The sequence below is a fragment of the Choloepus didactylus genome, chromosome 10 (assembly GCF_015220235.1).
Source record: "Choloepus didactylus isolate mChoDid1 chromosome 10, mChoDid1.pri, whole genome shotgun sequence".
Classification (NCBI taxonomy): Eukaryota; Metazoa; Chordata; class Mammalia; order Pilosa; family Megalonychidae; genus Choloepus; species Choloepus didactylus.
The window spans coordinates 126368701-126795870 of record NC_051316.1 but is presented as its reverse complement, the minus strand read 5'-3'; the positions used below and the strand labels follow the sequence as shown (position 1 = coordinate 126795870).

Genomic DNA, 427170 nt, shown 5'->3' with positions numbered 1-427170 from the left:
GCAGGGCATGAAGCTGAGCATGCAACTCGTCACACAATGGTAGAGGTCAGATGGCCATGAAGCTGCTGCCATGTGGAGGTTACATCCTCCATGAAGCACCCCTGACTCCCTGTTCCAGGCTCGGTGTCTGTCATCTGCTCTTCCTGTTTCTCCTTTATGCATCTCTCCATCTCCTCCTTGGGCTGTGAGCTTCTTGAGACCAGGCCCGCCTTCATTTCCTTCCCCCCTGGTGCCCAGCAGAGGCCCTGGCAAGGAGCAGGGGCTCGGTGATTGCCCCACTGGGATCAAGGATACCGGATTGCACCTCAACTATTTCAGATATTTCCTTCTAGCTATTCTAATACACTAAAAACTAAAAAGGGATATCTATATAATGCATAAGAGTTACCTCCAGAGTGACCTCTCAACTCCGTTTGAAATCTCTCAGCCATTGAAACTTTATTTTGTTTCAATTCTCTTCCCCCTTTTGGTCCAGAAGGCTTTCTCAAGCCCACAATGCAGGGTCCAGGCTCATCCCCGGGAGTCACATTCCACATTGCCAGGGAGATTTACACCCCTGGGAGTCATGTCCCATGTAGGGGATAGGGCTGTGAGTTGACCTGCCAAGTTGGTTTAGACAGGCCACATCTGAGCAACAAAAGAGACCCTCTGGGGGTAGCTCTTAGGCTTAGTCTCTCCTTTGCAGCAACAGGCTTCATAAGGGCAAGCCCTAAGATGGAGTGCTCAACCTCCTGAGCTGGTGGTCCCCAATGCTGGAAAGAGTATCAGGAATTCCCCAGCTGGGGAAGTTTAGTATTTCCACATTTGTCCACAGTCCCTCAAGGGAGCTTTGCAAATATTTTTTATTCTCTGCCCAAATTACTCTGGGTTGTTTCAGGGGCTTCATGCTAACCTGTCCAAACCAGCAAGATCTCACACCCTAGTCAAGGCTCCATGCAATTATGGCATTTGAGTAAACTGACCATACAAGTTATATAGTGTGCTACAGAAAATAAAGATTTTGTAGCATATAATCATCTCTTCCTTTGGTTCCACACAGAAGCCAAAGTTTTAAAACACAGTTAATATCATCCTCTATCCTTTAGTCTGCAATACCCCTATCTTGACCAAGTCTGATTCATTCATATCTCCAATAGAAGTCTGATCTCCTTTTCAGCCTCTTTCAGTTGATTCATGGGGCTGTGCCGACACTCACAGCCGCCGAACTCTGCTGAGTCCCGGGAGCCACACAGACACCCAAAGCTCCCGCATCCGACCACGTCACACACAAACAGCTCAGAATCTTAAAATTTAGGAATAACTGTTACAACTCATGAATAAATGTGACTGCTGTAAGGGCTTACAATGTAACTGTTACACAAGCCTTCCCCTTATAACCCATGGGCCCAGATTCAATTCTCAGAGTTTACACATTATTATTAGTCCACATTAGGCATTATAATGTTTGTATTTTCATTTCTGGCTTATTTCACTCAACCTACTGTCCTCACAGTCCATTCACCTGGTTGCATACCTCACAACTTCATTCCTTCTTGCTGCTCCCCCATGCAAAAACATTCTTATATTTGTACATTTAATCACACTCATTGACCACTCTAGGTTTCACTAAATTATACAGTCCCAGTCTTTATCTTCTGTCGTTTCTTCTGGTGTCATACAGACCTGTAACATTTGTAGGGACTGGTGTTTAAGGGACCAGGTGGTGAGTTGTCATCTCCAGGCAGGACCCACCTTGGACCACACCCAGCTCAGACCAGGTGTTCTGAGTGAGCCGCGGGATGTGCCAGGGGTTCCGAGCATGGGATGGGGGTGGAGTAGGGACAGGCCCAAGGAGTGGGGGACAGGCAGGAACAAGGATAGAGACTGCAGAACAGGTGCACAGCCCTTGGGTGGTCAGCCCGACCCCACCCTCCCTGCTCAGCAGCGTGTGGGGCACCAAGGAAATATTTCCCCAAAGTCTCAAAATGAGGAGAAGGGAGGGGGACAGACTTCGCAAAAATTCCAGACAACAAGCCCTCCTGTGGAGCCTCCCTATTTCCCACGGATTTATTTTGGTTCCAAGTGACAGAAACTTGACTCTGTGTGAGGTAGTGGCTCAAGATCGAGCAACCCAAGGGCACTGTCTGTCCTTGAGCCCACGAAGGTGACCAAAGTTCAGTTCTTCTCTTCATTTCTCTCCGTGTGGAGGGCAAGATTTCAAACCTCCTTAGCGCCCTGGCAGGAACCCTGGAAAGGACTGTGATTGGCTGGGCTTGTGTAACAGGCACATATTTGAGCCAATCGCCATGTCCAGGGCTGGGCGGAAGGGCGGTGCCTCCAGATTCCCTTGGCTCTGTTCTCAGGTTGGGGAAGGAAGGAGCTCCGCAGGCAGAGTACCGAGGGGCCACCAGTTGGCCTTTTACAATTTACCCAGCTCTGCCTCCTCTCCCTTCACTGGCTTCTAGGCCTTTGTCGTCGGGTCCCAGGAAGGCGCTTGCACAGGGGAGACAGCTGAGCCCCCTTCCCGCCCCCTCTCTGGGAGCCGAGCTTGGAATCCAGAGGCCCCGCCTTTGAGCCCAGCCGTGGACAAGACGATTGGTTTAGGGATGTGCTCATTACCCAAGCCGGGCCAATCAGAGCCCTTCCTAGGGATTCCACCACTGCTGTGTTCAGGGGGTTTGAAATCGTGGCTTCCACGTGGCCTGGAAGATCAGGGCTTTGTTTGTTTCCAAAGGTGCTGTTTCCAGAAACTTCTCTCAGATCAGACTTGAGTGTTGTCTCCGGAGCCCAGGATGAGGAGACTCCCAGGCAGGGCTTTCTCAAAGGGCTTCAACTCTCAACTGCCTTTCTTTGAAGCTGGGGGATTTCTTTATTTTATTTTTGGCTCAGAAAGAAGGAAAAGGAAGACAGAAAGAACCCTTTAGAAGAAGGATGAAGGGTGACATTACTTTCTGGGCCTCCCTTTAAACTTCAGCTGAAACCAACCCTGCTGTAAGGCCAAACAAGGCGTGAAGAACTTCAGAGAGATCCAGTCAGGGTCTGTGTCACCTCTTTGGGCATTTCCATCTTTCAGATGTGCAAAGAGGAGGCCAAATGTTTTCTTCAGCTGACTTGGTATTTAGTGAGGAAATAAGAGGACCTCAAGAATCCAAGATGGCTGAGAATCGTCTCATTGCTATGGTTCTACCTGGGTCTGGGTCAAAAGCGAGGGAAAGGATAGAGAAGAAAGAGCCAGGGTTTCAAACCCAGGACCTCTGGGCTCCACGCTTGCCCCCAAATGACCTTCTGCCTGACCTTGGCTCCTGTCACTGGGCCTCAGGTTCCCATGACGTGGAGGTCTGCTTCTGCCAGGTCACACTGAGGAGCCCATGCACTAGAAAATTCCAGGCTGGGAACAGCCTTCCAATGAGGTCTGTGGGTCCAGTCCTCCATTTCTGGGGCCCATACCCCATCACATGGCCTCAGGCTCCTCCGTTCTGCTTTGGCCACCCCTGCCCTTGCTCTGCCTCCCAGACCCAGCGACTAACCTAGACACCCTGCAGCCAAAACGCCCAATTCTGCAGCCATGGGGAGGGCCTGGTGCCAGGTGGAGCATCGAGGAAGCAGACGTGACTTGCATCCTCAGGGGGCTCATCGGCTGGGGCCAGGAGAAGGGACGGCGTGGGCATGCACCCAGTGCCTTGAGAGGGGGTCAGCATCCTCAGCACAGAAATGAGGAGTCGTTGAGCTGCTGTTGCAGATTGGGGAAGGCGTCTTGGATGGCGGCCTTGCAGGATGGGATGTGAGATGGAGCTGGAGGCCAAGGGCCGAGCATGATGGAGGAAGTGCAGGGAAGGCCTGGACAACCCAGCCCAGGAAGCCTGGAGTGCTGCTCACTTCCGGGAACAGCTAACCAGGGACTCGAACCCCACCAGGACCTGTCTCTGGCCTCTGCTTCTCTCTGGATGGCTTCGTTTTCCTTTTCCATGGCAGACTACATTTCTCCACATGGAAAAATCCTGGGGGAGGGATTTATTGGTCCAGCTCGGGTGAGATTCCCTTCCTTTGACCACTCACCTGTGGCTGGAAATGGTCTGATGGTTGGTTTTGTGGGTCACCTTAACTGGGCTGTGCCATCGAGCTGTTTGGTCAAACCCTGGCCTGGATGTTACCGTGAAGGTATTTCACAGATAGGATTATAGCATCTACAACCAGTTGACTCTAAGTAAAGGAGATGACCCCCTGTAATGTGGGGGCCTTAAGAGCAAGAGCTGAGTGTTCCAGAGATTGGAAGAAATTCTGCCTCACATGCTTCACCCTCCACTCCTCCTCGAGTTTCCAGCCTAAGGGATTTGGACTGAAGACTTCAACATCACACTTACTGGAGTTTCCAGCCTCTGGCCCTACTGAACTCGAGTTTGCCGGCTTCCACAATTGCATGAGCCAAATCCTTATGAAACATCTCTAGATACGCACACATGCACACACACACACACACACGCATACACACTTCCTGTTGGTTCCGCTCCTCTGGAGATGCTGACCCCCTCTCAAGGCACTGGGTGCATGCCCACGCCGTCCCTCCTCCCAGCCCCAGCCGATGAGCCCCCGAGGGCTCTTCTGTTACTGCTAGCGGAAGGCAAGGAAGTTTCTAGAGGAAAGGACAATGCTGAGCAGGTGACCAGAGGTGTCCCTGAATTTCTTAGCAGAGGAATGTGGTCTCACCTCACCAGCACTTGGGGAAGATCAGGCACTAAAGACAACAGTTTTTTACCTTTTATTCATAAAAACAAATTTGCAACAATTTATTAAAAATTGATACCATGCATTAGGGGGGATACGAGAAATTCCTCATTTACATTGGATTCTGGCAGTTCCGGTCCAATTGAAAGTGTTTGTGCACTACCATCCTTGGAAGATGCCTTCAGGCCAGAGCCTCTCCAGAAATGTAGGGTGTGGTTGCAGTTTAGAAAAGAACAGAACCGATAAGTAGCTAGAGTCACTTCTGTGGGTCTTGTTATTTGCGGGGAATTTAACAACAGAAAAATGGGTGAACCTACAGGATCATTAAGACAGAGAATGTACTTCGTGGATTAACCTAGAAGACTGTGCACGCTCAGAAGTCACAAGGGGTTACAGATGCACACTCATCTCCGACAGGCCAATACTTTTGTTGTTTTTCCTCCTATGCTGGAATAATATTTCTACAGGTATTTTGTGTGTGTGTGCGTGTGTGTGTGTGTGTGTGTGTATACATTATGTACAATCCATTGTCTCTTTCCCTTTGCAAAATGAATGTGGTCCTTGAAATTAAATCTGGTTTGGGTGAAATCAAGAAAGCATGTAAATACTGCTTATCCACAGTGGGTGCCAACACCGGATTTTAGTACCTAGACAGAGAAGGACTTTGACGTGACCTGTGATGGGTGACATTTTTTTCCCCCTAAAAGCTACAGTACCTCCGTGACCTCTCTTTGGGGGAGGGGAAGGGCAGGCTGTCCTATGGAAAATGGGGTGCTGGGACATGTTGGTGAGATTCCCGTGGGTCCCCTGGCGGCCACGGTGGGTTCCTGACTGTGGTGGTTCTGGAAAGAGATTATTGCCTGCCTGTTGAAGCTGCCGTTAGGTTCCTTCAGGGAGGGGGTGGGCTGCTCCGTCGCCAGGACGCCCGGATGTTGTCACCCAGGCCTGTCATCCACAGAGGATGAGCCTGTCTGAGAATGTCAGAGGAGTCCCAGGGAGCCCCACTCCGGCCTGGCTGGGGAGCTTCTGTGGGCCACTCCCAATCCTCCACCTGTCGCAAAGACAGAAGGACAGAGCCGCGACTCCACCTCACGGGTCAGGCCGCTTTGCCGTTTGGTAAACAGCTCTCCTGGATGAGATCGAGTTTAGCTCCTCGGAGTGACCCTGTGAGGTAGGCAAGGACGGGTGTTGTTTCAACCCCATTTCGCTGGACAGGGGAAACTGAGGCTCAGAGGGGTGCTCGTGACTTGCCCAGGGTCACATGGGGAGTCAGCGGAGGGGCAAGGACCGCCAGGCCGCTGCCCTCTGGGGTTTGATGCGAAGGGAAGAGCGATCTTGGGGGTAGGTAGGGGGGCTGACGGGTCACCCCCAGCGATGCAGGGGAGAGCTCGCTGGCTGGTGGGGCGGAAGACGGCCTGCGGGAAGCCCTGTCCCCAACTTGCTCCCCTAAGCCTGCAGGAGTGTCCGTTAGCAGAATGCCCCTGATTCACTTTGGTCAGAAACAAAGTCCGTGGAGACACAACCCCAGCAGCCCTTGGGCCCTGGGGAGCGGTTAAAGTGCACAATCTTGCCGTATCATGTTAGTTGGGACAGACGTTCCATGGCTAGCTTGGGCAGTCCCTCTGATGGGGGACGACACCTGGTGGGGACACAAGGACACGGCCAACAAGGTGGGTGAGCGACGGACTCTCGGGGAAGGCTGCGGAGAGCGGCGTGCCCTAAACCCCCCAGTCCCGGAACGGGTGTTATTGTGTTAATGTGTGGCGTTTATCAGAGAGTAACAAACAGCCCCTTCAGTGACGGAGGTCCCTTGGGGAGCCCAGCCCTCCGGCCCGCCCTCCACCCTGGGCCCAATGCTGGCCCTGCAGACTCGCCAGTCCAGGAAGGCTGGCTTGGCTGGACCCGGCTGCCCCTGCCCAGCATCCCCTTCGGCATGGAGCTGGGCCGGCCTGGGGGTCCACCGCCAGGGACGTGTGTGCAGAGTGGCAGAGGTGGTTTCTCCAGAAGCCCCTCACCTCTTCCCCAGGCTGCTGAAGGCCGCACAGTGACGTCTAGCTAGAGTTCCAGTGCCCCTATCCTTGTCTAGAATGTTTTTTATTGTGTGTGCAAGTTTCAAATATCCCAGCTCCTCCTTGTTTGCAGAAGTCGAGGGAGAAGTCGTTTCCATTCCTCTTCCTGTGAAAGAATAAAACCTCCACAAATAAGGCTTGAGGTCAGGTGCCAGGTGCCCCCGTCCCATCCACCTGAGTTCCGTCCGAGCAGCCGTGCCAGGCCGGCCGTGTTCCCATTGCGGATGGCCTCTGCCCGGTGTGGTTCCGTCACGGGGGAGGCCCCGGCCCCGGGCCCCCACCCTCACAGGCCCGAGACCATGACTCGGAAGGAGGGTGGCACGTGTCTGTGGCGGGGGCTGGCGGTGGGGCTGACGCAGGGGCTGACGCAGCTGGCGTCCACGCCTCCGATGGAAGGGAGGTAGGCGTGGTGCAGGATGGGGAGCTGCAGGGACAGCCGGCGCTGGATGCTGGGGCGGGAGAGAAAGAGAGAGGGGCGGCTGTTAGTGAAGGCTTTAGGCCGCTTGCCAGCTTGACTCTCTCTGGTCAACAAGCTGACGGTAGGTGCAGACTTTTCCCTGCAGCCAAGATCTGTCCATCCACCCATCCACCTGCTCAGCCAGTTAGTGGGTGTTTAAGGAAGGCCTACCCATGCCAGCCCCTGCTCTAGGAGCAGCCAGGGGACAACGATAGAGAAGACAACCTCTTCTCGAGCTTCTGGTCCAGGATTCGGAGGCGATTATCGTAACTGTCACAGTGGTCTCAGAAGACCTGGTCCTGATCACAGGACATTGTTGCAGACAGACAGCTGTCCTTCAGGCCTCCACCTCACCTGGCTCTCGGACCCAGCCCTGCCAGCTCCTTGGCGGCTTCATCCCCCCGCAGACCCCTGCCTTGCTCTGGACCTCACCCCTCCTTGCCCAGCTGATTCCAATGGGTCCCTTCTTTTGGCTTCATGGATGACAGGCAATATCTTTCCAACAAAAGAAGACTCTTTCCAAGGTTTCCCGTGGCCTGTCTTTAGGAAAAAGAGGATGTGGTATGCAGGACTCTAATATCTGACTCTTGCCAAATTTTCTAGGTGACCCTCCCACCACCCCCAAACCCTACCCTGCAGCAGCTAGTCTCCCCCAAAACACTGCTCACGGGCCCTCTGTGCCCTGGCACGGGCTGTTTTCCCTGCTTGGAATTCCCTTTCTCCACTTCCCGATCGGTGAACCTCCTTTTCCTTCAACTTCCAGTGTCAGTGTCACCTTGGGGCTGGCTGATGTCCTCAGAGTGACCCCTGACCCCTCCAAGCCCCCAAGACCCTTGGAAAATGCCCAGACTGAACCCAAACACACCAGAGGCGGGCCGGGGCCAGGTGGGTTTGCACGTGGACAGGAGAAGGGGCAGCCACCCTGCCCCTCGCCCCACCACGCCCATTCTGCTCCCGCCTTCTCATTGCGGCCTCAGCTCCTGCTGGGCAACGAGGCCCTGAAGTCATCCGCAGGCTGCCCGGGCGAGCGCTCCTGCTGGGCTCCACGGAAGCACCCGGAACCTCGCCCTCTGGAAGGTGCATTCGCCGAGGGCCGAGGCTGTGCCCTTCCACCTCTCCGTCCCGCAAGGGCCTGGCCACTCGGGTGGAAGAACCCGGAGCTCCACGGAAAGCCAGGCAGGTGGGTGAGAGAGGAACAGTGTTCCCAGTAATCGACCAGGGGAGACTGCAGTGTTCATGGGACTTGCTTTCGGAAAGAGAACCTGAACTGGAGAGGCTGGGACTCTCGCTCCTTCTATTAGTATTAGATCACCCTGCTTTGAGGGGGGGGGGTGAGTCAGTTCGGGGGCCTACCCCACCCCAACAGGGTGTAGCCCTGGAGCTCGGGATGCTGAGGGGACCTGAGATGGCTGGGGACAGGTGAGGTGCTGTCTGCACTCCCCAGGGGCTGTTGACCAGAAGGGCTTCTCCCCAGAGACCTCTCACAGATGTTCACGAGACCAGACGGTTGGAGGTCTCGTCTTATAATTAAAGTTCTACAGGTGTGTGACGACTAATTTCGGGTGTCAACCTGGCTGGGCTAGGGTGTCCAGTCGTTTTGTCACACTGGCTGGGATGTTGCTGTGAAGGTATTTGATTAGCACCTACAATCAGGTAACTTTAAGTAAAGGAGATGACCCTCCATAACGTGCGTGGGCTCGTCCGATCCCTGGACGGCCTTAAGAGCAGAAGCTAAGGTTTCCTGGAGAAAAAAATTCTGCCACAGGACTGGAGCACCAACCCCTGCCGACCCTCCAAACCGCCGCGGATTTTGAACCTGTCAGCCCCCACAACTGCGTGAGCCAATAAATCCATCTCCCTCTCTCCCTATTTCTCTGTTTGGGATATTGGTTCTGTTTTCTGGAAAACCCGGACCAATAACACTCTCTAACCTTCTTCCCTGCTTTCTTTTTCTCCAAAGCATCTATTGTTTAACGTACCAAATACCTAGCCTTTTTACTAAGGTGTTGTTTCACCAGATGGAATGCCTGGAGCCCCATGGAGGGAGGGAATTTGTGTCCTTCACTGCTGTGGCCCCAGGTCTCAGTACCTGATTGTTACATCGAAGCATTTAGCAAAGTTAAATTTTACATGTAACAAAGGCAGCCCGTGCAGTGGCGAGGTTGGCACGTTGGCAGACCCGCTTCCAATCCTGCCTCCTGCACTCAGCGACTAGGGGAGCTCTGACAAGTCACCTCCCCTGTTTGAATATTAGGTGTCCCATCAGTCGAAGGAGCATTGCAATGTCACCCAGATCGTGGGACTGCCGTGACATTCAACTAAAATAATAGATAAGAAAATAATGCTGCAGATTGCAAAACTCTGGGCAGGAGTGACACGCTCTTAGTTAATACCCCTCAGGGAGCCGGTACTTACTGTTCCGGAGAGTTTATATCTTCTATAGGCTCTTTGCAGGTCCGAGAGGGCTCCGTTGTGTTCCACTGCAGCTGGGGATTTTGATTTTTTAAAACGGCCTTTCCCCCATCTAAATGCAAAACAACGAGGTCACAAACAATATCACCACACATTCTATTAACTTAATCTGTAATATTATTTTTAAACTTAATTTTTAAAAACCTCCTGTTCTAGTTTGCTAATGCTGCAGAATGCAAAACACCAGAGATGGATTGGCTTTTATAAAATGGGGATTTATTTCGCTACACAGTTACAGTCTTAAGGCCACAAAGCGTCCAAGGCAACACATCAGCAATCAGGTACCCTCACCGGAGGATGGCCAATGGCCTCCGGAAAACCTCTGTTAGCTAGGAAGGCAGCTGGCATCTGCTCCAAAGCTCCGGCCTCAAAACGGCTTTCTCCCAGGACGTTCCTCTCTAGCAAGCTTGCTCCCCTTCAAAACATCACTCCCAGCTGCACTCTCTTTCTTCCCCCCAAGTCAGCTCATTTATATAGCTCCACTGATCAAGGCCCACCCCGAATGGGCGGGGCCATGCCTCCATGGGACCATCTCATCAAAATTATCTCCCACAGCTGGGTGGGGCACATTCCAAGCAAATCTAACCAACACCAAAACTTCTGCCCCACACAAGACTACAAAGATAATGGCATTTGGGGGACACAATACACTCAAACTGGCACACCTCCACACAATCTTCTTCCCAGAATGCTGCCCAGAGAAAGAATGTAAACAAACAAATCGTCCCTCTGTGTTCTCCGAGTTTCTACAGCCACTCTCCAGGGACTGAGCCGTGAGCTGAGAGCCCTCTGCCCAGGGAGGGAGGTGGCCTGTGTGGGGACGGGCATGGCATGTCCTGGACCCTCTCCTCTCTCCAAGAAAAATGGTGAGGGGAGAGGGGGTGAAGGGGGAGAGTGGGAAATCAAGCCTACTGATGTAGGCAGCATAATATAGAAACGGCCTTTTCCATCGGTGCAGAGGAATGTAATGACGAAGAAAAGCACAGACCAAGGAATATTTTCCATAAGATTGGCAAAGATTGCAAATAATAATAATAGCCAGTAAATTGCTGGGGTGGGGGCGTAAACTGGCATCTTTCTGGAGGCACTGTCAATGCATACCAAATACTATAACAACGAGTGTGGCAGGTTGAGTTGTGTACCCCAGAGGAAAAATCAGGTTCTTAATCTTAATCCATTCCTGTGGGTGTGAACCCATTTGTATATGGGATCTTTTGAACATACTCCTTTTAGTTAACTGAATCAGGATGGGTCTTAATCCAATTACTGGGAGCCTTATAGAGAGAAGCCATGGGCAGGAGCCAGAAGTTGGAGGTCAACTGTGATGGTTAAGTTCATGTGTCAACTTGGCCAGTTTATGGTGTCCAGCTGTTGGGCAAGCACACACTGATCTGATTGTCACTGTGCGGACATTCTGTGGATTTAAATCATCAGTAAGTTGACTGCATCTATGGCTGATTGCATCTACAATCAACAAAGGAGATTGCCTTCAGCAATGAGAGACATCTCATCCAATCAACTGAAGGCTTTACAAGGAGAAGTGATGATTTCAGCAGTCAGAAGAGAGAACTTTCATTTCTGCTTCAGATAGCCAGCTTCTCCTGGGGAATTAATCAAAAACCTTCATCGGAATTCCCAGCTTGCAGTGTGCCCTACAGACTTGCCCATCCCCACGGTCCCCTAAGACAATTCTTATAAAAGTTGCATAATATTTACATTATAAATATCTCTGGTCAGTTCTGTTTCCCTAGAGAACCCTAATACATCGATGAATCCAGAAGGGAAAGGAGAGGACATTGCCATGTGATGGGAAAGCCAAAGAACCCAAGGATTTTCAACCACCAAAATGCTATCAATCCCAGAAGGGCCAGCCTTCCAGCCTCTGAAACCAGGAGCCAATAAATCCCTGTTGTTCAGCCAACCCACTGTATGGTATTTGTCATAGCAGCTGGGAAACTATGACAACATGCACAATTTTACCCAGAAATTCCACTTCTGGAAATTATCCTAAGGAAATAATTAAGGATGTGTGCAAAAGATTTAACAATAAAGATGTTCAAATCATCATTGCTTACAATATCAAAAAGTTGGATCTAATCAGAATGGGTGCAGTAATGATGGACTAGTTACCTACATGACAGGGACTTCCATTCAGAGGGATATTGATGTGCTGCAGACCCCCTGGGGAGCTTGAAAGAAATTTAAATAACTGCCCCCCACCCCAGAGACCTGGACTTGGTCTGGGGAGGGGCAGTGCTGTATTTTTTGCTGCAGTGAGAAACCATATATGTATGTCATTTTGCACCCATATGAGTGTATTTGTTGGATAAATTTCCAAAGTGAAATTTCTGGATCAGAAGGTATGTGCAGGTGGGACTTTGGCAGAGATTGCCAGATAGCTTGGAGGTCAGAATAATTTCTATTCCACACAGCAATGCTTGAGAATGCTTGTTTCCCCACCAGTTCCCTCACATTCTCAACAACTTTTTGATTTTTGATCTTTCCCAGTCTTTTAGGTAGAAATGGTGTCTCATTGCCATTTTAATTCACATTTTAAAAATAAGGAGTGAGATAGAGCATCTTTTAATAAGTTTGAAGAACCATTTGTATTTCCTTTCGTGAGAACTCCCTTTTCATATCTTTTACTCATTTTTTCTTTTGCATTGTGGTCTTTTTCTTATTACTTTGTATATTCTTATACATAATTTTGTGTAATTTTCTATAGTTTTTCTTTATGTATGAGGGAAAAGCCCATTAGCTAAGCTAATTTTTCCTTGGCCTGGTTTGTTTTTTTCTGACCTTGCTTATGAGGGTTTTGCACTGCAAAAATAATTTTTTTTTGTAGTTAAGTTTATCAGTTTTTTAGTTTATGGCTTCTGTGTGTTGTACACAGTACACTCTGAGATCACTTTCTAAATAATCTCTCTGAGATTATTTTTAAAAATTCTCCTGTGGTTTCTCCTAGTACTTTCATGGTTTCACTATTTCCATTTAAATCTTTAATCCATCTGGAATTTAACAGTGCTTGGGGTGAGGTAAGGATCTAACTTTCCTCTTTTCAAGATGGCTACTCATTTATCCCAATGAAATTTCTTGAACAGTCGTTTCTCCCCACACTGATGTGAAATGCCCACCTTTATCAGGAACTAAAATTACTAGGAGTAATTTTCATTCCTTTAATTTCCTCGTCACGTATCTCAATTTGAAATAATTTTGTAATTAACATCTTATATAAGAAGAATTATATAATATTGATTCTAAAAGAATACTTACTACTTATATAATAAGAATACAAGAAAAGAAAAGATTAAAAGAGAATTTTATAAGAAATTAATGAATATACAGTAGTGACAAAATTCAAACAATGGGAAATATATAAAATGAAATGTAAAAGAATCCCTTTTCTCATTCACTCTTTCCTTTCACACAGGTTAAGACTCGTAACAATTTGGTGTTTGTTTTTTCAAACCTTTTAAAAAAATGTGCTTACACACAGATATACACTCACACACACACACACAAACACATACACACATACTCCCTACCCAGACACCCAAATTTACTGATTCACTTTATGAAGTCAACACCCAGGTTGTCCTAAAAGCTACCTCTTGGTATTCCACTGTCACAACACCTGATAATGCATAGTGAAAGGAGTTCAAAACCTCATCTGAAAGCAATGCCACTACCACTGAGAAGGTGGGTTCCCCCAGTCAACCTTTTGATATATCTGACATTAACTGTTTTCTGGTCCTGATCCCTGCAGATAAGACTCATGATCCAGGTGCATCAGAGGACCCGGGTGCAGAAAATAAAGCCAAAAGGGTTTTCATGGTGATGCTGTGAGCATGTCTGTTGGTTCCCTACCGGAATAATAATTTTGATTTTTGGAATTGCTGCGGTGGCCTTATACTTGGATCATAAAACTTTCTCCCTTGGAATGGCACTGATCATTTCGCTACTATTTTTTTAGTCATTGTTGGAGTAATAGTCTATCTTGAAGTATGCCGGAAGCCCATGGAGCCCACCACCATCAGACTAGAATTACTGAGGTTTAAAATTACCCAGGATTGACTGGCGGCAGTATCAGTCATTGCCTGACTGAAATCTTCTATTAAACCTGGATATCTTTGGGCCATGGGGCCTTTTTAAAGTCTCCCAAGCATTTTTAATTAGAAATCAACTCAGGCTTGTAAAAAGCTTGCTATCTGCTTTTGGAATGTTCTCATGCCCTACTGTCTGTGTGAAAGCTCTTTCTTCCTCTACCCTGTTACGGTAACTGCCAACCTTCTTGCCCTCTTTCCACCATCACTGATGATCCAGCTGCTGCCTCTCACTGGCTCTGCCCGACTGCTCCTGAGATTGTTTTTTAAAAATGCAACTTTATTAGATATATTCACCACACACCAAACACTCCATCCGAAGTATACAATCAGTGGCTCACAGTGTCATCACATAGTTGTGCGTTCATCCCCACAATCAATTTTAGAATGCATTCTTTACTACAAAAGGAAAAACAAAAAAATAAAAATATAAAAGAGAACCCAAAACATTCCCATACCCCTTATCCCCTCCATTATTGACCCCTATATTGATGTGGTACATTTGTTACTGTTGATGGAAGCATATTAAGATATTACTGTCAACCATAGTCCGTAGTTTGCAAAAGGTACATTTTCCCCCATATATCCCTCTCATTAACTCTTTGTAAAAGAGTTAATGGTTCATGAGAAACTTATTTATATTTGTACTGTTAATCACAGACATCGTCCATCATAAGGTTCACTGTGTTACACATTCCCATATTTTAACCTCTAGCTTTCCTTCTGGTGACATACATGGCTCTAAACAACTCCTTTCAACCACATTCACTCACAATTCAGCAGTATTACTTATACTCACAATAACGTGCTACCATCACCTCTATCCATTTCCAAATGTTTACATTCAACCTAGTTAAAAATTCTGCGTATATTAATCAACTGCTCCCCATTCTCTAGCCTCATTCTATGTTCTGGTAACATATATTCTAGATTTTATGACTACTGAGTTTACATATTCTAATTAGTTCACATTAGTGAAAGTATACAATACTTGTCTTTTGGTGTCTGACTTACTTCCCTCAGTGTAATATCCTCAAGGTTTATCTATGTTGTCACGTGCTTTAGGACTTCATTCCGTCCTACTACTGAGTAAGATTCCACTGTATGTACACATTTTGTTTATCCATTCATTGGTTGATGGACACTTGGGTTGTTTCCATCTTTTGGTAATTGTGAATAATGCTGCTATGAACATCGGTGTGCAAGTGTCTGTTCATGTCCCTGCTTTCAGATCTTCTGGGTAAATACTGAGTAGCAGGATTGCTGGGTGTCAGGCAACTCTATATTTAGCTTTTTGAGGAACTGCCAAACCATCTTTCATAGCAGCTGTAACGTTTTACATTCCCACCAGCAGTGAATAAGTGTTCTCATTTCTCCACATCCCCTCCAACACTTGTAATTTCCTGTTTGTTTAATAGCGGCCATTCTAGTGGGTGTGAAATGGTATATCACTGTGGTTTTGATTTGCATTTCCCTAACAGCTAGTGAAGATGAGCACTTTTTCATGTATTTTTCAGCCATTTATATTTCCTCTGTGGAAAAATGTCTACTCATGTTTTTTGCCCGTTTTAAAATTGGGTTATTTGTTTTTTATTGTTGAGTTGTAGGATTTCTTCATATATTCTGGATATCAAATCCTCATTAGATAAGTGGTTTCCAAGTATTTTCTCCCATTGAGTTGGCTGCTGTTTTACCCTTTAACAAAGTCCTTTGAAAGCAAAAAATTATTCAATTTTGAGGTGGTCTCATTTATCTTTCTGTTGTTGTTGTTGCTTATGCTTTGGGTGTGAGGTTAAAGAAGCTACCCACCTATCAGTAGGTCTTGAAGATGTTTCCCCATATTTCCTTCTAGGAATTTTATGTGGCTTTTATATTTAGGTCTTCGATCCTTTTTGAATTAATTTTTGTATAGGATGTGAGGTAGGGGTCCTCTTTCATTCTTTTGGATATGTATATCCAGTTCTCCCAGCACCATTTATTGAAGAGACTGTTCTGTCCCAGTTGAGTGGATTTGGGAGCCTTGTCAAAAATCAATTGACCATAGATATGTGGGTCTATTTCTGTACTCTCAATCCGATTCCATTGATCAGTAAGTCTATCCTTATCCCAGTACCAAGCTGTTTTGACCACTGTGGCTTTATAATATGCTTTAAAGTCAGGAAACGTGATGCCTCCCACTTCATTCTTCTTTTTTAAAGATGTTTTTGGCTATTTGAGGCCCCTTTCCCTTCCAAATAAATTTGATAACTAGCTTTTCCATTTCTGCAAAGTAGTCTGTTGGAATTTTGATTGATATTGCATTGAATTTGTAGCTCAATTTGGGTAGCACTGACATGACATTCAGCCTTCCAATCCATGAACATGGAATGTCCTTCCATTTATTCAGATCTTTTTAAAATTTCTTTTAGCAATGTTTTTTAGTTTTCTGTGTACAGATCCTTTACATCCTTGGTTAAGTTTATTCCCAGATATTTGATTCTTTTGGTTGATATTGTGAATGGAATTTTTTTCTTGATTACCTCCTTGTATAGCTCATTACTAGTGTACTGATTTTTGCATGTCCATCTTGTATCCCACCACTTTGTTGAACTCGTTTATTAGGTCAAGTAGCTTTGTCATAGTTTTTTTTTTTTTGGATTTTCTAAATATAGTATCATGTCATCTGCAAAGAGTGAGAGGTTTATTTCTTCCTTTCCAATTTGGATGCCTTTTATTCCTTTCTCTTGCCTAACTGCTCTAGCAACAACATTTAGCATACTGTTGAATAACAGTGGTGACAGTGGGTATCCTTGTCTTGTTCCCTATCTTAGAGAAAAAGCTTTCAGTCTCTCACCATTGAGTACAAAGTTAGCTGTGGGTTTTTCACATATGCCCTTTATCACGCTGAGGATTTTTCCTTCAATTCTTGCCTTTTGAAGTGTTTTTATCAAGAAAGTATGCTGAATTTTGTCAGATGCCTTTTCTGCACAAATTGAGATGATCATGTGCTTTTCCCCTTTCAATTTGTTAATGTAGTATATTACATTAATTGATTTTCTTGTGTTGAGCCTCCCTTGCATACCTGGGATAAAATCCACTTGGTCATTGTGATGGTTAGGCTCATGTGTCAACTTGGACAGGTGATAGTACCCAGGTGTCTGGTCAAACAAGCACTGGCCTAATCATTACTGCAAGGACATTTGTGGCTGGTTAATAACCAGAAGGCTGGTTTATTAAATCATCAGTCAATTGGCTGCAGCTGTGACTGATTACATCAAGGAAGGGCATGTCTTCCACAATGAGGAATGCAATCAGCTGGATTTAATCCAATCATTTGAAGACTTTTAAGTGAGACAGATAGAGGACCTTCACTTCTTTGGCTAACCAGCAAAGTTGCCAGTTCTTTTCCTGAGGAGTTCATTGAACATCTTCATTGGAGTTGCCAGTTTGCTGCCTGCCCTACAGAATTTGGACTCATGCATACCCACAGTTGTGTGAGACAGTTTTATAAAATCTTATATTTATAGATATCTCTTGTTGATTCTGTTTCCCTAGAGAACCCTAACTAATACAACTTGGTACCAGGAGTGGTTCTTGAGAAATAGAATCTTAAAATGGGCTTCTACAATTGGTTTTCTACACTAAGATTCAAAGGCACTAATGACTCCATTTCCAGTAATCAAGATGACAGTGACAGTTCACGATGTGAGTTGGCAAAGCAGATATGCAAAATAGCACTGTTCGATTCTCCCAGTCATACTCTTGTATGAAGCAAGGCTCTGGGTGACAGTGTTTTTGACACCTTTACAGAATTTTGCAGAGTTAAGACGTATAATGATGTTGGCTGGTTGCTCTTTGATACGCTGGATAAAGTTATAAGAGAAAGGGATGAGCTAAAGGCTTCAAATTTAAAACTTAAGCACTGTATGACAGAGGTAAAGATATCTATGTGTGCTCTGAAAGAAAATCTTATTTCCTGTGGCCGCAGACTTGAGGTTTCTGAAAGCCAGATCCAGAGTCTCATTGTGAGAGTAGCAGATTTACAACATAAACTAAAATCTCAACCTTGCAGGGTGTCTGCTGTTAAAGTAAAGGCATTGATTGGAAAAGAATGGGATTCTGAAACTTGGGATGGGGGCATATGGATTGATAATAATGGCAGTGAGGACACTGGACCCTGGACTCTGCTGAGTCTTTGTTAGATATACCTGTAGCGGTCTGTCCTGAGGAAACACCACCCCATCCCCCCACTGCCTCCAGTTTCCCTTGAGGAGAGAGCTACCCAACCTCCACTTTGCTTTGAGGAAACAGCCCCCCCTCACCTCCAGTCTGCCCTGAGGAGCCTGCCATCCAATCTCTACCTAAAGAGATAAACCCTTCAGTGCCTGCTAAACCTGTAGTCACCTCCCCTGAGGAAGCAGCCCTCACTCCTCTGTCTGGAGAGATTAATGCTGTTTCAGCAGATGAAACTGCAACAGAATGTTTTGAGGTAAATAGCTTGAGGGATACTTCTAATTCATTTCATGACCCACCCCCACCACCAATCTTCAAGACCTATAACTAGACTAAAGTCCCAAAAGGAACCAAAGGGTGAGGTACAAAGTGTGACCCATGAGGAAGTACGCTATACTCCAAAAGAACTGTATGAGTTTTCCAACTTATATAGATAGAAATCAGGGAAATATGTGTGGGAATGGATATTAAGGGTGTGGGATAATGGTGACAGGAATATAAAGTTGGATCAGGCTGAATTTACTGATATGGGCCCAGTAAGCAGACATTCTGCATTCAATGTTGTAGCTTGAGGGGTTAGAAAAGGCATTAACAGTTTGTTTGGGTGTTTGGCTGAATCGTGGATCAAAAGGTCGCTGACATTACCTGAGGTCAAAATGCCAGAAATGCCCTGGTATAATGTAGAGGAGGAGATTCAAAGGCACAGAGAGATTGGAATGTTAGAGTGGACTTATCATGGAAGACCTGCTCACACACCCCTGGAATATCCAGAGAACACACCTTTTACCAGGACTGTGAGGGATAAATTTGTGAGACTAGCTCCATCATCCCTGAAGAGCTCTGTAGTTGCCCTTCTCTGTAGGTCAGATATTACTGTAGGAACTGCTGTCACTGAGCTGGAATCCTTAAACACAATGGTGACAATCAGATACAGTCAGCAGAAGCCATGTGGCAGCAGTTAATCGTCAAAGACAAGGTGGGCATGGCTACCATAATGGAAAACAGGCTCAAGGCAGCAGTCAAAATAATCTGACTCACAGAGACTTATGGCATTGGCTAGTAGATCATGGAGTACTTAGCAGTAAAACAGATGGGCAGTCTACTAAATTCTTGTTTGAGCTGTATAAGCAGAAGAATTCTAGGTCAAGTGAACAAAAGTCAACCTTGAATTACAAAAACAGAGAGTCACAGCCCCTTAATCAATTCCCAGACTTGAGACAGTTTACAGATCCAAAGCCCCTTGAATAATGGGAAGGCTGGGTACCCTTGGGGAAGGACCCTGTTACACTGCCGAAAATTTATACTGTTAATCTTCCTCCCAGCCTTCCCCAGAGGGACCTACGGCCTTTTACCAGGGTGACTGTGCACTGGGGAAAAGGAAATGATCAGATATTTCAGGGATTATTAGACACTGGTTCAGAAGCTGCATTAATTCCTGGAGACCCAAAACATCACTCTGATCCACCAGTCAGAGTTGGGGCTTATGGATGTCAGGTGATCGATGGAGTTTTAGCTTAGGTCTATCTTACGGTGGGTCCAGTGGGTCCCTGGACCCATTCTGTGGTTATTTCCCCAGTGCTGGAATGCATAATTGGAATAGACATACTCAGCAACTGGCAGAATCCTCATGTTGGTTCCCTGATATGGGGAGGGAGGGCTATTATGGCGGAAAAGGCCAAGTGGAAGCCACTAGAACTGCCCCTGCCTAGCAAAATAGTAAACCAGAAGCAATACCAGATTCTTGGAGGGATTGCAGAGATTAACGCCACTCTTAAGGACTTGAAGGATGCAGGGGTGGTGATTCCCACCACATCCCCATTCAACTCTCCTATTTGGCCTGTGCAGAAAACAGATGGGTTTTGGAGGATGACAGTTGATTATCATAAGCTTAACTAGGTGGTGTCTCCAATTGCAGCCGCTTTTCCAGATGTGGTATCATTGCTTGAGCAAATCAACACATCCCTGGGTATCTGGTATGCAGCTATTGATCTGGCAAATGCTTTTTTCTCAATAGCTGCAAGAACCACCAGAAACAGTTTGCATTCAGCTGGCAAGGCCAGCAGTATACATTCACTGTGCTACCTCAGGGTTATATCAACTCTCCAGCCCTATGTCATAACATTGTCTGCAGGGATCTTGATCATTTCTCCTTTCGACAAGACATCACACTCGTCCATTATATTGATGATATCATGTTGATTGGTCCTAGTGAGCAAGAAGTAGCAACTACTCTAGATTTGTTGGTAAGATATTTGTGTGGCAGAGGATGGGAGATAAATCCAACAAAAATACAGGGGTCTTCCACCTCAGTAAAATCTCTAGGTGTCCAGCGGTGTGGGGCATGTTGAGATATCCCTTCTAAGGTGAAGGATAAGCTGTTGCATCTGGTCCCTCCTATGACCAAAAAGGAGGCACAACACTTAGTTGGCTTCTTTGGATTTTGGCCCATTTACTGAGTGACCAGAAAAGCTTCTAGTTTTGAGTGGGGACCAGAACAAGATGAGGCTCTGTGACAGGTCCAGTCTGCTGTGCAGGCTGCTGTGCCACTTGGACCATATGATCCAGCTGATCCAAAGGTGCTGGAAGTGTCAAGTGGCAAATAGAGATGCTGTTTGGAGCCTTTGGCAGGCTCCTATAGGAGAATCACAATGCAGGCCCTTAGGATTTTTGAGTAAGACCTTACCTTCCTCTGCAGATAACTACTCTCCATTTGAGAAGCAGGCCTGCTATTGGGCCTTAGTAGAGACAGAATGCTTAACCATGGGCCACCAAGTTACCATGAGACCTGAGTTACCTATCATGAGCTGGGTATTGTCCAACCCACCAAGCCATAAAGTTGGGTGTGCACAGCAGCACTCCATCAAATGGAAATGGTATACACAAGATAGAGCTCAAGCTGGTCCTGAAGGCACAAGTAAATTACATGAGGAAGTGGCCCAAATGTCCATGGCCCCCACTCCTTCCACCTTACCTCCTCTTTCCCAGCCCACAGCTATGGCATCTTCGGGAGTTCCTTACAATCAGTTGACTGAGGAATAGAAAACTCAGGCCTGGTTTACAAATGGTTCTGCATGATATGGAGGCACCACCCGAAAGTGGACAGCTGCAGCACTGCAGCCCCTTTCTGGGATGTCCCTGAAAGACAGTGTTGAGGGGAAATCCTTCCTGTGGGTGGAACTTTGAGCAGTACACCTGGTTGTTCACTTTGCTTGGAAGGAGAACTGGCCAGAGGTGCATTTGTATACTGATTCCTGGGCTGTTGCTAATGGTTTGGCTGGATGGTCAGGGAATTGGAAGGAACATGATTGGAAAATTGGTGACAAGAAGTCTTGGGAAGAGGTATGTGGATAGACCTTTCTCAGTGGGCAAAAAACATGAAGATATTTGTGTCCCATGTGAATGCTCACCAGAGGGTGACTTCAGCAGAGGAAGCTTTTAATAATCAAGTGGATAAGATGACCTGTTTGGTGGATACCAATCAGCCTCTTTCCCCAGCCACTCCTGTCATTGCCCAATGGGCTCATGAACGAAGTGGTCATGGTGGTAGGGATGGAGGTTATGCATGGGCTCAGCAACATGGACTTCCACTCACCAAGGCTGACCTGGCCACAGCCACTGCTGAGTGTCCAATCTGCCAGCAGCAGAGACCCACATTCAGCCCCGATATGGTACCATTCCTCAAGGTGATCAGCCTGCTACCTGGTGGCAGGTTATTACATTGGACCACTTCCATCATGAAAGGGGCAGTGATTTGTTCTAACTGGAATAGACATATACTCTGGATATGGGTTTGCCTTCCCTGCACACAATGCTTCTGCCAAAACTACCATCCATGGACTTACGGAATGCCTTATCCACCGTCATGGTATTCCACACAGCACTGCTTCAGACCAAGGAACCCACTTCACAGCAAATGAAGTGAGGGGATGGGCACATGCTCATGGAATTCTCTGGTCTCACCATGTTCCCCATCATCCCGAGGCAGCTGGGTTGACAGAACAGTGGAATGGCCTATTGAAGACTCAATTACGGCGCCAACTAGGTGGCAATTCCTTGCAGGGCTGGGGCAGTGTTCTCCAGGAGGCTGTGTATGCTCTGAATCAGCGTCCACTCTATGGTGCTGTTTCTCCCATAGCCAGGATTCATGGGTCCAGGAATCAAGGGGTGGAAACAGGAGTGGCACCACTCACTGTCACTCCTAGTGATCCACTAGGGAAATTTTTGCTTCCTGTCCCTGCAATCTTAAGCTCTGCTGGTTTACAAGTCTTAGTTCCAAAAGGAGGAGTGCTTCCATCAGGAAACACAACAATAATTCCATTGAACTGGAAGTTAAGACTGCCACCTGGCCACTTTGGGCTTCTCATGCCTCTGAATCAACAGGCAAGGAAGGGGATTACTGTACTGGCTGGGGTGACTGATCCTGACTATCAAGGGGAAACAACACTACAACTACACAATGGAGATAAAGAAGAATTTTCCTGGAATACAGGAGAGCCCCTAGGGCATCTCTTAGTACTACCATGCCCCACATGATTAAAGTCAATGGAAAACTGCAACAACCCAATCCCCGCAGGATTACCAATGGCCAAGAAACATCAGGAATGAAGGTTTGGGTCACCCATCAGGCAAAGAACCACGGCCAGCTGAAGTGCTTGCTGAGGGTAAAGGGAACATAGAATGGGTAGTGGAAAAACGTAGTGATAAATATGAACTATGACCACATGATCTGTTACAGAAACGAGGACTATGATGCCATGAATATTTCCTCCTCGTTTTGTTATGAGTATGTTTGTATTTGTCTGTAAAGTAAATATCTTTGCTTTCTTCTCTATCTTATTCCCTTATCATATGACATAAGCTGTATTGTTCATTCTGCAGTATTTACATTAAAAGAAATCAATTTTAACAGTTAATGTCACCCAAGAACTTGCACCCTATTCTGGAGAGATTTAATGCATTTCTGGTTGTATGTACGACAGTGGAGTATTGTTAGGCGAAATACATGTCTGTTGTTGTTCTCTACTTAGAGATAAAGTATGGTTTAAGGTGATGTGTATAACTGCCAAGTTGACAAGGTGTGGACTGTGATGGTTAGGTTCATGTGTCAACTTGACCAGGTGATAGTGCCCAGGTGTCTGGTCAAGCAAGCACTGGCCTAACCATTACTGTAAGGAAATTTGTAGCTGGTTAATAAACCAGAAGGCTGGTTTATTAAATCATCAGTCGACTGGCTGCAGCTGTGACTAATTACATCAAGGAAGGGCATGTTTTCCACAATGAGGAATGCAATCAGCTAGATTTAATCCAATCATTTGAAGACTTTTAAGTGAGACGGATAGAGGACCTTCACTTCTTTGGCTAACCAGCAAAGTTGCCAGTTCTTTTCCTGAGGAGTTCATTGAATACATTCACCGAAGTTGCCAGTTTGCTGCCTGAGGAGTTCATTGAACATCTTCATTGGAGTTGCCAGTTTGCAGCCTGCCCTACGGAATTTGGACTTGTGCAGCCCCACAGTTACGTGAGATGCTTTTATAAAATCTTATATTTATACATATCTCTTGTTGATTCTGTTTCCCTACAGAACCCTAACTAATACAGTCATGGTGTATAATTCTTTTAAAGTGCCACTGGATTTGATTTGCATGTATTTTGTTGAGGATTTTTGTATCTATATTCATTAGAGAGATTAGTCTTTAATTTTCTTTTCTTCTAGTATCTGTATCAGGCTTTGGTATTAGGGTAATGTTGGCTTCATAGAAAGAGTTTTAGGTAGTGCTCCCTCTTCTTCAAATTTTTGGAAGAGTTTGAGCAGGAATGGTGTTAATTCTTCTTAGAATGTTTGGTAACATTCCCCTGTGAAGCCGTCTCATCCTGGGCTTTTTTGTTGTTGTTGGGAGGTTTTTGATGACTGATTTACTCTCTTTACTTGTGAATGGTTTGTTGAGGTCTTCTATTTCTTCTCAAGTCTGTGTAGGCATTCACGTGTTTCTAAGAAATTGTCCATTTCATCTAAGTTGTCTAGTTTGTTGGCAAACAGTTGTTCATAGCATCCTCTTATGATCTTTTTTATTTCTTCAGCATCCATGGTAATCACCCCCTTCTCATTTCTGATTTTATTCACTTGCTTCTTCTCTCTTGTTGTCTTTGTCAGTCTACCTGTTTGTTGATTTTATGGTCTTCTAAATGAACCAACTTCTGGTTTTATTTATTCTCTTTATTGATTTTTATTCTCCATTTCATTTATTTCCAGTCTAATCTTTGTTATTTCTTTCCTTCTGCTTGCTTTGGGATTGTTTGCTGTTCTTTCTCCAGTTTCTCTAGTTGTTCAGTTAGGTCTTTGGTTTTAGCTCTTCCTTTTTAATGTAGACATTTAGGGCTATGAATTTCCCTCTTAGCACTGCATTCATTGCATCCCATAAGCTTTGATATATTGTGTTCTCATTTTCATTTGTCTTGAAATATTTACTGATTTCTCTTGCAATTTCTTCTTTAACCCCTTGATTAACAGTGTGTTATTTAACCTCTGTATATTTGTGAAATTTCCAGTTCTCCTATTGATTTCCAGCTTCATTCCATTATGATCAGAGAAAGTGCTTTTTATAATTTCCAACTTTTAAATTTTATTAAGACCTGTTTTGTGTCCCAGCATATGGTCTATCCTGGAGAATGTTCCATAAGCATCTGAGAAGTATGTATATCCTGCTGTTTTGGGGTACAAAATGTTATAAATGTTAGGTCTAGTTCATTTATCATATTATTTAGTTTATCTCTTTCCTTATTGATTCCCTGTCTAGATGTTCTATCTAAAGAAGAGAGTGATGTATTGAAGTCTCCCACTATTATTGTAGAGACATCTATTATTCCCTTCAGTTTTGCCAGCATTTACTTCATGCACTTTGAGGCACTTTGATTAGGTGAATAAATATTAATGATTGTTATTTCTTCTTGGTGAATTGCCCCTTTTATTAATATATAGTTTCCTTCTTTCTCTCTCATAACATTATTCATTTAAAGTATATTTTGTCTGATATTTGTATAGCTACCCAGTTTTTGTTTGTTTGTTTGTTTGTTTGTTTTCAGTTACTGCTTGTGCAGAATATTCTTCTTTCTCCATTCATTCACTTTCAATCTATTTGTATCTTTGGGTTTAAAATGAGTCTCTTGTAAACAGCATATAGATTGATCATATTTTTAAAAATTCGTTCTGTATCTTTTTCTTTTGATTGTTGAGTGTTCCTGTTTGCTAATGCTGCCACTATGCAAAATACCAGAAATGGATTGGCTTTTACAAAGGGGATTTATTAGGTCCCAAATTTATAATTCTAAGGCCATAAAAGTGTATAAACTAAGGCATCAACATGAGAATATCTTCACTGAAGGAGAGCCAATGGCATCCGGAACCCCACTGTCAGCCGGGAAGGCATGTGGCTGGCATCTGGTGGTCCTTTGCTCCCAGGTTGTGTTTCAAAATGGCTTTCCCCCAAAATGTCTTGGGCTTCTGTCTCTCTTAGTTTCTCTCAGCTCTCTGCTTTGTTCTCCTAGGGCGTTTCTTTCTAAGCATCTGAAAGTCCTCTCTTAGCTTTTCCAGGCAAATTCTGGGCTTCATCTCTTAGCTTAGCATCTTCAAACATCCTTTTGTCTGCATCTCCCAGTGTCTCCAAGTGTCTGTGTCTGTGTCGGCTCTCAGTTTCTCCTGGGGACAGGGTTACATATCTTAGCTTCTCTCCAAAATGTGTCTCTCAGCTTCTCTGAGCTTCTCCTCTCCGTGAGCTCTCCTAAAGGACTCCAGTGATATAATGAAGACCCACTCTGAATGGGTGGGGTCCATACCTCCATGGAAATGATGTAATCAAAAGGTCTTACCAACAGTTGGGTGAGTCACATCAACGTGGAAACATTCAATCAAAAGGTCACCCAACAAGATTGGATTAAGAGATCATGGCTCTTCTGGGATCCATAACAGTTTCAAACCAGCACAGGGAGCTTAATCCATTAACATTCAACATTATTACTGTAAAAGCTGTCCTTACTTCAACCATTTTATCCTTTGCCTTTTATTTGTCAGTTTTATTATTTTCCTCTTTTTATCCTTTTAGTTACCCTTACTGACAATCATCATTTCTATACTCTTCTCCAAGCCTTTCTCTCCTGTCTTTTTTTCCCAGCTGGCAGAATTACCTTTAGTATTTCTTGCAGGACAGGTTTCTTGTTAACAATCTCTCTCAACTTTTATTTATCTGGGACTATTTTAAACTCTCCATTACTTTTGAAGGACAGCTTTGCTGGATAAAGAATTCTTGACTGGTAATTTTTCTCTTTTAGTATCTTAAATATCTTATACCACTGCCTTCTTGCCTCTATGGTGCCTGACGACTAGTCAGCACTTAGCCTTCTGTGGCTTCCCTTGTATGAGGTGAGTTGCTTTTCTCTTGCTGCTTTCAGGATTCTAATCTTCTCTTTGGCATTTGAAAGTCTGACTAGGATGTGTCTTGGAGTGGATATGTTTGGATTTATTCTATTTGTAGAATGTTGGGCTTCTTTGATTTGCATTTTTATGTCTTTCATATATGTTGGGAAAATTTCCACAATTATTTCCTCAAATATTCTTCCTGGCCCTTTACCCTTGTTTTCTCCTTCTGGGACACCCATGATTTGTGTATTTGTATGCTTCATGTTGTCCATCATTTCTCTGAGACCAAGTTCAAATTTTTCCATTTTTTTCCATTTGTTCTTTTTTATGTGTTCGAATTCAGTTGTTTGTCCTCTAGTTCTCTGATCCTTTCTTCTGCTGCTTCATATCTGCTGTTGTATGTCCCTAGCATATTCTTAATTTCATCTACATTATTTTTCATTTCTGCTATTTTTCTATGTATTCTTTCAAATTCTTCTTTACGCTTTCCTAGTGCCTTCTTAATATTCTATATCTCTTTAACCATCTCATTGAAATTATTTAGGAGAGTTGTTTGAACATCTTTGATTAGCTGTTCCAAATTTTGTGTCTCCTCTGACTTTTTAATTTGATTGTTTGGCTTGGCCATATCTTGTTTCTTCACATACCTTGTAATTTTTACTGGTTTCTCATTATCTTGATAAAAGGTTATTTTGAAAGTTGTCTCTTGTCTAAGATTTTGTTGTTGCTTGAGTTCATGTTGAGAGTCTCCTTTGGCACTTGGTTCGTTGGTATTTCCCAGGCAAACCAGGGCCAGGGACTCACACGGGGGTGCAGACCCATTCCAAAGGGTCTTAGAGAGTGGGCTGGAAAGCAGCCCCCCAAACTACACTTTCCCAGCCTTCCCAGCCAATGGCACTTTTGGGAAGCCTGTTCCCCACAACCCCACCTCTCCAAGACTGTAGCAGCCAGCTGGACAGGGTCCGGACCCACTGGAAGCTCCTGGTCTTGGAGCCACAGTGGAGCTCCCTCCCTTGCTGCAGCTTCTCTGTTTGTGGAAATAGTGGACCTGTGAACGCCTGGTCTCTTGCATGTAAAAGTTCAAGGCTGCAGGACCTTGAGGGTCGAACTTGCTGGCCCATTGTTAGATCAGGACTCTTCTGCATTCTCCCTTTTCCCCAATGTGAGGGCCTCCATGCCTCTCCCAGACCTCTGCAGTCAGCAGGGCAAGATCCATGTGTGCCCAAAGCTGCCAGCCTCAGGGGTGGGGGAATAGGCTCCAGGAACTGCGGTGGACTCTCTGTGGACATAACGGAGCCGCTGGCTCCTGGAATCCCATGTAGAAAGACTCTGGGGCTGTGGGACCAAGAGGGTTAACTTCACTGGCCATCAGTTAGACCAGGACTGTGCTGGCAAGAATCAGGCTGACGCAGAGCTGCTGGCTCATGGATGGTGAGTGGGCATGGTTGAGTTCATTGTCCACTATTTCTCAGTCGTAGTATCTCCATTTTTCATCCAGCTTCTCCTTATATGTTGCTGTGGTCCCTCCTGGTCTCCTGAGCTCCTGAACTGCTGCCTTGAACAGTGCCTGCCTGTTCTCTAAGTGTTGTTGCTGTGAACAGTGTCTGCCTGTTCTCTAAGTGTTGTTGCTGGAGGAGAGAGTTCTGCCTATCCTTATTCCACCACCTTCCTGGAAGTCCTCTCCAGCCTCATTTTTTAATAGTTGTCTAATGTGCCATGTGGGTTGTATCATAATTATTGAAACCACCCCAACCGATGAGCATTAGAGTCAATTCTGTTTTGTTTTTTTGGTTTTTTTTTTTGCTTATGAAAACTGCTATGATGAGCATCTGTGTGTGTGTTTGCAGGTCTTTGCCCATGTGGGAAGATTTTCATGGGCAAAGTTCCTGGTGCTGGATTTGCTAGGTCATGAGGTTTAACATCAGACACTTGCAGAGTTCCAGAAAGACTTCCAAAACACTATAGGAGAATGCCTGTTTTCACACACACTTACCAACATGGGTGATCGCTTAAAGTTTTGCCAAATCGTAGGCAAAAAAAGGATATTGGGGACTGAATCATGCCTTTCCAAAAGACATGTTCGAGTCTGAACCCCAGGGCCTGTGTGTGTGAACCCATCTGTAAACAGGACCTTGGAGGACGGCACCGTTAAGATGCCCAATGAAGGAGGGTATCCTTAATCCAACACTGGATTCCTTATAAACAAAGGACACAACACAAGTCAGAGAAGGAGAGAGAAGGGCCAGGAGACAGAGGCAGAGATGCATCTAGAAGCCAAGGAATCCCAAAGGCCATGGCGAGCTGGCTAGCTACAGACTCCAGGAGAAAGCATGGCCCGGCAATGATATGGGACTTTTAGCCTCCAAAACTATGAGACAATGAATGCCTGTTGTTTAAGCCAATCCATCTGTGGTATTTGTCATGGTGGCCCTGGTGAACCAATACAAAGGGCCATGTGGTTGGGTTTGCATATCCCAAGTGAGTGGTGAGATTGAGCACCACATCATATTTTACTGACCAGCTCTTTCTTGCAGTCTGATGAGACATATTTGACACTGTGAAATGTTGTTGAGAGAAGCAAAGGGAAATTATTAGCTAAGAACAAAAGGGAGAAAGACATGTGTCCCCAGTCAGTCATGAAAAATGCTGGCCATGGTGTGTCCATGTGGAACCGGCACATGGGAGGCAACAAAGAACAGCCCCACGCCCGAGTTCCTCACACACACCGAACTGCCACTCGGAAGACATGGGTTCTAGACATTGCAGCTCTGCTCATGTGTCTGCAGACCAGCCCTTTACCTCTCTGAGCCTCAGTTTCTCCCATGTGTACAATGGGAGATGATGGCTGGTGGGTGAAACCTGAGGGCCCTCGTACCTGTACTCTCGGTGAAGTTCCCCAGGTTGAGGATGTCATTGAGCTCTTGGTAGTGGTTCTGTTTAATGTACGTGGTCTTTTCTGGTGTGTCCTGCAGCTGCATGGTGACCTCTTCCAAGTCTTTATCCAGCTGGAAGACAAAGGCTCTGGCTGAGTCTGTGTCCCCGGCCCAGGCCCTGCCCCAGCCCCAGGAGCTCGGCCTCCAGAACCAAGAAGTGCCCACAGGGCTGTGCCCCAGCTGGGCTTCAGGAGGGCACTGGTAGCCAGAGGGGAGCGTGCCTTGGTGAGGAGACCCAGAGGGACCTGCCAGCTCCTGTTCAAGGAGAAGTTATGATGAAAGGAGCCTGGATTCGTGCAAATATGCCCAGAGAGGAAGGGCAGGGAGAGGGAAGGTGTGCAGGCCCAGGGCTGCCTCTTCCCAGCTGTGACACCGTGAGAAGCTGAGCCTCAGTCCTTTCCCCTGTAGAGTGGGGTGTTAGCAGGACCTATTCCGTCGGGGGTAGCATGAGGATTCGGCAGGACAACACAGTGCCTGCCACATGATATGGGGGACCTGCTACTATAATGTTTATATAATTATTGTTATTGATAGCCAGTAGGACCTTAGGTGGGGGACAGCTCTGCAGGACCAAGCAGCTCTGAACGTCACACTGTCACAGAGACTTAGCCCAGCAGGGCTCATCTAGAGGGGTCCACGAGGGTGGACCTAGTGGCCCCCAGGTTATATGAAAATCAGGTGCAGCCCCGGGGGCAGCTGAGCCCCAGAGAAGCCTGGGGAGTGAGTGAGTGAGTGTGTGTGTGTGTGTGTGTGTGTGTGTGTGTGTGTGAGGGACAGTGGGTGGGGAGGGTAGTGGGCATCCTATAAACTGTGAAGTGCTGTTTCACTATCAGGAGCACAGCCATTAAACTACACGATCGGTTTCCGCGTGGGGGAGGAGAGAGATGCCTGTATCTGTGGGGCTCAAAGGGCAGGGTGAGAAGCAGAGGGTGGAAGCAACGGGAGGCCTGGCTGTTCAATTCCAGGAAAAAACCCTCCAACATTTTAGGGTTTTTGACTGTGGCTCGGGTTTCCTAGCGAGCTCTTCGCTGTGGGAGTGTGTGAGGAGAAGCTGAAGGCTGGGGCACAGACGTAGGGGATTAGTAGTCACAGAGAGGTCTGGTACTAAAACAGAATCAGCAAGGAGCCTTGTGGGACAGGAGGCGTCCCTGCTCTGCTCTGGTGGCTCGTGGCGGGCTGCCCAGACTCCAGTGTCCTTAAATACACAGAAGACTGCACTGTGGCTCTCTCTTGCGGAAAACCATGTGCCCCTCAAAGGGTTGCCAGATTTAGCCAATGAAACAGGGCGCCCAGTTAAATCCGAACTTCAGATAATGATGAGTAAGTTTTTCAGTGTAAGTATATCCCAAATACAGGGACAAATAATTAAGGGCTGACAAGAGCTATGAGATGTTTTGGGTCATGACAATTGTTTAAAATGGAGAGTGATGAGGATTCTACAACTAAGTAATGATAATGTGAGATATAGATGCATTATCATGGACATAACATATGCTACGTGAATTTAGGACCCCCCTACTTTATAAGTCAAGCCCTTGATCTTGAGGCTTGCTCGGGTGAAACTTATGGTTGTAAAGGGGAGGCTAAGCTCACCTATAATTGTGCCTTGGAGTCACCTCCAGAGAACCTCTTTTGCTGCTCAAATGTGAACTTTTTCTCTCTAAGCCCAACTCAGGAAATAAATTCATCACCCTCCCCCTGATGTGGGACAGGACTCCCAAGATCAATGAGCCTTCCTGGCGATGTGGGACATGGATTCTGGGAATGAGCCTGACCCTGGCATCAAGGGACGGAGAATGCCTTTTTGACCAAAAGAGGGAAAATAAAGGCAACAAAATAAGGTTTCAGTGGCTGAGAGAATTCAAATGGAGTCAAGGGGCTGTCCTGGAGGTTACTCCAATGCTAGCTTCACCTAGATATGCCAAATGGCCACAGTATGATAAGCCCAAGCAACAGTAGTCCTGAAAACCTTAATGAATACCCAGATCCCTATCTGAGACTCTATAAAAGTTTCACTCACTAAGTTTATTTTTCAGAAACTTAAATCCTTCAGAGTGCTCCTATGCCAGCAAGTCCCCAAACCCAGAGGCAATACCCTCTTCAAGAACATCAACCAGATGTGTCCCCTTTTCCCATAATGTCAACATGAACAGGTTAGGGTGGTCACTGTCTAGACATCCCTGAAGATCGGGAAAGTGATTAAACTAGAGGAAGGGGAAGCAACAGACAAGACAGAATTTAACAAAGGATTATGAATAATGAATTTCTATATAATTCTCTTTTTCTTAGTTGCTAGGGTATTAGAATAGCTAGAAGGAAAGAACTGAAATGGTGGAACTGTAACCCATAGCATCCTTTGAAATTTGTTCTAAAGCTACTTGTTAAATTGTAATTTGAAAGCTATACCTTTTTGTATATATGTTATATTTCACAATAAGGAAATAACTGAAACTATGGTACTATAACTCAACAATTTTGGAAATTTCCTATACATCTTCTTTTTAAATCATACTTTGAAAGATAGTACCTTTTTGTATATATGTTATATTTCATAATAAGGAAATAACTGAAACTGTGGAACTGTAACTTGTAATATTCTTTGAAATTTGCTCTCTAACTACTTGTTAAATTGCACTTGGAAAGTTATCACTTCTATGTATGAAAAAATAAAAGTATATCCCAAATATGGAATGGGACATACTTATACTAAAAAAACCCCAACTCGTTTATGTGAAATTCAAACTTAACCAGGATTTTGTATCTAATCTGGCAACCCTTCATCTTGCTTCTTCCTTGCAGCTGTCCAGCTAGAGAAGCCACTCCCCGGCCTCCCACAGGGCTAGTCAGTGTAACTGGAGTGCAAACAACATGTGGAGTTTTTGTGTCTCTTGCTCACAAAAGGCAGTTCCTTGCCTGGACTTCCTTTCTCTTCCCTTCCTGAGAGCAGGAGCAGGACATGCCTTCCACCCAGCTCTAACCATGACGAGGAAAATGCCCTGGGGTGGGGGTGGGGAGTGAAGGGGAGGGAGCAGCAGAGGACAAGAGAGAAGGAAGCTGGTCCAGTAACGACTCTGCAGAGCTGCCTGGAGTCTCTCCTCAGGACCGTTAGGTGAGAGAGAAATACATGTCTATTTCTTGGGGCCACTCCCTTTGGGGCCTCTTTGTTACAGCAACTTAGCCGAGACCCTAACTGATACACTCTCCTTTGTTCCCTTCTGTGTCCCACTCATGGAATCAGAATGCCTCCATGCCTGGGAGACCCTGGGCCCAGTCATGCCCCTAATGCAAAGGGAGGGCTGGAGAAGGGGAAAGTAATCTGGTTTCCCCTCCCTGGAACAGAAAGTCCAGAATCCACCATTTGGCTTGGGCCTTCCAGAACCAGGTAAGAACCCTCAGGTCTTAGGTGAGGCCTGCTGCAGCAGACCGGCCCCCCTGGCAGGTTTCTCTTCACTTCTTCCTCTCTTGCTTTTAGCATATAGATGTGGCTGGGCACTAGGTGCTTCGGGAGCATGAAAAAGAGAGAGAGAGCTAGAGAGAGAAAAGAGGTTTAGGAAGCTCCTATAATCTGGAAACTCCTAAATCTACACAGGCCCTTCTTTCTGAGGATGTCTCGAATCGGGGTATTGCTGGACTTCAAGGGCCCAGGACGGGGAGGCAAAACTCCCGCGTCGATTCTGCCAAACCGCCTCCATCCTGGTCTGTGCTACCCTTGTTCCTGCCGTCAGGTGGGACTCTGCGGCCACGGCACGGGGCTGTTCGGGGAAGGGGTGGGGTTGTCCCTGCCCCGGAGAAGGGGCCCCGGCCATGTAACGCTGCAAGGGGCACCTCGGTGATCTTCATGCGCAGGCGATGATTCTCCGACTGCAGGCCCTCCAGGCGGGACGTGCTTGCTTGGTTCACGCTGGTGACCGAGGTGGACGTTTTAGAATCTTCCTTCTTCTGGTTCTGCGTGAACTGGAAGCGCCTGTTCTGAGTGGCAGCGTCTGGGTTCGTCCTCAGAGTGATGAGCTGAAAGGACACGGGTGGGGTTAGAGAGAGAGCTCAGGGGTCCGGGGGTCCCGCCTCCCCTGCCCACCCCACCACGGTCCTTCCCAAGCGACACGGGGCCCTGGGAGGACCTGGGCTGGAGGCAGGTGCCCTGGCCCACCTCTGCCACTTGCTGAGCGTGACCTGGGCTGGTCCTGCCCCCGGCTGAGCCTCAGTTCCTTCACTCACTGGTGCAGCCTGGTCCCCCCCCCCATCCCCTCTGCATCCCAGCCACCTAGGGTGGCCACCCGGTGCCTTCAGGCTAGCTCCAGCCGAGCCTCACTATGCCTTAGGTGTTGCTTCAGGTGGAAATAAATCCCCAGGGTGACAGTTGGGAAGACAGTGGATTGGGGAATGTGACACTTCTGCTCCTTAGAACCACTGAGTGTGGGGACAGTTTGGGAACTAGCTCTGTCACCAACGTGGCCATTTCTTCATGTTCTCATAAGAGAACACATTGCCACTTAACCTTGAACTTACCCATTTATTCAAGAAACATCTCTGGGTTCAAGGCAGGGTCTGGGCTCGCACTGGAGAGGAGTGAGCCACGTTCCTTGCCTGCCAGGACCTCATGGTCTGGGTTAGGGATGGATGGGGAGACTTCCACTAGGTGAGGGCAAGTTGGAACTCCAGGGCATTGAAATGACAGATGCAAGTGCAGTGGGGCTGGGGCTTGGGCTGTTCGACCAGTGAGCAGGTTTCTCTGGGGAGCCTGGGGAAAGATGTGAGGGTCCTGGAAGCCAGCCTGACCTCGGGGACTTGCTCCTCAAGGTGGGAGGGCAATGGGGAGCCACAGAAGGTGTCAGAGCAGAGAAGTGATGCCACCAGAGACACTGGCATCTTTTACGGGGTGGAGAAGAGGGTCGGAGTTAGCTGCGGCACTGGCCTGGGGCCTGGGCAGGTGTTGAAAGCCAAAGAAGGAAGGAGCATCTGCCCCTCGGTACCTGAAGGCGGATGGCCAGTGCTTGGGAACTGACGAGGGCGTCGGGAGGATGGAGGACCCTGTGCAGGGGGTGATGGACCCCGAGTGAAGGCTCCTCTCCCCCTTCTTAGAGGCAGATACTCCCCCGACTTGGGTCAAAACCTCTTCCTGACTTTCAGTTTCCTGTTCCTTCTTTTCCATTTTTTTTTTTTTAAACTTTAAAGTCTATTTTTTTCTGATATTTATGTAGTCATGGCAACTGTTTAAGTGGTTAAAATTAAATGAAATATAGATTTCATGATTTTACTTTAATCCTAATGTTTTAGCCACAGCTCTTGAAAAAAAAAATTCAATTGAATATAGTTAAACGATGTTAGGCTTGAATAGGACCACTTAGCATCTTTATGTTGAATATAAGGACGGATATATTGGGGATGGGAGTGGCCACGTGATTTTGTGCTCCTGGCCCATTTTCTTATTCTTTCTATCTTAACTTCTTCTGCATTAATTTTAAGAATAATTCTGTATTTTACTTTTTTATTTAGGAGGTTTTATACTCAGGATCTCTTAGTTTTTAAACTAGAAATTACAGCATATTTCAAGAAACTAATCATGGTGGAAAGCTATTTCATACCTTAAACCTCTACCTTGACAATATCAGGACATGACCACACTAATCTGTTATCTTCTCCCAATTTTTATAAATTGGTGACACGTATTTAAGAACTCTCTTGTGGGCCCAGGCACCAGTCTGAAGTGCAGGACCCAGTGAAATGTCACAGACTGAGCACAGCTGCTTATCCAGCCTTCCTCTACTCGGGAGACCTCCCCCCCCCCCCAGGCCAGGTTTCCGTCCGCCCAGACCCGCCCACGGCAGCGACCCCTCGGAGGGACAGTATCTGAAAAAATCTCTTCACAGGGTGGTCCTGGAAGTCAGCCCTTCAGAAGAATGGAAAACGTAAACGGCCGTTAAAAATGGTTACTCCTTTGGCCTCAATGCTACTTCTGGGACTTTATCCTGAGGGAACCATTGGAAGTAAGAAAAATGTGATGGGCAGGAAAAAAGAAGTTCATTTATAACTTTCTGAAAAAAACTGGAAGCATCTGAAATGGTCATGAATAAGGGGTCAGTGGTCCATTAAGTTATGGGGCTTCCCCTCAGCGATGGCTCCAGACGGGGAATGATGCGAAGGACGAAAAGTTAAGCGAAAAAGGCAAACTGCAAAATGGGCTCCCCAGGTAGCCGTCTCTCCTAGCCAGGAAAGAAAAAAGAAAAAAGAAAAAAAAAGACTGGCAGGAAACACCTCGAAAGCACCAGTGGGGATTAATTTTGGGAAATGGATTATGGGAGATTCCCGAAAAAATCTGGTCGCTGCTTTTCTGCACCATAAAAAAAAAAAAAAATGAGCAAAACTTTTAGGGAAGGGGGAAAGCCAAGCGCGCGCCTGGCAGTGGGGACGCGGGGTGGCCGCTGCTTGTACCTTGGGCACAAACACCAGGCAGAGGGTGATGGTGCTGCAGAAGATGATGACGAGCGCCACAATGCAGAACTGCACGTTGGGCTGGTCCCGCGTCAGGAAGGACACGGCGGCCCCGATGATGCACATGATCCCCACGTTGTAGACGCTCATGCCGATGTACTTGCTGTCGTTGAGTGCGGGGATGCTGACATTGCGGGTCTCCCAGGCTAGGAAGCAGCCGAACAGCTGGAACGGTGAACAGAAAGGGGAGGTGGTCGTCACCAAGTGGCAGCATGAGCCCGCCATTCCAAGGGGCTGCCCAGCTAAAGGGGACTGGGGCGGTGGGGCTGGGTGTCACCGTCTGTCCCCACATGTGGCCCCGCATGCAGGGTCCTCAAGGAGAGGGACAGCTTTCACTCAAAAGTCTATTTTATCCAGTATTTGTATAGTCACGCTAGTGGTTGAGTTGGTTAAAATGAATGGAATAAAGCTTTCATTATTTTACTTCAACACAATATTTTAACTCTATCTCTTGAAAAAATATGTCAGGTTAGGGATCAAGATGGTGGAGGGAGATGCTTCAGGGCTTGGTTCCCCCAATAGAAGCTTTGAAAGACCAGCAAGAACTGACAGAAACATCTTTCTTAGGGCTCCAGAAAACAGTTAAAGGACTGTAGTAGCAGAGTGAGCACTGTATCAAGAAGAAAGGCTACCTAAAAGTGGTAGGGTCTGATGGCACCCTGTCCAGCCCCTCCCCTACCCCTTACAATCTCAACATGGAGCTATCCTGCATTCCCAGTGGGATGGTGTCAACTTGGCAAGGCTTTGGCATCCAGTTGTTTGGTCAAGTGCTGGCCTGTTTGCTACTGTGAGAGCATTTCACAGGATTTGCATTTATAATCATTTGATTGCCATCTACAGCTGACTGCATGCATCTACAGTCAACAAAGGAGACTGTCCTCAGCAATGTGGGTAATCTCATTCAACCGATTGGAGGTCTTTATAGCCAGAGTAAGGATTTCAGAGGTCAGAAGAATTTCTGCCTCAACTTCAGCACTGGCTCCTGCTGGAATTCACACTAAGACTTCGGCATCATGTTTACTGGCATTCCGAGCCTGTGGCCTGCCCTACTGAGTTTGGATTTGCCAGCCCCCATAATTGTACAAGCCAATTCCTTATAACAAGTCTCTTTACAGGTACATCTTGTTGGTTCTATTTCTCTAGAGAACGCTGACTGATATATTTTCCTCTTTCCTAACTGGAGTGGGATGTGATGGGTGGAGCTTGAGCAGCCATCTCAGACTACCATGTGGAGCTGTGAGTGGAAGATTGGGGAGCCACAAGACACAAGGAGTCTGAAGCCTCCATTCCAGTTCCAGCGTGTTTTTCCTCTGGACTTGGTGTACCCGAGAGGTAAATAAACTGTCTCATTAAACCACATTTATTTTGGGTAGAGGCCAAACATGATCTGATGTGGGTTTCTGGGGGCTTTGCCTTCAGTGCCAGTTTGGATGTATTATGTCCCCACAAATGCCATGTTCTTTAATGCAATTTAGTGTTGATTAGTTTGGAATCTTTGGATTAGGTTGTTTCCAACTGTGAGTAATATCTTTGATTAGATTATTTCCATGGAGGTGTGGCCCTGCCCATTCAGCGTGGGTCTTAATTAAATCAACGGAGCCCAGTGTTTGCTCCGGAGAAGCTAAGAGAGGACAAACACCCCAAGAGCAACATTTTGAAGAATGCAGAGGAGCTGAGAGAGGAGCTGGAACACAACCCAGGATCAGCAGATGCCAGCCACGTGCCTTCCCAGCTAACAGAGGTTTTCCAGACGCCATTGGCCTTCCTTCGCTGAAGGTATACTTGTGTTGATGACTTACCTTGGACACTTTATGGCCTTAAGACTGTAATTGTGTAACCAAATAAACCCCCTGTTCCGGTTTGGTAACGCTGCCAGAATGCAAAACACTAGAAACGGATTGGCTTTTATACAAGGCTCATCTCCACACACCCCCCTTTGGTCCCACAGCAGCGGGCCAGCAGGGTGTCACCGTCCCCATCCAACAGACGGAGAAGCAGAGGCTCAGTGAGGTGCAGAGACCTGTCCACGGCCCCCCAGCAGGGAGTGTCGTGGCTGGACGGCTGCTCTCCGAAGGGTGCGGTGTGCCCGCCTTGGCCACGCTGTCCATGAGCCATGGACCATCATCTGAGGCTCAACCAGCTGGAGCAAGAGGGCCAGCCGGGGCCCTGGTGGCTGGTGGCAGATCTGAAGCGTGTCAGGAGCAAGACAGCGTAACTTGTTCTGAGGCCCCCAAGGAGGGAAAGAACAGTAAATGAGCACAAGTTAAATCCAGGCAGGCAGATTTCAGCTGGGAATGCAGAAGAAGTTTCTGGCAAAGGTGGTCCATCGGTCCTGAGCTGGAGGAGGGCTCCCAAAGACACATCCACATCCTAAGTCCTGGAACTGGTGAATGTGAATTTGGAAAAAGGTTCTTTGCAGGTGCAATTAAGTTAAGAATCTCTATGAGATCATCCTGGACTATCTGGGGGGTGAGGGGTGGCGGTCGGGGGAGAGGCTAAATCCAATGACCATCCCTTGACACAGTAGAGACACTTCTGGATTCTAGAACCATAAGGGAATACGTTTCTGATGTTTGAAGTCACCCAGCTTGTGGTGATGTTATGGAAACCAATACCACTCCCACATGTGGCCCAGGCTGCTTTGCGGGGGGTGAGTTCCCTGTCGCCAGAGAGGGGGAAGCCATGGGTGAATGAGCACTTGTTGGGGAGGCTGGAGGTGGGGGTGGGGGTGCTGAAACGTCTGACAGCAGGGTGAGCCCACAGGGCTGTGCCTGCCCTCCCCAGCTCTGAGATTCTATGGCTCCAGAGCTGAAGGGGCTGGGATGGCTTAAACAACAAGCATTTATTGGTTCACAGATTTAGAGGCCGGAAGTCCAAAATCAAAATGTTGGCAAGGCCAGGCCTTCTTTTGGAGCCTGGAGTGTTCTGGTGCTGGCTTGCTACATTCCTTGGGGTTCTCTGACTTGCATGTCTGCCTCTGTCACACGGCAATGGCAATGTCCTTGGTCTCTTGCAGCTTTCTCCGAGTGACCGCATCTGAATTTCCTCTCTGTCTAAGGGCTCCAGTCATGTGCATTAAGACCCGGCCTGATTCAATCTGGCCTCATCCAAAATAGTGTCCTTGAAGATCCTATTCACAAACGAGTCCACACCTTCACTAACAGTATCTTCAAAGGTCTGATTTGTAAAGGGGTTCACACCCATGGGCGCGTGGATTAGGGCTTGAACGTGGCATTTATGGAGGGCACGACTCAATCCCCAGCAGTTCCCTAACACAGGCCATGCTGCTGGAGCCTTCAAGGATGGCCGCTCCCAAGTTTTGGAAGCAGCAGCAGGTAAGGATGCATTTTAGCAGTCCAAGAAATCCCAGTTATGTGACTTTAGGAAGACTTTGTTCCTGGCCCCTAAGGAAAGATCTGAAGAGGTGGCAGTAGCAAGCTTCCTGCTGTAACTGAGAAGTTAGAATTTAAAGAATGATTATGATTACTGAATCATTATATAGATATTTCTCTTTACTTTCTGGTATAGTTGAAGAGCTAGAGAGAAATACCTGAAATTACTGAACTGTAATCAGCTGTCTTGATCTTTGATAATGGTTGTATAACTATCTAGCCTTTATCTTGTGATTGTAAAACTTTGTGACTAACACTCACTTATACTCCCTCATCCTGTTTTTCAACTCTAGAGTTTTATGATCACTAAAGACAGACCCTAATGTTTATTAATGAAGGGTCCTAAGTCAGTCCAGAACTAACCCACCCCAATTCCAAAGCTATCTTGCTAGATGGAGTGGAATCTAACCAAAACTGGCCCACCTGACGTGCAGTAGCTTAAACTTAAACCTATAAGTGACCTATACTTCATTATAATACTGTAAATCATGCCCATTACCATATTAAGGCTGCCATTTTCTTACAGTATCTTGCTGTGGCTGAGCATATAACTAATCTGCACATGCTCAATAATTAGATCATCTCTAATGTTATCTAGGGCCCTTTTGCTCATTATCCTAAAATCTGCCCATTTTTTGGTACCATAAAATCATCAGAGTAACTGCAGTTTGGGGAGAAAGTTTTTGGGCCATGTGATCTCCTGCTTTATGCCTAGTAATAAACTTTCTCTCTTTGAAACCCTGGTGGCTCAGGAATTGGTCACCTGAGTGCATCGGGGAGAGAACCCAAGACTAACGGCAATAGAAAACATTCTCCTTCTGATTCTGTTGCATTTAACATTCCCACTCCCAGGATACTCTACAACGTTAAAATGAACAGCAGCTCCTTAGTGCATCTTACAGGCCCTGCTACCACTGGAATGTCTCTTTAGGTATAATGGCATATTAAAGGCAGCCTGGGAGGGAGCGTGTGAGAAAGGGAAAGAAGGATGACAGGGAAGGAGGGAAGGTGCCAGGGAAGACATCTGAGGAGAAGGATGACAAATCAGCATGAGCTCTCCCAGAGCCTTTCACTCTATGGCCCTGCCACCCACTACTTGGGTGGTCTTAAAAAGTTTCCTGCCCCCAACCCTACCCCCACCCCATGTCTCTGTTTCTTCTTCTGTAAAATGTGAATAATAAGAGAACCTACATGAAGGGGGTTGTTGCAAGGAGTCAATGAGTTAGCACATATAATAGGCACATCAAATGGTCTTGGCAATATAGTAACTCTCAGTAAATATTGTTATTCTTTACACTTTTTAATCGTATTCTCAGTGGTAGCAGAGTTCCCAGTATTTAATAACATATGATCAAATAAGTAAAAGACAATTCTATTTGCTTTTCAGAGTCTAATCTCCCAATAATTAGCTGTTCCTGGTAGAACATTCTGGTTTGGATATAATTACTAGATTCGGACATATACAGACACATTCAGTATGATTTCAGAAAGCCTAGAGGGAGGTACACATCAGTAAAGTGAAGAGAGAGAATCCACGGGATAATCTCATCTGGAGATTCAGCTTCAATATTCTGCATTGTAGGGAAAATCCTCCAAATGAGAGAGTCCTTCCAGGAAACAGGGCCCTCCAGTTCTGTTTAAGCTGAGTATTGTCGCCATCTCCTCATTACTCAGTTGAAAGTCAAAGACCTGAATTCTCTGCAATGCGTGTGGGGTGTCACATACTTGGGGATCACAGCCACATTCCTCTGGATATGGACCGGATCAGAACCTGGGCTGTGGTTTTCTTGTGCTTTGCTGCAATCTCCTTAATCTTGGCATCCTCCAGGAGTGAAGGGTACCCCGGCTTGGCCCAAGGTCTATCTGGGGAACCCAGGGGGGCTGTAGGCAGTGACAGTGATGCCCTTGGAGTGGCAGTACTGGATCAGCTTCTCCTGCGTGAGGTAGGGGTGACACTCGATCTGGTTAGTCACTGGTTTATGTTTTCAGTCCAGGTTTGTTCAAGAGCCTTTCAATTTGGAAGTGGTTAAGTTGGAGATCCCAATGGCTTTCACCAGCCCCTCGTCCACCAGCTCTTCCATGACCTCCCAGGCATCCAAGAATGTCGTTTTTACTGGTGAGAATATTGCCTTTATCATCTTTAGGGAACCAGTCCTTCCCAGGCTGTAATCCCTGTGGAAAGTGAATAAGATAGAGTTCCAGGTAGTCCAGTTTCAGGTCCTTGAGGGTCTTCTGGAAGGCTTCCCTCACAAGGGGTCTCTCAAAGAAGGTGCACCATAACTTGCTAACGATGCACTTTGATCAGTATCACCACCACTGGAGAGATTTAGGGCAGAAGCATCATTTGCCCAGGACATCGGAGAGAAGACGTAAGGATCAACCCAGGATAAGTAGGGTGGGACTGATCTTTCGAGTCCTTCCTGGCTTTGAAATTCAGCAATTGCATGAGGTGGGCCGGGTGTGTGACAGTTGATTTTAATGGATGGGTGGAGAAGAAAGTGTCCTGGATTTTGAGAGTGGACATCACCAGACTTGGCAAATCATTTGCCCTCTCAGAGCCTCGCTTCCCTCATCTGGAAAATGGAGGTGATTCCACTCATTTCCCCATAGATTTAGAGAGGATCCAAGGAAATCCTGGGACTGAGCGCGGGCTGGGAGCCCACAGCCTGCTGTTCCTGGAGCAGTACAGGGCCAGGGGTGAGGCTCACTCACAGGGTCAGAGGTTAAGCTCTCGACTGCCACTTACCAGCTGAGTGACTTCAAGCAAGATACTGAGCCCAGGGCCTTCATCAGTGAAATGGTGGGTGGGTATTTTGTCCCCACCTCACAGGGTTGCTGAGGGAACTGAGCTAACACGTGCCATGCACCAGGCCTGGCCTAGAGTAAGTGCTTGGTCATGGGCTCTGTTCATTTTCCTGTGGATGGAGAAGCGCCCCCCGCCCCCCAGGTCTCCCGCTCTGCACCTACCATGAGAAGCCCCTTGTAGGCGTAGACGATCCCGAGCCAGATGGTCATGTGGGTGTTCTCGCAGTGCTCCAGCAGAGGCCGGATGGAGATGTCCCTTCCGGCTGGGTCCGGCTGTGCAAAGACAAGCAAGAAACCCCAGGATGGCACTGGGCCCCCTTCCAGCTGCAGAGGCCCCATCCCAGGGCCCCTCTCCCTCCTCTGAGCCACAGCCACTGCCCAGGAGGCCTTTTGGACCCTGCCTCTGTGTCCCCACAGGTGGGCCTCAGCCTTCAATCCACATTGACTGACTTCTGTTGGTCACGACTCAGCCCTGCACTCCAGCTCCTTCTCGATGCCTAGCCACCTTGAGTTGGAGCTCCAGGGGGTAGGGGCTGGGCCATCTCTGTGCTCCCGGTGCCCAGCACAAGCCCTGGCCAGAGCAGGCATCTGTAATGTTTGTTGAAAGAACAAGGGTGAGAACAGGAGCACTGTTGGGTCGGGCCTCTCAGGGATGAACTCAGGAAGCTGGAGGTTCAGGACATACAGACCCAACAGAGCAGAGGGCCTGCCAGGCCCTTGTAAAGGAGACCCTCTTGCCCCCCACTCCATTGAGGGAATGCTGGTGGCAGCCATGTTATGTGTCACATGATTAATCCTAGGCCAGACCTGATTGGACAAGGCATGAGCACCTGACCCAAGGCAGCCAATCCAGAGGCTGGCAGAGACCCATGAGGTTTCCTAGGGCAAAGCACTCTGTCCCAAGATGGGTGCAGGAGAGGATCCTGCCCGAGTGCTTTTACTTTCTCAGGAATTTGAGCAGGGAAATACCGGGAAAGAATCAGCCAGATGGTATCAAGAGGAGAAAAAGACACCTAGGAGTGAAAAAATATGTACATGTATTTTCTCTGAGCCATTTGAGAGTAAACTGCAGACACCCCTACCCTTCACTCCAAGAATCTCAGCACACATTTCCCAAGAACAAGGAGATTCTTTTACACAACCACACACAGTTACCACATTTAGGAAATGTAACACTGACACAGCACCACTACCTAATCTACTCCCATTTTCAAATCTCACAAACTGGCCCAATAGTGTCTTTTAAAGCAATTTTGGTTCTTTGAAAGCAGACTCCAATCCGGGACCACGTGTTGCACTTAGCTGCCTTTAATCTTTCATCTCAATAATTCCTCAGCCCAGGCTGGCTTTCATGTCACTGACATGTTTGAAGAGTCCAAGTCAGTTATTTTGTAGACTGTCCCTCAATCTGAGTTTCTCTCAATGTGTCTTCAGGGTTAGATGCAGGTTACGCATGTTGGAAAGAATCCTAAAGAAGATATGCACTTGCCTCCTCCAGCACGAAACGTCCCTTGGTCCCGTTATGAGGACGTTAGCTGTGTCACTTGGGTGAGGGGACGTCTGCTCTGCCAGAGCTCGCCATGTAAACGGTGCCATTTCCCCTTTGTAATTCATACATAACCTGTGGGAGATACTCGGAGACTCTGTGAGTCCTCCCTTCCCCCACAAACATTAACTCAGTGCTTTTAATCACTTATTACTTTCGTGATTGCAAAATGTTGATTTTCTAACTCTCTCATTCCATTTAAATACTCAGCATTCTACTGGAAACCAGAGCTTTCTTTTCCATTTAGATACGTATTTATGTATGTATGTATGTATGCATATCAGTATGGATCCATGGGTTCCATTTTTATTCAGTGTCTTATAATTCATTACAATCATCATTCATTTTGATGTTCAAATCTTCCTAGATTTGGCCAGGAGAAAACCCCTTTTTGCTGCCTCCTGTGTTTTTTCAGCATGTCTCCATAAATTTTTTGAGCACTTTCTTATTTCTGGGCACAGGATGTTCCAGGCTCTCCTTGTACCTTCCCTGACCCAGGGAATCAGAGACTTTTCCAAGGAGTCCTGGTTCTCTTTAGTGGGGAATGGTATTTAGAAAACAAAATCTGGGCATAAAAATGGTGGTAGTTAAGAGACACCCTAAGGTGTCATTTCTTCTAGGCCCTTTTCTCTATCATACAGACTATCCATCCATCCATCCATCCATCCATCCATCCACTGCGGGAGTTTGGAACTGTACGTACCCCAGACAATCATGCTCTTAAAGCTAATCTATTCCTGTGGGTGTGAACCTATTGTAAGTAGGACCTTTTGATGAGGCTCAGGATGGGTCTTAATCTTCTTACTGGAGCCTTTTATAAGAGAATGTAATTCAGGCAAAGAGAAAAGCCACAGAAACAAGAAGCTGAAAGCAGCAGAACCCAAAAGAGAAGGCAGAGGCCAGCAGATGCCACCATGTGCCTTGCCATGTGGCAGGGACCCAAGGATCACCGGCAGCTGGTCTTTGAGAAGAAAGCATCACCTTGATTTCAACATTTTTCTCAGTCACAAAACTGTAAGCTTGTAAGCTAATAAATTCCCATTGTTAAAGCCAACTCATTTCATGGTATCTGCTTTCAGCAGTCTGGCAACTTAAAGCATCTATCTATCTATTATCTAATCTATCATTTATCTATCATGCATCATCGATCTATAAAATCCAATACCACAAGGTTTTTGCTTGCCTTCCCCCATGCCATATTACTGCCTCCCTTCTCCCATAGCGAGATCCCTGGTTTCCAATTTACTCATTCCTATGATAGATACGAAATAGTTTCAGAATTGCTATGTCCATATATATCAATAACAAACTTAGGAAAGTCAAAGACTTCTTTGCAACAGATCCCACTGAGGAGAATCAAGGAACGTGTTCAGTATGTTCCGGATGTTGTGTTCTGACGGGCTTGTCCTATTCAGGAAGGGGTAAAGTCACACCTAGGAAGGGAAGGGGCAGGCACCCCCAAGGTCAACCACTAGGAAGAAGGGGTGCTTTGACAGGACCCGAGGGTACAGAAGGCAGGCCCTAGGCAGGTGGGGGGTGCACACTACTCCTTCTGGCCCTGCTCTCCAGGCCTGGACTCCTGTGACGAGGGAGAGGCGGCACCCCCCACCTGGAGGCAGGGGGACGTAGGAGGGATGGGGCCTGCAGGTCCGGGCCATTTTGCAAACAGATTTTCCAGTTGCATGCTCTTCCAGGCTTTTTCCCAATTGCATGCTCTCCCAGGCTTACTGACCCAAGCAACCGAAAGCTTTAGCTCAGCCTTTTCGGTCCCATGGACCCTGAGTCCATGCTTGGGCCGGAGTGGTAAAGGGGAGGACATGGTCCCGAGGCCTCTGCTTTGGGTGGTAGAAAGAGACACCCCAGGGGCAGGTGAGCTCCAAGAACAAAACTCAGAGTTGCCAGGTCTAGAGATTTCTGCTGGGGGGAGCACTGGGCAGTAGGTGGTTTCAAGATGTCCTTTCATTATTTAACTGAGGAGGATGAGAAAGTTCTTGGCCCCACGGTCAACAGTGAGTTAGTGGCGGAACCTGGGCTTCTCCGATGTCTGACAACCAAGCAGTCACCGGGACATGACAGCCCAGACCCGCTATGGCCGTGGATGAATAACAAACCCACTGTGATGACTGTGCCTCTTGTTCTACAAGGAAAGACAATAATGTCTGATGGGCTCTTAGATTCTCAGTGCAGCGAGGACTTTGGATGTTTTGTCATTCACCACTGCTCAGTGTTACGAAAACTATTCCCGGGAATCTGGCAACGGTTGTCTAGCTTGGATTCTTCCAGTGACAGGGGAGGCTGCACGGCTCTTTTACTGAACCAGAACCTTCTCCTCCTGCACCTCCTCTCACTGGTCCTCATCTTTCTCGCTCCAGATCTCCTTGGCTTTTTTTATAACCATCTTCCACTGGTGAGTCATAGGATCCTCACGGCTGACTAAGACCCCATCGGGTAGTTTTCCTAGGACTGCTGCTTGCTCTGACTTTCCCCTTCGGTATTTGATGTTCCAACCTGGTTACCTTTTACCTTGTTAGTAGCTCCTCCCTCCCCTCCCTTCCCCTCCCCACCTACTCAGACCTCTTTGAACCCTGAAATTCTGATTATTGCATCTGCTCTGTGGCTGGCAGTATCCACCTGTCTCTACCTCATGCGCAGCCTCCCCTGCAGGGACGGGAGAGCAACAAGCAGGAAAAGACTCACTGAGGTTCAGAGAGGTCAGTGGTCCCGAGAGTGGGCACAGCCCTCTCCCCAGTTCCCGGGCGCCAAATCCAGAAGTAAACTGCGAATATCTTCTGCTTGTTAACATCACCCTGGCACAGCCCCATCGTCATGCACACTAGACATGGGTCAGGGGGCACACTTGGGGTAGTCTCAGGAGCCATCGGATGCTGAGGAGGTTCATGCACTCAGGAGGCTGAGGATAAAGCCAGGCGATGCCAGGACTGAATCCCACAGCAAACTCGAAGAGCCACGCCCTTCTTGCCTGACCCGCCCAGCTCCTGGGGGGGACAGAGATCACCGGATTGAGCAAGCTGGGGGAGACGTCCCCAGGCTGCTGCAGGGGCCGGAGGAGGGGCTGAGAGGGGAGCGAGACCCTGGTGGGGTGTCGTGCACCAAACGGCCGCCAGGGGCACCCAGGACCGCGCAGAGGCCCTGCGGGGGCTGCAGAACCACTTCCGCAGCTCGGTCAGAGCACCCTCCGTTTCCCTGGAAGAGCCACTGGCCTGAAACGAGGCCACATGTCCAAGCTCCAAGGGGGACAGTGCTGCCTCCCCTGCGTCATCTCCCCGGGACGTCTTGGTGGCCCCCACGCTGCTTCGGGCCTCTGTGCCTTTGCTCCTGCTGTTCCCTCTGCCAGGGCTGGCCCTTCCCCCCAGGGACCAGTCAGAATCACCCCCGTCCTTCAGGCTCAGCCCCAGGGCCTCGGTCTACGCAGCGTCCCCAGCCCCCCTGCTGGGACTGAGGTGGGCTTCCTCAGCTCCTGGGGGCCATCTGTGCTGTTCTCAGGGTGGGAGGCAGCCTACCTTGAGTTGGGGTCTTTTGTCCTGTGTCTGGGTCCACCCCACCCCCAGTCTGGGGCTTCCCCACTGTGTTTCCCCACAGTCTTGGACTGCCTCTGGCAGACTCTCCAGCCACCGGACCCACCGCAGAGCAGGACCCTGGGGGTCGTGGGGGATGCAGGGGAGGAGGGCTCGAGGGTCCTGGGCATCCCTGGCTCCCAGTGTGGGCCGGCCACACGGCCAGGCCAGCGAGCACAGTGCCCAGAGTCCGGCAGACGCTGCTGGGTGCACGGCAGGGCCCCCCACCCCTGTACCACTGCCTGAGGGCATTTCTCTTGCTCCGGACACCTGGCCACCAAAGCCTTTCAATTTGCTGCTTTCTCTTTCTTACCTGCTGCTCACCTGGGCAATTCATTAAGAAATCATTCCCTCATTCACCCGTTCAATAAACAACTACTACGTACCTCCATGTTCTGGGCACAGGGATGCAGCACTAAGCAAGACAGACACTTACGTCTCGTCATTCTAAATATGACGAGATCTGTTCCCCCAGAGGTGGCCTCTACGGAGACCGGGTCAAACTCAACCTGGAACGGCAGCCACGAGGCCCCAGTGCTGCTGTGTCACAGATGTTACCACATCGAAGCCTCATGGGAATCCAACAAAGTGTTAGACGCCTGTCACAGACAAGGAACCCGAGGCACAGAGAGGTTAAGCAATTCCCCCAAGATCCCCAGCGAGTAAGTGCCAGAACTGAGATTCGAACCCGGGTCCACTCGACTCCCCTCACCACATGCTTGCCCCACCCTGCCGGCCTCTCACAAGCACTGCATCCCATTCCAGGAGACAGTGGCGACAAAGGTGCCCTAGAAACTCTCGGGGGCTGCTGATGGGAGGAATGCAACTCCTAAACGTGCAGAGGCCTCCCCCAGAGCCCCGAAGCTCCGGGAGGCTGTGCTTCGGGGCTGCGAGACAAGCTCAGGTCGAGATGCTCTTTCCTGCCTGTGATTGCCAGGGATTGAGGTGCTTTCCCCTCACCTCTGGCCTGGCCATGGCTCAGCAGGAGGACACACAGGAGCTGTCCAGGAAAGCCACCCCCATCTGCGTGGCGAGAGGAGAGCAGCTGGCCGAGTGTCTCTGCGCGTCACACGAGTATTCACAATGTAGGTCAGTGGCCCCTGCAAACATCCTGCTGTCAGGCTGCACGCAAGACGGATGGGCGGGTGGGCAGATGGGCTGGGAGGGCCAGAGACCTCAATGCTGCACCCGACTTGCTGGGGGGGCCTCTCTCTAGGCCTCAGTTTCCCCTTTGCAAAGTGAGCCCAAAGTTCATCTACAGACTAGTTGAGTTCAGCCTGAATAACTGAGGAAGGACTGCTCTGTCCCTTATGTCATTCTGTATTTCTCATTCATTCATTCATTCAAAATGGACTCCATCAGCATTTGTCACGTGCCGACTGGTGCCGGGCAGCGGCCTAGAAGCTGGGGTACAGGGTGTATAAGACCAGTCTGATGCCTCACTTCTTGGAGCAAACATTCCCGAGGAGGCCACAGACCATCGGCAAACCACGCCCGTCTGGCTGTGGACACCAGCGGCGAGAAGTGCTGCTGGTGAGAACTGCAGGGTGCCTTGAGAGGCTCTAACAGGGGGACCCTCTTCAGATCAGGTGGTCTGGGAAGGCCTGAGACCTGAAGGGTGAGAGAGGCCTGGCCGAGTGGAAACCTTGGGGGAAAGGTGCTGCCGGCCGAGGGAGCAGCATGTGGGGAGGGCCGGGGGTGGAGAAGACCTCAGCACTGCTTCTCGGGGGACAAGGTGCATCCAGATCCCCGGGGGGCCGGCGCCCATGCAGATTCAGGGCAGCAGGTCTGGGTGGTGCCCGGGATGCTGCATCTCTGCCGGCTCCCAGGGGATGCTCTGGGGCTTCCCTTTGTCACCCACAGGGCTCTGACCCAGGGAGACTGACAGTGTAGCCCACCAACCGATTTGACGCCCTGATGCTGACGTGGGTGTGCATCCGTGTGTCTGCCTGGGGCTGGCTGGGGTGGCGGGGCTGAGCCGGGGTCTGGGTCTCGGCAGGGAGGGCCGGGAGTCTGGAGGTCTCCGTGCGGGGTGCCGGTGCCTAACTGCTGACCAGGGACCCCCAGCCCCATGTCCCCGGGCCTCTTACCCTGCTGTGGCTGTGGGAGGCTCAGGGTCCCAGGCGTGGCCCAGCCAGCGCTTCTGTGAAAGAGGGGGTGCTGGGATCAAAGGCCTTTCTCCTTCTGACCAGCTCTCCAGAGATGGCTTTTTTCCCTGGGCCAGTCCTGCCTCTTTTAAAATTTTTTTAATTTAGAAGTTGATTTAAAAAAATATTTTTTCAAAGATGATTTTTTTTTTAATGTATGGTAAAGTTGGTAGATTTTTCTGTTGTGGGAGAGTGTATGTCTGTATATAAATGTGAGTTTGTGTGTGTGAGAGAGGGAAGGAAAAGAAGATGAAGAAGGAAAGGGTAGAAGGAGGAGGAGGAGGGAGGAGGAGAAGGGAAAAGGGAGGAGGGAGACAGAGGAGACAGATGGAGGAGGGTGGAGGCGGAAGAAGGCGGCGGCGGGAGGCGGAAGGACGGAGGAGGGGGAAGAGGAGACAGATGGAGGAGGGAGGAGGAGGGAAAAGGGAGGAGGGAGACAGAGGAGGGAGATGGAGGAGGGAGGAGGGGGAAGAGGGAGGAGGAGGGAGGAGGAGGAGGGAGGAGGAAGAAGGAAGTGTGGATCTTTCTGGGCTGCACTGCAGAGTCCTGAGATGTTTCTCTTTTCCCGGGAAGGCAGGTGATCGATGTTGTCTCTTTTGGGGGGTAGGGGCCCCACTGAGGAAGCCCGGGCATGGGAGGGGGGCCCTGGGTCCAGATCCCCCCCATGTCTCGCCAGCTGTGTGGCTCTGAGCACATCCCATCCCCAAACCTTTCTGAGCCACGACCTCCTCATCTGCCACCTCCTGGGCTCTGCAGGAGGGTCCTGAGAGGGGACGGCAGGCCCAGCGGGAAGGGCACAGCCTGCTCCTAGGGTGTAAACCCATCGTTACTATCTCCAGCTCCAGAGAGTCACCGGGCAGGAGCTGGGAGGAGACTTCCAGCGCCCTGGGGGCTGGGCTGCTTATCTCGGCAGCAGCCCCACGTCTCTGAGGCAGCAGAGCTGTTTCAGGGTGAGAATTTCGTTTACAACGATGTCTGATTACAAGTTTGGCTGCTGTTTTTCAGACTTGCAGATCCGCAGATCCGGAAGGAACCTGCAAGACCAACCCCCTGGGGATCTCAGCAGGGGCTCTTTCGGCACTTCTGGCCTTGGGGGTGGGGTGGGGTGTGATCATTTACAGTGGGGCCTGTCTGGGGGGGGCACAGGACACTAAGGACCCCTGGAGTGGCCTCTGGTCACCATGACAACCTGAATCTCCTTCCCCAGCTCCCCATTTCCAAACACTAAGGGATGATGCACTGGTCCAATGTCTCTTTATACAGATGGGGAAACTGAGGCCCGGAAATGGAGTCAGAGTGAGTGGGTGACAGAGGGAGACCCAGGTGTCCTGGTCACGCTGCGGTGGGCATGGAAGGAGCCTCCCGGGCTGCTCCCAGGTCAGCCGCGTTCGGGACTTACGTCCCGGGAGCCGAGCACTGCACGTCTGCCCCTGGGGGCTGCCTGAGGCCCCCCCTGACCCTCGGCAGCAGGCTCAGGGCCCTCTCCCCGCCGCCGGCCACACCCTCATGGGACCTGCTCTGCAAGGGTCAGCTCGGGGGGCTGGGGAGCTGGCCCGGGCGTCAAGAAAATGTTCGAAGTTTGAGTGTGACAACTGTTCTTTCGAGACGAAGCAGTGACACGAGTGAGGACGGCAGCTGGATGAGAGCTCCCTGGGGAGAGCCACCCTGGGCAGAAGTGCCAGCTGTGGGTGCGGAGGCCGAGTCCCAGGAAAGGGCAGGCGTCTCGAGCAGCCCAGGCCCACCCCGGCCTCGGCTGTGGGGGCTGAGAAAATCCTTCCAGATCTCACGGTCCTGGAGGCTCCGGCTGGCAGCGGCATATGTAGAAATCTGGGTTAAGGACTTACATCGCCACCTGGTTTTTGTAGAGGAAACGTCAACTGATTTTCCAGAAAGGTCTGTGGGCCGACCTAGGGCAAGCATGTCCCTGCCGTCTAAGGGCTCCTCAAGCACTTGTCTGGGGATCTGGGAGGTGACACCAGTCGGGAAATGCACCAGGTTCCGCCGCCTGGAGTCTGTCCTGCCCTTGCCCCCCAGCCCGACCCCTCATGCCCTAACCAGGCCGGGCCGGGCCCACGGAGAGCAGGGCTGCGGAGGTTTGGGGACCCCGACCTGGCCAGGCAGACTGACAACAGCAGGACAGAGACAGGAGGGGCCAAGGGGGCAGGGAAACGTGTGTCCCTCGGACACTGCCGCGGTGCAGTAAGGTCCTGATGCTGCAAATTAAACAGTGAGAATAAATGCAACCCTGAGCGGAACAAGGGAACAGTGGTTTGGTTTGTACCTGGCACCACCTGAAAATGATGGAGGGAGGGGAAAAAACCCAACACTTCTTTGCATCATCTGTCACCTTCTCCCTCCTGCGTTGTCCAGTCCCCCCGCCTCCACGTCCCCCAGCGCCCCAGCCCGCCCTGGCCTGAAACTCATTCGGTGCTTTCTGCTTCTCAAGCTTCCTGAAAAAGGCGTCACCACTCGGACCCTCGGCCTCACCTCTTGTCTCTCGCCAGCCTGGTTCCAGGAGCCCCCCACCCCCTGTCCCATGTCCCTGAATTGCTTCCCCACAGTCTCCAGGGACCTCGAGGTGGCCAAATGCAGGGTCCCCTGTGGACCCCTGCTTCTGGCACCCCTCCCAGATCTTGCCACCACCTGCCACTCACTTCCCCGGCCTCTCCCAGTCCTTGGCCAATCTCAGCTGCTCCCTCCTCTTCCTCCTGCTGGAGCCACCCCCCTCCCGACCTCCCGCAGGCCTTGCCAACTTAGTATTTCCCAGCCTGTACTCGGCCTTCTCTCCCTAAACCTGCTTGTCCTCCGAGCAACAGCCCCACAGCCCACCCAAGTGGGACCAAAACCCAGGGGCCTCCAGTCAAGTCCCAGGGAGCCTGTCGGTCTCCATTTCTCCCCCAGGCCCCTGCCCTTGTCCAGCACCTGTTACCCACCTGTGGCCTTTGCCCTCACCAGCTGCCCCCCGTGCCCCGGTCCTCCTCCAAGCCTCCTCCAGAGGGACCCCGCCACCCCCTGACTAACCCTGCCCCGAAAGGCCACCACCGGCTTCCCAGACCACAGGAAATGTGTCCTGACCCGCAGCTGTGGCCTTTGAGGCCCTCCACGGCCTGTGCCTCGCGCCTGTCCAGCCTCGTCTCAGCCACCGTCACCCATCCCACCTGTGACGGCCCCGCCCAGCACTGGCCCCCCTGGGAGGCCGGTTCTCCCACCACCAGGTAATCCCCCCACTCCTCCACCTCTGCACTCTCCCTAGGGTGCCCCTCCCCCGGGGGAACCACAGCCGCCCTCTGCCCGGCCTCCTTCCCTGGAGGGCAGCTGCCTTGGGTTGGAGATGCCCCTCAGCTCTTTTTCCTCCTCCTCTGTCCCCGCCAGCAACGTCGCCGCCCCCGTTTGTATGCCCTCCGCCACCCCATGCCATATGCCCACTGCGTGCCGGGTTCTGTGCTCAGTGTGGCACAGACACGGCTTCATTCATCCCAGTGTCACCACAGGGTGAGTCCTAGTACAGCCCCCCTTTGAGGGGATAATGAATGAGCTCAGAGAGGCTGAGCATCCGGCTCAAGGTTGTACAACCATTAAGAGACGGAGCTGGGACTTGAGCCCACGCCTCCTAACTCCCGAAACCTTTGCTTTAAACCACACATCAAAGCTTCCCAACAGCGTGTCCTGGACATCCGGTGTGCCATGAGTGGGTTACAAGGGACCCAGACGGTGCTCTCATCCACCTCGGGGGCCCTTGGTTGGGTGTGGCACCCCCTGCTAAGGATGGGAAACCCTGCACTGAGCTAGCCTTGATCCAGGGGCAGCCCCCCCACCCCGTACTTCCCAGCCTGGCCTCTCTGGGGGTGGGGTGGAGTGGGGTAACTGCCCCTGAGCCTGGGGCGAGATCAGTGTCCCCAAGAGTGCGTGGCGCTCCTGAAGGCCTGGCCGGCATCTCCCCTGTCCAGTTTCACGACCTCCCAGCCCTGACCAGAGGCCGCTGTGCCGGCCCTGCCCGTCCTGGCCTTGCAGACCCAGGGTCTGTGTGAATGCGGTGCATGACCTGGCTGGGGGCTCACAGTGGCTCCCTGCCGTCAAGTTCAAGTCCAGCCCAGTATGAGCAGGGAGGCGACAGAACTAGGGCGTGAAGATGGTCGGAGTCAGGGAGCCGTGGCGTGTGGATCCGGGACTGAGCTACTATCTCTGCTGCGGCTGTGTTGTGCACCGTTTCATGGCTTTCAATTTCACCTGCTCTGCCTGACAATGCTTCACTCCCATTTTGCAGAGCAGCACACTGAGCCCAAAAGCAGGTGGTGACTTGCCCAAGGTCACACAGTAACAAGGCAGAGGCACTTGAGCCCAAGGAGGCCGAGCCTCAGGGGGTTGAGCGGGTTGACCAAAGGGGATGGAAGGAGGGGCAGAGGCTGGTGCTCACCGACAGTCCATCTGCTTGCCCAGTTCTCAGCACCTTCACAGGTAGGTGGGGTCACATGACTAATTCTGGGCGGCCGTGACATTTGACCCTTCTGGGTTGAAGCATGGAAGAGCTGATGCAAGATCCCAGATTCGCCTTGCGTGGCAGCTCGGAAGACTGTGAACTCAAGGAAGCTGGTTTGCCTGGAGCCCCACTGGAGGCAGAGTTGGACTCTGAGTGAGAAAGAAGTGGCTGCTGCACTTAGTTTTGGGCTTTAGGGGTTCTTTGTTACTGCAGCCTAGCCTAGCGTATCCTGACTAATAGAGAAAGGCATTTGATTTTATGTTACCACGTGCCAGGCACTGGGCACATGTCACCTCATTCAATCCTTGAAGCTGTCCTGTGAGAAAAGTGTTGCTATTCTTGCTAATTGTATGAGAACCCATGGCCCAGAGAAGTGAAGCCACTTTCCCAGGGTCACAGAGCCCCAAGGTGGAAGCCTGCTCTCTGAGCCAGGTCCACCCAAGTGGGAAACTTCAGTGAACCCAGCAATTTGCAGAGACAGACGGCTTTTGTGTCCTGAAACCCTATAGGATGAAATGCTTCTTTTGAAGACAGAACACTGCACAGACTGCTGTTTCTCATTCGGATTTTATGCCTGAGTAAAATCCTTGTGCAATGATTTATTACAGAAACCCTGATTTTCCAATTTTAAGACAACAATGCAGCTTGAAATAAAATGGAAAGAAAATGTTGAAACATCTGAAACCTGTGGTTTAGATCCTCGGATGTTGCCTGAGCTGTGAGGGGCCTCTGCCTTTCCCCCTTCTGCCTCCAGCTCCCCCCGGATAGACTGTCAAAGCCTCCTTTCTAAGACGGAGCCCAAGAATGCTCGGTCCTGCTCAAAACCACAAGGGCACCTCACCTGCTCCAGCAGCATTTCCTAAATTATATCCCTCAGGATATATTATTGCTTCATGATAAAATGGGTTCCACAGCCAGAGACATGGAAAGGCCAAGTTAAAATTTTTGTTATTAAAACATAAGATTTTAAAAAAGGAAGTTTTTCTTTAAGCTGCAGGACTTTTCAGAGCCTTTAACATGTGAAAGCACATTGTATATTTCCAAGAGGCAGATACATCATTCCCAGAATTTCTTAAACTTTTAGACTGTGAAGTTCCCTCATTCTCTTTTATTTTAGGGCATCCTGTGGGATTAATATTCCGTGCTGTATACTTCGGGAGGACGTTGGCTTTTAGGATAAAGTCAGAACGTCTCAGCCTAACACTCAAGGCATCCTGGGATCTAGTCCCCACTCACCCCACAGCCTCACCTCACACGCGCTGGTTTCCATCTGCCCCATGTTTCAATTCCTCTCCCTCTTCCCCCGATTCTTACTACTGTTTGCCTTCCCACTCGGCTGTAGGTTATGGGGTCTCTGGAGAGAAAACATGGGCCAAGGAGGAGTGTCAGAGATGTAACCCTACAGCCTTGGCTCAGGAGAGCGTTAAAAACACCCGATTAGTGACGTGGCCGGGGTGACAATGGAAGGAGGACCGTGTGACTAATCGAAAGCCACGTGGTTACTGAGGCTCAAAGAACTCCTTTGAGCAAGGGGAGCTGGGCCTGCGTCTGCCAACGAGCAAGGCAAAATGGGAGCATGTGGGAAACAAAAAGCACAGGATATGCTGGGCACAACCAAAGATATCAATGTAATTAATAAAGTAATTAGCATGCACAGGAAACACAAAAGCTGCCAGGAGGCTGATAAGAGAGGGTTATTAAGAGAGAACGAGCAGTGTCGCAGGGAAGTGGAATTGAGTTTTGCATTTCTTTTTTATCATGGACTCCAAAATACTCTATGAGTAATAAATAGGCCTTGACTTACTGCAAAAAAAAAAAAAAAAAACAACCACCAATGCAGCTGGGGCCAGAATCTGTTTTGACAAAATGAACACATCAATCAATCAATCAATCAATCGATGGGAAGCTCATCAGACTACAAGACAGGAGACCCTCATCCAGGGTTGCTGGATGGCAAGGGGCCAGACTGCCAAACTCTAGTCCCAACTTCCCAACTCTGCCACTTACCAGCAGTGTGACCTTGTGGCAACCCTGTGACCTCACTGAGCCCATCTGTAAAATGGGCCTCCCTGCCTCATAGGACCGAGAATTCTATGGACCCAGATCCAGCCCCTAGACCAGTGCCTGGCCCCATGAAGAGCTCAGCTGATGCCAGCTGTCCTTCTTATTGTCCCCATGTGGCAATCTACTCGAGAAAAGCCCCTGGATGATATATAAGCCCAGTTTTAAATGATTCACCAAGTAAAGCAACCAAACAGCTGTCCCCTTGGACCATTTCTCCTGGGGCTGCTAATAATTTCAGGTGTTTGGAGGGAGAGTAGGAAGCTGGAAACAGGCTTCCAAGGAATGGGTGAGGCTGGCAGCTTAGCCTCAGGCCAACCCTGGGGCTGGGGAAGTCTTTGCACTGTGCCTTGGTTTCCCCTTCAGGGAAGTGAGGGGTTTATTTTGTGATTTCTTAGGTCATTTTAAGCCCTGAATTTCTATGAGTCAATACTAGTCTCTTCCAGTGTGAGGAGAGCAAACATGGCCCTCCTTGGGGCCTCCCCACCCCCCCACCTCATCCTCTGCCACCTTCAAACTCTGTTCCTGGTGCTGGGGTCTTCCTGAGTTCAGGGGCTGGAGGCTGCAGAGTCACAGGGGCTGCTGGGCCTCCTTCACCTCCATGTCTGCCCACATAAACCCTGTAGATGGGTCTCTGCCATACCTCATGTGCCAGTTTGAATGTATTATGTCCCTCAGAAAAAGCCATATGCTTTGATGCAATCTTGTGGGGCAGACATATTAGTGGGGATTAAGTTGGAACGTTTTGGCTTAGGTTGTTTGCATGGAGATGTGCACCACCCAACTGTGGGTGATGACTCTGGGTGGATAATTTCCATGGAGGTGTTACCCCACCCATTCAGGGTGGGTCTAAGTTAAATCACTGGAGCCATATAAATGAGCTGACAAAGAGAAGGAACTCAGTGCAGCTGAGAGTGACATTTCGAAGAGGAGCTACAGCCAAGAGAGACACTTAGAAGAATGCCCAGGAGCTGAAAGAGGAGCTGCAGATGAGAGACAGTTTGAAGACAGCCACTGAAAGCAGACTCTTGCTCCAGAGAAGCTAAGAGAGGACAAATGCCCCAAGAGTAACTGAGAGTGACATTTTGAAGAGGAGCTGTGGCCTAGAGAGGAGCGTCCTGGGAGAAAGCCATTTTGAAACCAGAACTTTGGAGCAGACGCTGGCCACGTGTCTTCCCAGCTCACAGAGGTTTTCCGGACACCATTGGCCATCCTCCAGTGAAGGTGCCCGATTGTTGATGTGCTACCTTGGACACTTCATGGCCTTAAGACTATAACTGTGTAACCAAATAAACCCCCTTTTGTAAAAGCCAATCCATCTCCGGCGTTTTGCATTCTAGCAGCATTAGCAAACTAGAACACCTCACCAACAGGGCATCTTGGCTCCGGCCCTTGTCACTGCATCCTCTCCTTTTCCATCTGCCATTTTTCTCCTTTTCTCAAATTTTTATCAAGAAAAAATTTCCAAACATACAGAAACACTGAAGGCACAACCAACCCTCCCGGACCCTCCTCCAAGTGTCAACAATTAACATTTTGCTGTATCTGCTTTCTCTCTCTTCACCACTCCCCCAACCCCTACATTTTTTCTAAACCATTTGAGAGTAAACTGCAGCCTGATGGGAGTTCGGCTTCACACATCTTGTAAGAATAAGGGCACTGTCCTACATAATCACAATATTCTCATACCTAAGAAAAGGATCAACAATTCCATCACACTATCTGATAACAAGAATGGACTTCACCAAGAGCTCACCTTGTCGTTCCCCTGCCTAAAGGCCTTCAATGGGCCCCTTTTACCTACAGGTTAAAGCCCAAATTCTTCTGACCCTGCAACTATGTTCTACTCACAAGCAGCCAGACCCAACAGACGACGCTTGAACTCTTCCTCAAACACACCCTACAATTTCCTGCTCAAGGTGTTTCATCATCTGGAAAGCCAATCCCTCTGATATTTACTGTTGAAGCTTCCCCTGTCTTTTAAAGCCCAGTTAAAATCCCACATTGCCCAAGAAACCCTTTAAGGTCTTTCTAGATGAAATGCATCTTTCTTCTCTCATCCCCATAACATGTAGGAAGCTAGTGTGACAACACAGAAGAGGGAAGATACAGAAAAATCACAGAGAAATGGAGCCCACCCCTGATCAAACTGTGCCTGAAGTCCACTGTTCAGGAAGCCAATGCCTTCCCTCTATTGTTTAAGCCAGTTTGAGTGACTTTTAACCAAAAGCACCTAATGGTATGATGCTGGAGGGTTTACGGCTGGCAAACACTTAGCTTTCTAAAGCTGTAAAGCAACAGCAGGAAAACATAGCACTTTCTGCTCCGAGTACAGTGGCTGCTTGCTGTTCTCCCAATGCACTCTCTCACCCCCCTACCCCTGCTTGGCCTGTCTCTTCACCTGGAGGGCCCTGATAACCTTTTCTGTCTTTTCTTTTATTTTGACAAAATGCAAAAAACATAAAATTCACAACTTTAACCACTTTAAAGTGTACATTTCAGTGATTTCAATAGATTCAGAATGTTGTATAACCCTCACGACTAATTCCAGATAATTTTCATTGCTCCAGGAAGAAACTCTAATTCCATGAAGTGCTCGCTCCCCATCTCCCCCTCCCGTGGCCCTGGGCAACCAATCTGCTTTCTGACTGTGGATTAACCTATCCTGGAAATTCCATAAAAATGGAACCACACAGTTTGTGTCTGGCTTCTCTCACTTGGCACCATCTTTTCAAGGTTCATCCACATTGTATCATCCGTCACTACCCCTTTCCTTTTGACGGCTGGGTAATATTCCCATGTACGGACAGTCACATCTTGTTCACCCATTGATGGGCATTTGGGTTGTTCCTGCTTTTTGGCTACTGTGAACAATGCTGCTAGGAACACCGGTGCACAACTTTTTGTGTGAACATGTTTTCACTTTTCTTGGACATATACCTAGGAGTGCAGTTGCTGGGTCACATGGTAACTCTATGTTTAACGTTTTGAGGAACTTCCAGACTGTTACTCACTTCTCCTGTTGGCTTCAACTATCCAAATCGGACCCGTGATTTCAAGACTTGGGTTTTGTGAAACATTCCCTGGTCTCTAGAGGCGGGGTGAGTGGGTGCCCCCTCTGTGCTCAGCTTGGGGCTCGCCGTCAGTGAACTCGTCTGCCCACTGCTGAGGCCCCAGTGCCTGGTACGTAATTGGTACCTGGCCAACGTTGGTTTAGAGACACAATGAACAAACGATACCTCTCTCTAGAGGCCCTATGTTGCAGGTGGGTGTAAGGAGGGCTCCTTCCTAAAGGGCGGGCTGTGCCGAGCGCCTCCTGGGTGTGAGTGGGCATGTGAGGGTGGCCGGGGTGGGGTGGGTGAATGTGCGGGAAGGCCCATGAGACATGAGTGTGTGGGGGCAGTTGGGCAGGCATGGATGCTGTTCAGCCACATGTTCACCTTGGCATGGACCAAACGAGACGGGGTTAACCGGCTGGGGTCTAGAAGGGGGAATTGAGGACAGTGGACCCGGGCCAAGAGGCAGGTGGGAGGCCTGAGTGCAGACCGTGAGATAGGACAGTCACGGCCTCGTGCTGGGGGGAGCTCCCCTCCAAGCTCTCAGTCGAGAGTCGGCGGAGAGCGTGGAAGGAGCCAGGCTCTGGGGAGCGGCAGGCCTGGGTTCTCGCCTGGGAGCCCCACTTGCTACCTGGATTGTGAGAAGAGAACACTCTGCCACAAGGCCGGGGTGTTTGTGAGGATGAACTGATTGAACGCCGGTGCGAGTGAGTGTGGAGGTGACCCCAGTCCACTGCTGGCGGCTTTGGTCCCAGGACCTCCCTGGGAGGCCGGCAGGGGAGTGGCATTAATTTCTTTACAGAGCCAGGAAACTCTGGTTAGAGACTGGGGGCAGGTGCCCCCTTTATTGGGCTCTTTCTATGTGCCAGGCACTCCAACGTGTGGTCCCAGCTAATGCTCATGGTGAACCTGTAAGGGAGCAATGGGCTTCTCCATATGGGGCTCAGAGAGGGTAAGTGACTTGCCCCAGGTTACACAGCCAGGAAGTGGCAGACTCAGTTTTTACAGCTGCCCCACCAGGCTTCCAACACCCGCAGCGCAAGAGCCGGGCTGGTGAATACATTCCAAATCCTTGGCACATGAATGCATTCCTGGAAGCCTGCCATGTATTTTTAATAATTGGTATGAACATACAATCTCTCATCAGCTGGCTTCCTGTCTGCTGTAAGAGGCAGATAAGAAAAAAGGAGCTTGAGCAGACGCAAGAAAACTCCCCACACCTGGCCCTGCCGGTCCTACCTTTAATTTTCTGAGCTTTCTGTGTCTGACTCATGTAAGAAAATGATTTCTGGGGTGAAATATTAAAACACCGCCTGGCTGCTCAGAATCTCACTCTGGCAGCTCTGGCTGATAACGGCTGGGAGGGGTGGGCTCTTTCTGAGGCCGGGGGTCGGATCGATTCTTCCGAGATTCCCTGAGCAGGAACGCGCTGTGCTGGGCTCGGGGGAGTCCAGGGAGTGAGGACCCAGGAAAGCGAAGAGTGAGGGCCCAGCTCAGGGGCTGGGCGGCTGAGGGACAGCCACAAAGAGCACTCCTGTGACAGTGAGCCCTCGTCACACACTCTCGGCACACCGGCTGCGGGACCGGGACCCCGACAGGCTGTCCTGTCCCCCACGGTGGCTGTCGCCATTCCCCGGACCCGTTTTATGCATGAAGAAGCCGTGGCCCTCAGAATGACGACATTCACTCATTAGCTTCCCGAGTGGCGGTAACAAATGACCACATGCTTGGCAGCTTTGAATAACAGAGAACGGGTCCTGGCGCAGTTCTGGGGACTCAGAGCCCCAAGTCAAGGTGTCGGCTGAGCGAAGCTGCCTCTGCAGACCCTCAGGAGGCTCCCTGCTGGCGTCCTCCAGCCCCCAGGGCCCAGCACTCCGTGGCTTGTGGCCACATCACTCCGTCCTCTGCCTCCATCTCCACGTGGCCTCCCCTGTGGCTGGGTCTCCTCTGGGAGCCTCTCCGAAGGACTCTTGTCCCTGGATCTGGGGTCTACTCAGACAATCCAGGATGGTCTCATCACAAGATCCTTAACTTAATTACAAAAGCCCTTCTTCTAAATAAGGTCACGCAGGTTCTGGGGGCTCCGGATAAAGACATGGTGTTTAGGGGCCACAGTCCCCCCACGCCACCTGCCTAACCACATGGTAAGTGGTCGAGCTGGGCTCTCTCCATATACCCACCTGCTGTGTGACAGTGGGACAGTTATGACCCCGTGCCTCAGTTTCCCCACCTGTAGACTGGGGTTAATAGCGTGAGGTAGTGCTTTAAGATCAGGGCCTGGCCCATGGGAAATGCTTGGCAGAAGCTGCAGCCTCGGTGCTTGTTGTAGACGGTGCAGCCCTGGCTGAGAGCAGGGGTGGAAGCCGCGCACACCTGGCACTGAGGGTGAGACTGGGCCACGGGACGAGAACCTCACGTCTAAATCTGCTGGGTCTGACAAGCTGCTCAAGCATGTCACACTTAGGCAACGTCACCCAGATAATCACGGATGTAAAAGAGATTTAAACATTTATAAGGCAACAATAGGCACAATCGGAAGCTAATAATTTTGAAAGCTTCAATGCAGAGAGTGTTTCTTTAAAACAAAACAAGATAAAATGCAGGATTGAGGCAAAAAGAAGCAGGAAGTGTGGACACACCAATGGACGCACCCAGGGGTCAGGCAGCCGGGTTCTCCGGTACCGGAGGCCCGGGCTGGGTTTCTGGCTCCGATGCGAAGCGAGCAGCCAGCACCACCCAGGCCGGTCAGGACGTCTCTCCAGCCTCAGGCGCCTCGTCTCTGAAATGCGGGTGCTGAGGTGCTGCAGAAATGGGGGTCTCTGCTGTCATCATGGCCTAGGTTTGCCCGCTCTCGAGTGCCTACACCAGGCCAGGCAGGCCTGGGGTTCTGGGGCTCCAGGCCAGAGAAGGGGTGTGAGTGGGCTGGACCGGCCCAGAGGGGAGCCTGCCTCCTGTGGCCCCATCCCTGAGCTCTCAGGAGGGGCTCCACGGTCACCTCGGCCTCCTCCATCCCCAGTGAGCATCTCCGGAGCACATCGTGTGTTCTGCACTAGGTCAGGGTCTAAGTGACCTGGAATTTGAGGGTAAATCCAGCATCACCTTACAGAGAGACTCAAGCCAAACAACGGCAGAAAACAACGACCACCGCCCATGGGCAGACGGTTCTTCTCAGAGCCGCCGTGGCGCCCATGGTTGGTGGTTTCCTGCAGGGGCTGAGTGGTTGACAAAGTTTTTTTAACAGACCCAAAGTTTTCGTCTGGAACCTGCTCAGCCTCTGCCTCTCAACTGCGATGAACATGGCTGCAGAAACAGAAATCTCGTAGCTTTTCCTTCTTTTCCTCTTTCTTGCTCTCTCTCTTCCACTGAAGGAAACAACTGTTCAAAAGACGATGCAAGGATTTTCTGGAAAAGGTAGGACTGGAGTGTCCCACCTCCGGCCCCTGCTGCCCTTGGGGTTTCCTGCTTTCGGGCTTTTCTTCTCCTCCCTTCTCGTCTTGCACTGATTGTCCTGAGCCTGTCGTGGCCCCAGCACCCACGGTGCATTCCGGGGCCTTTCTAGACGTCAGCAAGGAGCTGTCTGGTGGGTCTCAACTCTGACTGCCGAGAACCCAGGCGGCTTCTTATAAACCCCGATACCCAGACCCCTTTCCCAACCGACTGAATCAGAATTCCTGGGGGTGTGTTCTGAGCACCCCTGATTTTAGGAAAGATCTCCTCTGGGCGATGCAGCCAGGAATGAGAACCACCGGTCTAGCCCCTCTTCCGAAGCATTTAAAAATTGTCCTCTTCACCTTTAAAAACATTATGAATATATATATTTTTTGTTTTCAATGTGATCACCCAATAACTTAAGCCAACTCGTAATGGACTGCATCACCTGGTCAGAAGTTGCCAAGCTGAAGGGTCATGTTCAACCCATCTGCTCACTCACTCACTCATCCATTCACCCACCATGTACTAAGCCCCTACTATGCGCCTGCCAGGCCTGGGGTAGGTTCTGGTGTGGAGTGCAGAGTGGGACAGGTTAAGTGCTTTATCTTGTGGAGCTCCTGTTTTATTGGGTGTGTGTGTGAGAGACAGAAAATAGATGAGGGAGTGAGGGATAAATGATGCTATGGTGGAACAGGGTGAGATGAGACAGACTGTGGGAGTGGGGGGCCATGGAAGGCCTCACAAGCTCTTAGCTAGAATGGCCAAGAAAAAAAGGACCCAAGTGATAAAAACCAGAAATGAAATAGGGGACACTATTACTGACCTTATAGAAATAAAAACAATTACAAGGTAATTCTATGAACAACTATATGCTAACAACTTAGATAACCTATAAGCAATGCACAGATTCCTAGAAAGATATAAACTACTGAAACCGATTCAAGGAGGAAGAGAAAATGTGAATATACCTAAATAAGAAAAGAGATTGAATGAGTAATTTAAAAACTCCTCACAAAGAAAGTCCAGGATCTAATAGCTTCACTGGTGAATTCTACCAAAAATTTAAAGAATAATTAACACTGATCCTTTACAAATTCTTCCAGAAAACAGAAGGGGAGGGACACTTCCCAAATCATTAAAGGAGGCCTGATATCAAAACCAGACAAAGACACCACAGGAAAACAACGACCAACGTCCCTTATGAATATGATGCAAAAATACTCGACAAAGTATGGCAAATCCAAGCCAGCTTCATATAAAAAGTATTATAAATCATGATCAAGTGGGATATATATGTAAGGATGGCTCAACATACAAAAATCAATGTACACCATATTAATAAAATAAAAGGAAAAAAACCCACATAATCACCTCAGTAGACACAGAAGAAACATTTGACAAAAATCCAACATCCTTTTATGATAAAAACACTCAACTCACTAGGAATAGAAAGTTCTTCAACCAGAGAGAGGGGATCTAGGAAAAACCCACAGATGACATCACATTTGATGGTGAAAGATGGAAAGCTTTTCCCCCAAGGTCAGCAACAAGATAAATTTCACCACTTCTATTCAACATTATATTGGAATTTCTAGCCAGAGCAATTAGGCAAGACACTGAATAAAAGGCATCAAGATTGGAAGCGAAGAAGTAAAACTATGTCCTTGTGCAGCTGACATGATCTTATGCATAGGGGATCCTAAAGAAAACACTAAAAAAAAAAAACTATTACAGTTGATAGATGAGTTCAGCAAAATAACAGGCTACAAGTTCAATATACAAAAACTGGTTGTATTTTCTACACACAAGCAATGAACAAAGAGGAAATTAAGGAAGTGATTCCATTTATAACAGCATCAGTAACAATAGAATACTTAGGAATAAATTTAACCAAAGAGGTGTAAAACTTGTGTACACTGAAAACTATAAAATATTGTTGAAATGAATTGAAAGAAGATCTAAATAAATGGTAAGTATTGTGCTCATGGATTGAAAGACCTGATATTGTTAAGATGGCAATTCTTCCCAAACCGATCTACAAATTCAGTGTAACCCCTATCAAAATTCCAGCGGTCTTTTTTTGTAGATAGTGATAAGCTGATCCTAAAATGCTTACGGAAATACAAGGGATCCAGAAGAGCCAAAACGATCTTGAAAAAAGAACAAAGTTGGAGAACAAAGTTGGAAACTCAAACCCGATTTCAAAACTTACTACAAAGCTATAGAAATCAAAACTGTAGTGCTGGAATAAGGACAGATCAATGGAATAGAGGTGAAAGCCCCAAACTGGCTTTTGACAAGGTGCCAAAAAAACAATTCAGTGGAGCAAAAAGTCTTTTCAACAAATGGTGCTGGGGCAACTGGATATCCACATATAATGAATGAAGTCAGATCTCTTTTTCACACCAAACACCATAATTAATTCAAATTGGAAAGACCTAAAATGTAGGAGCTGAAACTATAACACTCTTAGAAGAAAACATAGGTGTAAACCTTCATGGCCTTGGATTAGGCAATCGTTTCTCAGATAGATGACACCTAAAGCAACCAGAGAAATAATAGATAAATTGCACTTTATCAAAATGAAAAACTGTGTGTCAAGGGACACTTGTACAAGAAAGTGAAAAGACAAACTACAAAATGGGAGCAAATATTTACAAATCACATATGTGATAAGGGTCCAGTATCCAGAATTTTTAAAGATCTTTTACAGATGCAATAAAAAAATAAATAAAATTAAATTAAAATGGGAATTAAAAATGGTAAAAGGATTAGAATACACAGTTCTCCAAAGAAGATATACAAATGGCCAGTAAGGACCTGAAACAATGCTCAACTTTAGGGAAATGCAAAAAACCACAGTGAGATATCAGTTCATACCCACGGGGATGGCTATGATCAAGAAGAGAAATAACAAGTGTTGGTGAGGATGTAGAGAACTGGAACCCTCTTACGTGACTGGTGGAAAGGTAAAATGGTGCAGCCGCTCTGCAAAACAGTCTGGCAGTTCCTCAATATGCTAAGCATAGAGTTACCAGGTGGTTCAGTAATTCCACTCCTAGGTATGCACCCAACGGAACTGACAACATATGTCCACACAAAAACTTCTACACGAATGTCCATAGCAGCATTATTCATAATAGCCCCAAAGTGGGAACAACCCAAGTGTCCATCAACTGATAAAAAGAATGTGGTCTATTCATACAGTGCAATCTTATTCAGCCGCAAAAAGGCATGAAGTACTGACACATGCTACGATGTGGCGGAAGTCTGAAAGCATTGTGCTAAGTGAAAGAAGCCAGACAAAAAGGTCAAACATTGTATGATTCCATTCACATGACAAGTCTAGAAGAGGCAAATCCATAGAGACAGAAAGTAAACTAGTGGTGGCCAGGGGCTGTGGGGAGAGGGGATTGAGGGGTGATGGCTAAAGTGAACAGGGTTTCTCTTTTGGGGTGACGAAAACTTTATGGAATTAGTGGCGATGGTGGCATGACCTTGCGAACAGACCAAAAGCCACCAAAGTGTACACTTGAGAATGGTGAATTTTACGGTATGTGGAAAGTGGCTTGGGAGGGGCAGTGGGTAGGATCAGGGAGTCCACTCAGAAGCCCGTGGTAATAACAATAACAAAAGTCCAACTCAGTGGTGTAAAACAATAAAGGGTCTTTACTCATCACCTCATTTGCCCATCAAGGGTCACCTGTAGCTTTGGCCCCACATCCTCCCTCTGGGAACCCAGAGGACAAGAGATGATGGTAGTTTGGAGCCCAGTGGTAACCATGAAGACGGGGAAAAGTTATGGAGAAGGATGTGATTTGGAATTAGGGTCTTCAGGAAAAGTACAGAACCTCTCAGAGAACAGCCCATCAATTTCTTTATAAGATTGCTCTAAGACTGGATTCATTCAATTGCTCAACTAATATATGCTGAGTGCACCAGGCACTTTTCTGGATGATGGGGATACAGCCGGGAATGAAACCCAACCCCTCTCCCTGCCCCCTTGTTCTCACGGGGCTAACATCCCGCTGGATGGGGTGGCGTCTCTAGTCAGATGGGATGTACTGTGGTTGTCGGCAGGACTCAACACCACTGTATGCGCCTGGAGCTGGGCTGCTCTCCCTCGAGCCACTGAACATGTTCTGGCAAATGCAACATGGGTGGAAGTGACATGTGATGTTTTGGGGTGGAAGCCTTAAAAGTCAGTGCACACTCTGCCACGCGCTCTTTCCCTCTGTCACAAAAACTGTCCTAGAAGGTACCCCTCTGCTGTGTCCCAGCACCAGAATGCGATGGGGCAGGGCAACAGCTGATGCTCGATGGACAAGTGGTGTGATGACCAAAGAAAACTGAATGTTTTAAGCTGCTGAGTTGCTCTGTTTTGTTACCACAGCAGAACCTCACACATCCTGACTAATCCATTCTCTGCCTGACTTTTTCACCCTCCAAGGGACATCCATCCAAACTTGATCTTGGCCTGTGCTTTGGAAAATTAAGTCCAGTATTTCCGCATAAAAACTCATGCTTCCAGCCAAGAGCTTGGGGGCAGGTGTCATCAAGAGGGTGCCCCGGTTTACAAACAATGCTGTGTGTGCTTCCCCTGTGAGCCCGGTCAGCGAGTCAGGCATACGATCCCCCTCGGCACGTCTAATCTTGCCCCTCAAATTGTGCATTCCTTAAGGGAGCCTGATGCAGGGTGTGGTACACAGTCGGCATCCCATAAATGCTGAATGAGCGCTCTGATGACACCTTTTGCAAAGAGATCGGTTGGTTGGACTTCCCCCAGAAAGAGAGGGGAGATCTTTGTGGGTGGCCACAGCCTGTGTTTGGGGAAAAATAATCACATTGTCAAGAAGAACTGGGATGGATTTCGTAAGTCAAACACATGGGTCAGAAGATGCCAGTGTCTCAGACAGTTTTCCAGCCAGCTGTTCTGTTCCATGACACTTAAAAGTTTCTGGTAACCAGCCCATTGTCCCCTGGAGAGCCCCCGAGGGACCTCCAGAGTCCAGGGGCCTCCCAGTGGCAGGAAGGGCAGCCAACAAGGAAGACAAAGGAACTGCAGACTCTCCTGTGTCTAAAATGTCTTCCAGCACCATTTGATATCACGCCCTCATCTTTTATCATGGGCCCACTGCTGAAGCCGCAGCTGCTGAATGAAAAGTGATTCAGCTGTGGCTGAAACGTGGCTGTGGCTGGCACAGCCCATCTGTCTGTCTGTACACTGGGGCCAACCCCGTCTGGGCCCACAGCGTTGGCTTTGGCCGGGGCTCAGCCAGGCCCCACTCCAGAAGGCAGATGTCTGTGGACGACCTTAAAATGTCCCTCTGGCATATCATTCCAATTAAATCTCGCCTAGTAGCCTCACTTTAATAACTTAATCTGGAATTTACATGTTGCCTCCTCTCCCAGAAGAGCTGGAGGCCGCATACAATCAAAGCACACATGCAACAGGATGGTTAAAAATAAAGACAAACGATCCGAAGGCAAGATACTCTTCCAGGAACCTGAGATAAGACGGTTATTGCGGCTGAGTGTTGAATTTGGCTCCAACTTTCTGGCAGCCAAGGTTAAGAAGAAAACAGAGTGGCTTATCCAGTTCTGCCTGCCCGATGGAAGGAAGGAAGTAGATGGCAGTTCAAGGAGAGCGCACAGCCCAGTTCCTGGTGCTAAATTCCCCAAGGACTCTACCCTGTGGAACTTCATCCCCGGGCACCGCGTCACAGACTGAACACCAGCTCTTGAAAGAAGCAGCTGAATCACTTTTCAATCGGCAGCTGCGGCTTCAGCAGTGGGCCCGTGATAAAAGATGAGGGCGTGATATCAAATGAAATCGCAACTCGGCAAAGACGTTTCTTTGAGAAGCCGGCTTAATGGGCCCAGACAGATGGGTCGACTTTGGACATATGGAAGGATGGGGAGATAGTTCCAGGTGGAGGGAACAATTTATTCAATAAATATTCACCAAGGGCTTAACTTTGAGACAGGCCCTGCTGGTGGGTGTTGGGGACACATGGACGGACGGCCTTGGCCTTGGTGGAGGTCACAGCCCAGGGGCGGGCAGTGCACGGACAGACAATCCCCAGGTGCTGTGAGCAGATAGAGGGGTGTACGGGGGAAGTGGGGGCATGGGACAGAGGCAGCTGAGGCAGCTCCACGGTCCAAAGGCTCCTGGGGAAGATGTTTCTGAGCTGCCTCTTGAAGGTCAAGGTGGAATTTTTTACATGAAGATTAGGAAGATGGCATTTTTGGGCAAGGAAGAAGGTGTTCTGGTGCAACGGCATGGAGGAAGAAAGAATGTGATGTTTTGGAGAAGGGCCAAGATTTGGGGCAGCAGGGAAGTGAGGAGGGGGACTGCAAGAGATGAAGCTGGGCAGATCATGCAGGTTCTGCCAAGAGTGGACTTCACCCTGAAGCCAATGGGACGGGTGAAAACGATAGGATGAGGTGAGATCTTCAGTGGAAGAGACCGTCTCCTGCAGCGAAGTCAGAGTGGGGTGGCCTCAGCCAACGGGCTGACTGGAGACCCTCCCTGGGCCCGGCCACCCTGCCTGGGCTGGGGTCTGCATCTGGCTTTGACCCAGAATGGCCCTCCAGACCATCACGGATGACCATGATGGCAAAGACCTGACCCACTGCCCTGGGCTGGCGGCTTTGGCAATGATGACCTGTCATCTGGAACGTGACCCTTAACATCTACCCTATCTCTAGCGTTATCTCCCACCCCTGCCATTACGAATGAACAGTGGGAGCTTCACGAAGCTTCATGAAGATGCCCCTCGTTTCAGGCGAGTATCCACTTAAGGCTTGGCTTTTTCCTTTTTCCCTACAGTGACTATAGAGGGAGGTAGAAGATAAGAGTTGAAATTATTTAAAACTCTTTGTATTTGCCTCTTCCAATATCTGTTTCCATAGAAACATGACTGGTAGAAGCCACCAGTTTCAGAGCCAACTGTTGTCCATGATTTCTAAATCCCCCAAATGCTTCCATGAAAAAGGATGGTGAAGCAATGGGACGTGGAGCAAAGTCTGAAATGCCCCTCAGTCCCAGACTGCCCTTCTTTTGGCCAGTGCTTGCACGGCCAGAAAGCCACAGAAACTCCAGTGCAGGGACTTCTTGATGCAGGTTGCAGGGCAGCCTGCAGGGTCCAGCCTTCCACCATTTGGCCAGGGAACGCCATGTGCTCGGCTCCTGCGGGTGCCTGAAGTGGACAGGGGACGGCTTCAGAAGGCTCCAGGGAGGGCCGGCAGCCCCCCCGATGCCACCCCAGGATTCCATCCCAGGTATTCGATGATCAGTGACCTCCACTGCTGTCCGCCATGTTCCCTCCACTCCAAAACCGCTGCAGAACCGTCAGGTGGGTTGCTGAGGAAGGAAGGCTGGGGGAAAAGAAAACAGCCTTCCACCTAGGATCACAGGCTGCCTTCACTCCATCCGCAGGTGCTGCATTTCCTTCTAGGGGGAAATGATTTCAAATCCTTTTCCTTAAAAGAGAAACAATCCCTTACAGGGGTGCCTGCACACACACACACACACACAAACATTACTAGTTCCAAGTCCCCATCTTACTTGATCTTAAAGCTGCATGGATGTAGCTCATCAAAACATCCTCCTTGGGACACTTTCGTCTTTTGGCTTCCAGGACACCAAACGCTTCAGGCTTTCTTCCCTTCTCTGGCTTCTCCTTCCCGGTCTCCTTTGCCTTTTCCTCTGCTCCTCCCTGCCCAGGGCTCAGGCCTCGGTCCCCTCCCTTCTCCTCTGCACCCCCTCCTCGCCTGATCCCATCCGGGGCTGTGGGGTCACGCCTGGACCTCGACTTCCGTGCTCCACCTGCAGCTGTGCCTCCCGCTGCACCCCAGACCCCGACGTCCCACACCCACGCGCCGCCCGGGCCGAGCAGGTGCTGGGAAGAGACGGTTCCTTTTCCCCAAGAACACAAATCTTATCTTTAAAACCGTTTTCAACATACTCAGCAGATTTGTCCACACCTGCTGTATCTGAAATGTGGAACTCAGAGGAGACAGCCCATCTTCCCACAGGCTCTGCAAGGGGAGGGAGGGACGAGACGTGACGGCGGGAGCACGGAGAATAGGCAAACCCCGGGCCACCGGGCAGCCCTCGGCCAGGCCTGCGGCATTTGCCTCTGGAGAGCTCTGCTGCCTTCAAACAGCTCCCCCCGTGGATGCAGCCCCCTGCCGCTTCCCCATGGACGGCTCTCTCTCCCCGGTCCCTGGGCCCCCGTGACAGCTGCCCCCCCCCCACCTCTCCAGCCACCTCACAGCCTCCTTCCTGGCTCCTCCTCCGGTGCCACCACCCCCAGGGCTCACCGAGGACCCCTTCCCTTCTCACACCGCTCCCACAATCCCACCCTCATTTGTTCTACCCCCTCCCCAAATCCCTCTCCCCAGGGTAAGACACTGCACCCAGTCTCCCGAGCCCCTCTGCCCAGAAGGCCCCAGGCCCCTCAAGGCTTGTCATCTCAATACGACCAGAAAATGAGCCCCCAATCTCCCTCCTTGCATCGAGCTTCTGCCCCCCACCCTAGACAGCCAGCCAGTCACCAAGTTCTGACAAGCCTGCTTGCTTCAATCTCTCGAAGCTGCCCACTGCCCGACCCCACTGCCCCTGCCGGGACGACGGCCAAACCCCTCCGCCATCCCTGGGCCTCTCTCCCGCTCGCCCTTCCACCTGCTCTCCCTCCACCGCAGCCGGGTCACGGCCCTCCCGAGTAAAGACCCTAAATTCTGATGTTTACTCGTCTCTGCTTCAGCCAGGCGCAGCCTACACTGTCTTTTGTGCCTCCTGTCTCCTCCCCAGAGGCCCCCCGGCTCTGGACAGCAGGACTCCTTCAGAGCGCTTTAAACTTTGTCGGGAAAAAATATGGTTAGACTTGCCAGAGGTAGACGTAACGCACACGTACAATTAGAAGGCGAATGTGCTCAAACCCTGACAGGCCCTCCGTGCGTCCTTCCAATGCCACCTGCAGACCCCCAGGAGGAAACCACCACCTGGAATTCTGTGTTAACAAATGCTTTCTCTTTCTCTAGAGTTTTCATACCTCCTTATAAGTAAGGATCCATAAGCAGTATTTTGCTTTATCCCTCTAGTTTCCAAATTTTAAACAAACGCAAAAAATAATTCGGGTCTTCGTCTCTGATTTGCTCTTTCTTGCTCTATGTCCTGCTTTTGAGTTGTCAGAGACGATGTGTGCAGCTGCAGATTGCTCATTTTCCCAGCTGCAGAGTGTTCCTTGGCCTGTAAATCCCATCATGGAGCGTCCGCTCGGTGCGCGGCTGCCTGGCTGGTGCCGCTCGTGTCCCCTGGGGGGACGGCAGGGCTGTGGGGCCTGAACATCGTTAGGGTATGAACTGTGTCCCCCAAAGACAAGCCCCAATCCTAACACCAGCCCCTGAATGTGGCCTTATTTGGAAACAGGGTCTTTGGAGATGTCATGGGTTAGAATCACCAGCTCCAAAACGGAGTATGGCGGGCCCTGCTCCAGTACGACGGTGTCCTTGCAAGGAGGAGAGACACAGAGGGGCAGGCGGGGGACCCCAAGGAGGAGAGACACAGAGGGGTAGGCGGGGGACCCCAAGGAGGAGAGACACAGAGGGGCAGGCGGGGGACCCCAAGGAGGAGAGACACAGAGGGGTAGGCGGGGGACCCCAAGGAGGAGAGAGACAGAGGGGCAGGCAGGGGACCCCAAGGAGGAGAGAGACAGAGGGGCAGGCGGGGGACCCCAAGGAGGAGAGAGACAGAGGGGCAGGCGGGGGACCCCAAGGAGGAGAGAGACAGAGGGGCAGGCGGGGGACCCCAAGGAGGAGAGACACAGAGGGGCAGGCGGGGGACCCCAAGGAGGAGAGACACAGAGGGGCAGGCGGGGGACCCCAAGGAGGAGAGACACAGAGGGGCAGGCGGGGGACCCCAAGGAGGAGAGACACAGAGGGGCAGGCGGGGGACCCCAAGGAGGAGAGACACAGAGGGGCAGGCGGGGGACCCCGGAGCCAGAGGCTGGAGCGAGGCAGCCGCAAGCCGAGGAAGCCGAGGGCTGCTGGCAGACGCCGGGCCTGCCACAGCGGGAGGGAGCCTGCCCCGGGGGTTTAGAGGGACCCTGGCTTCCGGCTTCCGGGCTCCAGAGCTGGGAGGGAGTGAACTGCTGTTGTTTCCACTATGCAGTTTTCACACTTTATTATAGTAGCCCTAGGAAATACCTTTGTGTTGGAGCCAAACAGTTTTCCAAAGTGGCAGAGCTGCTGTGCCGGCCTCCCCCCTGCCCCTGCCTCCCTGCCCACCCCAGCCTCCCCCTGGCCCCAGCCTCCCCCCTACCCCAGCCTCCCGCCTGCACGTGGCGTGGCCATTGCCCGTGTCCCTCCTGCCAGCACTTGGCTGGGACAAGCTGCCTCCTCTCCGGGTGCAGCTGTCGGGCCTGACCCCCCAGCTGCCTTCTGGCGGGCTCCCCCCTCTGCCCCCCACTGAGGGCCTTCCCTGACCCTTTGAGGCGACCACAGCACCCCGACCTTCCCCAGCAGCCCACCGGCGTGGAGCCAGCATCACCCACTGACGCCCCATTTCGCTCCTGGGTGCCTCTGCGGAGCTCAGCGCCACACTGCTGCGGACCAGGGAAACACTTGTTAAATTTTGCTGCATACACACGAGGGAGGTGGAGCGGCTGGAGGCCATGGGGTCAGGGGCCCTGTGCACCCCTCAGAGGGGGAGGAGGTGGGGAACCAGAACTCGCCCTCATCCTCTCCTCGGCCCCCTTCAACCCATGTGTGGTTACGAGCCAGCCAGCTGCCGCTCACCAGCTGTGCAGCTTTGGGCAAGTCACCGAACCTCTCTGTGCCTCAGTTTCTTCAGCTATGGAATGAGGAAAATACTAGCTTCTCCCTTGAAAGTCGTCATGAAGATTAAATTAAGTGAAAATCCTCATAAAGCTTCGCAACCATAGCTGGCACACGACAAGCGCTACATTTAAATAAAAAGGAATAAGCATGTGGAGTTGGGGTGCCTCTGGGAAAACCCCAGAATCAGATTTTCCTTCCAGGGACACTTACAGTCACTCTCATTGGGAGAATTGCTCCGGGGGTCTCCCTGCTGACCCTGAGCCCTTCATCCTTTCACTCCCTCCTAGGGGCTGTCCGAGCCTCCAGGGTCTGTGCCTGCTCTCTGCTCCCCGCTAGCCCGTGGGCACCCTGAGAGCTGTACCCCTGGGGGAGAGGTTGCGGGGGTGCTGGCCGGGGGGTTGAGGGGAGCTCAGATGGGCCCCGTCCTGGAGAGGCTCGTGGTCCTGCACGGGGGTGGACAGAGGTGCCCGCGGCGGAGGGGAGCAGGTGAGATGGTCCTGATGGACCAACACTAGGACGAGCGTGTGGGAGAGGGGGTGCTAGCTCTGGGGAAGCCGGCCGACCCAGGGGCCCGTCCCCATCGGGGAGAACCCGGAGCCTGGTTCTGCAGCTGCAGCTGCGTCCTTGGCAGAGAAGGGGTGGCCTTTCCGGAAGCGAGTGGCAAAAGTGAAGTCTCGGGGGCATTGGGGACGTCGGCAGCGTCCAGAGCAGCCCCAAGCATCTGGGCAGGTGGTGGAAGAAGGGGGCAGACCTCCCGGGTTCTCATCGCCCCCCCATGCCTAGACCGTCCCTCTTGCCGCACTGCGGCCCTGTGGAGGTGCTGGCCAGGGGTCCTGAAATCAGCACCCCCTGGAGGAGACTGGGGCACCCGGTCCCCCGGGCATGATGCTCACCAGCAGGCCGCGTCTGACAGAGCCGGACCTGAGAGGACCCAACAGCCAGACGGGCACCATTTGGGGGGAAAACTACAATAAACCAACAGGACTAGGGGTGGGCAAACGGAAGGGTCCTGTTGCCATGGCAACAGAGTGACAGGCAACCCTAAGCCAGGGGAGAGATGGAGGAGCCGGCCAGTTAAGGCTGGGAGAGAAATCTCAGTGGAGACGGGGAGGGGGACACGGCGGCCGCGCATCCCATGGGAGTCAGGAGCCAGGCCAGGCCCTGTCCCCTCCCTGCCTCGGTTTCCTCATCTACAGTGAAAGGCATTTCCATGGCACCCCGGGGCTCCTCGTTCGAGAACCACTGCCCTGGGGCTCTGGAATGTTCCAGGGTTCCGTGTGCAGAGCCGTCCAGAGCAGCAGCACTTACTACTGCTCGGAAGGAGGACAGGAAAGACCATGAGAGGAAACTGCCAGATGGGCAGATGCTCTGCACAAGGTGCATCTTGTTTAAGGGCCCAGGGGGGCACTTCCTGGATCCATTTCTTGAGTTTGCCCAGCCCTGCAGGCCTCTCCCCGCCACAGCCAGGGGACCCGGGGTGCAGACTCACACCCCCTCAACCTCCCCGGGCTACCCTTGGGCTCAGCCTCAGGCTGCCTGGGTCCGATCTCCCTCCACCTGCCCCAGCTCCAGGCCTTCTCCCTGGGGCCGGGGCCTTCAGCCTGCCCATTTACTCTAATTTCAGCTGTCAGTGTGGAATGAGAAAACAGTTCCAGGCTCTCCCCATTTCACAGATCTGTGGCCAGTGACTGAAGCCTGTGGAAGGGCAAAAAACTGCCAAGTAGCCAGTGGTGCTGCCATAAACTGCTGGGCTATCTTGGGTAAGTTACACGACCTCTCTGGGCTTCTGTTTCCTCCTCAGTGAAGTGGGGTGAACAAGAGCACCGACCCCGTGGAGATGCTGTGGGGAGTTAGCACATTATGCCAGCTCCTTCTTCATCATCATCTCCATCATCACCACCACCACTGTCATGACTGCTTGCTACCATCCTTACCCCAGGCTCTCCCTAACTCGGGGGCCCGCTGACCAGTGACAGTTTTTCCTAGTGTTGACGTACTGTGGATTTCTAAGGTCTGGCAGCAGATGGGGACTCCCCCTGGGGTGGGGGCTGGCCTGCTCCAGTCCAGCCGAGCACCCCACCCACCCCCCAGACACAGCGTGTCTGCCAAGTGAGCTCACTGTGTCCTGCCCCGTGGCCTGCGGGCACAGCCAGGGTCGGTCTGTGCTCTGTGCCCGTTCAAGGTGTGCTTGTCTGGAGTTGGTGGCAAGATGGCAGTGCCTGGCCCTAAACCTCTCCCCGAAATCCTCACCGTCAGGAAACAGCCTTCTCTGCTGCCGCCCCAGTTATGTGACTCCTACCCAGGCTGAAGCACCTTCTGTCTCGGGACAAATGAGATCAGGCATCTTATTTGCTAGAAAACCTTGTCTCAGTGGATACACACCTCCGTCCCCAATGCACAGAATAACAGTTTCCAGCTTGGTTTATGCTGAGTTCCACAAAAAAATTCCCCTAATGATGCAATGAGAGAGATGGAGGCACACCCATTTTCTCAACAGAATCCACCCTGTATGGAAGTCAAACCTCACCACGCACCCCGGCTGGCATAGTCAAGAAAACCCCAGCTTCCCAAGAAGTCAGACCTCCGCAGGCTGAAACATCCTGGGAAGGCCAAACTCCAGGGCACAAAACACATATTTAACAGTACAATTCTTTAACAACTCAATATCTGGCATCAAATGTGTGGAAGGAAATGTATTGTTTATCACCCTGAAAATCACAGAGGTGCGAGAAGGAGCTCTCAGAATGTTTATTTCCTAGTAGCACCCCTTAAAGGAGAGAGAAAAATGCAGGAATTTCTCTTTACACCACTGGGGGCTTCTGAAATGCTTGGAGAGTGTTTCCGGGGGCCTTACCTCCATGCTGTATCTCTCCACCGTCCTCCGCAGAGGGTCCACGGCCTGCCAGCAGATCAGGATGCACAGGTCGATGAGCAGCATGCCCCCCACGATCACAAGCAATTTTTGGTCCTTGATGATCTGCAGGGGGATGGAGAGGGGCAGGAGCAGAGGGGAGCGGAGGTGAGTGAGAGCCTCCTGGATGGCAGCTGGGGCAGGGGGCTGAGAGAGAGCCGCCCCCTACTCTCACGACAGCTCACCACACACAGGATGAGTCCCACCAAACTCCTTGGCTTGGCATTCAAGGCCTTTCCTGAGCTCGGCCTTGACCGCTGCCCAAACACACACGTGCGCTGTTCAAGCTTGCCCGCTCCCCCTGCCCCAGTCTGGCTGAGCTGAGCTGAGCTGTGATTTCTACCCCTCAGGCCTCGGTAGGGGCTGCCTCTTCAGTTGGAAACACCATTATTCTTTCAGTCTGGCAAACTCCTAGTAATCCTTAAAGACACAGAGCCACTGCCACCTCCTCCAAGAAGCCCTCTCTGACTCCCACAGCACTTTGTTCACCTGAGGAGTAAAATAGGAGCAGACGAAGAGCTAATGTGTCAGGAACACTCACTTGGGGCCAGGCTTTTGCTGTTTCTTTCCTGTGCATATAAAGATGCTGTCCTTACTGCTGTTTTACAAATGAAGAACCTGCAACTGGGCTGGGGGTTGGGTAAGGCAGCTGCTAAGAGGCGAGGCCTGGGTCTGAATGAGCACCTGCCTCCCCCGGAACCCAGAGCCTCAGCAGTCACGGCAATGACCTCACGCTGGGTTAAGTTGTTCACACTCGGCCACACTCAGTAAACTCGGAGCCCCAGGCACAAGGAAGGCCTGTTTTATTCATCTGTGTGCGCTCGGCGCCTGGCGGGGCCTGGCATGCAGCAGGCTCTTAAACGTTTGATGGATGGAATTGAGATGACAGATAAAAAAAGAAGAAATATCACTCCCCGACCCTGCTCTGCACGCCGGGGTATCGTCACGAGGCTGAGAGTCCCACCCTGCTTTAAGTCCGATCGTGGGGCTGAGCCCAAGGAAAGATGCTCCCACGCCAAAACTAGCCTCTCCTTCACCCACCGCACGCTTGTATCGTCTTCCACCCACCCCCCACTTCCCACCACCCCCTGGCAGATAAAAGCTAAAGTGACGAAGCAGTTCTGGAAAAGACATGCAGCGAAATGGACAACACTGGGGCCGAAGCTTTTGACGACAAAGGCCATTTTTAAAGGAGAACAGAAACTCAAGCGGCCTCTCTGCGGCCCAGTGTGAAAAGAACAAGATCATGTTGCAGAACAGGTGCCAAAGAGCAAATCCGCCCTAAACGCTTAGCCTGGGGGCGGGGCGCTGGCAAACCCCCTCCCTGAGGCTTTCCAGAAGCATCCGGTGAGCTGGCGGTGGGCTGCAGAAACCCGGCTTACCCCCCACCCGTGGGGAACCAGGCAACTTCCCACCAGCCTGGGGAAACAGGGGCAGAAGGGAGAAACGCCCGAGGCGCTGCGGCCCCCGAGGACAGGCGGGACGCTGGACGCAGGGCTGTGGAGCCTGCAGGCATCCGCGGGCCTGGGGTCTGCCCTCAAGACCCCCCACTGAGAAGCACCCCAGTGGCTTCTCCTCCGTGGGCCCTGCCCGGGGGCCTCCTGACCGTGTTCCCCACCAGAACGCAGGCAGTCCCGGCCCCCCCACTCCCTACCCTGGCTGAGACCTTCCTGGGGAATGTGGGGGAGTGAGTGAAGGACCCGTCGCCAGGAAGCCAGGAGGAAGTGGTGCCCTTTGCACGTTCAAGGTCACTGCCTCCCGCCCTGGGCTCAGGTGCTACTTCCCCCTCCCTGCTGGGCAGCCCCGAGTCCCGCAGGGAACAAGCTGTCTTTCTCCACAACCAGAGGACCTCGCGTCGGGGGCCACCTCCTCTGAAGCCCGCGTGACAGTCGTAACGTTGCACTCAGACGTGCGATGACGTGATTAGAGCCTGCCCCCCAACGGGGAGCCCCCAGCGGCTTGCGTGCTGCTCCTGGCTGCATTCTCAGCCCCGGGAAAGTGCTGGGTCTGCATTTGGCTGAACAGATAATGAGGACGTGGCCTAAGGAAATATTTCCTGAGCACTCACTCAGCACCAGGCCTGCTGGGCGCTGGCAATGAAAACAGAGCTGGGCACTGCCCGCCGGGGCCCATGGGGTGGGGGGAGGCAGGCTTTCCAGGGAGGACTGCAGTGGAGCGTGACACGTGCTGCAGCCGAGAGAAGCTGGGTGCCGGAGGAGAGGAGATGGCTTCCCAGAGGAGAAGGCAGGGAAGCAGGAGGCCCTGGGGCCTGTGAGGAGGGATTCCTGGGCAGAGGAAGCAGCAGGTGCTGCAGGAGATTCCTGGGTGGCAGCTGGGGGCCGGGGTCAGGGGGGTGACCGTGCCATGTCACCCCTGGCTCAAGGGTCTCCTGTGGCTCCCCACCACCCACGGGACGAATCTGGCTGAACCCCTTAGCTTGGTGTTAAAAGCCTCCCTGAGCTTGGCTCCCACCACTCCCCAGCAGTGCACTTTGTTGACAGCTGCCCACTTCCCTCCAGGTCTCTGGCTGAGCCTTGGGAGGGGCGGCTGTTTTTGTCTGAAGCACCCTCATGCCTTCCACGGTGGTGGCTCGGTGTGGCTGGGGGTGGGTGGGCAGGGGTGGGCGGCTGGAGAGGGGTCAGCTGCAGCAGGAGCATCTGGTGCGACAGTGGCAGAGGTTTAAACACGAGTGAAGGGGAGCTGGGGCGGCCGCCAGGCAGGGAGCCCGAGGGAGGAGGCCAGCGAGGGGCTGTGCCGTTGTCCCAGGCAGTGACTGTCGGACGCCACAACACTAGCCAGATGGCACGGCCCATCTCAGCCTCGCAGTCCCCTCCCCTGACCCCCACCCCCAGACCTGTCCCCCACCCCCAGTGTCAGCACCCCCAGAATCTCTTCTCTGCCAAGGTCACCCTGCGAGACTGAAGGCCCACCGCCTCCCCTCGGTCTAACTTCCTGGAAGGTGCACTCGTACAGAACATCCTTATGCTGCACAAGAAGCAACGCGCTGCAGGGAAAGGGCTGGGATGGGCAGAGCCACATCAGCCAGTCACCTGCAAGGGGAGGAGGCTCCCCCCGGGCTTCTAATGGGGCAGGAACCCACGAGGCCCAACTGGTCTTAAAAGATCAGCACCAGCATTTCTCCTTGTAAATGTGACACAGTATGACTCTTCCAATTTCAAGCTCCTGTATGAAATGTGAGGTAGCTGGTGGGATGGAAACAGTACTGGGATTACATGGAGACGGGCTGGAGCCCTGGCTCCAGTCCTCACTACCCGTGTGGCCCTGGAAAAATCACTTCCTCTGTCTGCTTCTCCATTCCTCATTTGTCAAATGGCAAGGGTGGGGATGGTGGAGGGGGGAGCAGGGAGGCTGGTCGGTTAGTCTCCAAGAGTGGTGCAAAGAAACGAGCATGGGTTTTGGAATCAGAAGACCTTGTTCTAATCCCAGCTCTGCCAAATATTACCCATGTTAGCCAATGGGCAAGCTGTTTAGCTTTGCTAAGGTCTCAGTCTCTTCATTTATAAGAGGGGGTCAATGATCTCTAAATTGTAGCATTGTTATAAGAATAAAATGAGGGGATGCATGGTAAGTACCTAATGAAGTACCCGGTGCAGAGAAAATGTTCAACAAATTGGAGCTGTAATTCTCATCTCTACTTGGGTTTTCGACAATTACTGATTCTGTTTACAAGCTGCCCAGTGACATCTAGGGGCCAAGTGTGACATTGCATCTCAGCTCTACTAGACTCAGGAATCATCACCCAGAGGGATTTCTGATGGGAAGATCTTGAGAATAAGAGGAGAGGCCTTGTCTGATTCCCTATAGGCGCCATTCGCAAAGCCTGGCACTTGGCCAGAGATCCTGCCTGAGTGGAGTTAGGCTAAGTAGTCACGACTGACATTTCATTTGTCGACTGCAGCAGGATCCATGGACTGCCTTCCCCGAATCAGGCTCTGTTGTAAGCACTGGGGATACTGCAGTGAACGAAACAGAAAATGTCCTGCCCTCAAGGAGCATGCATTTTGGTGGGGGTAGAGTGAATAATTAAGCAAATCCACCCACACATATACATAACACAATGTCAAGGAGAGGGGATTTAAAATATTCTTAAATGATGAAAACTGAGGGAAGGATAGATAAAAGAGCACCAAGCTGACCACACAAAGTCTGAGCACCAGAAAACCCTCACGTCTCCCTGTTCTCAACTCAGCTTCCCTGACCGCCTTTCTTCTTTTCCATGTCTCCTCTCTGAAGCTGCTCCAATGTCTCCCGGGGCTAATCAGTGCACACTGGTATCTCCAGGCTACGTTCTGAGGCTACGGGGTTAAGGGTGGTGCATGCTTGCTGAGTCAGAGATGAGAGTGAGGGTACCCAGGAGCAATTAAGTACCAGGTTTTGGACTCAGATCTGAGTTTGGATCTTGCTAACTAGTTGTGCAATCTTAGGTGAGTTCCCTAAGCCCTCCAAGCAAGTTAACTTCATCTATAAAATGGCGACCATAGCCACACAGACTGCATCAGGGTACCGGGCCTGGCTTAACATGAACTGTCCAACAGAGGTCAGCTGTTGTTATTATCAAATGTCACTTTCCATTATTTAGAGCAAACTGTGGATTTGGCTCACTGCCTGTTTTTGTAAATAAAGTTTTATTGGAACATGGCCGTGCCCATTCATTTAAGTATTTGTCCATAGCTGCTCTCACGCTGCCACAGCAGAGTCGAGTGGTTATGACAAAGACTGTTGTGCCAGTTTGAATATATTGTGTCCCCCAAATGCTATTATCTTTGATGTCATCTTGTGTGGGCAGATGTATCAGTGTTGATTAGATTGTAATTCTTGGAGTGTTTCTTTGGAATGTGCCCCACACAGCTGTGGGTGATGCCTCTGATTGGATAATTTCCATGGAGGTGTTGCTCCGCCCATTCAGGGTGGGTCTAAGTTGATCAGTGGAGCCATATAAATGAGCTGACATAACAGAAGGAACTCAGTGCAGCTGTGAGTGATGTTTTGAAGAGGAGCTACAGCCAAGAGGGACACTCTGAAGAAAGCACAGGAGCTGCAGATGAGAGACATTTTGAAGACGGCCTTTGAAAGCAGACTCTTGCTCCGGAGAAGCTAAGAGAGGACAAAAACCCCGAGTGCAACTAAAAGTGACATTTTTGAGGAACCACAGCCTAGCGAGGAATGTCCTGGGAGAAAACCATTTTGAAACCAGAACTTTGGAGCAGACGCCAGCCACGTGCCTTCCCAGCTAACAGAAGTTTTCCAGACACCATTGGCCATCCTCCAGTGAAGGTATCCAATTGTTGATGCATTACCTTGGTCACTTTATGGCCTTAAGACTGTTAACTGTGTAACCAAACAAATCCCCTTTATAAAAGCTGATGCATTTCTGGTGTTTTGCATCCTGGCAGCATTAGCAAACTAGAACAACTGTATGACCTGCAAAGACTAAAATATTTACCCTCTGGCCCTTTCCTGAAAAAGTTTGCCAACCTCTGCTTTAGAGAGAAGGATGTTTCTTTACTTCGTCAAAGAACTTCATATTTTCCGATTTGAACTGATTCAGACTTGCCTTCTACCAGGGCCAACGCATTGCCCAGCTCCAGGGAACACCATTTAGAGGGAATACCATGTGAATAGCACCCCCTGCAGCTGTGCAAAGCGGCGGCCCTGCCTTCCTGCCACCGCAGGTGATCGAAGCTATCAAAAGCCCTCTCTTAGAACCTTCCTGTAGCTGAGCTCAGGTGAAGATCTGAGGGGGTGGCTTAGATGCTTGCAATGTTTGTGTTACTCTCTGCAACCGAACCATACATACTTGTAGCAAACTTCCTCTATCCTCAAAATACACCTGCTCCAGAACAGAAGATCTCAAGGCCTCCATCTCAACATTTCAACTTGGTCTCTGGAAGGGGCAGAAGCAAAACTGTAATAAGGTTCTCCACTGAAGATTTTATGGTGGCTCTTTAGGAAAAAAATGATCGCAAGCTATAAAAATACTGAATTTGGAAGCATGACGTCACCATGTGTCAATACTTCCTTTAACAGGTTTCATTTTCTTTAATGTCTTTAAAAATGTGGCCCGATGGGGTGAAGTTGGTGAATGTGTGTGGGGAGGAGTAGGAGGCAAGGATAGAAGACAAGGATAAAAGGATTGGATGAAGAAAAGAATATGATTGCACTTATAGATTTACAGAAACCTAGTATATGGGCCTGTTTAAAAAAATTTAAGGGGCTCATTAAAAAAAAAAATCAAGTCCAAACTTCTTTAAAACAGATGGCAATGACAATAAAAACCGACCCTGGCGAAATAAAAAGCTGGATTCATGGAGAAACCCCAGTTGTGAATTGCCATTGCCACAGTCCTTTCAAGACACTGTGGTTCCCAGATTGGCGATTTTGATCCATGTAGGTTGTGAATTTCTCTTCTACAATTTTAACCTCCTCGATTCGGCTGATAAATGATACTCAGCCGCAGCACCACAAACCTGCTCCTGGGATAACTCAAGACCTCAGGGCAACCTCAAAGAGTTTGTGTGTGTTCGCCCGGTCTTAATCATTTTCACAACAAACGATAGTGGGGTAAAAAACATCTCATACTCAAAGCCTTGAGCATTTTCTCAGACGAGTCCCTTCCCTGCATGCCCGGGTCTACCAGAAGCCTGAGCCCTCAGGGTTTGCCCACCCAGGTCTCTCCGCTTGGGAAGTGAGCTGAGCTTGGGGTCTCCGGAGACCGCGTCCCATGTGGCCTCACACTGAGCTTCCTGACAGCTGAGCCCCTGACGTCTCGCCTGCCGGGTTTTGTCAACTGTTGTCAGACAGCCTGAGTGTTCTCGTTCAGCGATTGCATGAGTAACCAACACAGAGGCTGGTTCTTCATTACAGTTAACAATATGGGTGAATCACTTATTGACACAAAGGAATCAACACCGAGATGCTGAAAGCCAGGATGGAGTTGTCAGAGATGGCTGAGCACGAGGGGCTCAGAGGCAGGTGGTGCTTCTCAAGCTTTGCCTGTATCAGCATCACCTGGATGCGGGCTTGACAGACAGATTCCTGGGCCCCACCCCAGGGACTCTGATTCAGTACGGCTGGACTGGGGCCTGGGAATTTGTATTTCTCCCTAGTTCCCGGGTGATGTCGATGCTTCTGCTACCCGGGGCCCACACCCTGGGGAGGCCCAGGTCTCCACCAGAGGCCTCACCTGCCCGCACGTTCACCTCTCCTGGGAAAGTCTACAAACAGCTGCTCTTGAGCAGCTCCTGAGATTTGGTTGCTCCTGGTCTGAGCTGGTTGCTTTTATGATAATTGTTTTGAAGTTTTCCAAACTCCTGTTTGGTTGTGATGTGCAACCAGGGCTGAACACCACGGGGCAGCCGGCCTTTTCGTCTCCCAGAGGGTGTCCTCAGGGTGCTCCTGAGGCCCAGGGAGGGACGGCCCCTCCAGGCCAGCTCAGGGAGGGGTGGCAGGGCCTCCTTCCTCTGCACGCAGCCTGGAGTCTTCCCAAGGCGTGTCCATGTGTGGGGCGGGAGGCAGGGATGGCAGGGGGCACCCCCATCTCATCTGAGGAAGGGCAGGTGCTGCAGCCCCTCCAGCCCCGGTGGCCCCGAGTCAGAAGACCACAGCCTCAGAGCTCAGGGGATGGTAAGACTTCAGCTTGTCCCCATTGTACAGAGAGGGAAACTGAGGCTCAGAAGGATGAAGAGGGGAGCCCAGCCTCCTGCTTTGCCTGCTGCCCCCCTGCCTCTGGCACACTTTCTGTCCTACCAGGGGCAGCAGGGCTCATGGTTTGGGAAGGGAACGCAGGTTCTGAGTGAGGAACCGGATTTCAGAGGCTAAACCCCAGGGTGGCATGGGAGGCCCCAGAGCAGGGTCTGCAGAGGAGGGGTCTGGAAACAGGTTCAACCACATCGGGGGTGGAAAAAGTGTGCTAGGATACCCCTCCCCGGGGTGAGAGGGTGAAGGGGGCTTCCTCCTTGGCTTCAAATCAGGACAGAGGCTGTAAGGAGACTCCTCAATGGTTTGACAGGGGTCCCTGCAGCCGGGGGGGACGCAGTAGACTGAGGTCTGACTCCTGCCTGAGAAACCTAAAGGGGGGTGAGGGCTGCCTAGCAGCTCCGAAGGGGGAACACAAGCAGGGTGGCAGCTACCTTGGGGCCACCTGCATCCCTCAGGTCTGCAGGAGCAAAGGATCCCCAGAAGCCTCCCGTGGACCAGGTGTGGGCACCAGCAGGACAGAGCAGGTGTGTGCCCATCACAGCCAAGCAGGAGGGGCGATGGGACCCCAGCAGTGGCTGAACCTCCAGATTCTCAGGGGCTAATATGCCACCAACGGCCAATTTAGGGAAGAGGCTTTCACCCACACTGAGGGCACTGCAGGAGAGACACCCAGGGATGGAGGGCTTTGAAGAATCCACTAAGTACCCCACGGACGTCTAAAGGGCAAGCTGAAACCCCGGCAGTGACAGCTAAGCAGCACCAGCCAGCTTTTGCCACCATGCCAAGCTCCAACTCTGGGGGTTGGAAAACTTTGTGAGTGGGATGATGGGGAAGGAGGGACTTTTGAACACAGTTTGAAGTTCTGAACATTACAGCGGATGCCACGTATCAGTTACTGACCGGGGGACCTTCAAAATCATGGCCCTTGCCCTAAAGTTCTTGCAGGAGCAAGGGAAGAACCAGCACCACTGAATGAACAAAATGGACAGCAGTGCGTCCCAAAGGTCAAGCTGTGTCAGCACCACGGTCAGTCACATCCAAGCACCCAGGTGGCAAGTGCTCTCCACCCTCCGGAAGGCCGGGCTCCCGTCCTCAAAGGGCCTCTTTGCAAACGGAACCGTGCAATCAGGTCCCTTCCCTGTTTCACTCCCCAGTGGAAGTGCAGATTCCGTAACTGACGTGCCTCCTGCCATCTCCTCCTGCCTCAATTTGCCCCTGTCCCCAAGGACCCCATGCAGCGGCCACGCGGAGACCCCCACCCAGGCTCCGCCCACACGTCCCCTCTGCAGGATTTCCAGCTTCCTTTCCTCTTTGGCTGACTCAGCAGAAGTGACCCTTCCTCCCTGGATGCCTGGCACCCCCATACCCCACTTGCTCCCAACCAGCCCTTCATCGCGGGCTGTAAACACCTGTGATTTCTCTGATTCTCGGCAGGCTACGGGCGTCAGGAGGTGGGGAAGGGGTTTAACCCGAGCCCGCAGCAAGGAGCCCAGTGCCCGGAACACCGCAGCTGCCTAATAAACGTTTGCTCAGAAAACGCTAAGCAGACATCGCACACACCGAGACAGACAGACGGAGCGTGATTACCTTCTTCTTCATTTTCACGTTTTTGAAGATGGCGTGGACCCTCCATGTCTTGGCGAACATGGCCCCGAAGGCGGTTGTGTAGCCCACGGTGAGAATCCAGGTCCTGACCTGGGGGGAAGACGGGGGCGTTAGCATCTCCCAGGCGGACAGTTGGCGCTGCGTTTGCGCCTTCCCAAGCGGGGGCCCCGATGGCGGGGACAGCATTCTTCTTTGCACACTGTTGAGTTTTACCAGCACCTTCGATCAAATTTCAGTTCCATGGACATTTCGTTCTACCACCCACAGAGGGCTGGGAGATGCACATCTGCCCAGGGAGGGCCGGAATTTGCCCGGGACCACTGAGGGATCGACAGAGGACCGTGGACCCACCCATCAGCCCACCTCCCTCCCTCGAGTGCCTTCTTCAGGGAAATCGGAAAAGCTGAAGGTAATCCCACTGCTCTGTGTCCTCTCCTGAATCTAGGAGGCCATGGTGGCCCCGGGAACCTCTTCTCCTGGACTCAGCCCCCAGGAGGTAGGCACGGGTGGGGGAGGCCCAGAGCCACTGGGCCCAAGGCTGGGCAGCAGACGGCTCTGCCATGGCCACCTCCAGGTGCAGCAAAACCAGTGACTCCGGGGGAGCAGCACGGGGCTCAGCCCAGACCCAGCCCTAATAAGCCACAGACCAGGGACCTGTGTCCACGGGCCTTTGGGACAAGAGGGGAGCAGAGGCTGCCTGGTTCCACCGGGCCAGCCCAACTGCTGGACCCAACTTGGACCCAGGGTCCCCCTCAGGACTAGGCCACGTCTGGCTCTCACCTGTTCCCCAGGACACAGGTGCACCCAGATCGCCAGCCCTGAGCTGGGGGTGGACGTGAACCGCCAGCCGTGACAGGTGACTGTGACCTGCTCACCTGGCTCCCTGCAGGCAGGGCCAGGCCAGCCACCAGTGGTTATGGCTTGGAGGCCTCATGTATGCCCGCTCCCCGCCTGCACCACCAGATTCCAGGCTCTCCAGCTGGACTGGACACCCCACCCCGTTACCCAGAGGCCTCACATCTGACAGGCTGTGCCAACATCACTGCCCAGCCCTGGGGCTGGAAGCCTCCCGCTCACTGAGGCACAAAGGCGGAGGAAAAAGAAAGATATGACCCAGCAGTTCTGCTGCCAGGGATGTGCCCAAAAGGATCACAGATGGAGTTCAGACACCAGCACACCAGTGTGCATCGCAGAGTTGTTCCCAAAAGCCAAAGGGTGGCAGCAACCAAGTGCCCATCAACAGAAGTCGGGTAAACAAAATGTGTACACGTAGACTGGAGTATTGTTCAGCCATAAACAGGAATGATGTTCTCATATGTGCTCCAATGTGGATGAGACTTGAAAACACCATGCTCAGTGAAAGAAGCCAGACCCCAAAGGACAAATATTGCATGATTCTGCTTATATGGAATATCTAGAAAAGGCCAAGTCACAGAGACAGGAAGTGTATTATAGAGGGGGCTGGGAGCGGGGGGAAGGGGGAGCTATGGCTTCACAGGTGCAGAGCTTCCATTTGGGGTGAAGAAGAGGTTTTGGAAATAGATGGTGGTGACGGTTGTAAAACATTGTCCATGTACTTAATGCCACTGAGTCATACAACCAAGATGGTGACAGTGGATAATTTTATGTTATATATATTTTACCACCATCAAAAAAAACAATACATGACAGACAATTTTTAAAAAAGAAAGCGCCCCAGGCTGGCAGAAAGCTCGGGCCCTGGGGTTAGGAGGCGTCTGACGCTGCAGGTCAGCCTGGCCCAGTCCCTTCCAGCCACGGCTGCTGGCCGCACCACAGGACGTTCTCCCAAACTCCCGGCCGACCCCTATGCAGATTCGTTGTGCCGCTGCCTTTCTAGCAACATGGCCCTCCGGGTGTTCACGTTCAGAACATTTCCCCTTTCCACTTTGTTTGTGAAAATAGGAACTGGCCAGGCTAAGCATGACGTCAAGGGAGGGACGATGACATTGAAGAGATTGTTCGGAGACGCGGAGCACAAAGGGGAGCACTGCCAATGGGGTGGAGAGTGGTGGGGGCTCAGCCCTCTACCTGTTTCCTTCATTTCAAAACCAAGGTGAGATCAGACAGGCAAAAACGAATCAAAGGGCTCCAGAAAGGCCTTGGGGCTGCCACATTATTAGCCGGAGTATAATACAAGGATGCAAGAGCAGAAAACCCAGTGTGGAGGGGAGGAGCCAGGCACTGGGGATTTAGACTGAGCTTGTTGAGTGACCACACCATGCAATCCTGGTCCACGAGAGCTGTTCGGGGCCTTAAAGGGCATTCCATTGATCTGTCCATCCATCTGTCCGTCCACCCATCTGTCCATCTGTCCACCCATCCATTCATCCGTCCATCCATCCGTCCATCCGTCTGTCTGTCCACCCATCCGTCCATCCATCCATCCGTCCATCCATCCGTCTGTCCATCTGTCTGCCTATCCATCCATCCATCCATCCATCCATCCATCTGTCCATCCATCCATCTGTCCATGCCTCCATCCATTTGTTCATCTATTCATTCAACATGTATTTCTAGGCCAGAGGCTCAGCATATAATGTGATATTCTGGAGCTGCTGGTCGAGTGAGGAAATCACTTTATAAATGAAGAAACTGAGGCCCAGAGCATTGAAGATCTTTCCCCCGCCCAGGCCACGAGATGGCCCGGAGCTGCGCCTGGGCCTCAGCACCTTCTCCTGCCAGTGCAGCCCTCTCCCCTCCACCTGGCGCCGTGCACTCCTCAAACAGTCACCTCAGTTCACATCAGGGCCCCCACTCTCAGGAGACCGGAGTCAAAGGGGGAAAAAGCTGGTCAGCCCGCGGACAGCCCCCTGGGTGGGCTCAGCACGCTTTTTTTTTTTTTTTTAACTTTTTATAGTTTTATTAATAAAATCAGCACACTTTTAAAGCTAATATATGGACACAACAATCAAGACCAATGGTTTCCAAGGCTTTTTTTTGACCTCCTACCAGAAAAACCATCTTAAACATGAACATATACAGAACACAGATGCTTCGGGAAGGATGGAAATGATGAAACGATATCATAATTTCTACCTCATCATGTGGTGAAGGGTCTCTCTGATGCAGTTAGCACCATTCAAAACATAACTTTTCTCTGCAGTTGTCGTTTTTAAGCCGTTTGTCGATTTTGTGCGGGCTAAGTTTGTTAAGCCTCAGTAACATAACTTAGTTAAAACTCGGTAGTATAAACTTACCCTGGCATCTAGAAACTGGAATCCGTTGCCATAAACTGAAAGCAAAGAACAGACGAGGATGCGTGTACATAGAAGAGCTAACCCGCAGGCCTGAGACCGCTGTCCTGGAGGTCCTGCTTGCCGGGCGGGCCGCGGCTGGCCTTGGGAACCTGGATCTCAGGAGGGTTCCCCACTCCCCGGTCAAAGGGGCTCGCTGTGCCTGAGCGGTGCAGACGACGTGGCTGACACTGAACACCTGCCTTCCATCTGGGATCTCGGTGCGTGGTTGGCAGAAGGAGCCAACGTGACCAGCCTCCGATTAAAACTGGGCACAGAGTCTAACGAGCTTCCCCGCAGACAACATTCCACTTGTGTTGCCGCAAAGGTGTCCTGTGTGACTCCCCTGGGAGAGGATTCTGGAAGCTTGCACCTGGTTTCCCCTGGACCTCACCCCATGTACCTTCCCCCTTGGCTGATTCTGTGTGTTTCCTTTTTCCATAATAAATCATGGCCATGAGTGTGACCAGCTGCCAAGGCCTGCGAGTCCCCCCAGAGAATCCACGCTCCTGGGGGTGGGTCCTGGGGACCCTGACACAAGGCCCCACGGCTGCCAGGTGAAACGCGTCCACCGACCACTGCACCTGGGTAGCCCTTGCGTAGAACCACCAGACTCCCCCACGGAGGCAGGGCCCCAGGGTTGGTCCAGGTGTTAAGTATCAGTAAAGCCTAAATTCTCTAGATTTTTCCCACCTAAAAAAGTTAAACGAACGCTGCAGCATTCTTCCTGCATCTGAGCAGATCATCTTGCACACTCCGTGGGTTCCTTTGGAGACGGCCCTTAAGACAAAGACGAGAAGACGCTGGTGGGAAGATCACGAAAGCAGGACAGGGCCTGGGGACCCCAGTAGCACAGCTGGCCACCCCGGGCGGGCCCTGGCCATGTGCGCGTTCTCTGCTCCGCTGCGCCACTCTCACGTTTCCACCACCTTCTTGTGCCGATGACTAATTCCTTGATCCCTTCTCTGGCCCATTTCTGTCTTCTGAGCGCCAGACTTGCCAATGCCACTGTCCCTGAGACTTCAGCTCGGGTGTCCCCCACACCCTGCCCACTCCACACCCCAGCGGAGCCCCTGGGCCCTTCCCCTGAGATGCTCCACTTCCTCCCAACAAGGGTTGTGGTGCCACCACCCACCTGTCACCTGTCACCCCAGCCAGGACCTGGGGGTCACCCAGGCCTCCTCCCCACGTCACTCTCTGTTGATCCCCAAGCCCTTCTCCAGCTGCCCCCTGTGGTCCCTGCCGGCCTCTGCACTGAGAGGCCGCCCGTGGCTGCACTTCTAGCCTCTCCTGTGCGCTGGCTTCTGGCAAGGGGTGTGGAGGGCGCCAGTGCCAGGAGAGAGGACGGAGCTGTCCGCCTGGCGGCCCCTGTTCCCACCTGCATCTCTGGCAGTTGCTGGGTCTCTGGAACAGCTCTGTCTCCCTCTGGGCTCAGGAGAACACTTTGGGTCTCTTCACCCTTTCCAGCCTGGCAGGCAAAGGCCTCCCACTGTCACACGCTCCTGGGTCCCTTGATGTCCCAGGGTTACCTCCTTAACCGCCCCCCTCCCACCATGGCAGGTGCTCCCTTTGTTAGGGTCTCTCCCTGAGAACCACTGTGTGGGTTGTTCCCTGCCAGGGCCAAGCAAGCGAGGCACGCAAAATACTTGGCACGGGGCCGGACCACGGGAGGTTTCGACCCTTACCTGGTTCTGGGTCTTGCGTTCTTTCTCGCCATTCACTGCACCACAGCGGGCACCTCCCGCCCATCTGTCCTACTGGCGACCCCGTGAGCCTCCCCTCTAAACTCTCTGCTGCTCCAGAGAGCACTTGGGGTACACCCCAAGTTCTGAGCAGGGGTGCCCCCCACCTCCCCACACCCCTCCTGCCACTGCCGCCTGGCATCCTGCATCCAAGCAATACCACGTGCTTAAACGCTCCCTGCACACCAGGCTGGCTCACCCTGCAGGGCCCAGCACCAGCTATTTCTCTGCTCAGAAAGCCATGACTTCCCTGTCTCCCTCGCTAATTCTTACTTGCCCTCCAAACTCCACACTCAGGGGCCACCTCCTCTGAGAAGTCACAGCTGTCCCCTCTTTGTAACTTCTGCCCTGCCTTTCTGCTGGGCTGGCCACACCAGGCTGACGTCCATCTGATGTACTGTTGGCCTCCTCCAGACATGGAGCTCCTCAGAGGCAGGGATGGGGTCGGCCAGCTCAGGGTGTGTGGTGGTTTGGAGCTGTAAGTACCCCAGAAAAACATGTTCTTAAGCCTAATGCATTCCTGAGGGTGTGAACCCGTTATAAGTAGGACCTTTTGATGAGGCTACTTCAGTCAAGGTGGGGCCCAGCTCAATCAGGATGAGTCCTAATCCTCTTATTGGAGTCCTTTATAAGTGGAATGAAATTCAGACAGAGAGAGGGAAAGCCACAGGGAGCAGCCACAGCTGGAATTCAACAGAACCCAGAACAGAATGGAGAGGCCAGGAGAGGACGCCGTGTGCACTGCCGTGCGACAGAAGACCCAGGACCGAGGATCACCGGCAGCCAGCCCTAGAGCCCCACAGTCTTCAGGAAGAAAGCATCACCTCAAAACTGTGAGCTAATACATTCCCATTGTTTAACCCAAGCCATTTCACGGTGTTCACTTGAGCAGCCCAGGAAACTAAAACAGGAGGTCATGAGCGCTTTGTCCCCAGAAATGTGCAAGCTGGGCCTGGGCAAGCACAAAAAAGGACGACCATAGAGGAAACTGGAGCATTTGATGGCAAAAGAGGTTGCATTCCTGGCCTCAGTGGTCCCTTCCACTCAAATGAAATATGCTTCCTAGAAGGTAGTGAGCTACCCGTCACCCCACCTATTCAAGCAGAGCCTGGAGGACCATCTGTCAGGACGCTGCAGGGAGGTTTCATATGATGACTTCCCATGTGCCTTCCTTCTGTGTGGCTCTATGACGCCAAATAATTACTGGAAGCTTCCGAGGGGCTTTAATGATTCTGTTTTCCAATATGTTGCCTCTAACACAAGTCTACAAGGATTCATCAAGGCAAATGGCTTCCCCTTTTTCTCCCAAAGCCTTAAACCTATTTACTCTTCTGACATTAACATCTTTTCTTTTCTCCCTTCAGCCATAAAGTACACAACCCCCTCTGCCAACCACCTTGAATGTGTACATCCATGAGGGGTAGAAAAATTTTAAGAAGACAATGTCCATCTCAGTCTTAGCTATGAAAAAGGAAAAAAAATTAGAGCAAATACCCAAATGGGAAGAAAATCTATGCCCTGCACAGTTCTGCTCAGCCGCCGTGCAATCGATTTGAGGCAGCCGTTTCTGGCAGAGGGAAGAGCTTTCACTGCTCTTAGGGGATTGGTGGGAAAGTGGACCCCCGGCCTCGGCTTGCAGGGCTGCTTGAAAGATGACGGGGCAGCTGTGCCCCGGGGCCACCTCGTCACTGCACACACAGGCGGCCCCAGGTCGAGGCACCAGATGTGGCAGAGGCCCTGGGCGGCCGGCCGGACGCTGGGGAGCGAGCCACTTGCCTGCTGTCCAAAAAGGTTCTAAAAGGGCCTTTTGTTTCATTCTGATGCTCACCCCAGGCAATCGATAGTGAGGAGGCAGGGGAGGAAAAGCCAAACTGCGGGATAGCAGACCCCCCGACCACAGCTAGGCGTGAGTTCGGCAGGGAGGGAGGCCTGGCTTCAGTCTGGGGTCTCCAGGGCCTGCCTCATCTTCCTGGGAACTGGGGGTTGGGGGAAGATCTGGGGTGTGTCCTGGAACAGTAATTCTCTCAAGAGCAGCTTCTAGAAACAGCTCCAAAAGGCCCTGTCTTGCTCAGTGTCCTTTCAAAAAAGACCCACATGGAAAATTCCTATCTAGAGTTTGCAGTAAGGCCAAGCCTCTCTGGGGGAGCAATTCAGAGGCCACAGGAGACCCTGGGCACCTGCAAGGTGCTCTGGGACCCAGGTCAGGGCCAGTGGGGCATCTTAGGAGACTTGGCGCAACTTTGAGAAAAGCAGCCCCTCCAGGTCCTTTTTGAAAGCCCCCCACTCCCTATGGCTGGCTGTCGCAGCTGGCCCCAAAAAGGTGGGCTTGGATTACAGATCAGAAGCTGGAGTTCAGCTCCCCCAACCCCCGACACAACACCCTTGTGCAGTGCACAAAGTGCACAACTGCCCTCAGTGCCTTGGCTTGGGTGACAATAATGTAGAGCTAGGGGAGAGGCTTTTCCCCCTGCTCTCCCCACAGGGCCTGGGGGTCCGCAGGCAGCACCCTGGAGTTGGGCCGTGGCAGCAGTGGGATGGGGGCTGATGTGTACCTCCACGCAGCTATGTGGACAGAAGATGTGAGGCGTGGGTGCTGGGGCCAGGGTGGATGGACAGGGTGGATATGACAAGTGACCACAGCTGCTATGAAACCTGGGGCCAAGCAACAGGCCTCTTTGGGGGACTTCCAGAAATCACTGGAGCTCATCTGTGGGGGGTGGGGTCCCCTGTTTCAAGTCTTCTCTGGTTTGTCCCTTTGCCTCCAGCCCACCCTGCCCGTGCTGGGCCTGTCCACACCCGGGCATGTTGCTTGGGGGTTATTTGTCCACGTCGTCTTCCATCTACATGGCCAGCCCCCGGTGGCCCAGCTCCATCCCTGCAGGGACCGGCACTGAGTGGGTGTCTGGGAGGTGTTATCCCAGTAATGGGACATGCTAGCAAATGAGCCGTAAGAGCAAGGGCACGATGAGGCCAGGGCCACCTCAGGGAGGGTGGGAAAGGAAAGTATCTCAGGTCCACTTGTGGGGGAGTCTGAGGAGCCCCCAGTAGCCTCTCAGCCCCATCCTCCAGAAGCCAGAGGTTCCAGGAGGACTTGTCACAAAGCTCCATGGGAGTCAGACAGGACTTCATGGAGGAGGTGGCAATTGAGCTGGGTCTCCAAGGATTGTTAGGAGTTTGGCAGACTGAAGGAATAGGGGTGTTTCAGGAAAAGAACCAGCCCTGGCTGGCCAGGCACAGAGAAGATGGGGGTGGGGGCCACGGCTAGATGGAAGGGAGCTGCGCCCCACCCAGGACTCCAAGTGGCCGAAGCAGGCCCCGTCCACACCAATCCCCATGGCTGCCTCCCTCGGCTGGTCTGCAAAGCCGCCATCAAACCCTGGGGGCACCTCCTGGCCCAGCCTCCTGGACGCCTTCTGAAATCACAAAGCATGGTCCCACGGCCGGCCCCGGGGGCACGGGACCACGTGCAGAAACAGCTCCCCAGACCCACAAGCTGCCTCGGACCCTCTCTCAGCTGCCACAAAGGCAATCCCCAAGAGCGACAGTTAATTTCCTGCGTCAACGTGGCTGGGCTACGGTGCCCAGTTGTTTGGTCAAACGCTGGCCCAGTTCTTGCCCTGGAGGAATTTCGTCGATGGGCTTAGCATCTATTATCAGCTGACTTTTAGTAAAGGCTGCGATCCTCTGAAACGGACACCTTCAGAGCAAAGAACAGAGGGTTCCAGAGGAAGAACAAATTCTGCGCAGACTGCAACACCGGTTCCTTTCAGTTTCCAACCTGCCAGCCTCCCCTATGGCTTTTGGACTTGAGGCCACAATATCAACTCTTACTGGAGTTTCCAGCCTGCTGGACTTGAATTTGCTGGGTGGGCAGGTGGGCGTTCCTAGTAGTCTGTACTCTTTGAGTTAGAGTTAGAAAATCTGAGCACCTCAGGATGGGCTGGAAGAGGGGGTCATGCTCCCCGATCTGGTGCCTGGGGCCCCACTGCCCGACCCCTGTCCCACCTGAGCTCACCCACCTCCCGTGAGCCTCTGTGACGTGACTCTCCTGCTTCCCGAGGTGCAGGATGGAGGCCGAACCCCAGGGGCCTCCAGCCCAGGAGCCCCTTTCTCGCCGGAGCTGGTCCTCAGGGACAAGTTTGGGGTGCTTCCACTTGTCTTACATGGCCAGTCTCCAGGAGATGAACAAAAATAACACACCAGGACCTGACCATGGCCTTGCTTCCCTAGTTACCCCTAGTTAGCTCTGGGATGCGGCACTGGCATCCCCTGGGGGCGAGTTAGAAACGCAGCTTCTCAGGCCCCAGCCCAGACCTGCTGGACCAGAATCACATTTTTCCAGAGCCCCACGGGATCCTGCCCACATTGTACAAGGTCCAGGCAGTTACAACTCAGGACCGTGGCTACCCTTGGGGGTGCGGAGGGGTCAGGGTTGGGGTATAGGAAGTGGAAGGTGAGAGGAAGGGCTTCGGGGGAGCTGGCCATTTTCTGTTTCTTGATCTGCATGCTGTGTTTACAGCTGAGTTCAGTTTGTGAAAATGCATTCAGCTGTACCCTAGGTGCACTTGGATATATTTTTATTTTAATAAAAATAAAAAAAATAAGAAAGGAGTTGGGATTGTCAGCTAGCGGTGGCAGCTGGGAGACGGAAGGCTGAGCCCCTCTGAGCTCCCGTCAGAGCTGAGCTGGCCTGTCCTAGCTCTTATGCCAGATTCCAGCGTCTGGGGACTCACGCCCATAGCGTCTTTGGGGATGCCCGCCACGTCACTCTTCTCTCCCTTGCAGCCTGCCCGAGGCCCCTGACAGCACTGCAGACGGCAGAGCTCCACATCCAGTGGCTTGGGCACCGGCAGGCCCGAGTGTGTCCCCGACCCAGTTCTAGCAGAGTGAGCCCACGTGAGCTACGTGTCACCACGGACACGTCTCCACCAAACTGGCCAGCCCCAACCCCAGTTTTCCCAGCCTCCTCACCTGAGTCGGCTCTGGTTTACCAATAGCTCTCTTAGCAGTGCTCAGAGGTTCACACAATTATTCATTGATTCATTCATTCATTCAATGATTATGGTTAACATTTATGGAATCCTACTATGTGGCAGACACTAATCCATTAATCTCCTTTAACCCTCACAACTCTATTATCCTCATTTTACAGAGGAGCAGAATAAGGCTCAGAGATGCTAAGTAACTTAAATCACACATCTAGGAAGTAGCACAACTGGGACAGGAACACAGAGGCTTTCCTATGCACCTAGCAACCTGATAACTAGGAGAACACATCAAAGATGAATGCATAAATATAACAAAAGCCACTGAACTATACGCTTTAAAAGGGTGAATTTTATGGCAAAAATGTTGGTTGGAATAAATGTTTGCCAGATCCCTAAGAGTTTGGTTTTTGTTGATCTTCTCCCGGCATCAACCAGCTAACCATCGATCAAGATATTTCTTAAAAAAAAAAAAAAGAAAAGAAAAAAACAATTGAAAAAAGATGTGTGAAACCTCTCAGGCATCTTTGCCGTCCAACAGAGCTCGTTTTAAACATCAGCCCTGCCACCCACCAAGGACTGCGATGCAATCTTGCGGTCTCGGTTTTCTCTCCTGTAGGATGGGTACAGGGGACCTTGCTTTGCCAGGTGGCCGGAGGGCTTTGGGGGAAAGGCTGCACCTGGCAGACAGCGGGCTGGTCCTTGGGAAGTCACACCGGAGAGCAGGAATTCCACGAAGGCACAGGCCCGCCCTTGGGGAGCTAATGACATGAAAGTGCTGACCACTTCCCCTTGCCCCCCAGGTGTGCGTCTGTCCCAAGGGCACAGGAAGCTGGTGCAGATGCAGGTGATACCCCCTTCCCCCCCACCTCCTCCACCGCCCCCCATGACTGGGTCATTCTCATGAACCCCTTCTCACCCTCCTCAGCCTTCCTCCTCCCACGCGCCTACCCTGCTCCCCGCTGCCGGCTGACAGGGGCTGGGATTCCCGAGTGCTCAGCTCAGCGTGGGAGAAGGGAGCAGGCTTCCTCCCGCCCTGGCGTGGGGGCTCTGGCCGCCCCCCAGCACTGGCCTCACAGGCAGCCCTGTGCCCACAAGGGCCACATTGCTATGGCGACTCCCCTGCCCACACAGCGTCCAGGGACACAGCATGGTGTAGCTCGTTTGCAAGACTTGCTGAAAACAGCACTGACAGGCTGGAAGGTTCCGGAGGGGGTCAGGTGAACAGGGGATGGGAACCGAGTGGAACTGTGTGTGTGTGTGTGTGTGTGTATGTGAGAATGTGAGTGTGTGTGAATGTGTGTGAGTGTATGTCTGTGTCAAATAGCAGGTGGAATATAACCCAAATCATTCCCACCGGGGACTGGTGTCTAGGCTCTGAATTCCAGAGCTCTCCGTTGCCCTCCCTGCGATATTGGGTGTTATTAAATAAGTGAGCCCCATCCTAACCCCCGTACAAATCAGCGCTGACCCAGTTCAGTCCGCAGGCGTTACCAAATGCCTTTCCCCACGGTGGTACATGGAGATCCTCTTTGCAGAGCTTCTGAAACAGCTCTGGCTGCAAATCAATAAATTCTCAGGGGCAGTGGAAGAGGGCCCCAATGTCTTCCCGAGCCCTCGTGTCTGGTGCGAATGCAGATTTCTAAAGCGCTTTATGATTTATTCATAGCACCTTTTCAGGCTTCCCCTCGCACAGATGAGCGTGACTCCGAGAACAGAATGTCAGGCTTCATTAAAAGAAAAGGCCTAGTGTGGGGGACGTCCCTTTCCGTGCTTTCCAGCCTGTGTCACCAGCGTTTGTAGAATTCAGGTCAAACCCAAGAAAGCACCTGTGTTTTAACAGTTTTGCTGGAAGCTTCTTTCTGGAAGGAGGAGAACTTCCAAGAGGTGGGCAGCTCTAGACGGCTGCCTTGAGTGTCTCTGCACCTGGCTGATGCAGAAATGGGGGGTTTAGTGGGCGTCACCTGCCCTAGAGCTGGAAGGACTTTCACACGTTGCGGTCATCCTCGTCCCTCTTTGGGGGACGGACCCCGCTCAATTGCACACACCCAAGAGGATTTTGGAGCAGCTCAGTTTCTTCAGCGCTAACCCGGGCGCCCTGATGCCAGGCAGGTGGAGACGTGCATCTCTTGTATTCACCTCTTAACCCCCAGAAGTCTCGGACTTGGGCGGTTTGATGCATTCCCAGGAGGCAGACAGCAGCGGACGGGGAGAAGGGTGGAGGGGTCTCCAGGAAGGCCTGGGGCCTGGCAGGGAGACCGAGGCAGGCACTCACCTCTCAGGGCTCCAGTTCACAAGGCTGCACCACTGGGGTTCAGAGCACTGTGTAAACTGGAAGCCGCCAATCCAGCCCCCAGCACCAAACTTGGGGGGAGGGTCCAGGCACTTCAAAGCAGAGAGGGAAGAGGGAAACCTCCTTTCTCCTTCTCACTTAGCTTCTTTAGGGGGCCCCAGGCCTCACCACCGCCCAGGAAAGCCGACCGTAGAAAAACATGGTGTCTGTGAAATCAGAGCACACCACGGAGGCACACACCACGACGACGCAGAAATGTAGGCTCCACACCTTCCCCAAAACGAGCATGACTTCCACAGGTGGTCGTCATCGTCCATCTTTAGGGAACGGCTCCCCCTAAACCACACACACAAGGGCTGTGGAGCAGCTCAGCTTCCTCGGGGCTGACTCCAGGCACCTGTTGCCAGGCAGTGGGGGCCGAGCAGCTCACACATTCACCTCCCAGAAGGGCAGAACAAAGCGAGAGAGGGCAGTGTGAAGCTTGGCAGCAAAAACTCTGACAGAGGGTTTTGTCAGAGCTCCCAGTGGACAGAGGGAGCCCGGGAACACTTGGGGGGTGACCGCCCTCCCAGGAGAAGAGGTGTCTCAGCTCCCAGTGGCCCCACGACCCCTGAGGACACAGGAAGCACACCTGTGGGCATCTTGGCTTGCTGGTCCAAGCCAATCACCTGTCGGGCTCCGGGGAGCACTGTCGCCTCCAAGGCCAGCTCTGGGAGCTCCCCTCCTTCCCACGGCCGCCCCAGACCATGGGGAGCGGAGGCAGCCTGGAAAGTCCAAGACGTGGGGGCTGACCCGTGGCTCTGTTTACAGCTCGTCTGTTTGTCCATCTCTCGCTGCCAATTTTGCAACCCATCAACCCCAGTAGCAGACAACAAGGAAACTTTAGAGCAGGAAATAGCCTCTAAGAGACCACTTTGTCAAAAAGAATCTACTTCACTCTCAACACCTCAAAAGAAATGGCGAAGGATTCACCGATCCCCACCGATGCCTGCACCAGCTCCCCCAGCCCCAGTCCTCCAGGCAGGGAACTGAAGAGTCAGTGGATTTAGGACAACCGGGAACACAAGTGGCCAGGCCAGCTTCGAGAGATCACAGCGGTCAAAGCCCAGGAATAAGTCCTACCTGGTCCTCTCGTCTTAAAAAATAAGCCAATGATACTTTCAACTGAGAGTGAATTCCACACAATTGCTTATTGCTACTGCATAACCTCCTTTATTTTAAAAACAATCAAAACAACTAAAGAACATTCCCTTAGCATCAAAACTTTAAAAATGCTAATTAATTTTCAAAATAATCTTCCTAAAAGATAGTAAATAAATTATACTGTTTTGGGCTTTCTTAAATACATACATTCTTGATGGGGAATATAGCTATATAGCCTAAGAGGGCAAAAATTGATTCTTGGAAGATGAAAATACATTACCCTTTTATGTATAAACTATAGAAAATATACACTTGACATCAACAGACCTTTAGTAGATCTATGATATTAAGTTCCATGGGGTTGATTAGGAAAATATACCTAATCCTTGGTGGGGGGCAATAATGAAAAACAATGATTGAGAATCACCGTTTAAATAGAAAATGATTACATCTTTTCTATAAGATCAAAGCCATCCAGAGAAACCTCTCAATATATTCTATGACGGTTATTGAGGCAGATGGGAGGATTTGTTCCTTCCTGAAACGACCCCGATCCCAGTTGCTTAAGCACCTCTGGTTGGTAATTTTTCTCCCTCCCTTTTCTATGATATCCGGTTGTTTCTCAGTGGACTATCTTCTGGTAGCAGCCTGGAAAATCCACTATCTTAATTGGACAGGCAATGTCTAAGTAAGTCAGTTCTGGTCTGAAAGGAACACCGTACTTCCCCAATGAGTTGCAAGATCAGCTGAATGAGTTTTCTTCTGCCTGTTTGGGGGACTTTTTGTGTATTTCTGGGCTCAGCTCTGGGTTTCTGATGACTGAGATCACCCAAAGAACTTTATACCATATGCCATTAGAAAATGCAAAATTACTTACAGTGCAAAGGGTTTCGAAAGTCTTTTCTGAGACAAAGGATCCATCGAGGCCAAAGAGAAATATAGATGCGTAGGAGAGCATGCCTCCGAGGATGATGAGATTGTTCATGTACGGACTGGACATCTTTATCAGCCTGGGAAGAGGAAGCCATGGTTAGCAGGACGGGTAACTCCAGGATTCATTTAACAAGCATTTTCCCAATGCTGCAAGGTGCATATTGTTGGAGGGGAGGGAGTAAAATGGATGCCCTGGCAGCCCCTCCAGGACTGTGCCACCTAAGGGGGCCGTTTGCCTCTTCCCTAAATGACCCCAGGAAGATATATTTCTAGATGCTGATTTTCTTGCTGCCTCTGTCAAGTTCAGCTGTCACCCCTCTAGGGCCAGCTTGGAGCATCAGATTTTTCAACCATGAATTTGTAGTTTACACAAAAGGTTTAAGTCAACTGAGGTTTGTGGCTGGAGATGGGAAGACCGGCCAAATCCTGAGAATTTTATATTTAAATTCAGCAACTTCCCACCATGCAGGGGAAGATTCCCACACCACCCTCTCCAGGAATAAGTAAGCCAGGTCCAGGAGAATTCCAGTTTTCTCAGGAGTTGTGGTCCCCAGGTGGTAAGTGAGCAATAAGCCCACACTGCCCTGTGCAAGATGGGGGCCACCGGGCATGGACAGGGACTCCTCCCAGGCAGCAGGAGGTGGAGATAGACAGCAGAGACCCTGGTACTGCAGTTGGGGCATTCTTATGCTCCCAGACTCTACGTGCTCCTCTCTCACTTCCGTTAGGGATCCTGCTGTGGCTCCCAGCTGCCCAGTAAGCCAGGGCTGGGTTAAAACACCAGCGGCTGGAGTCTACCCTCAGTTTCCCCCAGCACCATCAGCTTGGAACTTCACAGGTTTTCAGGTACCCCTGGGTCCAGGTGTTCTTTTGCATATTATAATTATGGTTGATTATTTTCTTACCATTTTCTTTTGCAGTCTGCAGTTCTAGGAAACCTGCCACATTTTAAAACTGCAATGCATCCATATGACCTGGCAATGCCACTTCTAAGTATATACCCCAAAGAATTGAAAGCAGGGACTGAATCAGGTTATTTGTACACCGATGTTCATTGTGGCATGATTCACAAGTGCCAGAAGATGGAAGCAACTAAGTGTCCATCAACAGGTGAATAGATAAAAAAAAGTGCTGTATATACACGATGGAATATTATTCAGCTGTGAAAATGACTGAAGTTCTGGTACATGAGATAATGTGGACAGACACCAAAGACAGAAATAAGCCTGACACAAAAGGATGAATACTGTGTGGATCTCAATGATACAGAATAATTAGAATAAGCAAATTCACAGAGTCAGAATCTAGAATGTGGGTTACCAGGGGCCGGGTGGGTTTGGAATCGGGAGTTAATGCTTAATGGTTACAGAGTTTCCATTTGGGTGATGAAAAGGTTTTGGTAATGGATGCTGGCGATGGTAGCGCAACACTGTGAAGGTAATTAACAGTGCTGAATTACATATCTGAATATGCTTAAAAGGGGAAATTTTAGGTGGTATATATGTTACTAGAATAAATTTTTTTTAAAAAAAACAACCCCCATTGGACTGTACAACACAAACAGTGACCCCTAATGTAAACCATGGACTAGAGTTAATAATATTCTCTCTTCTGTTGTAACAAAGGCACCACACTAATGCAAAATGTTACTAATGGGGCAGGTACATAGGAACCTGTATTTTCTGCATGCTTTTTCTGCAACTCTACAACTCTCATTTAAAGAAATGCAATGCATCAAAATGGTAGAGGGAGAAAAAGCATAGCGTAAATTGTGGGACGCCAGGGGCTGTTCGGTTGGGAGCTCTAAGTCCAGAGCCTGGCCTCTGACATCCTACTGCGCCATCAGGCAAGTCACTGAACTTCAGAGGCTCAGTTTGCTCACCTGTAAAATGAGAGCCCTGGCTGTGCCAGCTGAGCACACAGAAAGCTGAGATGAGACCCAGTCCTTGCAGTTCTTTCATAAACCATGCCCTGCTAAGGCAGCACCATTCTTATCCCAGGAGGCTGGTGAGGGTGAGGCTGGGGCAGGCTTCCTGGAGGAGGTGGGCCTTAAAGGAGGGGTGGCGTTTGGGAAGACAGAAGTGACGGGGACTTGGGAGCACTAGGACATTTATTTCCTATCTCTGTGCAGATTTTTAAATAGCTAAACCAGTAAAAAAATGCCCCTGGATGCCAGCTATTATGGATCGGACAGTGTCTTCCCCCAAAGGATATGTCCTAGGGCCCGACCCCTCAGATCTTGGAATGGGACCTAATCTGGAAACAGGGTTGTTGCTGATGGAATTAAATTTAGGATGAGACTGCGCAGGAGTAGGGTGGGCTCTAAGCTAGTGTGATGGGGTCCTTGTGAGAAGAGGCGATAGACAGACGCAGGAGAGATGGCCGAGTGATGGCCGAGGCAGAGACGGGAGCGAGGCAGCTGCAAGCCAAGTATGGCCACGGGCAGCTGGGGACCCCAAGAAGCCAAGAGAGGTGAGGAAGGAGGATCCCCGACAGGATCCTGGGAGGCTGGAGCCTCCCAGTCCAGAGGGAGCGTGACCCTGCTGACACCTTGCTTTGGACTTTCAGCCTCCAGAACTGTGAGACAATGCATTTCTGTGGGTTTAAGCCACCCAGTTTGGGGCACTATGTTATGGTGGCCCTTGGAGATGAAGACCCCAGCCTGCTGGAGAGAGGGCCAGCCATGTTCTCCAGGAGGCCGGGAGCCGGTCAGGAAGGAAGTAGGGCGTTTAGTCTTGCGATAGGGCCACTTGCTGTTACCGTGGGAATTCCTGAGGCTTCAAGGAGGATTCCAGAATCTAACATGGATTGAGCACTCTCTCTGAGGCCAGGCCTTGTGCCAAATGCTTCTACGTAGGGGCATCATTTATGTTCACAGGCAAAAGTTGCTTCAAATTTTTGTGGCTCTATGTGTTATTTTGTAATCAATAAAATAAAGCAACAAGGTGATAAAACTCCTTTTTTGTTTTGCAGAAAATGGGTTTGACCTACGCAATTGCCACCAGAATGAATGAATGAATACGTAAAATAAGCTGGAGCCTCCCAGTCCAGGGAGAGAAACTGCACCCCTTGGAACTGGGTGTGCTCCCCAGGTGGCAGCGCCGCTCGTGGGTGGCGGGAGGCTGGGGTGCCCCGACTGGCGCCGCTCAGAGCCCCCTTCAGCCTCTCCCACGAGGCAGCAAGCTGGGCTCAAGGAGTTGCCATGGAAACCAGGGAAGCGCGGGGTGCTGGAGAGAGGGTCCTGCAGGGAAAGTTGGCCCGTCCTACCCAGCCCAGACCAGAGTAACTCCAAGTGGCCATTTCTTCTCCGGAGCTGCAAAGGCACGGGCCGGGGGAGAGAAAGGAGGACAGAAGCAGGGGCAGCTCTGCCACGCAGCCTGGGGCAGCAGCCCTAGTCGCAGAGCCCCAGCGCCCTCATCTGCCCTGCAGGGAGTTGTCAGGAGGGTCAAATGAGGGGAGGGGAGGGGAGGGGAGGGAGAGGCTTCCTGGGCTGTCCCGGGCCCCAACAGGAGAGCACCCCAAAGATGCTTGGGTGCAGGGAGGCAGTCAAAGAAGTTTTGGAAATTCCACAAAGTGCCTCCATAGCTCTGAGAAGCCCTGTGGGGTTGCACCCTTCAATTCCATCTAACCTGGGGTCCCCTCAACTCATTGGAACAGAGTCTCTTTGCACAGCGTGTGTTCTGCAGCTCTGGGGTAGCCCCACACACCGTGGTCTGCGTAAATGCTGCCCCCGTGGCAGCTACAATGCAATCAGGACTCTGTAGAATGGTGCACCCAGGCACCCCACCTCGTGCGTGTGTGTGTGCAAGTGCGTGTGTGTGCATGCATGTCTACAAACTTAAAACACCCCAGTGGCTGAGCAACACACTTTAGGCATCTCTGCCCTAAGCTCAGTCTGTGCCCCGGGAGGCTCGTGGCCAGGAGATGCTCCTACTCTTTTCCCCAGGCTCGTCCACCCGGAAGCCCCGGCCCGGGGGAGGCTTACTTCTGATTCCGATTCTTGATGTTGAAGAAGAGAAAGGCGCTGGCCATGATCATCCCCAGGATGGTGAGGGCGGAGAGGATGCTGTAGAGAGGTAGGGAGATCTTCCGCAGCTGCTCCAGGATGATGGTCTTGTCCTTGGGCGGTTCTGATCCTAGGAGGCGAAGGGAAGGACGTCAGTGGAGCCCAGGGCGCCGTCAGTCCCCAGGAGCACCCTGCCTCGGCTGTCCCCGGCAGACCCCCGTGCACACACGTGCAAGGCGCAGCTGCAGGGTGAGCCCGATGGGCGGCCAGCCGGCCTGTCAGCGGAGAGCCGTAGGCAGAACCTACTCCTTGCTCTAAAAAGAATACATAAGGGATTTATGATGCATTTAATAGCCATTAGAAGGCTGGAATTTGATTTGGCCTAATTATGCTGTTGGAAAACCCTCGCCCTCTCTCCCGAAAGGTAACGATGGCCGGGAAGGTGCAGGTCTGGGTGCCAAGGATGGGCACCACTGGGCACATCTGGGGGCTGAGAGCTCGGCAGTGGCTCTCGAGGTCTCTGCCCCAGCATGCGGTTAACGTCCTGCCTCACTGGGGCAAACCCGGTGCCCATGGGTTCCATGGTGACATATCAGTGCTCGGGTGGCAGATGTTCTGCCTCAAGGTCATTAGGTTATAAAAGCTCTTTCTGGTTTTCTGTTGTCATGAGTCTTGCCGACTGTGGAAGGCGGAAGCTTCTGGCATGCCCTCTTCGATTTCTCTGTGACTGCAGAGAAGGCCCTGCGCTTTGTTCTAGGGCACCAGGAACCCTAGTTCATCTTGAGGGTGAGGGGTGCCGGGACTGACCCCCACCCCTTGCAGATCCCCGCTTTCTGATCGGGTTTCTGCTGTGGAATTGTGGAGACTTTGGGCCTTTCCCCTTCGTTCGGAATGTGTGAAATCAGCCAGCTGAGCGGGAGTGGCCAAGCCTGGGAGCCCGGGAGAGACACACCAGGGCCACGACGGCCGCACGGCTGTGCCACGGGATGCGTCTCTGGCTGGGGACCAGCCTCGGTTATGCCTCTGTTGCTAGGAGACAAGCAGGGATGGGCAGATGTGGCAGCAGTGATGGTGAACTCTCCTGAGCATCTGTGTTTAAGAAACTCTTGCAGCTAGATCAAATGTGTTTAGAAACATTCAGTGGGAAAAAAAAGAGTTTGAACCCTCTAAGATGTCTAGGGAAGTTGCCAGGCTTGAAACATCCAGAAACCTGCTGGCATCATGAACATAAAGCCTTAAGCAATTCCATGTAAAGTGATGTTTATGGGAAGGGTGGGAAGTCAGGACTAAAGCAGACACAAGGGGGTAGCTTCCGGAAGGAAAAGGGCAACATCTGGAAGCTTCCTTTCTGCTCACTGCCCACGCCTGACACCCACACCCACAGATGTGCCCACCCTGGCTGGCTCCGGGGGCATCTGGCTCCCAAACACAAGGGCAGTGCTGGGTGGCCCCTCCCGGCTCACCTGGTTCTGTGGTTTGCACTGTGTCCCCCAAATAGGACAGGATCGAGTCCTAACCCGTCCCATGCAGGTGACCCTCTTTGGAAACAGGGTCTTTGAAGATGTGATTTGTTAAGATGAGGCCACACTGGGGTAGGTGGCCCTGATCCAGTATGACAGAGGTCCTTGTAACAGACAGAAATCTGGATACAGGGACAGAGGGACATCGGAGAAGAAGGCCACGTGACAGTGGAGGGAGAGGCTGGATGGATGCTCTGTAAGCCACGAAAGGCCAAGGACGGTCAGCAAATACCAGAAGCTGGAAGAGGCAGGGCAGGGCCGTCCCCTACAGATTTCAGAGGGTGCTGACACCTTGATTTTGCACTTCTGTCCTCTAGAACCATGAGACAATTGCTCAGCCCTAGGAAACTAACCCACCTGGGCACAGAGGAAGTGGGCTGAGGTTTGGATGGAAGGCTATAAGACTGCACCCTCGAGGGAGTTTGGAGCCCATTCCATAGAAACTCCAGAAAACCAGGGACATCTCCTCCTTGCTCCACTCCTCCCCCCACCCGAGAAATGAGGACTTCACATGGTGCATTTTCACCAAGATGCACCGGAAGCCAACCAAATGGGAACGGTTTGGTTGCGTCAGGGACAGCAGCAGCCCCGAGCTTTCCTCCTGGCTTCTCACCCACCCACTCATCATTTATCACCATTCCTTCACTCATCATCACCAATCACCTTCCGCCTGCCGACCGGACCTGGGCCCAGCCAACCGAAGACGAGCAAGGCATCGTGCTGGCCCTCCAGGACCCTCCACACTCGCCATGCTAAAAAAATGCCCTAATGAGCCACCACACTCCCCGAATGCTTGCCACGGGCTAAAAGCTGGATAGAGGGTTTCTCACTGGGTCCACCCAACAGCCTCATGGGGAGAGATTATTCCCATTTTATAAAGGGAGCAAATGTTTTCTAGGAGGCGGGTGGTTTTCCGGTTCAAGGTTTTACAACTGCTAAGTGGTGGAGCTGGCAGCATTTGAACCCAGATCTGCCCAGCTCCAGAGCCTGTGCACTGACCTCTGAGCTAACCTGCCTTCAACAAGGGGGCCCACGCGATGTGACAATCTGGGGTACAGGGAGGCCTAGCACAAAGCAGGGGCAGAGAGGGTGCTGTCTGTTGGAGTCTGGAAAGGCTATAGAGAGGAGGTGACGGGGGAGCAGGGAGGAGCGGTCACCCGGCCAGAGGACACAGTGGTGGACTCCACTCGCCCGTCCCAGGAGCTGGAACCCAGGTGAGCCGTGGGGCTCTGTGCAGGCTAGTGAGGGTGTGCGTGGAACGGAGGGGTTGTTCCCTCTTCCTCTTGAAAGCAAGGACTCTGTGCTTGCCCTCAACCCTCAGACAATGTCCAGGCTGGGAGTGACTGAGCAGGTCCCCTCCTCCAAGAAGCCCACCTGTCTTACCTTGGAACCTGATGGTGTCGTTGATGATCTCCAGCGTGTCGGCCACGGCGTTATACTCTCCCACCTTTACCTCGCTGCTGTCTGTGCGGGTCAAGAGATAGCGGTGGGTTAGATCAGGGTCCTGCGTCCGTGTCTGGTGCTCCTGTCCCAGCCCTGCTCCCCCCACAGGCCTTGGCTATAGTCTTGCAGGCTGCTTCTCCCACGAGGCAACTTCCAGTTAGAATCACACAACTTCCGTTCCCCGGGCTGGGTGAACTCCATCTCGCACCGGGCTCATCAAGTGTCACCACTTGATGAGCCTGAACTTTGTCTCCCACTCTTCTGTCCCAGCACAGCCCAAGAGACTAAAAGACAAAGCTAGATCAGTGCCCTGGAGCAGCCCCAACCCCTGGGGCCACTTCCTACCGACCACCACTTCTGCTTCCCACTTTGTTCAGGCCCCTTTCTGTCCCTGTAATGTCAATATTTCTCTGATAGAGCAAAGCTCCAGGGACCGACCAACACACTCTAGGCATGATCTGGTTAGCGGCAGGTAGGGGAGACCATCCCCTCCCTCCTTCTGCATGTTACACCCCTGTTGGTGCATCCTGAGGTGGAATTAGCATCTCAGAGGCCACGCAGCTCTGTCGCACCCCGCTGAGCACAGGCTCTCCTGCTGCCCTTGGCTCCTGCACGTGGACTTGCTCTGGTGCATTTTCAGAGCCAAGTGGAGCCTTTGAGTTTTCCTTCATCCCCGTCACTATTCTGTTGGGGGTTTAGTTAATTATTTTGACCATTGTCAAGGACAAAGACGACAAGGCCTGGCCCAGCGCGATGGCAGGAGGACTGGAGAGGAGGTCAGATTTGGTGAATGTCCCCCTCCCCCACCCCAGGTAAAACTGGAGAGTCCAGGTGACCGGATGGATGGGGGAGACGAGGAACAGGGCAGTCGCGTGGGTCATCCAAGATTCTCGGGGGGTGGCTGGGAACTGGGAACTCAGGAGTGGAGGGAGCCGAGTTCCATTTTGGCTGAGCCAACCTGAGTGCCTCTGGCTCACCGAGGTGGCTGCTCCGCTGGGGCTGGAGCCCAGGCAGAGAACTGAGCTGGGAAGGAAGGAGCGGGCCTCATGGACGCCAAGGACAAGCCCAGCTTCCAAATGGAGCTGCGCAACAGTGCCACGTGTCACCCAGGCTGGGACAGCCATCCCCTTGGGCGGGGGTCAGTGGATGTGGCAGATGGCGGTGGAGCTGGTGACCACGGATGGACCCAATGAGGGAGCGGGCTCAGGGGCAGGTGGAGGGCAGAGAGCTGGGCATGGGGTGTGGGAGCAGAGGGTGGGGGCCCCAGCGCGGAGCAGGCTTTCACGAGGTTGGGGAGTGGGCAGGGCGGGGCCCAGGGCATCTGCTGAGCCCCTGCCCTGTGCCTGGCCCTGCGCTGGGAATTTGACGTGCGTTTCCTCATTTGGTTCTAACAGTCGTAGTGGTGTGCAGTGGGTGCTCTTAGCCCCATCTTATGGGTGAGGAAGTGGGAGCCGAGGCCGGTTGTACCTTGGCCTGGGGCCTCAGTGATGCAAAGAGCAGAGCTCAGATTTGAACCGGGACCTTGTCCCCAGCCCCTGCTCTGCCCCGAGCTGGGAGCGCCTGGCCATGGAACTGGGAGGCTCCAGTTCTGTGCTGAGCTGCCCACTCCAGGGAGCTGTGCTCTCCTGTCCCCAGGCAGAGTTGCCCCCAAGGTACAGGAGGATCCCCAGAGCTGCAGACCCTGAGGGCATTAAGTGCCCCGACAGCAGCGGGGATCCCAAGTGAGCAGCTGGAGGAACTGCCCTCGGGGGCTCTGGTTCTCAGGGAATTTATCTGCACAGATGCCGGGCTACTGCTGTTCTCTTAGAGACCCCCAGGAAACAGGGAGTCCTGCAGGCTACAGTTCTGCCCTTGTCCTTTGGCTGTGGAGTGCAAAGCAGAGTTGCAAAAGTCAATTCCTCCTCCCCACCAGGGCCTCCTGCCATCTGGAGGGGCGTCACGCTGTGCAGGCAGCTGTTACTTGCCTGGGTCACCGGCCCCCAAATGTCACATTAGCAGACTCGGCTGGGAGCCCCCCACCTCCCCACGCTGGCCTTTCGAGGACTCAGCCTGGCAGGGGCCCCACTCCGTTCCCGCCGCTCAGAGGAAGGGCCCTGATATATTCATCCGGCGTGGGCAGCAGCGCAGGAGATACACAGGGTGATGCGAATGAAGAGTTGGGCGCGGGGCGGTGGCCTGCTGGCACCCCCAGCCCCTCAGCTGCCCCTCTGACCCACTCGGCCCGCTGCCCTGTCCCACGGCCCCGAAATAATACCCAGCTTCCCACCGTGGCCACCATCACCGTCATCCCTTCCTGGGGCAGGACACGGAGGCCCACGGTGCTGCACACACACGGCGGCGTTTAATGCTTCCGGCAAACCCCGGACTCGGTGTCACTCGCCCCATCCCGCGCACGAGGGCGGCACCTCGCAGAGATGAAGGGACCACCTGGCCATACACGCCCCTGAATGCGGGTCCCTTCATTCTGAATTCAGGGCACTTTTACTGCCACTATGGAGCATTTATTGAGTGCCTACTGCATGCCAGGCCCAGCCTGACATACTTCGTGATAAAGAATCCCCCCAAAGCAACCCCATAAACAACAAAAAGACAAAGAACCCACTTAAAAAAGGACCTGAATAGACATTTCTCCAAAGAAGAAATACAAATGCTCAAGCAGCACATGAAAACATCCTCAACATCATTAGCCACCAGGGAACTGCAAATCAAAACCACTAGGATGGCCATAACCAAGAACAAAATAAGGAAAATAGCACGCGCTGGTGAGGATGCAGAGAAATGGGAACCTGTGTGCATTGCTGGTGCGAATGTCAAATGGTGCAGCCGCTGTGGAGACGAGTCCGGCAGATCTTCAGTAAGTTAGACAGAGTTACCATATGACCCGGCGACTCCACTCCTAGGTATATGCCCAAAGAATTGAAAGCAGGACCTGGGCAGATATTTGTACACCAAGGAACAGCATATTCATAACAGCCAAAAGGTGGAAGCAGCCCAAGTGTCCATCAACAGAGGAAGGGATAAGCAAAGCATAGTCTAGCCACACAAGGGAATATTATTCAGCCAACAAAAGGAACGAAGGGCTGATACATGTGACAACATGGATGAACTCTGAAAACGTTAGATGAGTGAAAGAAGCCAGACACAAACAACCAAATGCTGAATATTCCATTTATATGAAATGTCCAGAACAGGTGAATCATAAAACCGAAAGCAGCTTGATGGTTGCTGGGGGTGGGTGGGGGGTAGAAAGGGGAGAGAGCTTAATGGGTACAAGGTTTCCTTTGAGGGCAATGAAAATGTTGTGGAACTGGAAAGTGGTGATGTTCATAAAGCTCTGTGAATGTACTAAATATGAAATTGTGCACCATAAAATGATTAAAATGATAAACTTTGTGTTATGTGTATTTTACCATAATGGAAATAAAAAAGGCTATCCCATAGGCAGTGGATGGTTAGGGTGATTTCACATCCTTGACCATCCTGGACATGGAAGAGCTGCTTATGATAAATCCCATGTTTAAAGCTTCATTCATTCATTCATTCATTCATTCAACAAGCATGCGCAGAGCACTTATGTGCCAGGCTCTGTGCGGGGGGCTGGAGATACAAAGGTTAAAAAATAAACTCAAAATCTCTGACCTTGAAGAGTTAGTACTTTAGTGACTTCTGCCTCACACAGCACTTTCAGGGACAAAGCATTATTCCCATTTGCAGATAACATCTCCCTTCTGCAGAGGGTTAGGCCACTGTCCTAGGACCACTTGGCTGGTGAGGGAGCTATCACCCATGTTCACTGGACGCCCGAGCCTGGCCCCTCCCTCACTGCCCCATGCATTCGGGTCCCCTTGGGCTGTTCCTGCACCAAGATTGCATTCCCCTGTCTTCCCCTCGACTGGTGCCTCGAATTGGAGGCCGACCTCCCCAAGAGTTCCAGGCAAGAGAGGGTCCCCTTCCCGGAGCCTCCTCAAAACTCTTGGGGTCTGCCCGGGTGCTCTGTGTTCAGACGCACACACTGAGCCCAGGTGAGCCACGATATTCGGTGCTGGGTTCAAGTGTGCCGTGACACCCGGCCCCAGCCTGCCCACATTCAGCGCTCTTCCCTTTTTAACAGCTTTAAGATATAACTAACATGTTCTGTGCAATCTACCCACTTAAAGTGGACAAGTAAGTGGTGTTTAGTATAGCCACAGGGTCACACAATCCTGATTACAATCTTAATTTTAGAACATTTTCATACCCTCTGAAAGAAACTCCATACCCCTTTGCCACTCCCCATTCCTCTCCTCTCCTCCCAGCCCCTGGCAACCCCCAATCTGCTTTTGGTCTCTAGATTTGCCCCTTCTGGAAGCTCATAGATGTGGAATCATACAATATGTGGTCTTCTGTGACTGGTCTATTTCACATGATGTGAAGTTCTCAAGGGTCATCCAGGGTGTAGCGTGTAGCAGAACTTTGTTCCCTCTTATGGCCGAGTAATATTCCATCGTGTGGAGACCACGTTTTGCTCACCCATCCATCCATCCATCCATTGATGGGCATTTTTGGTTATTTATGAATAATGGTGCCTCTGCGAACATTTCGTGTACAAGTTGTTGGGTGAACATCTGTTTTCATCTCTTTTGGGTATTTATCTAGGAGTGGAATTGTGAACAAACTATTCTCCAAAGCAGCTGCGGCATTTTACGTTCCCCTCAGTGATGCACGAGGTTTCCAGTTTCTCCAGTCTCGCCAGCTCTGGTTATCACTGGTCTTTTTCACGCTTGTGGCTTTTTGATTACTGGGCTTTCCCGTACTCACCCGCACAGCAGGTTATCAACAGCCAACATTTACTGAGCACTCACTAAGCCCCCGGCCCTGTTCCAAGCGTCCGTGTGTCGCCCTTCTTTTAAGTCCCACAGTAACCCTAGGAGGTAGGAATTGTTTCACAGACGAGGACATGGGGGCTTGGAAAGGTTGCGTGATCTGCCTGAGGACGTACAGCTAGTGAGTGGGAGGCTGGAGGATGCGTCAAGAGGGTGTATGAAGATAAACAGACTTAGCATTGAAGGGATCTGGGTTCAAATCCCGCTGTCTCCCTGGTGCCCAGTGCCATGCACACGGGAAGCTCCTAATAAACACACTTTGTCTGAACAAAACAGCTGTGTGCCTCTGAGCAGGTTGCTCAACCTTTCTGAGCCTCTGCATCTGCAGCTGCAAAATGAGGGAGACAGCACCCACATCCCAGGACAGAACAAGTTAATAAGTCTGGTGGCATCTCACACATGGTGGTCACCGCTGAAGGAGATGTAAGAAGGGAGGTCTTTCCTGTCTTCTAGCTGGGGAAGTTTGCAGGGACTCAGAGACCCCTGCCCCAGGGCCCCTCTACGACTGGCTGTGCGGTGGGCAGGTGCACGCCGGGACCGCGCTCTTTCCAGAGAGCCTCAGAGCAGTGGCTGAGGGAACCCCCTCGCAGAGAAAGGCTGCTCCCTGGAGGAACAGACCCTTTATGGACATTTCCAGGGTCCATAAGGGCAACAGGGGCTTCTGCCCGGTGGACAGCCCCCTTCCCTAATACAGACAGCTGGTTTTGGGCCCTCAGGACTGTGGGGACGGTGGGAGAGAGGAAATGTCTCATGTCATCACGGCGATGACGGCTGCCCTGCAAAATAATGGATGACTGTAGCATGCCAGGCAGGGCCCTTGGTTCCATGTAATGATCACTGAGTTAGTCATGAGCATTAGATGCTACTGTCTTTGTTGGCAGACTTGCCATGACAAACACCACATAGTGTATTAGTCAGGGTCCTTCAGAGAAGCAGAACTGACAGGATGTGTGTCTAAATATTATGAGATTTATTCTAGGAATCGGTTCACATGACCTTGGGGACTGGCAAGTCAGAATTCCAAGTTGAGAACTCTGAAGAAGGTTTCGATGAATTTCCCCTAGAGAACCTGGCTGGCTGGAGCAGAGAGATGGAAACTTCTTTCTGACTCTGAAATCATCAGTTCTCCTTTTAAAGACCTTCAAATGACTGGATGAGGCTCCTCATTGTTGAGAGCAACCTCCTTTGTTGAATGTAGATGCAATCAGCCACAGATGGAATCAACTGACTAATGATTTAAAGCTGTGCCGGTTTGAGTGTATTGTGTCCCCCAAATGCCATTATCTTTGTGGTCTTGTGTGGGGCAGACCCTTGGGTGCTGGTTGGATTTGCTTGGTGTGCCCCACCCAGCTGTTGGTGATAATTTTGATGAGATGTTCCCATGGAGGCGTGGCCCCACCCATTCGGGGTGGGCCTTGATCAGTGGAGCTATATAAATGAGCTGACTCAAAGAGGAAAGAGAGTGCAGCTGGGAGTGATGTTTTGAAGAGGAGCAAGCTTGCTAGAGAGGAACGTCCTGGGAGAAAGCCGTTTTGAGGCCGGAGCTTTGGAGCAGATGCCAGCTGCCTTCCTAGCTAACAGAGGTTTTCCGGAGGCCATTGGCCATCCTCCGGTGAGGGTACCCGATTGCTGATGTGTTACCTTGGATGCTTTGTGGCCTTAAGACTGTAATTGTGTAGTGAAATAAACCCCCGTTTTATAAAAGCTTATCCATCTCTGGTGTTTTGCATTCTGCAGCATTAGCAAACTAGGACAAAAGCCATGAAATACCCTCACAGTAACAATCAGGCCAGTGCTTGCTTGACCAACCATCACAAACAGGAGTTTATTGGTTCATGGTTTAGAAGGCCAAAAGTCCAAAATGAAGGTGTTGGCATGGCCATGCTTTCTCCCCAGGTCCTCAGCATTCTGGGGCTGGCTTCCGCCATCCTTGGGGCTCCTTGGCTTGTGTCACTGCCTCCTGTCACTTGTTGATTTCTCTCTCCTCATGTCTGCTCTTCTGGCTTCTGCGAACTTCCAGCATCTGGCTCCAATAATATAGATCAAGGCCTGCCCTGATTCACCTGGCCACACCTTAATTAACAGTAAATCTGTAAAGGGTCCTATTTACAAATGAGTTCACGCCCACAGGAAGGAGGGTGAAGATTAAGAACATGTGTTTTTTGGGGTACGTAATTTAATCTACCCCACTCTCCCTCCTTTAGGCGGGACCTGAAGGCTCAGCGAGGCTAAGCACCTTGTCCGAGCTGGCCAGTGGCAGAGCAGGGGCGGGAACCCTGGTTTATCTGGCTCCACAGCCTGGGCCATTTTGACCTCACTGCACCAACTCTACTGTGCTCCTGGGGTTCCCCTACAACAGGACTGACGCACGCACGGACTCGGGCCTGGGGCTGGGCCAGGCCCCATGTGCTTTGCTGGGCACCTTCACCCCTGCCCTCCCCACTGACCCTTTGCACATATCTGGGAAGTAGGGAGGGTTATCATTCCCATTTTACAGTTGGGGAAACTGAGGCTCGCCGTGGGAAGCGGCTGGCCTTCTCGCCACCTGCCTGGCTCTGTCCTCACCCTCTACAGCCAAGGCTCTCGGACGTTCATGCAAAGTCCCATCACTAGAAGTCTGTAAATGAAGAGTCCCAGGACCGCCCCCGGAAAGACTGATCTTTGGAGATGCGGGATGGTGATCCTGGGCCCGAACTCTGGCCCGGCTCCAGCTTCCAGGCACGGGAAGTGCTTTTCACTCCCACCGCAGCTGCGTCTTGTCACTGGGGTGGGGGAGCAGATGTGGCAGAGATAACTTTGTTTTCCCTCAGCTGGGATTGCCCCCACACTCTCTTCTCCATCTTCAGTTACACCATTGTCATGCTTTGAACAGATTAAGTTCATTTACTTTTTTCCTGTGACATCTGAGCCTGGTGGTCATTGGCTGGATGCCCTGGGGTCTGGCCAGGGGTAGATTTGTCCATGAGTCAGGTTAACAGGCCCAGGGGCAAGAGTTAAGTAGCTGAGGGGACGCAGGACAGATATAATAGGTTATTTGCTCCCAGAGCATCTTTTTTCTCTCTTCTTGGCCAATTCTCACTGGCCCTTCAGAATTAATCTCAGAGAGCACCTCTTCCAGGCAGCCTTCCTAGAATTGCCAGGTGCAGTTGGATGACCCTCTTCTGAATGCTCACATTTCTGTGCCATTTCTTATCAGCATTGGCCCTTGTTGGGGCCCTGTATCTGCTCCCGCTGGACAGGGAGCTCTGAGGGCAGGGACTATGTCCTACCCACCGCTAGAATGGCTAATATTAAAAAAAACAAAGAAAGGAAAATAAGAAGTGCTGGTGAGGACGCAGACGATAGGAACCTCAGTACATTGTTGGTGGGAATGAATGTCAGATGGTGCCGCTGCTGTGGAAGACAGTTTGTTGGTTCCTTAAAAACTTAAACACAGAATTGCCATAAGACCTGGCAATCCCACTTTTAGGTATATATACCCAACAGAACTGAAAGCAGTGACTCGAACAGATAGTTGCACACCGATGTTCACAGCGGCATTATTCACAACAGCCCAAAGGTAGAAGCAGCCCAAGTGTGCAGCAGCAAGTGAATGGATAAACGTGTGGTGTAGACAACCGATGGAATATTATTCAGCCTCAAAAAGGAATGAGGTTCTGATACACGCAACAACATGCATGAACCTTGAAGACAGCGTATCGAGTGAAACAAGTCAGTCACAAATGGACAGATATTATAGGATCCCACTAATATGAAGCAGCTAGAATAAGCAAATTCATAGACAAAGTAGAGTACAGATTACTGGTGTGAGAATTAGATTAAGTTTAGCTTTCACACAGGGTGGGGGCAGTTAACGAATTGGCAGAAGGTTAAAAAGACAAACTGTAATCCACAGTCAGTCCCCCTGCTTATCCACCCACTATCTACTGTCCTTGCAAGGTGGAGACTCAGGGTAGAGTTTCCTTAAACAGCTTCATAAGTTGTTACCAAACTAGCTCAGACTGGCTCTGCAGCTCAAGAACAAAGGAAAGAGGGGTGGAGACTTGTTTCAAACGTTCCAAGTTTGCACAGGAGACTTTTTTCCAAATGTTTCCAATTTGGGCAGGCTGCATGTTTCAAATTTGCGCAGGCTAGTTAGGCTTGTCGATTAGAATGTAACCTCTGAAGTATCCAGCCAATGGAGAAACAGGGGAGGGACTTGCGGTTAGGTGTAGGGAATAAATACTGCTGGGTCTATTGTTCTGGGCGTCAACCCCCACATTTTGGTTGGGCACCCGTTCTTGCAAGACCGTGAATAAATTCGTTTCTTCTCCACAATCAGGTGAGCGTTTATTCCTTTTTAGGAATAGTGCTTGTTTCTCACACTGGGGGCAGGGGGGAGAGGGAATGGGGAGTTAATGCAAAATGCGTGCAGGGTTTTGTTTGGAGTGATGGGGAAGTTCTGGTAATGGGCGGTGGTGATGGTGGCACCACATTGTGAATGTAATTAACATCGCTGAATTGTGTACTTGAAGTTAACATGGGAAACTTTAGGTCGCATATGTGTTACCAGAATAAATATTTTTTAAAAAAACAAAGAAAGATACATGCACACGAAGCAGCAACACACATTTTTCAAGGATGCACACAAACACGATGCGTGCATTAAACACGGAGGATGTCAGCCTTTCACAGAGGGAAGTCGGAGGGGTAGTGGAAATAAACAGAGGAAATAAGTAGCTAACTCAACAAACAACAAGAGGGGTTACCGTGGGCCAGCGACAACAACATCTCATGAAACGAGGAGTGTGACGACTTCCAGCCCCTGCTCCTGGGATCCAAAGCAAGATGAGAGGCCGCTGGTGGACAGCCAGAGGTCTAGCCACCACGTCTCCCTCAGGTGGCCGGAGGGGGCTGGGGGAGACCAGTGGTGTGGCGGGGGTGGGCTATTCCAAACCTCTGAAGTGTCTCCTAATGATGTAAGACTGCATTTCCTCAGGAAATTCTGGAGGGGGACAAATCTGGGGTCAGGGTCTGGTGTGCCCAGGACTGGAGAAGGACCCAACAGTTGCCACGGTCACCTCTGCACCTGCCAAGGAGCCAGGAACCCTCACAGCCTCGCGCCGCTGAATTCACACCATTGCTCTCAAGGCCAGGGTTTTTATTTTCAAATAAAGGCTGACCCGAAGGCTGGGAGAGATGAGGCCACATCGCCTGACCAGCAATGGCCAGCATGTCTGCTTCCGAGCCTGCGGTTAGGGGTCGAATTGTGTCCTCGGAAAGACCTGCTCAAGTGCTGACCCCTGTCCCGGGAGTGGACCTCATTTGGAAATAGGGTCCTTGAAGATGGGTTTAAGTTAAGACAAGGCCACACCGGAGCAAGGTGGGTCCTGATTAGGTACGACTGGGGTCCTTACAGGAAGAGGGTGATTTGGACATGGACAGACAGACACAGAGAAGGCGGCCACGGGAATATGGAGGAGGCAGAGCGGCGCAGCTACAAGCCTAGGACTGTCGGCAAACACCAGAAGCTGGAAGAGGCAAAGGAGGATTCTCCCTTACAGGTTTCGGAAGGAGCATGGCCCTGCTGAAAACTTGATTTCATATTTCTGGCCTCCAGAAATGTGAGGGAATAAATTTCTGTTGCTTTAACCAACCAGTTGGTGGTACTTTGCCACAGAAGCCTTAGGAAACTAAGACACCTATATACTTTCCACATGGTAGGGGATGAGTTCCCTGTCATTGGAGGTATTCAAGCACAGGTGATGCTGTCAAAGAGTCAGGGCTCCCTTCAACACAGAGAGCCTACTGCTCAATGAAACACAATGTCTACTGAGGAATGCTTTCTTCTGAGCCACCTTCCTTGGGGTCCCTGAAAGGGAAGCATGGGATGGTGAGGGCCGGGAGGCATCAGGTTGAGGACAAGCTCCCAGCCTGAAAGAGCTCGCATTTGTGCTGCCCTTCCAATCCTGCTGGCCCCCAACACTGCCAGCATTTCCATTTTTAATTATATCAAGTCAAGTGCTAGTGCAACCGACTGGCTTTTCCAGGCCACGGCTTGGTGAAACAAACTATCAAACATGTCTTGATAGAAGGAAAACGATGTTAAAAATCAGCCTCCAGAGTCTCAAACTCGGGTCACACTTGCTCTGAAAGTTTTCTAGTAGGTTCTGGGACATTATCATCCTGCTTTTATGGGCACTGGCATGGAGCCAGGGAGCTGATGAAGCCCCTTGGGGGCAAAGACTGGTGTCTTCTTCAACTTGGCTTCCCCCAGAAGGCTTGGTAAAGCGCCCGGCAGATGCTCAGGAAATGCACACTGAGCAGAGCCATATCTGTTACCCCGAAGACGGAATGGTGAGTCACGTTTGCCAACGGGAGGGGCCGGCCTGCATCTTACCATCTTACCAGGCACCTTCTTAGGGTGACGGGCGACCCTTCCCCTTCAAATCAGGTGCTGAAATGTAAAACTCCAGTCGGAGCCCTTCATGTGGCTCAGAAGCAGGGTGAGATTCAGGCACTTGATCCTTCCTGGAGATTCTCACAAACAGCCTAACGAAGGCAGGGACGGTGCGAACGGCAGATGCTGCGATTTCACCATGAACAGCATAAAAAAAAAACCTCTAATCATGGTCTCACTCAATTTCCTTCCCTGCTGCAAATTCGGAGCCACGTTTAGACTTCAGCAGCAATGTGGATTCTTTTTTCTCTTAAGGGAGAAAGAAAGCCAATTCTCTGGCATCCATCATCTTCTCCGTGTGGCTCGGTGCAGTCGGCAGTGGCGTGCGGGAGGAGCCCCGATCGTGGCGCTGAAAGGGGTTCAGGCCTTAGCTGTGCTACGTCTGAGGGGTGTGTCCAGTGCATCCTGATACCTGCCTTACCCACCACCATGGGTCGGGATGCTCAGAATGGCTGAGACAAGGGTAAGACTGCACGTAGTTTATTTGGGCTAGGAAACCCTGAAGGGGTGTGGGGACGTGACAATGGAAAGGAACCAGGATAAGGAGCATGCATGAGCAGGTTTCAGTGCAGGCAACTGAGGCTCAATCACACTGGGGACCTCTGGGAGACAGAGTAGGGCACACCTTGGAGTTGACACCCCAGGGGAAAAGGAGCCGGAGCTTTGACCTTCCACCTGCCATCCCCCACTGGCTGGGGGCTGATGGGGAGGCGCTAACCCCGGGCATCCAGCCTGCTCCTTGTAGGTGGAGCGTGGCAGGTGGTTTTTAGAAAGATGTTGTTCGGCTTATTCCACAACTGCAGATGCTTGGGGTGGGCCCCTGAGGGTATCTGCCACGGCTGCCCCCTGGGATTGTCCTGACGGGAAGGAAGGGCTTTGGGACCCTTAGAAATAGGGTAAATGCAGGGGGAGCCAGGGATGAAAGAGATCACTCTTGGGGCTCAGAAACCCTCCCCGGATCCAAAGAGCCCCAGCCCCAAGAGGGACGGAGTGTAGCCCTGGCATGTTACTTTAGGACAGTTCTGTCTATGCAGCACTTCTAAGTTTATAAAAGAGGTAGTTTCCCCAGCCTGGACGAACAGTGGCCACGATCACGAGTCAGGTTCTGCCGTCAAGGCTGACTGCGGTTCGCCAGACACCTGCCTTGAACTGAGTCACTGGACACCAAGAGTACCTGAGACTGCTCTTGAATTTTCACAAGCAGAACATTTCAAGCCGGGGACCCAGTCCCGGTCCACACTCCCACCAACCAATTCAGTAAACATCCACCAAGAGCAGCCTTGGCCCAGGCGGCCGCTGCTAAGGCCACCCCAGCTCCCCGGGGTTCTAGTTTGCTAATGCTGCGGAATGCAAAACACCAGAGATGGATTGGCTTTTATAAAAAGGGGGTTTATTTGGCTACACAGTTACAGTCTTAAGGCCATGAAGTGTCCAAGGTAACATATCAGCAATTGGGTACCTTCACTGGAGGATGGCCAATGGCGTATGGAAAACCTCTGTCAGCTGGGAAGGCACGTGGCTGGCATCTGCTCCAAAGTTCTGGTTTCAAAATGGCTTTCTCCCAGGACGTTCCTCTCTAGCAAGCTTGCTCCTCTTCAGAACATCACTCACAGCTGCACTGAGTTCCTTCTCTTTGAGTCAGCTCATTTATATGGCTCCACTGACCAAGGCCCACCCTGAATGGGTGGGGCCATGCCTCCATGGGAATATCTCATCAGAGTCATCACCCACAGCTGGGTGGGGCACATTCCAAGCAAATCTAATCAGCACCAAAACATCTGCCCCACAAGACTACATCAAAGATAATGGCGTTTGGGGAACACAATACATTCAAACTGGCACAGACGGGGTGTAGCCCTGGCATGTTACTTTAGGAAGGTTCTGTCTATGCAGCACTCCTAAGTTTATAAAAGAGGTAGTTTCCCCAGCCTGGACCAACAGTGGCCACGATCACGAATCTGCTTCTGCCGTTAAGGCTGAATGCCGTTCGCCAGACACCTGCCTTGAACTGAGTCACTGAACACCAAGAGTACCTGAGACTGCTCTTGAATTTTCACAAGCGGAATATTTCAAGCTGGGGACCCAGTCCCGGTCCACGCTCCCACCAACCAATTCAGTAAACATCCACCAAGAGCAGCCTTGGCCCAGGCGGCCGCTGCTAAGGCCACCCCAGCTCCCTGGGGGCCAGCTGTCCGTGCAGCCCAGTCTGGTTTGCCCCCCGCGGCAGCCCCCGGAGGCAGGCAGGGCTGGCACTGGACGCTCCCATTTTCCAATGGAGGAAACGGTGGCCCAGGGAGAGGAAGTGACCCCCCCAGGTCACTCTGCTGGTGAAGCTTCAGCCAGGACTTGAATCCAGCTCATCTGCCTCTAAATTAATTCAGCAAACTCGCACTGAGGACCTACTGTGTGCCAGGCCCTGGGGACACAACCCTGGAGTCAAAATATGTAGAAAGGCCCTGGTTTCCTGGCTTCCTTTTTAGTTCTTCCCGAGGAGGCCTCCCATTTCCAGCTAATTTGCAATTTAGTTTTGCAAAGGAGCTAGCAGAGCCTCCTCCAAATATGTTCTCTACTGTCGTAAGAGGATTTAGAGGGCAACAGGAACTTTGTGCAAATGAGAAGCTGAAAAAGCACCTGATGAGGCCCTTCAGAGAGAAGGTGGGATGGGCCAACTTCCCAGATGCCCTGTGGGTGAGCCTGTGAGACAGTGAGGACGTGAGTCTAGGGGTGGATCTGGAAAAGCAGCCGCCACTGCTGTGTGTGAGCCAGCTCTGTCCTGAGCCCTGCTGTTCCACTGTCCCTTAAATAGGAGAGGAGGGCTAGAGGCGAGGCAGAGAGAAGCAGATAGAGAGAGGGAGGGCTTGAATGGTGAGGCAGATAACATGATGCCCCATCCAGAGGCCATTTGCAAGGTCAATGGCGCTGATGGTATGGGGCCACGGCATGGGGTCAATGGCGCCGATGGTATGGGGCCACGGCGTGGGGTCAATGGCACGTACTCCGTGGCATGAGGCAGTTTAGGAGCTGGTAACCCAGGGATGGGGGATGCTAGGCTTACCCAGCCAATAAATTCCTGGAAGGCCCCAGAAGACAACATCAGGACCAAAACATGGGCCCTGAGAAAGGAAGGGGTGAATTCAAGGTCTCACATGAGTCAGGACCCACCTCAGGCAAGGCCTTCCCTGTCTGGGCCTCAGTTTCCCCTCTCTGAGATTTGCCCTTGCAGCCTGGACAGTCTACCCAATAATTCATCGTCCCTCGTCTTGGTGGACAAGGCCCCTCTGAATCCCTCTTCATTTGGAAAACAAACTGTCGTGATGATATGAACATGCCCCCTGCATTCTGGTGACCCATTTCTATCCCAAAATGACACGGCGTCCCTCTGACAGGTCAACAGGATCCACGTCTGTTTTAAAAACACGTAAACAGGGGTGTCTGAAGGCTCAGCTCTGACGTGCCATAAAAGCTGGACACAAGGATGGCAAAGCGGAACACTCAGGCATGGATGTCCACTTGAGCACATGAATGCCAGAAGATCCTGTGGGGAACCCCTCCCTTCCTTGGCCTCAGTTTCCCCATTTATTCCATGAAGTGGTGGGGTGTGATCATCTCAAAGGTCCTGTCCAGGATGACATTCTACATGTCGCTAAGCTTGGGGAGCACCTCACAGGGGCAGTGGCAGCCAAAACGGCACCTGGCGGGGGGATTTCGTTGCACCCAGAAACCTGGAGTGGTCCCAGAAAAGCGCCAGCATTTTTGACAAAGTGCTTATCATAATTGCTACTTCATGCTGAGCAAAAAATCCATGCACGCATTGGTAAGCGCTATCTCATTTAGTTCTTCCCGCATCCCTAGAAGGTAGGGAGGATTCTATTCCCATTTTGCAGGTGAGGACACCGAGGCTCAGGGAGGCAGAGTCCTTTGCCTGATGTCTACAGCGAGTAAGTAACTCGCACTCAGGTGTATCGGAGACTGCAAGGCTGGGCTCTGAACCAGCGTTCCCTGTGTGGCCTTCTTTATACGTCCGGATGTGCCTAAAATCACAGCCTCTGGAGTGCGGAGTCTAATCCTAACAAACGAAAATAAAAGGCAATAAAATTGGCACGCATCTGTAGCTGTGATCGGCCAATCAATATTTTACAAGATATTCTCCCAGAATGATATAATTTGAGAACTGGAAATGTGACAAGAGAATTTAGCTGCAATCACTCAAAAAAAAAAGTTATCTTTGCCAAGATGCTTACTTTGTTCAACCAACGAAGAAGTAAGACTTAACAAATGGGAAAATAATTACGTTTGCCTAAAATTACATCTTTTGTGCACGCCGGAGATCTGACATGCGTTTCAATTTCCTGCCACAGAAAGACGGATGGGCAAGTCCACAAGACTGCATTATGGAGGGGTGCGGCTGGTGAGCGCCTCTCCGGATAGATCTCGGCCCTGCTGGGATCTGAATGAATCTGAATAACTCACTATAATTTCTTGCTTTCCCCTGGATGACTCTGGGATCTGTTCAAAGAGAGCAGTCACAGCAGGAGGGTCCTTGTTTCTGGGATTTTCTAGAAGCTTCCAGAAGCTGAAAAACACTGATGAGTGGTCTGCCTTGGGTTTTGGGGTAACAACCCCACTAACGACATACTGGGTGGAACCCAGGTGTCTGCCTGGAGGAAGCCTTGCCCCGCTCCTCACAGACCTCCCATGGGCTCTGACAAGCCACTGCATGCTCTCCAGCCCCTTCCACCTCTGGCTGCAGAAAAGTTCAACAAACGCCCCAGTTTTTTCCAAAAATAAAAGGCAAATAAAAAATGCATGTGTGTGTGTGTGGGGGGGGTGGAGTTTAACAAATTGAGAGAAACTAAAGAGACATCAACCAAATGCATTTCTAGTAGAAATGCATACTGAAGTATTTACGGATTGAAATGAGATGATATCTGGGATCTGCTTTAAAATACCATAGCAAAAAAAAAAGGTAGGGGGGACAAGTAAGGGTAAAACAAGATTGGCAAAATATGATAATGGCTGAAGTGGGGTGATGGGTAAATGGGGGTTCATTAGGCTAGTCTCTCGACTTTGAAAGTTTCTATAATAAAAGATTAAAAACACAACGCAAGCCTCAGAATCTCAGAAGTGGCTTAATCTGCACTCGTGTCTGTCCCGAGAACTCTGACAAGCTTCTCAGGGTCATGTGGGAAGACAGGGCAGTCCTGAGTAGCAACGCAGCTAAGAAATAAGTTACATTCTATGAAAGTTAAACGCATACTTATATTGTATAGACGTAACATACTTATATTCTAAATAACTTCAAGCCAGTGTTTTCACGATGAAGTGTTTCTTCTGACACCACTTTCTCTTATCTGACCCATCATACTTCCATTTCTTTTGAGGTATTTTATTGCATAAACACAGCAACCCAGAATACAGACTCTGTCAAGTAGAAAGAATAAAAATCACAAGAGCCTACCTTGGAACTGAGTAAATTTAATGGTCCCCATTCTCTCCCCGTTCCGGAACACGACTTGACCCTAAAAACAAGACAAAACAAAGAAAAAGACCTATTAGCCCAAATACGACTGATCACAGCTGAAATCCATTCATTGTACAACGCAGTTATTAATACTGGAGGGAAAACAAACTCTCTCTGGACCACGGATGGAGAATCAAAATAATTGTCTTTAAATTGGTTGTGACTTTAACTGATTAATTTGAGGAACCCCAAATCAATAATGGAACCCAAACATGTGAATTAAAGCCCAGATAAGCATCGTCATTATCATCATGGCTGTTTATTAAACACTCACGTGTCCTGTGTACTCACGGGGACAAGGTCTTCCAGGGGGCTGGCAGGATGGAGCAGAGAGCCAACCAGGGGCCTGGGAGCAGGCTCTGCTCCCCACGAACGGACACTGCTCCCCCCACCCTGTCTCTGCCCCCCACGCCCTGTCCATAAGGATGTGCGGCTTTGCTGAGACCGCATTTGGCTTGATGACCACAAAGATGCTGGAGATTTGTTAATATCTTCCTATTAGGGACAGAGAATGTTTTTGTGAGGTCTTCCCAAATGGTGATGTCGCCCCAGTTATAACTCGGCTATGGTGCAACACAAAATTAAGCTCCTTGAGTTGGAGAGACCCAAGTAGCATCATGGGCAGCTGCGTGCCCTCATTAGGGGTCCGGGGGGCTAAAGAAAGTGTCATCTGCCATGTCTGTCTCGTTGGCCAATACTCGGTTTCCATATTCTTAGCTAAATAAATCAGGAATTTAAAGAGGAGGAGTGTGTTCTTTTCTTGCCAATGTAAGGCCCACTTAAAATTCTGCAACCGTGCAAGGAATTGACACATTATATCACTCAGGACTCTTTAGGACCAGCCTAAATGTTTTGGAGAAGGATGCCCATTTTACAGACAAAGAAACTGAGACTGATGGAGGCTGTGAATTCTGTATAAGGTCATTCAGCTAGTAAGTGAGGCAGCTGTGACCCAAACCTAAGTTTAACTTCCATGCCCACACTACATCTCTAAACCATGCTGCTTCTGATCCAGAAACGATCTCCTCTCTATTTTTCCATCAAGGCAAAACTAGGAAAAGAAATTGTCCTAAAGGTACACACTGCTTCTCTCTCACAGCTCTCTTCTTGCATCATCAGATAACAGCACGGAAAATAGGCCCAATCCCAATGCATTCTCTGGGGAGAACCCCAGGAAGCATCTTCCCTCAGTGGAACCCCAAAGCCAGGGGCCCTGAAGCTCTCAGGACACAGGGAATCACTCAACCTGTTCTTGGAACGAGAGACATCTTCTAAGGTCACTTTGACGCTTTTTTGAAATCCTGATGGCAGCTGCGAGTAAGAGTGTACTATCAGGTAGAAATAGACGCCCCCGGAATTCTATATTCGGGTGACGGTAAGCGAGTCCCTGGGCACGAAAACACTTCAATGCAAGGTGAGACAGGAGCTGTGATTTTTACTTCCAGATTTCTAGGGACGAATGAAAACCACAGAACATCTTCAGGAAGGATCACTTTTATGCAAATGTACCGCTTGGGTGGGTGGGAAAGATGCAAACCTTGCCCACAGGGAGGACATCTTCTCTGCCTGATGAAGGTGGAGAGCTAACTAAGGCTCTAAAGGTTTTCTAGACAAAAAAATGTGGGTAGACTCTGCACAATCTTTATTAGTTAAATTAATAAATGGTGTTCACAGCTTGGATGGAAAGATGTTACAGTGGAGTAGGGGGTGGGAGTAAAAAGGAAATACTCCTCGCTTTATTTTTCATTTTAAAGAAAATGAGTTAGTCCATGTTTGAAGTGAGACCTGGCATCTTTCATTTTACTAACAAAACTGTTTTTACTAATAATAGTCCTCCCATCTCCTCAATCCCTCAGGTAGAGTCTAACAAACCTGGGTTCAAATGCGACACACACATACACATGCACACACCCTCCGGAAAGTTCCGGAACATCGCTGAGTTATGGACCTAGTATATAACAGCTCCTGATGTGTAACAGGCACACAGTTGTTGGCTGTAGTGATTTTTATTTAAACATTTTTAATATCAGGGAGTTGAAATAAAAAGAGATTCTAAGCACCAGGAAGCGTTCCAGCCCGTGAAGAGATGTTCAACCACCACGTGGTTTTGGCCGGCAAAGGAGTAAACTGTGGGCCCTTACCAAGGTGTCCTCACCCTCTCAGACACGCCAGCCCCAAGGTGACCGAATCCCCCAAACACACAAGCCTCGTGGGGTGTGTCCACGCTCGGAAGCAGCGGAGCCGCCTACACCTGTGGTACCCAGGTCCCGATGGACACGGAGATTTCACAGACCAACTGGATGGGTAACGGTCTAGACAGAGGGACGGCTCAGAGGGAGGCCGGGAAGCTCCAGAAGCTTCTGTGGAAAACGTGCGCCGAGATGCTCTCCTGGGTTTGGCTGGTGAAGCCAGCGCTGCTCCCCTGCCATGACTGACTCGACGGGGGCCTGGGGCTCTATGAGGAGAGGAAATCTGGACACGGACAGACCCGTGGGAGAAAGCCCTGTGACAACACAAGCCAAGGAGGCCAAGGACAGCCAGCAAAGCAGCAGAAACCGGGAGAGCAGGGCAGGGTCTCCCCTGCAGGTCTCAGAGGGAGCACGGCCCAGCTGACACCCGGGCTCCGTGCTTCTGGGCCCCAGAGCTGTAGACGACAGCCTTCTGTGGCTTTAAGCCCCCTGGTTTGACGTACTTTGTCACCGCAGCCCTGGGACACTGAGGTGGCAGCTCTGACAGGGACAGTGGCTGAAACACAGTGCCCAAAACCCCAGGGCTGCTGCTTTCCATTTAGGCTCTGCCAACGCGCAGCCTTCATGGGACGCTGGGAAGCAAGCCTGAGGGTGAAGCTATTTGTTTCTCCTGCTGTGCTTGCAGCAGCAGCAGGGGCTGTGGGGGGGCCCAGGGACTCCTGGGTTCCTGCGCTGTCATGCTTCCCAGCTCCTGGCTGCCCAGTGGGAGGGGCAGGTTCATTCCAGAAGCAGCAGGAGTGGCAGTGGTGGGTGCCTCCACGGCCAGCTCCTGGGGCTCTTGGCAACATCATTTCCCTTTTGGTTCTCTCTGTCCCAGGGGCTTGGTGGTTTTCTGCCAACATTATCTCCAGTAACCGTCCCTTCTCCTCCTCCATCCCTTCCCACAAAGCTGTAACCAGTTCCCCGTAGTAAATACCCTCTGAAATGCCTGAAATGGTTTCTGTTTTCTTGACTGGATGCTGATTGATCATGGACTGTAACTTCCTAGGAGTTTATAAGAAGGATTGCAGAGCAGATTTGGAATCCAAATAAAATAATGGAGGTAAAACTCCAAGTGGATAATTTATAAGTTTTTTTTTTTTTTCCCTGAAACAGATGTTGCTAATGTCAGGAAAGTATAAAAATCCAAGCAAAGAGTTCAGGATTAATAGGGAGCAATAAGGCTGCATTTTTCTTTTCAGGGAAATTTTCAAAATGTAAAGGGTAACGTGGGGGAAAAAAAATCAAGTTTCAGCTTTCGCAGACCAGAAAGGCAATGACCGTCACTGCATCCTTGGGCAGTTTTGAGCATTTCTAAGCATCAGCTCTCCTGTTCAAGAAACAATACCTACTTCTGGGGGTTGCTTGTGAGAATCGAAGATCACAACTGTTAAGAGGCGAAGTCCAGAGCTGGTGCACCGGGCTCGGTAACTCTCACCATGAGTCCCCCGGTTAACCCGAGTTAGCGAAACGCCGCCTGGGGTCAGCTCAGGACTCAGAAAAGTCAGCGGAGATTAAGACACACACCAAGGATCCCAGCAGCCAGTGAGATTCAGCGGCCTCCTCTTAGAACAATCAATTCTCGGATCCCATCGTTCATCTTGAATGTTTCATTGCTGAGCGTGAGCAAAAGTTACTCCAAAAGTAGTTAATGGGTCAAATGGTCAAGAGGGTCAAATCCGGGTTGGGGCTTTTTTTTTTTTTTTGCCTTTCTTTCATTTCTGCAGTGGAGGGTCCGAGGGGCTCAGGGCTCAGGGAAGGTTAGAGCTCTGGAGCTTCTGCAAGGTCTGCAGGTAACCCTCGGCCTGGAGACGGAAACTAGAAGTTTCAGCTGGCTCCGCCCCTAAGGGGTGTGGCCTCTGCAGACCATGGTAATTGAGGAAAGCACGCGCTTCCTTCCTCTGGGCAGGTGTGTTTGTCCTTGGAGGTGTGTGTGTGCACACACGGGAGCCTGTGTGCCCATCTACGAGTGTCTGACTTACGCCTGCCCTGACGCATTACGCAGGCGGGAAACTCCCATCAGTTCTGCCAGATTAGAAGCACTCAGCTGCCCGTGTGGGTGCTCCCAGCCCCCTGGGACCATTCAGCTTTGTCCTCAAATGAATAACTCAGCTTTTCTGAAAAGTACACTGGGGTTAGACGGCGGCCCAAGCTTGCTGCAGAGAGTAGAGATTCACCTCATGCAGGCTTTCACAGAAAGTTCCCTCTGTTTCCAGAGGGATGGCAGGACTCAGGAGACACAGAAAGACCAAAGCGGTGGGCACATCCTCCCCCATGCTCTGCCAAGGTGAAAATTATTCTTTTCCTGCACATCCCCTGGGGCTCGGGGACATGTCATATTATGCATACTGTTTAAAATATTTTCTCTTACACTGGAAATTCTTTTGAAAGTGCAAGGCTTCAGAAAAGTTTGGTGTACCCATAGAACCATGAGCAGTTGGTTTGCAGGGATGAGAGAAGGGGCTGGAAGGGAAGCGTGGTCTGCCCCAGTGCCGCCTTCTGCTGATGTGCAGTCAGGACGCAGGGGCAGCTGGTGGGGTCGAATAGTGTCCCCCAAAAGACATGTTCCCGTGAATGTGACCTTACCTGGGAATCAGGTCTTTGAAGATGTGCTTCATTAAGATGAGGCCAAAATGCGGTAGGGAGGGCCCTGGTTGTACAGGTGTCCTTATAAGAAGAGGAAATTTGAACACAGACAGACAGACGGACAGCAGGGAGAAGGCCATGTGATGACAGAAGCAGAGACTGAGGTGCTATAGCTGCAAGCCAAGGAGCACCAGGGATTGTGCCTGCAACCAGCAGAAGCTGGAAGGGGCAGGAAGGCTCCTCCCTGAGAGGTTTCCGAGGGAGTGAGGCTCTGCCCGCACCTCTGTCGTTTGAAGCCCCCAGGTTGTGGTGCTTTGTCACAGAAGTCCTACGGAATTTTTCTTCTGAGGGACGGAGATCAGATGGTCTGAACGGCGAAACAAAGCACACGGTGGCCTCAGGAGGAGCTGGGCCTGGTCGGGGACCACCAGGAGAGTTGGCTGGGCGGGGGGCCCAGGGGGTGTAGCGCCACACCCCTTGCTTTCCCTGCAGCTGGATTACAAGCATCAGGCTTATTTAGAGCTGCCAAACAGCCAAAATGAACTGTGCAAGAAATAGGGGAAGAGGGGGATAAATGGTGGCACAGACACGTGGTGGGATATTATGATTCAGGCGTTGAATCCACAGATCCTGCTGAGCACCTGAGATGTACCAGGACCAGCTGTGCACCTCGGAAATAGTGCACAAAACGGGCAGGGTCCTGAACCCCTAGAGCTGGCTGTTGGTGGGAGATGCAGGCATAGACTATACACAGATAAACATACAATTGCAAATTCTAAGGAGTGCTCTGAGGGGAGGAACAGAGGGCTGGGAGAGAGCTACGGAAGACTGGGGGGCAGGGAAGGCCTTTCTGTGGACGTGGCATTGACCCGAGGACCCGATGGAGTTAGTTGAGCCACGAGTGAGAGGGGAGTGTCCTGGGAAGAGGAAACGGCAGCAAAAGGTCCCGAGGCAGGAAGGAGCTTGGGGAATCAGGCAGCGCAGTAATGCAGAGAAGCTGACACGGTAGTTGGAAAGGACAGGAGTCTGGATGCTACAGGTGGAAGGGTGCGAGGCCGTGCCAAGGACGCTGGGCTTCATCTTGCATCAGGGGAGCCAGGGAAGAGTTCTAAGCAGGGTGTGGCTTCATCTAAGTTACACAGGCGTGAATGTTATAGGATAAAAGTTATAAAAGAACGGGAACAGTTGATGTTCTGATTGGGCCAGACATTGGTTCCCCGTCGTCCAGGGCGCGAAGCTGGAATTCTTGTGCCTTTCTGGTAGTCAGGTGTGGCCACTGGTCAGTTCTGGCCCGCGGAATGTGGGTGGAGGTGACATATGATTTTCTAGGTCTGGCCCATTAAAACCTCCCAGAAGCACAAGATGCGTCGGAGAACCCCGAGGCCCTAAGTGGACGTGACATAGGAGAAGCCTGGGTTCATTTGGAAAGGCTGCCCACATTGGATTTTTGCATAAAAGAGAAATAAATTTTAATTGTGTCAATCCATTAAACTTCTGAGATACACTTGTTACAGTAGCTAGTTGTACTTATCCTAACTAATATAGTAATGTAAGCCCAAAAGAAATTATATGGACAGTGTGTTCACAAAGTGTAAAAATTACTCCCACCAAGTGAAAATGTTAGCACCGGTTGGTCCTGAGTCTTACGATTATGGTTTTTTTTTCCCTTCTTTTCACTTTTCAATATTTTCCAGTTTTTCTATAATGAGCATGCATTGGGGAAACTCTTTCTAAAAACTTGTATTTTTTTAAGATGGTATAGGGAGGCACATTTTTATGGGCAGAATAAGCAACAATATCATCAACAAAATTATGCTCCCTATTGGGAGTATTATGGCTTAGCATTTTCTTGAATAAGAGCCAGAGATCTGTGCAAACATAAGCACACTTGCCCCTCAGCTTGGGATAAGACAGTTGCATCCTGCTGACTTGAAGAAGGGGTTCCCTCTGTTTCCAAATGCGCAGCCCAGGAGGGAGAGAAGACTAACAATGGGCCTCTGCAGGAAAAAATAAAAAGCCCTGATTTGTGGCATTTGCCAATTTCCATGGTGTAAACAGTCCCACCACGGTGGATTTCAAGCCAGCTCAAAATTCCTGATAATTTAACAACCAACCCTTTCTCCAGATCCTGTGGGAACCTGTCCCAAAATGCCAGTGGCCAGGCCAGCCCTCTTTGGTTAGAATCTTTTCTCAGTAGCAGGGAGGGGCTTCAAATCAGAGCCGGTTCGGCTGCAGAGAAGGGCTTTGTGCTGGTACGTGCCTCCGTCCCCGGTGGGAAGGCGAGTGCGAGTTCTCAGCAAGGAGAATGGGGAGGGAACGGCCCCTGCAGAGGCGGGGAGGCTCTCTGATGGGCCCGAAGGAAGTGCTGCTGGTGGGTGGGAGGCGAGAGGCAAGGCAGGTGGGGGCTGGGGCCGGCCAGATTTAGATCTCATGGGCCAAATGGGGAGCAACGATGGGTTGTGGCCTGGGAGGTGACACATCAAATGTGCTTTGCAAAGCCACTTGGGCTGCTGGGTGGAAAATGGATTGAAGTAAGGAAACCATTTGGAATCTGTGTGGAATCCAGGTGAGCCGTGAACGGGGCACAGGTGGAGAAAAGCTGATGGCTCCAAAGGTGGAGAGGAGGCAGAACGGACAGGTGAGGGAGGTGGAGAAGTGAAGGAGGGCTCCCGGCTGCCTGGGCTGGGCGGGGTGCAGAGGGGAGCTGGCCGGCTCGGGCAGTGGGTCTTTGCCCCAGTTCCTGGGTGGGTGGCCCAGCCAAGGAGCTCTGTTATCCATTACAAGCCCTCCTCTCAGGCTTGCTGCACCCCCTGCCCCTTCTTCCTGATCCTTTGCAGATGCAAGCATCCCCACAATTAGAAGGATTTAATTTTTGCTTTACTGTACATTCTATTTTTGTTTATTAGATTGGTCTCCATCAGAAAAACCAAGTTGCTGACCAGTGGACCTGAACGTCTGAGACACGCCATTTGCAATCTGTTGGAATCCCCTCTCTAAGGCTGGGTGGGCTGTGGATTGGCCTGGGGGGTGGGGGGCTCAAATTAGGCAGCTGGGGCCAGCCAGGCAGAGGTGAGGAAGCTTGGGCTGCGGGCGGCAGTGAGGCAGAAGAGAGGAACGCACAGACCAGAGAAATAGTTCAGGAAAAATGGGCAGGACTGGAGGTTCCCGGGCAGGTGGCTCACAGAGGGTGCATTGTGGGAGGTAGGATGCTGGGTGCTGGTCTGGTGTCCCCCGTCTTGTCGGCTGTAGTGTCTGAGAAAGTGTGTAAGGAGCTGAAGTGTGTATGATCCGAAAGCCAGGCCAGAGGGAACCAGCTTGGTGCAGAAAAGAGCCTTGGTTAGCCTCCTGGGTGGACGGTAGGAACCTCAGGGTGCCCCTGGGTGGGAAGGCAGACGGGACCGGTCTCCTCCCTACGGGAGATGGAGGCGGGATAGGCACCGGAGGGAAGGGCCCTGAAGGCAGGGGGCGGCTGAGGACGCACTCAGTGTGGGGAACTGACGACCCCTCGAAGCCAGCCCGTTGCGTACAGCCCCCTCCGCCTGTCCCCAAACCTTCAGCGAAACCCTCTCACGCAACCTGGGGAGAGGGGAGTGTTTCTGCGTGTGTGGGTGCAGAAATGGAAGAAATTTCCTGCATGGATCCACGTGGCCCAGCACTGAGGAAAACCGTGAGGGTCACGGATGGTCCACATCCCGCCTGAGCTCAGCAGAAGCAGGACCCTGGGTGCAAGCCCCTCTCCTAGGGACTCAAAGAAATCGTGATGTGGGTGGTGGGCATCCCCGAGCTGAGGGGCCGAGCTTCCGGAGAACCTTTCCCGGTGGCTGACATCAGCGTACGTATGGATGCGGGGGTCAGACAAGAGGCTTCTTGGAGACACTGCCGGCTCGGAGAGTCTGGGACAGGGACGGTGGTGTGGGGTGGGGTGGAGAAGAGGGAAGGGCAAAGGGGGTCTTGGGCTCTGGAGCCCAGAGAGGCGAGGCCACACAGCGGCTATGGTCGTCCAGCTCCCCACACCCACTCTCCTCGCCCCTCTGGATGCGGGGATCCTCTGTGGGCTCTAGCTAGCCTCTAAGCCCCCTGAGCTCCCCAGCCTGGCCCCCAGCATGCCCTGAGCCCACGTGGAGATCAGCCGTCACCCTGCCTGGCCCGACACTCCCACACATGCTCCGGTGGCCGTGGGCATCCCTGCTTCTCAGGTTGATGCAGGAGCAGAGATGGGGGCTGCTAAAGAAGGCCCAAGTCCTGGGTTCCTGAAGGAGCAGGGGGCCCTCATCTCCTGCGTGTGGGGGTCAGGCCTGGTGCTGGGGATCAGTTCAGTCCCCGCCCTTGAGAAGCTCACAGCCCGGTGGAGAAGATGGACTCACTCATGGTCAGATACCAGCTGTCGGTGCTCTTGAACTCCTGGGCTGTGGGGAAGCTTCCTGGGGAGAAGGTGTCACATCTAACAGGGGTCAGTGGGCGGAAGGGAAGACTGGGGAGGGTGAGCATGAATCCGAAAGGCCTAGAGGGGACAATCAAGGCAGACTGGGGGAAGTGGAACGGTTTTGGGTGCCTGGGGACTCACCAAAGAAGGAGAGCGAAGAGAGAGGAAGCTAGAGAGGAAGGCAGGGATCAGATCAAGAAGTCACACCACGAAAGAAGAAAAAGAGATAACTCCCCTTGCCAGACAGTGGACATACCAGAAAGCCATACTAACAGAAAGAGTTTGGGCTCAAGAACAGATGGAAAAAACCAGCAGAAGGTTAATAGAATCATGGTTCCCAAACTGGGTTCCAAGGTGCCCCAGGGTACCATGGTGAACTCTCAGGGGCACCATGTCCTGTTCTAAAATTTCAAGGGAAACAGTGATATTCATCATCTTTCAGACACTCTGTGAGCTACCAGCTTGAAGTGGTTCACAGTCTCAACATTAGATTGCGCTACATTCCTTTTGACGATATCATACCTTTGTGAATCCAGGTTTTTGGCCATTGCTGTGATAAAAAGTAAGTATGTGTGGAAATCAGAGTAGAACAGAGGGTGGCAGTGTCAATTCGATTCCAGGGTTGGAAAAGTTGTCCTTTTCCCATGAGTAAGGAATTGCAGTTATTCAAGAACAGACTCGAACTTTAATTTTTTCTCTCTCAATTTTTGCATTCCTTTTTTCAAATGGCTACTAAGTTGTTAGGACTTACACATTTATTTAGTTGTTTGGCCCTAACTACTTAATAAACAAAACTGCTAGTATTTTTTTGGTCCTCGGGGTGCCAATGAAAAAATTACTGAGGCGCTAAGGGTGCCGTGAACTTAGAAAGTTTGGAAACCTCTGGAATAAAGGGCTAAGAGATAAACCCATATATGGAAGGGAATTTAATTTACAAAAAAAGATGGCACCACCAACAATGGGCTGTTTGTTTAATAGATGATGTGGGGAAAACTGGCTGACTGACTATATGAAGGGAAAATGAAATTCAGTCCCTACGTGATTCCACGTACGAGAGTGGATTCTAGATCGATTAAAAGTCTTAAATGGGAACAGGAAGGTCAATAGAAGAAAATGTGAGAGAATTTCTTTGAAACCCAAGGGCAAGGAAGAGCTTCTTAAACAAAACATCGAAAGCGCAAACCATGGGGCAAAAAATGAATTAGTCTGATTAGATCAAAATGGAGCCTTTCTGTTAGACCAAGAACAAACACCTCAGGCAAAGTCAACAGAGAGACAACGGAATGGAAGAGGGTTTCTGCGAGGTCTAAAACAAACGTGGGATTGATACTCAGATGACACAAGCGACTCTGGGAAGGCAACAGTGTAAACACAGCAACCCCATCAGAAAATGGACAAAGCAGAGAAACAAGCAACTTACAAAAGAGACGTCCTGGAAGCTAACAGGTGCATGAAAACCTGCTGGATATCATTAGAAATTAGAGGAAGGTGAATTAAAACAATGAGAAGCCACTTGATCCCTATTAAGTGGGAAAAATTAGAAATATAGATAATGCCAGGTGTGTTGAGAATGTGGCGACATCGAGGCCTTGGGGACTGCTGGGGAGATGGTTGTGGGAACAGTCATATCGGGGAGAAACCAGCACCACTTAGTCAAACCTAAGTGTGTGATGGTTAGATTCACCCGTCAACTTGGTGTCCGGCTGTCTGCCCACAGCCCTAGGAAATGCTCTAAGGGGCCGCTGAGACGGCTGCCCTTCACAGCGTTATTTGGAGGGGGTGGGAGAGGAGGAAGGGGGCAGAGAGTTGACTTGGGGAGTTGGACAAAGAGCAAAATGGATGACGGATCTTAAGAGCCCATTGCTTAATGAAAAAAGTAAGAAAAAAAGAGATGGTGTATGGATAACACAAAACTATTTACATAAACTAAAAGTACGTCCACGTAAAATAATAATATGCATTTTACTAAACTGCATACAAAGAAAAAGGTACAATTAGACCCATTTGGATGCCTACTGTGGAGAAAGGGAACAGGAGTGGGGATAAAAAGGAAAAGAAAGAAGGGAGGGAGGAAAGAAACAAGAGCAGGGCCGTGCTGGACTGATGGTGATAATCGCCATGACCTGATGAATACGATTAGCTCAATTCTTTGCACCTGCGGGAGGTGAAATAAAATGAAAACAGAACTAGACTTCACCCTAAGGCCAGTGAAAGCCAACCAGAGCCAAGGCCTTCCATGCTCGTTCACATCCACTCGTTCAATCATTTGTGCACGCTTTCATTCGTGATCAGTCAGGTTTGGGACCACTCCTCTCTGGCCAGGGGCAGTGCTGGGTGCTAGGATAACAGGATGAGCAAAACGCCTTCCTGGGTTCTGGTTCTAGTGCAAGACCAAGGACTCCACTGCTCTGGTGTCCAGTGGATCCAAGCCTGGGCAAACCAGGTAGCCCACAGGCCTGGACAGATGTCACCACCTTCCCACTTCTCAGGTGAGGAAAGTGAGGCTCAGACAGGTGACGCCCTCACCCAGGGTCAAGGCTATGGGGTGAGGGGCAGAGCGAGGTCCCAGCTCAGTTCTGCTCTCCTTGTGCCTCCAGCCGAGGCAGGGAAGAGCAATGTGTCTCAGCTGCCTTAGCCTTCTCATCCAGGGCAGGCAGGGAGGGCTTCCAGGGGGAGGCAGCTCTGGTGCCAGGCTCTGGAGGAATCTGGGCACCAGGAGATGGGGAACTGCTTTGTTTGCAGCTGCATCTCAAGAGCTAAGAACTGCACTGAGCACATAGTAGGTGCTCAATAAATAGTTGTTAAATAAACAAGTTAATGAATGAATGAATGAATGGGAGAAGAAACGCACAGGGCAGAAAGCAGCTCAGAGGGTTGGGAGGGCAGACAAGGGACAGGCTGAGGACACGGGCTTCCTTCCAGTGGCCACTGGGGCCCCTGTGCAGGTCACGCTTGGGCACACGAACAGCATGGTCGTGGCGAGACGAATCTCAGGCAGCTCTGTCCACTTGGAGTCCACTGTTGTGAGGCCACAATGTGACCCACGACTCCCCCAGCACCCTGGGCACAGGGTGGCAGAAAGGATGTTGAAACAGCAACCAGGAGACCCATGATAGAGTCCTGGCTCTGCCTCTCGGCATCTCCATTTGTAAAATGGTTTCCATGTGAGTTTGCATCTGCCAGTGTGTGCGTGTGCGTTCATGTGTATATGTGTGTGTATGTGTGTATACATGTGTGTTCATGTACATATGTTGTGTTCATGTATATATGTGTGTTTATGTATATACATGTGTTCATGTATGTATCTGTGTCTTCATATACATACTGTGTTCATGTACATGTGTCTTCATGTGTACATGTGTGTTCGTATACATACTGTATTCGTGTGCATGTGTACATGTGTGTTCGTATACATACTGTATTCGTGTGCATGTGTGTTCATGTGTACATGTGTGTTCATGTACGTTTGTTCATATACGTGTGTTCATGTGTGTTCGTGTATATACGTGTGTGTTCATGTATGTGTTCATGTACATGTGCATGCTCATGCATGCGTACATGTACGTTTGTTCATGTATGTGTTCATGTATGTGTTCGTGTATACATGCAATCGTGTATGAGCATGTGCACATCTACATGTGTGTTCATGTATATACGTGTGTTTATGTATATACATGTGTGTTCATGCATGTATCTGTGTATTCATGTATATACTGTGTTCATGTACGTGTGCGTTCATGTGTACATGTGTGTTCATGTACGTTTGTTCATGTACATGTTTGTTCATATGTGTGTTCATGTGTGGCCATGTATATACGTGTGTGTTCATGTATATGTGTGTTCATGTACATGTGTGTTCATGTGCACATGTGTTCATGTATATACGTGTGTTCATGTATGTGTGTTCATGTACATGTGTGTGTTAGTGTATATGTGTGTTCATGTACGTGTGTTCATAAGCGTGTGTGCATGTATGTGTTCGCGTTTATACGTGTGTTCATGTATATGCGCATGTTTGTGTGTGTTCATGTATGTTCATACATGTGTTCATGTATGCGTGTTCATGTGTGTTCATGTATATACGTGTATGTTCATGTATATGCATGTGTTCCTGTATATACACGTGTTCACGTATGTGTGTTCATGTACACGTGTGTGTTAGTGTGTGTGCTCATGTACATGTGTTCATAAGTGTGTGTGCATGTATATATATGTGTTCACATATATACGTGTGTTCATGTACACGTGTTCATGTATATGTGCGTGTTTGTGTATATGTGTTCATGTACATGTGTTCATGCATGTTCAGGTATATGTGTGTTCATGCACGCATGTGTTCATGTATGTGCATGTGTTCATGTACATGTGTGTTCATGCGTATACGTGTGTATATATGTTGTGTTCGTGTATATATGTGTTCATGTGTGTTCATGTATGTGTGTTCATGTATATATGTTGTGTTCATGTATACATGCGTGTTCATTTATATTTGTGTCTTCATGTATACGTGTTCATGTATATACGTGTTCATGTATACATTTGTGCTCATGTACATGTGTGTTCATGTATATAAGTGTGTTCATGTATATATGTGTGTTCATGTATATAAGTGTGTTCATGTATATACGTGTGTTCATGTATATATGTGTGTTCATGTATGTGTACACATACGCACACAGTGCCTGCACTTTTTGTACATTTCCCCTGCATCTGCTCAGCACAGCCCACAGCTGAGCAATCAAAGCACTGATTGACCTCACCCTTGGGCTCCAGCCTGAAGCACTCTTCACACTGGCCTGTGCCCCAGGCTGGGCAACATCCCCTGCTGGTGAGTTGTGCCTGTTTCTACATTTTCAAGGTTAAATTACCTAATATGCCCCCAGTTACCTGAACCCCCACGAGGGGATCTGGCTCAGCAGAATTTGATGCTGAGGAGAAAGGTATCTCCAGCCTCCAAACCGAGGCCACGGTCTGGCTTGAGGCTGATGTGGCACTGGCTTCTGCCAGGTCCCCTTCCCCATCCCCTCCGTTTCTAAATGAGAATCAGGATCCATGGAAGAGTGAACAGGCAGAAGGAGAAGTGCATTAACGACAGTGTAGAGCCCTGGGGACTGTGCCATGGAGGGCGGTCTCCCCTAATCTATGAGGAAAACGTGAATATCGAATTACAGAGTCTGGGCTTGATCGCTCACGTCCCTTGACTGCTAAGGGCTGAGACCTTGGGAAAGTTAAGGTCTTATGGGATAAAAAAATATCCTTTGTCTTCTTTTTTAAAAAATGTAGACCTAAATTAATACATATTCACCACAGAAAATGTGGAAGGGACAAATAAGCAAATGGAGAAAACATCACCCAAGGACAACCACTGCTAACATTTTACATTAGTTTTCATTTTCTAATAAAAGTGGGGAACCTGCCACACAAACTCTTTGTAACCTGCTCCCTTTTTTTTTTCACTGAACAACACATTGTGAACAATCTTCTATGCTTTTAGATTATTGTTCTGTAACAATTATTTTAACGGCTGCAAACAATTCCACTGTATGGATGTACTGAAACACACTGAACCCACCCAAGCTCTGGGCACGTCCGCTCCTTCCAGTTCTCCTCTGCTGCCTTCATAACCACGTGGCGCCACCAACACCAGCTAGTCCTGTGCTTTCTGTGTCACAATTGTTTCCTGAGGAAAACTAACTAGAAGCACCTTCGTTTTCTATTTCCAGAAAACACTCGCCGCCCTGTCCCCACCATCTCTGACTTTCCGAACCCTGTGCTTTGTGGTCTAGCCTGATGGTTGAATCTGGAAGTTGCTGCCCCTGGCGGAACGCCTTGAAAATTTAGACAACACTGTCCACCAGAAACAACGCGGGCCACGTAAATCCTGTACATCGACCAGCAGCCACGTGGAAAAGTCAAAACAGGTGAGATTAATTTTGATAATAAATTTTATCTAACTGAATATATCCAGAATGATATCTCAATTATATCATGTCATCTATAATCAATATGAAATTTATGAATGGGATATTTTACTTCTGCTTTTGTATTACATCTTGGCACTGCAGCGTGTATTTTAGGCTCACAGATGTACAGACCAGCTCCCTTCCACAGGCTCTGTGGAGCCGGCGGCAGGTGCACCAGGGAGGTGTAGATGTTTCCAGAATGTGCCCACTCCCTTCTGCATTCCCAGCAGGACCACAGGGCCTGGCCCCAGTGAGCGGAGCCCTGGGGGACAGGCGTCCCCTCTTCTGGACGGCCTCCTCCCCTTCTCTAGCAGGAAGCCATTCTCTCTGCTCCGACACCCCCCAGAACCTAGGAAGGTTCCTCCTCGATGCCTCTCAAAAGTGGACCCAGTCCTGGTGGTGGGAAAGTTCTGGAATGGACGGCGGTGATGAGCACAACACTGGGAATGGGACTAATCCCACTGAACAGTGTGCTTCGCTAAGTTAAGGTCCTACGTATATTTCCATACGTACAACTAAAGAGATGGTGACAAGTAAATGCAATACGTGATCCTGGATGGGACCTAATAATGGAGGAGAAAAGACTTAAAAGGACATCATTGGGACAAATGAAAAATTGGGAATATCCTTGTCTTTAGAAAATGCACATGGCAGGACCATGTGTTCAGGGACATGATGTTTGCAACCTACTCTCAGACGTTTAGGGGAGAGAGAAAGCGGGAGAGGGAGAGGGGGAAAGAGAGAGAGAGTGAGGGAGGGGGGAGAGAGGGGAGAGAGAGAGGGAGGGAGGGAGGAAGACAGAGAGAGGGAGGGGGGAGGAGAGAGAGAAGGTGGCAAAATGTTTCCATTGGTGGATCTGGGTATGCTGGAATTTTCTGTATGGGTTTAGATTGTTTTTGCAACTGCAAAATTATTTCAAAATAAAAAATTTAAAGGGGGTTAAAACAGAGAAGCATCTCTAGTTGTACTGTAGAACCCACAGCTTTGTAATAACGGGGTCCCAGCTGGGCCTGCCCAGGCTGAGCGCCCCGACCCCTCTGATGACAGCTGGACGGCAGCCCCAGGAGTGCGGCCGCTGAACGTGCGGGACCTGCGTGCGTTAGTGCAGGGGTGGGGGCGGGAGGACGATGGGGGGCTGGGCCCCAGCGCTACAGAGAGGAGGGCGGGGTGGGTGCTGCGGGGCTCGGGCCTGGGTGCTGGTAAATCTTAACCACAGGCTCCAGGGCCCGGGGAGACCCTGCCTGTGGCGTTCGCTGGTTGCCGCGTCTGATTTCAAACCGCAGATGCGGCATCACGGACAGGGCGCCGGGAGAGGTGAGCCGGCGGCAGCGCGCACCGGGCCTGGGTGGCCTCGGGTGACGGCAGGGGCCAGGGCGGCCTTCCTTGCCCAGCACGCTGGCCCCGCAGGATCGGGGGCGCCGGGGCACAAGGTGGCGAGGGGTCTCCCCAAGGGGCTGGTGGGCCCCGGGTTGTCGCTCGGGACCGTTTGTGAGGACGCAGATGTGCCTCCAGGGACCCAGAGGAAAGCCTGGGGGACGGCGGGAGGTGGGAGTGGGACTTGAGAGCCGGCGGTTCTGCAGGAAGGACAACACGCCAGGGAGCTTTCCTTAATGCCTACAGCCACAGACCAGAGCGGGTTCCCGTCCCTGACGCCCACATCTGCCTCCCCAGGGGTGGGGAACGCCCAGAGCGTAAGGCTCAGCCCAGGTCCCCGCACCAGGCTTTGTACTGCCTGATCTTAGCCACCAGCGATCTAATAGCCATGTGAACCGGGAGGCAGCCTCTGCATGGTTGGGGCATTATTCTGCGGGGCCCACCCAGGGCGATGGCACCTCCCACTTTCGGACCGGCCACCACGCGAGTTTTCAGATGCTCAGATGCTTAAACTCTGCAAAACGCTGTCAAGTCTACAGATGCATCTATTCCATATCCAGCAATAGTGTTCACAGCCTACATCACTTGAGACCCACTAAGCTGAAAACAAGAAGTAACTGCATTAGAAGGACATCCTGGGTCTTCCCCTCTCTTTCATCATAACTGGACAAACACCAAGCCCTATTGATTCTCTTCCTGAAATGGCCCTGAATCCACCACTTCTCCCTCTCCCCGTGCCCACTGCCATGGTTAGCACCAGCAGCCCTGAAGCAGCTCTTGTTTCCCTCTTATCCGCTCTCCCCACTGCGGTCAGGGGAAGCTTCTTAAAACCCACCCCTCACGCCGCTCCCTTGCTAGACATCTTTCCACGGGGTCCCAATGCCTTAGGATTACAGATGTGGCATGATCCGGCCTCCGCCAACCCCTTCAGGCCAACTGACTGCCCCAGCCCCACTGGCTGGCTTCTGCTCTCTCAAGACGCCATGCTTTCCCTTGCCACAGGGCCTTTGCACAGGCTCTTCCCTGTGCTGGGAATGCCCTTCCACCCTCTCAGCTGAGTAAGCTCTGATTGTTCTTCAATCTCAACTCAAAGTCACCTCTTCAGGGAAGCCTTTGCTGATCCCCAGCCTGGGTTATAGTCTCTTGAAGCACCCCATAACTTTCTTTCAGGGCACTTCCCACAATCTGCATTTAAATAGTCATTCAGGTGATGATGGGTTTCCCGTGTGCTTCCTCCCAAGCCCAGGGCCTGCACCTGTCTTGCTCGTCAGCATGTCGCCAGCACCCCCCACCCATGCCTCCCCCATTTTAGTGGCAGGAAATGTATGTAGAAGAAATGAAGGCAGTGAGTCCAGGTTTATATGCTGTGCTCTCATCACCGATAATAAAAATTCCACGGCCCAGAATGGGCATTTTATTGTTTCTTGGAGATATAGTTAAATTTTTCACTGCAAATATCTGATTTCTACTGTTGGTTAAGCCAACATAAAATAAAATAATGTCTGGCTTCCCTTCTTTTTCCACTATGGATCCCTCATTGGCTACAGTACTCAACAGTTTGCAATGCTCCTTTCTTATTTCACTCCCAGAGCAGCCTGCTTTGCAGAAGAGAATGCAAAGGTGAGATGCTTCCCTGAGGTTGCCAGCTGCTAAGGCACGGGAGAGAGCAGGTCTGCCCAGCTGTGTGAGCACCACGTCCGGTCCTCTCCGCCACACCACGCCGCCCCTCCCAGTGGCTGCTAAACGAGCCCCCCAAATGAAATGGCATCGCTTCAGTTTGGCCCAGCACTCTGCTTAAAGGCTTTCAGAATCATTTTTGCAACGGGAACATCTCTCAAAGGAAGAAAACTAGTTCATCACAGTAATCAAGCCTGTCACAGAGGATGGCTGATGATGTTTGAAAATACAATCCTATGAACATCAGAACTGACAACTCTGAAACATCTCCAGGCAAAATCTGCTAATAACAGTCTTCAGCTTCCAGGTTGGCAGTCACAGGGATTGGTGGGTGCATTTCACAGCAGAAATGCCTAGCAAGGAACTTCTGCAAAGAGTAACAGGGGAGAGGACAGGTTTTAATGAGGTCCACATCTCTGAAAGGGTGAAGAGTCGGAGAAGAAGAAAGCGTGGGACAAAACATGTATTTTTCACAAATCAGATGACAAGATGGGGCCACACCTCAGAAAATGAGGCAACACTTTCTAGAAGTCAGGACTTGTACAGAAAATGGTGTCAGGGCATTACAGCAATCGCCACTAAAGATTCTCCCAGAAAAAAAAAATGTTCTTTGATTAAAATGAAGAGGACACATATGAATTGCAATAACCTCTTCTATGTCTGCTGTTCACTCCCTCCCTGCATCAGTCACCCACCCATACACCCACCAACTCACCCAGCCATTCATCTATGTCTATCCATCAACCTGCCCATCCACCCACCCACCATCCATCCATCCATCCATCCACCTACCCACACATTTATCTATCTATCCACGCACCCTCTCATCCATTTGTCCATCTATCTACCAAACCATATATCCATCCATCCATCCCACCATCCACTCACACATATATCCATCTACCCATCCACTCATCTACTTATCCGTCTATATCCATTCACCTACCCACACATCCACCCATCAATTCTCACATCTACTTAGCCATCCAACCATCTACTCACTAATCCATCCCCTGCATCCACCCATCCACCCAGCAAACCAGCCAGCCAGTCCTTCCTGTGTATCTACTATGTGTATAGCCCTGGAGGAGATGTTGAAGAGGATGGGGGCGGGCAGGGGTGGTGATAAAAATATCTCTGATGTATTTATCCATTTACCATCACTTGAGACTCAATGTGTTAGCAACTGAGAACAGAGACATGAATCTCAGAAAGACCCTGCCCTCCAGGAGCTGGTAGTAGAAGCCTCTGTTGCAAAACTGACCAATGCCTTGGAGTAAAAATGATTGCAACGCAGGGACAGAAGCAAGGATTTCCAAACTTCTGCTGGGATTCTGGGGCCATGTTCCAACGGCCACTGAGGCAGCTTCACCCAGAGCATTTTGGCTCTTGTCCATTAAATGGACACCCACCCCATGGCTAAAACCAGTTTTTATTTCTACAGCCACAGGGTATAAGGTGAAAAGGCATTAACCTTCTACGGAACACCGTGTGGACAAGTGCAGTACTGTTTGCTGCTTCGGTAACTATGCAAGAGGCTGAGGAGACAGGTGCTCGGGTTGCTGGTTGTCTCTCGCTCCCTGGTTCTCTTTCCCACTCTTTTCTGATTCAGTTCTTTTAAGTGGATCAAGACAGAGCAACAAGGAGGTCACTGTTTCCCAAACCTCAGTCATCTGTGTGCCACCGCATGCCTTCTGCAACAGCCCCATAACCATCTGTGCTTTACTTTACTCATTATCTGCCTTAAAAAAACCAAAACCTGAAAAAGAAACCTTACCTCACTACCTTGAATGCTAGTTATATTTTTAGAGCACACACTAAAATGAAGGCACAACTATTAAAATCAAGAGTGTGGGTTTGGGTTCCAGCTAAGGCCATCCCCTCGCAAGCGTCGAGGAGCTGTAGGAGGAGACGCCACCTCCAGCGTGACCCTGTGGCCCTGGCCAGTGTCTGTGACCTCAGGGCTGGTGGCCCAAGGTCCTCATTAAGATTTTGCTTCCTCTTTGTTACTACAGAAAGTCGCTTGCTAATTTTGGAATAGAAAAAGGAGGGTTAAAAAGTCTTCCAAGAAGCAAATTTGAAAAATAAAAAAAAAAAAGGAATCTTAAATGAGAGACAGTGGCATTGGGCTTTGCTATGGACTGAAATGTGCCTCCACAAAGCCGTGTTCAAGGCCTCACCCCTGTCCTGGGGTGTGAACCCATTTGTAAAGGACCTTTGAAGAGGTTATTGGTTAAGGTGAGGCCAAACCAAACCAAGGTGGCTTTAACCCAATATGACCAGAGTCCTCACTAGCAGAGGAAACTTGGACCCAAAAGGAAGAGAGAGACGGCACCTGATGGAGGCAGAGGCTGAGCCCTGGGGGGCCGGCAGGCCACCTCCAGAATGCTACAGACTCTGGAGAAAGCACAGTCCTGTCCACACCTTGATTTTGGACTTCCAGCCTCTAAAACTGGGAGCCAATAAATTCCTGCTGTTTCTGTCAACCAGGTACTTTGTTACAGCAACTCTGGCAAACCAAGACAGTTTTATATGTAAAGTCTCTTTTGAAAAACAAACTGAAAACCACTGGCATGGACTGATCGATAGCTATTTACATAGTGACTACACATGAATCACATATTTAGATGTGTGTGTGTGTGCATGTAAGTGCATGCATGTTTGATGTGTGCATGTGAATTACCAAGGATGGCAGGGATGTACCTGAAGCAGTGACCCGGGGACCCATGGACCCCAGAGTCTTCTGGAGAATTAATTACAGGCATTGGAGGGCCTTGGAGGGCTGTGTGCAGCTGCTTTCCAAATGCATCCTTCATCATTGCCACCGCACTAACCAGGCCCTTACTGTGGCCTAGTCATTTTGCATGTGGAACCCCCTTTAGCCCTACCCCTGAGGCAGGCCCTGTTGTTGTCTGTAGGGCATAGTGTGGAGCTCTGTCCAGCTCCCCACTTCAGGGCCAGAGCACCACCCCTCCGCGGCTGGGAATACCGACCCCCAGGGCTCCCAGCTGGGCCTTCACCCACCCCGGGGAACTGCCTTGTCTAAGTCAGTCCCCTTCCAGGGCCAGTACAAAGGCCCAGCTCCCGAGGGTCCTCCAGTGCAAACACACTGCAGGTCAAATTTGCGTTCTGCACAATCCTGCCACCCTCACTTCCTCCCAGGTGCACTTCCTGAGTGTACGCTCCACCAACCTTCTGCAGGGCAGTGTTGCCTCTTGGAATCCACTTACGGGGAGCCCAATCTAAAGCATTATCCCTCCTTTACAGATGAGGATGCTCAGGCGTAGAGACAGTAAGGCAGTGCCCACGTTCTCCCGGCCAGCAAGCAGAGCCAGGCGGTGACCAGGACACCCACTGATAGCGTCCATGCTCCTGACCATTTCACAAAGCTGCCTCCCAGGGAGACAAAGGTGTATGGTCACGGTGCTCCAACCAAGTTCCAAGTCTTGGTTCTTGCAAATTGCTGGTTTAAGCAAGAATTCTGGGAACCCAGAATTCCATTGAGAAAGAAGAAAGGGGGGGTGCTATCCCATGAGAAGAGGAAGCTGTCAAGATACCCCCAAACTTCCTTCACCCCCTGCACAGGTGCTGGCCATCAGCCAGGCAGGCGCCGAGGCATCCTGGGCCTCAAAAACAAGTTCAAGGATGTCGGGACGCAGCACTATGTGGAAGGGGGGTCGTTACAGATGGATGGGAGAAGCCGAGGCCACTCTGGAGTGGGCAGGGAGAGGAGACGGGGTGCAGAGGGCCGGGCACCCACAGAGGCAGACATGGATGCCCGGGGGCTACAGATGAGCCACCAGGCACTAGGAGGGTGCGAGGGGGGCATCTCCCCGACAGCCTGCAGACACCCAGCCCCCATTATGGTGAGGCAATGGGTTTCTGTCATTTAAAGCCACCCGGTTTGGGGCCATGGAAACTAAGTGAACTGGGGTACACTATTTAGCCCCCGGTTTCCTCACCTGCAAAATGCTGATGATAACAGTGTTGGGGACTGAGCCATGGCCCCTACAAAGACAAGTTCAAGTCCTAAGTCCCGTATGTAAATATATGTAAACTGGACTTTTGCAGATGCTGTTAGTAAAGACCAAAGTGAACCTGGAGCGGTCTGAATCTAATTCAACTGCAGTCCTATAAGTGGGGAGAAGTTGGACCCAAAGACATTGGGACAGCGAGATGGCCGTGTGGCGGACGCAGAGATCCGGTCAGGGCCTGTGGGCAGCCACCGTGGCCTGCCGGCACGGAGAGGTGGCACTTCCGGCCTCCCAAACTGTGAGACAATAAATCCCTAACGCCAAGGTTACAGCACCCTTGGAGCACCAAGACAGACGGCCTCCGTGTGGTGGGCTCACTGCGAGGATTAAATGAGATACGTTCAAGAGCTTGGCATGGCACCCAGCAGTGAGCGGTCAGCACCGTCAGTCAGTCCTGTCAGCTGTCCGTTTGTCTTTGTGGTGTCACCCGGCCACCCCCTCCCGGGCTCCTGCCAAGCCACGTCCTCTTGTCTGTTCCTGTGAGGAACGGGGATCCGTGTCTGTACACGGAGCTTCTGTTGAAGCTCTTGGAGAATGATACACTCCCCCACACCGCCTTTCAGAAGGAAACAGCTATTTTCTTTTCCTGACTTGAGGGAGTCAAATTTGCGAGCTCTGGAAGGCTAGGCATCAATTCAGACAAATTGCTAAACCACATTATTTTGATCTTTTGAATTTATCTGACAGCAGAAGGAGCCGGTTTCTTTCCTGTGCTGCACGCAGCCAGCAGCTGCTCAGCAACGTCTTCAGGTTAAGGGGGGAGGGTGGCCACGAGCACAGCATTTGGGGGTTCACACCCAGAAGACCTGGGCTTTAGCTCTGAATCAGATTCACCAGTAATGCACTGTGGGGCCCCAGCGTAGCCATCGTGCCCCTCTGAGTGACGTTTTCCTGATTCATTCAATCAACAAACATGTTTTTCATGACTAGGGAAGGTCTCAGGTAAGGCACGGAGAGAATTACGGGAGTTGGCAGGCTCGCTATCCAGCAGGTGGAGGCAGACGGACAGTCACCCAGCCCAGGACAGAGGGCACCCACGGTACCCCCCAAATTCGTTTGGGAATAGTGGCACCCGCTCTCCCTCCCATGCATCTCACATGGTCACTTGGATGGTGAATTCCTGGGAGGCAAAACCACCTCCGCCACTCCGGTGCCCGGCTCAGGGCAGGCCTGTGGGACGTGCTGGGAAAGCCGTGTCAATGAGCAGAATTTCTTAAACATTTTAAATGGTTAAGTACCTGAACTACAGAGCCAGCTCGACTTGGTGGCCTGGACTCAATGCTGTCACTTACTACATTGGGTTAAGCATTTATCCTTGCTGAGACTGTTTTCTTTAATCTATGACACTGTCATTAATTATTTAAACCATTCGTTCATTAAGATTTTTCTGGCACTGATTATGTCCCAGGCACCCCATTCTAAGTCCTGGGCACAGAGCAGAAAACAAGTGAGACAATAAAGAAGTAAAATATAAAGTGTGGAGAAGAATGAAAGGGATGGGGAAGGAGTTGCAATTTTAGAGTACCAGGGAAGGTCTCACAGAGAAGGTGACATTGGGCCGGGAGGTGACACAGGCGAGAGAGCTGGCTGTGCGTCTCAGGCGCTTGGAATCAGACATCTCCCAGGGTAGCTCTTCAAAGCATCATGTTCTAGAATAATGGATGTAAAGAGCTCAGGATGCCACCTGGGATACAGTAGGAGCTTGATAATGGAGAGCTGTCATCAGCATTGTGTTCATAAACGTAACTGCGTGGAGGAACGAAGGAGGTAAAGAGTATAAACACACCATAAACTGGGCAGACCCATGTCAAGGATTATTATTATTATAGCTGTTGTTTATTACCAGCAATTTCCTCTAGGAAATGCTCGTGAGGGTCGGAGGTCACAGGGGGCCCATCGGCAGCTCCCCTCCCTCCCCGGCAGGCCCAGGGAGATGCTGGGGTGAGAGGAGGGGAAGGAGATAAAGGAGGGGCTTCTCTCCTGCCTCAGAAGGAGACAGCAACAGCCTCCTCTTCTCCCCAACACATGCACCCGCACTCACACCCACTCCCCTACATGTCTCCCTAGCCACCCCCCCCCCCCACATGCCTGGGAGAATTCTACAACTTGTGCGAATTAGTGATGCCAGGCATCACAGCAAGAATTTGGGAACTGCTGTTTGCAGATTCAGGAACGGCAAGCCCTGCTAACACTTCTGTTGCCGGTTCTGCCAGGGCAGAGGATCTGTTCAGTGTCCGAGGCCCGAAGGCAGCAGGAGGGCGGATGTGCCTGAGGACCTCCCCTGGGGGGACCCAACCCAGCGTGAGTTGACTCAGGGTTTCCAGGACCCTGCCAGGGATCAGGCACCGGGTGGAGGACGGGGGGAACCGAGAGGGGAAAGCTGGGGTTCTCGAGTCTCTGGGAGCTGCCGATTCATGGAGGACATGCATGCAGCTCTCCCCCAAGGTTGCCGACAGTGGACAGGGGTCCTAGCAAAATACAATGGCGCTTGAGGGAGAGGAGTCCAGAACCCCCTCCTGGGCTTGGTTACGAAGTGAATGCACAGATGACAACTAGCTTATAGTAAAAACGCACGCTTGAAAAGTTCTACATTTCCCATAGGAGCACACGGGGGTCTTAGGTTAGGTCTCCTGGTGGCAGAGCTGGGGATGAGTGATTTATTAAGGAGAAGGCTGTGAGGAACATGGGGGAAGGAAGAAGCCACATTCAGATGTGGTCCTGTGTGGACCTCTGGGGTGTAAACTGCACCCTTCGGACCTCGCTGCAGGCCGCTGGGATGGTTGTGACTCCCAGGCCCCTGAAGGTGGGGGGCTCCAGACACCCACCTGCCCAAGTCCCTCAGAGCAGGCTGCGGTGAGAGCCATTAGCACAGCCCCTATAGCATCTAGAGTGGGCACACCGAACCAGACCCCTAAAAGGGGTTCTCTGGGGATGTGTGGGGCCCCCAGGCCCCCCCCCCACCTCTGCCAGCACCTGCCACCACGCATCTGTGTGTACAATGCTGAGGGGTAATTCTTAGGGCCACTGGAGTGGGGCAGCCTGAGCTGGACCAAGGGGAGAGACAGAAAGGCTCCTGAGTGCCTGGGCCACCAGCCGTCGCCTCGGAGAGAACAGTCACATCCTCAGACTGCCCGGAGCAGAGAGAGAACGCGAAAGGAAACCTTCCTGTGTGCAGGCAGGGTTGGCTCTGTTCTCTTCCGATATCCCACCTCGACAGCCTTAATACCAGATCGTAGATGTCTGTACTGTGGAGGCAGTTAAATGAGACAATGTCCGTGTGAGACTGATCGGCCTGTCCTGGGTATAAGAAGATCATTTGCTGGGTTTGCCTCTGAGTGTTGCCTGATGGGCTCTCGCCACCCCGGCCTTGGAGAGTCACCATGGCAATAGCGGTAATAACGACGATGATGAATCGGGGAGACTGGGTCCCCCTGAAGTGACATGTTCGCGCCCTGACCCCCAGGCCCTCCGAAGTCGACCTTATTTGGAAACGGGGCTGTTGCAGATGGAATTAGTTAAGATGAGCTCGTGCTGGAGTAGGGTGGGCCCTAAGAGAAGAGGGGATTTGGACCCATGGAGACAGAGGGAAGGACGTCTGGGACTGGACAGATGCATGCCCAGCCAAGGAGCGCTGGGGTGGCCAGCCAGCCCCTAGGAGCCGGGAGAGGCTGGGAAAGAGCCTCCCTGGGGCCTTTGGAGGGGTGCGGCCCGCCGGCTCCTGGGTCTCAGGCCTCTGGCCTCCAGAACCATGAGAGAATAAACGTCCGCTGTCTGTGGGGGTCTGCAGAGCCCCAGGAGCTGAGACAACCACCAGGTGCTGAGCAGTCGCTCGGGGCTGCCGAGGCTGTCATCCCTCATGCGACCCCAGGGAGTAGGTTACATCCCCCTACTCTGAAGATGAGGAAACCGAGACACAGAGAGGTCAAACAACTTGCAGAGGTGATGCATCGCTAAGCAGTGGGCCGGTAGAGTCCTCCAACCCGACCACAACGGGCATTTCCAGCCACCGCTCCTCACCGTCGCCACCCTGAGCAGTGTCGCATTTGAAAGGAGTGTGGGGGTGGGCCGGCTCCTCTGGGAGAGAGCTCAGGGTCCCAGAGCAGTGCCTGCCTTAACTCTGTGTGTAATGCAACTCCTCTGAAAAGACCCTGGTCTGGGATGGGGTGAGGGCCGAGTGGGTGCAGGGGGAGCTCCATCAGGTTTGCCGGGAAGCCCGGGCAGCAGCCAAGAAAGGCTCATTCGTGAGCGTTTAGGATGGGAAGCAGCACGTGGGGGGCAGGAGCTAGCAGGGGGCATGGGACAAGCCTTGTTTTCTGGGACACACAGGGACACACTGCAGTTGGGCTCCTGCAAAGCTTCTGGCAAGTTCTCTGGGGAGAGCCTTGCGCACACAATTGAGAAGCAGGCGGAATCTGGAAGCCTGTGAGATGGAGCCACCACTGGGAGAACGACCAGATCCAAAGGCCATTCCAGGCTGGCAGTGTTTCCCCCCTTCTGGAGGGAGGTCCTAGTTCTCAGTTCTCGTTCACTCAAACCCAACTTAAATGACATAAATATTTATACACATACACAGTCAAACACAAGACACAAATGCATGGCTGGTGGAAAACCTGCAGGTCAGCTTTTGTATTTGAGAAAAAAACCAGGATCCCAAAAGATCACAACAGGCAGGAGAGATGGGCCAAACCTAACAAGACGAAGTTAACTGTGTGTGTGTGTGTGTGTGTGTGTGTGCGCGCGCACGTGTGTGTGTGTGTGTGTGTGTGTGAGGCACTTTCTGTTTGGATGAAAAAACCTGCCGCACAACTTCAGGATAACTTGAGGGTAACCACGCACGTGACGTAAGCAGGGCCTTTAGCTAACAGGGCCTCGCGGGAGCCGCTAGCCCAGTGGTCTGGCCTCCTTGGGGTTCTGCCTTTCCTTGAAATTCCAACCAAACCAAGTTTCCTCTGTGATGTCTTCTTTTCCAGGTTAACATTTGTTAGGGGTAGGGGGAGCTATTTGAGTCTTGGTAGAGATGATTTTTTAGAAATCTTGCCTAGGAACTTCAGGTTTAAGGGAGGCACTAGTTCAGGCCGGGGGCTTCATCAGCAGGAAATGCCAGCGGCTCATTCAACGCTGCACATCATCTCTGTCCACAGTTTCCCTCACCTCCTTGGCGAGATCAATTAGAAGGTAACAGCTCTTAGAAGTGAAGAGTCTCAACCCAAGGCTGTTTGGAGGGATGCATGTGGAATGGAGATGTCCAGGACCGTGGCTGGTTGAGAGGTGGGGACGGGGCTGAAGGATGCATCTACTCTTTGGAGGAACCTACAGGGCCCCCTCTTTGCAGCTGTGATTGCTTCTCCATTGGTCCACCCACAGGGAATGAAGAGGCAACCACAGGAAATGGTTCAGTGAGAACAAGTCCTCTGCTCACAAAAATAATCCCCAGGAGCTTCTTTCCAATTCCCTTGGGAGACTCCCAGCCCCCTCCCCCTGCCCCCAAACCTGATGTGCAGACCCTGGTGATTTTCTGGGAAAAAGATGACATGTATTACAATTTCATTATGGGGTAAAATGAGATTTGGTTAATTTAGCCTCCACCATGGGCTTCCCAAACAAAACGTGGTGTCTTTTTAAAAGACCAACCAGAAGAAACATTTACCCAAAGGGGTAGCTGGGCGCTCAGGCCGGCACATCTCGGGTCGGGCACACCCAAAGGATTTGTCTGCTTTGAAATCTGGGACATCACCCTTGTTTTAAGAGCCTGGAAACTGGGATGACTTTTAAAAAAACTGATCACCCGAAGAATATGAAGGCTTTAATTTTCACCTGACAGCTTAGCAAACATTCCCAAGCGTGTTCCAAAGGGTTCGAATCTCCTATCGATGAATTTGGTGCGTTTGACAGGAAATCCAAACCAAAGAACTCTTTTGAGGCACAGTGGATTGGCATGAGTGCTGGGGATGGGGTTGCCCGGAATCACCTCCTCGCTCCCAGCCCGAGGCCCTGGGCGAGGACCAAGAGGACAGACGCGTTGCAAACGTGACAGGTTGTTTTGCTTTCTGAGCCGTGGGGCTGCTGAAGGCATTTCCGAGGTCTCCTAAGCCGAGCGGAGGCCTCCCCCAGGGTCTGGGCAGCGATGGCTCATCCACCTGTCTGTCTCCCTGGCGGGGAGCTCTGGAGGAAGGACCACTGCTTGCCCCTCTCTGTCCTCCCAGAACCTGGGATGGGGTCTGGGACAGACGGGTGCTTAGGAGAGTCTGCAGAAGAGTGAGCGAAGGTAGGAACAAATTCAGCTGGGACAGATACACACCGCAAGTGTGTGTGTGTGTGTGTGTTCACGCATATCCCCAAGAGTCCAGAGCCGTTCTCAGCTGTCACTCGAGAATCCCCCAGCTGCTTGTTCATAATGTGAACCCCTGGCTCCCGACGACAATGCCACTGAACTGGAAACACTGGAGCAGGGCCGGGGAATCTGAATTTTTAACGAAGCCCCCCCCCCTGGGAGAGCATCAGCTGGATTCCAAGCCCTTATCACTTTCAGAAAAGGGGATTGTCAGAATGCTCTGGGCTTCTGACACCTAAATAACCAGGTCCAGCCTCAGTTTCCTCCTCCAGGAGAGGGGGTCCCGGGGGACAAGCATTCCGAGATTTCTAGACAGTGGCGCAGTAATCACAGGACTGGTCAGAACTCTGCCCTCAGGGAGCCGGAGGAGCTCAGGATCCCCAGGCCATCGGGGTGCAGGCAGGGACCCCAAATCCTGAGAAGGGGAGCTGGCACGGGAACCCCCGAGAAGGTGAAACAGACCTGGCTCCCGAGCCAAGCCAGGTTCCCAACCTGGGGTGCAGGCAGGAAATTTCTCCTCCAGCACGGCCAGCAGGAGCCCAGTCCCAGCTCCCAGCAGAGAGCGCGAGTGCTGAACCAATCGAAATCGAGCCACAGATATAATTAATTTAACGTGCTTAACCGATTTTCCGTACAGTAAACAAGCTGAATGAGGGTGACCCAGAGCTCAGCGCCTGCCTGGGGGTGGAAAAACGGATGCTCTGTGTGCCCTATAAAGAAAGCCTCACAGCACACGGAAGACACTTCCATTCATCTCCACCTCACCTTGCTCCTTTCCTTTCTAACTCTTCACTCATGGCTGACCTTGGCCTTCTGTGGTCTCCTTTGACCACAAAGACACTTTTTAGTTTTGTCAGAAGACAACGTTTTTCTCTGACCAGGAGACAATTTTAATGAAACCTGTCTACAGTCCGGTGACAAGCGGGAGGAAGGTAAAAACAGAGGCCATGACTGTTTTGCTATTGCAATCTCTTTTTTAACTGGAGAGGCACCTGCCCAAAGAGAAGCGAGCTGCTGCCATGTGCGGCGTTGGCAGGGCAGGTCTGGGGTGACGCCATGGGTTGAACTGTGTCCTCCAAAAAGACATGGTCAGGTTCTAATGCCTGGGACTGTGACCGTGACCTTATTTGGAAATAGGGTCTTTGAAGATGTGATTGGTTGGGATGAGGCCAGTGGATCTGGGTGGGTCCTGATCCAATATGACAGGTGTCCTGTAAGGAGAGGGAACTTGGGCACAGTCACTAAGAGAGGACAGAGAGGCAGAGGGTGATGCGTCACAAGCCAAGGGGTGCCCTGGCTTGCCGGCCAACCCCCCCAGAAGCCGCGAGGAGGCCTGGAGAGGATTCTCCCCTTTAAGAGGGAGCATGGCACCCCAGCCCCTGGGTTTCGGGCTTCCGGCCTCCAACACTGAGGGACAATAAACCCCTGCTGTTCGAACCGCCTGGTCTGTGGCGCTCTGTCACGCAGCCCCGGCAAACCGAGACGGGTGTCGTCCCAGCACTGCTGCACCATCTCTCAGGGTGCCCTGTCCCGGCCGTGGACACACAGGCAAGACACAGAGGGGTTGGGTGAGGTGTTCCCTAAGTCCACGCACTGTTCCGACATGCACTGACTTATGAACCACCAGCGGCGGCAGGTGTAAACACACGTCAAGGCATTTCCCATCAAAAGGAAACTAGTCTTCCAACTGGGTAGAGTGTTCTAGACTGTCTCACTTAATTGCTCATCAAGGAGTAAGTATTATTTGGCTTGGATTGAAAGGGAGCATTTAAAAGTGGTTCTAAATGATCTCCATCTAGAATGCATCAGGCATCTGGGCAGAAGGCCGAGTTCTAGGGTTTGGAGGGAGGCCACAGTGCTTCGTAGATTCCGTAGCTGTCTATCCAACCATTCCAATGGTGGATCCACTCATGTTGAATCCCCCCAAAAAGACTTTTTAAAGTTCTAATCCCCCCCTCAGAATGTGACCCTATTTGGAAATAGGGTGGTTGCAGATGGAGTTAGTCCAGTTGAAATGAGTCAAATGGAGCCAGGTGGGCCCTTAATCCAATATGACTGGGGACCCTACAAGGTGGAGGAGATGCAGACAGACAGATGCCAGGACGAGGCCATGTGACGATGGCAGAAGCCCGGGGTTGCTGGCGACCACCGGACGTGATGGAGAGGCAAGAAGGGGTTCTCCCCTCCAGACTCTGGCCTCAAGCCTCTAGGATTTATTGTGAGACAACACTCTTCTGTTGTTTGAAGCCACCCCATTGGGGTGCTTTGTTACCACAATGCCAGGAAACTAAGACGGATAGCCAGAAATCACTCTATTAAATAAGAAACAGTTAAGGGTGAAAAGAAATGGCTTGGCCGCAGGCTGTCCACGAGACGCCAGGCAAGTCCCACCCTTTGCTGAGTCTCAGTCCCTGACCTTGCGGAGAAAGAACCAGAGAGGCTGGGGGTCCCTGCTCTGCAGAGCCTTTCTGAGGGAGGGGTCCCGGGGCTGCTGGGGTGGCTGGAGAAGGGGCGGTGAGAGGCTCTACAGGCTCCTACTGGGTCCAACCCAAACAGCCCTTCTTTAATCTGTGCTGTATACAGGGCACCCTGTGAGATTTTCTGAGGATTTTTTAAAAAAAGTATTTTTAAACCACCAGTCTGAGGCAAGCTGTTCAAGTTTCAGCCTGAACTTAGTCTCTAAAAATGGCCCTTGCAGATAACTGCCACGAGCCCTCCCTTCTGCTCTGTGGGAGCAGAATCCCAGGGTGTCAGTCCAGCTGGGGTCTGCTCAGTGCTTCTGGAAATCTACAGTCGACCCTCATTGTTCCTGGATTCGTGAATCTGCTTACACCTAAAACGTATCTGAAACCCCAAAATCAATACGTGTGGTGCTTTCATGATCATTTGGCGAAAAATTTGAGTCGCCCGACGCACAGGCTCCCAGCCGGGGTGGGACGAGGTGACGGGCCCCTTCTCCTTTCGGCCCTCACGCTGTGCACAAGCAGCCTTTTGTGGTCCATCTAGTGTCATGTTTTTCATATTTTTGTGCTCTTTGTTGATGACTGCACTGTTCGGAACGGCTCCAGAGCGATGTGCTGCTGTGCCGTCTAGCTTCTGTCCCTACGTGCAAGGAACTGCGACGTGCCTTACGGGAAAACACGTGCGTCAGAGCAGCTTCGTCCAGGCAGGGGCTTCAGCGCTGCTGGCCATGAGCTCCATTCAATGAATCAACACTGGGTGGTAAATACGGTGTCTTTAAACAGAAACACACACCGAACAACTTATGTATTGATTGGTTGATGGAAGGGTTCTGACCACAGGCTCTCAGGCATCTACCCTGTATTTCCCTAGCATTTGCTAATTCAGTATTTTGCTGAGTCTTCATAGAACAGATCTAAGATATTGCAACTAGATTGTAATTCTTCTTAGCAAACCTCCGGGGCTCCCCACCGCCTGGGCAGCAGCTCTCAAACCCTAGTGTCCGTGGACTCACCTGAAGAGCTTGGGAAAATACAGGTGGAGGGGCCCATCCCCGGGGATTTGGATTCACCAAGTCTGGGGTGGGGCTCGAGCATCTGTACTTCTGACAAGCTTCCAGTGATGCAGTGACTGCTGGTTCGGGGACCACACTTTGAGAACCCCTGGCCCCCTGAGGACCTCAAGGCCAGTCTCCTTAGCTTGTCCCTCCAGAATGTGGCCCCCATTTACCCTCCCAGCCTCATCATCCACCTTTCCAAGGTTCCAGCCAAATCAGTTGCTCCCCCACCCCTTATCACCCCCACACAGGCATTTCTGCCATCGTGGCCTGGGCTCCCCATGCTCCCCCTGGCCAGGCTGCCAGCCCCCTCTCGGCATGTCTGCCTCCCTCCCACCATTCAAGGCGCAGATCAAACGCCAGCTCTTCCAATGAACGCTTTCACCTCTTGCTGCTGTTCTCTGTGCCCGGGGCCTCTGGACCACAAGTCCGGGGCAGCGAACCTGTCTTATGCCCCTTAGCATCCTCACTGCTGTCCACAAGGGTGCCAGCCCACCAGATCGACAACACAAGCCTCAGTACATGGGTGGACACATATGCACATTTTAAGAAAGTGCCAGGCAGCTCATGGCCTCCATGGCCCTTGACATCCCCAAGGCAGCCTGACTATAAATGACCCCAAAATAGAACCCAGGATGCCCCTTCGGCACTTCTTTCGACGCATTCCCAAAGTTGCTGAGAGCAGAGCTGGTGACAAATAGATAATCATAAAAAACAGACACAACAGCTACCACTCAAGCCCATTACTAAAAGGCAGCATGACGCAATGTCACGTGCGAGACCCAGGTTCAAATTCCACCTCTGGCTCCGATCAGCCACGGGACTTGAACCCTCTGAGCCTCAGCTCCTCGCCTTTAGTGGGGATAATAACAGCACCAACCTCCCACAGAGGGCCGGGGGATGCAAGGAGGTCATTACCAACAATAACAACAGCTGCATTTATTGAGCGCTTACTGTGTACCTCACATTGGGTCTAATCCACATATAAAGTGCTTAAGTACCATGTCTAGCACATCATAACCATTTGGGAAATATCAGCTATTATTGTTGCTGCTAATTTCTCCAACTTCCCTGCAAGACAGACACCAATACCCCCATTTCCCAGATGAGAAAGTGGAGGCTGAGGTGAGTGGCTAGCTCAACAATATCAGCCATCTTTAAGTTGTCATGGCTCATCGTTGCAACCACCCTGCATGGCCGGCATTATTCCCACTTTGCAAATGTAAGAGCTATGGCTCAAAGGAGGCCCAGGATTTGGGCCCTGAGCTCCTGCTCATCCCTGCCTGTACCCCACCTGGGGAATCCCACCGCCGTGCCCTTTCTTATCCAGGAGCCCTGAGAAGCATTTTCCCAGTGTTCCAGAGACCATGTACGTACCCAGCCCTTGCTGCCACCTCCCATGGCGCACCAAGAGACAAGGCCGCCCATGGCAAGGCATGTCACTCAGACCCCCCTGCCTGGAAGGTCTCTGGGGCGCCCCAAGGAAAACGGGCCTGGAGGCCGGGGACTGACCGTGACCCCAAAGAAGTTGGTCTCATTCATGGCGTGGAGGATGGTTCTGCCCAGCGTGTGGTCCGAGTAGTTGAAGTCCTGGATGCGCTGGTGCCGGCTGCCCGTGTGCAGCGTCTCCATGACCCTGTGCAGCGTCTTGGCGATCACCCAGATGCCGTCGTAGGCGTACCCGTGGAACTTGCTGGGCCCCACGCCCGACCGCTTGCTGTTGTACTCCCTCTCGTACTGCTGCGGGGTCTGCAAGAAAGAGGGGCCGGGGCCGGGGGGGACACTGGGTCATGGAGCTGACCCGCCTCGGGCCACGTGACCGGGAGGCGGCAGGGCTGAGGGCTGCACCCCGGCCGTCTGCAAGGCTAGGGCGAGGGGGTGCGCACCTCACCCGGGGCTGCTAGCTGCAAGCCAGGGACCTGGAACGCACAAGGAAGCCCACATACCATGTGTCTAAATATTGAAGCTATAGATAAAGCTAACAAGCTGTTCAATCAAATATTTTCTCTCCTCCCACCATGATAAATGATCTGGAAGCCAGGTTTGAATTCTCGGGCTCCTTAGAGCTTCAGGCAGTCCTGCAGCCCGGCTGAGCCCTCCTCGCCCCCCTGGTCTCCCCAGAGGCACAGCCCACCTCCAGGGGCCAACCCAGGGAAGGGGCTCCCCAGGTCCTGGAAGCGGTTTCAGACTTTGGGGCTAGAAATTCAGGGCATGGTCTAGAGGTGGGGGAAGGTACAGGCTCCAGGGGTGCCTCAAGGGATCCCAGGTGAGACCCCCCCAAGGTGGGGGGTCCGGCAGGCCCAGCTGCCTGTTAAGGGTGGTTCTGACCCCACCACCTGTGCCCCTCACTTTTCCCTTCCATCTAGAACACAGCAGGGTTCGTAAAAAGCTTGGCCTAAAAAAAGATTTGTTCTCACCTTGAGCTGAATTTCATAAAGGAATTTTGTTGGTGATATGAACATTCTGGGTGTGGCTACAAAGCAATGCAACTGCCTTTTTCCTCCAGCCCTGGGAGCTTAGACATCCAAAGGGAAACTGTTACCCCCATCCCATCCACCTACTTTTTCTCACATCACTTGTGAACCCTTCCAGAAGTGTCATCAGCCCACGGCTTAGTCTTTGGAAAAACCCTCCTTGAGGATAAACCACACAGAGAAACCATCAACTCGCTGTCATTTTATACTGAGAGGGTCACACGCCTCCACCACCATTTCCAGCCTGAGGCACAGAGAGGTTAAGGGACTGCAACAAGATCACACAGCGTGTGAGTGTGTGTGTGTGAGTGCATGTGTGTGTGTGTGAGTGGTGTGTCTCACCAGCCTGGCCTCCCAGTCCACCTTTGGCTTCAGAGGGCATAACTGACTTTTGGAAACCATGGCAAGCTCCCTGGGAGCGGGTCTAGTGCCCACGGGGGGGTGGCGAGGCCAGGTCCCCAAAGGCCGGGTGGTCCGGGGAGCAGGCTCGCGAGATCAGGAAGCCCCTGGGTCGTGGCCTTGGCAGGGTGGGGTCGCTTCCATGCGGGCCTGGGGAACACCAAGCCCCTCCAGCCACAGAGACTATGGACAACGGACTCCCCTGTCCAAATGGGAATGGGGTCCCAGAAACGACTCCACCTCCTTGTTGGTTTTGGGGTCCTATTGGAAGCTCCCATTCTGTCCCTGTTTGTTTCCTCTGAAATGCATCACGTCCAGCCACCACCATTCTGCTCATCATTCAAAATACATGGCAGCAGTTCTCCTGAAAGTCAGTGTTGGGGTTCAATCATGCCCCCCACAAAAGGCATGAGGCCCCGGCTGCCAACAGGACCTGGGGGATGCTATTCGTTCAGGCGAGCGCAGGCAGCAGGCAGAAGGAGGGGGCCCTAACCAACCTGGCTGGTGTCCTTACAGAGGAAATCTGGACACAGCCGCGGAGCAGATGGAGGGGGGAGAGCCCCGTGAGGGAGGCAGAGGCTGAGGCCGTCACAGCAGGGGCTGTTGCCACCGCCAGACCCTTCAGCGTCAGGGGGGCGCCGGACTTCAGCCTCCAGTGCTGTGGGATGGTAAGTTTTGCTGTTTATGCCAGCTAGTCTGTGGTTACCTTGTTAGGGAGGTTCCAGGAAACAGAGACCCTGGAGGACAGGAAGGGGTCCATCTGGACCGGCTGTCTCTTCCTTAAACCTTTTGGGTTCTTCAGCTGCAGCATTTGCTCGTCCCCCTCATCCCCCTGGGCACCTGCACTGGGAGTGGTTTCTTCTGCTGGAAGTCTCCTCCCCTGGCTCTTCGAGTAAAATTATCAGATTCAAATTCCAACACCTGTCACTTCTCAGGGATGGCTTCCTCGAGGTCCTCTCTAGAAACCTCTCACCCCAGGCATTCTCCATGCACTGGTTTTATCATCTCTATTGTACTCATCACATCCTGCAGTATTCCCAGTTAGGATTTCCGTGTTTATTTTCTGGCCTGTGATTCCACCCCTCCCTTCCTGCCCAACTAGAATTAAGCTCCACGAGGCCAGGGATGCGATATTTTTATCACTGGGGGCTCCTTAGAACTCAGAACAATGGCCACACAGGCTCGTTCTGGGCCTCGGTTTCCTCCTATGTAAGTGAGGAGGTTGGACCAGGTGATCTAGAAGTTCTACCAGTAGGAGCCTGAAACGGGGTGAGGATGCAGGACTTGGAAGGGGCAGCCTGTGCTCTGGCTGCAGCATTGTGAGTTGCTAACTGTGTGCCCTGGGCAGGGCTCAGCTGCTCTAGGTCTCAGCGTCCTCCACTCGCTGGGTGGTCAGGAGGGGCCAGTGGGATGACATGTGCAAAGCACCCGGCCCAGTGTTGGACTGGCTGACTCTGCCCAAATGCCAGCCGTTGTTACCAAGACGGAAGGCCCGGGAGACAAGCGTTGCTGGCTGCCAGCCTGGGATGTCCTGGAGATCCCGAGGCCGGGCCAGGCCAGGCCAGTGCTGACTGAAGCCCCCAGGTGTGGACGCCCTTCCTTCACTTCCCTAACTTAATCCCCAATTACTGGGCATCTAGGTTGTTTCTAATTTTTGTCAATAATAAGACTGCCACAGACATCCTAGTAACTCAACTTTTTAAATCCATGCTGATAGTTATTTTCCCAGAATAAACGCTCTGAGATGTAAATGTTGAGGCAAAGAGTATTAAAAAACTAGAATACTATTCTCACATATAGAGGGCCAAAATACTCTCCCCAAATGTAAAAAGTTACATCCCAGTGGGCCCAGGGGTACCCGTTTCCCTGCATCCGAAAGGTATTTAAAAATTTTAAATCACTGCCAGTTTGTTAAGCTAAAAAAAAAGTTTATCATCCTTTCATTTTAATTTGCATTTCTCCGATTAATGATTAGGGTAGGCTCCTTTCAAATACTGATTGGCAATTTTCATTTCTTAGGTGAGTTTACTCTTTATTCCACAGTGCTATGGTGGTATTCGCATTTTTAAAAGCTGTGTTTTAATGCATCCTTGTCATTTTTTTCATCCTTTAGTATTTGGCCATACTTTCTGTGCTTTTTATTTCTATTTTTTTCTTTGATTTTTGAATGTGATTTGGATCTATTTCTGGTTGTTAATTCAGTTACTGGCTATTTGAAAAGTTTTTAAAAATGACTCTAATGTGCATTTCTCTAATTCACTGCTTTAAGTATAAAAGGAGCGAGTTACCTCTGGCTTCTCTGGAGCTTTTGGATTTTGCTCCTTTGAGCTCTGTCTGAGGCACGCAGAGGCACCGGGGGCTGGTGGGGTCTGCTTTTGAGTCCTGTTTGTTCAAGTCAATGTTTACACTCAGATGACATTTCCAACCTCCTCCCCATTCAGATCAGGCCACGGGGGCATCCTCTAAGGTTGATTCTTTTAAAGTGCGGGGAGGCTCCAGACTTGGGGCAAACCTTCCCAGTGTGATCTTACCAGAAGGTAACGGAGCGGGAGTTTCTAGCTTCCTTGGTCATAGTTTTTGTTTTGTTTTGTATGCTTTGGGGGTCATCGGGGTCCAAGATCATACTGTTTATTTGATTTGACCTTGGGCCCCACGAAGACCCTCCATATGTTTTCACAGGGGCCACTTGTCAGCCTGTGTGGTTTTCTATCTCATAAAACTGTTCTTTTTCCCATGATGGGCGAGAGGCCAATGTGGGGAAAGAGCACTGGAATTACGGCTGCGTTGGTCATCTCTGCAGACCCTGGTGTGGGAAGCCCCTCCAGCTGCCTGCCCAGGCCATTCGTCACTGTTGCCAGGTGCAGCCAGCATCTACCTGGGCAAAACATTGACAGCAGGAAGAAACACTCTCCCAATTGTCTGGGAAAAAATATTAGTCCTTCTTAGAGGAGGCCTACAATTATTCAGGGTGGAAGAATTTCTTTCATTATTAACACTGACACTGAAAGCCAACTAATTACTCATCCTCTGAGGTCAAGTTTATCATGAAGTGCTAAGTTCCTAAGAAGCGCTTTATATAGACAGTCCCCAGTTACCGACAGGTTGGGCTCCAGCAGATTTCTGAAGGGCAGTTGTTGGAACTTGGAACATATTTTCCCACAGATACCATGTTATAAATAGTGGTTAGGCTCCCAGGCTAGCCCACACAAGCTTGCTCCCAGGCTAGCCCACACAAGCTTGCCAGCCCACAAGGTGACTAAACTTTCTGGGTCTGTTGCTCCAACAGGACCAAGCTAAATCCTGCTTTCTGGGAGAGGGGAGTCTCATGGACAAAGAGAGGAATAAAGGGGAAACATATCTCCTCTTCCACAGCTCTGCCCACCACAGGGGCCAAACTGGCAGTTTCTCTCTAACATGCCCTGTGGGATGTGGGAGATACGGTCTCATCTGGAAGGCACATTGGATATTTAGTCTAAGTTTCCTCTAGTCTGTAGATCATTGTGTCAGAATCACCTGGGAGCTTTTTAAAAATGCAGATGCCAAGGCCCTACCTGGAAATTTTGTTTTAATCTGTGGATTAACTTAGGCATCTGTAAAAAATCTTCTCAGATAATTTCAAGCATTCACAGGTTGAGGATGTTAACAACTGGTTAAGTCCTCCTGTGATCTGATTGTTGGATCTTCTCATTATCAATTGTCAGGTATTTGTTGAGCCTCTTCTTAGCCTCCTCCGCTGTTGGGGAGCTCACCACCTCTTAAGGCAGAGCCTTCCACTGTGAAATGCCCTGATGTCATGAGACTGTTATTCCCGAGGCAGAGTTTACATCTCTCTCCCTGTAACTTGTACTCAGCTGGCTACGTCTTCCTGCAAAGCCACAAGGAATGTGTCTGCTCCCTCTTCTCCGTGACAGCCCCACAGAGAGCCGAATTCAGCAACACGCCGCACCTTGGCCACTATTGTGTTCTCCCCATCTTTTAAGCCCAATAGTCTTGGCTCAGACTTCCACTCTGATTATGGAGAAAAATCTTGCATCAAACCAATGCTCCCATTAACAACAATTAGAAAGCAGAATGAAATATAAGAACAGCTGCCTGAGGCATCAGAGAGCAGCCAGTAGGCAGGACTCGAGGACCCAAGAGCCTGAGGAGGAGAGAAAGGCTTTGAGGTGAGCCCGACATTCTTTGCCGGTTTCCTCTTGAGGCATTTGATGACTTGTAAGTGGTGCAAGGCAAACAACAGGACCAGGAGGCAGCAGCTCAGAGCTTTCAGAAGTCCCTCCAGAGTGGGGAGACAGAAGTTGGAATTCAGCGCTGCCAACAGAGAAAGACTTGAGAACCAAGACCCCAGAAGAAAGGAAACAACAGAAAAAGTGAGCCTGATGTTCAGAGTGGAACCCTGGTCCAGTAAACACCCTAAGATTTCAGTGGAGAACATGGAAGGGCCAAATACTAGGAATAAGGTCAAACCAAAATAGACCGGCCTTACAAAGACTAAAACCAAGCTTGGAGTCTTCTCATCCCTTGATTGGATTAAGGTTGTTTGCTCTTATTCTAATTTCCAGCTTGAAGAGAAATAAATCTTCTTTGGAGAAAGATAACACCATCTGGAGCCTCTACAATTTTTCATATAATCAAATTTACCAGGTACATCACTAGACAGTACTGAAAATAAACAAACAAACAAAAACAGAAAGAAAGAAAAAAGAAAAAACCGGCAATAGAAGCAGACCCACAGATTATCCAAATCTTGATGTTATTAGATAGAAAACTTTAAATAGCATTGTTTATATGTTCAAGAAAATAAATTTTAAAAATGCAGAATATCACCAGAGAATAAAATTTAAATTTTAAAAATAAAAAACCACAAGAACTGAAATGAAGAACTCAATATAAGCAGCATATTAGATACAGAAGAAGGTAGGTTAGTGAAATGGAACACAGATTGGTAGTATAAATTAAGACTGAAGCAAAGAAGGAAAAAACTAAAGAAAATAAGAAATAAGTATAAGATATATATGGATTATGTTGAAAAGGCATAATATAGGTATACTTAGTGTCCTAGAAGGATAGGAAAGAGACAATGGGCAGAAGCAATTTTGAAAGGGATATTGTCCTAGAAATTTACCCAAACAAACATCAATCCACAGGTTCATAAAGTTCTATGAACTCCAATCAGGAAAAAAACAAAGAAAAACTCACCACGGCGCAGCACAGTAAAACCTCTGAAGGCCAAAGAAAACAGAAAATTCTAAAAGCAGCCAGAGGAAAAAAGATACATTACTTTCAAAAGAGCAGCAATACGTCTGAGAGCTGACTAGTAAGAAAAGCAGAAACTAGAAAACAGTGAAATGACATCAAGAACTGAAAGAAAGCGATAGATGACCTAGAATTCTATGCCCAGTTAATAAACCCCTGAAAATTGAATATGAAATAAAGAAAATTTCAGACAAACAGAAACTGAGAAAATTTGTCTCTGGCAGCTCCACAGTAAAAGAAGGACCAAGGAGAAAGAATTCTTCATGCAGAAAGAAAACGATCATAAACAGAAACACAGAAATGCAGGAAGGAATGAGGGTAACGGAAAGTGTAAATATGTGAACAGATGCAAATGAAAAATGACATCAGGGCCAAGAACATCCAAGAAAATTTTAAAGAAGGACAAAGATGAAGAACTTACATTACTGGGTGTCAGGTCGCATTAGAAAGCTTCAGTAATTAAGACAGTGTGGGGTAGGCAAAAAACAGTCGAAAAGAATAGAAACTCCAGAAACAGATCCACACTATACATAGCCATTTTATTCATGACAAAGGTGACAATGTGGCACATGGGGAAAGTATGCATAACAGATTTTTCAATAAATGGTCCTGAATCAGCTGGCTAACCACATGGAAAAAAAATGAATCTTGATACTGTCCCAGATCACATACAAAACCAACTGGATTCTACATGTACATATGAAAGGCAAACAGAACTTTGTGAAGACAAGAAAATATCTTCATGACTTGAGGATGGGCAAAGATTTCTCAAACAGGATACATATACTAATTCTAAGGGAAAAGACTGAAAAATTGGACTACACTAAAATTAAGAATTTCCATTCATCAAAGCACATCACAAAGAGAGTAAAAAGGCAAGCCACAGAATGGGAGAATATATAAGTAATTCATAAAGACAAAGATTCATATGCAGATTATAAAAAAGAATTTCTACAAATCAATAAGGAAAGGATAGAGAATCCAATATGAAAATGGGCAAAAGATTTGAATAGGCAATTTCCAAAGAGGATATCAAAATTGCCAATGAAGATATGAAAAGATGTTCAACTTCATTAGCCATCAGGGAAATGCAAATTGAAACTAAAATGAGATACCACCACACACCCACCAGATTGGCTAAAATTAAAAAGCTGACAATACCAAATGTTGGTGAGCATGAGAACCAACTTGGACTCTCAATCACTGCTGGTGGGTGTGTAAATGGATGGAACCACTTTAGAAACCTTTTTGGCAATATCTACTAAAGCTGAACATATGCACACCCTATGACTCAGAAATTCCATCCCTGAGAATATCCCCAATAGTAATGTGCACATATTACATCAAATACCTTGAAATAAACCAAAGAATCTACACAGAATCTTACAAAACATTTCAGAGATAAATTAAAGTAGACTTACATAAATGTACACAAAATTCATCGGTTGGAAGACTCAAAATTATGAAGCTATCAGATCTCCCTAAATCCATCTACAGATTCAGTGAAATCCCATGACAAACCACAGAAAGTTTGTGTGTGTGTGTAAATTGACAACCTGATTAAAAAACATATACAGAAATTCAAACAGACAATAATATCTAAGACCATCTTTGAAGAAGAAGAAATAAGATGGAGGATATATGTTGCCAATCATCAAGACTTACTACAAAGCTAGGATAATTAAGGCAGGGAAGTTTTGGTGCAAGAACACACAAATAAACCAAGGGAAGAGAAAAGAATGCTTAGAAACAGAACCAAATATGTACAGGCATTTGGTTTATGACAAAGATGATATGGCAGCACAATATGGGAAAAAGTGGAGTTTTCTATAAATTATGCTGTGTCAATTAGAGATCCATATAAACAAGAAAAGAAATATTGGTCCTTATCTCACATCACACAAAAATCAATTCTGGGGGAAAGGAGCTAAGATGGCAGCATAGAGAGGAGTGGAAGACTGTTAGTCCCCCCCTGGAACAATTCATAAATGACCAAAAAACTAGCAAATAACCTGGAATAACTGTGGGGAGACAGACATGGCTGTCCACTCATCATCCACCAGCCTGAATTGGAAGGAATGCCCGAGATCGCAACATAAAATCTGTAAGTAAAACTGCGGACCCGCGCTGAGAGCCGAGAGCCGAGAGCCCCTCCCTCACGGAAGCCTCGCAGTGCTAGAGAGCAGCACTCTCTCAGCCCAGCTCCTACTGGGGTTTTAATATTAACTGCTCAATACAGACAGCGAATCCCCAACAAGCAGACAGAGGCTTTTGGTGACAACTGACCTTGGGAGAGTCGGGGGACATATCTATCTCAGGAGGGGGAGCCCAGAGGATTGGGTGCTATCTCTGGCTGACGGGTGAACCTGGGAGCTTTTCTGTCCCTTTCTCTCTCTGTGGAGAAAACCTCAGCCATTTTCAGTCTGCAGTGCTTTGCAGTAAAGAAAGCCTCAGACATTTTAAAATCAAAACACTTCGATCAGCAGAGTCACAGAAACAAAGAACTTATTGATATGCAGATGACCTCTCTGGAGGGGGCATAGCTTCCCAAGAGGAAAGGGAGGGGCCCAGCTCCACTGCCTGCCTTTCTGGAACCAGACCCAAAGCCTGGGGGAGAAGAGCCATGGGCCACACCCTCTTACACCAGCTGGTGACGGGCTGACAGGTGCACCTGCCAGGCAGAAAAGCACAGGTGTATCAATCCTCTAAGAAAAACCATCAGGGAAACCAGATACTGAATATTTCCTCCTTCTGGGACCTGAGCCTGTTCTCATCTGGGAAAACCTGATTGGGGTGGCCTAGGAGGTCAGATGCCTAGACAACAGAAAACTACAACCTACACTAAGAAAAACGAAGTTATGGCCCAGTCAAAGGAACAAACGTACACTTCAACTGAGATACAGGAATTTAAACAACTAATGCTAAATAAATTCAAAAAGTTTAGAGAATATTTCACAAAAGAGATAGAGGCTGTAAAGAAAACACTGGGCATACATAAGGCAGAAATCGAAAGTTCAAAAAAACAACTAGTAGAATCTATGGAAATGAAAGGCACAACACAAGAGATGAAAGACACAATGGAAACATACAACAGCAGCTCTCAAGAGGCAGAAGAAAACACTCAAGAACTGGAGAACAAAACACCTGAAAGCCTACACGCAAAGGAGCAGATGGAGAAAAGAATGAAAAAATATGAGCAATGTCTCCAGGAACTTACGGATGAAACAAAGTACAAGAATGTACGTATCATTGGTGTCCCAGAAGGAGAAGAGAAGGGAAAAGGGGCAGAGGCAATAATAGAGGAAATAATCAATGAAAATTTCCCATCTCCTATGAAAGACATAAAATTACAGATCCAAGAAGCACAGGGTACTCCAAACAGAAGAGATCTGAATAGGCCTACGCCAAGACACTTAATAATCAGATTATCAAATGTCAAGGACAAAGAGAGAATCCTGAAAGCAAGAGAAAAGCAATCCATCACATACAAAGGAAGCTTAATAAGACTATGTGCAGATCTCTCAGCAGAAACCATGGAAGCAAGAAGGAAGTGTTGTGATATATTTAAGATACTGAAAGAGAAAAACCGCCAACCAAGAATCCTATATCCAGCAAAGCTGTCCTTCAAATATGAGGGAGAGCTCAAAATATTTTCTGACAAACAGACAATGAGAGACTTTGTGCAAGACACCTGCCCTACAGGAAATACTAAACGGAGCACTACAGAGTGATAGGAGAAGACAGGAGTGCGTGGTTTGGAACACAATTTTGGGAGATGGTAGTACAGCAAGGTAAGTACACTGAGCAAAGATAACTATGAATATGGTTGAGAGAGGAAGGTTGAGAGCATGTGAGACACCAGAAGAAAGGAGGAAAGATAAAGACTGGGACTGTGTAACTTGGTGAAATCTAGAATGTTCAACAATTGTGATAAAATGTACAACTATGTTCTTTTAAGAGGGAGAACAAGCAAATGTCAACCTTGCAAGGTGTTAAAAATGGGGAGACATTGGGGGAGGGATGCAATCAACATAAACTAGAGACTGTAACTAACAGAATCATTGTATTATGCTTCCTTTAATGTAACAAAGGCGATATACCAAGGTAAATGCAGATAAGAGAGGGGGATAGGGGAGGCATGTTAGACACTTGACATTGGTGGTGTTGTCTGACTCTTTCCTCTACTTTGATTTAAGTTATTTTTCCTTTTGCTACTTCCTGGCTGTCATTTTTTTTTCCTCTTTCTTTTGCCTCTCCACCTTCTTTGACTCTCCCTCCTGCCTTGTGGAAGAAATGTAGATGCCCTTATATAGATAGTGGTGAAGGTGGTGAACACATAAATATGTGACCATACAGAGAACCATCAATTGTTTACTTAGGATGGAATGTATGGTGAGTGAACAAAACCGTCTTAAAAAAAAAAAATGGGCTGATGACGAAACCTCGAGGGCAATATACTGAGTGAAATAAGCCAGACACATAAGGACAAATATTGCAGGGTCTCACTGATAGGAACTAATTATAATATGTAAACTCATAGACATGAAATATAAGGTACCAAGATATAGGACAAGGCTTAAGAATGGGGAGTGGTTGCTTAGTACGAGCAGAATGTTCAACTAGGATGAACTTAAATGTTTGGAAATGAACAGAGGTGTTGGTAGCACATTGTGAGAATAACTAACAGCGCCGAATGGTGTGTGAATGAGGAGGAAAGGGGAAGCTCAGAGTCATATATGTCACCAGAAGGAAAGCTGGAGGTCAAAAGATGGGAATGTGTAAAACTGAATCCTATGGTGGGCAATGTCCATGATTAACTGTATAAATATTAGAAATCTCTTCCATGAACCAGAACAAATGTATAACAATACAACTAGAAGTTAACAATAGAGGGGCATATAGGGAAGAAATATATACCTATTGTGAACTATATACTACAGTTTGTAGTATTTCAACATTCTTTCATAAGCAGTAACAAATGTACTATACCAACACTAAGAGTCAACAATTGAGGGGGGTTGGTTAGGGATAGGGGAGGATTCGAGTTTCCTTTTCTTTTTTTTTTTTTTTTTTTTCATCTTTCACTTTATTTCTTGTCTGGAGTAATGAAAAGCTTCTAAAAATTGAACAAAAATCAAAAATTAAGTGCGGTGATGGATGCACAGCTGTATGAGGGTGCCAGGGGCAACTGACTGTACACTTTGGATCTTTGGATAATTGTATGGTATCTGAACAATCCCAATAAAAATTAAAAAGGAAAAAAAAATCAATTCTGGGTTGATTGCACATCTAAACATGAAAAGTAAAACAACAAATTTCCTAAAAGAAAGAGGAATGTGTCCTCACGACCTTCACTAAAAGAAAGAACTTCTGTTCTTTACAAACACGATTTAGAGGACTTCCAGGTGGCTGAAGGCAGTGGGGGCTGTGTCGTAATCTCCCTCCCAAACCTCCTCCCCAAGCTATACGAAATAATTTCACAGCCACAACAATCCTACACAAAACCACTCTCTCAGCAGTAACTGAAGATAGAGAATATCAAAGCTGCAAAGTAACTGCAGGTGAAAAGAGAGAAACCAACAAATCCCAGCACTGAAATCCCTCATGCTTTTCCCCTACCCCTGCCCTGGTGCCAGGCTTTGTGCAGACTGGGAAAACCGTGGGAAGAAGATGGGGAGCTATTTAAGGGGGCTCGGAGTGACCACCAGCAAGGCTAATGCACCCTAAATCTGAAGACACTAAAAAAGTAACCCGGCAGATCAGAACACTGGCTACTGGAAAGCTGTTTCAAAGTACGTGTGATTTAAAGGGCAGATGTCATCTGAGGGGCCATCCTTGCAATGTAAAGAGAGGGACACTGTCCCACAGGCAGGATTTGCAAGTGAAAGAGACAGACGCAGCCTCCCAAGCACACAGCTTCTGGGGAAGAAGCAACAGGCAAAAAGAAGGAAAAAGCCCCGTTTGGCAATCAGGAGGTGAAGGGGTTAAAAAGAAAAAGTAGAAAATTTAGGGTCCTGCCAGACATAAGAAAACCACAAGTTCAGAGGGCTCCAACCACGGAAACAAACAAAGAGCTGCTAACCTGCCTGCACTGTGCTAGGCTGACAGAACGTGGCATCACTAAACGGGAATCTTGTAAAAACACCACAAAATTATTAAAAAAAAAAAAAAAAAAAGAGGGGGTGGGGAATAAAGTCCTTAGAGAACTACTGCAGAAAATCAAGAAATAATCTCATACATTATCACCTGAGGAAAATTCTTCCCTACAAACAACCATGAAGCAGTAGAATGCTATAAGACTGCACTTCAAACAGAATTAAATATACTTAAATAAGCATTTGAGGCTACTAAAAACCAAATCGAGTCAGAATTTCAACAACTGAAGAGAAATGGACAAAACACAGAGAAATTAATTAAAAACAAAGGGTTGATGGAACTTAGGAAAGAGATAGAAGAAAATATATCAGAAAAGAAGAACAAATTTTAAAGGGAGCCAAAGAGAATAGATTCAAATGAAAATTTAATAAGGGACACTGAGTAAAGGAAGGAAAACAACCAAGAAAATAAAAATGACATAAGGAAGGTATAAAAGAGTTGGAGAGAAAGCAGTAGAAATATACCTATTATAGGAGTCCCTGACACTGAGACTGGAGTTTTGAAGAAGGAAAAAGAAACAATGGAGCAGAGCTAATATTTAAAACTATAATTTAATATAATGTTCCAGAAATAGAAAAATGTTTGAATCTACACATGGAAAGGGCACACCAAGTACCTGAGAAACTTAGCCTAAAATAATAAATTCTAAGTCTTATCCTATATTGGCTATTCAAAAAGATGAAGATAAAATCCTCAAGGCCTCAAGAAAAAAAGTTTAAATAATGTACAAAGGCAGAAGAATTAGACTAGCATAAAGCTTTTCAAAACAAACATACAAAGCAAGATAAAAATGGGGCAGCATTAAAAAAAAAAACTAAAGTATGAACCAAGGGTTTGATATCTAGTCAACCTGTCCTTCAAATATTAGCACATAGAAAAACGGTTTTCAACATACAAAACTTTAGGAAATTCTGTACTCATCAGCACTTCCTGAGAAAACTATTAAAGGATGAGCTTCATCCAACCCAGTGATAACTGGGAAAAACTCCAGTGAAAGGATTGATGGTGATACATAAATATACGTTCAAAACTTAAACAAATGTGGCATAAGGTCTTGGAAGATTAATGTACATGTTATATATTGTGACAAATATAAATGATGCAACTAAAAAATTGGAGAAGGGAAAGGAAAAGAGAAAATCAGAAAAATCTCATTGTTGTATAGGCAACAGGTGGGTGTTAAAGCACACCTTTCAAGAATGATAAACTAGACAGTAGAAGGTTAAATAACAGGGGATTGAAGACTTATACAAGGTATAAATACAAAAATAATCACTAGAACAAGTATAAAAGCCTTTTAAAATAGCCTCCAAAAATTTTTTTATAGAAAAGAGCAAATAAGACACATCTCCAAGAAAGAAGTACAGCAAATATAACAAAACACACATAATTATAAAATATTATGATGGAATTGAGACCAAACATACCAAGCATAAGAATAAATGTGAATAGGCTTTACCCACCTATTAAAAGAAAGATTTTCAATTTTGCTCACAAAAGAGAGCCCGATTATATGCTGAAAAGATACCTAAAACAAAGTGATTCAGAAAGGCTAAAATAAAATATACAAAAGTGGGTCTTATGGAAAGAAAAAGAGAAAAAGAGTCGTGATCCTGCTATCAGACAAACAGAATCCAACTTTTATCCTTTCATTTTTCTTGATAAAAGTGGTTAGTACAGTGAATTTGCCTCGAATCCTTAAACTGGCAAAGCAGGTCGCATTAAAATGCCGAAAGCCACAATCTACAGTGAAAATATAACAGTTACGGACATTTATGTACCAAACAACAAAGCAACTACCTTGGTGGAGCACAAATGACAAGGAGAAGCAGGGAGACATAGAAAGAAATACATGAATAACCAGAGACTTTATTAAAGACAGATCTGGAGGACAAAAAATAAATAAGCAGATAGAAGATCTAAATCCATCAATCATAAGAGTAGGTCTTATGGATATAAATTTAGCTACATACCTTGATTCTTTTCAAGTGCCCATGGTTCAGTCACAAAAACTGACTGTATATTAGGTCATAAATAAAACACTGGTAACTTCCATAATGTAGAAATATTACAACTAGAATTATTAATAAAGACAAAACCCAGAAAGTCCCCTTCACCTGGAAATTTAAAAATATCCCATTAAACAACCCCTGGACAAAAGGAGAAATACAAACTGAAATTTCAGAATTTGGAAAAAAAAATGACAATGAAAACATTACATATCTGAACCTTATCAGATGCTTTCAAAGCAGCGACCAAAGGCACATTCACTGTACTAACCATTTTTATCAAGAAAAATGAAAGGATAAAAAACTAGGAAAAGAATAAAGTAAGCTAAAAGAAAGCACAAGGAAGGAAATAATAAAGATAAAAGCAGAAATTAAAGAGGAAGAAGATAGAAAAACAGATCTAATTAATCAAAGCACTGATTCTTTGATAAAACTAACAAAAAAAGCCAAACCACCAGGTAACTTGATAATGAAAAGAAGGAGAAAGCACAAAAATACAAAATAAGAAATGACAAGGAGTAAATACCATTGAACACAAGAAATTTTTAAAAATTACAAGAGACTATCTTTGCAGACTTCTATGCAAATAAATGTGAAAACCTTGAAGAAATGGATAATTTTCTAGGAAAATATAGATTGCTAAAAGCAATCCCATTATTGTTAGAAAGCTTAAACAGACCACCTTTCCATAGAAGAAAAGAAGTTATTAAGGAACTATCACCCTCCCCTGAAAAGCACCAGAACAAAATGGTTTCAGGGGAATTTTACCAAACCTTCAAAGGCCAGACAGCCTCAGTGTGCTATGGATTATCTTAGAGCATTGAAAAGGAAGGAGAACTTCCTAATTCCTTTCATGAAGCAAGTATAACACTGACACCTAAACCAGATAAAAACAGTACAAAGAAAGAAAAGTACAGATAGATGTCACTTATGAATATGAATTCAAAAATACTAAATCAAGTATTAGCAAACAGAATCCAACACCACATTAATAAAATGATTCACCATGACCAACTGGGATTTACTCTAATAATGCAATATTTGTTCGATACCAAGACATCCATTAATATCATATCCCATATTAACAAAACTAAGGACGAAAAATCCATATGGTCATCTTCATAGATTTTCAGAAAGCCTCTGACAAAGTCCAATACCCATTCAGGTTAAAAACAATGAAGAAATAGGAATTGAATGATACTTTCTAAATGTGGTAAAATACACACACCTTAGTTGTAAAGCCAGTAGCTTTTTTAATAGAGAAAACGAGAGGCATTTGCACAACATCAGGAAAAAGGCAAGATGTCCACTTTCTCTACAACTCTTCAACATTGTACTAGAGCCAGAACTCTCAACCAGAGGCCACGTGGTTCCCCAGGGGACTTTTGACAATGTCTGCAGGAACGCTGGTTAGAGAGGCTTCTACTGGCATCCAATGGATAAAGGTCAGGGGTGCTGCTGAATATTCTAAAATGTATGTCAGTCCAAAAGGTCAATCGTCCCACTGTTGAAAAACCTTACACTAGAGATACAGGCTAATGAAATCAGAGAAATCAGTTACAAACATAAGAATGAGTAAAGAAGTAAAACTCTCTCTATTTGCAGGTGATATGGTAGTGGGCCTGGAAAACCTGTACAATCAATGATAAAACTGCCAGACCATAAAAGACCTCAGTGAAGCAGCAGGATATAAAATTAATATACAAAAACCTCTGTATGCACAAACAATAATCAAGAGAACAAGATGTTAGAGAAAACCTGCTTCACCATAGCAAAGAAGACAATTAAACACTTAGGGATAAACTGAATAAGAAATGTGAAAACCTATACGAAAAAGTTTGGAACACTCATGAAAAGCACATTATTCATCAAGGAAACACAAAAGGCAAACAAAAGAATGAAGACACGCACAATGAGAAACCACTACACCTTGACTAGGATGCCTAAAATTAAAAAGACCGACCATGGCAAGTGCTGGCGACGATATGGAGAAACTGGAACTTTCACACACTGCCAGCAGAAGTATGAACTGGCACAACATGTTTAAAAAACTGTTTGGTGACATCTAAGCTGAATATAAGCCTATCCGAAGGCCCTGCCAATTACTTCTAGGGAAAGATCCAAGAGCAAAGTGTACATATGCTCAACGAGAGATGTGCAATAATTTCATTGTGGCACTATTAACAAGTGCCCCAAACTGTAAACAATCCAAGTGTCTGCTTACAGCAGAAGGGATAAATATATCCTTTATTTATAGAGATACAGTCATGCAGTGGAATACTATACTATAATGAAAATGAATAGATCTTGATGTAGAACAACACAAACGAATCCCACTAACATAACCTTGTGTAAAAGAAGGAAGACCTAAAAGAGTATTTATTATATGATTTCATTTATGTTACGTCAAAAACAGGCATCTGAGTGGCGACAAAAGTAAGAGGAACGGGTGCCGTTGGTGGTGGGTGCTGGTGGAACAGGGCATGAGGATGGCTCTTGCATGGCCGGTAATAAATTTTTTCTTGACCTGGATGGTGGTTATGTGTGTGTTCTCCTTAAATTTAAAATAATTATTTAAAAAAATTAAAAGCAATCCCAATTCCTTCATCTACTCCCCACTTGGCCTGATGTGGGCTTTAAACCCTTTGTCAACCTCACTGCTCCTTTCTCCTCCCCCCAAAGATACAGAATGCAGAGAACTAGAATTTATTGAGCACCTCCTACATATTTGAATTGCACCGTGCAATCAGGGACTAGGCTCCTATCTTTATGCCCCACTGTCTTAGAATGAAGTTTCTTTCTCAAGGTCATCTCATCGGCTAAGATGATTGCTGGAGCTCCAGCCATCACATCCGCATTTAACTGAAGTCCCATATAATATCAGTGGCCAGAATATAGAACCCTGCCCATACCTAGCTGCAAGGGAGGCTGGGAAATGAACATTTTCAACTGGGTGGCAACATACCCAGTTAAAAATCCAAGTTGTTATTTGGCTATGGATGTTGGTACTGACAACTGGCAGTCTGCCAGAGCCACCCAACTGGAAAGTGTGGGGGCAAGATTCAAATGCAGCCGGTGCCCTTATTACCTACAACCTCCCTAGGCCACCGAAGTCCTCCTCCCAAGCCCATGGCCACATGCCTGTCTCCCAGGGAAGGGAACACCGAGGGAAGCTTAAGGGAACAAGGGAAAACCCAGCCCATGAAGCTCAGCCTGAGTCCCTGGGGCAGTTCCTGAAGCCTCCTCCTTTCCCACAGCACCTTCCCTTTCCCCACTGTGGAGCCCAGAGCTTCCCTAATAGCTCTAAGTTCTTGGTCATTGAGCTCACATGGCAGCAAAAGTGAGCTTGGAGCAGCTTTGCATGGGTCATTTTCTGCACCAGCAGATTGGTGCTTGCTCCAGCTCAGCCATATGGAATAAACAGCAGCGGGTGGGGGCAGAAGCTTCTTGCCAGAAAACATGACAAAACTCCTCCAAAGAATAAGCCTGTGTCTTGGAGCATCGGGGCTTTCTCCCAGGTCCCTGCGGGCTCCAGGGCTCCGTGAACGTCCTCACCTGGCACCTCGGCCCCAGCTCTGCGTCTCAACAGGGGGACGGTGACAGGGTGGAGAGGCCAAGCCCTCACCGGGAAAAGTCAGGCCAGGGCTGTGGAAGCTCATAAAGGACAGACCTGGGGGATCTCTGAAAACTGCAAGGGAACACTGGAACTCACCACAGCCAACACAGTCACTCTGGGGAGTGGGAGGTGAGGGGGAACCTCGAGGGGGAGAAGGCAGCTGGACTTTCGAGAACAAGGCAGGTTCCCAGAGGCTGCCCTGGTGAGGTTCTGGAAAAGCGAACTCTGAACATGAGCAGGGTGGGCCGAGGGTCTGAGCTCTACCAGGCTTGGGAAGCTCTGATGGGAAGGGGCAGATGGATGGTCTCGAAATTCCTCCCACCGACAACTCCTGGGCATTGGCGAGTGAGCTGGGACGAGCTATGGAGGAGGGGACCTCAGAGATGGCCACTATCCCACGTCATCCTGAGGCTCCCCCTAACATGGTGACCCTTATCCCAGGGGATTCCACGGTTTAACATTACAGCCATGTCACCCAGCTGGCTGTCGCAACCAGTATTTACAGAGTCTGAGAACACAGCCGTGGAAGGGCCCCAGGAGGGATCTGACCCACAATTCTTATTTTCAGTTGAGGAAACTGAGCCCCAGGGGGAGAGTGACGTGCTAGGGTCACAGATTACTCAGGGTGACTGCCAGGAGCCAGCACCCAGAGCTCCTGATGGCCAGGCCTGCGTGCTTCCTTTGCACGCAGACCCGAGCCGCCATGGAAGGGGCTGATGCAGAGACATCCCTAAATAGGACACGTGTCTGGAGGAGCAGCATGGTAGAGCTGGGGATCAGGGTCCTGCATCCGCCCCGGCCTGCTGGGTGACCTTAGGTGTGTCCCTGCTGCCCCCCAGTCCCCCAACCTGCAATGTGGTGAGGCTGGCAACAGCCCATTTACATGCTGATGTGCTACAAGTTCCACCAATGGACCCCAAAATACAAGGATCCACCTGGCAGCCAGCAAGTGCTCTGAGGACTGTGGTTCCAAGCAATTGTGCATGGCCCAAATTCAAGTTCAAGAAGCATTTCTTGACTCTCTAGTACTTCCTGTGGGCATAGACTTTCAGAGGTGAGATGGGGAGATGTTGACTTTCAGTCAGACCGCAAACAGGGATGCTTTTTATTCCACTCTGGGCCCCACACCCTCGGGAGACAACACTCGATGAGAGCAGGAGGAGAGAACGGGTTGGGCAAGGAGAAGTGCTTGGCAAACACCCTGTGCAGGGCTTGGAACAGGGTGAAGCAAGTGAGGTGCTCACTCTGGTACCAAATTTACGGGGGAGCCAACAAACTCAGTCTTCGAGATGCAAACACATATTTTAATGCGCTATTTTAGAAAAATAAAAAAATAATTCCAAAAATTCCATGTTGAGCAAAATATCAAAATTGGAAATAAAGACAGGACCCATCAGGCTATAGGATTAGGGTGAGGTGAGTGAGGTCTGTCGTGCAAGCACAGGATTAGAAGCTGTCTTTATATCCAATTCTGATAAACTTTGTTCATCATGGATTTTTTTGGCATTACTTTTCAATGAAAAATACTGCATTAAAATATTATTTATCTTGATGACTGAGGTTTTTAGCACTCCCCACACCCACCCCCTACCCCCCTTAAATTTTGTCTCTGCTCTTGGGCTTGGACCTGAAAGTTACAACTGGAGGGACCGGATTCGTTTAGTGTGGAGAAGGATGACCCTGGGGATGCAATCACCAATCCCAAATCTCCAGAGACCTAATGGGACCACAGGGATCAGTGGGGGAGATTAAACGGGGATTCTAATAGAGCTCTTCTCTGTCTTCTATGCTACCAGAAGGATCCAGAAGCTGAAGGAGCCTGGAATAGATGATCTCTAGGACAGCCTAAGACCTCGGATTCCAAGAGGCAAAGCAACCATGGAAAGCCCCGTGTAACCTCAATCATGTCGTAACCGGGAGACAATGTAAAAATGCCCCGTCCTGCTCAGAGACCACGGGGAGAGGGGCAGGGTCCCCTGGAATTTCAGGAGCTGCCCTGAGCCGGGAGCTTGGCTCTGTCCTGACGGCCTTGCCCCATCCTGGAAGGTTGCAGGGTTCCCATGCTCAGGGATGACAGGGGCATTCTCATGGACTGCTCCCAGGGTGTCCCCGTCACGGCCACAGCTCCTCAGGGGTGAGCCGGCCTTGTCACCAGCCCCAAGTTAAAAAAAAAAAAAATCAGGGATGTGGGGAATGTTGTCATAAACGGCAAACCATGTCCTCCCCAAAACACTGCAAAAAGCGATCTTCCCACAATGCATTCCTGAGCACTGCTTGGCATCGTTGCAAGACTCCTGCTGTCCTGGGTAAAATCCTGGCTTTTTGGAGTGACATTCAAGGCCCTTCCTGTGGAATTTTCCAGGCCCCACCCCACTTGGCTTTCCCAAGCTCATGGGTAATAATTTAAGCCTTTGGGCTCCCTTAGGTTTCTTGGTTTAGTTACGATACAATCTGTTTTCATGGATTTTTTTCTTAGTTTTTGTTTTTTCCTCATATTTTATACTATTTTTAGATTAAAATAACGGGTACCCCTGGGCCCTCATATCTTTTAATAAACTGCAAGTTTTGACACCTTTAAAAATAACATTTACTGAGATAAAATGAGCTGTTTCTGCTCACAATTCATCTCCAAAAAAATTTTTTTTATGTACTCATTGATTTTGGTATGAAAATATTTCTTTCCAACATTTTCTAACCAGAGTGTATTTTTCCCCGCAATCTTTCAGATGCCAGCATGGTCTGAAGAGTTGTTTACAAAATGTATCCTAATGATTTCCCATTTTTTTTGACAAATTAATAAATTATTTGTGTTGAGTTGGCTCTGATTGAGTTTAAATAATGAATGAAAAACATATATATTTTACTTTATTATAAAGGCTATTCTTGAAACAAAATTGGGTCTGTAAGAACTCTGGATTTTCTGGGATTGAGTGGAGAATTTAACAATCCGAGCTCAGATAAGACAGAAGAGAATTCTGTGCACTGCTGGTACTGAATTTTGGCTGGTGGTTAGAATGACAGGATGCTCTACTCTTCAGCACAGATACTGGTACATGGATAGAGAACAGTGTATTTCTGAAATACTTTTACATCAGCAGATAACCTGATCCTTGGAACAGCCCTATGATATAATCAGGACAGGTCTCATGACCCCTGGCCGTAGCACGGGGGGTCCCAAGGCTCCCCGACCCCCCACCCAAGGCCTTACCCCAGTTAGAGCAGCAGTTATTCCTCTCTGAGCCTGAAAGTGCCAAGTGCCAATCTGTCATCCATCCTCCTGATAACCCTAGAGTGGGATGTTTTTACCACCATTACACAGATGAAGAAACAGAGGGTCAGAGAATTCAAGCTCAAGGTCAGACAGCTGGTGAGTGGCAAAGCTGGGGTTCGAACCAGTCTGGCTGGTCCACAGTACAGGTTTTCCAAGGCCTTCCCTCTCTGCCCGGCTGGCGTGGACACCCCCAGGCATTAGGAATGACATTTCAGGTTAGAGGAGCACGGAACGAAACCCTGGCAGAGGTCCTGCCTCCCCAGCAGAGCACCCTTCCCTTACCGGGTCCTCATAGTTCCCTAGTGGGCATGCAGTGGAGGGCGACTTATCCCCACTTTACAGGTAAGTGAGGCTCAGAGAGGTCAAGGGATTCACTCATAGCCACACAGTAAAGGGCCAGCACCAGGTCCGTGCATTTTTTGCTGATATCATCAGACAAGATGACCAACAGAGACAGGCCTGGGGACTGGACTGGGCAGGCCAAGGCACTGACCTTTCCCGAGATGGTCTTGATCTGCTTGGAGCTCAGAGGCTCGAAGTCCACGCCGATGTAGCCCTCCATGGCAGCCAGCAGGCTCCTGCGGAGGCAGCGGGACGAGTTGGCTTCTGCGTGTACCTGCTCCCACCAGGAGGGCTCGTACCAGCCCGGGATGATCCACTGGTATTTGCTCCCATACATGTTCTCCTCGTACGCCTGCAACAGACGGGTTGACCATGAAGCACCGAAGCCAAGCATGTACCAAGGCTTCGTGCCCTGCGGGAGAGGCAGAGGGAAGTCAGGCTGCCTCTGAGCAAAGGATCCGTTACTTTTCTACAGCCTGCTTGGTCTCCGCCTTGTGATCTCTCAAAGGATCCAAGGTAGCTTATGGGCAACATGTATAATAAGATAATAAACACTGAGTAAAAGTGAAAACATAAGGGCCAGGAAAAATACAAATGGTAATATGTTGTAGAGGCTAGAGGTAACACATTAGACAAGCAGACCATAGGTTCTAATACCATGTAGAATAAAGCTGTGTATTTCACCATGAACCTCCTAGCAGCCCAAGAGAAAAGGGCAATGAGATTATTTACATAACTTTCATTACCAATAAGGAGAAAACATACAAGGTCCTCAGGGGAAACAATGTTTTTCCTAGTGTTAAGCACTAAAACAAAAGGGTGTCTCATACAGAGTAGCATATGGAGGACACTGTCAAATGAGCCAGCAGGGTGTCACCAGCACCCCTATAATGAGCAGCTTCAGGATGTTCTTGCATTTATCTTTGCTGAGGCTGAAGTCACAACCTTAAAACAACTTAGGGAGAGCAACTCTGCAAGGGGCCAAGGTAATTTCATCTAAATGTGCAATTTATATAAGATGACACCTGGTAAACTGAGCATTCCTTCTGAATCTTTACCCAAAGCACAGGGTGCATAAATCCCAGATCCTAAAAAAAGAGTCCTTATGTTTGTATGCCTCACATGCATCTTATATAATCATCATTCACATTCACCCTGTAAGATGGTCAGGAAAGGGTTTACTATTCTCATTCCAGAGATGAGGAAACTGAAAACCAGAGAGGGAAAGTAACTTTTTCAAGGTCACACAGCCAGGGAGAAAAGTTCAGCCTAGAATCTAGGCCCACTGACTCCAAGGCTGCAAAGCCACGCTGCCTCCTCATCAACAAAACAAACCTCCCTGGAGTGTCCTAATGCACCTCTATTTGCCTTTAATTCTCATCACAATTATTTTAAATCCAGAAAAACAGGTGTTTGATGGCTTCAATGCATCCAGAAAATCCCACTTTGTAGGAATGTCGTGTTCCATCAAAAACTGGGTCCAGAATGAAGTTTCTAAACAGGGGTCACATCCTCACCAGTCGTCAGAATGCCCGGCAGTGACCATGAGAGCAGTGGGGGCTGCACACCCTTTCTGTGCACTGAGAGGACAGCCCGCATCGTCACATGTGACCCCCCACCCTCCTTCAGTTCGTCCTGGGAGCCACCCGCATTAGGCCAGAAACAGCTCATGTCACAGCCTCTGTGTTTCTCGGCCTAGAACAGGGACAGAGGGAGAGGCCAGGAGGACGCGGGGACGGCAGCCTGAGGGATCCCCGTGGACTCCAGAAGGTCCTGGCTGCCCCCCACTTAGGGTCCAGGACACTCAGCCAGGGTCTGCCCACAGAGAGATCGACCCGAGCCCCCAAGAGCTTCCGTATGTCACAGAAAAGTTATTGTCAAGTCTCTGCCCTCCCCCACCCAGGAAGGAGACTCGGCTAAAACTCCCTCAGCACCTCACCGGGTGTGTGTGAGTGAGAATGTTTTTTAACTCAAGCTCAGATCCCATCTCTGTGGCTTCTGCCCATTGGTCCAGGGAAGCCTCCGGAAATTAAACAGAAATTGTTTCATAAAAGCACCCATCAGTTATCCCAAGGCAATGGTCCCATTTCCTCTTCTCTGGGCTCCTTGGTTGAACATGAGACCTTCACCTCCCTCATTCTAGACTCCATACCTCTCCTAATGCAGCCTCAGGGCAGTCAGTTTTCTGGAAACTTCTTTATAATGTTGCCCCAACCAAAACTGTTGTAGAAAAACATAGGAGGTTGGCAGGTGTTGAGCAAATAACAAAATTCCAGTTCAACAAAAGCAAGTGATATCCTGGGCTTCCCTCTATTTAAAGAAAACTCAATTCCAGGATCTGGTTGGAGACCAAACCTCTGAATGAGAAGATCATGCCAATAATCCCAGTACATTCAATCCATGGTGGAATCTGATTAAATCAGATTGAATCTGATTAAATCTGAAAATCTGTCTCACAATTTTCACCTTTTACCAGCAGGGGCTAATATATATTGAGCACCTATTATGTTCCCGGCTGTTTATATACATTATCTTATTTTACTCTCACAACCCTATGAGGTCTGAGCTCATTTTATGTGTCTCTATTTTATGGATGAAGAAATTGGGGCTCGGAGATTGAGTAACTTGCCCAAACTCACGTAAGAAGTGCCTCTGTTCACCAGGGCTGCTGTAACAAATCCCACAGGCTGGTTAGCTTAAACAACGGGAGTTCACCGCCTCACAGATTTGGAGGCCACAGATCCAAGATCAACGTTTCTGCAGGCCCAGCTCTGCAGCGTTCAGGCCGTGGCTCACCGGCCATCCGTAACTCAGCCTCTGCCCCCGTCCTATGGCATCTCCCTCCCCATCTATTTCTTCCTAACGTGTCCAAATTCCCTCTGCTTTAAGGAATTCAGTCATATTGGAAAAGCCACCCACCCCCAATCCGCTTTGACTTCATCTTAACTATTATCATCTCCAAAGATCCCATTTGCAAATGATTTCACACCCACGGGACCAGGGGTTAAACTTGAAAATGTCCTTTTGGGAAACATGATTTGATCCGTAATAGGTAGTAAGTCAAGGGGCAGGATTCAAGTGATTTCTCTAATCAGTTTTAGAAGTTCATTTCTTTTCTTAAAACAAAACAAAACAAAACAAAACAAAGCCCCTTTGGGAAGCTTTCTCGGTCTTGAAAGGTCTGGGGATGAAGACAGCCTGACTTACTAAGTAAGAATCAAAAGACGCAGTGAGGGCATGATGAGACCTTCCAACCAAGGCAGATTTCTTCCCCCGGTGGGGAGGGCTTCTAAAAGCATGACTCTCTGGGGACAAGGACAGAGTGAGAGTTAAGAAGGAGCAGGGAGACGAGCTCTGCCCCAGCCCTTTGGCCTGCCACGGCCAGGCAGTGAGCTAGTCCTCCTACGTGAATGTTCCAGAAACCGAAGCTTAGTCCTTTAAAAGACAACACATTTTGTGTAGAACATTAGTCAACTTTAATGAAGATAAAAATTAATCTAACAGAGCTACTGACCATCTGGAAAAATAAAAAAAGTAAGAGAATTACAGCCAAGCAGCCAGATTCCCTGCCACCTGCCAGCTGGGTGACTCTTTGGCACACGATTCCCCGGGCCTCACTTTTCTCATGTCTAACCGGAATGTGAAGCCCATGTGACCCGGTCAGCTTGAGAATTAAATCAGACGGTACATGTACCACGCCCGGCACACACTAGAAGTGCGGGAACATTTTAGCTGCCCCCTCAGTGCCCCTCCCCTTTTGGTAACTCATAGTTTCATTCTGGCCGTCAGTCCCCGTTGAGGCCTTGCAGTGATGCTCTTTGGCTTAGAGAGACTGTTGGCTCCAACACCAAACAGCCCCAGGCTGTCGCAGTTGGAGTTCCAGATCCACTTGTTATGGTTTTCTCTCTCTTTCTAGCTGTCAGCCCCAGGCTATCACTTTTCTCTGCCATCAAGCCCCTCTCCCTACTCTGAATTTGCTGGTTGTAAACCGCTAGGGACCGCTAGGGGCATGGAAAGCAAGGATCCTAGATTGCTAAACATATGTGTAGAGCAAAAGTAAATGGGCTTTGAGTGAGGGTCTGCAAGGCTTTTTTGCAAAGGAGGTAGATTGGGCTTAGATGCATCATCTACTGTGTAAGGCAACCGTGGAGAAGCCCTTGGGCCTCCACCCCAGTATTCCTGGATGCTCAGAAGCACTGAAGTGGTTGTTCGCACAAGCAACAGGTGAGAGCTGGCATGTTTGTCTATCTCCCCTGCAGACGCGGAGATCCTGGAGCGTGGGCTCAAGTCTGATTCTTCCCTGGACCCCTGGTGCCTAGCAAGGTGCCTGGTGCACAAAGGGTACCCTACAAATGGTCATGGAGGGACAGGATGAAAGCATTTCCAGTTTATCTGATCGCTCAGCTTTCATTGCCCTGCCTCTGTTGGGAATGTGGGACCTGCAACTGCCAAAATGGCCCTGCCACATCCGGTTCTCCAGCCCCATGAACCACCTTGCTTCTTATTAGGTGCAGACATCTAACCATGATGTGTATTAAAAAAAAAAAAAATCCAATTTCCTACTTTTATTTGGTTTCCTTTTAATTCCTCCCCATGCAAAAAGGACATTTCCTTTTCATACTTAGATTTGCAGCAATAAAGGTAATAAACCTCCATGCTGGTAAAGCACTTAAGAGTGAAATGGCCTCACTGAAGCCCCTCGACAACATCACGAGGCAGCTGGGACCAGAGATGGAAAGTGACCTGTCTGAGGTCACACAGCAGATGGAGTCGAACCAGAACCCAGGGCAGAAGGCCTGAGAATTTCCAACAGACCACCCAGGATGGAAGAGAAAACAAAAGTGACAAGCCGCACCCCCACAGTGCTGGAGCCAAAAAGAACATTTTGCCACCAGACTATAAATAGGCCTTGTGTTTGCTGGCGTCTGCTCTCCCATTGGGTGGGAAACCTCGGGAACGCGGCGACATGCTGCAAACGTTGCACAGCCCTGGCTGGATGGCGAAGGCTCAGCTGCTTCCATCTGGTCTGCACCCCGACCCCGACATGGACAGGAGGCCTCTAGGTGGGTCTCTGCTCCGAGGGGCCCTCCTTCCATCTCAGGCCCAGGGCTGGGTCCAGAGTGAAGACAGTGGGAGCCCCCCTGCCATGCTGAAAGAACTCCTTCCTAACCTGCTCTGGTTGAATTGTGTCCCCCAGAAAGACGTGTTGAAGTCCTAACGCCCAGGGTTGTTACAGATGGGATCAGGCAAGTTAACAGGAGGCCATATTTGAGTAGAGTGAGCCCCTCATTCGGTCCGACCGGGGTCCTTACGAGAAGGGAACAGGGGACACAGATCCCAGGGGGAGAAGCCAGTGACGATGGAGGAGGCACAGGTGGGTGATGCAGCTACAGGCCAAGGAGCACCAAGGACGGCTGACAACCTTGAGAAGCTGGAAGAGGCCAGGAAGGCCCCTCCCCTGCAGACTTCAGAGGCCGCCCGGCCCACCCACACCTGGATTTTGGACCTCTGGCCCCCACAGCTGTGAGGCAGTCACTGTCTGTTGTTTTAAACCCCAGCTTATGGTTTGGGGTTCTTTACTCCGGCAGCCCCAGGAAATGAAGCCACCACCAGACCAGACCTCTGTCCTCCGGGGCAGGGACTCCACCCGAGGGTCCAACCCCAGAATAAACTCCCAGCCACAAACCTCGGAGAACCCCCTCAATGAATGAAGCGGCTAGCAGAGCCTCCAAGAGAAACCCCATCTCAAAGTGCCACAAGTAGAACAGGAGATGAGAAGGCAGGATGGGGGGGTGGGGGGGGTGTCCCCGGCCCGAGTGGCAGGCAGGTGGCCCCGAGCTCAGGTCCAGGGGAAGGAGGCTGAAACCACGGCTGGAAATGCCGCCAGGCGATCCTCCCAGCACACGGAAACAGGGTGAAACCGCAGCCAGACCTTGGCTTTGGGGGGCTCCCATCAGAACACGAGGTCTGTCGGCATTTCCTGGCCCCGTGGGGCAGATTCAGGGATCACTTTTATTAATTTACTTTTCCAGAAACTTTTTTTTTTCCTCATTGCATCAACTCCAGTCACCCTCCATGTGTTATCAGCTCCTTGCAAGGAAGGCCCTGGGGGTAACTGAGGAGCAAAACCCAGTTTCGTCGGTAAAAGAGATCACGTGCTACAATTTGGAGCATTATTTTCCTTTTTTTAAATGAACTATTTCTGGACCCTAGATGGTAAGGTGCAAGGCTGTGGGGGTTGTGAAATAAAATGTATTAAATTGACTTATTTCATAGTTTTGATTTCTCTCATGCTCCCCTTAGATTTTTTTTTTAAATGAAGAGGCCCCTGTTAATGCTTAACATGCACACAGAATGCTCAATAAAATCTTGTGAAATCCACCTGCTAGTACAGTCGTCCATTCCGTCTTCAGACAACTGAGACCTGATGTGAACAAACGATCGCTGACAGTGACTGATGCCCCACCGTATGTGCCAGCCCAAGAGCAACGTGTTCACGACAACTGGATATTGTGAAGACAAGAAAACTGAGGCTCAGGGAGCGAAAAGGACATGCCCAAATTCACAGGAACTGGGCAGCAGGGTTGGGATTCAAGCCCAAGTGGACAAACTCCTGAGCTCTGAGTTCCACTTGGGGCCTCCTGAAACGTCAGCTCCCTGGGTCTCTATTTCCTCATCTGTAAAATGGGCTAATGATACTTGCTTCCCGTGGTTACAGGAAAGACTAAATGAGGTAAGGTACAAGAAAGTGCTTCGTCACCTATTGCATACCAGAAAACTGTGCAGGAGTCGGGGTCCTTACTGCAGAGTTGTTAGATTGTTCTAGACCTCAGACCTGAGTCCTGCTCCCTGGGTCCACCTCACCCAACAGCTGGCATCTCCCCCCATGCGCCATGCACAGAGGGGCTGCATTAAGAACGGCTGGGGTGAACGGACTTAGAATTAGCCAACAGGGCTTTCATTGGACAGTCAGAACTCCCGGGCTGTGGATTTGATACACCAAGGTCCCAGATTCCTTCTGCCACTGTTTGTTCTGGGCCCTGGGGCTTCAGCTCCCTACAAAGATGAGATGACAATGAGCAGTACGTGTCTGCTCACAGACCCCACCGTGGGGACCAGCCCGGGAGAAGCTTCAGGAACCTCCCCAAAGACACAAACGACCCGATGGTTTTTACTTACACAGCAGAACACTTTGACTGCCATATGCTGGTCAAACTGGCCCAGGATGATCCGCACGTCATTGCCCTGTGGACAGAAGGACACGCACGTGGAGGTGAGTGGGTGGTGCTTTGGCAGGGACACACGTGGACTCAGTCTCCACAGCCACGAGCTCTGTCCCGTTCTTCTGGGGCTGGGAGGTGGGCAGGGCAGGGCAGACCCACCAGTACCAGCCCACCCAGCTTGGAGTCTCTGGACATCTGTCAGCCTTCCCTGGGCTTAGGGGCTAGCCTGGGGCAGGCCTGCGCGGGCTGGAGGCTAAAGCTGACGGCTTCCAGCGGCCAGGCCTCTCCGCAGCTCTCGTCCAACAAGGGCAGACAAACCCTGCAGGCTGCTGAGCTGCATCATCTTACATACAGGGAGGGACACTGAGGTCAGAGGAGGGAACCCCAGCCAACTCTCCCCCTCACCCACAGTGTTCCGGAACTATCTACCGTCTTGACAGCCAGCCCCTCAGGACCCTGCTGGAGCTCAGGACTCCAAGTCAGAGAAGACTTTATTCAAATCTCAGCTCCACCATCAAGATGTGGTTTCCGGGCAACCTCTCTCCCCACCTCAGCCTCCATTTCCTCATCTGCAGAATGGGGACAATGGTGGCACCTACCTTTCAGGTCGCTGGGGCATAGGTAAGACCATTCTCCCAAGCGCTTTGCACAGCGCCTGGCCAGTGCAGGCGCCTGGGAGTGCTAGCTGGTGTTATGGCTTTAGAACCGTCCCCTGGCTGACTCTTATTTCAAGGAAAGGGCTACACTGGGAAGTGCTGATGTGGGATCGCACTCTGTAAGGGAATGTGGTTCACGGGTGCTTATTGTACAATGGCTCCCATTGGCTCATTCATTCATTCATTCATTCAGCAAACATCTACTGAGCGTCCCACCTGATGCTCCCTCCTGGGTCAGGGCGAGGGGTCCTTGATCGCTTCCGGGGAACAGGAATCCAGGCTGGGCCATGCCCCCAGGAAGAGGCTGAAGGAGAATGTGCTCAGAGGCACGGGAGGCTAGAGGGGCCCTTGCCCCCTCCTTCGAATCCCCACCCAGCCCTTTCCTGCCCTCCACCGGGAGGCCAGCTCTCAGGCAGGGCCACCTGCCCACTGCTCATCTGGTCCCCTCCAGCAGTCTCGGGCCTTTCATGCACAAAAAAAGTGAAACAGGCCTTTAAAGATCAGTTTTTAGCATCTTTCAAAATTGGAAAGTGCTGACTGGGAGGCCATTTTACTCATCGTGCGCTTTAGCAAAATAAAAAAGGCCTGGATTCTAAAATCATCCTTCGTTTGCAAGCAAGAATGGAAAGGAAAAAAAAAACTTCCTCTGAAAGGACTTTAAAAGATCGTTAACAGAGCAGTTGAGGGAAAGCAAGCTTTGTCATTGCCACGTCTGCAATGCTATAAAAAGTGCTAAGCCCTGAGCTGCTTCCGTTTTGTGGACATGCTCCCAGGCATCGTTCTGCTTGTTGGTTGAATTCTTTTAGCATTTCTTCCTGCTAAAAGCATCCATCTATCCAACCATCCAAACATCCATTCATCTATCCGTCCACCTACCGACCCACCCATCATCCAACCATCTCTCCATCCATCCATCCACCCACCCACCCATCTACCACCCAACCATCTCTCCATCCATCCATCCATCCACCACCCACCCATCTACCATCCAACCATCTCTCCATCCATCCATCCATCCACCACCCAACCATCTCTCCATCCATCCATCCATCCACCACCCACCCATCTACCATCCAACCATCTCTCCATCCATCCATCCACCCACCCATCCACCACCCATCTATCCATCTATCCATCCATCCATCCATCCATCCATCCATCCGTTCAACCATCCATACATATATACATCCATATAGCAAACATTTATTGAGCATCTATTTTGTGCCAAGTCCTGTGTTGCTGAACATCGTGTAATAATAGAAAGAACATCAGATTTTGGAATCAGAGAGACCTGGATTCAAATCCAAGCCCCAACACTGGCTTAGCTGCATGACCTTGGGTCTTAACCTCCTTGAACTTCAATTTCCTCATCTCTGAAATAGGGATAATCCTACGTACCTTGCCTTGTGGTTGTAGGATTCATGATAATGAAACCCACCCCTTGAATTCCATGATGACCTTCTCTCCTGTCTCCCCTCCTACCTCCCTGGTCACTTCTGCCCAGACTGCATCACCTCCTCATCTTTCTGCCCATCCCTAAAAGCTGCTGGTCCACAGGTGCTGCCCTTGGCTCTTTGCTGTCATCGCTCCCTGGGCAACCTCACCCATGAGCCACAACTCCCCTCGCAGTGCTGTGGACTCCCAAATCTCTCTCTCCAGCCCAGACTTTCCTCCCACTGCCCAGTGGACACCTTCACTTGGATGCCTCCCAGGAACCTGAAGCTCAACATGTCCCAAGCAGAACTCAGCATGTGTCCCAACGAGCCCATCCCCCATCCTGTGTTTTCCATCTCTGAGAAGAATGTCACCAACCACTTACTCATCCAAGTTGGGAACTTGGGAGCCATGTTAGAGTCACTCTTCTCCTTCACCCCCATATCCAAGAAATGATCTCCTGGTCAAGGACCCCCTATTGTTCTGTCTGCTCTCTTGCTGCCAAGTCAGCCCCAGCCCTCCAGCCCCTGCCACAGGTGCAGCTGCTGTTAGTTAAGCCCTGCACGGTGAACCCCATCAGCCTCCCAGCGGGAATCCCTGCCCCCAGTCCTGCCCCAAACACTCTGCTCACCACAGAGCAGATGAAGTGAACATTCTAGGATCCAAATCTGATCACCTAAACCCTCCAGGGCTCCCCAGGTTCACAGATCAAGCTCTGAGCTCCTCCATAGAATGTTCAAGAGTTTTTATCGACTCCTGCTCACTCCTCTAACCACACTCTCACCATCCCTCTAGGGCAGTCAGAACGAACTGCCTGCAGTTCCCTAAAACAGGTCTTTCATTCACTCACTCACTCATTCATTCATTCATAGCCTCACTCTCTCCTCTCCTTTCTGCAAACTCATCCATCTATGTCCTTCCCTCCCACCCCACTCCCTCTGCTTGGATAACTGCTGCCCCCCCACACCTCAGCACAGGGACCATGCCCTCCACCCCAGGCAGCCTTCCCTGTCCCACCAGGCTTGGGGCCACTGTGTGCTCCGTGAGCCCCGAGCGCTCTGAGGTGCCCTCCATCGTGGCACCATCCCATTGGCTTGTCTGCCTGTGGGTAACTGGAGGGCAGAACAGTGTTTGACTCATCCTGGGGTCCCTAGCTCCCAGCACAGGGCAGGATGCCAGCTGAATGAATGACTATGTGAATGAGTGCTGTGCCCGGCACCGTGCACAGAGCAGAGCTGCGATGCCCCAGGGAGCCGGGACCTGGCGGAGGACAGGGTATCCCGCGCCCTTCACCTTTCTAGGGGGTTCTGTGGGGGCAGAGGAACACTAGTGGACCACACAAGTCACCTGCGCTTACACCCTCAAGAGAACACTCCCTCAGGAATGGGGCAAAAATGGAAAGAAAGGGGGGTGGGGGACAGGGGTACTTAGCTCTGACCCAGACACCACAGAACAGAAGCTCAATGTGGGAGAAAGCCGACCCCTGAAAACATTTCCTCCTCTTTCCTGGCCCACTCCTCATGTCAGCTCTCTGGACCCCCTTCATGTCTGTGACTCTTAAAGGGGCTAAGATTACACATACACGCAAAATCACTTAGGGAGGACCCAGTTCAAGTAACCAGTGAGTAGCCCCCAGTTTGCAAGGGATCCCAATGTGGTAAAAATAAGTCCCAATTTCTGAGCTCTTTCTAGCTGTTGCACTAAGCATCGGCCCTGCCCTATAAGGCAGGTGCTATTATGACGCCCACTTTGGAACGCATTGCACAATCCAAGGCCCAGAGAATTAAGAAACGTTCCCAAGTGTAGTGATGCTGTTGGTCCTGTCTGGGTACCTGCTCAGGGCTGGACACACATCCCAGCTGCCGAGAGGGCTGGCTGCTCACTGCTCCCCCTTCTCTGGAGGACTTCCCTGCCCAGGAGGCCATGCCGCGCCCCCACCCCCCAGTCCCCACAGAGAGCAGCCAACGACTGACAAACTCAAGACAGAAAATTCGAGACCTCTTGGGACCAACTCTGCAGTCTGTGCTCCAGAGATCCCCAAGGAGCCAGGTGAAAGCTTGTCTGCAGCCAACACAGCATCCTGGCCTGGCTCCCCCTGCCTGGGCTCCCCCCACCTGTCTCCTGCAAGCAAACACCCCTTCAAAACATTATCTTCACAGGAGTCTCAGCCTCTGCTTCTACAGACATACTCCCAGGCATCTTTCTGATTGTTGCTTGAATTCTTTTAGTATTTCTTGCTGCTAAAAGTATCCATCATCCACCCACCCATCCACCCATCCACCAACCTACCCACCTATCCACCAACCCATCCATCCATCCATCCATCCATCCATCCATCCAACCATCCATCCTTCCACCCACTCAGTCCACCCACATACCTATCCATCCATCCACTCATCCATCCATCCATCCACCCACCCACCCCATCACCCAACCATCTCTCCATCCATCCATCCATCCACCTACCCACCCACCATCACCCAACCATCTCTCCATCCAACCATCCATCCATCCATCCATCCATCCTTCCACCCACTCAATCCACCCACCTACCCATCCATCCATCCATCCACCCACCTGGATGCTCCTCCAAGCCTCTCTCACCCTGATGGACTGATTCCACACCCAGAAGGAGGAATCTCTTTTATTTAGCTAAAATTAGGTTTTCTTAGACTTTTTTTCCCCCACCAGAAATATCCCTAAAGGCAGAGAAGCAGGAAACACGTACTTTCAAGAAAGAAGACAATGTGAAGAGGGACTAGCCCAGAGCAGCCCACTGGCGAAGCCTGGTATTTCTTTAGGGTTTATCATTTTATCTTTGAAATGCCTGAATATTTAGCATTCTAATAACATCTATCTTGTCTTCAGATAAAAATAATGCTTTTTCTTCCACATGTCTCTGAGCAAATGCGGGCCCTCTGGGAAGAGACACCATGTTTCTTCTGTAGCTTTGCAGCCCCTCGGGGTAATCGCTACATCTTTGAAATTCCCCAGCCTCAGACTGGGGTGTCTCTGCTGTTCGTGGTGGCCCCTCCTCCAGGTGCACCTGCCAGATTCTGCTCAGGAGATGACTCTGGGTGGGGGTGGCCATGCCAGGGGCCCAACCTTGGGATTGGAGGGTTGGGCTTTGACCTTGGGCTGAAGCCGGACCTCCAGGATGGGGAGGGGGCTGGAGATGGAATTCATTCACGGGGAGCCTGACTCCATCCATCCTGCCCGGACATCCCCAATGGGTGACGCACACGGATATCCCGGGAGGGTGGTGGGTCCTGAGAGAAGACATGGGGGCTTTGTGTGGGACTCTCCCAGACCTCACCCTAGGCACCTCTCCTCTTTCGGCTCCTTATTCGTATCCTTTTTGGTATAATAAAACCCATCGGGAGTACAGTGCTTTCCTGAGTTCTGTGAGTTGTTCTGGTGGGTTACCAAACCTGAGGGGTGGTGGGAACCCCTCAACTTGTCACCAGCTGGTTGGAAGTGCAGGTGGCCTGGGAACCTTGAACTTGCGGCTCCCCCAGTTGCCCCCCAGGATGAAGGTTAGTCCTTTCTTTGGGTAAAGTTAATTCTTCACTGCTTGGCGAAGGAGGGTGAAACCACTGAAGGAAACAGAGAGGGTGGTCCAAAGCCTGCGGCACCCTCCTGAGCCCAGTGCTTCCCACACACCCTGGAAATACCCAAAGGCACCCAAAGGCTGCAAAGAGCAGACCCCAAGCCCAGTGTGGTGACACTGAACTTCACAGCCCTCTGTTTGCAACAGGCTGGAAGGAGCTTAAAAGGCTTCGGGTCTTCATCACACAGAGATGGTTTTATTTCCCGACTTTCTTTATAGGAACTTTGATCCACATACATTAAATAGCATATTAATTCCTTTATTCTGTTCCTCTATGTTCGTGCTTATTTTTGACCAGCTGATCTGTCCAAGCCCGAGAGAGAGAGAGGTCTGTCTCCGACGCTACATGCTGTCGTGCTTCCGTTAATTCCTCTTCCTATGTTTAACAGGCTTTTGTTTTTATATTCCAGAGTAATGAGCCCACAGTGTGTCATTCTCCTGGTGAACTGCACCCTTATCTGTAAATATGACTCTTTTTAATCTTAGTCAGTGGCTTCCCCTCAAATCTTCTTTGGTCTACTATTAATACTGGGGTCCAGCTTCAGTTTGGGGTGCTTTCTTGACCTCTGCATGGTATGCCTGAGCCCAACCTTTTACCTTTAACCTTTCTGTGCCACTTCTGTTTCTTGTAAATAGTTATAATTAGTTTTTTGTTTTTTTTTTAAAAACAATCTGGAAGTCTTTGTCTTTTAATAGTGAGTTTGACCTACTTAAATTTATGGTCTGTAATTATCTTTTTATGCTTTCTGTTCATCTTGCTTTCTGTGTTTGCTCCTTCTGTGTCTCAGAAGCTTTGGATTCTGTTTTCATTACAGCATATCTACCATTAAGTTTTTCAAAGCACTCTTTCACTTTGACTTCTCTAATTATAAAATTGTGAGCAAAATGATCTCTTCTGAGTCCCTCTCCTATTTAAGACCAGGAGTTTAGCAACCATTTTTTTTTAAGTCCCCCACTTCTTAGACTCTGTTAATGGAATTTGGACTTTTATATCTCTGTTATTGTTTGCATTATATGTACATACATTTTCAAAAATAATTTTTGCATCTGTATATACTTTCATACCACCTCCTTATTAGCAGATACTGTATTTGCAGATTCACCTACTCACTATAATTTATTTGTAACCACAAAATCAATACTTGTGGCACTTGCACGGTCATTAGCAGAACTTCACAGAGCAGCGAGAAAGCAGTCACCCCATGTGCAAGTCCTGCCTGGGATTGAAAAGGTGATGCCCTGCCTCCTTGTTTCAGCTCCCCACCGTAAACACGTGTCCTTTTCCCGACATAGGTAGTGCCATGCTTTCCTCAGTTTTGTGCTTTCTGTTGGCGATGTCGCGGTTTAAAGTGGCCCTCAAGCACGGTGCCGACGTGCTGCCTAGTGTTCCCAAGTGCAAGAAAGCTGCATGGGCCTTACGGAGAAAATCGTGTTAGAGAGCTTGGCTCGGGCGTGAGTTAGAGTGATGCTGGCCAGAAGTTCCATGTTAGTGAATCAACACTATGCATTGAACAAGGTGTCTTTAAACAGAAACACACATAAAGCAAGGTTAGGTATTGATTGGCTGATGAAAAATGTAACCACTGGCTTGCAGGACCTCGCTCGCCCTGTATGTATTTCCCCCGGGACAATGGTTCAGTGTTGGCTGATTCAGGGTTTGCGGCTCCTTTACAGAAAATAAATACTCCGAGTAACGAGGATCGTCTGCATTGACAGTTAGTGCCGTGTCCACGGGTTCTGGTGGCCCCTGCCCTGCCATTTCTATCTCGACCTCAGCTATGACGTGGGCCATCGCCGTCAGCTGGCTGACCCGTGACGTCAAGGCCTGGTACCTGTTGTTCTGAGCCTCACGCGTTGGAGACCATCTTCCGGTCACTCCCTTGTCCCTGGGATTTCAGACTGGAAAGGAGTCAGAGGATGGCTTGGGTTTTGTACCTTTGCGGGAAATCTGTTTGCTTTCTGGCTTTGGTATTCGTAAGATTTTCCTCTTTTATGTCTGCATTTCAAAACTTTTACCAAAATGTGTCCCAGTATGGTTCTCTTTTCCCTGATTTTGCTGGAATGCAGAAAGGCTATCTAGTCTGCAGATATATTAGATTGGACCATAGGTAATTATTGATGTTGTAGTTCAAAAATGGTTGAATATTGGCAGTTTTATGTGGTTCAATCTAGTAGGTATCTCTTGAGCCGGCTTAAGTTTGTCTCATTTATTTTTGTTTTGTTTGTTAGTAAACTTTTAATTTGAGAATAGTTTTAGATTTACAGAAATTTGCAAAGATGGTACAGCGAGTTCCCATATAAGCCATACCTACTTTCCCCTATTAATAACATCTTACATTAGTGTGGTACATTTGTTACAATTAATGAACCAATATTGATGCATTATGATTAACTAAAGTCCAAACTAGAATTCAGATTTCCTTAGTTTTTACCTAATGTCTTTTTTTCTGTCCCAGGATCCCATCCAGACATTGTATTTAGTCGTCGCACCTCCTTCGGCTCCTCTTGACTGTGGCAGTTTCCAAGACTTTCCTTGTTTATGACAACCTGGACAGTTCTGAGGAATGCTGGCCAGATATTTTGTAGAATGTCCCTCATTTGGGATTTGTCTGATGTTTTCCTCATAATTTGACTGGGGATATGGGTTTTGGGAAAGCCCACAGAGGCCAAGTTCCATTTTCATCCCGTTAAACCAAGGGCCCAAGCTGTTCACCTGGCTTATACGTGCTGACATTGACCTTGATCACCTGGTTCAGGCAGGTTTCTCCACAGTCAAGTGAGCCTTTCTCCCCCCCTTTCCAGACTGTCCTCTTTGGAAGGAAGTCACTATGTGCAGCCCACACCGAGGGCGTGGGAAAGTCTGCTCCACCTCCCTGAGGGTGGACAATCTACATAAATTATTGGGAATTCTTCTGCAGGGAAGATGTGTCTATTCTCTTCCTTTTTTTTTTTTTTTTTTTTTTTTTTTTTTTACAAGAAGACTAGGATTTATTTTCCACTTTTTGGAACAGTTTTCAGATAAAAAATAGCAACACATGCAAATACTGAAATTATTCATTGAATTATGACTTTAGCCTAGGAAGTGACTTAGGAAGTACTCAAGTTTCTCCGAAAGCCAGAATCACTTCTACAATGCCCTGCACAGATATTTAACCAGCCTCTTCAAAACTTTTCCAAGTTTGATGCACTTCAACCCATAAAAATAACACAATGTTTAACCATTTAAAACAAAAGAAAGAATAAAAATAAAGGAGGCAGGATTCTCATGTTACTTATTTTTAGAGAAAGGTCACATCCTTGAAACAACTTTGCAATATACAGAGCACAGTAGTGGCTTCAAAAAAAAAAATTGAAAGATTCTGTGTGCTCGCATTATTTAAACTATGACAAGCTGCTGTCATCTTCCTCTATATTCACTCAAGAACCTTAATTTATTTGTACTTCATATAGTTTTATGCTTGGGATGAGGCTGAAACAAACAAATGAAAAACCCACAGCTAGCACAGAGCCATTAAAAAAAACACATTTTAAAATATTAATTTTGCTAGCAGGCGATTGAATGAAAATCAATCCTGGATCACATAAAAAATTTTCAATTATGTAAATAAGTTTGATTATTTACTGAAAATTTCCGCTAAAAAAAGATCCTTATTAAAATAAAGAAACACCTAACTTTGGAACTAAGTAAACATGACTGTTTGGTTCATTTCAGGTCTCCTGGTCCATCTGCCAGCTGCACATGTCTGTGTTTTCAGCGAAGGGTCAGCAGTCCTTCTGAAAGAGGTAGGGTGAATGGCAACTGTGTTGTCAAAGTCAGCCTTGGTTGCTCCCATTTTCACCGCAACGGCAAAGCCCTGTAGCATTTCATCACACCCCAGTCCCTGCATATGTATCCCAACCACCTTTTCCTCCTCGTTAGCACAAATCATTTTCATCACACATTTTGTTTTCCTTCTAGTAACTGCATGATACATCGGCGTAAAGGAGGTTGAATAGATCTTCACATTTTCTTGTCCATATTTAGAAACTGCCTGATCTTCCGTGAGCCCCACTGTCCCAATAGGCGGGTGGCTGAAGACCACTGTAGGAATGTTCTCATAGTCTAATTTGGAATCTTCTTTGCCTTCAAAAAGTCTATGGGCAAGTTTTCGGCCAGCTGCTATTGCAACTGGTGTAAGAAGAGCTTTTCCACACACATCCCCAACTGCATAGATGCCTTTTACGTTGGTGTTCTGGAATTCATCTACTAGGATATGACCTCTCTCATCGGTCTGAATACTCAGTTCACTTAAGTTGAGGCTGCTGGAATTTGGGTCCCACCAATGGCCCACAGCAGGCAGTCAACGTGCTCAATCGTGGCAGAGATGGGTGACCTTCCGGGAACGGCACTGACCATGTGGAGTTCTAAGCCAGACGTGGTCTGTTTAACTTCCCTGACCAGGGAGTATTTCAGGATATCTATGCCAGCGTTCTCCAGCTCTTCACTGCAGTTTGAACTGATGACTGAATCAAAATTTCTAAGTACCTTATCATGCCGTATCATCAGTGATGTCTTAGAGCCCAGGGCTGAAAGGATCCCGGCTATCTCCACAGCAATATAACTTGCACCAACGATGACACTGCGGATTGTTGTGCTACCATCTCCCAAAATTGTGTTCCAAACCACACACTCCTGTCTTCTATCACCCTGTAGTGCTCCCTTTAGTATTTCCTGTAGGGCAGGTGTCTTGTTCACAGTCTCTCATTGTCTGTCAGAAAATATTTTGAGCTCTCCCTCATATTTGAAGGACAGTTTTGCTGGATACAGGATTCTTGGTTGGAGGTTTTTCTCTTTCAGTATCTTAAATATATCACACCACTTCCTTCTTGCCTTCATGGTTTCTGCTGAGAGATCCACACAGTCTCATTAAGCTTCCTTTGTTTGTAATGGATCGCTTTTCTCTTGCTGCTTTCAGGATTCTCTCTTTGTCTTTGACATTTGATAATCTGATTATTAAGTGTCTTGGCGTAGGCCTATTCAGATCTATTCTGTTTGGAGTATGCTGCGCTTCTTGGATCTGTAATTTTATGTCTTTCATAAGAGATGGGAAATTTTCATTAATTATTTCCTCTATTATTGCTTCTCCCCCCTTTCCCTTCTCTTCTCCTTCTGGGACACCAATGATATGTACATTATTGTACTTTGTTTCATCCTTGAGCTCCCGGAGATGTTGCTCATATTTTTTCATTCTTTTCTCCATCTGCTCCTTTGCATGTAGGCTTTCAGGTGTTTTGTTCTCCAGTTCCTGAGTGTTTTCTTCTGCCTCTTGAGATCTGCTGTTGTATGTTTCCATTGTGTCTTTCATCTCTTGTGTTGTGCCTTTCATTTCCATAGATTCTACTAGTAGCTTTTTTGAACTTTTGATTTCTGCCATATATACGCCCAGTGTTTCCTTTACAGCCTCTATTTCTTTTGCAATATCTTCTCTAAACTTTTTGAATTGATTTAGCGTTAGTTGTTTAAATTCCTGTATCTCAGCTGAAGTGTACGTTTGTTCCTTTGACTGGGCCATAACTTTGTTTTTCTTAGTGTAGGTTGTAATTTTCTGTTGTCTAGGCATGGTTTCCTTGGTTATCCAAATCAGGTTTTCCCAGACCAGAACAGGCTCAGGTCCCAGAGGGAAGAAATATTCAGTATCTGGTTTCCCTGAGGGTGTGTCTTAGAAAATTGCTCCACCCTTTGATGCCTCAGGTCACTGTGCTTTTCTGCCCAGCAGGTGACGCCTGTTAGCCTATAATTCTTGACTGGTGTGAGGAGGTATGGCTGTGTTCCCCCAGGCTCTGGGGTCTGGTTCTGAATGGAAAGGGCCCCACCCCTTTCCTCCTAGAGAAGACAGACCCCCCAGGTGGAGGTCATTAGCATTTCAATGGTCTCGCTCTCTGCTTGTGGTGTCTCCACCCTTCCTGGAGTCACAGCCCTGGAAACTGAAAATGACTGGGGCTTTCTCCACTGAGCCGAAAAAGAAACAGATAGTCCCCTTCAGATCTAGTCTGAGGTGACCCTCCAGCTCTCCAAGGGCAGTCGTCACCCAAAGCCTCTGTCTGTTTTTTGGGGCTGCGTACCTGTAGTGAGCAGTTCACACTCACTCCTTAAAACCCCAGTTGGAGCTCAGCTGAGCTATATTCGCTTGCTGGGAGAGAGCTTCTCTCTGGCACCATGAGGCTTTGCAGCTCGGGCTATGGGGGAGGGGGTCTCCCGACTTGGATCTGCAGGTTTTACTTACAGATTTTATGCTGTGTTCTCGGGCATTCCTCCCAATTCAGGTTGGTGTATGATGAGTGGACGGTCTCGTTTGTCCCCCCACAGTTATTCTGGATTATTTACTAGTTGTTTCTGGTTTTTTGTAGTTGTTCCAGGGGGACTACTTAGCTTCCAGTCCTCTCCATGCCGCCATCTTGTCCCCTCTCTTCCATTTATTTTTTCAATCATTCATATCAGTGTGGACTCACGGATATTTATTTTATACTTTGAGTTATAATCTAATACTATTTCACTTTCATTGTTTCTCAAATCATTCCACCGTTGGTCATGGGGTAGATTTTTCTGTTGGTTCCTGTGTCCCTTTGACATTCGCCTGTCATTGTGGTTTCCTGTGAGCACTTCCTCTCCTCCCGGGAGTCCTGCTCCAGGATTATCTGGTGGACTTCCCACCCCAGTCTTAGAATCAGCCATTTCTCCAAAGAGCCCTGGTCCTCTGCATCGGAGAAAGGGGTTAGAAACCCACACTCATGTGTGCTTGTTTCCGCTGGGGTAGCTATTGTGTTTTTTATTTTGGCTGTTTCCCCGTAGGGTAATCCTTCTCCAGCCTCCAAAACTGGTATCTTTTCTCTCACTGGATTGATCTCTTTGACCATTTCCTCCGAACTCTGGAAAAGCATCTCAAGTTTGTCCTCCACATTATCGATTTTTATTTTCTTTCCATTAACTCTGCTCTCTATTAGCTCCGATGCAGATTTTAACTCTGCTATTTGATATTTCGTTTCCTTCCCTTGTCCTCTGCACCTCCTTCTCCATCTCGTCCCGCAGTAAATCAGAGATTTGCTTTATCCCCGAGCTTTCCAGAAGTTACTGCCTTTTCTTTGTTCCTGAGTACTTTGTCCATGGGTCTTATGTTGGTTTTGTCTGTCCAAACTTGGTATTTCCTTGACACATACTTGACAAATGGTTGAGCAAAGAAGATTTGGTTTCAAGTGCTTGGGAACACAGCAGTGACTACAACAGACAGAAAACTGCCTCTTGGAGCGTATGTTCCAGTTGGAGGAGACGTATGAACACCAAACAATTTGGTAAAAAGAACCTGATGTCAGACCCTATCTTAATCCCCAGGGCTGTGGTAACAAATCACAAACTGGGTGGCTTAACACGACAGGAATGCCCTGTCCCAGCTCTGGAGGCCGGAAGTCTGAAGCAGGGCTCCTTCTGTCCCACGCCTCTCTCCTGGCTCTGCCTCAGTTGTCACACAGCGCTCTCCCCGCTGTCTGCCTCCATATCCACCTTCCCCCTTCTTATAAAGACCCCAGTCCTAGGATTAAGGGCCCACCCTGCTCCAGGGTGATGCTACTTGAACTGGCCTAATTCTATCTGTAATTACCTTACTTCCCAACAAAGTCACATCCAGAGGTCCTGGGGACTAACTAAGACATCGTTTTAACATTTTGCAGGACAAAATTCAGCCCATAAGATGTTGTTCAGGGAGATGGAGAAACTTCGGGAAGAAAAAAGGAGGAGGCAGTGCAAGGGGCAGACATTTCAATTTTACATAAGGTGTTTGGGGGAAACTTCTAGGTCAAGGAGACAGCTGGGCAAAGACTCAGGAGCTCAGAGAGGGCACCAAGCAGGTGTTTTGGGGAGAAGACCCCAAGCAGAGGGAACTTCCAGCCAAGAGGTTAAGTGTTCTCTCCCAGGCTGCTCCCCCTGGTTTTGTGGGATGCTAGAACCCCTTTCCAGGGACCGCAGCCACAGGGAGTGGCCAAGAACGCTGGGCCTTGGTGCCACCCAGACCTGGGTGTGAACCCTGACCCCACGCCTCTCCAGCTGGGTGACCAGTGTGGCTCCTTAGGCCCCGTCTGTGACGTGGCCATACTGCACCGTGCTTTGGGCTCTGGGGAGCAGTAAGCTAGCTGGTGAAGGTCACGAGCTCTGTGCGGGGCCCCTGGGCTGCGCTGGAAAGCTGCTACTATCCTGAGTTATTAAGATCACACCCACGCCCACTTGTGTTATTATCACAGACATCTGCAGGGTGAGGAGAACGCCCGGCCCCATGCCCGAAGTCTGGCAGCCTTTCAACTAGTGCCTTTAAAGGCTCTTTAAACTTTAAAGGCAGCAGAACTGGGCGGGGACTCCGAGGCACAGGAAGCTATTTCAAGTGCCCTCCCTGGGGAGCCACCAGCTGCGACAGGAGAATTCACCGCAGCTCCAGTGCCCGCCCCTCCACGCCCAGCCCCGGCCCAGATGCTCCTCGTGGAGTCAGCGTCCACCCGCCCTGATCCTTCACCGCGGGGAAGAGCCTGTGCAGATCCGGTCTTGCGTTGGGGACGGGAGCCACTCCGTCACCTCTCCTGGCCTCCGCTCCTTCATCTGCAGAAGCTTCCAGGGCTGCAGTGACCGTGAATGTGGCACACGGCACAGTATCTGCTCCTGAGCAGAAGTCAAACAAATGGAGCTTGGCTTCCCTTGCACCCTCTCTATGGGCCTCGGTCTCTCCACCTGTGAACGGAGGGGTCTGGAAAGCAGGAGCTCCAAATGGCCCCCTGCTCTGATCAATGTGACCTGTGATCCAGTTGGCCCAAGACAGAAGGGACACAGCAGCAGCTGGCCTCTGGTGTCTCTGTCCCAACAACTTGAAATGTTGCTGGGGCTGCTAGGACAAATACCACACACTGGTTGGCTGAACAGCAGGAATTCACTGGCTCACGGTTTTGGAGGCTGGGAGTCCAAAGTCAAGGCATTGGCAGGGTAGGCTTTCTCACGGAGCCCACCCACCTGCTTCTCCTACTTCTGGCTTCATCTGTCTCACTGAGTCCAAATTTCCTCTCCTCATAAGGCCTCCAATCATACAGATTAAGACTTGCCCTGACTCAGTTTGACCTTATCTAAATAGAATCTTTGAAGAACCTATTCACAAGTGAGTCCCCATCCTGACTCACCTTAACATCCACCCACCCACCATCCAACCATCCATCCAGTCATCCATCCATCTATCCACCTACCCACCATCCAACCATCCATCCATCTACCCACCATTCAACCATCCATCCAATCGTCCATCCATCCATACATCCACCTACCCACCTACAATGTAACCATTCATCCATCCATCCATCTACCCACCCACCATCCACCCACCCACCATCCAACCATCCATCCTTCCACACACACACTCACCCACAATCCAACCATCCATTCACCCACTCATCATCCAACCATTCATCCACCCACCCACCATCCACCCATCCATCCATCTACTCACCCACCATCCACCCACCCACCATCCAACCATCCATCCAATCATCCATCCATCCAACACCTGCCCACCTACCACGTAACCATTCATCCATCCATTCAATCATCCATCCATCTGTCCACTAACGCACCATCCAGCCATCTATACATCAGCCAACCAAACATCCATCCATACACCTACCCACCGTCCATCCATCCAAAAAACATTCACTGAGCATCTATTTTGTGCCAAGCCCTGTGTTGCTGAATATGGTGTAGTAGAAACAGCATATCAGATTTTGGAGTCAGAGAGACCTAGATGAAATCCAGAGACCTGAAATAGGATTAAGACTTGAACATGTCTTTTGTGGGGTACATGATTCAAACCTAACAGCAAGTGGAAGAGAGAGAAAGAGGAAGGTCACAACTCTCAATACATCTGCGTTATCAGCTGCTTACAAGCCTCCAGCAGCTCCCCACTGTTCTCAGGATAAAAGACCAAACTTCTTAGCTGGGGCATTCAAGGCTTGTGGGACTGGCTCAAACTCTGTTTCCAGCCTTAACACCCACCCCTCCCCTAACTTCTGATACTTCGGCCTCAGGTGCCCAGGCACGTGGCGAGCATGCCCACCCTGTACTCTCGTCCCCACCCCCGTTACCCGCTGGGCTCCTGCAGGCCCAGCTCAGATGCGGTCTCCTTGTGGGAACTTGTCTGCACGGATGCAGATGAATCATGCCCCCTTTGTCCCCATTTCCCCTGAGAGGTCCCTGTCTTCCTCGTCCAGTTGGGAGCGATCTGAGGACAAGGACAGGTGTGATGTTTTCCAAGGTCTGGCACATAAAAGGCATTTGAGAGAGTTTGCTGAATGAATGGACAGATGAAAGTTGAGAGGCTCATTTGCAATGGGAGAAGCTTCTAGGTGAAACTTCCTGTACCTAGAGCAACTGTCACCAGCTGGGTTGGGAACCTGGGGTTTCAGCGCCAGCAATAAAACTCCCTTGCTGAGGGCTTCAGGCACAAAGACCTTATTTCCTCTCTCTGAGCCTCTTCCAAGTAGAGATGACACTAATGCACACCCTGCTTGCTTCTCAGGCCGAGACAGAGAAAATCACAAGAGGCTCCAAGTGGCTGTGGCTCCGGTGATGAGGTCTTTGGCTAGCGCTGGATGCTCTAGAAAAGCCAAGGGAAGCCAACTCATGGGAGTTCCTCCCTAAGTCTGAGATGCCAGGAAGGAGGTGAAACAGGTGGACCTTGAGGCTCTCTCCCAATCAGGGGGTTTGGGATGCCCTGGTGGGCACCAGTGAGCCCCCAGTCTGCTTCCAGGCTGTGGCCAGCTGCACGTACCTTAAGTTTTTTGACACTGGTGCAGGGATCGTTGGAGAAACTTTCAGTGTCTGAAATCTCGACGTCCTCGCCGTACAGGACTCCGGTCAGGTCGTTCCTCACCTGTCAGCAAAAAGAAAGCAGAGGGTGGGTGTTCAGGTGGCCTGTCCCGGGGACTCGGCCCCAAAGAGCGAGGTGATTTGTACCACTCTGTCAACAATGTGGAGGGAATGCTTTCTCCTTCATTATGACCCAGGGTGCCCTGTGGGATCTTGGGGTTCACCCAGTCTCCCCCACCCCTTTGCACTTGGTACAGGCAACGGGGGCCCGAGAGGGATGGGGATTGCCCGAGGCTGCCCAGGAAGTTCCTGGGAGAGGCCGGACTGGCACCCAAGTCCCTGCCTGATGCTGTTGCCTTCTCCACTGCACCACACCGTCTCCAAATCAGACGATTCAATTAATAGCCAAGGCATTCAACAAGATGATGCAGAAAAGAGGAACGTGCACGGGGGCAGGGAATGGAATGCCACGTCTGTGGATGCCCAGCATGACTAATATCTGTGTGCCAGGAAAGCAGAGGGCTGCAAACGGGCAGTGTGGGCAGCAGCCTGGGTGGAAGGTATGAGGGAATGGTGGGGACTGTGGCAAAATGGCAGCCCCATGTCCCATCTTAAAGAAGGCAGTTGCTGCTTGGCTCCAATCACAGCTTGGGCTCAGGGTCCTTCTGATGTTTTGGGGGAAGAAATCAGAAATCCAGATTTTTGGATACTGTTTTTAAATGTTGATACTACTTTTTGAAAAAAGTTTTAACAAAGCATAAAACAAACCAAACCAATCTGAGGTCCCTTGCTGGCCCATAGGTCGTGGCTCCGTACTCTATGATTTAAAGAATTAGATTGTGTGTTTCAGTAAGATGACCCAGGTGGGGGCTGGGGGTCCCAGGTTCCAGGCCCAGCTGGGTCACTGACTTGCTTGGCCTTGAGCTTTCTGTTGGACCCTTCCTCTCTCTGGGCTTCAGTTTCTTCTTCTTTAAAAGATGATCCTTAAAAGCACTTCTGACCCTTTTTAGACAACCCTTTTTAGGTTCTAAAGAATTGGGGTAGCTGGTGGTGGATACCTGAAACTATCAAACTACAACCCAGAACCCATGAATCTCGAAGACAGTTGTATAAAAATGTAGCTTATGAGGGGTGACAATGGGATTGGGAAAGCCATAAGGACCAAACACCACTTTGTCTAGTTTATGGATGGATGTGTAGAAAAGTAGGGGAAGGAAACAAACAGACAAAGGTACCCAGTGTTCTTTTTTACTTCAATTGCTCTTTTTCACTCTAATTATTATTCTTGTTATTCTTGTGTGTGTGCTAATGAAGGTGTCAGGGATTGATTTAGGTGATGAATGTACAACTATGTAATGGTACTGTAAACAATCGAAAGTACAATTTGTTTTGTATGACTGCGTGGTATGTGAATATATCTCAATAAAATGATGATTAAAAAAAAAAAAAAAAAAGCACTTCTGATCCAACCTCCCTATGAATGTATCAACATGTCTGAATAATTCAACCCTAAATATTACAGAAAACCATGGGAGTCCCCGGCAGAGGATTTGATGGAAGCGGGTGTGTTGTATTTCTTTCGAAGTCCTTTGAAGCAAATGGAGCAAAATGTGAATATTTATGAATTCTGTGTAGTAAGCCTATAGGTGCTTGTTATTTTATTCTGTGCTTTACTGAACACTTGAAATACTTCATGATGAATGATTTTTTCTTTTTTTTTTTTTTAAGAAAGGAACTGCTTCATTTCAGGGTGCACCTTGTCCATGATTAGTTTTTGATTGGAGATGGGGAACTAGTTGATTGAAAAAAGTTGATTTTTGCTATTACAATTTATTTCTGCCACCTCCAATCCTCTCAGGGTGCAGGTGGGTCCTGTCATCAGTTTTGTGCAACAGCAAGTATTAAGCACAGAAAACGTGCCCCTGTTTGGAAGGCGACGGAGTCGCTGTGCAAACTCCTGGGCGTGCAGGTTCCAGCCCAGCTCCCCATTTATGCTCGGCTCCTCTTGAGTCTCAGTCTTTCCCTCTGGAAAACGGGGGCTGGGGCTGGAGACAGAATGGAACTCACTGGTTGTTTAGGCCCCACGAGCACACCAAGGATGTGGACCGGCTCTGTAAACTCTAAAGCTCTGCACACACAGTCCAAAAAGCTGGAATTACCGTTTCCAGGAGTCAGACAAGGCACCAAGGCCACCAGTGCTTGGGCGTCCCTACACGTGCGTGTGTATAAGTGTGTGTGTGAAAGCCATACACTCTCCTGGCAGAATAAAATCCTGTCTAGGCAGTGAGAACTAAAAATTAAAGCAAACACCCTGGAGACATCTCATCTCTCCCGATTTGACAGATGAGGAAACCGAGGTGTGACTCCCAGCCCAGTGCTCTCCCCTCATTTCCGCACCTGCTCTTCTATGAGAATCTGGATTCCACCAGACGTGGGTGGTCCCCGAGGCCCGAAGAACCGGGACAGGACAGAGGACACGGCCGGTGCAATCGGAAATTACAGGCAATCGCAGCCTGTGATTTCAGCACCATGGAATCCGCGCTCAACTTGAGTATTCTCGTGGATGTTTTTAGGGAAAGCAAATGGAGGAAACTGGTAATAAATAGTATTTAAAAATAGCCAAAGCATGGAGAAGAAATACGATTGATCTTCCTCGGAAGGAAAAAATTCTACATCTTCATATAGGGATAGAAACATCATTCGGGACACTGGTCAAAGACTTGCCAAGTGAACTGGAGGTGTTTGTCGACACCTGCTTCCCCTTCTGGAGTGGCAGGTGCCTGTTTAACGGAGCAAGTACCTTCCAGCGGTTTTCTGTCATGCTGGACTGAATTGTGTGCCCCAGTGTGGACAGTTCTTGGTGTTGGCCCGTATTCTGGTGGGGGGGACCCACTGTAAAGAGGTCTCTTGGGGACGTTCCTCCAGTTAGGGGTGGCCCCGCTGGACCAGGAGGGGCTTGACTCTGGATGCCTGGAGTCCTTGACAGGCAGAGTGGAAGTCAGATGGAGAGAGCAGGCCTGAGAAGAAGCCAGAAGCCACTGGAACCCGGAAGAGAAAGAAGTTACCGCCCCGTGTGTCACCATGTGTCGGAAAAGCCGCGGACAAGGATCGCCAGCAGCCGGCCCCAGGACCCCACAATCTTCACTGACACCTTGATTTTGGACTTCTCCTAGCCTCAAAACTGTGAGCCAATAAATTCCTGTTGTTGAAGCCAACCCACTGTAGGGAATTTGTTTTAGCAGCCAGGAAACTAAAATAGCTCTAAGCTGCATTTCTGCAAAATGAATCCCATTTTTCTCTGCATCTCCATGATAAAAGCAGAAATATGTTCTTCTGCTTCTGGGAAACGAGTAGCCCTTACTCCCCAAGGAAGTTATATACACACACACGTGCACACACACACACACTCTCAAGTGAAGTGTAGCCAAGGTCCCACTGGGGGTCTAATCAGGAGTCTGATTTTCGGCAAGTCCTGGACATCCTGGAAGAAAGCAGAGGGATAGCGCTGGCGGGCGGGGAGGGGGGACAGAGAGGAAGCTGCCCAGCACCCGAAGTGAGAGTCAGGTGGGCGGGAGACTCACACCGATAAGGGACATGAAGACTTCCTGGGCAGGACATGCAGCGCGGCCGGAAGTAGGGTGAGGAAAGGTGGGGCTCCCCAAGGCTGGGGCCTCGGGGACAGCTCACTGGCTGAGGTGGCCTCTCCCCGCTTCTGGAACAGCGACTCCAGGCCCCAACCACTGGAGCAAACCTGGGAGAAAATGTTGTCACCTGGCACCAGGGAGAACAGGTGGGTCAGAGCCCCAGTGTGTCATAAAGGATTTCGTGTTGCCATAAAGGGGTCTGGCCCTTGATCTTGACTCCTGGAAGGTGATCTTTGTTGGCTGGGACCCTTGGGCTGGCCAGATGGTTCAGCAACATGATCTAGGGTGGGGACTTGGTTCATGCAGTATGAGCCGACCCGCCGACAGGCTCAATCAATCAATCAATCATTTCTATGTAATGAAGCCCTACTAAAATCTCTGACTGCCGAGTTCAGGTGAGCGTCCCTGGGATGATGATTCTGTGTGTGTCTGTCACACATAGAAACCCAGAGGGTGACGTTTCCCAACTCCACAGGGGAGGATGGTGAACGCTTCATGTACACCCCTTCCAGACTTCACCCCCTGTTCACCCTCTGGCTGATGTGAATTCACCTCCTCTCCCCGCAATACACCATAACCATGAGTCCCACAGCTCCACGGGGTTCTATGAGTCCTAGAGAATTATCAAACCTGAGGGTGGTTTTGGGAAGCCCCTGAAATGCATTTGGTGTCAAAAGGGAGGGCTCTTGGGGACTATGTCCTTCTAACTTCACAGCTAACCCAAACTCTTGAACCCAGGAATAAATCATCTGGGATGGGAGGCTTGGGGCAAAAGCTGTTGATTTTGTTTTTCTTTTTCAATAAATTGTATGGACTGTGAACTCAAGGTTGTATCAGAAAGCAGGTCCCCAAAGCAGTGGTTCTCAAAGTGTGGTCACTTGGGAACTTGTTAGAAATCAAATTCTTAGGTCCCATCCTGGACCTACAGAATCTCGCCCAGGGGCGAGGCCCGGCAACCTGTGTTCTAATCAGCCCTCCAGAAGATTCCGAGGCATGCTGAAGTTTGAGAACCACTGTCCTAAAGGAAGCAGGATAGGTTTTAAGTAAACCACTGACAAGGGTGTGAAAATTTTTTTAACCACTTGGATTTGTTTTCCTTAATTAGGAGAACAGAACATGTCAACTGAGTAAGGCAACTGCCAAAAGTGTGAGCGGCCCTGGGAGCCACATTTCAAAAGGCAATCACATCTAGAAGGGAGGGGACAGTGCCCCTCTGACCTGTCCATCCCAGACTGTACCCGAGGGCTGGGCTCAGTCACGGCTGGCTGCAATCAGGGATGGGGACAGGGTGGCTCATGCCCAGAGGAGAGGGTGGTGGCAAGGACAGGACCGAGGCCCTTTGGGGAGGCGTCACCAGGGAGACTGGGTTGTGTAAAGATCCGAGACTACTGTTGCTCCTGTGCAACCTTGGGGACCAGGGCTCTGAATCCGAGAATTCTTACATTTGAATGCAGACTTGGGAAATCCAACATGTTGCAAGAAGTCAAGAAGCAGGAAGAATCAGTAGCTTTGGGGGAAAGCCAGGAGCCGAGGGGACAGAACTGCTCTGGCCGAGCAGCGAGAGCGCTGTCAAGTTGGCTCCTGGGTCTGCAGACACCACCCTGCCAGCGGCTCCACGGCCCAGTGGAGGGGTGAGGGGGTCTTGTCCTTCCAGGGAAGCACCACAACAGGCTGAGCTTGCATCCCTTTCCAGGCCATGAATGCAGGTGGAGAAGTGGACCAATTGGGAAGGAAAGGGGCTCAGAGGAGCACTGGCAAACACACAGAACTGGGGAGGCAGACAGGTGCGCAGGCTACTTGGGAGCAGTTTCTTGCTCAGAATAACTTGTGTCTCATGACCCACGTCAAGCATGACGTGGGCCCATGCTCCACCTGCTCGGAGGCCCTGCAGCTTGCCATCAAGTACCAGTCAGGTGCCAGAGCTGCAGGGCCCCACATTGCACTGGGAACCACCCGCTCTCCAGCTTACAAAATAACTGCATCATGCCCCCCACCATCTGTGGGTCCCCCTGCTCTCTCTGCTGGCACGGCCCCTGCTTCAAGCTCCCAGGACCATATCTGCCAGGCTGTGCCCCCTACAACTCCCTGCTGCCCATGGTGGGGGCAGTTAACTCCCTGCCACTACAGGCTCCCCCCACCTCCCACCCCAGCCCTGGACACACTCTGCCCTCCATCAAGGCGATATAAGGAGCCCCAAGTCAGGAACCTAGGGGTTCAGCCCCCACAAGCCAGCCAAGGGACTTCTCAGAGCTCAGTCCCCACTCTGGGCTCTTGCTTCATTCCTGGGGTGAAATTCCATCTCATAACTTCCTCAATGCCCTGGTTTTTCCAGAAGGAGGCCCTGTTTGTTCTGGCAGTCTCATCTACCCATCCATCCACCCACCACCGGCCATCCATCCACCCATCCACCCATCCATTCATCCACCCATCCATTCATCCACTATCCATCCCTCCATCCACCCATCCATTCATCCACCTATGCATCCATCCATCCATCCATCCATCCATCCACCCATCCATTCATCCACCTATGCATCCATCCACCCACCCACCATCCATCCACCACTCCCTCCCTCCCTCCCTCCCTCCTTCCTTCCATCTGTAAAACTGACATTTCCTCTGTTCCCCACACAGTGTGGGTAATACTGGGGCTCAAGCCATCCACTTCCTGTATCTCTGAGTAGTGGGGGTGAGAAGCATCAATCCGATGACTACCCTGAGAATGTGCAGTTGCCCACCGAGTCCAGGGCTCCCACATTCTGGGTGCACTTCTGGGAAAGCCTGTCAGGAGACATCAGCCTCCATCCGGAAGGTGGGCAGGGAGGATTCCAGGCTGAGCAGCAGTGCCTGGGAGCTCGTGGAGGAACCAGAAGACCCCAACTGGGCTAAAACGTGGGGCTGGGGTGGCGGAACGTGGTGGGAACAGCATCAGAAAGAAGTTGGGGGCAGCCCCCGAGGACCTTCTCACTCATGTTAAAGATCCTGGCCTTGATCCTGAGCACAAGGGAAAACTATTACGAAGTTCAAGTGAAGGGGTGACATGACCAGAACTACGTTTTGAACTGATCACTCAGGGGCTGTGGGGACAGTTGCTGGGGGGTGGGGGGTGGGGGGAGGAACCGGAAGGCCAGTGAGGAGTTCCTACAGCTACAGCATCACTCAGGTGACAGGTTCCAAAGCCTGGGTGAGGAGGTGACTGACTCAGGGATACACTGAGGGCAAGTCATAGTCTGTCTCAGTCATCTACTGCTGTGTAACAAATGAATCCCCACCCCCCAACTCAGCGGCTTGAAACAACACATACGTGTTACCTCACACCATTTCAGGGGGTCAGGAATGGGTGCCCTACTTAGCTGGGAGGTTCTGGCTCAGGGCTTTTCAGCAGGTTGGGGTCAAAATGCAGGCTTCTAGGGCTGTACATTAGAAATCACCAGAAAGCATTAAAATACGACCGATGCCCTGGCTGCATCCCAAACCAATTAAATCAGAGCCCCTGACCTAAAAAATATACCCAAATAGCCTCTCCCCACCTCCCTCAGATCCAGGCCACCATCCTTCTCTCTAGCTGGAGCTCCTTGAGGGGACTTGAACAGGTACCTCCCACTTTAATTTCCAGATCCTTCCACTCCTGGCCCCTAGCATTGCGAACCAATCCTGACTACATCAGAAAGAAGAAGGAGAGAAAGAAAGAAGGACAGGAGAGAGAAAAAGCAAGAAAGGGAGAAGAGAGAAGCAGAATACTGTTATAGCTACAAGCTACCACGTTCCTGCCAGATGTCCACGCAGGTGAGACCCTGACCGAGTAAGTCGTGTTGACAGCCAGTGCCTGGAGGCTCGGGGACACCCAGGACCCTGGGCATCAGTGGCCAGTAGTCCCAGAAGGGGCCACGGCCCCAGCTGAGGAAGCTTCCAGAAAGGCAGAAATCCAGATGCAGATGGGGAGAACGAGGTCCACACTACATGCGCTTTACAACTCTTTGGAAAGTCTAATTAGGTGACTTGAGGAACTTGAGAGTAGAGCGAATTCCCAGCTCTCCTGGAAGCCGGGGTAACCTACTTTGTCATTCAAATGTGCTCACTATATATAGCCCTAATTGTGCTGAAATGTCACTCCTCTTACCTGACTAAAGTGTATAATTATAGATTTACTTCTACTCATTCATGAAATGCATCTTTGCTTGATTAAACAGTTCATTCAGGTAAAATCCATCAAAACATGGAACATGTTAGTGTGGCTCGTTAGAGGAAGAGGGCACTACTGTAGTTAAGATCCTAATTAGGATAAACAGGCATTTTCAACACTCAAATCTTTGAATAATTCAGGTCACTTTTACTGAGGCTAGAGCTCCCCAGGAACTGCCATTAATTTAAACCAATTAAAAAATTAGCCTGGAGAAGAGCAGACCCAGCAGGGACTGATGTGTGACTTCAAAGACTGAGGAGGGAGGCCTGCTCCTGGGCTCTCCCACACAGAGGGGGGCCCAACAGGGAGGCAGATTTGGGCCACAAAGAGCTTTCTAATGAAGGAAAAGGCTGCCTTAGTAGGGGGTGACCTCCCTGTCATTGGAGGTATGCAAGCAGAAGCTGGTTGGGATGATGCAGAGGACATTCCTCCTTCACCGCCACTGTCTGTCGTTCCAGGAGAGCACGTGTCCTGATGCCCTACCTGCCCTCACTCTTTGCCTTCTTGACTTTAACTCGGCACAGGGCTGAGCTTTCTCAGCGCTTTGGGGCCATGCACTGAAGTTCTAGGAGAAATGAATCCACGTGGCTGCATTTCCACCTCTGTGAATCTCATGAGCCTTCAGTGAAGAAAGCAGGCCTTCTGGGAGGTGAAGCCCCCTGGGCAGCAAATGTCTAAAAGGACGTTAACTCTTAATAACCTATCAACAATTTGTCTCACTTCCCCAGAGTTCCCAAGAGCAGGGCAGCAAGGAGAGATGCACGAGCTGCAGTGTCGTGGAGAGGCAGGGCCGGGGGCTCAGGGCCAGGGGGTCCAAGGTGCCAACCTTCGGGCTGGCTGGAAAATAGCTGGCACGTGCACTGGGGCTGTAACGCCCCCTCCCCACTAAAACACCAGCTCCACGGGGCAGGGTTGGTCTGGCTTATTCCCAGTGTCTGTCAGCCAGTGCCTGGCTTGTAATAGGTGCCCCCAACCATGTGATGGGTGAGAAAAAGGACAAAACGCACACCGAGGCTTTGCTGCATCCGCCAGCAGACGGTGGGGGGGGGGGGGGCTGTGCTCTGCCCACCCCCTCACAACGAGAGCCACGGGCCACCAATCCTCCAGCCCTCGTCTCAGCTCCCGCTGCTGGCAGGGACCCCAACCAGCAGAGCTGCCCTGAGAACTCAAGACCCCCCCAAGGCACCTCCCTCTGCCCGTGAAGCCACACCCCGCTATGGCCGTCCTTCAGAGCCCCCTCCCTGGCCCACCTCCCGCTCCTCCAAAGCCCAGCTCCCAGAACCACCTGTGGCAGGACAGGGACACGCCCAGGATCCAACTCCATGGGGTGGGACAGATGATTTGAGGGGACAGGGCTGTCCTGGCCCGCAAATCCTCTCTTCCCATCAGCTGGCCCTTCACAGTTTTAAGACTTCCAAAGACTCCCAAGCCTTGACCGTGAGAGCCCACCCATCCTCAGACACCCCCTCCCACAGGAAGCCTTCCCTCATCCCCAAGCTAGCAGCAGCCCCTGCTCTGAACTCCCAGCCACCCTCCCTGGCTAAACGGAGAATGCCCAGAGAATCCGCACATTGTCCATCTGGGATCCCTGTAAGCCCAGTAGGGGGCTGCCTGGGGATGCAGGACCAGGCCTCAGGCCCCTTTTTGGTGAACAAGCAAAATTCCCTGTTGGGACTCCCCAGCCGGAAGTCTTCCTTTTTGTCTGCTGTTCTCCCAGGCGCTCACCACTCTACCAGCCGTCAGGGAAGTCAGGCTACGTGGCAGCCGAGAGCTGCCGGCGACACCGTGAGTGTTAGTAGCTCCCAGCTTCTCTCATGACAAAGTGCCTGAGGCTTTAGCTGCAGCAGACTCACGGGACTCAGCCAATATTTACAAAAATATCTGGATATTAATAAAATGGGGATATTATCCAGTTAAGCTGATGAATGCAAACCTGTACAGGAAATTGACGATATGGGAATTGCATCTCTGACACCAAAATAGAGGAGAGATAAGAAAGAAATCCCACCTGAGAGCACTCAAAACAGGAGAATTCAAAACAGCTCCCAGGCTCTCTGAGCTCCACCTCTGCACCTTGTCACTCAGGGAACGGCTAAAGGAAGGAGACCGGACACACAGAGAAGTCCGGGATTGTGATACGGACTCTGCCTGCATGTCCCTGAGGAGGTGTCACCAAGATGAAGGGATGGACCGGGACCAACGGAGGAAGCCACCGGGGAGCCGGTTTCAGTTGCTTCCGAGGCAGAACTTTCTAGCAGGAGAGCGAGACAAGGATGGGGGAAATCTCACCCGGGTGGTAGTGAGTTCCCCATCATTGCAGGTATGCAAGCAGAGGTGGAGTTGCTACACACAGGGTTCAGGCCTCAGATGGAGTAGGTTCTCAATGCTACACCCCAGTGATGACAAGTCCAGGGGTGCCTGTGCTCACTCCTGTGTAAGAAGGCAGTTGAGGCAGCTGGTGAGCTTGAGAAGCCGTGGGAGCCCAGGGTCCGTTTCTCCCTTCACTGGGGAGGGTAAAGGACTCCGCCCTGACATCCGGGGAATCCTTGCCTGTCTCCTGTGCAGCTGCCTTCCCAGTTCTTGTTTCCAAGGTGGGTTCTCTGTCCTCAACTCTGGGGCTCTGCTCTGACATCCTGAGGCATTTGAACTCCTCCACTGACCTCCTTCCTCCAGGGCTCCTGATTTGGGGTGGGGTGAAGGGAGGAACTGAAAAACAAACTGCTTCCCAGAGCCCACCCCTCTTCCTTCTCCAGGACAGGTCTGAGTCCACCGAGAGTGGGTTCCCACAGGCGAGGTCCCAGGAACGGGCCCTTTACTTGAGTGTCTCCCCCATACATGGGGGGCTCAGGAGGGTTGGGGCTGGGGGGGCAGCCTCTCCATGCTCTGAGGTCAGACACACAGGCTGGCATGAAGCCAGCCATCAGGATGCCCAGGAGAGGGCCCAAGGGCAGAGCTGGGCATGCCAGGGCTGGGGGCGAAAACGGTCAGAGGGTGACAACTTCACCCCTGCCCCCGGTCACTGCAAAGAGAGCCCTTTCCGTGCAGCAGGCAGAGCTGGTGACCGGCTAAAACCCGCTCCCTGCATGTCGGAGGAAGGCAGAGTCAGAGCCTGAGGTCTGGGCTGCTGCACACCAGCCCGCCCGCTTCACTGTCAGCTGGGGAAACCGAGGTCCCGTGAAGGGTAGGGACTGGCCCCCAGCCAGGCAGCCCTCCAGGGGCACAGTGCGGCCGGAAGGGAACTTTTCACAGTAGTTTCTCGGTCTGCCAGGGCCGTGGTGACGGAGCAGCAGTACTGGGACCCGAAACAGCAGAACGTATCGCTTCAGTTCTGCAGGCCAGAAGCCAAAATCAAGGTGTTGGCAGGACCGTGCAACCAAGTCCACCGCTTCTGGCACTGGCTTGCCAGCAATCCAGGGCACTGCCACACATACTCACCCCTCTATCTCCAAATTTCCTCCTCTTATAAGGACACCGCTCGTCTTGGATTGAGGTCCCACCCCAAGCCAGTGGGACCTCGTCTTACCCTGCCTAGTTCCATCTGTAACGACTAGTGACCAAACAAGGCAACTTTCTGTGGGGAATCAGGACTTCAACATAGCTTTTTGGGGGGCACAATTCAACTCATAACAAGCAACAAGAGAAAAGTGCTCCCCCAAGAGAGCCACCAGATGTTGCCCTTTCAGAACCCAAATCCCTGGAAGACGGGGCTCCTCCAGGGCAGGGCTGCATCTGACTCCTCTCAGCTGCGGTGCTCAGGCCGCGGCCAGCCCAGAGTAGCTGCTGGGCAGACACTCAATGGAGCCGAACTTCTCCCCGACCCCAGCACACTGGGGTTCAGTGCTGTTCAAGTGCAGTGGTTTCCACACTGCTCGGGTACCAGCCTCTCCTGGGAGCTTCATGAGAATGCAGAGTCCTGGGTCCCACTTGGAGGCTCAGAGCCTGTGGCGAAGGTGGGGTGGGGTGGGGTGCCTGGATCTGACGGAAGGTTCTGGCAGCGAACCACAGCTCCCGTGACAGGCCCTTGGGGAATAAGGGGGCCAGTTGGACTGGGGGTTCCCAAATCAGGCCATGCTGCCGAGGTTCCCGGGGTGCTTTGTGCAGACACAGGGTGTCTGCCCCCTCACCTCTTTGTGTGAATAGAAACACACCTGAAACAAGGTTGTGTACTGATAGACTGATGAAATGCTGTGGCCAGAGGCTCTCAGGAACCTAACACTGTATTTCCCCAAGGAGCAAGAGTTCAGCTCTCGCTAATTCAGTGTTCACGGCAACTTTATAGAACATAACTACTGCAAAGAAGAATCCACTGTGTCTTTAGAGTTCATTTTCTCCACCGACCACACGCTCACTAAACACTTTAGGTTTCTGACCTCTGCTCTGTGCTCACCCTTTAAATCCCATCCTCAACAGCCCCTCCTCCAGGAAGGCCTCCTAGATTCTGAAACAAGCCGTGTCTGTTCCCTCTGAATGCCTCTATTCTCCGTTCCTCCCTTCCGGACTCGCTTTTTCTTGGCCCTGGTCTGCAGTCACTGGGGGGCTGTGGGGTGAGGTGCAGGGTCCCTTGGGGTCTCCCCAGCCTCAGTGCCGCACCGCTGGGGAGGAACGTGGGGACTGATCGGAGAAGGAGAGGGGCAGAGCTCTCGGCAGCTCTGTCAAGGTCAGGAAGACGGTCAGCCCTTCCCGTTGCCCGGAGCCTGTGGAGCCAGCCTGGGACCACAGAGGTGCTCAGTGTGTGTCCTGGGGGGGAGCTGGCAGCCAGGTGAGCCGAGTGGGTCCGGGGCGGACACTGCACCAAAGTGCTGAGCCCGACAGCCAGGCAGCGGAGCCTGGAGCTGTGCAGAGCTAAGCAGTTTTTACTACATATCCTCCCAGCAGCAGTAAGACTCCAGGGAGCAAGTATTTACTCTGCAGAGCCCAAGTGGAATTTTCCAAAGGGGACCCAAATCTGGAGGCACCAAGGTTACGAGGTTATGGTTAGTGTCACGGCTTGTTAGCCTGTCCATCTGACCCCAGGTGCGAGCTCCTGGGGGGACAGAGAATGAATGAAAGAGGCTCTCACACACACACCCCCATCTGCCTGCTGCCCAGTGTTCCAAGGAGGAGCTTTGGCTGGGGGAGCATCTGTGCTCTAGGGCATCAGAAAAGATGAAATGTCCTTTGACAGAAATGCTGGAACATTCCAGAAAGGAAGCTGGAGAGAAAAAGTGGAGAAGGCCTCACATCTGTCTGTGGTGGGCAGGGAAGGACGAACATGACAATCCCTCACCTGTATGACCGTGCTCCTTACAGCCTCGTTATAAACCCAAAAGGTATTATTATGGCCATTTTACGAGAGGTCAAATGAGGCTCAGAGATGTTGAGTCATCTGCCTGAGGCCACACAGCCACGAAGTAGCGAGCCTGGGGTTTAGCGTCAGGTCTCTCCTCCCACAGCCCGTGCTCTGGAGCTGAGCTCAGCCAGCTTTTTCTGTAGAGGGCCTGAGAGTAAATTTATTAGGATTTGCAGGTCATACAGCCCCTGCAGCAGCTGCTCAACTCTTGCAAAAGACCCAAAATGTGAAAATGAATGGGCATGGCTGTGTTCCAGTAGAACTTTATTTACTAAAACAAGGGGCTGGATTTGGGCCCCGGGCCCACAGTTTTCCGACCCCTGCTCTAAACCCACGACAAAGAGCCTGTGGTCTTCTTCTCCGCTCTAGGAAGGCAGCGGCCAAGAGGCAAGGGAACGGACTTTGGAGCCAGGCAGCCCTCGATTTGAATGCATCTGGGCCATCACCGGCTGGGCGACCCCGGGCAAGCAAGGAACCTCTCTGAGCCCTTTTCTCACCTGTAGCCTTTTTTCTCAGCACTGAGGAAAGGTTAAAATAAGCTGGCATATGCTAGGTGTCTACCACGAGTGAGGCTGAATAAATGGGAGAGTTTCGGAAGCATCACTGGTGGTGGACCTCGAGAGGCATGTCTTTCCTCGAGGTGACCCCACGCCCCAGGAGGGGAGGTGCAGGCACCCGTGGTGGGAGGGACCCCTCTGCACTGCTGGCAGCTCGGGGTGATGCCCCACGGAGGGTGGGGGAGCAGCTGTTCGCAGCCTTGATGTGGTGGGCTGTGCGAGGCGCCATCTTCCTGGGGCGGGCAGCCAAGCAGTGAGGGGGAGCCTCTGCAAACCCCCACCCGCTGCCCACGCCCGCTGACTCACTGGAGGGCCCGGGATGCCAGACGGAATCGCGATGGCTTTCTACTGACACTCAAGGCACAGGGAGGGGCTGGGGACTGGGGGACAGCGGTGTCTCCTCTTCCACTTGAAGGTCATAACTCAGGCAGGAAAAGAGGATGTGGGAAACCCCATGAGTACTCCCGAAGGATGGGACGTGCCGCAGGAGGTCAGAAGATGAGCCCCTGGCAAGGGACGGCACAACCTGTCCAAAGGCTGGCAGTGCTTGGCTGGAGCACTCCCGTCTCACCAAGAAGACGCTGAACTGAAATTTGAGTGGGAGAGAGAAAATGCCCAGGAGAACTCCAAAACCAGACATGATGAAGGCCAATCTATACGAGGGATTTAAAAAGGAGGCACCAGAAAGGACACGCTTGGGATCCTCAGTCACTGGGGTGCCAACGTACAAAGCGTGGCATTGGGGGTCGGGCCGTGTCCTCTAAAGAGACCGTTCAAGTCCCAGCCCCTGTCCCCTCCATGTGACCTTGTCCAGAAACAAGTTCTTCACAGATGTGAAGCGTTAAGAGGAGGCCACGCTGAGTAGCAAGGATCCAACAGGATGGCGTCCTTATGAGATGAGGACAGACAGACGCAGGTGGAGGCTCTGTGGCAACGCAGGCAGAGACAAGAGCAGCAGCTCTGAGCCAGGGATGGACGGACGGATGGACAGCACCAGGAGCTGGATGAGGCAGGAAGGGGTCTCCTCCGCAGGTTTCCGAGGGCTCCGGGCTTCCAGAACCTGGAGACCCTGCATTTCTGTCATTTTAAGCCCCCGGTTTGTGGAACTTTCTGACACAGCCCCAGGAAGCTACGACATCTCAGTACCAACTTCAGCTTCAGAACTTTGGGGACGAGGAGAGAGCAGCGCACAGATGTCCAACCCCCACCTCGGCCACCTCCTTCTGAAAGTGACAGTGAGGACCAGCAGAATATAAAAATAGGGTGGAATCTGCTTCAGTGGTGGAAAATAGGGAGGGGGCCGCCAACCTGCCACCAGCTTTGAGGAATTTCTGCTCAGGCCGGTGCCAGCGGAGCCAGATTGTGGGCTGACTCACAGCGCTGCTTCCCGAGGAGCCTGTGATGCTGCGGGGAAGGCAGGGACGCCGGCTGGAGCCACCGCATCCCCTCTGATGGGCGAGTGGGCGCTGGAGGAGGGGGCGGCCGCAGTGGAGGGGCATGGAGCCCACCACCAGGAGCCCCCGTGTCCCGGGAGCACAGCAGCCTTCGGAGGCGGCTGGGCCTCTGGTACGAGAGGGAGCACAGCCTCTGCAAGGCGTTTCCCCAGCCTGGGCATCTCCCAGGCACGGAGGCAGGAGAACCAGGGAGGAGGTGGGAAGGAAAAGCAACATCCAAGCAGCTGTGTGGACAAACCCAGAGAAGAAACCACGGAGAGAAGAAATGCTCACAGCCCCAAATTGTCCCCCAAGCTCTTCAGGTGCCTGGGGTGGAAATATGAAATGTCAACATCTGGTCTTCCGGATTCAAACTGAAGTGAGGAGTCAAACAGCATCCAGACAAAACGATGGGGCGGGGTGGGGGTTGTGCCAAGGAGAAGTTACTGATGCTGCCCACAAGGAAGTCCCTGACATTGCAGGACGCCCAGGAAGACTTTCTGGGACACAAGGAAACACACGAGGAAAGCAAAGAGAGGAAGTCTGGCTTCCATAAAGACTCACGATAGGAAACAGAAGAAGTGCGGTGTCCATTTTGTACTTCAAGGAGATCCCAGAAAACCTGGTTTCTAAGATGTAAGAAACTGAAGATGCAATAAACGAGATGAAAATTAAAAGAAATCTGGCAGAGTTAAGATAATCACGACAGGAAATGAACAATGCTATGAGAATTTTGTGACCCATTAGAAGCAGTGAAGAGCAGAATTTATCCGAGAAAACCGATGGATGTGGTGGAAGGTAACGCTGAGATGTTCTCTCAGAATGCAGAGAACAAGGATCAAGGGAAAAATGATCAGAGATAAATAATAATATAGAGAATAAACAATGGGGACTCACTGCAAATTACTGTTTTCTAAAAAAGATATCAGAACAAAAGAGTAATAATCAGAGATATAACAGAAGAAAACTTTTGTGGTCTGAAGACCCACTTCAAATAAAAATGGTAACTGCATTTGAGACAAAACAGGAAATCATCGGACTATGTGGTATTTTTTGTCATTTTTTTTTTAAATTTCAAGGATTAAAGAAAGGCTCTTACAGACATCTAGCACAGGATTTTAAAGAAAGACTTATTTACAAGGAACCGAATCACACTCTATCGGTTTCCTACTGACATTGATGTAATGTCTGTAGAGTTTGAGGAAGAATATTACAAGCACAGGATCTATACTTGGAAAACTTGTCATTCACAGGAGAAAATCAGAGAGAAACCGTGATCTCTGAAAGCGTATGGTCAATATAAAACCCACATGCTTTCCTGAAAAACATTACTTGAAGATGTCTACAGGCCACAGAGAGAGAAATCAAAAGACGCAACTTATGGAAGATACATCAATAGATGTTGAAGCCAAATAAATATGGATCTGAATATTAAAATCATAGTTTATATAATACAGTATCAAAGTAAAATCAGTATCTCAAATAACAACTGAAGAAGAATATCCACAATATAAAGAACAAAATGAAATAATCTCAAATTGTAACAATATGAAATAAGGGGTGAGGAGGGATGGGAAGTAATTGTGTTACTTTCTGTAGCTTACAATAGATATTTGTACTTAGATATATAGATATGTAGAAGTCTAATATTTCAAACATAAATCGCAATTATAGAATATTTTTATTCTAGTGAAACTGAGATATTCATTAGCTAAAAGTATAGGATTTGGCCAAAGTTGTAATCAAAAACAAATTTATGGGTTTAAATGCATTTAATAGTAACCAAAAAATAGTAATACACATGCAAATAAAAAAAAAATGGCAAAACAAACATAATTAAGGAAGGAAGATATTAATAAAGATAAAAGCAGAAGCAAGTAAGTTAGAAAGAAGATAAATAGAAGCAGAGCCAAAAAAAAAAAAAACAAAAAAAACCCAAGAGCAGGTCCTTTGGGGGTGAAAACAGGATGCTTCACTGAAGATTTAACTTGTGTTTTCTTTCTATGCTTTAATAAGAGAAGTGGCTAGAAAATGTGTTCATCCCTGGGAGGGGCACGTACACCCCCAAAAACAATCAAGGAAAAGCATCTATTTTAAGAAAGATGTGCAGCTAGCTCTGCCATGCAGCAAAATGGAATAGTAGGTCCATTTGGGACTGGGGTTCTAAAAGAAGCCCCCTCTGACCCTTGGGGGTGTGGATAACTGAGAAGAAGAAGTCAACGGAGGTTCTGGATGCAGGGAAGGAAATGACAAATCACTCTCCAAGGTGCTCCTGACTCCGGGCTGTGGCCACCGACAGAAGTGAAGAGGCTGTTCCCTAAAAGGTGCAGCCTGGGAACTAGTGAAACAGCATTCTGGGCGGAGCTGGAATATGCCAGAAGCATGCCCAGGGGCAGCAGGAAGCAGGGGCTCTCCCAGCTTGTGTGGGGAACACCACCGGGGAGGGTGACCGTTCCAGAGGGAGATGCTAACCTCTGAAAATCTGGCAGGTGGAGTGCCTGATCCAGGTGCAGTTTAATTTGGAAACATAAAAAATGTGACCAGTTTTCATCCGGAATTTAAGATGTTACTACCAGTTACATCAACAAAAGAACCAGACTGGCCACTCTAATCAAGGAAAAATGTGGAAAAACATTTATATATATAGCAAAAGATACAGAGGTTTCTAAAGTTGCACTCAAATATATGCTAATAACTTTAAAAACTATGAGGAAATGGACTATTTTCAGGAAAATACATGGTACTAAAATTCACACAAGAAGAAGAAAGCTGAGATGATCAAAAAGCATGGAAGGAGACACAAAGGAAATCTGCCAAAAAGGGAGGGGGCAAAATCCAAGATGATTTCATAGACCCATCTTTTGATTTTCAAAGAACAGCTAATTTTTTGTACATTCTAATAAACTACTCTAGGGCACCTAAAAAGATGGAAAGCCTCCTAATCCATATTGTAAAACTAGAAACCCTTACAATTAAATCTGATAATGATAAAAAAAATAGTAAAACTAAAAAAATCTGATAACGACAGCACAACCAGAGCAAAATTTAAACCAATGTCATGTGTACTTACAGTAAAAAACCACATACTAGATAATTAAATTGATTAAAAGAATAATGCAGCATAACCAAGAAAAGTTTATTTCAGGAATGCTAATATGGTTTAATATAATTCTGAACTCATCTCATTTATTCAACTGCCTACTCAGTTTCACCATCTGGATGTCCGATAGGCATATCCAAACTAACTTTTGATTTTCATTTCTAAAACCTACTCCTTTGCAGCCTCCCTAAGGTTGATAAATGGTAACTCATTCCTTTCAGTTGCTCAATTCAAAAAGTTGGGCACCATCCCTGATGTCTTATCTTTTTCTCCATCACACCTCCATTCCATCAGGAAGTCTTGTCAGCTCTGCTGTCAAAATACATCAAGCGTCTAATGTATTCATCAAACCACCACCTAGTTTGAGCCACATCATGTCTCCTCTGGATTATTTCAACAGCCTCCTAACTGGTCTCCCATCTCCATCCACAGCCAGCATTGTCCTTTCAAAACTTAAGTAAGATCAAATCCCTCTTCATTTTAAAAGCTCCTCAATAGCCCAGAAATAAATCCATACATCTATCTGTGGTCAACTGATCTTCAACAAGAGTGCCAAGACCACTCAATAGGGAAAGAGTCATCTTTTTAACAAATAGTGCTGGGGAAACTGGGTATCCACATGCAAAAGAATAAATTTGGACCCCTACCTCACAACAGATATAAAACTTAACTCAAAGTGGACTGAAGACCTCAATGTGAGAGCTAAAACCATAAAACCCTTAAAAGAAAACATAGGTGTAAACTTCATGGCCTTGGATTAGGCAACAGTTTCTTAAATATGACAGCAAAAGCACAGACTACAAAAGAAAAAAATAGATAAACTGGACTTCATCAAATTAAAGAAAGTTTTGTGCAAAAGGACATTACTGAGAAAGTGAAAAAACAACTCACACAATGAAAGAAAATATTTGCAAATCCTTTGTTTCATAAGGGTCTGGTATCCAGCGTATATAAAGAACTTATACAACTCAACAACAAAAAGATACACAACTTGATTTAAAAATGGGCAAGGGGTTTGAGAAGACATTTCTCCCAAAAAAGATTTACAAATGGTGGATAAGCTCATGAAAAGATGTTCAACATCATTAGTCATTAGGGAAATGCGAATCAAAACTGTGAGAATGAGATTAAGTTTATCTTTCACACAGGATAGGTGTGCCTGGCAGGGTGGGGCAGTTCAGGAATTGGCAGAAGGTTGAAAAGACAAACTGTAGTCCACAGTCAGTCCCCGTTTATCCGCCCACTATCCATCATCAGTCCCCCTGTTTATCCGCCCACTATCTACTATCCTTGCAAGGTGGAGACTCAGGGTAGAGGTTCCCAACATAGCCTCATAACTTGTTACCAAACTAGCCCAGACTGGCTCTAAAGAGGCCTGGGCATAACCATCATATTCAGGGGTGGAGATTTGTTCCAACCCTTTCAAATATTACAAATTCGCACCAGAAACTTATTTCAAATGTTTCCAATTTGCGCCCGCTAGTTAGGCTTGTCGAATAGAAAGTAACCTCTGGAATATCCAGCCACTGGAGAAACAGGGGAGGGACTTGTGGTTGATGTAGGAAATAAATTCTGCTGGGTCTATTGTTCTGTGCGCCAACCCCCCACATTTTTGTTGGGCACCCGTTCTTGCAAGATCGTGAATAAATTCTTTTCTTCTCCACAATCAGGTAAGCATTTATTCCTTTTTAGGAATAGTGCTTGTTTCTCACAAAAACCACAATGAGATATCATTTTATACCCACTAAGATGGCTGTAATAAAAAAGGCAGGTAAATATCAAGTTGGGGTGAAGATGTGGGGAAATCGGAGCCCTTGTACATTGTTGGTGGGAATGTAAAATGGTACAGCTGCTGTAGAAAACTGGCAGTTTCTCAAAAAATTATCCAAAGAGCTCCCATATGACCCAACAATTCCACTCCTAACTACATACCAAGGAGAATGAAAACTTACATTCTCACAAAAACTTATACACAGATGTTTATAGCAACAATAGTCACAACAGCCAAAAAATAGAAAAAAAACAAAGACCCATCAACAGATAAATGGACAAACACAAGTGATCTCTCCATACAACAGAATATTCTTCAGCCATAAAAAGGAGTGAAGTCCTGATACGTGCGACAACATGGGGGGAACCTTGGGAACATTACGCTGAGTGAAAGAAGCCGGACACGAAAGGACAGATATTATATGATTCCATTTATATGCTGTGTCCACAGAAGGCAAACCCACAGAGGCAGGAAGTTGATTAGTGGTTGCTGGGGGCTGGGGGAAGGGGTAAATGGGGAGTGACTGCCTAATGGGTATGGGATTCCTTTCTGGGAGATGAAAATGTTCTAGAATTAGATAGTGGTGACAGTTGCACATCATTGTGAATATACTAAAAACCACTGAAATGTATACTTTAAAATGGTTAACAGTCAATCTTACATTGTGTAAATTTTAGCTCAATAAAAACAAAACCAAAAAATCTCCAGAGCGTCCCATCCAACCCAAAGCGAAAGATCAGGTCCTCCCAAATGTCCTTGAGGCACTGAAATCTCCCCGCACCCCCACCCCACCCCACCCCCGCTGCTCTGGCGTCTGCCATCCACTGTCCCCTCACCCACTCTGTTCCATGTTGCTGTGGCGCCTCCGGAATCACCACCACCTCAGGACCTCTGCACACACCCCTCTCTCTGCCTGGGGCACTTGTCCCTCAGGTGTCCCCACGACTCACCTTCACTGCCTTCAGGTGTCTGCTCATATGTCTCCTTAACATTGAACCCCTCCGTGACCTCACCCCATCGTGCACAGCAGACCCTGCTGTTCCCCAACTCGACTTTTATTTTTGCCCTTCTGACATATACATTCATTTGCTTATTGCTTTTCATCGTCTGTCTCCTCCCCTAGAATGCAAGCTCTTCGAGGGCAGGGCCTCTGTCGCATTCACTGACGTGTCCACAGGACCTAGAGGAGAGCCCAGTATCTGCTTGGTGCTCAGTGAACACATATAAACGAATTCATGCCTCGTGAAATGACCAGGTGGAAATCGACAGCTACTGAGTGCCACGAAAATAGATGAAAGAAAAACACACATAACCATCGCTACAGATTCTAAACAGCCATCTGGTTTTTCAGCGTGCATATCTGGTGCACACCCTGAGTCAACGAAACACAGAACAGCCCTTCCCATATTGTGGAATGTCTGCTCTTTCACCAGACAGCGTGTCGTAGGGCAAAGTACAACCAGCATGCTCACGGAAGTCAAGGACAAGTCAAGAACACCCAGGGTCATCACTCATTTTAACTACCACTCTAGAACTTTTACTGGATGAGGCCATAAAGGCAATAAAAATAATAACAATTAATAATAATGATAAGGAGTGATGCTGGCAGCCAGTAGATACTGAGTGCCCCCATGGCTACCATTCTAAGCTTTCCATGTATCAACTGCTTTAATCCTCATGACATGTGACACATGCAATTATGTCCCTGTTACAGGGACACAGAAAAGTTAAGTAACTTGCCCAAGGTCACCCAGCAGGAAAGTAGCTGGGCTGGGATTGGAACCCGGCAGTCAGTCTGCTGTCAACCACTCTGCAATGCTCTCAAGGGAAAATTAGAAAGATGCGAGAGGCTGCCAAGCTGAAAAACAGAAAGCAAATTTACCCTTGCTCCAGATGTTATTGTTAGCTACCTGGAAAACCCAAGGAATGAAGAGAGAAACTAACAGAAGTCATAGAAGTTCAGCGATGTGACCTGTCATAAAAGGTACATACACAGGTCAATAGCTTTCCCTTATCCCAGCAGTAAATCCTTGAAAAATGTCAAGGAAAATAGCTCCCATTCCCCAAGGCCACATAAGAGCTGAATACCTGCAAATAAACCTATCAGGAAATGGAAAGGACCAATATGAAGAAAATGACAAAACTTTACCAAGGACATATTAAGATATTTGCAATGGTGAGATGTCCCAAGTTCATGAATGGGTAGAGTCAGTACAATACAGATGTCAAGTGTCCCCAAATTAATTCTAGAGGAACTGAAACTGAAATTAAAACACCAAGGGCATTTTTGGAACCTTATAAAAATGAATTGGTGAAAATAAAGAAAACTGTACAAAAAAAAAAGAACTTGCATATTAAACTATATTATAAAGCAGTAATATTTTAAATATGGAGATGTAAATTCCAGAATAGACAGCTGGGTCAATGGAACAAAATTAAAAAGCCAGGAACAATCTAAAGCTGTGCCGTCCAATGTGCTGGCCTGAGCCGCGTGTGGTTACTGAGCCCTTAAAATGTGATTAGGCCACAGGCTGAAATGACAATATTTTAGATATATTATGGTAAATAAAATATATTTTAAAAATTAATTTTACCCATTTTTTTTTTTTTTTTTTTTTTACTTTTTAAAACGTGGCTACTAGAAAATTTAAAATTACGAACGTGGCTTGCATTCTATTTCTATAGCATAGCACTGGTCTAAGGTGTATATAAAAATGTGGTATTTTCTAAAGATAGCATTTAGAATGGGTATTTCAAATGAATAGAGAAAAGATATATTAATTAGATGCTGCAGGAATAATTGAGTGACGATGAGGGCAAGAAAAGAAAGGTATGATATTTGAAGTCATATGCTGAAATTCCAGATAAATTGGATAATGAAATAATAAAATTACTAGCAGAAAATGCAGGTGAATATTCACAAAAGTTCTTGGAATGGGGAAGGGCTTGCCAAGTATACCATTAAAGGCAAAAAAAAAAAAGAGAGAAGGTCTTGATAAATTTGACTAGACAAAATTAAAATCTTCAATAAATCAAATAACATCTAAAAAGAACATTAAAGGTCATATGAAACACTGGGGAAAAAAGCTGCAAGAAATGTGACAAAGGGCCAATGTCCTGACTTTATAAAGAGCTCTTGTAAATCACTAAAGAAAAGAACACTCCAGAAGGAATAAGTGCCAACCGCAAGAAGAGCTGATTTACAAAAGGAGAAACAGAAATGGGAAATATTCTTAGTCAAAAAGAAGTTCAATCTCAAGAGTAATCAAAGAAATGCAAATTAAAATGGCGATTGCCAAAGATCAGAAAAGAATAATATACAAATGTTGGCAACGAGCACCCTCATAGACTGCTCTGAAACTCAAAATTGTATGATCTTTCTGGAGGACAATTTGGCAACGTGTACGAAAGGTTCAAAAATGTGCAGGCGCTATTTCTAGGAATTTGTCTTTGGAAGATAATCAGGGATGCCACACCACAACAGCGGCATGCATCGACAGCATGGGTGTTTATAATCAGGAAAAATGGGCAGCTCCCTCAGTGTCCAGTAAGGGGGGCTTTCTGGAGTGAATTATGGTATATCCTTCAGGAAGGACTTTTTAATAACAGAGATGGGATAGAGATGGCAACAGAAAATGCATCCCAAATTCCTTGAAATGGCGAAGAATTTTTCAAGGGAAAAATCACTACTAGTTCTGGAAAACAATTAAGGAGACCACCAATAGGCAGAAGACTTGCAGAATTGCTGGAATATAGGAAGCAGGGGAACAGATTGGAGGATCAATACGACTAGAGGAAAACAGGCCAAACTCTAACCAAGAGGATTTTGTCTCAAGTGGGATCAGCTCATGGGATCACCAGATCCTGAACCCAAAACACCAGGTGACCATCAAGAATCACGCTGGTGGAGAATATCTGCTGGCTTGGGGAAACTGTTCCCACTGGACGGCTAAGTCTAAAAAGCCCCATTTCTCTAGTAAGAGCATGTATTTGTCTATAAAGTTCATTTTTATAGATTGAAAAAGGCTGTGAAGACATGCCTAAGTGTCACCAATGACCTTTCCATGGGTAATAGTATGGTGGATTTTTAATTTTTTTTGCTCTTCTGTGTTTCTGCATTGGGTACATATTAATATTGTGATGAGAAAACAATTCTTCTGAATTACTGCAGTAACCAACCAGCTGGTTCTTTTCTGTTCCAATCTCAAGACTGCTACCTGTGTGACGATCTCACCCTCTTCTTAAAAACCTTCCATGGCTCCCTACTGCTCACAGGTAAAGAGCAAACTTGGAGGGATGCAGGGGTGTCACCATCCTGCTTTGCTCTCAGCTCATTCTCCTGCTTCTCATCCAATGCACCGAGCCACCGTGCTCCAACAGACTACTCTCCATTTCCTGAAGGTTCCACACAACTTCCCAACTCCACTGTCTTTGCTCAGTTGCGCTGGCACCACCCAAGCCTGGCAGATGGGTCTTGGGGGAAAAACGCAGCCAGAATGTACCAGAATAGCTCTGGGGAACCCACACGCTCCAGGATGCACAGCCCCACAGGAGCCAGAAAGCCCGGCTGCAGCAAAAGCTCCTGTAAGTGCGGGGAAAAGCAAGGGTGGAGAGGCAGGGCTGGGCTCCCAGGCTGGGGAGAGGCACAAAAACGAGATGCAGACTCACACAGCGGTGATTCCACGGACCACGAGAAGTTTCCCAGGACGAGACTTGGTGGTCTCTGTGACCACCTCCCGGCTTGTGGTGAGGGTAGGTGGGGGCCACTACTTACTGCTGCCTCCCCTCCACGGGGCCACGTCACCTAATCCTCCCTGCACGAGTCCGCGCTGTAAAGTGGAGCTTGCACCGTCTGGGAGAGTGAACGGAATCTGCTGGCACATGTAGATGTGCAATGCATGGTGGGAGGCAGGGCTAAAATGACAATTTTCCTCCCCAAAGGCCCTGATGCAGCAGCTGCTTTCACGGGGCTGGAGTTGTGCTCTGGAAACTGGCCTGGGGGCTGTGCAGGTGGCCCAGGAGGTATCCCTGGGGAGGACTCTGAGGTCACCGTGGATGGCCAGGCCCCCCCAGTTTCCTCCAGAGACCTTAGGGTTGCCTTCTGGGCTGTCTCACAGGAAGCACCGTCACCCTCTGTGCCAGCATCTGTGTGACAGGGGCAGAGGATGTCTTTATCTAGTCTTGCTTGCCCTCGTGAGCTGACTGCATGGCGTCCACCTGGGTGCTGGCCCATCTGCCGTCCCCTCCGAGCAAGGCCCAGAGCTGTGCTTGTCTTTAGGAGCTGGGGAGTGGGTGCAGTGTGGAGGAGGAAGAGCCCACCCAAGGCCCGGGGGCTCTCTTGCTGCACTGCAGATGGGGCGCCGGAGTTGTCCAAGGGCAGATGCACCCAAGACTGGGGCTCCTGCCTCGTCTTCAGAAGGCCTAGCCACCACAGCCTCAACTGGACTCCCACAGAAAACCTGGTTTGGGTCAGGGCTTCAAGGAGAAGCCTACTGTCAGCACCACCCCCACGACCCCCACCCACCCTGTCAGCTAAACAAGCAAGCCACCGAATGGCGGTTCCCAAACTGCAGTCACTCCCGCACCCCTTCCAGGCTGGGTCGCCCTGTCTGTGTACCCCCATGAGGTCACTAACTTAGTATTTTCCATCCTATCAATAACATCTATGAAGTACAGTTTTGAAGGTCTAGTAAACTTTTTTTTCTAACATATAATTACATACACAACTAAACTGTATAAAATTCTATGTCATGTGCACATACCACACTCTGGGAAATAATGGACCACCACCCCCAAAAAATGCCGAAGAGGCTGCCACAAACAGCTGCCTTGGGGTAGGTAACCCGCAGAGCTCCAGGGAAGCACAGAGAAGAGGGTGCCCGCATGCCTGGGGCAGGCAGCCAAGTCATGGAAAGCATTAGCAAGCTCTCCAGATAAAAGTTGGGACAACAGGTGGGCACCAGTTCCATTAGGGTTAGAATCCGATCCCTTGGGAGGCCCCTTTTGCATCCTGATGACAAACCACCTGCAGCTGGATGGACGTGCTGGCAGTTCGGGTGACTCCGCTGCTGGCAGGAAGCAAGGACAGAAACCAGAGGTCTCCTGGCACAACTGATCCTTTCCTCAGGTGAAGTGAGCTTTAGGACATGGTGGCCTCCCCTGACAGCCACCGTTCCCTCCAATACAACGGTTTTCAAATCCTAGTGTGTGTCAGAATCAGATTGCGGGGCCCTGCCCCAGAGGATCTGATTTGGGAGGTCTGGGGTGGGGTCCCAGAACTTATATTTCTCCAACTCTTAACGTAGAACTATTTCTCTCTTCAGTTGTTCCAGGGTTTGCTTCATCTACTTTGCGACTCTGTTGTTAGGTGCATATATGTTTATAATTGTTATATCTGCTTGTTGAATAGACCATGTATCAGAAGAGGGTTGTGAAGCGCTGACAACTCAGACAGAACCTCTCAAGGCTACAAAGCTAAGGGAAAGAACTCAGACACAAACCAAAATGTGTGCCTTCCAAATTTCCAACACTGATGTCATCCAGAAGCAACCACAGGCCAGGGTCCTGGCCACTGCTGGTTGTGGTGGCTGGCCCACAGCTCTCCATTGAGATGTCTAGAAAAATACCCACCAGCCAACAATGTCACTCCAGAACAGACTTCAAATTAAGACAGAGCTGCAGGCCCTGCACTGTGGCCTGTGGGGGTCTGGCCTGCTGACTGCGCCAGCACCTCTTGACTCCCCGATGGCCCCAGTGGCTCAGGTGTGGAGCACTGGGAAAGGGGCTGGGTCAGGAGACCCCCAGGCACTGGAGCTGGGATTTCTCCACATCCCCGGCCCCAGCCCCGATCTCACCATCCCAGGTGCAGGGAGAACTGGGAAAACAGGGGAAATAACAGCTTTTGCCCCTAAGAATCTGGCCTGATGGATGGAGAGTCATCTCCGGAAACCCTTACTGAACACACCTGTGCCAGGCATCCACTGTGCACGATGAGAGGACACAGAGACAGGTCATGGCTCTTGTGCACAGGGGCTCTCCAGGCCAGGGGTGTGGGAAAGAGATGAGGAAGCCCCAGAGGTCAGGAGCACAGAGGAGGCCCCCGATGCAGCCGGGGCAGGACGGATGAGTCAGGCTGGGGAGGCAGGTGGATGTTCCCGCAGAGAGAGAACCAGCAGCGAGGTGGGACTGGACCGGGGGGTGGCATGGGAAGCTTCTGGAGGTGAGCCACAGAAGGAGGCCTCGGGGGGTCTTTGAACACGTTGAAGCGCTCGTTCCAGCTCAGAGCTGAGGGAAGGGCTGGTGATTCTGGGACTGTCAGCTCCTGGATGAGACGCAGGAGTGGGGACCCCGTAAGCTGCCGTGCAAGCACAGCGGGCAGGTACTCAGAGGAGCTGGCCAGACGCCCCTTGGGGGGCCAGATGGCGCCCCGGTAAATGGGGAGGGCTTCAAAGGGCCGGGCAGGGCCCCAGAGGCCTGGAAGGGCAGCTGCTTTGAAGAGGAAGCCCTGTGGGTGGCCTTTCAGTGAGCGCAGACCCAGGCCCTGGGTGGGTCCTGCCCCTGGAGGGGAGCCTCTGGGATGAAAGGTCATCCCCAGGAGCCTGAAGACCAAGGGCCAGCGACTCGGGCAGGGGGCCTCCCACTCGGGGTGGAGGCCAGGCACGGGGCGAGGAAGCCAGCTTCCAGATGACAAGGCAAACCCCAGCCATTCCTGCCAAGGTGCTTTAATTAAGCCAGGGGCTGCTCTTATCGCTTGAAGTCTCCTGACACATTCACTCTTCACACAAGCCCAAGAGGTAGGTACTATTATCGCCTTCATTCCCAAGACGAAGAAACTGAGGCATAAAGAGGCTACGTCATTCTCCCGGCCACGTGCCCAGAGCTCCTGGGACCCTCAACTCCCTTATCTTACAGAGGGGAACCTGAGGCCGAGAGGGGAAACGCGATTTGTCCAAGGGCCATTAGGGGGTTAGTTGCATCAGAGAACTGGGAACCCAAAGAATGTCTTGGTGCAGATGGTTTAGTAGCTTGTGGGACCCAGAACCAGGGGCAGGGCCCCAAGACCCCTGTGGCCATCTGCGGGCCTCCCAGGCCCTCCCGCTCGCAGCTCCATCTCCGCCCCAAGCCCTGCTCCACCCTGCACCTGCAGTGCCCCGTGGACGTCCCTCCAGCTCCCTTCCTCACCACACCCTCCAGGGACCTGGGCTTTGTAGAGCCCTCCAAGCCCGCCGGCCGCCTGCTGCACACCGCTCTCCCTCCCGGACCCCAGGGACCACCCTCTCGGCAGCACCCTCCACTCTTCACCACTGCCCCCAGCTGTGTCCTCCCATCTCAGGCTGGGTCACGGCCACGCCCCACCTCCTCGACCCTGGCCAGGGACCCCAGGCGTGAAGTCTGGGCTCCTGCCACCAGAGAGCGTCACATCCACCCTGAATTCCTGCTCGGGACCACCAGGAAGGAGAGTCACTGTCAACCTGGGCTTGACTTGAAAAAGTGCTAATGCCTGGGCCCTGCGATTTAATGGTTTACTGCCAGTTTAACTGGGCCGGGGCATGGCTGGGATTTTTAAAGCTCCCCAGCTGATTCTAAATTGTGCTTTACCCGCAGGAAGGCACACTACACAGCAGATGAAGAGACAAACTACTGAGATCTGCTGCAATGCGAATGGACCTCAGACATGTTATGCTACGTGAAGGAAGCCAGACCCAAAGCCTACGTATTCAAACACTTCCATTTACATGAAGTTCCCGGAAAAGGGAAGACTCGCGACAGGGCTGGGGGTGGGGCAGGGGAGCGGCTGCAAAAGTGCCCAAGGGGAGCTTTGGGAGCGACGGAAGTTTCCTAAAACTAGACTGTGGCAAAGCTTGCACACCGTATAAATTTACTGAAGATAATTAAACTGCATTTACACTGGATGAACCATATGGTAGGTAAATTATATCTCGGTAAAGCTGCAAAAAGTGGGGGGAAAAAAGAAAAGGGAAAAAACCCAAGGTAGGGAATTTAAATCTTACTTTATATTGCAAAGGGGAGTATTTGAAGGTTAAAATAAAAGAAAAACTCCCCCCACCCCCCACCCCAACTCCGGGTGATTTTGGTGAGCACCAGGGCCTGACACCAGCAGCCCCGAGCCCATGCCCATCTATCACCCGTTGCAGAACTGGGTGCCCACAGACCCCACGACTGTTTTCTGCATGAAAGAACATGCATTCCTAGGGCTCGTCCCATGAACTGACGGCAGAGAGGACGGCCATTTAATGAGCAGCTACTATGCAGCACTCTTATTCATTGTTTTCTGGTCTGACCCTCCCATCTCCAGCGCCGCGGATGGAGGGATGCACGCCCCTGTCTGAAACGGGATCCCAGCTGAAAGGCGCTGCCCGGGCGGCCCCACCTCAACCAGCCCCAACAGGGACCAGGTCCTTCCTTGTTGCATTTCACTCAAATCTGGGATCCGGAGCTGGTCAGGCTCCTTCTTTTCAGCCACCAGTTTCTCCAAGGATCCTTTAGACCTCTCACCTCCGGGAGTCAGAGGGGGAATGAACAGCCGAGTGCCTTGCAGCCATTGCTTGGTGTAATGGGTTGAACTGTGGCCCCTGTCCCCCCCCCCAAAAAAAAGACCCCCAGGGCCTCAGAGTATGACTGTATCTGGAAACAGAGATCTTGCTGGAGTGGAGGGCCCTTAATTCAGTACCACTTGTGTCCTCGTAAATAGGGAAGAGTCACCAAGAGAAGGCGACATATGATGATGATGGAGGCAGAGACTGAACTGCTACATCTATGAGCTGACAGATGCCAAGGATCGCGGGCAACCCCCTGCCCCCCCGAGGCTAGGAAAAAGCAAGCACGACCCCGCTGACACCTTGATCTCTGACTTCTGGCCTCCAGTGTTGTGGGACAAGACATTTTAAGCCACCCACAGTCTGTGGTACTTTCAGACGGCAGCCCCAGGAGACAAAGGCACTTGGCAAAGCCGGGCCCAGAGATCAGCCCACTGGAGCCAAGTCCCTGCAGCTTCTGGGGACCCCCCACCAGCCTTGGATCTCAGGGCTCAGGAGCAGCTGGCCCCAGGGTCGAAGGCCCTCAGATCCAGCCCTTCCTCGCCCCGATGCTGCAGGCAAATACTCTGGGGCCAAGGTTTACCCCAGCCCCCGCCCCGCCCCACCCTCAGGATTGCTTTCACTTGACATTCCTTCCGGTGCAACGGTCCGGAACAGGAGTGCTTTACGCCACTGATCGACCAGTTTCATACAAGGAATCCACTTTCCTTTGCACTCACGAAAAGCCATTAGCCCCTGGCAGGTTTCCAGGTCCTACACGCCAGTGACGCTGCCCAGACATCAGGGGAGAAATGCCGGAGCCCTTGGGCACAGAGAGCAGTCAGCTGGGCTGAGAGCTTTAAATCGAGAGGCGTCCTCGCCAGCAGCACTACCAAGCAACATCCTGTCCTGTAAAAGAGGCTTCCACCGAGAGGCCAGAACACAGCTGTGCAGTGACAGGCTGGGGACCAAACTGTCAATCCCTGATGTCAGCGAGGAAGGGAGAGCGGAGGGTCAGACCCTCGGCCCCCGCTGGGCTCTTTACCTTAGGCCAGGCATTGTCCACTCTGAACCTCAGTGTCTTTCTCTGTGCGGTGGGAACCATACCCCCTTCCTCCAGGGCGGCCGGCTGTGAGAGTGCTTGGAATCCATAAAGCACTCGACCAACCTCAGGGCTGATCACTTAGGCCCTCCAGACCGAGGCTTTGCAGTATTCGAACTCCCAGGCTACCCACAGGTAGTCCCCAGGTAACCACAGGAGGTGAGGATGGGAACAAGCAGTGGTAAAAATCCACGCTGGGAGTCCGGACCCCAAGATTCAGTCCTGCCTTGTCTATGGACAACCTTTCATGACTTCCAAGGTGCTCTGAAACCCTGAACTTCATCCTTCCCCTCCCTGGGCCTCAGTTTCCCCTTCTGGACAACAAGGAGGTTGCAGGAGCTGTCTCTTCAGGCACTGACCACCAAAGATGCTATCAGAAAAAGGGGGTCCCTCCACATGGCTGCAGGGAACAGAAAAAAGGGGGCCACGGGATGGCCCTCCCCCACCCCCATCGTCAGCCTGTTTCCCACTCATTTCAGGTCACTTGCCGCCCTGGACAAGGGGCAGTCTCCCAGCAAAAGACCCTTCAGGGTTTGGCAAAGAATCACCGCACTGGAGGTCAGGCTGCCTTTATGCCTCCTTCCCAGGGACTGCAAAACAGAGCAGTGGGACATGCCACCCGCCTTGCCTGCAGAAAGCTTGCCTTGCTGGATGACCACAGGCAGTGGCCCAAGCACTTCTGCTTTGCTGAACCTCCAAAAACATCCCTCTGTGTGCATGGACTTTGCAGTTTACGAAGCTCTTTCAAATCCGTTCGATTTTGGCATGAACCTTGTGGGAAAGTTATGGAAAGGGTTATGGTCCTCATGTTACAGGGGAGGAAACTGCAGCTCAGAGACAGGAGGTGACCTTCCCAAGGTCACGCAGCCTCTCCTTCCCATTGGAGCGATGGGGCCTGAGCCTGGGAAAGGCAGGATGCAGAGCTGGGGTGGAAACCACCCCTGCGATTCCCAGCCCAGCTCCGAGCGTGGCCCGAGGCTGGCAGGAGGATGCAAACCCTTCCCACTCCTGCCAGGGCTGCCTGACACCTGCGTGCTAACAGGTGCTAAGCTCACCTGGAATGTCTCGTCTTTCTGGGGGTTGGGAGTTGGGGTTCAAGGTGCCAAGACACTTGGGAAGGGAAAGGCAAATAGGAGAAATAAAGTAAATGGGAAAAGACTAGAGACCACCGTGGTAGGTTGAATTATGTACCCAACAAAAGACACGTTCTTAATCCTGTGGGTGTGAACTCTTTGCAAAGAGGACCTTGTGAAGATGCTGTTTTCAAGGTTTGGCCCAAGTGAGTCAGGGTGGGTCTAAATCCATATTAAAATCCATATTACTGGAGGCCTGATAAAGAGAAGCTGGAGAAAGCCACAGGGAGGAGCAGAAGCCAGACGTCAGAGGGAGAGGGAGAGATGGCCACCACACAGAGGCAGGGACACAAACCCAGGGGATGCAGGGCTACAGCAACCCAGCTCCAGAACTCCAGGGACTCCAGGCACTCAGTCGGCCCAGCTGACACCTTCCAAACTGTCAGCCCATAAAGTCCTGCTGTCAAGCCAACCAGTTCTGTGGTACCTGCCACAGCAGCCTGGCCAGCTGGGGCAAACATTTCACCCTCCTTCAAGTGGGCGAGTTTTTTAAAGCTTTGCTTAATATCCACTGTTGGTGAGGATGTATGGAAATGGAAAGTGTCAAATGCTCGTGGTGGGAATACAAATTGGAACAGCCTTTTGGGAGGTTGGCTCCCGTCAAACTTTCAAATGACCCAGTGATTCCACTTCTAGAAATCTATTACACATAGCCATGAAGGCGTGTGCACACATGTATATTACAGTACTGGTTGTGCCATCAAAAGCCTGGGAACAACCCGTCCACCCCTCAGGGCCTGGTGCCATCAACTAGGCTATACCTATAGACAGCACATCGTGCTGCCAATAGTAAGAAACAGGCCAAGTGAGACTTCTGAGATCTCTTGTAAAGTGAGAAAAGCAAAACGTATAGTATGAAGCCATTCAGGTTTAAAAAAAGTTCTGGGCAGAGGAACACCAAACTGAGAGCAGGAGAGAGAGCAGGATTTAAAGGGATTGGGGAAGAAAACACTTTTACTTTTTTTCTACATGTAATTTTGCATAGCTCAAATTTTTTTTTACAAAAATCAAAACCCTAAAACCATGTATTCATGTATGTTTGTATGTCATTCACTAATAATAATAATAAAAACAAACAAAAGCACCCCATCTACAGTGACACTGGAGATTTTGTTCCAAGCCAGCTCCTCCTACAAACACTCCTCACAAGAAAAAATTCTCTTGGCAGCACATTGTGAATTTTTATGGTCACTATAGGGACACTGAGGGAACCACACAATTTAGACGGAAAGGGACAATGAAGGAGCGGCTTTGCCAGTCCCATGCATAAGTGAATCCCGCTTGGCTGTGTCCATGGTAAAACGGCTTTGACCCTGCTAACAAAGCAGCCTCGAACCCTCAAGCATTGCCGGTGGGAATGAAAAATGGGACCGCTTCTATGGAAAACAATTTGGCAGTTCCTCAAAAAGTTAAACACAGAATTACCACACCATGAGGTGTTTGCCCCAGAGGACTGAAAACAGGGACGCGTGCAGAGTCTGAGCAACTTCACTTGCTGACACGCGCAGCAGCTTGATTCTCAACAGCCCACAGGTGACAACAACCCAGCGGCCCCTCAGCAGACGACTGGACAATGAAACTATGTCCAGACAGTGGACTGTCACTCAGCTGTGAAAAGGGATGACATTCCGAGACACGCTACAACGTCCTGGATGAACCTGGAAAGCCTGTGCTGAGTAAGAGCCAGACACAAAAGGGACAGATACTGTACGATCCACTTATGTGAAAAATCTAGAACAAGCAAACTCACAGAGACAGGAAGTAGATTAGAGATGACCAGGGGCTTAGGGGACGGGGGTGGGGAGTGAGTGCTGATGGTACAGAGCTGTGGGTTTCCATTTGGGGTGATGGAAAACTTTCAGCATTGCATGATATGACGGTGGCACAACATCGTGAACGTAATTAAGGCCGATGTATCGTACACTTAAAAATGGTTAAGATGGGAGGCGGGGCAAGATGGCAGACTGGTGAGCTGTATGTTTTAGTTACTCCTCCAGGAAAGTAGGTAGAAAGCCAGGAACTGCGTGGACTGGACACCACAGAGCAATCTGACTTTGGGCATACTTTATACAACACTCATGAAAACGTGGAACTGCTGAGATCAGCGAAATCTGTAAGTTTTTGTGGCCAGGGGACCCGCGCCCCTCCCTGCCAGGCTCAGTCCCGTGGGAGGAGGGGCTGTCAGCTCCGGGAAGGAGAAGGGAGAACTGCAGTGCCAGCCCTTATCAGAAACTCATTCTACTGATCCAAACTCCAACCATAGATAGACTGAGACCAGACACCAGAGAATCTGAGAGCAGCCAGCCCAGCAGAGAGGAGACAGGCATAGAAAAAAAACAACACGAAAAACTCCAAAATAAAAGCAGAGGATTTTTGGAGTTCTGGTGAACATAGAAAGGGGAAGGGCCCTGAGGCGCATATGCAAATCCCGAAGAAAAGCTGATCTCTCTGCCCTGTGGACCTTTCCTTAATGGCCCTGGTTGCTTTGTCTCTTAGCATTTCAATAACCCATTAGATCTCCCAGGAGGGCCCGTTTTTTTTTTTGTTTGTTTGTTTGTTTGTTTTTAATCCTTTTTTCTTTTTATAAAACAATTACTCTAAGAAGCCCAATACAGAAAGCTTCAAAGACTTACTATTTTGGCAGGTCAAGTCAAGAGCAGAACTAGGAGAGCTCTGAGACAAAACGCAATAATCCAGTGGCTGAGAAAATTCACTAAACACCACAACTTCCCAAGAAAAGGGGGGTGTCCGCTCACAGCCACCATCCTGGTGGACAGGAAACACTCCTGCCCATCGCCAGCCCCATAGCCCAGAACTGCCCCAGACAACCCAGTGTGACGGAAGTGCTTCAAATAACAGGCACACACCACAAAACTGGGTGTGGACATTAGCCTTCCCTGCAACATCAGCTGATAGTCCCAGAGCTGGGAAGGTAGAGCAGTGTGAATTAACAAAGCCCCATTCAGCCATCATTTCAGCAGACTGGGAGCCTCCCTACACAGCCCAGCAGCCCAGAACTGCCCTGGGGGGACGGCACTCACCTGTGACATAGCACAGTCATCCCTCAACAGAGGACCCGGGGTGCACAGCCTGGAAGAGGGGCCCACTTGCAAGTCTCAGGAGCCATACGCCAATACCAAGGACTTGTGGGTCAGTGGCAGAGACAAACTGTGGCAGGACTGAACTGAAGGATTAGACTATTGCAGCAGCTTTAAAACTCTAGGATCACCAGGGAGATTTGATTGTTAGAGCCACCCCCCCCTCCCTGACTGCCCAGAAACACACCCCATATACAGGGCAGGCAACACCAACTACACACGCAAGCTTGGTACACCAATTGGACCCCACAAGACTCACTCCCCCACTCACCAAAAAGGCTAAGCAGGGGAGAACTGGCTTGTGGAGAACAAGTGGCTCGTGGACGCCACCTGCTGGTTAGTTAGAGAAAGTGTACCCCACGAAGCTGTAGATCTGATAAATTAGAGATAAGGACTTCAATTGGTCTACAAATCCTAAAAGAACCCTATCAAGTTCAGCAAATGCCACGAGGCCAAAAACAACAGAAAATTATAAAGCATATGAAAAAACCAGACGATATGGATAACCCAAGCCCAAGCACCCAAACCAAAAGATCAGAAGAGACACAGCACCTAGAGCAGCTACTCAAAGAACTAAAGATGAACAATGAGACCATAGTACGGGAGATAAAGGAAATCAAGAAGACCCTAGAAGAGCATAAAGAAGACATTGCAAGACTAAATAAAAAAAATGGATGATCTTATGGAAATTAAAGAAACTGTTGACCAAATTAAAAAGATTCTGGACACTCATAGTACAAGACTAGAGGAAGTTGAACAACGAATCAGTGACCTCGAAGATGACAGAATGGAAAATGAAAGCATAAAAGAAAGAATGGGGAAAAAAATTGAAAAACTCGAAATGGACCTCAGGGATATGATAGATAATATGAAACGTCCAAATATAAGACTCATTGGTGTCCCAGAAGGGGAAGAAAAGGGTAAAGGTCTAGGAAGAGTATTCAAAGAAATTGTTGGGGAAAACTTCCCAAATCTTCTAAACAACATAAATACACAAATCATAAATGCTCAGCGAACTCCAAATAGAATAAATCCAAATAAACCCACTCCGAGACATATACTGATCACACTATCAAACACAGAAGAGAAGGAGCAAGTTCTGAAAGCAGCAAGAGAAAAGCAATTCACCACATACAAAGGAAACAGCATAAGACTAAGTAGTGACTACTCAGCAGCCACCATGGAGATGAGAAGGCAGTGGCATGATACATTTAAAATTCTGAGTGAGAAAAATTTCCAGCCAAGAATACTTTATCCAGCAAAGCTCTCCTTCAAATTTGAGGGAGAGCTTAAATTTTTCACAGACAAACAAATGCTGAGAGAATTTGCTAACAAGAGACCTGCCCTACTGGAGGTACTCAATACTCAAGGGAGCCCTACAGACAGAGAAACAAAGAAAGGACAGAGAGACTTGGAGAAAGGTTCAGTACTAAAGAGATTCGGTATGGGTACAATAAAGGATATTAATAGATAGAGGGGAAAAATTATGACAAACATAAACCAAAGGATAAGATGGCTGATTCAAGAAATGCCTTCACGGTAATAACGTTGAATGTAAATGGATTAAACTCCCCAATTAAAAGATATAGATTCGCAGAATGGATCAAAAAAAATGAACCATCAATATGTTGCATACAAGAGACTCATCTTAGACACAGGGACACAAAGAAACTCAAAGTGAAAGGATGGAAAAAAATATTTCATGCAAGCTACAGCCAAAAGAAAGCAGGTGTAGCAATATTAATCTCAGATAAAATAGACTTCAAATGCAGGGATGTTTTGAGAGACAAAGAAGGCCGCTACGTACTAATAAAAGGGGCAATTCAGCAAGAAGAAATAACAATCGTAAATGTCTATGCACCCAATCAAGGTGCCACAAAATACATGAGAGAAACACTGGCAAAACTAAAGGAAGCAATTGATGTTTCCACAATAATTGTGGGAGACTTCAACACATCACTCTCTCCTATAGATAGATCAACCAGACAGAAGACCAATAAGGAAATTGAAAACCTAAACAATCTGATAAATGAATTAGATTTAACAGACATATACAGGACATTACATCCCAAATCACCAGGATACACATACTTTTCTAGTGCTCATGGAACTTTCTCCAGAATAGATCATATGCTGGGACATAAAACAAGCCTCAATAAATTTAAAAAGATTGAAATTATTCAAAGCACATTCTCTGACCACAATGGAATACAATTAGAAGTCAATAACCATCAGAGACTTAGAAAATTCACAAATACCTGGAGGTTAAACAACACACTCCTAAACAATCAGTGGGTTAAAGAAGAAATAGCAAGAGAAATTGCTAAATATATAGAGACGAATGAAAATGAGAACACAACATACCAAAACCTATGGGATGCAGCAAAAGCAGTGCTAAGGGGGAAATTTATAGCACTAAACGCATATATTAAAAAGGAAGAAAGAGCCAAAATCAAAGAACTAATGGATCAACTGAAGAAGCTAGAAAATGAACAGCAAACCAATCCTAAACCAAGTAGAAGAAAAGAAATAACAAGGATTAAAGCAGAAATAAATGACATAGAGAACAAAAAAACAATAGAGAGGATAAATATCACCAAAAGTTGGTTCTTTGAGAAGATCAACAAGATTGACAAGCCCCTAGCTAGACTGACAAAATCAAAAAGAGAGAAGACCCATAGAAACAAAATAATGAATGAAAAAGGTGACATAACTGCAGATCCTGAAGAAATTAAAAAAAGTATAAGAGGATACTATGAACAACTGTATGGCAACAAACTGGATAATGTAGAGGAAATGGACAATTTCCTGGAAACATATGAACAACCTAGACTGACCAGAGAAGAAATAGAAGACCTCAACCAACCCATCACAAGCAAAGAGATCCAATCAGTCATCAAAAATCTTCCCACAAATAAATGCCCAGGGCCAGATGGCTTCACAGGGGAATTCTACCAAACTTTCCAGAAAGAACTGACACCAATCTTACTCAAACTCTTTCAAAACATTGAAGAAAATGGAACACTACCTAACTCATTTTATGAAGCTAACATCAATCTAATACCAAAACCAGGCAAAGATGCTACAAAAAAGGAAAACTACCGGCCAATCTCCCTAATGAATATAGATGTAAAAATCCTCAACAAAATACTTGCAAATCGAATCCAAAGACACATTAAAAAAATCATACACCATGACCAAGTGGGGTTCATTCCAGGCATGCAAGGATGGTTCAACATAAGAAAATCAATCAATGTATTACAACACATTAAAAACTCGAAAGGGAAAAATCAATTGATCATCTCAATAGATGCTGAAAAAGCATTTGACAAAATCCAACATCCGTTTTTGATAAAAACACTTCAAAAGGTAGGAATTGAAGGAAACTTCCTCAACATGATAAAGAGCATATATGAAAAACCCACAGCCAGCATAGTACTCAATGGTGAGAGACTGAAAGCCTTCCCTCTAAGATCAGGAACAAGACAAGGATGCCCGCTGTCACCACTGTTATTCAACATTGTGCTGGAAGTGCTAGCCAGGGCAATCCGGCAAGACAAAGAAATAAAAGGCATCCAAATTGGAAAAGAAGAAGTAAAACTGTCATTGTTTGCAGATGATATGATCTTATATCTAGAAAACCCTGAGAAATCGACGATACAGCTACTAGAGCTAATAAACAAATTTAGCAAAGTAGCGGGATACAAGGTTAATGCACATAAGTCCGTAATGTTTCTATATGCTAGAAATGAACAAACTGAAGAGACACTCAGGAAAAAGATACCATTTTCAATAGCAACTAAAAAAATCAAGTACCTAGGAATAAACTTAACCAAAGATGTAAAAGACCTATACAAAGAAAACTATATAACTCTACTAAAAGAAATAGAAGGGGACCTTAAAAGATGGAAAAATATTCCATGTTCATGGATAGGAAGACTAAATGTCATTAAGATGTCAATTCTACCCAAACTCATCTACAGATTCAATGCAATCCCAATCAAAATTCCAACAACCTACTTTGCAGACTTGGAAAAGCTAGTTATTAAATTTATTTGGAAAGGGAAGATGCCTCGAATTGATAAAGACACTCTAAAAAAGAAAAACGAAGTGGGAGGACTTACACTCCCTGACTTTGAAGCTTATTATAAAGCCACAGTTGCCAAAACAGCATGGTACTGGCACAAAGATAGACATATAGATCAATGGAATCGAATTGAGAATTCGGAGATAGACCCTCAGATCTATGGCCGACTGATCTTTGATAAGGCCCCCAAAGTCACTGAACTGAGTCATAATGGTCTTTTCAACAAATGGGGCTGGGAGGGTTGGATATCCATATCCAAAAGAATGAAAGAGGACCCCTACCTCACCCCCTACACAAAAGTTAACTCAAAATGGACCAAAGATCTCAATATAAAAGAAAGTACCATAAAACTCCTAGAAGATAATGTAGGAAAACATCTTCAAGACCTTGTATTAGGCGGCCACTTCCTAGACTTTACACCCAAAGCACAAGCAACAAAAGAGAAAATAGATAAATGGGAACTCCTCAAGCTTAGAAGTTTCTGCACCTCAAAGGAATTTCTCAAAAAGGTAAAGAGGCAGCCAACTCAATGGGGAAAAATTTTTGGAAACCATGTATCTGACAAAAGACTGATATCTTGCATATATAAAGAAATCCTACAACTCAATGACAATAGTACAGTCGGCCCAATTATAAAATGGGCAAAAGATATGAAAAGACAGTTCTCTGAAGAGGAAATACAAATGGCCAAGAAACACATGAAAAAATGTTCAGCTTCACTAGCTATTAGAGAGATGCAAATTAAGACCACAATGAGATACCATCTAACACCGGTTAGAATGGCTGCCATTAAACAAACAGGAAACTACAAATGCTGGAGGGGATGTGGAGAAATTGGAACTCTTATTCATTGTTGGTGGGACTGTATAATGGTTCAGCCACTCTGGAAGTCAGTCTGGCAGTTCCTTAGAAAACTAGATATAGAGCTACCATTCGATCCAGCGATTGCACTTCTCGGTATATACCCGGAAGATCGGAAAGCAGTGACACGAACAGATATCTGCACGCCAATGTTCATAGCAGAATTATTCACAACTGCCAAAAGATGGAAACAACCCAAATGTCCTTCAACAGATGAGTGGGTAAATAAAATGTGGTATATACACACGATGGAATACTACGCAGCAGTAAGAAGGAACGATCTCGTGAAACATATGACAACATGGATGAACCCTGAAGACATAATGCTAAGCGAAATAAGCCAGGCACAAAAAGAGAAATATTATATGCTACCACTAATGTGAACTTTGAAAAATGTAAAACAAATGGCTTATAATGTAGAATGTAGGGGAACTAGCAATAGAGAGCAATTAAGGAAGGGGGAACAATAATCCAAGAAGAACAGATAAACTATTTAACGTTCTGGGGATGCCCAGGAATGACTATGGTCTGTGAATTTCTGATGGATATAGTAGGAGCAAGTTCACAGAAATGTTGCTATATTAGGTAACTTTCTTGGGGTAAAGTAGGAACATGTTGGAAGTTAAGCAGTTATCTTAGGTTAGTTGTCTTTTTCTTACTCCCTTGTTATGGTCTCTTTGAAATGTTCTTTTATTGTATGTTTGTTTTCTTTTTAACTTTTTTTTCATACAGTTGATTTAAAAAAGAAGGGAAAGTTAAAAAAAAAAAAAAAACAAGGGAAAAAAAAAAATGTGTAGAGCCCCCTTGAGGAGCCTGTGCAGAATGCAGGGGTATTGGCCTACCCCACCTCCATGGTTGCTAACATGACCACAGACATAGGGGACTGGTGGTTTGATGGGTTCAGCCCTCTACCACAGGTTTTACCATTGGGAAGACGGTTGCTGCAAAGGAGAGGCTAGGCCTCCCTATGGTTGTGCCTAAGAGCCTCCTCCCGAATGCCTCTTTGTTGCTCAGATGTGGCCCTCTCTCTCTAGCTAAGCCAACTTGAAAGGTGAAATCACTGCCCTCCCCCCTATGTGGGATCAGACACCCAGGGGAGTGAATCTCCCTGGCAACGTGGAATATGACTCCCGGGGAGGAATGTAGACCCGGCATCGTGGGACGGAGAACATCTTCTTGACCAAAAGGGGGATGTGAAAGGAAATGAAATAAGCTTCAGTGGCAGAGAGAATCCAAAAGGAGCCGAGAGGTCACTCTGGTGGGCACTCTTACGCACACTTTAGACAACCCTTTTTAGGTTCTAAAGAATTGGGGTAGCTGGTGGTGGATACCTGAAACTATCAAACTACAACCGAGAACCCATGAATCTCGAAGACAGTTGTATAAAAATGTAGCTTATGAGGGGTGACAATGGGATTGGGAAAGCCATAAGGACCACACTCCACTTTGTCTAGTTTATGGATGGATGAGTAGAAAAATAGGGGAAGGAAACAAACAGACAAAGGTACCCAGTGTTCTTTTTTACTTCAATTGCTCTTTTTCACTCTAATTATTATTCTTGTTATTCTTGTGTGTGTGCTAATGAAGGTGTCAGGGATTGATTTGGGTGATGAATGTACAACTATGTAATGGTACTGTGAACAATCGAAAGTATGATTTGTTTTGTATGACTGCGTGGTATATGAATATATCTCAATAAAATGAAGATTAAAAAAAAAAAAAAAAAAAGACATAATGCTGAGCAAAATAAGCCAGGCACAAAAAGAGAGATATTGTATGTTACCACTAATGTGAATTCTGTGAAAAATGTACAATGTTTTATACTGTAGAATGTAGGGGACCTAGAGATACCAATTAGTGGAGGGGGAATGATAATCTAATAAGAACAGATTATGATTATGATTATGGTTTGTAAACTTTCTTGGATATAGTAAGATCATGTTGGAAGCAATAGAATTATTTTAGGTTTTTTTTTCTCTTATTCCTTTGTTTTCTTAGGGGTTGTTAATTTTCTTGGGGTATGGAAGGAACATGTTGGAAGCAATGTAGTTATTGTAGATTATTTGTTTTTCTTACTCCTCTGTTTGGACATGGTTTATTAATTTTCTTGGGGTATGGTAGGAACATATTGGAAGCAAAGTAGTTATTTTAGGTTATTTGTTTTCCTTAATCCATTGCTTTGTTTGAAATGTTGTGGGGTTTTTTTGGTTGTTGTTTGCCTGTTTGTTTTTAATTTTTTGATAAACAAAGTTAAAAAATTGAAAAAAAATTCAGTAGAAAAATGGGAGTAAAAACTAAATGACAAATAGGGTGGGAAGGGGGGATGGTTTGGGTATTCTCTTTTCACTTTTATTTTTTATTCTTATTCTGATTCTTTCTGATGTAAGGAAAATGTTCAGAAATAGATTGTGGTGATGAACGCATAACTATATGATCATACTGTGAACAGTTGATTGTATACCATGGATGACTGTATGGTTTGTGAATATATTTCAATAAAACTGAATTAAAAAAAAAAAAAAAAAAAAAAAAAAGCAGTGAGGTTAACCCCTAAAGGAGAGCCTATCCTGACCATTTCCTTTCGGGATAAGGTGGGATGGTCAGAAAGAAGAGCTCCACCCATCACCTGTGCGATATTACAAGAAAGCGGGACTTAGATTAAGGCTGAGGTGTCTGGTCTTTTTCCAGCAAGCCTTAGGCCAGTATTCTTCATGCTCACCTTGTGCCAGAAGCCAGGCCAAGCCACACTGTAAAGTCAACACAGGAAAGCCAGATTTGCAAGAAGATTCAAGGGGCAAAAATGATTTTGGTAATCAAAATTTTAGGTCTTTTATTGAGCAGGATGCGAAATATGCATAAGTGTTTAAGATAAAATTGAAGACTTAATAAATTTTGCATTTTTGGCCCTGCCAAAAAAAAAAAAAAAAAAAATGGTTAAGATGGCAAAGTTTTATGGTTTATGGAATGCATTTCTAAAAAAGTGTTCTCAGCAGCCACGGGCTGCCAGCTGCCCCTGCTTGAGCCACACGGCCCTTGCTGAGAGCTGGGGAGACCCAGGCCGGCCGCGGGCGCGGAGCCTACCTCGGAGAACCTCTGCACGTCCTGCGTGAGTGTGCCCACCCGCCGCCAGCGGAAGTGCTTCAGCAGCTTGAGGATGGCGGGGTTCACTGCGTTATCCGATGGCACCGTCCGAAAGAAATATGGGTATTTCTTCTTATCGGCCAGGACAGGCGTGGTGGCAGCAAAGGAAAGCTGAAGAACACAAAAGAGATGACACTGTTTACTGGTGGGTGTCACAGCCACGAGCCCAGGGTCTCTCCCATCAGAATGGAGGCCTTAGGGACAGCTTGATACACACTCAAAAGAGATATTTTTCAAGGCTTTTTATTGTAAAAGTAATATATCATCATTGAAGAGAAGGTTCAAAAAAGCAGAAAACACAAAAAACAGCAAAAAAAATCTACCCCTCACAAAAAGATCACCATCAATGTTGTAATCTGTTTCTGTCTAGCTCTCTTTCTTTGTGCAGAGTTAATTTTTAAGAGTCTTGAAATTATTTTACATACACAAGCATTTTTTTTCACTTAACATCATCCCACAAGCATTTAACCATCCCATTAAAAACTCCTTGTAAACCATTCTAATAGCTGCATAATATTCCAGCACAGGAACAGATGATAATTTACTGACTCATTCCCAATTAGGGGCCATATAAGTTGCCTCTAATTTGTCATTATTGGCATATTATTCTACAAGCATCTTTGTGTGCACCATTTTTTCCACCTTTATTTCAGGCTATTTTCTTAGGATATAGTCTGTAACATAAAATTTCCCAGATAAAGGAGATGAGCGTTAAGACTTGATATTTATATCCAAAAAAGGTTGTATCCATTTACATACCTTCTAGCGAGGTGCAATGGAATGGCCAATTTCACCACATGCTTGTCAACATTTTTCTATCTAATTGTATGATGACTTATCACTAACAAAATTGAATCATTACACATTCCTTATTTATGTATCAGGTTGAACGTTCCCAAGGGATCGTTAACTAGCATGTCCTATTTCAGGAACTGCTTTCTTACATCCTTTGTGTATTTTTTGAGTGGTAGTCTAAGGCTTTTCTTATTAAGTTCAATGACAACATTTTATATGTACAGCATTCAAACAGAGCTATTCAAGTAGCTACAAACATCACAGCTTGCTTGCCTTTAAATTGTGTGAGTGTGTATTTTAATTTACACTTAGTAGTCGAATCTGTACATCTTTTCCTTTATTATTTCTTCCTTTTCTTTTAAGTGCCAATAAAATGTTAAATTGGATTTGAGTCCCCTGGCCTACAAGACTCAGCTTAAATGTCGCCCCCTTCCTAACATTCCCTGATCCTTGAGCTCCTCTTCTCTCAGGCTCATTCACAGAAGGTGGTTATCAAACTTTTTGATTTTTGCAGCGTGAAGGCAGGACAAATGGTCTCTTGTTGCAGTTCTGATTTGCATTAATCTTATTATACATGAGACTGGGTAGCTATCTCTTCCTATGTTTAAGAGAAATCTGCAGTTTCTTTCTGGAAACCATTTCACATCCTCCACTCGTTTTCCAAATTCTCTTCATCTTTTTGCTATCAGTTTGTAGAAGAGATTTTTTTTATATTAAGAAAATTAGCTCTGTCATAAGTTGCTAATTTCTCCCCAATTTGTACTTTGTACTTTGGATGTTGCTCATGGTAACTTCTGCCACACAGAAGTTTGCTTGTTTGTTTGTCTTTAATCTGGCTGAATTTACCAATTTCTTTCGTTTATGTCTACAGGGTTTGTGTCATATTTAGAAAGGCCTTTCCCACTCCGAGGTTACAAAAAAATTTCTCCATGTTTTCTGTTCCTTCCTCCCTCTCTCCCCCTCCCCTCTCCTTCCCCCTCCTCCCTCCCTCCTCCCTCCCCTCTCCCTCCCTCCCTCCTCCCTCCCTCCCCTCTCCCTCCCTCCCTCCTCCCTCCTCCCTCCCTCCCCTCTCCCTCCCTCCCTCCTCCCTCCCCCCCTCCTCCCTCCTCTTGTCTCATCTGAAGCTTTGATCTCTTTGCTGCCACCAGCTCCCTCCCCAGCCTTAGCTACTGCACATCACAGAGCTTTAGGTCTGACACATCACAAAGCCCAGGCCCAGCGTCTGGGGAAATAACATCCTGGCACCCTCAGGCCCCAACAGAAGATGCCTCAATGTCTCTCCTGCCACCCCAGGAAGCACTCCTTGCTTCCCTCACGGCTTCAGGGGGCAGGCAGGAGAGCTCCACCGCGCCCCCTCGGCAGCCTCGACAGACCCTATCCGTCACACTTCAAGACCAGCAGGGGCCAAGTGTAGAGCAAAGAAGATTCTGGGTAGAAAAATGGGAAGAATCCACAGGGAGGCCAGCTTTACACGGACACTTTGAGCATCATTTGTGTTCCAGAGTCGTCTGCAATGGAAGGCCTACCATTTGGAAGTAGTGAGCTCCCTGTCTCCGGAAGCATGCAAAAGCGGGCCGGGTCACAACCTGGTGAGAACACAGAGGAGCTCAGGCTGACCCCATGGACTCTTATGAGGGACTTCAAGGTGCCTATGAACCCCTCAAAAACTGTATGAAAAAGTTTGTGTGTATATATGTGCATATAAGTCTGACAAATAGAAGCTCTCTATAGTTCCCTAAAACCTCATGTTTGTGATTTTTTCTTCTCTCAAGATGGAAACAACAGTGCCAGCCTCCTACGGTCAGCTAATGGAAAAATCGGGGAGCAGCAATTTCAGGATGTGGGATGTTACACGTGTTTGCCATCACATCCAAAAAAAAAAATGCTTATCTAATACAATTTGGAAAATATTGGTTTTCTGATGTGATTTCTGAATCACACTCTGGTTGATACTTTACCATGATTGTCCCATTAGTTCCAGGTCCCCAATTAATTGTTGCTTGAACAACCTCATATGTTTGCCCCGTAGGTAATTACAGTGGTTACTGTTCAGTAAATAAATGGCCCATTGTGTTTACAATGGGCTCGGAGTACAATGTACGCCCCAGGTCTGCATCATGTTGGGTGCAAAATATTAACCGGCACTGACATTTTCTGCACCATTTGAGACGATGCACGCTTTGATGAGATTGCTTTGTATCCCTGTCCCTCCAGCTTTAGCCTCCTCAAATTTCCTCCCATGGACAGAGTGCAGGTACACACGAGCACTGCTGAACTTCAGACCTGGGGGGAATCTGAGAGACCGTCTGGCGTTGGGGTTCTCCAACCTGGCTGAGCCCCGGAGTCACCTGGGGAGATTTTCAAACACACTGATGACTTGGTCTCACTCCAAACCAACTGAATCGGAATCTCTGTCACAAAACCCAGGCCTCAGTCTTATTTTAGAAACCCCCAGGTGATGGTGATGCTCACACTGATACAACTCAGCACCCCTGGTTTTGAATAAACGGATGAGGTCCCGAAACCGGGAGACAGCCACCATAGCTAAAATGAGGTGGAAGCAGGACTCGAACCCAGGACAAAAGGACTCCTTCTCTCCCTGCCGAGGTTCTGCCCACCTGCCTCCTGCACGCTCACCTGACCTTGCTCCCTCGGCACAGCCACCTGGTACCTGGCAACCCCTGGGCTGCTGGCACTGGGACCCTAACTTGAAAACCAACCTTTCTGGGCTCTCCAGCCTGGTTTCATACAACCGAGTCAGTGTCTGAACGGACTGTGAGTGAGGCTTTGAGTTCAACCCAAACCAAGGATTTCTTTCAGAGAGTATTTTTAAATGTAATTTATATTTTTCATTTTCTAGTTTTATTGCCTTGCTCTGAGAATTTGGCATGTACACTGTCTGCTTTTGGAATCTGTTGAGATTTTCTTTGTGTCTATTATACAGTCTCATTTTTATAGAAGTTCTATGGTGGTTAAAAAGAAGATCAAGTCTCTAGTTGTAGGCTACAGAACTCTTTATTAGACTACTTATGCATAATGGATATACCCGAACTAACGGATTGTTTTATCATGACATGCTTTATAATTCTGTTTACCTGATCTATCAAAGTCTGGGAAGTTTGCTCAATTTTTCTCTATTATCTGGGACAATTTCTCCATGTATCTATCTCTAGCAATTGTTGCTTTTTAGGCTTTGATTTCACGTTGTTTTGAAATAAATGTTCATCACAATTGTATCTTCATTTTTAGAAATGTGTATACACTCTTGCCTACTGCAGAGAGCAGGCACTTGATAGATATTCACTGAATGAATTGAGGATTGAAACATATCACGGCAAAATAAACCTCTTTGTCACTTCATTGCTTCTTGTTTTAAATTATACCTTGCTTGTGATTAATACTGCAATGCTTTATTTTTGCTGTCATATCTTTGTCCTTTCATTTGTAATCTATTAAGATTTCTTAGAAGTGTAGTTCTTGAAAAGAGCACATGCATAGATTTTAAAATACTTGCTTTTGCATTTATCATCTCATTGGTGGTCTTACTATTTTTTATCTTCCTTTGGTTTTCTTTGGTTCCCTTTTGTGCTCAGACCATGTGTCCACGCTTCTCTGTTCTGGATGTATTAATCCAGCTTCATGCTTCTGCTGCTGGAATACCTTTTAATGCTGTGATTAAGGGAGATGGGGAAGGGGTTGAAGATTTGACAACGATGTCCCTCTGCTGCTTTGACCCTACCTGAACATGGTTGGGTATAAAATTCTTGGGCCACGGCGTTTTCCCTTCGAACACCATAGTTCTCCAGGTATGTTTTGCTACAAAGTGATGCAGAGGAAAAATCTGGGGCTAGTTTGATTGTTGTTCATTTGTAGGTTCTGGGTTACTCTGCCTGGAGGCCAGGAAGAGTTCTTTATTCTTGGAATTCAGAAGTTTTTCCAGGAGAGATTTTGGTGTGGTGCTCTTGGTTTTCTCTAGGACACAGGGGTCCATCCATTCACCCATCCAAGTCAGAAAATATACATATATATATTTGTTCTTGTCTCTTCTCCAGAATGCCGATTATCTATATGCTATCTCTTTGTTCTCTATCCTCCATAAATCCATGCCTGCCATATGTTTCTCACAAGACCATTTCTTCGTTCTTGTTCTCTGAATTCTGGAAGGGTATTTTATTTCATGAGAGCTATTTTACTATGGGGTATGTGCACACTAAGTCTCGCTAATTTCTGGCAGAATGGCTGCATTGGCCACGTTCCCAGCAGCAAGCTGGAGGGCACTCATTTTTTACACTCGGGCCAATATCTGATACGATGTGAATTCCTAAGTTTTGCTAGTCTTTTGGGGGATATAACGGCATTTTGTTATTATGTGACTGTGCAGCACTTGGATTATAACGTGGTTGAGGAGCTCTTTCTAAACACATTAGCCACTGGGATTCTTTGTTCTGTGAGTTGCTTTCCAAACAGTCTCTGTTTTAAACCTCATTGACTCCAACACACTGGTTTTGATATCACCATTTTTCATTGCCCAGTCATTTTTACAACCACATTCCTTCTCCCCTTCCCTTCTCTCGGGCCGTCCATCGCATGGCGACTGACCGTGTTTGCTTGCATGTGAGTGAGGGTACCAAAATCTCTCTGGAGCCTTCTTCTTTATCCCTCCGTTGACTGTTTTCCGAGGTGGGCTCTTCTTGCTCCCTCTGAGCATCATGCTCCTTCGATGGTGTTCCCGGGACTTTTCCAAAGGCTGGATGTTAAGTGTTTTCCATGCACTCATCCTCAGACTAAGGCGCCTCTTTTCAGATGTGGCTTCTCAAAAGACACAGCATGTGGATTGCCCTCGGCCTTTTTTTTTCCTATGTGCATTATAATTGAGGAGTTATCTTAGCACCCTGGAGAGGAAGTATCCGAGCAGGGTGTTTGGTGTCCAGCAGCTCTCACCCTTGGCGCCTGATTTTCCGATTCTGGAGAAACACATAGCACAGGACGTGAACTCCACGCACAGCTGCCCGGACTTATCTTTCCTGCCCACCACACGCCACCTGGGAGGGCTCCACTTCCCGGAATGCAGTGCTCTTCTCCAGCCCACCTCTCCTCTCCCTGCCCGGTCATTTCCCTGGAATTTATGCCTCTGTCTGAATTTAGAAAGATGGATGAGAATGGATGAGTAAAAAGCAGTGTGGCTGCCTGAGAGATCAGCAACCGTGAGGTATAGGCACAGCTGGGCGAGTTTTTGAATGGTAGGAGCCCTGGGTCTCTAAGTCAGATTGAGGAGGGGAGAGAGGAGAAAGTTTGCCTGTTTTGTCTCAGGACAATTGTTATTTCACGAGGCAAGGTTCAGAGTGCCACAAAGCAAAGCTTAGTAGGATTTTCTTAATCCAGCTCATTTACCTCATAGTCAGTGAAGCTTCCAATCGTTTAGAACATCATCAAGCTTACAGTCCTTGGTTCTTTGATTTTGTGTTTGTGCACGTGTTTCTTTACTATGTCTTCGTAGTTTCAAAGGAAAGCTGGAAAATGCCCTGGTGAGGACTGCTAGCCAAATGCCATTTCTCCGGGTGTATTACTAATAAACCTTATTTTCGCAAACCGCGAAGACATAGTTCAGCTCAGTCTAGTGAAAATAATGGGAAAATATCAAATAATCTGTACTAAATTAATAAACATAATGTGTGGCGAGGCCTGGCGCTCTCCTTTGCATTGTTCAGAGGCCATTAGAAGCCACAAGTTGGTTTGAAGGTTTTTAAGGTTCTTGATATGCACCATCAAAATGCTCTCCAAGGGGGTGGGGCTGCCCACCATGCCCCCCCGGGGAGGGAGCAGCCTGTGAGAGGGCTCAGCTCATCTCCTCCTGGCCAGCGACCGGCTCCAGGTGGTTTTTAAATTTTTTAAATTAGAGAAGTTATAGGTTTACAGAAAAATCACACAGAAAATGCAGCATTCCCATATACCCCCTATTATTAACAGCATGCATTAGTGTGGTGCATTTATTACAACTGATGAAAACACATTTTCATAATTGTACTATTAACTCTAGTCCATGGTTACCCCAGGGTTCACTGTTCGTGCTGTACAGTCCAATGTTGTTGTGTTTTTTAATTTTTTTTTCTAGGAACATATATACTACCTGAAATTTCCCCCTTTTACCACATTCAAATATATAATTCAGTGCTCTACATTACGTTCACAATGCTGTGGTACCATCACCACCGTCCACTACCAAAACTTTTCCATCACTCAATATAGAAACTGTGCACAACTTAAGCACTAACTCCTCATTCCCTAGCCCACCCCAGCCCCTGGGGACCTCTATTCTGTATTCTGACTCTATTAATTTGCTTATCTAATTATTTCATATCAGTGAGATCACACAGCATTTGTCCTTTCGCGTCTGGCTTATTTCACCCAACATGACGTTGTCAAGGTTCATCCATGTTGTTGCACGTATTAGGACGTCATTCCTTTTTAGGGCTAAATAATATTCCATCATGTGTGTATACCACATTTGTTTATCCACTTATCCACTGATGGGCACTTGGGTTGCTTCCATCTTTTGGCGACTGTGAATAATGCCGCTGTGAACATCAGTGTGCAAGTGCCTGTTCGAGTCCTTGCTCTCACTCTTACGGGAAATACGGCTGGGTCAGGTGGTAATCCTGTGCTTAACTTTCGAGGAACCACCCAACTGTCTGAACCGCTGCCGAGCGGGCTTGGAGTCCAGGCCTCCCCCTGCCCAGCCTTGGCCGCCCAGCCCTGGGTGCTGACTGTGTCCTTGGGGTCTTGAGCCATTTCCCACTGAGGACGCGAGCCCCACGCTGCAGATGGAAGATGTTATCAAGCATCTCATTCTCTTGCTGCCCACCGCCACTCCCAGGATCTGGCCTGAGTCCTTCTGCCGGTGACCTGACGTGTCCAGGTCCTGCCCTGCCCCAGACCAGCCCCAGAGCTCCCCCCGCCTGTGTACGACCCCGGGCTGGGAGGCAGCATCTTCCGAAATCTCAGCATCACAGGCCCCATGTCACCATGGGCATCAGCTTGAAGCCAGGATGCAGCACATGGAGCAGCTGTGTCCTCAATCCTGGCCGACTGTCCCAGCTTCCGAGGGCTACCAGGAACCCGGTCATTTAAAACAACAGGAACATACTGTGTCCCCGGTTCTGGAGGCCACAGCCTGAAATCCAGGTCTCGGGGGGCTGGGCGCCCTGTGACGTCTGTAGGGTTCCGGTGGTGGCTTGCCGGCTGTCCTCAGCATTCCTTGGCTTGTGGTGCGCACCTCAATCTCCGCCTCCAGCATGTGGCCATCTGTCTGTCTGTCTGTGTTCAAAATTCCTCTTCTTGTAAAGGCCCCAGTCATATTAGATTAAGGGTCCCCCCTAATCCAGTGTGGCCTCATCTTAACTAATCACATCCTCAAAGATCCTATTTCCTAGTAGGGTCACATTCACGACACTGGGGGTTGGGACTCAGACCTGACTTTTGGGGGACCCTGCCCCCAGCCCCAGCCCCTGACCCGAGTATTTACCTGGATTCCCTCCGCTGGAGGCCCTGGAGCACGGCGGGCTTCCCGGGAGACGTCCCACTCCATTCTTGTTACAACTCGACACGGAAGGTGCCGTTAGTGTTCTCACTTTACAGCTGAGGGCACTGAGACTCAAAGATGAAGAAACTGGCCCGAGAGAGCAGAGGGGTGGTTGCCGGGAGCTGGAGGGGAGAGGGGAGTGGGGAACGACTGCTTCCTGGGTACGGGGTTTCCTTGTGGGCATGAAAAGGTCCTGGGACTAGGTAGTGGTGACAGATGCAAAAGATTGTGAATGTACTAAATGTCACTGAATTGCACACTTTAAGATGGCTACAGTGTTGAATTTTATGTTATGTGGATTTTACCACAATTTTTCAAAAAGGAAATAAAAAAGAAACTTGGACGAGGTCACAGCACTTACAAACGGAGAAGCAGAACCCACAGCTAGGCCGGTCAGCCTCCGTGCCAGACTCTGCAACAACGTAAACCCCTCAGCCTGAACCCCGGAGAGCCCCTGGCAAAGCCGGACAGAGGCTGTCAGCAATTCCGATTCCTGGGCCCCAAAGACCGTGAGCTTCAGCCCCAGCTCTGCTGTGTGCTGGGCGAGCCTGGGCAAGCCACTTACCCCTTCTCAGGTGTAAAATTAAACTCATCAGCTCTGTCCTGCCCGCCTGCCTGCCTTGGCGGAGTGACATCAGGGTACGACAGAATTTTACGGACAAACAGCTTTACAGATACCAAAGTTCCATCACACTACTCCTGTAATTTCCAGAGATGCATCATTAGATGATTTTGCAGGGGATCCCCTGCAATCTATCTGGGGGCACAATTTCCTTTTCAGTTTCCTCATCCTGCACTCACTCAGGCCAGCCCACTCTCTAACAAATCCTGTCCAAACAACGGATCTATCAATGGATGGAGAAATGAACCAACCACCCAACATGCAAACTACCACGCTCATGAACACACATCCGATTTGGTCAGTGCTTGCCAACAGATTATCTGGGTTGGGTGTCACCACCCATTTTGCAGCTGGAGAAATCATGAGCCAGAAAAGTGACGTCAACTGTGCCAGGTCACCGAGGCAGAAGTGGGACTGGTCTTTGGTTTCACGTCCGGTTGTCCTTCTTCAGCCCAGCCCTGAGCAGTCAGCCCCAGCCAAGGTGGAGCAGTGATCCGGAACTTGCTCCTTCCCCTGAGACCCTGCGGAACAGGGAGGAGACGGCTAACACCAGGGCTTCCAGGGTTTCTCGGACATGACAAGTTTCCATGATGGGCATGGTTGGTCCTGGGAGATTCTGGGGGTTAACCCCCAACCAGCAGCGAGGGATAGGAAAGAGCCACCTGCACTTCTCTCCAGGTGGGAAACACCTCCCGCCACGAAAGTTATTTTGTGAGTGTTTAGTGTCCACATTTTAAACTCTGAGCTGCCAAAACATGAAGCACACACAGGCAGATACCAGTGGAGAGTGAGGGCAAATGCCAGGAAACTGGGGCTTAGCCCTGTCTGCACCACTGTGGAGAAAACAAGGGCAAATCATTTCCCCTTCCCAGGCATCTGTTTTCCTCATCTCTGAATATGAGATATTGGACCAAAGACTTCAAAGATTCCTTGCAACTCCAGAATTCTCTGTTTCTCTGTTTCTCCCTCCAACAACTGAGGAAAACGATTAAAGAGTTTGTTAGTTTTGTGTGGGTGTGTATTTGATTTGATTTGATTTATTCCAATAGTTGCCACTGTGTTTCACTTCTCTTTGCAGATGTGAACCGAGAGGGAAAATGTAAATAAACTCCCAACTTCAGGATCTTTATTAAGTTCCAAGACACTGAGGAATTCTTGCCTAAATGCAATTCATTCTCTAACTGGTTTTGGGCATCTGGGCTTAACTTTTCTGCAGAAATAAACTATTTTTCAGGTGGAAAGTATAATTGGGGCGGGGAGGGAGTTGCTAAATCCTAGGTATGAACTCGAGCCAGATGCGAGAGGGTGAGAAAATAAATGACTGAGGCTTGCGCTTTTCTCCGCTAGATTTAATCCCTTCTCCACGGGTTTGCTGACTGTTTCTGTAATTAATTGAGGGAGGTATTTGTCATCTTGGGTTCCTTTCAGCAGAGATGAATGGAACGCAACTTTCTCAGGAAGTTTTGGACAAAACACTGTTTGTGGCCAGTGCCAGGATGTACACAAAGACGCGGGGCAGTGTGCGCTGGGAGCCTGGGGCCTTCTAGGGCTGAGCCAGTCCATTGCGATGCCCAAGCTGGAGAAAGACTGTTTGGACACAAAGTGTCTCAGGAGCGATTCCGGCGAGATTAACGTGAGCGGGGTGGCTGCAGAGCGTGCCCCGCGTTAACGAGGGAAAATGAATGCTGGCATTTGGGCCAGCTCTTGTCGAAGCCCCACTCCGACAAAAAGCCTCCTGGGGCATTGTGCACGGACTTGCAGCAAGATTTTAAACCTCTTTAGTTGGAAAGCTCAGCCTGCAACCGCTCGGGGAACAAGCACTGTTCCTTCCTGTGGACGAGTCTTAGTTCTTAATCCCTCAGCTTTACCACCCACCTCCACCGAAATTTTTTTTCACTGTATCTTGGTAACACATACCTAACACAAAATTTCCCATTTCAACCACTTTAAGTGTACGATTCGATGGTGGTCATTACATTCACAGTGTGGGGCTACCATCACCATCCGTTACCAAAATATTTTCATCAACCCAAAAGAAACCCAGCAGAGCCACACTCTTACTTGGAACGTGCAACAATTTGTGAGGGAGGTAGGCGTGGCATTATCGTCTTTGCTGCCACATGGAGAAACTGAGGCTCAAGGAGAGTTAGCAACTTGCCTGGGTCTCCTGCAGCTCACACGAGGCAAAGCTGGGATTTGAGCTCAGCTATGTTAACTCCTTGAAGTTATTACCTCCTGAGTGTGTCTACTGTGGGGCCAGTATCGCGGGAAGGGCTTTGCATTCACTTTCTCATTTAAGGGGCAAACCACCCTATGAGGGAGACACTACTACTATGTGCTTTTCCAGATGAGGAGACTGAAACTCAGAGAGGTTAAGTAACTTGCACACAGTCACACAGCAAGTGACTGGCAGAGCATGGCTGTTCCACAGACCATGTTACTTTCCAAAACTTTTCTACTTCTTTAGTCCCACATGAATCTTCACCAAACCCCAGTGATAAAGGTAGGGTCGACTTTATTACTCCTATTTTCTAGATGAGGAAAGTGAGGGTCAGAGAGGCTAAGTGACTTGCTGGAAGTCACATGATAGCAAGTAGCAAGGCTGGGACTTGAACTTGGGACTTCTGTTCTTGGAATGCAGTTGTCTCTCTAATATCCAGGTAGCTTCTGAAAGAGGCTCCCTGGTGCAAGGAAAGAAGCAATTGGGGAAATTTAGAAGAAGGGAAAAGGAAAAATAAGAGATTTGCTTAAAAGAAAAAGACAACAAACAACAATAATACTGCATTGGTAGCTTATTCTGCTTGTGACTCCCTAAGACAGTTCAATTTTATAAAACAAAAATCGTGTGTATATTTGACATTTTGTTTATTTTAGAGAAAATCCTTCACGAACACTTTTCTCGTTAATACTTTTGCTGTGAATCTAACCTATATACATAATTAATGAAATATATGTTCAAAGAATGATTAAACCCACACCCAATTGCCCTTCACTCAGTTTAAGTTTTATTTCTTTGTAAACATTAAATTGTAAATTAATTTAATTTTTTTCTCTTAAGATATAATATTTTGCCTTATTTTTGTTTTTATTTTCTTCTTACTCCCTTCTTCAACATTTCTCCCATTATTTTATGAAAAGAAAGCTGGAAAGCAAATATTACTGCCTCAAATCTTCTTTTTATGTAAAAAAAAATGGGAGTAAATATAATTCCATTCCTAGGGAGAGACCTGAACGTGGGCTTGAACAGACTCTTGTCCATCAGTGCCCAAGCAGCAGTATCCACTTGGTGGAAACAACCCGAGCGTCCATCAACAGATGAAGGGATGAACAAAATGCATCACAGATGTGAATGGAATATTACTCAGCCCTGAATAGGGAGGAAGCTCTGATGCATGCTACAACGTGGATGAACCCGGAAAGCATTATTGCTCAGTGAAATAAGCCTGATACAAAAGGTCTCAGTGTATGATTCCACTTACATGAAATATCTGGAAGAAGCAAATTGTAGAGACAGAAAGGAGAGTAAAGGTTGCCAGGGGCTGGGGAGGGGCAGATGGAGAGGGACTACTTACTTACTGGGTACAGAGCTTCAGCTTGGGGGGATGAAAAAGTTTTGATAACAGATGGTGGTGATGGTAGTGCAACATTGTGAATGCAATTAATACCACACTTCAAATGGTTAAAATGGCAATTTTTATGTTACATGTATGTTACCACAATAAAAAATTTTAAATGTGGGTAAAAAGGAAAAACAGTCCAAGGAAGCCAAAGCTTGGTTTAGAATCAAGGTTTCAGTTGGGTTGGGCCATCACCTTCACTACTCGCTATGCAACTTCAGGAAAATTACCTCACCACTGGGAACCTCAGGCTCCTCCTCTGTAGACTGCGCGACAAAGCCTCCTTCTCGGGGCTGTTGTGAGGATGGGAATAGCACAGGCACCCAACCAAAGAGAACTGAACTTAGAGCACAACCTCTTGACTTAGAAATCATTAGAATCCAGAGGTTTTTCTTACCGCCATGAGAGGCCTTTGACTGACAAAGCCTTGTCCCTCACCATCACCTCAACCCCGCGGAAGGCGGAGTGGAAACCAGGGTACCCATTTCACAGATGAGAAGGCCTGGTCTCCCTTCCAGTAGTGCAGAAAAATACTTTAAAGCCAGACCCTCTAAATCCTGATCTGGTGATTTCAAAAAGGGTTGTTAATTTAAAAATAATAATTATGATTCTAGTCCTTGTCTAATAGTGTACAAGTAGAATGTATGTCTCCAACTTTCTCTTAAACTTCTGGTAAAATGTTCCACTTTCCCCTCACAGCTGTGCAGGTGACAATTGGAGGGAATTAGCAAACTGCATCAGGAGCCTCTTCATTTTCCTCTGCTCCTTTGCACTCTTCTTTCAGCTGACGTCTTTAGGGGCAAGCAGCGTCCTCGTGTGATCACAGCTGCGAAGCCAACTGCCTTTTAATTACCACACTGCAAAAATCACGTCTCCTCATGTCAGTTTAGCACCTCTAATTAGTCCATAGGTGGACAGCGCATCTAGGAGGGGAAAAATGGGCTGTGGCCCGGCTTGATTCTTGCAGGGGGAGAAGATGCGGCACTTCTGTCTGCCAGGCACCTTCTCCCAGCTCTGCAGAGCCAGCTCCTACTCACCCGCGCAGGCCTACTCATGGCCACCTCCTCCAGGGAGGCTTCCCTGCCCTCCTTCAGTTCCCCCGGCACTTTCTTCCCCTTGGCCATGGGGCACTGAGAAGCGGTTGGTTGCCCATTTCACTCACCGGTCTTCGTGCTCCTTGAAGGCTTTCTCTCCATAACCTTGCTCCCTAGCATCCCAGGGCTGCTGTAGAAAAAACACCGCTAAGTGGGTGGTTTAAGGCAACAGAGATTTATTGCCTCGTGGTTCTGGAGGCCAGAAGTCCCAGATCTAAGTGCCAGTGGGGCCGTGCACCCTCTGAAGGTTCTAGAGGATCCTCCCTTGCCTCTCCCAGCTTCTGGCGGCCCAGGCGTTCCTGGGCTCCCGAGCCTCACTCCAGCTCTGCCCGTCTCCACGCAGCCGTCTCCCCCTGGGTGTCCTCAACTCTGGCGTCCCCTCCTCTTCTTGTAAGACACCAGTCATATTGGATTCAGCACCCCCCAATCCAGCATGACCTCGTTTGAACAAATTACATCTGCAAAGACCTCATTTCCAAATAATGTCATGCGCTGAGGCGTCGGGGTGGGGATGTCAACAAATTTTTGGAAAAGATGGAGCAAAAGGGGGAGGGAGGCAACAGGGTCACAAAACGCCTCCACAGCTTTGTCCCCCAGACGAGCCCTCACCGCCCTCTTCACGCAGAACAGGGCCGAGGAGGACGGGAGCTCAGGGCTGCGGGAGATGGGGTTTTAGCCAGGCCAGTCCCCGGGAGCATCCTGAGGGAGCCCAGGCAGGGCTCAGGCCAGCAGACTCGTGCCAAGGAATCGTCTCACCAGGGCAGGCCAAGACAACCGGGAGGCCCTGGAGCCACCTGCCCGCTCACGCACAGCGGGCACTGGGACGACGGGGGCTCCGGGCAGCTCGCAGCCCACCCAGGGGCACTGGGGCTCCACACAGAGGCCAGCGTCTCCCCCAGCCAAGAAAGGGAGCATCAGAACCCTGGAATCCAGACTTTGAAATCTGCTTTACTGTCAGTCTTGGGAAGTGTAAGTTTACTCACAAACAAAGATTCAAAGGTGCACCCCAAGAATGTGAACTTGATGGTGCACGGGGCCGGAGCGGGTCACACTGAACGCAGGGGTGAGGGTCCCAGGACACACACAGCCTCCCTGCTTCAAGCCCCACGACAAGCCCTCCCGCCCTCTTCTAGGCCGCAGTTCCCTTACCTGGGAAGTGGGGAGAATAAGTCCTGCCCCGACTCTCCAGTGCTCTTTTAAAATTAAAAGGAAAACTAGGACAGGAAAGTGTTTGGGCTGTTGGAAGTGAGGGGTCTCAGGCTCAGCCCCCACCATTTCTGCCACTCCAGCTTCTTTCCCTAGCCCTCATCACAGACTTCTAATTCCCAAAGCGAAGCGGCTCTCTCTCATTCCCCTGCAAGGAAGCCTTCCGGAACACACACACTCCACCTGCATCTGGGCCAGGTGTGCCTTCTTCCCCAGCCCCCCTCAGAGCTGATGGCACTGTATCGTAATTGTACCCTCACTTCCCTTTAAAAGTCTGCAAAAGCCGCTGTCACCCAACAGGTACTCAAATATCTGTGGAATAAATGAATGCACAAATGAACACAGAGGGCACAAACTGATTGTGTGGGGTCCCAGAGGGCAAACTGGGATCCAGGCATGACTGTGCCAGGGAGGAGCCTATGGATCAACGGGAGGAAGAAATATTTAACAATAAGGTGTTCAAGAATGAGTCAAAACCTGGCAAAGTACTGAGTTCCCCGTCACTGGAGGTATTCAAGGAGATTCTCAAGGATTCTTTACAAGGGGGATGGAGGACATTCCTAAACCAATGGGGATTTTGCATTAGTCAATGTTGTATTTATGTGTCCCGCTGGTGGCACACCCCGTAATTTTAGGTGCGCCCCAGATTAATATTTTATATCTTAATAGTTATGCTTTCCCTTTATTTATTTTTACCCCATCTTAGCAAATGAAACTGATTTTTCATCCACAGTATTTAAACAAAAGAATGAGTCAATTTTAAAGGAAAATACTAAATAAGTCAATAATACAAGCAGTGTATGGATTTGACAAAATAAAAAAAAATATGAACATATGAAGACATATGGGAAACACTGGACTGCAGGTTCACTTATGAGTCTTAAAAGAACATACAGGGGCAAAAGGAGAAGATGGCGGCTTTGGGGGAACCTGTGCGGCTGGAGAGAGATATTTGTAGAGCAATTGAACTGTTGGAAAAACTGCAAAGGAGTGGAGAGGTACCACCACAAAAACTTCAGGCTTTACAAAGAGTCCTTCAAAGTGAGTTCTGCAATGCTGTAAGAGAGGTATATGAACACGTCTATGAAACTGTGGACATCAGTAGCAGTCCTGAAGTGAGAGCTAATGCAACTGCAAAGGCTACAGTCGCTGCGTTTGCTGCCAGTGAAGGACATTCTCATCCTCGAGTGGTTGAGCTACCAAAAACAGAAGAGGGCCTTGGATTCAATATTATGGGAGGGAAAGAACAAAACTCTCCAATCTATATATCTCGAATAATTCCAGGTGGTATTGCTGATAGGCATGGGGGCCTCAAACGAGGAGACCAACTCCTTTCTGTTAATGGAGTGAGCGTTGAAGGAGAACATCACGAAAAAGCTGTAGAGCTGCTGAAAGCAGCTCAAGGAAAGGTTAAATTAGTAGTACGATATACACCCAAAGTCTTGGAAGAAATGGAGTCACGATTTGAAAAAATGAGATCAGCAAAACGCAGGCAACAGACCTAATGCAGTTCAAAACTTTATATTCCATTTTGCTTTTAGCTAGAGAAGGTTTACTTGTGACCTACCACAGCTGCAATGTCAATGATTGTAAAAAGCAAAAACTTCCCTTGAAATTCTCCATGCTATTTTATAAATACCTATTTTAACATCATGTATGGCTCCAGAGAGACATCACTTTTTTCTGACAAAATTAAGTAAAAGGTGATGAGGGCAGTTCTGTCCTGCTGTTTTTACAGGCCTTTTTCAAATGCAGATTTTGTCATAAAATTGTTATAGATTTTTAAAAATACTTTTTTAATATTAAAATGTACTTTTACATTCTTAATCTTTTTTTAAAAAAGCTTTCATTTGGCTGCTTATTTAAAAATGACAATTCTCCAATTTCTTTTTTTGCTTACTCTTGTTTTTTTTTTTTTTTTACCTGTGAGATTCCTTTACAGTTCTCTGAGAAATTAAACATACAGTCTCAGCTACAGAAGTTCATTACACTGTCAGTGTTAACATCACTGCTGCATTTTGTAGTTTTGAAAGCACGTAATATATCTCATGAATGGTAAATCATAACCTAGCACAGTGGAAGTTTTTTACTTTTATTTAAACATAATGTATAATAAATATTCATTTGTACTGATTTATAAAAGTAAGTTTTTAAACACTGAACAATCATTGCTAAAATATGTGTTCTTTCATAATATTTGAGCAGTGATGCAAGAGGATGTAATTTGATTGTTAGCATTCCTGATTACATCCTTTTCTATTTATATTAGTATGTCATAAATTACAAATGCAAAAACAGGTTCAATTTTCATCTTTTACAATTTTTTTAATGCTGTTCATTTTTATTTAAATATATATCTTATATTTTGTTTCTTTCATTCCTAGAGATGAGCCAGTTAGTTTGTAGTGGGAAATAGCAGAAGCGAAGATTATACCTTGAACCTCCCTAGCCTCGGGAGTTACACACTCTTCACCAGTTCAATTTAAAGGTGCGATTTTAAATAGGAAGAAGAGAGAAGGATATATTCGAGATGTATAGAAAGTATGAGGTTGATGTATTCATAAGAATCTGCAGACTCCTTGTCAAAATGCGCAGGAACTAATTCATGTTAAAATTACTGGATTTAGAAAATGTCATCTTTGTTTACAATTCAAATTATGAAAGGAATTTTGAAGGGTTTCTTTATTTCACTTGTCCACTGGATGTCACTGTTTTACCTAAAGGCAGCTATTAGTGTATGACTGTGACTGAACTCCTTTTTCAAGGCTGAAATTAGAGTTAAGGTTCATTTTTAGTCAGATCTTTCAGAACTTAAAGGAGAATTTGTACATTAAAAAAAAAAAATTTAGCAAGTGACAGATCCTGAAAAGAAGATAATGGATTGGAAGATAATGGAAAATGGAATTTGACATAATTATCTACCCTGTATAAAAAGTGGGCATTTTGTAACATTCCTTCAGGAAGACTAGAAATATATACCTTTTCTGCATGTTTGTGAGCACTGTGAGTCTTAAAAGGTTATTCCAGTTTTCAGAGATTTTCGGAGTAAGAAGTCAGTCAGCATTGTTATTTATCATTTAGGTATTGAACACTGGATTGCATGGCTGAATGCATCTTTAGTCCACTACAAAATGTGCTTGTTATTGATAGGATCATGTTGTAAATTGTATATTTTCAAAATTAATTGATGTTTTTAAAACGTTGAGACCAAAGTAGTGTAGAAGAATTATGGACTTATTTTATTTAATTGTAAAATTATTAAAGGTATTTGCTGTGGAGATTTGTATATATTAAAGAGAGGTATTGGTACATATAAAAACAGTAATATCATTGTTAAGCTTGTATTCTTGCATTTACAGGGTGATGAAGCCCTAAAGAAATCTTTATTTAGTATAGCTACAGCTGCCATAGTTTTTAAGGGCGTGTCAACATTTCATTATAAATTATAGCTTCCTGGTTCAGTAGCTCAGCAGTTTCAGAACTTTCAGCCAAATTAAATCTTTTTTGGTGTTGAAATTTAGTAAATTGAGTAAGCTATTTTTTTTCCTTCTACAGTAATCCACAATCTCTTCTTTGTGTAGGTTGGCATCTATTTATAATTCTTGAAATTAGGATAGCTTAAAGGAGCCAAATACTTGCTACTGCTGAGCATGAGTAGCAGTACTTGCTACTTGCTACTGCTAAGCATGAGTAGCAGTACTTTTAATTAATGCAGTTTTCACAGTGTATCCCAGAATTTTAAGTCTTGATCATAGAAAAATTCAGTTATTCAGTGGCAAAGATGTACAGTAGTGAGCTAGTATAGGGAGAAAATGAAGGCAGTTTTGGTCTTAGAAATGTATGATTCATGAACATAATTAGGCATATAGCAAGTATATAATAGGTGTTTGATTTATAAAGTTTCAAATATAAATTTTCCCCCCTTCTCAGTTTCCTTTTATTTTTTTGATATTTCAAAATGAGGTGACTCAGTGGTTTTCAAACTTGGATAGATAATAGAACACCCTGCAGAGTGTTAAAAATTATTGATACCTGGGTCCCATCCCACACCAACTAAATGAAAATATCTGGGAGTGGAGCCCTGACATTTATTATTATTCGTCTTTCCAGGTGGTTCTAGTGGATATCTAGGGTTGAAAACCTCTATTTTCCCCTTTTATAAAATATTCTAATTACACTGGACTCTGTTTAAAAGTATCAGAGTAATTCAATTTGCAGCTATGTAATGAGTGATTACATTTCTTAATAATTTCTTTAGGAATGAAAGGTACAGATGTTCCTTAACCTGGGAATAATTACAGTCTACCTTCATGGTTTATTAAAAAAAAAAAATCTGCCAGTAGCTTAAATGTAAAATTTTAATGTCTGGCACCTTTCTGCTCCCCTCACCTTTAAAACTTACAAAAATAAATATTATTTGAAAAAGTTAAAAATGCAGGTGAGAAATCATATCATAGGTAATAACCTACTTTCTTATATGGCCATTGCAACTGTTAGTATAATACTAGAATATAGTGGCCTAGTTCTTTGGGGTTTGATGATTCAGACGTGCTTTTTAAAAAATAATTTTCCTTCTCCTTTAAATTTTTAAGTCATTTTACCCAAGTACTTTGTTTACAATTAAAATGGATACCATAGCATTTAATAGAAGAAATGGTTATGATTTCCTTGAAAAGAATGTCTGCATGACTTGGTGTAGATTTAAGAGAATACATGTGAATATTTTATGATGTGGAAAGATCATTGAAATATCAAGGACTTGGTAATTGTATTTCCTGAATAAATGTATGTTTAGGAGTTTTCTAACTTACATTTTGTTGTCATTTCCTCTGCTAACTTTTTGTTGCCAAAAATTTCATTAAAATTGTTTCTTCAAAGGTAAAAAAAAAAAAAAAAAAAAAAAAAAGAACATACAATCCTCAGAAAGAGAAGTGCCCTATCCAAATCTCCCTCACCTTCAATTAAATTAAGTCATAATACAAATTTAAACAACATGGAATGAGCTAGGCTTTTATCTGGGCACTGGACACTAATAATCTTTAGTTTAACTAAACTAAACTATCTAACTAAATTAAACTAAACTAAAACTTTAACTATGTTTAGTTAGTTACTATCAGAAGTATCAAAAAGAAAGGGTGGGGCTCTCAAATGAAATCAAGAACTTGGAAAGGAAAAAAGAGAGACAGACAACTGTAGAAGTGGAGATGGCTATGAAATAGGGTCATCTTATTTTAATACATACTTGTACTAAAAAATATTCTTTGTTGCTTATGTGAAATTCAAATTTAACTGGGCATTTGTATTTTGTATGGTTGCCTAAGTAACCACCCAAGCCAGGGAGTGTAAGTAGCCTAGAACCTACATGTCATCACCAGTGGGCTAAAAGGGGCTGCCAAGAAAAATTGGTTAAGGGAGTGAAGAGTGTGCAGTGATCAATTAGTTATGTCTGCAATGAGCACAGAAAAGGAAACAATGGCACAGGTTCTATCCATTTATCTGCCATCTTGGGCTGGTCCAAGTCCTCATTTTACATGCCAAGGCCCAGAGAGGAGAAGAGACTGGCCCAGGCTCACACTCCAAGGCCACGCTGGGTGGGGGCTAAACTCTTTTGCTGCTCCCTGTCACCTGCTCAAAATCAGAACGGGATGCTCCCAACACCATTATTCCAGAATTTCAGACTCTCTTCAGCAAACACGACCACCCACGGCATCAGCCAGAGTACACACAGCCAGTCAAAGCCCCCACCTGATCCATTTTCTCATCATGACTACATTTACCGCCCTAGTAGCACACAAAAGATGTAAAACAAAATCCACTGACACTGAGAGTTCTGTTGAAGATGTCCCCATGACAGCCAAGAGCCCACGGTTTGGAGCCATGGCACTGTTTAATATAAATATCTCAGGGAATCTTGGAGATACACTTTTTACATTGGCTCTTGGTAAGAACTAGAAATAAGTTTCACGTGTTATCACCAAGCAGATATTTCTATTACTGTTTATAGAATTAGAGAGGATTGCAATGAACTTGTTTTTTTTTTTTTTTTTTCCTTCATCTTTCTGTTGTCCCCGCTCTCTCTCTAGACCTCAGGTTTCTTGTGGATAAAATAAGGAGACTGCACCAGAGGGTTTTGATTGGGGCTCTAAAATGGCATGATTTTGTCATTCTACGTTTCATTTACAAACCAAGGAGGAATTCTCTCTGAAGGTGAGAAACTGGAAGTTGCTGGACTAGCAACAACAATGCCAGAAGGTTCTCTGGCCTCTTCACAAAGAGATTTATCCAGTCTAATTGTTTTATGTCTCCATTTAGACATCAGCCTTTTACTTTCTGCTCTTCTTAATCAAGTTCACGCATTCATTTTCTCAGTCATTCAACAGGGATTTATTTTATAGAAATATTACAGATGCATCCACCCTTTGACCCAGAATCCAGCCTCTAGAAATTCGACGCCAGTTTATGTGGCACAAACATGACACATGGCCCAGGGTATCCCCAAAGCCTGGAACCAGCCCACGTGTCCGTCAGTACGGGACTGATGGCTCAAACAATGGTACATCCACAGAATGTAGTGCTACGCAGCTACGAAAAGGATGAAGGATGTCTTCATTTAGGATGAAACAATGAGCTCTGGGAAAATAAAGTGCAAAAAGCAGGATGCAAAACAGCATATATAAGATGCTCCTTTTTGCATAAAAGGAAGAGGAGAAGGAGTGCACACACACACACACAATTTGCTCATATATGCAATAAAGAACACTTCAAGGATAAATAAAAGACAAATAAAAATGGGTATCTCTAAGGGGTGATAAGGAAGAGGATGCAGGAAACTTGACAGAGCCCAGAATTCATTGGCTACCTTTGTTGGACTCTCTTGACTGTGGAATCATATAAAGTTCATACATTTAAAAAACAAAATTAATCAACAAGAAAAAATATCAATCCCTAAAAACTGAAAACAAACAAAAGGCCCTAAGAGTTATATTAAGCTGCTAACATTGATATATGAAGAAAAATCCGTTAAGAGATTTTTGGACACATCTTTACTGTCCAACTAAGGGGGATATACTGTTACACACATACACACACACACAATTTTTTTGTTTTTGAACCGTTTGAAATGAACTTCATGACACTTTCCACCTGAACAGCCCAGAATGCATGTCCTAAAACTAAAGGCATGCTTCTATATCATCCCAATGTCATTATCACACTTAAAAAATGAACAAGAATTCAGTATCATCAAATGTCTAATGTGTCTTATTTCTTCAATTTCACCAAATGTCCTTCACATTTTAAAAATTCAGGATCAAGAAACATTCCTGCCTTGCACTTGATCATTAAACCTTTTCAGTCTCTTTTAATCTAGAACAGTCTTCTGACTTTCGGTTGTTCTTGCTGGTTTTCACGACATTGACCTTTTTGAAGTCTCTGGGCCAGAAGCTTTGTGCTACGTCCTATACGTGTCTGATCATCTCCTCACAGTCAGATTAAAGCTTGAGCATTTTTGTTCAAAACTTTAACATTCTCCTTTCCAGCTCAGTCCATGGAAAAGCTCTAGAAACAGTGAACTGCAGCACCGAGCATACCCAGCTCCCAGATCTGGGGGGCTACAGAGGATCCCCCTAGCTGGACCCGGGCTCCTCGGGTGATGGGCTGATGCCCAGTGTAGGGCAGGGGAAACATGAAGGGCTCAAACTAACAGGAGGGGAGGGCGGGGGAGAAGGGGAGAGGAGGAGGGAGACAACAGTCCTGAGGGAACCTCCCAGAAGGGAAGAGAGACAGCCTACATGAGCAGGACTCACGGACGGAGAAAATGGGCAGTTTGCACTTGCAGGTAATACTCGATTCAGGAAGGGACCACAAATGGCTCTTGAAACCACTGGGTAGAGGACTGCGGGGACACGGGAGATTCTCACGCTCTAACAGCCTCGCCCCACAGATTCCTTCCTAATGACAGAGGAGAAAAGGTGTCTTTACAATAAATGTGGAGGATGTCACCTGAACCAAGTAATCACACCCAGCATCGTCAGTGACGGTTCGTGCTGACATCACAGGCCTCCTGACACGGGGCACTGGGAAGGACATAACATAAAACATGTGGCATTCTTGCCATGCTGTTTAACCTGAATCTAATCAGGAAAAACAACTAAACGAATCCAGATTTGAGGACATTTTACAAAACATCTGGCTGGGCTTTTTAAAAAGGTCAGTGTCATGAAAGACAAGAAAAGGCAGGAAGATTGTTCTAGACTAAAAAAGACTAAAGACATGAGAACAAATAAAATGCATTCTCCTTGATTTCCCCCTCCCCAAATAAAAAGCAGTAAAGACATCAGACATTAGGGGGACAACTGCGGTACTTTGAATATGGAATACATGTTAGGTAAAATATTATATCTGTTACATTTTTGGAAATAATAATTATATTTATGCTTATGTAAAAGAATATCATTGTTCTTAGGAGATTCATGCTAAAGGATTTAGAGATAAAACTAATTATGTGTGTAAACTATTGTCAAGAGGTTCAACAAAAAATGAGTGTGTGTGTATGTCCTGAGAGTGTGAGAAAGCGAATACAGCAACGTGTAAACAATCAGTGAATCTGGGTGAAGGGTCTACAATGTTCACTGTACTTTCTTTTAACTTTTTTTTTGCAGATTGGAAAATAATAAAAAGTTGGAAGAAAAGTTGAGAGGAAAGGTAGAAACTGCAACAGAGCAGCAAAAAAACTGTCTGCATTTAAAATGACATACGCAACAATTGATGCACAGTAGTTTGAATACAGTTTTAAAACTTACACATTTTATTTACACAAAAGAGGGAGATCGAGAGAGAGAGAAAAGCCAAAGCAAAACAAACACAGAGCTTATCTATGCCACTGAAGTAAGTTGGTATCAAAGCAAACGAGATTGTTATAGATGTAGGATGCTACAATTCAGCCCCATGATAACCACAAAGAAAATACCAGAGAAAATGCAAACTCACAGAGACAGAAAGTAGAGCACAGTTTATGGGGAAGGGGGAGCAATGGGGAGTTAATGCAAAATAAGTGTAGGGTTTCTGTTTGGGGTGAAGGGAAAGTGAGGGTACTGCAAGGTTGTGAATGTGATAAATCCCACTGAATGATATGCTTGGGAGCAGTTGGGATGGGAAGATTTATGTTGTAAAAATGTTTCCACAGTTTATTAAAAAAAGAATGAAAAAGAAACTAAGGAGATAAGGACAACTAAATCTAATACATGATACTGGATGGGATCTAGGAACAGAGAAGAAAGGCTCCGAAAGAAATTATTGGGACATAGGAAAAATTGAAATTAGAATGTAAGCTTTATATCCATATTAAATTTCTTGAACTTGATAACTGTTCTTAAGGTGACTGCATAAGTGAATATCCTTAATTGTGGGGAATGTGCATTGAAGTACATGGAAGCACGATGCGGGCAACCTGCTCTCAAATGTAAGGCAGATAGATGATGCTGATGATAGATGGATAGATGGATGGATGAGAGATGGATAAATAGATGGACAGACAGACAGACAGTTGAAAGATACATGAATGGATGGATAGATAGATAACAGATAGACGTATGGACAGATGGATGGATGATGGATGGACAAATGGAATGGTGTGGAAAAGTGGCAAATTGTTGAGGTTGGTGGATCTGGGTGCTGGGGGAGGATGTTGGAGCTCTTCTATATGGGATTATTATTTTTGCCATTGTCCTATAAGTTTGAAATTACTTAAAAATTTAAAAAAATTAAAAAAAAAAAACAAGATTTCTGGAGAATTCCCTAGTTCCCAAGCCATGCGCTGGGCTCTAGGGTTCCAGCTGCAAACGCGGCACAGTCTGGTCCTTCCTCTAGGGAGGAGGAACGGACAACTATCAGGCCATGTGGAGAGGGGACGAGGACTTCAACAGGCCATGATGCTGGGGTGGGGAGGCCAGGTGCTGTGGACGTGTCTGTCGGAGGCAGTGATCTGGCTGGGTGTGGTCAGGGAAGGCTTCCTGGAAGAAGTAGCATTTAAGCTGAGGACTGGGTGCAAACCGCTCTCCACGGGCTGGAGGGCTGGGCCAGAGGGGCTTTGCTGGGCCCAAGATTCTAGGAGTGGGCGTCTGAAGACACCAAGGACAGGAACAAACCCACTCCCCGGTACATGCAAAGCCAAGAGGCCATCTCAGACGCAGCCGCTGCGGTGTAACAGCTTTTGTGAGAACTCAGTTTGCCCGGGCTGGTTGGCTAAAACGATTGGAATTTATCATCTCACAGTTTGGGAGGCCAGACGTCCAAAATCACAGTGTCAGCAGGGCCCTGTGCGCTCTAAAGTCTGTAGAATTCTGTCGGTGGCTTGCTGGCGACCATAACTCAACCACTGCCTCTGTCTCGTGGCCTTCTGACTATCTCCAAATCTCTGCTATAAGGCCTCCAGCCTTATTGGATGAAGGCCCCCCTGATTCAGTTTGGCCTCAACTTAACTGCTCATATCTTCAAAGATCCGATTTACAAATGGGTTCCCACCCACAGGACAGAGGGTTGGGACTTTGCCCTTGGCTTTGTGGGGGACACGGTCCCATCCGTAACAGAACTGGAAGGAAATCTGGGAGAATTATGCTGATCACTTTCCAACCTAGGAGTGTTTTCCTTGGGTAAAGCCCCTCCTACCATACCAGGTTCAATCTCCGCATCATGGAAATAATAAATATTTAATCTTCTCAGTAAAGAGATTCAAAGCAAAAGCCTTCTGTATAATTCAAGACTAAAGTAGGCCGTGCTCTAAAAAAAAAAAAAAAAAAAAAAAAATCAGCTCATTCATTTTAAAACCACCCGGAGTAGGACTCGAAGCACTATAAGCTTGAACTACTCAGCGTAACTATTGATTTTCACCAACAAGCAGTCCATCCATCTTCTGAGTTCAAAGGGCCTGTTTGTTCTTTATACACAACAAGCTACCGGATGAGTAATGAGCGGGAGGGCAGTCTGCGGGCGCGTGTGCGGGCCGAGAAGGATTTACGGGGGGGCCCAGCCCCGCGGGTCGTGCTCCCCAGACAACGGAAGCTCCTTGCCCTGGCGGGTGGGGAGGGACGGCAGAGCCCCAGGTCTGAGCCCCCCTGGCCCCGGACCACCCCACTCCTGGAGGCCCCCGGAGACCCCGGAGACAGGAGGTTGGCCGGGCAAGGCCCTTTGAACCTGTTTCTCCTCTTCCTGCACACCGGCCTGAGGAGGAGGTTTACATGAGCTGGCAGGAGAGGCAGTGCGGCCAAATGGTTATGGGCGTATGGATGCCGGGGGCTTTGGGCATGGGCAATCCCTGGGCAAGATACTCAACCCCCCTGTGCCTCAGTTTCCTTAGCTGTAAAATGAGGATGAGAGTGACCACCTCCTAGGGTGGGCGTGGGGAGTGAGTTCATTGAGGCCCAGGGTTTAGAGCCAGGAACCTTTAGCAGGGGAGCCCCGCGTCATCTCTGAGCCCAGGTGCAGACCCTTGCCCTGAAGGGGTTCACAGTTGGAAGGTGGGACTGAAACCTCATCAGAGAATTGCAATGCACTGAAGGAAGCAAAGAAGATGCACAGAGAGGGGGTCGGCACCTCATCCAGCTGGGGAGCCACGTGGGGGAAGATTAGGGAGGAGGTAACGTTTGAACTAAATATCAGAAAACTCATTCGGCTCAGCCAGGTGAGGAGGGTGATGGGAGAGGGCTCTCTCCCTCTGTCTCCCAAGGACAGAGGTGAGGCTAAGAGAAATGCTGTGCAGTCACTCTGCCCCTGCTCGCTGTGTGACCTTACACAGGCTGCTTACCCTCTCTAGGCCCCACCTCCCTCACCAGTAGGCGGGACGTGTTCTCTACCTTGCAGAGCTCTGCTGCAGATGGAGAGATGCAAAGGTGAGGATTTGGCTCAAGTGCAAGGCTGTTACACTATTCCACATGGAGTTAGAGGGGAAAATGGCCCTGGCCACTGACCACGGACTTCCAGCATACATCTGACATACAGCACAGGAAGGGGAGGGGAACCGGGCTCCAGGAGTCCAGACCCCAGACCCAGAGAAATCACATACAGGGCCCAAGAGGGCAGCCCACAGGGGACAAGGATGCGGCATTACTGAGGTTGTCATGGTCCATCAACTGGCCCAGCCCTCTCCCTTTACAACAGGAGTGGAGGCCCAGAGAGGGCCAGGGATGTGCCTGAGGCCACACAGCAAGTCCCACAGAGCTGACCTCAGATCACTCCAGGAGGCCACCCGGGTGCCTTGGGACCCCCAGGAGGGAGAAGAGGCACCGAGCCTGGTGTGGGGAAGTCCACGGAATTGCCTCAGCTCATCCTCACAGCCCCTCATGGCTTAGCACGACACACGACCATTGTACGCTCAGAGAGGCTCAGTGACCTGCCCAAGGTCATCAGCTCACAAGTGCCAGGGTCTGGGTGTGAACCTGGACTTTCTGACCCCAGCCCAAGTCCATGCACCCAGGACTGTCGGCATTCAAGCCGACCAAGCGTGTTGGCCTCTCGGGCCTCAGTTTTCTCATCTGTACAAATGGAAACACCAGGCTATCAAATTGGACACAGATGGGGCAGTCTGAGCAGGGCTGTGACTAAAACCCCAGGCTTTCTTCCTGGAGCCCCTCCCAGCCCTGGCCCCAGGCAAGCCTCACTACCGTCCTGGGAGGGAAGGGGGACAGGGGCTCCCTCGCTGAAGTTCCGGATGGCACCAGGAGGGGAAGTGGGGGGTGTGGGGCCACCAGGCGGTAACTGGCAGAGCCGGGATCTGGAGCCAGGTCTCCGTGCTTGGAGCTCAGAGCCCCTTCCTTTGCTCCTTATTTGGGGCCGCAGATCCCCTCTGCGTGGCCCTGGCCCATGTGGGGTGGGCATCCTGCTGGCCGAGACCCCGGGTCTGCGTGTCACACAGCAGCACGGCCACACGACGAGCCCTGAGAGCAGGCGGCACCTGCATTTTCACCCTGACTTCCCGGAAGTGGCATTTCCCTACGCCAGCACGAGTCTGAACACCAGCCCTCAAAACCTTCCTCCTGCTCCCTGCTGACTCACCCGGCTTCCCTCCAGGGACCCCAGGGAACCCGGGGTGGGGGCGCCCGACATCAGCACTTCTCAGGCCCTACTGTGCCCAGGGGTCACCCGGACCTTGTTAAGATGCAGATTTGGGTCAGAAGGTCGGGGTGGGGGCCTGAGACTGTGCATTTCTGACCTACTCCAGGGGATGTGGATGCTTCCGGCCCGGGGACCCCGCAGCTTGAGAGGTTCTCTGGGCCCAGCTCCCCTGATGGTAAGAGCCATCCGGGACATTTGTTGAAAAATCCACTTTCCCAGGCTCCTTCCCTGGAAACGGGGCTCAGGGAACCTGGGAGAATCTGCCTTTAACTATACCCTAGGACCCCTCCTGACTCCCCCAACAAGGGGTTCCTACCATCGGACGCACTCGGGAAACACTGCCTAGCCTGCCGCCCACATCCCTCCTTAGCATCCCCCCCATGAGCTGCTCCATCTCCACCTGAGGCTGGCTCGTCACCCTAAGCGGTGGCTCTCACCTGGGAAACACCAACCAGAAGCACCTGGTGCTCCTGGGGGCCTGGTGATAGTGACCAACTCGTCCCGGTTTCCCGGCACTTTCCTGGCTTCAAAACAGAAAATCCCTAGCCCAGGTAACTCTCCATCCCAGGCAAACTGGGAGAGCTGGCCACCTTCAGCCTGGCAGGCTTTTATTTTACTAAGTTCCAGGTGATTCTGGTACCCACCAAAGCCTTGAGAAGCACCGCTCTCATGAAGTCCATTTCAGGCTCTCGTGCGTTCGAGGAGTAATTGCATTTAGAGGATTGTATTGAGTCCGCTGGGTGCCTGGCACCCCTCCGAGAACCCTCCTCGCTTGGTGGATCAGCCCCAACTTACATCCGTGTCCCCCCTGGCGAGCGAGCTTTCCAATCCCCTCCTCCAGTTCTCTCCAGTCTCCACTTGGAAATGGCCGCGCCTTTCGCTCAGCATCAGCTGTACCGTGAGCGGTGCGAGTGATTTATTTATTTAGGATGAATTATTAACACTCACACATTTCCAGAAAGAGGGTGAGGTGGCTTTCGGGGAAAGTGGTATCCACAGTGAGGCCGGGGGACTCGCCCGCTGGGAACCATATTACTCAAGATACCACAGTCTTGAATTGAAAATGGGGGTCAGAACCTCACACTGAATCTTTCACCAGATCGACAGTGAAGACAGGGGTTGGGTCCTGAGCAGAAACAGATTGAGGACCGAGCATCCTGCCCTTTTCCACCTGCCTCTCCCTTGGCGAAAACTCAACCCAAAAAATAGCCCAGGCACCCCTCTGACAGCCTCACCTGCAGTTCTCTGTTTTAATTTTACTGTTCAGAGTCACCTGCGTGGCCTGTGAAGGTTAGTTTCGTGCACACAACCTTGTATCCGACCTAGAAATGTCAAGTGGCTCCCTCGCCAGGTCTGGCTGGCGTCCCAGATCACAAAAGCGTCAGTGGTGGTGGCATCACACCCTCACGTTCCCAAAGGGCTTCCGCGCGCCCCCATCCCTGCTGAATCTGGGGGTTGCTTGGAAAAAAGGCAGGTATGACGGGCTACATTTTGCAGGTGAGTGCAGCAAGGCTCCGAGGTCTCGTGATTTGCCCAAGTCCACTCTGTCGCTTAGAGACAGAGGAGGGACGTTACCCAGAGCTTCTCAACTCCAGTCCTCCGTTCTGGCGACTGCTCTGAGCTGCCATCCCCATGCCAACCTCCTCTTGGGGCTGCAGTGTGGGGCACCAGCCAGCTCTGAGAAAGCCTGGGGTACGGCCGGCACTCCCCCTTGGAGAATGAGGGAGCAACTCAATGAGTTTATACGTAAGGGAGGGAGTGAAAGAACATGAGCATAAGCCAGTGAGTGAGTGAGGGAATGGACAAGAACAGAATCCCTTCTCTCCGAAGCTCAGTGGACACTGTGGGAGCTGGGGAGCCGGGCCAGATGCGGGGAGCACATGTCTCCACCCCTTCCAGGAAGGAATGGGGGATCCCCAAGGCCGACTCAAGGCAGTGGGGTGCACCAGAGCCCCTGTCCGCACCAGGCCTGGGGTGGGACGAGGCAGGCAGAGGCCAACTGGGCATGGCTGCACCCTGAGGGCACCACAGTCTAACAGGGGCAGCAGTAATGGGGTACCTGATGCGCCGTGCAGAAGGGGCTGTAAGGGGGTATGGTGCCTGTAACACGCCACAGAGCTCAGAGAGGGCAACCCACTCACCCACTCACCCGGGCGAGATCGGACCTCCCCAGCAGGAATGACTGGAAGGCGGCCCTCACAGAGCTGGACTTGGCTTCCAAGGTGCAAAGGAGAAGGAAGGTTTTCCAGGCCCGGGAGCTGCTGGGCAAAGGCTGGGGCCTTGAACATCACTGTGTCGGAGGCAAGCAAGATGCCCTTCCATAGAATGGATAAGCAAACTTCAGCCCATCCATGTGATGGAATGAGGAGAAGAAATGCGCTCTCCAGCCACAAAAAAGCATGGAGGAACCTGAAGTGCACATTGTTGCATGAAAGAGGCTGGCCTGAAAAAGCTCCGCTGCATGATTCCAACTCTGTGACCTCCAGGGACAGGCAAAACTACGGAGACAGTAACAAGATCTGAGGCTGCCAGGGTCCAGGGAGGGGCTGAGTAGGGGGAGCCGAGGGATTTTTAGGGCAGGACAATATGCATTTGTCAGAACCCACACAACTGTCCAGCACCAAGAAGGAAACCTAATGGAAACTGTGCACTCTGGTGACTAATAATACATCAATTTCGGCTCGTCCATTGTAATGAATGGTCCACACAAATGCAAGGTGCTAATAATGGGGGAATCTGCAGGTAGTGGGGGGTATGGGAACTCTGTACTTCCTGCACCAGTTTTCCATAAACCTACAGCTGCTCTAAAATAGTCAACTTAAAAAAAAGAAAAAAAAGCAGCAGCAGCACAGGAATTCTGGGTCGCTGGAGCGTAAGGTTTGGGCAGGTGAGGCAGCGGCCTAGGCTCTGGCCAGGGCTGTTGCTTCCGTCCGCGGAGCCTTCCGCGGGGTCCCCCCTCCGTCCCTGCTGGCCTCGGCCTCTGGCTGCCTGCTGCCCGCATCCCTGGGTGTGTGCCAGGGACGCGGGGCCAATGTCTGCCACCACCCCCACTGCACAGCCACTACTGGTCCTGCCTCAAGCCAACGCCGAGGCGCCTTTGACCGGAGGACCCTTCAGAGGGGGTGTCCTACCCCCCACCCATCTGCACCCACGAAAAGCTGCCGATGACCTTTTTGTCACCTCATGCATAACGTTCCACCTGCTCTCAAAACAGACTTTCCGGAGGAGTAATTGCTTCATGGGTATAGAGTTTCTGTTTGGGAGATGAAAAGGTTTTGGTAATGGATGGCGGTGACGGTGGCACAACCTTGTGAAAGCAATTCATGACACCGAATTGCACACTTAAGAACGGTTAAAAGGGCGCATGTCATGTCATGTACATTTTACTATAATAAAAAATTTTTAAAAGCCTGATTAAAAAAAAATTAAAAACACAAAGAGCGGACTTTAGTACCCCCGTTGTTCCAGTGACACAGCCAGGAAGGCAGGTCCGAAGTCTCCCCAGCCCTCGGGGTCTCTCCTGCCCCCTCTGCTTGGCTCACTGTGCTTTCCCTTGACATCCTTCTTCTCCCAACCCCCTTTTTTAAAAATGAATCCAGAAGGTGGAAGCATCTCATAGATTATTAATGTGCTAAATGGCCCCTCTGGAGATCTGCGCCAAAATGTGGCTCCGGTCGGCCCTCTGATTGGCCACTTCCCCCTTCCTAGAGGCTGCTCCTCACCCCACGCCCCTAAATGGATTCCAACCAAGTCTGGGGACCTGGCGGCTCCACCCACAAGGGCTCAGCAGCCACTGGGCTGGGCTGGGGCAGGGCTCAGCTGGTGGGGGCCGAGGGGTGGGCTGTCCTCCCGAAGAGGCCCCTTCCGCCCCCCGACCTTAGTTTTGGGGTCTGCAGCCCCAGGGCAAAGCACCCTGTTGTCCATGCAAAGCAGGGGGTGGTTTTTAAACTCTGACGGCTTCCATCAGAGGTCTGTTCTCAGCAGCAAGGCGTCTTCCTCCCAGCGGCAGCTGCTGCTTTAAGATTTACGAAAAAAAAAAAAAAAAACAAAAGAGCGACACAAAGCCTTCATGATTCCCGTGAGGACAGCATGAGACAGGTAAGGCAGGTTTGCTAGTTCCCATAATACATACGAGAAAGGTGAAGCTGGGAGAGATGAAATAGACCACGGAGCACTGGATGCAGGGCCATGGGCCCCGGCAATGCTGCATCTGTGAGAACTTGGGCCTCAGTTTCCCCACCTGTACAATGGGGACGCTGGATCCAAAGTTGCTAAGACCCTACCAGCTCGGCCGTTCTAGAATCTATCTCAAGTCCCACAACCCATAACTGAGTAAGAAACAATCTCTTGATCTCTCAGAGCTTTAGCAAGATAATCCCTCAAGGAAACCAAGACCAGTTGCCAAATTTCTGTTCCTAGGAAGCAAGCTGCATTGACCAGCAGTTTAGAGATAGGCTGGAATTCGGTAAATAGCAAAGGGCCTGATTTGAGGGAATTTCATTTATCTTTTCTTAAAATTTATTTTAATACCAAAACCAAACAAGATTTCAGGTTTGCAGAAATCAAGCCAACACGCCTCGGTCTGCACGTGCTCTGCACCTCCCCTCCCCCCCGTGAGCGTGCACCAGCTTCTCCAAGGAGACAGCCCCCTTATGCTCGCTGCAAGGCTCTCTTCCCCGGCAGGCCCCTGGGGCAGGGCCAGGGCAGGCCACAGGCGAGGGGGGCTGCCCAGGGCAGGGCTGGGGTGGTGCCAGGAGAAAGCATCCACAATCTAATAATCCACCGTGGCTGCCTCCTAAAGGACAGGCTTGCGGGGTGCGGTTCTTGACGACCGAGTGTTTGCACTTTCCTGCGGGCAGCCCTTTATCCTTCAGGAATCTGACTTCATGTTCATCAGCTAGACTGTTTCTGCCTGCGAGCCGGGGCGGCTCTCTCCTCCCGCCCGAGAAGGAAGGAGTTTCACCCTGGTCTCTGAGACTGTCAGAGGCCTCTCACCGGCTGCTCCGGAGCCTCTCCTGTCGGTGGTACCCTCGTCTCCGTCTTCCCCACCCATCCCTAAATTCTCCTGCTTACTCCCCAGGCCCCAAGCCCCCAGAAGGACAGAACAGGTTGGTGGGGGGGGTCTGTAGAACCCCCAAAAAGTACAGGGTGGGATCAGGAGCCAAGTGGCCTTCAGATCCTTGAGGACAGGGTTCTGAGGGGTCTGAAATAAACATCAAAGGCAACATATTTAGTTAAAGGCTATTGGGCCGAGGCTGAGCTGAAAGCCATCTTGGGCCTCTTTTTGCTTGCCTCTAACAAGGAGCTGCACTCAGACAGCCAAGGCCCCTTCCAGGTCTGCCAGGCTCCGAGGAGCGCCCTCAATTCTTAGGGGACGAGCCTAAGACCCAGGAGGCAGGCATCTGGCTGTCCATCAACAGACGCTCCCCGAGGCCTGCCGGGCGTCCAGGCCGTGCCGCACCAGGCCCGGGGTGCAGAGAGAACGAGCAAGGCAGCCCTGTCACCACGCCAGGGACTGGGGACTCCATCCTGGTGACACGGGTTTGCTTGCCCCAGCAGTGCCCCCGCTGATCCCTCCACATCCTCTTTCCCAGTTCTGCGGTCCTGGAGCACTCATTAGAGAGTCCAGGCCCCTGGGAGATGGGCAGGGTCCCGGGAGCCCCTAGTACCGAATCCCCTGGGCTGCCGGTACCGAGGTGGCGGAGGGGGTGAGAGGGGTGTCTGCTTCCTTTAAGGCATCTCATGAATCCCTTAACCTGGGCCCGCTCAGTGGAGCCCGGGGATCTGCATTTTAACACAAGCACCTCTCCATCCCTTGTCAGTGACCCTCACAGCACAGCCCAAGAGCCGCCGACCTGGCTGACGCCTTCTCTATGTATTAAACCTCCCCAACGGCAGGCCTGCTGCGCCCGAATGCTGGGGCCCCTCGGATAACGGGGAGCCCTGTCCTTCCCAACCAGGCGGCCTGCTCCAGCCTAGGGGACGCCAGCAGCAAGGGCTGCCTGCAGGGCTGCCTCTAAGTCCAGCCGCTGCTCCTGCTCCTCCCACCCACCCACGAGAAATCTCTCCCCGGCGCCCCATGCCTTCTGCAGCCTCAACATGCCCAGCTCCCCAGCATCCAGGCCCCAGGCCCTCTCAGGTGCCCTCCTGGCCATGCCCTGTTCCGTCCCTCCCGGCAAGAGCCCCGGATCTGAGTCCCGCACCCCAGGCAGGGTCTGATCCCGTCGGAAAGGGGCACCCCAGGCCACACGGGAGACCCCGTGCTCTACGCAGGTCCCCGTTCCTCCTCCGAGGAGACTAAAGTGACTCAAGTCACAGCTTCAACAATATTAAGTCTCCATACCGCAGCCACGAGCACAAAGCAGCCCAGCCCAAGGCAGAAGTTCAATTTAGCCGAATTTAGCACCAGGGTGAGGCTGTGCCCTTCTGGTGCATGAATCCCTGTCTCTCTTGGGACTAAGAAACAGAAACGACTGATGAGGAGTTCCAGGCTGTCACCGTCCAGCAAGCCGCGCTCCCTCCAAGGGCAGCCAGAGCGCCTTTGCAATTACACAAATTACGTGCATTTTCTCATTTGCAAACGTCTGTCTAGGAGCCCGGGTTTGAACGAGGGAAGGGATCCATCAGCTCCCTCGGGTGACAGCAGACCCACTCATGGCCCCCTCTGCCCTCTCTGCTCTGCAGAAGCTGGGGAGGGTCTTGGGAGGTCCACAGAGGCTAGCCCAGAAGGAACGGTGAATGAGGCTATTTCCCTGAGGGGGCTGGTAGCCGGGTTCCCAAGGCTACCCCTGTTGGGGGGCAGACATGTGCTCTGGGCTCAGCCCAGGACTCTGCCTCCCAGACCCTCAGGGCTCTCCAAACTGCCGGGAACCGTCCAGTCCCCAGCCCCTCGCAACTGGAGCCCCTGCCTGCCCCCCATCTACTCATAAAGGCCCAGGGCCGTGGTTACCATGCAGGAGGCTCACCCGAGGCACCTGGTGGGACAGAGGCCGAGAAGCTGCATTTTGCCCGGCCCTCTGCCCACCCACTCCCCAATGTGGGAAGCTCTGCCTCCCTGGTTTCAGGCTGTCTCCCTGCACTTGGTTCAGTGGGGTGCAGCACTCAGAGAAGACTTCCCGCATGCCAGGACCTGCGCTAGGCACGGGGAACCGGGAGGTGAAGGAGCAGTTCTGCCCCCTGGAAGCTTACAGTCTAGCAGGGAAGATGGGCATGCAGAACAAAATGGAATTCAGGCAGTAGCAGAACCCTTTATGCAATAGAGGAGTGTGTCAGTTTGGATATATTATGTCCCCCCAAAAGAGCCATATCTTTTAAACCAATCATAGGGTGGAAACATTTTGATTGAGTGTTTCCACCGAGATGTGACTCAACCAACTGTGGGTGATTCCTCTGATTAGATTATTTCATTTCCATGAAGGTGTTACCCTGCCCATTCAGGGTGGGTCTAAATTAGATCACTGGAGTCTTATAAGAGAGCTCATGGACAGAAGGAGCTCAGAGCAGCTGAGAGAGACTTTTGGAGAGATGCTTGCTGACGCTTTTGAGATGCTTGGAGACATTTGGAGATGCCAGCCCCGAGTTTGCTTTGGACAAGCTAAGAGAGGAACCCGACACTTAGATGCACAGGAGCTGAAGAAGCTAAGAGAGACAGAAGCCCAGAGACATTTTGGAGAAAGCCATTTTGAAACCAGAACCCAGGAGCAAAGGACCAGTAGATGCCAGCCACGTGCCTTCCCAGCTAACAGAGGTGTTCCAGACACCATTGGCCTATCTTCAGTGAAGGTATCCTCTTGTTGATGCCTTACTTTGGACATTTTTATGACCTTAGAACTGTAAATTTGTGACCTAATAAATCCCGTTTATAAAAGCCAATTCATTTCTGGTATTTTGTGTAACGACAGCTTTAGCAAACAGGAATAAGGGGTAACGTAAGATAGTGTTTCCTGACCTCGTTTCATTCTCGCTCTCCCAAGGAGCCTTTTTCAAACAGCTTTTTCTAATTGCCCCCTCCATGAAATTTAATACCACAGATATAGGATATATCTGTTTGTGCTGTATGTATGTCTGTGCTTTATACATTTAAAAAAGCAAGATTTTTGCCCCCTCTCCAGAACCAGTTTGCTCCCCCCGGGGGAGGTACTGCCCCCCTTGAAAATGGACCTATTAGTTTACTTTTTGGGCTGGGGTTGGGGAAGCACAGAAGAAAAGGGGGTGAACAGAGGGGATCAGGGAAGGCTTCACAGAGGAGGTGGCACCTACCAAGGTTTTGAAGTATGAACAGGAGTTCTACAAAACAGGGAAGAGGTCCAGTTTCAAGTCCCCCTTGCAGGGCACTTGAACTCCTGCCTTCCTCCCCACTGTTAGCCCCTGGGGTAGCCAGCTTTCCAGACCTCCACCTCCTGCAATGCCCTCGTGCTGTCCTCCCCCACACTGAATCAGAGCTAATTTATGTGACAAAATGAATAAGGCGGAAGTGATGGAGTGTGAATTCCGAGGCTGGGACCTCCAAAGGCATTGCCGCTTCTGCTCTGGTCTTGTGGGTCACTTGCTTTGGGGGTACCCACTGCTGTGTCACGTGGACACTCGGGCAGCTCTGCAGAGAGGCCCACGTGGAGAGGAACCAACTTGCCAGCCACATGCAGGAGCCACATTGGAAGCAGATCCTCTGGCCCCAGTCGAGCCTTCAGATGATTCCAGACCTCAGTCTGATCCCAAACATCAGGAAGCAGACACAAGCCATTCCCGCTGTGCCCTGCCTGAATGCCTGACCCCAGAAAGAGTGAGGTAATAAAGGATGACTATTGTTTTTAGCCGCTGAATTTGGGGGCGATTTGTTATGCAGCATCTGCTAACTAATACAGCACCCATATCATAACCCAGTTCACTGTCTTGTCAATTCTTGGCAGTTAGGTCTCCTAGGTTGGAAGCCTGTCTTGCTCCTGAGGAGGCCAGGTAGCTCTGGCTGGTGAGACAGGAGTTCCTAAGTTTTGCTTGTTCCTGGAGCTCCTCGGAAAAGCATGGGGGGCACTGAGAGAGGGTCAGAGAGCCCTGTATTCCTTTCTGGGAAGGGAAGTCCCTAGTGAGGCCGGCCACTCATGGTCATCCACAGACCCTTCCATCCCTCCTTCACTTGGCAGACATCTAATACTCTGTGACATACTAGGCACTGGGAGAAACAGGGCTAACCTGGGCCCCCATTCTGTGCTCGAGGAGCCCACAGCCCAGCCAGAGAGGCACACTTGGAAACAGGCCCCCAAGAAAGGGATAGACAGAGGGGTGTGGCCAGGCTGAGTGTGTGCTCTGCTGGAAACCAATGGCGGGGCGTGACAAGAATTGCTAGTGGGGCCTGCTTTAAAAAATGCAGTCAGGGAAGGCTTCCTGGAGAAGGCAGAACTTCAGTAGCACCTCTAAGAACAGGGAGGACTTGATACACTGGAGATGGGGAGGATGGGGTGTTCCAGGCAGAAGGAACAGGATAAGCAAAGGCGTGAATGTGGGAAAGGCAGAAACACTATGTTGTTGGGGTGCACAACTCAGGGAGTAGCAGGAGTCAGGGCAGGTGTACAGCAACACACGGAATACACACAACAACACACCAAAACAAGAAACACTTATTTACTGCTTACCCTGTGCCGGGCACAGTTCTAATCACTTTAATCAAATCCTCTAATCTAACCATTTAATCCACAAACACTTCGAGCTGCTGTTCCCACGTGGTCTGCTACGGCCCCAGGGAGTGAGTCACTGCCCCAGGCCCATGCACTCACCCACCCCACGCTTTCGCCCGGTTTCCTCTACTACCAGTGCCCTCCTCGTTGCCAGCTGCCCGAGCCCACGCCCCCCTCGGCAGCCAGCCCGCACTGCTCCACTGGGAAGCCTCACTTGGTCCTGGGCCCGATGTCTCCCTCGTCACACCTCCCCTGGGCTTGCAACCCCGGGGTGGCGGACGGGGGCCTCTACCCCAGCATCCCCCGCGGACAGGGCCTGACTCGGAGAAGGTCCTCGGTCAACGTGACTGCAGTGGACACAGACCCCCGTGTGGCCTGGCGACCCCCACGTCTTCACTCCCACGCTCACGCCCAGCCCCACTGCCAGCACGTCTGCTCTGTGCACCCACCAGGCCCCGGCCCATCACAGGCTGTTTGCATTTGCTGGTCCACCCACCAGCGTGGCCCATCCACCGGAGCAGAAGGCCCCTTCCCACCCTGTGGGTCTCGGCCAAGCATCACCTCTCGGGAGGCCTGTCCTCACCGCCCTGAGTCAGTCATGATTTAACCCCCTGCCCTGCTTATTTCTATCAACACCCTCACCACAATCTCATCTTAAGCGCCAGACTGCCTGAGTTTGAGTCCTGGCTTTCTCACTTATTAGCTGTGAGTCTTGGGCAAGTTTCTGAGTCTCTCTGGGCCTCAGTTTTCTTTTCTATAAAATGGGATAATAATAGAACCTTTGATTCAGAGTTGTCATAAGGACTCAATGAGTTAACACACATAAGTTCTCAGAACAGACTGGTACATAGTAGGACCTACTTAAGTCTCACACAAGTATTAGGTCTTCTCCTTACTATTATTATTATTACCTAGTTGTTTGCTTGCTTGATGCCTGCCTCCCTTCACTAGAATGTAAGCTCTAAAAGGGTAGGGACCATGTCTGAACCGTTCAGCACTATATCCCCAGTGATGCCAAAATCCCAGGCACATAGTATGTTGTCCAGAAATACTTGTTAGATGGATATGGATGTATGGATGGATGGACAGACAAATGGAGGGATGGCTGAAGGGATGTTTGGATAGATGAATGGAGGGAGGGAGGGAAGAGGGATGGATGGATGGATGGATAGATGGATGGATGGATGGATGGATGGATAGATGGATGGATGGATGGATGGATGGATGGATAGATGGGTGGATGGATGGATGGATGGATAGATGGATGGATGGATGGATGGATGGATGGATGGATGGATGGATAGATGGGTGGATGGATAGACGGATGGACGGGTGGCTGGATGGATGAGAGGGCAGATGGAGAGAGGGAAGGAAGAGGGAGGGAGGAATGGATTGATGGACAAATCAAAGAAGTAAACCTGGGCAGAGGCCACCACTTGCTCCTGGTGGTCACATCTTTCTATACTCTCCTCTCTCTCATTCCAAACAACAGCCAACCTGTTGAGTCTCGCCCACACCAGACTATACACTCACTGCTGGAGCACTCAGCGGTGCATAAAATCATCTAGCGTGAAGACTGAGTAACCACGAGGAGCCCCAGGAATGGCTTAATTGAGGAGAAAGGACTCAAGATAATCTTAGCAGACAAAAGAGAATTTCAATGGGGGAGGGAGTTGGGCAGGGAGCAGATACAAGGTCACCTGGCTAAGGGACCGGCAAGGGCAGGGCTCCGAGGCCCAAGGTCCAGGGCTTATTAGGGGAAGGTGGTTGTCTGGAGGGGCCAGGGTATAGAGTGGACAGCAGAGAGGGGCAGGGGACGACAGTGGCAAGGCAGGCTGGCTCACGCTGAAGGTCCCGGAAAGCCAGGCTAGAGAGCCAGTGGTGGGCCGCTGAGGAACTCCAAACATACAGTGGGGGGTGGCAGCGTCCTTCTGAGCCCCATTATGGGGGCTGTCAAGGTCAGGTCAGAGGGGCCAGGCCAGGAGGTGGAGACTGTGTGAGGCTGTGCAACCACCCAGGAGGGGCCAGGAGACCTGAGCTCCGCGACTGGGAACCACATTCGAGACCCTTTCCAGCAAAAGATTTGCAGAAGGTGATCCAGACCTTACCTGCACCAGATTCCAACCTTGGAGGGACTCAGCAATGATGGACGTGACGGACGGACAGACGCCTCCAAACACCATCAAGTGGTTGGGTCCGTACTTAATTGCGTCGTAGAAGGCTTTCAGCCCTTTTGCATTGTCACACTGGGGAGCAACACAGAGAGAGAGAGACTCAAATTAGAAACAGCCGTCCCCAGGGGGCTTTCAGCCAACCGTGGAGCTACACAAACAAACCTTTCCCCTTGGGAAACCTTCTGGGCTTCACTTCTCCCCGGGGGGGCCCCACTCGAAAGCAGCCGGGAGCCCCTGCTGTGAGGTCAGTGCCGCGTCATCCTGGCACCCCCACCCCAGGCCTTCTCCCATCGGCCCCCTCCACATCCAGGGCTTCCAGCTCCCCAGCGCCCTCCCTTCAGGACACCCTAAGGGAAAGCCCCCCCAATGCCTCACCTGGGGGGCTCCCCCTTCCACAGCCACCTTTATTTTAAAAGAGGATGAATCACAGGGAAGAATCCATCCAGCAAACACAGGCCAAGCACAGCTCTGAGCCGGGCCCAGGGCTGGTGCGGAGAGAACAAAGCTCAGACAAGGAGCTCCTGCCAAAGAGCTCACGTTTCAGAGGAAAACGGACCAGAAAGACAGAGCATGACAATCCAGCGCAGACGTGGCGAGAGAACGAGTGCCCAAGGCTCGTTGGTGGGCAGCCACCGCTCGCTTCCCGCCTCTGCCCTCCCCCTCGCTGGCCAGGCCGCCGGCCTCACCCCGCTGGACGGCGGTGCCCGCTCCTGCCCAGGCCCCACTTCCCCCGGGCCCACTCTCCAGCCACACCGGGTGTCCCTCTTTCTCCCCTTCCTGCTTTCCGTGCACTTAAACCCAAACTCCTATCGCAGCCTAATTCTCAAAAGGTTATAATGTTCATAAAAACAGAGAATAAGCACATGTCAAAGTTTTATTGAACTCATTAAGGAGGAGAAGGGCTGGATGACAAAATGGATTCAAAAGAGAAGCGGAGAAGCAGGGATTTTTATAGTTAATGAAAAGAGTAAGGAATGAGATAAGATGGCTAAATTAGGCACAAAACTAGTTAATGTCCTACAGGCAATAAAACTGTCACCTTGGGAGATAGAAAAGATCATTGAAAATCATGACGTCTTATCCATAAGTTTTACAGAATTGCAAGATGTCTGGGTCTTGACTGCTGGTGGAAAGTTCCATCTCCCTAGAGTCAGATGACTCTCAGGAGAACTGCTAGAAAATGCTGTAAGTGCCTGGCGACAGAGTCATATATTGTCTGCATTATTTATAAGATTGGGATAATTTTCTCAACACCCCTTATCGGGATAGGAAACCATACTACCCACCCCAGCCTCTGCCCCACACTGTACCTCACTGTCCCTCCGCTCTCCCCCTTGCCCCCAGGAGCAGCCTCATCAGCTTCTTTTCTGTTCCTTGAAATTGAAAGCCCTTTAAATCCTGCCTCCGGGCCTTTGCACGTGCCGTTTTCTTTGCCAGAAAGAACATGGCCTGGGCTCTCAGCAGGGCTCCCTCCTCCTCACCATCGGCTCTCAGAACGGCTGTTACCCCCTCCAGGGGGCTTCTTGTCCCCCTACCCAAAATGGTCCCCCAGTCACCTTCCCGCCCACTATTTAACCCTAAAGGGACCTGAAACCATCCTGTCTGGTTTTGCCCGCCTGTGTGGCCAGTCACTTCCTCTGTGGGGGCGAGGATTTGGCCCTGGTGCTCCGTGCTGGACTGTGGACCTCGGCTGGGGCCTTGGGGCGCATCTGTGACTGCCAGCACCCAGGGGCCCGCCAGGCTCTCCCCTCCTCGGCGTCTTCCCTCCTTCCTACGTCCAGGTCTCGCTCCTTATGTCCATCTTCCTCCTGGTTTCCTCCTCTCTCTGCTCCTCCCCTACGAGCTCCCGCGGTGACCACAGGCAGCCAAGACACCCTGCACAAGTCATTTCCCTTCTCTGGGCTTGAGCTCCCTTTCCGGAATGCCAGGGTGTCAGAGGTGGCGGGTGTCCCTGCTGCCTCCTCATCTCCTGGAGAAGCTCCTCTGGGCAGAGGGCCACGGAGGGTGTGGCGGGGCGAGGAAACGGGGCCCACAGAGCTCCTGGCCTCGGGGAGCTCGCTGGGGGTCGGGCAGCGGGGTGTGGGCACAGCGGCCACGGCAGGCGGTGTATGGGAATCCAGTATTTCATGCATGATTTGTTCTGTAAACCCACAACTTCTCTAATAAAGGAAAAAAAAGTTCTGGAGGGGAAAAAAAATGGCCAAGTTTAATTTTTTGCCACAAATGAAAGGAGAGAAGGGAGGAAGAGAGGGAGGGAGAGAGAAAAGGAGAGAGGGAGGGAAAGAGGGAGGGAGGGAAGGAAGGAAGGAAGGAAGAAGGAAGGAGGAAGCAAGGAAGGAGACGGTAGATGAGGGAAGGAAGGGACGGAGGGAAGGAGAAGAGAAAGGTCAAGCTCCCACTGCTTCTCGGCAGCCTCTGTTAATGATCCCTGTTGAAGGACAGCCACACTTCCCACCCTCAGTGGATCACAAGTGGACACAACAGAGCAGTTCATGTTTTGTTTTTACCATGATTTACTGAATCATTTCCTGTTTAAATACATTTCTGAAATAATTTTAGCTCATTTTCTAATCTGTAGCTAATGACAGTAATAAAGTACCACAAGATTCATAATCAAAGTTGCATTAAAATAATATTAACAATGAATTTATTAATATTTATTTGCTCAGCAAACATTTCCTGACTACTTAGTCAGTGCAGGTTCTGTATTAGTAATGATGTCCCGGCTTCTCACAAATACAGAATTTTTGAATATGTCAACTCAAAAAGCAGAGAATATCGGACAACCTCTATGAGAGCTGGAAGAATCTCCCAATGTTCCCAGATGTTGCCCTGACTCAGTTTCCCCAGGCTGGGCGTGGGTGACAGATGTTCAGCCCCATGGCCTTCGACCCCTGGCGTTCCTCCCATGAAGGGGTTACGTTACCCGGCAAAAGAGACGCTGCTGAGGTAATCAAGGTTACGAATCAGCTGAACTTCAAACAGAGAGGTTATTCTGGATCATCTGGACGGGCCCAGTGGACTCTCCCAAGCCCACAGAGGCAGAAGGGAAAGTCCGTGTGTCAAAGCATGAGAAGGGTCGGATGTGCTACAAGTTAAAGGGGCCACAGGTCAGGGAAGTGGGGCCCTCACTCCTCCAGCCACAAGGAACCGGGTTCTGCCAACCACCTGCAAGGAGGCGGCACCTTCCCGGGAGCCCCCAGGAGAGAGCAGGCCCCGCCGACGCCTTCTTTTTGGGTACAGGGGCAGAGGACCCGGCTGAGCCACCCTGGATGTCTTCTGACCCAACAGAACTGTGAGCTCATATCCAGCTGTTGTTTTAAATCACTAAATTTGTGGTACTTTGCAACAGAAAACTGAAACACTGGAGTAAAATGGGAATAATAAGACTATAGCAAGGTTTTCCTTAAATGCACTCAATTTAAAGAACTATCCCTAATCTATAGATAAGGTTGCATGGAGTTTATATGGTGTTGAAATGTTTTTCTTTTATAAAATTACAGAGTATGGCTTTTTGTTGTTGTTGTTGTTTTTTAACATCTTGGCATGGCAGAAACAAAAAGTTTTCTTGCTGTATGAGTTTCCTCTCCTCCCACTAGTGTGTGAAACCCAGACGTCTGGGCAACCCAATCCTCTGGATGCAGAGACTAAGGACAAGACGGCAAAGGGGCTTTTCCATTATCCTGCCGGGGTTAGGACAGAGATTTCTGGATTTCCAGTACAGAACTTTCTCAATAATCAGAGAACTCAACTCATCAAGCAACGGGAAAGTTAAAGCCAGCAGCCTTCTAGAACATTCTAGAACAGACCACTGGCCCCAGAAGTTCACTGCAGGCCCCTCCTGATCAGCCCTGCTGACCTGCGACAGGAGAATCTACTGATCATCAAGCATGCTTCAGGAGCACTTATGTTGTGAATAACAAAATAAAATCGCGTAGATACAACAGTCCCATTTTAGGTGCCCTTCTCCCGCATCCTCGTTTTTAACACTACATCTTCTTCTTACTTGACGTGTCCCAAATGAATGGATTTTCTGGCGCACCAACGCCGAATCTCTGCAGCAGGGCCAGCTCAGAGAGTATCAATCTCTGCCCCTTAAGGCTCCAGATGAGTTGACTTATGTCTCCCCCAAAAAAGATAAGTTGAAGCTCTGAACCCCGGTCCAGCGAATGTGAGCTTATTTGGAAATAGGGTCGTCACAAATGGAATCGGTTAAGACGAGATCCTTCTGGAGTAGGGCAGGCCTCCAATCCAATCTGACTGGTGGGTGTCCTTATAGGAAGAGGGAAATCTGGAGGCAGAGGAGGAGGTGGCCGTGCAGAAGGGGAGGCAGGAGATGGGCCTCTGCAGCCACAGCCACGGGTCACCTGGGCCACAGGAGCCAGGAGAGGGCAGAGGGGGCTCTCGCCTGTGGGTTCACAGGGAACACCCCGCCAACACCACTCTCAGACTTCTGCCTCCAGAACTGGGAGACAACACATCGCTGTGGTTCTAAGCCGCCTGGGCTGTGGTACTTGGATGGGGCAGCCCTGGGAAATCAAGAAAGGGCTCAGCAGAGATGTCTGGGAGGCAGTGGAGGGGTTCTAAGCTCTACACAGTCAACCAGCAGCCCCTCCTGCAACTGGTTTATAGTCCACATCAGGATCCACAGGGTATTTTATTGGCAAAGAGGATGTCACTGCTAAAAGCAAAAGAAGCTTGGAAACTGAAGGAGATGGCTCCTGATGTCCTTGCCAGGGTTGGATTTTTGTCTTTAGCCCCAGGGAGAGCTGACGAGCATGTGTCCTGCCCAAATCACTGAGCCAGTGACATCCTCACTGAAAATCAAGTTGCTGCAGACCCCTTGGCTTGATGATCGATTCACCAAACCACTGGGGAATTTTTCTTAGTTTCCCAGTGGTTCCTTGCAGACATTTCCCGTGGTCATTTCACAGGGTTTGTCCTTCCAGCTCAGGGGAAAGTCACTTTCACATTTCAGTCCCCACTAAACGCTGCACTTGGAGAGGCCGTGGACTTCGGCCTGCCCCTGTGCGAGCCGGAAAATGCCGGAAGCTTTCCATCACCCCATTTAAGGCGCCTGTCTGACAGCTTCAGGGCACCGGTCATTGGGCAAAGCGATCGCTCTCAGATGCTACTTACGGCACGTGGTCTTGCGGCGATTTGGTTTCTGATGAACTGTGCTCAGTCCTGGGAAGGAAGTGATGGGTTTTATGATGCTCTCGTTCCCTCCAGCCTAGAAACCGTCCCTGCGGAGGGGATTCTCCCGGGTCTGCGGGGCCAAACCTGACCGGCGACAGGGAAATGACTCCACCACGGGTCACACTCTCGCACCAAGCTCACTGGCCGACCACCGTCTCTGCTCTGCACCTGCCCCTCGGACCCCAGCCCTGGCACCCAGCCCCCTCGGCTGCTGTGACAAGTGCCCTGGCCTGGGAGGCTCAAACAACAGAAAGGTGTCCCCTCTTAGTTCCAGAGGTCGGAGTCCGAAATCCAGGGGTCGGGGGCCGTGCTCCCTCTTAAAGGAGCAAATCCTCTCCCGGCATCCCCACAGCTTTTGGGGGGTGGCTGGCAGGCCAGGGCACCCCTCAGCTTGTGACACATCACCCTCTGCCTCTCTGTCCTCTCTTAGTGACTGTGCCCAAGTGCCCTCTCCTTACAGGACACGTCATATTGGATCAGGACCCACCCAGATTCACCGACCTCATCCCAACCAATCACATCTTCAAAGACCCTATTTTCGAAAGGGATCACATTTACAGTACTGGGAGTTGAGACCTGTATGTATCTTTTTTAGGGGGGGGGGCACAATTAAGCAATGACACCGCCCCCTTCTTCTCCGCATCTTTCCTCATTGCTTTCCTTTGACTCCACATCTACAGGGGCTCAGGGTCACTGTCTGCAAATGCTCTCTGACTGCTTCATTTCCAGGGGCTTCTGCTTCCCCGTAAGGACAGACCTGCCACAGAGAAATCACACCGGGCATATACAGGCTCTTAAAATCCAGCACCCACAAATGGAAACACATCCAAAAGCCATTAAAATTAGCTTTTTTTTTTTTTTTTTTAACAAAAAGAGCAGGACTCCAAAATAAAATCCATTTTCACATAAATCTCATTCTTAAAGAATACAAATCCCTGTTGGGACTTAAAGATTTTGAGGAAAATATTACTGAGAGTAAAATGCAAAAATGCTAAGGAAGTGTCAGAGTTAGTAACGGCCAATTTGAGGCTGGAAATTAGTCCCTATAGAACTTCAGAATTGAAGAATTTAAAAGCAAACATGTCCAACTGCCCCTGACACAATGTTCCCCTTGATGCTTCCGCTCATACCTCCAGGGACGGGGATCTCACCCCCTCACCAGGACGCTATCTCATGGTTGGCAGCTGCTCTCATTAGAAAGTCCGTCCTGAGACTGGTCTTGAAATCAGCCTTCCTTCTGCACCCCTTGTTCCAACTTTTCCCTCTAAAGCAGGGGCTGACATCCTTTTCCCGCAAAGGACCAAGGAGTAAATATTTTAGGCTTGGCGGATCAGACGGTTTCTGTTGCAACTACTTGGCTGCATGTAGCAAGAAAGCAGCCACAGATGACAAAGGCAGCAGACAGGCTTGGTCCACCCTGCTCCAGGGCCTCCCAGAGCTCGCACAGTCCCCTTCCCCCGTGAAGACCCTCCAGTACCTAGACTCAGCCGCCCAGCTTCCTAGGGAGGTCCTCAGGCTAAACCCTTGGCTCCTTCTAACCGACCCCGTATGACAGAGGTCCACACCCTTCTTGGCTGCAGGTCATCTCCGGAAAGGCCCAAGAGGACTAGTGACTGAGGAGGCAGCCCCCAAATACTGCACGTCCCCCTGCACAGAAAAGTAATCCCAGCTAACATCTGTGTACCAGGCACTAAGAACGCCACAGAAATTCTCCCATTCGTTCCTCATGGCATTATTAGAAGGTAGGAGCTATTATTCTCTTCCATTTTATGGATTAGGAACTGAGGCTCAGAGAGGTGAAATAATTTGCCCAAGGCCAAATAAATAGTAAGGATTCAATTCCGGACAGTGTAATCTCAGAGCACCATTTTTAGATAAGAATTTGTTATTATGAAACAACTCACCCACAGAAAAGAATATACATTTTCATACAACCCACACAGGATGTACCCAACACATGCCCCTCCTTTATCCAGGGGGAACCCTATTTTGCATTTTATGTTAATTCTTCTTTGATTTTTTCTTTATAGTTTCATATGTTTATATTTCTTAAACACCATAGCATTTACATTTGTTTTTGAACCTACACCTCTATAAATGAAATCATACTGTACGTTTCTCCCAAAACTTGCCTTTATGCCTCCACGTTACATTTGTGAGATCTGAGCTGTTGCAGTAGCTCTGGTTCATTCAATTTCATGGCTGTGTAGTATTCCACTGTGTGAATATACCACAGTTTATTTATTCATTCATTCCCCAGCTGATGGACACCTGGACTGTTTCCAGGGCTTTTTGTGATTTTGCCGTTGGAACCAACCCTGCAGAACATTTCTGTATGTCTCCCGCCACATCTGTGCAGAGTTTCTCTAAGTTACAAGCCCAGAAATGAAATTGCTGAATCACAGGGTTTGCCACATTTTCTCAAAGTAGTTTTATCCATTTACACTCCCACCCACGGTGCTTGAGTGATCCCACGGCTCCCCATCCCTGCCAGCTTTAACATCTGCTACTCTGGTGGGTATTCGATCACTTGTTTCAACGTGCATGCTCCCGATTACTAAGGTTCAGCCATATTTTCACGTGTCCATAGGCCATCTGGGTTTCCTCTCTTGGATTGGTGACTCTGCCCACCCTTCTACCAGGTGGCCTGTCTTCTGCCTATTAATTTGTTTCCGAGTACTCTTCTGCCAGAGCTTCTATGACAAAGACCACGCACTGATTGGCTTAAACAACAAGAATTTATTGGCTCACGGCTGTAGGGTCCAGAAGTACCAAATCAGGGCGTCGGCAAGGCCATGCTTTTTCTCCAAAGTCTGCAGCGTCCCAGTGCTGGACAGCCACAACTCTGGGCCTCCAGGCCCACGTCTCTGCTACCTGTGCACTGTCATCTCTCTCTCCTCGCATCAGCTCTTCTGGTTTCCGCTGATTCCAGCCAGAAGAAGGTCCCCATCACCCAGTGTGGCCACACCCAAATAGGGTGTGAGAAAATCCTGTCCCCAAATGAGTCCACTCCTTACCTTCAATACATCTGCGAAGGGCCCAATTACAAATGGTTCACACCCACCAAACACAGATTAAGATTAAGAACATGTCTGTCTCCCAGGGATGAATCTGGACCTGGCATCGTGGGATTGAGAACATCTTCTTGACCAAAAGGGGGATGCAAAATGAAATGAAACAAAGCTTCAGTGGCTGAGAGATTCCAAATGGAGTCGAGAGGTCACTCTGGAGGGCATTCTTATGCACTATATAGATAACACTTTTTAGGTTTTAATGTACTGGAATAGCTAGAAGTAAATACCTGAAACTATCAAACTGCAACCCAGTAGTCTGGACTCCTGAAGACAACTGTATAACAATGTAGCTTACAAGGGGTGACAATGTGACTGTGAAAACCTTGTGGATCGCACTCCCTTTATCCAGTGTATGGATGGATGAGTAGAAAAATGGGGATAAAACCTAAATGAAAAATAGGGTAGGATGGGGGGGCAGTGATTTGGGTGTTCTTTTTTCATTTTTATTTTTTATTCTGATTCTTTCTGGTGTAAGGAAAACGTTCAAAAACAGATTGAGGTGATGAATGCACAACTATAGTATGTACTGTGAACAGCTGATTGTACACCATGGGTGATTGTATGGTATGTGAATATATCTCTATAAAACTGAATTAAAAAAAAAAAAAAAGAACGTCTTTGCTGGGGACATGAGCTGTCCGCCACATACTCCAGCAGCTGCAGCGCTGAGCTGGATGGCACGGCCACCCCCCTCATTCGGATTCAGGGTCAGGCCGCAGACCCTCTACGGGGTGCCTCCAGCCCAGAGCCCACTGTCAGTGAAAACTATGAAACCCACATGCAGACTCATAATCACAAAAGACCCGTGAGCTTCTCAGAGGGGAAAAAGAGATACTGCTTGATGATAAAATCTAGCCAACCACAAAATGAACCATAATACAGATCTTAGTAAGGGACGTAGTAAAGAGCTGAACCCTTTGCCACGACGTAAATGGCGATGTGAAGATAATGTAACATAAAATTTAGAAGGTGGAGAGAAGAAAAGGAATTGTAAGAATTGCTCATTTCCTCCTCCTCCACAGAAAGGCTTTACTCGATAGCATCAAAAATTGAAAACTAGAGTATAAAAGCCAGAACTCCAACCTTACTGCTTTTCATAATCTTTTATTACCCTTAGAGAGATATTTTAGAAACAAATATTTTTCTGTAGTGAAGGCAAAATTGTTTAATGTTGAGTAATTCCTTCTGTTTCAACTTGCCTTATTTTCTTTTGTTACAGTCAAATAAATACAATTTAATACTAATTTTAAATAATATATAACCATGATCTCATTTTTATAAAATTATTTCTGTCCATCATGCGTGATATGTGCTTAGAGAGCTGTCTGGAATATGAGCACTCTAATGTTAAAGATGGTGAGCGTTTGAGAGATTCTTTTTACTCTTTTTCGTATCTTTTTTACTAAAATAAAAAAAAAAATAAACACATTAATAAAGACAGAAAATCAGTTTTAAGCTGGTATACTTTTCACATCCAGGATGTTTTCTCAAGCACTTATGTCTCCCGCTCTGTTTTCTGCACTTGACTTTCTGAATCCAAGAATAAGACTTCACATTGATTGTTGATAAATCATGTTAGAACGAGTCAGCACCAACGCCAACCAAATTAAACATATACTATATTCTTTTTCCATTGCACTTAATCCATTTAAACATGTTTGTGTACCCACCATGTACTACCCAAGAAACAGTGAAACCATACAATCTACCCCAAATTCCTTGTTCAAAGTAGCTGTTCATAAACGTTCACTGATGTGTCAAATTTGGAAACAGCAATAAGTCGTGACAAGGACAACAAACCCTCATCAAACATTTATTTGTGCCTGGCACTAAATGCTTCACAGATACTAATTCACTTAACCTCACAATATTCCTACGAAGCAGGTCCTATTATCACCCACATTTCAATGGGTGAAGACACTGAGGCTCAAAGAGGTGAGTAATTTGCCCACAGTTTTGCACAGTGAGTAAGGAGCAGGGCTGGGAGTCAAAGCTGGGAGTTCAGGCTCCCGAGTTCTTGCACACCAATATCGTGTTGACTTCTTCCGGGCACACGCTGGACTACATATCCCAGCCTCCCTTGCAATTAGGTGTGACCACTGAGCTTTGGGCAAGAGAAGGTGAGCAAAGTGCTGTGCGCCATATCCGGCCTTGGCCTGTAAATCCATCCCGTGGGTGCTTCATGTTCTTTCCCATTCAGAGTCTGAGTGGAGAAGACTCCAATAACCTAGGAGAGGGTGGAGCCCCCCCAAGGCCCCAAGCTCCTTGTGGCAGTCATGGCCATTCACCCCCACTTCAAGAGAGACTCTGCTGCAAGGAGCTCAGCTTGCTGACAGCCTCCAGGTACAGGTGCTTTCGGGCTCTGCCCCAACTTTGGGACAAGGCCACTGTTTAGTTTTCCTTAGCTGCTCAAACAAATACCATGCAATGGTCAACTGAAACAATGGGAATTTAAAAAGTTCACAGTTTTGAGGCTAAAAGAAAGTCCAGATCAAGGTGTCATCAAGGTGATGCCCCCTCTTCGAAGACTGCAGCCTTCTGGGGCTGGCTGCTGGTGATCCTTGTCCTTAGCCTGTCACATGGCGATGCACAAGCCTCTCCTGGGCTCTCTCTTCTCTTCCATGTTCTGTTGATGTTCACCTTCTGACTGCTCCCTCTGTGGCTTTCTCTCCCTCTGTCTGAATTTCATTCTCTTATAAAGGACTCCAGTAATAGAACTAGGACCCATCGCGATTGAGGTGGGCCACACCTTAACTGAAAAACCGCCTCAAAAAGCTCTACTTACCATCGGCCCACACCACAGGAATGGATTAACACTAAGAACATGTTTTTCTGGGGTACACAGAGCTCCAAACTACCACAGCCACCCTCTTCCCAGGCAACTCCAACCACTGACTGGGCACAGCGGCAGTAGACGGACGCACCATTTCTGGCCAGCACAAGGCGCATCTCTGGGCAAGCGGGCCATCTTCCAGCTGCTGCTGCTCCCTCTCTGGCTGGGGAGATTTTCTCGGAGGTTGCAACTGCTGCCCAAAGTGCTTCCCTCTCAACCCTCCTTCCTCCCCTATCCCCTCACAGGTGTCCTACCTGCAGCTCATCCCGAAGGCTCTCCCTGCCACCGCTGCTCCCTCTCCTCTTTTCCTTTCACAGGCATTTCTCCCAAAATATCTCTCACACCTCTAAGCCCACCTGGGCATGTGCTTCCCAGAGGACCCAACCAACCCACCCTCCAATCTGCACTTGACTATGATACAAGCAAGAAATCGCCTTCATATAAAAAGCCAATAGAATTTTGGGGTGTTTGTTACTATAATTAGCCTGCAGTGATGAATACACATTCTTAACCTTTTGCAGTAACAATTTTGGAATATAAGGAATCAACACACCTAGAGAGAGGTGAAAGGATTTTAAAGAAGGACAGGAAAGATTATGGGAGAAGGTAGAAAGAAAGCACGCTGGGCTGGCTTGGAGAGTGTCCCCCCAAATTCACATCCACTCGGAACCTCAGCATGTGACATTATTTGAAAATAGGGTCTTTGCAGATGTAACTAGCTAACATGGGGTCACACTGGATTGTGGGGGGCCTGAATCCAATAGGACTGGTGTCCCCATAAGAAGCAGGAAATGTGGACAGGGACGCACAGACACAGAGGGAAGATGGCTATGGAAGACAAAGGCAGAGATTGGAGTGATGTGGCCACAAGCCAAGGAGCGCCGGGGGCTGCCAGGAGCTGGGAGAGGCCAGGAAAGAGCCTTTCCTGGAGGTCTGGAGGGAGCACAGCCCACCAACACCGTGATTTTGGATGTCTGGCTTCCAGAGCTGCAAGAAAGCACATTTCCAAGCCACCCCGTCGGTGGATCTTCGTTATGGCAGCCCTAGAGATCTAATACATAGGCCTGACATTTAAATACTTTTCCCCAATCATCCAGGACACTGACACCAAACCAGAATTCATGGGGCATAATCAGAAATAACTCAGATTTGCTGCACTGGGCTCTCTTATTCCCCGCTCTGTCCCCTTATGCCCAGCAAAGGGCCCCAGCGAGGTGGTGAATATGAACTAGCTGGACTAAATGCCTGCTGCCCGCTGGTGGATTCAGCCTGGAATAAAAGTAGCCATATCTGTAGCTCTGTCCCAAAGAGCTTATTAACTCCAGCCATCTTGCATTTTTCACACTCCTTCCCTGGGTGATGGACGGACCATCTGCTTCTAAAAGTCTCCAGGGACACAGACTGTCCATCATGAAGACTGAGGAGCTGGCATTTATGTGTCCTCCCAGAAGCTGTCACTCTGAACGCGGGGCCGGCTGCAGACTGTGCTGAGAATGACGGAGCCGTGTGCTCTCCTCTGCACGGTGAAAGCCAATTACACACTTGACGAAACGTTTTTCAAAGACTGGTAGATACAAGCTGTGTTTCCTAATGAGCTGTCAATAAGTCTGCGTATGCAGGTGTGACATTTTTAAAAGTCAGGGTCACAATGCAACGCGTACACAGGCTGCCCTTCAGGAGGGTGGGTGCTCTTTTCTGCAGGTTTGCGCAAATATCACCAGCTGTCAGCGCTTCCTCTGGGTTCGGGGGCCTGGGTCCCCATCGGGCCACCCTCCGTCACTCCTGTCCGTCCACACGTGCCTCTGCAGCTTGCTCGCCTGGGAGAGCATCAGCTCAACATTTGCTGAGCAATGGCCAAGGGCTTGGCTAGATACAGGGGGCGTGGGGAGGGGACTTGCAGTCTAGATAGATAATTAGTAAACTGTGCCAAGGGGCATGATGGAGGTTTGAATGATGAATTCATCCATTCCATGATGATGACCAAGAACCACGCCCTACGGTAGGGGCTGGGATCACAGGAAACGTCATGCACGCTCTGAGCCATCAGAGACTTCTCCGTCCAGTTGGGGGAGAGAAGGTTCAAACCAAAAGCCAGACCATGGAGAAGCCAAGCGTAGAGCCGTGCAACAGCATGTGATTCCAGCACAAAAAGGAATGAAGTGCTGAATCACACCGGGGCACGCATGAATCCTGAAGACTTCAAACTCAGTGAAAGATGCCAGACACCAAAGGACAATTACTGTGTTTCCTGTTACATGAACTATCCAGACTAGGCAAATTCATAGAGACAGCAGGTAGACCAGGGGCCGGGAGTGGGCGGGAGTGGGGAGGTGATGCTCACGGGGGACAGAGTTTCCACTGGGGTGAGGCAACAGCTCTGGGAAGGGATAGTGGAGATGACAGCACAACGTTGTGAATGTAAATTAACGCCACTGGTTGAATGCTTAGAAACAGTTAAAATGGCAAATGTTATGTCATACACGTTACCACAAAAGCTAAAACGCAAGGCAGGAAAAAAGTGGGAATTATGGGAGAGACAAGGGACACACAAAAAGGAAGGGGCATTTAAGTCACGCTGAGATATCCTGCAGAGGCTTCCTGGAGGAGGTGCCGGAGCTGAGCCTTGAAGGAGGAGGGAGAGACTAAGGTGAGCGAAGGCCAGAGGCGGGAAAGCCAGCCTGGAAGAAATGGAGCGGGTGCTGGTGTGGCAGGAGCACGGGGTGTAGAAGGAACTGGGGAGTCAGACCGGCTGGAGCCAGCACCCCGGGAACTCCAGACACCAGGCGGGGCGGGCGTGGTTTCTTTCCTTTGGGCAGTGAGGGTTTCCTGGAGAAGGTCGATCAGGGGAGCTGAGGATGCAGCTGGGCTTTAGCCAGGTGCAGAGGAGGAAGCCCAATGGGGAAAGGGGACCAGCTGGGCAGGGAGTGCAGTGGTCCCAGTGGAGCTCACCTCTGAGGCGCCCGGTACCTGAGGGGCTGGGAGACTTGGGTTTGACCAGTTCCTGACACTGATGGAGCCCACTGAAAACAGCCATTCCCGACAGCCGACTCAATGGGAGGGCGGGGATGGGGAGGACCAATGAGGACAGAAGACAAGAGACTCTACCCAGATTGTGGGGGTGGGGGATGCAAACTGGGTCCTGTGAATTCCCTTCCAGCTTCTGGCCGACACCTGGGAGAGAGCATGGGATATGGGGTAGGTGGTGAACTGCAAAACGCTGTGCGGGTGGGAGAGTGGGGGAGGGACAGGGGCTATGGGGGGTAGGGAGGGAAGGGGCAGCCCCTGAGGGCCTTGAGAGGAATTAGCATGAGTGATCCAAGCATCATTAAATCACCACTCCTGCTTGTGTTCCTGACATTCGCTGAAGGCTGAAGCAATGCAGAGCCTTAGTGATGTGGGGAAAACTCCCATCCACTTCCAGGAGCATCTGTGTCTGGCCCATGCAAACAGCCACTCAGAATCTCAGAGCTGGAGGGATCCCAGGCTGGTGTGACCGCCAGCTGCAGAACGTCCAGGAGGACAGGTGGGAACTCAGGTGGGGGGACCCTGAGCTGCAGGAAGGGGGTCTTTGAGCCCCCAGATCCAGGGGACCAGAAGTGGCCTGGACCAATTCATAGCTGGTGACGGTGACGCCTTGGGCAGGTCACCGGCCTCCTGGGCCTCTTGTAAAACACGTCTGGTGACCACCCCTCCCTCCCAAGGCACATGGGGGTTCAGGCGCGAGACTTCAGGGGGGCTTACAAGTCTGTGCATGTTGCGGGGTGATTGAGCCATTCACCCCCAGACCCAAAGGCACAGGGGCTGTGCAACTCAGAAGACCCAGCTGCCCCTGGCTCCCTGTTTGCGGGGTGACCTGGGGCTGGGCTCCTCGGTCCCTGGCCTCGGGGCCCTCATCCCAGGGCAGTCTCGGGCCCTCGGAGCATCAGGGATTCTGGAGGGCGAGAGCGTGTTGCTGCCCATGGCAGTTGGTGCCTCTAAAGCGGGTCCTACAAGAACCCCCCTCTGTCCCCAAACCAGGCCCCGGTTCCATCCACGAGGGGACCCTCACCCCAGACCCAGGGAGAAGGCAGGGCTGCCCGCGGCCCCCACCCCACCCCCTTCCCGGGCCTCTGTCCCCTGAACGACCTTCACAGCGCCCCAGGCCTTTTCCCACATCTGAGGGCAGAGGACACGTTACCTGCATAAAGCCTGCAAACAGGGAGGGCGGCAGGAATTTGGGGGAGGTTTAGTCATTTTCTCGTAGAAGAAAACATTAATTTCTCCTGGAATAGCAACCTTGCCCGGAAATTGTTACTCTTTCTTTTTAGGTTTAACAGATCCTTCCTGAGCCTTGAGAAAACCATTTGAATGCAGTTTTTCTTGCAATTAAAAAGAACATAACAACAACCACCACCCAAAACAAGCAGAAGGCAGTAAGTCCCTTCCCCAGGACAGGCCTCTCAGCCTCGGTTCCAAATCTGCTCAAATGGAGGAGAAATCCGTGCCCCCACTCCCGGAGCCCGTGTGGATAGAGGGCCTGCCTGTGCCTCCGCTGGGTCAGGAAGGCGTTTTTCAAATAACACTTTACAAAGAAACTAAAGAGAAATCAAAACGGAACTAAGTAACGGATGCACGTGCGTCGTTTCCTCCCAGCAATGGGGACATACCCTCTCCCAGTCCCGGGAGCCCGAGTCCAAAACCCAGGAGTGGGGGTGCCGAGCTCCCTCTGAGACCTGTCGGGAGGGTCCTCCCTTGCCCCTCCCAGCTTTTGGGGGTGGCTGGCCTTGGCTTGTAGCTGTGTCACCCATTTTCTGCCTCAGTCTGCAGCTGGCTGCCCCCCCTCTATCTGTCTCTCTTACAATTACACCAGTCATCCTGGGGTTAGGGCCCAGTACAAATCCAGTACAACCTCATCTTAACTAATTAAGTCTGCAAAGACCCTATTTGCAAATGATACCATGCATTCTAAGGTTCCAGGTGGCCGTGAATTTTGGGGGGACGCTGTCCGGGCCAGCACGACACGGAAGCCCAGACATGGCCTCCTGTCTGGTGGGCAAACGCCTGGGCAGAGAGGAGGCTGGAGGCCCCCAAGCCCGGCTCCCCTCTGACCTGTTTGTCTGTGAGGAAACTGGAGTTGAGAGATGAGGAAACTGCCCAGGGCACATGGGCAATGGTGAGTGAGCTGGGAAGACCCAGATGTGCCGGTGGCAACAGAGCCGCCCTCAGACCCCACTCGTCCCCTCACCCAGCAGCGAGAGGGTCCCAGAGCTCCTAACACCGAACCAGGCTTCTGCCACGACAGCCTGCTCCCCACCCTCTGTGCCTCGCCAAGTCTAGGGCATCCTGCAAGATCCAGCTTGGGTGTCACTTGCTCCTGGAAGCCTTCCTGGCGAGGTGCCCTTTCCGTGGGCTAACTCAGCACCTGCTGCTAACTCCCCGCACAGGGTGGGAAGGGCCTGTTTACCTGCCAGGTGAGTGCCCTAATGTGAGAATTAGATTAAGTTTAGCTTTCACACAGGGTGGGGGCAGCTCAGGGGAATGGCAGAGGGTCAAGAAGCCAAGCTATAATCGGTGGCCGGTCCTCCTGTTTATCTGCCCACTGTCCTTGCAAGGTGGAGACTGAGTGGGGAGGGGGGTTGAGGTTCCTTAAACAGCTTCAAAACTTGTTACCAAACTAGCTCAGACTGGCTCTGCAGTTAAAGAACAAAGGAAAGGGGGGTGGAGACTTGTTTCAAATGTTCCAAGTTTGTGCAGGAGACTTTTTTTTACAAATGTTTCCAATTTGGGCAGGCTGCATGTTTCAAATTTGCGCGGGCTAGTTAGGCTTGTCCAATAGAATGTAACCTCTGGAGTATCAGCCAATGGAGAAACAGGGGAGGGACTTGTGGTTAGGCGTAGGGAATAAATACTGCTGGGTCTATTGTTCTGTGCGCCAACCCCCACATTTTGGTTGGGCGCCTATTATTGCAAGTTTGTGAATAAATTCTTTTCTTCTCCACAATTGGGTGAGCATTTATTCATTTTAGGAATATTGCTTGTTTCTCACACTAAGGATGGGGCTATATCCTGGGTTGTGGTCAGGGGCCCAGCTCTGGGGGAGATGCCTGGGTTCCATTCCCCACTTTCTAGCTGAGTGATCTTGGGGAGACTCTTCACCCTCTATATGCCTCGGTTTCCTCCCCCATACACGAGATAACAATATATCTACGTCGTGCCGCTGTGGTGAGGATTAAGTGAGGGTCTGTTCATTCAACGCACTAGCAAGAGTGCCTGGCTCCCAGTGGATGCTTGATAAACACTGGCCATCGTGGCTCTTCTTGGGACCCCCAACGCACACTCGGTTTTAAGGGAAAATTTGTTAAATGCAGCCCAAGAGTGAAGGGCGTCCCAGCACGTCCTGGGGATGGCAGTGGCTTCTGAGTCCCCTTCCGTGGTTTCACATTCATCTCCAACAGAGACCCCAGGACTGCCCACCCTGTCAGGAGAAATGCAGGGGATCTATCCTCATGAGCCCCAACCTGTTTATTCCTATAAGAGCCTGCTCCAGGCCCAGCCCTGCCGCGATGGGAGCCGGTGAAGCGGTCCCACCAGATAGGGACCCGCCCCTCACTATTTCGGGCCAATCTGCTAAGAGGACGACCAGGCCTTCGGACCCCAGTGTCCAGCTCTCCACCCTGAGCGGTGTTCCCCGGAGCATCGTCCACCAGCTGAAGCCCCCATCCCATCAGGGCCCCCCTCCCTCAGCAGGTGGAGCCAGCAGCAGAGTGGGCCCTCCTGCAGGCCACGTCCCAGGGCACCCACAGCTCCGCTCCCCAAAACCTGCAAGGGGGGCTGGAGCAAGCACAGGGGAGGCAGGTACCCCATCTTGAAGCCTCCCTGAAACCCCGGCACAGACACACCTTCCCCAAGCAGGGGCTGGCGAGGGTCCCCGCCGCACTCAGTGGTCACCGGTTCACATTTTAGGAGATATCAGGACAGGAAGGGCCCACAAAGGGCATCTGGGGGGGAGCTATGAGGGGGGGCTTGTCTGCGACCGCACAGAAGCTCACCCACCCCCATCCCCCAGACTCCACCCGTGCTGCTCTGAAATAGATGTTAACCAATGTGCTGGATTCCTCGGCCTCACAGCGGAGCACATGGCCTTTTTTTTTAATAACTGGAACTTTGCGATCACAAGGACAGACCAGGGACAGCACATGTCCAGAGAAAAAACTATGTCGGCAACGACAACAATAAATAATAACAAGAGCTCATCATCCCTGGGGCTGGCTGGGCACTGGGCAAAATCCTTGATGTTTCCCAAGCACCGTCTCCTAGAACTGAACGTGCCCATTTTAGAGATTTGGGAAGGGAAGCTCAGGGCATTTACACAACTGGCTCAAGGACACATGGACAACAGACACGAGCCAGGCTTGCAGCCAGCCCGGCCACCACTCGCCATGACCTCAAGAGGCCTCCAGGAACGCGGGGTGGGGGGCACCGCGGAGGGAGTGGCGGCCAGCAGGAACCCCCAGAGCCAGCTGGGTGATGGCACACGGGCCAGGAAACTTCCGACATGAGCCAGCAAATGAGAAGATGAGAATGAAACTGGTGGTGGGGTGGAGAGCAGGAAAGAGGATTCATTTGTAAATAAGTTCTAAGAGTCACGGAGCTCTGGGATCAGGCACTTCTGATGACAGGTCCATCTTAAGGATTTGCCAGGAGCAGGGGGTCAGGGACTTTCTTGAAAGAGGGGGCTTTCCCTGGGGAAGGGGGACAGTCTGCAAATCTCCTACTCAACAATCCAGACCCCACATTCCGCCCCCACCGCCCCCGCATTCTCCACATTCTCGAGAAACAAAAGGTACAGAAAACAACAGGGGAGCTGTATTGTTAACAAAGTTACAATGTGAGAAAACAAAGGAATTTCACTAGGAGGCCGGCTGATGCGTCAGCTGAAATGCATAAATTAAAGCGTGGCTTTGTTATCTCTATGCTTTCATTAGTTTTAATTACTGTTTACTGAAAAGCCACAACTTTACATGGGAAAGAAGAAAAAAGACCCAACTTGTGCATAATTAGTCTCTGTATAATAGATCTAATGTGGGGGGCATCTCATCTGTCAAGGCAGATACTCATCAAGGGCCTCTCTGATGTATTTCTACGTGACTGATGGATGCAGGGAACTAAACACTCATCCAGCGATCATCCGTGCAGATAATCTGTGCAAGGTGTCGCGCTCCTGTTCATCCTTCAGAGGCCGCCAGCCATGCCCTCCACACAAGAGGGACAGGACTTTCTCCATTCTGGCAGCACACAACCCCTGTCCCCCCTGGGGGTTCACTCTGTCTTTCTGTGACGAGTGAGCACATCATGGACATGGCTGGCTTCCCCACCCACAGTGGGCATCCCCAAGGGCAACAACTGGGCCTGGGCCATCTCTTCAGCCAGAACACGAGACCTGATGAGCACCCTCGGTGGCTGCATCAGTGGTGAGAGAAGTAGAGTCTTATTGCTGGCCTAGGTCTTAGGTGGCCTTGAGGGACCTCAATATGGTGATTTCAAAGTTGGTTCCTCGGGGAACCCCTGAGCAGGGGGCTGGCATGGTGTGAACATGACGGCAGGGTTTTGGATCCCCACCGCCATTTAACTCTCCAGCAGATTTCATGCACGGAGCTTTGGAGAAGGGTTCTGTGGTGGAGCGGAAGGCGGGAGGCCAGGAGAAGCAGCATCCACGCCGAGGTCCGGTCCTGGAGCCCTGGTGGCCCTGCCATGCAAAGGCACCCCCTCACCATCCACGTGGGTCCCTCATCATCCACGTGGGCCCCTCGCCATCTACATGGGCCCCTCGCTGTCCATGTGGGCCCCTCACCATCGACGTGGGCCCCTCCACCTGGGACCAGGAGGGCATGTGCTGGGCCTCAGGGGACAAAAAGCTCTGCCTCTAAAGAGTCCCAAAACCAGCCTAAAGGATGATAAAAAAAAACAAAATGAAACCTCCTGGAAACACACCTAACTCTGGAGTGTCAACACGCAGTGCTGTGGGTTGAAGTGTCCCCCCTCAATTCATATCCACCCAGGAGAACCTCCAAATGGACCTTATTGGAGGCCTCTGTGGATATGATTAGTTCAGATGTGGTCACACTGCACTAGGGGGGCCCTAAATCCAGTGACAGTGTCCTCGAGAGACAGGCGGCTCAGACACAGAGACTTCGGGGCGCCATGTGAGTGTCCACAGAGGCAGAGGATGGGGGAGGTGGCCACAGCCAAGGGTCTCCTGGGGCCACCGGGAGCCGGAGGGGCAGGAAGGGTCTCCCCTTCAGGGTTCAGAGGGAGCATGGCCCCCCAACACCTCCCCCACCCCAACACCTTGATTTTGGGGTTCTGGCTTCCAGAGCTGGGAGACAAGAGATTCCTGTGGCTTTAATCCGCACCGTTAGTGGTAAGTGGCCACAGTGGCCCCAGGACACTATGACGCGGGTCTCCGGGGCTGGGTTTTCTCTTGACCTGACTGTGGATGAATCACAAGTGGCCTTGAACTCCAGGACCAGGGGTCCCCCTCTGTGTGCACACGCAGTGTCAGGAGGGCTCGCAGGAATGTGGAGTGTAATCTCGGGACACAAGCCAGAGCTCAGGACCCAGGCCCGGTGGCACCAGGGGAGGAAGGAGGAGGAATCCAGGATTAAAGGACGAGGCAGGACAGCGTGGGAGCCAAGGGTGGGAGAAGTGGGCAGAGGTGGGTCTCCCAGGAGCAAGCGCCTGTCCGCAAAGGGCTCGATGCCCGGAGGTCGGTTAGGAGGAGTGGACGCCGGCTTCTGAACCGCTGCCCAGGAAATGGCTCCTGGCTGTTTAACCCCCAGCCCTGGTTTATCAGAGCCAGGAAGACGCAGGCAGGGACGGGGCCGGCGGGAGAGCTCCCACTTCTGCCGCTGGGCAAATGTTTCTTCCCAGCTGGGGCGAGGTCAGCCTCCTGCAATGCCCACCACCCCTACAGCCCGTGACCCCAACCTCCGTCCCTGCTGACCCCCTCGGCTCCAGAATGCATGTCCCCACGTGGGTGACCCGGGCACCCCCAGCCCCTCAGGCCCAAACCTGGATCCTCAGCTTTCCCTAAAGCCTCATCCCCGAGGGCAAGACACAGGTGACACGGGGCAGGGGACGAGCCATAGAGCCAGACCCTACAAAAACCTTTCTCCGTGAGCTGCAGTGTCTTCCCCGGTAAAACAAGGAAGGTGTCTTAGTGTCCTGGGTCTGTCCAGCAAAGCGCCACAGACTGGGTGGCACAAACAACAGAAACTTAACCTCTCACAGAGCTGGAGGCCAGAAATCCAAACTGAGGTGTGGGCAGGCCACGCTCCCTCCAGGGGTTCTGGGGGGTCCCTTCGCCTCTCCTGGCCTCTGGCAGGTGCTTGGCTTGAGGCCGCCTCGCTCCAGTCTCTGCCTCCATCCCACTTGGCCGCCTTCTCTGTGTCCCTCTCCTCTCAGGGAGAGGTGTAGGTTGTTGGGTGTGGGGCTCACCCTGCCCCACTATGGCCTCACCTCCAAGTCCATCTGTAATGGCCCAATTTCCACATAAGGCCCCGTCCCCAGCTCCCGGGGCTTGGGGCTGGATCCCAGTCTCCAGCCTGAGGTTCACCCACGTCCCCGCCGGCCCCTGCCCACGTACTGGTGGCTTCGTCATCTCCCAGGCCCCTCCACCCTGGGCCTGCTGTCTGCCCCAGGAGCTCTCTCTCAAATGAAATGCTGAGGGGGTCACTCCTGGCTCAAAGGCGTCTGCAGCCCTCCAGGGGCACTGAGTTCAGCGCCTTCACCTGACACCAGGGCCCCCCAGATGCCCTCCGCAGACGCCCAGCACCTGGCCGGCTTCCCTCACCTGCCTGACTCGGCCCCGCCCCCCGGCAGTGCTCTAACCCACACCTGCCTTTGCCCGGGGACCCTCCTCCTGGGCCTGCCCCCTCTCTGCCTTCCAAGGCTCCGCGCCATGCGCCATGTCACCTCCTCCTCCCCAGCCTCCGGGACCAGTCACCAGAGAGGACACTCCCCCTGACCCCCAGGGCCTCGGTGGCTCGCCCAGGCTTCGTGACATCCCCACCGACGGCGGCTCGGGGCTCCTAAGACGCAGTCCCAGACAGGCAATCGGGAGCACCGAGGAGTGGTTGCTGCATTCCATTTTCTCAGGTGGGGACATTACAGCCCCAAAGAAAAGCAACGAGCAGCGACCAACATCTAGCACCGAAGACTTCATTTTTTTTTGAAAGACACAGCAACAAAGAAGGAGGCGGAGGAAGAGGAGGAGAGAACGGAGGGCAGCATCTCAAAAGGGTGCTCTTTAAAATATTGACATTAGCTCTATGAAAAACCCATCCTTATTTTCTCATGTCCCCAGGGTCTGTGTCAAAGCCACTGCAGGCCTCTGACCTTGGCGAGCGCTTTCTGGGTTGTCTGTGAGGGTGGGAGGTCAGGCCCGCCCAGGCTGAGCCGGGGAGCGCACCGCAGCCTGCCTGGAAATGGGATTTCACAGAACGCCCCATCGCAAGGAGGCTCCAGAGGGAAGACGCTTGGCCGGGCCGCTGAGTTGATTTTTGAAGCCGTTACACGAACCACTGCTTTTTCTCATCATCACTCAGGTAACTCTCCCTACAAGACTAATACAAAAAGCAAACCTGCCTGGGGACTACGTAACAATCTGCGATTGTTCATTAAGTCATGGGAGCAGAGAAAATCAGAGGGAAGGAACCAGAAGCTCGCACGGAGATGGACCGTTCCTTTCTTCGGCAGACTATCTTTTACCTGCCACTGTCTCTATCTTCCTTAAACGCCACAAGACATCCACCTGGATTACAAACTGGGGGGCCGCAGTGTGCAGGGGAGAGTCAAGGACACAAGAGTCAAAACCAGGTGAAGCCACAGGTGCAGTTGGGCTACCTTGGGCAAGATGCTCAACCTCTCTGGGCCCCAGCGTTCTCATCTGTAAAGTGCAGTGATTCCTTTTCTCCCTCCCTCACTGAGCCGTAGAGGGGCACAGGCAGTTTCACAATGATCCAGGCTCTGGAAATGCTAATAAGAAAGAAATGGGTGGGGTGTAAATAAATACCCCTGCTCTCTGCACCCTGCCACGTACAATATAGAGCACCTCGTTTCATTTGCCAAGGCATTTCCTGTGTCAGAGAGAAAGAAGATGCCCGAAGACTGCAAATAATTCCCCCAGCAGCTTCCTTCCTTCTGCAGCTAAGGCCTGAGCAGACTTGCTCAGGCAAAGCATTTGGTTTGGAATAACTTTTCTACAGTGTTTCTTCAATGGCCAACGTTCATTCATGCCAGAGAGACGAGGCATTTAATATTTCTAATTGCATTTTAGAGAACAGCTTACTCCTGGAAGTTTTATAATTGATTTTTCATCTGGCTTTTCTTTGGTTCATATTATTCTCTCAAGACCCCTGTTGAGCCTTCCAACATTTGTTATACTCTTCTTCAAATTACAGCGGGACGTGGGCCTTTTTTTGTCTTCCCTCAGGGCAAGGATCACGCCTCTAATTTTTCCACCCACTCAGCCTGGCCCTTCCGTGGTGCGATGCAGATGCAGTAGGAACAAAGACAAGGAGAAATTATTTTCCCTAGGTATTGCATTCGCTAACAGCACCTCAGAAATCCCAAACGGTTCAGGATAAGAAACTGGTCCAAAGCTGATTAATTTTGCAAAACAAACCTTCCAGGGGAGCTCGCAAGATCTTCAGAAAGAATATTCTGGTTTTTGCTTCCTGCTGAGAGCTTCAGGGACCATAATTAGAGCAACAGGCTCAACTCTGAGGGTTCACCAAACCCTGAGAACCTTCCTACCAATGCATACAAAAATAATGGCCTGCCCTGTTTGAAAATACCACCTAAAATTCAGATTTGTGTTCTCCCATTGCATCCTATGCATTTTTAAGAAGCTTAGTTTGGCTCGGGGTTAGCAATTGGAAGCCGGGGAAAAGAGATCTGCCCTAGGTCCAGGGTGATGTTTTCAAAGATGGCTGTGGACAGCTGTGTCAGAATCGGGGGCTTGTAAAAACACAGCTTCCCAAACTCTGCTGCAGACCTACCAAATGGGGATCTCTAGGGACATTTAATTGGGTGGTTTTCTTACCACAACAGAGCTCCTATACCCTCCAGGCCATAACGTATCCAGATGGACTTGAGCCCAAGCCCTAGGCAAGGTGGGGATGAGACTGGGCTGAAGAGTAGGGCTCCAAGTGGGTGTTTGACAGTGAGAGGAGCTTGGTCCAGAGGAGATGTTGCTGAGGGCAGGGGCAGAGCAGCCTCCTAGTTCCAGGAGGGTGAGCTTCTGAGAGTGTACTAGGCAGTGCTGGGCTTCAGTCCTCAATGCCATCGTGATGCCTTGGGTTACACACCACTTCCTCAAGGAAGCTCTCCAACCTGGTCAGGTCCACACTGTGTGACCAGTCCATGCTACCTCACTAGAACGTAATCCCATGGCAGTTTTGTCCACACTGCATCCCAGGGCACCAGTGAATGAAGGAACAAATGGCTGACTGAGGAGCCACGTGAGCTCATTGCACAGCATAGCACATGGCTGCACCACTAGGAGAACAAGTTCCAGAATCACGGAGAAGGAAACAGACCTGTTCGGCTGCTGGTTGGTCCATCCAAACCCCACCTCTGTCAAGGCCCTGGCCAGGAAGCCAGAGGGTGGCAATCTGTAGTGTCCAGGGAGGCAGCCATTGGTGGAGAGGATGGGCCACGATATGCCGTGAATTCTGGCTGCAGAACCTGGAGCTGGTCAGTCTGCGGGAGAGGTGACTCGGGCATGGGCAAGGCCCCCCGTATTCTCAAGGGCCCTTGGAAGCAGAGAGCACAGATGCAGTCTGTTTGATCCCAGAGACAAAAACCAGAACTGAGATGGGGAGATGGGGCAGAGAAGCGAGGGGAGGCAGGTATCAGGTGGAGAAGAACAACTTTTTAAAAATCAGAGCTATTTGGAGGTGGGATGAAGAGGTGGTGGCCCGGGTGGCCCAGAGGCTACCCACCCACAGACACAAGCACTGCAGGGCACCCACCGACCCTGAGCGTCCGAGCTTTTGTTCTTACCATTCACAATTATGTATGTTCTAACGTGGCTGTCACAACCTCACTTGTGTCCTGGAGAATGTAACAAGCAGACAGTTTTAGGTAGAAAGTAAACCCAGGAATTCCAGTCAAAGTAGTTCTGCAAATCAATTTCAAATTTTGAGGCCCCCTCCTCCCTGCCATACCAAATGCATAGCAACGAGAGCTGAAATACAAAAACAGAAAATTGAGAGTCATAACACTGCTCAAAAATAAGATAAGATTCTGGGGATAGGGTGGGGGTGGGACTATGATAAGAGCAGATGAGGCTGTGGGCTTGTGGGCTCTGGGTACGGAACAGGCAAAAGCATCCGGAAGAACGAATCCTGCGGGGTCACGGGGACCCATGGTAGCCCCAGAAATGGCAGGGGCCAGAGCCACATTCAAGCAAGGGGGCACTGGAGCCAGGAGCTGGGGTGCAGCAGGAAGGGGACAGGCTCCCCTGCCCAGACAAACCTCCACCAGGGCTGCCTGGCACAGCAGATCCACCAAGTGGCACACCCAAGGCAGCAAGAGGAGAGCAAAGTGGCCCTGATGTTTCACCCTTCCTGCTTCCATGGCTTTGTCATGGCCCCTGCAGCTGGCTCCAGGCCCAGGTCTCAGGAACAATCAGAAAAAGAAACATGATTTATACAGAATCAGTAACCAGATTGACAGCAGGCTTCTCACCTGCAAGAAGAAAGCCAAAAGATACAGTTCTGAGGGCAAATAACTATTTACATAGAATTCCTTTTTTTTTTTTTCATTTTCTTATTGTAGAACATAAAATATATACATAAAGTAAAAACTTTCCAAGTGCAATTTAACAAGTAGTTAGAGAGCAAATTTCAAAAAATATTATAGGTTATGATTCCACAGTTTCAGTTACTTCCTTATTATGAAATATAACCTATATACAAAAAATAATGTTGTTTTTCAAATTATGATTTAACAAGTAGTTATATAGGAAATTTACAAAAATGTTATGAGTTATAGCACAATAGTTTCAGTTATTTCCTTATTGTGAAATATAAAAGCAAAAAGGTAATAACTTTCAAATTACAATTTAACAAGTAGTAATATAGGAAATTTCCAAAAATATTATGAGTGACAACCATAGTTTCAGTTATTTCCTTTTTATGAAATGGAACATGTATACAAAAAGGTGATAACTTTCTAATTACAATTTAAAAAGTAGTTATAGAGCAAATTTCAAGGAATGCTATGGGTTATAGTTCCACCATTTCAATTCTTTCCTTCTAACTATTCCAATACCCCAGCAACTAAGAAAAAGAGAATTATATACAGAGTCAGTCTTCATAATCCTTTGTTAAATTCCATCTTGTCTGTTGCTCCCCCTTCCTCTAGTTTAATCACTTTCCCCATCTTCAGGGATGTCTAGGCAGTGACCACCCTAACTTGTTCATGTTGAAAAGGGGTGTCGACATTATGGGAAAAGGGGACACATCTGGTTGATGTTCTTGAAGAGACTATTGCCACTGGGTTTTGGGACTTAGCTGGCATAGAAACTCTCTGGAGGATTTAAGTTTCTGATGAATAAACTTAGTGAGTGAAACTTTTATAGAGTCTCAGATAGGGATCCAGGTATCCTTTAAGGTTGTCAGGACCACTGTTGACTCGTACATAGAATTCTATACCCTGGTAAGCTACCATTTGAGAGTGAGTGAAAAACTGAGAGACTTTCAGACACTCAACTATGAGAGAATTCACTGCCTGTGCCAGTTTGAATGTATTATGTCCCCAAAACACCATTATCTTTGATGTAATCTTGTGTGGGCAGATGTATCAGTGTTGATTAGATTGTAATTCTTTGAGTGTTTCCATGGAGATGTGCCCCACCCAGTTGTGGGTGATGACTCTGATTGGATAATTTCCATGGAGGTGTTGCTCCGCCCATTTGGGGTGGGTCTAAGTTGATCAGTGGAGCCACATAAATGAGCTGACATAACAGAAGGAACTCAGTGCAGCTGAGAGTGACATTCTGAAGAGGAGCTACAGCCAAGAGGGACACTTTGAAGAATGCCCAGGAGCTGAGAGAGGAACTGCAGTTTACAGAGACAGTTTGGAGACGGCCTTTGAAAGCAGACCTTTGCTCCGGAGAAGCTAAGAGAGGACAAACGCCCTAAGAGCAACTGAGAGTGACATTTTGGAGAGAAGCTGAAGCCTAAAGAGGAACGTCCTGGAAGAAAGCCATTTTGAAACCAGAACTTTGGAGCAGACGCCAGCCACATGCCTTCCCAGCTAACAGAGGTTTTCCGGCCGCCATTGGCCATTCTCCAGTGAAGGTAGCCGATTACTGATGTGTTACCTTGGACACTTTGTGGCCTTAAGACTGTAACTTTGTAACCAAATAAACCCCCTTTTATAAAAGCCAATCTGTTTCTGGTGTTTTGCAAAAGGGCAGCATTAGCAAATTGGAACACCGCCCCTGCCCTTCAGATGCACCTTTTCTGGGGCACTGAGTCCAACTGAAGGATGAACTCAGCGACGGGAAAAACAAACCCAGAGGAAGGGGTAGGGTGTGAAGAACAACGGGGAGCAAAGACATTGGTAAAACTTAGTGGTAGATTTAGTTCACTATTAATTATAAAACAAAACAAAACTGCAACTAAATTTTCTGTTAAAGCTGGTGGAACCAAAATTCTAGGCAACAGGTAGAGAAATACAGAGCAGGAATGTGGTGGTTTGCTAGACACTGTTATGGTTCTCACTGGATTTGGTGGAGGAGAAAGATACCCATAACTTTAGATTTTAGTAGAAAAAATGAACATAATTTAGAATAGACGTAAAAAAGTTAAGGGTTTAACCACACTAGGAGTGGGGAAAAAAGGGAGGACATAAGTAATACCAAAAATAATATGGTAGAAATATGTTGGTAATCACAATAAATATAAACCAATTAAATTCATCTATTAAAAGACAAATAAGTATAACAAAGCCCATTGCAGAATGTTCTACACAGTGTGATGATTATGCAAAGCTTTAAAATGATACATATTGTTTATAGGCACATACATCTGTAGTAAAATATAAAAATGGAGATGGGAAGCATACAACCAACTACTGGACAATGGTTATGTCTACAGAGGGAAGGCGGGAGGGAAATGTGTGAGAATGAGATTAAGTTTAGCTTTCACACAGGACAGGTGTGCCTAGCAGGGTCGGGCAGTTAAGAAATTGGTAGAAGGTTAAAAAGACAAACTGTAGTCCACAGTCAGTCCCCCTGCTTATCCGCCCACTATCTACTATCCTTGCAGGGTGGAGCCTCAGAATAGAGGTTCTCAAAATAGCCTCATAACTTGTTACCAAACTAGCCCAGACTGGCTCTAAAGAGGCCTGGGCATAACCATTATAGTCAGGGGTGGAGATTTGTTCCAAGGGTTCCTAATGTTGCAAATTTGTGCCGGAAACGTATTTCAAATGTTTCCAATTTCCGCCAGCTGCATGTTTCAAATTTGCGCGGGCTAGTTAGGCTTGTCGAATAGAATGTAACCTCTGGAGTATCAGCCACTGGAGAAACAGGGGAGGGACTTGCGGTTAGGTGTAGGGAATAAATACTGCTGGGTCTATTGTTCTGTGGCCAACCCCCACATTTTGGTTGGGCGCCCGTTCTTGCAAGACTGTGAATAAATTCTTTTCTTCTCCACAATTGGGTGAACATTTGTTCCTTTTTAGGAATAGTGCTTGTTTCTCACAAATGGGATTAGGGAAGGGTGAAAACGTGGCTTCGACTGCATTTATGATGTTCAGTTCTTTTAAAAATGAGATCTGGACGAAAACTGTTCAATTTTTTCAAATCTGAGTTGTAGGTCTAGGAGGTTTGTTGTATGTTATTTTCCTGAATGTTTGAAATAGTTTGTGATATGATGAAGGAAGAAAGGAATGAAGGGAAAAGGAAGGAGGAAGGGAGGGAAGGAAGGAAGAAGGGAGTTCAGACAGATGTGAAGACAGGCCTTACAGATCGTGACCAGGGGCTGGCTCTCGTCTCAGTGGTTCTGTTGCCCAGAAATAGACTTTCAGGGTAAATAAACCTCCTCTCTGTCTCTGCACATGCTGTTCCCTCAGTTTGGAAGAGCTTCTCTGCCCTGCAGCCTTGTCTGTCAAAACCCTGCTCCTGCACAGGCCCAGCAGGACAAACTTCCCTGATCCCCCCATCAGAGTGGACTGTTCCCTCCAGCCCAGCCCCTGATCGGCCAGCCAGCCTCAGCCCCCACACGGCTAACATTCAAGCAGATGAAATGGACAGTCCAGTTACAGCGAGGCCACAGAGGGTTGCTCCCAGGGTGAGAATTACAGAGGGAACAGTGGAAGGCTATGGGCATCTCGGCACAGTCGCAGGCAGTTTTCACAGGGGAAGCCCTAGAACAGCGTGAACTGCTCCTTCAAAGTGAACGTCTAGATTTCAATTATCTAGAAATCTTTAAATGCCCCAAATTTCATTTCAAGCACTTTTTGATAGACTCGTTTATAAAACATAATACATACAGGGAGAGAAGGGTGGGAAGATGGCAGCGCACGAAGCTTCCGGAATCAGTCCATCCACCCAAACAACTGCTGAACTGGCAGGGACTGTCTGAATCAACTATTCTGAAACTCTGGAGGCGAATGGAACTCTGTGCAGCATCCAGGGAAGAGCTGGAGGACAAGGCTGGCAAATCACAGTAAGTACCGGTGAATTCAACCACCCCACAGCATCCTCCACCCCCAGCCTCACAGCAGGCAGCCGTGGGGCTGCAGCCCGGACTCCTGGTGCAGCTTGCTGGGGACAGGGTGGGCTACAAAGACCCAATCCTCCAAAGCCCCGGTGTGTGTAGTCTGATTGCTGACCCCTACTTCTGATGAGCAACTTCAGATCGCTGGAGGACATGCTCCAAGGTTGCCATTGTTCCAATCCCACTTGGGGGAAGCAGCAAAAGAAGCTTAAAGAGGAAATATCTACTTCCTTCTCTTTTCTTTTTCTATTTCCCATTTGGGAGCAAAAATAATTTTGTTTGGAAAAGTCACCAGTTGATGGCTCCAGCCCTCAACAACAACAACAAACAAAACAAACAAAGAAACAAAACTAGCAATCTTGGAGAGGTGGGAGACCCAGACTTCCAGAGGGATAACAACATAATACTTAGAATGTCCAGTTCTCAACAAAAAACTACAAAACAAAGCACCAGGAAACTATGAACCATTCACATGAAAAAATTCACCAGAAAGCATTCCTGAGGAAGCTCATTCATTGGAAATATCTGTCAAAGACTTTAAAATCAACTGTCTTAAATATGTTCAATGAGCTACAGGAATCCATACACAAAGAACTAAAGGAAATTAGGAGAACAAAATGAAGAGATATAAAATATGTTAAAAATTACAAAAAAGAATCAAAGAGAAATTTGGGAGCTGCAAAGCACATTAACTGAAATAAAAAATTCATTAGATTCAATAGCAGAGTTGACCAGGCAGAAGAAAGGATCAGCAGACTTGAAAACAAGACAGTTGAAATTACCCAGGGTGAGGCACGGAAAGAAAAAATAATGAAGAAAAATGAAGAGAGCCTGAGGGCCCAGTGGGACGTCATCAAGAATACCAACGTATGCATTATTGGAGTCCACAAGGAAAAGAGAGAAAGGAGCAGAAAAAGTATTTGATGAAAGACATGAATATACACATCCAGGAGCTCCACAAATGCCAAGCAGGACAGACTCCAAGAGATTTACACCAAGACACATTCTAGTGAAATTGTCAAAGAGGATTCTGAAACAAGAGAGAAGTGACTCGATCTTACAAGGGATCCCCAATAAGATTAACAGTGGATTTCTCATCAGAAACCACAGAGGCCAGAAGATAGTGGGTCAACATATTTAAAGTCCTTAAAGAAAAAGAATGTCATCCAAGAATTCTATATCTGGCAAAATTATCCTTCAAAAATGAAGGAGAAATTAATACATTTCAGATAAAGAAAAGCTGGAAGAGTTAATCACCAGAGACCTGTCCTATAAGAAATGCTAAAGGGAGTCCTTCAGGCTGAAATTAAAGGACACTAGACAGTAACTCAAAGCCATAAGGAGAAATAAAGAACATTGGCAAAGGTAATTACACATAGGTAAATATAAAATCCTATATTACCTTACATTTGGTTTGTAACTGCTTTATCCCCCTATATGACTTAGCAGATAAATGTGTAAAATAACATTTAAAATCTATGTTAATAGACAAGCAATGTATAAAGGTATAATCTATGACAATAACAATATAAAGAGGGAGGGACAGACATATTTAAAGTAAAGAGTTTGTAGACGGCTGAAACTAGTCAAACTACACTGTCACTGGTTTAAGATGTTAGCTGTACTTACAAAGGTAACCACTAAGAAAATAGCTAAAAATATACAGAGAAAAAGGAAAGACAAATGGAATAAAAAAAATGGTACGCTACAGAAAGAAACTAAACACACACACAAATAAAACAGCAATGGAATAATTGAGGAATAAAAAACAAACAAAACGTATAGAAAACAAATAGCTGAATGGCAGTTATTACCTTAAATGTCAATGGATTAAACAATCCTATTAAAATGCAGAGATTGGCAGACTGGATAAAAAGCATAGTCCATCCATATGCTGTCTACAAGATTCTCACTTACGTACAGAGGCACAAATATGTTAAAAGTAAAAGGATGGAAAAGGATATTCCTTGCAAAGAGTAATCAAAATAGAGCTGAAGTGGTATATTATTGTCAGACAAAATAGATTTAAGGTCAAAAGGATTATAGAAGACAAAGAAGGATATAGATATAGATGGATAAGTAGATAGAAAGATGATAGATGATAGATTAGATAGATAGATAGAAGATAGATAGATAGATAGGTAAAAGTTTCAATCCAGCAAGAATCTATAAAAATTATAAACATAGAGAAACCTCACAACAGGCCCAAAAATATATGAAGCAAAAATTGACAAAAGTGAAGGGACAAATAGTTAGCTCTACAGTAATAGATGGGGACTTCAATACACCCCTTTCAATAATTGATAGAACACTTAAACAGAAAATCAATAAGGAAAAGGAGGATTGAACAACACTCATGGATGTATATACAGAACACCGCATCCAACAAGAGCAGAATACACATTCTTCTAAAATACATCAGAACATTTTCTTGAATAGAACACATATGAGGCCACAGATTTGTAAGATCTGTAATCTTACAAATTTAACGATATTGAAATTATATGGAGAATCTTCTCAGACCATAATGGAATAAAGCTAGAAATCAATAACAGAAGGAAAACTGGAAAATTTACAAATATGTGGAAATTAAACAACACACTATTAAACAGCCAATGGGCCAAAGAAGAAATCACAAGGGAAATAAGGAAATATCTTGAGATGAATGAAAACTAAAATACAACAGACCCAAAACTTAAGGAATGTGCCAAAGGCAGTGCTCAGAGGGGAATTTAGGGCTCTAAATGTCTAATGAAAAAAGAACAAACATCACAAATCAATAACCTAACTTCACACCTAAAGAAACCATAACAAGAATAGGAAACTAAACCCAACTAAACCCTAAATCAGTAGAAGGAAGGAGATAGTAGGGATAGAGCAGAGATAAATGAGATAGAGAATAAAAGAACAATAGGAAGAATCAACAAAACCAAAGTGTTTTTTTAAAAGATCAACAAAATTGATGAACACTTAGTCAGACTGATAAACAAAAAGAGACAGGACACAAATAACTAAAATCAGGAATGAAAATGGGGACATTACTACCGACTTTACAGAAATAAAAAGTATTATAAGTGGATACTATGAACCACCAACAAATTAGAAAACCTGCAGACATGGACAAATTCCTTGAAACATAAAAATTAGCCAATTTGATGCAAGAAGAAATAGAAAATCTCAATAGACCTATAACAAGTAAAGAGATTGAGTCAGAAATTAAAAACTTCCCAACAAAGAAGTGTTCAGGACCGGATGTTTTCACTGCTGAATTCTAGCAAACATTTAAAGAAGATTTTACACCAATCCTTTTAAAACTCTTCCAAAAATAGAGGGAGAGGGATAACTCCCTAACTTATTCTAAGAGGCCAGCATTACCCTGATACCAAAGCCAGGTACAGACAAGACGAGAAGGAAAATTACAGACCAATATCCCTTAGGAATATAGATGCAAAATCCTCCACAAAATACTGGCAAACTTAATCCAATAGTATGTTAAAAGGATCATACACCATGAACAAGTGGTATTTATTCCAGGAATGCAAGGATGGTTCAACATAAAAAATTAATCAATGTAATATAGTACATTAATAGAATGAAGGGGAAAAAACCATATGATCATCTCAATTGATGCAGAAAAAGTATTTGACAAAGTCCAACATCCTTTCATGTTTAAAACACTCAGAAAACTAGGAATAGAAGATAATGTTCTCAACATGATAAAGAGTATTTATGAAAAATCACAGCAAATATCATGCTCAATGGTGAAAGACTGAAAGGTTTCCCCCTAAGATCAGGAACAAGACAAGGATGTCTGCTGTCACCACTGTTATCCAACATTGTACTGGAAGTTCTAGCCAGAGCAATTGGGCAAGAGAAAGAAACAAAAGCCTTCCAAACTGGAAAGGAAAAAGTCAAATTATTCCTATTCACAGGAGTCATAGTCCTATATATAGAAAATTCCAAAGGATCTACAAGGAAGCTACTAGAACTAATAAGCTAATTCAGCAAAGTTGCAGGATACAAGTTAAACATGCAGATGTCAGATAGGTTTCTAAACACAAGTAGTGATCAATTTGAAAAGGAAATCAAGAAAATAATTCCATTTACAATAGCATCCAAAAGAATAAAATACCTAGGAATAAATTTAACCAAGGAGGTGAAAGATTACACAACATTGCTGAAAGAAATTAAAGAAGACCTAAATAATTGGAAAGACATCCCGTGTTCATGGATCAGAAGACAATATTGTTAAGCTGTCAAAACTGCCTAAAGCAACCTACAAATGCAATGCAATCCATATCAAAATTCCAGCAGCCTACTTTGCAGAAATAGAAAAATGGATCCTCAAATCAGCTTTTGTGCTTCCAAATCGACCTTGTAAAAAAGAACAAAGTTAGAGGACTAACATTGCCTGATTTTGAAACTTACTACAAAGCTACAGTAATTAAAACAGTATGGTACTGGCTATGGTCCAAGGAAATAGAACTGAGTGCCCAAAGATAAATCCATACATCTATGGCCAGTTGATTTTCAACAAGGATCTCAAGTCCACTCAAGGGGAGAAAATAGTCTCCAACAAATGGTTCTGGGGCAAGGGGAAATCCACATGCAAAAGAATGAATGTGGACCCCTAACTCTCACCTTAAACAAAAATTAATTCAAAGTGGACCAATGACTTAAATATAAGAGCTAACACTATAAAACTCTTACAAGAAAACTCTTCTGGCCCTTGTTGTAGGCAATGGATTTTTAGATTTTACACCAAAAGCACAAGCAACAAAATAATAGATGAAATAGGCTTCATCAAAATTAAAAACTTTTTGTACATCAAAGGACATTATCAAGAAAGTGAAAAGATAACCTATCAAATGGGAAAAATATTTGGAAATCATATACCTGATGAGGGTTTAATATCTAGAATATACAAAGAACTCCTATATCTCAACAACAAAAAGACAACAACCCAATTAAAAACTGGGCCAAGAATTTGAATAGACCTTTCTCCAAAGAAGATATTCAAATGGCCAACAAGTATATGAAAACCTGTTCAACATCATTAGCCATCAGAGAAATGCACATTAAAGCTACAACGAGATACTTCACACCCACTAGAATGGCTATTTTAAAAACTGAAAATAAGTAATTGGCAAGCATGCGGAGAAATAGGAAGCCTCATACACTGCGGGCCAGAATGTAAAATGCTGCAGCCACTGCGGAAAATAGTTTGGCAGATTCCTGAAAGTTAATTGGAATTACCATATGACCCAGCAATTCCACACTTAGGTGTATACCCAAAGAATTGAAAGCAGGGGCTCAGACAGATACTTGTATACCAATGCGCATCGCAGCATTAATCACAGTAGCCAAAGGGTGGCAGCAACCAAGTGTCCATCCACAAATGATGGATACACAAAATTTGTTCTATCCGCACAATGGAATATTATCCAGCCCTAAGAAAAAGTGAAGTGCTGGTACATGTCACAACATGAATGAAACGCAGATGCCATGTGGAGTGAAATAAGCCAGGGACAAAAGGACAACTATTGCATGATTTCTCTAATAGGAAAAACACAGAATAAGCAAATTCATAGGGAGAGAAACCAGATGAGTGGTTACCAGAGTGGGCGTTTGGGAGAATTGGGAGCTACTGCTAAATGAGTACGACTTTTGGTTTGGGATGATGAAAATGGAGTGGAAATAGCGGTGAAGGTTACGACGTATTGTCAGTGTACTTAATGTCAAAGGACTGTCTACTTAAAATGGATAAAATCATTTTTACATCATGTATACTTTACCATGACAAAAAATAAATGTTATATTTAAAAATGCAATATACATAGAGGCCTGCCTATAGGATTTTAGTTGTTCTTATTGTTTACAATTCTTTCCTTTCTTCCAAGAATGGTTTTAAAATTTCTAAAGCAACACACGTGCTTGTAGAAAATTCATACGATACAGTAATGTACAACCAGGAAGTGGAAGTTTGTCTCCTCCGTTCCGTTCCCCCAACCTCACACTCCAGAAATAAACACTGTTGACTCCCTGCTTTTCCTAAAGATACGTAGACAACCTCAATCTATCATTCAGAGAACGAGAACTAAATGTTGAACTAAAGTGATATTTAAGCACACTAGCTGTGTGCGAGTAAGTGGGCTAGGCATCATCATGAAGGTATAATTTAACCCCCCAACCAGCTCTGCAAGGGAGATGATTACTATTTCTAGAAAAAGAACCATGGTCAGCAAAGCTGCCTGGGGCTGTGGATCCCGGTTCTGCCATTTATGAGCTATGTAACTTTGGGCAGGTTTGCATCTGTTCTGTGCCTCAGTTTCTTCATATGTAAAACGGGCTAAGAGACAGCACTTCATAGAAAGTTGCAAGAGCTAAATAAATTGGAACATGTACAGAGCTAAGAACAACACTTGGCATACAGCAGCTCAACAGATTACTATTTTCATCTTACAGGTAAGGAAACGGAGGCTCGGAGAGGTTAACTGACTTGCCAAATCCAACCATGAGTGTGATGATCAAGCCATGTACCTGCCAAGAACACGTGAAGCCCCTCGGAAGGTAGCGGGTGGTGAGCGCCCTCCTGCCCTATACCTCAATATCCCCAAATGCTTTTTTAGTCCATAGGTCTTCATTTGAGAGTTTCTTCCTCTCTCGCCCTCTGGTCGGGTGGAAGCTGTCACTTCTTGCTGCTGACCACCTGCCTGCCTCAGCGTGACGCCTGTCCTACTTGGTTGCTTTGCTCTGCTCCAGACTAGAAAACAAAGATAACACCGCTGATTGGAATAGTCCATGAAACAAGTACAAGTATGCACTGAGTCGAGCCCTCAGCAGAGCTCCCGTAAACAAACTGAATGTGTCTTAATAGACGTCTGCACTTTCACTGTTCAGACACCTGCAGATTTCTGGCTGGGTTCTGGATAGATGAAGTGGCTGGATCCCTAGGATAAGTGAGGTTACTGCATAAATATATTTTCCATGTTTTTAAACTAGAGTTTCTGACTTAGGCATTTTTTTATTTTCCTGCCCTCAAAATGCAGAACAGTACACCACAGCTCCTCTGACAGCCTATTTCACTTTAAACACCTGCATTTAGTCTTCCCCAGGTAACACCGGTCAGTCAGAGCTACTTTACTCACACACCCTGACAGCTTAAATGAGATCTAAACCGTCATCATGAGGTGCCATGTTGCATTTAAACAACTCCCCAACTCACCTCAAAAAATCCTCTGAGGGATGGATGATCACAAGTTGCTGTCAGACGTGTGGGCGTCTGAATAGTAAACCAGGCAGCAAACCAGAACGTATCGGGCAACACCTCTGAGCTGGGTCCTCGGGGGGGACCAAGGTACATGAGACCCAGGCCACACCCCAAAGAATGTGAGGGTACCCACAGTGAGGCAGAACAGGATGCGGAAATAAAAGTTTCCAAGAGAGGGTCACAAGGAGTCAAAGACATAGGAGGAGGGTGTATAAATGCAGCTTGGGAAGAGCTGGGGGCACAGTGCTTGATTTGGGGCCCCAAGGATGTCCAAAATTCCTGACTTTTGTTTCATCATTGCATTCCTGTGGTTACTGAACTCATAATGAAATCATGTGCATTAGCTACACTGCTGAGACCCACACGAAAATACCAAGATTCAGCACAGGCAGCCACAGGGGAGGTAAGATTTTTTTTGTTTATGCCCACTGTCAGCTAACGCGAGCTCCTGGGTGGATTCTTTGGCCTCAACTCCCTGATTAGATCCCTTCCAGTCAATATAACGGAAACCCTTACTTGCCCCCTGGTGAACACAGGAGTCCCGACCGCATGTTATCAAAACTAGCTTCGGTAAATTGACCGTGTAAGTCCCTGTGGGGACAGACTGTGTGATCTTGGACAAGTCCCCTTGCCCATCTCAGCCTCGGTTTCCTCGTCTAAAAATGGGGGTGATACCCTACTGGGATATCATGAGGATTAAAAGAGAAAATGTGCATAAAAACTCATAGGCCAGTGTCTGGGACATAGTGTGGGAACCGTGACATTTACCCACATCAGAGGCCCGTGTCCCCAACGGTCAGACAAAGGCCAGGCAGCCTCCGGGCTACGTGATCCCAGTTCCCCTGTCTCAGACTGCACAAGGGGCACCCACCTTGTTCCATGAGCTCCCTCGAAACAGCTTAATAATAGGGGGCTCTCGGAAGGGGGGCCAAACTCGGCATAATTACAGCCTTGTGCCCCTTTTGTGAGCTTGGCTTCGTGGGGACTGTTTGATCACACTAGTGGGTTTTGTGTGCAGTATTTAATTAAGCTGATGAAAGCATGTTAGAATGAAACAATAGTACCTCTAATTTAATGGCGTGATCTGCATCTTATCCTACAAACATGACAAAAGATGCTACCATCTAAAGGAAAAATTGCCTGCCTCTCTCTCTCCCCCTCCTCCCTCTCCCCCTCTTTGTCTCTCTCTGTCTCCCTGTTTCTCTGTCTCTCCTCCCAGTTGACACCTGCTTCACGGAGTTCCCACCCCACCACCATGTCCTGGTGAACAAGCCACTGCTAACCACTCCTCGCTCCTTGAGGCATAAAGATCACCGATGAAATCGGAGGAAAAGGAACGAGGAGGAAATGGGCAGCAGCGGTGAGTGCCCTGGTCCCCAGCCCAGCCCAGCCCCCCATCTGTCCCCCCCAGGACCTCGGGCAGGCCACCCCCTCTCACGCAGTCCCCTCCTCTTTAAAACTGCAGCTTTGGTTGAAGCCTCGCCTGGGCTCTTCTTTTTAAAAACAAAATATCTATTAGCCCCTGTGTCCATGGGGCCCAGGTCTGAGGGAGATTTTTGAAAGTAAACACAGTTTAAGATGGGATAATTAAACCCAATAAAAACAAAGTCCAGGTGAGTGGAGCCCAGAAAGAGATATGAGCAGGTAACGGGTGGATCTCAGAGGAGAGGCCTTGTCTTGCTCTCAAATTCCATTATTTTAATTCTGGGCTGTAAAATGCCAACATTTACCCAAGTCAATAAACATCAAGAGACTGATATGTCATCAGAATCCAAGTCTGATTTTTCAATATTGATTTTTGTGAAGTCAGTTTTGGTTTAAAGTGCCTTTTTAAATTGGTGTTCCTGTGGTATCAAATATCAACATTTATTTTTCCAGAATTCTCCTTCTTGCAGGGCCCCCAGTCAGGGAGTGACGATTTTGACACTCAGAGCTCCTGATTTGTCTGCCTTTGATTGAGTGTCTTGATGAACAGCATTAGGCATTTTTTAACTGGGCTTTTAGTGTTCCTGTTGGGAAATCAAAAGTAATTTCTCACCTGCTGTGTGACCTTGTTCAGGGCACTTAACCTCTCTGTGCTTCCTTGGGTCATTTCCCTAGTGGGGATAACAGTACCGACCTTAGAGAGCAGGTGTGAGAAACAGGTGAGACGGCACACGGAAGAGCCTGGCAAATGGCAGTCCTCTCCCAACCCTGGACTTCTTCTCCTCTACTAGTGCTTTTTATTTTGGAAATTTACAAATTTTCAAATCTACAGAAAAGTTGAAAGAATAGTAAAATGACAACTATATGCCTTTCACTTATTCACCAGTTGTTAATACTTTTTCGCATTTGCTTCATTGTACAGTCTTTTCCCCCCAAATTATTTGAGTGTGGGTTGCAAACATCAAGACTATTTCACCCCAATACTTTGGACCTATCTCCCAAGACTAAGAAGTCTCCCACATACACTCTTACTATGTACCTGAAAAAGTAATATAAGTAAAATAATATGATTTAAAATAAAATCCACATTTAAGATTTCCCAGTTGTGCCCAAAATGTTTTGGGTGTTTTTTGGTGTTCTGTTTTTTTTTTTTTTTAAATCCCTGATTTAAAAAAATCAAAAAACACACAAAGCTCACACATTGCATTTGGTTGTCAATATCTCGTTGCCAACCCTTGAGTGTTAAATGGCATGGGGGAGAAAAGACATTCTCCAGGGGAGCAAGAGCAGATGACAAATGGGTAGAGGCAAGAAGAGACACTCAGAAACGGGTTCAAATTCTCTCCGGCCCACTGACTCCAGGCAGCCGTGGACCGCTGCTTCCTTCCTCCTGGGTCCTTCCGTCGTCTGTGAAACAGCTGGCACTTGCCCAGCTCCGCTAAAGGAGGGCCCTGAGGCCCACAGGCTTTTGAGGTTGTGCGGAGCCCGGTTTGACTCCTACTTCACAAGCTGTGTGACCCTCACCAGATCGCCTTACATCTCTGAACCCCCGTTTCCTCATCTGCAAAACTGGCGTGTGTGACGGCTAATTCTGTGTGTCAGCTTGGCTGGTCGAGGTGTCCAGTTGTTTGGTCAAAGCCTGGCCTCGATGTTGCTGGAAGGTATTTCATAGATGGGATTTGCATCTACAGTAAGTAAAGGAGATGACTCCTGTTTCAGTTTGCTAAAACTGCCAGAATGCAGTATACCAGACATGGCTCAGCTTTTTCCGTCGAGATTTATTAGTTTACAAATTTACAATTCTAAGGCCATGAAAATGTCCAAATTAAGGCATCAAGAGGAAGATGCCTTCTGTGAGGAGAGGCCGATGGCATCCGGGGTTCCTCTGTCACTTGGGAAGGCACATGGCTGGTTCTTCTCTCCTGGGCCCTGGTTTCAAACTAGCACATCCTCCATAAGGTGGGCCTCATCCAAACAGAAACCGATGTTTCTACAAAAAGAAGGAATTCTGCCTCAAGTCCACACCCTCCACTCCTTCTTGAATTTCCAGCCTACAGAACTGGGATTTGAGATTTCAACATCGCTTTCACCAGGATTTCCAGCCTCTGTCCTGCCCTACAACTTTGAACTTATCAGCCCCAATTGCATGAGCCAATCCCTTATACTAAATCTCTTCACTCACACTCACACTCACACATCCTGCTGGTTCTGCTTCTCTGATCCAGTGTGCTAGTTTCTACACCTACTTCACAGAGCTGCAATTACAATTAAACGTGATAATCCATGCAAAGCTTTCTGCCCCATGGTTGGCAAACGGTAATTGCTCAGTAAAAATAAGTAAAGAAATAATATCGTTATGAACGTTCCAGAAATTATAGACTCTGCAGTCAGAGCTCTTCTGTGCACAGCAATCACCCCTGGCTTCCAGAAGAACCCTTCACTATTTATTAAGTCTGCTCTCTTCCGTTACTCCTGTGGCCGCACAACACTGGGGAGAGGGACGACATGGGGGACCACTATTCCCACTCTAGAGAGGGGCCCCTGAGGCCCAGAGTGGTCAGGCAGGTCGGCTGAGGTGGCCCAGCTGGTTACCATGGGAACCAGGCCTCCGGGGTCTCCACCTGCTCCTGCCCCCCCAGTTTCCAGCTCTGGGCGGGTCACCACGGCACTGCTCCGAGAAGACGCCTCTTGTCTTAACTCAGTCCATCGAATGCAGGACAGAGCTGGCGTCTTCTGTGATGCTGGGAAGGAGGTGCCCCGTTGCTGGACCTGTACCCCCCACAAACCCAGCACCCCACGCCGCGGCTCGTGCTCCCAGCGTGCCAGCTTCTAGGCTCAGGGCGCCACCGGTGGGCACGGGCCCCTCGGCGCAGGGAACCAAAGCCTCAGCACAGAGGACTCAGGCCACTTCTCCCAGGCCACATTTTGAATCCTAAACTCCAAGAAACAAAGTCACTTTATAAAAATGGCTCTTCATTTGTCATGAGTTTCATTTCCTCAAAGAGAAGGCATATCATACCAGGGAAAAATCGATGTTTCCCCGTCATAACGTGGATATCCAGAAGCAAAAGATATCCAGATATCCAGAAGCAAAAGCCTGGCAGAGAAGGAACGGACACTTATTGTGACTACACATCAACCCCACCAAGAATCTGAAAATCAATGCCTTATGGACTGGCATTAAAAATGCACTGCTTCTAAATAAAAATATAAAACAACCGACTACAAAGGCTTAAAGACAAAATCTGTGTCTTGCCACCAAGAACGGGGAAAAAAAATGCCTGCGGGCATCCCAAGTAAAAAATACGTTTTTTTAACCACTGAAATAGTATAATTCTCCAAGCATCCTCCATATTCAACAATCTGAACTCTCTTCCTTCACTCCATCTACAACTCATTTATTTTATGGCCATCAAAGCAGAACCCTTGGCCCTGGTAGGAGGGAAAGAAAGCAGTAAATGCTTGTTGGGAGGCAGCTACCTGCCACGGTCTGGACAAGTTGCTGGAGAATCAGGGATGACAGAGGCCAGCCCGCGTGCGTGGGACGTCATGAGGCTGCAGCAGTCCTCAGCCCAGCCTCCCACGGCTCCCTTCTCCCTCGGGCAAAGCCAAAGTCCTGGTAGCGGCCCCCGGGGAGGACTCCTCGATGTCACCCCTCACTTCATCAGGCATCCTCACGACTCCCCATACCCCAGGGCCTTTGCACGTACAGTCCGCTGCCCACCCCATCATCGCTCATCGCCTCCAAGTCTTTGCTCAAAGGTCCCCTTATCAGGGAGGCCTCTGGGGTCACACTCTGTAAAATGCTACACCCTCACCCCACCCCAACACAACCCACCCCATTCCCTGCTTTCTTATTTTCCACATTACTTATCTCCCATCAGACTCCATAATTTTACTGCTTGTAATTCCACAAGGGCTAGGACTTTGTTCGGTGGAGTGTATCCCCAGTGGCAAAAACAGCAGCCGGCAGGTAATAAACATGTGATAAATACATGCTGAATGGGTGGGTGGGCCAGGGGCACAAGTGCAGAGACTCACAATGCCAGGCGAGGGCTGCGCGGCACGGCACAGGCTGCCGTGAAACACAGAGGAGGAAGGGGCTGGCTCCAACATGGTGTTGGAGAAGTCAGGGTTGGCTTCCTGAAGGAGGGGGCATCTCAGCAGTATCAGGAAGGGTGAACAGAGCCTGGCCAAGGGACGACTTGTGTGGGAGGGAGAGCATAGATGGGGGTGTTCTACGGTGGGGGGAGACACCCCTTCCTAAAAGGCTTACAAAGGTGACCATAACAACAAGGGCATAATAATAACTGACGTTTACAAAGCACTTATATGACAGGCACTCTTCTAAGCCCCTGTTGACTTGTTAAATCTGTATAATAACCGGCAAGGTAGATACTTGAATTAGTTTCCTTTGGCTGCTGTAACAAAACACTGCAAACTTGGTGGCTTAAAGCTACTCAAATTTGTGATTACCTTATGGTTCAAATGGTCAGAAATCCAAAAGGGGTCTCACTGGGCTAAAACCCAGGTGGCACCCAGGCCACACCCCTGGAGGCTCCCGGGGGAACCCACATGCCCACCTTTTCCTGCCCAGGGCCACACGCGTTCTGTGGCTTGTGGGCCCCTCCTCCAGCACCTTCCCATCTCCATCATCACGTCCCCTCCTGCCTCCCTGTTAGCAGGACCCTGCTGATTGCATCAAGTCCACCCAGATAAACCAGAAAAGTCTCCCATCCCAAGCCCCTTCCCTGAATCCCGTCCACAGGGTCCACGTTACCATGGGGCTGCAGGGCCTGGGGATTGGGACGTGGGCATCTCGGGGGCCTCTGACCCTCTGCCCACAAGCCTCCTCTTCCCATCCTGCAGGTGGGGAACCTGAGGCCAGCGCAGCTCTGGAACTTTCCAGGCCCGACCACAGGAAGGTGGCCGAGGCAGCATCAAATGCACGGTCTGCGGCAGGGGCCAGGGCTGCGCTGCTCTGTGGGATGGCCCAGCTGGCAGGGAGAGCCAGGACCCAGGCAGCCAGAGAGGGAAAGTGAGGGGGCAAAATGGCAGTGGGCCCCGTGAGTGGTGAGAGGAAGCCGGGCTGCACACCGAGGGTCTTGCCCCACCTGCAAAATTACGGGCATGGCAGAGGGGCTGGGATGGGCATGGTGGGCCCCAGGAGCCCAGGAGACAGGCCGTGAGGGGTGGGCAGAGCCAGGCCCTCCCAGAGAACTCGGTCCCCACCGCAAGGCTGTGTCCCACCAGTTCCATGGAAAGTTGATACATGTTGGCCAGAATTGTGGGAGAGAAACACTTCAATTACCCTAATTGCTCAAATACTGCCTTCTAGTAGAAAAGACATGAGACATTTAACAAAAAGTGGGTGGTTGTGACAAAGACAAAGAGAGTTGGGTGGGGCTGGGCAGGGGAGAGAGAAGAGTGGCTGGAAGGGGCGGCGCGGGCGGCAGGGAGGGCTCCTGGGCAGGAGCAGACCCCCGCGCAGAGCCTAGAAGGCCAGGGCTGGGGTGGGCTGGGAGGCAGGCGGCATGGACAGATGCACGGAGAATACCTGGGTGGCAAGGTAAGGCGCCCCAAGCCGAGAGCACGTGGGACAGTGCGGCCAGCCTCTCTCTGGCCTCAGTTTCCCCACCTGGATTGTTAAGGAAAAGCAGGGAGGAGGGATGGGCCGAGGCTCCCGGCTCTGGGGGCCTGCGATGCCAAACCTCTCCTTCCTCACCTGGCCTGGCTCTATCCCAGGGGCTCCCCCTGCAGCCTCTGGGGGCCTTGCTCGGGCCTCCACCCAGGACGTTGAACAGGACGCTCCCTGGGGCCCGCGCAGTCCACCCCTAAAGCCGTCAGCCCCAAGGGTGGCTTTGTTCCCACCACGCTCCATCCCCTGCCCCCCACCCCACATAGTCTCCACTCCCAGTCGGACAAGGAAACCCCAGACGGCCGCCGTCCAGCTCATGGCCTCCGCCCTCCAGACCCCGCTGGCCTCCTGCCGCCAGTTCCCTGTCCTCAGACCCAGCGGGCGGCCCGGGGAGACGTGTGAGGGGACGGCAGGGCAGCAGAGGCGATGGCTCAGGGAGGAACTCAGCCGCCCCTGCCCCTGGGACCTGCAGGAAGGTCTGGGCCTCCCCCCTGGGGGGGCTGCGATGTCTCCCCTCCCGACAGCTGAGGGAGTCTCACAAGATAACTGCACACATCCTGCGGTCCCCTCGGGCTGGCCACAGTCAGGGCAGGCACGATGTGATGTCTCCTTCAGTCCTCGGGAAGCAGGGACTGGTTTATGCCCATTTCACAGACGAAGAAACTGAGGCTCAGAGAAGTAAGTGCGTGCCAAAGTTTACACAACGCGCAGCTTCCTCCAGAGCCTGGACAGGGTCCGGAGCACAGCAGGGGGAGCACCCCCTTCCCGCAGGGAGAAGGGGCCTGGCAGCAGAGGGACCACTGGACAAAGATCTGGAAACGACCTTGAAATTGTTATATATAATTAAATATATTTGAATGTGGTTAAAAGGGGGAAATTTTAGATTATATAGATGTTACTAGAATAAATTTTTTTTAAAAAAGCAAACCATTTTCGGACTGTACAACACAGTGAACCTTAATGTCAACCATGGACTATAGTTAATAGTACAATTATAATAATATTCTTTCACCAATTGTAACAAATGTACCATGCTAATGCATGGTGTTAATAATAGGGGAGAGTATATGGGAACTCTGAATTTTCTACATGATTATAAAGCAAAACAAAGCAAAACAGTATGCTAAGTGAAAGAAGCCAGTGGGCAAGGATGGCAAATTGCATGATTTCATTTATATGCAATGTCCGGAATCGGTAAATCCACAGAGGCAGAATGCAGATTAGTGGTTGCCAGGGGCTGGGAAAAGGGTGTAAATGGGAGTGACTGCTTCTGGGTAGGAGGTATCTTTTTGGGATGATGAAAATGTTCTTGAATCGATTGTGGTGATGGTTGCACAACTCTGTGAGTACACTAAAACCCATTGAATCAGACACTTTAAATGGATGAATTGCATACCATGTGAATTGTATCTCAATACAGCTGTTGTTAAAAAAAATGTGGAAGTGGGTCTGACCTTTGGGTTAACTAAAGAAAAAATCTTAGAGAAATAGTTAAGGGCCTGGGCTCAAGTCCCGCTCTATTATTTGCTACCTGTGTGATACTGGGCAAGTTACTTAACCTCTCTGTGCCTCATTTTCTCTATCTGTACAATGGGGATAAAAATGCTTATTTTAGGTTTATGGGATTTGAATTAAAATATGTACAGTTTTTGTGATATTGTGATGAAATGAATGTGTTTTGTATTTGGAAAGATGGTGTCATTTTGGGGTCCAGGGGGTGGAATGTGCCGGTTTGGGTGTGTTGTGTCCCCCAAAATCTGTCCTAGTTTGCTAATGCTGCAGAATGCAAAACACCAGAGATGGATTGGCTTTTATAAAACGGGGATTTATTTCACTACACAGTTACAGTCTTAAGGCCACAAAGCGTCCAAGGCAACACATCAGCAATCGGGTACCCTTACCCGAGGACGGCCAGTGGTGTCCGGAAAACCTCTGTTAGCTAGGAAGGCAGCTGGCGTCTGCTCCAAAGCTCCGGCCTCAAAACGGCTTTCTCCCAGGACGTTCCTCTCTAGCAAGCTTGCTTCGCTTCAAAACATCACTCCCAGCTGCACTCTCTTTCTTCCCCCCGAGTCAGCTCATTTATATAGCTCCACCGATCAAGGCCCACCCCGAATGGGTGGGGCCACGCCTCCATGGGAACATCTCATCAAAATTATCACCGACAGCTGGGTGGGGCACACTCCAAGCAAATCCAACCAGCACCAAAACTTCTGCCCCACACAAGACCACAAGATAATGGCATTTGGGGGACACAATACATTCAAACTGGCACATTCCACCCCCTGGAACCCAAAATGACATTATCTTTCCAAATACAAAATACATTCATTTCATCACAATATCACAAAAACTTAAATCATTTCAGTAACAAAAGTTAAGTACAAAATCCCATCAAAATCAGTTTAGGCTTGGTCAGTTCTAAGGCATAATTCCCCTCTAGCTGTGGATCTGTGAACCTAGAACAAGTTATGTGCTTCCAATATACAAAGGAGAGACATTCATAGGATGAACATTTCCATTGCCATAAGGAGAAACAGTAAGGAAAACAGGGTTAACTTTCAAAGGGCCCGGCTCATTCTAAGTTCCAACCAAGCACCTCTATGGTTCTTACTATCTGAAGACATGCCAAGCAATTTGCAAGCTGCTCGTATCCAGCCGCATAGTCTGCTGCAGCGGGAAGTGGTCTAAAACGCGTCCTTCCTGGAGGAAGGGTCCATTCAGGCAGTGCTGCCTCTGAGAGCAGAACCAGGAGTTACGAGCAACTGAGTTCTAAGACTTCATTCGGCTCAACTGGGTTTGAAATCCCCTTGAACAAAGACCTAAAGGAAAACTGTGGGCCCTTATCAGCGCTGCTTTTGTTTCCTGCTCTCTGAGATGCGCTCTGCTCAACAGATAAGGCAGCTGAGTCAAGAGGCTATGGTGGAATGTTAGTCATAAAAAGGAATGAAGTTCAGATCCCTGCGCCAACGGAGATGAACCCTGAAGACAGAGTGTTGAGTGAAATAAGCCAGACCCAAAAAACGGACTCTTTTTAATATTAAGTGCATGATCTTACTTATATGCAAATTAATAAAGTCAGAAAGAAGAATGACGTTGACCAGGGGTTGGGGACAGGGGTATCGGGGAACGGGGAGTAATGTTTAATGGGTAAAGAGTTTCTGTTTGGGCAATGGGGAAGTTTTGGTAATGGATGGTGGTGATGGTGGCACAACATTGGAATATAATTAACACCATTGAATTGTATAATTGAAAGTGGATAAGTGGGAAATTTTAGATTGTGTATGTTACCAGAATAAAATTTTTCTAAAAACCCAGAGAGCTGTACAACACAAAGAGTGAACCTTAATGAAACTATGGACTACAGTTAATAGTATAATTACAGTAATATTCTTCCACTGCTTGTAACTATGGTACCCCACTAATGCAAAAAGTTAATAACAGGGAAAGCTGTGGGGGAGTATATGGGAACACTGTACAACTGCATGCCTTTTCTGTAAACCTACAGCCGCCTGACTTAACCAGTGCTTGATTAATTCATGGATTCATTCCAAAAGTTTTTAAAAGTGGGTTTGGGACTCAGCTTCTGGTAAGTCAGCCTCAGCTAATTTACAGGGGGGGCCCCAAATTCAGAGATCCACACAACGCTCCAAGCTCACCGTGACTCCCAGGCCTCCTCCTCGGAGAAGCTACTGAGATTCGGAGCCAACCCAACCTCGAGCTGTGGTCCGTCTGCACGTTCCCCTCGGCAGCCATGTCCCCCAGGAAGGACGCCGGGGAGGGAGAAGGCTGCCTCAGGGACCCAGGGTGCGAGGCTGGGGAGAATGAGCACAGGCACCTCAAGAAACAGGCCTCCACTTCAAAGGGATAGTAGACAGACTGTTGGGATAAGCTGTTCTTCAACTCTTGTTCTTCTGGCTCCATCTGGAATGTTCTGGAACAACATGGTGGAACACTGCATTCCGGAGGGCTTTGGGACAGTACCCACCTGCGGGTCTGATATTCTCCTTATGCATACTGGACATCAGTCTGCCCGTCTGCACAGGGACAGGCTGTTTGGTGAAGTGGTGACCTCCCTGTCCCACAGAAGTGCCCACACTGGCAGGTGACACACGAGCATCACCGGGGCATCTGGAAGGGGGGTCATCTGTGAAGCACCCCCCATCCCCGGCTCTCTCCCTGGTTTCTACCACTGGCAACAGCCCCCCCCCCCCCAACCTGAAGCTCAGCCACCTACGAAAACCGCAGGCTGGATCAGCTGGAACCAGAGCCCGGAGGTCCAGTTGGACCCAACTCCTCTATTTACCACAGAAAAGACACGTTTCACAGTGTGTGCTGGTTTGGATCTGTTATGGACCCCATAAAAGACTATGTTCTTTAATCCAATCCTGTGGGGCAGACCTGTTGTGGGTGGGACCTTTTGATTACATTATTTCCATGGAGATGTGATCCACCCATTCAAGGTGGGTCTTAATTAGTTTGCTGGAGTCCTCTTAAGAAGATAAAAGGCAGAGACATTTTGCAGACATCTCAGAGACACTTAGTGAGAAAATGCCCAGAGAAGTTTTGGAGACAGCCGTTGAATCCAAAATCAGGAGAGAAGCTAAGAGATGAAGCCCAGAGTTTGCCCCAGAGAAGCTAAGAGAGGACCTCCAGATGCTTACAGAGAAACTCCCTGGGAGAAACAAGCAAGGATGCACAGGAGCTGAGAGAAAGAAGCTAAGACAGAAGCTAACCCTGGAGGGGCCCAGCAGACTCCGGTCAGGTGTCGTCGGCCTTTCTTCAGAGAAGGTATCATCCTATTGATGCCTTAACTGGGACATTTTCATGGCCTGAGAACTTGTAAATTTGTGAACTAATAAACCCTCATTGTAAAATCCAACCCATTTCTGGTATACTGCATTTTCGGCAGCTTTAGCAAACCGGAACAAGATGACAAATCCAGCAACTTGCTCAAGGTCCCACAGCCTGGAGGACTGAACTGGCGTGTTCAATTGGGCCTTAAGTTGGGACATTTACAGCCAGACATTGGGCTGAAAACACTGCTTCAAGGCTTTCTGTTTGCATGGATTGCAGCCAAATAACTTTCAGTCTGATGCTTCTCAAACACAGACCATTTTAGAAAAATGTAGCTTTCCCTCAAGCACCATTACAGTCATCAATCAGAAGAGGCTCTTTGAAAAGTTAGACATAAGATACATGTTTAAAATTATCACACTTGGACCCTACAATAAACTGGCTTAATTTTATCCCGATTTTACAGTTGAGGTGGGTAAAGACCAGGGAAGCCCCAGAGGAAAAAAAAGAGAACCAGATGCCTTCCCAGCTCTAAGCCTGACATTTTGCTACTCCCCCAGGTGTAAATATTATAAAAGGAAGCAGTAGCTAATCGTCTAACCAGCTTGCTGGCTGCAAATGTGCCCTGAATTTTACTTCCTGAGGTCAGAGGCTTCCCTAGGCATTTGCTGGGGCTTTACCAGTTCTAGGGCCTCACTTGGCCAGATAAGCTCTGAGCTTGCTGCGAAATGCCTGCTGTAAGTGGCAACAGCTTTCTTTTGCCTTTATACAGAAAAGTACACTTACAGCTTTCTCAAAGCTTTTTTGTTAGCTCTGCTGCTGTACTTGGCTTTTTCTCCAAGCAATCGCACCTTGCTCTCTGCTCTGTGGGTGATCCAAACCACACCTGAAAATGGAACTCACTTCCTTGTCCTTCACACACCACCTTGCCTTCGCCACCCCCACCCCAAAATTAATTCCTCTGGTGTTTCTCTCTAAGAGGAAGGGGCAAGGATTCGCTGCACGAGAGACACCTGGGTCTGTTCAACTGCCAACTTCTCTTACCTGCCTGTGGGTTTCCGAGCCACCCCTTGGGCAGCTCAAAAGCACACACGCCTGCACACACACGTGCACACACATCCACAGCTGCTGCCGCTCCCCAAATGATCTGCTCTTACCCCCAATTGTGGTTATGTAAGAGCAGGGCTGAGCCCTTCTGGATCAATTTTAAATTTGTTGCCAAATTTGAAACCAAGTCTGAGTCAGAACCAAGGGTAAAATCCCTAAGGCTTCACTTGTAAGAAACCACTCTGGGTGGGGAAAGGTTTAATCCCTGTGTGCTCCTCATCCTAAACACCGGGGTTCATCTCAACAGGGACAAAAGATCTGAGGTTTAACCAGAGAGCTAATTTATTGGATTTTATACTGACCTATTTTCAAATGTGCTCCAAAGTATAGGCCTCTTTATTTATAAGGAGAAAAGAGAGATTTTTTTGTTTATGCTATAAAGAATTATACTTTTCCCAGATAAAAACAAGGGATCAGATGATGAACCTAAACTTTCTTATTGCTCTTAATTATTTATGTCCAAATTGAGTCGAATCACTTAGCATAAGCCAGCACATTCACTGCTGGGAAAATCTTGAGTTGCAGGCAATTTTTGGTTCCTCAAGACTACATTATAAAAACCAAACTGGAAAGGGGTGGCCCCCTTTTACTTAGAGCCCCAGTAGCTTAGGCATTCTCTGCTCACCCTTATTTTTTTAACTGCATATAGTGGGCTTCGGTAGCTTCCAGCCCAGAATTCATCTTACCCTCCCCCTCATAGAACCAGATGCTCATTTGGTCCTACCCCTCCCCCACGATGGACCTGAAGGGACACTGCTACATTAAGCCCAATCTCCTTGGTTGTGATTGGTTCAGGAGCAAGCCAATCAGAACGCACCGTTCCCTGACAGCAGGTGCTTGGAAAATCTGGGCCAAAGAACCATGAAGAAAAGTTCTCTGAGTTACTGGACAGGGCTGCATTGTGACTTTTGTGGGCCTAGGTACAGCTGCCACCCCAGGGTCCCTTCCTCCATGTGCAACAACAACAAAAACTAAAATTAAAAATTATATTTTATAACTGTATTGGTATAAAGACAAACATATTAATATTATATACCAAAGCATTTTCTTTGAGCTAAAAGTTATTTTTTTCTCAATTTAAAATAAATTAAAACACAGATATGGGCTTCTAAAACAGCAGGGCCATAAGCACTGGGCCCACCAGGCCTCTTAGCTACATCAGCCCTGTGTTGGGAATGAGTTGACTCTACATTTGCACTTCCCGTTTTGTGCCCATGAATTTCCTTATGGGTTATGCCCCAGAGTTCCTTTTCTGTAACTTGAAGCCTCATGTATCCAGAGACTCAGGAACAACTAAAGGCTCATGGGAGAGAAAGATGGTAGATGAGTCTATATCTGAAACCTGCCAGACCTTGGCTCGAATCCCCAGAACACTAATTTTACCAGGTCTCAAATTCTGCATCTGTGAAATGGGGAGAAACAGCACCCTACAGACAGGACCACTTGATGAGAGGTGCACCTGGCATGGAGATGGGGGTGCCAACGTGCTCACACTTGTGAGGATGTTCGTGGTTTTATCTTGAATGAAGCTTGGCTGCAGAACCTGGCAACGGGCACGCAGCATCGTGGGGGCTGTCGGAGCTCGAGCAGCAGCCCAAAGACCCAGAGAGGCAAAACAGACTTAATTTTCACCTCCCTTCATGTTTTGTTTCTTTGGATCAGCAGCCAGAGGGGTCAGTGAAATGATCAAAGCACAGAGAGCCAAAGGGAAAAGAGAAATGAAGGGTTTCATTCAGTCAACTGGGAGGCTACCGGGAATGGGAAATGGCCAGCAAGGACCACACAGCACAGAGAAGGGGCCAGTGTGGGAGGCAGGACCTGGGTCCCCGTCCTCTGGGAGGTCTCCTTTCCTGGTGGGGCCACAAGTCTCTGTTTAAAGAGAGAAAGAGAGCGAGAGAGAACCAAGATGGTTTCAAGGGGCCACCAACCCACTAATACTTTTAAATGACAGACCTGCGCTGTGCTATATGGGAGCTAGTAGCCACATGGGGCTACTGGTTAAATTTAAATTCATTCAAATGAAATGAAATTAAAATCAGTTCCTCGGTTGCAGTAACCCCATTTGAAGGGGTCACGAGCCACCTGGGGTTAGCAGCCACCATTCTGAACAGCACAAATATAGAACAGGTCCATGAACACAGAAAGTTCTCCTGTACATCACTGCTACGGAAATAAAAAGCACAAAATGCTCTCCCAGTATAAAAATTACCATCAATCACAGGTCCACAGCAAAAGCAGACTGAGTGGGTACTCAAGTCAGAATGAAGCTTAAGTTAAGACCCTTAAGGAAAAAAGAAACAGGACAAGAAGTCTGAAAATCTGGATTCAAGCCTTGACTCCTGTATTTCCCAGCTGTGTGATCCTGGAAAGGTGAACCAACCTGTAAAATGGGAACAATAAGAGTTCCTACTCGCAGGGTTGATGTCAAGATCAAATTAGCCAACATATCTATCCATTTAATCTCTTTTGAGTGTCCACCACGTGTTAGCAACTATTTCTTCTACCCATTAGGAACAAAACAGCTAATGGAACAGACAGATCCCCCTGCCCTCATGGAGCTTACGTCCTCAAATGCTTTACAAATGTAAAGATTTTAGCAAATGTTAGCTATTAATTTTGGTAATAGTGAGTCATGGCCCATCCACAATTTATACTTGTCATTAATGGAGACAGGGTCCATCTCCAAATTAGTAAGAATTAATGTAATTTCACTTTTAAAAGAATTGAGCCCTCTAACTTCTCCTAACCCCCTCCCTACCCCAAACATAAAGAATCGTTCAAACTTGTGCATTGTTTCGGGTTACATCATAAAACCAAAGACTTCCCAGTTACATCTGAATCTAATCCAAGAAAAAGATCTGATTTCAGCAGCTTTGAGTCCAGACTTTAGAAAAAAATTAATTATGCATGCATTCAACTAGCAATGCGCACACTTGATAATTTAGGCAGTTTAGCAATTGGGTTGAAATTTTACAGCTAATTTAAAGTACTCCACACTAGTGACTCCAGACTTGAGGTTATGAAGCAGAATTAGCCTGGACAAGAGCAATTACTCAGCACTTCCAGCACAAATGGCCTTGACTGACTTTTAGGACCAGTGAAGTAACTGCGCACCCCCGGACCCAGGTGCCCCAGGGATGCACGCGTGCCAGGAGGAGTTTGTTTTGTAGTTGGTTTTGTTTTCTCCAAAGCAAGCTGGGTCTTACTCGTCCTTGCCATCCCCTGTCCATCAAAGGTCACAGCACCATCCCCACATGAAGGACCCGTTGTGGGAGAGTCACAATGACTTGTGGCTGTGTGACTTCAGGCAAGTGTCTTAACCTCTCTGAGCCTCAGTTTCCTCAGCTGCAAAATGGAAATAATCGTCTGGGACATAGTAGGGGCTCAATATATAGCAGCTCCTTGTCTTATCCAGCATGGCCTTTTTCAAACATGGCACGGAGACTCCGGCACTTCTCCCACTGAGAGGTGGGGTCTATACCCCCACCCTCTTGGAATAGCCCAGACTTGTGGCTGCTTTGATCATCAATACGTATGGCAGGAGTGATGCTACGTGGCTTCTAACCCTAATCCTAGAGGCCCTGGCTCTCTTGGAACATGTGATCTCAGGATTCACTCTTGGGATGCATCCTGGCAAAACCCAAACACTGTGCTGTCAGAAGCCAAAATCACATGGAGAAGCTTCATGTCAGTCTTGGGGTCAACAGTCTCAGCTAACCTTGGCCTTTGAGTCCACCCAGCCAAGGTCCTGATCACTACAGAGAAGGACAAGCCATCCCTGCTGTGCCCATCTAAATTCCTGATGCACAGAATCCTGGGGCGTGATAAAATGGCTGTTGTTTTCCTCCACTAGGTGTGGGATCAGTTTGTTATGCAGCATCAACTAACAGGAACACTTGGTAGGTAACACTCATTCATCAGCAGTCCCTGGAGCCTTCTAGGGGCAAGGTGGTCATATAGCGAGCTCTGGAGGCCACGGGCTGGAGGAGAGACGCACACAGATTATATAATGTTTAATAAACAACTGAGGGATGGTGAGAGGCCCTGCTTTGCAGCATTTGCCAGCTTCCCTGGTGTAAATACTCCCATGAAGTCAGCCAGCTTGCAAACTTCTTGAGAATTTAACAATCAGTTCTTGCAAGCCAGCCGCAGGGGGTGACTGGGGAGTCGAGTTAAAGGCGGCCATTTAAGCCCCAAACTCCCAATATCTCCTCCAAGAAAAAAAAAACCAACAAAGAACGAGAAGAACAAATAAAGCTACACAAAACACATACCCTCAATTATAACCAGAAGAGATGCACCAAACCTCAAATTACATGGAAGTAGAAAAATAAACCCCAAACCCCAGTGAGAGCAAGTGCTGAAAACAAGAACGATTTGGGGAAGACTGTGCAGAAGAGGGAAGGGAGGAGCTGGCAGCAGGAGTGGAGCTGATGGAAAACCAGCCCAGGAAAAGAAAACACTGGCGAAGAACACTGGTGGGTCTACTCGGGAAGGGGGTGGGGGGCAGTCAGAGAAAGGTACTGCTTGAGCAGGGGAGAGGGCTGCCGTGACAAATCCCCACAGTGGGCTGGCTTCAGCGACAGGAATTTATCTCCTCCCGGCCTGGAGGCAGGAAATCGAGCATCAGGATGGCGTCGAGCCGCGCTTTCCGCCGGGTCAGTGGCCTCCTGGGGCTGGCTGCCCCTGCCATGTGGGTGAGCTGCTTCTCTCTCTCTCCCGTGGCTGCCTCTGACTTCCGGCCTCGGATCTTCCAGCCTCTCGGGTATGACTTTCCCTCTCTCTGAGGCCTCCTGTCTTTGGAATGACGGCCTGCCCTGACTCAGTTTGGCCGCGTCCACACCGGACCTTGGCAGATCCTGTTCACAGGTGGGGCCACACCCTGACACCTTGACAAGTTCAAGGTCCTGTTTGCAAGTGGGTCCACACCCACAGGAGCCAGATTAAGACTTGAGCATGTCTTTTGTAGGGGGCAGGATTCAACCTTTTTAGAAAACATGTCGGGGACGGAGCCCGAGTGTCCTCAGGCCAATGCGGCCCCATCTGTAAAGTGGGGGCTTCTTTGAGGTGTCTGCTGAGGCCGTACCTGACCTAAGCTCCCGGGAGGCCAGGTCTTAAAGGCTGGTCCCTCCTAAATCACATCCAGGTCCCTCCAAATAGGTAGCTTCCTGCGTTCCTTTGGCTTCCCCTGAAAGCAGAGCCTGAAATAAGGACCTGAGGGTGGGCAGGTGGCCCCAGCAGGCAGCAGTGAGGGGGCGGGACAGGGAGGAAGACCCTCCCTGTGAATGAAGGGGGGTTGCTCAGTGGTTCCTGCTGTGTGCAACTGAGGAACCATCTAGAACGCTTCTCAGCTGCCCCTGTTAGCTCCATGTCAGCGCCACACCTCTGAGAAGTAGATGCCAGGACTGGATGGAGACATGCAAGTGATGTGAACAGGGGAAAGCCCCAGAGGGCAGCGAGCCAGGGAGCCGGGGCAGCATGAGGGGCCGGAGAGGCTGGGAGAGCGCCGGGGACTCCATGCAGGGCAGGAGGGGCGGCAGGTGGGAGAGGCTGAGGCTGCAGTGCAATTGTGGGGGGCGTGTGGCCAGGTCAACGGGACGTCCCCGAGCCAACAGCGCCATCACAGGGGTCTCGGGTCTCCCCGGAATAGGCCCACCTCGCTGTCCACGGGAGACCCCGGCACAGACGTGATGACAGAGTTCAGGCATGGCAGCTGGGGCTGTGCTCCTTGACCCAGCGGGGCCCAGAAGGGGTCCCTGCTGGCAGAGGTGCTGAGGGGCTATGGTGGGAGCACGCGTGTTGGGGGGTGGGGTGAGGAACCAACAAGAATATGGGAGCATGATGCCTTGGTGGGATTTGATTTTTTATACCTATTTTATGCCCAGCAATAGTGGAGACGCCAGCTATGGAAAACGGTTCAGCAGTTCCTCAAAAAGTTAAACCTCAAGTTCCCAAATGACCCAGCAATTCCACTCCAAGTTACATGCCCAAAAGAATGGAAAACGGACTCAAAGGGGCACTTGTGCACACGTGTTCACACAGCACGGCAGCCAGGAGGCGGAAACAGATGAAAGGACAAACAAAATGGGTCCATCGTGAGTGTAATAGTGCGCAGCCGTGAAAAGGAAAGGGGACTGACATGTGCTACAACATGGAAGGATCTTGAAGACATCATGATAAGTGATACATGCCAGACACTAAGGGGCACATACTGTAGGATTCCTTTTATATGAAATATCCAGAACAGGCAAATCCACAGAAACAGAAAGCAGATTAGTGGGTGCCTAGGACTTGGGGTCACGGGGTAGTAGGAGGAGAAACTGCTTAATGGGTATGGGGTTTCTCTGTGGAGTGATGGAAATGTTTTGCAACTAGATAGAAGTGATAGTTGCACAACATCGTGAATGTACTAAATGCCACTGACTGTACATTTTAAAATGGTTAATTTTATGTTATGTGAAATTTACCTCAATAATTTTTTTTTTAAGTGTAGCCACCACAGGGTTGGAGGAAGGAAAGCATCAGAGAATGAGTGAAAGTTTGGGAACCAGAAATCACAAGAGCCATAGCTCTCACACTCTATCCCACAGCCAGTAAGAGCTCATGTGACTTCTGCTTGCACATCTCCAGTGACAGGGAACTCACTACCTATGGAGGCAGTCCCTTCCATTCCTGGCAGCCATGACAGTCAAAGCTCTTCCTTACACTCTGAAACTTTCTGTCCCTCTGTGAGGAGCTTCTGGCCTAGCACTGTTATCTGGGGCCCCGCCTGCTTTTGACAGCTATCTCTTGCTGAAACTCCTTCCTGCAGGCTGCACTGCCCCAGTTTTTTAAGGAACAATGTTAACTTACTCGAAATACAAGAAGTCAGAATATGCAAATTATCTTATCAGCTGTACTCTATGAGGACAATCTTCCCCTGATTTGCATACTGCTCTGTCTCTATTTTCCTCAGGGATTCACAGAACTGGCACGCCCAGAGTTTCTAGCAACCACAGGGCATTTTGGGACATGCCACCGAGGCCCGGTGAGCACCCCAGACTCCAGTTTAGGAGGTGAAACCCAGAAGAGTCATCACTTAATCCCAAAGACCCCTAGAGAGTAGCCCCCATGAGCCCCCCTGAGTCTGGGCAGGGCAGCAGGGGTGACGGTGGGAGGGCAGAGAGAGAGAATGAGAAACCCGCCATCCAGTTACTTCCAAAACAGTGAGAGCCAGCACCCTCCTCCTAACGCAATCCTCTGCCACCCGCCAGCTTAAACACAGGGAAAGGTGCACACAGAGGTAAGAAGATTGATGGCCTCCTGGGGAGGAATCTGGGCAGGCTTCCCGGAGGAGGCACCTGTAGCTTGAGCCTTTAAGTCAGATGGGCATTCAAAGAAAGGGGCAGACTAGGCAGTAGGAGCCACCTGAGCCAAGGTGAGGTGGCGTGACCCTTCAGGGCATGTTCAGGAAAGAGGATGAGTCCAGAGTGGCTGGAGGAAAGAGGGTGTCTGTCTGTATTTGCAAGAGGAAGAGATGAGAGTAGAAGAAGAAAAGATGGTTTTCTTAAACTGGGCAAAAATTTTCCTTCCTTAGCTGCTTCCCTCGTGAAACGGAACATTTCTGGTGGTTCGCAAACTTCAGTGTGCAAAGGAAAATCACCTACAGACAGGGCTTAACTTGCAAATCCATCTGGCCACACTCGGATGCCCCTCCAGGGCCCCCACTCTGATTCCGTGAGCATTAGGGCGCCCAGGCTTTGGGCATCATACACCTGCTCCACTGCGACTCCCAACGCAGGTGGCCGCCAACCACACCTGGGGAGCAGCCCTGGCCTCACCTTTCACCTGGGTGGCATGACAATGTATCAGGCTATGCCAGGAGGACTGACAAGGTAAGTTCCTAGGAAAAGATGCATGGGGGAAGGAAAACCAATTCCAATTCTCCATCAAGGCACTGGGGGTGAAGACGAAAAGCTAAGAACTCACCGGCCATTGCCTCCGTGGACACAACGGTGACTTCTGGGGCTGCCCCTGTCCGCAAACCTCGGGGTCTGCCTACACTTTGCAAAGAGAATGGCCTGCAGGCCATTTCAGGGTGGTCACTGGGTTCAGCTCCAAGACCTGGCAGGAAATTGACGCAGACACCCACAAAGGACCTACAGGGGTTTAAACGGGCACTTCATGTTGCCTCTCACCCAATGCCCTGTTGGATGCAGAAAGGTCTTCTTGGATCCAATATCGAGCTCAGGGACGCCCTGAATACAGAGTCCCAGGCCTCCACCCTGATTCACTGGGTCTGGGGTGGGGGCTGGGGGACTCCTGTGGTGAGGAAAGTTTGGAAACACCGCTCTAGGTCGTCAGGCCTCTGCTTACATACCTCCAAGGACAGGGAGCTCCTTCCCTTTAAGGGCAACCCATTCCAACTTTGAAGAGCTGTGAGCATTCAAAGCTCCCATTTGACACAACTGAAAATTTCCTCCCGTGCCCACTGCTCCAAGTCCTGGGGCCCTGGACTGAGTCAGAGTAAATCAAATCCTGCTGCTGCAGGCAGCCTGGTGGGAGGTGAAATATACTGACAGGAAGTACCTACTGACTCGGACTATAATGAACGTGAAAGGAAAAGGTGCTTTTGGCTGCTTTGGGAGTCGTTACCCCCCACCTTTCTTGTGTTCCTCACTCCTATTTCCTAAGGGAGAGGAAAGAATAACGGTGTTAAAAATTATTATTTATTGAATGCTTACTGTGGCAGGCAGAACAATGGCCCCCCAAGATGTCCGGGGTTTAAGCCCCAGAACCTGGGATTATGTTATGTCTCATAGCAAAGGGGTAAGTAAGGTTGCAAATCAGCTGACTTTAAAAACAGAAATTATCCTGGCTTATCCAGCTGGGCCCGATATCATCACAAGGGATGTTAAAACTGGAAGACAGGCAGAAGAGGAGTCCAGAGTGATGCGATGCAAAAAGGACTCGACTCACTTTTGCAGCATTCGAAGACGGAGGAAGGGGCCACGAGCTACGGGCTGCAGCTGGCCTCTGGAATCTGGAAACAGCAAGGAAGCCATCTCCCCTGGAGCTCCACCAAGGAATGCATCACTGCAGACTCCCCAATTTTAGCACCTTTTCAGACCTTTTACAAAAAATAATATTTTATTAAGGTGCTAAATTTGTAGTAATTTGTTACAGCAGTCATAGGAAACTAACACACTTACTACATGTCACATGATATGCTAGATACTGTACAATGAGTACCTCATATAGTTACTCAACAACGTGAGAGCAGATTTATTATTATCCCCATTGGACAAAGGAGAAAGAGGCTTGGTTTAGCTAAACAGCCTGCCCAGCATCATACCAACAGGAAGAGATAAGCCCAGATTCAAACCCAGCTCTGTCTGTCTCCAAAATCCAGCATGAAGAAGGGTTGGGGGACAAAAATGAGACGAGAAGCTGAGAACAAAAATAGTACAAAATGGAGATAAAGAGATGAAAAGACATGGGAGGAAAGACTCAAAACAAAACACAAAGTAACTAGACAGAGTCACCCAAAGAATGTTCTAGATTAATGAGAAGTGCTTAGAGTCCAATTCTAAAATCACAGACTCAAAACATCAGAGCTTGAGTGCACTCAGAGAAATTCAAGTTCAAATCCATTGTATTAAAGTTGGGGAGAATAAGACCTCATTAAAAGGCGGTGCTATGGGTTAAACTGTATACCCCAAAAGACATGTCCACATCTTAACCCCCAGTGAATGTGACCTCATTTGGAAACAGGGTCTCTGAAGATGTGATTAAAGATGAGGCCACACTGGATTAGGATGGCCTAAGTGCAATATGTCTAGCGTCCTTACGAGAAGAGAAAAATGTGGGCTCAGAGAGAGGACAGCCGTGTGACACCGGAGCAGAGGATGCAGCAACACAGCTATAAGTCAAGGAGCCCCAAGGGCTTCGCCAGCAAACACCAGAGGCTGGAAGAGGCAAGCAAGCCTTCTCCCCAACCAGTTTCAGAGGGAGCAGGGCCTGGCCAACACCTGGATTTCGGGCCTCAGACCTCAGCACTGGTTGACAATCAATTTCCGGGGTGTTAGGCCACCGAATTTGTGGTGCTTTGCCATGGCAGCCACAGGAAACTAAGACTGGGTGGCTTGACCAAGGGAGCAGAGATGGGGACAAGCAGGAGCTGGGGCAGGAACCCAGGTCTCCCACCCCCGCCTAGAGCTGGCTCCTGCCCACCCCTCGGTCGGGCACTTCCTTTCCTCCTTCTAGAGTAATCTGTTATGGCTCCTGGTTGGTCTCTAGTCTTAGACAGTCTAGCACTCGGGGCAGCCAGAGGCCATTTTCACCCCAAACATCTGCCATCTGTGCTGACAACACCCGTCACCGCCTTGCAGCTCTGGGGTGAACCGCACGATCCCAGCCACCGCGGTGTCTGCTCCAGGGGACTGATACTGCCCTGGAAATGGATTTAGGGACCCAGGACCGTGCCCCCTGGGAGGGGAGAGACCACGCTTTGCTTTGCATCTACACACTTTTCCTACAAAATCAACTTAATAAACCGGGAATGGATTTCCACCTTCTATCTAATCGTCAGCCATTTCTCTCACAGATGCGTATGCAGAGCGGGGAAAAAAGGCAACTACAAGACCCACTTATGCTGGTTCAAGAGAATCCTGGTTTCCCACGCTCTGCTTGGAGAGAAACTCACCCTTGCACTCCCAGGAGCCCGTTCCCCGAGATCCGGCTGCCGACATGCAATGACAGCATTTCCACTGCCAGCTGCTAGCACCTATGTCCCATTAAAAACAGCTGTGCCTTGCACAGTCACATAATGGAATATTATTTGGCCATAAAAAATGAAGTTGTGAAACCTGCTGCAACATGGAAGCACCTTGAAAACATTATGCTCAGTGAATTAAGCAAGGCACATAAGGACAAATATTGTGTGATGTCATATATCAGAGATGTCCATCAATAGCAAATCTGCAGAGAGAAAGTAGATTAGAGGTTACCAGGGGAAGGGGAAGGGGGAAAAGGGGAGGAGGTGGTGTATGCTTGGTGGATATGGAGTATGTGTAAATAAAATTAATAAAAATAAGCAGCAGCCTTGTCTGGGTCCTCAGAAAATTAGATGTAGAATGACCACACGACCTGGTAATCCTGCTCCAGGTATATGCCCCAAAGAACTGAAAAGAGGGACTCGAAGAGGAAGGTGTACACTGAGGCTCAATGTGGCATTATTCACCATAACCCAAGTGCCATTGACAGATGAATAGAGAAACAAAATGTGGTCTTCACACGCAATGGAATTATTTTTCAGCCAAAAAAAGGGAACAAAGTCCTGACACACGCAACAAGATGGGTGAGGAAGGCTGCTGATGCTGGGAGCGGGCTTCTCCACTCGGGGAGAAAACCAGACGCTTCAGCCACAGACTCCTTCCCCTCGCCCCTGGCCAGAAAAAGAGCTCCCTGCAGCCCTGGCGGGGTGGGCAGCAGCCCAGACAGACCCTCTTCCAAGCCAGGAGAGGGTCCTCCCCACTGATTGACTCTCAATTGTCTCCACTTTTCCTTATGATCCCCTCATTCACATTTAAAAGGGATCTGCGGCTACAGGCCACTGATTTGAGCAATAAAGACCTGAATAATATTCTGAAAATACAACCAATATATTTTAAACATTTAAACAACTTTGCAGTAATTTCTTCAAAACAGCTCCAAGTCCCCTTACTCAGGGCAGGGGGCAGGGCCTTTTCCAGCTCTAGCTCAGGGGCACCTCTGGTGCCCATTGGTGTGCAATTACCACATTGAGCAGAAGGGCATTGCCCAACTTCAGCTGATCCCAGGATAGAATCACAGACGCTGTCAGTCGTGAGCACGCTGCGTCTCGCCCTGTTCTCCACGCTTGGCTGCTAGCTCCTGAAGATGGGGTCCGAGCTGCCAGAGGTGCTGCCTTCTGGTCTCACTCTCCGGGTGCACTCAGTGCCCCCTTGTCTGTGACACTGCCCCAAAGCATCCCCTTCCTGCCAAGCAGACTCCATCTCTCCAGGGAAACACCAAGGGACCTCAGAGAGGAGAGGCCCCCCACGAGCCCCTTACTGGGGACCCCAGGTGTGCTAGAGGAGCTCTTTTGAGGGGAAGAGGAGCCATGAGCAGCCAAGGGCCATCCCGGGCTTCAGGCAAGCGTGCCTTGGGAGCCCGGAGCAGGGAGGAAACTGACCCGCTGGGGAAGAGGAGGTAGGACAGACATCCAGGAAGACTTCCTGGAGGAGGTTCCGTCTGAGCGGAGTGGGAGATATGCCGGCTCTGCACGGTGGAAGGAACCACACTGCAGAGGCTCAGAGGCCCTGAGACAGGACAGGGTGCCCCAGGGAACCAGACAGGCCACCGGCCTGAGCATGGGATTTGGGGTAAGATATTAACAGAACGAGCTCGACTGAGTTCCTAGAACCACTGGAGCCTCAGTTTCCTTGTCTGTAAAACAGAGATAATGAGGTTGACCTCCTCAGTGATTCTCATACCTTAGGTCATATAAGAATAACCTGGAGGCCTTATGACAGTACAGACTCAGGGGGCTTCCCTCCCCCTTCCCACCCCACTCCCACCAACATATGGAGTCTGCTCAGTAGGTCTGGGCGGAAACCCAAGAACCTGAGTTTTCACACACACACACACACACACACACGTGATTCTGATGGGGGGTGTCCCTGGACCCATCAAACACCAACCGAGCTGTTGTACGTCTTAATTCATCCCACGTGCACAAAGCAACTCCCATCAGAGCACAGGCCGGTAGTTGGCGCTCAGAGCCCGAGCTCCCCTCGTCTTCCTCCCTCCCTGCTCCTGAAAGCCAGGCCGCCTTCCTTCCAGCTGGAGCCACGTCTATGGTCCGCAGGTCTGTCCCACGCGGGCCGCCCCCAGGAGGGCGGAGCTCCCGGGGAGAGGGGCCCCTGGCCGCCCCGCGTGCAAGGAAGGCGGGGGGGGGAAGCAGGTCGATGGGGGCCCCGAGGGGGGCTGCGGGGAGGGGAAGCGCTCACTCACGGCGGCCCCTGGCGCTCCCTGCCCGGAGCACTGCGGACGAGCTGCGCGGCCACTCAGCGCGTTCTGGGTGACACTCCCGCACTCTCCGCCCCGAATAATAGTAATGAAAGTTTCACGCCCTGATAGATCGTTCACCAGGAGCCAAGGGACGCGCAGGCCCGCCCCTGCCCCCGGCCGGCCCGTCCCCCCCGCGGTCCCCGCCCTGGCCTCTGCCCCGCGACCCCGGGGCCTCTCCCCTGGGCCAGGACCACAGGCTCCGCGGCTCCCTGCCCCTCCGGGCCCATCCCCACACTCTGTCAGCCCATCTTCCCACAGCTCGGCTGGTGTCATGCTCTTCCGCAAAAGCCTGCTTTGGCTCCCCAGGCCCCAGAACGAAAGGGGAATATTTCAGACTAGCAGTCAGGCCCCTCCAAGGTCGGCCCTAACTGAGCTTTCCGCCTCACCTGCCGCTTCTGCTTCCCAGACCCCTCCCTCTAGGCCGGTGCGTTTCAAACTCCAGATCCCAGCCTATCAGCGAGTCATCGAATTAATTATGTAGGTCTTTCCCGGAAATGTAGAATATGAAACACCAGAGTGCCACCCACAGGAAGCTTGCATTTCATGGAAATTTTGTTTTTGAGTTGTGTGGATGAGTATGTACAGGTTTGAGTGTCCACGTGACAGCATGTGTGTATGTGTGTGTGTGTATGCAAGTGTGAGTGTGTGTGAATGTATGTGAGTGTGTTCAGGTATGAGTGGGTGTGAGTTGTGTGTGCACATGTGATAGTGGGAGAGTATATATGTGTGTGAGTGTGAGTGTGCATGGGCATGCAAGTATAAGTGTGAAAGTGTGTGAGTGGATGTGTCAGTATGTGTGTATACAGGTGTGTGCCTGAGCATTTTTGTGTGTATGTGCGTGTGTGTGTGTGTAGGTGAGAGTGTACTGTGACACAGAGGGAAATGCACCACCTTACTATGGATCATAGTCAAAAAGATTTAAAAACCCATTTTCTGGCCACTCTGAACCCACTGCCTCTCCTCTGTTCCGGGCTCCCTGTCCCGTCTCCACGCTTTCCTCCCCTGCCACCTTCCTCCTGCACAGCCCCCACTCCTGCCCTCCACCCTGGGCGCTTCCGTCCATCCAAATCGTATTCTTCCAGGCTGTCTTAGCTGGTCTCCCCCCAAAGCAGACCTGAGACAAGGATGTTCATTTGGGAGGTGACCCTAGAAAGCCTCAGGAAGGAAACAGGAAAATGAAACAGATGAAATGGGGCCGATTGAGGGTGCACTGCCGACTGTGGGCAGCTGGAGCTCATCCCACTGGGGAGCCTGGGAGATAATGCAGAGTACACCCGAGTTATGCACCTGAGGGGTGAGGGGGCTGGGACGGGCACCCAACTCCAGCCAGACCAGGCTGCAAGATGCAGGAGACGGAGGCTGCAAATGGGGGCCCAGGAGATTCGGGTGGGGCAGACAAGTGTCCCCCCTCCAGGACGTCTCCCTCCTCCACACACTCTTGGGGGTCACCCCTCCCCCTGGGGAACTGAGCTCTGCTGTGTGGCCCGGCCCACCACCCCTAACCCCTTCTTCCTTGTAACAGGGCCCAGGTTTTCCTCGGGGAGCACCTGCCCACTCTCGGTCCAGGGGGGCCTCCTGGATCCCCTGTGGCCGCAGTGCTGGGGGTGGAGATGGGTGTGGCCCCAAATAGGTCCACTGAGGCTCAATCTGGGAGATTTTGTTTGCTCTGCTGGGAAAAAGAATTGTGTTTCTGCTGAGGTTGCTGGGAGCCTCCGGCTGCCATCTCGTTCTCAAGAGGTAAAACGTGCAGCCAGGGCAGGAGGGGAGGGGGCCCCAGTCCTGGTGACGTCTGAGCCTCTGGGACGAGCCTCTGAATGACTCAGTTCTGACCCAAGTGACTCTTATTTCTCCCAAAGTCGGCGTGAACGGAGTTTCTGTCGCTTGCAGCCAAGGCTCCCACCCCACAGGCTGCCTTACCTCCCTCACTGCCCTGTGGCCTCGGGGACAGCATGGGTGACCTCACCTGTACCTCCCCACCTGCCTGGCCCTCGGGGTGGGGAGGGAAGGAAGGGGTCTGGAGAGACAGTAGGGGTGGGGGTGCCACTCAAACACATCTCCCAGGTACACAGCCGTTCCTGGCCACTGGCCCCAGAGACGCCTTCACCAACCCCATCACACCTGGGACCTCCGAAGCAGAGGCGGTGACTGTCACAGAGAGAGCACAGAGGCAGCAGCGAGCAGAAAGGGTAAGAGTGTGGAAGGGAGGCCACGAGCCCAAGCATGTCCGGGCTGCCTGGGTTCTGACATTGGGACTTCGGAACTGGCCAGCATATTAGCTCAGATTCCGCCCCAGAGAGGCCCAGTGTGTCAGAGCCGGGAGACTTAGGGGCCCCTTGTCCAGCTGGGGCCTCAGGGAGCCGCAGGGGCTGGCCCCAGGTCACCCAGCAAGCTGCTGGCAGTGCTGGAGCTGGAAGCTGGGTGGGTGCTCTTCCCTCCACAGGGGAAGAGGCTGGGGGTGCCCCCATCCCAGGCTGTTGCTGTGGTCTGACTGCTGGAGGGCTGTTCCGGTTTGCTCATGCTGCCGGGATGCAAAATACCAGAAATGGATTGGCTTTTATAAAGGAGGGTTATTTGGTTACACAGTTACATCTTAAGGCCATCAACAGTAAGTGTCTATCAACAGTAGGGTACCTTCACTGGATAAAGGCCATTGGCACCCAGAAAACCTGTTAGCTGGGAAGGCACGTGGCTGGAGTCTGCTTGCTCCCAGGTTGCGTTTCAAAATGACATTCTCCAGAATGTCTCTGTGTCAGCCTTTCAGGGCAAACTCCGGGCTAGTACCTCCAAAACATCAGCAAAACTCTGCTTTCAGTGGCCATCTTCAAAATGTTTCTGTAAGTTGCAGCTTCTCTCTCAGCTCTTGTGCATTCTTCAAAATGCCCCTCTTGGCTGTAGCAAGAGTCTGGGCCTGTGTGACTCTTTTTAAAGGACTCCAGTGATCCAATTAATACCCACCCTGAAAGGGTGAGGTAACACCTCCATGAAAATTATCCAATCAGACATTTCACTAACAGTTGATTGAGTCACATCTCCATGGAAACACTCAATCACAGGATTCCAATCTAATCAGCACTAAATACATCTGCCCCCACAAGATTGCATCAAAGAACATGGCGTTTGGGGGGACATAATACATCCAACCTGGCACAAGGGCTTTCCCACCTCCAGGATGTTCTCCAGCACAAGTTCTCCAACACTCAGCCCTGAGCCCTGTCCCACCCCAGACATCGAGTGCCCCTCCTGTAGGTAAAAGGCACGCCTCCAAGCCCCTGCCTTGGACCGGGCACAGTGTGGGCTGCACAGTCCCCGTAAAGGGGAGCCCGGTTCCTTTGGGAGTCTCCTTTACTACAACCAAGTAAGTGCCATTAGCATCCCAGAGCCTTAAACAACAACGCAAGTGATGATAATAATAGTAGCTAAGTTAGTGTTACTTCGTGCACCTTTGTGCTGTGCCCTGTTCAAGTGCTTTACACAGATTAATTCGTTTAATCCTCCAGCAGCTCTGCGAGGTGGGTGCTCTTATTATCCTCACTTTACACAGGAGGAAATGGAGGCAAAAGAAGGTTCAGGAATCTTCCAGTATTTACAGTGGGAATTCAGGCAGTTTGGCTCCAGGGTCTATGCCGAGTATCTCCATGCAGCACACCTTCTGTGCAGAAAGCGGTTAACCCAGCAGGCCTGAGACCACCATCACTAGAAAGGCCTGCTTGCCAGGCGGGCCATGGCTGGCCTTGGGAACCTGGATTTCATAGGGTCCCCCCCCATTCCCTGATAAGGTCTCGCTGTGCAAACAATGCGGTTTGTGGTGATCACCTGGGAGTCTGGCATTTTGGAACGGTGCCAATGTGTGCAGCCCCTCATAAAAACCCCCAAGCACGGAGTTTTCAACAAGCTTCCCCAGTAGACAACATTTCACGCGAGTTGTCATAATTCGTTGCTGGAGGAATTAAGCATGTCCCATGTGACTCCACCGGGAGAGGATTCTGGAAGCTTGCACCTGCTTCCCCTCCAGACTTCGAGCCATGCACCTTTTCCCTTGGCTGGCTCTGCTTACTACCCTTTTACTGTAATTAAATCCTCGCCACGTGACTAGATGCGGCATCGTACGAGGCCTCCTTGGGAATCATCGAATCTGGGGGTGGCCTTAGGGACTCCCAGCAAACCCTCAAAAGCCCAGGAGCTAATCATCCAAAAGGGCGTCACAGTAAGTCTTCACCCCGCTGATCCTGGGTGCATTTTTCTCAGTCCCCACTCGCATGTTAAATAAGATTCTCTCTCCAGCACTGCAATGTGCCTTGAATGGATTCTCCAGCCCTGGGCTGGTAGAGTTCTCCAGACCGATCCCACGCCATCCCAGCCTATGGGGCACCAAAGCTGGGTGTTGCTGCGATCAGGGGCACCAGCAGTGTTGTTTGACTTACGGGGAAACTGAGGCTCAGATGGACTGTGGGATGCCCTGAAGGACTAGAACCCAGGTCTCTTGACTTCCCATCCAGGGATCACCCATAATCTGTCCCAGACACAGTGCCAGACACAATGAGAAGTGGCAGGAGGCCGTTTCTGTTGCAATATAAGGAATGATGTCCTCCCAGTTATTAGGGTGCTCCCAGATTAATTAATCCAACACAGGCAATATTCCAAAGGTACTAGAAGAAGCACACACAAACCCTGTGTATGGAGCTCATGTTTAGGAAACAGGCTTTATTTAAGGGAATGAGCTCCCCATCACTGGGAACACTCAAGGAAAGGATGGGCACCTGTCTGTTGGAAAACTCCCTGTCTTCCAGCACCTGGACACTAGGCTTTGGGAATTCTATATTTACTAGATAATGCCAGAGAAGCATCAGCTCAGGCCTGCTTATTCTTTCTCTAACTCTTCAGTCTGTTCGACTGTTCTCCTCCAGGTAAAGTCCAGCCCAGGAAACATGCAGGAGGCGAGCAAAGAAGGTGCAGTGGGGTTTGGAAGCAGATGGCCCCAAATTTTGGCTCAGCACTACCCCGTACTACCTGTGGGATTCTGGCAAGTCCCGTAAGCCTTCTGTAATGGTTAATTTTATGTGTCAACTTGGCCACATTATGCTATCCAGTTGTTTGATCAAACACTGGCCCTGATGTTGCCGTGGAGGCATTTTGTGGATGGGATTGGCATCTCAACCACTGACTTTAAGGAAATGACCCTCCATAACACGGGTGGGCCTCTCCCAACCAGCTGCAGGCCTTAATTGCAAAGAACTGAGGGTTCAGAAAAAAACAAAAAGAAATTTGACCTCAAGACTCTACCTTCCCCCTCTCTGAGTTTCCAGCCTGTTGGCCTCCCCTCCGGATTTTGGACTCAAGACTTCAACATCAACTCTGATCAGCATTTCCAGCCTGCTCTACAGATTTTGGACTTGCCTGTCCCATAGTTACGTGGGCCAATCTCCTTCAAATCGATCTCTCTCTATATATTTCTGCATATATCCTGTTGGCTCTGTTTCTCTGGAGAACCCCAACTGAGGAACCCTCTGACCCCAGCTCCCTCACCTGGGTATCCAGGGGCCTGGGAGGTCACCTGCAACCCGCCCCTGGCACCCTGTCAGTAACCTGGCAGGCACCTGACAAAAGTCGTGCCCACCGCCCTCGGGGCCCAGAGTCCGCGATGTGCCAGTTTCCTGAACAGGCCACCCAGTTCCTCTTCCCTGCACCACGGGAGGGAGAATTAGGTTAATTACACCGAGAAGGAACGCAAGAGGGTAATGAGATCTCCAATCCCATCTTTTGCTCACAAGTTAAATAAATGTAAAAGTTCCTACCCGAGTGATCTTAAAATATTTGACCTCGTTATCTTGAGTGCTGGCAAAGGTTAGTGACTTAAAAGGAGCTCTCCAGAAGTCAAGTATGAGTTGGCCTATATAAGAATTAATATCAGGCTTGCATTGTCCATTGAGATGTTCATTATTTTTTAAACATCCAAGCAACTGCATGACAACAGGAAAGAAAATGGCCCAGCAATTGTGGTGCTCAAATAGAGGACCTAATTCTCTAGGTCTGCTTGCCTACGTCTATCTTTAAGTATATGTACTTACATGCTCATAATCACAAAGAGTATAATTCTGCCACTTAACTGCATTTTAAAAACATATGTCTATGTTCTACATCAGCTTCCTATTTGCCATTTTTTGGGGGGTGGGGTGAGTACTCGCGTGCTTTCCTCCAGGTCCAGTACTCCCCCTGGGGAACCCCTACCCCAGCCCCCAATCTCAGGCTCAGTTTCACCCTATGTCAAGTCAAGTGATTCGACTAGATTAGAGGTTAACACACAGCTTAGTTACTTAGCATCATAATCACCAGAGAAGGGTTGTTTTTTTCCCCTTAAACTTTTTATTTTGAAAGAATTTCAAACTTAGAGGACGGTTGCAAAAACAATCCAAAACACATACAGAGAACTCCACCATAACGTCCCAGCCCAAGAGACCCAGATCCACCAAGTTTAACATTTCCACATCTGCTGTACATTCTGTCGATCCATCTGTCTATCTATCTGCCTGTCTATCGATCAATTTTCTAAACATTTGAGAGCAGGTTATATACATCGTGCTCCTTGAACACATAATACCGCCATGAACATTTCCTAAGAACAAGGATATTCACTTATGTATCCACCATAATTATAGTTATCAAGTTCAAGATCTTTAACACTGATATAAAGCTTTCAGTCTCTATTCCAATTTTTTCCTATGTCCCAATAATGTCCTTTTGGGCCTTTTCTCTTCTATTATTACATCTAGTCCAGGATCGTGCATTGCATTTAATTATCATTATCTCTTTAGTTGCTCTTTTTTTTTTTTTAAATTATGGGAACATTTATACAACATAAACTTTCCCATCTCAACCCCTCCCAAGAACACCATTCAGTGGGATTAGTCACCTTCAAAATCCAGATTCCCAGGCGTCGCCCTGATCCACAGAAGGAACCTCTGAGAATGGGGCCCGGGAACCTAAACTTTTAGTAAGATTCAGCCCTGGACCAGCTGTACTAGGCCATCTTTAATTTCCTTGTACCACTGATGTTCCATCATTTGCATGACCCCACAAAACTGATACACAGTAATAATCTTCATTTCCCAATTTCTAGGCTTTCTATTTGGGTTCTTTTTCATTTTCCTAAATATGACTCTCTTTAAATAGGTTGTGCTGGCCATCATTTTCCTTCATTCACAGGCATCAATAGAAAACACAGAGCCCAAAGGAAAGACCACATCCGAAAGGTCCATTACGCAATGACAGATGTCTCGGAATCCAGGACAGTTTCAAAGACAGACTTCTCTCAATTCATCTCTCGGTGACGACAGGACAGGGCTGGGTGGATTTGATTTAAATCTACCTGATTCAACTGCGCAGTCAGGAGGACTCAACTCAACCAATTTTTCTCCCACAAAAGATGTGTTCTTCTACCAGAAAGACAACCTGAAAGCCTCCTTGACAGCTCCCAGACAAATGTGGCTTTCCTCTTTGTTAAAAACACGGGGATTTTTATTAGCATCCAAGCATCCTGGAATGTCACCGCTGGGAAGATCTTGGTGTTCGTCCACTTTGTCCCCTGACGGCCAAGGTCATCCTGAGAGTTTGTGGCAGGCAGGACGAGCAGGAGTGCCCTGTCCACACGGCCAGTCACCTTCCGATGGATTCACTGCCCTTCCCAGGAACCCCACGCTACAAGATGGCTTGGTCGTCTTTTTACCCAAAACTAACTGGATCAGTGGGATTTGGACAGTGGCAAAAGAAGGAAAAATGCTGCTTTCCTCCTCAGTTCACAAGCTCAGGGGCTCAATCACGTAGACCCAAGACTCCCTATTTGAAAGCACTGCAACAAGTAAAATGGATGTATATATTTACGCCAGGAGGAAAAGAGACATGACGCGGCCATGGGATTAAAGCTTTTCTTCTCCATTTTCCAAAAGAGTGTTTTGTTGTTTCAAAAATAAGCATAAACTTTACGACCACAAAAATATATGATGCCCTTGCAAAGGGGACTCCTGGGAATCTCAGGAAGACGGAGGCAGCCAGCTACCTGGCTTTATTTCTGCTAAATAACAAGCCCATCCATTTTGGCTCTTTTCTCGAACAATAATCATTCACAACTATGTTAACCAAAAAATACCCTCGAGGCGATTCATATGGCTGGATTTATACTGACTTTGGTGAGGGCCGTAAAGGGGTTCTTCTTTCCATTATTCTCTGCTGACGTTCACTGTGTACGTTACTCATTTGGAAGATAATCGGGGTGGGCTGGTAACATTTCCTCTGTTGACTTGAATCTCCATCTCCATTTTAACATTTTTTTTTCCCTACGTGTTCAGGGCCTGTCTCCTCAGAAACTGAAATCAGGATCTCCTTTTAACTAGACTCCTAGTTTCAATCAGCAGCGTAGTATAATGCAGCCAGGCTGCCTGGGATTGGATCCCGGTGCTGCCACTTGCCAGCCACGTGACGGAGCCATTGAACGCCGGCTTAACTTAACCTCAGTTTTCCTGTCTCGAAAATGGGAGTAAAAGAATAGTACTTACCTCATGGGGCTAACTAAGCTTATATATATTTTAAATGCTTTAGAACGGTACCTGGCACAGAATAAGCACAATCTAATTGACCGATTTTAAAATGCCTTTGTCAGCCCAAAAGTTAATGAGGTCACCGGCAAAATCCCAGCCAGTGGGGAATGCTACAGGACAAATGGCCCAGTTTTACCAGCAAATAAACTGCAAGGAGAAAAAAGAGAGAGGGTGGAGGGGTGTGGAGGGGGAACTGATGGATTAAACGATGCTGAAGGCCACAGTGGGATACCAGTCACACCTGCTGGGATGGCTGTTACTAATAAAACAGAAGTAACAGGTGTTGGCAGAGAGCTGGGGAGACGAACCCACATGCATTGCTGGTGGAGACATAAAATGGTGCAGCTCTTGGGAAAAACAGTTTGGTGGTTCCACAAAATGTTAAACATAGAATTACCGTATGACCCAGCAATTCCACTCCCAGGTATATGCCCCAAAGAAATGAAACCAGGGGCTCTAACGTGTACCTGTCCACCAGTGTTCACAGCAGCATTATTCACAACTGTCAGAAGGTGGAAACAACCCAGCTGTCCATCAACAGATGAAAGGATCCACAAAATGTGGTCTATCCACACGACGAAGGAATGAAGTTCTAATACACGCAATACCATGGATGAACCCGGAAAATATTATGCTAAGTGAAATAAATACAAAAGTACACATAGTGTTTGATTCCACTTACATAAAATATCTAGATTAAGCAACTTCATAGAGATAGAAAGTAGGTGCGACATTACTAGGTCTTGGAGGAAGGAAGAATGCGGAGTTATTGCTTTGAGGGTGCAGTTTCTGTTTGGGGTGATGAAAAAGTTTTGGTAATAGGCAGTGATGGTACCATAAACTGTAAATGTAATTAACGCCACTGAATTGTACACTTAAAAACAGTTAACATGACACATTTTATGATATGTATATTATAATTTCTTTTAAAAGATGCTTAAGAGATGTATCAACCAATCACAATATGTGAACCTGATTGAAAGACAAACTTTAAAAATTATGACATTTATGAGGCAATTGGAAATTTGAACCCTGACTGGATATTTCATGATATTAAGGAATTATTGTTGAATTTTCCATTGTGATAATGGTTTTCAAGAGTTCTTATCTTTTCTTTTAGAGACACAAACAGAAACATTTTAAAATAAAACGATGTCGTATGTAAGATTAGCTCCAAAATAATAGGGGAGAGCAAAAAGTGGATGAGAATCACAGAACAAGATTGTCCCTGAACCGATAACTGCTGAAGGTGGGTGAGGAGGATGTGGGGACTCCTTTTACTTTCTGCCTACTTTCTGTTTGAACGTTTCCATCATAAAATACGGTTAAGTATTTTATTATCATTAGAGAAAGAGCTGCTACCGTATGTGCACCCATCTCCGTTCTCAAGGCCCTAGAGCGGTTCCCGGCACACCACTGGTGTTTCATCTGATTAATTCCAGTTAATTCCGTTCCCAAGTCCTAAGGAGTCTGGAAGCCACAGATTTTCCCTCCCATCTTTTGCCTCTGCAACCTCAGCACCAACACACTTTCTTCCTGTCCACTGAAGGCTTTAAAATAGAAAACCTCACAGTTGTGGTGCATTTTCAGGCACCTGGCCGGCAGGTGGGAAAAGCTTTCACCTGGTGGCCTTTCCTGTGGCTGCTGGTGACTCTGAGGCCCAAACAAACTGGTTTTGCCCCCCTGGCTCCCCAGGAGCAGTGGTTCTCAACCCTGGCCACACAGTGGAATCTCCAAGGGGGGTTGACAAAATACCAAAGCCGTCACGTCCTTCCAGAGACCCTCATCCAGCAGGTGTGCGTGGCTCAGGCCTCCACGTTCCTTTAAACCCCGTGGCTGTTCCTACAGCACAGGTGGGGGTACAGCGAAAGTCTTTTCTCCAATCAGTTAGCCTTCTCTGCCTCGCAAATGGAACTATGTTTTAAATAAATGGCTGACACCGGCATAAACATCACAGATGAACAGAATGCACAGGAAGCATTAGTTGAAAGGACAGTGAAATTGGAGCAAGATTTAAAGAAACGCAACCTCTGAGGTTCCTGGGTAGAATCTGGTATCTGCCATTATCTCCTCTTTCTTTATCCCAGTTCTACAAAGGGAAAACTTCCAACTTCTCTTTCTGGATGTGAATTCAAAAGCCACCAGGATATGCCAACATTCCTCTGTCCCTGTGTCTCTTAGCACAGCCTCCCCTGAAACATCCCGAAAGGAACTCCCCAGAGGTTTTCAGTGCGCGCGCACGCGCGCACACACACACACACACACACACACAAACATACCTCAAACTCTACTTAGTCTCTTCTCAATAGATTAGCTGAAGCCATCAAAAATATGGCACCCTAAATAGCTAAAACAACCTCTTTTTCTAATCAGCAGGGGGAGGGATCTGCAGCAAGACTGTCCTTTGGCCTGGAGAAACAGGACCTGAGATTCCTCAGACACGCATAGCGGCACTGGCTGCACCATTCAGGAATTTCACATGTGGCACGTGCCCACCCTCCTACAACAGTGAGTCAGAATCCACATTCCTATGTCACCCGAGAGGAAACTGAGGCCTGAGAGTTTCAGGGGCTTCCTCAAAGCCTCCTGGCCCATCAGCGGCCATCCTGGGACCCACAGTCTGGTTCTCAGACTCTAACCTCCGCAGTCTTTACAGCATGTGGCCAGAACGCACTCCCTCCCATGCCCACACAAAGTGCTCACAGACGCAGAGCTAGGTGCCCTGAGAAAACAGGTGTACAGCGTGCTGGGTGGGGTGCTCAAGAATGTCCTCTAGCAATCGTTGGGGCCCACTCTTTGCCAGGCCCTGGGTGGACCCTGAGAAAGCAGGACCGAGTGTCGCTGACGTGCCTTGCTCTGGGGTCCTCTGAGCCCTCGCACATCACACGGTTGTCTGTTTAAACGTCCGTCCCCTCGCACACCAGACTGTGAGCCTGTTGAAGGCCCGGGGTGGGGAGGAAAGACAAGAACTTCCTTCCTCGTCATTCGTGTGCTCAGTAAACATTTATTGAGGGCTCTCCGTGCACCAGCCAGCGGGGACTGGACAGTGCGCTCCATGGGTTTCCCACGCGGCCGGAACAAACGACCACCAGCTGGAATTCGCAACCAGTTCTGGAGGCCGGAAGTCTGGAATGGAAATGGCGGCAGGGCCGGGCGCTCTCCGGCGGCTCTGGGGAAGGTGTTCCCTGCCCCTCCCAGCTCCGGTGGTCACCGGCTGTCCTAGTCCTCGGGCGAGGGCCTGAGTGGCCTCTCTCCAGGCTCCGCCTCTGCCTGCAGGTGACCCTCTCCATGTCCTCCGTGTCTCTCCTCTCAAGGACCCCAGTCGTGTCGGATCAGGCTCCCTCAATCCAGTGTGGCCTCACTTTAACCACATTTCAAAGCCTCTGTTTCCAAACAGGGTCGCACCTGCACTGGGGGTAGGACCTGAACACACCCTTTTGGGGGATACAGTGCAGCCCATAACATGTGCTAACATCAAACCCACGTACCAGTAGTGAATACAGATAGGAGTCAAATAGTTACACAAACAGACATGAAGACAAGCGGACGCAGCTACAGAAAAGCACGGGAGTGAGAGAACGGAGAGGACGCGACCCGCGGGGTCAAGGGTGCCGTCTGGGGTCAGGTCGGCGCTGGGCTCTGGGACGTGGCGCTGGGCGGTGCAGGGTGAAGACAGCGCTGCCCGGGGTGTGTGACACGTGCCCCAGGGGAGGAGGCTGGAGGGCACGAGTGTGAGAGGACAGCGGAGAACAGGGTGGGAGCCAGCCCTTGAAAGTGGGGGTGGAGACTTGGGGTCTGTATCTGGAGGGCAGTGGGGAGCCTTGGGGGGCTCTAAGCAATGGTGGGATGTAAGATTTTCAGTTTTGAGAATTCTCTCTGGCTGCAGTGTCGGGGACGGACGGAGGAGGGTGTCAAAGTGGACGTGGCGTGACCAGAGGCCAGGCAGGCGCCAAAGAGCAGATGACGGTGGTCGAGGCTAGGCTGGCGGCAGAGGTGAGAAGTAAACGGACCGGGAGGTGTTTAGGAAGGAGGAGATGGAAAGCAAACGAGGTGGGGTGGGGAACTGCGAGGCCTCTGGCTTGTGGAAATGGATGGATGAGGGGCCATGGAATAAGAGACAGAACCCTGAGGAGAAAAAAGCAGAACCAGAGCAGAGCGAAGGAGCCAGTCACGTCCAACACGCTACCTCCCCGGGGTCAGCCTGGCCTTGTGCTGTGTCTTAGTAGAAAGAGGGGTGAGGGGAAAAAACCCAATAGTCGAGCTGATATTTTGAGTAATAAATGGGCAAGTATTGCAACATTTAATTTATATGTCACTAGCTTCAAAACTCATTTACAAACCCTCCCATCATCTTACCAGGTTTACGTACACTGACATTATAACATCCAAATTCTTCCCGATCTAAAAATAACTACCCCGTATGCTGCTTTGCCTGGAAAAGTGTTAAGAGAAATTATTGGCAAGGACAGTTTTCCCATTGCCAAAGAACAGTGAGCTAATTACCAGTGATACCTTAACTCATTTCAGCTATTCTCAAGAAACCCCATCAGAGGAGAGACCCATTTCCAAGAACACACTTAGGAGTGAGGTGCCCCAGCAGGAGGACAGAGCACTGAAGCGATAACGGAAACATGAAATGAGGGAGATCGGAGAAAAAAGTGTCGACAGCTGGAAGGCCTGTTCACGGAGCTTCTGGAGGGGCTCTGGGGCAGGGGCAAAGCTGCCCCCTGATTCCAGATCAGAGAATGCCAACTGGGGGGCTCCTGGGCCATGCTCAACCTTAAAATACATTTTGCTTGACTCTCCCGGGGCTATTATTTTTTAATCTAACATTTTTTTTAAAAAATCCAAATTTCTGGCTTCTCTTGGAAAACAAAATCAGCTCTGGCCAAACTGGGCCCCATCCCCAGGTCTGTGGGGGGCAGGGCCCTCCCCCACCTCAGCCCAAGGCTCCCCCATCTCAGCCGACATTTACCATTGCACATGCCATGTTGCTCTTCTTATGGTGAAGAAATATTCCTCCATACCTATGTCTCTATTAAAAATGGGAAAACGAAACATAGGCTAAGAGGACTGTGCAACTCCAAGAAAAATGGAAAGAGCATATTTCTGAATGGAATTACAGATGATCCCAACAGGTTTACTACACAAAGCACATCTGTAAGAATTCCCCTCACCCCCGCGCTCTTCGTTCACTTGCTTTAATCTGCCCAGCCCTGTGCCCCTCCGCACACTTGAGCTTGCAGCCTCTCAAGATACCGGGCAGTAGCCCAGGCCAGGACTAAGATACAAGGAAGGGACCCAGTTCTAAGGGATAGGCGTCTGCAAATGACAGAGCTGCAGGAAAACCAACATTCAGTCATTAGAAACAGGGTACGAGGTGAGGGCAGCTAGGCCCCCGCCACGGAGATGATGTTGATGGGCTGAGCTCCGACTGTGTGGTTAGCATCACGCAAGATATATTAGACATTTTCCTTATAACCCATGTCACAGATGAGAAATCTGAGGCTCAGAGAGGGTAAGTCACTCCCCCAAAGTCACGTGAATCATAAGCGGAAGTCAGGATTCAAACACCAAAATCACCAGTGGTTTTCCCACCGGTGCTTTCCATCAGAACCACCGAGGAGAGACTGAGAAGTAAGGATGCCTGCCCCCACGCGAAGTTTCTGACACGGAAGTCTGGGGGAGCCTGGACATCTCTGTTTCCTAAAAAGCTCCTCAGGTGTTCCCTAAGCACAGCCTTGGCGGAGAACACCACGCCTCACTGCTGGAGTGACACAACGGCCAACTTTCCCCAATCGATGTGTCCCCAAGACCTGCCTTCCAGCAGCCACGATGCAGCAAGTGCCTGTCCCACTCCTTCACTCACCAGCATCTGTCCTGCAAAGAGCCATTCCCCCTCTAATGTGGCATCCTACAAAAGCGCTCAGGAACCAGGGACAGTATCAGGGCGGGCTCTCCACCTAGGGCACTCGGCTCACGTAAGGCAGATGGCAGAAGGCCCTGGCTTTGGGGACAAAATGTGACTTCAGTCCTCTCATGGGGTAACAGTGGTGGCTCAAAGTGACCTCAGCCACATGGGTATAAGCTGTGGGACCCCAACTCACTTACTCAGAAGAACCTCACCCAGAACCAACAAGAAATGGAAGGAAGTAGACAAGGGTCCTGGGCAGCCATGAGGAGTGTCAAACTCTGAAATTTAAGACATCTTCATGAGAGCTTTTCTTTCATGGCACAGACTGATTGATTCTCCCTCTAAGCAAAGCTCTCACAAATCACATGGAAGGTTCACTCTGTGAAGCTGCAGAGATGGTATTATCTTGGCCAAGAAAAACTACTACACTTCTCTTCAGAAGCTGAGATATTTTAGATATTGTGCATCATGCATGGATCATGTGTACCTTCTTGCTTTGGCCACTAGGACGCTCAAGGCCAAGTTTCTGATTCACTTTTATCAAGTGTCCCAGATCTTCAGCAAACACTGCTCTGTACTTCACTTCTCTCTTCTTTTTATTATACTCCTTTTAGCATCATTTTTAATTCTCCAGTTGATCTGTTTATCTTAAACCACTACCCTATAGAAATTTTAAAAATTATTTTCTTGTTTCTATCTTTTTTTGTTTGTGTACTTTACATTGTCACATTATTTTATTCACTGCAGAAAATTACAAGATACAGATCAGGAATCAGCAAACTTTTTCCGGTAAAGACCCAGAGGGTAAATATTCTAGCCTTGGCGGGACACACAGTCACTGTTGTATATTCTTTTTTTTAAAAAAAAAAACAATCCTTTAAAAATGTAAAAACCACACTTAGCTTGCAGGCTGTAAAAAATAGGTGCCATCATTTGCTGACCCCTGATATAGATTTCAAAAATAAATTAACCTGCAATTTACAAGAAATGATCACTATCAAAATTACGGTGTGTACATCCTTTAAGGCATCTTTATATGCGTATTTTAAAGGAAATCAGGATTATATTATACACACTATTTTGTAACCTGCACTTTTCATTTAACAATAATTAATACCATCCCATGTCAAAACTGGATACAGAAAGTATTGTATAGCTACTGTACAGACAACTCAAGACTTATTCAAGCGATGCACCCCCTTGAACACTTAGGTTGTTTCCCACTTCTCACTATTGTAGATAATACTCCAGCTTTTACCTTAGGATGAACTCCTAGAAATGGCTTTCTAGATCCAAGAAGATGCATATTGTAAAGTCATTTGATAACTATATTCTCAAATCATCTTCCAGAAAAATTATACCGATTTACATAACACTCCCACCAGCAGTATGAGTATATATATATATTCCCTAATATTTACCCAAAATGGAAATTACCATTTTTTATCTTGACCAGTCTGATGGGTAAAAATGGTACCTTAGTTTTTTCGTTTGAATTTCTTTGATAACTGGTATATATTTTTGTAACCAGGTTACATATTTTTACTGCATTTATTGGCCGATATTTATCTTTTTGCAAATGTCCCATCCGTGTCTGAATGAGTTTCCTATGCCTACGGTAACAAATCGCCACAAATGTCGTGGCTTAACCCCACCCGACGTTATTCCTTCCAGTTCTGGAGTTCACAGGTCTGACCCGGGTCTTCCAGGGCTCGAGCCCAGGTGCCTCCGGGCTGGCTCTCCACGGAGCCCCGGGGCAGCGGCCGCCTCCCGCTTTTTTCAGCTCCTTGAGGACCCTGTCATCATGGCTCATGGCCCCGTCCTCACCATGCAACCTCCTGATTCTGTTGCCACCTCCTCTGCCCACTCTCACCTCCTGCACCCTCCTGTCAGGACCCTCGCGATTATGTCGCGTGCATCTGGATGATCTGGGATGACCTCACCGTTCACGGGTTCTGGGGATCAGGCCAGGGCATCTTGGGGGGCCGTTACCCAGCCGAGCATGGTGGATCCTTCGCCCATGGTTCCTTGGGAGCCTTCCCCTCCCCAGTTTTCTTCTGTGGTGTGCTGCGGGGTCCGCCCCTCGGTACTCATCACCCCAGCTGCAGGGAGCATTGGCTGCGGGCCGCTCACAGCCCCATCTCTTCCAGAAACCGCCCGGGCCAGGGAGCCAGTGCCCTAGGTTACACCCCCTCCCTGGGAGCACCGTGAACCCAACGTGGGAGGACCAAGGCTGGCCCTTGCCCGGACCAGGGGCAGCCCCACAGCGCCCCGGAATCCGCTGAGGCTTCTGCTGGAGCATCTCTGCAGTCCACCTTCTCCTCGCCCGCTCCTGCTTCCCTCACCCCCTTACAGAGCTGTTCCCGGGAACGTTTTCTAAAAACAATTCCTGCATGCAAATCCTAGAGTCCCCATTTCCCAGGGAACCCGACCTGAGGAGCTGGCTTCAGAAGGAGTTCTAGGAGGCAGGGTCCAAGGCGAGGTTCTGGAGCTGGTGGCACCGCGGACCGTACTGCTGTGGTCGTGGGGCCCTCACAGACCGAGGTGTGGCAGAGCAGGGGGCCTGTGAAAACCAACTCAGTGCTGCACTGGAGGGGGCTCTGGCGGGGCAGGGTCCCAGGCATTAGAGAAGTTCCCACAAAATCATAATTATAAGGAACCTGGAGCTAGGGGGCTGCTGCTGGGGCTACGGAGGGACCAGGGAAAGCCCAGGAGAGCTGAGGGTGACCCATCACCGAGTTAAGTCAGCGTGGAGGTCGGAGAATCTCCATGGCAGCAAAAAACAGGACTCACATTCCTGAACGGGAGGGGCACTGGGAGCTGAGCACTGGGCCCAGGACCCGACTCTTAGGGCAGCAGGGCCCCAGGAAGACAGAGCTCTCCACTGACAAATCCACATGTTCCAGCCAGGGCTCTGGGGAGCGGGGAGAGGAATGGAGATGGCCAGGGCAACGCCCGCAAAAACTGTGAACCCCCAGCCTCACTGGAACCTTCTGGGGCTGCAGTAGGGACCCACTCCTCCCTACATGGGCTGGTGCTGCCCCCAGGGACAACACTGCACATGCCCTCCCGCATGTGCTGTCCTCAGGATCTGTCCCCATCTCCCCTCCCGGCCCCCAAACCAAACATGAGGGTCAAACACAGCAGGGCAGGAAAAGGGGCCTCCCCAGGGAGGATGGGAAACAGACCCTGAAGGAGCTGCAGGACCCCCAGCGTGGACCCAGAGACCCCGAAGGAGACACAGGACCCCCAGTATGGACCAGAGACCCTGACAAAGCCGCAGGACCCCCAGTGTGGACCAAAGACCCTGATGGAGCCAGAAGACCCCCAGCGTGGACCCAGAGACCCTGAAGGAGCTTAAGGACCCCCAGCGTGAACCCAGAGACTCCGAAGGAATTGCATGACCCCCAGTGTGGACCAGAGACCCCGAAGGAGCTTAAGAACCCCCAGTGTGGATCACAGACCCTGAAGGAGCCACAGGACCCCCAGTGTGGATCACAGACCCTGAAGGAGCTGCAGGACCCCCAGTGTGGACCAGAGACCCCAAAGGAGCTGCAAGATGCTCAGTGTGGACCCAGAGACCCCACTGGAGCTGCAGGACACCCAGTGTGGACCACAGACCCCGACAGAGCCATAGGGGACTGCAGAGGGAGAGTGGTAGATCGAGGGATTGGAGCATGACGTTGGCTAAGGAGGAGGTGCTCCAGCTGGAGGCCTCCCCTCCCATGACAGGGGATCTAATGCCCCGGAAGCTCCCTGGGAGAAAGCGCTCAGAGGCCTGGGAAAGCCACGGCCCACCCTAAAGGAAGAAGAAATTCCAGAACTGCCATGAAGATGGTGAAGGAAGGGATGAAAGAGCTCAGGGACCCACAGTGCAAGACCACCCCATGCCCTTAGGATGTCTGTTATCCACAAAACGGAAAATAACAAGTGTTGGTGATGATGCTGGAAAACGGGAATCCGGCATTGCTGGAGGGAATGTGACACGGTGCAGCCACTGTGGAAAACAGTTTGGTAGCTCCTCAGAAAGTCAACACAGAATTACCCGGCTGTCCCACTTCTAAGTATACACCCAAAGAAAGTGAAAGCAGGGACTCAGCCGCCTGCACGCCACCGCTGAGAGCAGCAGCATTCGCAAGAGCCAAAAGGTGGGAGCAACCAGGTGTCCTCGGACAGACGAACAGACAAAACGTGCTCCACCCACGCAATAGAATACTACTCAGCTCAGGAAAGGAATGCAGTCCTGATCCATGCTACAACACGGATGGACCTTGGAGACACCACGCCAAGTGAAACAAACCAGGCACAAAGACACGCATGTTGTAGGAGTCCACTCACATGTAATATCTAGAAGCAGCAAATTCACAGATGCAGAAAGTAGGACAGTGGTCACCAGGGATGGAGGGAGCAGGGGAATGAGGAGACGTTGTTGAATAGGTACAGAGTTTCTATTTGGGATGATGAAAATGTTCTGGAAATAGATAGCGGTGATGATTACACAACATTGTGAATGTGCTTAATGCCAGTGAACTGTAAACTTAAAAATGGTTAAAATGGCAACTTTTATGTCATGTATATTTTACTACCATTAAAAAAAAGTTAACAACAACAACAAAAAATCTCAGGGAAGGGAACACAGCAGAGTGGCTATAACACCAGGGCCAGAGAACCCCCTTCTTGGTAGGAGTCCTGGGGGAGGAGCTCCAGCACGGTGGAGCAGTGCGGGGTGGCTCTCTGTAGGCCGGAGAACTGCTCTCCCAGCTGGCAGTGGGGGTGATGGGTCCCCTGATACCACCTGTCAGAAGCCAGGTGGGTGCAATTATCAAAACAAGTGACAAGGTCAGAGGGCTGTGAGCCTGATCCCAGAAGATCTCTGAAGATGGGGTAACAGAGCAGCGTTCCTAGGGCAAAGATGGATGGGCAGCCAACATGAGCACTGCTTAATTTATACAACCAAAAAATAAAAAGTCAACAACGGATGATCAGGAGGCTGAAGTCAGCTGCTTCAATGCAGATGAGCTGCAGACCTGAAAGGCTCTGTCTGAAGGAGAGGCCAAGTTCTCCTGAAACACTGAGCAAGTGCATATAATAATGATTCCATCCTCACTCTTTCCCCAGAGGGACCTACGGAATTATTCAGGTAATAAAAAACTTGGGAAAGGGAAAGATGCAGTCATTCTGAGGATTCTTAAGCATGGGGGGAGGCTGAGTTAATAACAATACCTGGGACCCAAAGCATCACCGTGGCCCTGTCAGGATGGAAGTGTCCGGCAAAAGCCCTACAAGGAGTCCTGGCCCAGGTCCAGGCAATGGGGAGCCCACCACATCTGCAGACCCACTCAGTGGTCATGCCCCCCCCATTCCCAAATGTACAGCTGGAAAGGCCACCCCTGGGTGCTGGCAGAACCCCCACTCTGGACCCTTGACCTATGGGGTAAGAGCTGTCGTAGTGAGAAGGACGCTTGGAGGCCTCTGGCCCTGCTCCCCCCCTCCCCTAGCCAAGATCACAAACCTAAAACAATATGCCACTCCTAAAGATCCAAAGGATAAAGGGATAATAGTGGATCCTTCTGTCGTGGGTTGAACCGTGCCCTCTCCCCCAAAGATATGTTCAAGTCTTAACCCTTGGGTCCGTGAATGTGATCCTATTTGGAAACAGGATTCACTGAAGATGCTATTAGTTAGGATGAGGCCAAAGTAGAGTAGGCTGGGCCCTAATCCAGTGGGATGTTGTCCTCATAAGAAAGGGAGATTCAACACAGAGAGAGAAGACAGCCATGGATAGCATGGATTGCCAGTGTTCCGGTTTGCTAAAGCTGCTGTTATGCAAAATACCAGAAACGGATTGGCTTTTACAAAGGGGATTTATTAGGTTACAGATTTACAGTTCTAAGGTCACAAAAGCGTCCAAACTAAGACATCAACACGAAAATACCTTCACTGAAAGAAGGCCAATGGTGTCCGGAACATCTCTGTCAGCTGGGACGGCACACGGCCGGTGTCTGCTGGTCCTTTGCTCCTGGGCTGCATTTCAAAACGGATTTTTCAAAAATGTCTCTGGGCTTCTGTCTCTCATAGCTTCTCTCAGCTCTCCACTTGGTTCTCCCGGGGTGTTTCTCTCTAAGCATCTGGGAGTCCTCTCTTAGCTTCTCTGGGGCAAACTCTGGACTTCATCTCCAAATTCCTTCTGTCTGCATCTCCCAGAAACTCCACGCAACTGGGCCTGTGTTGGCTCTTAGCTTCTCCCAGGGGCAAACTCTGGATTACACATCTTAGCTTCTCTTCAAAATGTCTCTCTCAGCTTCTACGAGCTCCTTCTCTCAGGGAGCACTCTTAAAGGATTCCAGTGTTCTAATTAAAACCGACCTGGAATGAGTGGGGTCACACTTCCATGGAAATGATCTAATCAAAAGGTCTTACCTACAGTTGGGTGAGTCACATCTCCATGGAAACAACCTAATCAAATGTCCCACCCTAATCCAAAGACTAGTAAGTCTGCCCCCATAAGATTGCATGAAAGTACATGGCTTTTATGGGAGACATAAGAGATTCAAACCAGCACAGCCAGCAAGCTTCCGCCAGGATCCTACAGACCCCAGAGGGAGCACAGCTCTGCAAACACCTTGATTTTGAACTTCTAGCCTCCAGGACCATGAGACAATCAATTCCTGCTGTTTTAAGCCACCCAGTGAGTGGCTCTTTGCACAGCAGCCCTAGGAAACTAAGACACCATCATGTTTCCATTTAATTCACTAGTCTGGCCTCTTTCAAAAACCAGATAGATCTTGGCAGATAACAGTGGACGACTGCAACTCTACCAGGTAGTGGCCCAATTGCACTGCTGTGCTGGGTGCACTCTTTGCAACTCAGCCTCAGGTACCTGGTATGCAGCCACCACACTGACAAATAAAGTTTTCTCCATGCCCGTAAGTAAGGAGGACCGGAAGCCACTTGCACTCACATGGAACACATGGGAGAATACAGACCTAGGGTCTCCACGTGGGGCTATGTCAGTTCTCCTACCCTCTAGTGCAGTCTGAAGGGACCCAGCCTCTCCAAACTTCGAGCAGAACATCACATTGGTCTTTTCTGTCAATGACATCATGCTAACTGGGCCAGTGAAGCAAGAAGTGGCAAGTATACTGGAAGCCTTGGAAAGATACACGTCCTCTAGAAGATAACAACAAACCCTCCAAAGGTTCAGGGGCCTGTCACATCAGTGCTTTCAGGAGATGCATGCTGAGACATTCTCTCCAAAGCAAAGAACTAATTATTGCATCTTACACCTCCCAACACTGCGAAGGCCTCTCAGCATTCTGGAAGCAGCATAGTCCACACTTGAGAATACTGTTCTGGCCCACTTACTGATCAACAAAAAATGCTGCCAGCTCTGAGTAGAATCCCAGGGCAGGAAAGGGCTCTGCAGCAGGTCCAGCCGGTGGCACAAGGATCCTTGATCACTATGGCCATAGGACTAAGCAGACCCTATGGTACGAAAGGGATGGGGTGGGGAAAAAACTGTCTTGTGGCGTTTGTGGCAAGCCCAAATAGGAGGATCGCAGCAGAGCCCCCAGGGTTCTGGAGCAAGGCCACGCCATCTGCAGCAGAGAACTCTACACCATTCGAAAGCTGCTCGTGGCTCCCACTCAGCAAGGGCTGCTCCAACTTCTCACTCTGCTGAATTTCCAACCCGCCAGCAACAGAGAGCAAAGCCGAGTCCCCATATGGCACCAGCCCTGGAGGAGGCCAGCCAGCCACTTGGAGACAAGTGAATTTACCTTAATTGCAGTCAGCACATGTTCTGGGCACAGGCTCCCCTCCCTCGCCCACAGAGCCATGGCCAGCACCCCTCTCCGAGAGCTGGCAGAGTGCTGGATTCACTGCCTCTGCGTCCTACAGAGCATCACTTCAGACCCAGGGACCTGCCTTCCAGCAGAGGAGATGTGGCAGGGGTCATATATGACTGTGCCCCAGAAGCTGCCAGCCTGGTGACCAATGGAATGGCCTGTTGAAGACTCAGGGCAGGCAGGGGGCACGTAGCTTGGAGACGATACCCTGAAGGATGGAGTCCCATGTGCCAGGATGGAACCCAATGAACTACCAAAATGGACTGCCAAGGCATGGTGCTGCACCCCCACAGGCAGACTACAAGGCCTGAGAACCACGGGCCAGAGGCAGGAGGATCTCCCTCTTGGCTTCACTCCCAGTGACCCACCTGGAGACCTGGTGCTGCCCATTCTGACATCTTGAAGTATGGTGGGTCCAGGGCAGCTCCATCGCAACAGAACTTAGTGTGATTCTATTCCTTCACTGTCCAATATGGCAACCACTGGCCACATGCAGTGACCGAGCCCTCAAAATGTAGCTAGTGTGACCGAGGAACTGATTTTTATTTTATTTACATTTAAATGTAAATAGCTGCCGTGGCCGTGGCTGCCATATTGGACAGCCCAAGTCTAGAGGTCCTGGTTCCTGGAGGGCAAATCCCTCCCCTAAGACTCCCATTAAACTTGAAGCTCTAACTTCCATCTGGTCATTCAGGCTCCTGTGCCAAGGGACGTCGTCCTGGCAGGAGTGACTGACCCTGGTCATCGGGTGAGGTGGGGTGGCTCTTCCATAGTGGCGGCAGGGAAGAGTACATTTGTCACCCAGGTGATCCACTGGGGTCCTCTGCCCATTTCTGTCAGCAAGCACAGAGTGCAGTAACCATGGCCAGGGGAGAACATGGCGGCCGGCTCAGAGCCCGCTCCCCACCAGGTAAGCCACCAAGAGCAGCCGGGCTCCAGGGACCATAAAACAGTAGTGAAGGAGAGAGAGGGTGAGTATCAGTCATTCCCGAGACCAGCTGTAGTGGCAGGGGCTGTAGTTTATCCCACTACCCTACCTCAGAATTTTGGGAGAAGACATTCCAGAGAGGGTGAACTTACAATTCAAAGAAAGTGGATGCATGGTGCAAGCGCCAGCTGTCGTGGATGCAGTGGGTGCTGCCCAGACCCCGCTTCAGGCCCCAGGGCCTGGCTCCCCCAGCTGCGGGGAAGTTGGTTGCTGCCCTCACCACTGAGCCCATCCCAGACGCCGCCCTTGGCTGCAGCGAGCTGCCCCTGCCCCAGGGACAGTCCACAGCCAGTGGCTGTTTGCCTCGGGGGACTAACTGCCCACCCCTCTGACCTTGATTCGGGACAAACGTGAAGGCCATCCCAGCTCCAGAGCACCCTGTGGGAGCCGCGGTGGCCTCACTGAGACCTCCCTGCTGGTCAGTTGTCTTCTGCTGTCCTGTCTTCCTAACACTCGATTCCCCCAGAGTATGCCCCCATTAAACTGGAGCATGCAATTCACCCTATTCAGAGTCTTTGTCCAGGGAGCCAACTTCAGATAACGGTGCTATGGATTTTCAGGCACTTAGACTCTGCACTCAAATTCACCACTCTTCTTTGTGGGTGCTGCACCTTTGGAATCACACTTGGAAAGTACACACAACCATACCTGTATTCACCTCTCCTAAGTCTGTTCACATCGAAATCTTAACTCTGGAAATCATTTTGTTGTAAGATGTGTAAGCTGTGACACTAACATTTTCACGTTTTAAATGTGACTAACCCATCTTCCTCAATACTCTTTGCTGAACACCTCAACTTTCCTTGATGGTTTTACAAACTATGTTTATTGCATATGAAATTACTGTATGTATTTGGGCATGCTGCTAGAGTTTCTATTCGGTTCCACTGATCAGGCTCTCTCTTTGGTTACAGAAAGCACTGTTTTCATCAAGCCATCAGTATAGCTCCATGGCTTGTTTGACCAGCTGCTGCTTTTTGTTGTTGTTTGTTTTATTTTAAACTGCCGCAAATCATTTTAGGAACAAAGGAGCATCTGAATACTGCAGGTTCTAATATCTAAGATGTTATTGATCATCCTTCCATAAATACTTATTGAACACGACTGCCAGCACCTGAGGGTACAGGACACACAGAGTAGACTGGGCTGGGGGCTGGCACACAGAAATAACCCACACACAAGGGCACGAAATGAAGGATTACAGGAAAGGCCTCTTGAGAAGATGTTTGTGCTGGAAGCTGAAGAAGCAGGCAAGTGACGGGGTGGGCTGTGGGTGGGGGGCTGTGCTCCAGGCCTCCTGTGCAGTCTCCAGCCAGGATGAGACTGGAAGAAGGTCCAGGCCAGGCAGGCAGGACCCCAAGAGCCCACTGAAGGGCTCTGGATATTCTCCTAGGAGGAGCAGGAGGCCACTAAAGGCTTTTAACCGGGGGTCCAATGCAATCAGACTTTGGAATAGCTCACTTTGGAGAATGGAGTGAGGACAGCGAGAAGGCCACGAGACTTCAGGCTAAGAAACCACTGCTTCCCACCCGAGGAATATTACTCAGCCAGTAAAAAGGAATGAAGTTCTGAAACGTGCGACAACATTGATGAACCTTGAAGACATGTTTGAAAGATGCCAGACCCCAAGGACAAATCTCATAGAAATCAACTAGAGATGACCAGGGGTGGAGGGGGCTGGGGTGGGGAATGGGGAGTTATTGCTTAACGGGTACAGAGTCTCTGTTTGGGACGATGAAAAAAGTTTCAGGAATGGATGGCGGTGATGGTAGCACCTCACTGTGAATGTACTTAACACCACTGAACTGCACATGTGCAAGGTTAGAATGGGAAACTGGTTGTGTACATGAGACCACAATAAAAACTCCACGTTGACCTCCTTGGCACCTCTCACCTGGACAGAACAATCCTCAGACCGCTCGAAGGATGCGGGGCTTTCATGTGAATTTCCTATTTGGTTATTTGAGGTTTCAATTTTCTTTAATTGAATTATGTATTAATGGAAATAAACAGTTTCTCTTGAAAGTCCAAAGTGTTTAATAATTGGTGGCACTTGATATTCCTTCACTGCACAAAAATCGGTCTTGCTGATGGCCCTTCATGTTGAACATTCTGTGACCATCCTGAGACGTGGCCATTTCACTGCCTGTGACCGGACTGGCTCGGACCAGGCAATCTTCTGCATTCACGGCTATTTTATTCCTTCGTTAGGGTGTCATCTTTTAGAATACATTAATGCACAATAATCTAGGAATCCAAGTGTAAGTTGAAATTCAACTGAGGGTGAAGTCTCCAACAAAATGTGTCACCAACGCAACTGAGGCGGAATACGGGTGAGACCCCGTGGGACACAGATGACGATCATCTTCGTCAGCACTCGCTCCTTCGCCAGCTGGCAAGACACGTCGGTTTCAGAAACATGAACATGTAGAGGGAGGATGTGTATCTCCGAACCGAGAAAATATAGCGTACATAACGAGGCAAGAACGGATTAGGGAAGTTTACCCACAGCAGCACAAAGTGCCAGCAGGCACCAGGAAAATAAAAAATAATAATAATAAAAAAAATAGATAACTGCATCCAGCACTTTTAATACTCAAGAATCATAAACTTTTTTGGCTTTTAATGCGGAGGCAGAAAAAACTCTTACATGCCTCATATAAACTGGAGAGTAAAGGCCATGACAACAAATGAGGATTGAGACGAAGTCTGGAATCGTCAATAAAAAGATCAAGAAAAGGGGGGATGCTGACAAGCCTTATCTCTGAAAGGAGCAGATGAAGGGAGAAATCTATTGTTGCTCGTCGGTATTTTCTTGTTTTTTTTTTCCTACAACAAACAGGTACAGGAAAAAAATTTGCAACTTAAAAAAAAAAGGAATAAAAATGTTTTGAAAGAAACACAGAACAGTATTTTAAAAGAAAATGGATTTTGTTGCTTAAAGACGGAAACCTCAGTTCTCCAAAAATCAGCACCTTAGTGTGCCAGGAGCCACGAGGGTCTTTCCCAAATGCACGGGACAGAACTGAGCACGAAACCGTGCCTGAGGGCCCAGTCGCTCCGGCTTTGCTGGCAAGCCCACCCTGTGCCCCGCGCTCCCTGCCAGTCCCTCAGCAGCTATCTCTGGAGGTCAGGCGGAGGCTGCCCAGCAGGAAAAATGGAAATGGATTTTGTAGGGACGCAGTGGCGTCTAGGGCCCATCCGTCACTGCAAATCCCGTCTGCACAGCCCGCGCCAATCCCCCAGGGCAGGAAGAGAGGCTTTTAAATGGGCATTACCGCTGGGCACTGCCACCCCCAGCGCTGGGGACTCTGGCCTGGCACGGTGCCCACTGTCCATCCACGTCCATCTCTATGGTCCCGCCAGGGAGGGAACAGGGAGCCTTTATGAACTTCACTTGCCTGTGCCCAGGTCATGCTGGGCACACAAAGGGGGCCCAGTAAACTGCTTCAGGACGGAATTCAGAGCCACATCCAGATTCAGTTCAGCAGCCCGTTCTTGGACGTTGGCTAAAACCCCATCGTCTCCGCCACCTAGGGCCGCCGTAACAGCACCACAAGCTGGGTGCCTTAAAACAACAGAAGTGTGTTGTCACTCAGTTCTGGGGGCCAGAAGTCTGGATCTGGGGCGTCGGCAGGGCCCTGCTCCCCCTGGAACCTGCAGGGGAGAGCCCATCCTTGCCTCTTCCAGAGTCGTGTCTGCCGGCCAGCCCTGGTGGGCCTTGGCTGCCCGTCACGCCAACCTCTGCCCCATCTTCATGCAGCCATCTCCCCTGTGTCTGTCTGTCTGTCCTCGCCCCTCCTTATGAGGACAGGAGTCACTGGATGCAGGGCCCACCCCACTCCAGGAGGGCCTCATTTTAACTTGCCAAGTCCCATCCATATTGACCCCGTTCCCAAGTAAGGTCCCACTCGGAGGCACTAGGAGTTAGGACTGAGTGTATCTTCTTGAGGGGATGCAACTGAACCCATAACCCCGTCAATACAGCTGAGCACTCATGTGCTGTCCTGGCCATTCTTGGGGAAGGAGCACACCCAGCCACAAAAGCCACCTTGACTTTCAGGAGCCATCATACAACACACCACCTCCTTCATTTGTGCCTCCATCACTACAGGGGCACCGAGGGCAGGCGCCTGGGCAGGTGGGCTGGGGCGGGATGGGGGGAGGAGCAGACATGAGTAAGAGAAGAGAAGACGCCTGCCATCAGAGTCCAGTCTAGGGGAAGAAACAGCACCTGGCACCTCACACACCTTATGTCCAGGACTCACTGTTAGGGAAGGATGGACGAGATGAGAGGTGTCCGGGGGACAGTCAGTGACAAAGACGATAAGGGGACACTCCAGGGTGTCTGCACAGTCCGCCGTCAGCCTGATGCAGCCCTGAGCTGGGTCTCAGAGAGGTAGGGAGGTGTCCACACGGCCCACATTTGCAGGAGTTCACAGAGGGTCTGGGGAGACCCCGAGCCCAGAGGCCAGGGAGGAGCTGCTGGTGTGAGCCACCTGCGGGACACTGATTACGTGCTTCAACTTGGCGGGCCTGGGCTGGGGGACCTGATCAGCCCCTGGGGAGGGTGGTGGGCACGGGCGACAGCACCCTCCACAGCCCCCCGGGCCTGGGAAAGTGAGGCCGGAGGCAGGCCCCGTTTCCTCACCCAAAATACCACTGTTAGGGGAGGCTTGCCGGAGGGAACCGCCCTTTTCCCCACCCCCTTATCTTGCCCGGACACTCCCCGTTGCCAGTGCAACTCCCATCACCACCAGTGCGCATACATTGTTGCCAGACACCGTTACCGGAGCAACTCTCGCCCCTTTTCAATCAACCTCCGCGCTCTCTCAGAACCAATCCAAGCCTTTAACCTCTACAGCTACCCCGCCCTCTAAACGCCCGATATAAGCTTGTACTCTCCCCTAATAAACTCTCTTGGCTTCTTCACCCTAAAAGAACTGTGTCCCGCCTGTTCCTTTCTCGCCGCCCTCCATACTTTGCACGCCACCCCGCCGGGGACCTGGCCAAGTCCCCCGCCTCGCCCTCGCCTCCGGGAAAGAGCCCCCGCCGCCGGTACCCTCCGAGCAATCCTGGGAGCCTAGGATTTAGCAACCGGCCGCCACCCCCCCCCCCCCAGACGAATCAACTGCGACCGCAGCCACCCACCCAGGGAGCTTTGCGGCAGGGGCAAGCATGGGGCCGGCTCATCTTTCCCAAGACCCTCCTCCCCCTTGTGCCTCCCAAGGCTTCAGCCGACAGGAGACTGGGTCAAAAAGGAACCTCCCCATGTTACAGCAGGTTGACCAGATGGCCCACCTGTCCCACCTTGCAGAGGAGGAAGCTGAGGTTCACAGGAGGGATGTGCTTTGCTGGGCCTCCCAGGGGGTCCAGGACAGAGGAGGAGACCAGGGGTCTTTCCCTCTCCCATGTCTTGTCAAAGACACAGAGGCTGAGCAAAGATGGGTCTTTCCCTGATTGGGGCTGGGAACCCCGTGGAGATTCCCAAGCAAGCATGGAGGGAGGGCAATGGATCTTTGGTCAGTGGGACCAAAGCAGGAGCCACGGTGGACAGGAGAGGCTTGAAAGGGGAGTGAACAGAAGGAGGAAGACCAGCTGAAGGTCCAGGCGCCGTGAGGTAGAACTTGGCTCTTGTTCCACTGCTATGGATGATGTAACACAAAGGTGGGCGAGGGGCTCCAGGAGCACAGGAAAGAATTACAGCCTGGGACTCAAGACCCCAGATCATCATTTACTCAACATCTGCCTCAGTGCCCACCTCCCCTGCCTTCCAGGGCTATTAGAACATTAGGGGGGATGCCAAAGATAAAATGATCTTATCACAGGGCCAAGAGGAATTCTGCACGTTTTGAAGCCCAACTGCTCTACCCATTGCCACGCGGTCTGTGGAGGTTATTTCCAGCTTTCGGGAGATGGGACTGAGCCACCTGCACTGCTTCCAGACGCAGGCTCCTGACGTGGCTAACTGCGCTCTGCCCACCCCCAGGTCAGCCAAAGGCCTGATCCAGGCCATAGTCTGCTCAAAAATGAAGAGTCTCAGCCATTCGGCTTTTCACATATTCATAATTCAGCGGTTCCTGAGACAGATTTACAACATCTTATAGATATTCCAGCAGTTTTTGCCAATTTTTCAGAATTTTCTTTCTGGTTTTGGCAGTTGGTAAACATTTTGCCTATCTCTTTACATCTCTTTCATTTGCAGCCAATTATGCCTACTCTTCCAAAAAAGTTTTGAGAAGTGAGCCAAAAATACCTAGACACAGAGTCTGGCAAATGGCTGTGGTTTTATAAACAAGTCAAATCATACCATTTCCCCACTCAGAATCCTCAAAAGTCCCACAGCCATAATGTCTCATGGGATCCCTTCTCTCCCTAGCTTCATCCTGTGCCACCCCCCCCTCCATCACTTCATACAGCTCCGAGGGCCTCCTCGCTGTTCGCAAACGCCCCTGCCTCAGGGGCCCCCGATACTCTGCCATCAGCCTTGACATTCACATCCACGTTCTTTCCCTCCATTGATCTCTGCTCAAACACCATCTCAGCGAGGCCTTCTCTGGGCATCAATTTCCAACAGAACTCACCCATCCACCTCCTAGATAACTGTCACTCATCCCCTTGGCCTGCTTGACTTTCCCTTTACGGTACTGATCACGACCTGGCGTGTTTTTTAGCTAAATGTAGCATTTATTTCTGCGTCAAATGCAGACAGATCTTGGTTTTGTTCACTGATGTTCCCCCACTGCCTACAATAACACCTGCCACCCGTGGAGGGTTCATACTTGCTGAATAAATGAATAGTGCACCAAAATTACCAACATGTGAACAATGCAGGAATAGGGACCCCTCACTCATCGTACTGGACCCCGTTTTCACCCAATCGCACTATTTTCAACGAAATTGCTTTAGAACAACTTGTTGTCAGCTGAATCAACTGGTACCATCCTGGAGACACGTCAAAGCACTTATTTTATTTAGAAAACAGATCAAATTTCCAAAACAAATGAAGTTCATACTGCCTGCAAGGTGCCTTGCTGGAAAGGCTGTGCCTTCCATCTCGTCCCGACAGCTGGCAGAACCATGAGGTTGGTAATACCTGGGCGCAGGAAGGCTGCAATTAGCACTTGACAAGCACTTTATGGGCCCCAATTTAAACGTCTATGGCATTGTAATTCAGTTCTCCGTGAGGCACACAGGATACGAAACTCATCTGGAAAGCTGGTTGCTCACATTTATGGGCTCCTAATTAGTGCTCCTGGGGATGGGAAGTTTCCCTGCAACCCACCTCCAAATTCTGACAATGCCTTCTCTGTCATATCTTCCTAAAATCCAAGCCAATGGCCTAACAGGCATCCGCTGGCTCCAACAGGCTGATGGAGCGTCTACACCAGCAGAGTTTTAGGGGCTCCTTCTCTGTGGGGTAGAGAGACAGTTGGGAATGGTCATACCGGAGATGAGTCTGAGGACAGCCCCTGCCTGTCTTGGTTTCCTAGGGCCACGTCACAGAGGAACACAAATGGGGTGGCTTAAAAAGGGGGAAATGTATCGTCTCCTAGCCCTGAAGCTGGAGGTCTGAAAGCTGTCGGGGAGAATCCTTCTTGCCTCTTCCTTGACCAGCAACCCTTGGGCTGCTAGCTCTGCTTCAGCCGTCACACGGCCTTCTCCCCTCTGTCTGTCTGTCTGTCTGCCCAAGCTCCCTTCTAGAAGGACACCAGCCATACTGGGTCAGGGCCCACCCTAGTCCAGTTTGGTCTCACCTTTACTAATCTCATCTTCAAAGACCCTATTTTCAAATAAGGTCCCAATCACAGGACCGGGGCTAGGACTCGGACATGTCTTTTTGGGGGACACAGTTCACCCCACAACACCACACTGAAGTGTTCACAATTTAGCCACAAATATGAAGTCCAACTGCAAAAAAAAAAAAAAAATCTCTTTTTGAAAAGCAAACGGTTTATGGTTCACATGGGAGATGCTGGAAAAGCATTTAATAAAATTCAGTATCCGTTCCTGATTTAAAACAAAAGAAAATTCTCTCAGTAAATGAGAAAGAGGACACCACCACGACAGAACAAAGCCCATCGCAAACCACGGGCAGCGGCCACCCTCACCGAAGGCAGCCGAGGGTCCCGCGGCCCCCAGCATTGCCCGCTCGGTGCTGCCTGCTGCCCGCACTCACCACGGGCAGGACGGGAAAGAGGAGTAGTGCCACTGGTATTTACCAATAATGTTTGTCTACCTGGAGAACCCAGGAGGACCCGTGGGAAGCCAATGAGGGTGCTGTCAGGTGACGGGTCACGAAAATATCATATTCACAAATCAACAGTTTTCTACCTGGCAGCTGTAATTAGAAAATACAGAGGTGGGGGGCCAAAATAATCTTAAAAGGATATCACCCGGAACAGTAACAAAGCTCCAAAACCTGGGGTCATTAACTTATAAGACCAGCAGGGTTTGTAGGAAAAGGGTTGCAACGTCTGAAGCCACTCAGGAAATATTTGTTGAATGAATAAATAACTACAAGTGTTCTCAGAGAGACAGAAAAGAGACAAGAATGAATGAAAACACAGATCCTGTTTCTCAATGTGAAGACGCAATACTGTCAAGATATTATTTCTTCCCAAATCAATTCCTAAGTTCACCAAATTCCAAACAGAATATCCACTTTGTTATTAGCAGTTTATAGAAAGCAACAAAATGATTCTAAGATCCAAGTGTAGGAATAAACAGATGAGGAGAGTTAAGACAATCCTGAAACAGAGGAGAGCTATATTTGATATTAAAGGGTAAGGTAAAGCCAGAGCGATTTAAATAGTGAGGCACTGACCCAGAAACTGTTCAACACACAACAGAACAGCAAGAAAGTTTGGAAACAGACCAGCTCTATGTAAGGTGTCACTTCAAGTACATAGAGAAATAGGTTATTCAACAAACGGTGTTGAGATTAACCACTGGAGGGGAGGGGGAAATACCAGAAGGGGTTCATTGAAAAAAAATAAATCCTAAATGTATTAAAAGTTAAATATTAAAAAATTAAGATCAATATTGTAACCAAAAGAAAACTGAAGTGGATTATTTATATAGCCACGGAGTCTGGAAGGACTTTCTAAGCAGAAACCATATAGAAATCTAGCTGAGGGGAATTAAAAACCTCTGTTGAAAATTAACATAAAAATAAAAGGCAAGTGGGAAAAAACTGGAAAAAAAATTCACCACCATATCTGAGGGGAAAGAATTGTACCATTCTTTATATATAAAGCCGCTTTATAATTCAATAGGAAGAGCCACACATATTAGCAAAAATAGGCAACACTTAGGACAAGTCAATTCACCAAAAGGGAGTGCTCATTAGACATTTAAATACATTTCACCCTTTCTGATAAACAAGGAAATACAAAATAAAAGCTTATCATCTGCCCAGTGGCAGGGTTTTTGCTTTTGTTTTTTATTTACCGATAACTCCCACCATGTGCCCTGTGGTCTGAGCATGGCTTGGCGGTGGGGTCCGTCAGCAGACTGAATGCGTTCCCTCCCTCTGGGCCACTTCCTGTTACCCAAACTCTCTAAGCCTCAGATGTTTTATCCTGAGAAAAGGAATAATAACAGTTCCCACCTCATAGGGTTATGAAAATTAAATGAGATGCTGTATATATCAGCACTTGACTTTGGCCTCCAAAGTGAGCGCTCCATCAATGACAGACAGAGAGATCTAAGTGCTAAACGAATTAATTTCTGCACCCCCTTTGGCCCTGCCAATGCAAGACTCCGAGGAGCTCATCATGGAGGAGCACACGTATTTTTTGTTTCAAGACTCTGCTGTAGCATTGTTTAGAATCCCAAATACAGTCGTTTCACATTCTTCACGGATGCCATCTTTGCAAATCTGCCTACTCGCTAAAATGTATTTGTGACTTCAACATCGAGTCTCACAGAGCTTTCGAGGTCATTCACGGACGCCTGCAAGCAGCGAACATTTTGGGTCGCCTGACGTGCACGATCCCTCCCAGCTGCGGTCGAACAAGGCCGCGCTCTGCTGTCTCGTTTCAGCTCCCAGGCTGTACACACATGTCCTTTTCACCGTGCATTTAGTAGTGCCACATTTTTCACCCTTTTGTGCTTTGCGTGGGCAATTTTGCTGTTTAAAACGGCCCCGGCGTGTAGTGCTGAAGTACCGTCCAGCGTTCCGAAGCATAAGCCTGTGATGTGCCTCGCAGAGAAAATACGCATGTTAGATGAGCTGAGTTCAGGTGTGAGTTAGAGTATTGCTGGCCGTGAGTTCAATGTTAACGAATCCGCAATATACACTAAATAAGGTGTCTTTAAACAGACACACGCATTAAAGAAGGTTTTGTATTGATTGGTTGACAAAAATGAGACCCAAGGCTTTCAGGAATCTAACCCTAGATTTTTCCCAGAAATCAAGAGGGAAATATTCACTAACTCAGTGTCCAGGGCAACTCCAAAGAACAAAACTACCAAGACTAACTAGAATCAACTGCAATCAAGAACTGTACACACATTCAACAATAGCAGATTATCCAAATAAACTAGGGCCTAGAGGAGAATGGGAGAGCCATTCAAAAACATCTAGTGGGGCCTGAATGCCCCTCATTATATAGACTTATAGGAAAAAAAGTGCAGGTAACAAGCAGCAGGTGATTTCCTTTTGTTTTTATAAAAAAGCATGAGGAGTCACGCCATGTCAGTGACAGTGATTATGTTAGTGGGGTTACGAGTGATTTAATTTTCTTCTTTTTGTTGATCTGCATTTCCAAGTTTCCCATAATAAACGTAAACTGCCTCTATAACAAGATTTAAAACACCACAAAAATCCAAGTTTGGCATTAGGATGGTTCTTGCACAGAAGCAAATGATCTTGAGAGCCTTGCCTCTCCCTTCTCAGCTGGGAAAGCTCCAAAAGTGGAGACCGAGCCCATCACCCGACTTGGATCAAGCCCCACACGGAAACCACTCACGGAACTCCACACGCTCCAAGGGCCCCTCGGCCCATCCACCCTCGCTCTGCGCAAAGCGGCCTGCGACTCCGAGCTAATGTACCTCTCCCAAATGCCCAAAACCAAAACGGATTTGGCAGTACCTACAATAACATTCTTTATATCACAGCAAAAACCACGTCTGTGGCAGAGAAAAAGCTGGCCCAGCCCAAAGTGCCTCTCACTGTGGATCTGCATTTTGTCCTTTCGCTGGCCTCTGCCCTCAGGACTGTCCAATTAAAAACAAATCTGGCGTTCTCACAAACACTGGGGACTGACAGCTTGATGTGCCGAGCCCTCTGTCTTGGGACTTGCCCCTATGAAGCTTGTTGCTGCAAGGAGAGGCTAAACCTGCTTATAACTGTGCCTAAGAGTCTCCCCCCCAGTGCCTCTTTGTTGCTCAGATGTGGCCTCTCTCTCTCTCTCTCTAACTGAGCCAACTCGGCTGGTGATCTCACTGCCCTCCCCCCTGTGTGGGAACTGACTCCCAGGGGTGAATCTAGACCCAACATTGTGGGATTGAGAACATCTTCTTGACCAAAAGGGGGATGCGAAATGAAACGAAGTAAAGCTTCAGTGGCTGAGAGATTTCAAATGGAGTCGAGAGGTCACTCTGGTGGCCACTCTTACACACTATGTAGGTAACCCTTTTTTAGGTTTTAATGTAGCTAGAAGTAAATACCTGAAACTATCAAACTCCAACCCAGTAGCCTTGACTCCTGAAGACGATTGTATAACAATGTAGCTTACGAGGGGTGACAGTGTGATTGTGAAAACCCTGTGGATCACACTCTCTTTATCTAGTGGATGGATGGATGAGGAAAAGAATGGGGGCAAAGACTCAATGAAAAATAGGGTGGGATGGGGGAGGGGTGATCTGGGTGTTCTCTTTTTTATTTATATTTTTTATTTTCATTCTGATTCTTTCCAGTGTAAGGAAAATGTTCAAAAATAGATTGGGGTGATGAATGCACAACTATATGATGGTACTGTGAACAGCTGATTGAACACCGTGGATGATTGCACGGTATGTGTATGTTTCTCAATAAAACTGAATTTTAAAAAAAAACACAAAAAAAACAAAAACGAATCCAGACTTGGGGCAGAGAGCCTGGATCTAAAGGGATTATTGCAAGGGTGAGGGGCTAATGCAATAGGGGAGAACTGTCTGACCCTAAAATGGGATTTCTTTTGTAGAGGAGTAAAGACGCAGGGTTGGGGATGCTTATGAAATTGCAGCGCGATCGCAGGGTAAGGAAGTAGCCTGTTTTCTGGGAGTCACCCTTAGAGTTCCAAGGCTTGCAAGGAGAGACGCTTAACCCAAGTTTGGCTAACAAGCATTTTGTTATGATCGATCAGCGGGGACAAGCAGTTCACCTAGTCACTTAGGACGCAAAGAATGGGAATTTGGAGCCTGCACTAGTGGTGACATCTGTGAGTTTCATCTGAGTCATGCGGGAAAGGAAAGTTGTTTGCAGTCAGCAGCTCTCCAGGCCACAGAGGCGATGGGTGGGGGTAGGGTAGGGTTTTGTAACCCTCACCCGTTTTTTGGGATCACAGGTCAAATTCATCATGGTTATGATGAAATTCGGTGCCTTCCTCAAGGCCAGCTGCTGCATCGCCACCCCCCCACGTCCCCAAGCTGCCTCCACTGATGGCAGAACGAAATTCTCTGCAGATGTCTGTTTGTGACCCACTCCTCACTTGGCAAATACTTGTTGGATGAAGAAGGGAGTGAACAGCCATTCCCAGTGGGCAGCGACCAGGCCTGGGTGCTGGGGGATTCCTGGACCACAGAGCCTGCCCTCCTCCTCCTCCGGGGCTGCTGGCTCAGCCCATAAACCCTGGCTCCTTCTCCCCAACTCTTGCTCTTCCTCCCTGCCATGACCCATTCACCAAATCCTAGGGTTTCTCCAGCAGTCCCCAAAGCCCTGCATCTCCCCTACCTCAGCCTCCAAGCGAGGAGAAGGCGCTCTCTGCAGCGCACAGGGGACCTGTCCTTCCCCCTCCTTTGAAAGTGGTCACCTCCCAACCTCAACTCATGGACCCCCGAGGCTTTTCACCCTCTCCCGCAGGGGGCCAGGGAGCTGCCTCCCCGTGCCCTGCAAGGCACAGGCTATGTAAACCCCCCCAACTCCCCCACCCCACTTGGTCTCACCTGCCTGCCCTGCAGCTCCCGCCTGCCCGCAGGTGACCTCGGAACGAATGCATTTTTCCACGTGACCCAGTCTGCCCACACCACCCCATAAGACTCCTGAATCCAGCCCCACGCATGGCAGCAGGACCCAAGTTCGAAAGCTCTGCAAGGGCAGGGAACGTGCCGGGTGCACGGTGGTCCCTTAAGAAGCTTTCATCAAGGAAGCAGAGAGGGTGGCGAGTGGAGGGGAAGGAGAGAGAAGCAGAGTGTCCTACCTCTCCAGGGCTGCTGCAACCCAGTGCCACAAGCGGGAGGCTTGAAACTCCTGGTTCCAAGGCCAGGGTCTGAACTGCGGGTGTCGGCGGGGCCGGCACCCTCCGGAGGCTCCAGGGGGGAGTCCGCTGACCCCTCTCTCCTGGCGGCCTCATGGCAGAGGCAGCTGAGCGGCGGCCACCAGCAGCTCGCCACAGTCGTTGGAGTTAGCTGACAGCTCGATCTGGGACTTCTAGACTGCAGAACTGTGAGCTGGTGAGTTCCCGGTGCTCAGGACAGCCTGTCCGTGGGACCCGGGATGGCAGCCCTGGCAGACGAGGGTGCAAACCAGGGCAGAGCTGGGCGACTCAGACAAATGCAGTCTCGAAGGCTCCCGAGGTCTCGCTGCCCAGGTCATTCCAGCCCACGCCTGCGGGAGGCGCTGTTCCCGGCCGGGCTCGGGGGCTCCAGCCTCCTGAGTGTGCATCAACACGCCCCCCACCAGAGGAACCCACCGCCCCTCCCTCCGGAGAACTCAGGGACACAAGAAGGGCGTCCGTGGACGTCTCTCACGGCCACTCCCACCAGCTTCTTGACTCTCTCCTACCCTCCAGCAGTCAGTTTACTAAACCCCAGGGCAGGGTGACGCAGTGAACCCTAATAAAAGAATCTGGGGACCCTGTGGCAAGGGGGCAGGCGAACATAACGAGAGGAAATGTGTTTTCTGGCTCTGTCATCTAAAACATTTGCTAATACTCCTAGCTTGACATCATCAGCACAATCTGACTTCTATGATCACTGATTAAAGAGAACAGGTTGCTGTGGCTTGAACAGTGTCCCCAAGAAAGCTGTGTTCAAGTCCAAACCCCCCTGCACCTGGAGATAGGGTCTTCAGAGTGGGCCCTAAATCCAACATGATGGTGTTCTCGTAAGAGGGAAACTTGGACACCGAGACTCAGGTGCACGGAGAAGGAGCCATGAGAAGATGGAGGCCCAGAGGGGGCGATGCTTCTACAAGTCAAAGAACCCCAAGGGCTGCCAGACACCCTGAGAAGCAGGATAGGGCCAGGGAACAGATTCTCCCCCAGAGCCTTTGGCAGTCACACGACCCCACCCAACACCTTAATTTCAGACTTCTCACTTCCAGAACTGGGAAAGACTAAATTTGTTTCAAACCAACAGGTACAGCAGCCCTAAGAAACTAAGATAAACGTATTTCTTCTCTTAAAGCATATTTACTTTGAAGACCCAGGCAGGGAGCAGAGCCCTGTGGCCCTCCACTATACACTGCTTGCAGGTTAGCACAGCTCACTAACCTTTGGGTTTGAGATTCAAACAATGAACAGATGCATCTACTGACCATCTTCTCGGCCTGGCGGGAAGTCACGAGAGAAGCACAGCCTAACACCCTCGTGGAATTTGCATCCGCTTGGTCCTCACGTCCCCTAAGCGAACCATCCAGTAACTTTCTGAGCAAAGTAAGCACGGTCAATCCAGCAGGACACGCTCTTGGTGAACTCAGGGTGGTCCCCAGCGATGGCCACCTCCTTTTCTAGATGCCCCAACCACCCTCTGAGCACCCACACTGGAATCCTGGCTGGTTAAGGTTCCCCCCAACCTAAATGTAACACTTGCCGGGAGGGACACGGCAGGGAACAGGGCCTGGCAGCAAGGGGAGCATCTGCAGTCTCTAGAAGGGGGGCAGGCAAAGTGTGATCCGGAAGGGAAGGAAGAGCCCAATCTGGGTGAGATGTTGATGCCACCCCAGGTCTCTCAGAAAAACAAAGGGGGTTCAGGACAGTCAGAGGAAAACCAAGGGAAAAGATTCTGCAGGCGGCACCTGTTGTAATAGTTGTAGCCCTGACTACCCTGCAAGTCAGCTCCTTGTCTGGGCCTCAGTGTTCTTGTCTATAAAATGGGGGTAATGATGAGATGATCTAGGACAAGGCAGGCAGGTGGACCAGTTGATCTCTCAAGGTCCCTTTGAAAGCCAGACATAGAGGCAGCAAGGCACAGCGGTTAGGGATGCAGGTCCTGGAACCAGACTTCCTGGGTTTGAATCCCAGCTTTGTCAATCACTATCCATGAAACCTTAGGCAGGTGTGATGGCTCATTTCATGCACCAAATTGGCTAGGTTATAGTGTCCAGTTGATTGGTAAAGCACTGGCCTGCTTGTGACTGTGAGGATATTTCAAAATGGAATTTGCATCTACAATCAGCTGACTGCCTCTACAGTTAATTGCATCTACAATCAACAAAGATCGCCTTCAGCAATGTGGTGAGTCTCCTCATCTAAACAGTTAGAGGTCTTAAAAGCCAGATATCAGAAGTATTTCTCCCTCAACTTCAACACTGGCTCTTGCCAGAATTTCAACCTAGTTAGCGTCCTCTGAGGAATTTGGACTAGAGACTTCAACATCACCTTTATTGGAGTTTCCAGCTTGTGGCCTCACCTACGTAAGCCAATTCCTTATATTAGATTTCTTTATATATGCATGTGCGTGTGTGTGTGTACACCCCGTTGATTTTGTTTCTCCAGAGAACTCTGACCAATTCAGCACGTTATTTAACCTGTCTCTGCCTCAGTTTTCTCATCTGAAAAATGGGAGCAATAGGAATGTTTCCCTCTCAGGGCTTTGGTGAGAATGAGAGAATTTACTACACATAAAACGCTTGGAACAGAGGCCGCGTCCTTGGAAGGCGTTTTCTCTGTCAATGCCGGTGGTGCTGGTGTTGGGATGGTGCTGGGGTTTTGCTCGGACAAGCCCATGTCTACTCCCAAGGCACGTACCATTCAACCCCGATCCCCGCACCCCAGTTACAGGAGGATCTTTGCACAGCTGCAAACAGGAAGAGCTGGACCTGAGAAAATACACAGCTGCGGCCTACAGAGGGGCCCGCGCAGACTCTAAAAATACTCCATCCCAGATTGCCTCCACGTCTGGCTTTCTCCGGGGGAGTCGAAATGGCTGGGGTTCATGGCACTGTTTGTTCTTCCTAAAACTATTATGTCAATTATGATTATATATAACATACACAGATCTGAAAGCTTTTAAACCGGCTCCTTGCACCCATGCGAGCAGCAGAAGAAAGGCTTTTCAAGATATATCTGTCCATCCATTCTGGCTGATCTTAAATCTCCTCTGCCTTCCTGACTTCTAACTCAGGATAAGAGACTCCAACTGCCCCTTTTCTTCCCCGCAAAGTAAATTCTGGCTTAACAAACAAGAATAGATTGCTCAGTCCTTACATCCGCTGCCCTATTTCTTCCTATAACCTAAATGAGACCTACTTTAGTCCCCATGATTTTTGTTAACACTAAAAGCTACTTCCGGAGCTTTCATGATTTCCTTCTCCCAGATTTCTATCTTGACTCCTGTGAAGGGCTTTTTGGTGCCGTTATACAATTTGAGCACAAAGTTGCCCTGGGAGGGTCACTGGAGCAGATGCCCCCTCTCCGTTCTACAGTTAAGAAGCGGAGATTCAGGGGGCCTGAGAAAGCCGGCACTGGATCCAAGGCCTAAACCTGCATTCTGAGCACACCCTTCCCTTCCCTTCAGCTCCCCCAAAGCTATTACAACTCTCTTTCCTAAATACCCAGAACTGAGTCTTTTCAGTAAAAATCCAATTTAGTCTTTAGACATCCACTTCTTAATCAGTGGCTATGAGAAAAAAATACCGTACTGCGCCTTTCAGAATTTCTTCCATCCAAATGCACTTTAGGAATGGCCCGTCCCTGCTCACGGGAGAGGTGGCCTGTGGCTGGCTGGCAGGTCCACAAAGGAGAGCCATTTGGCTTCTCCAGGTGGGAACCAAGAACTCCATTCTCCCAAGATAATCCAATCCATTGTGAGAATCCAAAAATGGTGGTTGCCCCGGGAGCTTTCCGGTCTCCAATCCCGGTACCAGCACTTGCCAGAACAGAGGGCTGCCCTGTCCCCCAGGGAGCACCCCCACATCTGTGCCAGATCGGGACCCTTTAACCTTTAACCTTTGACTCACAACGACGCCGGTTACTGGTCACCTTGGGAAGGTGAGACTTCGAGAGAAGGAACCAGCCCGAGATCACCCAGGAGGCTGAGTCAAACCTGCCTCTCCAGCTCGAACGGCCAAGCTCCTCTGACTACACCTTGCTGCATTTCAAGTGCAGATATGGAAGCACCCAATACAGTGACGGTGCACAGGAGGGACTCACTAAGAACCTGCCACTCAAACCCAACCCAGTGGTCTCCCAGCCCAGCGTCCACAGGGGCCTGGTGACCTTCTCCCAGGGATGTACCGGTAGCCAGACGGCAAGTAGTGCCCCAAAGCTCCTGTGCCAGGCACGTCATCTCCACACCGCCTGGCCCAGAATGCTGAGGTCACAACCCGAAGTCTTGCCCATCTGCTTGGGGAGAGCCAAAGCTCTTTCCAGAGAAAATAAAGACCCTCAGCTCAGCACACTGGTGTCCCAGCTGCCCACTGCTGCGCTGCAGTGGGCTGGGCCAGGTCTGAGTGTTTCATGTTTCAAGCTGATTTCAAGCCCCAGCCGTGGCACGTGTTGTTATGGGTTGAACTGTGTCCCCACAAAAGATGCGAACATCCTCATCCCTAGATCCCCAGGATGTAGGCTTACTTGGAAATAGGGTCATTACGGTCGGAATTAGTTAGCATGAGGTCGTACTAAAGCCGGGTTGACCCAAAATCCAATATGACCGGTGTCCTTATGAGAAGAGGAATGTGGGATACAGACCGACGGGGGAGAACACCATAGAATGACGGAGGAGAGAATGCCACGGACTGCCAGCCAGCCACGGCCAGAAGTCGAGAGAGAGGCGTGGGGCAGGGTCTTCCCTGCAGAATTTGAAGGAAGCCCAGCCCTTCAGACTCTGGCCTCCAAGCTGTGAGCTGATCAGTGTTTGTTGTTTTATGCCGCCTGGTTTGTGGTACTTGGGTACGGCAGCCCCAGGAGGCTAACACCTAGCAACCCCCCATGATTTAAGAGTTGGAGCCCGGTGGCTACCTGGATCCCAAATCGTTTCCTAGGGCAGACAGCCCTAACTCCCATGGCCCCGAATTTCTGCCCTGGGACGCTGTTCAAGAGCTAGGCTGACCCAGCCGAAGACAAACAGCCAGCTTCCAAAGGCATCTGAGAGTGGAGAGGAAGCTGTGTTAACTACTTCTTCTTCCAGATGCTTCCATCAGACAGACAGCCCTCGGCGAACTGCTGTCACCATATTGTAATCTAACCCGGGGTCCCCTTCTTTCCTTGGGAGGTTGAATGCATCACCCACATGATCAGTTGCTCTGTGTCGAGTTGCTCTATAACGAGACTGTTGGAAACAGCCAACGCCCCTGGAAAAACCACCCAGAATTAATTATTCCTTGTGCTTAGTCTCAGGCACATCTTCTATCCATACCTCTACACAGCTCTTTAAACCTTCTTCCTATTAATCTATTTCACTCTCTCAATGATCTTCCCAACAGCTCCATAGAGAAGCTAAGCAGCAGCATTGTTCCCATTTTACAGAGGATAAAACCGAGGCCCAGAGAAGCTGCCCGACAAGCTTTCATCTACCAGTGATGAGTCAAGTCGCCACACTCAGCCCAGAGCTCTTTCCCCGGAACCACCCTGCCCTCTAAGCTAAAAGATTCCCCCGGAGCCTAAAGGAAATGTGTTCTCAACCCCCTGGAGCCCCAGAACTCTCTTCTGCCTTCACATTCCGTGCTCGATTGAGCAATCTGCTCAACACGGACGCCAGGTAGTGTCTTTCCCTCTGCTCCATTTAGAGGCTCGGTAGTGACTTTATCCAAAATTGTGATATCTGACACTGGGTTTAGCTCTGCTCATCCGAGAAGCGTTTGCTACCATGCCGGGTGCTCCAGACCCAGAGGCCTTCACGCACTTGGTGAGCTGGACCGCGGGCCCCATCCTGGGCATGGGGGGACACGGCGGTCACAAAGCAGGAGACACCTCGTCCTCGTGGGCTGGCCCCACTCACAGCCAGTGGCGCACAGTGAGGACACAGAGCTCCGAGGACTCCACTCCTGAGGGCCAGGGGAGGTCCGATGCCCCCTAGATCCTTCCGGAAATGGACGGGGCTTGAAAAGCAGCCATTTAACCCAGAAAGCCCACTCAGTGGCGACCATCACACACTGCCTCATCAGCCTTGACAGCAGTCCCCAGGCTTCCAGGGAACTAGAAACAGTTCTTATGTGCCTACGGAGCATTTCTGCCTTTTCGGTTGTGTTAAAACACAACGGTATCAGGAAAACCCTTGATGTGCATTTTCTACGTCAATCTTCAAATTACCCCCTAGGAGAGGTCTGAGCCCCATTCCAGAGTGGGGGTCGCCGAGGCCCAGGGCCAGCGGTGCCGGTGCACACAGGTGGGCTGACGCCAAGTGTGGTGGTCGTTCCACCGGGCCCAGCTGTACCCCCTCCTCACCACAGGCACGGGGCATGTACTCGCAAAGCCACTACAAACACCCCGATCTGCCGCCCGAGTCATTCAGCATTCACCCATTCAGGCAGCACGTGTTTACTGAGCACATACTATGTGCAGGGACCTGAGTCACAACAGAACCCCCCCTGCTCGTTTTATTTTCCAATTCAGTTTTATTGAGATATCTTCACACACCCTACAATCACCCACAGCGCACAATCAACTGTTCACCGTACCATCATATAGTTGTGCATTCATCACCACAATCAATTTTTGAACATTTTCATTACTTCAAATAAACTAAAAATAAAAATACAAGAAAAGCAGCACACCCAAAACATCCCATCCCCCTCATCCCCCTTATTTATTCATTTAATTTTTGCTCTCACTTTTCTACTCATCTGTCCATAACTGGATAAAGAGAGTATGAGCCATAAGATTTTCACAATCACAGTCACACCGTGTGAGCTACATAGTTATGCAATTGTCTTCAAGAATCAAGGCTACTGGGTCGCAGTTCAACAGTTTCATGTATTTCCTTCTAGCTATTCCAATACACTAAAAACTAAAAAGGATAGCTGTGTAACATATAAGAATAACCTCCAGAATGACCTCTCAACTCCACTTGAAATCTCTCAGCCACTGAAACTTTATTTTGTTTCATTTCTCTTCTCCCTTTTGGTCAAGAAGGCTTTCTCAATCCCACAATGCTGTGTCCAGGCTCATCCCCAGGAGTCATGTTCCATGTTGCCAGGGAGATTTGCACCCCTGGGAGTCATGTCCCACATAGGGGTGAGGGCAGCAAGTCCACATGCAGAGTTGGCTTAGAGAGAGAGGCCACATCTGAGCAACAAAAGAGGTTCTCTGAGGGAGACTCTTAGGCACAATTATAAGTAGGCTTAGCCTCTCCTCCACAGTAACAAACTTCATAAGGGCAAATCCAAGATCAAAGGCTCAGCCTTCTAAATTGGTAGTCCCCAATGCTTGCGAGAATATCAGTAATTCCCCAGGTGGGGAAGTTAAATATTTCCACATTTTTCCCCCGTCCCTCAGGGGGGCTTTGCAAATACATTTTTATTCTCTGCCCAGATTACTTTGGGATGTATTGGAGTTTCACGCTAACTTGTACAAACCAACCAGATCTCACTCCCTATTCAAAGATCCATATACTTACGGTGTATTAATAAACTGACCATACAAGTCAAATTATTTAGTGTGCTACAGAAAAAACAGGTTTTGCACAAATAATCGTCTCTTCCTTTGATCTCACACAGAAATTGAAGTTTTAAAATACAGTCAATATCGTCCTTTACCCTTTAGTCTGATTTGCCTTAGTCCTAAGCAGATCCGCTTCATTCATATCTCTGATTGGGCTCTGATCTCTTTTTCATCTTTTTTAAACAGTTGCTGTATGAGGTAATACTGACATTCATATCTGCTGAGCTCTAGCTCTGAGTCTCAGGTGTCACACAGATACACGAAGTTCCAGGGACCGACCAGGTTATACACAAAGAGCTCAGCATCTCAGAATTTAGAGACAACTGTTACAACTCAGGAATAGATGTGGTTGCTGTATGAGGTTACAGTCTAGGGACCTTTACGGTTAGCCTAACCCTAATAACCTGTGCTCTAAGATTCAATTCTCAGAGTTTGCACATTAAGGTTAGTCCATATTAGTGAGGCATTATAATGTTTGTCTTTTTGTTTCTGGCTTATTTCACTCAAAACGCTGTCCTGAAGAACCACTCCCCTAGTTGCATGCCTCACAATTTCATTCCTTCCCGCAGCTGCTCAGTATTCTATTATTTGCATCCTCCACAGTTCACCCTTCCGTTCACCCATGAGGGACCCTCGACCACCTCCATCCACTGCTGACATAAACACCAGTAGCACACCCCACCCCCCACCCCCCACTCCCCTCGCCCCCCCCACACCACCCCCATCTGGTTCTTGCTGCCAGCGGGCTCACAGTCTCCTGGGAGAACTGCAGGAGGCCAGTGGTGATCGAATAAACAAACAAGCCACTGTGATAAGTGCTGTGAAGAAGAGGGTCTTGGTTCTTAGGTCAAAAGTGACAGGGTGATTTTTCCCAACCAGGAGGGCAGAAAAAGCACACTTGTGCTGGTACCTCAAGGATGAAGAGCAGTGATAGAAGGTTCCAGGCAGCGGGATCAGCTTGTGCAAAGGCCCCGGGCTCACTGGGGAGCAGGCCCGGCAGACCCCAGAGGGCCTCAGAGATCAGACGGCAGGGGGGAGTTCTGTCCATCCCCAGAGCCACTAAGCCCCTGCAGGGGGTCAGGAAGGGGGAGCGCTGGCCAGAGGGCGGGGGTCCAGGGGTGCACAGGGGACAGATGGGGCAGCCCCGTGCCCGGCCCAGGCCCACTGCAGCATCAGGCTCTCGTGCTGCTCAGTAACCAGGTGGACGAGCCTCCGAGGGCTCCCCCATGGCAGGCTCACCCCCGTGCACGTCTCAGCCTCCGAGGGCTACTGTAGCAAAAGGCCACAAGTTGGTGGCCGAAAATAACAGCAATGCACTGTCTCCCAGTTCTGGGGGCCAGAATCCAGGCATGGGAGGCCCGGGCTCCCTGTGAAACCTTAGGGGAGGCTCCTTCTCGCCTCTTCTGGGTGCCTGGGGTGGCCAGGAACCCCGGCACTGCTCGGCCCGTGGCTGCATGGTGCATCTCCACCTCCGGCTTCATGTGGCCTTCTCTCCTGTGCATTGGGGTCTGTGTCCAAGTGTCCGTCTGCTTATGAGGACCCCAGGCATACGGGATCTGGGCCCACCCCACTCCAGTGCAGGAAACAAACACATTTTCAAAGACCCTACTTCCAGAGAAGGTTGCACCCACAGGGTCGGGGCTTAGGGCCTGAAATACCCTTTTAGGGGACACGGTTCAGCCCACAAAGCCCCATAACCAGCTCAGCACCTGGCCCCAAGGAGGTGTCAGCATGCCCAGCTCTGTGTGTAAAGGAAACCCCAGTGCCGCCCTCGAGATGACCCGGTTCTACCAGGAGAGACACCCAGACCCAGAGAGCGACGCCCCGAGTAAGCACAGCCGGAGCCGACACGCTCTGTGGGAGACGGGCCGCCAGGTGCCAGGGGAGCCGAGGGGCCTGTGCGGGCCAGGTGTGCAGACAGACACACTCCGGGTGAGTCAGTGCACAGAGCTGCTGTGCACGGCTTGGGGGGCTGCAGGGGAGCAGGAGAGGGCGGGGCTCAGCAGGAGAGAAAGGCAGGTGGGGAAACTTAATATACACATCATATATATACACATCATAAATATACACATCATAAAGCATCAGCTCCTGACCCACCTGCCATGTGCCATAATGGGAGAAGGGTGGCAAAACAGTCCTATGCAGGGGCCATTTCACTTGGGGCTTCAACCGCAGGGGTCAAAGTCAGAGCATTCGGTTCAAGCCCAGCTCCAGCGCTTGCTCGGTTAGATGTGAAACAAATCACTGAACCCCTCCAAGCCCCATCTGCAGGAAGCCGAAGACAGCAGCACCTGCCTCATCGGATCGTGTGTGGACCCAACGAGTGGGTGCTGTGAAGTGCTGGGCAGAGGCACTGACCAGGGTCAGTCCCGGATCAAGGAGACCTGCCGTTCTGCTCGTGTTACCCGTGCTATTAGTATATTCTCTTGGCTTTCATCGACACACCTGCAACGAACGTTTCCATCCCTTTTCCTTTGTTGATGGAGAGAAGATGCTCTCCGAGGGCTTCCCCAGAGCTTCTAGAACCCCCAGTGTCCAGCAAGGTGGCTGGAAGGGCTGAGGGATGGCTGGCTGAGCCCCTTCGTGAGCCAGTCTGGGTGGGGGACACCAGGGGGGCTCTCATCAGACACCCCAGAGTGAGCTCTGGGGTCCCCGTCCACCAGTGAAACCCCGGAGACAATTCAGGGCATTTTCAGGAAAGTGTTGGTGAGTGGGGAATTTGTGGGAAGAAAGCAATTTGGAAGCCATAATGATGAATATTAGAAGGACGATCGTTGCTTTTGAAATCGGTTCCCGCTGAACCAGGTCAAGTGGATGATGAGCCGAGTGTGAAAATGTCGTTTTCTCTCTGCCACCTCAGGGCCCTGCCCCGTGAGAGCAGCAAGATGCATCCTTGCATCCTTCTTTGGCTCGATTCTATCTGAGCAGTGACTGATGGTGTCCTTGCCAAATGGCAGGAGGAGGAGGTCTGCTGCCACCAGCAGCTGCAGGAAGTGGGCACTGATGAAGACAGATGAGCCATTTACTCAATACTTTGGCTCTACCACTAATTTTCTAGATGACAACGGCACCTCATCCTTCCAGCAAAGTAGGCTGTTCAAAAAAGGCTGGGAGAGTAGAAAACTGGCAAAAGAATGCGCCAAGCCGCCCCAAGAAGTGGGACAACGTTCCCGCCTGTCATTCCAAGGAGTCTCAGACCCTTGAGCTCCAGCTCATGACCAACTTCCTCTTACTTTGCACGTGATCCTCACAAACTTGGTCATCTTGGTTTGGGGTCCAGACTTATTCTGTAACCATCAGGGAGATGGTCACCTTTGGGCTTGAATTACCCAGTTCCTGAGCATTCCTGGTGGGAGAAGGATAAAGGGCAGATGCTCCCAGCCTAGGGTCAGGATGGCTGTACCACAACTTCAGAGCACTCCCTGGCATCTCCTTATCTCCTAGGCCCAGACCTGCCACCAGACCCCCCGGGATGACGAAGGCAGATGATCTGCCTTCATTCTGGCCATTTCTACTAGGATCGGAGCCTGGACTGGCTCTGACAGCTCTCACACTCCCTGGGCAGGAGTAGGGGGTCAGAACCCGGCTCCTACGCCCTCCAACTGCTCCAATAAACTGACCTCCTAAAACCGTGACACTTCTCAGACTCTGGAAAGCGTGCCTTTCCCAGATTTCGAAGTAGTTTGGAGCATGCCGTGGGTGTCTGTCGGCAGACAGACATCAGATTTGCACGTGATGATCTGTCGGAGAGCCCAACAAGCACTCTTTCCCCACCACAGTCCACAACACAGGGAACCAGAAAGCACCCCCCGACAAGAGTCCCAAAGAACGAATAAAGAGCGAGCAGGAAGCTCACCCACACACATAGCACACACAGCAATTCTTCCTTTGGTTCAAACCACACTCCTTAATCGTCTCAGGCCTGGAGAGCTGGAATCCGGGCTTTCGGAGCCATTTGTTAGGGCAGTAAATAGTTCCCAGGCTCCAGCTCCCTGCCTGGCCCAGGGCTGGTACTTGGGGACTGCAAACTGGCCAGACACACCAATGTCTGCCTGCGTGTCCTACGACCAGCAGAGATCCTCTATCTGTGCCGTAACTTACAGAAAGGGGCCAAGATTTGCCCATGGCCTCAGCAACTAAACCGACACCAGAACCCAGCCCACCGGCCCCCTCTGGGGCTCCCACTCCCTCGGTGTCTGCCTGGCACACCTGCCCATCCTCACAATTCACCAGCCCCTCCTCCGTGAGGTTACATAACACCAGGGCAGAAGCATGCGGGTACCCGCTGGGCAAACCATGCCAATTAATTTTCTCACCTTCTGAGAAATAAAATGAATAACCAAAAAAGTAAGAGATCAGAGGTCATTTACTTTTCATTCCCAAACAACCTGGGGGATGGCAAAGCAGTGACTCCAGAAGGGGGAGCGTCTCCCCCCGCAGCCTCTGCTGACCCCCAGCATGGCTGGATCACCTTGTGTGTAATTGTGTCTGTCTGTCCTGGCCACCTGTCAGACACGGGAGCTCCCCAAGGGCAAGGTGTGTGGCTCGTCCATCTCTGCTTCCCATTACCTAGGACAGGGCCCAGCAAAAGCATGCCCAGCCAGTGCTTTTTGTACGAGGGCACCGGGCCACCACCAAGCAGACCACTCACCTCCTTTTAAGAGACACTTGCCGGGAGGAAAGCAGTCCACTGGCAGCTCGCAGTTGGCGAATCTTCAGGATTCAAGCTGAGGTCAGTCTCCCCGGGGCAGCCCTCACCAGGGACTGGCTTGGAGAGTGCAGCCAGTTTGGTCCAACGTGGGACCCCCCAATGGGCAATCTGCTCTGGGGCTCTCCAAGGGGCTGGGCCAGTCCGAAAAACTTCCGCACCCTTCTCCTTTCACAGTCATCACACCAGCACTGGGGTTTGAGCATTTCCCAGATGTTACCGCAATAAATCTCTGGGCACTTCTAACTTCATCTTAGCTTCGACTATGGATTGAATAGTGTCCCCCAAACAGACATGTTCAAATCCTAACCCCTGGTCCAGTGAATGTGACTTTATTTGGAAATAAGGTCTTTGAAGATGTGATTAGTTAAGAGGAGGACAAATTGGATTACGGTGGATCCTGACCCAGTACAACTGGTGTCCTTATAAGGAGAGGAAATGTGGGCACAGAGAAAGTGGCATATGTCTTAGACTGCATTTTGCCAGAAGCCAAAGACGCCCCGGATTGCCAGCAAGCCACCGCCAGAAGGAGCCTTCCGAGAAAGCGTGGCCCTGCCTGCACCTTGCTTTGGTTCTATCCTCCAGAGCGGTGGGACCATGCACTCCGTTGTCTGAAGTCACCCAGTTTGTGACTTAACAGCCCCAGCAAACCGAGACACCATCGACTTCCTGAAGGACCTGACAAGACAAATGTCCTTTGATGCTAGGATGACTATTTCTGACCAATAGAATGTGAGTAGAAATAAAAGATATCACCTCCAAAGTTGACTTAGTTAAGAATCCTGTGTATCCTCCCCATGGATTCCTCTCCAGTTCCATCTTCCTAAATCCCCAATGGGGGAGTTACAAGACGCCAGCAGCCAGCGTCCCTGTGTTACTGTCTGGAGGAGAGTCACCCAGGAGAATCTCTGACACACACTGGGCTTTGCATGACAAGGTCTAAATTTTACTACAGTGAGAAGTGTAGACTAGGATCTGCTTGTTACTGCAGCACAGACTAGCCCATCCTGACTAATAAAAGCCATACCTGTATCTATACATTTGCTTGGCACCTCTACTTGCACTACTAACTTAGACTTCCAGGTTGCTAATTTCCCTCCCGAGACCTTTTAACTCTGTGTGAAGAAGTTGGTGTTAGTCTGTGCCCACAAGGAGGGGAGGTGAACACACCCAGCCCCCTTCAAGGTAAGTTAGCAGGCCAAAACTCTGAGCCTGCTGCCACCTCCCCCTGGTCTCCCCACCTTGTTAAAGGACTCTGGGTGCTGGCCAGGACCAAGGAGTCGGTGTGGTTCTGGCATGCCCAAGGGCACTGCCCTCCCACTGGGGAATCTCAGGGGCTGGTGCTGGCTGGGCGACAGCAGCCGACTAAATCTGGACATGTGGGGTTCCCCACATCCCATAGCGAGGGGGACAAAGACCCCGGAGAAGTGAACCAGGCAAACCACCCTACAGAATGCCAATGAAGAAGGCAGGCTCTACTTTATTCACTTATAATTCAGTTTGACAAACATTTACAGGTGCCCAGTGCATGCCGGGCCCCGCAGGGAGGGAGACCTGACTTTGCCTTCCTGGAGCCCCGTCCGGTGAGAAAGAAAGATACTGACACAGCTCTGACTGCTATCAGATGTGCCGGAGACACACTCGGATGAAGACCTCAGGGTTGGCGAGCACCTTCTCCAACACCCCTTCTCAGCCATGCAACCTCGGGAAAACAAGATGGCCCGTGACGCTGCTAGCATCCACTGCTCATTCCTTAAAGCAATCCCACGGGGTCAGCACCGTTAGTCCCCCATCATAAATAGGATAACAACGGTGACTATTTATTTTAAAGCAAGTCCCAAGCTCAGCTCTCAGGGGCTGGCACTGGGCCATGTGTCCCCAACCCTGAACCAACCATGTGACTGACAGGCCAAGCTGGGGGCACCTGTCGGCCTCTCGTGGTGGGAGGGGGCTGTGAGGAGAGCCCTGCCCCGAACGCAGAATGGAGAGGAGTCCCCTAGAGGGGACCCAAGGGCTGTTTACTTGGATCGCTCATTCATTCCTCACACGCGCTACGAGGCAGTGACTATGTCCACTTCGTGTCATGGACGAGGAAACCGAGGCAAGATGCCAAAGGGGCCTACGAACCCGACCCTGAGAGCAGGGCCCATTCAGCAGGTGCCATCTGAGCAGGGCTTAGTGCTAAAGGAGCAGAAGGCTCTAGAGAGGGATCCGCCAAGCCTGTGCCCACCCCATCCCCTGTCCTGCCTGCCAAGTACCCCTCCATCTCCAGGGTTCCCTCTCCGTTACCCCTCCTGTCAGCCCCAGAGCTGTCCCCCTCCTCCGTATCACATCCTTTTCTCTCCATTTCCCTTCCGGCCCCACTGTCTCTCCCTTAAACTGCTGCAGCCGCTTGTCCGTCTCCAGGTTCCTTCTGTCTACAATCCAGGCTCAAAATTCCTACTGGCCCTGATCACGACAACCCATACTCAAAAACTTCCCATGGCTCCAGGACTGAGCTTCTTGATGCAGCACTCAAGGCCTTCCACCCTCGGCACCAGCCACCTCTCCTTGCACAAACCCTGTGCACAGGTAAAGCCTAACAAGTCACTGCTCCCCAAATAGCTCTCACACCTGGTTGACTCCATCCTTGGATCTCGGGGATACTTTTTGGGATCCAACCCCCTACTCCCGGAGCTCCCGCCTCTCTGCACCACCATCATGTTCTCCCTTCGAGGCCCATCTTGACTTTGCCTCCTCCAGGAAGCCTCTGCCAACCTAGATACGATCTTCCCTCTCTCCAAATGCCCCGGCATCTCTTTTTCCTTCTGATTTCATTCAGCATTTCCCCAACTGTGACAGGACCCACCTGGAGTCCACATCCCTTCAACAGCCCCTGGATTTCCTTCCAGGAATCACCTCTCCTCCACTCTTTGTCCATGCGGCTGGGTGGAGCCGACCTCACCGCCCCCTCCCGCCAAAAAAGACGGGCAGATACCCAGGTCTGGTGCATCACAGTCACATGATTGGTTCAGGGCTGGACACGTGACCCAATTAAAGCCAATGAGAGCTGAGCTCGGGGCTTCTGCTGAAATAGGTGGGAAAGAGATGTCCCCGAGAGTGTGTGAGCCTGCAGCTAGGGGTCATCTGGGCCAGCCCCCGGGGTGGGAGGGGGGGCGGATGAGCCTGCCCAGTATGAAGCCAGCACAGGAAGTCAGAGCCCAGAGTTAGAGAAGGAAATATTGTTAAAGAAACCATTTGAGCCCCTGGATCCAGCCATGCCTGAATGGAGCTTACCCCAGGTTTTATCAGTTCCATGAACCAATCAATTCCCTCTTTTGTTCAGACCAGTTAAAGCTGGGTTTCTGTTACTTGCAACACAGTCCTAAGCAATATACAGACCAAGAGTCGGGCACCCTGCTGGGCATGGGGCTATAACCACAAAGAAGATGTGGGCCTGATCCTAAAAGAGCTCAATTTTTTGCCTTAAAAAAAAAAAAACAGCTTTATTGAGCCAGAATTCATATACCATAACATTCACCCATTTAAATGGATAATTCTGTGCTTTTTAGTATAGTCATAGAACCATGCTGCCATCTCCACTCTACAATTTTCTATCTTGCACTGAAAATAACAGCTGTCCTTACCCTGTTCTCCCCCATTCTCCATTTGCCCCTCAAGCTCAGGCCTCAAGAGTGTTCTACTCCTTCCTGGCACCAGCAGCTCCAGCAGGTGTTTGATAAACCCCTGTGGAGCCCCACAGATCTCCCGGGAAAGGTCAGCCTCCATCCAAAAGTCCTTGGGTCCTTTCTAAAGCATAATGAATGAAATGACAGATATTTGGCAAAGTTACCCAAGCAAAATTACTTGCTAATCATTCCTCTGGATTTTCTACACTGGGTCCCTGCAGCCAGGTGGACATCCTGAGAGCTGTGCATGTTTAAGGTGTGCCTCTGGCTCCCTGAACTTTCTCCAGGTTTACCACAGAATGATTTATAATAGCAACAAGTGGGGAATGATTTAAGTCCAACAAGAGGAGGACAATCAGATACTTATGGTGCACCCACAGGATGGAATAGTATACAGCCACTAAAATTCTTTCCATAGAATTTGAGGGCATGGTGAAAAAGTCGTGATAAAATATTAACCAGAGGAAAAAAAACATGCATACAGTAAGTATATAAAATAGTAGACACTGGCAACTGGAAGAGAACAGTACTATTATTAATAGTAATTATCACTATGTAAGTCGACAGTGGGCAATTATTTTTCTTCATGCTTCCCTGTAATTTTAGGTTCTTCTGCAATGAATATTACTTTGGTCAAATCAGAAAAGCCAACATTATTGCTTAAACTATTTTCTTGGTTATTCTTTAATGTTATGAATTTGGCTACCAAAGAATAAAAAGCAACCGCGTGAAGAACAGTTGTGCCCTTTGCCCCAGAGGACAGCTACACAGGGGTGAGGATCAGATAAAGAGGATTTCTGCATCTACTGCAAAGCTATTTGCCACTCAAATTCTTTTAATCAAACATGAACGTAATATCATCCACCAGCCATGTGTACCTTTTTACCTTGACTGCCAGGAAGCTCAGTCAATTCAATGCTCAAAATTCAATAACCATGTTAGCTGCGGCTCTCATACCATAATGTCCATGCTCTTCTTATACGGTTTCTGATGCTTCTGTTTACCTATATTTCCAGGTATCTTGCTTGTTTTATACACTCACATCCTGCTTGAATACATACACAAGCATTTGCTAAAGTGATTTTAGGGTATGCCAGAGAAGCAGAAGTGATGCCTGGCAAGTGCTCTGTTGGGATATTTCATTTTTACAAACACATGGCACTGAAGGGAGTTTTGAAAGTTCTAGAGCTATTCTAATTATAGGAGAGGGACGGGCTGGATAAAAGCATGCAGGAGCTTTTACAGGCTGTCCCCAATGACCAGACTAATTCGTTCCTGGCTAAATGTCCAGCTCCTTGAAAAGCTGTGTGGACACAGGTACACCTGGCTGCTCAGTCATGGGCTGGTGACTGACAGCAATTGTCAGTAAAGCCAGCCAAATCCTGCTAACCACATCCATCCTGTGTTAGAGTCTACAGACAAGTGACACGGCCTGCAAGTCATTAGGCAGTAGGCAGTAACCACCCAGACAGCTGATCCGAAGAAAGGAGGCGTCAATCGCTTTAAAACAGGCTCCAAACACTCCTCAGGGCGCTGTGGATTCTGCTGCCAATGACCCAGACTCACTTTTCCTTTATTCAGGCTTCACTTTAAGATGAGACCATTTGAAAAAAATAAATAATTATATCACCTGGGTGTTCTCCCAAATGTAACGCTTCCTGCCAGGTGATAGTTGACTGTGAGCCTTCTAGAATTCTTTGTTGCTGCTGATAACTTCGCTGACTCTTTCCCAGGTCTCAAAAGCAGGGAAAACAAATAAGCAGCTGTAATATTTTAGCAATGACCATTTTATCACATCTAAAACAACAACATCTTACTTCGGAATTCACATCAGGAGAAATTCAAGGAAGGACAGCGGGGAACATTTATTTAGTGCTTACTGCATGCCAGAGAGCACAAGGGCTCTGCCCTCATCTTCCTGAAGTCTCGCCTTGCTACTCTGCAGAGCACATATAACATTCTCATTTTTTTTTTCAGATGTAGAAATCTAGGCTAAGGGAGATTAAACGCCTTACCCAAGGTCGCCTGGGGGGAAGGGAACCAGTTTCTACTAGAACCCAGATCCAACCCACCCCACAGCACCCCCTCCGTGTCCCTTGCCGGCCCTCAAAAGGCTAGAGATGCTTCCTGTTTGCAAGAGGCTGAGATCAGCCTCTGCTGTCCTCCTTCCCACTGTTTCCTAAATATTCCGACAGGCTGAAGAGCCTTCTGACTGGCTCATCCTCTTGACTTTGGGTCCTCTCACTCAGAAAGTCATCAAGGCACCCTTGAAAAATAAAACATAAAAGCTTCGACACTCAGAAACCAGGCATCCATCTCCCTGCTGCCACAAACAGGATAATACGAAATCTCTTTCAGGGAAGCTTTCTAAAGGGAACAAACTGACGATGAAAACATTATGCAGCGGACAGTATCTGGTGATGATGCAAGCAGAGCAGCCCTGCCTACAAATGTTTTCGTCTCCAGAGAACCAGCTCTCCTGGGTCCCTTCCAGGAGAATACATATGCAAGCAACAGAGAAGCAGTGTCAAGAACACACACTTCCGTGTCTTTGCACTGCTCTCTCCATTTACGTGCACAGGACAAGAACCCCAGAGAACTTGAAATGTTCCAACAAAGATGAGGGTTATAGGAATGTCATTCAGAAATGATTACACGCGGGGGTTAGCTCTGCACGGCCACCCGGCTCGCATCCGCCCAGGGCAGAGTATGCTTCTCCTCCGGCAACAGCCGGTGCGCACCGCCACCAACTGCCACCCGCTCCTTCACCTTTTATTTACAGCGCAGAGCAGGCTGGTTCATCAGTGAAGGGGGAAGGGGGGCGGGGAAGAAGATGCAATCCAGATTTCTGCTTTCTCCGGGGACATAAAAAGGGTCAGACAGCGGAGGAAGCGAGTCCAGGCTGCACGATCAGGAAGGGAGCGCGACCCTCCTCCCCAAAGGGGTCTGCACTTGGGTTCCAGCAGAAGCGCCCAGGGCGCCCGGGTCGAGCCCAGCGCCTCTGCCCGGCTTGGCGCGGTGGGAGAGGCGCCAACCGAGCACACTGCGCGGGAAACCACTGCCCCCTTCAGGCCGCGTCTCAGTCGCTGCGGCCGGCCTAGGGCTCCCTCCGTCCCGGAAAACTCGCAAACCTGACCTCGCGCGGCAGGCGATGGCTCCGCCAAGCCCCCTCCGGGCTCCCAGCCCCCCACTTTCAGGAGGGCAGCGAAGGTCCGCGCTGGGCTTCAGCCGAGACACAAGCCCGGGATGGGAGCGCTCGGCTCCCCGCTCCGCTTGGATAAGGAGGCCGGGAGCGGGGAGCCCGCTGCTGCGCTCCAAATCCGTGCCCCGGTTCTTAGGACGCTGCAAGTCTGCGCCCGGAGAAACTGCTCCGGCAGCCGCCCGACGAAGAGCAGTAGCGCGGACGGACACCCCGCGGGGCCAGGGCGAGATCTGCTCAGGGCACTCTCTTAGCAACTAAGCCGAGGAGGGTCTCCCGGTAAAACCGCTCGGGCTTACAGGCAGCCCCGGGCACAACCAGGCTGCAGCGCTGCAGAGCGGCCGGCCCCACACCTGCCCGCACCGCCATGCGGGCTCCCAGCTGCCGGCGCGCACCAAGGTCTAGCCCCGCTGCGCGCTCGGGTCCCCGAGACCTCCGGACCTCAGAACGCAGCTCGGCTTTTCTGGGACAGGCCCGCGGCCCCTCCAGCCCCGAGTGGCCCAGTCCGCGGCCAAGGCGCCCTGTTCCTCCCAGTCGCCACCCCCAAACCCCCACGAGCGGGTCCTGGGCAGGGACAGCCACTGCAGGCTTTTGGGGGTCCAGCCCCCACCTTCTCCACTCCTCCTTCTCCGGTCTTCTATTCAACACCCCCCGCACCTACACAATCCCAGAGGAGGGGGATGCTCGGCCAAGCTTGGTACCAGCTGTGCCAGCCAAGTGTCCGGGGACCCCGGCAGGGTTAGGACTGAGCAGCAGCCTGAGGTTCTCCCGACAGGCGCGGGTGGGTCAACCGGGACTCCGGCCTCAGCTGGGGGCCTGCCTCTGTCCAACCCTACTCCCGACCGCCTCCCAGAGCCCCGACGGCGCGCGCGGCCGGACGCTCACCTCGGTGTCGTAGAGCCGCAGGTCAAGGAAGTAGGGGCGCAGGAGCGACTCGTTGCGGATCTGCTCGATGGCCAGTTCCACGGCGGGGAGCACGCCGCGCCCGATGCTGCCCTTGGCCACCTCCTTGGTGAGCGGCATCAGGCCCATGATGGAGAGCGGCGGGCTGCTGGGCGGCGGCCGGGGGGAGCCCCGCGCCCAGCCCCAGGCCCCGGGCGCCAGCGGCAGCAGCAGCGGCAGCAGCAGGAGCAGCAGCAGGCGCGCGGGCGGCAGCGGCGGCGGCGGCCCGGGCTGCCCGGGGCTCGGCGAGGAAGCCATGCCGCGCCGCGGGCTGCGGGCGCCGGCTCACTCGGCCCGCATGGCCTGGCCCGGCCCGCCGCCCCGCGCCCAGCTCTCCCCGCGGCGCCCGCGCAACGGCGCCAGCCCCGGCCCGGGCCCCGGCTCCGGCTCGGGCTCCGGCTCGGCTCGGAACGACCGCGGCGGCGGCGCCCGTGACGGATCAATCACGCCGGGAAAGGGGTGGGAGCGAGCGGAGTGCGGGAGGAGGGGAGCGAGCGAGCGAGCGAGCGCGGAGAGGGGGGCCGGCGTCTCCGCGCGCGCCTTTCCGCGGCGCGGCCGCCCCGCACCGTGCCACCTCCGCCCGCCCCCGTGCGCGCTCGGCGCCGCTCTCCCGCCGGGAGCTGCACGGCAGCTGCCCCTGGAGCCCGGTCGGGGGAGGGTGGGAGGGCGGCAGGAAACGCGGGAGCGAAGGCGAAGCTGCTCCGCCGCGGCTCGGGCCGCCTCCGGGGACGGGGACGGGCCGTGCGCGCCGGGGGAGGGGGAGGCGCCGGCGCTGGCGCTGCGGCGACTGCGGGGAGGGCCGCCTTCCCGCACACGCACACACGCGCCCCTGGCCCGCTGACCGCCCTGGCACGCTTTCTGTGGCACCTGCACGGCGGTTTGGGGCCGCTTCTCCGAGGTCTGGCTAGCGACCGCGCCACGGAGGCATCCTAGCGACACCTGCCACCTACGCTCTCCTCCGCGCCGTCGTCCGGGGGCCCTGGCTGGGCACCGAGGGGCGCCCGAAGACGGCCCTGAACGTTCGCATGCCCCTCGGTGCTAGGCTGGCGGGCCCTTGGTGCCTGGCTGGGACCCCCACCGGATGGAGCAGCCGCCCTTTGCCACCCTGGGCGAGACCGGGGTCCTCAGCTGCGTGCGCTACCGCCCCCTCCAGGCAAATAACCTCCCCGTGTACCCGCTCCTGAAGGACCCCGCCCAGGACTTCTCCCCGGGGTCGGAGCTCTGTCCTCAGGCCAGAGAGCCCCAGATGTTCCCGTGTGAGCCGGCCTGGGGCCTTGGGTTCCGTGCGCCTCCCCACACTTGAAAAATGGAAATCGTGGTCATCAAAAGATAAAATCCTAGGGGTGAGTAATGAGGAGGGACACCCTAGGACATCAAATCAGCAAACATCCGCGGGCCTGGTCAAAGCATTCAGGATGACATAGACGACCTTGTTACAGTGTGGCAGTTTAACCTTCGCTGAGCGCCCACTACTGCCAGCGCCAGGGTCAGAACTCGAGGCGCCTTCTAGGGTAACCCTCACGACCTCTGAAGGAGGCACTGCAATTTTCACCCTCCTTTTGCAGGTGAATAAACCAGAGCTGCAAGAGGTGCCCTAAATGGCTGCAGTGCTCCATGCAGTGGGAGCTGGGGTGGGGGACAGCTGCGCCCCTGGGCCTCAGTCCCCTCCAGTGCGTGGCGGGAGGGATGACGTTCCTGGACGGCTCACCTCGGCTCCTCCGCGGATCTGGCAAAGCCTCCTTTGAAGAGAGGAGGCAGGTCCCCATGGCGACAAGGATCACACTTCAGCACCAGGCTGTGCCTTCTGATGGAGATCTTTTATGTGTAGGTGTCCACAGTTGCGTTTGGCCATTTATCGACAAAAGGCAGCCTGTGTAGAGGCGGAAGAGCCAAGCTCGGGTCCAAATTCAGCTGCTTGGACCAGACACTTCGCCTGTCTTTGGGCCTCAGCTTTTTCATCCGTAAAATGGGAGCAGCTGCTGCCCTGACTCTCATTCCAGAGCAGGGTCCTCAAGCCAAGGACACAAGTTCCTCCAAGCACATCCCTAATGTAGTCTAAGGAGGAGGAGACAGGTCCTACTGGGACATGGCAAGCATTTCCAAATAATGTGTTTTATGTTCTTTATGTGTGAGTGAGCACATTTTCCTCGTTCCTGATACGGGGCTTCAGGGAAAGTATCAGGAAAAGTACAAGAGCTGCCCCATCTCCCCCTCGTTCCATTGTCAACTTGCAGTGGGATTTTGAGCAAGTATCTGTTTCAGCACCCCGACTTAGGGAAGTAGGAAGTACTCATAAATTATTATTATTATTATTATTATAGAACATGTATTTTTTGTAATTATACATGATTATTACTCAGAGATAAGGGGATGGAGAATTAGTGTTTTTTCTCTGTAAGCCTATTTTGAGCTCTTTCTATGGTGTTGTTACTGTGAAATGTTCAGTGATGATTATCGACAAAAAATAACAATAACAACAGCTACTCTTATTTTTTGAGGGTCCCTTGAGAGGCAGACAATGAGCTAGGGGCTTTATACACATTTATTCACCTGGTTCAATTTAATCATGGTGTCATTCCTATGCAGGAGGTAATAGCATCCCCATTTCACAGATGAGAACACTGAGCCTCAGAGAGACTGCGAGATTGCTCAAGGCCACTTAGGTTAAGTGGGGGAGCCTGGCTCCCACCCCAGGCTTGATTTCAACGTCCCTCTTTGTGAACCAACGCAGAGATGTCTGCTGACATGTGGCTTGCCCCTAGGGGAATCCAGCCCGGCCTGGGGTGGGGCAGGGGCAGCCCTGAATCAGACACTGGGTTACCATAGAGCATGAAGGTGGAGAGCAGAGGCTGAGCTTGACTCCCGGGAAGTACCTCGGACAGCACCAGGGAACCCAGGCCAAATTCTCCCTGCCCTGACTCCTCTTTCTAGGCTTCTCAGGGACTTAGTGTGCCCTCGCCCCCAAGCTGGAGGGTTTGGGTGAACAGAGCTCCCCTAAGCATCTCTGCTTCCATCCCATCAATAAGCCCTGTCAAAAGGGCAGTGGAGTCCCCGGACGCTCAGCTGGCATCTCAGTGGCATCACAGTAACCTCTAACCAGAGGCTCCTGATCCTTGCCTCTCCTTAACTCCTCAGCTCAGGTTTCTGAATGAGCCTTTTCACTTTTTTTCTCTTTTTCCCTGAGTCATTTATGTTTTCCTTATAAGCTGTGCCAATATGGAATATCCGCCAACACCTACATCTGGGAATAAGTTGAAAGCTGGATAACTTGGCCCGACATATACTAAATGGTTGAGGATCCTGCCTGGCAACCTGCCCTTCGGTCCCTCTGACCCTGCTTATGGGGTGCCCCAGCCTGGAGCCCTGTGGTGTGCGCCCGGCCCTGAGCCGAGGAGCTGCCTCCTAGCCTGCCTCTTGGTCAGCTTGGCTCCAGGCCAAGCTCTGACCTCATGCCCCACTTCCAAGTCAGGGCATCCCTCTGGTGTCCAGAGCCTACTCTGGCCTTGTGCTCCGGTTTTGGAAGCTGAGTCCCTGGCGTGCTTCCTGGGTCCCCAGCTCCTGCCTCGGTCACCAGGCTAGAGTGCCAGCTCCCCTGGGGCCTGAGTCCAGTGTCCTGTTTATAATAATCTTTCATTCATTCAGGCAATGTTTAGGAAGCTCTATTTTAATGTGCCGGGCACTGTTCTAGGAGCTTGGCATACGAGAGCAAACAAGCCAGATCAAACTCCTTGCCCTCGTGGAACTGAGGGACAATAGACAAAAATAATAATAAGCAGCATAATTCAGAATATCACTTTGTGGAAAATGCTATGGAGAACAATAAAGCGGAGAAGGTAGAGGCTGCCAGGGCTGGGGGTCCCATTGGAAAGCGAGAAGTTAGAGAAGCACACACTGAAGTAAATTTTGAAGAAGTCCTAAAGGTCATGCAAACTGTTCTAGGCGCAGGAAGACTGAGGGTAGAGGCTCTGAGACAGGAGTGTGCCTGGATCTTCAAGGAACAGTCTGGAAGCCTGTGCAGCTGGAGCAGAGTGAGCAAGGGGAACCGTGGTAGCACCCAAGGCCAAAGGCTGCATCGTGTAGTTCTAGGCACCGCAAGGACTTGGGTTTGTATGGGACACAATGAGGGACCATTGAAAGGTATCCCGTGGAGCAGCTGCTGGGCAGAGAATCACTGGTAAGGGAAAGGGCAGGCAGAGGCAGGGTGACCAGTAAGGAGGCTATTACATTAAGCCAGGGGCGGTGGCAAGAGCCAGGGTGGAAGCAGAAGAGGTAGGGAGAAGTGGCTAGACTGCTCATCACTCTTCTTCTCAATGGAAAGGCAACGCACCGGCAGATGCCACCTCCCAGGACTGTGGTCAACCCTCGATTCGGTAAGGTCATCTACGGTGCAAGAGCAACAGGCTGAGGGATGCTCCTTGGAGGTGATAAAACATGGATGTCAGCCCAGGTCTGTATGGCTTAAGTTCTCATCTTCTTTCCATAACCCTGTCTCCTTAGGTAATCTTTTCTCCCACGCCCTCCCTCTACACACAAGCGCCAGTCTCCAAACTCCAGGTCAGAGGTTGGGGCTGTTCTCTCCCTTCCTGGGGGTTGCAGGGCTGCAGTCGGGACATCCCATCCCTTTGAGCGGAAACCCAACCCCGAGGGTCCAGCCAGGCTCCCCCTGCTGCCCTCCCGCAGCTGGCTCCTCCCAGCTAGACCCCAAGGACACGTCATCCATGCCTGCTTCTTCTCCAACCCCTGACCACAGCGAGGTCCTCTTTCCCTTCTTCTTAAAAAAAAAAAAAAAATACACACACACACACACACACACACACACACACACATATAGTAAGCCATCTTTGCAAACATTTCTCCTGTATTTCTTATTCATGTTTACATTAAAATCTTTCATTCAGCCAAAGAGCTCAGCTGTTTTTTTTCCTGAAAGTACATTATTTGTTTTACATTTCCTTTTTTTAATGGATATGTTCTGAATGACGGCTCCAGAAAAGATTCACTGAATCAATCCAAGTTGCTTTTCCCTTTGCACAAAGCATGTTTCTTAAACCGTAAAATTGGGTTGCAGGCATCAAATGTGATCTGGTGATACAGATCGCGAAATAATAATAGCTGCCATTTATTCCACACCTACCTGCTCCGTGCCAGACACCTGGTATGCCTCATCTTAGTCTTCACAACTGCCTGAAAATAGGTGTTAGTAGCACAGTTTTGCAAATTAAGAGACAGACGTCCAGATCGGTGAAACGGTGGGCCTCGAGATGTGTAACTCAGCAGAGCCAGCACAGGGGCCCGAACCCGGTCTGCCTGGCCCCGAGCTCCGGTGCTTCTGTCCCCCGTGTGCCTCTGCTTGTCTTAACGAGGCAAAGATGCCGCTGACGGTCAACACCAAAAAGAGTTAGTGAAACGACTTGTCCACGGTCCTCCGCCGACGGAGAGAAGAAGCAGGGGCTGCCTCTGGATTTTGAGCCCATCTGTGAACCCTTCGGTCAGTGCTACACGGGAGACAGACGAGCAGAGCCTGAGCCGCCTCCTGGGCCTGCACTCCCTGGGGGGGTTGAGAACCGCGGAGGTTGGGGGTCCCACCCTGCACGTTGGCTAGAGAGGTCCCGAGTGGAAGCGGCCAGGACACTGGACTCTCTAGTGGGTGGTCTCCAAGACACAGACCGGGAGAGGGGCCAAATCCCCTCTCACCTAGAGGTTGTGAAAACAATAAGATCTTCAGCAAAAGGGATCATCGAAGGACACCAGTCAAGGTTAGGAGGAGAACCTTAGACACTGGAGTGTCTGGTCCAGCCACCTGCCCAACAGACAGCCCCTCTTTGGCCCTTGGGGGCAATGATGAGTTCTGGTGTCAGACGGTCCTGAGTTCAAATTCTCCTTGACCAATTATTAGTGGTGCAGATTTGAATGAGTCATTTAACCTCTCTGACCTTCAGTTTCCTTATATGTAAAATGATTCCTCCTTCATTGGGTTATTGTTTGGATTAAATGATAACAACAATAATGGCTATTATGCATTGACACTCACAGGTTCCAAGCACTCTTTCCAGCACTTATGTTTATTAACTCCCTTATTCAGTTAAGATGGTGCATATCAAGTACTTATCACAGTGCCAGTCAATCATCGGGCATGTAAAAAACAAAAGTGATGATGATAACGATATTATCGGAGATGGCCAGATAAGTGGCTCCTGAAACTTCCCACTCCAATATTTTTGGTGAGATTCAGGTACAATGGTTTTCCTAGGCTCTACCAAATCCAGCCTTCCTATAGCATTCATTCACCCTGGATCCTAAGCTTCTGCTGGAGTCTACAGAACATTCTGCTCCCCCTCTCACATGGCAGCCCTTCACCAAAGACAGCGCACAGGCACCCCTTCATGTCCCACCCCAGCCAAGCCTTTTCCTCCTCAGGAGAAATGTCCCCAGTTCTCTCAACCTTCTCTGACCAGAGTCTAGCTCTGGCTTTCTTCCAAGCTGGTACCCAGAACCGACCAAGAGCCTGAAGAGGGGAGGGACATGTCTCTGTGCTCAGGACTTCGGCCCACTGTCCCTGCTGTCCTTGCAGCCCAGAATTGCCTGCCTTTTGCTAGCAGCCACCCTGCCCCTTTGGCTCATAGGAAGCTTGTGGTCCTCTATGAGCCTTAGGTTTGTTTTTGATGGGGTTGACCTTACTACTCTTTCTAATGAACAGCAAGTCAGGTCTCTCTGATCTTCTTCATTTGGGAGCCTGGGGACATGACTGAAACATTTCCCCTGTGATTATGCCCTGCCATTCCTGCCTGTTGAGTGCATTCGACATCTTGGATCTGCTTTCACGCGTATTCTCCATCCCCCTCGGCACCATTGCTATTTTGGAATCTGAGTTTCTTTTTTAGCCTACAGCATTGTTCTACAAGTTGAAAAGGACAGTGCTGGGGTTAAGCCTGCGCTTCCCCACCTTGCACACCTTGCTGAAGGCCTTCCTGAACCCTGAGGCCTGCTCTCCTAATTTATCTGACCCACCAGACCAGTGACTCCACAAAGACCATGGACAGCGGCTTGGGGGCCCCCGGTGAACCCACACCCTCTCCAGAGACCACCCTCTCTTCTCTGGGTGAACACACACATTTGTGGAATCAGCAACTCTAGAATGCTGCTGAGGGTTCCCTCTGCTGGATTCATCCTTCCAGACTCTCCAAAGACCAGAAGAACCCCCCCCCCACCCATCCCAAGCCCCTCCTTTCTCACCCCCTGCAGATGCTCGGGTGCCCCTCCAGGTCCTGTCGGCAGGCTCTGCCCTACCCTGGCAGGTACGTCGTGGAGTCACAGGAAACCTCTAGGCACCTTCTGAGGTTCCCCCGTCTCTCGTCTCCCTCTTAACCACGCTCGCCCCACCCTTTCCTGCTGGCCGGTCACTCTCCACTAAACCTCTGCCATGTCTGTCAGGGGACTGAAGATGGTAAAGATCTGCCTTCTCTCCATCTCCCTCCTGTGCTTGCCAACCCCCACATTGTTTTGTTTTGTTTTGTTTTGTTTGTAAAATTTACTAAAATACAACATACACACTGAAAAGTGCACAAGTCTTAAATGCACAATACATTTTCACAAAGTGACCCATGCAACGACCTGCACCGAGATCAATATCCCGACAACGGCCAGCACCCAGAGGTCCCCGCCACAGACCCCCACAGGTGACCCCTGTCCTGACTGCTCACACTATAGGCTGGTGTCTGCCTCTTCTTGGCCTGGGGAGCAGTGGATCACCATGTGCCTTCCTTTGGGTCTGGCTTCTTTCCCTCGGCCTCGTGTTTGCAAGAGGCACCCTTATTATTATCCATGGTTGTGGATTCTCCATTCTCTTAGCTGCACAGTAGCTTGAGCGTTTCAAAATTTGACTTCATCACGTGGATCTGTTTGCTGCCCTTTGCTTTCTCTCCACCCACCTCACACTGGCCGGTTGCAAGAGCCTAACTTGTATCCCTGCCTCTATCCTTACTCTTCTCTAATCTAACCTTTCCAAAGCTTAGCTCTAATCATGTCACTCCATAGCTCAGAACATTCTATGGCTCCCTATTACCTGTGGGTAATTATGCTCTATTTACAATCTGGCTTTGATGTCTCCAGCTTTAGCAACCAGCCCTCCCTCTTCATAACAACTTCCCACTCCATTAGCTGGACCATAACTGGGCCCACCTTTGCCCATGCTATCCCTTCAATCTGGAATGTTCTTCAGGCTCTTTCTCCTGCTGGCAAAATCCTTCAAGGCCCAGATCAAATGTCGTCTCCTCCGTAACACCTCCTCCAATTGCCCAGCAGAAATAATTGTGAGCTCTTCTCAGCTCCCATCCTCAGCCTTGGTTCCTGCTGAGAGATAACACTTATCACTTCTTTAAAAGTTAATTACCACATTTCCCCCCATCTGAGACAAACATTTTTATTCATCTCTAAAATCAGGAGGTACCTTATACTTGATGGTGTCTTAACAGTTGACAGTATTTTTTTTCTTCCTTGGTGATACATAAAATAACAGTGTCTTCAATGCAATGAAATACAGTATCTCATATTTTTCCCACTAAAATTTTTTTAATTGTGGTAAAATATATATAATGAAATTTGCCATTTTACTCATTTTTAGGTGTACAACGCAGTGGCGATAATCGCATTCACAACGTTACGTGGCCATCACCACTATGTTTCCAAAATATTTTCCATCACCCCAAACTCTGAACCCCTTAAAATCTAGTCTCTTGTTTTTATCTCAGCATATTCTAGCAATGCTTCCTGGCAGCACACTGCATGACAGTTAGTTTTCAACAGCTCTGGCACCGAGGCGCACACAGAGCACGCAGTATCTGTTGGGTGCAGAGGTGAGCTTCAGCGCCTGAACATCTTCTGCACCTGTTTGTTTCGCATAGAGGAGCGGCCCGGGGTGACTTCCCCAGTTGCTCGGTTGGGAGAGAAGTACCCTTTCTTGCTGGGGCGCCGAGGGCAGGTGGCAGTGGAGGAGAGCTGGGGGGCTGGAGTCTACCACGGAGGTCTCGCTTCCCAGCAGCTGGCGTGGCTTGGGAAGACATGTTACATAGGATTAATTCAGTGCCATATCCTTGATCAGCAAAGCAAGCTTCAATTACAGCTTCCTTTCCTATCGGGTAAATACGATTTGCCTTTCAAGGATCTGACGGATGGCCTGGTTTGCAGGTGCACACTGTGACAGGAAGCAAGAGCACCCTATCGTGCCAATCTCTGCCCGTACCTCCTTCTTCGAATAGCAACAGTGAATCTCTTAAGTCGCTTTTTCCTAATGAAATCAGTTACTCCCCACCCCACCCCACCTCTCTTCTGATACGGCACCACCCTGCACGAGTGGCGTCAGACCCGCTGAATCTGTGGGGATGTGGCCATGTTTAAAGGGTGGCTTTGGGAGGATACTGCTTCCTGCCTTTATCGGGGACACTGAACAAGAAGAACTCGCCAGGGCTTTCTCCAGTTTTAGTTCGGGTTTGCAGGGAATTCTGTGTACGCGTCACTGTTGCTTTCTGGAGGACGGCTGTCCCGGATACACCAGGGGCAGGGGGATGGCCGGGCCTGTGAGCCTGATAAGGTGCAATTGCACGGCCGTCCGGACTTCCTTTGGGGAGATTCTTTGGTATCTTTTTGTGTCGGATCCTAGAAGAACAGTTAATTCTTTTGTACTATGTTCATTATCTTTTAGCAAATTAGATGCCTCTGGGAATTTTCTAAATTCCATTCTCTCGTTTAAAAAATGGCTGTGATCACTTGCAATACGAAAATAACAATAAAAAGTTTCCTGCTGTTCTGCGCTGTTAAAGCCAGTAGGGCAGGGGGTGAGGGTCCCTGGAGGGAATACAGAGATTTTATTTTTCACTTTCTACTCTTCTGTACTATTTGAATTTTTTTTTTACCATGAGCATGTACTCCTTTTATTAAAAAAAAAAAAAGTTTCTTGCAACATTTTGCTGTCTATTTTGTTATTGCTTTGGGTTCTTTCTCTTATGTTTCTTATGTTTTCATTTTGGGAAGTTTGGCCAGAGGATGACTCTGATCATTTAAAAACTCTAATGCAACAACATCAAGATAGAAAGAAAGAAAGAGACAGAGAGAGAAGAAGGGAAGGAAGGAGGGAGGGAGGGAGGAAACGAAAGAAAGAAAAAAAGGAAGGAGGGAAGGAAGGAAGGAAGGAAGGAAGGGGAAAAAAGAAAGAAAACTGAATTTGGTTTCTACTGTTTACTATTGCTTTTCCTATTTCAATTTTCTTTATCTCTGCTCTGATTTTTTTCAATTTAGATTTAATGGTAGAAAAGAAACAAAATACAACCCTTATGTCAGTGACTCGAAACCTTTGTTGGGGGCAGTTAGGGACACTTAGAGAACCTGGGGGAGCTGCAGAGACCACGGACAGAGGACAGTGCAGATATCTGGCCTCAGAGGTTATGCCGCCCCAGCCCCTGCCTGATGTCATTTAGGCTGCAGTGCCCTTTTGCATACATTCTTTAACCTAGTTATCACAATTATTATTGTGCCCGTTTTATAGAAGACAAATGCAGTCTTGGAGAGGGTGAATGATTTGACCAAGACGGCTCAACAGAAAGCAACAAACTTCGGACTGTAATTCTGGACTCCTGGGGACAAACATTTCCGAATACATCAGCCTCAAGGTTAAGTGAACTGCGGATTTGCTTGTTCTCTTATTATCTTATTTCCCTTTGCTAAAGGCAGGTCTTTGATGCCTCCTATTGTTTTCTTCATGGTTGCTATTGGCAAGGTCCCGGGTGGCCTGTACCTTCTCCTCTGGATGTGTTTCCAAGAGGGTCATCTGGTCATTGTCACCGTCAACATCACCCAGGAAGAATCTAGAAGGAGGCCAGGAGCTGGGAGTTCAATCTGTCTCACTTCGGCATCCACGGCACTTGATGGCACAGCCTCCGGCAGCAGGGCAGGGGGGTGGGGCAGGTACGGGAGGAGAGGCCAAGGGAGCCCAAATGGAAGGCATGGGAGACGCATTCTGCCCCCAGTATGCCAGAACTTTCCAGCCATGTCCCCTTAGCTCAGCTTCCTCTTCTTAAAATGCGGTGAGCAACTATCACAGGAAATTCTAACAACCAGTCACGTGTCTGCCACGCGCCTGGCCCTGGCTTAGCACCTTCCACAGGGTTTCCCTTTTCACCCTGGCCACAGTCCTCTGAGCTAGGAGGGCCTGTGATCCTCATTTTACAGACAGGAAAACTGGGACTTGGGGTCCATGAAGTCCATTGCCCAAGAACCTACAGCTAGAAAGGGGCAAAACAGGATTCAAACCCAGGCCCCAAAGCCTCCAGAGTGTCTACCTTACTATCCCCTGCTATGGCGCTCTAACAAGCCCAGCATCCCTAAATGATTGGCAGAAGATCAAAAGGGATATTTAAAAAGATGCTGCACCCTTTGTTCCGGTTTGCTAAGGCTGCCAAAATGCAACATACCAGAAATGGGTTGGCTTTTATGAAGGGGGTTTACCAGTTTACAAACGTATAGTTCTAAGGCCATAAAAATGTCCAAATTAAGGCAACAAGAGGATACCTTCTCTGAGGAAAGGCTGCTGCCATCCGGGTTTCCTCTGTCACATGGGAAGGCCCATGGCTGGTGCCTGCTGGGCCTTTGTTCCCGGGCCTCGCTGCTTTCAGCCCCTGGATTCGGTGGTTTTCTCTCTGAGTGTCTGTGGGTTCTCTCTTAGCCTCTCTGGTGCATTTCTCTCTCTCAGCTCTCTCCAAATGTCTCTGCCTTTTATCCTCTCATAAAGGACTACAGTAAAGGATCAAGACCCACCTTGAATGGGCGGGGCCACACCTCAGCTGGAACAACCTAATCAGAAGATCCCGCCCACAACAGGGATGGATTAAAGAACATGACTTTTCTGGGGTACATAACAGCTCCCAACCAGCACACCCTTCCAGGTATCTTTTTTCTTCTTTTTTGTGAAAATTACATCCTGCAAAGAGTCTGCATGTGTAATATCCATGAAAATAATATTATGGCCTATGGACCATCAGTGTTTGTGTCTACCCTTCGGCATTTACTCGTCTCTTGGCCCGTGATGATAACGACTTGAACTAGTTTGGGAGAAATTCCATTCAAGGCTCCTTTGCTCCTTCACTCCTGAAGCCAGAAAGTCACTAGGTTCTGTTTTCACTTTTAATTATCTCTTCGTCCATGCGGTTTGGAGGTTCATCCAACAAAGAGAGCCGGACGGCTGTCCCTTGTGGTGAGCACCCAGCCACACTGAGCTCCCTGCTGTGGCTGACAACACACGCTGATGTCCTAACCTCCAGTAGCTGTGAAGGCGACCGTATTTGAAAACAGGGTCATATCAGGTAGAACTGAGCTCAAAGGAGAGCAGGACCTGATCCAGGTGACTGTGTCCCTCTAAGAAGGGGAGAAGCAGATGGACACAGGGAGGAGACAGCCACGAGGTGTCTCAAGTAGAGGACACCATGGTGGCTGGCAAGCTACCCCGAGAAGCCAGGAGAGACGCAGGGAACAGTCTTCCTTACGGACCTCAGAGGGAGTGTGGCCCGGCCTTGATTTCAGACGTCTGTCCTCCAGAGCTGAGACAGCACATTTCTGCTGTTTTAAGCCACTCATTTTGTGGTCCTTTGCTATGGCAGGTCCTGGGAAGCTAAGACAATCCCTAATGGCCCAAACATTTGAACTTTCGAGACTTTGTACCTAAAAACCTCTGGCCTGGAACACTTTTCCCACCAACACTAAAATCTACCCACTCTTCAGGCCCAAACTAAACTCCAGCTTCTCCGTGGAGCCTTCCCTGGCCATCCTCCATGGCAACGATCCTCCGTCTTCCGAACGCCCGTGACCTTTCACCTCGACCTCCTGCTGGGATTCACGGCAGCCTCCCCACCAGGCTGTGTCCAGCTGCCTCCGTCCCTCTTCGGCCCCACCCAGCCCTGGCGCACAGTAGGCCCTCACAGATAAATCCGCTGAGATGCGTCAGTGATGCCAAAAACTCAGCTGCTTCATTTTAAGAAACTTCTATTTCTCTGCTCAGCTTTCCGAGTCGTTCTCACTCCCTGTGCCCCTCCACATTCCCTGTTCATTTTCCCGTTTTTCAATCTTCACATCAGGCCACGGGTTTTGGTAGTCTATCGCTGGCATACCAAACCAGCCCCAAGTTTGGTTTCCCATCAGCACCATGGGAGATTTTTAAGATCTTTGAGCTCACTGGAGTGTGGCTGACCTGGGATTGCACGCGGCAGAGCCCAGAGCCTTGATAAGGCTCACGAGACCCAACCCCCCTTTTCCAGCTGCACCCCACTTCTTGCTGCTCCCTTGAGAGGCCATTTCTAGGCCTCTGCTCCTTTTTGTGTCTCATTCTCTCTGCCTGGATTATAGGTTTCCCCTCATCCCAGGAGGACAGACTGTACTGTTGAATCAACACCCTCCTCGTTAGGCCCCTCCTCAGGTTGACAACAGTTGCCATCCATTCTGTGTGATGTCCTTCTCTGTCTTGCTTTCCCCTGCACCCCCTCTTCTATTCTCCCTGGGCACCTCCAATGGGCCTGACACACATCACTTATTTATCTATCCTTTAAGATACCCAGTCCTCCAGCTCTGGATACCTCTGCTGCCTCCAACTCTCCATTTTCATAAACAACACTGCCCTAAGTGTCCCTGGACGTCCCTCCCCAGGGATCTGCGGTGATCTCTCTGAGGACGCACCTGGGATCGGGACTGCTGGGCGGCAGGCATCTCAGTCGGTCCAAGAACAAAAGCACCTGAGTATTTAAAACAGAGGATCTTGGATCAGGGAACTGCTTACTCAGGGAATGAAAGAGCTGAGAAATTACCTGGGTCGTGAGGCAGCTCCGAGTCAGCAATGGCAGGAGAGTGCTACCATCCCTGGCTGGAGGGATGGAGGGAGGAGTAGTTACCTGAGAGAAGCTGGGATCACCTGGCCTGTCCAGCTGCTGCTTGGAGAGGCCACCTGAGCCAGAAGGGAGGGACAGAAAGACTCTGGCTTCTTCCTTCCTCTTGCCCTCCGACCTTCCACCAGTGCCTCTGGGCAGCTAACAAGAGCCCAGAAACCTGATCTACGGGGGCCAGGCCTCCACAATACAGAGTAGAGCAGAAGAAGGACAAGAAGTGGATCTGGGCACACAAGGTGCATGCTCAGTATGCTGCCAGACCGCTTTCCAGAATGGCTGTCCCAGGCAACACAACCCATATTCTTGCCAGCACCCAGCACCACCCATCTCATTTCTGAAATTCTGATGGGTGGGTATAAAATGGAATTTTGCTATTGTAATTTGCATTTCTCTCAATATACTTGTCATCCATTCAAGTTTCATCTCTGTCAAGTATCTCTTCTTGGCTTACAAATATTTCTTGTGTAACCTAGTTATTAATCCCTTGTCGGATTTAGGTATGGCAAATATTTCCCCCACTGTTTAAGATGTGTCCTTTACTTAAAAAAAGAGAAATCTTTAATTTTTATGTAGTCAAAGTTATTAACACTTTTTGTCTTAGGGCTCTGTGCTTTTTGAAGCTTTTAAAAGAAATCTGTCCCCACTCACCAGCTCTGCAACCTTGGGCCCAGCATGTCCCTCAGGTTCCCGTATTGTAATTCTGGACGTCTCCAACTGTAGACAGGAAGGAAAAACACTGGTCTTTTCTCCAGATTTCCTGCCTGGCCCAATTTTAAATGATTTTCTGGGGAAGATGTTCTCTGCCTCTCTTTCCTGGGCTGAGCATTCACCATGGAAGGAGGCTTTGTTTTCTGAGGTGTTAACTTCTCAAAGAACACACCAGACATTGTCATCACAAACACTACCACAGCCAGAAACAGGCAGAATAATGCAGGAAAGATGCATGCAACGAAACTGGTTTCCAAACCAGGTCCCTCCCAGCAAACTGCAAGAAAAGGAAGTCAATGAAATGTCGGAAGTTGGACTTTCTCAGTTCTCACTTTCCTCAGGTGTCATGTCTCAAGGGAATACAGTTCTCTTAAAAAAAATTTTTTTTTGTTTTTAAACATAGCTCATTTTAAGTCCCATAATTTCTTTAAAGGGTCCAGCAAGTGCTACATTTTATCGTTGTGGAGCATAATTTGAGATGTCCACGAGAGCCAGTCTACAAGCAGCTGATTTGCAATTGCTAACAAGTCACACCTCTCCTCGAGCTAAGGTTCACTCTGGCCTGGAAAATGGGATTTGCCATGCACAACTTTCCTTGGGATGCTTTAGAAGGAGAATGGAAGTGCCTTGCAAAGTCTACAGATTTGTTGAGCCTCCTCTCTGTGCTGAGCACTGGGGTACTTTTCCTCATTTAATCCTCATGACAACTGTAGAGGGGGGGTTTATTACCCCCATTTAACAGATGAGAAGACTGAGGTTCCGAGGTAATAAGTAACTCCTCCAGGCTCAAACAGTTAGGATTGCTATGTCCCTGCCTTAACTGAACTGGAAGCATGGAGCTATTTGGTGAGCAGGCCTTGGCCAGCCCATCTGGCATTTCCCAAGTTCTTTCAGACAGAAGTGCTAACTCCTGGGAAATGCGCAAAGAGCTGCAGGCCCCATTTTCCTTCCCAGGGAACCAGGTTGGAAACAAATTGCAGATGGTGTTGTCTGGCCTCCCATCCCCTGCTGGGGAGCCGCTTAGGGTCCTGGCAGCTCCAGGGATCCCCAAACCCTGCTGCTGAACTTGGAGGCTCCCTTGAGAGAGCCACGTGGCGGTTCCTATAGCTCCCAGCATGTGGGAAAGGGACAGGAGGACCTCGACTGCCCCAAGGGGCAGCAGGCAAGCGAGAACCCCCAGGGGATGCGGCTTCCCGTTAACACAACCTAGCCCAGAAACAGCCCTCAGCGACCAGTGGGGAGCCGAGCAGGATCCCCCCAGGAGGGGGCTTCTCCTTAGCTCTGTGGGAAGCTCACAGAACAGAGGCTGGGCAGCCGGGGCTGTGGTGGGGTGACTTGGGGTTGCACGGCCTTGGGCACACGTGCCATTGTGTCTGATCTTGGGTGGCTGGGGACAGTGGTCTCAGAGGCCCCCAAACCTTAAGACTGGATCAAGACCATTTACCTTCAAGCCTGATTCACAGGAAACTCCCAAATGACAGTCAGGTGATGTCAGCTGAAAACAGGGCACTAGGATATAACTCCAGGAGCAACAGATCTTTCCTTCCTTAGAAAGTCGTTATCAAGTCCCAGAATGTCAGAGCCAGAGGAAGCTTAGAAACGGCCAAATTGAACCTGCCTGATGGTGCACATGGCAAACAGGCTCAGAGAGGGCAAGCAAGGCTGCACAGCACTGCACAGTCACCTTGGGTCAGGATTCTCAGCAGTGCCTCTGCTTCATGATTTCTGGCCACCCCCATGAACCGTATTCTCATCATCACAAATGAGATGCTGGATTGGGGCTTGCAGTGAAACTGGGATATTCCTCTAGATTTGGGGGAATTGAAGATATAGTCCTCTTGTTTTATGATTTTCATCCTGATTCATTTGGGCTCAAGCAGATACAGGAATCTTGTTTCTCCTAAGAAATGGTGGCTTCCTATGTTGAATCCCTGGAAGGTGAAAAGACTCAAGAAACTTCTGCTTCTCATCTTGCAAAGTCCAAGGGAAACCAGGGACATCCCAAATCTGATGCTTCCTGGGGAGTGACAATACGATGCTAGAAAAGATACCAAAGGGAGCTGCGATTGGTGTGGTGGGAAACAACTGTGAATTCAGAAATGAGCATTTTGTTACTGATTCGCTGTGTGACCTTGGGCAGTCACCGTCCCTCTCTGAGCCTGTTTTATCAAGCCATGATTTGGAGGAAAGATTGGATGCTCTCTAAGCGTCCTCTAGCTTTAGCTCCAACGGATCCAGACTTCCCACTGCTGTCCCTGGACACCACCTCCAGCCTTCCCTGCGAGCTTGCACAGCCTGGGACAGCAGAGGGCTGTCTCCCGTTTTCCTTCCATTTACGCTCAGATTTTCTAAGTGACTTGTCCAGGTTTCTCTGAAAGTGACAGCTGATGGATAGGGAATTCCTGAAATGCTTTGTCCAGATCTGACCATGGAAATTAGGGGAAAGACAAATAATCTCCAGATTGCTCTGGGCTGACGTAGCTGCAAAAGGATGATGTTAATTCTGCTGTTTACAGAAATAAGTCCAGTGTGAGTCGAGGCTTTTTGGTGTTCAAAACCAGATGGTATTTCCTGCTTCCGTCAGCCTTAGAGCTTTGGTTCCCATGGCAACCCTGAGTTCCGCCTACTGCAACTTCTCCGTTCTCCCCGAGCGCCTTCCTCTTCCAACATCATACCAGGGTCCCTGGAGAACAAGGCTCCTAACTGCACGTGCACAGCACTTTACAGTTTATGACACACTCCAGCACGTAGCACCTCATTTAATACTCACCACAGCTTTAGAGTGTACAGAATGGGGTGGGGGGGACCCAGGCCTCGGGGAGGAGGGGATCTGCCCTCTGGGCCCTCAGGGTTGTCACCAGGACTCGAACCTCGAACTCCAGACCTCACGTGGGGCTCATTATGCCAGAATGAATATGAAAACTGTGCCTGGAAGATCATCCTTGCTTACAATTCCTAAGTGGTCAACTCCATTCACATAGGGGCTACATCAAAGGTGGAATCTTTAGGCTCTCCGAGCCTCACCTTGTGCATCTGTAAAATGGGACCTTGTGGCGGCACCTCCCTCCTGGGGTGGATGAGAAGATTAAACGAGCTAGCATACAGAACCTCAGTGAGTGCTTACTGGATTCAAAGGGAGCCCCCAAAAAGCCTGGGGTGGGGTCTCAGTTCCACCTGCACCATCCGTGTGGACTTGGGTGGGTCCCTTGGCCTGCGGGAGCCTGTGTCCTCCCAAGGAGGAGAAGATTCATGTACGGGAAGGTGGCGGGGAGACTGGCGGCTCCCCCATGGCTGTGCACACACGTGTTCCCCAGGGATCTGGTGAGAAGGCAGATTCTGGCTCAGCCAACTTAGAGAAGCGCCCGGGGACGCCAAAGCTGCTGGTTCGTGGACCACGCTTTGAGTAGCAGGACTGACGCTGGCTGTGGTGGATTGAATTACATACCCCAACAAGCCGTGCTCTTACCCTTACCACATCCCCGTGCGTGGGAACCCTGTGAACACGCACCACCACGTGGGGACGGGTTCTCCTAAGAGCCCATTAGGCGTGGCCCCACTGGATGCGGGTGGGGCATCATTCACAAGCAGAAGGGATTCACCGCAGAAGTCAGCAGAACCCGGGGGAGCAGACATCAAGAGAGAGCACCCTGTAATGAGGCAGGGACGCCAGCCGAGGGGCCCCCAGGATTGTGGGGAGCCAGCAGGACTGCCGCAGACTTCCGGGAGCAAGAGTGGCCTTGCCAACGCCTTGATTTTGAGCTTCTAGCCCCCCAAACCAGTAAGTGCCTGTTGCTGAGCCAACCCGTGGTGTGGATTTGTCACAGCAGCCCTGATGGCCTGAGACATGGTGAAGCGCCCTGCACGTGGGATGCGCGATTTGTCTGGCAGAACGCCGAGCCCCCAGCCTCCTGGTTAGAAGCTCAGCCAAAAGCGCAGGAAACTCGGGGTGTGGCCGGCAAGAGCCAATCTGGAGGGATCCTCCAGGGTGAGATTAAGGTCCCGGGAAGGGCTCCTTAGGCTCCAGCTTTAGCCCTGCTCATCCCCGAAACTCCCATGGGGCTCCCACAAAGCCGTACCTGGCCCTGAGGCTCTCAATGCAGGGAGTAAAAATGTCACTTTCCATCTTGCACAACCGGAGTATGCTTACCGATAATTACTTGTGCAATTCTTTAAAAATAAAACAAACTTAACAAAAAAGGCACCGTGACCCAGGAATGCCGAGTGACCTCTGTCTAAGAGCCTGATCCCAGGCAGACCAAAGAGGCGCTATCACACCAGGTCCAAGAACACAGGCTGCAGCCAGGTCCACCCCCCACCCCGCCCAGTTCTTTCTCTGCTCTGTGCTTTGGCTTATGATTGCAGTTTGCAAACCAAATTATGTGTGTTAAGTTAACTGTTATCCAATAAATAAATATTTTCCATTCATTCGTGCACTACATCTGGCCAATGCAGTGTTGGCCCTTGCCCAGATCCACGGCCCAGCACGGGGCTCATGACAGTGGCTGTGCTATGTGCACAGCCCGAGCAGGCATGGCTGTCCCTGCCCTGAGGCTGGTGACGAAGAGCACACAGCGGTCCGGTCCCCAGGAGTGTGAGAGGAAATGAAGGGGCACAAACTGCTAATGCCTGTGGAGTGTGTTACACGCACCGGCTCCTGTGCGAAGCGCTGGACGCGAGTGGCCTTATTTCCTCCTCCCCCACCTCCTTAGAACCCAAGCGCCACAGAGGAGCGACTTTGCTCCTCGAAGCATCCCCAGGGCCTCCGACGGCGCTCCATCTGCCAAGACAACTGCAAACAGGCAAGAGGGATGTCATTCCAGGCATTTCAGGAGAGGACAGAGACCAGATGTCTGAGCTCAACTCTGCTGGAATCGAGGGTGGCAGGGTTTCTGAGGGCCTGTGGGTGGGTGAGCAGTGCCCCGGGCTTGCGCACAGCTCAGAATGCTCTCTCACTGCAGTTAAGCCGCCTGGATCCTGTAAGGGGTGGGGGAGAGGGAGAGGGAGATAAGGGGGAAGGGGCCTGTCTGCAGTTTAGTTAAGCTGAGGGGAAGTCAAGGCGTCGTGATCACACCCACATCAGCCAAACGAAGACATTGACTGCATGTCCAGAGACAAGGAAGCAGGGAGGGCCACCCGCCTGAGAGGCCCTCACCACCCCATCCTGCCCCAGGTCCCTGAAGGAAACCCCCTCTGAGGATTCTGTCTGTCACAGGCTCGTGTCACCTGTTCCTTGCGAGCGGTAAGTAAATTGGCTTGCCCCATGGCCACCCTTCTGAGGATGTCGGCCCACAGGGGCTGCAGTTGCGCCGGCGTGGTGCTCAGGTTCCAGCTCTGTCCTCACAGCCAGGGTCCTCGGGCCTGACCACTCGTAAAGGCCCTCGGCACAGGCCGGGCTCCCTGGAAACAGACTCCCAGAGGGAGAGCCTAGCGTGCAGCAGGCCCCGGACGGCACAGACGTGGACTGGACACCTGTGGAGGGAAGGGGGGACAGTAGGATGGAGCAGAGGGAGGAGCCGGGGCTGAGGTGGGACGAGAGCAGAGACGATGAGGGATGCCCACACAGCCAGGGGCCCGGAGACATCCCTGGCCCATTGAGGCAGCCGTCCATCTGACTCTTAAGTGGTTCTCAAAAGGCTCATCTGCAGACATGGACGGAGGGCTTTTGATTGTTTCAGAAGTGGAGACAATGATCCTGCTGGAAGAGCTGTGAGCAAGTGAAGTGGAGAGGCAGGGGGCCTGCGGAGAGAGGAAATGAGACCTGGGGAGGGGTGAGAGGGCTCCCAGTGCCTCTGGGAAGGTGCCCCTCCCCAGAGCTAAGACGGCGGCTCCCCGCACCTGTCCACTCACTCTGCCCTCTGGGGACACTGCCTGGAGACCCTCAGTCTATCCAGGAGCGGACAAAGAGAACAGTGTTAAGGCCTTCCAGAGAAACAGACCTGACAAGATCAATCGATCAATCGATCGATCAATCTATCTGAAGAGATGTATTACAGGAATTGGCTGACATGACCATGGGGATTGGGACATCCAAATTCTGAGGGGCAGGCCACAAGCTGGAGACCCCAATGAAGACGAAGGTGTAGTCCCAGGAGAAGCTGGCTGAAGCAGAAATAGGCGTTCTTCCTTCTGACTGCTGAAATCCTCAGTTCTTGCTTTAAGACCTCCAATGGGTTGGATGAGGAGATTCCCCTCATTGCAGAAGACAATTTCCTTTGTTGACTGTAGATGCAGTTAGCCATAGATGCAATCAACTGACTAATGTCATAAACCCATCTACAAAATGACTTCACAGTAACAATCAGCCAGGGCTTGCTTGACCAAACTGGACACCACAACCAGGCCAAGTTGACACATGAAATTAACCACTACGGGAAAAGCAAGGTGCGTACACAGACACATGGGAGGGGGAGGAGAGGACACAGGGGAAAGACCCTAGAACAGTTACCTGTTTTTTACACTGAAGCACAAGGTGGAGGAGACGACAAACAGGGATGACTGAGAAGGTGGGCGACAAGCCAAAGGTCATGAGCCGCTTTCTTCTTATAGCTTTTCATAGAGCCCCAGGGCTGGAGGGGACCTTGTCTAAGTGCCCCAGGGCTGCCAGAACAAAGCACCACACACCGGGGGGTGCAAAACTG

At 49.6% G+C, this 427170-nt stretch overlaps 2 protein-coding genes and 1 pseudogene across 2 annotated transcripts; 1 reads left to right on the top strand and 2 right to left on the bottom strand.

The window, feature by feature from the left end:
• Positions 1 to 6779: 6779 nt before the first annotated feature.
• On the bottom strand, positions 6780 to 406163 carry GABBR2 (gamma-aminobutyric acid type B receptor subunit 2). Its single transcript, XM_037851102.1, has 19 exons — positions 405849 to 406163; positions 285773 to 285910; positions 245917 to 246087; positions 202964 to 203065; positions 186394 to 186459; positions 179366 to 179566; positions 157204 to 157440; positions 123496 to 123556; positions 106677 to 106757; positions 103753 to 103903; positions 99712 to 99844; positions 85400 to 85507; positions 76037 to 76159; positions 42206 to 42316; positions 35787 to 36011; positions 33183 to 33365; positions 29300 to 29429; positions 9643 to 9751; positions 6780 to 7219 (listed from the first exon to the last, which is right to left on the bottom strand). Exons 1-19 carry the CDS (start codon positions 406161 to 406163, stop codon positions 7054 to 7056), a joined length of 2811 nt encoding a protein of 936 aa, XP_037707030.1. The 3' UTR covers positions 6780 to 7053.
• On the bottom strand, positions 195889 to 196878 carry LOC119545514 (annotated as a pseudogene).
• On the top strand, positions 261792 to 262778 carry LOC119545513 (protein lin-7 homolog C). Its single transcript, XM_037851103.1, has one exon. It carries the CDS (start codon positions 261801 to 261803, stop codon positions 262392 to 262394), a length of 594 nt encoding a protein of 197 aa, XP_037707031.1. The 5' UTR covers positions 261792 to 261800; the 3' UTR covers positions 262395 to 262778.
• Positions 406164 to 427170: the final 21007 nt, after the last annotated feature.

What these genes read in the sequence shown, in the direction of transcription:
- LOC119545513 (XM_037851103.1), top strand. Translation starts at nt 261,801, where the DNA reads ATGGCGGCTTTGGGGGAACCTGTGCGGCTGGAGAGAGATATTTGTAGA.
- GABBR2 (XM_037851102.1), bottom strand. Translation starts at nt 406,163, where the DNA reads ATGGCTTCCTCGCCGAGCCCCGGGCAGCCCGGGCCGCCGCCGCCGCTG. An exon ending in TAAATTTACTCAGTTCCAAG is followed by an intron (nt 106,758 to 123,495) that starts GTAGGCTCTTGT and finishes TGACCCGCACAG; the next exon opens with ACAGCAGCGAGGTAAAGGTG. An exon ending in CCTACAAGGGGCTTCTCATG is followed by an intron (nt 36,012 to 42,205) that starts GTAGGTGCAGAG and finishes TCACCGTTCCAG; the next exon opens with CTGTTCGGCTGCTTCCTAGC.